Here is a 464856-nt window from a genome sequence, read left to right as displayed (position 1 = left end):
ATTCTTTGGGGTTCAGACCTTCTGTTCTCCCCCTGGGGTGACAGAACCCTCGTTGTCACACCTGTCTTTCAGGCTCAGTCCCAGCCTCTCACACAAATGTATCCTGCAGCCAGCCCAGCTCAGGGAGCAGTGGGGACAGGTGATCTCATCCTGTCAAACCAAATAACATGAGTCTCATTGAGGCTCAGATGGAAGATCCTATGCATCTCCTGGAGGTAAGGACCGTTCACTCTTCCTGCCACTTGGGAAGTTCAGCCCCAGTTTGAGACTCCACTCCTGAGGTCCTACTGGAGGAGTCCCAGAGAAGCTAATTGGCCCCCTGGCCCTGCTTAAGGCAGCAACAGGAACAGGAAGCTGACTGAACACCAGGGCTGCTCCCTGTTCTGGACCGTGTGCTGCCTGTTTCTGCTGCTGCTCCCCTGGCTTGATTTCCTGGCATCTGATTTGTGGTTGTGATCGCATGTTTGTCTTTTGCTTCTGATCTTCCAGTATCCTGACCCAGCTGACTCTCGACTCCTGTCATAGATTCATAGATTCTAGGACTGGAAGGGACCTCGAGAGGTCATCGAGTCCAGTCCCCTGCCCGCATGGCAGGACCAAATACTGTCTAGACCATCCCTGATAGACATTTATCTAACATAGATTCATGTGAGTGTGGACTCTGGCTCTGACCAGTAGGTCTGACTGCCCTTGACCCAGCTGCGACATTGACTTTTTTTTACAATTTCTCCAATGCTCTTTTCTGCTGTCCAGCAAGATACACCAGTACCTTAGCTCCCAAAGTCCTGGTTGCCTGCTATTGAAGGGCTGAGGGGTAGTGCTTGTATTGCCCCCAGCCCCACCCCAGCTGCTTTTCCTATGGGAATCTTCCTAGAGCAGAGGAGAAATCTGCTCTTCTCTTAGGATCAGTCCCAGCAGTAATTCCACCCACCCACCCTGGCCTCAGCTCAGCTAATTTGTTTACCTGGGATCAGGGACCACTTTTGAAGGCCTTAGCGTGTTGATGGAGGTGGGAGCAGAGGCTGAAGCTCCAGCAGTTTCTACCAAAAAACACCACCTTGTCTTTCTATGTTCTGACTAGGGCTCACCATCCATCTTGGAGCTGAACACCAGATGGGACCTGATAGATTGTCCTTGATGGGCCATGTTCTTGTGTGTGATGGAGCTGTGTGCCAGAGAGGGCCAGGAGCAGATGCACCACGCATGGCCAGGACCAGGCTAAACAGCCTGTAATGCTAGGTGGGTCAAACCATGGCCACATATAGACACCTTGGGCATCCATGGGGACTGAATCTGGGCACCTCGCTGCCAAGAGCACAACTCACTCCAACTTGAGTCATTATGGTAGTGACCCCTGTCAGCCCCTCTTTGAGGGGGGTCAGTATTATCTCTGTTAGCTGGTGCATAGAGATGGAAAGCAATTGGGTGCAAGGTCACACAAAACGTCACTGACAGAGGCAGGAAGGAAGCATGGTACTGATACCAGTCCAGCTCCAACCACTAGACTCCACCCACTTCCAAAGCCAGAGAACCCAGGAGCCCTGACTCTGACAGCTAGGCCTTAAATGACAAGACCAACCTCCCTCCCACTCAGAAAGCCATAGAAAGGACCATCTGCTGAGCTCCCCTTTGCAATGCTACTGTCAGAGACCATTGCTAGTGGGTGCCAAGTGCCTGAGCAGGGAACTCCTTGAGAGACTCCTAGAGACTCGCAGGTGTTTCACTGTGACCCTCTGGGAGCCGTGGAAAGAGTGCTGCATTGAAGAGACTCTCCTGCTCTAACAAAGAGTTTCTGTTCTCCTAGATATTCAGCCAATGAGGCCAGTTTGCAGAATGTGGAAGAGCCGTTTGGCGATGGGTTGGAGGATTCACCATGTAGGTGGCAGCAGCTGCAGTGCCTGGTCTCCATGGGCCAAACTTCCACTCCTGACACTCCAGGCTAATCTCCCACTGCTGTCAGTGGGGCTTTGGCTTTAGCTGCTGGGCCTGCGTGCCTAGACAGAGGACTCAGGTATTTCCATCAGGCTGCTCAATGGCAAATGCAGCCATCCACAGAAGTGAAGAAGAATGGAAGGGAAAGAGCAAATCTGGACCATCCGCTGAGCTGCTGCAATCAAGTGAGCAGAACCGGGGAGAGAAGAGGGAGAACTCAAAGGTGGCTGGCAACAGTAGGGAGGAAAAGCAGTTTGGGAGCCAGGAGAATAGAAATCGTTAATGATGAATACTGCGGGCTTTGTCCTGTGTAGTGAAGGGTTGAAAATGGGTCTCTTTACTATGACTCTAAACTTTAAAATGGCTGTGTATGATGAAAGGGCAGGTCTATAAAGGTTAGGGTGACCAGACGTCCCGATATTATCGGGACAGTCCCAATTTTAACACATTTGTTTGGCGTCCCGACCGCACATCAGTTGGGACGCCCTTTGTCCCGATATCGGGGACCGCTCCTCATCACCACCAAAGTCCAGGGGCTGGTGTGGCGGCGCTTCCTGGGGCAGCTCCCAGTGGCACGCCCACCCGCCAGCAGGAATCTGCAGTGCTGGCTGCCCCTAGGCACACAGGCGGAGGGGGTCTTCACGTGCTGCACTAGCTCCTTTCTACCCAATCAGAGCTGTGGGGGTGGGGCTTGCAGGCGCCGGCAACAGGCAGAGAACCCTCCGCCCCCCCACCCCCCACAACCTGACCCTAGGAGCCAGAGGGACCTGCTGGATGCTTTCCAGGAGCCGCCCCAGCTAAGCACTGCCTGGACTCCCCACCTCACCCCCCTGGCAGGTCCCTCTGGCTCTTAGGGTTGGGGCCCCGTTCATGGCGCAGAGCGCCAGAGAGCGCTGCCCTGGGCTCCCGCCATCCAGGGAAGCGCAGCGAGCTGGCGCGGCTGCGAGCTGGGGGGGAAGCCCGCCCCGAAGTGGCAGCACAGAGCCACAGGGGGAGCCACTGCCGCTGCCTGGCTCCGGCCAGCTGAAGGGGGCCCCGGCATCGCACCACCCCACAGACTGCATAGCTCCGCTCCCCACTCACCGCGCGGACAGCTCCCTGCAGTGCATGGGCTCCGTTCAGTGCCAGGCATCGCACGCTCCAGGGTGGTAAATAGCTCCCCGGCCCCCACCATGCCTCCCCCACGAGGCCTCCCAACCTCTCTACTGCCGTATCTGGGTTGCAGCCCACACGCACTAAGGAGGAGGTGATGGACTTACCCCAAAAGTGGGTGTGGGAAGAAGCAGCGTGAAGAGGTGATCAGAGAGCCATCCCATAGCATTCTCCTACAGTCACTCCAACAACCACCTGGCTCCTTCCTGCCGTAGGCCGCAGCCCCTAGGTTCCATAGGGAATTTCTGAATTAACCCTCTAGAAAGCTGCCTCTGGTGCTCTACAAGCTCTCACGCAGCCCTGTCACGAGAGGTAAGGAATAAGGTCCTGCCTCCCCCAACTGCTCAGAGGAATCCTCTCAGAGAAATCAGTGCAGGACTTTATGCATCTCTACAAACAGATCACTTTGCATGGTGTTGTCAAGAAGCTGCACACCCCTTGGCAGCTCTTTTTAGAGCAACGTTAACTCCCACAGGGATTTCTGCTCTAAATGCTCCGGGCCTGAGGGAAGGAATCTGTGGAAAACAGGCCTTTCCCTTGTTCCAATCCAGGCTCTGCTGTTCTGATGCTGCAGAGCTGATAGGGAAGGCTTGAGGGTTCCTGGTGAGCATGCTGCAAGGCCAGCAATCCCATGCTGCAACGCCACCAATCCCATTCTGCAACACCGCCAATCCCATGCTGCCTCAGCCCTGGGGACACGTCCTCTTTCTCCCCCGGCACCTTCCAGTGGAGGGAAGAAAGGGAGACGTGAGATGGAGTCTCTCCCTGGCTTACAGATAACCCATCCTGCAGTAACACAAGTGTGGACGCAGGGGAATGTTGTGCTGCAGTGTATGTGCCCTGCAAGATATCACTCATGAAGGGAAGCAACACTGCTCTTGGCACTGGCATCTGGGCAATAAGGAAGAGGAGTTGGAAATTCTCCCTGGGGAGGGGAAATGGGGAAACCCAGTGGGACAATGTGTGTGACTGGAATGTCAGTGTCGCTGGTTACAATCCACTGAGGTAGGGGAGAAAGGGTAAAAGTGGTGGGCAGGGTGGCACTTTACATTAGACCAGCGGTTCTCAAACTGTGGGTTGCAACCCCATTTTAATGGGGTCACCAGGGCTGGCTTAGACTTGCTGGGGTCTGAGTGCAATGAAGTTTGAGAACCCCGGCATCAGACACATCATTACCTGTTTTACCTGTTTTACATTCTTGGTCATTGAGAACCCCAGGACCTCGAATGGACAGAGATCAATCTGCTACTAACACAGCCCAGCAGCAGAACCGGTAGGGGGTTGGCACAGTTCACTGAATCCAAACCAGAGAGCAGGAAATGTTTCTCCTTTTGCACCTGTCTGTGACTTGTGGGAAGAAATGAGGTTAGCACCGGGGACTTCCTATTGGGAGACAGATGGGGGAGGTCTCACGTAGCCAGGAGTAAATCATCCTTGAAGATTTTGAAAAATTATAGATACTTTTCTAATACAAAGTTTTGTACCCAACTATGGGTGACTCTATTGTGGGCCTCCTTGTGGTGGATAAAGATGAACTGATCACTGGACTGGATGTTTGTGGTTGCTCTGGGGCCACTGATCATGACTTGACTGTATTCAGTAAGGACCAGTAAGGAGGTTTGGGAACAAATTGATAAATTAAACAGCAATAAGTCACCAGAACCAGATGATATTCGCCCAAGAGTTCGGAAGAAAATTGCAGAACTACTAACTGTGGTTTGTAACCTGTCCTTTAAATCAGCTTCTGTACCAGATGACTGGAGGATAGCTAATATGACATCAATGTTTTTAAAAGGCTCCAGAGACGGTCCCAGCAATTACAGGCCAGGTTTAGTGGGTTACAGATTGTTGTAGTGAGCCATAAATCCAGTGTCTATATTAATGAACATTGCAGTCACACCATTGCATTAGTCATGACTCAGCTGGATGGGGAACCTCCCGGGGAAACTCATGTCCTCAACAGTTAGTCCTGTGCTGATCAGTGGTAAGCTGGAGCTGGTTCGCACCGGTTCGCAAGAACCGGTTGCTAAAATTAGACGCCGGTGGAGAACCGGCTGTTAAAGGGCCAGGCGGGTAGGCAAACGACTCCGGTCTATGGGCCACATCCGGCCCGCGGGACCGTCCTGTCCCGCACCTGAGCTCCCAGGAGTCCCAGCTGGGACCTCCCCCGGCCCCTCTCCCACTTCACCCCTCCCCCAGAGCCACAGCGTGCTGAGCCGCTGGCAGGGCCGGCTCCAGGCACCAGTCCACCAAGCTTGTGCTTGGGACGGCATCTGGAGGGGGGCGGTGCGGCGCTCCGGCCCCCGGGGAGAGCGGGGCCACGGCCGGGGCTCACCGCCCTCCTCCCAGGGCTCCGGCCCCCCTCCCCCCGGCCGCCGGGGGGAGAGCGGAGCCCCCGCCGGGACTCGCCGCCCTCCCCCCGGGGCTCCGGCCGCCCCACCCCCTCCCCCCGCGGGGGGGCGGGGGGAGGGGGGGGCGGCCGGTGGCTTTTTTGCCTGGGGCGGCAAAAAAGCCAGAGCTGGCCCTGGCCGCCGGCAGCTCAGCTCCCCAGACCTGCCGCTTTGAGCAGCCGCCAGCAAGGTAAGGGGGAGGGGGCTGCGAGCTCCAGGGCCACCCGGCGGTTGGGGCTATTTGCCCCGGGCCCCACAGGGCCCCCATGAGAATCTGAGGCTCCACCCTGGCCCCACCTCCACCTTCCCCCCTACCCAACCCCCCCATTCCCCATCCCCTGACCGCCCCCCAGAACCTCTGCCCCATCGAACACCACCTCTGCTCCCTGTCCCCGGGACTCCCTGCCCCTTATCCAACCCCACCCCCAGCACCAGCCTCTTACCATGCCACTTACCCCCACCTCCCCACTCTCCCAGAGCCTCAGCACACAACGTCCAGGAGCAGCCCTGGACAGCGCTGCAGCGGCGTGGTGGCTCCACCGGGGCCTGAGCTCCTCCCACTCAGAGCGGCATGGTAAGGCCGGGGCGGGGCTGCGAGCTCCAGGCCGAGTGGCGGGAGCTCAGGCCCCGCTGGAGCCACCACACCACTGCAGCGCTGTCCAGGGCCACTCCTGTACGCTGCGCGCTGAGGCTCTAGGAGTGGTGGGAGGCAGGGGTAAGCAGCATGGTAAGGGGCTGGGATGGTTGGATAAGGGAGTCCCGGCGATGGGGGGGAGGGTGGATGGGGCAGACGTTCTGGGGCGGGCGGTCAGGGGACGGGGAATGGGGGGGGGGTTGAGTAGGCGGGAGTTCCGGGGGTCTGTTGGGATGGTGGTGGTTGGGGTCGGGGCAGTCAGGGGACAGGGAGCAGGGTGAGTTGGGTAGGGGGTGGGGTCCTGGAGGGCAGTTAGGGTGGGGGGTCTCGGGAAGGAGTGGTCAGGGGACAAGGAGCGGGGAGGGTTGATGGGTTCCGGGTTGTGAAGAGGGCAGTCGAGGGCAAGACATGGGTGGGGGTCAGATGGGGGGTGATAGGCTGCTTTGGGAGGCGGGTGGAGCTTGTACTCACCGGGCGGTTCCCTACAGGGTCTTCGGCGGCACTTCGGCGGCGAGTCCTTCACTCGCTCCAGCACTGAAGGACCTGCTGCCACCGTGCCGCCGAAGACCCGGTAGGGAACCGGTTCCTAATATTTTGGCAGCTCCTCACTGGTGCTGGTGATTCACCAGGTGGCCCTTTCCCTTTTGACTTCCATGGGCAGTGGGTATAATAGGCCAGGGGAAGCTAAGCCTCCCCAAACCCAGGCTGTGGCCCTATCCACACTCTGCCCCAAGGCCACGCCCTTGCTCCACCTCTCCCTGGAAACTGGTGGGGGCTCAGCTTGGGCTGGTGGCCTGAAGCTTGGGCCGGCCAGCAGCTTGGGGGCAGCTTGGACTATGGTGGGAGTCTCAGGGCTACTCTGGATCCGGGCCTGGGGGAGTGGGGTAGAGGCGGGGTAGGGGGCTAGCCTCCCTGAATAAGGGGTTCACCTGCCACCAATGCCTTTCATACTGGCTGGGAAAGAGCTAGATTAGGACTCAGAGAGAAAAGTAAAGGGGACACAGAGGGATAAATACTGTTTTCTCCCTCTGTTTTCTCTCTCCTTTGATTGTACAATATGCCAGCTTAAATATGAAAATGGGTATAGGAGAAGGTATTTATCCCGGCCTCTTCCAACATCCCCACGAACCTCTCGTGTTCTCCACCAAAACATTCCTAGTGCCAGCAAACCTGGTGGGTGAGCAGAGATTTGCTTCCTGCAGCCATACACCTTATTTTGGGTACCTCCTGCCGTTGCTCAGTGGGAAGACTAAAGCCCGGGGTAAGCTCTTGGGAGCACAGAGCAGTCACTGCATGTCCTCAACCAGAACAGAGCAGTCAGGGCACGGTGAAAATTCCACTGCTGCACAGAAGCCTGCCCACAATAATGAGAGCCAAAGACAAAATGAAATAGAAAACGGATATAACGCATGCAAAGAAACAAAAGCTATCCCATTAAAGCTCACAGAGAGCTGTGGCCGAACATAGGAGCTGGGAAGAGCAGGCTGCGTTACAGAGCAATTGAATTAGAGTCTCAGCCTCTGGATCTGGTATCTGGATGCTATGGTGATAAGCTCATTAGAAATGCCAGAAACAAGCAGAGAAACAGAAAGAGAGGCCAGCCAGGAAGTTTGGCTCCAGCTCCAGATTTCCCCTAATGTAAGTAGCGAGAGGCAGGGAGTGTTTGGATCTGGGGCTTTGGATTGGCCTCAATTCTAAAGACAGCTAATCGTGATATAGTAATATAACTGTTATGCACTAATAGCAAACAATTGTTGTATATCTGCGTTGGGACTCCAGCAGGGGCACGACTCAGACCCTTACCTAGGATGGGATGGGAGAAAAGAGCAGGCATCTGTCACATAGTGGCTATAGCCCTCGAAGAAACTACGCTTTAGCAAAATCATTTTGCAGTGCAAACATTCAGCACTACGAGGAGAATGCCACCGAAAAATACTGCTGAAGCAAAGAGCATCAAGAGGCGTATTCTCTGCAAAACCCTGCATTCCTTTATAGCAAGCTCTTCCTTATCTACAAAGTGCTAACTCTGCAGAGCCCAGCTGGGAATTTCCACTTGAAAACCCCTAAGCCATTGCTGGGGCTCTCTGCTGGGAGTGGCTGAGGTGGGAAGTTACATTTAAAGAGTTATTATAGTTATGTACTTTCTGGATCTATTAGAGAAGCCTCCAGAGTTTTGGAGGCCACATAGCTCCTTATGAAAATCAGCCTGAGAGCCAGCATTTTAATACAACCATCCGGGCGTATATATCTGCCTCAAAGGAGGAGGAGGAAGGGTGGACAGTCTCGTGTCCTGTTCCTACATCATTATCTGCTGGAATCTGGCAAGCTCTAACAGCAAAGCAAAATGGAGTTTGGAGTAAATTACAGCTATGAATGGGACTCCTCTCTCCTGCAACAAACCTTCAGTCAGTGCTGTCTGCTTGCCCAGCGTTACTGAGCTCTTCTCATGCCGGTTACTTATGGGACAGTTACTCTGCAAATTTGGTATTATGTTAAGGGGAAATATAGATCAAAAAATGCCCTTCTGCTTTTGGGTTCGCTGAATCCACTTCACTCTTTGTAAAAGAGAGGAATTGCATCGACCCCACAGTTGTAACCCGGGAGTTACACTCAAGGCAGGATTATGACTGCAGAGTAGCCCCAATCAAAAGGAATTCTAATTAGGAACTTTATGGCTTCCTCACTTTAAAGAAGTTGCTTTAAAATCTCTACCTCTGTACTGTTAACACAGCTCATGGAAAATTAAAGTGCCAGGAACCTCACACTTGACTAAAAGATCTACTCAGAGATGCAGCATAGAGGACACGGAGGAAGAAAGAGACAAAACAGGCTTGATCAGTTGCCATAATATCAACATAGTCCCACTGAAGTCAAAGGAACTACACTGATTTATACAGCTGAGTGTCGGAGGGAACCAACTGCAAAGCTCTGAAGCTCAGTGCTGCAAAGCAGCAGACACTTCTACAGGAAAGGCAAAATCCTTTTTTCAAGGGAACAAAGTTTAGTCATTGTCAAGAGTACAGGAAATCCCCCCTTTCAAGGGAAGTGGTGGAAGCCTCATTGTTTGAGTCCTTTAAAACTAGAATGGATTGTTACCTATTAGGGCTGGAAGTCATTCACTAGCTACATATTCATTCCCTTTTTTTTAAATATTAATTGTACCTCACATTCAACCAGAGGCTGAAATATTCAGAAGCTTTTATTGCCTGTTGTGAATAAAATGCTCACAAAGGCCCTGCAATTGGATCCATTGGCAGAGCTCTGGTCTCAATGACTGTCATTGAGAAGTTCCTCACGGCTGTGGTTATGATTTAGGATGAAGAGTCGGAACCTGATCCCTGCTGAAATCAATGGGATTTCTGCCCTGGACTTCAACTGGAGTAGGATCCGGTCCCTAATCCGAGCTGTGTTTAACAGAAATTATTCTGGTCAAGAATTTTTCAGTGATAACTCGAATGCATAATACCACAGAACTAAACAGCAGTCCATTTGGGATATCCTCTTACTCCCGCCCCCCACTGGTGTGTGGACCTTTCTATTGTCTGTTCTTTGCTTCCTACGGTTCTCTGAACACCCCTCCGCATCCCCTTCCCTCCGCCCTAGGTGGATACCCTTTACTCCCAGGAACCAGACCCTAGCTCTTTAAAGTCCTTGACCCTGAGTGACACTGAAGTTAAGAGCTACGCAGAATTTATGAAAAAGGAAGAATCAAAGATAAGGAAAATGTAACTTTGCAGAAAGACACAGATGGCCTGATTCACTGTTGCCTTGCAGTCATTTAGCCCAGTGCAAAGTGGGTGCAAAATGCTGCCATTTTGATGAGCTTGTCCTTCACACCCACTTTGCACAGCTCTAAGTAACTATACAAGGGCAGAACAGTGAAGAATCAAGCTCATGCAATGTTTCCCCAGTTTGTAAGATTAAAGCTACAACTGAAGAAAACTAGGGCAGATCCTCCCATTTCCCAGTGGAAAAAAGAGCCACAAGGAGTCTACCTGAGCTTCAAGGACCAGATCCTGAGGGGTACTGAGCACTTTGAACTCAGCTACAGTCAGTGGGACTTGATGGCATTCAGCACCTTCAGGATCCAGGCCCCAAAACCCACAGGTTTCCCTGGTGCAGACTAGGAAGAATAGCTAAGAAGTGTGACAGCCACCATCTTAACCGATACACTGGGGCTTGAACTGGGGACCACCAGAGCTAAAAGCATGAGCTGCTACTGCTAGAGTAAGAGAGCCAAAGTTTTCTAACTGAGAGTACATCTACACTGAAAGAAAGAAAAAAGAAAAGACCTCTGCAGCAGTGAGTCTCTGCCTCCCCACTCCCCAGGTTTCAGAGCCCAGCCTCCAGCCCAACTTCAAATATCTGCACTGCTATTTTTAGCCCCATAGTAGGAGCACCGCGAGCCCAAGTCAGTTGACCTGGGCTGGGAGACGCCCTGCCATGGATTTTTTTTTTTTTTTTTTTTTTTGCAGTATAGCCACATACCCTGAGCCTGTAACAGACTCATTTTATCTGCAGATGAGGCAGAAATAGAGGAATTGGAACACATCCTAACCAGTGAGTTACAGAAACACTACCGCACAAGGGAACAGCACATATGTTTAAGCGGAGTTTGTTGCCTATTTATTTCTATTTTCTGTTACCTCATACTCAACTGATTACATTCAAGTAATATATGTCCCAACTCGGAAGAGAGCTGTTGCTCAAGATAGCAAATATCCCATCACAGGCAGGCAGCAAAGTGATTTAGCATCTTTTAAACCAGCTAGGGCTAGAAACAAGCAACGCAGCAAGATTATAAGAAAAAATGGCAGACAAAGAATTTGCATGACGTATGCACTTTAATACAGCCAGGTCGAAACTTACAGCTGGCTTGGCCTTCTTTTTCACCACAAAAAAACCCCGGCCTCTGAAATGATCCAGTTTGAAGGAGATGTTTTTTGTAAAATGGACAAATTCTAAGTGTTCCTGGGACCCCCTGCTCAGGCGGAAGAAATCATGACCCCTTATGAATTAAATATGAGAGTGGAGAAGTAGGAACATGCTGTTTCCCCACTTCGAAGCTCTGATGAAGTATCCATGGCTTTCCTTAGCAACAAATCACATCTTTTCTGATGATTAAGTCTGAGGCCACTTAATTTTAAAAAATTTAGATAAAAAAACCCCCAAAGCCATAGATGGTCCAAGAGACTGGTAATGGGATATGAAGCCTGCCTTTCACCTCTAGGTAATCTGTTTTGTCTGATTCCACCATCTCATATGTGATCAGTGGCCTACAAAATATTAGTTGGGCTTCACAGAATACAGGTAATTCCAATTCATGACAATGGGGGTTAATTGCGATAAATAAATACAATTAGCACCCTTTCTCAGCAGACACACAAAGAACAGAATGGCCCGGTGACAGAATTCCCTTTGCACCTCTAGAGGTGTCGCCCTTTCACAGCAAATTAAAGCACATTGATAAGGAAGCTTGTAGTACTACTGCCCATACTGTACCCAGTGTTGCCAACCCCAAATGTTCAAAAACCATGAGTCAGGCTCACCAACAATCATGAGATTGGCTTTAAAATAATGAGATTATGCAAAAATAATAGATTTGATCTTCTTTTTATTTGCCTTCTGCTTTTTGAGCCTTTAAAGGTGCACTGGGGTCACATTCTGAAGCTTTCTCCACAGCCATGGGGGCTAGAAACTTATTTTCTTTAAGAACGAAGGCTGAAATCATCACATCCACTTGACTCCAGGAGCTGGGGCTTTAAGAAAATAACAATAATTATCATAAGTTTCAAATCATGCGAGTTGGCAGCACTGTGTACCTCTTCTTACTTCCCTATGCACAAAAGGGATGGAGTTTTATTGGGCCAACTTCTGTTGGTGAGGGAGACAAGTTTTGAGCTTACACAGCTCTTCTTCAGGTCTGGGACACTTACTCCGAGTGGTGTCAGTCTGGCCCCACTCACCATCACTAATTACTTCTGAGTATTAAGTCATTCACACTAACATTTTGGATGGGATTGCCAGAAGTGCTCAGCACTGGCCTATCGATTCCCTTTGATTTCAGTGATTAGGCGAGCAGTGGTTACTACTGGTGTCTAGCTAAGAGCTTTGCACATCCTGTCATAGCAAATTGTTCCTCCCCACAGCCTGCTGTCATTGTTTGTCTCACCCCTGTTGCATTTTGTCTTTTCAACTGTTAGTTATTATCTGTTTGCACAGCACCTAACACAACGGTATCCAATTTGACTGAAGCTTTTAGCGCCATCACAAAATCAACATTAAAGAGCTTAGGTTGCTTTTGAAAGTCTCACCTTTAAGAGAGAAATGAATACTTCTCCACTCAGACAGCAGAAATTCAGTTTAACAAAACAATCAGAAAGCACAGCTCCAAGAAGAAAAATGTAAAGTGGCAACGCTCTCAAAGAGACTAGGTGGGTGAGGTAATTTTATTGGAACAATTTCTGTTGGTGAAAGAGAAAAGCTTTCAAGCTACAGAGAGCTCTTCTTTGGATCTGGAGGAGGTACTCAGTGTCACAGCTCAATACAAGAGTAGAACAGATAAGGAATTAACACCTGTTGCAAGAGATCATTCAACATGAATTGGGGAGTTAACACCTCTACCTTAATAGCACAAAGGAGGCGCATCTTGAGACCTGGCTAAATGTCCTGTGATGCATTGCTTTGTGTCCCAGTACTCCATGGGCTTCCGGTTTTCTTTTGCAGCATTTTTGCAATGGCCATTCTCTGCTGAGCACCCCGGCATCTTTGTGAGAAGGGATGGATCTTGCACTGCTCTACTGTGCTCTGTTAACTGTCATGAGACCATCGCGCACAGCAGTACAATTAATCGTCAAGTTCCTAACTGAAGAAGACTCACAGGCACCAGACATGCAGCGTGACGTGGATAGGAGTAACTTGAGATTGCTTTTGGCATTCACAGAGCAGCTGCATAGGGTAGAGCGTCGCTTTTGGGTTCAGGAAACAAGCACTGAATGGTGGGATCGCATCGTCATGCAAGTGTGGGATGAAGAGCAGTGGCTACAAAAGAGCTGGGTAAGCTTGAAAGCTTGTCACTCTCCCCAACAGAAGTGGGTCCAATCAGGCCTGCGGACAGCATTTCCGGGCCCCAAGGCAGAACAGTCAATGGGCCTGCTAGAAAGGGATGTGCCCGGCTGGCTGCCTTCGCCGCCGCCAGTACCATGCCACGTGCGCCTAGGAGCCAGGGCCAGATTAACCTTTTGTGGGCCCGGTGCCAAACATATTTGTGGGCCCCCATGAGGGCAGTGGAGCATGGTGCGGGCAGGTCAGTACCCAGAACGAAGGGCTGGCCAGGGGCAATGGGGCATGGCATGGAGGGGGCGGCTCCATTCTGCCCAGCCCAGTGTGAGGGCACTGTTTACAAACCAGCAGCCGCCAGACGCACACTGACCCGCCCAGCCTTGTGCCGCCAGCATGCCCCTTCCCCTCTGGGGTAGGTCCATACCGTGCCACACAGCCCCTCCCTCAACCCCCTCCCAACTCCCTATACCCAGCCTCCCCCAGACCTGCTCTGCTGAGTGCCCCCTGCCCACAGCCCCACCACAACTGCCCAGCACCCCAAACAGACCGCCCACTGCCTAGCACCCCAACACACGATCTCCCCCACCCTGCACTACCCAATGCCCTGCCCCACAGCCCCACCACAACTACACAGCACTCCACACAGGCTGCCCCCATTGCCCAGCACCCCCCAACCCCCCCACACACAGACTGCCTAGCACTCCAAAACACACAAACCTCCCCCACTGCTCCCCCCAGACCCACTCCCCCATGCCCTGCCCCCCATCTGCACTCATCACCTTGCTGAGCCAGCGCAGAGCAGGGATCCCACCTCCTAGCAGTCCTAGGGGCAGAACAGCTGAAGCTTGGGAGCACAGAGCGGCCCCATCCCCTGGGGCCCCACCCAGCCCTACTTGTCTGGCGCTGGTGACCACAGCAGAGAGGAGGTGCTTCCTTGCAGGGGTGGCACATGGCAGCCACCAACTTCCCCAGCCCGCCGCTTCTGCAGAGCGGACCCTGCGGCCCACCCGGGCGATTTAAAAGGGCCCAGGGCTCCTGGCCACCACTGCTACCGCGGCAGCAGCTAGGGGCCCCCGGGACCTTTTAAATCACCCAGGCCCCTGGGCAATTGCCCCCTTTGCACCCCCTGTCAGCGGGCCTGGGTCCAATAAAAGATATTACCTCTTCAGTGGGAGTTGGTTCCTTCCTACCCTAAGTGACGGAGAAGAATGTCTATATAGTCTTGAAAAGCTGAATCTTGATGACTGAGCAGTTACTGGGTTTTTTGTTTGTTGAAAGATCATACTCCACTGAAGAGTGGAGAAGCCGGATAGTCACATGCAGTCTTCCCCTTTCTAGCATTCTAATATGTCTACACTTGCAGAGTTTTTGCACTGTACGTTTCACCGGTGATGGGGAACCGGTGAAAGTAAAGCGCTGGTTTGTGTACTCAATTCCGCAGGCCTCAGAGAGTGTTTACATTAACAGCACTTCCATCACTGATGAGAGCAGTGTGTAGACCAGGGCTAGAGCAGCTATCCCACAGTGCAGCTCTCTCCATTTTGACAATGCGTCTTGTGGGAAGGGGAGGGGGAGTGATTGCAGGGCATCCTGGGTCCCTGCACAGCTTCCTCTCCCCAAATACTGATAAGCTCCAGTAGCTCAGCATTGCGCCAAGCAGGGGATCGTTTGCTTTGTGGAGCAGGCATTGTCATCTGGCCAGATGAGTAAGCACTTGCCAAGAAAACAGGAAGGGGAGTTTCAAAGTTCCCAGGGCTTTACGGGGGAGGGGTGGGTGTCTGTTTACCTGGCATCAGAGCAGCAGAGCTGCTGGCCAGAGTGGTCACCTAGGCACTGTGGGATATCTTCCGGAGGCTAAAAGCTGTGTAAACAGGAAGAATGTATCTTCACTTGCACATCACTGCAAAAGCATCACCGGTAAGAGCTGCACGCCTCTCCTGGAAGTGGTTTACTTTTTGCGATGAAACCTCTGAGTTTCACCCCAAAAACTCATTGGCAAGTGTAGCTGCTCCCACAGTTTTTGTGCAAAAAAGGGACTTTTCCCGCTTTAAATGGCAAGCGTAGACATGCCCTTAGCTAATGCATAGGGATTTTGTGTGAGTTTAGGTAAATAATTCAACCCAGAAAGCTCAGATCAGACACAGCATCTGGTTTGCAGCAATGTTATCTCCATTGTTTTTACACAAAAATAGAATAAATGTGTTATGAACAATATCAATGTTACCATCGTAACAGAAATAGACACACTAAAACTACCAAACATTAAACACATGATTTGTGACGGTAAAGCTCTGGATTTATTGCACTGTTTTGTGGCTGTGTTGACAAAGGTATGTGAAGATCAAATAATTTATCAAAACTGGGATAGTCAACATTTTAATAAGGTCTCCTTAATGAATGAGGCCAGTCATTGATACAGTGAGGTCTCTTCAAAGTATGCAGTGCTCGTTCTGCATAAGTTTTACAAGAGATGGGAAAGTGAGGCTAAGTCAGCTGGTTTATGGATGTGGAGAGAGAAGATTCCTAGGACTCTCTCCTGTTGTATGTATCCTGTATTTAAATTAAAAACCCTTCGTTGTTCTGCTTGAAAACTGCTTACCCTGCCTCCATTTATCAGAGTCCAAAGAAACAGGGAGGAGTCCAACTGAGAGGACTTAAATACAATGATCCTAGTCACTTGGAACCCAACTGGCTGCTAAATCCAGTTTTGCAAACTCTCATGATTTTGTCATGAGTCTCATGATAATTGTTTTCCTTAAAGCCCCAGCTCCTGGAGTCAAGTGGATGTGATATTTCAGCTTTCACGCAAAGAAAAAGTAAACTTCTAACCCTCGTGGCTGTGGAGAAAGCGTCAAAATGTGATCCCAGTGCACCCTAAGGGCTCAAAAAGCAGAAGGCAAATAAAAAGAACCCCAAATCTATTCTTTTTATATAATCTCGTGGTTTTAAAGCCCATATCATGATTTTGGGTGAGCCTCACTCATGATTTTTGAACATTTGGGGTTGGCAATACTGTAAATCTGTATCCTAGCCAGATTGCTCTGTTCTGATTCCTGAATATGCAAGATGTTGAGTGTCCTCAACTCCTAGTGAAAGTTGAGGTCACTCATCGTCTTTGCAGGTTGATCTAGCTGCTAAAGTTATCTGGACAATAAACACCAATAACTCTGTGTAGCATGCGCCTCTTGTGGAAAGTTTAAGTCATGCTACCTCAAAGTTTCAAAAATCATGAGTCACCCCTCCCTAATCATAGGATCAAGCTAAAAATCACAAGATTCTTTTAAAAAGTTAAAGATTATGGTCTGTAGTCTATCTTCTGATTTTTGAATACCACTCTTTGCCCAGCCCCAGCGCTGTAGGTAGCTAATGGAAGCAGGAGGCCAGGAGCTCTTCCCATCATCTCAAGAGCTTGTGCAGACTAGGGGTACAATTTTGAAAAGTGTCTAAGGATATGTCTACGCTGCAGCTGGGAGCGTGCTTCCTAGCCTGGGGAGACAGACACTGCTTGAGCTAGCGCACTAAAAATAGCAGGGTGGGTGTAGCGGCTGCCACTTGGGTAGCGGCATGGGTTAGCCGGCAGAGTTTGGATGGGCTGGTACTCGAGCGGCTGCCCATGCTGCAGCATCCACCCTGCTACTTTTAACACACCTAGCCTGAGCAGAACTCGCACGAGTCCAACCCCCCTGGTGGGGGCTCACTCACACCCTAAGTGATTCGGGAGCCTAAGTTCCATTGAAAGTAACAAGACTTCGACTCTTATGTCACTTGAGCCATTTGAAAATGTCACCCTAGATCAGGAATAGAAAAAACACATGAAATCTAGATTTATTCTAACCGGTATGTGTTCAGTTGTATTTAAGATCACCCAATTTCAAATTTTTAATTCTTGTAGTGCACACTAGGTGGGGCTCAAGCTAATCCAAATGGGCTGCAATTCCACTACACTTGAGGGTTAGTGAAATCTTTGTTTTTCATTTCGATATTTGGAATAACGAGCCAGGGGAAAAAATACCTATTTGATTGCATCTCTCCCTGAATGCTGATCATCATTCCTTTTTCTAATGCATTTCAATGGCTTTGTTCACAATCACCACTGATTGTTAGCACTATATTTTTTTCAAATCCAACAAAAGAGAAGGTTGGGGGAATAATTACATGAATGCAAACCTGTACAGCCAGAAACAGCAGCAAAAGTACATCCCATTAGGCATCATAAATTCAATATCCATGGGATTAAAGAGCAGTGTGCTGTGGAAACATCAGAAAACAGAATGATTTCCTTCTCGTGGACCATACTGTATTAACCTATTAGTTTATGGTGAAGCTTTGAAATTACAAGACAATTTAAAAACTCAGAGTATTATTTATATTATTATATTATTTAACTGAACATCTCACTGACCTTTCTAAGCTGTGAACTGAGTAGGAGATCTACAGATCTTGTTTCCTAGACCTATTATTTTCTGGAATATATGTTTAATAAAATTAATAACTCATTTACTAACCCCAGCAGTTAATTTAATGCTGTCCTAGCAAATAACTCTGGCCCTAGAAAACAGGTTAATCATCCTGGAACTGGACACTAGGGCAGTGGTTCTCAAACTTTTTTTGTGTGGACCACTTGAAAATTGCTGAGGGTCTTGGCGGATGACTTAATGATCTTTCCAAATGTTGTTTGTACCATTGGCTAAATATTATAAAGTGCTTTGGATAAAAATGCTATATAAAAATAATAATAATAATAAACTTTTTTTATTCTACAAATAAAAGCACACAACTCACATTTTAATATCAGTAGTCTTACCTTTCTAATGCGATGGATGTGCCCTCTCCCCGCCTGCGGCAGCCCCTGAGCTGGAGCTGGGAAGGAGGGGGGTCTCTCCCTCTCTCCCCTGCCGCAGCAGGAGAGTCCCATATCTCGGGCACCAGCTCAAACATCTACACCACAATTTTACTGCCCCTCAGCCCAAGCCCCAGGAACCCGAGTCAGCTCACACAGACAAGCCGCGGGTGTTTAATTGCAGTATAGACATACCTGAGGAGTCCCATGTGTCTATACATGGCTTTCTCCTATTGTTTTGATTTTGATACTGGGATTCTTTCAGAACATCCCTAGAGATAACAAATCATAATTTCCACAAAGTTTGGATCTTAGCTACTTGAGATATCACCTTTTGCCGTCCGTACATCACTATGTACTACACATTCCCTAGATCTGACTGTCTACAGACTAGGGACCAAGCGATTTGAATGGAAGGCCCTTGATTTGGATATTTGCTTCCTCCATTGCTAAGAGCGAAAAAATCCAGAGGAAAACCTATCCCTTTACTGAGGCTTTTGCCTATGGGCGAGAGAGAGTGGAATATAGTACACTGGTGTCTTTTATGATGTCAAGTTAAGTCTCTCTAGATTTTGCTGATGCCAGTGAACTAGTTTTTTCACTTGATTTAATAATATACATATGTTTGGCCAGGGGACACAATGAAGAAAATCTAATAAATACAATGAAAAGAAGTGACTGATTTGGGTTTTCTCACATTAACTACTATTCGAAAAAAATACGCAAATGCAATTGATCCTCATATGTTTCATTAGCACAAGCGGAAACTGTAGAAAATCCAGAACTGGTCATTTCCTTTTTTTTCTTCTATTGAAAACTTTCACACTGAATTTCCCAATAAATAGACAGAAAAAATCTACTCAGCATTCAAGCAGAAGGTAGAATTTCACTCTGGCCAGGCATATACAAGAGATAAACTTAACCAAGCCCTAGAGCAGAACGCCTCTAAACTTTGGGGAAGGATGAAAATCTGAACATACCACATTTGCATGTGGCCTGTATCTTTTAATGGACACCCCACATTTTCTATCCAACTTGATTGGTCTATAAGCCTACCTAAAGCAATTATCACTGTAATCTCTAAATGCTGCAAATTTGTGGCTTGGAAGTATGCACTACACATCCAGATGAAAACATAGTATGCAGGACAAGTAGTAATGATTCCTGGGTGTGGGAAAGAACAAAGGAAAGAAATGAAAGATGGCCTCAAACAATGAGACTAAGGGTATGTCTACACTATGAAATTAGTTTGATTTTATAGAAGTCGATTTTTAGAAATCGATTTTAAACAGTCGATTATGTATGTCCCCACTAAGCGCATTAAATCTGCGGCGCGCATCCTCACTACCGCGGCTAGCATGGACTCACGGAGCAGTGCACTGTGGGAAGCTATCCCACAGTTCCCACAGTCTCCGCTGCCCATTGGAATTATGGATTAAGCTCCCAATGCCTGATGGGGGAAAACATTGTCACAGCTGGCTTTGGGTACATGTCGTCACTCTCCCCTCCTTCCCTCCCTCCATGAAAGCAACTGCAGACAATCATTTCACGCCTTTTTGCCTGGGTTACCCGTGCAGACGCCATAGCATGGCAAGCATGGAGCCTGCTCAACTCACCGCTGCTATTGCGAGCATTGTAAACACCTCACGCATTATTCTGCAGTATATGCAGAACCTGGCTAAGAAACGGCAGCATGAGGATGATTGTGATGAGGACATGGACACAGATGTTCCTGAAAGCACGGGCTGTAGCAATTGGGACATCATGGCGGCAGTGGGGCTGGTTGATACAGTGGAACGCCAGTTCTGGGCCCGGCAAACAAGCACAGACTGGTGGGACTGCATAGTGTTCAAGGTATGGGATGATTCACAGTGGCTGCGAAACTTTCGCATGCGTAAGGCCACTTTCCTGGAACTCTGAGTTGCTTTCCCCTGCCCTGAAGTGCAGAAATACCAAGATGAGAGCTGCCCTGACAGTTCAGAAGCGAGTGGTGATAGACCTGTGGAAGCTTGCAACACCTGACTGCTACCGGTCAGTCGGGAATCAATTTGGAGTGGGCAAATCTACTGTGGGGACTGTGTGATCCGAGTAGCCAATGCAATCACTGATGTTCTGTTATCAAGGATAGTGACTCTGGAAAATGTGCAGGTCATACTGGATGGCTTTGCTGCAATGGGGTTCCCTAACTGTGGTGGGGTGATAGACAGAACGCATATCCCTATCTTGGCACCAGACCACCTTGCTAACCAGTACATAAACTGCAAGGGTACTTCTCAATGGTGCTGCAAGCACCGGTGGATCATAAGGGACGTTTCACCGACATCAACGTGGGATGACTGGGAAAGGTACATGACGCTCGCATCTTTAGGAAATCCAGGCTGTTTGAGCAGCTGCAAGAAGGGACTTACTTCCCAGACCAGAAAATTACTGTTGGGGATGTTGAAATGCCAATAGTTATCCTTGGAGACCCAGCCTACCCCTTGCTCCCATGGCTCATGAAGCCTTACACAGGCAGCCTGGACAGTAGTAAGGAGCAGTTCAACTATAGGCTGAGCAAGTGCAGAATGGTGGTAGAATGTGCCTTTGGACGTTTAAAAGCTCGCTGGTGCAGTTTACTGACTTGGTTAGACCTCAGCGCAACCAATATTCCCATTGTTATTGCTGCTTTCTGTGTACTCCATAATATCTGTGAGAGTAAGGGGGAGAGGTTTATGGCGAGGTGGGAGGTTGAGGCAAATCACCTGGCTGCCAGTTTTGAACAGCCAGAACCAGGGCGATTAAAAGAGCACAGGTAGGCACGCTGCGCATCAGAGAGGCTTTGAAAACCAGTTTCATGACGGGCCAGGCTACGGTGTGACAGTTGTGTGTGTTTCTTCTTGATGCAAACCCGTCCCCTTGTTGATTTTAATTCCCTGCAAGCCAACCACCCTCCCCCCTTCGATCACAGCTGGCAAAGGAAATAAAGTCACTATTGTTTTGAAACCATGCATTCTTTATTAATAAAAAAAAGGGAGATAACTGATAAGGTATCCCGAGTGGGGTAGGGTGGGGTGGGGGAGGAGGGAAGGACAAGGCAGCTAACCAGTCCCTGGCATTAAAAAGGTTGAGAAACACCAATTTAATGCACTACTGGAGTGTGCTCAGATATTCTGTGGTGATAAGTGCAGCGTAAGAAGCTACGTAAACTAGACCAGACCAGAAGAGAGCAGTGTGGGTCTTTGTCCCCCTCTAGTGGTTGAAGAGCTTTATGAGTCTGCTACTGCCATCAGGCTTGTAAACTAATCCCTGTAGGTTAAGCAGCAGAGACTCATTCTTTTAGGTCCCAGGTTCAATCCCTGCAAACAGACTAGCCAGGTGTTTTGTTTATACTGTTTTACTTGTCCAGTAAATAACTTGTAAGGCCCAAGAGCCTCCCTATTCCAGACACGTATGCCTTGTCAGTTAGGGATTCAGTCCCATGGAGTGTGTGTATGGAGGGGAGGTTGGGGGGAAATGTAATGTGTCCAGAACTGGTGTGTGGGATGCAGGGCCGGCGCAACCCATTAGGCGACCTAGGTGGTCACCTAGGGCGCTACAATTTGCAGGGAGGTGACCGCGGCGGTATTGCAGCGGTGGGACCTTCCGCTGCCTCTGTGGAGGGCGGCATTTCAGGGTGGGACCTTCCGCCGCCTAGGGCGGCAGAAAAGCTGGCAGCGCTCCTGGGTGTGTGGGATGGGAAGGCAGATAGGGGAAGAGGGGATTGAAATATTCTGTTCAATAGGGGGCAGTAGAACCTGCAAAGTGCCCCAGATGGGGAAACAATGGAATGGGAGATTCCGCAGGGGACTCAGCCCACACAGGTTAGTATTATTAGCTAGTATTTGTATTTTGGTAGTGCCCTAAAGTGCATTCACAGATCAGGCACTGGACAATGACAAGTCTCTGCCCCCAAAGAGCTTGCAACTAAATATAAGCAGCTACAAAGCCACTCATGCTCTGTAGTATAGTGGAGCAGTAAACAGCACAAGACCTAAGGATTCCTTGTTACTACAGGTTCAGCACCATTGACTGTCCCAAACGGTAGAAAGGTTGGGAGAAGGGAGGGCATCAAGTCTCTCTTTCCTCTCTCTAAACATGTGCCCCAAGGAGTAGGGTAGGTGAGCAGAGAGAGACATCTAACCATGCTACTCCTCTGTACAAAGCTTGGGTCCTCCTGCATGAAACTGGGAAGGGGCAGGGGACAGTTTCCCTGAACAAGCCAATCAATTCAGAATCTATTCTGACAAACAGGGAGAATACAGAACAGCCTGGAATTTATGGAAAGCTGGGAGGGGGATTCAGGTTCTGACAGGCAGATTGTGCAGCACAAGTACATTATGGATTAAACACAAATCCTCAGGATCAAAGGCATTCAGTTTATCTGCTTTTAAATCCATTGTCTGGTTAGAAAGCAGATTAAAGTCCCAATAGAAAACCACAGAATTCCCCCCCAAACCAAAGCATTTCCTTCCCCAGGCCGGTGCATCCCAAGTTGGCACTGTTCCGGAAAATGATTTCAACCCTCTCTCTGTTTCTCAGTGACTGCAGAACAGTGAAACTTTGGGAAATACACTGGGGGAAGCAGGGATTTTAAGCCTCTGTTGTGAAGGGAGGAGATAGACACAGACTGTGGCATATTCATCCTTGCTGGCATAATTTTAAGCCTGTATCACCTGTGTCCCTGAAGGGCCGTTTCACTGAAAATTAGACCTATGAATATTTGAGTCTCCTTGGTTTCCATTAGCATTAATGACTGCTGGGTACACTGAACACATTAACGACACAAAAAGGCAGTTTTAGGCCTGGTCTACTGGGGGTGAGGGGGGAGAATCGATCTAAGTTACGCAACTTCAGCTACGTTGTTACCCGGGGTTCTTTCAACCCAAAGTTCTTGGTAACTTTTACTCTGTGCGAGGAGGTGTCAGGAAATAAATCAGGGGAGACAGGGCCGTCCGACCGATAGATGGCTGGCACAAACAGGACAACACAAGAGTGCTTTCACTTAAAGCTAAGCACTTACACACGTCCGCAACAGGTTAGTAAAACACCCCCAGCACTTGATAATTACCAACGCTGAGTGTGGCTCTCGAGTGGCACAGTGGCAGCCCGTCTGCCGGTGGGGAACACAAGATGCATCCAGAGGGAGAGACCAGTCCCCAAACAAATCCCCTTATTTATACATTAGTAATAGAATGACATGTCCCTTAAAGAAACCTTGTTAAATAAGCAGTTTCAAGCAAGAGGTTCCTTCTGATCATTGATTAACCAGGTGTGGGTTTTTCCAGAGTCTGCAGCTCTGAGACCCCAATAGACAGAATCTCTTTTAAAATGCATGTATCAGCAACTTCAACACAATTCTTATCAGGAAGGACGCGGGGCCAAGCTGCCCCTTCCGTGGGACCCCAAAACCCCCTTCCCTCCTGCCTTGGTCAAGCTGAGTTTGCTGAATGGCCAATTTACAGCTTGTGACTAGGCTGCTTTTTAACAATAAGTCATAGTGGTTTTAGGCACTTTACTGGTTTGCCAAAGTCTCCCCGTACAACGTGAATAATGTAGCTGAAGTCGACGTACTTAGATCTACTCACCCGTGGGGAGCGCCTCTCGTGGCGCTGGAGTACAGGAGTCGACGGGAGAGCGCTCGGGAGTCGATTTATCATGTCTAGACTAGACACGATAAATTGACCCCCGCTGGATCGATTGCTGCCCGCCGATCCGGCGGATAGTATAGACATACCCTCAGACATGAACATAGCAATGGCACAAGCAATAACAAGAGAACTGGATGTAGAAAGTGGAGACTGGGCATTATTCTACCCTCAAATGAATGACAGCTGCACTCATGTAACAGAAGAACTGGATCCATTTATTGTAGAACAGTCTATAGAGCCTGATTCTCCTCGCACATACCTGTTGTGAAGCTCCAATAATGCCAACAGAGTTGCTTCTGATTAAGGCTATGTCTACACTATGGACCTTTTAGCAACACAGCTGTGTCAGTACAGCTGTGCCGCTAAAAGGTGTGCAGTGTAGCTGCTCTTGTCCATAGGAGAGAGCTCTCCCACCGACAAAAAATTCCACCCCCAATGAGTGGCAGTAGCTTTGTCGGCAGGAGACCTCTCCCACCAACAAAGTGCTGTTCACATCAGCGCTTTTCGTTGGTAAAACTTTGTCATTCATGGCGGTGTTTTTTTCACACCCCTGAACGACAAAAGTTTTACCAACGAAAGTCCAGTGTAGACAAAGCCTAAGTGACAGGAAAAAACAGGCCCAACGTCCCCCTGTGTCAACGTTCTTCCGGCATGGACTAGGGTTGTGAACACAGGCATGCTGGGGAGGAGACAAAGTGTTTAGTCAGACCAGCCAGTTGATTATGCTGGAGCCACGACAAAAAACAACGGCTTCAGTATAATTTACCAGGATGCTGAGGTAAAAGAAGGACACCTACATCCTGAGATGTCAATGGGAGTATTACGAGTGAAAAGAAAAAGAAAGAAAGATTGTTTTAATTTCATATTTTAAAAAGTAGTTACACATTCAACAGTACAGGGTGGGTAACATTCATACCTGGACAGAAGGCCAGCACTAGGGCCATGCAGCATCACTTAAGTCCTAGCCCTAAGTGATACATAAATCTTGCGCCAGTCCCAGCACAAGGGTCAATTTCACCCTATGAGAGTTAGTTAACTGCATATAGAGTCACTTACATGAATATGATCAGTATTGTATAACAACCACTCAGAAGAAGTCACAAGGAAAGATAGAGATAATACATTGCAACTAATAATAAATAAAAAAACCCACTACTCTCTACAAATCAGAGCTGAACACAATTAAGACCTTCAGAGACATTTTTCTTTGAAGAATCATAGCCTCATTTACATGGAATTGGATAGAAATTCCCACAGAGAAAATAATACCTGTGTGTATCAGTTTCTAACCAAGCCTTAATTTTTGTGTGGCTGCTTCAGGTCCCCTACAAGTCCCTGTTGACGTTCATTCTATTTTAAACACATTTGTTGATTAAACATGAGAACAAATTTCTTTAATATACAAACCAGGCACAACACAATTTCAGAGCATTAAAAAATATAGCACTGAAAAGAAGGGTGACAAGCAATTATTCCTGGCTCAGTCAGATATTCTCCAAATGTCTAAAGAGCAACTTATCTGACATTTCTATCCCATAAATAAATAGCATTGTTTCCTTGTTCTTAATATTTAATTTGCCAGACTTTCCCTTTCGCTTTTTCTCCCCCCTAGTAATTACAGTTTTCTATAGAGGTTATTTTTTCCCTTCCCGCAGAGTTGTTTGGATAATGAAACCATTACTTTAAAAGCTGAATCCAAATAAAATTCCCTCCAGATATTTTGCACTGCCTCTGCTGTGAATCTTATGAAATCATGCTTTGCAAGGTGCTGTTTCCCATCATCCCTCTTGAAAACATTTAGGCTAACAGTAAATATTAGTCAAATGAGTACAAGCCTGTAATGGTCCTCACTCAGGGTCTGGTTGGGTAGTGTGGCTGAGTGATCATGGCCATAACCCCGGACTGCCAAGGGGTTGTAGGGAGGGGAGCCCAGGCCCTCCCATTCGACTGGGCTCCGACCCAGGGCCCTTTGGGCTACCAGTAATGTGGCAACGAAGGCTGCCCTCCCTGGTCCTCTTCCTCTCATCTCCTGCCCCTGAGGTCAGCTCAGTCCAAGTCCTGGAGCTGTGGGCTGCAGGTCTACTCACCTCCACTCTGTCACACAAATGAGCGAATTCCCTGTCTTTTAATTCCTCCAGCAGATGGAGCATTTGCTGCAGGTGTGGTGAGGTGGGGCTGACTGAGCCCCAAATGATCCCTTAACCCCTTGCTGCTCAGTGTGGGGTTTGTACACTCCATCACAAAGCCACATATCCATGTGCAATGATTGTGGGACTTCAGGTTGTAGGCATATGGGGTGACATTTTCAAAAACACCTAAGTGACTCAGGAGACTAAAGCCCGTTGACTGTCAATGAAACGTAGACTCCTAAGTGCCAAAATCACTATTGAAAATGGGGCTTATATTGAGTGATATATAGAAATGTCTTGTTATAGTGTTCCTTACTTAGGTACCAGTGCAGCAAGGTGATAACCAGCTAGGATGGGTTTTGAAGGAGTTCAACACCTTGCAGGGTAGGGTTCTAATTACAGTTAGGATCTGATCCAAAGCCCATTCAACTCAAGGGAAAGACTCACATTGCTTTCAGTGAGTTTTGGATCAGTCTCTAAGTCACTAGCATATAATTGTCTTCTCACTTAGAATATCTAGGGAATTAATATATTTATGAGGAGCCAAGCCTCATGGCTCATTACAATGCAGATAAATCTATTCTGCATAAGCCTCTTTCAAAGGCATTATTTTTCTTTACTTCAGTAACATCCATAAACATTATTGCAATGAGAGAAGGAAACAAATTGCAATAATAATGTCACCATTTTTAATAAGCTGAACAGATCCCTAATGCATCATTGTCCCTCTCCAGGTGTACTTGTGTGTGGTTATTACAAATAGAGGAAGGCTGAATTTTGTTTGTAAAGTTTGCTGTAAAAACCCTATCTACTTTCACTTGTCACATTATTTTCAGTTCATGCATTCACCAGCTGCCTGAACCTCCAGCGTTTGTGTCTCTGGAGGGAGGCAGGGACCAACCGCTGCTGGCAGCCCTGAGAGAGGGACCACGGCTTTGCGCCCCCCACCCCACAGCCCAGGAGGCTGTGGCCACAAGAAAAGGTCCTGGTATTTGGTGGCTGCATGCGTTCATGGTGGCCACCTTTGAGAAATACTGTGTAGCCTTAATCCCATCTATATAGAGTCAGCTCTTTGAGTCCCCCTTCGCAATGCCTTGAAACAGTTCCTCAGAAACTCTGCAGCTAATCAGATCTTTTTGAATGACAGCCATCCCTCTCATTTTGGGGCTTCCAACCCTTCCCTTACCCTCCATGTCTAAATCTAACACCCTATATATTCTTCTGATGGTTTCATATTCCCAAACCATCTAACCTCAATTGTTCCATAATTGATACCACCTTCATGCTTCCCCTAATTCATTTGTTCCAAACATGGGCCATCCTTGTAACTGTAAGTATCCATTCTTTTCATTTCCACTGTATTCAAGATCTGCCTCTGTCTTGTCCTCAGTGCCCAGCATTTGAAGCCATACAAAAGTGTAGGCCTGATTACTGTCTTGTAGATCATACTTCTCAATTTCATAGGCATTCTCCTATCACAAATTGCTCTGCTCACTTCTCTCCTTTTAGCCCATGTCTTTCCTGTTCTGTTTATAAGTTGTTGAGTTTACCATTTTCCTGTAAAGCAGTCTTGTGCAAATGAGAATCAGACCCTAATCGGGCTTTTGGAATATATTTTTGTTCTCGTGTAAATGATACATGTCCAATTATACTAGCATTATCTGACTGTTTAAAAGGGCACTAGTACATCAGACCTCATGACAAAATATCATGGTGCTAAACCAGTTTCTGGAAAAATGTATAGTGCATTTGTAGGGTTTTTAAAAGTTCTGCTTCCATAGTGAATCAAAACAGAGCTTAGCTCCTAGCAAAATGGAATCTTCAATATTTTCTGCATTTTTTAAACTAGAGATTGAAGCTTCTTTTTCAAGCTTGCTGATGCAAGCCCCATAAAGGTACATACGACACAGACTATTGTGAGAGATTGTGCCACACACTCTCAAAGAAACTGCGAAACCACCTGATCAGCATCCTGTACAGCAAACAGGTGAAGATTAAGAAGGAACTCTCAGAACTGGAGTCTCTCATAGAAAGCCAACCTTCCAAACAAACTTCCACATGGCTGGACTTTACAAATACAAGACAAGCCACATACAACACACACTTTGCTTCTCTACAGAGAAAAAAGGACAGTAAACTATCCAGACTCTTACATGCCACAAGGGACTATAACAGTGGTACCCTCAACACACCCAGCAATATTGTTAATCTATCCAGCTATACAATTAGCCCAGCAGAAGAGTCTGTCCTATCTCGGGGACTCTCTTTCTGCCCCACCACCCCCACAAACACAATACAGTTCTGCGGTGACCTGGAAGTCTACTTTAACCGTCTCCGCCTCAAGAAATATTTCCACCATGACACCAAACAGCGCAGTAGCCCACAGAAACCATCCTACCAACAATACAAGAACAAGGATTCTGTGTGGACTCCTCCTGACGGTCAAAACAACAGACTGGACTTCTACACAGAGTGCTTCCACCGACATGCACAGGCTGAAATTGTGGACAAGCAGCATCACTTACCTCATAACCTCAGCCGTGCAGAACGCAACACCATCCACAGCCTCAGAAACAACTCTGACATCATAATCAAAGAGACTGACAAAGGAGGTTCTCTAGTCATCATGAACAGATCGGATTATGAACAGGAGGCCGCTAGACAACTCTCCAAGAACACATTTTATAGGCTACTATCTTCTGATCCCACTGAGGAGTACCAAAAGAAACTGCACCATCTGCTCAAGAAACTCCCTAAAGATACACAGGAACAAATCCATGCAGACACACCCCAAGAGCCCAGACCAGGGGTATTCTATCTGCTTCCCAAGATCCATAAAACTGGGAATCCTGGATGCCCCATCATCTCAGGCATTGGCACTGTTACACCAGGATTGTTTGGCGATATAGACTCTCTCCTCAGGCCCTACGCCACCAGTATCCCAGCTGACTTCCTGAGGAAACTACCATGCATTGGTGATCTTCCTGAAAACACCATCCTGGCCACTATGGAGGTAGAAGCTCTCTACACCAACATTCCATACAAAGATGGACTACAAGCTGTCAGAACAGTATCCCCGATGATGTCACGGCTCACCTGGTGACATAATTTTGTGACTTTGTCCTCAGCCACAACCATTTCAGATTTCGGGATAATTTATACCTTCAAGTCAGCGGCACTGCTATGGGTACCTGCATGGCCCCACAGTATGCCAACATTTTTATGGCAGACTTAGAACAATGTTTCCTCATCTCTTGTACCCAAGTGCCCCTCCTCTACTTGCGCTACATTGACGACATCTTCATCATCTGGACTCACGGGAAGGAGGCCCTTGAAGAATTCCATCGGGACTTCAACAATTTCCACCCCACCATCAACCTCAGCCTGGACCAGTCCACACAAGAGATCCATTTCCTGGACACTACCATGCAAATAAGGGATGGACACATAAACACCACCCTATACTGGAAACCTACTGACCGCTATACTTACCTACATGCCTCTAGCTTTCATCCAGAACACACCATATGATCCATCGTCAATAGCCAAGCCCTAAGATGCAACCGCATTTGCTCCAATCCCTCAGACAGGGACAGACACTTTCAGGACCTCTTTCAAGCATTCTTAAAACTACAATACCCACCTGGGGAAGTGAAGAAACAGATTGACAGAGCCACATGGGTACCCAGAAGTCACCTACTACAGGACAGGTCCAACAAAGAAAGTAACAGAACACCACTGGCCATCACCTACAGCCCCCACCTAAAGCCTCTCCAGCACATCATCAAGGATCTACAACCTATCCTGGAAGATGATCCCTTGCTCTCACAAACCTTGGGAGGCAGACTAGTCCTCGCTTACAGATAGCCCCCCAACCTGAGGCAAATACAGTACTCAGCAGCAACCACACACTACACAACAGAAACACCAACTTAGGAACCATCCCCTGTAACAAACGCTGTTGCCAACTGTCCACATATCTACTCAAGTGACACCATCACAGGACCTAACCACATCAACCATGCCATAAGGGGCTCATTCACTTGCACATCCACTAATGTGATATATGCCATCATTTGCCAGCAATGCCCCTCTGCCATGTACATTGGCCAAACCAGACAGTCTCTACGCAAAAGAATAAATGGACACAAAGCAGATGTCAAGAATTATAACATTCAAAAACCAGTGAGAGAGTATTTTAACCTCCCTGACCACTCAATTTCAGACTTAAAAGTGGCCATTCTTCAACAAAAAAAACAGACTTCAACAAGAAACTGCAGAGCTGGAATTCATTTGCAAACTTGACACCATCAAATTAGGCCTGAATAAAGACTGGAAATGGCTGGGTCACTACAAGAAATAATCTCCCATCAACTGTTGAGTATGGGTTATCCACCCTGATGGAATTGGCCTGGTTAGCACTACAAAAAGTAATTTTTACTCTGTTGACATTCACACCTTCTTGTCAACTGTTGAGAATGGGACACATCCACCCTGATTGAATCACTGACCCCCCACTTGGTAAGGCAACTCCCATCTTTTTTTTGTGCTGTATATTTATGCCTGCCTACTGTAATTTTCACTCCATACATCTGAAGAAGTGGGTCATAGCCCACGAAAGCTTATGCTCTAATAAATTTGTTAATCTTTAAGGTGTCACAAGACTCCTCGTTGTTTTTCCATAAAGATAGGGCAGCCTGTCAGAGTGGGCGGTGGTGCGGAGGACGGGAGTGCCCTGCAGCAAGCCCGGCAGGACAGCCCGCATCCTTCTCTCCCAGCCAACCGGAGCAGTGCAGGACCCTTCCAGCAGGCGGAGGGGCTGCGTGACAGCGCCCCACTGAAGCCCTGGCCGCCCCCCTTCTCTCTCTCTCCCCCACGATCCCTCCCCCTCCCCCCCACTAGCCGGGGCACATCTGCAGTGCAGGGAGTCCCCCTGCACCCTGGCTCCGCCCCCCCCCCATTCTGGCCGCCCCGTTTTTTTGGGGGCGGCCAAAAAGCCAGAGCCGGCCCTGCTGCAGGTATTTCAGGCCCTTCCTTCTCCACCTCAGTGAGGGGGCCACTATCCTGCTCCGAGCTCTTCCTCATCTCCAATTCAATTATTTATGCTCTAAGCTACAATGGGATTTACACTCTCCAAATTCCAGGCTCTGAATTCCTCCATTGCATGTTAGAGTACTGGATGCTACAGCTGATGCCTGTGTGGGAAATTGGGTTTGCCAAAAAAATGGCTGAGAGGCACTGAGTTCAGAAGCAAATATGTTTTTCCTTGAAGTATCTAACAAGAAATGTATTTTGTCTTAGATTGTCCCACACTCTCAAACCATAGGCATATATTTGCTAGATACTATATATATAAAGAATAAAATGCCCATCAGTTTTACCACGTTAGGTCGATTTAAAAATGACCACATCCACACAACCAACCCCGTTCCATCGACCTAAACGGCTCTTAAAATCGACTTCTGTACTTCTCCCCGACGAGGGGAGTACCGCTAAAATTAACTTTGCTGGGTCGAATTTGGGGTACTGCCAACGCAAATCGACATTATTGGCCTCCGGGAACCATCCGAGTGCTCCATTGTGACCGCTCTGGACAGCACTTTGAACGCCAATGCACTAGCCAGGTACACAGGAAAAGCCCCAGGAACTTTCGAATGTCATTTCCTGTTTGGTCAGCATGGTGAGCTCAGCAGCACTCGCAGCACAGGTGACCATGCAGTCCCCCCAGAATTGCAAACAAGCTCCAGCATGGACCGAACGGGAGACACTGGATCTGATTGTTGTATGGGGAGAAGCATCTGTGCAGGCTGAACTCTGATCAAAAAGAAGAAATGCAAATATATTTGCCAAAATCTCACAGGGCATGTTGGACAGAGGCTACACCAGGGACACACAGCAGTGCCGCGTGGAAGTTAAGGAGATCAGGCAAGCCTACCGAAAGACAAAGGAGGCAAACGGTCACTCCGGGTCAGCGCCCATACATGCTGCTTCTATGATCAGCTGCATGGCATTCTAGGAGGAGACCCTACCACTATACCACCACTGTCTGCGGACACCTGCAATGGGGGAGTCTCACGCATCAGGGAGGAGGATTTTGTGGATGAGGAAGAAGAGGAGGAGGAGGAGGAGAAGGAGAATGCAAAGCAGGCAAGTGGTGAATCCGTTCTCCCCAGCAGCCAGGACCTTTTCATCACCCTGGAGCCAATACCCTCCCAAGCTGGGATCCCCGACCCTGAAGCTGGAGACGGCACCTCTAGTGAGTGCACATTTGTAACTACAGTACAGGGATTAAAAGCAATAGTGTTTAATGTTTGATTTGCCCTGAAGAATTCGGATGCATTCGCGCCAAGTACAGCTACTGGAAAAGTCTGTTCACATGTCTGGGGATGGAGCAGGAATCCTACAGGGACATCTCCATGAAGCTCTCCTGGAGGTAGTCTGAAAGCCTTTGCAGAAGGTTTCTGGGGAGGGCTGCCTTATTTTGTCCTCCACGTTAGGACACTTTACCACACCAAGCCAGTAGAAAGTATTCTGGAATCATTGCAGCACAAAGCATGGCAGCAAATGGTCCTGGGTTTTGGTCACATTCAAGCAACATTTGGTCTATAGCTTTCTGTGTTAGTCTCAGTAGAGTGATATCATTCATGGTCACCTGGCTGAAATAGGGGAATTTTTGTAAGGGATCATTAAAAGGACCCCGTTCATGCTGGGCTGTTTGCGCTTGGCTAAAAGGGATCATCCCAGAGAATAGCCATGTGGCGGGGGGGAGGGGAGAAGGGATCATCCCAGAGAATAGCCACATGGTGGGATGGGTGTGGGTGCGTGCTGCACATCCACCTGAAAACCGCAGCCCATCCTTTAAATGGCAAACCCAACCGGCATTGCTTGCTATGGGAAAGGAGGGCGCTGCAGTTTGAAAACATTCCCACATGTTACGAAGGTGTAAGAAGCCAACCACCCGTACCAAAAGGCTTACCATGGCTCATGGAAACTGAATTCTGTTGCCCAGCTGTGTGTGATGTGTCACCATACCGGCAGGCGCTCAATATAAAAGGCAAAATGCGACCTTGTACCTAAAGCACATGTGCTGTCTGCTGTGAATTGCTTAATTCACTGTGAAAGAGTCTCCCTTTTGTTCTCAGAAATGTATCATCTTAAATTTTACTCTCCCTTTTTATCTCCCCCCAGGTGCAAATTTTTCTACGCTCCCCCTATCATCTCCGTCCCTGAGGTTAAAGCAGATTAGAAGGTTAAAAAAACGCACTCGTGATGACACGTTTGCTGAGCTCATGCAGTCTTCCCGCACTGATAGGACACAGCTTAATGCATGGAGGCATTCAGAGGCAGAGGCCAGGAAAGAATTAAGTGAGTGCAAAGAGCGGAGGCAGGACGCCATGCTGAGGCTAATGGGGGAGAAAACAGACATGCTGAAGTGTCTGTTGGAGCTGCAGGAAAGCCAACAAGAGCAAAGACCCCCACTGCATCCACTGTATAACTGCATGCCCTCCTCCCCAAGTTCCATATCCGCCTCACCCAGATGCCCAAGAATGCGGAGAGGAGGCTCCGGGTACCCAGCCACTCCACTCCAGAGGATGGCCCAAGCAACAGAAGGCTGTCATTCAAACAGTTTGATTTTTAGTGTGGCTACAATAAACAATGTGGCCTTGTCCTTCCCTCCTCCCTCACCCCACCCAGGCTACCTTGTCCGTTATCTCATTTTTATTTTTAATTAATAAAGAAAGAATGCATGGTTTCAAAACAATAGTTACTTTATTTCCAAGCGGGGAGGATGGTTGGCTTACAGTGAATTAAAATCAACAAAGGGGGCGGGTTTGCATCAAGGAGAAACACACAACTGTCACACCGAAACCTGGCCAGTCATGAAATTGGTTTTCAAAGCCTCTCTGATGCGCAGCTCGCCTTGCTGTGCTTTTCTAATCGCCCTGGTGTCTGGCTACTGAAAATCAGACGCCAGGCGATTTGCCTCAACCTCCCGCCCCGCCATAAACGTCTCTCCCTTACTCTCACAGATATTATGGATCACACAGAAAGCAGCAATAACAATGGGAATGTTGGTTGCACTGAGGTCTGACCTACTGAGCAAACAGCGCCAGCAAGCTTTTAAACATCCAAAGGCACATTCTACCACCATTCTGCACTTACTCAGCCTATAGTTGAACTGCTCCTTACTACTGTCCAGGCTGCCTGTGTAAGATTTCATGAGCCATAGGCGCAAGGGGTAGTCTGGGTCCCCAAGGATAACAATTGGCATTTCAACATCCCCAGTGGTAATTTTCTGGTCTGGCAAATAAGTTCCTTCTTGCAGCTGCTCAAACAGCCCGGAGTTCCTAAATATGCAAGCATCATGCACCTTTCCCTGCCATCCCACGTTAATGTCGGTGAAACGTCCCTTGTGATCCACCAGGGCTTGCAGCACCATTGAGAACTACCCCTTGCGGTTCACGTACTGGTTGGCAAGGTGGTCCGGTGCCAAGATAGGGATATGCGTTCTATCTATCGCCCCACCACAGTTACGGAACCCCATTGCAGCAAAGCCATCCAGTATGACCTGGACATTTCCCAGAGTCACTACCCTTGATAACAGAACGTCAATGATTGCATTGGCTACTTGGATGACAGCAGCCCCCACAGTAGACTTTCCCACTCCAAATTGATTCCCGACTGACCGGTAGCAGTCAGACGTTGCAAGCTTCCACAGGGCTATTGCCACTCGCTTCTCAACTGTCAGGACAGCTCTCTTCTTGGTATTCCTGAGCTTCAGGGTGGGGGAAAACAACTCACAGAGTTCCAGGAAAATGGCCTCATGCATGCGAAAGTTTCGCAGCCATTTGAATCATCCCATACCTGCAACACTATGCGGTCCCACCAGTCTGTGCTTGTTTGCCAGGTCCAGAATCGGCGTTCCACTGTATCAACCAGCCCCACTGCCGCCATGATGTCCCAATTGCCACACCCTGTGCTTTCAGGAACGTCTGTGTCCATGTCCTCATCAAAATCCTCCTCGTGCTGGCATCTCTTAGCCCGGTTGTGCATATACTGCAGAATAATGCGCGAGGTGTTTACAATGCTCACAACAGCAGCAGTGACGGTGAGCTGAGCGGGCTCCATGCTTGCCATGCTATGGCTTCTGCACGGGTAACCCAGGCAGAAAGTCATGAAATGATTGTCTGCCGTTGCTTTCACGGAGGGAAGGGCAACTGACGACATGTACCCAAAACCACCTGCAACAATGTTTTTACCCCATCAGGCATTGGGAGCTTAACCCAGAATTCCAATGGGCAATGGAGACTGCGGAAACTGTGGGATAGCTACCCACAGTGCACCACTCTGTAAGTCGATGCTAGCCACAGTAGTGAGGACGCACTCCGCCGATTTAATGCGCTTAGTGTGGACATACGCAATCGACTGTATAAAATCGATTTCTAAAAATCGACTTCTATAAAATTGACCTAATTTCATAGTGTAGACATACAGTTCTATATAAACAATGGATTTTAAAAAAATGTATTTCTTTAATGGTTCTCTTTTTTGTTTTATTTATTCTTCAATACTGTATTTCAATAGTTGTGTTTCGAATGATGTTGATAGAAGATCACTATGCAAACTCACTGAATGATGTACAGTAGAACCTCATTTATCTGAAACTCACTTATCCCAAAAAAACCATGTATCCAAAATTGGGTTAGGTATCCCAATATGTATCATTTGAATGCAAAAATTCTTAACATTCACATAAATTCTGCTCTGCCGTCTACACTGAGATCTACTGTGTGATTGTAATTGGGATTTTTTGACTCCCACTCATTGGTTTCTTAAGACATTGTTTTATATAAAGAACCTTCAAAAGAAAATGAAAAGAGATTATTTTGCTGAAATCTCCAGCAGACTCAAAATTTTTCATTACAACAGAAATGCCGAGGGATGTATAAGTACATAAACACAATTTCCACTGTACTGTATCTTGCACTACACTAACAAATTCTCTGCATGATTTCAATTGTTCTCTCTGTACAATATTATGATATTTTATCTTTTGACTACATCAGAGAATACTATGCAGCTATTCCATAATATTTAAGCCTTACTAATAGAGAGAAACTGTCAGGTTAAAAATCATATTTGTAAAAAATGTATTTACTCATCTTAGATGAATAAAAAGTGAAAGCATTTTTAAAGTTTAATTTCACATTTCACTACTTATGCTGCTTGATCACTCTTTGCATGCCACTCAGCTTGGACGAAAAGTCAACTTCACTTGACTAGTCAGTTTCACTCGCTAGTTCTTTAGTACTCAGACCATACTCAACTATTGGGTTGCAAGTATTGCAGGAAAATGTTTACTTTTTGTTTCATGTACCACTACTAGGTTGCTGATCTACCCTGTGCTAGTTTTATCTTCTTTTCAGCTTGCCAGTTCCTTCTCCAATGATTCTATCAGGGCTAATGGAATTGTGCATTTTGGCAGTCTGATGGGTTGCATATGGGGATGTATTTCTAATTTCAACTCACCCTCGGGGTGTCCATTTCCTTGAAATATGCTCTTATATTCAGTTAGAATTCTAGACAGAGCCCACAGCTTCATGTTGAAGATATTGTAGTGTTGTACTGCAATCAGATCTGTGGCTTGCATTGCCCTGCTGCCCTCAGTGGGTGGTATTCCTGCATCAACTACTCTAAAATCCAGATTTAACATCTCTTGTTTTGTGGGTCTCTTGTCAACAGCCTGAATTTACCCCCTGGCCGCAGGATGGTTTTATTGTACAACATGCGAGCAAATTTTACAGTCTAATATTGCTATTTATCAGTGTTGCTGGAATTACGTGGTAGCTGGCTCCACAGTCCAGATGGAATCAAAGCAGTTGTTGATATAATACCATAGTTGCAAATATGTCAGTGGAATGGCTGGCAGCCTTCTTCTGCAGTTCATGTAAACTAAGAGTCTCTGGATCTGCTCAGGACCTCCTCCTGTTCACTGGAAGTCTCTGCATCCCCTCAATCACTGCATGTACTGCTATTTTTTATTCCTGCAGTGGCTGCAGCACTGGGTCATACACCATTGACCATAGGCTGAGCATTTTTCTTTCGTGCTGCTTTCTACAGTATATACGCTGGAGCATGATGCCTGCATTCTCAGTTACTCCATCTCTCTCATGCTTCCTGGGTTCCTTTAGCTTGAGCCTGTGTACTTGTTCTGCATCAGTGGCTATTATCATTTTGCTGAACGGTTCATTTATGGCTTATTACAACAATCTGTAGCCCACTAACCCCCTCCTTTTGTCCTATAACTGCAGAGGTGTTAATGGGCCACTCTACCTTGAATGGTCCCTTACAATAGGTGCTAACTACTTATGCTAAACAATCTGTTCCACCTTGCACTGGACAGTGGCTTTTTTAAATATTCTGAAAATAGCGCCCACTATATTATGGGGCGAAGGAAGCAGTTATGCAGCTGAAATAGGCAACGTGAACATCCTAGTTTTTATAATAAGTTCTCCAGACCAAAAAGAGTACATTCAACTTTGTGTGGTTTTACAACACTGTAACTACTGTATCACTTCAGAGATAATGGAGACAGGCTTTAGGATAACTGCTTTATTTAACTAACAACAAGACATAACTGTTCATGTAAACAGAGTACTGATGCTGCTGTAACCTAGCCTGGCTGCATTCAGTTTCTCAGCCTCTGTGACTGGTTCCTGTCTCAGAGCGTGAGAGTCTGTGAGTCAACAGGAAGTGTACCACTGCACGGTATTGTGCTGGATATGCCACAATTTCCTGCTGAAGCATAACCTTTATAGTGCAAGTGTAACCCTTCTACCCGTCTGAGTTGGCAGCAACAAGTATCTAGGGGTTCCGTTTCAATAACGCAATGCAAAACTGGCTCGAGCCCCCACCCAGTGACCTGGGACAATTACATACCACCCCCTGGGCGCCTCTAAGAGGCAATACTTCCCCTCTCGCAAGCATGGAGTCTGAGTGTAGCAGAAAATGTTTAATAACATGAGGTAAATGACATCAGCATTAAATTGGGAAAACACCACAAACAAGATTCATAACACAATCCATGAGCAAAAGACCCACCCCCAAAGTCCAAAACCCCAAAAGTCTCTTGAGTCCAACAACCCAAGAATCACCCAAAAGTCTCTGTCCCTGGTCAGTGCAGCCCCAGAGTTCAAACGTTTATCTGCAGAGTCTTACCCCCCCCCAGCCTGGGTGGAAATGGGAAGGGGAGAAAGGGGCATGCGGGGTATTAAGGGGCACCTTACGTGGTCTGAGGCCAACTGCCCCGCTTCTCCGTGGGGTTCTGCTGCAGCCTTCACCACGAGCCGCTCCACTCCACTAACCGCTCAGCTCCTCCAGCTGTCCCATGAGCCACTCCAGCCATCCCGCCAACTGCTCCGCTCCACTCCGCTCATCGTCCTATGAGCCGCGCCAACCGTCCCACAAACTGCTCCACTCTGCCAGCCACTTAGCAATAAATCTTCAGGCTCCCCCACTAGTTAACACAGCACTCAGTGATTCCAGCTCTTTATTGATTTCAGCTTGTAGTAGGGGAGCCCCAGTGCTGGTGCACCATTGGTGCAAATTGAATTCAGCATAGCAGCCTGTAACTAGACTCTTAATGGAATCAAAATTAGCTCTGCTATTCAACAGTAGAGACAGGAGATGGTGCAATTGATGTTTCAGGCCCTCAAAAGGGGCCCATACCATCAAGTACAATTACCTTTCCCCAGCCTCTCTCAATTCACTGGGTTTTGGAACCCATATCCCTTGTCTAGCGAGTGCTACTTAGGTGATGGTGAGACCCTCTGTCATAAAACAGTTTCATTGTCCTTGATTCACATAATCAGGGTAACAACACTTTATTCCTCCTGCCCCAATAACAGAGAAACCGGGGATCCCACAGCAGCCAACGTGACCATTTGGAGCTGCCATGGGCTCATGCTAGGTGGGGTGGGTGTGCCTATGCAAACAAGATCAGCCCCTGAAGTTCTTTTCCACACTTGCCATAATTCATCACCAGATGTCAGGGTAGAGCTCATCCTGACTCTGCTTACACAAGTATAACCAAACATCTTTCTATTTCTCTTCCCCCCTCATTTTCTATTAAGCTTAAAATTGACAGGCAAATCCTGTCTCATTTGTGTGGCTGCAGACTTCCCTTTGGGAGTGGTAAGATTCAAAGAGGCTGGATGAAGGACGTACACAAAGTATGGAGGGCCTAGATTCTCTGGGGACCCTCTGTGCAGCTGCACATAACAGACCTTGGGGGTGAGACTGGCTGGGAGAAGTCTAACGAACAGGTTCTGCAGACATTAGAGCTGTGAAGTCTATTCTAGCCTGGGAAATGGTTCCACTCCTGCTCAGCAAAGTGTGGGGGCAGGATATGACCTCCTGTGGAGTTCCATGACTCCCAGACTAAGTGAGCTGTATGCTTTGGAGAAGATCTGCTTCTTAAAGCACATTTTAAAATAACTCCACAGGCACATATATCAACATATACTTTGTGTTTGGCAATGTTTAAGGAGTAACCATATTGCCTCAGATTTCTTGAAACAAAAGTTTGACTGAATCAGGCAGTTGGTTACATAACAATAACCAATGTTAAGAGTTTTCTCTCAGAGGAAGAGAGAAAAACCATCAACTTCACCCCAGACTATTACAAGTATACAAATATTTACTCCAAAAGCAGAAGAGAACACACAGGATTTTAGAAAATAATCATTGGATACTGTACTACCCTGAAACTGTAAAAGAAAATTTCTAGTTCAAACTCAGTAAGACAGAGAAACCAGACACAAAGCCCACAACCACACATTTACACGACACTTTGAAAATGAATTTGCTGCATATGATTTCAAGGATGTTTGTGGGAGAGAAAGCTTTTTCCTGTGCAAGTTTTTCATAGTTTCAATCATGTACTTTGCTAAATAATGACGTTTGTAACTTTGAGGGGGAAGGAATTCATTACACACAGAAGGTGTTTCCACGTCTGCTGGTTATAAAGGCTGGCTCCTGCAATTCTTGCTAATGAGAACAGGCTGTCTCCTTCCAGTACCTACTGAGAATCCCTCCTGTTGTGTGAGGAAATAACAGATTTTGTGAACACAACACATTTGATTTGAGCTGTCTACTTTCCTGTCTGGTAAGGTCAATGGTGAAGTACTAAGTCCAACTGTGGTGTAGATTGTCATCATCTCCCTTTGGGAGGTCTGAGTACCTACTTTTCTTAAGGAAGCATCTGGGTGACCTGGGTTCATGAAACCAACACTTGATGCTGCCAGTTATTGGCTAGTATCACATCTTCCCTTTCTGACTCAGATCAGACCTACCCCTCTCCCTATGCCATCCTGCTGCTGTTCCCAACTGCAGAGATAGTCGAGTTGAAGTCCCCTCAAAGCTGGCGCTAAAGATACAGCATTCTCCAGGACGACCCCTCAGCTGTGGAACAAGCTTCCACCTTTCACCCAAAACAGCCTGGGACCTGTCAATTTCAGAGCATGCTCTGAAATCCATCTTTTTGCCCAGACATCTGACTAAGGTGGTATTTGTTTATTGGAGAAGGAGTTTTGATGGGGAAAATCCCTCCAATTTGTTTGCGTTGGGGTGGAGTTTCGATAGGGATTTGTTGCAGGTTTTTTGTTGTTGAATTGTTATTTTGAATTATATCAAAGGCACCCAGAGAGGTGCTTTTATGTCATTATAAATTGAAATAATAAATAAATATATAAATAAATAAATAATGGGAGTAGCCCATACACATGCAACTAGTCTAGTGGAGATCCACTCACATTAATAGTTTTCTGGATCACACCAAAGCTTACTAAGCCAACATTTTGAAAAGTGAGTGCCCCATTTTAGAGACCTTTGGCCTAAGTTTCAGAAGTGCTGAACACCCACATCTCCTTTATTTGCCCTGAAATGGAGTTATGGATACTCAACGCTTCTGAAAATCAGACTCAAGATGCCTCAAGTTGAACACTGAAAATCCAGACACCCAAAGTCAATGGCCAATTTTGAAAATGTGGCTCTATTAGCTAAATGGTGCTTTAAAAACAATGGTCCAGCTGGTGTAATTCTGCACCAATCCCCTACCAGAAGCTCCAGGAGGCATAGGGGAAGCATGCTGCAACCACACCCCTTAACAAGTACAATGTATTCCCGCTCAGTGATCAGCCATCTCTGATGACTGGTGTGGAGAGAAGAGTGGGACTATCTGCATGCCCCTAATGAGACAGGCTAGCACTGGTAGCCAGGAACAGTCCTTGCACACAAGGAGAATGCAAGGGCTGCAGTTGTGACATGTCCAGAACACAGGAGTCAGCTGCAATCTGGCCCAGCAGTATTTGTTTTTTATATACTTTGAGACTCAGAATATCTTTTCATATCTGCATTTGCAAAGTAAAAACTATGAATCTGATGTGATTGTGTTACTGCTGTATCTTCAGTGCATGGTGATTGCTGGTTCCGTCCATACTAGCCTGTGGTTCACAAGGGACTTTGTCGTCAGAGTGATTGGAGCGCAAGGTGTTCTGGAAGCTTTTTTTAACTGTGACCGGGTGAACTGCTTACGAAATTTTCTGCATGGAAGAAAGAAAGAGAGAGAGGGGTAAATCTCTGCCCTAAACTCTGCTCAGCTGCCCGCTATCAAAAATAAAAACCAAATGCTCCATTACTTAAACCCTATAAGAGGGGACATGCTGGTTTTGGGATATGGAGACTTCCAGGTAACCTGAATGAATCCAGTCCATTGTGACTCAGAGCTACTGCCAACCAATGACTTTTAAGTGGCCAAAGAAAAGTAAGTTGGTGGTATCAGTCAAGTGTTTACATTAAAAAAAAAAAACCCACCACTTGTGCCAGAACTGGCACTCAGTGGCATCCTTGTTTGTGATTTCAGCACAGGTTTGAAAGGGCTTAGAGTGAGCACTGCCGCAACCCCCCAAAAATGATGGGGCATGCAGGAGAGGTGGGCTTGGAGCAATTTCTACTGGCATTATCTGCATGGTATCTGTTCTGTAGATACAAAGGATTTCCATCTCTAGAATTGTCAATCTGGCACCTTTCACAAGCATTAAATTCACTTCACATTTGCAGATTATAAATCGAACACATTCACTAAAGATGGCCTTTTGGTTTTTATTGGAATCTCAAAAATGTTGCAATGCACGAATATTCACTCTGAAGATAAAATGCTGATTTCCAATGTTCCTATTGCTTTGATTGCCACTATATTGCTATAAATCAATAACAGTGAAGCTACATGTAACAACAAGTGGGATAACACTAAATGAAGAGATGACTTATTAGAATGTGCTCAGGTAAGGAATGGCTAATATTCTTTAAAGTATACATCATCGTGATAATACTACATACAAGGTCCTGAATATTCCAGGTTTCCACAACAGCTGAATTTGCCAGGGAATTCACTCTTTACTGAAGAATTGTGCTCCAGAATTTCAGCTTTCATTATTTTTTTAATATGGGCCAGATTTGGGCTGATGTAAATGGAACTTTTGGAAATGCTGATTTCAATGGAGCTTACCCGTTTACAGCAGTTGAGGACCTCCCCCTATATTTCTACCCTCGTGGTTGCAAAGAAAACATGAAAAGGGGAGTATAAAATAATACAGTGATATCTGCCTGAGTCTGCAGAGAGCCTGAAATAATTGCTTAAAGGAGTGAATTGCCCACATTCATCTTAATGGACTGTTAACTCTGAAACCTAAATATGACAATCTGTGGCATACTGAAAATGTGGGTCCAACATAAAAAAAATTGAATTAAACATCAAAATTAATAACAGGAGCTATTGTACTGACTTTATTCATTTTCATATTGAATTCAATAAAACAGTCCATTTTTACAGATTTATCTGAAGCTGCTGCAGAATTTGCCGCAGAGTACACGGGGCCTTGGCCATGTCCATTTTTAAAGCAGAACATAGTGACCAAGATAAAACAAGCAGGCAACAATAAAGAGGGGGTACTAGAGTATTATATGCAGTATGGCTTAGACATGAGAGGGTATCTTACAGGTAAAACTACTTGACTATTTTATTTAATGTGTACACACAGACATTTAGTTATCATAACTACATCAAAACAGTATAAGTCACAATACACTACCATGGTTTCCACTCTCGTGCCCTAGAATATAGCAGGTTAAGATCCAGCATTATTCAGTATTAGGCAAAACATCTGTATAGCTCAAAAACCAGGAAAAACACAGGCAGAATAATCAAACCTGCTATTTTAACACTAGCCTGGAAATATATGAGCTTCATAGAGTTAATAAAGTGCTATCATATGACAAGGCCACATGATTTTAAGCCTAACGATATTTCTGATTGACTGGGAAGAAAGTGAATACTGAATAGTAAGGTCTAGCAATGTAAATTGTTTCCCTTAAAAACCATCCACTCCTAGCATAAATATAGTGTTTGAATTTATAATACCTTACTGCTGTGAGAAGTTGTTGCTCACAACAGAAGTCACATTGACTTAAAGCACCTGGGGGGAGGAGGCAGGGCTGGGGATTTGGGGAAGGGGCAGAGTTGAGGCGGGGCTGGGGGTGGGGTAAGAAAAAAACGGGAGAGGGGGGCGGCCAAAATTGTTTTTGCTTGGGGCGGCAAAAATCCTAGAGCCGGCCCTGTTCAGAAGGCACAAAGGGTGTCAAGACGGTGATAAACCTTAAATGCTGTCTTTTTAAAATAAGGTACTTTATGAAATGCTCTAACTAAGAGCAAGAGGCAGCGGGTGTTGATAAGTATCAGGCTATTAGACAGCAGTTGTTATGGAGCCTTCTTGGTTACACTGACAGCCTGATACAGATGACACTTTGAATGGGATGCAATTTATGAGATTCAAATGTCTGGAGGTGCTGCTGTAAGGCCTGAACATCATTTAAATATTTTAAGAGTTTGCTCTAAATGTATGAGATGACTCTTTTCCAATACCACAGAAGCTTCTCCCTTCTCCTTCCCCCCATAGTTATTTTCAGATTTTACATCAATATTTATGGAGAGAAACTATTCTCTGTGAACAATAGTCAACAGTCATTCTTGTCACTTTGGAAATGATACAACCAGAATGTCTTACTAGCTTTATGTCGTGTTTTCAGAAAGCAGGTTATCATTACACCTGCCTACCCATTGCTCAGATAGTTTTATTTTGATCATCAGCTATAGATATTAAAGACAAAGTAACATTTTCATTGTAATTTTTCTTTGTGGAGAGGAAGGACTTTGATTCTGTGTTTAAAGCACAGACTAGCACTCAAGAGAGCTGGGTTTGGTTCCCAGATCTGCCACTGATCTGCTGTGTGACCTGGAGCAAATCAATTCACGTTTCTGCTCTTCTGTTTCCCCTGCCACCCTGCACTCTTATTGTGCGTTTGTACAGTGCCTAGAATAATGGCACCTCCAGGCACCACGGTAATACAAGTAATAAAAATAATAAACAATACTATTAATAATAATATAGTTCCAGCTTTGTCACAGATTTTGTGCACCACCTTGATCAAGTCACCTAACCTATTGTGCTTAAATTTCCCCTGAAAATAGCTTAATTCACTAAGGTGCTTTGAGATCCTCAGAAGGCACTACTGCAGTGCAAAGTATTATTATAAATCTAGGAGTTTGGGGACTTTATTTTTGGGCCTTTATTTAGGCTCTTGAGTGCTCACTCTCTTTGGTTCTAGTATTTACTCTTTTCACATATGTCTCGGTTTTGCATTTCTGTTTACCTGTAGCTTCTGTGTTCCTCTGAGCTTGCCAGTAATTCAGGAAGTGGTCTGATTATTTAACTGGGCTTCCTTAACAGACTTCAGTATGGGGGTTGTCTCTGACTGCAATCTCAGTTACAGCAATGTTCAGGGTATACAAATTAACTTAAAAGAAAGTGATACAAAATTAAACATTTGATAATATTCTAAATCTTGTTAAACAAGGAAGGAAAACAAGCTGCTCTCATTTAACCCTGGCAATTTAAAATATGTGGTAGGAAGCACTGTGCTTTTGCTCTCATTTGAGCAGTTTGACGAAAGGCCATGAACACATTCATTAAAAACATGATTTGTTTTTTTAATATAAAAGTTTAACTCTCGCTCCTGCTCCCCACTCCATCTATTCACAAGCACAAGGTCAGATTCCCTATTCATATTAAATAAATTCTATAGACTTCTGTGGAACCACTCTCAATTTACACCAGTGTGTAAGGGAGAGAATTAGGCCTCCTGTTATTTGTTGATGCGTAATCATTTCCTGCAGCTTAAATTTCTACAGATGCATACCACTCTTTGGGCAGTATCCGGAACACTGAAAGCATGTTCTTGAGTTTTGTAAGTTCAGGTCACCAATCTTCTTGTTCCATCCTAGCCTAGTTGATAATTAGACACATTTCCATTTGTTACGAACAATAAGTGAACCTCAAAAGACAAACGTTTTGTTCAGTTTGGATAAATTACCAAAGTCCAGATATTGTTCTGAGATTTTTTTCTACTAAAGGAAGATTCATTAAAAAACAAGATTACCTTGAATTTACCAATATATACCCACCCCGTGAAGCTGGGAAAGCTGTCTGCAATTCAGGTTTGCAGAGCAAGGAGGCCCCAAATTGATTCCTGTACACTGAATAATTCATACTGTGTCAGCCAGGTGATGAATCTCATTTCTCCCATTGTTCACCTCACATATAAAGATTCTAATTTTGCATTTTACCAATATCACTTTTCATGCTCATCCACTTACTTTTCAGAAAAACCGTCCTTCTGGACCAACATGACTAAAACATGATTCAAAACTAGACCCAAAGCAGCATCGACATGATAGTGGACATTTTTTCTGAGCCTGGCAACAAAATAAGGGGAAGATCACTCAATAAGTTGGCTAAAATTGGAATAAAATGTTATTTTTGATTCATCCTGAAGTATGCCTATTGTAGCACATTAATTCACAATTACACTGTAGCATCTTTCATCATTGCAACATCCCTGTGGGATAGTGATTGTGTTACAACCGTTTTAGAGAAGAAAAAGAGAGTGCAGTAAGACTAATCAATCAGAAACTAGAACCCAGGAGTTCTGATTCCTAGGCCTTGTGTTTTAAGCACTTGATGGTGTTTCCCATTCTGCGCCAGGTACCATGATTGACATTTTCCAGGACAATGGGTTTAGACCAGGCCCACTCGGGGGAGAGTGGGGGAAAGGAGGGCAAAGGGGACAATTGCCCAGGGCCGCGGCGATTTAAAAGGGCCCGGCGCTCCCAGCCGCCGCCGCTTCTGCTGCAGTAGTGGCAGTGGTGGCCGGGAGCCCAGGCCTTTTTAATTCGCCCGGGTGGGCTGCAGGGCTCCGAAGCATGGACGCTGAGTGGGTGCTGAGCTGAGCATCCACCAGCAGGTCCCTCCTCCCCCCCACCCAGCACCTCCCGCCAGCAGCGGGCCCCGCCAATCAGCTCATCCCCACCCCCCCCAGTGCCTCCCACCCACCGCCGTCAGCTGTTTGGTGGCATGCTGGAAGTACTGGGGGGGAGGAGCAGGGGATGGGAAGAGACAAGGCGGGAGCGGGCCTGGGTGATACATGGCCCAGATGCCAGGAGTGAAAGAGGCAGCACCAGCCCCTTGTTCCAGCTACTGAGATGCTGCTCTGCAGCCCTATACGGTGGCTGCCTGAGAGGGCCTGCCTAGGGAGGTGACTTCCACTCCCTGCCAGGGCTCGAGTGCCGGGGTCCCCAACAGCTGAGCTGGGTGGGGAGCGGAAGTCACCTCCTTAGCCAGGCTCTCTCAGGCTCCCTCCTGCTCCCCACCTGGGCTCCTGCCTACCAGGGAGAGCGGCGGAACATGCTGCAGGGAACGGGGACAGACCCAGCAGGAGGATAAAGCTCCTGCCCCCCAGGTAACATGGGGTGGAGCGAGTGCTGTGGTGGCCCTGGGCTGGGCAGGAAGGGAGGCATGTAACCTGCCCTTTAGATCATGCCCCGCAACTTTGTGGAGGCACCAGTTGTATATGGAGCACCACTGGGGGAAGGGATAGAATGGGGGTGGGAAGAGGTAGGGTGGGGGTGGGATATTGGGGAAAGGGGCCTAGGATGGAGTGGGGTATTGAGCATCCCCGGGAAATCTTGAAGTTCGCGCCTATGCTCCTTGCCTCATGTGGGGTGGTACTGGCAGAGGGCAGGCATCTGGAAGCCTTGGTCATGCCAGAAGAGCATTCCCAGCAGTGCAGCCGGCAGCTCGCTGGGCACCAGCGAGGGCCCATTGACTGTTCTGCCCTAGGGCCTGGAATTGCTGTTGGCGGGCCTGGTTTAGACACACCTTTTCCATTAAGGATTTTCACTATACTGCACTGAAAATCTCAGCTCATACATTTAATCATTTAGGCCCAGATTCAACAAGTACCTAATTTTAATCAGGTGGGGAGTCCCACTGACTTAAGTGGGATCACACACGTGCTTAAAGTTTGACCCATTTTAACCTAGCCCTTTGCTTTACATATCATTTCTGAAGAAGACTGTTGATTCAAAACACCATTGCTATCTTCAGTTTCTGTTTTCAATAAAAATATAATAAAATGCTTTTCATTTTTCTTGAGCATTTAGTTCTGTAGGAAAAGACATTTGATCCTGTCAATATTTTCCCCTAGCAAAACCCACCACTACCTGAAATAATATTTACCTGATCTTCTGCAATTATAATGTTGGGTAGGATTTTAGTTATTAAAAGACTTATGTGTAATATAAGAAACGTTTTTGGGGGGGCGCGGCGGGGTAAGATTTTTACGAGCAAATTCTTTTTTGTTTCTTTTTCTTGCGGTGTGTGATTACTTCAGGATAATTGGTTTTATCTGAGCTTTATTGGTCTGTACAGTACATTTTACAGTGTCATAGGTTATAATCTCATCTGGGGTTCAGGGAAATATATAACATTTTTCTTTCATTAATAATACATATTCTTTTCTTGCAAGAATATATGTTCTGACTGGCTATTTTTGGATGAGTGTCTCGGTATTTTGTGTCTGATATAATGCCATATGTAAGCACTGTGAATAAGAGGCTCTTTGTCATTTGAAAAAGATTGAGAATCAAAATTATTTATTATTTACCAGAAGGAGATTAAGGGCAAAATTCTCCTTATTGAGCTGCATGCCGGAGCTCTTATCCACCACACTGATCTCTTGAATAATCAGCATTTAAATTCCATATAGAACTTCCATTGCAGAATACGGAATAAAAATACACTGCAGGCAAGAGAGGAAACTTTTGCCATAGGTTGGTTTGATATTCTAATTTCCAAAAATATCTCCATTTGAAAGACCAGAAAAAGATTGTATTATTGTATTAATAAATTCATGGTAATCCTAGACTGTTGTTATTGTTTTAATTTTCTGACATTAACGATTCTACGTTCATCCAAGTATTTCATGGCCCTAATTTAATATTATTAATTATTATTATTATTTGAATTATCATAGTACCCAGGAGCTACAGTCATAGGCCAGGAAGCCCTTGTACTAGGCAATGTACAAACACAGAACAAACTGACCCAAAGAGCTTTCATTTTAAGTGATTTGTCCTATGTCCCTCCAGCAAGACAGAGACAGAGGTAAGAATAAGACCATGTCTACACTACCAATTTTTGTCAACAAAAGTGATGTTGACACCTGAAAGTCGACATAATTAAAATTGGAATTTCATGTTCACACTTGCTCCCTCTGTCGACAGATCGCGTACAGATTGGGGGCACCATCGTCAACAGTATGAGCATTGCACTGTGGGTACCTACCCCACAATCCAGCTTGACACCTTCTGTCGCTAGGTGTTTTGGGAAGGCAAAGTAGATCACGGCACATCTTGAGACCTGGCTAAATGTCCTGTGATGCATTGCTTTGTGTCCCAGTACTCCATGGGCTTCCGGTTTTCTTTTGCAGCATTTTTGCAATGGCCATTCTCTGCTGTACACCCTGGCATCTTTGTGAGAAGGGATGGATCCCGCACTGCTCTCCTATGCTGTATTAACTGTCATAAGACATCATGCACGGCAGTGCAGTTAATCGTCAAGCTCCTCACTGAGGAAGACTCGCAGGCACCCAACATTCTGTGTGACATGGATAGGAGCAACTTTATATTGCTTTTGGCATTCACAGAGCAGCTGCATAGGGTAGACCATTGCTTTTGGGCTCCGGAAACAAGAACTGAATGGTTGGATCATATCATCATGCAGGTGTGGGATGAAGAGCAGTGATTACAGAACTTTTGGACGGAGAAAGCCACCTTCCTGAAACTGTGCGGAGCTCGCCCAGACCTGCGGTAATAGGGGCAAACTCCATGGGTGCTCTGGGGCTTGAGCACCCACAGGGAAAAATTAGTGGGTGCTTTGCACCCACTGGCAGCCAAGGTCCCCTCACCCTCGCCCCACCTCCTCCTCCTTCCCACCCTGAGCGCGCCGCGTCCCTGCTCCTTTGCCTACCTCCCAGCCACCGCCAAACAGCTGTTTGGTGGCATTGCAAACTCAGGGAGGGAGGGGGGAGGAGCAGGAATGTGGTGCACTCAGGAGAGGAGGCGGGGAAGAGGTGGGGCCAGGGCAGGGATTTGGGGAAGGAGTTGGAATAGAGGCAGGGAGGGGGCAGAGTTGGGGCGGGGACTTTGGGGAAGGGGTTGGAATGCGGTGGGGCAGGAGTGGGAAGAGGTGGGGCCTCATGGAAGGGGAGGAGTGGGGGCGGGGCCAGGGGCAGAGGGTGGGTCGAGCACCCAGGGAAAAGCAGGGAAGTTGGCACCTATGCCTGCGGTGCAAGGACACCAGAATAAAAGCTGCCCACTTAGTAGAGAAGTGTGTGGAAATCACTGTGTGGAAGCTGGTGACTCCAGACTCATACCAGTCAGTTGCAAATTAATTTGGAGTGGGGAAGTCAACCACTGGGACTACATTAATGCAAGCGTGCAGGGCAATAAATCACAGCCTGCTATGAAGGACTGTGATTCTGGGAAATGTGCGTGAAATAGTGAAAAGGTTTGCAGAAATGGGTTTCCCCAACTGTGGAGGGTGATAAATGAGGCACATATTACAATTTTGGCACCAGACCACCTTGCGACAGAGTATATCAGTAGAAAGGGGTACTTCTCCATGGTGTTGCAGGAGTTTGTGGATCACCGAGGGAGTTTCACTGACATCAGTGCGGGGTGGTCCAGGAAGTTGAATGACGCACGCATCTTCAGTAACACCGGCCTGAACAGAAAGCTGCAAGTGGGGACTTTCTTTTCAAACCAGAAGAGTACAGTGGGGGATGTTGAAATGCCCATAGTGATTCTGGGAGACCCGGTATACCCCTTACAGCCATGGCTCATGAAACCTTACGCAGGAAACCTGGAAAGCAGTAAGGAGTGGTTCAACAACAGGATGAGTAGGTGCCAGATGACCATGGAATGTGCCTTTGGCAGATTAAAGGTGCCCTAGATGCCTTTATGGCAGGCTAGACCTTAATGAGGATAATATTCCCATGGTCATAGCCGTGTGCTGTACATTGCATAATCTCTGTGAAGTTAAGGGTGAAAGGTTTGCTCATGGGCAGAGCACTGAGGCAGATAGCTTGGGTGCTGATTTTGAGCAGCCAGATACTAGGGCTGTCAGAGGAGCCCAGAAGGGGGCAATTCAAATCAGGGCAGCTTTGAGGCAGCAATTTGACAATGAACACCAGTATATCTCTGTCACTAGTGTTAGTTTTCCTAGGACGCAATGGTGTCATTTTGGGCCTTATATTCCTGTAAGAAACAATTATTACAATGCCTGTGCATGTATTGGTAGTGCCTGCAGTCTCAATTTATAGAAAAAATATAAAGGTGATTCACCATTAAAAAACTTTGCTTTTATTGAACAAGAAACAGCGCACACAAATGCCTGCCGGGAAAGGAGGAACCAGGGAAAGACAGACTTTCACACACTGTGTGCAGGTCCAGCTATCATTGTGAAAGTTTTCCGAGGGGGGTGGAGTGAAGGGGAAACCAAGAGGTCCCGGAAAGTGGAAAGGAATGTGCAGGTGGAGTTTGGGAGGGGGTATGTGCATAGAACAGTGTTCTGAAAGTGCTACAGGGGAGGGCAAGCAAGTATCTGCTCAGTCTCCAGCACTATTAAGGACTGCCACATCTGCATTTACTCCTCCATTAAGCCTCCAATCCTCTCAGTTGCATCCTTAACAAACCCTTGATTCTCTTTTCTGACCTGCCATTCGGCTTCCCAGCACTCCTTACATTCCCTTTTTTCTGCATTGTAGCACTGCAGAACCTCAAAGAACATGTCTTCTTTGCTGCGTTTTGGGAACTTTCTTATGTGGCGGAGACACTCAGCAGGGGTGTGTGGGATGTTCCTGAAGGCCACATCTGGTGAAGCACAAGGCACAATGCACAGAAGTGGGATTGTTAAATTCACGCACAGCATTGTAACATTTTAGTTATATACATTTTTTGCAACATTGCAATCAGTTTCTCACTAACTCTAGCCAGGCACACATCTTAGTGAACAGCCAAATCATGGCGAGTACATTTGTGGGGGTGGGAGCTCTCCACATGGGGAAAAGAGCACACACTCTCTGCAAGGGTCATGGTGCAGCATTCTATGGAAAAAAATCAAAAATTCTCCCACACTTTTCCCCAGGCGGGAGTCATTCTAGCAGACATCTCACTCCTAAGGGTAATCAGGGAAACAAAAGTACATCTACTCCATGCTTGTGGCTTCCGCCCTGCTCCCGATGCTGCTCGCCGAATGGTGCAGGAAAGTTTCCTACAATGGGGGGAAGGAACAAAGCTGCTCTGCCACAGAACCTGTGGCAGAGGATTGCCGAGCACCTCCAGGAAAGCTTCCTAGAGATCTCTCTGGAGGATTCCCGTGAGATCTCAGTGTGCATCAACAACCTTTCCCACTGTACTGATTAGCTACACAGGGAAATGTCCGCCTCACAGAAACAGAGCCAGCATCCCACATTTCTGTACCCTGAACCCACCTCTGCACTACACAAGCCACAGCCACTTACCAGGTGTCTCATCTCCTGCTTCTTGCTCTCTGGAGAGCAACTGCTGAGACTGGCTAAACACCTAGGGAGTGGAGAACAGTTCCTGGCTGCCTGCCCCATCGGGCAATCCTCTCAGGAGCTCCACATCCTCGTCTAACTCCATCTCTTCATCAATAACTTTGTCTTCCGGGTTAGGTTCTCTTTCCACCACCTTCGCTCCCTTCAAAGTATCCAGAGGGCTCTTGGCAAAGGAGGGGGGTCCCCACCAAGGATAGCGTCCAGCTCCTCATAGAACTGGCAGATCTTAGGTGCAGCACCAGAGCAACAGTTTGCCTCCCTCAACTTATAGCACGCCTGCCTCAGCTCCTTTAACTTCGCTCTGCACTGCAACATGTCCCGATCACAGCCCTTTTCGCACAAGCCTTCAGAAATCTGCCCAGAGATATCAAAATTCCTATGGCTCAAGCGCAGTGGGACTGCACAGCCTCCTCTCCCCATACACTGATCAGATCCCACAGTTCCACAGTGGTCCAAGTGGGAGAGGGTTTGCTGCAATAAACTGCCATGGTCACTTGGGTAGATGTGATGAGACCTCTCCATGCCAAGCCAGCAGGAAATGGAATTTCAAAAATTGCTGGGGCTTCTAAGGGGGAGCGGTGGATGGTTGTTTACCTGGCTGCAGGGCAGTGCAGTTCAAACCGCTGACCAGAGCAGTTACGATGGACATGTGGGACACCTCCTGGAGGCCAATTAAAATGATGAAATCAACCAATGGTGTCTACCCTGGCACTTTGTCGAGAAACATGTAGAGGCAAAAGACGTAAGTCTCTTGTGGTGGATGTATTTAGTCGCCAAAATCGGGCATCTTTCCCGAGAAAAGTCGCATGGCAGTGTGTATGCACGCGCTGTTTGGTCAACAAAAGGCAGATTTTGATGACAAAACCTGGTAGTGTAGACAAGGCCTAACACTCAGGAATCCTGACACCTAGGTGCTTGCTTTAACCACTAACACAATACTCCACTTGTATTCTTCACCTCCTAAAACGGCATAAGTTACAAAACCAGCCAGGCTCGTCCCCCTTACATGTTTGACAAGAGCAGATAACTATCTTCGCTGTTGGCTTTTGCAGACATTGTGTTCTCTTCAGTATTTTATATTTAAAATCTCTGTAAAGATCTGTAGTTATTTATGTAAAATACAAAGAGAGTGATAAGTGTTCATTTAAAAGACTTTAGAAAGTTTAAAAAATATATTAACTGAAGGAAAAAGAAAAAAATGAAGGCACTAACGCATAGACTTGGCACAGATTTAAGCTTTCTAATATAATTTCTAAATGAAGAATCCAATAAAGGAGGGTTACTTTAAATTAAAATCATTATGATATGTCCAATTTTGATCTGAGTCTTAACAATGTGAAGTTCATTGCCATTGTATATCTTCACAGCTCTGTTTATATGCTATGGTTTTATCTGATATCTAGTTTCATGGGCAAATTAAACACTGCAAATCTCTCTTGCTATAAAGAGAGTAATTCCAACCGACCCAGAGTCCAGCTTCTGCAAATTACTTTTACTCACGTAGTTCAAAAAGTTTTAAAAATAACATTTCTTTTAAAGATAGGTACTTTGTAATACTTCAATATTGCAAGCTTCAATAGTTGAGGTAGCTTACCTGAGGTTTCGTACAATAGCTAAATGGCAGAAATCCTTCTCAGTCTAAAGTAATAAGTCCCTAGGTCACATGTGGGCAGGTTGAGAGAACTAATTTAACTACTAAGCTGTTATTACATTTTAAACTCTCATCTACTTTATACTATATGCTGGTACAGATCACATTTTATATAATTGAAATATAGTTTTAAATTTTTACTTAAATGTTGAGATGATGGTATGCAAGACAACTGTGCTTGTCTAAAGAGTTGACATTTTCCTTATGCTTTTATGCTTTTTAAATCTTTACTAATGTGTCTTTTATATGGAAACTAAGTTTCACATACAGGAAGACTGCCTTAGGCCATGTCTAACACTGGGAAAATAAATCTTGTTAGCAAACCTGTTAACTGATATATTTAAACTAACGTGATGTTAAGCATGACTTTAGCCTTTTCACATATGATATATTATCCCAGCATAGAACTGGCTTTATGGATTAAGGGATTTAGGGATTTATGTTCATCAGCAGGCTAAAGGAACTGTTCACCCCAAAGGCTTTCACCTAAGTTAATGCACCCAAAGAGCAGGGAAGGTTGTGTTCATCTAGCTCGCACCTTATACAACTTCAAAAGGTAGCATTTGAGGGAGGGGATTGTATAATAATGATAATGAAATACACTGTAGTACAGAGACAGAATTGTATGGGTGGGATACATGCTTATTGACACCTGATCTTCACAGCTGATTTAGGACCTGGTTGAAATCAATGAAACTTCACTATGTGCTTAAAAGCTTTGCTGAATCAGAACGGTAATGTCTAAACCATGTGAATGAAGACTATCTAACTATGGCCTGGTCTATACTAGAAAATTACGTTGGCTTAACTATGTCTCAGGAAAAATCCACACTCAGGAGTGACGTAGTTAACGTCCAGTGTAGACAGTGCTAGGTCGACAGAAGATTTCTTCCATCACCCTACCTACCTCGCCTCTCGGGGAGGTGGATAAACTAAGTTGACAGGAGAACCCCCTCCCCATTGACGTAGGTGAAGCTCTGCCACTGAAGCATTTCAGGTGTAGACAAGCCCTATCTGATGGCCCCATCACCATAGTATCTGAGCACCTCACTCTCTTTAATGCAACTATCCTCACAATAGTCCTGTGAGGTAGGGAAGTACTAATAGCCCCATTTTATGGATGGTAAACTAAGGCCTTTATGTACATTACAGGGTTTTGTTGACAAAAGGCAGCTTTTGTCAACAAAACAGTGGATGCATACACACTATGATGCAACTTTTGGAGGCAAAAAATGCCCTGTTTTGGTGACAAAATAAAACCACCCTGATGGGAGACATAAGACTTTTTGCGCAAAAGTTTTGTCGACAAAGTGCCAGTGTAGACACTGTGCTTGATTTTATCACTTTAATTGGCCTCCAAGAGGTGTCCCACAATGCCCATCCTGACCGCTCTGGTCAGCAGTTTGAACTCCGCTGCCCTGCAGCCTGGTAAACAACCATCTGCCCCTCCCCCTTTAAATGATGATCCCTTTAAAGCCCTGGGAATTTTTAAAATTCCATTTCCTGTTTGCTTGGCATGAAGAGGTCTCATCGCATCTTAGAAGGTGACCATGGCAGCCTCACACAGCAAATGCTCTTCCGTTTGGATCACTGTGGAGCGTCTGGATCTGCTCAGTACTTGGGGAGAGGAGGCTGTGCAGTCCCAGCTGCACTTCAGCCATAGGAATTGGGATACCTACGGGCAGATTTTTCATGGCTTGTGTGAAAAGAGCTGTGATCGGAACATGCTGCAGTACAGAGTGAAGACAAAGGAGCTCAGGCAGGCGTGCCATAAGGCGAGGGAGGCAAACAGGAGCTCTGGCGATGCACCTAAGACCTGCCAATTCTATAAGGAGCTGGATGCCATCCTGGCCGGCGATCCCCCACCTCCTCTGCCAAAATCCCCCTGGATACTTCGGCGGGCCTAGAGGCAGCAGAAAGAGGACCTAGTCCAGAGGACCAAGTCATTGATGAAAAGGTGGAGTGAGATGACAATGTGGAGCTCCCAGCAGGGTGTCTCAGCAGGGCCGGCTCCAGGGTTTTTGCCGCCCCAAGCGGTGCAAAAAAAAAAAAAAAGAGCCGTGATCGCGATCTCCGAGCGGGAGTGAGGGACCGTCCGCCAAATTGCTGCCGAATAGCTGGACATGCCATCCCTCTCCGGAGTGGCCGCCCCAAGCACCTGCTTGGCAAGCTGGTGCCTGGAGCCAGCCCTGTCTCTCAGGGAACAAGCAGCCAGGAACTGTTTAGCACTCCGGAGGTGTCTAGCCAGTCTCAACAGTTGCGCTCCGTTGAGCAAGAAGCAGGAGGGGAGGTAAGCCTGGTATGTGGCTGTGGTTTGTGTAGTGTGGAGGTGAGTTCAGGGTATAGAAATGCACAAGGCTGGCTGTGATTCTGTGTGCTGGACATTTCCCTATGCACCTAATCAGTACGGCAGAACAGGGTGTTGATGCACACCGAGATCTCATGGTAATCCTCCAGAGAGCTCTCTAGGAAGCTTCCACACAGCGATTGCCACATACTTCTCTACCGAGAGGGCAGCTCTCATTCTGGTGTCCTTGCACTGGAGGTCTGGGGAGAGCTCCACATACAGTCCCAGGAAGATGGCTTTCCTCATCCAAAAGTTCTGTAGCCACTGTCGTCATCCCAGACCTATATGACAATACGATCCCACCATTCAGTGCTTTTTTCCTGAGCCCAAAAGTGACGCTCTACCCTATGCAGCTGCTCTGTGAATGCCAAGTTGCTCCTATCCATATCACACACCATGTCAGACAACTGGGAGTCTTGTTCATTTAGGAACTTCATGATTAACTGCACTGCTATTTGCGATGTGTTCAGTGGCGTAGCCAGGTTTTAAGAGCAAGGGGAGCAAACATAAAAAAGGCGCCCCCCCCTTGGCTCCTCCTCTAGCCACGCCCCCCCTTGGCTCCTTCTCCGGCTGCTCCGCGCCCACCCAGCTCCTCTCCCATGCCCCCCCCATCTCATCCCTCCTGCCATTGTCCCTGGTCAGCCCTTCCCCCGCCCCTCTGCTGCTGGACCAGGGCTCGCAGCTCGGCAGGCTGAGCAGCAAGCGGCCACCCGCCTGCCCGAGCCCGGCTGTGCTCCTCGCCCCGGCTCCGGCAGCTGGGCTGTTACTGCACTGAGCCAGCCAAACGGAGCCTTTCCCTCAAGGCTGCTGCCGAGGCACCCAGCCTCCTCCCCCCTCGCCGCTTCTCCCGCCGGCCCCCCTATTGCCAGGCAGCACGCGCCCAGCCCAGCCCCGCTGCTGCACATGCTCCCCCCCGCCGCCACCGAAAATGCTCCCTCCCGGCCCGGCCCGAGCGCTCTGGACCCAAACAGGCCCAGCAGCGCAGCCCATCCCCTGCTCTCTACCTGGCTGACTGACATGCTCCTCCGTACGTTCCGCCCCCCCCCCCCATGGCTCCTCCAGCCGTGTTGCCCTTCAGAAAGGAGCAGGCCCCACCCGCTGGCGCCATATAAGGTAACCCCTAAGGCACCGCTTTTCAAAAATGTGCTGGGGGAAGTGGCTGCTTCCCCTGCACCCCACTAGTTACGCTACTGGATGTGTTAATGACAGGTATCCAAGCATAGGAGAGCAGTGCAGGATCCATCCCTTCACACAAAGATGCCAGGGTGTACAGCAAACAAGGGCCATTGAAAAATGCAGGGAGAGAAAGCCGGAAGCCTGTGGAATCCTGGGATGGAAAACAATGCATCATGGGATATTGAGCCCAGTCCCAAGATGCACCACGATTTGTTTCGCTGTCCCAAAAGACCTAGCGGCAGAAGGTGTCAAGCTGCACTGTGGGATAGGTACCAACAGTGCATTGCTCACACTTTCAATGCTTGTGCCCCAAGTGTGGACATGTTGTGCTGACAGAGGGAGGGAGTGTGAACATGCAATACTGATTTTTATTATAGCGCTTTTTGAGTGTCGACATAACTTTTGTTGACAAAACTCTGTAGAGTAGACAAGGCCTAAGGCACAGAGAGTCTAAGGCCCGGCTAAAGGGATTTAGGCATTGCAACACACAGTGTTGCTGCACCAAACTTATAGGCTCCTAAAAAAAATCTCAGGAACAACACTGCAATCTATAAGCCCTGAGTTAGATGCCTGTGCTCCCCATACAATGAATGGGGACAGACAGGTGCCTTAGAATGTGATCCACAAAGCCAGCACACTTGGCAGGGAGCCACCTAAGCTAGCCAATGGGAGATACCAGTGAAAGGTGTGTCTGCAAAGCCCTGCCCCCTCATGGAGTTTAGCACCTTAGTCCAGGCTTTAGGAAGCTGCTTATTTCTGCTTATATTCCGTGAACTGAGGGAAGACAGGCATTCAGCCACCTAAGTCACAGCTCAGAGCCACCTAGTGGATTGGGCCCCTCAAGTGAGTTCAAGGGGGGGAAGGACGGAGGAGGAGAAGAGGAGACCCTCCCTTCAAACCTCCTGAGGGGGCAAAGAGATTAGATCTACCATCTCTCAAGTGCCCTAGCTACTGGGATACAGGATATTTTGATGTAGAGTTCCCTCAATCTCTACTGTTGAAGTTGTTCCACTTTAATTAAATAATTGAATAATTAAATATTAATTGAGCCAGAGAAGGAATTAGAATGACTGTATTGCCTAGTGTCAATAATTAGGGCTCCGTGTCTGTCACAGAGGTCGTGGAAGTCACGCTCAGGTGGCGCCTGAGACAGACACACCAGCCACCGCTTTGGACCCCAGGCAGCAGTCCCCGGCCGGCCGGAGCACCCGTGGTCCTTGGCTGGCCAGCCACAGCAACTGCGCTCCGTGGTCCCTGGCAGCTGGTGCTACTGGCCCCCAGCTTCCCCCACAGCAGGGGTCCCCCAAGTCCCCCTCCCAGCAGCAGTCTCCCCCCAAGCCTAAGCGCTGCTTCCCTTCCTCTTCCCCACCCAGATTTAAACCCAGGTATTTTTAGTATAAGTCATGGACAGGTCACGGGCCATGAATTTTTGTTTATTGCCCATGACCTGTCCATGACTTTTCCTAAGAATACTTGTTACTAAATCGTAGCCTTAGTTATAATCAGTGCCTTTTCAAGCTGCCAATAATGTATGACAAATTTCAATATATTTCAGAGCTAAAGGAACTTGGAAAATATATTTATACTGATTTGTTTGTCTGAACAGAAAGTAGCTGCTGTTCATCAGTAATGCTACCAAGCCTTCAACTGATTGCATACGGGTGCAGCGGTGCCCCTCCATGCAATCAATTGAAAGCTTAGGACCTAATTTGTGAAAATTCCCTGAAAATTAGAGGTGAACAACTGCTCAAAAGCTTTATCCAGTTTTGGTAGGATTCTAAATCTGGATCCAAACTCTGGAGCAAATTTTGAAATTGTGCCTATCTTTACTAAAAAGAAGGTTGTATATAATTTCATTTTTTTAAAAAACTGTGTGAAATTTAATAAGTAAGGCCTGTGACCAGTTCAAAAATTGAAATGGTATATGTAGGAAAAAAAATTTCCACTAAAATAGTCACTAGGACTGAGTGCAAATCTATAAAGCCCTATATAGCTTCTGGGCTGGCTACTTCAGACTCCCCCCCCCCCCCCCCCCACATGCCACTGTGGCAGCTGAAGTCAGCAAAGGTGTTTCAGTGAAGAGGCAGTAGATTCAACACTTGAGGTAGGGCATTCATTGAGCCCATATAAACTGGGGATATGTGCAGTAATGTAGCTAGTGTCAAATTAGGATTAGTTGCATTGGTGAAACCCCAATGTTGCAAAGATGTAGTTGATATAGGCATAATGATACAAATATTCCTAGTAGAGACTCTGGAATTCATTTCTGCCACTGCTTGAAGAGAACCAGAATGTTGGCCTTTATCTGAATGATCTCTTTTCTCAAGCATTTCCTAAGGGTTTGGGTGTGGTGGAATGTTTATTTCTAGGGAATGTCATTTTTCTTTTGTGTCTTAAAAATAATAAATACATAACAAAATTGCATGTTGGTCTGAAATGCTATATGTATGTCATGAGACATAAATGCATAAATAAAAATAATGGTAGTGTCAGTTTGATATGGAATATAGTAACGATTGGACATCTAACATAGCAAATGCCTGTGGAAATGAGGTAGGATCAGAGGCTAAAATAGGGAAAGAACAAGTTAAAAATTGCTTAGACAAGTTATATGTCTTCAAGCCACCAGGGCCTGATGAAACAATCCTAGAATATTCAAGGAGGTGATTGAGGAGATATCTGAGCCATTAGCGATTATCTTCAAAAAGTCATGGAAGACGGGAGAAATTCCAGAGGACTGGAAAAGCACAAATATAGTGCCAATCTATAAAAAGGGAAATAAGGACAACCTGGGGAATTACAGACCAGTCATCTTAACTTCAGGACCCAAAAAGATAATGGAGCAAATAAGTAAGCAATCAATTTGCAAATACCTAGAAGACAATACGGTAATAAATAACAGTCAGCATGGATTTGTCAAGAACAAATCACGTCAAACCAACCTGATAGCTTTCTTTGACAGGGTAACAAGCCTTGTGGATTGGGTGGGGAGGGGAGAAATCGTAGATGTGGTATATCTTGACTTCAGTAAGGCTTTTGATACGGTCTCACATGACCTTCTCATAAACAAACTAGGCAAATCAACCTAGATGGAGCTACTATAAGGTGTAAACTAGTTGTAAAACAGTTCCCAGAGAGCAGTTATCAGTGGTTCAAGGTCAAGCTGGAAGGGCATATCGAATACGGTCCCACAGGACTCAGTTCTAGGTCAAGTTCTCTTCAATATCTTCATCAATGATTTGGATAATGGCATAGAGAGTACACGTACAAAGTTTGTGGACAATACCAAGCTGGGAGGGGTTGCAAATTCTTTGGAGGATAAGATTAAAATTCAAAATGATCTGGACAAACTAGAGAAATGGTCTGAAGAAAATGGGATGAAATTCAATAAGGACAAATGCAAAGTATTCCACTCAGGAAGAAGTCCAGAGAAGAGCAACAAAAATAATTAAAGGTCTAGAAAACATGACATATGAGGGAAGATTGAAAAAAAAAAATGGGTTTATTTGGTCTGGAGAAGAGAAGACTGAGAGGGGACATGATAACAGTTTTCAAGTACTTAAAAGGTTGTTACAAGGAGGAGGGAGAAAAAAATGTTCTCCTTAACCTCTAAGGATAGGACAAGAAGTATGGGCTTAAATTGCAGCAAGGGAGGTTTAGGTTGGACATTACGAAAAACTCCCTGTCAGGATGGTTAAGCACTGGAATAAGTTGCCCAGGGAGCTTGTGGAATCTCCATCATTAGAGATTTTTAAGAGCAGGTTAGACAAACAACTGTCAGGGATGGTCTAGATAATACTTAGTCCTGCCATGAGTGCAGGGGACTGGACTAGAGGACCTCTCAAGGTCCCTTCCAGTCCTATGATTCTATGTCCTTTATCAAGGCAATATACTGTGTATTCTAAAGGTATAAGAGGGATGGACTCAATACAGTAGGTTGCTTCCATCTTTAACTAATGTGACTCTGCTAGGAAAAGAAGGGAAAAAAGCTAATAAAAGATATTCTGTTAATATAGTGAAAGTTGTTTGTAAATTAAATCATGATCTTGAGCTACAAACTCAAGTTTCAGATTTATTACTTAATAGTTACATTCTGACCCCATAAAATCTATTTTATTAATCCTTTTATTATTGGGGCAGGATCATTGCTAATATCTTTCTCCACTTTTTCATTTGGATGGATTAGGCAAAATCAGAGCAGGATTAAGTAGCATTAAAAGGCACATCCTTCTATTTTTTAAGGTTTTTTGTTTTTAACATAAAGCAGATGCCTGGAATTAAAGCAGATGCATTCCAAATAATTAAAATATAATAATATTATGTATCTAGAGAAACATTTTATTCTGAAGGAGGATCATATCACAAAGTATATAAATAGCTTCTCTGATGCAGTGCTGGCTCTGTAATACCTCTTGAATAAATTGTCCTATTAGCAAAAGGGAAGCCAATGTTTGCTGTTAACAGCTGAAGATCATGTTGTAGTTTTAGTTAACTCATTCCCAATGGAGATACACTTGCCATGAGAAAAGGTCTAACTGCTTCAGCACTGAAAGAAAAGAAGCATTGATTCATTCAGCAGTAGTTCTATATACAAATATTCTGTTGGCCCATCAAGGGAAAGAATACAGAAATCTGTTGTAACCCATTCAGCCAATCAGTTAATTACGGTTGTTAAAATGGTAAGTGCTGAAAAACTTTATTTTCAACATGGTATAGCAGGTCTCCCTATATAGACATGTTTATTATGTATTCACATAGAGTGTACTGGAATATACAGAGTCTGTATGCACATATAAGCATACTGTATATACAGTATGCCAAACAATTGACAGTAAAAATTTTAAGCAACAGATATATTTTTCTTGATCATCCACAACTACATTACTAATTTTCTTTGCAGATTACAGTTTGTGTGCAATATATTCAATGAAAATTAATTTGTTATATAGAGTCATGTATATTGAAGTTCTAGATGCTGTAAATATGACTTATACTATATGTTCAAATATATGAATCCATGGGTGATAACTTAGTACTGTGAATCCGATTTCACGAAATATAGTCATTCCCCACATTAGTCTAAAAACTGGGCCCAGAATAGAATCTACATTATGGTTGTTTCGTGAAAAGGAAGAAAACAGTAAGTTATCTTTATACCACACCCGAGTTAGCATAAACCACATGGAAACACTGTAATAGGTATAGTATATTCTCTTAAGAGCTTGCATCCAAGGTCTCATAATGAGCAGTTGTAAAACAACTAGAGCTTTCAAAAGAATGCTTGTTCCTGGCACTGTGCAGAAATACTTTTTCAAGAATCAGGCTTTTATTTAATTTTTTTCCAGAGATTTTAAATTAATATCTTATGCAGTTCATTTCACAGTAGGGAACTACAATTCCTTTTTCATTCAAAAAGGTCAAGAATAAGTAATACTACAAAAATATTAACTACGTCAAAGGTATCACAGAATAGTGTCAGACTCCCAAAGTGAACTTTCTTGAAATTTCACCAGTGTTTCTTACCATTTTAAGCCCTGCCCCTGCGATTAACTCCATTTATTACTTAATAGTTACATTCTGACCCATAAAACCTATTTTATTAATCCTTTTATTATTGGGTGTGGGGCAGGATAATTACTAATATCCTTCTCCACCTTTTCATTTGGATGGATTAGGCAAAATCAGAGTAGGATTAAGTAGCATGTGGGTGGTCTCCTGTGCCCACACAGACCCACTGGAGTCAATGGGGCTTCTGACAGGAAGAGGGGTTTGCCCATGTAGAAGCAATAGCAAAACTGGAGCCTTACGGGGTTTATCAGGATAGATTCACTGAACATTGTCACAGGGAGATGTGAATTTCACATACCTGTATTAGCAGGGACCTCTACGCTGCATGGGTGATTCCCCCGGAGAATGTACAGGTCATAGTTCTACCACTAGTGTATCTTGGGGCCCCCACCTCCAAGAAGCTTTTGTTACATCCACAGCTCCTAAGAAACTTGTTGGCAGGCACATGATCTGGAGGGGGATGCACTATGCTCCAATTCAGCAGTCCATCCCTGTTCAGCAAAGCACTTAGGAACGTGCTGAACTTTAGGCCTGTGCCTGAGCCTTGAGTTTCTTGTATTACTCTCTCTATGCTGCATATTTAGCACTGCACTATGCTGAACTACCAATATCAGAAAGCTATAATAGGGAAATAGGCAAAGAAAAATAGTTACAGTTAATACACCTTTTAACTCTACTGGAATACGAGTAAGGAGGGATTTTCAAATACATGGAGAGGAAAAAGGATAAATATTTTGTTCTAAAGAGGGACAGAGAACATGTATGCATATCTTCTCCTTAATAACAGGATAACAAGGAAATTTAAGGGGAAAATAAAAAAAGAGATAACAGTGTCATGAATCTTCGGTTGGTAAAAATAAATAAATAAATTGAACCAGCAACTAACATATATACTCAATCATAAGCCAGTTCGTTTATAAGCTGACCCCCCCCCCCCCAAGATGGATAAGTAAAAATGGAAAATCTTTATGACCCGTTCATAAGCCGACCCTATAATTCAGGAGTCAGCAAACTTTGGCTCCCGGGCCATGAGGATAAGCTGCTGGTGAGCTGAGATGGTTTGTTTACCTTGAGCGTCCACAGGCACGGAGGTAAACCTAAATAAACAAAGGGTATGTCTACACTACGAGAGTAGTTCGATTTTACTTAAAGCGAATTTATGGAACCGATATTACAAAGTCGAACGTGTGTATCCACACTAAGGACAGTAATTCGACTTTGTGAGTCCACACTAATGGGGTAAGCGTCGACAATGGAAGTAGTGCACTGTGGGCAGCTATCCCACAGTTCCCGCAGTCCCTGCTGCCCATTGGAATTCTGGGTTGAGCCCCAAATGCCTGCTGGGGCAAAAAATGTGTTGAGGGTGGTTTTGGGTAACTGTCGTCATTCAACCCTCACTCCCGCCCTCCCTCCGTGAAAGCGCCGGCTGGCAATCAGTTCGCGCACTTTTCTGGTGATTGACAGCGCGGATGCCACAGCACTGCGAGCATGGAGCCCGCTGCGATCATCGCTGCAGTTATGGCCGTTGTCAACATCTCGCACCTTATCATCCACCTTTTTCAGAGACAGATGCTGAGAAATCGGGCGAGGAGGCTACGGCAGCACGGTGAGGACATTAAGTCTGAGAGGACTCCGCGCCGTGAACATCATGGTGGCAATGGGTCATGTTGATGCTGTGGAACGGCGATTCTGGGCCCGGGAAACAAGCACGGACTGGTGGAACCGCATAGTGCTGCAGGTCTGGGATGAACCACTGTGGCTGCGAAACTTTCGGATGCATAAGGGAACTTTCCTGGAACTTTGTGAGTTGCTGTCCCCTGCCCTGAAGCGCAAGGACACCCAGATGCGAGCAGCCCTGACTGTCCAGAAGCGAGTGGCCATAGCCCTCTGGAAGCTTGCAACGCCAGACAGCTACCGGTCAGTCGCGAATCACTTTGGCGTCGGGCAAATCTACCGTGGGGGTTGCTGTAATGCAAGTAGCCAATGCAATCGTTGAGCTACTGCTCTCAAAGATAGTGACCCTGGGAAACGTCCAGGTGATCATAGATGGCTTCGCTGCGATGGGATTCCCAAACTGCGGTGGGACTATAGATGGAACTCACATCCCTATCCTGGGACCGGACCACCAGGCCAGCCAGTACATTAACTGAAAGGGCTACTTTTCAATGGTGCTGCAAGCACTGGTGGACCATAGGGGACGTTTTACCAACATCAACGTTGGATGGCCGGGCAAGGTTCATGATGCTCGCGTTTTCAGGAACTCTCGTCTGTTTAGACAGCTGCAGGAAGGTATTTACTTCCCGGACCACAAAATAACTGTTGGGGATGTGGAGATGCCTATAGTGATCCTCAGGGACCCAGCCTACCCGCTAATGCCCTGGCTCATGAAGCCCTACACAGGCGCCCTGGACAGTGAAAAAGAACTCTTCAACTACTGGCTGAGCAAGTGCTGAATGGTGGTGGAGTGTGCTTTTGGACGTCTGAAGGGGAGATGGAGAAGCTTACTGACTCGCTCTGATCTCAACGAAACCAATATCCCCATTGTTATTGCAGCTTGCTGTGTGCTCCACAATCTCTGTGAGAGTAAGGGGGAGACGTTTATGGCGGGGTGGGAGGTTGAGGCAAATCGCCTGGCTGCTGATTACGCCCAGCCAGACAGCCGCGCGATTAGAAGAGCCCAGCGGGACGCACTGTGCATCCGGGAAGCTTTGAAATCTAGGTTCCAGAGTGAGCAGGGTAACCTGTGACTATTAAGTTTGTTTAAACAGCTGAACCTGCCCCCGTTTCTTTACCCAGTTAATGTTGACTATCCTCTCCAGTTACCAACCCCCTTCCCCTCCCTTCCAACACACCTTTAAAAATAAAATAAATGAAACTTTGTTCATTAACACCGTTTTCTTGATTAAGGATTTCATGGTAAAGTGTTGAAACTGGGACGCAGACTGTGGTGGGGAGCAGGTGTAGTGATGGAAAGGACGCTTCTAAACTCGAGGAATGACAGGCTCCTGCTCCTAGAGCGGTCCACAGTGGTGGACTGGTTGTTTCAACAGAGCCTGCCACCCCTCCTTTTCGGGACTCTGTGTGTGGGGGCTATGTGACTTTGTGGCGGGGGAGGGCGGTTACAGATCCCCTGCTGCGTGGCTCTGTCATCCAGGCTAAGGACTGCTGCATAAGATCTGTAACCGCCCTCCCCCGCCACAAATTCACATGAAAACCACCTCCCAGACTGACCAGGGTGCCTAGTGACTGCAATGTGTGTGTGACCTTCTGCTGAACCTGCCCCCGTGTCTGTACGCTGGTAAAAGTGACTATCCTCTCCAATTACCAACCCCCTTCCCCCCCTTCAAACACACTCTCCTCTAAAAGAACATAAGGGAAACAGTAATTAACAGAAACATATTTTTTATTAACAACTACACAGTTAGGGGATGAAACTGGGACGGGGGCTTGGGTGAGGTGCTTTTGGAGTGAAGGAAAGGACTTATCAAATCTTTGGGAATGCGAGCCTTCTGCTACTTGAGCAGTCTGCAGGGGTGGAGTGACAGTTTTCACAGCCCCTGCCGCCCCTTCTTCTTGGGACTTTGGGTGAGGGGGGGATGGGACTTTGTGGCGGGGGAGGGCGGTTAGAGAGAGAATGCAGCGGGCCTCTGTCCTCCTGCCTCCGGTCCTGCAGAACATCTACAAGGCGCTGGAGCATTTCCGTTTGCTCCCTCATTAGTCCAAGCAGCGTTTGAGTCGCCTGCTGGTCTTCCTGCCGCCACCTGTCCTCCCGTTCGCTGTGTGATCGCTGGTATTGCAACATGTTCTCCCTCCACTGGGTCTGCTGTGCCACCTCAGCTCGGGAGCAGCCCATAAGTTCTGAGAACATCTCGTCCCGTGTCCTTCTCTTTCGTCGCCTGATCTGCGCCAGCCTCTGGGAGGGGGATGCCGGGGTAGCTCGGGAGACACTCGCAGCTGTGGGATGGGAAAAAGGGAGTGAATTCCTCACAAAGATACCAGTTTTGCAAACAATGAATATAGTCTTTCTCTGTGAACAAGACCATGCACAGTACCTATCACATGCGCACTCAGTACAAGGTCAAATTTTCGGCCTTCCCATTGAGTGCCTGGGGTCTTGCTGTACAGATCGCACAAGGGTGACCAGACAACGGAATTCGGCTAGCAGGCAGACATGGTAAGCCGTAGACTTTTGGCTGCTTAAAGCTTAATTTATAGCAGTGCCCTCCTTTCACGTTCCAAGCAATGCTCCTAGCGTTGGCCAAATCCTGCTGCCGGCATGAACTCTGCCCCTGTCCCACCCCCCTCGCGGCTGTCCCCGGGAAAGATCCCTGCATGCTGCCCCTGTCCCGCCTCCACTGCGTGGCTGTAAACCACCGGTTACAGTTATGTAAAGTAACAGGCAATCAGTCCCAATACTAACATTCCCCTAATTCAAAGCAGGTCACCATGAGTGATATCACTCTGATGAGGATTTCGGAGACAGAGAAAGACTGCATGCTGCGTGAATGCCAGCAAACACCAGGGCCATATGCCACCATGCTTTGCGAGGCAATGATCCCGGAGTACTTGCTGCTAGCCTGGCGTGGAAAAGTTTCCTACCATGGAGGACGCAATAAGGCCGCTCTCCCCAGGAACCTGATGCAAAGGCTTTCACAATACCTCCAGGAGAGCTTCATGGAAATGTCCCAGGAGGATTTCTGCTTTATCCCCGGACATATTGACAGAATTTTCCAGTAGCTGCACTGGCAAGGACTAAAAACTAAAGCGCCTAGGGCAAACTAATCATGAAAAACTGGACATGTTGACAAACTTTTCCAGTAGCTGCACTGGCAAGGACTAAAAATTAAAGCTCCTAGAGCAAACTAATCATGAAAAACCCATTGTTAAGATACCATTCCTATTCTGTTCAAAATAAATGTTTAAAACACTTACCTACTGATCCTTCCCCTGATTCACGGTCCGGGTTACCGCCTTGAGATCTCTGTGATGGTGATGAAGAGATCCTGGCTGTCGGGGAAATCAGCATTGAAAGCGCTGTTGACTGCCTCGTCCTCCTCATCTCCTTCCTCATCTTCCCCGTCCGCGAACATCTCAGAGGAAGCAGCCGTCGACAATACCCCATCGTCAGAGTCCACGGACGGTGGTGGGGTAGTGGTGGCGGCCGCACCTAGAATGGAATGCAGTGCCTCGTAGAAACGGCATGTCTGGGGCTGGGATCCGGAGCATCCGTTTTACTCTTTGGTCTTCTGGTACGCTTGTCTCAGCTCTTTGATTTTCACACGGCACTGCGTTGCATCCCGGCTGTATCCTCTCTCCGTCATGGCTTTTGAGATCTTCTCGTAGATCTTCGCATTCCGTCTTTTCGATCGCAGCTCCAAAAGCACGGACTCATCGCCCCACACAGAGATCAGATCCAAGACTTCCCGATCAGTCCATGCTGGGGCCCTCTTTCTATTCTGCGATTGCACGGCCATCACTGCTGGAGAGCTCTGCATCGTTGCCAGTGCTGCTGAGCTCGCCACGATGTCCAAACAGGAAATGAGATTCAAACTGCCCAGACAGGAAAAGGAATTCAAATTTTCCCGGGGCTTTTCCTGTGTGGCTGGTGGCTGGTCAGAGCATCCGAGCTCGGACTGCTGTCCAGAGCGTCAACAGAGTGGTGCACTGTTGGATAGCTCCCGGAGCTATTAGCGTCGAATTCCATCCACACCTACCCTAATTCGACATGGCCATGTCAAATTTAGCGCTACTCCCCTCATCGGGGAGGAGAACAGAAATCAATTTAAAGAGACCTCTATGTCGAAATAAATAGCTTCGTTGTGTGAACGGGTGCAGGGTTAATTCGAGTTAACGCTGCTAAATTCGACATAACCTCCTAGTGTAGACCAGGCCAAAGTGTCCCGGTGCACAAGCTGCTTACCCTGACGGGCCAGGACAGCAACTGGTGGGGAAACTTTTGGGGGGAAGAAGCTGGGGGTCAGGGGAGTAACTCCTGTGACCACCCCCGCCACATGACCCCACCCCTAGCCCGGGACCCCCACACTCTCCCCATCCCATCCCTTCCCATCTTACCTGGGGAGGATGTCTCTGGCCTGGCTGGAGCTGCTCCGGCACCTGGCAGCACAGCCACATTCTGCTCTGGGGAGCGGGGCCGAGCGGCACATGGCCAGAAGCGGAAAGACTCTGGCCCCGCCTCTTCCCTTCTGACTCTGCTGGTTGTGCTGCCTCTCCTTGCTCCCTCTGTTGGGGGGAGGGGCTGTGTCCCACCACTCCCTCTCTACACCCGTTCATAAGCCAACCCCCTTCTCTGGTGCTTCCCTTTTTTACTAAAAAAATTCGGCTTATGAATGAGTATATACGGTACTTTTCTTCAAGATTCATAATATTGTTACACAGATAACATCAAACATGATTGTAGCAGGATATTCTCTAGCTAAAGGTCAGGCAACATTTACATTCCAAACTCCCTACTTTATATTTTATGGGAAAATAAACTCAGCCTTAAACAGTTGAAAATAGGCAAATAAAATGTATTTTAAAGTTACAGCAGAATGACAGCAATTTTGCAGTTCTGTGAATCAAACTTTTTTTAAAAATTCAACTTTGCAAACTGGTAGCCAATATCACCAGCATATCTCCCTTGCTGTGTTTTGCAGGAAAGAAACACATAATAAAATAACCAATGCCCCGATTCAGCAAAGTGCTTAACCCATGTGTCTAACTTCAACATGAGTCATTCCACTGACTTCAATGAGATGATCCAGGGAATGAAAGTTTGGCAGGTGCTTAAGTACCTTGGTGAACTGGGGACTCACTCTCTAATGTTTGAAGGAAACATGTTTTTTTCATGACCTGGCAGGACTGGATTTATCCCTACATGACCTAAACTGCCACATATCCCCCTCCTTCATGTTCCTCCCCATGCTCACATTAAAGGAGCTTGCAAGCGCAATATCTGCCATACACCCAAGGGTAGGTCTACAATGCAAAAAAAGGAATGTTCTTAACTCGCTAATCTAGCTAACTCACGTTAATATATCAGCAAAGATGCTGCAACTCATCTTTTAACTCAGATTAGCAGCTTGCGTTCAAGCCTATAGGGCAGCCTGCAGTTGAACACAAGCTGCTAACCTGAGTTAAAATCAGAGTTACCATGTCTTCACTGCTATTTTAACCCAAGTTAACTCATGTGGGTTAGCTAACCAGAGTTAAGAACGCACGCTTTTTTGCAGTGTAGACATACCTCCATGGCTGTTGATGACTACTTGAGCTTTTATCACTAGAAGCTTCTGTATCAGGCTGGTCGCTGCTCCACCCTCTCCCTGCTTCCCTAGGTGCTGGGGAGGCCAGGGAAGTTCAGCGCGCTTCCTCTGCCCCGAGGGCCGGCTCCGCAGCTCCCATTGGCTGGGAACCACGACCAGTCCCCATTTCATTTTTGTTAATTAATTTCAATGTATTAATTGATTTTCTGAAATATGGGTTAAATTGTATTGTAAAAGTGGTTCTACCAGATAGAAAATAGCAACTACAAACTGGACTATCTCAGCACATCCATGGAATGTCATCTGCACACACAAAGTGGGTGAGGTGATATCTTTTACTGAATAAATTATTACCTCACCCACCTGTTTTTTCTCATATCCTGGACCAACATTGCTGCAACAAAATTGAAAACAATACACACACATATATATAAATAAACATATAAAATTAACCTGCATTGATTCACAACTTGAAAATTCTGTCTACCCATAGAACTTTCCAGTGTTGAGAAAAAGTCGAGGAATTGCATGGCACTCAGTGTACTGATGGAATTTGCTATAATACAGTGGATCTCAAACTTTTGTATTGGTGACCCCTTTCACACAGCAAGCCTTTGAGTGCGACCCCCCTAATAAATTAAAAATACCTCCATTATAAATATTTAACACCATTATAAATGCTGGAGGCAAAGCAGGGTTTGGGGTAGAGGCTGACAGCTCGCGACCCCCCCCACATAATAACCTTGCGACCTCTTGAGGGGTCCCAACCCCCAGTTTGAGAAACCCTGCTATAATAAATCCTACTGCTTTAAATAAGGGTGAGATCGGAAAGACTTCAATAACAATCTGAGCAAGGGCAGCTTGCAGACCAGACTGTGATCTCTTGCTTTAATACAAAGTTAAATCAAACAATAACCAGAGTTGAATTAGCCTCAGAAAGCTAGAGGCTCGTCTATGATAGAAGAGCTCCCTTTCAGTACAAGCAAAAACCCATCAATGTTGCCCATTAATCACTAAATGAAAGAATGAAAAAGACAGCTGTCTTACCAATTGCTTTCTGATGGCAAACGACTCAATTTCTGTGTTAAGAAAAAGGTGGTCAGCTATATTTTTCCCTTCAGTTTCTGGGACGTGTTGCATAATATATGCAGTATGAATATGTTCAGTGTCTTTTCTAATATAAACACACAAAAATGTATTGAACAATTCAGAATGGATTCCATGTCGTTTTATGTTTCTTTAAATATCATAGTGTGATCCACTGATGGTTACAATTAACTGGACCTCAATCTTGCAACAAATAAGTTGCCCCACTGTATTCAATGGGACAACTCATGTGCATACGAGATGTAGGATCAGGTGCCTGGTTTTGATGTGGCGCTGTTCTCCTCTGTAATGCTAAATCCAGAGTTATGGTTATGAAAACTGTTTATTCAAGCACTAGATTTTCATGGACTAGTAACATGAACACATTGAAACGCTTTCTCCTACTTTTATTTCCCTCATCTTACCTGGTCTCTTCTGTAGCTATAAAGTAATCATCACTGGGCGCATCAAGCCAGTTTTGCCTCTGTCTCTTGATCACTGGAATGGTGCTTGGCTGAATGGCACTCATGCCAACTTGCAAGGCTTTACCATTGGTAGTCATATGTGAATGGGGAGTAGTATGCTGAAATGATAATGAAAAAGGAAAAATATTTTCTACAGAATTGCTGTGTCAGTGCAGTACTGCTGTTTCTGTAAAAGACAATGCACAGTCATCCTCAAATATAAGTAGTTTTCCTCTACAGGTACAGAAAGCAGCCCACACTTACCAGAACAGTGAAGTTTAAAAAGAAAGCCCTTTAAATAGTAAAATAATTATACTAATAAAAATCATATTTTGCTTTTATAGAGAGTCTTTCACTTGTAGAGCTGAAAGCATTCTGCAACGTGTTATGTGCAATTTACATTTGGTAAACCGAGGCACAGGGAGGTGACGAATTGTCTGAGGTTACACAACAGATCAGTCTTGGAGCTGGAAATAGAACTGAGCCCTGACCCAGTGTCCTAGCCACCAGACCACACTACCTATTTTTAGGCTCAAACTCCAGTTATTGCTCCTAAATTTAAATAAACACACTACCCAATTGTAGGGTCCTCATTTTAACTTTCTCTTTAAATAAACCCCCAAGACCCTGCATTTACTGTATCGGGGGGGGGGGGGGGATACCCAAAAAGCCAATGGACCCAATCCTGTCCTTCACCAACCTGGGAGCAGGAACAGGTTCAATGCTGCTATTACTTTAGTGGGTCAATTATTTTGAGTTCATTCAGTATTCATTACCTACTAGAACTGACTGCAATCCTTTTGCCTACAATTTAATATATATTGTCTTGTTCATAATACACTACATTGACTTGAGCTGAAGATTTTAGTGAAAAATCAATGTCCCATAGGATGAAAAAATAATAAGTACTGGGACAGAATGCCTGAAGCTGCGAGCTGTGGGTCTCAAGCCTTTAGAAAACTGTGATGGTAGAGGGGGAAAATATTTTTTTCTCTGGAGCATAACTTATAAACCACATTGTGAAAGACTGTCAATAGAGGAGGAACCTGTAAATGGTGAAAACTGGATTGCTGTTTACTAGATAGTCAAGTACAGAGAGGAAGGAGGAATAATGCTATATCTAAAATTCAGTAATGTCCTTATTTAATTACTTATATTTTTAAATCTTGGATATTTAATTTATCTATTTTATGCCCAGCACCATGGTATCTAACGGCCAAATTTTTAGAAGTGCTCAGTGTGACGTTGTGCAGTCTATATGGTTTTATAAAAACTTGATAATAAGTCAATATAATGTAACTGAGATAGTTTTAGAGAAAATACGGTAATAAGTGAATGTAAGTAACTGGGATATGCCTCACGCAAAAGGTCTCTTGTAAGGTATCATTACAAAGCTTATAATCTACTGAGTGTGATCATCTGATTTGTATAAATGTACCACTTGTATCTAAAACTAGAAATATAAAATGTAACTCTGAGGGCCTATTGTAATTGTGTAAAGTGTGGACCATTAATGATGGTTTGGAATTTTGATGACTCCCATTGTCTGCAGATGGCTGTATTTACCTGTGAGTCTTCCTGTATATGTGTGTGCTGGCAAGTGAGTAATGAAGTCTTGCAGTGACATGTGATCATGTCACCTGAACTGGAATCCATCTTTAACCTGGTGCTTTTCCAGTGAGGGGGGGTGGAAACCCAGAGAGACAAAGAGTTCCCGCCTTATGCAAAAGATATATAAAGGGGGGGGAAGAGAACAGAGAGGGAGAAGCCATCATGAAGAATCCCCTAGCTACCACCTGAGCTGCAACAAGAGCTGTACCAGGGGAAAGAATTGTGCCCAGGCCTGGAAGGTGTCCAGTCTGAGAAAAGCTTACTGAAACATCTCTGAGGGTGAGATTATCTGTATTTAGTTTGATTAGGCATAGATTCGCGCATTTTATTTTATTTTGCTTGGTGACTTACTTTGTTCTGTCTGTTACTACTTTGAACCACTTAAATCCTACTGTCTGTATTTAATAAAATCACTTTTTATTTAGTAATTTACTCGGAGTATGTATTAATACCTGAGGGAGCAAACAACTGTGCATATCTCTCTATCAGTGTTATAGAGGGCGAACAATTTATGAGTTTGCCCTGCATAAGCTTTATGCAGGGTAAAACGGATTTATCTGGGTTTAGACCCCATTGGGAGTTGGGCATCTGAGTGCTAAAGACAAGCACACTACTGTGAGCTGTTTTCGGGTAAACTTGCAGCTTTGGGGACAAGTGATTCAGACCCTGGATCTGTGTCTGGAGCCAAACGGGAGTGTCTGGCTCAGCAAGACAGGGTGCTGGAGTCCTGAGCTGGCAGGGAAAACAGAAGCAGGGGTAGTCTTTGCACATCGGGTGGCAGCTCCCAAGGGGGTTTCTGTGATCCAACCCGTCACACTCAGTACCCACAATCAAATCATGAAGCCACTAAGTGACACTCACTGCAAGAGATGCATTGACAGCATAAGGCCAGTGAGGTACCAAGTGACTGAGGTTTATGACACTCTGATGGAACTGGTGCAGTTCAGTAAAGCCGAGGTTGGAATCTGACACAAGGTGCAAAGTCTGGCAAAGCAGATCACTGATTTCGAATTTCTGGTCTCAATTGTGGTTTGGCACGAGATCCTATTACAAGTAAACGTTGTAAGCAAGGCATAACAAACTCAGTCGATGGACATCACGACCACTCTACTTTGATGAGAAGCTGCCTTGATTTCGTTGTGGCCTAGAGACATCAGATTTGAAGATGCCATCACTGCTGCCAAAGAAATGGCAGAAAACTTAGGAGTTGAGCCTGTCTTCAAGGAAACTTGTATTCATTGGAAGAAGAGACAGTCTGGTTACAAGGGCAGAGATGAGGTGATGGGAAGCTCAGAAGAAAAAATTCAAGAGTTTTTTTGCTCGTTTACTGACACTGCTCAAGTGTCCCTCGAAGAAAGGTTCGGACAAATGAAGCAGCATGAAAAGACCTGGGTTTTTTTGTATGACCTTAGTAAGCAGCCAGTGGAAAGGAAAACACTCTTAACAATTGTATGGACCTTCACCAGATGCTGACACATGTGGAACGTTTGGATGTCAATGATAAAGATCTCTATGTCGAATTGGACAACATCTGTCACAGTTTGTAACATAGGAAGCATTTTCCACTCCCAGTTCTCCAATTCATTCATGATACAGAGCTAAAGGACTCTTTTCCTAATGTGTGGATAGCTTTGAGGATTCTACTTCACTACCGGTCACAGTCGTGAGTGGTGAGCTCAGCTTTTTGAAGCTCGGGCTCATTAAAACATGTCTTTGATCAACAATGGCCGAGGAGAGACTGACATCACTTGCTATTTTATTACTTGAAAATGCCAGTGGCCAGTTTTTGGATTTCTCTGGCGCTCTGCTTCATGAGGGCAAAGGTGAGAAAAGTGATGTTTTGAACTAAAGGACTAGGATTAACATTCTAAGGCTGTCGCCTACTGTAACACTATTTAACACTGGTCCACCCAATGTTGGTGCACAGTTCAATTTCTTGATGTTAGTACATTTCAGTTATTCTATAAGCTTAGAGGAAATGAAATTTTTTATTTGCTTATATATGGCATGAATAAATACAGATTTACAGGTCCTGGCGTGCAAATGTATTGTTTTATATGACAGGGATAAATAATGCATGTAAATGGTGCATAAAAGATGTAAAATGGGCAACAAATGCAATAAACAATAAGGTATTCAAAAGTTTAACAAACAGAGGAACTGAAGATGTTCCTCACATGGGGTGTCATTTGGTCTAGGGCTGGACCTGACCTGAAGCATAAGGGCTTGAAACCCTTCGAAGTTTGATTTTTTTTTAAAATCCTTATTAATGTAACTCTGGATGTACTCTTTAGCCATATAAATATTCAAACCTTTCTTGAAACCATCTTGGCCCCAGTTATATCATGTGACAATGAGTTTCACAGACTAATTGTGATTTGTGGAAAAAAGTATTTGCTTTTTCATATGTGAGTCTTTCCATGTCTCTGATAAATTTCATTACCTGTTTCAGAACCCCTTGTTATTTCTGCTATATAATTTTTGATCAGGACTAAATGCATTATTCCAGGTGAGAGTATAAGACTGTCACATGATATTTGCAGTGTTATTTTTTTCCATCCCATTCCTGATGCATAGTAATGTTGACAATTTTCTCCCCTTTATTTTCACTACTACTTTCATAACCTTAAAAGAGTAAACTACAATGTGCTTAAGGAGAGATTATCATTCCTAATCATGCATGCTGTAAATACCATAATATTTTGAATTTCTAATTAACCAGGAGAATTGTAATCCTTTCAGTGACCAGAATAATTCAGTTCTTCCGATAAAAGATATTTGCCCTTAGATATAAAAACAATATTTAATACCATTTCACAGCATATTACTATCAATCCACAGAACAAACAGCCCTTTTCATGCAAAGCTGTTATGTTAAATGCTACAAATATCTTTTTATTCACTGCAGTACACAATTGCAACAAACAGGATTATAAATCTTGATGAGTATTTTAAAACCTAGGTAAAAAAGACCATAATGATACCCTGATGACATTAACATGAGCAGAACCCCTGTTCAGTCAGGAAACATGCATAGAGAAAGTTATGTTAATTTAATCACAACACTGTAGTGTGCAACTAGCAGCTGGCATTTTGATTTTGAGTGTTTACATCACTAAGCTACACGGGCACTAAAATTCCAGATACTGAGGGCAAATTACAGATCAGTGTCTCAGCAAGAGGTTTATTTAGAGCTTGCTGCCCATGAGTCATCAAACAAATCTCTGTTTTATAGTGCCCTTTTCACTAGATATCTCAGAGTGCACTAAGATCTTCTGTATTTCTAGGCCATCTTTTGGCCTACGCTGACAAGATGCTATGGAAAAATTCCTCTTTTGGGGATTTTAGAATGATAATGGAATGCGTGTGAGGAACTAAATCCTGAAGTCCTACCTCAGGTAAAACCTAATAAGGGCTGAATAAAAAATTCAGAGTTGGCCTGTGCACTGCAACTGACCTGTCTTCTTTCGATTACCTACCTTGAACTCAGTCAGTATATATTGGCAAGAGAAATGCTGCCCTCCCACCAAAACTTAGAATTGGGGCCCAGTTTTAGACTCTGAAGATTGGTCCAATAAAATATATTACCTCACCCACCTTGTCTCTCTAATAATTATTCTGTTGTTTTTAATATGTTGATTATGAATCCACCTGTCTTGAAGGGTTGAAATGAAAATGAAACTGTCATCAACATTACAGCTATGGAGGTGGCAGGGAATGGAAAATCCTTCCACAGGGCCCCTTATTTGATGTGTGATGTTAAATATAGAATGCTCATAGTTAAGAGCTGACAAAGAACCCATCAGACCCTCCACCCCTCACCACAGAGGTGGAAAGACAGCATATTGCTGAAGAAGTTATTCACCTTGTGCAGTAACAATGGTTCTTCCAGATGTGTGTCCATATGTGTGCTCCACTCTAGACGTATCTGTGCCCCTGTGCTGCTGATTGGAGAATTTTGATAGCAGCGTCCATTCAGCCTGCGCATGCGCTGCCCCCTCCCCTCAGTTCCTTCTCTATCGTAGAGTGTATGATGAGAACTCCAAAGTAGAGGGAAGGAGGGTGGGTTGTGGAGCACCCATACGGACACATATCTCAAAGAACCATCATTACTGCACAAGGTGAATAACTTCTTCTTCTTCTTCGAATAGTCTCTCTATGGGTGCTCCACTGTAGGTGACTCCCGAGCACCATCCCACACTGGAGGTTGGAGCTTCGGAGTTAAGTCTGTGATGGATGATAGTACTGTGGTGCCGAATCTGGCGCCCTACAGCAGTCCCCCAGGATGTCATAGTGTCCTGCAAATGTATGTGCAGGTGCCCAGGTAGCTGCTCTGCAGATTTCTGATATAGGGATACCCTTGGAGAAAATGACAGACAAGGAAACTGATCTCATAGAATGTGTGCAGATTGTAGATGGGGTGCTAAATTGCGAATCTAATAACAGAGTTTTATACAGTTCGAGACCCATTTAGAAAGTCTTTGAGCTGAAATCACTGTGCCTCTAGACCTGTCCTGGAGAGGAAGAGTCTTGGAGATTTTCTAAAAACTCTTGACCTGTCCAAATAAAAGGCCAAGGCTCTCCTTTTATTGAGTGTATGGAGGATGGCTTCCCTATTATCTTGGTGAGGGTTGGGACAAAAGTTTGGAAGGTGAATGAGTTGGTTCACATGAAATGCAGAAGTCACTTTGGGGGTAAACTTCGGATGTGGTCTACACATGACTTTGTCAGGGAAGATCACTGTGAAGGGGTGATGTGCCATCAGGGTTGCTATCTCCCCTATCCTTCTTGCTGAGGTAATGGCAATCAGGAACACTGTCTTCATGGTAAGGTGAGTTAAAAAACAAGTAGCCATGGATTCAAAGTGTGGTCTACTCAGTCTTTTTAATACTAGATTGAGATGTCCTTGAGTCTGGGTTGGGGAAAGAGGTTTGCTATGCCTTTGAGAAACCTCTTCGTAGTCAGATGGGAAAAAATTGAGTACCCCTCTACTTGCTGATGGAAGGTCGCTATTGCTGCTAAGTGTACTTTTAGTGAGCTAATAGACAGTCCTGATTTCTTGAGATTCAGCAAATAGTCTAGGACTACAGGTAGAGTGGCCAGATAAGGGGTGACTCTTTTGGACTGGCACCAGACCCAAAATCTAGTCCACTTCTATAGGTAAGTACGATGTGTAGCCACTTTCCTGTTGTGTAATAACACTTCCTGTAAGTCCTTCAGAGCATGATGTTTCTATGTGCTGGAACCATGAAGGAACCAGGCTTTGAGCCCTAGTATCCATAGGTTGGGATGGAGAGTTCTGCGAGAGGAGGTAAGGAGTGGTTGGAAGAGCCCTCTTGGACCCTGCCAAATTCATATGGCAGATCCCGGTGTCAGTCCCACCAATATGCAAGAGGGCCGATAAAAAATATTACATGCCTGCGAAAGACATGGAATTTCTCTTCTCCCACCCAAGCCCCGGTACCGAGTAGAAGTGAGTCCGGTGTGTCAGACACCAAAAGGTCTGTCACATACCAGAAGTCCAGAGGTGCCGCAGTCGTCAGTACTGGTAGCAGTTGGCAGTGCTGAGACGTTTGCACCGAAGGACTTGGTGATGCCATCCTGATTGGTTGTGGTTTTCTCCCAGGCAGCGGATGCACTAAGATTGTTTGTCAGTCACTGGGGTAGATTCTTGGCAACTGAGACACTTCTCGAAGCCCAGTGAACTGAGCATAACCTGTCCAGGGGAGATTCTCAGATGGGGGGGGTGAGGGAGGGTCAAAGACAAATGAAGTTTAAAGTAAAGGGTTATTTTTTTAGCTAAATAAATAAATGAAACATAAAGGAGTGAAAAAGGAAAGGGAGCGCTAAAAGATTACGGGAATAATTATAGTCTATAGAAGGTAACGATCCACTAAGGGACAGCTAAAGCGCCATCTCTAACCAGGGGTGGTTGAGAAGGAACTGAGGAGGGTTCACTGTGCAATGCTGGTTAGCCTCTTTTTAATATATGGAGATATACCCTAGAACTGGAAAGGACCCTGAAAGGTCATGGAGTCCAGCACCCTGCCTTCACTAGCAGAACCAAGTACTGATTTTGCCCCAGATCCCTAAATGGCTCCCTCAAGGATTGAACTCACAACCCTGGGTTTAGCAGGCCAATGCTCAAACCACTGAGCTATCCCTGACCACTGACCACAAGGAGGGGTCAGCGCACATGTGAGCCAAATAGACACTGCTACCAAAATTCTCCAATCAGCAGCACAGAGATGCAGATACATCTACAGTGAAGCCCCTATAGGGACACTACTCGAAGAAGAATTAATGCATTTGGGTCTGATCCAAAACCCATTGAAATCAATGGCAATCTTTCTAGTGTCTTCAATAGGCTTTTGATCAGGCACTTGGTGTTGTGGAGAGAGGTCATGTGGCCACATCTTTCCCACAGTGCAAATCCTCTGCAAATAATCATAGATTGGTGTAGGCACCAGTCTACTTGGGTTCCACTCAAAGGCAAAGGTGCGTGGCTAGAATTTCACAGCCCAATCAATGGTTGCCACACAAAACTTATCAGGTAGGTGCATGATTTCCCCATTTCTACAGGAAAATGCTTACAGGCTCATTGAGTACAATGTCACCTTTCAGAAAGGAGCGAAGTGGCAATGTGTTTCTGTCTGGTAAGACTCCTCCTTCCTGCAGCAGTAGCCCCAGTCTAAAATTACTTGCAAAGTCATCAGCCCAAATGCAAGTTTTTTTAATATACAAGCTCTGCTAGATAAAAAACCAGTGAGCACTGCTCACCTTCTCTAAAGTAACAATTTAAAGGCTTCTATATGGCCGGGAAAGCATGGGAATTCTATTATTACTATTTGTTCTGTGGTGGCACATATGGGCCTCAATTGAGATCAAAGCTCTATTATGCAAACGTAGTAAGATACAGTCCCTACCCCAACAGATTACATCTAAGACCCCAAATTCAGGAAAGCACATATGTATGTGGTTAACTTTAAGCACTTGCTTAAGTCCCATTGGAGTCATTCTGGGATGAAGCTCATGTCTCCTGGAATCTAATGGGGCCTGGAGGAATTAACAAGAGAGGTATTTTAGGGGAGGAGTCACCTGGGAACCTGTTCAGGCCAACCAGCCACCTCCTTGCACACTAGTATTGGCATCTCCTTCATTGCCATTTGAGTGCTACTGAGACAGAGAGAAGTGAATTCAGAGGTCTGGCTTTTCAGACAGTTTTATACAAATGAATTTTATTGTGCATTTATCACTTTTTAATTTCTTGGGCCACGTGTAAGAGGAATGAAAGTTTTGGATTTCATGCCACTGACAGACCTTAGTTTGGGTTTGTTTATTTATTTATGTGAGCTTTATTTATTTATTTATTTATGGTTTTTCTATGATGCTCCTCAGCATAACCATCTGATTACCAACCAGTCATGAATTTATCTGCACACTCAAAGTACCCGTGTGAGGCAGGGAAGTATTATTGTCCCCGTTTTACAGACGGAGAATTTGAGTGACAGAGAGATTAAAGAACTTTCTGTAGGCCACACAGGAAGCCTGTGTAGAAGTTCGGAAAAGAACCCACAGCTCTTGATTTACAGTCCAGTCTCTGCCCTACAAGAGCAGGGGTAGGCAACATACGGCACGCGAGCTGATTTTCAGTGGCACTCACACTGCCCGGGTCCTGGCCACCGGTCTGGGGGGCTCTGCATTTTAATTTAATTTTAAATGAAGCTTCTTAAACATTTTAAAAACCTTATTTACTTTACATACAACAATAGTTTAGTTATATATTATAGACTTAGAGAAAGAGACCTTTTAAAAATGTTAAAATATATTACTGGCACGAGAAACCTTAAATTAGAGTGAATAAATGACGACTCGGCACACCGCTTCTGAAAGGTTGCCGACCCCTGTACAAGAGCATAATCCTCAGTTCAAATCAAGGCTAGATATATATCTAAGAGATATGCTATAGCTCAAAAAGAAGTTATAAGACTGATGTAGAAATTCATAGGTGAGCTTCTCTGATTTGTGATATTCAGGTGGTCAGATTAGATGATCATAAGGGTCCCTCTTTCTGGTCTTACAGTCTATACTCTATGAAATCCTGTAATCCTTTCTCACTCCTTGGCAAAAAAAGACCTATGTTAGCAACCTCTTATCCCAATACAAAAGCATTTACAGCAGATCTTGAAAAGAAATCATAGTGCAAAGAAGCTTTTTTAATGCAGAAAGAAAAATAAGCAGAAAAGAGCAGGCGTGCTCAGATGTGTGAGAGCAACCCATGTTAATTGGTTTAATTCAACAATGACCTAATTATATTGAAGACAAAATAAAGCACAACAGCAATCCTGTCAAGTTTAGAATCAGAGATTGGTTTTGCTTTGAAACAGCTGGGCTACTCACATCTGTCACAACACCATTTTCAACTCTTAGAATTTTTGATATACACTCAGTGTCAGTGCACAGCATATAAGGCAAATGTTTAAAGAGGGCACAGTGTGGCCCCTTATGTTCTAGGCACAAATGATAGGTAGTTAAAAAACTTAATGCTATTATTTGTGCCTGCAATTTATTGACTGCTGTTGAACATCCATGAATTATATGACTAAAATAGGTCTGTTATAATGCTAAATGTACATGCTAACATCCCACTGAATGACAGAGATCCAATAATGAAACGGTTGTTGACTTTCTGAACAACCAGTGCTATTTCTATGCTCAAACACTGCATACTACATAGCTACTTTGTAGGAATTATACAAAAGCCTTAAGTTCTCTGGATAAACTGAGCTTTTAAAGCACTGTTTTAAAATGGAGCTCTCTTTGTCAATATCTCTTACACCAGTAGTTTAGCTACTGAAAGAGAATGTTCCAGATGATTGTCCTTAGGACAATAAGGAAAGCTGTTGTTTATACTGGATATGGTTTAGAAAACATTAATATAAACAAATTCCTCTATATCATTAAATCACTCCTAGATCCTGACTGTACGAACAATGATTTGAAACAAAGAATACATGGACACTGTAATCTTTAAGCACTAATGATTTTTTTTGCGGGGGGGGGGGGGGGGAGTGTTCAACATTATTAAGGCTCCATGGGAATGTTTTTTAAGAGAAAAAAGGAAACGCCCATTCTATTCCTCATTGGCTTTGACTTAAACATAAATTTGCTGTCCTCAGATAAATGAGGTCAGATTTAATGCCTTTACTTATGGCATTTCACTGACTACAAATGCAATTTAAAAACAGATAGAATTATTTTGACTTGGCAAGAGAAAAGCCTCCTCAGATCAAAGCAAGTTAGGCATTATTCAGACTTGTTTGCCATTGTATTTCTGCCATTCAGTTGACTAACGACCACACACCAACTTTATATTGCATTATGCTTATAACGATCATAATCATTCAAAAGAGCTGGAATTTAGTACAGAGTAGTAATTCAGTGCAGTAGCTGTTTAAATATAGCTCACGATGGTATGTGATTTACTGTATATGCATATACTGTATTATACTGAATGAAGACTCTCATATTTTCATATAGTTTCCTAATGTACAGAATGATAAATTCTCTGTCTTTGGTGCTGTATTCTCTCTACTCATCGCAGGCTGAGAGGTTTTCCTTTTCCCATTCATTTATGTTTTTAATTACAAAAATGAGTAGGTTTATTGCTGGATCATTTTCACATTCTTTTAATAGCATATCAGTTGTTAATCTTATTTTCATTTATTTAAAGCCTGCTAGAATGGACAGCTACTGCATATGGGGCACATTAATCTGGATGTTGTAATCTGTACAATGATTTGTAAACAGTCAAAAATTGCTGTGTATTTCTGATTCTCAGCAGATATGCATGAGACAGTAATGTTAGGTACAGTAAAATATTCTTACATGAATTTAAATAGGCTTCTTTACTCCAAAATGTGGCCAAAATTAATGGGTTAAAGAGGACACTGACATGTTATGGAAACACAGCATTTCTGTAACTGTAACAATTAGAGACTAAGAAAATAAGGTATTTGATTTTTCTCCAGCCTCATTCCCAATACGGAGATATCCTGAAATCATATGCAAGGCCTGGACCCATATCAAGTAACAGTTAGTAAGAAAAGGACTAAGGTGGGATGTTCAAATACACCGAGCATTGGCCTCGCTTTGCTCCTGACTTCAGTGCAAGCAGAGTTGGTCCAATGCTGAGGAATTCTGAACATCCCTCCCTAATTTTATGGGAGAGATATCTCTAGTTGACTTAATCCTAGAGTCACGTTTTAAAGGCGTACTTCTCAAATCATTTATGTTTAAAACTCTTCTCTCTGCATAGACACGCACACAATTACAAGAGTGATAGACTTTTTAAATTCTTTATAAACAAGGAGTACAGCATATCCTGTATGGCGAGGCAGTAGCACTTTCTTTAAGCACCTATGGGTTGCTAAATGAATCGGAGATTTGTGTCTCTCTGCAATCAGTTATCCAGTTGAATTGGAGTTTTAGTGATTATGTTGATTGCAAATGTACTGAAGTGACATTAATGCTAAGTTAACCAGGTAGGTTCTTCATGTAGCAATTTACATGTCCCTTATATACGAGATAAGTGATATATTGGAAAGGAGTATGATGAATTACACAGCCACATGGTTAACAAATGTAACCTGTGGCCACATTATTTGCCCATTAATCCATCCCCTGGGGACTTATTCTATCATTCCACACTTTGAGCTGCTTCAAACAGCCACTTCCTCCTGCCAAAAATGGCATTGCTCCAGCCTGAGGCCCAGGAGGGGCATAAATCATTCCCGGTTGAGAGTAAGGTTTGCTGTAAAAACCCCAATTAAATGTTTCCCTCTCGCAATCCCATAATGGAAGTTTCATGCATTTGGGAAGAGAATATCCCTAGCTCCCCAGTGGGATCCACTACAATAGAGCTAAAAATATGAGCTTATGAGAAAAGAGAAAAACTATTTTAGGTCATTGCATTTATTGGTTGTAATATTTCTCTCCTTCTGAGTCCTGAACAGTTGAACTCATGGTAAAACTCAGGCAGCTGGCTTCACAGGCGGAGGGATACAAGAAATAGTTCAAATATATTTTTGAACCCCATAAAGTTTTCTTAACTAGTTGCTCTGTGACATACATGACTCATGTAAGATGCATGTAGGGGGAGATAGTTTGGAATCATCAACATAACACAATCAGACTATCTCCACTCATGAGTAATGGGACCATTCCAAATGAGGAGTGATAGAACCTTCACTGTACATCATTGTGTATTCCCTATATTTATACATGCACAACTATTCAGTCAGTATCTTTTTTTTTTTTTCTAGGTTGCCAGTGGATAGTGGTACCACAAAGTCAAATCTTTTTCTACAACACCATAATATTATATTAACAGAGATACCATGTACTAGCAGCCTCCAACACTGTAGTACTCAGTTCAGCTTTCCAAATTTAAAAGGAAAAAAAAAATAGATCTCCTGGAGACTTACCATTATTGTTCTTGTTGTATGACTGGGGGGTTCTGAAAAACAACACAATACATTAGTACATTGTTTCTACATGTTTACAAAAACCCACAAGTTATTTGTATAACTCTAAGATTCCTGAAAGGTCTCTCTGCTATTGGGGCCCAATTGCCATGGTGCTGGGCACATTAGAACTGCACCGACTGGAAGAGTTCTCAGGAACTGGGCATGAATATTACCATTAACAATATAAGGCAGATGTGCAGTATATTCCCATTTTTTTTCTCTTTCATCAACTCTCTATGTGAAAAATAAAGCAATTGTTCATCACTGAAAAGTATTCATCCTCCATCTTGCAAAAGTTGGGAATTGTACTTTCTTTTTTCAGTTCAATTTTGTTGATCATGCTATGTGACATCATAACGACAAACCATGCTCCATAAATATACAACAATATGTAACACAATTCTATTGTTCCTGTGATTAAAAAAACACAAACAAAAACAATTAAGAAACAAGACGATCCTTTTCCTGTATGTTTTGAAATGGATTCCGACTTTTCATTTTACCAAGTAGACTGAGAAACATAATCACTATATTTCAAGGGCTGAATGCTAATCTCATTTATGCTGGTATAAAGCGGGAATCACTGCATTGAAATCAATGGATTTACACTGGTGTAAAATTGGATCAGAATCAGGCCCAGTGTCATTTTGGGCCCTATCCTGCTATTAGAGTTAATGGGAGCTGGCCCATCCTACTTTGTTTTAAATTAGCATAATCTCCAAATTACAGTTGTGTTGTATTATGCCACAATGCAGTTTGCAATTGAACATTCTCATACAATTTAGAACTTGGGAAGAATAGATCGTTAGGGGTCTCTAAAATGAATACCACCACCACTATCTAGTTCGTGGACCTCTCTGAGTGAAAACTTTGGCTGCAGGCAGAGCAACATCAACAAATATCTGGAGCCTGTACAATTCTCAACTGAGTGACATCTCACAACGGCAGACCCATAATCCCACAAGAAAAGAAAAATAAATCTTGTCAATCTGGATCAGACAGGTTCTTTATTAGATTTGTGAGACAGCTGATGGTGATTTAACATGGGCATAATGATTATCCTTGTGCCAGTCCAAACAATAATTATTACTGGGGCCTCGCCTCTGCTGACATTACTCTGACTGAGGAGTAGTCGCACTCTTTTCAATAGGACTACATGATGCGAGTGAGGGGGTGGTCACCATCCCGGCATGACGACTATTAAGATTAAGGTTTGTGTACATTTTTTTTCATCCTGGAGATAGTTTTCAGGAGTTAGCCTTCTAACAAAACACTGCTAGGGAATGCTGGTTTTTAAAATCATATTCTTTAGGGTTCTGTTAAGAATTCGTGTCAAATGGACTACATTGGACCCATCAGAAATGGCCTGAAATAAGGGGAAATGCAGAAGAAATGCTGCCCCTTGGGTTGCACTGGATACGTTCCTGGATATGCCAGTGGGAGGGTGTGGGAAGACAGGAATTAATTTGGGACACCAATTTTCAGAGTCCAACATACTCCCAGCTCTGCTCGCTGGCATGTACAGAAGGTGGAACCATGACATTACCTTCTCCCTTCCCTGGCCAGCTTCTTCCAGGGGAAGTATCTCAGGTGCATCCCTGACACTCCCTTAACAGTGACTGTGAGTGTAGGGAGCTCTTATGTGGTCTGAGTCAGCAGGGTGGGGGCAGACCTTACTCCTTATTACTGCTCTGCACAGCTGCATAAAGTGGGAAATGATCAATAAAATGGGGGGACAGGAAAGCCCATCCCTAAATATGAGGTGATTTAAACTTTTGTTCTTGCTGTAAAGAAAGACAACTACTTACAGATCCTAGTACAGAACAAAGGTTACTTTAAGCCACATGTTTCATACAGCAGGAAGCACAGTGGTAATACAGCTCTAAACATTAAGAAGTCTGTAGATAGGACTTTTCATAAGTTCAACAGAATAATGAGCTGACACTTCACTTTCATTTTTGCTTTGAAATGTAGAGACGACAGTACACTTTGACAGCTGCTTTTTATGCGAGGCCTAGGAGACCAGGCTATATATGCTGTAGTAGGGTAAAAAAAATCCAGGCTGGCTAGCATTTTCAGAGGAGTCGAAGGATAATAGCTGCCTAAATTCCATTGAATTTCAGTGGGATTTGGTTATCCAGTTCCCTTCAGCCCCTTTGAGAAGCTCAGCTTCAATAAATAAAAAGTTGTTTCTGCCATGGCATAGAAATTCATGAGGTCTTGACTTAACATGGCACCTTTTGGCACTGCACTAGTAGTTTGTCAGTTGTTATGCTTTCTATCAGGCCAATTGGTTCTTTTAAAACTGTCATTATGAACTAACTAAAATGCCAAATGTGCTGAGAAAGTACAATAATAATGGAACGTACTGTACAAAAAGGTACTGTTGACCTGAATTTGATGGGTTGGTTTTTATGGCTCGCCACTGATCGCATCCGACCCGAAGATTTATAGGTTCTTATCCAATTCAGACTACAGAGTTCAAGAACTCAGAGAGTTCTATATCAGGAGAGGATTCTCGGGGTGCTTGGCAAGAACGCATACACGGAGGACAATACCAAATTGCTAAAATCTTTATTGCCATTAACATAAAAATGAAGAATGCAATGAAACTTGTAGCTGCAAAACAGTAAAAGAATTCCAAAACTCCTGGTGGTAACATTTCTATTATAAGTATGGGCCGAGGGACATACTGGCCACCACTTCCAGCAGCTGCCATTGGCCTGGAGCAGCGAACTGCGGCCACTGGGAGCCGCAATCGTCCGAACCTGCGGACACAGCAGGTAAACAAACCGGCCCAGCCCACCAGAGGCTTTCCCTGCACAAGTGGTGGAACAAGTTTGGGAACCACTGCTATAGAGTATAGAACATAGCAGACTCTAACAGCTAAAAAAGCCTTCCCTAGTACTCTCTTACAAGGTATTTTATAGGATCCTGACCTATGGAAATCAGGCCCAACCTACTATACCCAAATCTTGTTTCCGGACCCTAAGAAATATATGGGTACCCTTCTCCTATAGGCTAAAGAATTATGACACTTACTTTCTAAATATATTAATGAGAATTATCTCATTCCAAAACTGCCAATCTAGGCTCTCTTGATGACCTTGAGTTGTGGTGTACCCTGCGGTTTCCAACTGGTTATAGAAACCAGATAAATCTGTGATGTGATGTGGATAGTTCCTCCCTTTGGTTCACCAAAATTTCAGGGACCATTCTTATCTGTAACAAAGGTTGCCAACTTTTATGCTGACAAATTTATAACTAGTTCTACTTTTTGCTATATAGCCAATCTCACTGGATCTTACAGGCCGGTAGGCTTCTTGCATTTCAGCAAAACTTATTATTAGGAAACACATGCCTCAACACATCCGAAATTCCATATAAAATATAAAATAAAATATAAGAATAAAATGGATTAATTTCAGAAGAAGAAACATATTCATTAATACTGCTGGCTGGATTAGTAGGATATAATAGCTAGCAAAATAATTCTATGGGGTACAGTACCAATCACGTTCTAGGATTGCTAACTCCAAACATTAAAAAACTCACAAGTCAGGCTCCAACGATCATGTGATTGGCTTAAAATCATGAGATTTAAAAACAAACGTTTGGATTTCTTTCTATTTACCCTCTGGTTTTTGCACTTACAGGGTGCACTCAGGTCACATTTTCAAGATTTTCTCCACAATCCTGAGGGCTAGAAACTCACTTTAAAAAGCTGAGATTGCCTTGCAATCAGTGTACTGCATTAGCAGGGACTTTAAGAAAAGACACTAAATAGCAGGAGATGCACAATAAAACCATGACTGAATTGGCAACACTGACAAATCCAGGATGGCATTTTTACTTTTGCTTTTTTACTGCTGCTTCAACCTTTGTCCTTTCTGATGGTAGTTTTCTTTTTGAATCCCAAGGCTGGAAATGACTGGAGAGAGCTTACGTGGATGGTCCGTTTTATGGATGGGGTCTTTAAGGCTTGTCAAGGGATACCTAGAACAAGGTAGGTGCTCATTTGTCAAGGATGTGAGTGTAAGTCTAAATAAAATAAAACAAACAAACAAACAAATAAATAAAGTAAATAAATGTAACAATGTTCACAAGAACAACGAGGAGTCCTTGTAGCACCTTAGAGACTAACAAATGTATTTGGGCTGTTAGTCTCTAAGGTTCCACAAGGACTCCTCATTGTTTTAGCTGATACAGACTAACATGGCTACCCCTCTGAAATGTTCACAAGGATTTGGCACAAAAATAAAGGGTCTGCTCCCCTTCCCATAAAGGCCTTGGGGACTAAGTTGTGACTTTGCCACAAGCCCTGAATATTTTATGGGGCAGTATTCGATTGCCTAGCCCAAGGAGCAGCCTTTCTAATGGATTGTAACTGTTCCCACTTGGTCTGGGGGAAATGTACCACGAGTCAGCTCTTCACCTGGTGTAGCATACATCCCCCAGTGCAGCTGTGATGGCCAGGTGGCACCAAGGTTCCACACATGCCCCTCCCCCAGCCTGCTCACTCTCTACCTATCTGTGCAGGAGGGGGAGCAGTGGCTCTGCAGTGCCTCTTCCTCTCCTCTGCATTGTTATCCATGACATGGGGAGCCAGTGCAGGGGAGTAAGGAAGTCACGATCTGGCCCATGATAATAAGATACAGTTTGGAAAGCCTAATAAGATGGCCTAGTTGTAAGTCAAGTTTTACTATTATTGACTTTAGTAAAGGCCAATGTAATGGGATGCATGGACCCATTCCTGGACTGGCAGGGAAAGGGTTGTGACCAGTAGGACATACATGATGGCAGCCCAGAAGCAGCACCTGCTACAAAAGAGGCTGCTTGCACACAGTGGCAGAGGTGCAAGGAGTAGTGGGAGGCGGGACCTGCAGAAGAATTCAGAGAAAAGCAAAACTGCTGTAGCAGGAACCCCAAAACCCAAGACGGAGTAGACCAATCATGAAGGGCTAGAAGGATGGTTTACATACTCAGACCTGCTGAGCAGGAATGGAACATTTTATGTTGTAATAACCCTGGCCCCAGGGGGATGAATGTTATTTGAAACAGGGGAGTGGAAGGTGTTCCTTGGAGAAGCAGAGGGCAAGCTGAGGACTGGACACCCAGGCACCACAATGTGGTAGACCGACTCTCCCACAGACAGCTTCAGAATTGTACAGAAGTTTGTGATGTTCTGATTAAAATGGAACGGAACCCCCCAAAAAAATCCAAAGAAAAAAAGTTGGTTAGTTTCACACAGAAACTGAATGGAAAGAGAGGTGAGTGGATAATCAACTCAGCAAAACTGTTAGTTCATATTCAGTATTGTAGCCATGTCGGTCTCAGGATATTAGAGGGACAAGGTGGCTGAGGTAATATCTTGAAAAGGTACTTGAGGAAGAGTTCTATGTAGCTCAAAAGCTTGTGTCTCTCACCAACAAAACTTGGTCCAATAAAAGCTATTACCTCACTTCATAGACTTTAAGGTCAGAAGGGACCATTATGACCATTTAGTCCGACCTCCTGCACAACACAGGCCACAGAACCTCACCAACTCACTCCCGTAACAAACCCCTAACCTATATCTGATCCATTGAAGTTCTCAAATCATGGTTTAAAGACTTCAAGGTGGAGAGAATCCTCCAGCAAGTAACCCGTGCCCCACGGTACAGAGGAAGGCAAAAAAAAAAAACCCAGGGCCTCTGCCAATCTGCCCTGGGGGAAAATTCCTTCCTGACCCCAAACATGGCGATCAGCTAAACCCTGAGCATGTGGGCAAGATTCACCAGCCAGACACCCAGGAAAGAATTCTCTGTAGTAACTCAGATCCCACTTCCTTGTCTTTCTGTTAGTTCATACAGTTAACAGTTAAAGACGTATTATACTACATTTTATTAAATAACACTGGCTTCACTCAGATATTATAGTGACAGGAATGTCGCTGCCTTTTATTTAGACATGTGCAGTTGTCTATAGGGTTTTACATGCATAACTGGGGATTTCAATAGTCTTCTAACTACTGCCTGAGATAAATCAGATCCATCCACTCACTCTGACAAACAACTGAGTGTCTGAGAGGAGGGATGTTTAAATTAGGAAGGACTGATTTCTGTAGTATGTAGAACACCTGCAATAGAGAATACACATGTACTCAGCCGGCACGTCTCTCCAGCCCAGAGAAGAATCAGTGCCATACTGAGGCAGCCCATTCATCCAGTTTTAAACCAGGCAGTCCTCTTTTTGGGTGGTTTGTCCCCGTCCAGTATTCAGACAAAACAAGACATGGTTTTGTCCAGTATTGGACTGGAAATGCCTTTTTGAAGAGCATGCCGCTCTGCCCCCCGCCAGGATGACCTCGCACAGATGGTACGTGTGAGGTCATGCCAGTGGAGGGGAAGTGACACACTCTTCAAACTGACATCCTGCATATGGCGTGACTTCCTATGCATCGTGCATGCGAAGACATGCTGGCAGGGGCAAGGGCTCACCAACGGGGGTGGGCCCATGCCATTCTCGGAAGTACCAGAATGTCTGATATTCCGGGAATGTGTGAGTGGCCACCCTAGCTGTGCCCGGAATCTGGTTCAGGCTTTTTTTCTCAGGCCATCAGCTTTATTTCTTCCAAATAACACAAATTCAGCATATGGACTGTCCTTCCCCACAACCCAGAGTTCCTCACAGGTTCCCACTCTACCAGCCACTTGCCTGAGAGTCACCTGCTCCAGGCCCTGCCACAGGAGCCCCTACTTCCTATAGCTCTCCCTACTTGACCCAGGGACTTCCTGCCAGAGCCTCTCTGCTTCTGGCAGCTCTCCATGCCAAGAGAGCTGCCTCCAGCCTTCACAGAAATCAGATGCTCATCAGGTAATCACATGACCCTTTGCAAACTACCAGGCCCCAACCTCTATTAACAGGACTCCCACTCAGAACAGGGCTGGCTGCCCCGGGCTTGCTGACCTGTTAAAATGTTTTTATTCTGCTAGATATTATATATTATCACGTATAGACTTTAAAAATACCCATAATGCAATGGCAGTATTGCCAACTCACATGATTTTATCATGACTAGCGAGTTTGGGTGTTTCTTTAACTGTCTCATGAAAATATGATGAAAGGCTGACAACCAACACATTTTCCCTTAGTCATAATGGTCACCATTTCCTTTTTACTGCCAATAGGGCTGAAGCCAGCAAGATGGCCTTCAGGAGGCAGAGAGCAAGAGGGAGGCTGAGGGGGGTGCAGAACATAGTGACGGAGATGGGAAATGGAGGGACTGGATGGCAGCTCCCCCAGTCTGGTGGTGGTGGTAGTAGGTAAGGGAAATCCCCTCTGAGCAGCCAGGAAAGGCAGTGTTGCCAGCTCTTGCAAACTAATCACACATCATGGGATTCTGCTGCCTGCAAGAGGAGCTCGCAGAATGACATGAAAAGCTCTTCTGATCCCACAATTTACAGGCCTAAGGACACAGATCTAACCTGCCTTCATGTATAGGCGTAAAGCAGAGACAGGGTCATGGGGCAGCTTGAGACAGGGGATGGGTGTGCCAGGAAAGTGGTGCTGCCGGGATGCAGGCAGAGAAGCCCCAGGTCCGTATGAAGTATGAGACAGGAGTGTGGGGAGTTGGTGGTGCTGGGTTCCAGATAGAGAAGTCCCATGTGTTGCTGCTGGGTCAAGACAGTAGATTGCAGTTCCTTTATCTTAGCAGTCAGGAGAGGGTAAGTGAAATCTCCAGCCAAGCAGCCAAGGAGTGGTGTGCATTAAAGGTTAACTTTCAACCTGAAATTATCACATACTCTTTGGCAGAGGAATAAAGGGGAGTTGAGGGATGACTAACAACAATTTTAGTTACAAGCTGGGGACGCATCGGTTAGAAGTAACGGAGGAGGAGAAAGACCTCGGGGTCCTTGTAGACCGCAGGATGACTATGAGTCGACAATGTGAAGTGGCGGTGAAAAAAGCCAATGCAGTCTTGGGATGCATTAGGCGAGGTATATCTAGTAGGGATAAGGAGGTGGTGCTTCTGTTGTACAAGGCGCTGGTGAGACCTCATTTGGAGTACGGTGTGCAGTTCTGGTCTCCCATGTTTAAAAAAGATGAACTCAAACTGGAACGGGTACAGAGAAGGGCCACTAGGATGATCAGAGGAATGGAAAACCTGTCGTATGAAAGGAGACTAGAGGAGCTCGGGTTGTTTAGCCTGACCAAACGAAGGCTGAGGGGAGATATGATTGCTCTCTTTAAATATAACAGAGGATAAATACCAGGGAGGGAGAGGAATTATTCCAGCTCAGTACTAATGTGGACACGAGAACGAATGGATATAAACTGGCCGTGGGGAAGTTTAGGCTTGAAATTAGACGAAGGTTTCTGACCGTCAGGGGGGTGAAATATTGGAACAGCCTTCCGAGGGAAACGGTGGGGGAGAAGGACCTGTCTGGCTTTAAGATTAAGCTAGGTAAGTTTATGGAGGGAATGGTTTAATGGGATAACATGATTTTAGTCAAAGGAACAGCGTGCCATGGCAGGTAAATAGTATAATGGCTAATGAGGGTCAGGCTGGAGAATCTTGCCTACGTGCTCGGGGTTTTACTGATCGCCATATTTGGGGTCGGGAAGGAATTTTCCTCCAGGGTAGATTGGCAGAGGCCCTGGAGGTTTTTCGCCTTCCTCCGCAGCATGGGGCAGGGATCGCTAGCAGGAGGATTCTCTGCTTATTGAAGTCTCTAAGCCACAGGATTTGGGGACTTCAACAGCAGAGTCAAGGGAAAGGGTAGGGACGGCTTTGTGGCCTGCATCATGCGGGAGGTCAGACCAGATGATCATAATGGTCCCTTCTGACCTTAAAGTCTATGAGTCTATGAGAAGTTAAACAGACTAAAAAACATTATTTGATTTTTTAAATTAATTATTGGCCAACCTCATTTTTGATCTTTTGAGGTTGACAACATTGCAGTGGTCAATTGCTGTTCAACACAGGAAGTTAATATATAATAACTCATTAATAAAATTGACTGAAAGTGAAAAAAGATCTGTATAGTTATGTTTGTACAGACACTAGAAATTCCTAGTAACATTTCCCATGTTTTGTACCATGTACTATGTGCCTGTTTTTTTCTGTGTCAGCTTATTTCTCATATGTTCTCCACTTGTTTGTTTCCTTGTGTTTTGATTGCTAAAGATACTGAAACATAACCAGAGTTAAAGTATATAGATCAAATAAAAAGCAAAGGACGGAACTATTCAACAAATAGGGGTGGTGTAGAAGTATCTAACAGATTCTGGGATACAGCAAAAGCTGTTTATTAAGAAAAAATATTGCAAAACAGAAATGAGATTTTAGAATAAGGGGAGATGTAGATGTTCCCCCACACAAGGCGCAGGGCGGCCAGACCCGGAGGCAAAGCCAAAAACAAAAAAACAAAAATAACCCCAAAAAAACCCCTGGGCGTAGGGCGGCCGGACCCGGAGGCAAAGCCAAAAACAAAAAAACAAAAAAAAAACACAAAAAAACCCTGGGCGCAGGGCGGCCGGACCCGGAGGCAAAGCCAAAAAACAACAACAACAAAAACAACCCCAGGGCGCAGGGCGGCTGGACCCAGAGGCAAAGCAAAAAAAAAAAAACAACCAACAACAACCACCACCCCAGGGCGCAGGGCGGTCGGACCTGGAGGCAAAGCAAAAAAAACCCCAAAACCCTGGGTGCAGGGCGGCTGGACCCAGAGGCAAAGCAAAAATAAAGGGCAGCTGCACCGCCCTAAGATTGGATGGAATGCTGCCCCATAGAATCTGCCGCCCCAAGCACGAGCTTGCTTGGCTGGTGCCTGGAGCCAGCCCTGTCCCCACATCCTCTTTGGCAGGACTTTAAGTGAGTTCATGCATTAACTTCAATCTCTCATCAGTTTAGCTAAAAGCAAGATTTTCACTAGAGGAAATAAGGCTGGCAATTAAGCTAGACAATTAAGACAAAGAGCCCTCACTTAAACGGCAGCATTCAAAAAGGCCGACATCTTACATGTGATCCATACAAATCTTTAACCACCAAACCAGGGGAACTTGAGAAGAACAGAGTTTATTTGAAAGCTATAAATCTTACCAAATCTTTGGAGGTTAATAAAATAGGTTAGAACTTCTAGTTTCATTAACAGAAGTTTGGGAGTTTTTGAGAATTTAAATGGCAAGGCCTTAATGCTGTACTGATAACTTCATCAGTGAGCCTCTTAGCCTATGCAGAGCCCTTTAACGGCAACTGGGCTTTGCACAGGTGCAGTTCTTCACCCATGTAGTTCTCAATGTAGGGCAAGAGCCTAATACAGTTCCCAGGTCTGACGACTTCTCTACTAATGTTTATAACATGCTAGTGAAATATGTTACTTCACTTTTAACCAAAATGCTTAGATAAACCCACAAGCAAGGGGTTTTACCAAATTTTATGTAAAGAGCAACTATGGCCTCAATTCACAACGAGAGCAAACTTGAAAATGATTGTCAAGTATCAGGGGGTAGCCGTGTTAGTCTGTATCCACAAAAACAACAAGGAGCCCGGTAAGAAGAAGTGGGGTTTTTACCCACAAAAGCTTATGCCCAAATAAATTTGTTAAGTCTTTAAGATGCCACCAGACTCCTTGCTGAAAATGAATGTGCCTCTTTTCATGTGTTTTCTTTTTTAAAAATAAAAGTAAAAAATGCTGTCAAGGATTCTTACCACCAGGCTGGATAAACTGCTAATAAAAATCATGCATGGAGATTGGATGGGTTCATCTGTGATCCTTATTTCTGCAGATAAGAACCCTTTTAATGTGCATTTATTACAGCTTAGCCTAGTCTTAAAACCAAGTGTTTTAAGTTTATTTTCTGATTCTGAAAGAACATTTGACTGGGTTGAGTAGGCTTGAAACTCTGGAAATGCTGGGATTTGGAGAAATTTTAAAATAATCTCAACCTTACCTGAAATCTAACTTCAGCAGACTTCCAGAATGGGCATTGAAAGAATGGCAGCAACTGACATTAAAAAGCTCCAATCTTTTAAAGCACAAAAAGAAACCGGGAGATGACTCTCTGTCCCCATGTGGTCTGTGATTTACAACTAGCCGTGCATGCACATAAACTGATCCCCTGGTACCAGAACTGCACACTTCATTCCCAGCAGACAAGCAAAATAACTTGCTGCAGATGTGACTTCAGTACTGCCAACAATTTATAAATAAAATTGTTTTATTATCTTGGAATACTTGAGGCATAAATGGGAGCTGCCCAGTTTCCTGATGTATTCTAATTCTTCTTAGAGATGCATAGCTTTGACCCCATAGAGCTGACAAAGAAGCTGTACACTGAAGTCCTGCTCCTTTAGAATAATCTGGTTTTGAAACTAGAGTGATAAATCAAATATCTCACCCTATGTACATACAAAACAAGGGCTACATAATCATAGATGTAAAACCATCCAGTGCTAAATGGGGAAAATACTTCTGGGGTTAGCTAAAGAATAATTTCAAATCTTACATAATTTCCAGAAATGTATTGCCTCCAAGCAAATTATCCACATTTTCTTCACAATTCTCAAAACAGCTGGGGCAAAATGTGCATCTCCTTAGTAATTTGCTGGGTCTTTCCTAAATTAATGTCATTCTTATCACTGGAACATGGACACAAGAAAAAAAGCCCGTGTACATATTTTCTTCAAAAACATTTACCTGGGAGATTATTTAGAAAATGATACTTTAAACCCACCACAAAAACTGGTGATCTTATTAACATCTACATAAACTCTGAGAGAACCAAATGCTCCATTAATATCAGAATGCAAAAACCAAGTCTGGCATTTCCTGGAGCAGAGATATTCAATCTTAGTAACTATCCACGTAGCACAGCCCCAGAGTGTGATTCTACATAGGACTTTGCCACTGATTATATAAAAGAATTCCTAAGAAATGAAGCCAAAGAGAAAGTAAAACTATTTCATTTACTGTTTCTTTCTTAGGCTCGGTCTACATTAGGAATTTATATTGATATTAATATGGCCATCAGGGATGTAGATTTTCCACACCCCTGAGTGGCATAGTTATACAGACCTAAACCCCAGTGTAGACAGCACTAAGTCAATGTTAGGGCTTCTCCCAGCAACATCGCTCTCGCCTCTCGGGGAGGTGGAGTACCTTTGCCAATGGGAGAAGCTCTTCTGTAGGTCTGAGTAGCATCTTCGCTAAGTGCTACAGTGCATAGCTGCACCAGTGCAACTGCAGCGCTGCAAGTGTAGACAAGCCCATACTCTCTCACAACAGGAGCTGTATGAATATTTCAATCCCTGGAAAAGTCAATACACCTTAGGATTCTGTAGAGCAGAACAGCGAGTGCTCTTCAGTGTTACTTTTAAAATATTACACCAATCTGATAACCATATTAACAGGAATAAATTTGACTTTGTAAGGGGCACAATCTAAATCCCATAAATATTATGACACCGGTAACAAACTGGACTGGCAAAACTCCAAAATGCATAAGCACATACACAAACAAAATGTGATCTCTCAGCATTTCCCATGGAATATTTGATTCAATTAATTCAACATCAGACTAGACTAGGTACTCCCCAGTTACACAGCCTGATTTTGTTTTTGAAGGTAGTGTTACTTTTAGCAAGTAATGAAATAGTTAAGAGATAATTAACAGGTAATGTGGTTTAGAAGAAATAATCCAGCTCAGCTGACAACCTAATCACCCAAGAAACTACTGCAAGCAGGAACTCCAGAACTGAAATCCAGAAAACATAACCCATGAGTACTATGCTACTGAGGCTACTGTCTAACAACTGAGGTTACATGTCCTGGAACTTTATTTCCTGAAAGTAATACCAATTGAAAGCAGCTATTCCAGGAATGAGGCTCTGGTTATCAGCAATTTGTTATGGAAAATAAATTGGTTGTAGTGTTTATTACTGTAAATTGGATTGAGAAATGATTTATTTCACCAGTTATAAAGCAGAGCAGAGTATTGTAGCACAATATTTATTTGTATTAAGATTCATTTTCTCAGTAGTAGAAGCAATAATAATATTAAAGTTTAAACCACATTTTTGCTGTAACATGTCATCACCATGTTACATCTAGAAACCCCATCATCCACCCATGGCTCTCTGTCTTTCGACCTCTGGTGATCAATCTGCAAGAGTCACATTTGCAGCATAAAATAATATTTACACTTCACATATTTGCATTTCATGTCACAGACGTGCATTACAAAAATAAAATTTTCAAGTTTCTATTTGAGAATGAGACCTGCCAATCTGCCAATTTCCTAACTCTGTCCTGTAGTATTTTTGCCTGTAAATGGACGGCATGATGGCTCAACAAACCACAGCACTATTCTCTAATGCACCATACCACACGCAGTATTGCAATTCAAGTCCTGTGTATGCTGGTGTTTAATTCAGAAAGCAGGGAATATCTCAGACGTCCAAAGACATAGTTTTCTAATGAAAGCCACAGGAAAGCACATAGTTAAGCATCTTTCTCACTTGGCAGATGTATTAACATTATTAATAGAGAATGTCAGAATGCATGGGAATAGCTCCCATTCCAGAAGATAAAATAAATATCTGAAAAACAGATTGGCTAAAACGAAAAGAGATAGCAACCACCATTATACTCTAAAATTAAAGTAATATGCTAGAACAATGCTAGGGAATGATCCTTATTTACTTAAGGGCAACTCACATGGCTAAGGGCTTGCAAGATCTAACCGCTTGTCCTCATGCTTCTAATGTCTAGTCATCCCTGGAAACAAATGTACTGCTTAATTGAATCTCTTGAGAATACATTCTGTATTGGGAGCATTCTTTACATAAAAAAGTCAGAGAAGACAAGATTTTCCTGGTAATCAAAATACCCCTATAAAGTCTGTGAGTACGTAAATAACTGATAGTTATCAATGATTAGACTCAGGGAAAAGCAGGCTGCACATTTCAATGCAGACAACCTACATCCTTACATCAACTAGTCTGAATTTATGAACATTACAAGTGCCTACAAAAATCCTTGTTATCAGCTAAAATTAATTTTTCAACTCTAAAATTCTATAAGTAAGAGAAGCTAATGCCTAATGGGGAAATTAGGAAAAGCATTTTACCTTCATATCTTTTTGGTTCTTTTTGTCTTTATTACAAGGGATGAAATATGAAAACAGGATCTTGGTTCTTGCTGATTATTTTCCACCTGAAGTAGTAATGCTACTCCTAACATCAGGTTGGAGCAATGGAGGTGGTGAGTGGGAATAAGCAAACAGAGTAAATTAACTCTGTGGGGAAAAGATCATGTTTTCATGCAACCCTGATGTAGTGAGAAAAATGTCTCAAGACAAATATAGAAAAATATGAGATAAAATAGAACAACTATAGAATGCTGCCAAGATTTTCCACAAGGCAGCGTGGGTCTAGAAAAGATGTCAGAGATGATACACTGGGGTGACTCAAGGTTGCATAGTTGAACTTTGTCTCTTAAGTAGATAATTTGGGCACTGAACTGTGATATCAGGGGTCCTCCCTTATGGCAGTGAAAATGAGAGAGTATAGGCTAAATGTTGTACTCAAAGCTTCAGGGTATTTTCCTTTTCTCTACTAATATTTAAGCTATCCCTTTCAAATTGGGACACTGGAAAGGTATTAAAATATAGTTACTATGCCAAGTTCCACCTCATATAGCAGCAAATGTTAAAACTTTTTAGATTATAAGATCTCAGTTGTTTGTGTTTACATAGAGCCTACCATAATGTGAAGTAGTCTGGGAAGTCCACCTCTTCAACAACTTTAACTCAGATATTTGATTGGAAAAGTATTGGAAGTTTTACACCCACTCTTGATATGCTCAACAGTTTTTCCAGAATGTGCTGACCAAAATGTGAAAGCAACTTCTTTGTCAGCTGCTAGAACCTGAGGCAAAGTGGATAGGGAAGATAATGTCCTTAACACACTGGGAGGTAGGGATTGGACTGATTTTGTTGAACTTGATCACCAGGGGCAACTATTAGAGAGGGAACTGCTTGTAAATCAAGATGTTGCAGATGCAGACCTGGAGCAACCTATGGCATTTGTCCCGGACTGAAGCAATAGGAAGAGTAAAAAACTGTATGGAAAACTTAGAACAGCATAATTTGAGGCAGTGGCTCTCGACCTTTCCAGACTACTGTACCCCTTTCAGGAGTCTGATTTGTCTTGCATTCCTTCAAGTTACACCTTACTTAAAAACTACTTGTTTACAAAATCCGACATGAAAATATAAAAGTGCTGACTTTCTCATTTTTACCATTTCCCATTTTTACCAACTATAAAATAAATCAACTGGAATATAAATATTGTACTTACATTTCAGCGTATAGAGCAGTATAAAGAAGTCATTGTCTGTATGAAATTGTAGTTTGTACTGACTTTGATAGGGCTTTTTATGTAACCTGTTGTAAAACCAGGCAAATATCTAGATGAGTTCATGTACCCCCTGGAAGACCTCTGCGTACTCTCAGGAATACAAGTACCCCTGGTTGCAAACCATTGATTTAAGGGGATCATTTTCTCTAGACCAGGGGCGGGCAAACTTTTTGGACTGAGGGCCACATCGGGTTTCTGAAATTGTATGGAGGGCCAGTTAGGGGAGGCTGTGCCTCCCCAAACAGCCAGACGTGGCCTAGCCACCGCCCCCTATCCGACCCCCTTGCTTCTCGCCCCCTGACGGCCCCCCCGGGACTCCTGCCCCATCCACCCCACCCTGCTCCATGTCCCCTGACCGCCTCCGGATCCTCCGCCCCTGACTCCCCCCCGCTGCCCCATCCAATCCCCCCTCTCCTTCCTGACTGCCCCCTGGGATCCCTGCCCCCATTCAACCCCCCTATTCCCCACCCTCTGAGCACCCCGACCCCTATCCACACCCCTGCCCCCTACCCCCTGAACTCCCCTGCCCTCTATCCAACCCCCCCGCTCCCTGTCCCCTTACCGCGCTGCCTGGAGCACCGGTGGCTGGCGGTACTACAGCCGTGCCACCCAGAGCACCAGGACGGGAAGCTGCACCGCCCGGCTGGAGCCAGCCAAGCCACCGCACAGCACAGAGCACCGGGTCAGGCCGCGGCTCTGAAGCTGCCCGGCAGGAGCTCGCAGCCGCGCCGCCCAGAGCATTGCCGCCCAGAGGGGGGACAGCAGGGGAGGGGCCGGAGGCTAGCCTTCCAGGCCAGGAGCTCAGGGGCCGGGCAGGAGGGTCCCGCGGGCTGGATGTGGCCCGTGGGCCATAGTTTGCCCACCTCTGGCCTAGACCAAGGGCATATATAGCTCCAAATGTTGTGTAATTTGTTTTTTTTTAAACAGTGAAGCAGTTGCATTACTTAAGTTACACAATGATATCCTCACTCCAAGAGATCTGTTTTCTGCTCTCCATGAACACACATCTCTATTCACATCAATGGGAGATGTGCACATATAACGAATAGAAATATATCCCCAAACATTTTGGCGCTTAGCTAGGCATGCGGCAGAAGTGAGGAAGATGGAATGAGCGTGTCCAAAAACAAGTTTTAAGGGGGAGAAACTAGCCAAAGAGCACATGACATACAAGTTCTGTTTCACACTTTTGAGGAAGATTGGTGCAGAAGTTAAAGTTGATCACAGGCAGGTTTACAGTCTGGTTCTACTGTGAAATTGATGACAAAAATGGTATTGTGGGGTTCCTTGTTTATTGAGTCTTAATCATTTACATTTCAAATGTGCCCAGTTGACAGGTAAAAAAAAAAAGATGTTTGTAATAACTAAAGTAGAACAATACTAAGTTATGTACAAAACCAATAAAATACTCATATCAACAACAATATACACACACTAGCAAATTAAGCTTCAAATTAATAATAGTTTTACACTGTTGCTCCTGATATACATTCTACATGAGATAATGCCATCTCAGGAGAATGTCTGAAATCCCTATTGAGAAACAAAACTGAGAGTCTGATATCTCCAAACAAAAAAGACAGAGATTGCACCACAAGATAGAATACACTAGTACATTTCTAAACAAGAAATTCAATCATACTGTGAAAAAACCTTTCCTGTATACATATTTTCACATATGATTACATATCCGATGAGTCAGGATGAAGCAGATACATGCAACTTTTACTGTTTCTCCATGAAGCAAGAAAGACTCGAACAAGAAAGTGTCCAGTCTCTCAATACTTCGCCAATGAGAGATACTATTTACATTTTCCTGTGCTTGGCATACAGAGTTGCAAGCTTCCAACAGAAAAAGTGGGAGCAATGAAAGGACTGTTTCTTCCCCACTCATACCCCATCTGAGTCTTACTCCTGAATAGGCAATGATATGGAGGGAGAGAGAGAGAGAGAGAGAGAGATTAGACTGTCATCAAAAACTGGAGATAGATTGTTTGGAGGTTTGTCCTTTTCTTGCTTTGTCAACTGCTCATGTCACCTCCCCACCTGGCTGTACTTGGGGTCCTAGTCAAATGCAGCAGGAAACAGCTTAGTATAGTCCTTATTCTCAGCTGTACACCTCAATATTTGTTCCTCCAGGAGCTGAGGCAACTCTTGATTGGGAGGAAGGAAAGAGGACATCTCAGTCTGAAATACAGCATGAACGTTCTGGAAAAGGGAGAGAGAATTAGGGTCAGGATTGGTGGTTAAATTCTGGTGTGGTTTGGAAAATTGGCATTGCTACTTTCTCTACCCATAAGCCAAGATAAATGATGCAAAGTCCATCAGGTACAGAGTGATTTTCTTGGTTTGTTGTCATTAACATCCCAGATGTCCCAGGGACACTCTGGCTCTGTTCCATGTCAAAGTGGAGAAGTTCCTGCCAGTAGATGGGGAAAAATGCAAAAGATCTTAGTTAAAAAAAATCATACACATAATTAGCAGTAATCACTAAACCACCACTACCATGGAGTGGGGAAGGGGAGGGGGGGGGGGTTCCACAGCCTACAGTGAACCTGAACTACTGTTGTTGCTCAGAGTTAAGAAGCTGGTGGGTGAAGGGATTGCTAAAAATGATTTGGAATCCTGTAGCATGAAAAGAAATATTGTTAGATTCAAAATATGTAGTGAGTCTTTTTTATAGTAACCACAGGAGAGAACAGTGGCCAGAGTCTTGTTACACACCTGAATCTTCTTGGCATCATCCTCATTTCATTGATCAGGATTGACAAAGCATATTGCAGGACTTATGACCTTCTGCAGAGAGAATTCTACTTTTTGGGTGGGACTGCTCTTCTGAGCTACCAAGGAATGTTTTAATTAATCTAAGTTGTTTGGGCTTTTGCAGCAGTAGCAACCGAAGGAAAGCGATTGCATCTCCCAGAGTAGATAAAAGCAGCAGCATGTGTCTGGAGGAAGACTCCAAAAGGTCTGTAATCTTTCTGGAAAATATTATGACAGGGTTTTTTTGAAATCCAATGAGTATGTACAGAATGAAGAATTGGGATGAATGAAGATTATGTACATGAAGTTGAGTATTTTCTCTAAGAAGGTGAAAAGATTAAATTTCCTTGTAATTATATACAGTGAAGTTGGCAATAAAAGTAATCCTGCAGAATGCATTACATAAATCAGAAACATTTTTGGCCAGGATACGGGAAGTCAATGCCCTCCTCCAGAAGAATTAAAAGACTTTCCACAAAGAAATGATAAGTGCATGCAATTATATAAAGCCAGCTTAAAGCTTTAAGTGTTTCATATCAAATGTGTACAGTGTTATTTCAAATAAATTTAAGACACATGGACTCCTTTGAAATCACTATGGTATTATTGTTTACAAGTCTGAGAATTGGCTTTAGAAACACAGAAATCTATGGAAGAATATAGTTCTGTCTTTGGAACATTCTTTTTCGAAGTTCCAAGTTCTCAGCCTAAAATTTGGATTCCTGCTCATTGTGTTTTCTTGCAGTTCTTCCAAGCCACTGGCTCCCAGCCTTTTCCAATTGAAAGTACCGACCGTAGTTGGGGACCTGAAATTGGAACAGTTGCCTTCAGGAGGTTAGTCTCCCATGGGAAAACAGTGCATCTGTCATAATATCCAATCTTCTGAATTCCCCCGTTCCATTGGTCATTTCTACAAGGCCACAGCTGGGCTTGACTGCTCTGTCTTGCCTGTTTCTTAGATAATCTGCTGGTTCCTGTACGAGAGAGGAGCTGCCAGATTATTCGGGCAGCTGAGAAGACATGAAAAACTTTAGGAGAACTGTGCCCACACCAACTCAATTACTACTTCTCTGGTTTGTGGAAAGAGCCACTATCATGCATGAAAATGATAAAAATGAAAGAAAAAATACACATCAAAACAAAACCTTTTAAAGTCTATTCAGAAAGCCATAGAAGTAATATTTTGTACAGAAAAGAAACATACATTCTTTATCTGGCTACAATATCCTTCACTTGCAAGGAGACAGTGTGGCATTACGCCCCATATTCTCCATAGTAATATTATGATGATATGATTATGGCACAGCTATGATGAATTCTACACAAGATAGGTCATGTAAGATATCATTGAAAAGGGTATGATTCACTGAATATGATTATCCTATTTCTATGCATGTATCATTTTGGTACCTGAAGTTAGGAATATTGTCTCTATATCTATTACAAATGTGTTTACCCCTGGGGAACGCCCACTAGACAGAATGCAAGCAATCTAGATGGCTGGCTGGGACGGGCCTTTTGGGAGAACAATAGGTCTTAGTAGATGCTAATCTCCCACTGGGGAGCCTTCCTGAGGATGCTACAAACAGCCTCTGAGTCATGGCTGCTGTGTCCCTACAGGGGCAGGTGACCAAGTCACCTGGTACTGGACTCCATCTTCGAATACCAGGTTTTTTCCACTGACAGGGTGTGGGAACCAAGAGGGGAGACAAAGGGTTCCCACCATATGCAAAAACTGTTTAAGGCAGGAGAGTGACATCATCGTGGTTCTTCACTGACTCCCCGCCCAAAGGAGACACTTGGAAACACCTGAGGAACAAGGACTGGACTGGGGGAGAAGGGCTGAACCCAGGCTAGAGAGATTTCTAGCCTGTGTAAGGAATACCTAGAGTTTTCAGCTGCAAGCAAGTGCAGCTTGCTCTCAAGAATCTCTTTCTGCAAACTTGCTAAATCAACAATTAAGATGAGAATTTGCTACTCATATCCAATCTCTTTAGTATATTAAGCTTAGATCACGTTTTTGTTTATTTGCTAGGTAATCTGCTTTGATCTGTTTGCTATCCCTTATAATTACTTAAAATTATGGCTGTTAAGTGATTAAAAAAATTAATCGCGATTAATCACACTGTTAAAAATAATAGAATACCATTTATTTAAATATTTTTGGATGTTTTCTACATTTTCAAATATACTGATTTCAATTACAAACACAGAATACAAACTGTACAGTGCTCACTTTATATTTATTTTTGATTACAAGTATTTGCATTGTAAAAACCAAAAGAAATAGTATTTTTCAGTTCACCTAATACAAGCACTATAGTGCAATCTCTTTGTCATGAAAGTTGAACTTACAAAAGTAGAATTATGTACAAAAAACTGCATTAAAAATGAAACAATGTAAAATTTTAGAGCCTGCAAGTCCACTCAGTCCTACTTCTTGTTCAGCGAATTGCTCAGACAAACAAGTTTGTTCACATTTACAGGAGATAATGCTGCCCACTTCTTGTTTACAATGTCACCTGAAAGTGAGAACAGGCATTCTCATGGCACTGTTGTAGCCAGCATTGGAAGATATACACATGCCAGATGTGCTAAAGATTCATATGTCCCTTCTTGCTTCAACCACCATTCCAGGGGACATGCATCCATGCTGACGACGGGTTCTGCTTGATAACAATCCAAAGCAGTGCAAAGCCGGAATGCCGCTGCCGAAGCAAAACAAAAACAAAAACAAAAGAACAACAAAAACCAGAGTGCTGCCCCTTGAAAAGAGCTGCCCCCAAAGGGCCGGAATGACGCCCCTTCAGAAGTGCCGCCGCCCCAAGCACAAGCTTGGAACGCTGGTGCCTAGAGCCGGCCCTGTCTGAGCCAGATGCCACCAGCAGAAGGTGGATTTTCTTTTTTGGTGGTTCGGGTTCTGTAGTTTTTGCATCGGAGTACTGCGCTTTTAAGACTTCTGAAAGCATGCTCCACACCTCATCCCTCTCAGATTTTGGAAGGCGCTTCAGATTCTTAAACCTTGGGTTGAGTGCTGTAGCTATCTTTAGAAATCTCACATTGGTACCTTCTTGTGTTTTGTCAAATCTGCAGTGAAAGTGTTTTTTAAATGAACAACACATACTGAGTCATCATCCGAGACTGCTATAACATGAAATATATGGCAGAATGTGAGTAAAACAGAGCAGGGGACATACAATTCTCCCCCAAGGAGTTCAGTCACAAATTTAATTAATGCATTATTTTTTTTAACGACCATCATCCTCTGGAATGGTGGCCGAAGCACGAAGGGGCATACGAATGTTTAGCATATCTGGCACGTAAATACCTTGCAGTGCCAACTACAAAAGTGCCATGCGAACGCCTGTTCTCACTCTCTGGTGACACTGTAAATAAGAAGAGGGCAGCATTATCTCCTGTAAATGTAAACAAACTTGTTTGTCTTAGCAACTGGCTGAACAAGAAGTAGGACTGAGTGGACTTGTAGGCTCTGAAGTTTTACATTGTTTTGTTTTTAAGTGCAGTTATGTAACAAAAACAAATCTACATTTGTAAGTTGCACTTTCACGACAAAGAGATTGCACTATAGTACTTGTATGAGGTGAACTGAAAAATACTATTTCTTTTATCATTTTTATAGTGCAAATATTTATAATAAAAATAATATACACTTTGATTTCAATTACAACACAGAATACAATATATATGAAAATGTAGAAAAACATCCAAAATATTTAATAAATTTCAATTGGTATTCTATCATTTAACAGTGCGATTAAAACTGCGATGAATTTTTTTGAGTTAATTGTTTGAGTTAACTGTGATTAATTAACAGCCCTACTTAAAATCTATCTTTTGTAGTTAATAAACTTGTTTTGTCTAAAACCAGTGTGTGGAAATCATAACTTGGGGTAGAAAGCTGTGTATATTCCTCTCCATACTGAGGGAGGGGGCAAATTTCATGAGCTTAGACTGTACAGTCTGCAGTGCAAGACAGTATAATTTTGGGTTTACCCTCCACACTTGAGTAACTGAGCAGTTCCTTAGCTGAGCCTTCCCATGCAGAGCTGATCTCAGCATCTGTGTGAGCTGCAGCTGGGTGTGTCCCCACCTATATGTGTGCTGGAGGGGGATTGAGAGCCTGTCACAGCAGTACAGTGTGAAGGGAGCACAGGCTGGTGAGTCAGGCGGGCTCAGTGGTACCCCAGTTCCAGGTGGCATCCTGGGGGAAACCCGTCATAGATGGATTCAATGATCGAACAGGTATTTTTCTTTTTTAATTACTATCATCCTAGCGCAGTACTTAAAGTAACTGTTTTCGTCCTGACTTTTTTAACATTACAATGCTGCTGTTTCTGCCAATCTAGTTACATTTTATACAGGATACGGAGCCTAGGTTAATGGCTCAAATCTGGATCAGATACATGACAAATATAACATAGCTCAGCTGTTAGTGGCCCACACACAATGGGTTTGATGGCCTCAGTCCAGTTCCTACTGAGCAAGTGTCCTCATCACAAACACCGCCACCTCAAATGACACTAACAGCTCCCCTTCTTAGCAGTCTCAGCAGAGAGACCAAAAATTGCCCAAGGATTGAACTACATTTCCACCTCTACAGAGAACCGCTCTAGAAAGGGTTAATGCCTTATGCCAGGGCTGTGTAGAGAAGCTTTTATGGTATCTGCCAGTATTACAGACTCAACTGAATAAAGGGTCTCAGTCTTGAGGAATGTCAGGCCAGCAACTTTTATAAGCATTACATTTAAAAAAAAAAAAATTAAGTACCAACAATTTCCCCCTCACTATCCTTCCCTCACTCCCAAGCCAAAAGAAGTAAAGGCTCTAGATGTTAAGTGGTGGGAGGGGTGTAGGTCCTAGAACTCCAACATAGCTTTTTAAAAATGAGCCTAATTTCATATTTGCACCATACATCCATTATTAGCTAAATAATAAGAACTCCCCAAAAACAGCTTGCGGGCTTACCCATGTGAAAAGCAATGCCTTAAAACATGTCAGACCTAAATATGTATTTACATAAGCCTAAGCGGTGTTTACTTCAGAGCCGTAAATTGCTCTATATCTTGAGTAAACGTGTTTTTCTGGCTTCCTTTAAACATTTTTTCTAATAGTAATGACAAAAGCACACCTGGAAATTCAGACATTTCCCTTTATTCAGTAATGTTAAGGATATGAAAATGGCAAATGGCAGGATATTAAAAGGTAAGACTTCAGTGTATGCACCTATGCCCATTTTTGTTTGCTAGTTTCACTAAAGTGTAAGTTAAAAAACAGAATATATCAACCTCTCAGCTGTATATTTCCTGGCTGTTGTTAGTGGGTGCCACACAATAACACTAACAAAACTAAATAGTCTTTTGTAATCAAAGATATTGTATAGTATATTACCTACTGTATTAAAACTAATATTTTATTAAAATAGCATAATATGGTAGCGGCAACTACACAAAAATCAGACACACTTCCCAAGCTTCTCTAATTTTGCACCTTGTTACTGATCTGTATTTGAAAAGAAGCAGGATGGTGTACTCATATCTTACAGTGACTAGGAAATATTTTCTATTCCATCAGTAACCTGGGAGAATGTTAAAGACCAACTTCTACCTGCACACAAGAATGACAGAATCATAGAATATCAGGGTTGGAAGGGACCTCAGGAGGTCATCTAGTCCAACCCCCTGTTCAAAGCAGGACCAATCCCCAACTAAATCATCCCAGCCAGGGCTTTGTCAAGCCTGACCTTAAAAACCTCTAAGGAAGGAGATTCCACCACCTCCTTAGGTAACCCATTCCAGTGCTTCACCATCCTCCTAGTGAACATTTTTTTTTCTAATATTCAACTTAAACCTCCCCCACTGCAACTTGAGACCATTACTCCTTGTTCTGTCATCTGCTACCACTGAGAACAGTCTAGATCAATCCTCTTTGGAACCCCCTTTCAGGTAGTTGAAAGCAGCTATCAAATCCCTCCTCATTCTTCTCTTCTGCAGACTAAATAATCCCAGTTCCCTCAGCCTCTCCTCATAAGTCATGTGCTCCAGACCCCTAATCATTTTTGTTGTCCTCCGCTGGACTCGTTCCAATTTTTCCAACATCCTTCTTGTTGTGCGGGGCCCAAAACTGGACACAGTACTCCAGATGAGGCCTCACCAATGCCAAATAGAGGGGAATGATCACATCCCTCGATCTGCTGGCAATGCTCCTACTTATACAGCCCAAAATGCCATTAGCCTTCTTGGCAACAAGGGCACACTGTCGACTCCTATCCAGCGTCTCGTCCACTGTAAACCTTAGGTCCTTTTCTGCAGAACTGCTACCTAACCACTCGGTCCCTAGTCTGTAGCAGTGCCTGGGATTCTTCCATCCTAAGTGCAGGACTCTGCACTTGTCCTTGTTGAACCTCATCAGATTTCTTTTGGCCCAATCCTCTAATCTGTTGAGGTCCCTCTGTATCCTATCCCTACCCTCCAGAGTATCTACCACTCCTCCCAGTTTAGTATCATCTGCAAACTTGCTGAGGGTGCAATCCACACCATCCTCCAGATCATTAATGAAGATATTGAACAAAACCGGCCCCAGGACCAACCCTGGGGCACTCCGCTTGATACAGGCTGCCCACTAGACATGGAGCCATTGATCACTACCCGTTGAGCCTGATGATCTATCCTGCTTTCTATCCACCTTATAGTCCATTCATCCAGCCCATACTACTTTAACTTGCTGGCAAGAATACTGTGGGAGACCGTATCAAAAGCTTTGCTAAAGTCAAGGAATAACATGTCCACTGCTTTCCCCTCATCCACAGAGCCAGTTATCTCATCATAGAAGGCAATTAGGTTAGCATGACTTGCCCTTGGTGAATCCATGCTGACTGTTCCTGATCACTTTCCTCTCCTCTAAGTGCTTCAAAATTGACTCCTTGAGGACCTGCTACATGATTTTTCCAGGGACTGAGGTGAGGCTGACTGGCCTATCGTTTCCCGGACCCTCCTTTTTCCCTTTTTTAAAGATGGGCACTACATTAGCCTTTTTCCAGTCATGTGGGACCTCCCCCAATCACCATAAAATTTCAAAGATATTGGCCAATGGTTCTGCAATCACATCCGCCAACTTCTTTAGCACCCTCGGATGCAACGCATCCGACCCATTGGACTTGTGCTCGCCCAGCTTTTCTAAATAGTCCTGAACCACTTCTTTCTCCACAGAGAGCTGGTCACCTCCTCCCCATACTGTGCTGCCCAATGCAGCAGTCTGGGAGCTTACCTTATTCGTGAAGACAGAGTCAAAAAAAGCATTGAGTAAATTAGCTTTTTCCACATCCTCTGTCACTAGTTCCTCTTCCCTTCTGTCTCTGCTGCCTCTGTTGGGAGGAGGGGCTGGGTCCTACCTCTCTCTCTCTCTCTTTATACCCGTTCATAAGCAGACCCGCTTCTCGTGCTTCCCTTTTTTACTAAAAAAATTCAGCTTTTGAACAAATATATATGGTAATTGCAAATGAGGAATAGTCATCCAAGGAGGATGTTTCTAATAGGGTCCCACAGGGGTCTGTTCTTGGCCTCAATATTTTTCAATGTCTTTATCAATGATCTGGAAGAAAATGTAAAACTATTGCTGGTAAAATTTGCAGATGGTGCAAAAATTGGTGGAGCGGTAAATAATAATGTTACTAGCTAACTAAGTAATAACGAGAGGCCAGTTATACAGACAGACTCAGATCACTTGTTAAAGTGGGCTTGTTTGAACAACATGCATTTTGTCATAGCCAAATGCAAGTCACATATCTAGGAACAAACATAAGGTCTCACTTACAAGATGAGGGGTCGTATCCCGGAATGCAATGACATTGAAAAGGATTTAGGGGTAATGATAAATCACTAGCTGAACACAAGTTCCCAATGTGATGCCATTGCTAAGTGGGAGAAAACAGTCCTTGGATGTATCCCAGGGAAATATCAAGCAGCAGTAGGGAGGTGGCTCTGACAATATTAGTGAGACCATTACTGGATACTGTGTTCAGTTCTGGAGTCCACACTTTAATAAGAATCTTGAAAAATTGGAAAGGGTTCAAAAAAGAGCTACTACAATGATTTGAGGTCTGGAAAATATAGACGCATAGAATCGTAGGGCTGGAAGGGATCTTGAGAGGTCTTCTAGTCCAGTCGCCTGCACTCATGCAGGACTAAGTATTATCTAGACCATCCCTGACAGGTGTTTGTCTAACCTGCTCTTAAAAATCTCCAGTGATGGAGATTCCATAACCTCCCCGGGCAATTTATTCCAGTGCTTAACCACCCTGACAGTTAGGAAGTTTTTCCCAATGTTCAATCTAAACCACCCCATGACTCCCTGACACCCCCTGTCCTATAATTAGGATACATTTTGCACAAAGTATGCCTTGCGAGGTATCATTCTAAAAGTCTTGATCTGCTAGACATTAATAACTTGTTGGTTTGTATGTGCAATCACCGTATGTGAAGGTATGAAGTTTGGCTATGTATGCGTCACTGAAACATGTTGTGAGGTTGAAAACACCCACAAGCAGCCTTTCAGATACAACAGTAAAAAGGCCAAACAATGTTCATGGCTTACTGAGAAAATGCACATAAGCACAAGGATTACCCCAGGAACTGTATACAATAGAAACCTCTCCAAGATAGCACTACACAATGGGAACGGTTTGACCCAGGTCACAGCAAAAGAACTTTCCAGCAAATAGGAAGAAGACATAAAAGGGGGAAAGGACATCATGATGGTACCTCACTCTCCCTACAACACCACACCTGGAAACACCTGAGGAACAAAGACTGACCTGGGGGAAGTGATGGTCCCAGGCTAAAGGGATTTCCAGCCTGTATATGAAAACCTGGGAAACCCAACCTGCAAAGCAAAGGCAGCTAGTGCCTCAAGAATCTGCCAGCCTGTTTATCACTTAGGGTGAGAATTCGCTAATTCATATCCTACCTATCTAGTATATTTAGCTTGTGATACACTTTGACCCCCAGATCCCTTTCTGCAGTACTCTTTCCTAGGCAGTCATTTCCTATTTTCTATGTGTGCACCTGACTGTTCCTTCCTAAGTGGAGTACTTCGCATTTGCCCTTATTGAATTTCATCCTACTTACTTCAGATCATTTCTCCCATTTGTCCAGATCATTTTGAATTTTAATCCTATCCTTATAGCTCAGTGGTTTGAGCATTGGCCTGCTAAACCCAGGGTTGTGAGTTCAATCCTTGAGGGAGCCATTTAGGGATCTGGGGCAAAAATCTGTCTGGGGATTGGTCCTGCTCTGAGCAAGGGGTTGGACTAGATGACCTCCTGAGGTCCCTTCCAACCCTGATATTCTATGATTCTATGAAAGCACTTGTAAGCCTTCCCAGCGTGGTATCATCTGCAAACTTTAGAAGTTTACTATCTATGCCATTATCTAAATCATCAATGAAGATATTGAAAAGAGCTGGACCCAGAAATGATCCCTTTAGGACCCCACTCGATATGCCCTTCCAGCTTGACTGTGAACCACTGATTACTACTCTCTGGGAATGGTTTTCCAACCAGTTATGCATCAACCTTATAGTAACTCCATCTAGGTTGCATTTCCCTAGTTTGTTTATGAGAAGGTCATGTGAGACAGTATCCCTTACTAAAATGAAGATATACCACATCTACCGCTTCCCCCATTCATAAGGCTTATTATCCTGGATCCAAGAAATGTGCCTTATATATGAGAGACTTAAGAAGCTCAATGTATTTAATTTATCAAAGAGAAGGTTAAGAGGCGACTTGATCACAGAATACCAGTACCTAGAGGGGAAGAGACTTCTGATAGTAGAGGGCTCTTTAATCTAGCAGAAGAATGCATAATGAGATTCAATGGTTGGAAGCTAGACAAATTCAGACCAGAAATAAATAGCAAATTTATTTCTATCATGGTGAGAGTAATTAACAATTGGAATAACTTACTTAGGGATGTGATTAATTCTAAATCACATGAAGTCTTAAATGAAGACTGGATGATCTCTTTCTGAAAGTTATGCTATAGTTCTAACAGAAGTTATGAGCTTGATGCAGTAATTACTGGGTAAAATTCAATGGCCTGTGTTATGCAAGAAGTCAGACTAAATGATAATAATGATCCCTTCTGTCATTAAAACCTACCAGTCAGGAACCAGTGAAAGACACTGGAATGGAAAATATGTCAAATGCAAGATCTGTGAAATACCTGGAACACTGCAAGAAGGCTATCTATAGATTTTAGATTGTAAACCTTCCTGGACAGGGTTCTATCTCAGTCTCTGTAAGGCACTAGCACATCTCTAGGTTGCATAATAATAATGATAATATGGTAGAAAAATCCAACCCAAAGTAGCCATGGTATGACACCGTGACTCTCCAAAACAAACAGCAATACTCTTGATTCAGGTCTATATATCTTGTCCCTTCTAGTGTGCCAGTAACATGTTATGTATGCCAGAATCTGTCCAGATGCCTAACTTGGTGCAACTCAATTAATCTGATTAATCTATAATAAACTATATAATCAAGGAACCTTTTTATTGAAAACAATTTGTCTGATACAATCCACTTGAGGAAATCAGGTTTCTTCACACCACTGCTTCCTCCCCTAAGTAAATGAGTATTATTTAAGCAAACCTGCTGCAAACTGTTAGAAGAGCCAGAACAGTTTGGAGTGTTATAAAGAAGGTACAAAGGAAGGTTATCCTGGGTACTGAGTTTGTGAAGTTTTACATCCTGTTACTTAGAAAATGCCTTTTAGGCTGTCCATCAAAAGAAAAAAATGGATTCTGTGTACACTAATCCCTTGTGGAAATTGGTTTTCTGTCACTACATTTGGGGCTTTTGTATATCGTCAGATGCCCCAGTAGCTATTCCACAGACTTCATGGACAATGGCATGCAGAGATCTAATTAAAGAGTATGTCAGAACAGGCATTAAGATAGTTATCTTAACAGAACTCTACAGAGTACAGATGGTCACTGTAACCTAGAAATATCTGTTCTCCTTGAAATGATCTACTCCCCATCAAAAAATAATTCAAGGAAATGACAATTTAAAATTTGAGAGTTGTTTTAAAATGTAGAATAAATCTTTCCACCAAAGTCCTGATTACCAATTAAGTATTGTCCCACAAAGGACACCCTAGCACAATTAGCCATGTTGGCACTTTGTCAACCAAACAAGCTCATCAGAATGGATGGTGCTCTCTGGTAGTTATTTTTCTGAGGAAGTTTACTTTGAAGAGAATATTGAGACTGTTTTAGTAAAAGAAACAAAACATATTTTGAAATGGTCTTGCTATTTATGTAGGTCCTTCTATGGACACCATCACTGTAATAGCCGAGTCCCCCACAAACATTAATGAATTTACTGCACAGCATTCCTGTGCTTTAGGGAAGTAACATTATTCTCATTTTACAGATGGGGAACTGAGGCAAGCATGATAAATTCTTGCTCACAGTCCCACAGGGAATCTATGACTGATTCAGGAATATAATCCAGGTCTCCTGAGACAATCAGGTGCCTTACAACAAAACCATCATTTCCTACCTCAGATTGCATTTGGCCTGTGCAGTGCACTTCACTTTAATGCATAATGCTCTTTATACTAATAAGATTCACACAGTAGTGGCCCTGCCCCTTTGGATGGCACGTTTTAGCAGTTAGGTTATCTGCTTACTGTGTAGGGGTGTAATTTGACTCTTTGCACACTGAATTAAGGTCCAAATACTTCTCATTTATGTATAATTGCTCCAGATAAATTAATAACCAGAATATTTTATCCATCATCCATTTTTTTAAGACCGTGCTTTGTAAGTATGGATAAAAAATAGGATGAAATTTTCACTGGAACATAGATAAAATGTTGTTGTGACTTAGCAAATGTCACTGTAATAAGAAAAACTCATGATGTTCATTACGCCAGCCCATATTTCCAGAGCAGCCTCCCTGCTAACTTATGCCAAACTCCCAAATAAAATCTAAGGAAACATCTATACTATGAAACAATCAAACTCTAATGACCACATCCATCTCTGTGTAAATTCTATCTGTTTTGGACTATAGAATTTTTGAGACAGGGACCGTTTTGGTACCATCAAACTGCTATGCAGCACCATATTCACTTAGAGTGCAAATATTATAATGTATATAATTAATGTTTAGCAAAGAGAGGCTTTGGTAAATATTGTAATCCTCTTTAGTGCATATTCAGGAGGAAATCCTATGTTTACGCATATGAACAGAGCGTACCAGCCTTCTAACAACATCTATTTCTTAAGGGCTTTTAAATGATTAACACACAGGAAGACAAAATAGGTACATAGCTCCCTCTAGAACTTGTTTTCAGGATGGTACTGGCTATCAGGTGGTGTGGATCAAACAATATATGTAGTCAAAGATGGGGGAACAGGATTGGCCCAGATTAATAGGAGTTGGAATGGCTCTCCAGGTTAGAATACAACCTGTCAAATAGACCATAAAATACTTCTTCAATTACTTCTATGATGGCAGGGGGGGAGACTTAATGGTCTAACATCTCTTTCCAGTTCTAATATCTACACTCTCTATGAAGAGACGATTCCCTCGCCTCCAAAGTGCCACTTTAGAGGCAAAAAAAAAATAAAAAAAATAAAAAAATTACAAAGTGTTTTCATATATTTTTCCATTTGTGATTCCATAAATCCAGTTCCATATTACCTCCTCACGGCCTTGCTCAGAGAAACCAAAATGAGGATTCATAATATCGGAGAGGGCAGAATTTAAGCTTCCCAGTTTCATTGCAGAATGAACTTTAATATCAACTAGCCAGTAATCTATGTATGTTAGTTCAAAAGTATACGGTGGAATTCTACAATGAAAGAGGACTAAAGAGGAATTTTTTATTCCACTGATCTGTTCTCCATTTGTATTCAGTCAGATCTGCTTATTTTACTGAATATAATGTGCTCTCTCACTTTTCACTCCTGTTAGCTAAACAGAGCCAACACAATTAAAGAAGAATGAGCTGGATTCTATTCTGACTTGCACATCAGATAAAATGGTTCATTAAGTTTCAATTGCAGAATCTTTATGTTTATGATGGTGATGCAAACACCAGAAAGATACCATAGCAGAGTCACTTTTCAGAGGACAAGAATCCTTTAAAATAGTTTTGAGTCACCTTCATAATTACTCACAAACCTTTACAATATGTTTGTCCAATTTTCATGTCCACTCTGACTGCTTTGCACTACACCATGAAGCAAAGCAGCTGGAAACTGGGCTCAAAGGCCCACAAGGCATAAACTGTTTTAATTTACAGAAGGAACTGGACTGGACCTAAGCCCCAGAATCCTGGGTCACAGGATGGCTAGAAGTTATCTTTCCCTCTTCCCTACCAAATGCAACTCTGAGAATTTCAGCCAAATATTTCAACCAGGTTATATACACTGTATGCATACAATAATTACAACAGTGTTTGTAAACCAGCAGGAAGAGTAATCAACTCTTCTAGCCGTACATAAATAAATACAATGTGGCGAAATTCAATCAAGGACATCACTGAAAAATATTTTTTCAACAACAGTGCAAAGAGTCTCCATTGCTACACTTGTTCCTCTTATTTTTATTCTTTTCCTGATCTCTTATGCAAACAGTGCAGATTACTAGGAAACAATGAAGAAAATAATATCAGTTTGAGGACTGCAAAACCAAAGTAATCTGTTGAGATAGAGCTTAAAATCTACAGCCAGTTCCAATGCATTACGCACCACAGTCATGACATTTAAAACTGACAACACAAATATGCTAAATATATCTAGCACAAATTTTGGTACGAATGTACAACTCTGATCTATATTCAAAGCGGAGCAGTGAACGAACAGATTCTATTCTTCCCAGTGAGTTTTAAAAACTATTACTATCAGAAATGTGCTAATTACACGTGCAGGAACATTCATAAAGTTGCATCCTTAGGAAAATTATTATGCTTGTAGTCTGTTGCTTTATTTAGAAATTTGTGATCCATTCCTTAATGTACTGTAATATACTACTAGTGTATCTTATACTTAACTGAATATCCAACATTTCAGTTTTCTCAGTTCACAGAAGCAATACTTGTTAGTTCACATAAAAAGATTCATAACATTTTTTTAAAAATCCCTCATACAAAATCCTTTACGTACCCTCAAGTCCATTGTGATGGCTGTAGTTTCTTTTCCCCAAAATACTTCGGGATGAATGATTAGGGGTTGCGAGCATTCGTTTCGCAGTTGGGGTTTGAAGGCTTGGCATTGACCTGACTACATTAGGTTTCATTGCAGGATGAATCTCTGTTGGAGTTGAGGGGGGAGGAGATTGTAAATATTTCATTTTAAAATATTTTATCTACTCATTTTATCTATTAAAAGTACATTTAATTTTCCAATGAACTCAAAGTCAATTTTCCAGGCCTAGGATGTTTCCAGGCCTAGCGTGTTTCCAAACTTTTACATAATGACTCAGTCTCAAGTCTTTGTTATCATGGCTCTCCCTAAGGTGAAACACGTCTGGTTCATTCAGGGCTGCCTGAGGTAACTACCTTGATTGCTTAACTGTGTGTGTTCAGTAGGTAGGGAAAAAGACACCTTAGCAAATTCCTTTGAAGTTTTGTGCTGGACAAAAATCACATTTGACCCTCACATTAGGGCAAACGAGCTTATAACATTTACTCAGGTAAAACCCTTATAGTATGTTTGGGTGTGTATATTATATTAGGGATGGGTCTAGTAACAGTGCATATTATTAAAGTTGCCCAACACCTCCCATTATAAGACCCTGCTTTTAGTTGCTTATAACTTTGCCAAACTTTAGTCATTTGGACTGAAATTTTCCATGCTGAGTGTCTGCCTCAGGCAGATCTATTTTTGCGGGTGATGGGTGAGGGGTAATTTCAGCCAAAACGGTTCAGCTATTTCTGAGAGAAAAGCGAAAGGAAATTACATTGTCTTCCCCACGTTAAAATTTGGATGAACTTTTCTTGAAAAAGCTCAATTGCCCCCATGCTTTGCAGCAGAGTCTTAAAATGTGTCAGCATGGGGAAGGGGCATGGCTATGTGTCAGGAATGTGCCTTTTGTTTCCCCATGAAAATCTGCACACATTTGCCAAGTTATAAGCCTTTGAAAAACTGCAGTTGATACATGTTCAGCAGAGACTTGTCAGAATTTGACACATTTTTTTGAAGTGTCTGTCCACACTGAGCATGCTCCAACTGGGGCACAGCTGCACTTTCCCTGCAATTACAGCTGCGGGCCAAGGCAGGGCACCTGAACTTAGAGCAGGCAGACGCTCTCTCTCCTGTGCTCCTAATGACTCCTCCTGCAGCACCCAGACAGGATGGAGGGGAAGCTTCCTGTTTGGAATGACAAAAGCCAGATTGAGGGGGTCAGTGAGGGGAGACAAGCTGAAGGGGATAAGGAGCCTGGAGAGGGAGGACTAGAGGCTGGCAGGGTGGAGAAATGGAAATTGGGACTAAGAGTTGGGATAGGGGGAGCCTGGGGCTGGCTGGGCAAGGAGACTGGGATGAGGAGGGAAGACATAGATTGGATGAGGAGTGTGGAAAAGGAAAACCTGAGCTGGAGGGCAGGGCATGACTTGAGCCTGAGAAGAGGGAGAGAGAGATTGGATGAAGAGCTGGGGGTGGGGCAGAGACTGGCTGGAAATAGAGATGGGGACGTGGGAAAAGCTGAGATGTGGGAATGGCTCAAGAAGAAGATTGGGACAGGGATTGGGTGGGGACTGAGACAGGAACTACAGGAGGGCGAGGCCAGGATTTGCTGGGAAAGGAGACTGGGACTGGGATGAGAAGCCTGAGGAGGACTGGAGACTGGGACTAGCTGGATGAGGAGCCAGGGTGGGCTAGAGACAGGAGCAGGACAAGGGCAGTTTGGAGGGAATGGTGCAGAAAGAGTCATGCTTATGGGGAACAGGCGTCAGAATCTCCCCACTAGAGATACACTCCCAGAGGCAAATTAAGGCTTCTTGGGCCTTGGGCCAGAAGAACTGGGGTGGGGCCAGAAATGAGGGGTTCAGGGTGCGGGAGGGGGCTCTGAGATGGGGCAGGGGGTTGGAGTGCGGGGGGCGGGTGAGGGCTCCAGCTGGTGGTACAGGCTCTGGGGTGGAGCTGGGGATGAGAAGTTTGGGGAGCAGGAGGAGGCTCTGGGCTGGGGCCGAGGGGTTGGGGTGTGGGGTACGGGCTCCGAGAGTGAGTTTGTGTGCAGGAGTGGATTCCAAGCTGGGGCAAGGGGTTGGGGCATGGGAGGGGTTTCAGGATGCGGACTCCGGGCGGCGTTGACCTCAGGTGACTCCCGGGAAGCGGCCAGCATGTCTTTCTGGCTCCTAGGTGGAGGGGCGGCCACGGGGCTCTGTGCGCTGCCCCCACCCACAGGTGCTGCCCGCAGTTCCCAGCCAATGGGAGCTGTGGAGCCGGCGCTCGGTGTGGTGCCTGTGGGTGGGGGGCAGCATATGAAGCCAGAACTCCCCTGGCCGCCCCTCCACTTAAAAGCCAGAGGGGCATGCTGGCTGCTTCCTGGGAGATGCGTGGAGCCGGGCACGGAGCCTGCCTACCACACTGGCGCTGCTGCCAACCAGACTTTTAGTGGCCTGGTCAGCTGTCTTGTCAGGAACTGCCAGGGTTCCTTTTCGACCCAGGGTTCTGGTCGAAAACCAGACGCCTTGCAATCCTACCCCTGCTCCACTCCGGATCCCCTCCATTCTGCCCCCCGCACTGTGGCCCCCAACCAGTTTTCTCCTTTCTGCCCCTCCCCACTGTGCCCCCAAGATGGGAGAAGCTCTGTCCCTGCGCCATGCCAGGGCAGCAGTGGGGACTGAGAACTCCTCTAGTCCCAGGGCCCCAGCGGGGGTCCAGGTGTTGGAGCTTCCCCCACCACTCCCTGCACTTCTGCGGGGGATCAGGGTCAGGGCACTGGGGCTTCTCCTGCCTCGTGCTTCTGCCAGAGAGCGGGGTTGGGTGTGGGGGCTTCCCCTGCCGTCCCAGGCCTTCTGCTGGGGATGGGGTTCGGGGGAGGCGGGCATTGGGTCTTCCCCCATTCCGCAGCTTTTGCCGGGGACAGTGTCAGGGGGGCTGCTGGGGCTTCCCCTGTCTGGCGGCTTCTGACGGGGACAGGGTTGGGGTGGGGGGCACGGGGGCTTCTCCCATCCTGTGGCTTCTGCTGGGGACGGGGGCTTCCCCCACCTGCCCAGCAGCTGGGACTCCGGGCTTCTGCCACCTGGCAGCAGATTTTTGCCGGGGCCACTGGGCACGGGCCCTATTGGCCCAGTAGCTAATCCACCACTGTACATTCCTCTCCAGAGCCTGAAATGGAACCCAAGATTCCTGAGTCTCAGCATTCCTCTGCTGTCAGCAAATATCTGTGAAACCGAAGAAGTGGGCTGTAGTCCACGAAAGCTTATGCTCTAATAAATTTGTTAGTCTCTAAGGTGCCACAAGTACTCCTGTTCTTTCTTCTGGCAAAGTGTCCCATGCTCCTCTAGTGCTGGTCCATAGAGGATAGCAACCCATTATTACTATCAGTTAATCCATTAGCTCAAGTGGCAGAGGCCTGCGTGATGGATCTAAAGGTTCTAACCCTGCTGACGACCCACGTGGGTGACAATATTATACCATATGATAGAATTTCTGTTTTTTTTCCAGTTTCCTTTTTAAAAAACTAGGAAATTACACACAACAAAAACTATGTGAAAAGAACATTACTCAGGTTATAAAGTCAACCAAGCAAAAGTTAGGAAATGCCCGAATTAAGATTGCCTGGAAAATCAATCTTGGGTCACATCCTAGGGATCTCATTTAGGTCACTTGCATAGCAGTACAACACATAACCACTAAGCATGACTCATTTTATATTTCCATTTCAGAGATCAAAAGTAAGGCAAATTAATACTTCAAGCACTTATTAACATTTATACTGTGCTAATGCCTTGAAGCCAGCCAGGTTGGATATTGTGCTAGACACTGTATAAACATATAGGTTCAGATCCTCAAAAGTATTTAGGGTGCCTAATTGCCATTGACTTCAGTGACAGTTAAGTGCCTAATAACTTTGAGGATCCGGGCTATAGTAAATTACAATCCTTACCCTCAAAGGGGTTATCTATCTCAGGTAACACTGCTAAGGCAATCAAAATACCAAAAATGAAAATAAATTAGGGACAATTTTTTTTTAAGTTGACTCAAGTTAGGAACCTAAATAAGTGACCTAATTTTCAGAGGTACCGAGCACCTGTCACTCCAACTCATCGCTTCTCAACTACCACAGGTGCAAATGTTGACTTAGGTCTGCCAAGTGGAAAAGCAGCTATGCACTAACGGGCAATATAAGACACTCAAGTAAGCAAGATTCACTTCAGGGATTTTTGTTCACTACACACAGTGAAAGCTAAATTGATTGCACAGGAAGGAATCCCAATCTCTCCAAGGAGGGGCCAATCTTTAATGCTTAGTCCTGCTGTGCAATGCGCTCCTCAAGAAGCAGAAAAGGGATAATGGAAAGCCATGATTCAGAATGAGTGGGTAGGTGGAAGCTCTTTTGACATTCTTTCACGGAATGAAGAGAAAAAATGATCTCCTATGAGGCATAACTAAATGTGTTCTAACAAATATTTGATGGAATGGTATGGAAAAATGAAAAGCAGACCTCAGATATGGCATGGGATGAATTTTAGAAGCAAAATAATATCCTACAGATTGTATAAGGTCAGACTTTATTTTATTCAAATACGCACACTAAGCAACACTAAAAGCCACCTACTAGCCACCTTCTGTGGAGCTATTTCATCTGTTGTACTGTTCAGATTAGTAATTGAAACAAACAAACTGGCAAAAGTGAAAAAGAGTGAATATTTATGCATCCGAAGAAGTGGGCTGTAGTCCACGAAAGCTTATGCTCTAATAAATTTGTTAGTCTCTAAGGTGCCACAAGTACTCCTGTTCTTAGAGCGAATATTGTCATCATTAAACTTTTCATAATAATTTCATCATGTTCACTCTGCAGGCCCACTTTCAGGGAGATAATACTTCATGGGAATATGTTGTTCTCTGTTTTCCCACATTGGTCCAGGTAATTCAACTCAGCATAAGAAACTAGATTGCTTAAGGTTGAATTTGCAGCTATTTAGGGAACAAGCAGCTGTGTTTTTCCCTTGATAAGCATAAGGCCACTACTGAGGGACAAGCATATATGTTTTTGGACTTCTGAGGCCAAAAGATGTCCAGATTAATAAATAACATCTGCCCAGGACTCTTTCTAAAAGTTCCTATTTGTCAGTTTTAGACTTCAGTTTATTAATACTGGGAAAAATCCTGAGACTTTTATTATTTATTCTGTGTGGATAGATAGATAGATTTCAATGGGAATTTCAGTGAAAACTGTGGGTTGATTTCCACTGACAGTTACACCTGTGTAAATCGATTGTAACACCATTGGCTTCATAGCATTACTTCAGATAGCATTACATGGGGGTAATATTTGGCTCACTCTTTGTTGCTCTGCTTATTCTTAATGCTTATCTCTACTTCCTTGTGCCCCTAAGAATTAGATTGACATCTTTATATGGAATAGTATAGCTCAAAGCGCTTTCCCTATCTCTGTAGTGAATGCATAAATATTTAATTGCCATCAGTGGCCCCTTTTGAAGATGGCAGTTTTTGATTTATTAATATTGAGCTAAAAATACTGGAATCTCCTTTATCCCCTTCTCTCCAGTACCCCCTTCTTCCACTTTTTCTTCCTAGGAGCTGTGATCCAAATATGTCATAACATGCTGATATAGTCTCTTTCCTGGTTTTGCACCGGATAACATCACATCTTTCTAAGCAGGTTTGTAGATTAGAAAAAATTGGTAACATCTTAGAATGGAATTCTGAAAAGTGCTCAGCATTGGTCTAACTCTGCTCCCTTTTGAAGACCACCATCGAGTGCTTTTGAAAATGTCACCATTGAGGTATCAGAGTGGCAGCCGTGTTAGTCTGTATCCCCAAAAACAACGAGGAGTCTGGTGGCACCTTAAAGACCAACAGATTTATGTGGGCATAAGCTTTCGTGGGTAAAAACCCACTTCTTCAGATGCATGGAGTGAAAATTACAGATACAAGCGTAAATATATTGGCACATGAAGAGAAGGGAGTTACCTTACAAGTGGAGAACCAGTGATGACAAGGCCAATTCAGTCAGGGTGGATGTGGTCCACTCACAATAATTGATGAGAAGGTGTCAATACCAAGAGAGGGAAAATTGCTTTTGTAGTGAGCCAGCCACTCCCCGTCCCTATTCAAGCCCAAATTAATGGTTTTAAGTTTGCAAATGAATTGTAGCTCAGCAGTTTCTCTTTGAACTCTGCCCTCCCCCCCCAACCTGAAGCAAATACTCACCAGCAACTACACACCACACCACCCCAGGAACCAATCCCTGTAACAAACCCTACTCTACTCTGTCCCCGTATCTACTCTAGCGACACCATCATAGGACCCAACCATATCACCATCAGGGGCTCATTCACCTGCGCATCTACTCATGTGATATATACCATTATGTGCCAGCATGCCCCTCTGCCATGTACATTGGCCAAACCGGACAGTCTCTATGTAAAAGAATAAATGGACACAAATCAGACATCAGGAATGATAACATACAAAAGCCAGTAGGAGAACACTTCAATCTCCCTGGACATTCAATAACAGATTTAGAAGTAGCTATCCTTCAACAACAAAAACTTCAAAAACTGAGCTATAATTCATATGCAAATTTAACACCATTAATTTGGGCTTGAATAGGGACGGAGTGGCTGGCTCACTACAAAAGCAATTTTCCCTCTCTTGGTATTGACACCTCATCAATTATTGGGAATGGACCACATCCACCCTGACTGATCTGGCCTTGTCATCACTGGTTCTCCACTTGTAAGGAACTCCCTTCTCTTCATGTGCCAATATATTTATGCCTAATTTTCACTCCATGCATCTGAAGAAGTGGTTTTACCTATGAAAGCTTATGCCGAAATAAATCTATTAGTTTTTAAGGTGCCACCGGACAACTCATTACCATTGAGGTAAAAATTATTTAAAAAAAAAAATCAGATTGCCAGATTATTTTTCACATGCTAAATATGCCATTTTACACCAATGACTAAAGGCATTCTAACTAAATAGTGCAAGCTCAAACAATTAGAAGAGCACATCTGAGGTTTTAATAATGTATTTTCTTATTCATACTGTTGCCATGTTGTTATGAATTCCCTTATTGGTGAGTACGATTTTTAAATACTGTTAAAGTATTGACATCTCACTTTCCTCCAAGGGAAAATACTCACCTAAATACCCGATGATACAAGACAGTGGTTTTCTAGTGCTTTTGATCTTCAGAGGACTTCCAACTATTTCACAATGTCGGTCTGCATCTGAGGATAAAAAAATTTAGAGAGTTTAAAATAAAATAATTTAATTTTAACAGGCTAGTTCACAAATTACATAAATAATTATGGTACATGTGTACATTTTCTCTATATATTCTCAGTATGACATATTACTGACTAAAAGAAAAAGACTTTCTTTTTATCTTGTATTCCTCTGATGCACACATACTAAAGACTAGGATGCAAAGTCAGGACATATGCTCATGTATGTAAACATGAAAAGATAATATTTGTGAGAACCTATTTTTAGTACACCGGGTAGCTACAAAACCTTTTGGAAAATGACCAACTCTGTGCAAAAGAAAACATCATGAAGATGAAAAAGTGATTTTTCAAAAAATGAATAAAAATAACAACAAAAACAGTCCTGGGCATTAACAGACACCTCTAATAGTCTAATTAAACAGAAAGCCTCATTGCATTAGTTTTTAACAGGCTTGTCTGGCTCTGAAATTGTGAATTAACTTCACTGTGAGAAACGATTATTATTTAAGATTTGGAACTTGCTAAATACTCCACCTATGCTACCCTGGTAAAGTGGTGTTATATAGGTAGGTGATTATTACAAGGATAAGCTTAAAAGAAACCTGCTATAACAAGTTACCAATAATGATATTTATCAACAGAAAAATGTATCTTTCATAAATAGAAACTATGGGTTAAATCCTGGCCCCAAAGAAATCAATGGGAATTTTGCCATTGACTTCAATCAGGCCAGGATTTCATCATTATTATATTACATATTTTTACCTCAGTTTGCACTTTTGAGAAGGTCCTTCAGCTTTATTCATTATATTCTGCATTTTTGTGTACCCTATATCAAAGTCATTAGATGGGATGTTTGAATTTACCTCGTTCCAGACAGAGGACTTCATCCATCAGTCAGAACAGAATCATGCAGGAGGTTTATTAGCTCATAAAAGTACTCATCAGACTGCTCATAACCTACTGTAAGAAGTTTCAGGCAGAGAAAAAAATAAAGTACTCAGCACAAATATCCCAAGTGTTGCATAATTAGCTGTCACAGGATGAGGAATGGGATTCAAAACTCATCAGCTTTTCAACAAAAGAATCAGTTATGGGGCCAATAGTATATCGGAGATTCTTTTTTATTTTTGTTAACTTTCTCGAGTCTTGTTGTCATTTAAATTTGACAAGAATACAGATGAACAGTTTTACCATTGACTTGAATGAATGGAAGCCAAATACATAGTTTTTTAAAAATAGTTGGAAAGACTGATTGGTCTCTTTTCCAGTAGCACTAGGAATAATCATATGGTGCTTTCAGTGTGCCCCACATAAAGGTATATCATATAGTGCAAAAGTAGGCTAATTTCTGCATACTTTGCACATCCCAAACTCCCACTGCTTCTTACACAAACACATATTATATGCAGGTCCATACACCAACATGTGTGTGATCCAATCTGCTAAAAATAGGGATTTGAGCATCTGACTCCAAAACTCAACCATTTATCCAGTATCTACTTTGCCTCTGCCTTGTGTCTAGTTTTTAAATAAAGAATTCCTTCCTATTCATTTTATCCCAGCACAAAACGATCAACACACACAAACACCCTTGTGGCCAGGAGTACCATATGGGTCAATTTATATTTGAGAAAAATAAAGATGAAATTGCACCTTCCAGAAATTTGTAATTTCATATGCAAATTCCATGCAATCCTACGAAAAATTCGCATGGTGCTTTGCCAGGAGATCAATAACAGCTGCAGCATTTATTTGCAAACTTGGATTTTTCATAAAGGTAAGTTCACAACCATTTTTAAACAAATAGGCTATCAAATCTTCATAATGGTTAAAATATATTAAGCAGCATACATGGAGAAATGAAATGATTATATGCTCTGTGCTCCTACTGCAAGTTTCATTAGACAGCTGATATCTGGGAAGCTCAAAGGCTCAAGATCTCAAATACTCTAAAAGCCAAGTACACAGAGTACTTTATATTAAACTACAAATGCTCTTCTCAGTGAAAAAATGCATTAGGACTAACTCAGCCAACATTATTAAGTAACTTAAAACTGTTACACTTCAGATATTTTAAATGAGAGAAGAGAAAGAGGTTTCTCCATTAACTCCCTTAGTAGGATAAACACAGTAGATATTTTTACAGCTACTTTGGGGAGGGGAAGCAGCCACTGTGAAGTAATCTGTGAGATAAACTTCGCATTGTCTGTAAAATGTCATTGAATCCGGGTAAGGAAGTCATGCGCCAGATAGTGGACGCGGGTCTGAAACACAGCCCAACTACAGTACTGCTGTCATACTGCTTGACCACCACAGAGAGGCAGTGGGTGCAGCAGAACAGCCTTTTCCTAAAACAGTCAAAATCGTTTTTAAAACAGTATTCTATATAGTTACCTCTCACAGTATAGGCATATGCTGCTGATTCCCTGCTGCTCTGTTCCTGAATCATGGATTTCTGGTTAAGCTGTGTAAAATACTAAACTCAAAAGCCAACAGTTTATAAAAGGCATTTATTGCTGACATGTTTAACGCTCATCTTTCAAAAATGCCTACCTGTTCCTTGTCAAGAAGTTGGGCAGGATCCAGGAAGGGGACTGCTGGGGTTGTCAGAGAAATCAGTCCATCTTTTAATGGTACATTTGGCCTTTTGAAGTTTACAAGGGAGATTGATCCTGCAACATGCGCTTAACTTTACCAACTGGGGGACTGATCCTGTTCCCATTGTAGTTAATTGCAGAACTCCCATTTGACTTCACTGGTGCATGATCAAGCCTTATTAGTGGTCTCAGAGAAGTAATTGGGATTATTACCACCGTGAAATCCTGGCCCCAATGAAGCCAATGGGAGTCTTACACTGGGGCCAGAATTTCACCCCTACCCTGTTAAGCATGTGCATAAGTCTTTGCTGGATTGGGGTCTAGGTTTGTAGGAGTTTGAATTGCTATTTATGGTAATAGTCTTGTCTTTCCTACTGGAAGAGAGACAGATTGATGTTTCAATAGGATTAACATGAAAGTTCCCCTAGAGCCAGGTGTTCTTTTAAGGTTTGGTGAAAACCTATTAAAATACATTCATTGAATTAGAATATTAAAAATAAAACTAAACCACAAATCCTGGTAATAAATATTTCATGATAACTGTTAGGTAAGGCTCTGTCAAATTAAGAATACCCCCCCCTCATTACTAGCTACAGAATCTCATATCTACACCACCTTTGTGGTTACAAGTCTAACCTCACTCTGCACAAGGAAAGTTGTTAGAGTAATGCAAAAGGTTCTCATTTGTGTCTCATTCAGATTCAGCCTTCTCATGCTAACAACAGCCTTCAGAAAATGTTTTTAAACTAACCCACTCATCTGTAAGGTAGTCTACAAGAAAAATGTTTGTGATTCAATGGAATCCACTTTCCAGGGCAAATGCTGCAGCTACCACATCTTCTAAATGAATACAGTCGTATTATCCAGGAAATAGGCTTCTCAATATGCAACGGCAATGTTTGCTTCGATTCTTATGTTAAATTTCCTCAAAACACACTTTTCAATCCATTCTATTCACTGTTACAAAAAATCCTTTGAAAATTTTCAGCTGAAACCTGTTATCTTTACATCTTCTCAGACCTTTATCTTATGCAAACACTGGCTGCTGAGCTGGTGCCATTGTGAGGTGTTCATTCTTTAAGGAAAAAGATCGTTTAGGGTTTATGGACTTTTTGGAGACTCAAAGAAATACATGGACTTCACAAACAAATGTAAAAAAAAAAAAAGGTAGGTCAAATTGTTGACCAAACCGATCTGTGTATGATCCACCTCCTTATTGCCATTTCAAAGAATGAAATATTCAAGAAGTTGTCATGTTAAGCAAGGAGTTTTCTTCTTTCATCCAAAAGCACTTAAAAAGCAGTGGCCTTTAACTTCCATGTAAAAGAAGTATAAGTTATTATTGTGTTTATAAACTATCAGCTTTTATCAAAAAATAAAACAAAATAAAATAAAATAAAATAAAATAGAGTACTGCAAAATAAGAGATGTACAGAAAACTAAAAAAAAGTAGGGGGATTCTTCTCATTTACATTAAATCCTCTTTTGTACTGCAGAACACTACAAAGAGGCAATCGTGTCAATGAGAATAGGGCCCTCTTTCTTTAAAATAAATAAAAATCAAATTTTTCAAAAATGTCTAAAGTTAGGCACCTGAATTTCCCCCAGTGAAACATCAGGGCACTTTTATTCAGGTGGCTCGCTATGGATTTAGAATACCAGGATTTGAACATTTTGGCCATAATATTAACTTTAATCATTGCACTGGTCAGACACCCATAACATTTGAACGTCAACGATTCCTGTGGGCACCAGTGACAAAGTCGACAGTGGTGATAAAGCCTTAAATAGATAGAATGCAATTGTTATTCACATTGGAAATTGGCCAGGTACCAGAGCAGCCACCCCTACTCTTGTGAAAAGTGTCACAGGATGTTTCACAACAAGAAATGGTCAAGATTTTGGTTTTATATGTCATCTGAAAAACAGCATCTCCAGCAGCAGTCTGCTCCCAATCCTGCTGCCATGAATCATGCTGGGCCGCAGGTTCAACTCAGATTCAAAGAAGAGTGCCATCAACTTGAATTACCAACCTACTTCTTTGGTTTTCCGAGAGGCCTCCCATCCAAGCACTGACCAAGGTCAATCTGCTAATTTACGAGACCTGACAAGCTCACAAATTGAAAAGGCATAGCTATTGCCTGTATGTTAAGATTATATTATGACTGACCACGTCTATTGTCAGAAACACCTATTCTTGTGAATCTCCAGAGCATCAACATAAACTGTCTTTTTCCTTAAAGAATGAACACCTCACAATGGCACCAGCTCCAGCTCAGCAGCCAGTGTTTGCATAAGATAAAGGTATGAAAAGATGTAAAGATAACAGGTTTCAGCTGAAAATTTTCAAAGGGCATCAACATCTAAGTTCTAGTTCCAACTAAGATGATATACAGTGCATGATTTTTATTTCCAGCCAGAGTAAGAACAGATTTACTCTTGTGATTTTCTTCTATTCTGATTAGTGACATTGAATCTTTGCCCACCAGAAGGCTGGGATCTGACACATGTTTTCTGTGAAGTAAGGTTTCTTTTAATCCTCCGTCCTTCCTTTATGCTCTTCGCTTAACACTGTTCTCCACTCTCTTGAGCTTTCTATACAGGAAATGTGGTTTCCTACCCAAACACTAGCTAGCTCTCCTAATCTCAGTTCTTAGCACTGCATGTTGTCTGGTTGAGTGGTTTCCGACCATCTTTTGACTGAACTTTCAGTATTAGATCTATGAGGAAAGGCATCAATCTAAACCTCTAGTCTTCTCTCAGTTATTTTATTATTAATTATTCGTATTGCAGTAGCATCTAGATATCCTGCGATCAGGGTCTCACTGTGCTACTTAACGTTTAATACCATCTTCAGAAAGGCATCTGCTGACGTAAGGGGTGAAGTCCTGACCCCACTGAGGACAACAGCAAAACTCCCATAGTACATAACAAATAGAGCAGGTCAGGAATTCTCCAACGAAACATTTTTCTCATTAGAAAATGCCTATGCTTTGAAACCAAAACGATCTGTGGGAGAGAGTCTGTTTTGGCAAAACTCACAATTCAAAAACATTTGAAAAAATAGTTTCTGGGAAGGGCTGAGCCATTACACACATTGAATCTATTTCCCCATGTTAAGTATCCTCACACCTTGTTGTCAAAGTGTCTGAAATGGGTCATCTTGATTATCACTTCAAAAGTTTTTTTTCTCCTGCTGATCATAGCGCATCTTAATTAATTAGCCTCTTAGAGTGTGTAGGACAACCCCCACCTTTTCACGTTCTCTATGTATATATGTCTCCTTGCTATATGTTCCATTCTATGCATCTGATGAAGTGAGCTGTAGCCCACGAAAGCTTATGCTCTAATAAATTTGTTAGTCTCTAAGGTGCCACAAGTATTCCTGTTCTTTCTGCGGATACAGACTAACACGGCTGCTACTCTGTAAATTGTTGAAGTGTCCTCTTTAGAAAACATCCAAACAAAACATTCTGGTTTTTCATTTTAAATAACTTTGCGCTTCAAAATGTCAGTTTATTTATACTTTTTTAAAAGGTTAAAAACAATAAAAGGTTGAAAACTGCAACAAAACATTTTGATTGACCAGATTCACACAATTTTTTGGATTATCGGTTTGTGAAATTTTTCAAGATTTCAACTCTTCCTCCCAATCTGGGACAGAAAAAATGTTCAAAATCTGGAAAATTCTTGTGGGTCAGGAAAACCAATCATCTCTAGTAACAGACTCCTCCACACATTATAAAATTCAAGGAAAACCAACATGCCAATGAAGGTTACCAAAATCACCAGAAACAAGAAGAGGATTCCAAAATTTACAAATTTAAAGTAATACACAAACTATACTTCACCCACCACTGACATGCAACCACCTTTGAGTTGGAACCCAGCAGCTATTTTACAGAGCCTAGTAACAACACACAACAGTTGACGCAGGAATTAAAAAAGACTATCCTGAGTTGAAATTTACATTAAAAAATGGAGACTGCGTTCTCAGGTCAAGTGAATCCAGATGTAGAACACATCTTTTTGAGTGTGCCCCTCTTCTTGTCCCAAAACACAAACTCAGAGAGCTGCCTAATCAGTGTCCAGTTGAATTCCCTTGAATTTTCACCCAATACCAAGAAAACAATGAAAATGGCAACAACAGTCACTCTAACCATCACACATAGTGGCCTTGACTCCTAAGCCTTCCAATCAGATGAGAAAAGCCTCCTGACCATGTAGTGACGGTCACAGAGCTGCAAGTAAATGGTTCAGACTCTTACAGATCAAATCCTGCCCTTTCCAATTCATTTAAACTTTTGCTCTAAAACAAGCAAAGTAATTTTGTCCTCATCCCTTGCCTTTTCTGATCATTATTTTGCCTCCATACTCTGACTTCTCCTGAACATACTTTGGAACCCAGTTATTAGTTGACCACTAAAGGTTTTTGACACTGCATATTATATACCAAAGACTTACCACCCTCTGGATTCCTTTTATGCTTTGTCTCTTCCAATCATCCACATGCTAATGACATTCCACCACTACAACTGTTCAGATTCTTAAGCCAGCTGCTCATCCCTATTCCTGTCTGGAGAGAGTGACGGATGAGTAGTTCTTAAATCCCATGTAGACATGCTTCTCTTCTTGCAAGCTGCTCTTTGCTTTTTCTCCTCAGTTGCAAATTTGCTGCTTCTTCTGTCCTTTCGGTACCCTCAATCCTACATTCACAATACTCTTTACCTTAAATGCTTATGTACAACATCTAGCTATGGTTTCTTAAGGGGTTATGACTCCTTTTATGGCTCACAAGTTACTCCAGGACTTAAGGGGAAAAAATCAAAACTACACCCAACTGGGCTGCAACCTATCTTGGCTGGCAGGATAACACTGTTGCTTATGACAAGGAGAAGTAGAGGAGGCTGGCTTGCTTGGAAATGCAGCACTCAGGAATGGTAGTAGCCTTTGACTCTGAAAGGAACAAGCCTTCCTCAGGGAAAGCTATGCCTCGGTATAAACTACTGATTCTGCCTCTTGACTGAACAGTTGGAGTTTGCCCAGAACAGTGATCTCTGACCTCCATGTTCAGGGTCCCAACAAAACACCTGATGCTGGTAAATGAAGCATGGATCAGGGGGTATGAAATCTACGTCCTGTGACCAAGGCCAAATGTGAATGCTTGGAGGCCATCAATCATAGGGGGGGAACAAGAGGAGAAATGCATTATTCCATCTGCTTTATCATATACGAAAGAGACGAAGAAGAGCAAATCCTCAAGATGGATTTGGTTCTTCGTGTCCTTTCTTCATAGTTTTAACTAAAGCCAGGGCCTGATGTAATCACAATGGAAAGGCCCTGTAACTGATAATGCAGGTTATGGTGGCTCGAAAAGCAAACAGGCAAATGTGGTAGCCTCTCTGATGAAACTGCTCTGCATATTACTGGTTTCTTCCTAGATGTCATGTCAATCAATATATAATATACCTCATTCTTCTTCGAGTGCTTGCTCATGTCTATTCCATGCGAGGTGTGTGCACGTGCCGCATGTCCCCTTGCTGGAGATTTTTCCCTCAGTGGTATCCATTGGGCTGGCTCTAGTGCCCTTTGGAGTTGCATGTTTATATGCCAGTTTAGGTGGCGCCACCTGCCACACATCCTCTCAGTTCTTTCTTGCTGGTAACTCAGACAGAGGTAGGAGGGTGGGTCATGGAATAGACACGAGCAACACATCTCACAGAACAACAGTTATGAAACTGCAGGGTATAATTGGTTGTCACTGTGTTCAGGACCCAAAGGTCCGATGATATGGATGATCATGCCAGGCTGAAGAGCAACAAATGGTCCAAAAATGAGAGGGGAGGCTGATTTGAAACGGTGACTGGTACAGTGCCCTCGAGTGCACCTTCTAGAGGCCTGCCTGGCCACACCGGAATATCTCTAAGACTTGGAGGCTGAGGTGGGCAGAAGTGGTTGGTGCCATTTATAACCCCTCCCTTTTCTTTTGTAGGGCTCTTGTCTTGGAGGCGCTGAGAACAGAGAAGGCTGCCTGGGGCCTGAAGTGCTTTCTGGAAGCAGACAGAGCATACGGGTCTAAGGATCATAGAGTGGCCCTTGAGTCCTTCAGTCCATGAAGTCTCGTGTCCATCTGCTCTGAGAAAAAGGAGGAGCCTTCAAAGGGGAGGTCCTGGATGGACTGTTAGACCTCGTGAGGAAGGCTGGAGGACAGGAGCCAGGAACAGCACCTCGTGGTGATCGCAGAGGCCACTGTCCGGGCCACCAAGTCGGCAGCGGCCAGAGCCGCCTGGAGAGAGGTCCTGGCCACATTCTTACCCTCTTCCAAGAGGGCCGCTAACTCCTATCTTGACTCTTGGGACAGTGAGTCTTTGAATTTATTCAGGGAGTCCCACAGATTAAAATCATATCTCCCCAGCAAAACTTGCTGGTTGGAGATGCATAGTTGGAGGATATTCATGGAATAAACCTTTCTTCCAAAAAGGTCTAGTCTCTTTGTGTCTTTCTGTTTCAGGTAGCACTTGACTGGCCCTTTCTTTCGCTGCAGACACCACCAGGGACAGAGAGAGAGAGAGAGTGTGTGTGTGTGTGTGTGTATTTCTACTCTGCCCTCTTTGAAGTGGGGGCCAGAAAAGAAGTTTGCCGCAGGGCCTTGACTGGTCCCAACACCATCTCATTGATGGCCAAGGCCACCTTGGATGGCGCTGCAGCAGCCAGGATATCAATAAGGCTGTGAGATGTCTCTTTGAGCTCCTCAGTTTCCAGGTCAGTAGTGACTTGCTTCAGAAGGTTCTGATGGGCCCTGAAATCATCATATGGAAGCAGGCTGCTGGACCTGCAACAGCCTTGTCTGGAGAGGACGAGGAGGAGCTCCTTCCTCGACTATGTCCACTGGAGGCATCTCCTGGATGTTGGTACTGGAGTTCGGATCAGTGCTGAGTGGAAAGGAGCTGTAGCCTGTCTTTTGGAGACCACCAAGTAGGAGTGATGGGAGGACAGATCAGGTACTGAGGGAAACCTCCAGGGGTTTCAGTAGGGCCACATAGGACAGGTGCCCACCGTAGAACCATCGCTGAAGCTTGGTGGCACATAGGTTGGGTACTGATGGTGGGCTTTTGGCGGTACATAAGGTTCACCTTCAGACTCTGAGGAGGATTCTTCTCTTGGCAACCACCATGGAGCGGTACCCACTTCTGCTGCCATATGGTGCCAGGGTTCCAGGGACCGGTGATGTGCTGGAGATCAGGACGCTGGGATGAGGTGGTGCTTGCTGGGGGACCTGGTGCTGGGAAAGCGTCTGATGCACCCTGTTCCCTCCTGCTTCTGGACGCTGGAGCTGGTGGGTGCCCCAATAGAATTGGCAGGACTGGAAGAAAGAGAAAGTCCCTAGATGCCTGAAAAGCCTCCAGGGTTGATGGTACTGTCAGTCCCCTGGCACCACGTTAACTTCCTAGTGTCGGCGGAGGGTCCTACACTGGAATCAAGGCCCTTTGCAGAGTCGATAGTGCTGACATGGGTCCAGGGGAAGAAAAGTGGCCCAGCATGGGTATCACTAAATTGCCTTCTCCCTGCTTGTTTCTCTCTTCTGCACCGGTGAGCACCCTCTCTTGGTACGCTGCTTCTTGTGCTTCCTTCCTTGGCACCGGAGATGGAGAACGGTGCCTGGAAGAGTTCGGTGCCGGGGGAGCGCTTCACACTGACGCTTAAGTACTCGGCACCAAATCAGAGTGGCTCGGCTCTGAGACAGGTCTGAGGGCGGCTTCCATGAGGATAGCCTTCAGTCTGATGTCTCTGTCCTTTTTAGTGTGGAGTCTGAAGTCCGGACAGATCAGACACTTGTCCTTTACGTGCGTTTCGCCCAGGCGCTTTAAGCAGCTGGAGTGCAGGTCACTCATGGGCATAGGCATGCCACAGGAGGCACAAGACTTGAAGCCCGGGGACCAGGGCAAAGAAGTCCCTCTATGACAGAAACTAACTATATACACTAAAACTACTTGAAACTATATACACTACATAGGATAACTATGAATGTAGAAAAAGTCCGAAGACCACTGGGAAGAAGCCTTGCTGAAGCAAGGAGGATCGTTCCAGCAACCATCATGGGCGGTAAGAAGGAACTGAGACAGTGTGTGGCCCGTGGGCTCCAGAGGGCACTAGAGCCGGCCCAATGGATACAATGAAGGGAAAAATCTGCAGCCACAGTGCATGCGGCACGTGCACACACCTCGCATGGAATAGACATGAGCAAGCACTCGAAGAAGAATGAGGTATATTATATATCCTCCATCTTACGCTGGGGTGGAACTGATTGTGTTCTCCCTAGTTTATTTATGAAAATCTCATCAGACAAGTTGATTGTCATGACCAGCACTACTCTATTATCCCTGGCAGGAACAATGCTCCAGGACTTCAGTGAATCATTATGTTCTACCTGATGGATGCTGCACTCCTTCTGGTACCCATTTCCTGAGTTGAATTGGGACCTGAATGAACCCATTCTTTTATTCCCAGTTGGCATTTGACATAAGGATTGCTCTGCCTCATTCATTAATGCAATCATTAATCCAGTAAGACCTGAATTTTTGTTTCTGTGACACCACTTATTTTCCTTTATGGGGGTCTTCATCTTTATGTTAACATTCTTCTGAGATGGAGAACTTGTAACTGACAACATTCAGCCCCAGCCCAGGCCTATATCTGACTTCCCTGGAACCAATGTCTATATGCATCATGAATCCAAGATAGTACAGAAACCATACAACTCTGTATGTTTTTTGAAGCTTTCTCTCTGTCCAAATCACTGATCAGAAAAATTGCCTGGCAAGAAATAAAAGTGAATTTCCTTCTTTTATAAAGCCAATATTAATATTGCCATGACCCTGGAGGAGATCCAGGGGGCATTTTCAGATCAAATGATCTGAAACAGTAATGATTGATGCTGGGGTGGGAAGAAGCTTCTATTTATATGCAAAACTTAGATGTCCGTGAGATGGTAACATGGAAATGTGCAGATAAGCCTCCTTTATGAACTTATTCAGATGTTTCAGACACAGCCCTGCTCTGTTTGTTCCTGATACTCTGAGGCTAGACACAGGATGGGAAACAGGTTGCATTGCTTTGTTCTGAAGTAGGTTATGGATGATTTCATTCATACCCTGGCATTTCCATGGGTTGCTTGAAATTGGGAATGAGCCAAAGCTGTTCCTGTGATTCATTCACAGCTACATAGGGTACCCCTTCTGGACAATGTCCAGTGACCTCATTTTGATCAAAGTTATAGATCGCCATTTGCTCCCAAATGGAAAGAGCCTGGCACCAACCAGGGGTCTAACTCCAGATAAGGCTGGTTGGGAGTTATGCAGATAGCTCTGAGGAAAATAAGGGCAGATGAGACCTCACCTCGTCTACATACCTCGCCACTTGTTCTAGCTACCACTTGCAAAGAGGTGTTTTCTCCTGTTGTATTGCTTCAACTGGCCATATCTAATGGTCCCATCTGTCATCAAAATCTATGTCACATGACCTATATTCCTTTCTATAGCATCTGGCAGGAGCCAGGATTGTAAATCAACTTTTCCAATGCCTTTGAATAGCTTCAACTTTCCATAAAATTTCCCAGGTAGCACTAAGAGAACTCATTTGGCTTGAGCATCTGATCTCAAGGCCCAAAGCCCCACATATTTGCACGAAACAGATTTGTATCTCACTGGCTTTTTCAGGGAGATGACCTTACATGAAGGGATTTTTAAACTGAAAGGGGCTATACTTGCAATAGTGTCTACCCACATTAGCACTGCTTGTGGAAGCATGCAGAAGCACTCTGGGTGTCAGTTTGACACTTATTAATTTATTTTTTCTTGTTGGCCTCATGCCACCTGAGAGCTCTGACATCAAAAGGAGGGACTGAGGTGATGCCTGCCTGGTTGTGACTGTCTGTGAAAGGCCTGGATAGCAAGGAGGCCATTCTTTGAAGTAAAAGTCTCTCCCAGGTAGTAATGTTGAGTTCTTACCCACAAATAGCTACATTTACCTATGGCAGTGACACCAGGATGAATTTGGATTGATGCTTACTGAGACACCTTCTGGCTTCATAAAATCGAAGCCTGGAGGGATAGAAAGAATAAAATGGTGAGTCACAAGGCCTTTTACTGCCTGTTTGTTCTTCCAAATCTGAGCTGCTGTCCCAGCTCTTGGGTACAGGAGGTGAAGGTCGGGGGGAGAGCATGGCAACCTGTAGCGGAACCTGGACACCAGGGTACGATGACCTGTTGTTGCACCTGGTGGTGATAGCCTACTGGTGCCAATCTTTACAATCCTGCCTGGCTTCTTTCCTACTCAGGAGAAGGGAAGGAGGCGACAAGTTCACTCTTGGCTGTGAGGGTGAAGTGCCCTCTACTCACAGAGCTGGCCAAGATCCTCAATGAGAAGCTCAGTGGTAGGGGGGGCAGGAGATAAAGGCCTCTCCTCTGGCTTCTCTTGGCCTACCTCAGTCCCTGAAGCCTGCAGGGGCATGAGCTGCTGAAATGCCTCAGAAGAGAAAGCAGAGTTGAGGGGACAATCGCTCCAAAAGACAAATGCAGCCCTGGGACAGAATATTAATATTTAAAGTTGTTGATTTAGAAACTGATCCTGAAAGGTGCTGGTCAACCTCCCCACTTCATAGGTGGAAGCCTCTAAGGATCACCCTTGTGCAATGCATATGTTTCTCTAGTTTAATTTCTCACAGGAAAGCATATCTAAATTCTATGGATATTCCAAACAATTCCAAAGACAAAACTCAACAAAAGAATTAAAAATACATTCACTACATTTCACACACTAACACACAAAACCTTCTTGACCACCAGAAGGGAAGAGTTTGACTTGTGAACCTGACAACTATTTCTGCCTTTAGGGGCAAAAAAAATCCTCACTAGAGACCGAGGAGTTCTGCCTATCCTGTGCCAATAAACCAAGACTTAGGAGTGAAGATCCTACACAGATGCTATCCTTAGGAAAATATGGCTTCTTTTACAGCTCTCAGTAAAAACTCACCTCACCATTCACACACAGCCTACTCCCACCCTGCCTGAAAAGAAACCCTGAGAGAACAGTACAGTTAAGTGGACAGTTCACGGAACTGGGAGTCAGGCAATCTACCTCTGTACCTGGCTTGCTGTATGACCCTGGGCAAATCATTTCACGTTTGTTTGCCCTCCACCCTTGTCTGTTTAGACTGTAAGCTTTTTAATGTGTGTCTGTACAGTGCCTAGCAAGTGTATCCTTGTTGCAATTTCTAGACTACAATACACTTCTACAATACAAATAAAAATAAAATCACATGAACAGGTGAGTCTTGCAGAGCGTCAGAAGGGTCATTACATCCAAGCTTTGGCAAACCAAGATGAAAAGGCAAATTCCAGAGCCCAGGACCCCTCAGCTGTTTCATGCCTTTCCACCAGCAACCTGACACTTTGGCCAGTAGGCTATTAGCTTGAGTGCCTCAGAAGATCACAACAGCTGCAGTACCGCTCAAGGGTGTTACTCAATATTATAGCTGGTGACTCATTTGTGATCAGCATAGACATTAACTGTTGTTAATCAATGTATCTATGCTCCCACATAAAAGTGAATGACATTATGGTTTCTTTCAAAAAGGATGAAACAAAGGCTCAGGAACAGAGGGGGTTAAATTGTAAAATAAGAATCAAGTAAGTGCACTATAACAGAGAAACACATATAAGTCACTGGAAAGAAGAACAAACAACTGCAAGAAACTCAGATTTTACAGCAACTTAAAATTATGTGGCCTATTTGTTATTAGATAAGATTTAATGATGTGCAAGACAGTTCCATGGACAAACAATCCAGGGATGAGGAGTACTATGCTCTTTTATGCACAGAAGATATTGCTGGAGAAATACAATATAAAAACAATATTACACACACACTCTGAGTCCCACTATATCAAATTATTTGATGGTTTTTTTAATCTTTTTCCAAAAACAATCAGTTACTGTGGAGATTTTTAATCTGTTTCAGGGCCAATCGGGGTGGCAGAATACAACGGACAGAATGTAGATGCAATTTTTCCTTCAGGTAAAAACAAAAACTAATGTCAGTGTTGATAAAAAAGATTATTCAAGTCATGATTTTAATTTGTAATGACACTTTTTCAGTCAAAAGAACAAAGAGAAAGCACTCAAGGCACTGTTAGTCTGATGGAAGAATGACTATTTCCTTTTCAAAAGTTCTGCTTTTCATTTCCTTTGTTTTAAAAATTTGAATTGTGTATAAAGTAACGTCCCTTCTAGGATGATGAATTAACAGTCAGACGAACCATTTTGTTTTGTTTCTTCAAACAAGAAGAAATGTTTTCACACCTCAGCTCATAGAGAGCCGAGAAGCTCCTCTTAAATCCACAAACTAGGGGATAAAATCAGAACAAGGAGGGATAAAGGTTCAAGGTTCTCTATCAAAAGTGAATCCAATTCTACAGCTAATTCCCCCCCCAGGCTTTCTTTAGAAATTGGTGCCACTTTACACCAATTTTAAGAAAGACATATTTTCCTCTCATCAATGAGTTGTTATTCTACTGGTCTTGAATCTTTCAAGTGATTTGCTGTAATCTGTATTAAGGATAAATAATTAAACACATTTCAGCCTTCATTTGCCTCTCCTACCAAAATTGAAGCACAGAGCTAAATCACTCTTGCTTTACTTACACAATGGATGCATGCTTCTCCTCTTACAATGTTTTTAACTCCATTGACTTTAGTGGAGTGGCTCCTTATTTACGCCAGTTTAAGGAAAAGGAGAATCAGGCCCAATGAGACTTGCATGAGTAAAGCAAACAGAATTAGTTGCTTAGGCTCAATCATGCAAACACTTATCCAGGTGAGTAACTTTACTCCCATGAGCAGTCTTATCAAGTTTTGGATGTTTGCACGGTTGGCTCCTGTTGGAGTGTGGGCAACAGAGAGGAAGTGAAAATAATCCAAGAATTGATTTAAACCCATGATTTCTTTATCATGAAGAGTAATACATTAACATCCCTATGTAAAACCTTAGGGGAAAATTATTGCTTACTTTTGCCTTAATCCAGTAACTATACTTATAAAATCAGTTCTAATTCTCAAAAATTTTATCTTCAATAATAACATAAGTAACAATGTCCCAGCATGGCTGACCTAATCTTGTTAACTCTTTCTCTGCTAGATCTGATGTTATGTGAGATGATGTGGTAATGCATTCCATACTGGTGCACGGAATGCAAGCGTTGAAGATACTGTCCCATGGAAGTTGAGAAAGTTAGCCATGTGGTATCTGCGTTAAATTATACATTTAGGACATGATCAAAAGCCCAGTGAAGTATCCAATAACTTCAGTGGATGTTGGATTGGGCTCTAAACACACAGGAGCATACAGAAGCCATTAATTTACTACCTTTTCATTTGTAACATTTCTCAGCCATTTCTCACATCTTCACCTCCAAAAAGCTATTTAAGTTCACTCTGGCTAAATAGGCTTTCATTAAGTTACTAATGCAGAAGGTTCTTTATGTTTTTGTTTTACAAGAACACAGCAAAAGCACAAAAACAGTATGGAAATGTGTAAAACTAAAATTTAAGAATGGATGAAAGAAGTAAAACTTTAGTGAAACAGTAAGTGTGGCCATCATGATCTTTAGAGATTAAAAATATGAAGTGGACATAAAAGGCACAGATTCTGCCATCCTTATTTATACGATGAGCAGAACCTTACTCCTTTAATAGTCCTATTGAAATCAAATTGTGTAAGAGTAGCAGAATCTAGCTCTGTATCTTTAGTTGTGAAAAACAAAAAATAAATGCTTTAAAAGCAAACTCATATTTCACCGTACCTTGTAGGAAATATGGCTTGTGTGTTACAGAACATGAACACCAGTTTCCCATAAGATTTGCTGATACTAGCAAAAATGTTTATGACAGTATGTGATATAGGTGGATGAGAAGATGATGCTCTTTCTTAATCCATTTGCCATACCCCCTTTTCAATTCCCATTTCATTCATAAAACTGGCTTGAAATCTTTCCTCAACAGATAGCCTTTGTCTAAATTTGTTGGTGATACACTGGACAAATGTAAACTTAGATCTTGGGGGGGAAAAATAAAACAAAAGAGTTGTAGACAAGAAATGTTTATTGAAAAAGAAAATAAAATGAAAGACAGAAAATGGTTGGAAGCACAGCACATTAAGCTAGGAATTTAAAAACATCTTACATTCTGCCCTAATGGCAGCACAGTTAATAGGGACAAAGGGACGTCTTGCTGCCTGCCGCAACCGGAGGGTATTTTTGCAGACCTGACGGGCAAGTTTTGTCAAACACGTCGTGTGAAGGAAGAAAGCTTGGCGCGTTTTCACCGCAGACTTTGGACTACCAGTGTTACGGACTGGAGTACCCTGCGTAGCCTGGCGTGACATATGAGTTCTAATACGGGGATCCTGTAAAAAATCATAAAATACATACAACTAAAATGCAACAAAAACAACCACAACAGTCTCAAACAGCTACCAAAAATCCCATTACCAATGGTGAACTATAACAAAAGACATCTAAAATTCTGTAGTAAAATGACCGAAATTGAAAGAGAAATGAAGAAATTAGCATATTTTCCTACACAATTGAAGAAGAAACATTGTAGGTCATTTCCCTTAAATTTACGCATCAGAAATAACCACGCAGAATTCACCCAAAGTTTGGAGAAGTCCAGAGGACTAACCATAGGAATATATAATGCCATATAAAAAGATTTGAGTTTTGGCATTTTATAGATACCAACACCATTTGATTGATGACGTGATACTGGTCACCCACCAGAAATGCATGAAGGACATTTTTTTATTTAGGACCCCTGTCACGAGGAAAGTTGAAGGGTGAAATTCACCTCTGCAGAAAGACAGCTCAGGGCCTATGCACCACTCATTAAAGACTTCAAAATTAGACTTCAGTAATGCATAAATCTTGTGCTGGATCTCTGCTGAGATGTGACTTTCACTCAGGTTCCATTGAGTACAGTGGGATGGATTTTGCAAGGGAGTAACTTTATACAAAGGAGTAAATGTTTGCTGCCCTGGTCCTTTAGATTGTAAAACATATGGGCCAGTAAAACACTATATCTCACTCTATGCTTTGTAAAGCACTGAGCACAGTCAAACCTGAAATAAATATTAATAACTCAATACCACAAAAAGTATAAAATGTTCAGTTTCTCAGCAGAGGCTCAAGAAACATTACATGCCACATTTTAAATCACAGTAACTACTGAGAAATATGTCACACTTATATCAGAAACATTTGCCTACATAATCCTACCTCTGTGGTCTGACAGGGAGATAGTTTCTCTTCTTCTGACTGAGTTGGCATTTTCAGGCCACCATATTTCTTCCAATAAATCCAGCAAGATGCACACAATCTACACTGCATATTAGGGGGACCCCAAGAATACCACTGATGAGACTGGGTGGCTAAGGATGAGAAAAAAAAATACAGCTGAATTGATGTATGTTGCATTACATATAATAAATTCAAAAACACTATATGCTATTACTATTCCTCAAGAGCATTATTAAAAGAAGTACTACAAATTTATCAGAGTGAAAAACAGAACTTATTTTAAGGTGATTTAGAGGTCGTATAAAACAATTTTAAAAATTTTTTATGGAAAAATAAATACATTTCCCTATCAGTTTTGAACTTGGGATCCCTAAACGTTAGGAAAAGACTAATTTATTTCTTATGTTTTCAATGAAGTAATAGAAAACAATGCCCCTGAACCCAGAAGAGGTCAAAACTTTTGGTTTTTTTATGTATCCTACAAAACTACTGTTTATGGACCTGATCCCAGTCCCCATTAAGTCTACTTTTGAGTAGACCTAAAACTGGCCTAAACGAAGAGCTTTGCACAGAGGAATCTCCCAACTGGAAGATAGTCAACCATATATTTAATTTTGCTTTCTGTATGAAATATTGTTAAAATTGCATTTGGTGTTCATGATAGAGAGGTGAACAGCGAGGGCACTTTTTATATAAGCTTAGTCACAACTCTAAAGATATATCTCATCTCTTTTTAAGTCCTCAACCTTTTTTGAGCTGAGACCACCATCTGTGCCAAATTTGGTCATATTCTCTCTCATTTGTGCCAAGTCCTGTGGTGAGGTTTGCTATGTAGAAAAGTCCACTAGGGACCTTCCTAAACTCACAAAATGCATTCGCACTTGTGACCAAAGTCAGGATTTGAATACAGAGCTCCAAAGATAAAAGATTACTGTACGAACTCCAGCACATTACCTTGATTCCAGCTCCCCATCCATCCAACTATTACAGTTTTTAAATAGGTCATAAACTTGGCCTAAAATATTGAAGTTAATCTATTACAGTGGTGTGGTTCTGATTTAAGAGTTAAATATGCAGCATTTCTCAATTCTAACTATCAAAAAGAAATCAACCGACACTTTGCTTGGAATGTGGTAACAGATTCAACAAATACATCTGTTTTATCAGAGGGTGCACTGGCAAAAAACCGCCCCACAAATGTTCAAATGACATCTGCACTCTTAACACTCACACAAAAAAAAATCTTACTTACCATAGCAACTTTCACAAGCTCGGCCTATTAATGAGGTCTGTGTCTGATAAGATGCTCCCATAGCTCCATTCACTGCACCTGGTTTCCCGTTGTTGCTGGATAGTTGATTGGGATTTGGTTTGTTGCTTTAAATAAAATAAAAAGTAATCTCTCAGAAAATATTTTAATAACCAGTTAATTAACATGAGCAAGATTTCATTCTGTGTTTCTGTTTCATAAACTGCACCATCTGTAACAAATTCTTCTGAGTAACAAAATTTATTTCTATGTTTCTCGAATAAATTGTTTAGCTTACAGACAAAAACAAGTTTATATAAACAGCTGATGAAAGGCTTTGCAAGACTAAGGTCGAAATGTAAAATGCTGGAACACAGGTCATCACTGAGTTTTACACAGTACATTCAGCCTCCCCCCATCACATGATTCTTTGGAGATATCCCACTGCACAGAAAACAAAGATGTTTTTCTAGAAAACCAAAATCAATCTTCACACATCAAGACAAGGCTGTACTGAAAAAAATGGTGAATTCTCCACTGGGATAAATGTGTGAAAATTTATAACCTGTAACAGTGATACATTTCACATGACTGCATTCCTGAATTATCAGCAAAAATCTGTTTTTGCTAGCAATGAAAGAGACATTGGCTCTCAATATCTTTGATGATCTAACTTGCTCTCCCAACTGGCTGTAGGAGCCAAAGGAGCAGGGGATGGTAGAGACGGACCTTTTCTTTCTTCCAGTAGCAGAAGGTTCTTTGCTGAGTACCTTTGTTCTTTTCTTTAAACCTTGTGCTGCTTGGGGACTTCCCAATAATTGTAGTCTCGAGTGCACAGTGGACCTCTAAAGCACCAGAAAGCACAACATTTGAATATACAGAGGAAACCCTAAAGCAGTACCAAGTTTAAAAAGTGGATTCTAATAGACAGGGTCCAAAAATGACTGGTCTGTGTAAAATAATTTTGGGATGTGGAGTGGGGAGGGAAGTAAACATGGGCTTATTTGGAGAAGACCAATTTACCAAACTAATTTACATAAGAGCAGATGGGGATTTGTTATTATTTTGTTGATGAAAAGGTAGTATATAAGAACTAGGTTGCATTATTATTATTGAACCAGTCTGCCCAGCTTTCATTTTTACATGAGAAAATTTGCATGTAAATGGATAGCCTGGCACAGACCTACGGTTGCCAAAGCAGAAATAAAATTCTCTCTCTTATTCAACGTATTATTGTACTAAGAAAAGGTACAAAACATTCACACAGAAAAAAATATTAATGCATACACCAAATGCTAAACTCAAAATAAGGAAAATTTAAAAATAAAATTGAAAGCTATTGTTTGTAGGGTATAGCTCTGCTAGTTCCAAGTTATGAGAGAGATAAGATGGGTGAGGTAATACCTTTTATTGAACCAACTTCTGTTCGTAAAGAGAGACAAGCTTCCGAGCTACACAGAGCTCTTCTTCAGGTCTGGGAAAGATACTCCCAGTGTCACAGTTGAACACCAGATGGAAAGAGTCGCAAAACGATTACTCCATATCTGACCTCTCAGCCCTCATTCTCAAAGGAAACCTGCACAGCACTTTCAAAAGACAACCCTAGGAGCTTAAATTCATTACTTTGCTAAACTCTTAAAATCATGGATTCAACAGAGACACTGGTTTTATGTCTCAAAACAACAATCTGTAACTCACTAACCCTCCTTTGTCCTATGACGGCAAAAGGGGCGACTCATGGGTAGGGCACAAAGGGTCAAGTGCCCCTCCAGCAGCCAGCCCAGGTGGGGAGAGGAAGGAGCGGGGCCAGAGCCAGAAGGGAAGAGGTGGGGCCAGAGCCTCTTCCAGTCACGCTACCTGGGATGATGCCCAGTGCAGCGCAGTGGCTGACTGGGAGAGTGCCTGGCTGCGGCAGCAGCAGGGTGCCCTCTGCCCAGGCTCAGCTTCTGGGGACAGGAGCCAACTCTGAGCATGCCAGGGAGGGCAGGGAGGACTCCGGCTTGCTCGGCCGGTGTCCCCAGAAGCTGAGCCTGGGCGGGCCGCAACCAGGCGCTCTCCCAGGCAGTTGCACCGGGCAGCATTCAGGAGAGGCTCCGGGGCCGCAGGCAAACATACCGGGAGAGCCAGCCCAGCGGGAGGAGAGAGCGCCTCCCTCTCTCCCCCCGCCTCCCCAGGGTAATGTGGGATGGGGAGGGGATAGGGAGATTGCAGAGGGCCCGTGCTGGGAGTGGGGTGGGGAGGAGTCATGTGTGGGGGTCATGTGGGGAGGTCACGTGCCCCCCCTCTAACTGGTACCCCCTTTGTGTATCTCCCACGAGTCGCTGATTCCACCTTGTATTTAGTTGTGACAGTCTGATTACTTTCCCCGGACCTGGAGAAGAGCTCTGTGTAGCTCAAAAGCTTGTCTCTTTCAGCAACAGAAGTTGGTCCAATAAAAAATATTACTTCCCCACCTTGTCTGAAATAAAAAGGATGGTATTCTAATCAGGAAGTACATTTCTTATGGAGTGAAAGTGTCATTATATGAGCTTATACCAATTAAGTCAAAGGGAAGATTCTGCCCTTAACTACATTTGTTGGGAGGAGCAAAAAAATCCAACCTTTTATTAGTCTAAAGTAAATTCGCTGAGATTAAGGGAATTATGCAACGAAATTTAGGGCCTGGTTTAGTAGTTCCTAGTTCAAGCAATATTCCCATTGATTTCAACACATGCTTTTCCTGAGTAAAGACTGAAGGATTAGGCCATAAACCAGTATTAGTGTGTTGGATCTCTCACACCCTCTCAGCACCAAACTACCACTGAAGTCACTGGAAAGAGCTTAGAGTGGTGGGATCTGGCAACAACCTCCCATGTACTAGGAGAGCTATACGGGACCAGCATATCCCACAAACCAGGCAACAGTACTACAGCTATCTCATATTTATCCACTTTGGTGTTCCTCTAGCTTCCTCTGATGCACTGGTTACTGGCCACTGTCAGAAACGGGATACTGGACTAAACCAATCCTATGTCTGATCCAGTATGACAGTTCCCATGTGGGAACACTGCCTACTTTCCCTTAGGGTCAATACTCACCCGCAGTGCAAAAGGGCTCAAAGCCACACATCCAAGGTGCAACCTACACCTCTCTGTATTGACTTCAGTAAACATGCTGCAAGGATGTTGAACGTGAAAGCATTATGTAAGTGCTAATTATTATTTTTATTATTTATCTGCCACAATCACCACATAGGTAAAATAATTGCGCTAAGAATACTAACTGTTGATGATTGCACACTCATATGATTATTCCCAGAATACTGTTCTGACTTTACAAATTATCCATCATCCAAAATTATTAACATCATTTTTAAAATTTTTATTTTATTAGTACTGGTTTGGGCTTTAAATAACACTCACTGAGACGTTTTCAAAAGGTTGGATTCATTAAAAGCTAAAATCTATTGTAGTCTATCCACTGCCTTCTACTATTAAATCTGTCTGGGAAGAGAGTTTGCATGAAAGACACTATATAAAATGAAATTGTACTGTATGTAGTTTACACAGGACTCTACAGAGATCACACTTTTTTCAGGTATTCTGTTCTCTGCACATGTGCAGAATTACCATTTATGTCAATAGGAAATCCATACACATATGGAAAGTAGAACATAGTGGTGCAGAGCTTAAAGGAGAATTTTGCCCCTAATCCTTGCTAGTCCCATAACCCTGAGGAAATCATTAATGTGAAAGACATGGATTATTGCTCATTCCCATAAACCACATGTTTACAAAATAAGATCTTTAGCATTACATTTAAATCCCAAAAGCTAAATAACTAAAAACATTACGAGGACAAACCACAAAAATAAAAGATTTTGTTAACAGGGCTTAGTTCACAGAGAAGGGATTTAGAGCTGTCCATAGCCTTATCATTTAAGGTCATAATGTGTTTCTTCTCATATCACCTAATTGGTTTAAGAATATACTGTAAACTATAATTGTAAGGTAAAAGTATCTGGTTTAACAAACAATTGCTTAGACTTGGAAATGTTGCATTTATTCACATATATAACTGCACTCCAGAGAGATTCGAAAGAGATTACTTGGCAAAATCTGCTTTATAAATGGCAACAAGGGCACATTATGTATATTACCAATCCACACTGCATTTTAACCAGTCTAGTTCTCTTTGGTTTTACTTCTATTTATCTTTTTCAAGGAAAATGGTGGACAAGAACAAAGGGATGAATTAAATACAAGGGCCTCACAAAGAGAGCATCATCATCAGTCCTTGCCTTAATCATGCTGGGTGTGTTACATGGATCCACAATCAAAATCATGTTAATAATAAGCCACAGGAGGATCAAAATCTTAGTATCTATCAAGTTACTGTAATATATTTGTTTTATCTAGCACATCTCACATATATACAGAGCATTATCAAGTCAGGTCCATTTTCTTTCATTTTTACTGGTGTTCTGACAATGGGATGTGCATTTTTTATCTATACATTATGTCTTTTCAATCAAAGTGACAAAGTATAAACATTTGCTATACTTACTAGGTTGGGATGTACACTTGTTTCAATTTACTTTCTGCTTCAGCTGCCTTCAGACGTTTCTAATTGAAAAGACAATGCATTTTTAATACACTATTAATTTTTGATCACTGCAAACAAAATATTTAAAGACAACTTCCACTTAGCTTTTGTGAGATCACAAAGGCCTTGAAATTAATTGTAGACCCTAATAACTCAAAACAAACATCACTGCAATTCTTTACTAGTTTTAATGCATAGTATAGTCCACTCAATAAAAAATTCACAAACACCAACAAAAGTATTACAGCACATCTAATTTTACAATACTGAAAAGAGAGCGAGAGAGTGCGTGCACGCACGCACGCAACAGCCAGGAGTCAGCATTCACTTTATAAAATACATCATTCTAGCTCACCTTAGTAGGAGAATATGGGTATGACTACACTACAGAGACAATATCAGCATAGCTACATCACCATAGCTATGCCGGCATAACCCTATATAGCATAGATGCAGCCTACACTGACAGAAGGGGCTTTTCCATTGGTGCAGGAAGACCCCTTCCTCGAACAATGGTACCTACGTCAATGGAAGCATTTTTCTGTCGACAAAGCTGTGTCTATGCTGGGGGTTAGATCAGCATAGATATGTTGGTCTGGAGTGTGTGTTTTTCATGCCCTGGCTGACGTAGTAATTCGACCTAACTTTTAAAGTACAGACCAAGCCTAAGAGAAGTACAGAAGAATACAGGAAATGGAAAATAATGATGAGTGCATGATGAAACTACACATCTACAGTATTTTTGATTGAGCATGTGTTTGTTCAATCAAGGCCAAGGCTACGATTTTCAATTAAGCCTGTGGGAGTTAAGCACCTAACTTCTTTAGACTCTTTTGAATACTCCAGCCCAAGAACATAACAGCAGCATGGCAACTTTGTTACTGCTAAAATATTCTGTTGAATTTACTTGGTTATGATTTTGTTTATATTTGCTACCAACATAACTCTCTTAAACTTAGGAATGTGTTGTATACTCAAACTAGCATTCATCATTTTTTTAGGACTATTTTGCTTATCTTCATAGACATACAGCCAAGACAAAAGCTGTTCATGGGGCATGTTGGAAAATAAATAATCTCTGATGCTATGAGATTTATATTGTAAAAGAAACCCCAGAAAATAATATGATTTATTACTGAAAATTCCACAATATTATGATACAAGACAGCACAACTAAGGCATGGAATCTTGGAAGTTAACAAAAAATACTTTGTTTTTCCACTCTGCTAAAAGAGCATATTTTGGAAATCACCAATTAAATTACACTACGTATTGGGTGAAATTCTGGCTTCACAGCAATGAGAGTTTTGACATTGACTTCAATGAGGGATTTCATCTGCCTTGTTATTACTGTGTGATATCACCATATATGGGGAGGTTTAAGACTTTGGCTTTGTTCCTCATAATACATGCAAACAAAACATTGCACATGACATCATAATGCAATACCTGATATAAAATTGTGAATGTGACAAGTACTAAACCCTTTGGTACCATAATAGTCTCTAGTTTTTGATCAATCAAGATATAAATGCACATGCATACAACTGTGCAAAAAAACACACAGGACACCAATCACAATAGCAGCCAACTGGTGTTTTTAGAGTAAATAAAGTTCACAAGGGAAACATCCCAGGTACTGTGAGAAATAGCAGTTTTTGAAATGGTAGGATGAAAGAGTAATTATTGCAGTACCCTAGCCTGCAGTTGAAGTATCCAGTGACTTGCACTATGTCACTGAAAGGATTCAATGAAATCCTTTGTCTACATATATTACACGTATACATTTAATATCAGAGATTCAAACATATAAAAAGTACTTAGCTCGGGGGTGGGCAAACTTTTTTCCCCGAGGGCCACATCTGGGTATGGAAATTGTATGGTGGGCCATGAATGCTCACAAAATTGGGAGTTGGAGTGCGGGAGCAGGTGAGGGCTCTGGCTGGGTGTGCGGGCTCTGGGGTTGGGCTGGGGATGAGGGGTTGGGGTGCAAGAGAGTGCTCCAAGCTGGGACGAGGGGTTTGGAGGGCGGGAGGGGGATCAGGGATGGAGCAGGGGGTTGGGACACAGGAGAGGGTCAGGAGTGCAGGCTCGGGGCGGCGCTTACCTCAAGCAGCTCCCAGAAGCAGTGGCATGGCCCCCCTCCAGTTCCTACGTGGAGGTGCGGCCAGGCAGCTCTGCGCATTGCCCTGTCCGCAGGCACCACCCCTGCAGCTCTCAATGGCTGCGGTTCCCAGCCAATGGGCGCTGCGGGGGCAGCATGCGGAGCCCCCTGGCTGCCCCTCTGCATAGGAGCTGGAGGGGGGACATGCTGCTCCTTCCGGGAGCCGCATGGAACGGGGCAAGCCCCCGACCCCTCTCCCCAGCGGGAGCTTGAGGGCTGGATTAAAATGTCTGGAGGGCCGGATGTGACCCTCGGGCTATAGTTTGCCCACCCCTGACCTAGTTGCTCCTACAACATCTATAAAAAACAAGTTTATAAAAGAAGAGAGTCTGTTTCTTTTTAAAACTGCCAATTAAATTTCTACAGGAGATGGCAAAAAAATGACAACATTTGCAAAAGCTCTTTATAAGGAGCCAAAAAAGTGGTCATTAAAGAAGCAGTGTGTCTACCTGAGCTTTGCAAAAATCATGCCAGCCGAGCAAATCCGTTCTGTAATTTGAACAAAGGACCATGATTCCAATTTTCTATAAAGGGCTCCTTGAGGAGACTGCCCCTCCCATCCGAAAAGTTGATCTTCTTGACTTCCTAGATATTACTAAGTGCAGGAGGGATCTCTGTCATAACGGCATTTGAAAACCCAGTACAAAACAGGACACTGCTGACAGGGCCAGCCCTAGACCAAATGGCACTCCAGGCATCTTTGGCCCCTCCCCTCCACTTGTTAAGCTTTTGAATATCTTATTTTTTATTGCATTTGTAGCCCATTTCATGACTTTGATGCACAATTTACCTCGGTCATATAAGATGATAAATTTGCACACCAAGATCTACATGCAATATATTCATGCGATATAGAAGCAAAAAAAAAAAAAAAAAAAAAAAAAAATTCCTCTAAGTTTATAGAAACTTTTTAATTTTAAGAATAACTGAAATGTACGGATATCAAGAAATTGAACTGTGCACCAACACTGGGTGGACCAATATTAAATAGCATTACAGTAGGTGACAGACTTAGAACCTTAACCTTAGTTCTTTAGTTCAAAAGGTCGCTTTTCTCGCCTTTGCCTTCACAAACTGAACAGAAGCTTGGCGCCCTCCACTCCAGGTGGTTGCTTGAGTTGCCTGCCCCTAAATCCGGCCCTGACTGCTGATACCAGGTGTGCCCCGTGGCTCACTTCCACACTACTTCTGCAAGGTCCTTATGGAGTGGGAAACAAACTTTGGAGGAGGGGTTCTATGGAGACTGAAACAGCCTCTTCCTCAGGCCTTTCTGCTTATGGGTGACAGTCTTAGACACATCCAGGACTTCAGATATTGCTGCTCCATGGGAGCCAGAGATCTCATTTGCAAACACACTGACTTGCTCTTGCAATGGGGGAGGGCCTTCCCCCCTCAAGGAAGCACTCCTCCTACTCCTAGCTCTCACGGACTGTGGAAGGGCACTGAGACACCCAAGGCAGTGCCCTGGGATATCCTTCCAGGAGGAATACCTCGCTGTGCCTAGGGAAGGGGGGTAGCAGGAATTGGGCCTCATCTACCTGAAAGATCTCTTGAGAGGACATACAAGCTCTGTTGCTCAACCATGAAACCCTGTGGCTTCTGGGGGAGAGAAAAAGTACTATCCCCATACCAGGTAAGGGGTTAGGGAAGAGCAGGGTGAAGCTGGCCTGGGGGTGGGGACTCCCTCCTCCCTCATACCTTATTGTGTTCTTCTACAGATCTCTGCCTTGGCCCTGACACCCATATTAGACTGGCCAATGTCTACCTAGATAAGTTTGGGGGAAAGGAGAGTCTTCTTTTGGAGTCACTTCTCAGGAGGAAGGTTTCAAGAGGCAGGCTGTACACAAAGGCCCTGACACCATTGGCACCAGCTTATTTTATAGATGCGGCAGTGTTTGGTATGATTCTGAAGGAACTGCCTCAATCACTAAGGCACTGCACTTCAGCCAGGACCCTACTAAGTACTGTAACACAGATGTAGCTTGCAGAAAGAGTGTAGGCTGCAGAGAAGAAGGGATGTACTAGGAGCAAAGTGCTTAGCAAAAGCTAGACCAGACATACCTGTGCCAGAGCCGAGGAGCAGCAGCCCAGTTTCATACTTGGGGTTCACCTTGCAAAAATGGATCCTTACCCAACAATACTTATAGTCTAACTTTCCAGCTGATGTGGCAGTAAGTTAATGTGCTGTGATGAAATGGGGACCCAACATAGGGGAACCATGGAAAAGGCCTCCAGCAGTGACAATCGACAGGTAAATGAGTGGCCTTGAGAGGTAACTGGGAAAATCTTTCAATAAACAAAGTATCTTCATTGTCACTGCGAACTACTGTTCAGAGGGAGCCTATAAACAGGGCTCATGTATTCCACAATTTTGCAGCATTCAGCCCTTGCTGCAGAATTACACTCCTAAAATCATGTCTTTCATTAAATAAATGCTCATTCCTTATGGTGCCTGAAATAATCTGCATAATGTAAGCACAGTATAACTGCCTAGGTTGGCACAGCCTGGAAAAATAGCTCTGAAGGTGTGAACTGCCCCATTCATCTTAGTCAGGGCCATCTGGATTCCACAACTGTGGTATTTGGCATTTTTCTAAGATACCAGATAATCCAGCATTTTTGCCGTTTTCCTGCAGTCAAACATACAACATTTTGTTTCATATCTCGCAGTCCAACCGTTTCCACCCATCAGCTGCCTCTTGCTTTCCAGCTTTCCCTACAAAAGCAAGTTAATTGGATTGCAATGTCTGTTCCCTGCACTGTTCTACGGAGACAGGCAGCAGGAGTTTGGTGAAGCATGGCTGAAGTCCACCTTGCAACCACAGGGCAGTGGGAGCCAAAACGTTGGAGAACAGGCTGAGGCTCAAAGAGCCGTGGACATGAGTTTCTGATGCCTGCTACAAGTTCCCCCCATCCCTTGCAAAAAAGCTAGAGCCGCCCCTGCTGAGAACAGACTTTAATGGGGTAAAGATTTCACCCACAATCTTTTACTCTTGATAAATAAATGCCATCCCTTCCCAGAAGCATATGTTCTGAACATCACTTCTCTAAGGAATGTGCTGTCCCACAATTTAAGTAAATGTGTAGCAATACCCAGTTTTTAACAAAACAAGAAATAAAACAGATTATATGCCTGTCTCGTTTAACATAATAAATTAGCAATTCCTGTAGGTCAAACATTCTCTACAGTAAATAAAATGTTTAGTTTTGCAGAAAGAACATTATAGGCCTAAGGGCATGTCTACACTGCTATGAAGTTTGGACTACAGGGGGTGTGAATAGCAATGCACAATGAAGTGCTGCTCTGTAACTCTCCCATGTGGATGCTGTGGCTGTGAACTAAAGAGGTTCCTAGTGTGCCGTAATGCAGTCCTCTTCAAATAGGACATTCATGTGAAGTAGGAACCTTTAGGTTCACATACACAGCATTCACCCAGAGGAATTACAGCGCAGCACTTCGGTGCGCACTACTATTCACACCCCAGTAATCTGAACTGCAGGGCGGCAGAGACATGCCCTTAGTTCATTTGTGCAGCATCTTTTCTGCTTAAGGCTTAGTCATGATGCCTCCTTACACATGAACCAGAAATTTAAGAGAAAAAACAAATGGGAAAAATCAGAGTATGGACCTACAGTGACTGAGTCCCTTGGCCTCATTCAGTTTCAAAACTGCTCTATCAGATAGTATTCATGAAAAATGCCAGACTGACAGCAACAGTAATTGAAGTGCTAGATTTATCTACTTAACAGTTTCAGTACAGGCAGCAAAGCTTGCCTTACCTATTTCCCTTCACCTTGACTTGGCAGGACCACCCTCTGGAGATGAGGTGGCAGAAGAGTCTCCATGCACATCAAATCATTGCCTTTAGCTGCCAAGCAAGATTATCAATCACAGTAGAACCTTCGAGTTACAAACACCAGAGTTACAAACTGACCAGTCCACCACATACCTCATTTGGAACTAGAACTATGCAATCAGGTAGCAGCAGAGACCAAAAAAAAACCCCAAATACAGTACTGTGTTAAGTATAAACGACTAAAACAATCAAGGGAAAGCAGCATTTTGCTTTTTCATAGTAAAGTTTCAAAGCTGTATTAAGTCAATGTTCAGTTGTAAACTTTTGAAAGAACAACCATAACATTTTGTTTAGTGTTACGAACATTTCAGAGTTACGAACAACCTCCATTCCAGAGGTGTGCGTAACTCTGAGGTTCTACTGTAGTGGAACTGTCATGTGGAGACCTCCCCTCTGGACTGAGATGACCTAGCCAATTCACACAGGTGAATAAACAGTCATTGAATAGTAAAGTTTTCAGATGAGAACCAGCCTTCTAAAGCTGAAAGGATCCATATATCTCAACCTGACCCATTCCAAGTCCCCTGGGCTTTCCTCCCCCGCTGAAAAGAATGTTTTGAAGTATGGCTCTTCTCTGAAAATGACTATACAAAAATAGCACTTTCTTGCTGAACAAATTTTCTCCAGGTGTGTATTCAGTTCCTGCTGTTTACTCTGGTGATTCAAAAAATATGTTTTTACTAAATTTTATTCCTTTAAGCACTGCAAAGCCAACTCAATGGCAGAACCAAGTTCTGAACTCACTCACATCTCTCTCATCTTATGGCCTCCATTGGGGTTGCAGAGACTTAAAGGAGGATAGAAATGAGATACAGTGCAGTCACAGGTGTAACAGAGAAGCATTTGGCATATAGCATTTCTATTATTGATGATGATGCATGACCCTGAAAGAAGACATCTTGACTATCAGATTCCAGAATGAGAGTGCAGGATTGGGAGTTAGAAGACATATCTTTTGACTAGTTAATTGAACAAATTGGTTCTGGGTGTCATCAAGGGACCATAAAACCAGAACCCTATAATGCCATTTTTATACAATCACTTTTCAGAGTTAGAGCTGCACTTTTGAAACAGTGAATTGTGTAGAAGCACACACACTCAATAAATGGCACACTCTAATTGATATTTGTGGCAGGCAGGATCTGTTAACCTAATCCCAGTGAACTTCAGGAAAATTCTGCAACATAGCATCTTTCTCAAACACCGTAGAACAAATATTTCCATCCAGGTTTTCTAGCAATGGTAATCAATCACCTGACCAACCTAATAATGTTGATGTGGATTCAATTTTCATTGTGATTCATCCTTACTTTAAAATATTTATTTTTAAGTAACTGTTTTCAATAGAAATAAATCCTCTGATGCACTCATTTTAGCTCCCAAACTTCTTATCAGTACCTGATTCCAGCAAAGCATCAAGTTTTATTTATACTTTCACCTTTCTGATCATTCCAGATCCATCAATGCCCAGCTGAGGACGAAGAAATTTGAAATTCTACACATCTGGCTTGCACATTTAATGACGAATGGCTGGGGTGACTTTTAGTTTGAGGCATATTTTCAACCTCAACTTCCCAACTGGCAAAACCTTTCCACGATAAAAACTTGTGGGGCAAAGAAACAGATGAAAGGATGATAAATCTCAAACAATCCGAACATACATGCTGTAGTAGCACAGCAAATGATGACACACCTCCCTCCTCTAACTGCCATATTCTAACAACTGGAAGATGCAGCCATACCATCAACAAACTAGAATTTAGGCTAGAGCAACAGTCTCTCTAATACTCTGCAATGGATTTTGGTAACGCTGCACAGACCTATCTAATAATAACAACAGCTTTATTTTCAGCATCTGTATGCAATATCATTACTAATGTTAAGGGATTAAATTATGGATTTAAATAATTGAATTGTAAAATCACAAATCAAAAGAGAATATTTTATAATATTTTGGAGCAGACAAACCAAAGAATACAGTATGTAAATACACAATGAGGCGAATCCTGCAGTAACCCTATATCCAACATCCCAATGCAGGTACACAAGGTAGGATAAAAAAAAGCAGCATTAATATACTTCTGCTGCATAGTCAGCAAAGAATTCAGGCAGGAGGTCACCACATCCATTGTATGCCACTGAGCTCTTCATGGAATGTGAAGGACCAGGGGGCTTGCAGGGGGTGGCCAGTTCATCTGGTAAACAACACAGGACCACTGGGACAAAAACACAGAACCAAAGAAAGCCCCATGCTCCGGAGCAGAAGCCACAGCTCAATAATGCAGAAAACTAAACATACTGAAGATTCCATCCTTCGGACCTGCAACCTGTCTAAGCAGTACAAAAGCTCTTTAATGAAAGCTCTGACTCGCTCAGAATTTGGCCTCATGTATATTCTTTGCTGTTATTTCTGTGCTGTAAAGACAAACCATGACTGAAAGACATGGCTTCAGTTCTGATGCTAGAACTTACGTCCTTTCTCATCAACATATAAAAATCAAAACTACAAAACAACACCCATAACAACTGCTATGGAAGGCGAAATAATTGCACTTCATGAGACTTGTCAGATGAACTAAAGCAGAGTACTGTAGATAGCCTTCTCCCTCCTCTTCAGTGTTGCCTTACATGACTTCACTCTGTAAAATGGCTCATTCAGCCATTTAAAATAAAAGTCTCAAAGGATAATGCATATTATCAAAAAATCAATCAGTTTAGAATTTTCTCTTTTTAAAAAAATGTACAATCACTCTACTCTGGGCACAAAGCACTTTATTTTAAACATGCAACTGTTTAACCCTGTTAAACACCTTTTAGACTGATAACTAAATCTGGGGAAATGAAACTGCAGCAAAACCAGATCAAACCAACTTAGGTATTTTAAAACCCCCAATCTCAGAAATAGTTTTAGAACAGGTCTTTTTAAAAAGGTAAATGAATATGCAAGTGTCTAGAAAATACTATTTGTAAATAATTTTTGTACAAGTCCATTGTTTTAAGACTATTACAGAATATTACAGGTCCATTCAGACTGAAATAGCCATACAATTACCTGTTGTACGTATCTGTCAGTAGTTTTCCACATGTAATAATATTCAACTATGCTAGTCAGCGACTTCCAAGGAAGCTGAAAAACATTTGGCATGAATTAAATAAAATCAAAGTGTGTCAGGAAATTTAAATATCCACATCTTATTTAGAAAAAGATGAAGCAAATGTTCTTTGTATGTTATAAAGATTCGGAATTAATGGAAACAAAAAAGTAAAACATATATATATGGCGATGACTATTTTTAAACTACATGCCTAAACCATTGGTTCTATACGGGCAATGCAGAATCCAGTGTAATACCACAGAGGCAGTACATTTCTCTCACTTTCTTATCCGACAGGTAGAGAATAACATAACAATTAGAACAAATCACCTTCACAGGACTGACTGAGAGTCTCACAGGAACTTCACATGTGAAAAATATACCAGCCAGAATATTAGCTCAATGACAATATCACAGAGGTTGCCTGCCCCACTATTGGTAGTAATGCCAGTGCTAATGATAGGGGTGGGCTGTCATGCCATGACCTTCCCCAATTTCTGCCCGAAACCATGGCTGTGAAAAATGCGTCATGGACCATGAAATCTGGTCTCCCCTATGAAATCTGTTCTTTTGTGTACTTTTACCCTACACCCTACAGTATACAGATTTCAAGGGGGAGACGAACGTTTCTCAAACTGCGGGTCCCAACCCAAAAGCAGATCGTGGGGGGTCGTAAGACTATTGTGGGGGGGTTGCAGTATTGCCACCTTTACTTCTGCGCTGCCTTCAGAGCTGGACAGCTGGAGAGTGGTGGATGCTGGTTGGCCACCCAGCACTGAAGACAGCGCCGCAGCCAGCAGCAGCGCAGAAGTAAAGGTGGCAATACCATACCAGCAGCCACAGAAAGTCCTGCAGCCAGGAGAGATTCCTGGAAGTGGGTCTGAGCTGGCCCTGGGAGTGGCCCCTGCAGGGGAAGAAGTCCAGTCCCTCACCAGCTTGGCCAGGACCAGCAGCTGGAGCCCGGCGTATGGTAGGATCCCTCAGCCAGGGTGCCCAAAGTCCTGCCCCTCCATGGCTCCAGGCCCAACACTCCGGTGCTCGGGGGTTATAGAGGCCTTGGGCTGGCTGTGGGTGGGTGGGAGGTGGAGGGTGTCCCAGCAATGCAAGGTTTATTTTCTTAAGTGCCCTTTGCCATTTTACAATGTTGGCATAAAGATTAAATCTCCCTTTAAAAACTGACTTGTGTATAAGAGGTTAAGTAAGAGGTTATAATACATAATCAAATCTTAGTACTGTTTCAATTCAACAGTAAGCATCAGACTGTAAAATTTTCATCTCCTACCTCTCCTAATTCCACTGCCCATTTTGACCAACAGTCTTCCAATGTTGGCCATTTTTTATACATATCAGATAATGAAACAAAGCATAAATTATTTTGCAATTAATATTGTGTGTGTGTATAAATACACGTTTCTCTTTTCAACATTTTTCCAGCTTCTCTAGTAAATAAAAAAATAAAAGAAAATAAATTTTAAAAATGCGGTTTTGAGAGAACTCCAAGCAATCCAGGAAGGTGTACAGATTGACCTTAACGGACCAGCTCTGCTGAGCCACCATCCAGTACTTGGGTCCATACCTTCTTGAGACATTACTGACAGAATTTACACATATTAGATGATGCAGCCATCAGGCGATGGATTCTCAGAGGGGTTCTACACCACAGTAGTCCTAAAGGGAGAGGGGAGATGCACTCACTCCAGTAAATGTTGATCAGCCCTATCTTCCTATTACTTTAGTCTAGCCAATCCTAGCTTCTCACTGTTATTCGTTCCCTGAGTATGGTCTCTGCTAGTTGCACCCATTTGTTGATACTGGTGGCATCCACATCAACAAAAAGTACATTTCCATAAACCTTACTAATAGTTTTCCATGATGTTGCAACACCAGTATGGACAGCCATTCAGAGCACCCCAGGGGGCAACTGGGTTCACAGGATAACATAGGAAGCCATACCTTTTCTACAGCTCTTATTCTCAACTGAAGAAGCCTGCCTGGCATGCTGAGTGTGAAAACCCTGTATTCCAATTGGCTACCCACATGCCCAACTGACAGGTGACGAGGACTCACTGTTTGTCCAGAAGAGTGTAACCACTTATGGAAAACAATTAGGGAGGCAAGATAAATGTGTTTTTCAGTGGCTGCGTCTGCCACAGAAGTTGTAAACAGCTACAGAACTGTATATTTTCATTACCAAATTTTATTATGCATTGATCTCAGGAAAGAAAAATTACCATCTGCAAAGAGATGTGTGATGTTTATGTAAGAGGTAGATTGGCAGTGAGGCAGCAATGACACAAGGACATGCAGAGTTGATCTGCGATTTCACCAGCTGCCACAGGGTAAAGATAGAACCCTTGTTAAGCTTGAAAACGCTAAATTTGATTTTTAAATATTTAACTTGGAAATGTACATGCATTTTTAAACCTCAAGTCACAGGTCCATACTGTTAATGATTTAGAACCTTTACATTCTTTTTTAAACAGCTTTTATTTTCACCCAGCAAGACATCTGAGAAGCAAGAGTTATAAATCTCTGGAAAAAAAATAGGGTTTACAGTGAAAATGACAACAGACCCTTAAATTATAACAGCACTAGGGAAATCACCACAACGAGTGTCTTAACTGTCGGACCAGGGAAATAGTCATCTTTTGGGGAACACAAGGCTCTGTTCTCTTTCCATTGTACTATCTTGAGGTGTGAAGAAATTCAAATGTACATTCAATCCAGTACATTTATGTTCATTATAAGTTAAAGGTTCTCAGGAAAACAGGAGAACATCAAGAAATGAAAGGTTTCAGAGTAGCAGCCGTGTTAGTCTGTATCCGCAAAAAGAAGAACAGGAGGACTTGTGGCACCTTAGAGACTAACAAATTTATTAGAGCATAAGCTTTCGTGGACTACAGCCCACTTCTTCGGATGCATATAGAATGGAACATATATTGAGGAGATATATATACACACATACAGAGAGCATAAACAGGTGGGAGTTGTCAACTCCCACCTGTTTATGCTCTCTGTATGTGTGTATATATATCTCCTCAATATATGTTCCATTCTATATGCATCCGAAGAAGTGGGCTGTAGTCCACGAAAGCTTATGCTCTAATAAATTTGTTAGTCTCTAAGGTGCCACAAGTCCTCCTGTTCTTCTTTTTATCAAGAAATGAGGTCTTGATGAGAAATTGATGAGAAAATAGCAGCCTGACAAATTACTATTCAAAGCCTATATTGGAATGTTATAAAAGTATCAGGAAAAGAAAAATTAAATAGTATACAATTGAGATTTCATGGTCTGTTAAAAAGGTAAGGCAAATTCCCTTCTCTAATTAATTTACCGTTATGAACTTGCTTACTAATATTAGTTCTTCAAAAACAACAAGGAGTCTGGTGGCACCTTAAAGACTAACAGATTTATTTGGGCATAAGCTTTTGTGGGTAAAAACCTCACTTCTTCAGATGCATCAAGTTTAGTGCAATATTAGTTCTTGTACACTTTGAATATGTCAAGCACTATGCAATGCTAATTATTACTAACTACTGAACAGTAAATAAGGTTGCAAAACGCATTGCCTCTAAAGAGCCACACAGTATAAGAGTGGCAATTGCAGCTGCCAAGTGATGCAAATCCAGAACTATTCTGAAAGCAGTATACCTTCAAGATGTAATGACTCAAGTGGTCATTACGGCCTTGGCTACACTGGTGCTGTACAGCGCTGCAACTTGCTGCGCTCAGGGGTGTGAAAACGCCCTCCCCCCCCCCTCCAGAGCACAGCGAGTACAGCACTGTAATGCGCCAGTGTAATCAGAGCCTGCAGCGCTGCACACTCGCTCACAGTGCTGCAAGCTACTCCCCTCCGAGAGGTGGAGTACATACAGTGCTATGAGAGCTCTCTCGCAGCGCTGGCGGCGTGACTACACCATGTGCCGCAGCAGCGCTGTGAATTCCCGAGTGTAGCCAAGGCCTACGTTAATTATGATGCTTTTTGAGTGTCACAACCAATCACTTTTTGTCACACCAGGTAATCAAGAATTACCTATACCATATGATCAGCATGTCTAAGATGACTTCTTAGAACAGAGCGCCAGATTTTCTTTTGATATTAATGTACCTTTATTACATCACCTTTGAGTCAAAATATATAAGCACACAGGGATTCCTAGCCACAGTTCATCAGATAAGTATTACAACCTCTACCCTGATATAACGCTGTCCTCAGGAGCCAAAAAATCTTACCGCGTTATAGGTGAAACCACATTATATCGAACTTGCTTTGATCCACTGGAGTGCGCAGCCCCGACCCCCCAGAGCGCTGCTTTACCACGTTATATCTGAATTCGTGTTATATCGGGTCGCATTATATCGGGGTAGAGGTGTACTTTATTTAACATTAAGGATTAAGTCTTGCAACAGATTCTTTTAGAAGAGGACGTCTTTATTTCTAACTCGAGTTTTGTTTGGTTTTTAAAAATCTCTCTCCCTTTTTTAAGATTATACTGTTAAAAAAACAGCAAGTCTGACTACACTTTCAGGGAGTGGCTGGTAGGGGTTTGTAGGATGCAGCTATGTGAAAAACCTTACCCAGAATCCATAAAATTTGAGACCAGGGAATGATGTTCATGAACACATCAAGCTTGAGACTGAGTGGGTTCAAGGTTTGATGGAAACATTCAGCACTTCTAAACTTACTAGTGTAAACATTTTTGTCTACGGTTTTCATTGCTTACCTCTAGCTCTCCTATGGTTAATAGGTATTTAAGGAATTTTTCTAGTAAGCCTATTAATTTACACTACAAAAGCTGTCCAGGAAATAAGTACAGTTTATACTATTTTTATATATTTTTCTTATTTTTAACTTCTGAAGATAGAGTATATGAATAACTTTGGAAAAACTTATGAAATCAGTTCCTATATCTTCATATAAAAACAAAAGTCAGAGCCCACAGAGTGTCAGAAGCCTTTAAATGACTGAAAGCCTGGAAATATTAGGTGTTAAACATAATTCTCATTATAAATCTAACTGACTAATGCTACACGAATAGCTAAGTGAAAGATGTGCTCTTCTAAGGATACTCTAAGGTGACAGGCTGCTTTTCTAAAAGTAGAGAACGTGACTGAGGGTAGGAGGCAATCCCACTCTGACTTCAGAACATATAACTGATCTGTGCTCCTGCCAGGTTTTATTCTCTGAGTCAGTATTAATATGCCTTCAGCTGAGCCCAACAATGATTTTCATTCTCTATTTAGCCTTATTTAAACAAGAACAATGTCTCTTTTGCCTTTTTTCATTCTTTGGTCCCTCTGAAGCATTTTTAAAAGTTCTCAGTAGGCTGTTTTAAATTTCCAGCATTTTGTGCATTATGGATCAGAAGTGATTTCTGCAATGTTCTAATGCATTAATGGGACTGGTCAATTATCTGGGTAAAAACAGAATTTAACTAATGTAACGCCATATAATTAGACTTGGAAGGATTCGATTTTAATGGTAAATGATGGTAAAAACTGATTTCACTGTACACACAGAAACTGACTAAAAATTATTTTCATCGATGATGATCAAAACTTACAGATAGATAAAGTAAGAAAAATGCTTCTTGAGAACTTATCAGCGTTTGATATCCTTTGTATATTTTGACATGTGATGTTGACAATTTGTGTTTTAACTTTTTGAATCTCAATGTCTACTGCCATAGAATAATTATTGTCTGACCCATAATTTCCCGCAACTGTGAAAATATAAATTAATAAATGTAAAAAGATGCTTACAAATAAACAGTGATATTATATGTCAAAATAATAAAAATTAAAAATCAAATTCTGCCCAGCCTAAATGAACATAGAGAATAAAAGAATAATGTAGGAAACCCTAACAATAAAGTTTACATTTATTTGGCCACAGTTTACATTAAGGTTCTATTTATAAAGGGTTAATACATGTTAATAGATGTTTGAGCTATGAGTAGTAGCGTCACAGATGGTTGGTAAGCACATTCGCAGGTGTTATAGACTGTAATAAGCAGCCTATTGAGCTGAACTCTATAACAACCGAGGAACCATGTATTAACACATCTATTAACCATTTATTAACTCTTTAGAAATGGAAACTTAATACAAAGTGTAACCACGTATTTTTCATTGCCAGTATCACAATAATTTTCTTAAATGTAATTAATTTTAACTTATTAACAGAACTGCTTCTTATATAATGTAATTTTCTGCAGGAGTACGAGCTGAATCCAGTGGACATTTTCTTCCCTGAGAACATCAAAAATCATGTAGCAACACATTCACATCTGTTCAAAAGGCAGCTCTTCAGAGACACAATATGCTTTTCTTCTTGTCAATAGTCACGTATATTTATTTTAGAACTGTGAAAGTGACCTGACAACACTGAAGTCTTCTTTCCATGTACAGCACTGGAAGTGGAAGTACAAGCTTCCTCACACCACCCCACATGCCTGTTTTGGAGGGGCTTCAAGCAGAGCTGGATAAATAACTGATTTTTCAGTTTGGTGGCCAAACCAGAAAAAAAGTTGTGTTTGGGTGAGAAATACATTTTATTTGATACAAAATTAAACATTTCATTTTTGGGTGTTTTTTATCTTCCTTCCTTCCCCATCACTTTTTTTTTTTTTAAAGGGAAAGCTAAATTTCAAAATGAAATGTCATTTCAAAACAAAGAGTCAAAAATGTTTCAGCTTTTTGGGAATTTTCCCCCCCACTTTTTTCCCAGTCAAAAATACTTGCCAAATTCAACCTGAATTCACGAACCATTTTGGGCTAATAAACTATTTGAAAAAAACTGCCCAGATCTAACTCAAACATCATGTACACTTAATACTTGGTCTCCTTGAAGAGACTGCTAATAAAGGTTCAAGCTGGTAAAAAATATGATGGGGGAGCAAAGAACTGAATGAACTGAGATCTCATAACGGAGACTTAAGGACAGTGAAACCTGCATGGGCAAAGGCAGCTTATTTATATGCTTCAGTTATAACTAAATTATAGGGCTGTCAAGCAATTAAAAACATTAATCGCGATTAATCATACTGTTTTACAATAATAGAATACCATTTATTTAATTACACTGGTATACAATTTTTGAGAAGTCGTCTGCTTCAGAGATAAAATGTGCTATTTATTATGTATTTTGATGTGCTGAATTCAAATATGACAATTAAAACAACTGATTGGCTACTGTTTCTAAGATATTTAAGTTTTTATATTTTATGTCTATGTATATTGTGTAGATAGTAGAGTTTTAATAATAAATTGTAAACCTAGGTCTTTTCATGTGTTTATGGTTGCATTACATGATAATATTTCACCTGTCCTGTTTATGTAACACTTTAAAAATCAGCAAAAGGGTTATATAAATCAAATTTATTATGAAATAAAAGGCAAAAAACTATTATGTACATAGTTTAGTCCTATTCAGTGTCTACTCGGCGCTTCTTGGCTTGTCTCTTGTATTCATTAAATGGAGCATCTCTTGTCACTGTCCAGCAATAGTCTGCAAGCATTGATGGGCTCCATTTGCCCTGATAGCATTTCTCCATTGTTGCAATATCCTGGTGAAATCGCTCGCCGTGCTCGTCGCTCACTACTCCGCAGTTCAGTGGAAAAAAATCTAGATGAGAGTGCAAAAAATGTATCTTTAGTGACATGTTGCAACCAAGGCTTTTGTATGCCTTGAGGAGGTTTTCCACCAACAACCTGTAGTTGTCTGCCTTGTTGTTTCTGAGAATATTTATTGCCACTAAGTGGAAGGCTTTCCATGCCGTCTTTTCCTTGCCATGCAGTGCATGGTCAAATGCATCATCTCGAAGAAGTTCACGAATCTGAGGACCAACAAAGACACCTTCCTTTATCTTAGCTTGACTTAACCTTGGAAATTTTCCACGGAGGTACTTGAAAGCTGCTTGTGTTTTGTCAATGGCCTTGACAAAGTTCTTCATCAGACCCAGCTTGATGTGTAAGGGTGGTAAGAAAATCTTCCTTGATTCAACAAGTGGTGGATGCTGAACACTTTTCCTCCCAGGCTCCAATGACTGTCGGAGTGGCCAATCTTTCTTGATGTAGTGGGAATCTCTTGCACGACTATCCCATTCGCAGAGAAAACAGCAGTACTTTGTGTATCCAGTCTGCAGACCAAGCAAGAGAGCAACAACCTTCAAATCGCCACAAAGTTGCCACTGATGTTGGTCATAGTTTATGCACCTCAAAATTGTTTCATGTTGTCATAGGTTTCCTTCATATGGACTGCATGACAAACTGGAATTGATGGCAAAACATTGCCATTATGCAGTAAAACAGCTTTAAGACTCATGTTCGATGAATCAATGAACAGTCTCCACTCATCTGGATCGTGAACGATGTTGAGGGCTGCCATCACACCATCGATGTTGTTGCAGGCTACAAGATCACCTTCCATGAAGAAGAATGGGACAAGATCCTTTTGACGGTCACGGAACATGGAAACCCTAACATCACCTGTCAGGAGATTCCACTGCTGTAGTCTGGAGCCCAACAGCTCTGCCTTACTCTTGGGTAGTTCCAAATCCCTGACAAGGTCATTCAGTTCACCTTGTGTTATGAGGTGTGGTTCAGAGGAGGAGGATGGGAGAAAATGTGGGTCCTGTGACATTGATGGTTCAGGACCAGAAGTTTCATCCTCTTCCTCGTCTGACTCAAGTGAGAATGATTCTGGTGCATCAGGAACCGGCAGTCCTTCTCCGTGGGGTACTGGGCGTATAGCTGATGGAATGTTTGGATAATGCACAGTCCACTTTTTCTTCTTTGACACACCTTTCCCAACTGGAGGCACCATGCAGAAATAACAATTGCTGCTATGATCTGTTGGCTCTCTCCAAATCATTGGCACTGCAAAAGGCATAGATTTCCTTTTCCTGTTCAACCACTGGCGAAGATTTGTTGCACAAGTGTTGCAACATATGTGTGGGGCCCACCTCTTGTCCTGGTCTCCAATTTTGCAGCCAAAATAAAGGTGATAGGCTTTCTTAACCATAGTGGTTATACTGAGCTTTTGTGATGCAAAAGTCATTTCACCACAAACATAGCAGAAGTTATCTGCACTGTTCACACAAGTACGAGGCATCTCTGCTCACTTTGGCTAAACAGAAATGTGTCCCTTTGCAAAAATCAAACACTGACAAATAAGAGAGCACGGCACTGTATGATTTCTAGAGCTGATATAGGGCAATTTGTTCAGCAGAGAGATGTAAGCTTTGTTATGATTGCATCATCCATGACTTCTAGGAATAACATGATGCAATTCATATCATGTATGACACAATACCAGCTTCAGATTGCATCATTCATTGTTTTGCCTAAAAAGCAAGTATTGTCCAAACCCAGTCATAGATTTATTCATAGATCCAGTCAAAGATGTATTTTAGTCATTTCTGGTTTAAATTGAGATCCCTTCCCTTTATAACTCACTTATCCTCCGCCATTCCCAAGTCAAGGGTCGTATATACTGACCTAATAGCATATCTTGAAAACTAGAGCCAATCAACAATTTTAAGCATCATTTTCGTTCTCTGTGACCCAGAATTAGTAAAGTTTAACTACATTTATTTCAGAAGCATTTTGGCTGTAGAGCAGTGTTATTGGATGTTTTCTACATTTTCAAATATATTGATTTCAATTACAACACAGAATACAAAGTGTACAGTGCTCACCTATATATTTATTTTTGATTGCAAGTATTTGCACTGTAAAAAAACCAAAAGAAATGGTATTTTTCAGTTCATCTAACACAGTAACTCCTCACTTAACATTGTAGTTATGTTCCTGAAAAATGCAACTTTAAGCGAAACGATGTTAAATGAATCCAGTTTCCCCATAAGAATTAATGTAAAGGTGGTTAGGTTCCAGGGAATTTTTTTTCACCAGACAGAAGACATATATATACACACACACACACACACACACACACACACACACACACACACAATAAGTTTTAAACAAACAATTTAATACTGGTACACAGTGATGATGACTGTGAAGCTTGGTTGAGGTGGAGGAGTCAGAGGGTGGGATATTTTCCAGGGAAATGCCTTACTGCTAAATGATGAACTAGCAATTGGCTGAGCCCTCAAGGGTTAACTGTCACAATCTACAAGGCAGCAGGACTGGAGGGAGGGGAGAGAGCATCGCAGACAGAGACACACACTGTGTGTGTGAGAGAGAGATGCGCATTTCCACTTTAAGTACACTGCCTTGTTAATTAGATCAGCTTGATGAGACCACAGCTGCTGCTGCCTGGAAGCTCCCTCTGTCATGTGTCCCCCCTGCTCTATGGAAGATGGGGTAAGTGGGGTGCAGGGGGAGGGGGACACCCTGACATTAGCCCCCCTTTTTCTCCCCTCCCCGCTCACAGCAAGCAGGAATCTCTGGGAGCTGCTCCAAGGTAGAGGGCAGGAGCAGCACATGGCAGTGGAGGGAGGGAGAGCTGCAATTGATAGCCTGCTGGGCAGCTGCTGCACACCGAACTTAGGAGAGCAGGGAGCTGATAGGGGGAGCTAATATGCGGGCTGCCGGTTCACCCTGGTTCCAAGCCCCCACCAGCTAGCTTGTTTTGTTTTTAAGTGCAGTTATGTAACAAAAAAAAATCTACATTTGTAAGTTGCACTTTCATGATAATGAGATTGCACTACAGTACTTGTATGAGGTGAACTGAAAAACATTATTTCTTTTGTTTATCATTTTTACAATGCAAAAATGTGTAATAAAAATAATATACTCTTTGATTTGAATTACAACACAGAATACAATATATATGAAAATGTAGAAAAACATCCAAAATATTTAACAAAATTCAATTGGTATTCTATTGTTTTACAGTGTGATTAAAACTGTGATTAATTGCAATTAAGTTTTTTAATTGCGATTAATTTTTTTTTAGTTAATCGCATGAGTTAACTGCGATTAGTCAACATCCCTACTAAATTCCTTTGTTTTGCGTGTATCTTAACCTTTTCGCAGCCACAATCCAACATGATTAACCTGTGGTAGATGAGGGTCTATCCCCCCCGCCCAAAAAAGGAAAGAGTTGCAAGCAAATTATCAATTACTCAGGCAGTCAGTGACTGGTATCAACTCCATCCCATTACACTGCATTAGGACACAGCAAATGAAAGCTTTGCTGTCCAAAACTGCAATACTTCAGAAGCAGACATAGCAGAGTTGGGAGTGATGAGTGTTTCCTTCACCCTTCACAAGTACCAAATGAATAATGTAACATAATAGCTTAATATGGAGCATTTTTAAAAGCTGAATAAGGATTTCCCTCATTGCTAAACATGGAAGGAAAGACTGGGATTTTCAACGCACTTAGGGGATTTAGGACTGCCACTGAATTTCAAAGGAATCTGGGCACCCAACTCTCTTACAGGAGACTGAGAAAATCCCAGTCAAAATACATTAGAATTTAGCTTTCCAAGATATGTCACTAAACAAGAAAATACTATTTTTTTTATCCTGACAATATATTTATCCATTTGGCAGTACAAAAGCACCTCCGTCTTAAGCTTCCAGATCAATGGAAAACAATTACAGCTTTCACGGCCAAAACACATTTAAACATGGGAAGATAAAAGTGCATTAGTTCTGTACTTACAAAGTCTTGTCGTATGTCATTGAAGTCTTTACCATATTTTTCCAAAGCCTCTTCAAATAAACTAGCTTCCGAAGCTGACCATTCTTCCATTTCATCTCTGCATAGAACTGGTCCTCCAAGTGGTACCAGAACACTAATGGCACTGCTCAAATCATAGTTGTGCTTATGTAATGTATCCATTGCATGGAACTAAGAAGAAAGAAAGAAAAATAATTAAATTGGTGAATTAAAGAATTGTCAACCAGGATCACAACTAATAGAATCATAGAATCATAGAATATCAGGGTTGGAAGGGACCTCAAGAGGTCATCTAGTCCAACCCCCTGCTCAAAGCAGGACCAATTCCCAACTAAATCATCCCAGCCAGGGCTTTGTCAAGCCGGGCCTTACAAACCGCCAAGGAAGGAGATTCCACCACCTCCCTAGGTAACGCACTCCAGTGCTTCACCACCCTCTTAGTGAAATAGTGTTTCCTAATATCCAACCTAGACCTCCCCCACTGCAACTTGAGACCATTGCTCCTTGTTCGGTCATCTGCCACCACTGAGAACAGCCTAGCTCCATCCTCTTTGGAACTCCCCTTCAGGTAGTTGAAGGCTGCTATCAAATCCCCCCCTCATTCTTCTCTTCTGGAGACTAAACAATCCCAGTTCCCTCAGCCTCTCCTCATAAATCATGTGCTCCAGACCCCTAATCATTTTTGTTGCCCTCCGCTGGACTCTTTCCAATTTTTCCACATCCTCCGTGCAGTGTGGGGCCCAAAAGTGGACACAGTATTCTAGATGAGGCCTCACCAATGTCGAATAAAGGGGAACAATCACGTTCCTCTATCTGCTGGCAATGCCCCTACTTATACAGCCCAAAATGCCGTTAGCCTTCTTGGCAACAAGAGCACACTGTTGACTCATATCCAGCTTCTCGTCCACTGTGACCCCTAGGTCCTTTTCTGCAGAACTGCTACCTAGCCATTTGGTCCCTAGTCTGTAGCAGTGCATGGGATTCTTCCGTCCTAAGTGCAGGACTCTGCACTTGTCCTTGTTGAACCTCATCAGGGTTTTTTGGACCAATCCTCTAATTTGTCTAGGTCCCTCTGTATCCGATCCCTACCCTCTAGTGTATCTACCACGCCTCCTAGTTTAGTGTCATCTGCAAACTTGCTGAGAGTGCAGTCCACACCATCCTCCAGATCATTAATAAAGATATTAAACAAAACCGGCCCCAGGACCGACCCTTGGGGCACTCCGCTTGAAACCGGCTGCCAACTAGACATGGAGCCATTGATCACTACCCGTTGAGCCCGACGATCTAGCCAGCTTTCTATCCACCTTACAGTCCATTCATCCAGCCCATACTTCTTTAACTTGGCGGCAAGAATACTGTGGGAGACCGTATCAAAAGCTTTGCTAAAGTCAAGGAATAACACATCCACTGCTTTCCCCTCATCCACAGAGCCAGTTATCTCCTCATAGAAGGCAATTAGGTTAGTCAGGCATGACTTGCCCTTGGTGAATCCATGCTGACTGTTCCTGATCACTTTCCTCTCCTCTAAGTGCTTCAAAATTGATTCCTTGAGGACCTGCTTCATGATTTTTCCAGGGACTGAGGTGAGGCTGACTGACCTGTAGTTCCCCGGATCCTCCTCCTTCCCTTTTTTAAAGATGGGCACTACATTAGCCTTTTTCCAGTCATCCGGGACCTCCCCCGATCGCCATGAGTTTTCAAAAATAATGGCTAATGGCTCTGCAATCTCATCCACCAACTTCTTTAGCACCCTCGGATGCAGCGCATCCGGCCCCATGGACTTGTGCACGTCCAGTTTTTCTAAATAGTCCCGAACCACTTCTTTCTCCACAGAGGGCTGGTCACCTTCTCCCCATACTGCCCAGTGCAGCAGTCTGGGAGCTGACCTTGTTCGTGAAGACAGAGGCAAAAAAAGTATTGAGTACATTAGCTTTTTCCACATCCTCGGTCACTAGGTTGCCTCCCTCCTTCATTAAGGGGCCCACGCTTTCCTTGACTTTCTTCTTGTTGCTAACTTACCTGAAGAAACCCTTCTTGTTACTCTTAACATCTCTTGCTAGCTGCAACTCCAAGTGTTATTTGGCCTTCCTGATTTCACTCCTGCATGCCTGAGCAATATTTTTATACTCCTCCCTGGTCATTTGTCCAGTCTTCCACTTCTTGTAAGCTTCTTTTTTGCGTTTAAGATCAGCAAGGATTTCACTGTTTAGCCAAGCTGGTCGCCTGCCAGATTTACTATTCTTTCTACACGTCGGGATGGTTTGTTCTTGCAACCGCAATAAGGATTCTTTAAAATACAGCCAGCTCTCCTGGATCCCTTTGCCCTTCATGTTATTCTCCCAGGGGATCCTGCCCATCTGTTCCCTGAGGGAGTCAAAGTCTGCTTTTCTGAAGTCCAAGGTCCGTATTCTGCTGCTCTCCTTTCTTCCTTGTGTCAGGATCCTGAACTCGACCATCTCATGGTCACTGCCTCCCAGGTTCCCATCCACTTTTGCTTCCCCTACTAATTCTTCCCTGTTTGTGAGCAGCAGGTCAAGAAAAGCTCTTCCCCTAGTTGGTTCCTTGACCAACATACCCAAAAATACAAGAAGTCTCCTTGAAGTCCACTGAGAATACTGCCATGCAGATTTAATTTATCTAGGTGGTACTTAGACACTACAGCAGCAGCTCGCAAATGGTCGGTTGGGACCCGAAAGTAGGTCATGACCCCCATTTTAATGGGGTCACCACGACCAGCATTAGATTTGCTGGGACCCAGAGCTGAAGCCCAAGCTCCACCCCTACCCAGAGTGGTGGGGCTCGGGCTCTGGCCCCCTCTACTCTACCCGGGAAGACAGGCCTCAGGATAAGGCTCTCCTCCCACCCGGGGTCATGTAGTAATTTTGTTGTAAGAAGGGGGTCGTGGTGCAATGAAGTTTGAGAACCACTGCACTACAGTGATGAAAACTACAGAGGACAGTAAGATAAACAGCCCCCACATAAGGAAAAAAGCGATCTGAAAAGTCTTACATTATATATTCTTGTTTACCTAAAAAGTAGAGTTCCAATCAATCATTCTTATGCCAGCTAACAGCCTTTAGTAAAATAAATAGTCAATAGATTCGTAGCAGGATAGATATGTAGAATTATGGATGTATTATTTTCAAGTAAAATATCTGAACAACAGTTTCTTTCACTTACTTTCCTTTCCAAGCCCAGACTTGAAGATTCTGCATTTCATGGCCATCTAAAAGTGTGGAAGAAATGTCACCATCCCAAGTAAAGGGATTTGTTGGAGAGCAAAGAAGAAAGTGGAATTTCCAAATATTCTTTCAGTTCTAATTTAAGTTTGCACATAATGAGCAACTAATATGGATCTAAACTTTATTGATTTATTTATTTATTTTTTAAAGAAGCAGCTGCAAGTCATCTTTTTGTCACAGGACCAAAGTTCACTAAAGTTGTCACTAACAACACATTCTCCTGCAACTAAGTATTTGCAACCAAACCTGTTGTAACCTATTCTCAACAACATGCTACAACAAGTCTTACTGGAACTAAGGAGCCCCAAGGAAGGATAAAGTCAAAGCACCTTTCTAAGACTTTTCATTTGATACAAGATGACTAAATACTCACTATTCCACTTCCATTAAGAAAAAAAAAAATTATAAAAAAAAAAAAAAAAATCAAAGTTAAGCAAGCATAGGTTATAAAGCCCAGTTGGCTACAAGAGTGGAATTCAGACTCACTAGCCATAGCTTAGAAATTATGTTTCAGTGTCTTGGGAAGCATATTGACAACAGTGCTACAAGCCAATTCATAACACTAGAAGTAACACTGAGGGGTAAATACACGATAATGAGGTCCAGTCTAACCTGTTTGCTTAAACAGCTGGTCAAATACCCACAGGAAAGAAAGAAAGGGAAGAAAGAAAGATTTAAATATAGTCTTTTCCACTAACATAGCAACATGTTACAAAATAATCACTAAATATGTTGGATTCTAAAAGAAGCTGTTTATTACATGAAGACAAGCTTAAACTACAAGGCATGTCACTAGATGTGAAATTAGATATGCCTTTGCTCACTTTAATCTTTATGACCCTAAATACTACCTTGATTAGCCTAATTTTCTTAGTTAAATTTTGCAATAATCTCAATATGATCTATTCCAGTATTATATAATTCTTCCTACTCCAACTATTTTTTTTCCAGAACATGAGAATAAGCAGCACCATATTTTCCTCCAACAAAACTGAATAGTATAGGAATTGGTCACAATATCTATGAGCGCTCAAAAAACAAGCTAATTACTGTACTCTAGCAAGGAAGTTGTATAATCCAGCAATTGAAGGAGTAGTTATTCCAATTATTTTGCATCCAGCCAATGCACTAAATTTGATGCTCTATCTTCACATCAGTACCGGCACAAGAGCGAGAGTTGGTTCATGGTTTTCACCACATTTATACACAACCTCAGGCGTATATCAGGGATGCAGTCTTACCCTGGCACTACTCTGTCAAGCTACTGTGTGGATTTCAGGACTTGCCACTCCAAATATCAGAATCAAGGTTGGTCAAGGCAAGTTTATAGCCAAGACTTAGCCAAGACTATGCCAACGACGCTACCTTGCTTTAGAGAAGTCAGAATTTCAGTCCCACTTTCCAAGGTCTCCAAGACACCACCCACACTATGGGGTTGAACATCTCATGGCAGAAGACCAAGATCTAGAACGTGGGGGCTAGGCCACTAGAACTCCAAATGCAGGGGGAGCCAAGTACTGTGGAGAACATGGAGTAGTTCTTCTACCTAGGCTGTAGAGTTCAAATGGTCACAAACCAGACATTTTTTTGATGAAGAGGCCTTGCAACCTCCTGCATAAAGTCCTGGTCTTGCATATGGATGCAAAAACATCTTTGCGCTCAGACAAAGTTCAGGATATATCAAACTAGTGTACTACATGTGCTGCTATATGGGTCAGAAACCTGGACCCTCTTACTTGGAGTGGCAAGAGGCATTCCATATGTGCTGCCAGTGCCAAATCCTAAGAATGTAGTGGTTTGACTTTGTGTGAATGTCAATCTCAGATCTGGCATTCTTTTAGCTGCCCATTATATTGAAAAGCGACATTGCGTACTCTTCAGTCATGTCTCCAGGATGGACAAACATCACAGCACACTGTGCTCCCAAACTCTCCAACACGTGAAGAGGAGCAAGCCCTGGCCCTACCTGGTACCACCCACAGGACTGCCCCACAGATTCATGGATTTGCAGGACTGAGCCAGATTTGGGTACTTCACTACACAAATGCCTGGTGTGACACCATTCACTGTGGTCACTCTGGATGGTGCTACAGTCCTTAGTAGACCATGCATGTTTGATGAATGCTCTTCAACGTATTCCCATTCTCCAATATATACCGCCTTTTCAAACAAAGTTTTTGATTCATCTATACCACAATCTTATAGCCCTGTTTCTACACATCCCAGTTGTGGTAAGTTTGGAGAGGGAGGAAGAAGAGAAAAACCTTCTGTCACTTCATGTTTGCCTCATTTTTAATCCTGACCTTTTATTTTGACTAGAGATGCAATTATCTTGCCAGGTATTAAGGTAACATGATAGGAATCAAGGCTCAAGATTAAATGGTCCCTTCTAAGAGCTGTATAAAGCATGTACTGAACATCACCCTACACACACAATGGCAAGGTCATTCTCCCTCACACCGCAGATTTTCTTTATTTCCCTAAATACCCTACACCAAAAGAAAAAGGAGCCAGATGAAACTAGAATCATGCCAGCAGAGATGAGTGTTTCAATTGTATCAGTGTGCCCCATGTTTCCTAAGGCACTCTCATTCACATCAGTAATGACACTCTATATACAACTCCACTTATGTACCAAATACTTAATTTGCAATACATAGTCCATGTTTGGAATGACCAAGTTTGGTCATTACTCCAAACATTCATAGAATTTTCAAGTGCTGATTTTTAAACATAAATCAGTCTTTAAGAGATCTTTTAACTCTAAAGCGTTCAGATGGCAAGTGCCAAAACAGTTTAAAGTAACATACAAGCAGTGAGTGGGACTCAATTAGGCATACAAGAAAAGCATTTCAGGATAAACTGTGCTAGAATTATTTGTTTGGTGACTGTGAAAGAGTGAAAGTCATAATAAAACAAATACAAATCAAAACTGGCCTTAACTACTTCGCTTAGTATTATATTCTATATGCTGGGAAACATGCCTTAACTTATAATAAATTTAGAGTTTACCCTGTTAAGTGTTGTCTGACAGAAGAATATCTGCACTGTACTTGATATGGGCAAGGAAATGCTATAATATTTGTTAAAAGCTACAGTATTTAATAAATTGCCTATACATTAGCACACATTCTTCAACAGTTCCACTGAGGATCCTACACTTTTGTTTTCAGTGACCGAAGATTATATATAATGCTAAACCAGAGATGCAAACTTCTCCTTGCCCAACAGTCTCATTGTTTTTGGACAGGTGAGGAAATGATCATTAGTTTTTTTCATTATCACCATCATAGTGAAGTGTATGAGAAGATTTTGTCTCTGGTATCTGACACTGTTAATGAAAAATTATGCAGGGTTGCACTAAACATTGTGAGGGCTTTTGTTAGTAAAAAGAAGAATACGGAGGCAACTGAATAGATAACTGCAATCTTCACTCAGATGGTCTCAAGAAATTGTTGTATCATGACATCACTAATAAGTGATGAGGAAGATGAGTAAAGAAATAACAAATGCGTCACAGATCCTCTTCACAGAACGTGTGCAATCAATAGTCTTTCTGACTCAGAGTCCCATATACACATGATCTCCAGGACCTTAAACCCATTACTGCGGAGGCAGCTGTACAGGTGCTGAAGGAGTAAAGACTCACTCTGAAAACCACAGCTGCTATTTTTTAGGGCAAGCTTGCCAGGCAGAACCTAAAGAAGGAATGAAGGGGCCAGATTTATTAAAATAAAAGTGTAGAAGAATATTTCCTCTTTCAAGAGAAAACACTGCTAAATATAAACACAGCAGAGCAGCATTAGTTCTGTAGTAGCTTCTAAGGACCACACTGCAGCCATCATGGACCTCAGCACTTAAACTGGTAGTCATCTCAGGGAATGCACCAGTGAGAGCTTGAGTGTTTGAAGCAGAACGGACTGGTGTGCTTACATGCTGATGCAAATTTGTAAAAACCCAAAGGTTTTAATGCAAAAGTCATTGCTTGGACCTCACTGCTATGAAGGAGGGAGGTTGAAATGAATATCTTTTTCATCTTCTTCTATGTAACCTCAAAGCTTATCTCTTTGGAAGTTTCCATAACAGGCTGTAATGAATTGGTTGGATTTTAAATCGGCAACAATTCTGAAAACAACAGAGATCATTGACTATTTAAACTATTTTCAGTTATTTATCTACATCAAACAAGATTCAGTTTGTTCACATTTTTTCAAAACATTTTTAATTTTTTTGTAAAGCTTCTTAGCTGAAAGTGAGATGTATGCTTATCAATTGCCCTGCCCATCTTCCCCTCACAAATGCTTCTTTCTAGACAACTCTGTATTAGAACTGGTATAATTCTTAGCTTACAAGTGAAGGATGACATCTTTAGGCAGCAATGTGATCTAGTGGGTAGGGCACTGAACTGGGACACAGACGGCTTAGGTTCTATTCCCAGCTGTGCCACTGGCCTGCTATCTGACCTTGAGTGAGTAATTTGACCTCTTTGTGTCTCAGTTTACCCTCCTATAAGTATGTTTGTACAGCACTTACTACAATGGGACACCATTCTCAGCTGAGGCTTCCAAGTGCTACTGCAATATAAATACCACGAATACTTTGCTACTTCTTATGAACAGTAGAGATCTTTCCCAGACTTTCAGTATGCTTTGGGAAGAGGCCTCTTCAAGTACTACTGGTGGCAGGATCTGCTTGATTAATTTAACCTGCAAAAAGCAATGCGTTCCTTTGATTCACTTTCTTCTATATAGTGTACTTTATTATTTAGCGCTGAACTTACATTCGCCCTGACTACAAATTGCCTTGAGAAGTCACTGTAATGGATAAAATTAGTATTGTGCTATCTTAAGACACATAGTAATCCGATCAGTCAAAGCAAAGAATTTTGGAGTTAAACTACTGCCTTATTACTTATTCATCCTGACAAAGAATAAAACAAGCAACCTGAAAGATTGAAACTAACAGCATATGTAATGCTGTGGAAGGCTGATCTACCTGTTCAGATTTAAATTTCAACACTCGTGGAAAGCACAGATTGCACTTCTGCCAAGCAGCTGCTCAATCAGAATCCATCTCACTGATGAGTGACAACTGAGTGAGCAAATGGTAGTCTTGATCTTGTTCTTTTAATGTTAATTTTCAGGAAAAGGTTTGGTCAGATTTAGCTACCTAACCACTGATTTGTTTGTTGTATTTATATATTGGTTACAAAGGTACTTTGAAGCAACTGAAGAAATAACTGCATTCTTCACTCAGCTGCTCTGAAGCAATTACTGGATGCTGAGGCAAGCTCCACGAGTAATGCCTTTGCTTTTTTTCCTATAGCCCCACCCCCTGCTCAAGTAGACTCCTATATTATGGTAGGTGGGTGGGGTTGGCAAGGGCAGAAGCAGCCTGAAAAGGCTGCAGTAGGCCTAAGACCACCAAAAGAGGGAAAGATCACATCTGTTTTCGTCTGCTTTCTCCAAGGATCTGAGCAGTCTGGGGACCAGAGGGAGAAACACCCATGCTGGGATTCACCATAGACGAAGGCCAATCAGATGGAAAGAAGAATTTGGGACCTCCCCCAGATAGGAACCTCAGGACTGGGAGGCAGAGGGGGAACACCTCTCTCCAGGAAGATGGTGATAGTATCTTCCAGCTGTAATTTAATAGTATCTTAAAAGTCTTAGGGCCCGATATGCTCCAGCCCCCAGCTCGCAAAATGAGACACTTCACATGTAAAATTCAAGGGCAGTAACTCTCTTTATTCTTTGTTACTTTCAAGAAACATCTTAGAATATATTTTGTCTTCTGATTTACTAAAGTAATACAGATGCTTTGGAGATAATTCCACCATCAGAAGCCAGCAGAGCAATTCTGTCTACCTAGCTTAGGTTTCACTAAAATGCCTATCTCCATCTAGCTAAGCACTGTACAAGAGTTATCAGGCAGGGGGAAAAAACAACAAAAAAGCCTTTTGGGTTTCCCATCTTCTTCCTCAAGGCTTTTACTCCTCAGATTGCAATATTTACAACCGAAAAAACAAAATTAACTGGTCTCTCTCTCAGCCACACATCTCAAGCCTGCAGTGACAGGGTGTGTAATCCCCCTGGCTCTAAGGCATCCTCCCCTTCCAGCATCCTAGCTGTTAACCGTATAGTTTCCTGTCTTCTAGAAGTGGAGTCTAATCAATCTGCAGTTTCCAACCTTGCCTCTTTACTAACCCCTGTGCGTTTAGATGGGGAAGTGTGAAGATAACCCTGACTTGCCCATAATCTGGTAGGACCTCGGCACCTTGTCCAATCACTCACAATCCACCCAAAATTATAACCCTTGCTCTTGTTTACAGAAATCTTCTTTAAATCACTGCCTAGCAACACAACCAATTAGGAATACAGCAAACACATGGGAGCTTAAGGCACTGCTATATCACCGTTAATTAAACGTGAGGTGCAGTGACTAACTGCTATTAAGAACACATTCAGTGCAATGTACAAAGGATTATATACTCACATCACATCACTTCCAAGTGATAATGAAATACACCACAACCTTTGCTAATGAATGTATCAACTTTAAGTGCTGCTCAAAACATGTTCACCAATTAACAATGGAATGTGACAGAAATGATATTATGAGGAGGAATGTGTCTTTTCCTAACTTAGGAGGGAAAAAAGCATGTGCACTGACAAGGAGAAAAGGAGAAGGATTTAAAAATGCTAAGAGAGCAGACAGTGAAAACGAACAAATAATATCGTAGCTCCTCTGGTGTCTTATTATAAGACACATCTTATATTATGTGTAATGGAAGTTAATGGATCATTCCTAAGGCACAAACTTTCATACCACCACTTGAACACTAAATCTATCCATTTAGTGGCATGATTGCAATATGTACTTTTAAACTATAAACAGAATTATTGTAGGGAACAATTTACAGCATTAACCACTGAACTGTATAGTAAGAAAGATCTAAATTCTGTGGGACTTACAGAAAATTCTCAATCCAATAAAATGTTAAAGATAAAAAATTAATAAAATGAGTACAAACACCAAACTAGTAAATTATTCCATAGGAAAATATAGTGTAAATAATGTAAAGTGAATGAAATATTTCACTGAAGTAACTTCAGAAAGTGTGAAACAAAAAGATAAGACAGTATCTTTAAGAGTTATTTACAGCATAAGTATTACTCAAGATATTAAATTATATCTTAGAACACTACAATTTCCTTTACTATGTTACAGTAGTCTAGACTCAGATAATTTCCTTTTTAATTGATCATAATATCTGAGAACTGAGTATGGTGAAACATTTTTCAAATTACAACCAATACAGTTGATCTAAATCAAGTATTTACAATAATGAACCCCCCATTAGTGACTTTGGGATATAAATGTTACCTTATTTTAGCCAAATAACTAGAATTGCTGTCTCAGTACACTTTCATTATATTGTTATTTATGCTACTGTTCCCGATCCCCTCAAGCAGAATGCACATACAGGGGCATGTAGCATTGTAGTAGTAGCTGTGTCTATACAGTAAGTTTTTTGAGTATTATATTTAAGATATAGACTCTTATAGGATTGTTAATATGTGGAATTTCCTAAGTAAAATGTTTACCTGTGGAATAAAATGCTTCCAAATTTCGTTTGTGTTTGGTTTTGATGTCTATTAGAATACCACATAAGTATAAGGTATACAAGAAAGGACAATATGATCAGTAGTGTATTATTTTTATAAAGTTCAATTAGCTTCTAGTACAGTGTAAATGAAATTACTATTACTTGACAGATTTCATAACTGTGAGTCTTCTTTTGCATGTTTTCGAGTGTACGTTATCCACTCTGCAGTTCAAGTTCTCACATTTACCAGACTATATATTTAATAACATACTGTTGGATTTTACGATGATATACTATGGGGCAAAGCCAGTCCCTTGACTTCCATGACTGCACTGGTCTAATGCAATTCACTACCCAAGAGGTGGGAGGACTGAATTTCAGGGAGCTACAGGGAGCGCAAAGGAGAGAAATCGGGTGAAGTCGATAAGTCACAGTTAATATGAAATAAGAAAATGTATGAGAAAAACAGTCAGATCACAAACAGAGATTGAGAAAATATGAAGTGACAACCAAATTTGAAAGAAAATGCAAGGGAAAGTGCTTTAAGAACAATCACGTATTCCAGTTGAGCAGGTAGGTGATCTATGCTGGTGGGAGTTACTCATTGGGAACATTAGAGATGAGAACTAAAAAACAAATACAAAAAAAACTTTGTGGCGTTAAAATATTTCCATTAATACAACATGGCTGAAATCAATAAATTTGCAATACGTGTTGAATTGAGCCATGTTGTATTAATGAAAATATGTATTTGTAATGTCCCTCCATTGAAACGATCATGTTATCAAAGCCAATTTATTAAACATCCCTTTGAAAAGTAGCTGTTTTGTCTTTTATCTAGACAAGAAGATAGAAAAGAACAGGATTGCCTAGAAGATAGAAAAGAACTGGCTGTCAAAATAGTCAAACACACTATTAGTATGGCTTAGTACATATACAGTGCTTTTCATCTGCAAAGCATTATACAAGCATTAACGAATTAATCCTCACAACACACCTCTGTGCTGTGTAGGTTAAAAAGTCTTACTTTACTAGCAAAATAGGAAGAAAAAACATGTAAAGGGAAATGGTATAGAACAGCAAGACTTACAGCTGATGGCTCCACCTTCACAATGTATCATCTCTGAAAGCTTCTCTCCTTACCGTAGTCAACAGGAATAATTTAAAGGTACTTTTAGAATATGTGTGCATGTATGTGATGAGTATATCTAACTACCTACCTACATATATATAAACAAACATCCATATAGCTAAATAGATTTCCTTTTCCAAAGTTCTCCCAATTAGAGCATTTAAATTGATCCATCACTTCCATATCCACTTCTTATAATATTTGAGGAAATGAGGACACCTGGAGAGGTAGCTTGGAGCTGTGTTCCACTGTCGCAAAACGTGTGAGGCTCTGGAGACAGCAGGAAAGGGGTGCATACTGGCATAGTGCTAGAGAATGATGGATTATGGAGTCTGGGGACAAAAGGCACTGAGGGTCATAGAGAAGGAGTAGGAACTGGCAAAAAGCATGCTGGGTAGGGCTCTAAATGAGATGGGATAATAATGAGTGCCTAAAGCATGCCGTAGCTGTTCACAGCCATAATTTTTATTTTTTAAGGGAGTCGATATTTTGGAAATATAATGTTTTGGGGGCTACACAGACTCTATTGAAACACACATTCAATCTTAACCTTTTTAAACAAAAATGTAATAATAGTATCAAGTGAAACACTCACCTCAATTATTTTTCTGAAAGCAAGAGGCAATGTGGTAAAAAAAGCACTCTCTCTTTATGTCACAAGGGTTTTGGTGAGCTAATTAGCCTAAAGCTGTTTTTTCTCTCTCACTGCTTTTGGTTTGTACAAGGTGATAAAAACACACAGCTTGAATTTTACCGATTCTCATTCATATTTATCAGACACAAACATTGATATGATTTTAAAAAGTAACTGGATAGTTCAAAATCTACAAATAACAAATGTGGTAAGAATGTACTTTTAGGGTCTGATCCTGCTCCCACTGAAGCCAGTCGGCACTGTACTACTAACTTCAGTGTGAGGAACAGCAGGGTCTTAATTATGTACAGTATCTGCATGAGTTTACTCCTTACTATATCAGATATCTTGTGACCACTTATCTGCTGGAAAGCAGACCTGAAGCACTATGGTTTGCTGAATTCCTACCATCTGCAAAACAGTACAATTATAGCATTTTTAGCAAACCTCTTACCAGTGTGATGTCTCGGGAAGCAGCAGCTGCACTCATGTGTAAACTAGGTTGCCTGACAGAACTACTACAGTCTAAAGCTCGAGCAAATGTACCAACCGCACTGGGGGAGGAAAAAGAAAAAAGATGGATAAATTAAATTAACACATTTATTTATTATTTTATTAAAAGATGATTTATCAGCACATAAATTAATCACTTGCAAAATAAAAGACATTCTGTAGCGCTGAGATTACAATTTTAAACATTTTTCCGACCTTTAATAATGAAAGACAGCAAAGTCATGATTTCTGTTTCAAACAAGTTTCTAAGTAGATTTCTGTTTCAAACAATAGTGTACTAAGTACAAAAACAATTCACCATTTTAATAGTATGAGAACTGAAGATAATCTTATTTAAGGGCAATCAGACAAAATCCACAACTGTTCCAATGTGCTGATTTCCTCATTACTGTCAACTCACGGGCCCTGGTTAGCTTGGATTTTTTTAATTACTTTTTTTTTTTTTAATCAAACTCTAAACAGTGCTAGACAAGTAAGCAAATATCACAGGATGAAATGTCACAGTGCTACTCAGATGGTTTTACAGTCATCTCACAGGTAAGATGCAAAAGGAAATTAACATTTCATCCACTTTAGTAATATGTGCTTAATGCTTCCATTAGATAGGCAACAAGGGGCCATCAGCTTGCAGCCACCTAAAATCTATATTTTCCACCCAAGATTTTAGGTAATAAGCTGAATGCCCCTCTTAGCCTGGCTAATGGAAGCTTTTAGCATTGTTCACATGGTCAGAATTTAAGCATGCCTGACAGTGCACGACAGGGTAAAGGTAAGTGCATGTGATATTCCAGAAGAAATCCTTAGCACAAGGGTCAAGGACTGGTTATATCACAATACAACAGGGTATGGGGCATCAATGAAAGAGGGCAGGGTTAAGGTTGCAGGCCAGGGCTGGCGTGTACTTTAACTCTGTATTTTCTGTTTTTACAGATTTAAGTATAATACATTTGACGCTCCGACAGAGTATGAGCTCTTATTCTGCATTAACGGTGCTGAGCACTAAATTCCCCTCGTTTTTGAGGAAGATGTGGTGAAAAGGAGGGCATGACAGGGTCACCTGAGAGCATAGAAAGGAAGGCTTCTTCTAACATGTCGCTGCCTCTCAGCTAACAGCTCTGCCCTCATCCTCAGCCCTCCATGCCCTAGTAGGGTTGGAGGGGCCATGCGCAGGAAAGAAGATGGTAACGAATGGACTGCGACACTCACATCTGTTCAGGTTATACCAGGATTTTCCATTTCAGTAAGTGTGAAAAAGTTCTACACCAGTCTTTTGGGCAGGGTGGATAAAAAACAATTATTTAAATTATATTTTTTAATGTTGTAATTTATAAGAAGTTTTCCTTTTTAAAAATAAACCTATTTAAAATGAAATCTGAATTTAATGCAAAATATGGGAAAGCTTACCGTTAATATAATCTCTTAAAATATTTAAACAACAAATAAATATACTAAATTCACAAGCCTCTATCAAAAACTTGGCGTTAAAAGCTACTTCTCTATATAAAGAAAGAATCAGGGGGAAACATCTAGCATCTAACATGTAGGGGACTTAGGGGCTGCTCAATTTAGTGCAAGAGATTGGCAAAGTCATCACAGGTACTGGCACCCAGTCTCTGATCCAGGAGACAACATCATGTATCTCATCAGGACATGCACTCAGCCCACCTAGGTCATCTCATACTCCTAATTTCATTGCTTCTCCCTACCTGGGCTCTGATTGGCTCAGTTCTCAAATTATGAATATTTATGACTCCAGCCATTATGGAAACTTTTACTCTCCAGCTCATGGAAAAACATTGATTTTCCCAGTAACTACCTGCCCTTGCTTTTGGATGGGTCTGGGCACTTCAAGTAAATGACCCTGATCTTCTCCTTGCACATGTACACAGACAAAAATACAAAGAGAAATCCATTAATTTCTCAACTGCCTCCTTCTCTATCTCTAAACAAATAAAGCACTGTAGTGCAAAAAGCATGTGGGTTACACAACTAACCGTCCAAGACTTCTAGTTCTTTTGTTTTCCTGGAGGTAGGAGTGGGGAATTAAATAATAAAGGAGAACGAGCAGAGTGTGCAATTGGAAACAAGCAACCATGGCTGCAGGCTGTATATAAGACCCTATTTGGGAATATTCCTATATCCCTCGATGAAAAAGGAACACATGGCAAATGTAAACAGTACAGCAAAGAGATACAGGACTTGGTTGTCAGAATGAAACATTATGAAAAATGCTCTTCAGAAAGCAATGCCTTTTTTGCGACCAGGGGCTGCTAACAGGGAGTTTCACAAGGGAGTTCTCCAGGTGAAGGAGGAGCAATACAGCATCCTTTTGGGGTAAGTGACTGTCTGTAGTGTGTGTTTGTTTGTGTTTGAGGGTTACTTGCTGTGTGCTGAGCTTGTGTTTGTCAGTCTGTTTGTTTGTTTTGGTTGTTTGAAGGACCGTGTGCTGTGGCTGGCAGTTGGAAGGTTTGAAAGCTAGAAGCCTCTGGTAAGTGGCTGAGCCTTCAGCAGTGGGCGGGGCATTCATACAGGCCAGGGCTTTATAAAGCAGCGCACAAGCGACCAGGGAGCTTTGCGAACAGGGGCCGCTAACAGGGAGTTTCACAAGGGAGTTTGGAAGGGGAGCAGGAAGGGGGCGAGGGTCCCTTGCTGGTTCCATCTGTGTTTCTCTTGATTCCCCTTAATACCTATAAAGCAACTACATTCATAACTTTTTGCTTAAACAACCCTTTCAGCTGACAGGGGGCTGCAGACGGGAGTTTGACAGAGGGAGGCTTACGATGGTTAGGAAGACCCGCAACACCTGTGCCAGCACTGCTACTGTCTCCTCCACCTGTGCCTGTAGCCAGACAGAGTGCCTAAGCATGGATGCCTCTACCCAGATCCTGGTGTGGTTTTGCAAAGACTGTAACTTGCAATTTCCACTTACTGATATCCAGGCTGGGGGGACCATCCAATGTGAGAGGTGCCTGCTGGTGGAATCTCTCAGGCAGCAGGTGGGAGAGCTACAGGAGGAGGTGGCTAGGTTGAGGAGCATCCGTATCCACGAGCAATTCCTCGACAGTGTCCATGTGGAGACAGCTGAGGTAGCTGTCCCAGTACACAGGACTGCTGATACACCACTGGTGGAGGAGGAGATGGCTCAGGGTGGACACTGGCAGCTGGTTACTTCTGGCAGCGGGCAGCGCTCCACCCTTGCTCCGAACCCTCCTGCCGTGGTTATAGGTAACCGTTATGCTCTTCTTGATACAGGAAAGAAGGAATCACTCCCTACAGTAAAGGAGGAGAAGCCTCGTACCCCTAAGGCTGGAAAGTCTGCTGCCACCACTGCGAATAGGAAACGTAGGGTAGTGGTGGTCGGAGACTCTCTGCTGAGGGGGACGGAGGCGCCCATCTGTCGCCCTGACATTTCATCTCGGGAGGTATGCTGCCTGCCGGGGGCCCGTATCAGAGACGTTACGGAGGCATTGTCGAGGATTATCCAGCCCTCTGACTACTACCCCATGCTACTCATCCATGTGGGCACAAATGATACTGCGCGGTGTGACACTGAGCGGATCAAGAGTGACTACAGGGCTCTGGGAGTACGGGTGAAGGAGTTTGGAGCGCAGGTGGTATTCTCTTCAATTCTTCCTGTCAAAGGTAGGGGCCCGGGCAGAGACAGATGCATCATGGAGGTGAATGCCTGGCTGCGAAGATGGTGTCGCCAGGAGGGCTTTGGCTTCCTAGACCACGGGATGCTATTTGAGGAAGGACTGCTAGGCAGAGATGGCATTCACCTTTCGAGGAGAGGAAAGACCCTATTCGGCCACAGACTGGCTAACCTAGTGAGGAGGGCTTTAAACTAGGTTTGACGGGGACAGGTGAGCAAAGCCCACAGGTAAGTGGGGAATATGGAGACCGGGGAGATGGGTCGGAAACAAGAGGGAGTGTGGGCTATATTGGCAGAGAGAAAGGAGAGTCAGGACAAAACTGGGAGGAAAGATCAAACCAGTATCTTAGATGCCTATATACAAATGCGAGAAGTATGGGGAATAAGCAGGAAGAACTGGAAGTGCTAATAAATAAATACAACTATGACATTGTTGGCATCACTGAAACTTGGTGGGATAATACACATGATTGGAATGTTGGTGTGGATGGGTACAGCTTGCTCAGGAAGGATAGACAGGGGAAAAAGGGAGGAGGTGTTGCCTTATATATTAAAAATGTACACACTTGGACTGAGGTAGAGATGGACATAGGAGACGGAAGTGTTGAGAGTCTCTGGGTTAGGCTTAAAGGGGCAAAAAACAAGGGAGATGTCATGCTAGGAGTCTACTACAGGCCACCTAACCAGGGGGAAGAGGTGGATGAGGCTTTTTTCAAGCAACTAACAAAATCATCCAAAGCCCAAGATTTGGTGGTGATGGGGGACTTCAACTATCCGGATATATGTTGGGAAAATAACACAGCGGGGCACAGACTATCCAACAAATTCTTGGACTGCATTGGAGACAACTTTTTATTTCAGAAGGTTGAAAAAGCTACTAGGGGGGAAGCTGTTCTAGACTTGATTTTAACAAATAGGGAGGAACTCGTTGAGAATGTGAAAGTAGAAGGCAGCCTGGGTGAAAGTGATCATGAAATCATAGAGTTTGCAATTCTAACGAAGGGTAGAAGGGAGAACAGCAAAATAGAGACAATGGATTTCAGGAAGGCAGATTTTGGGAAGCTCAGAGAGCTGATAGGTAAGGTCCCATGGGAATCAAGACTGAGGGGAAAAACAACTGAGGAGAGTTGGCAGTTTTTCAAAGGGACACTATTAAGGGCCCAAAAGCAAGCTATTCCGCTTGTTAGGAAAGATAGAAAATGTGGCAAAAGACCACCTTGGCTTAACCAAGAGATCTTGCACGATCTAAAAAATAAAAAGGAGTCATATAAAAAATGGAAACTAGGACAGATTACAAAGGAGGAATATAGGCAAACAACACAGGAATGCAGGGGCAAGATTAGAAAGGCAAAGGCCCAAAATGAGCTCAAACTAGCTACGGGAATAAAAGGAAACAAGAAGACTTTTTATCAATACATTAGAAGCAAGAGGAAGACCAAAGACAGGGTAGGCCCACTGCTTAGTGAAGAGGGAGAAACAGTAACAGGAAACTTGGAAATGGCAGAGATGCTTAATGACTTCTTTGTTTCGGTCTTCACCGAGAAGTCTGAAGCAATGCCTAACATAGTGAATGCTAATGGGAAGGGGGTAGGTTTAGCGGATAAAATAAAAAAAGAACAAGTTAAAAATCACTTAGAAAAGTTAGATGCCTGAAAGTCACCCGGGCCTGATGAAATGCATCCTAGAATACTCAAGGAGCTAATAGAGGAGGTATCTGAGCCTCTAGCTATTATCTTTGGAAAGTCATGGGAGACGGGAGAGATTCCAGAAGACTGGAAAAGGGCAAATATAGTGCCCATCTATAAAAAGGGAAATAAAAACAACCCAGGTAACTACAGACCAGTTAGTTTAACTTCTGTGCCAGGGAAGATAATGGAGCAAGTAATTAAGGAAATCATCTGCAAACACTTGGAAGGTGGTAAGGTGATAGGGAACAGCCAGCATGGATTTGTGAAGAACAAATCATGTCAAACCAATCTGATAGCTTTCTTTGATAGAATAACGAGCCTTGTGGATAAGGGTGAAGCGGTGGATGTGGTATACCTAGACTTTAGTAAGGCATTTGATACGGTCTCGCATGATATTCTTATCGATAAACTAGGCAAATACAAATTAGATGGGGCTACTATAAGGTGGGTGCATAACTGGCTGGATAACCGTACTCAGAGAGTTGTTATTAACGGTTCCCAATCCTGCTGGAAAGGCGTAACGAGTGGGGTTCCGCAGGGGTCTGTTTTGGGACCGGCTCTGTTCAATATCTTCATCAACGACTTAGATATTGGCATAGAAAGTACGCTTATTAAGTTTGCGGATGATACCAAACTGGGAGGGATTGCAACTACTTTGGAGGACAGGGTCATAATTCAAAATGATCTGGACAAATTGGAGAAATGGTCTGAGTTAAACAGGATGAAGTTTAACAAAGACAAATGCAAAGTGCTCCACTTAGGAAGGAAAAATCAATTTCACACATACAGAATGGGAAAAGACGGTCTAGGAAGGAGTACGGCAGAAAGGGATCTAGGGGTTATAGTGGACCACAAGCTAAATATGAGTCAACAGTGTGATGCTGTTGCAAAAAAAGCAAACATGATTCTGGGATGCATTAACAGGTGTGTTGTGAGCAAGACACGAGAAGTCATTCTTCCGCTCTACTCTGCTCTGGTTAGGCCTCAGCTGGAGTATTGTGTCCAGTTCTGGGCGCCGCATTTTAAAAAAGATGTGGAGAAATTGGAAAGGGTCCAAAGAAGAGCAACAAGAATGATTAAAGGTCTTGAGAACATGACCTATGAAGGAAGGCTGAAAGAACTGGGTTTGTTTAGTTTGGAGAAGAGAAGACTGAGAGGGGACATGATAGCAGTTTACAGGTATCTAAAAGGGTGTCATGAGGAGGAGGGAGAGAACTTGTTCACCTTAGCCTCTAAGGATAGAACCAGAAACAATGGGTTTAAACTGCAGCAAGGGAGGTCTAGGTTGGACATTAGGAAAAAGTTCCTAACTGTCAGGGTGGTTAAACACTGGAATAAATTGCCTAGGGAGGTTGTGGAATCTCCGTCTCTGGAGATATTTAAGAGTAGGTTAGATAAATGTCTATCAGGGATGGTCTAGACAGTATTTGGTCCTGCCATGCGGGCAGGGGACTGGACTCGATGACCTCTCGAGGTCCCTTCCAGTCCTATAATCTATGATTCTATGATTCTATGATAAGATGATGATGTAGACATATCTGAACAATCTTGTTCAACTGGTTAGTAAACTTATTTTTGCACCATCCTTATGGACTGCCGACCACATCTTACTATGCTAGGAAATGATAATTTAGATTATTGCCAGAAATTTGGGTTTTGGGTGGATCACTTACTTATGAATTGCAAAATATTTATGTTCAAAATATAACTGGTATGCTAGTTTGTTGTGGGAGTATTTATCAATTACATTTTTACTGTTACTGCTAGACCTCTGAAATGGTTTTTCATTGATTAGTATAATCAAACATACTAGGGGAAGATTTCCTGTTTAAAATTAAGCTTTTATTAGGCATTATGAATTTTAACATTGAAAAAATGTGGTTTTTTTTTTCAAGCTGTTTGGTATGTTGCTAGAGATAAGGCTTTAAAAAGATTTAGATAAGCCTTATGGTTTATTATTTTTCCTGTAAAACCATTCAAGGTGAAGTAGCCTGTTAACACCCCTGTAGTCATAGGACAAAAAGGGGGATTAGTGGGTTAGACTGTTGTAATAAGCCATAAATCCAGGGTTTTTATTACGACCATGATTTTTAGTGTCGATCAAAGTTATGAATTTAAGCTCCTAGTAGGGATGTAAATACCATTTAAAAAGTTAACCATTTAAACAATTAAAAGTATTTCATTTAAACAGTTAACCAATTAAAGGGCTGGCTGGCCGGCCAGCATGGCTGGGGCTGGGGCCGCTCCGGCCGGCGCTGCTCTGGCCAGCGCGGGGCCATTGGGGTTGGCAGGCTGGCCAGCTGGCACGGGGCTGCTGGGGTTGGCCGGTCAGCCGGCACGGGGCTGCTGGGGCTGGCTGGCCTGGGGGTTAACGGTTAAGGCAGGTTCACCGGTAAGACTATGCTTACTGGTTAACATTTTACATCCCTAGCTCTTAGGCTCATCTTTTGAAGGTGTTGAGCAGGTTTCCTTTGAGGATGAGAACTGATACGTCAGGTATAGAGTATCACTTCACCTTGAATGGTCCCTTACAATACGTGCTAACTACTTAAACTAAACTATCTGTTCCACCTTGTATTTAGCTGTGACACTCCGAGTACCTTTCACAGACCTGAGGAAGAGATCCATGTAGCTGTAAAACATGTCTCTCTCACCAACAGAAGTTAGGTGGGTCATGGAATCTTGAGCAAAAAATCTTGAAGAATAATAGTTACAACAGGCTAGTAACTGTTTTTTCTTATTCAGGTCCCTGCTCATGTCCATTCACCCTCTCCCCTGGTTCTTGTCACACAGATAGAAAGCAGAAGACCAGAAGTCCGAAGTGCAGGCAATACGATGTTTATTGGGTTAGTTTCCAGCAAGTATGTATACCAGGGGTCTCAAACTCAAATGACCACGAGAGCCACATGAGGACTAGTGCATTGGCCCGAGAGCCGCATCACTGACACCCCCCCCTCGCTGCCCCGGCCCCGCCCCTACTCCACCCCTTCCATGAGGCCCCACCCCTACCCCGTCTCTTCTCCACCTCCTCCCCTGAGTGCGTGGCTCCCCGCTCCTCCCCCCTCCCTCCTGGAAAGTGCTAAGCACCACCAACAGCTGTTTGGCGGCTTGGCAGTGGGAAGCGCCTGGAGGTAGGCAGAAAAAAAAAGAAGAGTAATATAGTAGTATAGTATTAAAATATAGTATGCTATTAAAAGTCAATTTATTAACTTTTTTATTAACTTCTTTAACTGTAATGTGAAAAGTCAGTGCTAATTTTGACAGTTGTTTCATTTTTGGCCACTTAGCTGGCAGCGTTTTGCATCAACCAGAGCATCAATATTAGGTTTGATATCCTGAGACGAAACCAATCTCAGTGATGCTTTCAAATGTTCATCAGTGAGCCTTGACCTTAACACAGATTTGTTAATCTTCATGGAAGAGAAAAATTGTTTACATATATATGTACTTCCAAACATTGCCATTATCTTTGCGGAAGCAGAGAATAACATGGGAAATCTTTCTTGTGAAAGAAACCTGTAGAATTCCGGAATTCCAACATCTGTATACTTCTGCTTCAAAATGGTGTCACACTGAAGCTCCACTAACTCCATCTGCATTTCCTCTGCAACATAGACAATTTCAACAGCAAACGGCGTGGAAAAAAGTTGAAAATGTGGTTCAAGTGCCTTGAAATCTTTAAACCACACATCAAACTGTTTGTGTAAGTTAGAAATGATCTCTGTATATTCTTTCAAGGATTTGGGTTCAACTTTTCCTAAGGAATTCAGAGTCAAGAAATGAACCAATTTGCCAGCAGTCAGCTATTTCCCCCACAAAGTAAGCTTGACTTTGAATGACTTAACACTGTCATACATCTGTGTTATCACCTGTTTTCTATCCTGAAGTTTCAAGTTCAGTGCATTCAGGTGATCAGTTACATCTGTTAGAAAAGCAAGGTTGCAGATAAAAGTGGAATCATCAAGCTGTGGAACCTCCTTGTTTTTCATTTTCATGAAGGAATCAATCTCCTCTCTAAGTGCAAAAAAAACCACTTCAAAACATTTCCCATGACTCAGCCATCTAACTTGAGTGTGATACAGAAGTTCCCCATATTCGCTGTCCATACTTCCTAGAAAAGAAGTGAACTGTCTGTGATTCAGCCCTCATGCACGTATAAAATTAACAGTTTTAACAACTACATCCATAACTTCCTTCATTTGAAGACTTTTACTACACAGGGCTTCTTGGTGCAAAATACAACGTATACTGGTGAAGCTAATTCCTGGTATATTGAGGCTGTTCAGCTTGGTCTTCAATACTCCAAACACATCGTTTCCAGAGCACACTGATGGCGCACCATCCGTAGCCAGAGATACGAGTTTGTTCCATGGCAGCGCAGCTTTTTCAATGCACTCTTCCAGTCCTTGAAATATGTCACATCCCATTGTGGTACCCTTCAGTGACATTAAGTCTAGCAATTCTTCAGTTATAATCAAATTGCAATCCACACCTCTAATGAACACTACACACTGTGCGGTATCTGATACATCTGTATTCTCATCAAGAGCAATTGAAAATGCTTCGAAGTCTTTTGCCATTTGAATCAATTGTTTTTGCACATTATCAGCTAAATCCGTTATCCTGCAGGCAACTGTATTGGCAGACAAGCTTATGCCTTCAAAAACTTTCTTCCTATCAGGACATAAAATTTCGCTGGCCTTCATAAGACATTCTTTTACGAATAAGCCTTCTGTAAAAGGTCGTGATGATTTAGCTATCATTTCGCTTATCACAAAACTTGCTCTTACTGAATCTTCGCTAGACTTGTTAATCCCCGAAAAGAAATTTCTTTGCTTGGCAAATGCTGGTTTAAGTTGCTGAACTTTTTCCTCTCGGATTTTTCCAGTGAATGCATCATATTTTTCATGGTGCATCGTGTCGTAGTGCTGACGCACGTTATACTCCTTGGGAATAGCAATCGTTTGCTAACAAATAAGGCATTGAATTTTATCTTTTACCTCTGTGAAAAAATATAAATTCTCCCATTTGTCTTGAAAAACTCTCTTTTCTTCCATGAGTGTTCTTTTTTTCGACAAAGTCATTTCCAAGCGGTTTTAATAAAATATATACACTCAGTAAAGCCCCCCCTGCACTGGGCTGCACCACCACTCCACTCCTGCTCTGCCTCTTCCAGGGGTGGCAGGTTTGTAGAAATTTTGGTGGTGTCCAGAACCTGCCCTCCCCCAAACTCCGCCCCCACCTGCCTAAGGCTCTGGGAGGGAGTTTAGGTGGGGGAGGGAGACTGGGGTGCAGACTCTGGGATGGAGTTTGAGTGTTGGGTGCAGGCTCCGGGCTGGGGCAGGGGATGGGGCTGCAGGCTTTGGGATGGAGTTTTGGGATAGGAGAGGGTGCAGGGGTGAGGGCTGGGGATGAGGGGTTTGGGGCATTGGAGGGGCTCAGAACTAGGGCAGCCTGCCCAGTCCCACCCCTTAAAACTTACAATCATGTTCCATTTTGTGGGGTCGTGGGCCTTGGGTCTTTGTCCCACCTCTTTTGAACCCCAGGGGAGGGGTAAGGAGTGAGGTTGTGCTACGGTTAGGGGCAGGTATTTCTCTGGCCTTTTAGTGTTTTACCTTCCTCCCAACCACCACCACCCCACTTGCTCCTCCCGACTGGTTGCTTGACCTTATCTTGAGATAGGAGTTGAGGCAGTCTTCAAGTGAGTGCTCATATATTATACTCCCACCATGCCCAGTAACACTTTAACTGCTCTTATCTGTTCCCATTATACTAACAAACCCATCTGGCTAGGCAGAAGCAACATACACAATGTCTGTCTTTTGTTTACACATATTAGTAAGGACCCTTTTGTTCACACATATTAGTAAGAACGTAGGTGTATCAAAAAAAAAATCAAACAGGTAAGCAAATCTCAGAATACTATCTCAGGAGAAAATACAGGCCTGAATCCTACATTGGCACTAGCACTCCTAACATGATTCACAAGCAGTACCTCCAGAGGTGGGCTTGAAGTTCATGGACGTGCTAATTGCAATACCGCTCTCCCGAAACAGGCACTGTCACGGGCCTGTTAGGTGATGGCATAGTAGGACGTGAAGGTATGAACCGATGACCATGTTGCAGCTCTGCAGATGTCTTGGCTTGGTACCTGCAAGAGGAACACTGCTGCTGAAGCCTGGGCTCTCGTGGAATGAGCCGTCACAATGGCTGGTGCTGAAACTTTTGCCTGCTCAAAGCAAGCTCAGATATAGGCGGTTATGCAGGATGAGATTCTTTGGGATGACACATCCCATTCTTTCTGCTACTGCTACAGAGTTGTGTGGACTTGTGGAAGGGCTTAGTTCTCTCAGTATAGAAGGCGAGGGCTCGCCTAACATCCAATGTATGAAACAGACGTTCCTCAGCAGTCTTGTGAGGTTTGGAAAAAAGACAGGAAGAAAAATGTCCTAGTTGTTGTGGAATTGCAACACAACCTTTGCTAGGAAGGCCAGTTGGGGTGTCCTTGAAGAACGCGGTATAAAGGGGTTCTGACATCAGGGCTTTGATCTCAGAGACCCTTCTGGCTGCGGTGATCACCATCAGGAAGGCAACCTTCCGAGAGAAGCAATATGGGGCATGATGCTAACGGCTTGAAGAGAGGCCCCATGAGCCTTGACAGGACCAGGTTTAAGTTCTATGGGGAACCGGATCATGAACCTGAAGGTAGAGTTTTTCCAGGCCCTTGAGAAACCTGACCGCCATCTCGTGGGAAAACACTGATCTGCCATTCACTGAAGAGTGGAAGGCAGAGATGGCTGCCAAGTGAACCTTAACAGATAAGAAAGCTAGACCTTGATACATTAGGTAGAGCGGACAGTCCAAGATAAAGTGCAGAGAAGATCTGGATGGAGATAGATTCCTTTCGGAGGCCCAAGAAGTGAAATGTTTCCACATTACCAAGACGGTAGCCCTGGTGGAAGGCTTTCTGCTACCAAATAAGAATTTTCAAACCTGTTCCAAGCACGCCTACTCTTCAGGGTTCAGCCACACAGGAATCCCTTCCCTCTCAATGTTGTCAGGTGCAAGGTGGTGAGATTTGGGTGAAGCAACTATCCGTAGTCTTATGAAAGGGAAGCTTCTGGTACAAGGCTGAAGATAGAGCCCATCCCTGCTTCTTAATGTAAAACATTGATGCAGTGCTGTCCCTCAAGACCTGCACCATTTTGCCTAAGATGTGGGGAAGGAATACCTGGCAAGCAAAGAGTATCGCCCTAAGGTCCCTGACATTTATATGCATGGAGAGTTCTACCTGGGACAAGAGGCCCTGAGTTCTGATACTGTTGAGGTGGGCTCCCCACCCCAGGTCTGATGCATCCGAGACTAAGATTACTGATGGATGAGGGGCAGCAAAAGGTACCCGTTCATTATGGATACTGGGTCTATCCACCAGGTCAGCGAAGCGAGGACCAGAGGCGGAATAATGAGTATCGAGTCGAAGTGGTGTCTGCTTGGGGAGTAGACTGATGCCAGCCACATCTGTAGGGGTCTGAGGAGTACTTGTGCATACTGCAACACATTGGTACATTCCACCATGTGACCCAACACTTTGAGGCAGAACCGAGCAGTCGTTAGTGGGTGGGTTGTGACCTTGGAGATCAGGTCAGACATGGGTTGGAATCTGGCCTCCAATAAGTAGGCCTTGGCCTCGGTCAAGTCGAGCACTGCATCTATAAACTCTATTCTCTGAACCTGAACCAGAGTTGATTTATTCTCGCTCATTACCAGACCCTGTGCTTCAAAGGTGGCCCTTACTGTACCAATGCTGTGCTGGACCTGAGCCAGTGAGCAACCTTTGATCAACCAGTCATCAAGGTATGGGTAGACTTGCACGCCTCGATATCTGAGGAAGGCAGCTACCACTGTCATACACTTCGGGAAGACCCATGGGGATTCCAACAGGCCAAAAGGAGGCAAGTAGTTGCCCCACTACAAACCAGAGAAATCTCCTGTGACCGTGGAAGATGGAGATGTGGAAATACACATCCTTTAAACAGAGGGTGGCGTACCAGTCTCCTGGAAACACAGAATTAGGGAGGTCAGGGAGACTATGCAGACCCTCAGTTTCTTGAGATATTTGTTGAGGCAATGCAGGTCCAGGATGGGCTGTAGACCTCCTCTCCCACCCCACCCTCCAGAGAACAGCGAGGTACCCTCAAAGGGGAGGTCCTGGATGAACTGCTGCACTTTGTGCCGGAGGCCCGATGACTGGCACCACAAACAGCACCTCATGGTGATCGCTGATGTCATAGTCCTGGCTGCTGAGCCAGCTGCGTCCAGAGCCGCCTGGAGGGATGTTCTGGCCATTGCCTGACCTCCTCTAGGATGGCTGTGAACTCTTGCCTTGGCTCCTGTAGCAGGGAATTCTTAAATTTAGACAATGAGTCCCACAGGTTAAAATTGTACCTCCACAATACAGCCTGCTGATTGGAGATATGCAACTGGAGGCTGCTCATTGAATAAGCCTTGCATCTGAACAGGTCCAGTCTCTTGGCCTCTTTATTTTTAGGTAGCACTCAACTGCCCCTTCTGTCCCACTCATTCGCTACCAATGCTACCAGGGACCCCGAAGGGGGTGGTGTGAGTAAAAGTACTTAAACCCACTGGCTGGGACATAATACTTCTTCTCAGTCCTTTTTGAGGTTGGGGAGGGGTGCGCAGAGAAGAAGGAATCTGCCATAGTACCCTGACAGGTCCCATTACCACCTTGTTAATGGGCAGGACCACTATGGAGGAAGTCACTGCAGCCAGAATGTCAATTAAGTTGTGTGAAGACTCCTTGAGTTCCTTGACTTCCAGTCCCAAGTTTGCGGCGACCCTTTTCAGGAGTTCTTGGTGGGCCATGAAGTCATCTGGTGGGAGTAGATTACTAGGGCCTGGTCTACACTATGAGTTTAATTCGAATTTAGCAGCATTAAATCGAATTAACCCTTCACCTGTCCACACAATGAAGCCATTTATTTCGAAATAAAGGGCTCTTAAAATCGATTTCTGTACTCCTCCCCAACGAGCGGAGTAGCGCCAAAATCGATATTGTCATTTCGAATTAGGGTTAGTGTGGCCGCAATTTGATGGTATTGGCCTCCAGGAGCTATCCCACAGTGCACCATTGTGACCGCTCTGGACAGCAATCTGAACTCGGATGCACTGGCCAGGTAGACAGGAAAAGCCCCGCGAACATTTGAATTTCATTTCCTGTTTGCCCAGCACAGGAGAGCACAGGTGACCACAGAGAGCTCATCAGTAACCATGCAGGCCGATAATCGAAAAAGAGCACCAGCATGGACCGTACGGGAGGCACTGGATCTGATCGCTATATGGGGAGAGGATTCAGTGCTAGCAGAACTTCGTTCAAAAAGACGAAATGCCAAAACTTTTGAAAAAATCTCCAAGGGCATGATGGAGAGAGGCCACAATAGGGACTCAGAGCAGTGCCGCGTGAAAGTCAAGGAGCTCAGACAAGCCTATCAGAAAACAAAGGAGGCAAACGGTCGCTCCGGGTCAGAGCCGCAGACATGCTGCTTCTACACTGAGCTGCATGCAATTCTAGGGGGGGCCGCCGCCACTACCCCACCTCTGACCGTGGATTCCGAGGTGGGGGTAACCGCATCAGCCACACCTGAGGATTCTGCGGACGGGGAAGAGGAGGAGGAGGACGACGAGCTTGTGGAGAGCACACAGCACTCTGTTCTTCCCAACAGCCAGGATCTTTTTCTCAGACTGACTGAAGTACCTCCCAAGCCAGTACCCAAGACCATGACCCCATGGAAGGGACCTCAGGTGAGTTTACCTTTTAAAATATAAAACACGGTTTAAAAGCAAGCGTTTTTTAATGATTAATTTGCCCTGAGGACTTGGGATGCATTCGCGGCCAGTACAGCTACTGGAAAAGTCTGTTAACGTGTCTGGGGATGGAGCGGAAATCCTCCAGGGACATCTCCATGGAGCTCTCCTGAAGGTATTCCAAAAGCCTTTGCAGAAGGTTTCTGGGCAGTGCAGCCTTATTCCATCCTCCATGGTAGCACACTTGACCACGCCATGCTAGTAGCAAGTAATCTGGTATCATTGCTTGACAAAGCCTGGCAGCGTATGGTCCCGGTGTTTGTTGGCATTCAAGCAACATCCGTTCTTTATCTCGCTGTGTAATCCTCAGGAGAGTGATATCGCTCATGGTAACCTGGTTGAAATATGGGAATTTAGTTAAGGGGACAGAGGTGGCCCTTCCTACTGGGCTGTTTGCGGCTGAAAAGAAATCCTTCCCTGTAGTAAGCCAAGTGCGTGGGGGGGGTTGGCGCTGAGCTTTTCACGTGTGGCTAGCAGGGATCTTCCCTGATACCAGCCACGCGGTGGGGGGGAGGGGTAAAGCGATCATCCCAGAGAATTGGAAGGGGGAGGGGGTTAGTTTGTTTTCTGCTGCTGAAGGTTTACAGGAAAACCGCAGCACTCAATGGGCTTTGCTTGGTATGTGGGAAAGAAGGACGCAGAAGCCAAAAGACAATGGCTTACCATGGCCGCATGCAAGCCGAATTCTGTTGCCCGGACCTGCGTCTGTGATCTCTAGCAGCAAAGCCACAGGCACTCAATATTAAGAGGCAAAATGCGACCTTGCACAGAAATCACATGTGCTATGTAATGTGGATAGTGTTGTTCACCGTGAAAGAGTATAAGCATTGTTCTATAAAATGTATCTTTTAAAAAAATTCTCTCCTTTTTTACCTCCCTCCAGCAGCTGCAAATTTTTCAAGCCTCCCTCCTCCATCTCGAAGGCTATCTCAGATAAGGCGTCGGAAAAAGAGGAGGCGAGATGAGATGTTCGTGGAAATCATGGAATCCACCCGCAATGAAAGAGCTCATCTGAATGACCGGAAGGACATGGTTTCAAAGTATAGGAAAGATGCCAGTGAACGTGAGGACAGGAGGGACCAACGTAAGGACAGAAGGGACCAACGTGAGGAGAGGAGAGACGCTCGAGATGAGAGGTAGCGGCAGGAAGATCAGAGGAGGCAGGATGCAATGCTGGGGCTGCTGCGTGAGCAAACAGACATGCTCCAGCGTCTGGTGGAGCTTCAGGAACGGCAGCAGGATCACAGACTGGCGTTACAGCCCCTGTATAACCCCCCTCCCCTTTCACCATGTTCCACAGCCTCCTCACCCAGACGTGTAAGAATGTGGGGGGGGGGGGGAAGGGGGGAGGCTCCGTGCACCCTCCCATTCCACCCCAGTGGACAGCCGAAGCAAAAGGCCTATTTTAACCTTTTTTTAGTGGCCTTTTCCTTCCCTCCGATCCTCCTCCCAAACCCACCCAGGCTACCTTGTCAGTTCTCTCCCTCTTTTTATAATCAATTAATAAAGAATACATGATTTTTAAACGATAGTGACTTTATTTACTTTGAAAGCAAGCTGTGATCGAAGGGGGGAGGGTGGGTTGCCTACAGAGAATGAGTCAATAAAGGGGGCGGGTTTTCATCAAGGAGAAACAAACAGAACTTTCACACCATAGCCTGGCCAGTCATGAAACTGGTTTTCAAAGCTTCTCTGATGCGCCGCGCTTTCTGGTGTGCTCTTCTAATCGCCCTGGTGTCTGGCTGCGCGTAATCAGCAGCCAGTCGATTTGCCTCAGCCTCCCACCCCGCCATAAAGGTCTCCCCCTTACTCTCACAGAGATTGTGGAGCACACAGCAAGCAGCAATAACAATGGGAATATTGGTTTGGCTGAGGTCTGAGTGAGTCAGTAAAGTGCGCCAGCGAAATTTTAAATGGCCAACTGCACATTCCATCACCATTCTGCACTTGCTCAACCTGTAGTTGAACAGCTCCTGACTCCTGTCCAGGCTGCCTGTGTATGGCATTAAGGGGTAGGCTGGATATCCAAGGATAACTATAGGCATTTCAACATCCCCAACGGTTATTTTCTGGTCCGGGAAGTAAATCCCTTGCTGCAGCCGTTTAAACAGAGTAGTGTTCCTGAAGACGCGAGCGTCATGAACCCTTCCCGGCCAGCCCACGTTGATGTTGGTGAAACGTCCCTTGTGATCCACAAGTGCTTGCAGCACCATTGAAAAGTACCCCTTGCGGTTTATGTACTGGGTACCCTGGTGCTCCGGTGCCAAGATAGGGATATGGGTTCCATCTATCGTCCCACCACAGTTAGGGAATCCCATTGCAGCAAAACCATCCACTATGACCTGCACATTTCCCAGAGTCACTACCTTTCGTAGCAGCAGCTCAATGATTGCTTTGGCTACTTGCATGACAGCAGCCCCCACAGTAGATTTGACCACTCCAAACTGATTCCCAACTGACCGGTAGCTGTCTGGCGTTGCAAGCTTCCACAGGGCTATCGCCACTCGCTTCTCAACTGTGAGGGCTGCTCTCATCCTGGTATTCTGGCGCTTCAGGGCAGGGGAAAGCAAGTTACAAAGTTCCATGAAAGTGCCCTTACGCATGCAAAAGTTTCGCAGCCACTGGGAATCGTCCTACACCTGCAATACTATGCCGTCCCACCAGTCTGTGCTTGTTTCCCGGGCCCAGAATCAGCGTTCCACAGATAGAACCTGCCCCATCAACAACATGATCTCCAAAGTGCCAGGACCCGCGGTTTGAGAGAATTCTGTGTCCGTGTCCATGTCCTCATCACTCTCGTCACCACGCTACCGTCGCCGCCTCCTCCTTGCCTCGTTCAGCATAAACTGCACGATAATGCGCGAGGTGTTTACGATGTTCATGACTGCTGTCTTGAGATGAGCGGGCTCCATGCTTGCCGTGGTATGGCGTCTGCTGTGTTCACCCAGGAAAAAAGGCATGCAACGGTTTTCTGACGTTGCTTTCATGGAGGGAGGGGTGAAGCTGTACCCAGAACCACCTGCGACATTGTTTTGCCCCATCAGGCACTGGGATCTCAATCCAGAATTCCAATGGGCGGGGGGGGAGACTGCAGGAACTATGGGATAGCTATGGGATAACTACCCACAGTGCAATGCTCCGGAAATCGACGCTAGCCCCGGTACATGGACGCACACCGCCGAATTAATGTGCTTAGTGTGGCCGCATACATTCGACTTTATACAATCTGTTTCCAAAATTCGAATTCTGTACATTCGGATTAATCCTGTAGTGTAGACATACCCTAGGGCCTGCGACTGCCTCGTCCGTGGATGACAAGGGCTGCCTCCTCTTCCTCCACCTGCACCATGTCCACTGGGGCCATTTCTTAGACATCGGCACCAGGGTCAGTACTGGAGTCACGGTCTGGTGCTGGATGGGATAAAACAGTGGTTCGCCTCTCAGACAGCATCAAGTATGAGCTGTGAGAAGGGAGACCCAGTACCAGGGCAAACCCCCATGGGTTTCAATACCATCACTGCATTGGCCAGTGGCCATGTGTTGGCCAGGGGGCCGATACCGAAGTCTCGTGTGTAGGCTGTGTACCAGTAGGTCTTAGGTGAAGCTAATGATTCTCCTTTGGACTCCAAAGAGGATTCTTCCCTTGAAGACCATGGCTGCACAGAACTTGCTTGGGGAACAAGGGACCAGCGACAGGCCGGAGATCGTTATATCGGGACCATGGCGGGCTTGCCCCTGGACGGTACTGCTGTGGAGCTCTCCACCCCTTGTTCCCTTCGATCCCTGGTCACCTTGCTGTCAGTGGGCCGTGAAGGATCGGCAGGATCAAGAGGAATGTCAGGTCCTTTGTTACCTGGAAAGCCTCCGAGGTTGAAGGGGTCCGCTGGCATGTGGTCCCACGGCCACTCCCAGGAGTTGGAGGCAGGTCTCGGACTGGAATTGGTACTCTAGGCAGAGTCACCGGAGCCAACAGTGGCTCTGGGGAGGATGAGTGTTCCCGCACAGGTCTCACTATGCTGGTCATTCCCCGCTTGTCCCTCTTCGGCGCTGAAGAGCATCCTCTTTCAGCGCTATTATTCTTATGCTTCTTCCGCAGCATTGGGGATGGAGAATGGTGCTGTGAAGAGCACAGTGCTGGTGGAGCATTTCAGGTCAGCCTGGGAACATTTTCAAATATGCCTATATGAAAGTGATTGGAACTAAAGTTCCTACTCACCTGAGTCTTTTCTAAGTTACTTAGGTTGTCCTTCAGATTTTTAAAACTGATCAACGCCTTCCTCCTCATTTTTAATTATTAGACTGGAAGACAACTCCCAATCAATCTTTCAGCTTCAAAACAATATTCTTTCTGTGCTTGCAGAAGAGGCTACTGCTGTCAAAAACTGGTTTAGCACTTTAACAAACTCCAGTTCCAGGTGCTTAGCTAATGACTCCTGACAATTCAGTGGTGTCATTTAATTTTTATATTTTCCACTTAAAAATGCAGAGATGGTGAACATAAAATTCATAAATGTTCACTTTTATGAGTTTGCTTGTACTTTTCTACAATATGACCAAAAAGTGCATTTAACACCATAAACATTTGAAATTAATTCTATAACACATGCCACCAACCAACATGACTCAAAATCTCTTTACCTTGCTGCAAGAGAAATAAAAAATAAGATACAAAATTGGTAGCAGTGTTGAATGCTGCTGAAATTCATTTTGGAATTCACCCCAGCCTACATATGCATTAACCGTGGAGTCACATACGTAAAACAAGAAGAAAATGTATGTTTTTGCTTGAATACTAGGGCTACAGTAAATACCCAGGGAGTGTAGAAGCAGTGTTGCTCATTAAGTATGTAGCACTCTTCCTTTTCATCAGTACTAAATTAATGCGACAGCAAGGTGTTATGGGGCACTGCAGAAACGATCTTCCAGGTCTTTAAAGTATTTCTTTAAAAGTAATGGGGACAGCCCAAGTATCCACGACAAATTCCAACTGTGGTGTTCACACTCCACCTAATTTTCCCTTGTAGTTTCAACTGTATGCACATTCTTCTTCATTTTCTATTCTAAATTATTTTGTAATGTTGCTGTGCACTCAAACAACTAACATGAACCCAAAGATAGCAGTATTTCAGTGGTAGGCAGAGTAAGTCAGGTACTGTCTTAATTCGGAACACACCCATTAAATAGCCTGAATACCTATGGGAAAACAAATGATGCACTGTGATAATACCATATCCCTGCATTGGCTTGCAGTGTTATAATGGCTTCCCCGTGCTCTAGGCTTGGGTTTCAAATGCTCTCCTCACTGTTCTGCCAGTGAAGTCAGAACAAGTACATCCCTAATTAACATGCTTCCCGCCCCCCCCCCCCCCGCCCCAACATTGTCTTGTCTCAGAGATAACTTCAAGGGAACTATAAATGTAGCATTTAACAGCAATATGCCCAATGCAAAATATCAAAACAATAAAGAAACTGTGAAAGAAAAACAATATATGCGAAACCATATTAGTGATAAACCAATAAAGCAGATCAGCTGCTCAGAGTAATTCAAGTGTACTGTGATTTTAGATTAAAAAATAGGGTAACTACCCCTGATTGGATAGCATATAATAGCCGCATCCTCCCTCCCCCCAAAAAGGGAGGAGTGCGAGGGGGTAATTCTTCATACAAATATCATACTTTGCTAAATAGGTGTAAGAGCTTTCTGTGCTGGACCAAAGGATCAGGAATACTTTAAATAGTTTTTTCTTGCTTTGTTTATTTGATGTATTCTGAACGGAGAAGGCATTCTCTAGGACACTTAAAAAGAGACTGCAGCAGAAGGACAAGAAACAGTTTAAGATACGATGGTGTCACAGTCTAGGATTTAGGCATGTTTCTGCTATTCAAAAGATTGTATTTTGTTTGATAAAGCTAGGGAAAACTCAGCAAAACTTAAAAATATCCATTGCTAGAGAGGGGTTATTCACAGCACTGCAGGGATTGAAGTTTTCTTTCTGATTACTGATCCAGGACTAGTTCTTCGAAGAACTAGTCTGCCAAAATATTTGTAGCGTGGCAGGTCATGAAATATTGGACCATATAATGTAAGTGTCATCAAATAATTTACTAATTAAATTATTCATTATTTAATATTAACTATGCATTACTTCCCAATCATTTCACCAAACTAAAAGTAAAACAGTCAACTTGAAATTAGACAGTTTTAAAAAAATAAGTTAGTTTCAAATACATTTATTATTTGGATTAATGTCGTGCCTAGCAGCCCTCATCATGGACCAGGACCCCACTGTGCTAGGCACTGTGCAAACAAAGGACAAAAAGATGGTCCCCTGCCTCAGAGAGCTTCCAATCTTGTTTGAAAATCTATCAAAGGGGTGATGGAGGCAGGTATTGTTGGCGAATCAGAGGCAGGAGTTGACATTTTGATAGTGAATGAGAGAGATGTAGGGTGGGGATATGCACACCATGAAAGGCCATGGAAGTGAAGACAAGTAGCTCCATGGTATCCAGTCAGAGGATTCTTTTTTCTTATGATTGTCTGTAGGGATGTGGTAATTGTGAGTGATGGTGTCATTGTTGTGAAAGAATTCTTTGAGGTGTAGATGGTGGAAAAATTCTTCTGTTTCTCAACTTTAGTATGGTATCAGGAGTTCAGTCGCTTAGAGCAGTGGTTTTCAAACTTCTTTTCTCATGACCCAGTTGAAGAAAATTGTTGATGCCCGTGACCCAACATAATTATATCTTTTGACTAGAGGATCAGGATCACAGGATGAAAGGGCTACCTGCATATCAGGTCCACTGTTCATTCAGTTTCTTTCTTTGTTTTTTAATCTTGTCATAGCTGAAAATCCCACTTCACACATGTAGGTTGTTGTGAAAGGCAGCAACAAGAGCACACGTACTTTACTTAGCAGTGGATATTCTTTGGAACACTGATCCATAATGATGACAAGTGTATTGACTTGTGCCGTGTTCTCAGAGTATTATCACAGGTGAGATGCAGCAGTTCATTCTCTTGCTAGGCCCCAGATTTAGCTCCATTGTTGCCTCAGGGTTTTTGAAAGCAAAAGGATCTTTCACCCAGAGTTTTTCATTCAAATATTCAAACTTGTTTATTGGGAAATAGCGACTAAAACAGACAGACAGAGCAGCAAGATGTAACTGTATGATAGTTTTCATTTCATTCACTTTTTCCTCACTGGTGTTATTTTCCTCAATGTGTTGTAACAGTGTTGGGAACATGTAGTAGCTGGGCCAATTACTTTTCAGACATGCTTGCCACAGTGCCAATGACTTTTGAATTATTTGTATCTCTTCACAATGTTGAAACAAATCATTGCATCTTCTTTGTAACATCAAGTTTAGTTAATTTAAAAATCGAGAAAATGGCAGCAAGGTATGACTTTATTAACCAACTGTCATTGTCAAACAAAGTTAGACTCTTTCACCACCAAAAAAACACGAATCTCGTTCCTGAGTTCATACACCAAGGTAAGCACTCTGCCCCGCGACAGCCACCTTGCTTCAGTGTGAAAAAATGCATGTGTTCTCCCATGTCTGAGCATAGCGCTTCTAAAAGCCTGCTGTTAAGTGAGCCCCCTTTAATGAAGTTTACGATTTTGACTGCTTTTTTCAGTACTGTCATAAGATCAGGAGGAATACCCCTGGATGCCAAAGCTTCGCAGTGAATGAAACAATGATTCCAAACAATGTCATTGCCAGCTGCCTCACAGATTTTTTTCACAACTCCACTGTTCTTTCCGGTCATATTTGCTGCACCGTCACTAGTTATTCCTTTGCAGTTACCCCATTTCAGTTTGTATTTTCCACCTACGCAGTCAAATATCTGTGCCCTCATTGTATTTGTTGGTAGGGTCAGACAACACAGCAAATACTCCTTAAAATCATCTTGCCATACGTACGTCACATAAATTAACAGCGTTGCGCAATCCGAAATATCAGTACTTTTGTCAAGTAGTATAGCAAAATCCCCGACTGACTGTAACAGCGCTACAAGTTGAGCTTCCAACTTCTCTGCAATATCATGTATTCACCGAGACACTGTGTTATCACTGAGAGGAATACTTTTCCATTTTTCAGCAGACTTCTCATCAAAAGTGTCCACACCATATCCACAGATGCTGGAAGAATAACTTTTTCAGCCACTGTATAGGCCATTTTCGCTTTTGCCACACGATATGCAACCAAATACAATGCCAGTTGTGCTTTATCGTTCAAGGTGGTTGACCAGCTGAGAACCTGACCTGATAAGTTAAGTTCCCATTGCTTCCTTTGAAAATAGTCCAATGGTTTATCCATGAGTCCCGTATGTTTTGTTTCTAAATTTCTCCTCAACTTTGCTGGCTTTAGACTCTTGTTTGCAAGCACTTCGGTGCAAACAACACAGTGGGGCTTTGGTTCTTGGTTTGCTTTAGCACTGTACTGCTTCGGCCATGATTTTTTCTTTTTAGTTGGCTGTTCAGATGAGGTGGAAGCAGCCTATTCATTTTTACTGCTAGAATTTTCTGTTCTGCATGACGTACTTACACTTCCCCTTGCAGATGTTGATGGATTTGATGGTTGTGTTTCCAAACTTCTTTTTCTTATTACAAAATGATCCATATTTTCCAACTTTTGGGGGGTTTATCAAAAATCATGCAAAAATCTGAGTCTCCACACAGCAGGGGGCGGATCGGAAAAGCAATGTACGGGATTATACTCAAACTGTATTGTCCACGTGAGTAGTGCGTAAAACACAGTAGGTGTAAGATGCAACTCTATGCAAATACCAGAAACATGATGTTATGCATGTATAATTGTAATATTATTCTAATGATGTTGTAATCAGTGTTCCCTCTAATTTTTCCCACTCATGTGTGGAATGAATCTTGTTATGTGGACCAATATAGAGGTGATGTGTGACAAATCACCTCTATATTGGTGCACATAACAAAATTAATGCGGCGGGGCTGAGGGCTTCGGAGTGTGGGAAGTGGCCCAGGGTAGGGCAGAGGGCGGGATGTGGGGGTGAGGGCTCTAGGGTGGATCTGGGGATGAGGAGTTCAGGATGCAGGAGGGGGCTCAGGGCTGCGGCAGAGGGTTGGAATGCGGGGAGGTGAGGGCTCTGGCAGGGGGTGCAGGCTCTGGGGCGGGGCCAGGGATGAGGAGTTTGGGGTGCAAGCAGGCTGCCCCAGAGCTGGGGCCAGAGGACTCCACCCAGCCCTCTCCCGCCGGCAGCAGCTAGCTCCAGGGGAGGGGCCCCTATCTCTCCCTGCCAGCAAGCAGCACGGAGCTCCAGGGGAAGGGTCCCTCTCTCCCCGCTGGCAGCAGCGAGCTCCGGGGCCGGGGAAGAGGCCCACAGCAGCCCTGCAAGCCCCAACTTGCTCCCCTCTCCAGTTCCAGCCCACCCCCTACTTCTCTCGAGGTCCCTGCTGCGTGGCCCTTTAGAGCTGCTGTGCGGCAAAGATCACTATAATTTGAATCAGCAGTGCGACCCAGTACTAGGTCACGAACTGTACTTTGAAAAACACTGCCTTAGAGAGTACAGATAATTCATCCCCATTGCGGGGTAGTGTTGATAATTTGATGATATTTGGGTGCCATGTGGGGGCACCGGTGCCATGGTTTCCCCTGGAGGTGGTGTTCTGTGGAGTAGCTGTAATTGGTTCCACTTTTTGTTTTTGGTGTTGGATGGCTGTTGTCAGGTTTTTTTGATAGTTGTTTTAGATTTCTTTCATCACTTCCAGGTAACTTTCCTGGGTTTTTTTCTTCCAGTGTGTGGGGAGCAGGTGGTGATTTCCTGTTTGAGGTAGTCCTTTCCGAGGTATGTGAGGTGCAGTAAGTGGTTCCTCCGTTTCTCTGAAGTCCATTGTAGACGGTGAGACCCCTAAGGATGATGTATTGTTTCTTGCATTTGCTCAGGAAGTAGTCGTCACTGTTAAGTTTTTGTTTCTTTTTTCTCATTGCGGAGTTTCCATTTCAGACAGCTACATTCAGTATCTTCCATTGTTGCATGCAGTGAAGTTGTAGAGTGTGTCAATCCCAGGATATAAGAGTGACAAGGTGAGTGAGGTAATATCTTTTATTGGACCAACTTCTGTTGGTGACGGAGACAAGCTTCCAAGCCACACAGAACTCTTTCAAAAGCTTACAAAAGCTCTGTGTGGCTTGGAAGCTTGTCTCTCTCACCAACAGACGTGGTCCAATAAAAGATATTACCTCACCCATTTTGGCTCTCTAATATCCTGGAACTGACCCGGCTACAACTACAGTGCATACAACTTCAGTAAGATTTAGACATACCCTGGAGGTAAGGATATATAGAGGTCTGAGTCAAAGATGAAACCCAGATTATGAGCCTGAATGACAGGCAGAATGGTGGTGTTGTCTACGGTGACAGAGAACAGAGATGGGGAGAAGGCTTGAGGGTGAGGAGGAGATTAAGAGGTCTGTTTTAGCCATGTTGATCTTGAGCTGACAGCTAGATATCTGCGAGAGGATGTCAGAGAGACAGGCTGAGATTTTAGTTTGAACAGAAGGAGGTAGGATAAAGTTTAATTTGTGTTTGTGGATGAAATTATCCAGAGATTATGTGAAGGGGGAGAAGAGATGCGAATAAAGGAAACCCCACAGAAAGTTGAAGGGGGAGGGGCATCAGGAGGATCTTCCAAAGGACAAGCTGAAGGAACCATTTGAGAGGTAGGAGAACAAGGAGAGGACAGAGTTATGGAAGCCAAGGGAGGACAAGATTTCAAGAAGAGAAAGGTTGATGGTGTTCAAGGCAGCTGGTAGGTTAAGGAGGATCAGGACAGAGTACTGATTCTGAGCTTTGGCTAGGAAGAGGTCATTAGAGACTTTGGCAAGAGAAGTTTCAGTTTGATTTAAGGATATTTATTATGTATATTTTGACATGTGATGTTGACAATTTGTGTTTTAACGGTTATAAAGCTTTAACTCTCTGAATTTCAACCTCTACTGTCATTATTTAATTATTGTCTGACCTTCGTATAATTTCCTGGAACTGTGAAAATTTACATTGATAAAAATTGGAGAAAAAATGCTTAAAAGCTGATACTTTTGCATAATGGTGAAAATTTAAATGGATTAAAAAAAAGCTTAAAAAGAAACACTGATTTATCTGTAGCAATTATACAAAAATAAAAATCGAATTCCGCCAAGCCCAGTTAAAACATGTCATCTTTCAGGCCTATACAAGGTTGTCTGAGAGCTCACAGTAGTTCTCAAAATACATTTATACATGTATGAAACATACCCCAGGCCCAGCCTTTGGGCCAAAGGATCTAAGCATAGTTATGGGGTTCAACCCACCTTAGCTTCTTAGACAGTGCCCAGTCATTAAGGAAGTGTTTGTTCTTTTGTTTGCCTTATTATGTCAATACCCCATTTCCCAAGAGTCACAAATGAACCTATAGAAGGGCATCTTTTATCTTTGCCTATACAACCAATCTATAAGCAGCCAGTTAAGATCCATGCTCCTTTCCTTAATTCCAGGGAGTTTCAATTTATTTAAGTCTTAGAATACTTTTTAACGCAGACATATGCTACCAGCACAATGATAATTAAAGTTGGACAAAGGCCCCAGAGTCTTTCAACTATTGGATAGAGCAGAATGTGACATGCAGAGTATATTGATAATAAAATGCTGCTTTTCCAGAAGATTAATTTTTCTTGTCATTTCTAAAGCAACTAATTGTAGGTACAGAGCTGTGCTTCATTACTCCCACTTCCTGACACTTTTTTCAACCTCCAAAAGTTTAAAGTGCTTGGGAAATGACTGCTGAACAGAAGGAAAGTTGTCCACTGTTATTCTTCGCCGGGAAGAGGAATGGGCTGGGGTCTTTGGAACAAAGAAAAGCGAAGTATTATATGGAATATCTGATACATATCACGTTGCAGTCTCAGCAGTTTTGCTAGGAAAATGAATAGGGGACATATGGTAAATCTGAATCACTTTCATTTAAAGAGGGGAAAATATCTGAAAAATGGAAATGGCTTAAATTCATAAGACATCACTTAAAACACTATTATGGCCCCACCCTCTTCTCTAATTTCAATGAAAAGGAGGAAAGAATCTCTGCACTAGACGTTACAGTGAAGGAAGGAAGGAAGGAAGGAATTAAATTTAGGCAATGGCTCAAATTCTGTAGGGGAGGTGCACAAAGAGGGTGTAAATTCAGTCTACATATGCAAATTAGTCATTTTTTAGCCAAGATGATATCCAGCGCTGTAAAATCTACAAAGACAGACCAGCGTTAATGTCAGGTACAGTGGGTGGGCAGAAGAAACAGAATTACTGATAGATTATAGAACTTGCAGTGAACCCATTTCTCTTATTTCCAAACCATGTGGCTGTCACTAGGTACTCTTACTCATCCTTGTGACAAACACCTTCTTGTTTTGGGGGACACTGGATTGGTCCTCACAATCTTCCCCCCTAGAGAACCCACCACAGTTATACAATTTTACCCCGCATCTCTGCCAATAGTTTAATTTCCTCGTCAATTCCTCTGATTTTCCCTATCTGAATAGAATCCAAAACTATACCAGTATTAATTGTACTGAACAGGCAATTTTCTAAACAACAACATTGGGAGTCACGTGTATTCCTATTGACTATATTCAGCAGAAAACCCACATACAGTATAGAAGTATGTATATTTAATTACCCTGCAAGAACAGAGCTCTGGCTATGTTCAATAGTAGCAATTACCACCACTACTTAACCGCACATTTTAAATATTGTACTTCATTATATTTTACTGAATATATGGATTTCTTTTTTGAAGATGATAAATGGAACGTTCATAGTTGAGGAAGCAACACTTAATCTCTCATCGTAAGACAAATCCATACAGTTGGCATTATATCTCCTTTTAGAAGGTGAAAAATTCAATTTTCTCTTGTTTAGTTTTGTTTCTTGTCTGAGGTAGAAGTGTCTAAGAACAAAATGCAGAAGGTAGGTGGAAAGGATGCAGAAGGAAAGAAGAGAACTAAAGTAAATAGAATACTGGTAAGTAATTTTCCACTCTTTCCCCATTCTAACTTTTAAATGGATGTAACAAATAAGAAAACACAGATGAGGTGAATTTGCCTTATGGGAAACGGAACTAAGCAATGGTAAGTATGAAATTTTCATTTAACAGGAACTGGAGAATAGAGTTGAGGCAGAGAGCCACTAAAATACCGATGCTGCATAAAGAGTACCTTAACTAATCTTCAAAACCCTCTTTTAGTTGGAGATGAGAAAGAGGAGACTACAAATGGCTGGACCGATCACACGGCTGAGAGAATGGCTCTCTTGAAAGATTGACCAATCCTTGCTGGATGAAGGGAGAAAGACTCATAAGTCCTGGGGGTCCTTGGTGACTTGCAGTTTTACTGCACCCCAAAATATATTTACAAAAGTGGAATGTACCAAAAAGGCAAATGTATATAAAAAAAAAAAAACTAGAACTCTTAATATGCAAGGGATGAAATCTAAACTGAACTACTACAAAGTGAAAGTGAATAGATCTGATCATATAAGTCAGCCCTGTGGTTCTCAACCTTTGTCCATACTGGAACCCCCACTCCCATTTTGCTGGATTTAGTCAGGATCTCTGTACCATTTAAGAGTATAGGAAATGCAAGGTATCCATGACCCCCAAGTTGAGAATCTCTGGGCTAGCCTATTAGAGACAGGGAAGATTAAAAGCTCCAGCATCTGAAAACGTAATGTAATGTAATTGAAACTGACTCCAGCTTATGGAAAAGCAAAGGAAAATCTTTTACTGCTTACTACTGTGTGCACTATAGGACAGAGAAAAGTATCTCTCTAGGGAACTAATGTGCTCCCCTAAGATGAGCTCTGCTAACAGAGGAAATTGTCAGTGAGACAGCAATCTTCTCCTGTGGGGAAATACTCAAGCTGACTCACTGCTATTAATTGGCACTCGCACATCTAGTCTCTTTTGACTGGAAAGATGATCTTCTAAAGTAAAACAGAAGAAAATCTCTTCAGATCAGACAAAGATCAAATGTCTAAATGCTAAAGCAGAGAAGACTTCCCTAATAGTCCGGGGGAATCCATTTCCCATTGGGAGACCAATGGAGATAGCAGCCTAAAAGATCTTAAATAGATGAGAAAAACTGGCATCCCCAAAAGACACCCCCACCACAATGGAAACCTTCCACACAGGGACTTATCAACTCCAAAGTGAATGGGGTCAAGTTCTGACCCAGCAACAATGTAATCTCCCAAGAAGTGCACGAGGTGCAGGGAAGTACAGTAGCATGCCCTTCTGAAGTTGCTCATACTCCGCCTTGCATCTCTTCGGCTTCCCCAAGGGGGTCTGCTCAGCGGAGATAAGGCAGCATGATCTTCTGAAGGGATTCAGCTTCAAACTTCCATCTCTCCAGCTTGCTAGTGGATCTACTTGCTGGCAAGAGCAATATGCTGCTGTGCAAGCAAGAAGCAATACATGGAGGAGAGATGTGTCAAAGGAACAGTATACATTTACTGATCAGAGGAGGACTGATCTTAGATGAGCTAGCATCTGAGATCAGAGGGAGGTGTGACCCACAAGCCCATTTCCCTACATGGCACAGGCTATGGAATTGAACGCAGAGCTCCTCTCTGCCTTCCTCTCCCTCTGATTTTCCTTCTCCAGACACATGTTGTCCAGAAAGAAGATAAGAAAGAACTGGGAAGAAGAGAAATTAAGGTTCTTAGACTAAAAAGATGTAGGGCTGCACTCTGCTTTCAGAATAGAGAAGCAAAATTACTGAGAGGGAAGAAGGGAGGCTGGTGCCTTTACACTAGCATTGACAAGTAGTCCTCTGCTTCCTTAGTTTGTAGTAGGTGGAGCAATAAGGTTTACTGTAAGTATTTATTATAGGACAGGGAAAAGAGACTGTATGAGAGTAATGGTTTTACTCTTTCAATGGAAAACGTCACTGTTTTTGAAAGAGTAGAAGTTTCAGAAATCTATCTAAAAATGTTTGAAAAAGGGCATATCTGAACTTCAACAGGGCTTTGTCACAGGCCTCCGAGGATATGTCTACACTGCACCTGGGAGAGAGCCTCCTAGACCAAGCAGAAAAACATGCGCTAGCTCTTCTTGAACTAACATGCTAAAAATAGCAGTGTGGATGTGGCGATTCAGGCTGGCCACCTCAGTATGAACCCAGGAGATCAGGTGAGTTTGTACTCTGATGGCTATCCTGTGCTGCTGCCCCTGCCATAACATTCACAGTGCTATTTTTAGCACTGTAATTCAAATACAGCCTCTGTACTCAGCCTGAGAGGCACGCTCCCAGCTGCAGTATAGACATATCCTAAGAGTATGCTAGTTTATGATACTACCCAACCAGAGTTTTTCCCTAATGAAGAGTAGGACATAGTAATGAATTATTGTGGTATACTTCAAAATCTTCTGCTATTCACTGAAAATAATTGCAGTGTATGTGACAGTTGGATTACATGCAAATGTCACAAGTTCTTCAGTCATTCCATTTGTTTACATTTGCTTGAATTATAATCTTAATCTTTGTTACATTCAGCAATTTCAAATATTACAGTACCAGACTAAAAAGGTAGTGCTGAAATCCTGCTTCATTTATTCTGAGGAGCAAGTGGAGTTGGAAAAGAATATTAACATTAAAATTTTAAGAAGGGGCTTATGCCCTCCATCGAACTCTGCCAAGATCTGCAAATGTATGAAGTCTGGAAGCAATTCAGAAATATATTCCTTTCCTATATAATTTACTTTAAAATAGACATGCATCATGTTCCATTCTAATGGTTTTCTCTTACCTAACTGCAAGATAAACATAGAACGTTAAACAAGTTCTGGAACAACAGATAGGGGAATAAGCAGTCAATGGTCTACAGGGTTTATAGGAGAAAAAAGTATTTTTCTGGGATTAGAGGATTTCAAGCTTACCGTGCTACAACTAAAAACTGGTCAATCTGACGATCAGTAAGGGGACTATCTGGATCCCATACTTTTACTTCCAGCTTTGCCTGCTCTCTGTCATCTAATTCTCCTGTCAAAAAGGTAAATGGGATAAAACACGTATTTACAAGGTTGCTCTTTGTGCACTTCTTAAACCATGCTTAAATAATATACTGTACTTTAAATATAATAAGAGTTAATTAATCAGCAGTTACCATTTAAAATTTAATATTGCAATATCACAAAGAAAGATCTAGCCTAAAATTAGCATTTTAACTAGCTTAGAAAAAGTATCAACACAAAGTATAGAATAAAGGAGCTTAATAAAACTTGATAAGATGGTTCCACTATCCATTGTATTTTTTAAAATTGCTTCCCAACCACAGCAAAAATTAATGTTACACTCAAACAAATTCAGCAATTAAATGCTATTATGTTATTTTTCTATTTTGAATATGCCTCAAAATAGAAAACACTGCAGACTACTCTCAGCCCATTGACATGATTTTGGAAAATCTTTATTAAATTATTTCTGGCCCCACTTTTTACTCAGAGCAACCACTTTGTTCATACTATTAAAACAATGACTCTTATTCTCTGTTAACCAGTTATAGTTCTTGCAATTTAATAAATAAGTTGATGGCACACAAAAAGTCATATTAATTTCCCAATTAAATTCATTTGAGTCAAGCATAGCTACAAGCACTATTTTAATATGGCTACTGTGAAAAAATTCTTCTCTTGTATCAAGACTGTAGTTTTGTTAAGTTTTAATCTCTTCTAGAAAGCATTTTTCATTTTTATTTGCTTGTAATCATTTCTAACTCTATCCTTTTCACTTGAACTCACTTAAAATCCTATCTTCTCTTGTTAATAAACTTGTCTTACTTTAAATCTAAACCATGCCAGTGCTGATTTGTGTTAAAGTGATAAACTGTATTTTGTCTCTTTAGAGGAGCAAACAAACCTTATTATTTCTCTGAGTGTTCCACAAGAGGCCTAGACACTTCAGGGTTGACAGATCTGGAGAACTTGAGGACTGAGAGTGTGTTGGGGTCACCCCTGCATACGATAACTGGGTGATAGTGACTAGAGTGGGGCTATTGCGTTGTAGGCAGGCTGCTGGGGCAAGAGTGCAGAACCAGGGCGGCACAGCACGCAAACACTCAGGATACTCCATGCTAATCTACTGGCTGTTGACACCCAGGGTTGAGCCACAGCAGCAGAACATTTGAGGCACCCAGAGTTATGAAGCAGGTGATGACAACCCCTCACTGGTCTGGACTGCAACCCAGAACGTGACAGCTCTGCATGAGGCTGAAACAATGCCAGCGCTTTCAGACATTTTTCACAATGGGTGCAAGGACAAGCTCAATGTGTTATTTGTACAGCAAAGTAGAGAAGCAATGGGTAAGCATACTGCTATGGAGAATACAGAGTTAAGCCTAAACCTTGCCCATCCCACCTCATTCATGGGTTCAAAAGTCCCAAAATGCAGCAGAACCAGGGTACTCCACTGCGCAATGGTGAGGCCCACCACAGGCAGCCCAATTGTATGGGTGATCTGCATTCTTTGGGGTTGGGGAGGTTATCCATGGTGTGTGGAACTACTTGGAATCCCTGGCCACATGCCATGGATAAACTCTCCTCTCTCCCTCAGAACACACCCATCCAACCAGACTCCCTGTGGTGTGCTTTAATGTGCATGGGCTGGATCCTTTGGTGCTTCCCTGCTTGGGCACATCTTTTCCCCGCAGTGAACACATGTGCCAAGCCACTTTAATCAGTAGGGCCCCTATTACTTATGGTTCACTTTTATGTTATACTCCAAGAATACATTTATGTCCTCAAATATGCCCATTCCATTTGCCTTGACTTCAACAAGAGCTCTGTGGGCATCTGTTTGGGCAGAACAGAACTGGGCTTTAACCCACCACAGTCCTTTACAAAACTGTGCAAAAAGATAGAGAACACAAAACTCTCACAAGAAGATTTGAATCTATAAATCTGAATCAAAACCAAAAATCACCAAGATTTACAAGGCATCTGATCGCAAATGTTAACATGCATAGCATCATCAAAAGGTGAAATAACCTGTGTTTTTCAGAGGCTAGAACCAGGCTGCAAACAAAACTATTGTTCTTGGAATTCTACTGCCCTTCCAAAAAGTATATTATGCAGGACATGCTTTGCTAATATGTCCGTTCTCAATTAGAATGAAAATGGTAGCATGGTATTAATCTTACCAAATACACCAGTTATTTGCATCCTACTGTCTGAATCTAACATATCAGGAGCACATTTTACAAGCACGATATATTTCATGTACTGAGAACAAAAAAGGTAGATGGGCCTCCTCTGATAAACAGTCAATAGAGAGTGGTCTACCTCATGTGATTTTACACATTTTAAGAAAGCTAATTCACATTCAAATGTAAAATCCAGCACTGACAGACATATTGTGGATTTCTAACATTCTCTGGTGGGATTTTGTGTCTATAAACTTATGAATGGTTATACACTTGTCTATACATTCAAACTTTTCTATTTCTGACAGATATATACTGGGAAACATTATACGTAAGTAATCGAAGAGTACATCATTACAAACTGTTAACATATTTTTAAAAATATCTTTCATTGTGTTTAACTGAACACCACATCCTGGAAAATCATAGAATCATAGAATATCAGGGTTGGAAGGGACCTCAGGAGGTCATCTAGTCCAACCCCCTGCTCAAAGCAGGACCAATTCCTAACTAAATCATCCCAGCCAGGGCTTTGTCAAGCCGGACCTTAAAAACCTCCAAGGAAGGAGATTCCACCACCTCCCTAGGTAATGCATTCCAGTGCTTCACCACCCTCCTAGTGAAATAGTGTTCCCTAATATCCAACCTAGACCTCCCCCACTGCAACTTGAGACCATTGCTCCTTGTTCTGTCATCTGCCACTACTGAGAACAGCCGAGCTCCATCCCCTTTGGAACCCCCCTTCAGGTAGTTGAAAGAAGCTATCAAATCCCCCCTCATTCTTCTCTTCTGGAGACTAAACAATCCCAGTTCCCTCAGCCTCTCCTCATAAGTCATGTGCTCCAGACCCCTAATCATTTTTGTTGCCCTCCGCTGGACTCTTTCCAATTTTTCCACATCCTTCTTGTAGTGTGGGGCCCAAAACTGGACACAGTAATCCACATGAGGCCTCACCAATGTCGAATAAAGGGGAACGATCACGTTCCTCTATCTGCTGGCAATGCCCCTACTTATACAGCCCAAAATCCCATTAGCCTTCTTGGCAACAAGGGCACACTGTTGACTCATATCCAGCTTCTCGTCCACTGTGACCCCAGGTCCTTTTCTGCAGAACTGCTACCTAGCCATTCGGTCCCTAGTGTGTAGCAGTGCATAGGATTCTTCCGTCCTAAGTGCAGGACTCTGCACTTGTCCTTGTTGAACCTCATCTGGTTTTTTTTGGCCCAATCCTCTAATTTGTCTAGGTCTCTCTGTATCCGATCCCTACCCTCCAGTGTATCTACCACGCCTCCCAGTTTAGTGTCATCTGCAAAGTTGTTGAGAGTGCAGTCCACACCATCCTCCAGATCATTAATAAAGATATTAAACAAAACTGGCCCCAGGATCGACCCTTGGGGCACTCCGCTTGAAACTGGCTGCCAACTAGACATGGCAACTGTATGGAAATGTGAGAAAAAGATATAACATATACTGATATGTGGTATGACTCTCCATGAAGTGAAAATCATGTCACACTCTGGGTTTCCATCCCAGACATTCCACATCCCAAAAATCCAGCTTTGCAATACATATGCCTCCCACTTCAATGAAAGGGAACAAAACTCTACATCTGTAACTACAAAATGCTGCTTTGTATGTTGGCAAAGGTATGTAATCGCAATATTTCTCAGCTTCATGCTATCTGTGATTGTAATAGTCACAAGTAGGAAATGAGAAATGGGACACGTACAAACGTACACAATGTAAAAAACGTGCTAATACAAAGATTAAATTCAGGAAATGTAGAAGGGTAAGTTTTTCAACAGCAATGTTAACCTCTGCCAAACTGCACATATGAACTTCTTTCCATTCCTGATTTTCTGGTAAGAAGGTAGTATGTTAAGCCAAACATTTATATCAGAAAAAGGGGAAATGAAAATTGAACATACATGAAGGTAGGCAAAGTTAGAAATAAAAATTCCATTCACTGAACTAACTGGAATAGGAGAGGCCTCCAGCACATAACAAATAATAGAAAACTTTGTAGATCCTTCAAAATGCTCCAGACCAACTTAACGCCGTTACGACCCAGCATTACTCATTCTATATCAATGCAACAAAAAAAAAAAAAAAAAAAAAAAACCCTCTGCTGGACCATGGAGATGATCCACAGGGCTCTGGCAACTTTCATGTTTTCCATATATGGCATGGTTTCCAAATGTCTTGATCTCTTTAATTATTTTGTTTTATACATTCTGGTGTGCAAAATGCTGTGGAAAATATGCATTCTGGGGCATCATAAGAGAGCAGAGCTCATAAGTGCAACCTCACTTTTTTTTCTTTGCAATTCATCATAAGCCTACAACAAAGGCATGCAAGCTGGAAAAGAGATAACAGAACCAATTAAACACTTAACTATCCTGCTAAACTTGATTTCAAAGTACTACCAGCCCTTTGGCACTGCAAGAGCCTAGCAGAGTGAGAGAGCTGTGTAGTAGATTCCTGAGAGGAAAATGAATAGCTAAATAAATGGACAAATTAGAGCAACACACAAATCCTGTGAAATCACAGATTAGTACTGTTGCAGATGTTAAGAACTACTGAAAAGTCAAGACAAAGGCTACACAATTTACTTACTGGAGGAAAGAGAGGATGAAAGTACACCACAGGTTTTTTGAGAAATGGCTGCCAGGAGAATTTGGAGTTGATGTGGAAGGTTTCCCCTTGTACGTAGGTGGAACATACTGCATAGTAATCAGGAGACAAACTCAGTATGGAAAGAGGAAGGATGAACTGTGGTTTTACTCTTGATGAACTTACATAATGAGAAGAATCATGCCATTTTTAGATAGATATAAATTTTTTAAAAGGTCCTTGAATGAGCCTCCAATCAACAGCAAAGAGAGGGTTTCTTGGACAAAAAAATGGATGCATTCACCCAACATACCATAAACATAACGTAACTAAAGTATATGCTTTTACTTTTAAACTTTGAATAATCTGAAAACTGTAGAATAACCCAATAAAAATATAACACTGGGTATTAAGTTCTGGGTCCATTCAAGTCAATGGCGAAACTCTCATTGACTTCAGTGGAGCCAGGTTCCTCTGTGGTAGAATCTGATTAAGGGTTACTAGCCCTACACTGTATTGCATGTCTTTAAATTTGGCAGGGTATCCTATCAAGGGTAAAATTGAACACATATATTTGTTAACAGCTTTTACCTCAGAGAAATTTTAATTTGTTTTAACTGGAAGATACACAGGTTGAACAGGACTACCTGGTCAAAGCTTGATGGTATACACTTACATTATTAAGCCTATGTCTACATTGTCAACTGAACGACAAAACTTTTGTCTTTCAGAGGTGCTAAAAAAACCACACACCCTCCCAAAAGACAAAAGTAGTGACACAGCCCTGTCGCTAAAAGCTGCGTAGTATAGACATAGCCTAAAACTGGAGATTCCTGGACATAAACGGAATTCTAGACTTTATATTTTAGGAGGCATTTGTTCTAAGTTCTGATCTTCCCTCACAAGGGCAGTGTACTAAGGTACTAAAGATTCTGCACTCAGGACCTATATTGTGTCAGGCTCATCCTGAAAACTAGTTTGCCGGATTATATTAATATATGGTTATAAATATGACCGGTGCCTGAATTATTTTCCCATTACCAATGATTCAGTGCCTTATTTCTAGTGTTTTTCTTTATTATGCACAAATTATTTTTTTAAATGAGAAGTTAAGATCTGTTTTTCTGTTAGTAACTTTAGACAAACAGATGAAAAACTAACTGCCACCACAATACCAATTTTCAAATAGAAGAGTACAAAAAGAAAGGAATGGAGATCAAATGCAGTTGAAGCCTGGATTTCAGTAAGATAAATTAAAGGAAATTAAATAATGCAGTTACTCAACATCAACTCTCTAGTCCTCACCTTAGACTGATACAACTGAGTATCGCAACAGAATTCTATTTCTGCTAATGCACTGGATCCTGTGTGATGCTATGTACCTCATGCGAGGTACTGAGCACTGCCCACAGGATTGGGGCTTAAGAGGGGCAAGAGACCCTAAAAGTACAGATATGCAGAAAAGACCAACTAAAACAAAGCAAACTTAAATGTCAATCTACATGATTTTGCTGAACTGAGTTACAGTTGTCCGATTTTATGACGACATATTTATACAAGTAATGTTTGAAGAGTTATCCTTTTAAGAAGCTAGAAACTAAATGATTATGAATATGAGGAAAATATAGAAAATACATCCAGAAAATATTGGCTTACAATTCCTAGCAGAAAAATCACCAATTCTGCTCTCTTTTTTGACACTTCAACCGATTATATGCCTAATTAAAAATAGCATGAAGTATATAACTTTTAGTCACAGGAGAATTGTGAGGATAAAGTACTCTAATACTATTATTGTGAGTGCAAAAAAAAAAAAAAAAGTCAAAGTGAAATACAGACTCTGATTTCATTGTTAATTTGTTAACAGATACTTCCCTCTGATCAGAGATATCACAAGTGTCAGGCAGCATACTGCTTTCAACTAATCCTAAATTTCTTTCTTGAATATAGTTTTAATCTGCCACACAACACCCTGGAAAACAGGTAGTTAACTACTGTATATCTGTTCCTAATTCATGAATCTTACTCTCACATTGTTGTTGGACTGATTGTCTGCAAGCCTTGTTTTTAGTTATTTATTTTACCGAAAATATAAAGCAGCATCACTCTTCCATCTCTCTCAATCGTCTGGCTAGAAATGAAGATAAAAAAAGATCCCAGGTACTAAACTGCACTATCTAGAATAAAGTCTCACCTTTCTGCTATGGTCTGATGAATAATTCATTTAATAATACAACTTCCAGTCTTACTTTAAAACAGGTAATATGCCTATTTTCTCTCTCTTTATAAAAAATTAACTATACAAGGCAGCGGTGATTATTAAATATTATACAACTATTTTTCTAAAATAACTAAGTAAGAGTGTACGTGTGTGTGTGTTCATGTGCATCCACTACACAATACTGAAAGTAGCGCATGGAATCTCTCTTACCCAATGACAAGGAAAGCCCCACTAGGGTTGGAGCAAATGCACCTTTCAGATTAAATTTGCATGTCATTCTACTGGTACTTAAGGTATTCAAACAGTGCTCTGCATAAACCACACTAATATGGTGATCCTTTGTAGGCTTTAATGGCTGGAGCTTAGAACTTTTTTCATTATAAAGAATCTGGAGGCAGGATGTGGCTTTCCACTTTATTTGCGTTTGTGATTAAACTACCGAAAGTATAAACCAGAAATTGCCCAGAATTCAAAGGTTTTACATCTGACTCTACAAAAAAATAAAATTGTGTTATGTGCAAATAACTCCTAAGGAGGGGGAAGGGCAGAAGAAGGGGAATGTAGTATGTTTATCACTTAATTGCGAAATAATCCCTATCCTTAACATAATAAAGATACATAAGGATGGGTCTCTTCCAGGTGTAAGAGTGTAAATAACAGTTATTCAGTTAGTATATAAATGAGTTTTTCAGTTACATTAACTCTAAATTAAGGTGCATATATGAATGGAATGCATATGAATTAAGCCAACCAGTCGGTAAAAGCTGCCAATTGACACAAGTACAGCACTTGCTTACAGCGAGTCAGATATCTTTATACTGCTGCTGAAACCTGTCTAGTCTGATCACTGTCTATATTCTACGGCTCTAGTCCATAAAGGTTAAGATTCCCAATAATCCTTCCCTCAAAAAATCACTTAGGGATTAAAACTGCCCCATTCCCAACAGCCTAATTAGCTGTATTAGTATGTGAATCTTGGAATTCTGAAAACGCACCAACTGCGAGTAAAGCAATGGGAGAGAATTTAAAATAGGTAGGGTTTGTTTTTATGTATTTATATATATATATATATATATATATATATATATATATATATATATATAAATAAATAAAAACAAACCCTACCTATTTTAAATATATATATGTAAGTAGCAAATACTCACCTTTAATCATCACTTTCCAAATTCCTAGAAAAAAATTATTTTCATGCTCTAGTTGAAATAGTTACTCCACCTAAGAGTTTGAATCTGCCAATAGGGCTTAGAATGGTCTGAACTGTAACCATGTGGTCTTGACCAATGCCTCCATCATGCTGCCTCAAGTAGTACTAACCTATATTCAGAGGGGCCAATGCCAGATGAGAGCAGAACATCAGAGCACAACCCCTTCTGACTCCCAATACCCTGCAGAGTCTGATCACTATTGTGCATCCAAGAAGGAGCTTCCACAATGCAGGGAAAATAGGAGCACAACACTCTGGAGATAGCACTCTCCACACCTTATCTTCACCACAAGATCCCTAACTAGTTACTTGCACTGTGGGTTCCCACTGCCCCCATTGAGTTTGTATTTTTGTACTGTATAGTGGTTTTAAAGTAACACTATCCCAAGTGAAAATCTTCTCATTTCTAGACTTACTATTAAAATGTTTTTCTGGTGCTTTTGTATTTAGATACTTACCTAAACTAGTCACTGTTAAGGCAAATCACAGTAAGTAGTACATTTTTAATCAGGCAAAAAGAAGAACAGGAGGACTTGTGGCACCTTAGAGACTAACAAATTTATCAGGGGTTAATCATTTTTAATCAGGGGTTCTCAAACGGGGGTTGGGACCCCTCAGGGGGTCACAAGGTTATTACATGGGAGGTCACGAGCGGTCAGTGTTCACCCCAAACTCTCCTTTGCCTCCAGCATTTATAATGGTGTTAAATATATAAAAAGCGTTTTTAATGTATAAGGGGAGGGGGGGGGGTCGCACTCAGACGCTTCCTCTGTGAAAGAGGTCACCAGTACAAAAGTTTGAGAACTACTGTTTTTAATAAACAGGGTTGCCTAAATTCAAATTCAACTTTGTATTTATTTCTTTGTCCTCTACTGGGCTTCTTAAGATTTTTACAATTATAATTTGAATATAGAGAAACTGTAATAGATTTAACATAATACTTGAAATGAAAAAGCATGAGGTGGTAGGGCATTTCTGGGAAAGTGTCATGAAAAGATGCCTATCAACCTTTCCTACAGAAAGCAGTTACTCAGTGTATTAAATAGCCATTTTTGAAAGTTTAATACCACAAGCTATGGAAATGTTTTCTCTTTTAAAAAAAAATTAAACTAAGGCCCGGATCCTGCAAAGGCTTAAGCACATGCTTAACTTTTCAGATGTGAATAGTCTCATTGACTATGGGTCTATGAAGCCAATGGGACTACTCCCTTAAATAAAGTTAATTAAATGCATAAATCAACATGACAATTTTTTCTGTAAAATGAAGCAGATTTTGAATTATTCAGGTGTAAAAATATATCTCCTTCACATCTGGTAATCTGTTTTTCCACAGCTATGCAGTAACTTAAAAAGAAAATTAAACATCAGAAAACTGTCAAAAAGAAACAAACAAGCAAACTGAAAACTGAACTTACAATGAGCCCATCTATGCAGTTATTGGAGTAGAAAAATATATAAAAGATAATTAACCTCTGAGATGTGGTTTGAAAGCCAGTTAGTGAATGTTCACTGCAGTACATTACTTTGTAGAATAAGTATGTAACAATTTGACCATACAATCATAATCAAGCACAGAAGACTGTCTAAGCCCTGAGTGTGTTCATTCCTGTAAATTAATCTCAGACAGGACTCTAGCCACTATTAATGAACAGATCTTTCCAACCACAATGATCTACAGCCTTCTATGCCAATGAATCAATGAAGGCTGTTAGTCTTACACTGTGGCCAGCTGGCAGAAAGAGAAGCAATATATTTTAACCATTTCCTTTGTTTAAGTAGTTGGGTCTATGAACATCATCCATAGGAACAGGCGAGCTCATGGTAAAAAGCTCCTTTAGCAGCTAAATAAAGTGTGAAATCTTGGCTCCCTTGATGTCAATTGTAAAACTCCCACTGATTTTACCTAAATGTATTAAAAAAATCTTGATGAAATACTTGTTGCTGAAAACTTATTTGGGTCATTAGACAATACTATTGCCATAAACTCTCAAATCTTGTGATTTAACTGATTAAAAGTTTTAGTACCAAGGACACCTGCATGCCCCTTCATATTTAGGCATTTGGCTGGTAGTCAGGAAGTTATCAGTTGGTCTAAGAATTACAGGCTCCAATTCAGAGATGTACTTAAGCACGTTTGTAAATTTAAGCACATGAATGGTACCATTAAGTCAGTGGAACTATACACTTACATAAACTCACAAATGTGCTTAAGTTACCTTAATGAGACAATTACAAATATCCAAAAAGGGGGTGGGAGGTCAAAACGGGAAGGCAAAGTTAAGAATTCATTATTATTACTTTGTCCTATGTTGTTTCTTTCACCAAGGATCTCAAAGTGCTTTGCAAACAGTACAACACACCTAAGTCAACCATCTAATGCACAGTATATTCTTGAATATCTATTTTTGCTGGTTCAAGGTGCAATCTTGGACACCTACTATTTCATCAATGCTGAATTCAGACAAATAGAACATATTTGTTGGTAGGTTAACAAAACATACCTATTGATTTTTATTCTCTACAGATTACTTATTCTGTTAACAGGCTCAATACTCATACACTGCCAATGTCAGAACACAACAAGTTGGTATGATTATTGACTCCAATTTATGCAATGGGTAGAGTTAAAGGGAGCAATATTTTTTATTAATTTTAATTCTAACCTGTACGTATATGTTTCACTATAACTAAGCTTGGCAGAAATCAATTTTTATTTTTTATAATTTTGATAGATAATATTGGTGTTTATTTTTAAACTTTTTTATTTTCACAGTTGTGTAATTATTTTGTGGGATCAGACAATTATTTAATGACAGTAGACACTGATATTCAAAAAGTTAACCCTTTATTGGACAATGTTAAAACACATTGTCAACATCACATGTCAAAGTATACAAAATAAATATCCTGAAATCAGACCTAATAAGTTCTCAAGCACCATTTTTCTTACTTTGCCTCTCTGTGAATTATCAATGGAAATATATTTTCAGTTTGTGCATGCCTGGGAAAATAGACAATTACCTATAAAAATCTAATCCTTACAAGCCTATAACAGCACATATTAACTATATTATCTATCTTCAGCTCCACCACTAATGATTTAGTATTTTTCTGTATTTCTTTTAACACTTTACAAATGTTTAAACATACAGTAAAACAAAGGACCAAAATTAAATTAGGAGTAACTACACTGAAATCAATGAAAATACACTGGTATAAAACTGATTTGAAAGGAGAATTAAACCCTAACCTTTAAATACTGGATGACATAACTCTTGCAGCTGTCTGTCTAACTGGGGTACTTTTCAAATTAACTTAGCAATGGTACTCCTAACAGGCAGGCTTGGATTAACCAATATGCACTCAGTACACTTGCACAGGGACCAGTGGGCGGGGGGGGGGGGGGGAAGAGGGGGAAAGAGTGGCACTGCAACCCTACACACCAGAAAAGAATGCCACTCACTCGCTCTGCCACCTCCGTGTAGGGTGACCAGACAGCAAATGTGAAAAATCGGAACGGGAGTGGAGCCTATATAAGAAAAAGATCCAAAAATCGGGACTGTCCCTATAAAATCGGGACATCTGGTCACCCTACCTCCGTGTCATGATGGAAGGGCAGCTGGGCCAAACCTAAACAAGTGGTGCTGCAGCCTGGCACTTACCTCCTCCCACCCTAACCACCAAACTATCAGATGGCTCACCACATCCTCCCAGAAAGTCAGGCACACCCTCCCCCATCCCATCCCGCAGTTGAGAACCTCTGTTCATACAACAATAGTTTAGTTATATATGGAGACTTATAGAAAGAGACCTTCTAAAAACGTTAAAATGTATTACTGGCACGCGAAACCTTAAATTAGAGTGAATAAATGAAGACTCGGCACATCATGTCCGAAAGGTTGCTGATCCCTGGCTTAGAGTTTAAAAGGTCAGTCTCTCGGTCCCAGACCACAGTGAGTTGGGAGCACTGAATGTGACAGTCAGCTCTGGGGGAAAGGGAGGGTCTGCTTCACACTGATACTGCAACATCCCCTCCTGACAAAATGGATAGTAGCTTCACTCCAAAGCAGGCTTAGTTCATAGCCTAAATTGTAAGATGCTGTTGAAAGAAAGGCTTAATTGAGGAGTAGTCAAGATCCAAAGTAACACTTTTTAAACTAAAGGTGTTATTTCAAATTGATTTAGCTAAACCAGTGCAAAAATCAGTGTAGACACTTTTAACTGGACTTAAACCTGGTTTATATTAGTTTAGCTTAATTCAGTAAGGAACCGATTTAAGCTAAATTGATACTGCACACAAACGCAAAAAAATTAAAAGAATGTTATTGTTGGAAAAAATCAAGGAAATGCAAGAATTAAGGTTGCCTGTTCAGTCTTAATTCAGCCTTCTTGTGTGTCTCCTTTATGATACAGTCTTTAATTACATGACTACATATTTTTTCCACAGACTATGTATTTATTCTATAAGGCTCCGGCCTCATTTAGTCTACAGAATGGACAGTGCTTGCTTAATGAGCAGCTATTCATTGTTTTGTTTCCCCTTGTCCAATGAGTGGCCCAAGCTTTATTTACGGCACACTATTCAAACTTTGCTCTGAATACAGCATTATTTCCTCATGAGCTTTTTTATGGCGCTCATCACTTATAGATGTGAGTGCTTCATATGTATTAATACATATATTTTAACAACACTCCTCTGAGATGAGGGACCCATATTATCACCATTTTACAGATTGGCAACTCAGGCACAGTGAGGTTACGGTCAAAAGTATCCACTAACTCTGGACCTCCAATTCGAGACCTCTAGAACCTGATTTTTCACAGTATTTAACCTTATATCGCATTTTATATTATCAAAGAACAGTTCCCAGCTTCAGTTGCAGCTATGAGTGCTCTGAACATCTGCAAATCAGACCCCAGGCTCTCAAGTCAAGCACCCAGAAAACGAGGAATACATAATTAGCGACAACCCGTGAAAAGTCTGACTAGTTGCTTAACTAGCATTGCATAGGAACTCTGTGGCAGGCAGGAATAGAATCCACTTCTCCAGGGCAGCATTTAATTGTTTGCGCCATGAGACCTTCCCTTCTCTTCGTGCAGTCCCCCGCCTCATTCACTAGACAGCTTCCAATTTCTGCAACAAATGAAGCAGGGGTCCTGTACAGAAACCAGATTTATCCCCAGAGCAGGTCCATCCTGTGCACTGAATGAGGCAGGGGTATTGTGTAAAAAAAAAAGTATGGGATCATGTAATGAAAGACTGCATTATACTGCACATGCACAAGCAACCTTAATTTTGGCATTTTCTAACATTTCAGTGCTTGACATTGCAACATTAATAATAATGTTTTTTAACATAGTTTTTTGTGTATAATTCCTTCGCTTTTTTTTTTTTTTAAAAAGCAGACTGAAAAATCAGAAATTCCACCACGTGGCATCCTATTGACGCCCACAAGGATAATCAGCAAGGGTGGATCCATCGCACAAACCTATCCCACTTGAGATAAAAAGTAGCTGATAGCTGCAATAGGTTATCATCCTTTGTTTCGACCAGCACCAGAGGGGAATGACACCCTTTGCCACTGCCCTTCACAAGTATGTGCTGACAGCAGAGGAACGGTGAGACTGTGGCCTTGGCTACACTCGCGGATTCACAGCGCTGCCGCGGCAGCGAGTGTAGTCGCTGCAAGTACTCTAGTTCTCCGAGGGGAATAGCCTGCAGCGCTGCGAGCGAGCATGCAGCGCTGCAGGCGCTGATTACACTGGCGCTTTACAGCGCTGCACTCGCTGCGCTCAGGGGGGGTGTTTTTTCACACCTCTGAGCGCAGCAAGTGCAGCGCTGTGAATTGCCAGCGTAGCCAAGGCCTCAGAAACGATGGTTTCCATTCCAGCCTCTGCAGTTCAGTCTGCTCAGCTGTGCCCAGACTCTTCTGTCCATTCCCCAAGTTTGACTCTTTCTGTCCTGTCCACTTCGAACTCTCCCCAACACACTTCCAGCTTCTCCACCCTAGTCTCTTTGCCCAACCCGCTTTCCTACCCACCCCCGGCTCCTTGTCCCCAGTCTCCTTATCCAGTTGCTTGTCAGATCTGTCTCCCACATCCTTCCCCGTGCCCCAATGGTTTCCAGACCTACTCTTGTCCCACTAGCTCCCATCATTTTCTCCACATAATCTCCACCCAAGAAAGCTTATGCTCCAATACATCTTTTAGTCTATAAGGTGCCACAGGACTCTGTCGTTTTTTACAGATCCAGGCGGCTACCCTTCTGATACTTGATACCAGAAAAAGAATCCAGACATGTAGTTAGAACAATGGTCCCCAAACTGTGGAGCGCACCCCCCTAGGGGGGTGTGGCGGAACAGTTGGGGGGGGTGGAGCAGGGCCCAGGACAGCGACGGAGCGCTACCCAGCCCTGTTCCACTCCCAGCACCGCTCCAGCCTCACCCCCAGCCTTGGCCACCAATCATGGCCCGACCACAGCTTCCGCTCCTGGCCTCTGCCTCAGCCCCGCCCCCTGTCCCAGCTTTGCTCCCAGCCCCAGCCCCGCCCCCAGCTGCAGCCCCAGCCCCCTGTCCGTGCCCCTCCACTTCCCCCAGGAACCACAGCCCTGCTCCTGGTCCTAGCTCAGGGGGGAAGGAGGAGGTGCGACCGTGAAAAGTTTGGAGAACAGTGAGTTAGAAGGAGTTGCAGTGGAACATTACCAAATTTTCCCAGTAATTCCCCACAAAAAAATGTTATTAGCAGAGTCAAACCTATTCTTCTGTGTGCCGATGTCAAAAGTCAACTAGGTCATGTTTTCGCTCTACCAACAAGACTACTGTAATTCTTGTCTAGCTGGGAACCCAGGGGAAATCATTCACCAGTTAAGACTCTTTCTAACATTAAGCATTTTATTGAAGTTTTATTAGAGGAAAGCACTTGGGGATATATGAATAATAAATACTAAAGGAGCAGTGATTTCTCAGTCGACCTCTGCCTCAATCCTACAGTAAGGCCTGGTCTACACTAGGCGTTTATGTCGAAGTTAGCGCCGTTAAATCGAATTAACCCTGCACCCGTCCACACTGCGATGCTATTTAGTTCGACATAGAGGTCTCTTTAATTCGACTTCTGTACTCCTCCCCGACGAGGGGAGTAGCGCTAAATTCGACATGGCCATGTCGAATTAGGCTAGGTGTGGATGGAAATCGACGCCAATAGCTCCGGGAGCTATCCCACAGTGCACCACTCTGTTGACGCTCTGGACAGCAGTGCGAGCTCGGATGCTCTGACCAGCCACACAGGAAAAGCCCCGGGAAAATTTGAATTTGAATTCCTTTTCCTGTCTGGCCAGTTTGAATCTCATTTCCTGTCTGGACATCGTGGCGAGCACAGCAGCACTGGCAACGATGCAGAGCTCTCCAGCAGTGATGGCCGTGCAGTCTGGGAATAGAAAGAGAGCCCCAGCATGGACTGATCGTGAAGTCTTGGATCTCATCGCTGTGTGGGGCGATGAGTCCGTGCTTTCCGAGCTGCGATCCAAAAGAAGGAATGCAAAGATCTACGAGAAGATCTCTAAAGACATGGCAGAGAGAGGATACAGCCGGGATGCAACGCAGTGCCGCGTGAAAATCAAGGAGCTGAGACAAGGCTACCAGAAGACCAAAGAGGCAAACGGACGCTCCGGATCCCATCCCCAGACATCCCGTTTCTACGAGGCACTGCATTCCATCCTCGGTGCTGCCGCCACCACTACCCCACCAGTGACCGTGGACTCTGAGGATGGGATACTGTCCACGGCCGGTTCCTCGGACATGTTAGGGGACGGGGAAGATGAGGAAGGAGATGAGGAGGGCGAGGCAGTCGGCAGCTCTCACAACGCTGATTTCCCCGACAGCCAGGATCTCTTCATCACCCTTACAGAGATCCCCTACGAAGCGTCCCCAGCCGTTACCCCGGACACAGAATCTGGTGAAGGATCAGCCAGTAAGTGTTGTAAACATCTAAACATTTATTTTTAACAAAACAGGAATATTAACAATTAAAAGAATGGGTTGTTCATGATTAGTGTGCCCTAGGCGCTTAACGGTTTAGTAATGGGCAGTGCAAGTTTTGAAAAGAAATCTAGCAATGTCCGGTTTTCAGTGATTGTCCTGCACAAGCCGCTCTACTGTTTATTCCCTGCTACTGCAGCTACAGTAAAATGCGGTCTATGTGTCCGGGGATAGAGCAGTAATCCTCCTGGGACATCTCGATGAAGCTCTCCTGGAGGTAACTTGAAAGCCGTTGCATGAGGTTCTTGGGGAGAGCGGCCTTATTGGGTCCTCCGAAGTACGAAACGTTGCCGCGCCACGAGATTATCAAGTACTCGGGGATCATTGCTCTGCACAGTAGGGCGGCATACGGCCCTGGTCTTTGGAGGCTTTCCCGGAGCATTCTCTCTTTGTCACTCTCGGAGATCCTCATCAGGGTGATGTCGGCCATGGTGACCTGCTTTTAATTAGGTAGGGGAATGTTAGTGTTGGGACTGCTTTCCCGTTCCTTTACAGAACTGTAACCGCTGGTTTGCAGCCACGCGGTGGAGGCGGGAGAGGGGCAGCCGAAAGGGATCGTTCCCGGGGACAGCCGCGAGGGGGTGGGACAGGGGCAGAGTTCCCGCTTGCCGGATTGCTGGCAGCAGGGACTGACATTGATTTAAATGTGAAATGAGGCCAGTGGTAATATAAAAGTTTTAAACTGCCACAAGTGTACGGCTTACCATGTCTGCCTGCAACAGAAATTCCGTTGTGCTGCCTCGCTTCTCAAATGTGCTGTTCAAGACCCCAGGCACTGAATGCGAAGGCCGAGAATTCGACCTTGTGCTGAGTGCGCATGTGAAAGGTGCTGTGCATGGTCTTGTTCACAGAGAAAGACTATGTTCTTTGTTCACAACTACATTTATCTTTCTGAGGAATTCACTCCCTTTTTCCCATTTCCACAGCCCCGTCTGCGACTGTCTCACAACCTAGCCTGGAATCACACTCCCAGAGGCTAGCGCGGATTAGGCGTAGGAAGAAGAGGACACGGGAGGACATGTTCTCTGAGCTTATGGCCTCTTCCCAAGCCCAGGCAGCACAGCAGACCCAGTGGCGGGAGAACTTGACCCGAATGCACCAAGCCAACATGGATCGGGAGGAGAGGTGGCGGCAGGAAGACCAGCAGGCGACTCAAACGCTGCTTGGACTACTGAGGGAGCAAACGGACACGCTCCGGCGCCTTGTGGATGTTCTGCAGGAACGGAGGCAGGAGGACAGAGCCCCGCTGCAGTCCATCTCTAACCGCCCTCCCCCGCCACCAAGTCCCATACCCACCTCACCCAAAGTGCAAAGAAGGAGAGGCGGCAGAGTCCCTGCTAAGTCTCACTCCACCCCTGCAGAGAGCTCTAGTAGCAGAAGGCTCTCATTTCCCAAAATTTGAAAAGTTCTTTCCTTCCCGCCTGACACAAGCCCCCATCCAAGTTTCACCTCCCAATGCCATGTGTAGTTGATAATAAAAAATTCGTTTCTGTTAACCACTGTTTCAATCATGTTCTTTTGGAGGAGGAGGGGAAAGGGGGTTGGTAATTGGACAGGACAGTCTCCTTTGGCAGGGTACATAGTCGGGGGCAGGCACAGCAGCAGGGCACATACACAGTGCAGTGATGCAGTGACTAGTTGCCCCGGTTAGTCTGGGAGGTTGTTTTGATGTAATGTTGGGGGGGGGGGTGGGTTGCTCTGTGACTTTGTGGCGGGGGAGGGCAGTTACAGATCTTAAGCGCCGGTCCTTAGGCAGGATGACACACAGCATGGGATCTGTAACCGTCCTCCCCCTGCCACAAAGTCAAATAGACCCCCCATACACACAGTCCCGATCAGGAGGGTTGACAGGCTCCGTTGAAACAAGCATCCCACCGCAGCGGAGCCTGTCAATCCTTGAGTTTAGAAGCTGCATTCGCGTCACAACACTACACCCGCCCCGCACCACAGTCTGCGTCCCAGTTTTAAAAAATTCCCGCGAAAACAGTATTAAAGAAAACGGTGTGCTTTAACAAAGTAGAACTATTTTTATTTCGACACGTGTGTTGGAGGGGGGGTGAAGGGGGTATGTAACTGGATAGGATAGTCAACATTAACTGGGTAAAGAAACGGGGGCAGGTTTAGCTTCTCAGTACACAAACTATAAAGTCACAGGTTACCCTGCTCACTCAGGAACTTTGCTTTCAAAGCCTCCCGGATGCACAGCGCTTCCCGCTGGTCTCTTCTAATCGCCCGGCTGTCTGGCTGTGAGTAATCACCAGCCAGGCTATTTTCCTCAACCTCCCACCCCGCCATAAAGGTCTCCCCCTTGCTCTCACAGAGATTGTGGAGCACACAGCAAGCTGCTATAACAATGGGGATATTGGTTTCGCTGAGATCACAGCGAGTCAGTAAGCTTCTCCATCTCCCCTTGAGACGGCCAAAAGCACACTCCACCACCATTCTGCACTTGCTCAGCCGGTAGTTGAAGAGTTCTTTTTCAGTGTCCAGGGCGCCAGTATAGGGCTTCATGAGCCAGGGCATTAGCGGGTAGGCTGGGTCCCCGAGGATGACTATAGGCATCTCCACATCCCCAACAGTTATTTTGTGGTCCGGGAAGTAAATACCTTGTTGCAGCCGTCTAAACAGACCAGAGTTCCTGAAAACACGAGCGTCATGAACCTTGCCCGGCCATCCCACGTAGATGTTGGTAAAACGTCCCCTGTGGTCCACCAGTGCTTGCAGCACCATGGAAAAGTAGCCCTTTCGGTTAATGTACTGGGTGGCCTGGTGGTCCGGTGCCAGGATAGGGATGTGAGTTCCATCTATGGCCCCACCGCAGTTTGGGAATCCCATCGCTGCGAAGCCATCTATGATCGCCTCCACGTTTCCCAGGGTCACTACCTTTGGCAGCAGTACATCAACGATTGCCTTGGCTACTTGCATCACAACAACCCCCACGGTAGATTTGCCCACGCCAAACTGGTTCGCGACTGACCGGTAGCGGTCTGGCATTGCAAGCTTCCAGAGGGCTATGGCCACTCGCTTCTGTACACTCAGTGCAGCTCGCAACCGGGTGTCACTGCGCTTCAGGGCAGGGGACAGCAACTCACAAAGTTCCAGGAAAGTTCCCTTCCGCATGCGAAAGTTTCGCAGCCACTGGGATTCATCCCAGACCTGCAGCACTATGCGGTCCCACCACTCAGTGCTTGTTTCCCGTGCCCAGAATCGCCGTTCCACGGCATCAACATGACCCATTGCCACTGTGATGTCCTCGGCGCTGGGTCGCCTGCTTTCTGACAGGTCTGTGCTACTCTCAGACTTCAGGACATCACCGCGGTGCCGTAGCCTCCTCGCCTGACTTTTCTGCATCTGCCTCAGGGAAACCTTTATGATAAGCTGCGAGACGTTGAGAGCGGCCACAACTGCAGCGATGGTCGCAGCGGGCTCCATGCTCGGAGTACAGTGGCGTCCGCGCTGTCAATGACTGGAAAAGCGCGCGAACTGTTTTCCCGCCGGCGCTTTCAGGGAGGGAGGGCGGGAGTGATGGACGGATGACGACAGTTTCCCAAAAGCACCCTCGACTCATTTTGTTACCCAGAAGGCATTGCCGGCTACACCCAGAATTCCAATGGGCAGAGGGGACTGCGGGAACTGTGGGATAGCTGACCACAGTGCACCGCTTCGAATGTCGACGCTATCACCGTTAGTGTGGACGCACAAAGTCGAATTACTGTCCTTAGTGTGGACACACACGTTCGACTTTGCAATATCGATTACAAAAATTCGATGCAAGTAAAATCGAACTACTCTCGTAGTGTAGACAAGGCCTAAGAATCCAACAGTCACAGGACCATAACTCCTGCGTTTCTCAACTCAGGATCTGGTCCTTAATATGAAACTATGTGTATGTCTACACTGCAGCTGGGAATGTAATTCTCTGCTTAGGCAGATGTACATGCACTAGTTCTGACCAAGCTAGCCCAATAAAAATAGCAGTGTGGCTGCAGCAGTATGAGCACCGGCTCCGGCTAGTCATAGGTTAGTCTGAGGTACATATTTGGGTTGCTAGACCAATTCGCTGCGGCCACACTACTATTTTTAGCACACTAGCTTGATCAGAACTAGCATGTGTATGTGTAGCCAAGTGGGAAACGACACCTCCAGCTGCCGTGTAAACTTACCCTTACAGGGCACAGGGGAAGTTTATTTTCTTTTCACAATTATAAAAATCAACGTTATACTTTTTATAATAGTAACCGCTTGGAATCTGGAAACAAGTTGGGGTTTTATTTCCTGACAACATGTACACATACCTTGGTTTCTGCAGTGGATGCGTATCTCCAGACAAGGAATGCCTATTACTCATCAGTAAGGCTACGTTTTTGTCATGGATATTTTTAGTAAAAGTCATGGACAAGTCACAGGCAATAAACAGAAAATCACAGAAGCCGTGACCTGTCCTTGACTTTTACTGAAAACATCCATGACAAACTGGGGTCCAGCACCCTGCCCTCTGCGCCCCTCCCCCCCCCCCCCCCAGCAGCTGGGAGCTGCAGGGACTCCATTACCCAGTGGCTGGGAGGAATCCCCCTGCTGCCCTGCAGGGCTGGGAGCTGCGGGGGGTCCCCCCACCACCCACGGTGGCAGGGGAGCTGTGGGGGGCCCCCCTGCCAACACTGAGCAGCTCCAGGGTCTCTCTGCTGACGTAGGCTGGGAGCTGCGGGAGGGGGAGGACGGCTGCTCGCCAGGGCTGAGCAGCTGCAGGAGGGGGTCTGCCAGCAGCAGCAGCTGCAGGGCCTCCCCCCGCCCACTGAGCAGCTCCAGGGTCCCTGGGAGCTGCAGGGGGGGCCCTTGTTGCTTGTGGCAACTGGGTTCCTGCAGGGTCCCCCACTGCCAGCAGCAGCTGGTCAGCTGCGTGCCCCCCCAATGTCACGGAGGTCACTGGAAGTCATGGATTCCATGACTTCCACGACCTCCGTGACATAATCTTAGCCTTACTCATCAGAGAAGAGAAATAACATCCAGCTGTAGATGACACCCAACCTGACAAGGGCCTGCAGCTCTACATAAGCGGCAAGCTCAGTAGTTCTGGAAGCTGTGCTAAGACAGTACAAGTTGTTTTCCTACCGAATGGCTATATGTTCTTATGTGTTCATAACTATTAAATAAATTATTAACACAAGGACAACTATCTAAAAATAATTTACCATACTGCTTTAGAAGACAAACACCAGCCAAATCTACAATAGCCTCATTTTATGTGGGTTTTTTTAGGTTTTATTAAACTTTTTTTATTTTTTAAAAGCAAACTATGTTTTTCACCACAAAAATTAAAATGAAATACAAGTGAATCTCATTTAACTGTAAAAGAAAGTCTAGGAAGTACAATCAGATCTTTGGTTTGTGTGCTATTTAAAGTGTTTCTGGATTTTGCTGATTTATATTATCTGGGGAAGAAAAAAAGTTAATTTCAAGGGAAACAAAATCAATATCCGTAGTACAGAGACAGGCACCAACTCATTTTTTGTGCCTGAATAGGCCACTGAAAAATGTAAAACACTGGAGGCAGACACAATGTAAATCTTCATTTGGTATAATAAAAATCAGAATTTTCAGTTTACAAACCTAATAGAAGCCATCATTATGTTTATAGCAAAATAATTTGGTTCTTACAGAATACGCTTAGATATTTCACAATTCAAAGAACTTTTTCATTTAACATCCACTTTGTGACCAGCCTTCTGAAAGCTAATCTGAATTAGCATGCTTTCAGTGCTTTCGTTCAGATTTTTAGGACAGTAACCATTCAAAACAAACTGATGGTGCATGTCACTAATATTTTTCTTTTCTTAATATAAGGTATGGGAGGATTTCTTAAAAGTTCTGTCTACTGGCAACTTCTGAAGAAGATATTTTTCCTCTACTTTTATTCTGAACTGCCCCCTGCATACTGGATCTGTATGAAGTTACTAACATTCTGAACTTATTGCATAGTATGATTAGATTATCTAAGGCCTACATTTTTCAAAAGTGACCACTTTTTTTTGATGCCTCAATTTTTGGGTGTCCAACTTGACACTTTAAAGAGACTTGATTTTTAAAGGGTGGGTGCTCAGGACTTTCTGAAAAATCAGGCTCTTTTAAAGTGTCATAAATTGGGCACTCAAAATCATTAGACACGTTTGAAAATGTAGGCCTAAATCTCTATTTCAAGACTCACAAGTTTTCACAAGATCCTATCTTTACAAGACTTACTATTTTATTCCATAAACTCTATTTAACCCGCTTTTTTTTAGATTCCATTCTGTGAATGAGAATCCTAGTTGTTAAAATAACCCTAGCTCATACATAGCATTTTTCATCAGTAGATTCCAAAGAGCCTTACAAAAGGAAGTCAATAGCATTATCCCCATTATACAGATGAGGAAACTGAGGCACAGGGCGGTGAAATGACTTGTTCAATATCACCCAGTAGGCCAGTGGCACAACTAGGAATAAAACCCAGATTTCCTGAATCCCAATCCAGTCCTCTAGCTCCTACTCCATAGGGATCAATTTTGCTATAATTCAGAAAATAGTGCCAGGTCACATGCAGAGGCAGTCTGACAACTGAGATGTGTTCTTATGCCACTTGGAGGTCGGCACAAAGAATCAGGCTGATATATTTGGCCCCCTTGTCCTCCAGGAATATTGATGGACTAATTCTTGTCTACATGACAGCCTGAAGATCTCATCATCCACTACTCTTCTGGGATTAACAAGCTCTGCAAGAGCAAGGCTTGTAACACACAGTGAAATCCTGGCTCCAAGGAACTCAATGGGAATTGCAGTGGAGCCAGAGTTTGACCCATAGAGCTTATAAGCACCACAGAAGCTTTTTTAATGTTAAGGAATTTAATTTTAGAAAAACCTTCAGCTCTAAAGAAAGCTTCTGTAGGAAGAAAAGTTACTACATAGGCTTTAATCTACTAAATAGATACTATCTACTATACTATTTTAGGATCCAATCCAACTCCTACTCATCTCAATGGCAAAACTCCAACAGACTTCAACTGGAACATACCTATTGTCCAGCAGACAATATCCTGGCTCCTAATGTCAGCAAAAATTCTAGAGAAAATACATATTACAAAAGATTTAAAATGAGTATACTGTAAACAATCCATCTCTGATCTAGTGATCTTTTGAAATTAGCAATAATAAGTTCTTAGTGAGGTCTAGCCACCTAGAAATTTTGAATTTTGAAACCCCACGTATCAAATTAATGTGAACAAAGGCTCTTGAAGATTTAGTTTGTTATTTTACTGTTCAAAATTATATTTGTCCACCTAATACAGCTGTATAGTTGGTGAACAGAGTTTGCTCAAAATTGGGGGGGAGGGGAAATTCCCTTGAGATGAGACTAAGAATAAATATTTTTAACCCAAAAGAAGAACTGTTTAGAAAGTTATGTATACATGAAAATATATTTATAACCAAAGTCACAAAGAAACCTTAATGGTCACTACTAGGTGACCATTATAACACATTTTCCCCCCTTGCTTCAATACTTCCTTGTACATACATTCTATGTACTCCCCTAACCATAAAGTCTCTAAGCTTTTTTTAAAATGAATGGGTGCAAATACATATTTTAAATTCTGATAATGGCATGTCAACACTTTTTTTTTTTTTTTTAATTTCAATTTGCAACAATAGATATAAGTAGGGCCCTACCAAATTCACGGTCCATTTTGGTCAATTTCACAGTCATAGGATTTTTAAAATAGTAAATTTAATGATTTTGGCAATTTAAATCTGAAATTTCAAAGTGTTGTAATTGTAGGGTCCTGACCCACAAGGAGATTGTGGGGGAGTCACAAGGTCATTGTAGGGGGAAGTTGCAGTACGGCTACCCGTACTTCTGCGCTGCTGGTTGTGGTGGTGCTGCCTTCAGAGTTGGGTAGCTGGAGAGCAGCGACTGCTGGCTGGGAGCCCAGCTCTGAAGACAGAGCCGCCGCCAGCAGCAACGCAGAAGTAAGGATGGCATGGTATGGTATTGTCACCCTTAATTCTGCGCTGCTGCCTGCAGAGCTGGGCTCTCAGTCAGCAGCTGCCACTCTTCAGATGTCGAGCTCTGAAGGCAGCAGCACAGAAGTAAGGGTGGCATGGTATGGTATTGCCACCCTTACTTCTGCATGGCTGCTGGGGGGGCTCCGCCTTCAGAGTTTGGTGCCTGGCCAACAGCCACTGCTCTCCAGCCACCCAGTTCTGAAGGCAGCACAGAAGTAAAGGTGGCAATACTGCAACCCCCGTGCAACTCCCTTTTGGGTCGGGACTCCCAATTTGAGAAACGCTGGTTTCCCCTGTGAAATCTGTAAAAAGCACACAAGACCAGATTTCATGGGGGAGACCAGATTTCACAGTCCGTGATGTGTTTTTCATGGCCGTGAATTTGGTAGGGCCCCAGATATCAGTGCCATACAAAAACCTATGTTAAAAGAACTCTTTTACAGTTGTAAAGTCAAACCATGAAGTTGTCAACTGGACAAGTGCGGTATTAACTGACCATTGTGCAAGTAATACCTTATTAGACAGAAAAGGAATTTGTTAATAAGTATGGGCTCTAGATTGCATTTTATATTCTCCTTTGATCTGTAACCATATGTTTCCAGTCCTTATAGGCGCTTCTATTTGGATTTTTATCTTAAGCTTTGTCAAACAGACTTCTGTTTGGTTTTACTACACAGACACTTGGTCTACACTACAGATTTATGTTGGTATAACTACATCACATAAATCCATACCCATGAGTGATGCACTTATACCAACCAAACTCCTGGTGTAGACAGTTCTATGTCAACAGGAGGGCTTCTCCTATCGACACAGCTACTGCCTCTTGATGAGGTGGACTACCTACACTGACGGGAGTAGCTCTCTTGTTGGCGTAGACAGCATCTTCAGTCACTAAGCACTGCAACTGCACCACTGCAGCGCTGTATGTGTAGACAAGCCCTAAGTGCTGTGGGCTAAGAAGAGTGTTGAGCTGAGGTGAAGCTAGTGAACTGAGCACACTGCTTCCAAAGGCAGCAAATCTGCTTGCACTGCAAGTGCCCAGCAGTCAAGAGGCTCAAGTATAAGAAAGTGGAGTGTCCAGACAGGTTGGAGAGGCCTATGCCCCAGGGCCAGAGCATAACTCTGGGGCTAACTATCTCCACTGATTTTGCCACAGGTAATCTCTGCTCTACCCCAAAGACTCATTTAGGGAGCCTAAGGGCTGGGCTGTGCAAACTACTAGCCTGCAGAGGGAAAGAACTGGGCTTGTGAAACCTGGAATGGGGCACTGATATTGCCAGCAGCCAGTAGTTTTGGGAAAGATTCCCCCCGTGAGCACAAATAAGGTTCTCTCATGCTGTAAGAAGTGGTAGTGATTCACCCTGTACCCAAAAATGTCACAGTCACTCTCTATTTACATCCTTAGTAAACATTCTCTTTCATCATATGAATCTTTATATAATAAACAAATTATTTGGTTCCCTAGAATCAGGTACATTGTATCGTATTCCAGTCATGTTTGTAGCAAGCCTATATTCTTCACAAGCAACACTGAATACGTTTTTCCGTGACTACCTTACCTTGTCAAGTAGCTAATAAATAACATAATCAGAATAATAATGCAGTCATCTGCCACATTGCATCTATAAGAAATCAGTCTACCTCTCTTACTGAAAAAAATCATTCTTCCATTATACAGTTCATTAGACAAACTTTGAACCATACTAGTTTTTAAAACAAACAAAACAAGCAGCACACTTGACAGGAATAAAAGAGCACTTTAACATTCCATTAAGGGTGCAGTCCTGCATTTCATGTGCACTCGGAACTCCCATTGACTTTGTGCTACTGGTATGAATTTCATAAAAGTGCTTCCCTTATTAAGAAATAAACACCACCCAAGATTGTGAGGAAATAATACTTATATCTTAGCCATTCCTCAAGAAAACTGCTTCCTTTATTACCACTCTAATCAGAACATAAAACTCAGTAACAAAGACTGTTCAGAAAATTTCCAAAGCCAATATATGTGCACTAAAAATAGATGGCAAACAGTTCACACCCGTCACAGTACAAATCAGCTTTAAATATATACCATATGTAAAAGTCATATAAAAACAAAAAATAAAGTTTATTTGTAACAAAAGATTAAGAGAAATCTTAAAAATTCCAACTACATGAAGAAGGTAGGAGGACCTATGATTTTCAAGATGTTCTAGGGAAGAAATTTTTATTTCAACCCCGCTACAAAACAGAAAGGAAATAGTAAAAACACCTTAATCTTGATGTAAGTTGATAATTAACAAGGGGAGGTCATGTGTTCAGCATGCAAAGCCTTTGTAGGAGAGCACACATTTTTCTTTTGTATTGTTGCTGCTTTATAGGGTCTATAATGTGTGTCCTTAAGACACATTTTCCTGTGAGGCCTACCTGAAACTAGCCAACTGAACCAAACAAACGGTCAATTAAAAAAAAAATCTTCTTAATTATATTATGACGCACAAAACCTCACCGGGTCATAACGTCCATTCATTGGTTACCCAATGAACCCTCTTTTGGTGCCCCATTATATCGAATGTAGTTTTTCTGTTCCTCACAATAGGGAACCAAGATGTTTCTGTTTTGGAAGGTGCCTATCTTACCTTTGCAAGTCAATAGAAATAATAATGTGATATGTTGATTTTTTTTACTTTAACATTCAAAGGCCAAAAAATATTCACCTTCAGCAAGCATGTCTGGTACATCTGCTTGATATCTAGGTCCCACTCTGATTTCTCCTTTGTCTGCTAAAAGTGTTTTCAGTGATGGATCATATACCAGCGAATAAAAAAAAGTATCCTAAAAAGGAAAAGATATTTGCAATAATATTAATTCATTTAACTGTTTCATTTTACTTTAAACCTACAAACTTCTTTCATTTAAAAATTACAAATACAAAAAAGAAACTCTACTCTTTCAATATCACATTCACTTGTACTGACCTTCCGAGCTCCCTTTTAGGGCGCAAGACAGGCAAATAGAAAGCCTACAAAATATATTAATCTCCATTTTAGTGAATACAGATTTAAGTAAATTTAATATTGTCTCCCTGTTTAAATGGCTTGCGCAGAGTCTCTTATAATTAATAAAATTGTTTGGAAGACATTTCATAAGAGTGTATGTGCAATGTTAAAGGTACAATGATCAGCTACTTATCCTCCAAATGTATGTCTGATGCAATCTATTTTCTGAATTTTACTTTTTCCCCCCTTAATCTCAAAGATTTTCACAAATTACAACTAAGCCCAAAACACCATTAAATTTTGAATAAGACCTACACAAAAAAGCACCGGTGTGCCCTTTACTTCTGCTGACTGGAGTAACAGCTAAGCACTATTTTTAGAGACATGCTTACAAACCATTAATGGTGCTGGTACACAACTATGAAAATGAACTCATACTGATTTCAAACCAAAAATGTGTTTGCCCAATATTAAAATAACTAAAACCATTAAAAAAGGCATTTTTATGTTCAACGTTTTATAAAATATTTTTAAAGCTACTTTTTAAAAAAGCACCTAACATATCTGAAGGAAGTGTATATTTAAATTTTTATGTCCAGGTGACAATAACTATTTAGTTGACTATAATAATAAAAAGAGAGAAGATACAATGTATTAAATGACTTTAATCCATAATATTTATAAAGCCAAGAGGTATTTTCACCAATCTCTAACAAGACATTCAATACTGAATTTTTTTAATTGTATGCATTTACTAAAATCCTACTATAAATATCAAAAAATAAATATTGAAATCTATGGAGTCTAAGTAAATGTGATGCGTGTTACCTCTTTATCAAGATATGACAACACAGATTCAGTCTCATTCAGAAGTGCAACACTGCATTTTCCCCTATATAAACAAAAAAGAACTGGTAAATTTTTTTTAAAGCTAATAATTTTTTTAAGATATATATATATATAAAGGTACACAATTTTCAAGAAAATACATTAGATAGTTAAGGTTTCCATTTTTAGTTTGAAAATATAATAAAAATGTATATTGCCACATTTTTAAACAAAAATGAGTATAAAAGGAAGAAACTGAACAGTTTATGCTGACCTAAGCACTCAAAAGTGTATATAAGCAATAGTCTACAAGATGTGGGATCAAAGCTTTAGTCGAATCATAGAAGAGCAATGATAGAAAAACAAACCCCAAAGTGAACAGTAAATACAACGAAATAAACATAAATTCAACTGAAATGCAAACACATGACAGACTAATTACTTTATATGCAAAAATGGAAAGGTGGGTTAACAGTTAAGGAAAATTAACAAAGGTAGGTCAAAATTCATACTGTAACTCCACCAATTTTGTGAAGCACTTTGAAAGATTCATGTTTTCACAGGATTTGCTTAAAGCCAATTCAAAGTATGTTTGTTTGAACTTCATTTTATGATGAGTTATCAAATTCCAAGATTTTTCAGAGGGCTTCCTCTCTTATCATAAATCGAATTTGTATTTTAGTTACTGAATCCCTGCTCAATTCCAGAATAACTGCAGAAAACACACCAACAGAAAATAAATTCAGGGTTTTTTAAATAACGTATTCAAGTGTTTGATATATGCTCTGGTAACTTCAATTTTCCTACACAGCAAAGGGAAGCTAACAGAATGTAAATACACATACTAGGGTCCTTCAGCAAAATGCCAGTGATGTGCCGTTAACAACGGAATACTACTGGAACTTCCACCTGTTGCTGCTGCTGCTACTACTACATCTGTATCTCTAGGTACTACAAAAGAAAATGTTTACTGTGATGCTACATAAATCAGGCTAAACCAGGAAGCGCTTTCTAAAATTAGTTCTGAGTTACTCTCTTCATGCTTCCTCACCTTTTTGCAATACAATATTTCACACCAATTAATACCTACTAAGCTTTATGAAGTAAAATATGTTCTTTGGGTCAGCTAATAGGTGCCTATAGGATAGTGCTCACCCAGAAGCACCCACCATACACAGGCGCCAACTTTTTTCTGAGCCGGTGGGTGCTCAGGTCCCTGGCCCCGCCCCAACTCCACCCCTGCCCCAAAGTCCCCACCCTAACTCCGCCCCTCCGTGCCCCTACTGGACCCCTCCCCAAATCCCCACCCCAGCCCCACCTCCTCCCCTGGTGCACTGCGTTCCCTCACCTCCCCCTCTACCTCTCAGGTTTGCCATGCGAAACAGCTGTTTCATGGCGCAAGTGCTGGGAGGGAGAGGGAGAAACAGGACACAGCGGCGTGCTCAGGAAAGGAGTCTGAGGTGGAGTTAAAGCAGGGGGCGGGGCAGGGAGCTGCTGGTGGGTGCTTTGCACCCACCAATTTTTCCCCATGGGTGCTCCAGCCACGGAGCACCCACGGAGTCGGCGCCTATGCCACCATAGTGAAGTTTTAGTTGGAGGAACATTATATGATTGTTAGATTTGTGCAGGGGTTACCAGGAAACTGCTTTTCCAACACACACTTACACACCTATTCCACCCTGAAAGACCAGTCTACATGAAACTTTATCTCCTAGTTTAAACAAGAATTACATCTAAAAATCTAAGCAAACAGAAAATTTTCTTCACATGCCATGATAAAAATATTAGTAAGGACCGAAATGATAGTACCTCCCTAATTCTTCCTAAGATTTAGGTTTTTTTATTAGAACATGGTACACAATGGATACGTCAGTACATGAGGCTTTTTAAAATATGCTCTAGCGGCATGAATAACGCACGGAAACGGAGGTGCCATGCCATATGCCCAGTAAGGAACCAAAACATTGCTTCCCCAAAAAAGGAACTCCTTGAGGGCTAAAAGGGAAGAGCTAATTGCATTGGCTTAAGGCTGTGGATGGAGCCTACAATAATATAATTAAATAAAAAAATTTAACAGAGCAGGGCACAGGGAAAGATTCACAACACAGAACCTGGCAGAGAGACTACTCCAGTGCAGCCTTGAGTAGGAAGCACAAAGTAAACCTTCTTCAGAGCCAAACACTTATTAGCTCACCTCACCACCTCCCACAAGATATACATCCTTTCTCTCACACCCACAATATTCTTTAAATCTAATTTTTTTATAGCACCAGAAGCAGCTCAAAAATATTTGGAGACTCTGTTCAGTTAAGCATCCTGAAGCTTGGATTCTTATGTGAACTCGCTGAACCTTTGAGACCAATGAATAAAACTACAAACAAACAAATAAATGGGATTTTTTTTTTACTTTTCTGATTCCTTAACTCGCTTCTGAAATTTGTGATCTATGCCTGTCCCCCCATTTCAGCAGTTTGAAGACTAGTTGATATAGAACATACTTTCTTTTCCCCTTTAATACAAGACCATTAGGATGGTGCATTCTGCCACAAGGCTGAGAAAAAAACCTCACAACCCAGCTGCAAGTCTGTAGGAGAAAAGAATGGGGCAACCACTGAGACTGGATGATTTAATTAAATTCTCTATTATGCTCTTATGGTTACATTTACGCTAACATTTAGTAACTGCACTGATTTCAAAGGGCACCAAAACCTAATTACTGGTTTTTCCAATTAAGTTTGCATTGTGGTCTATCAAACCATACAGGGGTGTGTGGTTTCTCTCTCTGCCACCACCACCAGTCATTCTATAACAAACACAAGCTGATGTAACTGCTACAAATTGCTTTCAAAACTTCAAGCATATACATGACCTCAGACTCCAAAATGAAGTTTCTAGTCTCCATAGGTCTTATCCTTCTCCCATCGATTTTAAAGTGTGCAGCACCAGTCTCTATTATCAAGTCTACTTAACCTATTGCTGCAAGATGCTGAGTGCCTCCTACTGACTTCAATGCATCAAGTTCCAAAGGGAACTGTATAGCATCTGTTGCTTGGTAATAGGGAAGACAGAGCAATTCAAATCCCAGATAATGGTATCAATTCATTTTAACTTCAAAATAAAACTTTAAAAAAACAGAACTGGAATTAAATGAAGAAACGAAGACAAGGCAAGAGACTCATTTAACCTAACTGTATTTTCACATTTCTCTCCAATACTTCCAATATAACTTTAATTTGATCCAAATCTCAAATCTATTATGCATGTTAGTTTCCTCTGTTACAACTAATTTGTCAAGTACAGAAGTTTCAAATGACAAATAAAATCAAAATGGAAATAATTACTTATAATCAGAAACATTTTACATTTAAAGAACAAGTTAGACAACTTGAATGCTGAAATTTATGAAGAACATTCCAAATACAGTGAGAAGCTGTGGGCAAAGTTTAATTGCTAACAAAAGCAGTACTGTCTGACCAGTATTCAGATGTGAGGCTGTCTCCCTTCTACCATAATCTAGCTGTAATCCTTGACTATACAACTTCATCAGTTTGACTGATTTCAGTGGGAGGATCTGATTAAAACAAATAGCATGAGATGGCCCCTCTGTTTTAAGAAAACTTAATTTTAAGAAAAATTTCAGCCTTGGAAGGCTTTTACCTATTTAATCAACATAGGACGTTGTCAGATTTGTTTTTAACACCAGAAGAATCAGGCAAATCTTGTTATATGAAAAAATGAGAAGGAAGACTCTCTAGTCTCTCAAAAGATGTGCAAATGAAACCTTCAGGCCCGCTCTCAGTACTGGTGATGAAGTTAACTTTTATGTCGATTTACAATTTAATTTTCATGAAAACGAAGTTCTCTCTTAAGAACAGAAATGAGCATTAAGAACCAATTAATATTCACACTGGTCATGGGTATAAAGTTCCTTAATTCACCTAAAAGCACATCCAACAAAAGCTACCATCAAGGCAAAATCATAACCTAAGTATACCCCCAAATGGCAGAAACTATGCATCTGTAAAGCCTTTGAGGACCAAAAGAAGAACAGAGAGAAACACAACCACTCTAAGGATATATACATTTTGAGTGCTTCTGTAGGTCATATATTGTCACCTGTTTCCTATGAGCCACTGAAAATTCTGCCCAAATTGCTTTTAAAAATAAATTAAACATGGACATACCAGTTGGGGATCATTTAAATGGTCAAATGTTTTATTACAGTGATAGGATCCAGAGACTTTTTGGAAGCAGTGTTTAGTACTACTGATGGTGGTACAACCACTATTCTGATAGTAAGTGGGAACTATTTTAACCAAGTAAGACAGGTTGATAACTAATCAAAATATAGTAAAATGTACAGTTTACAAATATTTGGTGAAAATGTTCTACCACCATGTTTCATCCTAATAAAACATTCTATTCAAAAATGTTTTACTGATTTAGTAGGAAATTAATCACTACATGAGTAGAAATTTAATTTGCCATTATCTTGGTAACCATCTCTTAACTTGTTTCTTACAACAATCAATAATGTACTTTTGTCAAACATTCCACAAAAACCAATACATCCATGAGACCATAGCTTTTTAAAATAAAAAATGCTTGATTTAAATGAAATCCACATTAACAACCCTTTTCTTTTAAAATCCCTTCTTGTTTCAGAGCCCTTTACTTTTAAAACCATGTCTTCCTAGAAGGCTCCAGTCAAATCCTGTTTTATTACTCCTTACAAACTATTTTTTTTAAGTTGATAAGTAAAACAGCCCATGGGATGTGAATCTTCTTTTAATGAGGATCTCATGAAACAGCAGGTACATAAACAAAAATTACAGCAAGAAATTACAAAAGAGACAAAACAATATCAATCAAATCATAAGAATTGAAAAGGCAGTCCTGGGTGCTATACCCTTCCACATGAGCTTCCTAACACAATTTGGATATATTCTGGATAAGAACAATGTGAATTTAAAGATTTTCAGAGTTCATTGCCCCTTTTGGTCCAATAAAAACTGCATTCCCATCAAATCAATTAAACTTGTAATGTATCTGTCAGTTGGATACACATTATAAATCCTATGCATGAATGAGAACACAGATTTCAACAACCAGTAAAACGTCCTATCCAGATAAATCATAGATGGGAACTCAAATGCTGTTGTGTTCACCGAATTCAAGATCCTCCACATTGTTATGCAATGATTTAGCTAAATTCAATTGTAACAAGGTGGCAGAGTTTCCTATCCACCCACCTTGTCAGTACGTATTGGGACCGTGCATGGGAATGATGACTGATTGTTGCTGATTTACCAAGATAACCCCACTCTGGACATAAGGGAGATTGCAGTGGATCTCTAGGCTGAAGGAACCAGGTTCTAGGATTGAAAGGTAATGGGAAGAAACCTTAGGAACGGCCCTGTTTGATGATGAAACTTAGTTTGAGCTTTCTGTTTGATACTGTTATTTCAACTGCCAACAAAAGGATGAGAGGTGAAGAGTTGGGGCACTAATCCAGCATGTCTGCATTTTGTGCCCCGTCTACACTTAAAATTTATACTGATATAGCTGTGTCAGTCAGGGGGGAAAAATGCTATTCCCTTCCCCGCAGCAATATAAGTATGCCAACAAAAACCCCAGTGTAGGGGCTGCTATGTCAACAGACGGTGGCTTCTGTGCACATAGCTAATGTCATTCAGGGAGGTCGTGTTCCTATACCAGCAGAAAAGACAGTTACCTGTTCCGTAACTGGTGTTCTTCGAGATGTGTTGCTCATGTCCATTCCACATTAGGTGTGTGTGCTCGCCACATGCACCGGTGCCACAAGTTTTTCCCTCAGCAGTATCCGTAGGGGAGCAGCTCTGGCGCCTCTGGAGTGGTGCCCGCATGACATGGTATAAGGGGCGCCACCAGCTTCCCCCCCACCCTCAGTCCCTTCCTGCCAGAAATTCTGACAGTGGGGAAGGAGGGCGGGTCGTGGAATGGACATGAGCAACACATCTCGAAGAATACCGGTTATGGAACAGGTAACTGTCTTTTCTTCTTCCAGTGCTTGCTCATGTCCATTCCACATTAGGTGATTTCCAGCAGTTCCTGTGGAAGTGGATAGGAGTTCATGGCTACGCAGATTGCAATACAGCTCTGCCAAACCCAGCGTCGTCTCCGGCCTGCTGAGTGACGGCATAATGAGATGTGAACGTGTGGACCGAGGACCATGTCGCAGCTCGACAGATGTCCTGGATCGGGGTGTGTGCCAGGAAAGCCACCAAAGACGCCTGTGCTCCAGTCGAATGGGCCCTGATGATTGGCAGCGGTGGGACCTTTGCTAGCTCGTATCCAGTTGGAAATCCTCTGCAAAGAAACCGGAAGGCCCTTCATCCTATCCACCACAGAGATGAAGAGCTGGGTCGATTTACGGAAAACCTTGGTACGCTCCAAGTAAAAAGCCAAGGCCTTCCGGACGTCCAGCATGTGCAGATGCCTCTCCTCAGCAGTCTTGTGCGGCTTGGGACAGAACACTGGCAGGAATACATCCTGGCTCATGTGGAAGGAAGATACCAGTTTTGGCAGGAAGGCTGGGTGGGACCGCAGCAGGACCGTGTCCCTATAAAACACTGTGTAAGGCGGTTCTGAGGTCAAGGCCTTAATCTCTGAGACTCGTCTCACCGACGTCACCGCCACCAGGAAAGCGACCTCCCAGGACAAGTAGGAAAGGGAGCAGGAGCCCAGTGGCTTGAAAGTCAGGCCGGTGAGCCTGGAGAGGACCAGGTTAAGGTCCTACTATGGGACAGAGGCCCGTACCTGCGGGTAAAGCCCTTCGAGGCCCCTCAGGAACCCGACAGTCATATCATGAGAAAAGTATGTCTGACCTTGGATCGGCTGGTGGGACGTGGAGATGGCTGCAAGATGCACTCTGATGGAAGAATGCACCAGACCCTAGTTCACGAGCTGCAGTAAGCAGTCCAAGATGGACTGCACTGAAGAACGCGAGGGAGAAATGCCGCACTCCGACACCCAGTGGGAAAACCTCATCCACTTGGCCAGGTAAGTTAGTATTGTGGATGGCTTCCTACTTCCCAGGAGGACCTGCTGAACCTCCTCCAAGCAGGTACATTCCTATGGGTTCAACCAAGCATCCACGCCAAGAGGTGTAGAGACTCGAGGTTGGGGTGTAGGAACCGACCGTGATCCTGTGACAGCAGGTCCAGACAGTAAGGAAGGGGCCAGGGAAGGGCCACTGCCATGTTCATGAGCGTGCCGAACCAGTGCTGGCGAGGTCATGCAGGGGCAATCACGATAACCTGTGCCTTGTCCCTCTTGATCTTTACTAAGACCCGGCTGACCAGAGGGATCGGAGGGAACGCGTACATTAGACCCTTGGCCCACGACAGGAGGAAGACATCAGAGAGGAAGCCCTTGCTCAGGCCCTACCGGGAGAAAAACCCACGGCACTTTCTGTTTTGCCTGGTGGCAAACAGATCTACTTGGGGAGTTCCCCATCTCTGGAAGATCATGCAAGTCACCTCCAGGCGGAGCAACCACTCGTGGTGAGAGGAGAAGTTCCTGCTAAGGAGATCTTCTGGGGCATTCCTGATGCCGGGGAGGTGACCAGCTTCCAGATGGATGCCGTGGCCGATGCAGAAGTCCCAGAGACGCAGAGCCTTCTGGCAGAGAGCTGACGAGCATGCTCCTCCTTGCCTGTTGATGTAGAGGCCGTATTATCCGCCAGGACTCTCACCGCTTTGCCCGACAGGTGCGGCAGGAGGACCGCGCAGGACAGCCAGACCACTCTGAGCTCCTTGGCATTTAGGTGTACCGTTGTCTCTTCTGGGGTCCACATCCCCTGGATCCGGAGATGTCAGAGGTGCGCCCCCCAACCAAAGTCCGAAGTGTCCGACATAGCTTGACAGATGAAGCGACACTATCAAACGGGACTCCTTCCAGGATCTTCTCGGGATCAGTCCACCAGTGCAGCGAGATGAGAACCACCGGAGGAATGGTTACAATCTTTTCCAGGTGGTCCCTGGATTGGGAACAGGTTGACGCCAGCCATTGCTGCAGGGACCGCATACGAAGCCTGGCATGGTGGACCACGTATGTGCAAGCTGCCATGTGGCCTAGCAGGCGCAGGCACACCCTGGCCATTGTCAGGAGAAATGCGGAGACTTCCGCAATGAGATATATCAGGGCCTGAAACCTGTCTAATGGCACGGCCCCGATAAACTCTATCCTTTGAACTGGCACTAAAATGGACTTTTTGTGGTTGACCAGTAGTCCCAAGAAGCAGCACGTAGCTTGTAGTATAGTGACATCGCGTTGCACCTGAGCCTTGGAGTTGTCTTTGACCAGCTAGTCGTCAAGGTACAGGTAAATCTGGATACCTCGACGCCTGAGGTAGGCCACGACTACTGCCATGCACTTGGTAAACACCCTTGGTGCCAGGCCAAATGGAAGGTCCGCAATCTGGTAGTGGGACGAACCAACCGTAAAATGGAGCAAGTCTCTGTGTGCTGGGAAGGTTGCTACGTGAAAGTATGCGTCTTTCAGGTCGAGGGCAGCCTACCAGTCTCCCGGATCCAGGGAGGGGATAGTGGAGGCCAGGGAGGTCATGCGAAACTTTAGCTTCATTAGATATCTGTTGAGGTCTCGCAGGTCCAGGATGGGACGCAGACCACTCTTGCCCTTTGGGATCAGAAAATACCAGGAATAGAATGATGAGTGTGACCACACTTAGGCTATGTCTATACTAGAGATCCTATGTTGGCATACACCCACATCCACACACGTATGCTGACAGAAGCAGGAGTTCTTCGAGTGCTTGCTCATGTCGATTCCACATTAGGTGTGTGTGCTTGCCACATGCACCAATGCCGGAAGTTTTTCCTCAGCAGTATCCATATGGGAGTGGCTCTGTTTGTCAGAGGGTGGTGATGGACTGCAGGAGAGAGGTCACTTGATCATTACCTGTTAGGTTCTCTCCCTCTGGGGCACCTGGCATTGGCCACTGGATAGTTCTCTGAAGGTGTCCACACAGTGTGCAGTGGCAGTCAAAAAAGCAAACTGGATGTTAGGAATCATTCAAAAAGGGATAGAGAATAAGACGGAGAATACCTTATTGCCCTTATATAAATCCATGGTACGCCCACATCTTGAATGCTACGTACAGATGTGGTCCCCTCATCTCAAAAAAGATATACTGGCATTAGAAAAGGTTCAGAGAAGGACAACTAAAATGATTAGGGGTTTGGAATGGGTCCCATATGAGGAAAGATTGGTAAAGAGGAGACTAAGGGGGGATGTGACAGAGGTACATAAAATCATGAGTGGTGTGGAGAAAGTGAATAAGGAAAAGTTATTTACTTGTTCCCATAATATAAGAACTAGGGGCAACCAAATGAAATGAGTGGGCAGCAGGTTTAAAACAAATAAAAGGAAGTTCTTCTTCACACAGCCCACAGTCAACTTGTGGAACTCCTTGCCTGAGGAGATTGTGAAGGCTAGGACTATAACAGGGTTTAAAAGAAAACTGGATAAATTCATGGAGGGTAAGTCCATTAATGGCTATTAGCCAGGATGGGTAAGGAATGGTGTCCCTAGCCTCTGTTTGTCAGAGGGTGGTGATGGACTGCAGGAGAGAGGTCACTTGATCATTACCTGCTAGGTTCTTTCCCTCTGGGGCACCTGGCATTGGCCACTGTCGGTAGCCAGGATACTGGGCTGGATGGACCTTTGGTCTGACCCAGTACGGCTGTTCTTATGTTCTTAACCATGTCTGGCAGAGGACTGGATGGGATTTGACATCACTTCTGAGGAGTTTGACTCACTTAAGCTCTTTGGCAATAATGCACTTTGAACTAGTCCTTATCCTTTTCAAACAGCCCTTCATTTATCAGCCAACTGCAAAAGTGATTCCCAATCTGTGATCTGTGGAGACAGTGGTGTCTGCAGAGCACCCATAGGTCACATGATGCTGGATCAATAATTACAGGGAAACCAATGGCAAACATGCTTTTGCATCATTATTTCACACCCAGTTTAAGGGGCTTGGGCTACCGCTTATTGTTGGAGACACATGCCAGAGGCCATATTACAAATAATGGGGAGCTACAGATTGAAGGCATATTTGCATTTGGAGCACAAACCATTATTCAATTAAAATGTAAAAGCAAAGAGAAAAAAAATACACAGAATACCCAAAACAGTTGCCAACTGTTCCCAACTGCCACTGTGTTGCAAATATTATGATTTTTCTTAGCTAATATAACAGAATCATTAGTGAACGCTAAATTTTTAAATTTCAACTGACACTCAAAAGTGATGGTGCGATGATTTGCACTGTAATTGGTTTATATTTGGCTGGATAGTAATTAAAACAACAGTAGTTTATTCTGCTGCCTGAAATATTGTAGAATAAGTCTCTCACACTTGATGGTTGAATACTATTGGGATTTGTGTATCCACAGAAACTTAACAATCACTGTCTAGACATGCATATCAAAGCCAGGGTGCAAAATTGTGTAAGTGTGAGCTATGTCTGGGACCAAAATAAGATGAGTAAACTGGGGACTATCTAATTAATGTATTTTTGATCAAAAGAATTTTAAAAACAGAATGCACAGGGAATCAAATTATGTATGTCCAAATGAACTAGTAAGTGCAAGTATCTGAGTATATGTATACAAGAAGATATGGATTTTCCAGCTTCTCTCTCTCTCCAGCCTTCACTTTGAAAAATCAAAGGCTCAGTCTTATGTAGAACTGGTCTGGTTTCAGATTAGAAAATAGTCAAGAGGGGCACGATACCAAAAAATCTCCATGTTACAGAAGGATACAGTAAAGACCAAATTCGGTCTTTGAAATCAGTGGCCACTGTGTACTCAAAGGGAGTTGTGCAAGCTATCCCAGGGCAGAATTTGGCCCATACCATTCATTTTATATGTTGTTAGCATTTACATGACTCCCATCAGTGTAGCAAGGAGGGGCACCATACACAGTTTAGATGAAGGTAAAATATTCTCCGGGTGGAAGGACCTTAGTACTGCAAGTTACCTTTAAAAGCTACAGATAAAAAAGACCTTGCATTACTCAATAATAGTTTACTTTGCTTGCATATGCAAACCACTGCTTTCTTTGTCCCAACAATTCAGTTCAGCACCTCTAACTTCATCTGTCACTCTAAATAATAATTTAGATACACTAGCAGACAAAAGGGTCTAGTGAAGTGCTCACTACATTAGAAGATCAGAAGTCACATGTTCTAATTTCAAACCACCATATAGGCTTGTGCAACCATGTATTAACACCATTGTCTCCTGTACTGGTTATAGTATAGTTCCAGTTTGTAATGTAAACTGGATCTTAGCTGTTTGCTGTAAGTTTACCAGGTGAGGTTCAGGGAACAGGCAGGACTGAGGAACAGTGAACAGAGATCTAAGGATAGACATACCCAGGTTTACAGAAGGAAACTCTTTTTGGGAGCTGGATACAGTGGTGTGATTGGCTAGAGTTTCTACAAGTTGAATTATTTGTATATAGCCCCGCAAGTGACCCATTCCAAACCCTGAAATTGCTACCATTCATCAAGCAATATAAATACACACACACATACATATATATATATCAAATACATGAGGGGTGTGGTATAAAGGATTTATCAGTTTGATCTTCGGATGGCCATGCCACTTATAAGTAATGCACATCATCCCATGTAAGTGCCAATAAAAACTTGATACCACATCAAACCTTCATGTTTTGTGTACGTGTCACATGTTGTCAAGGCTGCTTCCCCACTTTGAACTTTAGGGTACAAATGCGGGGGCCTGCATGAAAACTTCTAAGCTTAACTACCAGCTTAGATCTGGTCCGCTGCCACCATTCCCAAAAATAATTCCCTTCCCTGGGTAGCCTTGAGAGACTCTCCACCAATTCCCTGGTGAATACAGATCCAAACCCCTTGGATCTTAAAACAAGGAGAAATTAACGATCCCCCTCCTTTCTCCCATCAACTCCTGGTGGATCAAGATCCAAACCCCTTTGATCTTAAAACAAGGAGAAATTAACCATCCCCCCTCCTTCCTCCCACCAACTCCTGGTGTATCAAGATCCAACCCCCTTGGATCTAAAAACAAGGAAAAAATCAATCAGGTTCTTAAAAAGAAGGCTTTTAATTAAAGAAAAAGGGAAAAATCCTCTCTGTAAAATCAGGATGGAAAAATAACTTTACAGGGTAATCAAACTTAAAGAGCTCAGAGGACCCCCCTCTAGCCTTAGGTTCAAAGTACAGCAAACAGAGATAAACACTCTAGCAAAAGGTACATTTACAAGTTGAGAAAACAAAGATAAACTAACACGCCTTGCCTGGCTGTTTACTTACAAGTTTGAAATATGAGAGACTTGTTCAGAAAGATTTGGAGAACCTGGATTGATGTCTGGTCCCTCTCAGTCCCAAGAGCGAACAACTTCCAAAACAAAGAGCACAAACAAAAGCCTCCCACCCCACCCCCCCCAAGATTTGAAAGTATCTTGTCCCCTTATTGGTCCTTTGGGTCAGGTGTCAGCCAGGTTACCTGAGCTTCTTAACCCTTTACAGGTAAAAGGATTTTGGAGTCTCTGGCCAGGAGGGATCTTATAGTACTGTACACAGGAGAGCTGTTACCCTTCCCTTTATAGTTATGACACATGTGTTGAAGAAAAAGTATTTTAAATTTCAGAGATTTTTTTAAAGACTATTTTTCATATCCCTCTGCCTGTAAATTGAGTCAGATACCTACGTTACAATACATAAGATTCTCACCCTCGCTCCAGCCCTTTTACATCAGGTAAAGGGGTTGGAGCAGCACAAACAGGTACTGAAGAAGACAACCGTAGGCTAGGGACAGGCTGATGTAACTTAGAGAGCCCCTGAGAGCTGTTGACATTGTACCAGGAACCATCCGGTCCCCCGGAACAGCCCAAAATCATGGTTCAAAGACTTCTAAAAGTGACCTAAAATAACTTTTCTATACCTAAAAATGTCACAGCTTTAACCTCTATACTGAACCCTTCGAGGGCTAAATGTGAGTGTCAAGATTGGCAATCACAAGATTATACTGTAGATCACAAGATGTTATGACTTTAAAACCACATTTTTGCTATCTGCAGTATACCCTCTGTCTTGCCTGTCCTGGGTCTCAGGCCAAAGTTTTTAAATGGGGGAGGAAATTCCACATTTAGGAAGAACGTTTCTCTGCAAGTTGATGGAAACAACTCTCAGGGTCTGAATGCTGGTGTAACTCCTGAGGAGATGGATACTGCACAGAAAACATGACATAATCAAACACGTGACAAATTAATTTATGATATCTAAAATTCAGCAGGTACCTCTCTGTAATTTATAACCCCTACATGTGTTTGTATGTACATAGCTATAGACAGTGCATTGTCTGACATGCCTCGAGTGGCACTAACCAATGTTATTTTTGTCTGCCCAGGAGACAAAAAGTCTAATAAAACAAGGCACAATGTGCTTATAAGTACAATTCCTGAGGAATTTGGGGAACTCTGCCTGAACTGCAGGGCTGAACAGAGTTGAGACAGAGGATAAGAAAACATTAGAGGCTGAAAATGAAAACTTTAAGTGTAAACATAATTTCAGAACTGAACTATAACGAATTCAGTGTACTCGTGGTTTTTGCGCAAAAACTTTGAATAAAAAATAAGAACTGAACTATCTCAGCGGTTAGATTCTTTGCAATTTTTTCCCCATGTCGCACTAGGTTAAAGTTTACAAATATTTTGTAAACATATTAAACTTCCCTTATCTTCTTAATCAGCTCGTAAAAAACAAAGCACTTATAAGTGAAGTACACTTCCATAAAAGATTGCCAGCCTTGGCACATGAAGTTCTTTGTCGACAGGAAAGTAAGTAGCAGCGCTAGCTTCCTCATTCATCTCTGCACTTCTCAGCCAAAGAGCCTCAACCCTCACCTAGTGCCTCCAATAGGGATACACTAGCGCCGATACTCATTTAAAGAGTAGCTGCTTGTGCATACCCCAGTGAGCAAGACAAACAAAGATCAGTACAATTTACAGCCACTAGTATCTTACAGGAACAATTAGGTTACTCCCTCCTCAACCACCTACCACTGCTCTTATCATGCATCATCCCTCTGCGATTCCTCCTTTTACATCACGCGCTGCTCCCAATTGCTCTGAAGGTAGTTGCCTGACACAGACTTGCCAAGTGTCACAGACCTAATGTGACATTCACCCATTTGGCAACACTGCCATGACTTCCTGAATCTTGGATAAAACTCACATACATTGGGGGGGGGGAGGAGAAAGGGTGGAGAGATTCTCCTCCTCAAAATACCCTTTGGTCTGGTGATGGCACACCAAGTTGGGAACTAAGAGTTCTTGTCTGCTTTCTTTCCCTGAGTGCTGCTGATATTTCTGTGAAGCTCAAAGCTCTATTGATCAAGGGCTCATACGCCTACCCATTCACAAATAAGATACCTGAGAGGTTGCACAATATCACTTCAGACAGAGCTGAATAATATGACAGAGCATCTAATATGACAGAGTTACATCTCATCAACATTATCTTTCAGAATGAAGGTAGAATATCTATGTGCTTAAAAATCCTATCTGTAACCTTTTCTCTAACAACTACCATCAGGAATAGAAACCAAGAATCCTGGTACTCAAGGTTTCATTGCTGTCTCACAAATAGTTGTTTCACCCTTCTGACAAAGTATGCACCCTGTCTAAAGGGCTGGTCCATATAGAACACAGTCTTCTGCTATCAACTGATTCTTCAGCTCAAGTGTAAGAGGTCTGTGCTGTGAGTTTGAAGAGCCTGGGTTCAAATTCTGTAGATCACATAAATGAGAAAAATTGTATGTGATCACATAATTAGAGACTTTATCATAATGCACGTGCAAAATGGGACAGAACTGCAATTACATTAATAATTAATTTTCTAATGCCTTTAACCAGCACTAATGCAATGAAAAAAATTTAAGATGAAATTTAGTTATATGTTAATTATTGGCAAATATGCAGACTTGTTCATTAAATAATTTGCATAAAAGGTTACACGTGGAGCTGCATAATACTTGGCAGCTATGTTGATTTCAGAGCTCTAACACAGTGCTCAGCCAATTCTGCAGCATCTTCAAACAATCTCTCTCCCCCAGGCCAGCGCACAATGTGAGCTGGGGACAGGAATACCCAAGCATTCCCTTACTAAGATCCCCAAAATCCAGAAAAAAAAATTAGTTTATTGCTGTGACAAGAGACTGCACTGGAACAGGTTATCAAAGGATGTGGTTCACCATTCCTCACAGTCTTTAAATCAAGACTGGATATCTCACTAAAAGATCTAACTCTCAATCAATCACAAGTTGCTGGGACTGATCCAAGAACTGCTGCATGAAATTCTGTGGCCTGTTAGGTAACAGATGGGACAACATAATCAAAATGGTCCCTTGTGGCCTTAAAAATCTATGAAATTCTGCCTTGTGGATCATAGCAAGAAACAGCAACTGGTTTTGGGCCTGGGTGGGAGAAAGATAAAAACTACCACTGAATTGACCTAGAAGAATATTGATCAGTAAATAACTGGTCAGATTTCTTTCTGATACTGTCATGGTAATTGTGTCTCATGTAGCTGTGATTAAGAGAATTATCATTATTACCCTTCTGTCCAAATTGATTTCTCCACACAAAAACACACAATTGTATTTATCAGTCAATTAACTAACATTTTCCAATAAAAGATATTTAACATTAATTAAATTTAGATCAGCAAGCCTGCTTGTTTGAAATCTTGTTCTCACAAACACCCATTGGTTTTAAAACATTTTTCTATTCCCAAACCATATGCAGCCTGTTTGGCTCCACACAACTCTTGCTGCATTACATCTTATAAGATATTTTTTTGTTTTTGTTGTACCGGGCAGCCTGAGAGATGCTAACCTTATTTTAACCGGGACTTCTGAGGAGACGAGGTACACAAAAGCCAAACAAACATTTCAGCAAGAAATTATAACTGAAACAGAACATTTATTAGCAGGTACAAATCAAACAAAGACCATGAAAAAGGTATTATACATACTGCTGAATAAGTTAATAGCAATAACAATGTTCCTTCAAATATTTGTGAAGGAATATTTTTAAGTACTTAGGTTTGGAGAGCAATTATAAATGGTTTCAGAGATTAATTCAATCCCCTGAGACAGCCTAAGCATATACAGGCTTCCCCAATTTCCTCTTAACTCTTGGGATCATAAAAAAAAAAAAAAAAAAAAAAATTTCAAGCAAGAGGCAAGTAAATCCTGTGCATCATACGAAATAGTTAATTAACCTGCAAACATAGTCAACCATTTGAACCTTTTCATACAAGTTACACTTAAGTATAGGAACATCACATAAAATAAAGAAATGAAAGTTAGAAACACCACATGAAGGAACAAAACAGAAGAGTACACTCCGTTTATTCAATAAACATTGTAGCCATCATATTTTACTGAAGTCACTGCACACACACACACATTATTTTCTAGTATGTGTGCTTAGGTAGCAATTCCAGCAGAAAGACCAATTTAAATGTCATGGTTGACCAGACCAAATTATGGTAAAGAAAACCACAGATGCTGTGGTATTAAGCTTCCTATAAGTTAATAAAGAAACCTAATGTAATATAATAGCTATAGTTTACCATATTAAACTCTCAGACATATAATAGTTTTAAACAGAATCAATTCTCTTTTCAGTTTACAGTAAAATTAATTTGAGCCAAAACATTTCACATTGTTAAAAGACAATCATACGGCATAAAGTTGGTATCTTAAAAACAGCCCTGTTAGAAAAGGGTTAGAAATTTAGACATTATTTTTATACTGTGTGCCTAGTGCTTGACAAATAAATAACTTGTTATGGTTATCTGGTCAAATTAACCAACATGCAGTTAGGCATGATTTACCCCTCCCCTTCAACATTCTTGGATTTATATAAATACCAAAATCAAACTAGAGTTTAGAACTGCAGTGAGAAAAGGAGGGCCAAGTTAGCCCTCAGTAGGTCTTCTTTAATGTAACTAATGGTATGTAACTGGTCCAGCCACTGCAATTAGACACTTGTGGCTGGCCCATGCATGTTTACCTGCAATATAGACATTTGAGCTCACGCTGGAACCTGGGCTCTAGGACTGAGCGGTGGGAGGATCCCAGATTTCAGGCTGCAGCCCGAGCCCAAACGTCTACACCACAATTAAATAGCCCCTTATCCTGGGCCAGCTGGCATGGGCCAGCCTTGGATGTCTAACTGCAATGGAGACATGCCCCAACTAAACGGCTAGCCCTTTGTAAAACATGGCTCTTTGGGTCTGCCATGTCTATATGACTGAACCGTTCTAACTTTTAAAAAAAATTAAAATGGGGGGGATCAGTTATCATTTATTTTATTTTGCTTTAGAAAAATGGTCTGAATTAATCTGTAATCAGACAAATATAGAGATAATAAAAAATCCAAGTTTTGAACTCTGCATGCCTCCTTTCACTTACAATAGTTTTATACTGCTGTAACTCCATTAACTTCAAACTGACAAAAGTCTTCAAGTTACACCCACTTTAAGGCTACCACCAGGGCATAAAGGGGGCTTAGTGCAAATGAGAATCAGGCCCGAAGTCTGTAATCTTCCAAGAGCATTCCCCAAATTTACATTTCAAGAAAATTAAACATAATTTATATTCCAAAACAAAAAAAAAAAAATGTTAAAATAGAGTTAAGGAAGAAAGCACATTTCAGTGATTTAAGAATAAAAATGTTACACCATGAAGGAACAAAACAGAATGAAGCTAAGCAGGGTAAAAGGGTGTAACAAAAGCAAGAGAAGTGGAGTCATTTACATTATTTAAAAGTTTTTAACTAGAAAGTTGTTTTTCCAATGTAAATCAATTAAAGATAGTACATGCTCAACATTGTGAAATGCTATGCTCGTAATTTAAAGGAAGAAAAGTAACACAGACAGTTTTCATCATGGGAGAAGGTGTTGGGAAATTTTCAAGCTCTGTATTAGGACTGGGAACCTAAAGCAACTCAGAAAAGCAAGTCCACCAATAAAATTAAGTTACTCACTTCTAACTTTCTCCTCTTTCTTCTTCCAAAGGGGGTAGGGCTCATCTTCTTACTCCTGCCAACTTCTGTCTGAATTTACCACCTTTATTTCATTGCATCATTTCTCCTCTCCCATCAGTACTACATGTCTCTCCCATTTGAAGGGCCAGAACCTCTTGTGGTTTAAATCAGCATAGCTCCATTCAATGGAGCTAGGACAATTTTTACTACCTGAGACTCTGGCTCTTTGTTTGAGTGCTACTGGGGTGGGAGGGAGACAAAGAAGAGGGGTCTTCTACTTCCCCACCAATTTTTTTCCCTCTTGGGAATTTGAACTGTGTAAATTAACAAGCACAATTCAAAGCAAGGATAATGCAATACTATGTCCATTTATTTGGACAAATGTAGTTTCATTTTGAAAATTCATTACAGCACACGCAATTGTTCAGGAAGGTATCTGCTAAAAGTAATTAAGGTTTGGTAAGATGAGAGTGCACTCACCATTTTATGCACGTGTGTGCTATATTGTGTAATTGCTACAGCATACTGTAGTATTTTTACGGGGTGACTAGTGAAGTGTGTGCTAGTGAGGTTCTACTCTACTTACGCCTTATGTTATAGCAATCTTTGCACTGCAGCAGGTGAACAAAGGTCATTGTTCTACTAGAGCAGGAGGTCTCTTGTAATAAATAATACTTAAGAGTGACTTTAATGTACAGATTTCAAAGTTAGATGAAAAGTTGAGTAAGCATTATCACCTCCATTTTATAGGGCTTGTCTACAGGGGGAGTTGTGGTGCAGCAAGTTAGGTGTGAATTTACAGCGCACTACCTACTCCACAGTAACTCCATGTGTGGACACGCTTACCGTGCACTAAAAGTGCCATTGGTGGTTTATCTTAGTCCACTTTACAGTGTATGAAGCTATAATGCACAAAGGTACTTTTACTAGCTTGCAGTGCTGTGTAACTTCCTGTGTAAACAACGCATAGATGTAGAAACTGAGGTACAGAGGTTAAGTGACTTAATCAAATCGTACAGTGAGTCTGTGACAGAGCTGGGAAAGATTTTTGTTCTACTCAACTGCCAGTCCTCTGTCCTATCCACTAGGTCACAAACACCCTCTCTTAAGCAATGGAAAGTACTTTCTTTGACCAGTGAGGACGAGCTTCCAGCTACTGATGACTTCTCAAGCGATAGACTGGGCTGGATGTACTGTGAGAGCTAAAATTCCCTTGCATTACCAGCCTACAGTTGTACCCTTCTCTTTCATTTGCCTTTGCTCGTTGTCGCTTTATCACTGCATCCCTTCTAGTTTTTAGATCCTCTCTCCCAACAAACACAAAGAGCTCCCTTCATCAGCGGGGGGGCACCTATGCTCATAGCATTTTCCAGTATGAAATCAACTACAACTCTTTTCTGCTTTACTCAGCAGTAGTGTCAGAGCAATTTAAAAATGAAGGGAGGTACGGGTAGAAGCATGATAACATGTCAAATTAAAACCCCAAGTTACAAGTTTTAAGGTTGTTTAAATATAAAAGATCTCCAAGGATATGATGGCAAAAATGCTCTTGCAACATTTAGCCAAATCCACCTACTGTGTCTTTTAGGTTTAGTAACAAACAGGTTGGAGTAAATTTCTTTTGAAATGTCTGTGTCCTCTCACAAACAGCTCAGGGTTGTAATCCGGGCCATATAAGTCTAGAGCTCCAAACTGGCTGTGGCTGCGCTGGGTGGAGTAGAGTGGGCAACCCATTGCAACCACCAAAAAAATAAGCTTTATTAAAGTTTCTTACCTGATATGTGTTGCAGGAAGAGACTCATACTGGCGAGAAAGAAAGAGCTCTCTGTGTTTCAACTGATGTTTCTGTTTATCAGTCAAATCGGCCTCATTCGTAGTTTCAGACTCTTCTTCAACTTCTTCTGCACAAGGATAGAAGACAGGATGAAATTAGCTTTGCTATGTAATACAGTTGTGGACATTCACTTTTTTTTAAAAGCCTCTAGGCAACCTGCCTGGATAGTCTAAAGAAAGTTCTTCATCAATTGTTGTAAAACAGGTTGCCATTTTATGCATTCTAATAACTAGGGATGAAAGCTTTTAAATATTGTATGTCAGGGGTTCTCAAACTGCGGGTTGGGACCCCTCGGGGGGGTCACAAGGTTATTACATGGGGGGGTCGCGAGCTGTCAACCTGCATCCCAAACCCCATTTTGCCTCCAGCATTTATAATAGTGTTAAATATATTAAAAAGGGTTTTTAATATACGGGGGGGGGGTCGCACTCAGAGGCTTGATGTGTGAAAGGGGTCACCAGTAAAAAAGTTTGAGAGCGACTGTTATATGTGTTATTCAATTCCTTTAAAAAAGATGTTTTCTGTTCCTCTATTTGTCCTGAGGAGCTTTTCAGATGGCCACAAGAGCAACACTATCACTCCTCTTTCACCTCCCTTCCCCTTCTTTTCCTCTTTGTGCACACTGCTGCCCACTGTCGCTACTGTTCAGCTTCAGCTCTGCTGCTACTGGTAAAACCATAGCAGGGCCTGGGGAGGAGCATGCAAATAGCAAATACTGCCTATAAACAAAGTACTGTCAAATGCACAATGTAAACAAACTGCACAGAGAAAAAAATTAAAACCCCTAATTGAATTCAGCTATAATAATCTAACACACTATTTTCAGGTGACACTGTGTTTTAAAAGTTGACAGTATCCCTCTAATACAGGGGTTGGCAATCTTCAGCACACGGCCCATTCAGGGTAATCCGCTGGCGGGCCGCGAGACATTTTTCTGATGTTGACCATCCGCGCACAGCCCCCCGCAGCTCCCAGTGGCCACGGTTCGCCATTCCCGGCCAATGGGAGCTGCAGGACGTGCTGGCCGCCGCTTCCCACAGCTCCCGTTGTCCAGGAACAGCGAACCGCAGCCACTGGGAGCTGCAGGGGGCCGTGCCTGTGGACTGTCAACTTAAACAAAATGTCTCGCAGCCCGCCAGCGGATTACCCTGATGTGCCACATGCCAAAGGTTGCCGACCCCTGCTCTAATAGAACAGAAGAAAAAAGGGCATAATTTTAAATATCAAAATAATTAGTTTTATTAAAACAATAATAAGTACTGATATAACACTAACTAAAAGGGCACACATCTTATAAAAGTTTTTAGTCTTTTAATCTTTAAAAGCAGAGGCCTTTATGAAGAATTTTGTCAGTTTGCTCCATATTTTGAACCGATACAAATCTAAAATACTTTGGAACCAGCTTGACACATGGTAAATCCCACTGGGGGGAGTGGGAGTAGGTATTGCAGGATGGTTGTGGGATTAAAAATAGTACAAAGCAGCGCTCTAATCCTGAGTTACTGCTATAAAATTTGCCTGGGAATACTCATCAACACTGCCTCTGTATTGGCAGGGTTCCCCAGGTGTTCACTATAGTTAATTAAAGGAAATACTGAGGCCATCTTATCTATTCTTCTAAGGAGCACAGATATTTTACAAACAACCCATGTAGTACTAATGCTAAACACTTAAGCCTGCGTGTTCTTTCACTGTAGAATCATGACCCTCTCCAAATTCAAGATTACTATCCTACTACATCTGCTCCTCATCCCCTTCTGGCTCCCTAATGGCTCTTCTCATAATGTCAGGGGAGAATACTCCCTGAAGTGACTCTAGCTCCGTTGAATCCCAGTCCCCCCACCTACCCACCTGTCTGCTCTATTGGGTGGGCTGCATATGCAGGGAAGTGAGAGAAAACAGATCACTCCCTACAGCCACCCCCCCCCCTGCAGAGACCCTTTTTGGTGAGGTTACAGAGGTAAATCACCCACCCCTACTTACAAATGACAAAAATTAAGCAATTAAAAGCAAATTTCTCCCAAAGAACCTGAACCTGCAGGTGTCTCAGTTCTGACACTGGCACTCTAACACACACAATGCCACATATGCCAATGTTAAGACTACAACCCTTTCACGGGGTCTAGCTAATATAACAGAGCCAAGCTGCCACTGAGCGCACATGGGGTACCTTGATAGCAGCAGGTAGAGCTGATGACACGGTACTACTATGGTAATTACTTCCTTCATTTAATTTGTGTAGAATCTTACTGTTCAGACAATGTACCAGAGATCAAGTCAGCTTAAAAGTTTACATTTGTAGAGATTTCTACGCTACTGAAAAGAATTAAATAGGAAAGGGAATGAAGGATTGTTAAGATAAAAATGTGTCAGTCAAGAGGGAGAAAAAGCAAACGTCTACCTATTGTACAGGAGACACTGCACTATTCAAATGATGTTATAAAAGTGTTCGTGTCTGTTACACACTGTTAAATTTCTTACATGGCAATTAAGGGCTCATCATAATACTAACTCCTAACTCGGGCTGCTTCAGATACAAAACTTTATTATGCGTCGTCTTTATGAAGTTAGGAATTAAAGATGAAAAACAACAATGGGAAAAAATGTTAAAGGTTAACCTTTCAAACACACAAGGGGTTTGACAACTACAGTGAAGGTGAATCACTGTTAGAAGCTATATTTGTTTCAGCTAACAAATCCTAACAGCAAAATATACAATGAAGTTCAAAACATCAGTCTTTTCCTCTTCAAATATAAAAATGTCAACCTTTCTATTTGTTTATTTATTTATTTAGAGTTCCTTCTGTTTACAAGTCCTAGCTCTTGGCATTCTTTGGGTATTTTTATTTCATCCACCGTCTGAAAAACAGCAGAGAAATTTTAATTCTCTGTTTAAGTTTACCAGCCAGTCTGAATGCATAATTTAAGGAATTTATGCAGGGACTAAAAGTTCTTACAAAGTCCAATACCATTATACCCATCTCGCCACCCCCCCAAAAAAGACTATATATTAGGAAAATGTAGACGCGAGCAAGTAATTATTTCAGTAAAAGCTTTATTGAATCATGGGTCAAAATGATAAAATATATGTAGCAAAACAAAGGCAACACAATCAATCAACAAAATCATGACCAACTAGTAGTTATAAATGCAAAAGAAATGGTACTACAATGTTTTTCTTGAGGTTTTACATGCACAGAAGTAAGGACATTGTGAATTGTGTTGTGAATCCCACAACAACCACAACTTGGCCATATTGCATAAATATAGCATGCAGCATTTATAAGGTACAGTATATATAGGGTTAATTTCAATGCCTTAGCATACTGTATATTCCCACACAAAAAACTTGCCTAACTTAGAGTTGAGGTTGATTTAGTTTATTTCTTATCAGTTAAGATAATCTTTATTTACATGCCATAACATCATATTACCCATATTATTGCTTTCTTTGACCTGGATTAGTTATACAGGATTAAAAGTGTGATTTTATACAAATTTAAACCAGTACACGTTTGCATGTGGATACTCTTATATCAGCAAAGACTAACACAGCTACCACTCTGAAACCTGACTCTTATATCAGTTTTAACTCTGACTTATATCTGTTTATCTTCCACTGGTGAATTTTCAGGCACAAGATAAACTGACAGAAGCAGTTTTAAATTCTATGAGTCTGCACACAAAAAATTGCACCAGTTTTACTACACTAATTTAAGATAAACCAGTATAACTTGTGTGTGTAGACATGCCCAGACTCCTCTTTCCCACAACTCCCTTGCACTTCAAACATATAATTAACTACAAAAGCACACAACCCAATTCCTCTAAATCACATTCAAATGTAAAACCTCAACTACACAAATATAAATCCAACTATAGGTGTGTGTATACTGATCAAGTCTATAGAGTTATTTGTCCATGAAGAAGTGTGAGGCTGGAGTAAAGGTTGTGCATTTGAGTAATTCAGTTTTCAATTTAGCTTTAAAGTTAAACTTTAATTTTGTATTGTAGGTTGTACCTGGCTTTCTCAGAAGGTTCACCCCCTTCAACCACAGTTTGCACTAAAGGAGAAGGCTGATAAGGGCTCCCTGCTGTTCCAACTGCAACTCATACTGTCAGAATATGGTGGCCTTTGTTAACAAGTTGGAAAGCACTATGCAGTAATTATAGTCTGTTACTCATATTATTCTGTATTCTATGTTTTGAGCCGTTCTCGTTCCCTTTTTATGCTTAAAAAGCTACTTACTTTTAGCATTAATAAAGGAACAGACTGAGGGCTAGTCTGTATACAGAAATTGCACCCATTTAACTTAAAATGGTTTAAAAATCAATTTTGTTAAACCAGCATAAATCCCTTAGTGGATATATATTGGTTTAAATCTGGCTTATCACAGTATGCCTTGCATCAGGCTTGTATCCGTTTTAGAAAGCAAGGTTTAAACCAATAAAACAGCATCTACACACAAAGTTGCATCAGTTTAAATCGGTTGAGTTAAACATGGGCAACTTCATGTTTAGACCAGCCCAAAGGAATAAACTTTACATTCAATAATTGTTACTAAATCCTCTCCTTTCTCATATACCTCTTTATTCTAAACTACGCCTTAATACTTAAAAACAACGTGCTTTGTGTGTGACCAACATGACACAGAACCTACAGCTAAAAGAATATGAAAATACTATGACTAAGTAATAACGAGTTAACTGAAAAGATCAAAGAAAAGACAACTGTGCATGGGTTTCTTTTCAGTTTAGCAATGGCAGCACCAATGACAACAAGTTTGCGTTTGCATCTAGGTTGCTAAAGATAAATAACTACACTGTATTGCTTTGTTTACAGTCAAAACAAATACAAAGAAGGAAATTTTAAATATAAATACATGAGCAATATTGTCCACATTGCAGATAAAAAGCTCTCTCAAGTGGACAGCTGGTCAATTTGCCTAGAGTATATGAAGACTGTTGCCAGGTGCTGTATTGAACTGAAATGGTTGTAATATTTAACCCTTTGCAGTATAATTAAGTTGCTTAACCAACTCTGGGATAGATTATTCAAAATCATTGAGAAAACTCACATTGGTGAGCATTTACTCACATGAGTAAGGGCTCCACAACCTAGCCCTCTCTGCTTATGCCAGTTTAGGTCACATGTATCATATAGTTTGTTCAGACTGACTAAAAATGTTCTAACACAACTAATCATTGTGTGGGTTACATACATACTACACCTCTACTCCGATATAACACGACCCGATATAACACGAATTTGGATATAACGCAGTTTCACCTGTAACACGGTAAGATTTTTTGGCTCCCGAGGACAGCGTTATATCGGGGTAGAGGTGTACTATCAGGTAGCACTGAAAATCTAAAGTCAAATTCATTTGTACTATAGGACTGTTTTAGATATTGCAGACTTAAATATGCCTTTCACAAATTTTCACCAGAGTTCTTACAACATTACAGTTATTTTTGTTTAAATGAGGATTTACTCCCTCATATCTTAGCTTCTCTGACTTTAAAGACCCATTGTTTTTAAAGAAGCTTCAGAAACTTCAGGAACAGTTACCTTTAATAACCATTAAAAACCAGTAATCCATACTGATTCACAAGTAATATACGGATTTTTTTTTAAATTATCTGCAAGTGCTTTGTGCTACTAAATGGTGTTAAAGTTACAGTTACAATATCAATTATAATTGACTTTATCTCATGTTTATCATAACACTGTAGCAAAAATATTTGGTAAAAAATTATCCCAGTTTAGAAACTGGGGGGGAGGAAGGGGGAGGGAAGAAAAGGGAGGAGGGGTTTCAAATAAAAATGAATACTACTTCTGGGGAAAAAAATTACCATGATACATTTATTTCCTCTAAAGGAAAAATAATATATTCTGAGTATTCCTGTAAACTAGTTACAGACACAATGGTACATATATTAGATTCTTCACCATTGGAAACTATTTTTATGGCAGTACAAAGTCTGTTGATTGAGTAAATAAAGGTCTAATGGAAATGTGGAAACAATGTTGAGCACACATTAGTGGGTCAAAGGTGGGGAACAAGGAGCTGAACTGATGTGTTGCAACTTTTGATCAGAGATCTCTTTCTATTTCCTCTCCTCCCCTTGTGTTTGTGTGTTATCTATTCAGATTGTAAACTCTCTGGAAGGGAAATGTCTTGTTATGTGTCTACAAAGTGCGTAGCATATTTGGAGCAGGTTGTAGGTACCATACATTTTAATTTAAAACAACACTAGTCAAATAGTGTACTGTAGTTATTAAAAAAGCTTAAAAGTCAGGAACTCAGATTTAATGATAAAACAAATGATTGTTAATCAGGAAATTAGAACATCATTGTTTTAAAAAAATAGGGCTGTCGATTAATCGCAATTAACTCAAAAAAATTAATTGCAATTAATCGCAGTTTTAAATCGCACTGTTAAACAATAAAATACCAATGGAAATTTATTAAATATTTTGGATGCTATTCTACATTTTCAAATATACTGATTTCAATTAAAACACAGAGTACAAAGTGTACAATGCTCACATTATATTTATTTTTATTACAAATATTTGCACTATAAAAATTATAAACAAAAGTATTTTTCAATTCACCTCACCCAGCACACGTAGTGAAATTTCTTTATCATGAAAGTACAACTTACAAATGTAGAGGGGTTTTTTATGTTACATATCTGCACTCAAAAACAAAACAATGTAAGACTTTAGGGCCTACAGTCCACTCAGGCCTACTTCTTGTTCAGCCAATCACTAAAACAAACAAGTTTGTTTACGTTTACGGGAGATAATGCTGCCCGATTATTTACAATACCACCAGAAAGTGAGAACAGGCATTCACATGGCACTTTTGTAGCCGGCATTGCAAGGTGTTTATGTGCCATGTATGTCAAACATTCATATGTCCCTTCATGCTTCAGCCACCATTCCAGAGGACATGCTTTCATGCTGATGATGCTCGTTAAAAAATTAACATGTTAGTTAAATTGTGACTCAATTCCCTGAGGAAGAATTGTATATCTTCTGCTTTGTTTTACCCTCATTCTGCCATATTATTTCATGTTATAGTAGTCTCAGATGATGACCCAGCACATGTTGTTCGTTTAAAGAACACTTTCACTACAGATTTGACAAAACGCAAAGAAGGTACCAATGGGAGATTTCTAACGATAGCTACATCACTCAACCCAAGGTTTAAGAATCTGAAGTGACTTCCAAAATCTGAGAGGGACAAGATGTGGAGCATGCTTTCAGAAGTCTTAAAAGAGCAACACTCAGATGCAGAAACTACAGAATCCGAACCACCAAAAAAGAAAACCAACCTTCTGCTGGTGGCATCTGACTTAGATGATGAAAAGGAACATGCATCTGTCTGCTCAGCTCTGGATTGTTATCAAGGAGGACGCATCATCAGCATGGACACATGTCTTCTGGAATGGTGATTGAAGCATGAAGGGACATATGAATGTTTGGCATATGTGGCACATAAATATCTTGCAACACTGGCTATAACAGTGCCATGCAAATGCCTGTTCTCACTTTCAGGTTACATTGTAAAGAAGAAGTGGGCAGCATTATCTCCTCAAATGTAAACAAACTTGTTTGTCTGAGAGATTGGCTGAACAAGAAGTAGGACTGAGTAGACTCGTAGGCTCTAAAGTTTTACATCGTTTTATTTTTGAATGCAGGTTTTTTTTGTACATAAATCTACATTTGTAAGTTCAACTTTCATGATAAAGAGACTGCACTACAGTACTTGTATTAGGTGAATTGAAAAATACTATTTCTTTTGGTTTTTACAGTGCAAATATTTGCAATCAAAAATAAATATAAACACTTTGTATTCAGTGTTGTAACTGAAATCAATATATTTGAAAATATAGAAAACATCCAAAAATATTTAAATAAATGGTATTCAATTATTGTTTAAAAGCGTGATTAATCACACGAGTAATTGCGATTAATTTTTTTAATCTCTTGACAGCCCTAAAAAAAAAAAAATCTTTATGTTAGATTGTTTGGATTTCACAGTTATGGTCCCAAAAACAGTAAAAAATTATGCCCATTTATCCTCTCCTTTCTGATATGAGAATACTGCTAGCTGCCACACAAAATAAATTAAGCGCTTTGTTGATTATTCAAAATACAGCAATACAGTATATTGTTGTAGAGTGATATAACTCGCACCCAACCTCTTGCCACACCAGATACCAGAGGCTTCCATTTTATAGTTGTGAGTGGGTCTGTAACTAGTATGTTCCAGGAAGATACAGAAAAAGTTGCTCTGCAGCTTGTATCTGGACTTCTGTGTCTCTGACACATTTAGAAAAGGTGAACAGGGCAAAGTGGTGTATTCCACCTATGGTTGGAAGATGGATGAGAGTAGGGTTCTGGGTGAGATTTTATTATCTCTAATCCATACTTTCAGGCGTCCAGTCTTTAATCAGAGGATTGGTTTAGAGCTCACAGGGTAATATGTAGATATTTCAGTGGTGTGGAAGCAGAGAAAGGGAATCTGTGGCCTTCCAGCTCCGTCTTCTAATCAATAGATAACACAGCTGCTCTATTAGTATCCAGCTATATTTCATTTGATCCTTAATGAGGCCCAGATCCTGCAAATATATATACACATGTGCTTTACATGTATGAACTTGACTGCAAGCGGACTAACCAGATGCAAAAATTGCACAAGCATTTGCAGGATCGGACCTTAAATTACTATTTGTATTACTATAATCCTGGACCAGGACACCATTTGTTGGGTAAACCCCAGAAAAAATGATAAAATTCTGAAAATAATGTTTATCCTGCCAGAGATTTAACTACAAGAGATTTTTTACCCAAAGAAAATACACACACATAAAAACTTCTCCGGGAGGTATCACATTGCTCTTCCCCAGCTTTCTTTTTGAACTGAGGCCTTGCATATTTTTCCACTATTTGTAGTCAGGAAATGCTATTTCTAGTGTGAAAACTACTTTTTGTACTGCAAAAAATAATAAACAAAACAAACAACACCCTGGAAAATACCAGAAAGTGGAACCAGCAAAAAACAAGCATGTGATAACAAATATTTTCCACACAGCTCTACCTAGACATAAAAGCTTGTTAAAGAATAGTCTTTCCTATTGTGATAGGCATCTATCTATAAAAGGCCATTCTAGGGCAGAGAAAATAATACTTTTTTTTTTAATCTCTGTATAGTTTAGGGACAGGATTCATAGTTCCAAACTCTTGACTAATTTACATGTAAAAATTTAAAACTCTGCATACTTAAGAACTGAGAGCACCTAAAATTCAATTTTTCAGTATGATTCCATAGTCTACTAACAGATTCTACATTGGCATTTCCATTCACTGTGCTAATGATTACAACAGAGAAATTTAGGCAAACCTAAGTTGATTTTCCAACCACTCATATCAATAAGCAAGGAAACAGCCTTTCAAAATCTATCTGTTGGCAGAAAGAGAAAAGGACATGTTGTACAAACATTTTTTCCCTCAGAATGGCATATGATCCATTATTTTACTTCCTGAATATGAGTGATTTATCCTCTCTAATGTCAACAAAGCTCCAGTCACTTCAAGTAGAGGCTATTTCCTTGGGGTGGTGTCGAAGGAGATGGGGAGATGTGTCTGTTCAGCACATATAAATGCAAAGCCTGGCTGAAGCTTTCTGGGGGTTGTTTGTTTCTTGAACAAACTCAGGTAAGTCTCAGCAAAGCACCATACCTATGTTTCGAAAATGGCGACCACATAATCCAAATGATCTTATACTTGTTATCAACATTCTAAAGAAGCTTTTATTTTATAAACTGAAAACCGGAAAGGGGAGAGGGAAACGAGTTCACTAAGCCGCAGACTTAGATTAATATAGGGTTGTCAGGTGTCTGGTTTTCGACCGAAACACTCAATCGAAAAGGGACCCTGGAGGCTCCAGTCAGCATTGCTGACCAGGCCGTTAAAAGACAGGTTAGCGGAGCAGCAGGTTCTGGCTGGCTCCCTACCTGGCTCCACATGGCTCCCAGGAAGTGGCTGGCAGGTCCGGCTCCTAGGAGGATGGGCAGTCAGGGAGGCTTCACACACTGCCCCTGCCCATGCTCCACAGCTCCCATTGGCCGGGAAACACAGCCAATGGGAGCTGTGGGGGCAGCGCCTGTGGGTGGGGGCAGCACACTGAGCCCCCTGGCTGCAATCCGCCTAGGAGCTGAAGGGACATGGTGCTGCTTCACGGGAGCTGCATGAGGTCAGCGCTGCCTGGCGCCCACATCCCGAACCCCCTGCCTCAGCTCAGAGTCCTCTCCCACATTCCAACCCCCTCTGTCCCACCTAGAGCCTCTTCTGCACCCCAACCCCTCACTTTGGCCCCACCCCAGAGCCCGTACCCCCATCCAGAGCCCTCACCCCATTCAACACCCCAACCCCCTGCCCCAGTGTGTAGCCAACTCCCACACTCTGAACTCCTGGGCCCCACGAACAAGCCCCAAACCCCTTCATGCACCCGAAAACCCTCATCCCCGGACCCACACCAGAGCTCGCACTCACAGCCGGAACCCTCATCCCCTCCCATAACCCAATCCCTGCCCCAGCCCTGAAAAATGAGCAAGGGAACAGCAAGCGACAGAGGGAGGGAGGATGGAGTGAGTGGGGACGGGGCCTCATAGAAGTGGTGGGGTGGGGGGTTGGGCCTCGAGGAAGGGCGGGGAAGGGGGTGGGGCAGGGATGTTCGGTTCTCTGCAGTGAGAAAGTTGGCAATCCTTGCTTCACATGTTTTTTGATAAAATCATGAAGCAACTGAGCAATGTCTGGAATTAACACCACAAAACTTTCCTCTTTAGAGTCCTAAATCATAATCACAAAAGTCTACTCTAAGAAACAGAAACCATGCATAGACAGGAAATTTGGGACAAGAAATGCCACAGGTGCCTTGGATATGAGAAACCTCATCAGAAAACTGATAAGGGGTCTTTACATAAATCCTGAAACTGCTGAAGTTTTTAACCCATTCCACTGATAAGGAAAGCAAAGTAGCTACTATGTCTCTTCATCCAGAAGAAAGTAGACTATCATATTAATTCTCCATTAAATTATGTGGTATATGAATGTGCATATAATGACTCTATAGTTATTTTATTTCACAACAGGAGGCCTGAGTAGTCACCCATCAATCAATTTTCTGTCTACATCAAAGAGTATTTGTACAACTGCAGTTCAAGCCAAAAAATCCAGTCAATATGGTTTGCTTTCATATCTTCCAAGTATTTTCAGGGACATTTTTCATGCTACTATTGTGGCTGTGTGGGATTTAAAAGAGAAGTTTTCCCATTCTTGAGATGTGTTTACAGGATTAATCTCTGGAGTGTATTCTTTCCTTGATGCATGTACATCAATCCTATTAGCATTAGTGAGAGTTATATATGTGTATGTGCACACCGAAAAGAACAGAGTCCAAAAATCATTAAAACCTTTTAAACTATTAATTCAGCTGTCAATACAAAACATCACATTTTCATTATACTAGCTATCCTAATATGACTTTTATACTTCTACACTGATCTACTGTAGGTTTGCTTTTTAAATCAAAATGTGAAACACTGTGGAAAAGAAATCAATTAGTATTTTAGAAGTCTGATGCTACTCTTATGATTTTGTTTTGCACATAATATTTTCTAGTAACATACATATTTCTTTTGTATGAGCTTTTCTAAAATACAGTATTAAGAAAGAGGCTATTTTTTCATGAAAGCATACCAAATTAAAAGCAATAAAATTTCAGAAGCAGTCTCATAAATGGCAAACTCCCAGAGCACATGCAGTCTAATCCTCTGTGGACTTTTATCATTAAAAAATGTCACTTTGTAAAAATTACCTGACTACTCTACTTTCCATTCTTCAAGGAGAAATTCCCATGCCACTGAACACTTCATGTTTAGATCCTCTTAAAAATTAGCTTTAATTCACTTGCAACAGGGGAGAGGAAAGTATATTTTGAAAGGTAAAAATATTATTTCAGAATTACAAATCTTGGCAGTAATATTAAGAAGCAGATGTAGTAATTGAAACTACTTAAACTTTCTGAATTCATTTATCTAACTAGATTTCAAAATGACTGCTTCCCTTTAAATACGAAGCCTGGACAAATCCGGTAAGGTGTATCCTATTTGGGGGCGGGCGGTTTTGTTTTCGTTTTTTTTTTAAATACATGTTGGAAGTTCATAAGCAATCCATGAAAATACAATAAAATTTTGTTACTGCCTATGACCCTTGTTTATAAATGCCTTTTATTAATATATTCTTATATACAAGTCCTCACCCTTTATTCAGTTGAATGAATAGGGGTTTTACTTGCTTAGAATGCTGATGGAGACATCATACAAAAGAAAACAGCCACGTTATACCATTTCCTTTCTGATCTTTGATTTTTCTTTATTCATAGAGAATCATGCATGTAATTCTGGCATTCAATATGAGGGATCTGACAGGAATGCATCAACAGAAGCTATTATTCTGAAATACATTATAGTAATTTCAAAATGATACAACGTTACTTTTCATGCAATGATGAATGAGATTATAATAAAGTTTTACTGTAAATTGTACTTATAATAAATAACACCAGAAGTGAACATGTCAGGTCAGAAGTAATAAAGTTTTGGTTAACAGCCTACATCCAATCATTAGATAACCATTAACAGTCCATTACAGACTTGCAAGAGAGATTCTCTCTCACTCCTTCTCTACTTGCATTAAGAGCTTTATATATTTATGTTACAGCAATTAAGTAAAGACTTCAAAGTCAGCAGCATTCAGTTCCAAATTAATTTATAATCAGCATATTAAAACATCTGTACCATTGTAGTGAAATAAATACTGTATAAGTGTTGAATAGTGACTTTACAGATACCTGCTGTTGAAAGAAAGAAAGAAAGAAAGAAAGAAAGAACAGTTGCAAAGGCATATTGATCTAACCATCATTTCAAAGTTATTGTACACAAAATAAATCTACAGCTGTTCTTACATCACAATTCTTATTCTAGCATAGTATTTTGCAACAAAGAGCCTCCCGTCAACATTAGGAATTTCTTCACTTGTTCATTGAATAAGGACTGGGAATGGCTGAGCATCACAAACGTTGAATCTATCTCCCCTTGTAAGTATTCTCACACTTCTTATCAAACTGTCTGTACTGGGCTAGCTTGATTATCACTTCAAAGGTTTTTTTCTCTTACTTAATTGGCCTCTCAGAGTTGGTAAGACAACTCCCACCTGCTCATGCTCTCTGTATGTGTGTATATATATATATCTCCTCAATACATGTTCCACTCTATATGCATCCGAAGAAGTGGGCTGTAGCCCACGAAAGCTTATGCTCTAATAAATTTGTTAGTCTCTAAGGTGCCACAAGTACTCCTGTTCTTTTCACTTGTTCAAACAACGAAAGCCACCCTTTACACCAGTGTATCACTCTGACACTGTACCTCAAAGCAGCACCCTGAAACCCCCATATTCACCGTCATGTAATTATGATATGTTTTGTACAAAGTATGGCTTGTGAGGTATCAGTTTATAAGTCTTGATCTGTTGAACATTAATATCCTGTTGGATTGTACGTGCTATCATTGTACACCTCTACCTCGATATAACGCTGTCCTCAGGAGCCAAAAAATCTTACCACATTATAGCTGAAACCACATTATATCGAACTTGCTTTGATCCACCGGAGTGCACAGCCCTGCCCCCCCGGAGCACTGCTTTACCACATTATATCTGAATTCATGTTATATCGGGTCGTGTTATATCGGGGTAGAGGTGTATGTGACGTTATGAAGTTTTGCTATGTGTGTATTACTGAAATATTTTGTGAGGTTGGGAACACCCACAACCAGCCTTTCAGGTACAACAATGGAGTAGCCAGACACGCTGATAGCCCATTAAATGGAATCCATACTCCCAAAGACCATAACAGAAGACTTCTCAGAGAGAGCATGTAGACAATGGAGGCTGCTTGACCAATGCGGGCAGATCCCCATGTCACAAGCATAGGTCTTTCCAGCAAGATGGAAGAAACTATAGAAGAGACGAAGTGACATCATCACTCGGTCTTTCTCCTCCCCCACCTACGCTGGAAGCAACAAGAACACTGGGAAGATAAAGACTTGAATTGAGGAGACTGGTCTAACGGGGAAGCCTGTGTATTAAGAACTATAACCTACCTGCAGCATCCAGTGGGATGAGAAAAACTGCTTGATCCAAATACTGCCTTGTGTAATAAGGTTTAAGATTTAGACTGTCTGCTTACCTTTTATTTTCTTTGGTAACAAAGAACAAAGGGATCTCTGACCTTTTGTGCCTACCACTTATAATCACTTAAACTCTATCTTTCTGTAGTTAATAATTCTGTTTTGTATTTTACCTGAAACAGTGTATTTTGCATGAAGTGTTTTGGAAATCTCAGCTCTGTTTACAAAGGCGTGTATGTGTCCTCTCCACACTGAGGGAAGAACAGACTGGGTAATAAACTTACACTGGTCAGGCTTCTGACCAGGGCAAGACGGTACAGTTCTGGGGTGCAAGGCTGGAGAGCTGGGGGGAACTGGCTGAAACCTCGCTATTGTTAGTTCATGAGTGGCTAGGAAGGCATTCATGCAACTCAGTTGGGTGTGTCCCTGCCTGTGGATGTCTGTGGAAGTACAGAACCAGCCCAAGGTTTGTGACTTGACACGGCATCATGGAGAGAGAGCGGGATACCCCAGGTTGCTGGGACAGAGGGCTCAGTAGTCCTACAATCCAGGTTGCCCCCAGGGACCCTGTCACACACCCACAACCAGATACAGCCTTTCAGATACAACAATGGAATAGCCAGACAGCGGTTAATGGCTCATCAACACCCATCAAGAAAAGAACCCACTATCCCAGGAACTATATACAATGGAGACTTCTCTGAGAGAACATGTAGATAATGGAGACTATTTGACGAATGGGGCAGACCCCCACATCACAGCAAAAGGTCTTTCAAGCAAGCTGGAAGAAACTATAAAAGAGAAGAAGTGACATCACTTGGCCTCACTTCTCCCACAACTCAACACCGGAATCAATCTGGACTCTGGAGGACAAAGACTTTGAACTGGGAGAGGGTGATCCAGGCCTGGAAAGAGTTCCAGCCTGTGTATTGAGGATCTGTGACTTGTTCATACCATTTGTCAGGCTAAGACGTTGCTTGATTCAAATCCTGTTTAGTTTGTAGAACTCAGACTGCAAATTTATTTTTGTTTCTAAAGTAACCAATTCTGATTTCCATGTCTGCTACTTATAATCACTTAAAATCTATCTTCTATCCAGGCTTCTGACCAGTGCAAAATAGTACAGTTCTGGGGTGCAAGGCTGGGGAACTGGGGGGTGGGAATTGGCTGGAGCCTATTGTTGATTCATGAGCAGCTGGGGAAAGAATTTATGTAACTCAGTGGGGTGTGTCCCTGCCTGTGGATGTCTGTGTAATTACAGTACCTGCCAGAGGTTAGACATGGCATCATAGAGTGAGAGGGATACCCCAGGTTGGTGGGACAGAGGGCTCAGCGGTCCCACAGTCCAGGTTGCGCCCCAGGGGCCCCGTCACAATCACAACTATGTTAGGAGACTGCATTGGGTGTAACTACTACCTCAGTGTTGCTACACTGGTACAAAAATCTTTCATGCAGACAAGCCCTAACAGTAGAAAATACAAATCACCAATAATGGAGTATGTCACAATAGATGAAGTCTCAGTTTGAGACTTTGTGCCATTTCTTAATAAATGCTTAATCTCAAGTATAGACAGTAAAAGCACACATCAGTACGTCTACGATATAATGATTTAGGCGGCAGTCTGACAAATGGCTCTGAATGGGGCAGGGATCCCACATGCAGAATCAATCGCCAGCAGGGTTCGGACTCAGCTGCTGTGCAGCGGCACCTCTCTGAAACTACTATTTTGTTCTCCAGAAATTCAGCTGTAACTCAGTCTCCACCTGTTATGGTTGAAGTAAACCTCAAAAATGAGACTCAAGAGTAATTAATGCAGAGACAGGTTCTAAGAACCCAAATCCCAGCGTGGACCCTGGGTACACATACTGCTGGCTAGCCCACTCTGAAGCTCGCATTGCGTAGTCTTCACTGCTACTGTTTCCAGCACTATCTGGATTCAAGATAGCTCGAGTAGGCTAGCCTATGCACAGCTTTTGCTATGCACACATACCCTTTGGGAGTCTGCAGAGAGCCTGGAAAATTGTTTACAGCTGTGAACTACCACATTCATCTCAGTGATGATAGTTAACAATGCTGACCTTTATACTATTTCAGTGATCGTGTAAGAAAGGAGAGGGAGGACCACAGATCTGCACAATTTACTGCAAGTGGTGTCTGATTCTGAGGATATTGGGGTGGGGGGGCAATTTGGAAGATGCCCCCACTTATTTTCCCTAATCAAGAAGGAGCCAAGCCCACGAAGCCTACCAGAGCCCATGGACATATTCAAACCCCATCAAGCCAAAGCTCAGAAACCTGCACAACAGTATTTTATACATCTGCACAATCTACTGTGAATGACATCTCACTCTGATGACTCACATGGGCAGAGATCAGAAGAGTACTACCACATTTTAGTTTCCCAATTTGACCCCCGTTTGCTTGACTGGGAATTTAAGTTATTAAAGGAAGCAGCTGAACTTTAGTAAACTCTCTACTAAGTTCTAAGATCACTGATCTCACAAAAGTGAACTAAAGAAATTAATTTTCTGCAACCTTTGCTTAACACATCCAGTTGGATACAGTCAGCCTGACAGTCAGGAAACCAACCAAGTTGGTTGTTTTTTAAAAGAGAAATTTAATAAGTATCCATTTTTGTGGTACTCTGTTTAAATATTATAAGATTTTTGGTATAGTAAAGAAGCAATCTCCAAATCTGTGTGCCTAAAACCACACGTCTACTTTTGTGTGTGTTCAATACAGGGCACCTAGGATTCTTCACATGCAAACATTCAGATGTAGGTATACAAACAAAATTGTACAAATGCATTGAATACAGCCACTATTTTTGCATGTGTGAAATCCTAGGCACCTAAAAGTTAGTCCACAAAAGTCCAGGTACACAATTTTATGCATGCAAATTTGGAAATAGAGCTGAGGTCCCTTAGAAGATATGACCTGTAGATTAGAACCCATTTATTCCATTTAAAAGAAGAACATTAACAATCATGATAACATATCAATAAGAAATTCTCCACCAAATAAATTTACTGTATGTCCATGGCAGGCAATAATTCCAGAAAGTACTTAGAGCTGACAGTAATCTGGTTAATGACACAGCCACACACACACTACAGTGAATTAGTAATTATACAATGTCATTCACAAAAGGAAGACTCTCATATTATGTCAAGAGCAGAAGCTCCTTATTACTGTTTCTTTATTGCTCTACTCCCAGAGGAAATACAGCAGTACATCATTCCTGAATAAAAACAAATTGAGCAAAACACGCTATTTCTATGATTCCCCCAAGGAACCCTTAGAGCCTTGGCATAAGCTTCCCCTTTGCTACAAGACATCACAGACCCACACAATCAAGGGCTGCTAGAGACTCAGCTTTGGAGCAGTCTCTAGAAGGAACCCCTTCATGGTGCCAGACCCCCTAGGGGTCTCACTCTTCCTCCAGGGTAAGCCACATGGCCTTATTACATGGACCTCTGGGCCTTCTGCACTCCTGCTTCACACCGTTGACTCTATTCAGCTAATCCAATTGAGCCAGACTCCTGATGAAGATTCGTACACTTTTCAGGAATTAATGCACCTCACCCAGCAATTGCAGTGAAACTCACTCAGCATTGTCAAAATACTAGGGTTTATTCATTAACTGGAACGCAGCATAGGAAGTCCTTAGGGTAGTATAGGGAACTGAAGGTTAAAGCATAGTCCACTCTGGTTTAGCCCAAAGCCCAGCCAAGCTGTAGTGAACCTCTTGGTTCAAGCTCTGTCGGTCTCTTCCAATCTGACCTCCTTGGTTAGACTCCTGGTGACAGCACTGACACCTTCCAGCAGCCAGCTCCTATCCCTCAAATTCAGTCCTTTGATCTTGAGTTGGGATTATTGTTCAGCTTTCCTAAGGAGAGGCAGAGAAGTCCATATCCCTTGTCATTGGTTGTTAGGTGTCAACGTCCTGGTGAATGGATTTCCCATTGTCTTCTCAGATACTCGACTGAGACTAAGGCCCAGATACAGCTAGGCAACCCCCACACCTATGTGTCCAGGCCTTCTCTAAAAGCAGTCCCCTTCCACCCACTGGGTAACAATGCAGTACACAGGGGACACTGAGGCACAAACAGGATTCATAAAATTATTACAAAAAAATCCTGCTTCGTCACACAAAGCCAGGATTTTGGACAAGGCTCTCTTTTCCAGAAGGTTTGGGAAATGAGATGTTTTGCTTCCCTCTCCCGCAAATGATAGCTGAAGCTATTCTCTAAAAGAAAGCAAAGTACAGCTGTGTTCCTCAGCTCCAGAAAAAAAACAACACCATACTTTTCCCTACTGACCATAAAGAGTTATTACTCAAGTAATACAGCACTAAACCTCATCAGAGCTACCAACACCAATTTGGAATTGGCATAGAACCCTTTCTTTGCCCCTGGTCAGAGAATCTTCTGGGACATCTTAGGATCCTTCCAATTTTCACCATGGCTAATTTCAGGGTAACTGGTCTCCTGTAGGAGCAGTCATCCACATCACAGACTCCAGGATACATGAAACCAGGAAAACATATAAAGCAGCTTTGGATAAATAATGTTGCTAGTGATGATGAGGTTTTCCATATGGATGTTGTACAAATCCCATATAGTGCTGATGGATCCCATATGGGATTTGTACATGGAAGAGCATGAGGAGAGACAGGGTTTCCCAATCCTCCCTACTTCCTGGAATCCCAGGCCTGGTCTACACTATGAGTTTAATTCGAATTTAGCAGCGTTAAATCGAATTAACCCTGCACCCATCCACACAACGAAGCCATTTATTTCGAAATAAAGGGCTCTTAAAATCGATTTCTGTACTCCTCCCCGACAAGTGGAGTAGCTCCAAAAATCGATATTCTCATTTCGAATTAGGGTTAGTGTGGCCACAATTTGATGGTATTGGCCTCCGGGAGCTATCCCACAGTGCACCATTGTGACCGCTCTGGACAGCAATCTGAACTCGGATGCAGTGGCCAGGTAGACAGGAAAAGCCCCGCAAACATTTGAATTTCATTTCCTGTTTGCCCAGCACAGGAGAGCATAGGTGACCACAGAGAGCTCATCAGCACAGATAACCATGCAGACCAATAATCGAAAAAGAGCACCAGCATGGACCGTACGGGAGGTACTGGATCTGATCACTATATGGGGAGAGGATTCAGTGCTAGCAGAACTTCGTTTGAAAAGATGAAATGCCAAAACTTTTGAAAAAATCTCCAAGGGCATGATGGAGAGAAGCCACAATAGGGACTCAGAGCAGTGCCGCGTGAAAGTCAAGGAGCTCAGACAAGCCTATCAGAAAACAAAGGAGGCAAATGGTCGCTCCGGGTCAGAGCCGCAGACATGCCGCTTCTACACTGAGCTGCATGCAATTCTAGGGGGGGCCGCCACCACTACCCCACCTCTGACCGTGGATTCCGAGGCGGGGGTAATCTCATCAGCCACACCTGAGGATTCTGCGGACGGGGAAGAGGAGGAGGAGGACGACGAGCTTGCGGAGAGCACACAGCACTCTGTTCTCCCAAACAGCCAGGATCTTTTTCTCAGCCTGACTGAAGTATCCTCCCAAGCCAGTACCCAAGACCATGACCCCATGGAAGGGACCTAAGGTGAGTTTACCTTTTAAAATATAAAACATGGTTTAAAAGCAAGCGTTTTTTAATGATTAATTTGCCCTGAGGACTTGGGATGCATTCGCGGCCAGTACAGCTACTGGAAAAGTCTGTCAACGTGTCTGGGGATGGAGCGGAAATCCTCCAGGGACATCTCCATGAAGCTCTCCTGGAGGTACTCCAAAAGCCTTTGCAGAAGGATTCTGGGCAGTGCAGCCTTATTCCGTCCTCCATGGTAGGACACTTGACTATGCCATGCTAGTAGCAAGTAATCTGGTATCATTGCATGACAAAGCCTGGCAGCGTGTGGTCCCGGTGTTTGCTGGCATTCAAGCAACATCCGTTCTTTATCTCGCTGTGTAATCCTCAGGAGAGTGATATTGCTCATGGTAACCTGGTTGAAATATGGGAATTTAATTAAGGAAACAGAGGTGGCCGTTCCTACTGGGCTGTTTGCCTGTGGCTGAAAAGAAACCCTTCCCTGCAGTTAGCCAAGCGCACGGGGGGGGGGGGGGGTGGAAGGAGAATTGGCGCTGAGCTTTTCGCCTTTGGCTAGCAGGGATCTTCCCTGATACCAGCCACGTGGTGGGGGGAGGGGTACAGCGATCATCCCAGATGATTCATGGCGGGGCGGGGGGTTAGTTTGATTTCTGCAGGGATCTTCCCTGATACCAGCCACGCGGTGGGGGGAAGGATAAAGTGATCATCCCAGAGAATTGGATTCGGAGGGAGGGTTAGTTTGTTTTCTGCTGCTGAAGGTTAACAAGAAAACCACAGCAGTCAAGGGGCTTTGCTTGGTATGTGGGAAAGGAGGGCACAGAAGCCGAAAGACAATGGCTTACCATGGCCACATGCAAGCCGAATTCGGTTGCCCAGACCTGCGTCTGTGATCTCTAACACCAAAGCCACAGGCACTCAATATTAAGATGGAAAATGCGACCTTGTACTGAAATCACATGTGCTATATAATGTGAATAGTGTTTTTCACCATGAAAGAGTATAAGCATGGTTCTGTAAAATGTATCTTTTTAAAAACTTCTCTCCTTTTTTCCATCCCTCCAGCAGCTGCAAATTTTTCAAGCCTCCCTCCTCCGTCCCGAAGGCTATCTCAGATAAGGCGGCGGAGAAAGAGGACGCGAGACGAGATGTTCTCGGAAATAATGGAATGCACCCGCAATGAAAGAGCTCATTTGAATGAGTGGAAGGACACGGTATCTAAGTACAGGAAAGATGCCAGTGAACGTGAGGTCATGAAGGACGCTCGAGATGAGAGGTGGCAGGCTGCAACGCTGGGGCTGCTGCGTGATCAAACGGACATGCTCCGGCGTCTGGTGGAGCTTCAGGAACGGCAGCAGGATAACAGAGTGCCGCTGCAGCCGCTGTATAACCTCCCTCCCCCTCACCATGTTCCATAGCCTCCTCACCCAGACGTGTAAGAACGCGGGGGGGAGGCTCCGTGCACCCTCCCATTCCACCCCACTGGACAGCCCAACCAAAAGGCTGTCATTATATTAAATTTTTTCAGTGGCCTTTTACTTCCCTCCTATCCTCCTCCCAAACCTCATCCGGGTTACCTTGTCAGTTCTCTACCAATGTTTACAATCAATTAATAAAGAATACATGATTTTTAAACGATAGTGACTTTATTTCCTTTAAAAGCAAGCTATGATTTAAGAGGGGAGGGTGGTTTGCTTACTGGGAATGAGTCAATCAAGGGGGCGGGTTTTCAACAAACAGAACTTTCACACCGTAGCCTGGCCAGTCATGAAACTGGTTTTCAAAACTTCTCTGATGCGCAGCGCTTCCTGGTGTGATCTTCTAATCGCCCTGGTATCTGGCTGCGCATAATCAGCAGCCAGGCGATTTGTCTCAGCCTCCCACCCCGCCATAAAGGTCTCCCCCTTACTCTCACAGAGATTGTGGAGCACACAGCAAGCAGCAATAACAATGGGAATATTGGTTTGGCTGAGGTCTGACCGAGTCAGTAACGAGCGCCAGCGACCTTTTAAACGTCCAAATGCACATTCTACCACCATTCTGCACTTGCTCAGCCTGTAGTTGAACAGCTCCTGACTCCTGTCCAGGCTGCCTGTGTATGGCTTCATGAGCCATGGCATTAAGGGTAGGCTGGGTCCCCAAGGATAACTATAGGCATTTCAATATCCCCAACAGTTATTTTCTGGTCCGGGAAGTAAGTCCCTTGCTGCAGCCGTTTAAACAGAGTAGTGTTCCTGAAGACGCGAGCGTCATGAACCCTTCCCGGCCAGCCCACGTTGATGTTGGTGAAACGTCCCCTGTGATCCACCAGTGCTTGCAGCACCATTGAAAAGTACCCCTTGCGGTTTATGTACTGGGTACCCTGGTGCTCCGGTGCCAAGATAGGGATATGGGTTCCATCTATCGCCCCACCACAGTTAGGGAATCCCACTGCAGCAAAGCCATCCACTATGACCTGCACATTTCCCAGAGTCACTACCTTTCGTAGCAGCAGCTCAGTGATTGCTTTGGCTACTTGCATCACAGCAGCCCCCACAGTAGATATGCCCACTCCAAATTGATTCCCGACTGACCGGTAGCTGTCTGGCGTTGCAAGCTTCCACAGGGCTATCGCCACTCGCTTCTCAACTGTGAGGGCTGCTCTCATCCTGGTATTCTGGCGCTTTGGGGCAGGGGAAAGCAAGTCACAAAGTTCCATGAAAGTGCCCTTACGCATGCGAAAGTTTCGCAGCCACTGGGAATCGTCCCACACCTGCAACACTATGCCGTCCCACCAGTCTGTGCTTGTTTCCCGGGCCCAGAATTGGCGTTCCACGGCTATAACCTGCCCCATTAACAGCATGATCTCCAAAGCACCGGGGCACGCGGTTTGATAGAATTCCATGTCCATGTCCTCATCACTCTCGCCGCCGAACTGCCGTAGCCTACTCCTCGCCGCCTGGTTTTGCAGGTTCTGGTTCAGCATAAACTGCACGATAATGTGCAGAGATGTTTAAAATGTTCATGACTGCTGTCTTGACCTGAGTGTCCTCCATGCTTGCCGTGGTATGGCATCTGCACTGTTCACCCAGGAAAAAGGCGTGAAACGGTTGTCTGCCGTTGCTTCCCTAGAGAGGGGGGAGGATGTACCCAGAACCACCCGCGACAATGTTTTTGGCCCCATCAGGCATTGGGATCTCAACCCAGAATTCCAATGGGTGGAGGAGACTGCGGGAACTATGGGATAGCTACCCACAGTGCAACACTCCGGAAATCGACGCTAGCCCCGGTACATGGACGCACACCGCTGAATTAATGTGCTTAGTGTGGCCGCATACATTCAACTTTATACAATCTGTTTCCAAAATTCGAATTATATAAATTCTGATTCATCCCGTAGTGTAGACATACCCCCAGTCTCAGTCCAGGCAGCCATTGCAGTTAATTCTCCGAAACATTCCTGGCTTCCCAAGACTTCCTGCTACTGCCTTTTCAAAGCCAAAGTATAAGACAGTAAATTCTCTGCTAGTTTTCCTGCAGCCCAAGTCCTTTGGAAATCTTCCCTTTTCCCAAACAAAAGAGGTCAGGGTACTAACAGCCCTTTGCTCTTTTATCCTCAGAGCAGAATAATAATAATAAAAAATAAAAATACAGTCAAGCTGCAAGCAAACAGCATTAAACATATAGTAGACTTGAAATCAGGTTGGTGGCATCTCCTTGGTCAGAAGCAAACCTCTGCCAGGGTCCGGACACACAGGACTGCTCACCCACTCCCAGCAACCTCTGACTTCCTTTTCCTTATAAATGCTCCCAAAAGGTTAACAAGCTCCAGCTGCTTCCTGTCCCGAATCATAGAATATCAGGAGCTCATCTAGTCCAACCCCCTGCTCAAAGCAGGACCAATTCCCAGACAGATTTTTGCCCCAGATCCCTAAATGGCCCCCTCAAGGATTGAACTCACAACCTTTGCCATCCTAGTGTGGAACTGTAGGATTTTCTGACCCACGCACCATCTTGCCACCCTTACTCCCAGAGGAATGGTACATTGTCACAGGATAACAATCAATGGATTTATATTTTCTTGATTCTAGGAAAGAAGGAGCTCATGCTTTATTAGTGAAGTTGAAACAGCTACTGCACGTTGATGGAAGACACTCTGATGACCAATAAATTAATTGGATAAGACACTCTGATGTCACTATCAAAGGGGTGAATTGGTTGCATTATCCTACTCCTATGTTGTTGGGTTTTTTTGTCCATTAGAATCTGAATAAGATTTGAAAGGTTTTGGTTTTTGAAAGGAGATTATAATCTTTTGCTCAAAGAACAGTCTGCTTAATTGGCAACCCTACTAGGCTTTATTTCCTATGAAAAAACATCTGAACTGAAAGTGTTGAATGTCTCCAAACATCATTTCCTAGATTATAGTGTGTCATTTTCTACTTCTGCTATGAATAAAATGGCATTAACTGTCATACATTATCCCTGATAAACCCCTGCAGATTGCATTGAGGATGCAACAATACAAGTATTCTCCAGGTATAAAAAAAATCAACTTCTGAATTATTTTGTTCATTCCAACCTTCTGGTTTGATATCTAAGAAGAACAAAATGTCTAAAATGGATTATAGGTCATGCGAGAATAGATATTTCCCTTTTATGTTTTCAATCACTCACAAGGGCCTCTGTAACTAAACTATTAGCTATTGAGACAATAATAGAAGGTATCCTCAGGGGAGCTAATTGGACAAAGGAATCAACTTTTAGGCTTCATAAAAAACTGCTGGTTCAAAGATATTGTTACATGCTTTAAATGAAGCAGTAAAGAGTCCCTCAACTAAAAATTATGACTTTTCTAATAAACAAAAATAATTAGGATATTAATTAGAGACAAAGACAAGATATTATGACCCCTTCTGACACCACACTGTTTTAGGCTCACAAATATCTCTAAGAAATTATTTTAAGATCACAAATATCTCTAAGAGGACCCCCGATCAAATCTTTGGCTGTATTATCTGGCCAGAGGAACAGAATAAAAAAAATCTATTTCCTTTTGTGGATTGTTCATATTTTGAATTATGCTGAGTCAAATTGTGCCAGAGGGGGATTAAAATATTGAACTGGAAACAAAGAAAAGATTTAGATATTTAAGGGTGCTAGGTTAAAGTCCTGTATGCTATGTGTTCTGCATTTTGGGGGGAGTGGGGGTTTAAGAGGCAGGAGTTGTTGGGAAGGTTGTTTTTGTTTTTTTGTTTTATGTTTTTTAAACACAGTCTGAAGATATAAACCTGCCTCTGTCTCGGATTCATTTTTCTTTCATATACTTTTGGAAAATTATACACTCAACTTTCCAAATCACATTCTTTGAAGTTTTGAGATGCAGTAGAAAATAGTCTCACTTTTCCCTCAATAACGGATGTTAAGAAACTTTAGTAGTAGTAATGAGCTACTCAATAGTTTGGTGAGAAGTATGAAAAGAACCCATCTTCAGCCTTGTGTAGCTACAGGGAGTATCAACACACAATTTGTCTTATAATTAAATATTTTTTAAAAAAATAAACATAATTTATCCAGTTAACCTTTGCTGGTGAGTTTCTATGCCACCAGCTACTGCTGCTCCAGTATCCTGTACCTTTTAAATAGTTAACTATTAGCAGCTGCATTTCTGTAAGATGTACCTGAAACATTTGGCAACCATCATGTATCTAATGTATAATGACAATATTCAAAATAACCTCAGTATTTCTCAAAAACAGCCTTAAATAAAGGTAAGAGATGCTAAAAGTGGTAAAAGTGCACTGTAAAGTGAATGAGATGCATATTAGTATACCAGCTACCACATAGCTTTTGGTTTACTCCCAGAATTCAAAAGCAGAGCTGTTAGAGCATTCTGAATACTGCCATATAAATTAATAACCCTAGCATCTCACTTCACACTTCTAGTATATACACCTTTCATTAAAAAATCTCAAAGCACTTAACAAATGATAACTATTCGCCACAACACCCATTTAAGGTTAGTAAGTATTGTTATCATTCTAGAGATGGAGAAACCTAGGCACAGAGAGAATACATGACTTGCCTATGATCACAGCATCAGTCAGCATCAGAGCTGAGTAGAAAACCCAAACTCCCAACTCTAAACAATTGACAGTAATTTCGGCTTTTTGTTCCCACAATTCCCTCTTCTCAACATTGCAGGAGAGACTCAGAATAATGTTTTATATCATCATCCACTATAGTAGCACATGAAACTTGAATGATCAAGAGCTGTTAAAAATTGAAGTCTGTTATAGTGCATTACTTGAAAAAAATTGTAAAAAGCAGGTAAAACTTGGAGAAATAAAGATAACAGGCCAACTCAAACAAAAAATGTACATGGCACTAAAAGACAAAGAAAGCTAAGATAGACTAAAGCTTTTGTCTTTTATAAACACTTTTCTGTCCCACTGCTGATCTCTCCAGTTACCAAAACTATTAAGCCCAAGTTTAATTTTCAAAGAGGCTGGGTACCTAAATCCTAGAGCACCAACGTAAGGCTTAATCAAACACCAAATATCAAAATTCAATAAACACGGATATTAATAAAAAACAGGGTGAAATCTTCAAAACTAAAGTGTTAACAACAAAAACTAAATGTAGTATTTGGCCCATCACCACATTAAAAAAAAAAAAAAGACTTTCAGAACAATTTTGGACATTCAGTCAGAGATTGACCACATCAGGTTGATGTCAAACTCAATAAAGTGGAAGGCAATGGTCTCTGATTGTGGAACTTGTTAATATCCTTACTAGCTGGTCAACAAGTCAAGAGCTGTTTGAGGCGTTACAACAGCAGAATATGCAGAGTTACAGTACTGCAACAGAAGCTCATTGGGAAAGAAAGAAGGTAAAAGGGTAAGGGACTGTAGAGAATGGCAGAGTTTGATCAGACACCCACTAAACCTATTCAGATCATCTTACTAGGCTTCAAAAATGAGCCCTCTCCTTTGCACCCAAGAGCATAATCCTGGTATAAACCCAGTGTATTCCTATCCCTTGGTATTAGGGCTTCAGCCCAGAACTTTCATATCATTCGTGGTTGCTCCTACAGGTCTGTTAAATGTTAAGCACCTGTTTCCTCCTAAATAATGGTGAGTAGCAATTTATTTCAACCCACAACACCAAACTGCTAATATGGGGGACATGCTTTTCCCTCCCTTTGTCATTTATCCTCCATTTTGTCTGCTTCTCCCTCTCTAGTGAGCTCTGTGTGTATTTCGGCCACTCCCCTTCCTCTTTGTTTGTTGCCCATCCACTTCTGTTTTCTGTCTCCTTGCTTGTTTTATTTCCTCTCTCTCCATGTTCTTCACTGGACCCTGCCTTAACTCAGCTGAAAGCTGAAAAGGACTGAACTGGGCACAGTGAAATTTATAAAACCCAAGATAATTTCACTGATTACTGTACTCATTAAGAGAAGCTGGATGCTTACCATTTTTGAAAAATCAGGCCATTTTACTTAGGGGTTTACATATGGTCTCAGGAACCATAAATTTAGACACCAATTTTTTTTAGACTTTGGTCTTAACCTAGACACTTTGTTATGGTACATGTCTTTTTTATTATTACAGTGCCAAACAGCCACTGCAGATGGACAACGTTTGTACCTTTCTTGCAATGGAGTATTGAAATATATGTGGATCATACTCTCTGAACAATTGACATTTAGAATAATCTTGCTCTCTATACCCTGCCTGCTCACAACACTAACACTCCAATAGAAAGACAGAATAGTGTGATAAGAATGCTTGGTGTTTTTGCAGAAGCACACAAAAAGTTCATTGTTGGAAGGCTGCCCAGCATGGATTTTATCTGTGTTGCAACTCTCTAAATTGCTGAGAGATTAGGACACAATTAAATTCTTAACAAGTCAACTTTGACAATACAACTTTACAAGGTACTTTGTAAAGCAGTTCAGACTCAAAAGTGACACACTCTTAAGAATTGTCTACTCAAGCATTTAGTTTGCAGCAAACTGGGGTGTGACTCTACCCAGCACTGCTGCACATTAACTTTCCCATGGACCCCACTGACATGCACTAACAACTCCTTCATATGCATTGATCTACTTCACTTTGAAACACAGGGTCCACATGGACAATTAGTGCACGGCAGGCTACTATGGGGTAGATTTACACCCCAGTTTGCTGCAAACTAAATCTAAACAACACCTTAAGCTGCTACTGTATATTCTGGCAGAACGGAGAATGTCATATTGGATTCTATGTGGGTTTTTTTTTAAATACCAGAAATTAAGGGAAAAAACAGTATTTTTTTTCAGTAATCCATGTAATAGCATTGATAGCTTTCCCCTCTAGCTCTGCCGCTGTAGTAGGGTTACCATATTTTAATTTTTAAAAAGGAGGACACTCCACGGGCCCGGGCCCGCCCCAACTCCGCCCCTTCCCCAAAGTCCCCGCCCCAACTCTGCCCCCTCCCCTGAACGCTCCGCCCCCTGCTCCTTCCCCTCCCCTGCTTCCCGCAAACATTTGATTCGCGGGAAGCCTGAAACAGGGAGGCAGCAGGTAAGCTGGGGCAAGGGGCGGCACGGCCCAGTGGCTTCCTCCGGCGGCCGGCCCAGGTCAAGAGGCTCTGGCCCTGGCATCTCCCGCCCGGCTTGGCTCGGGCCCTGGGGCACCGGGCCCCGGCCCAGCACCGCCGGCCCCCGGCCCCACACGGCCCAGCACCGCCGGCCCCCGGCCCCACACGGCCCAGCACCGCCGGCCCCGCACCGCCGGCCCCCGGCCCTGCACCGCCGGCCGCGGGCCCCGCACCGCCGGCCCCTGGCCCCGCACCGCCGGCCCCTGGCCCCGCACCGCCGGCCCCTGGCCCCGCACCGCCGGCCCCGCACCGCCGGCCCCTGGCCCCGCACCGCCGGCCCCGCACCGCCGGCCCCTGGCCCCGCACCGCCGGCCCCGCACCGCCGGCCCCTGGCCCCGCACCGCCGGCCGAGCACCCCTGGCCCTGGCCTCCCTATTTTCCCGGACATGTCCGGCTTTTTGGGATTTCCTCCCGGACGGGGATTTGAGGCCCAAAAAGCCAGACATGTCCAGGAAAATCCAGACGTATGGTAACCCTACGCTATAGTTAGCTAATAAAACTATTCACAAAGCTAAACTGACATCATCCATGATGCTGGTGGACAAATAAAAATGCCATATTAATTCACTTCCAACAGAAATACAAGGAAAAAGACAGGAAATTCAATTCCCTCCCTTCAGACCATTTTCAAGTGTTTCAAACTTAAGGGGACAGTGTCAACTTGATTTTTTTTTAATTGCAAAAATGTCAGTTATGTAATAAAGCACTTTTTAAATAGTATATGTGTCCTGAAATTTTCTTTAAAGGATTATTGTTTTTAAAAAATTAAAAATTCTGTTCTCCAGTGTGTCTTAGACCTGGTTTTTTTTGTTTGTTTTTTAATTTCACAAAATTTTGAAATTGTTTCCATTTTGTGGTGTTCAAAATGGATCCATTTTTTCAAAATTTTAAATGTTTTGTTTTGATCAAAAGTTACTGGAACTTTCTGTTTAATCGAAAACTGTGGAGTTTTTTCCAATAGAAAAATGTTAGCAATTCCCATAAAAATCATTGATAAAAAGTTAAAAAAACACAAATCACAAAACCCAAAAAACTTTTTAGTCAGTTATTTACATCCTACACACGCTTAAAAAAAAAAAAAATAGAAAGATCTATCTGTAGAGAAAAAAACAATTCACCTGAAAATTTTCAACCAGATCTTATGTTTACAGGATTCTACCAGCAAAAAAGAGTGGAGAAACCGAAGAGTACCAATGAGTGAAAATCAGAATTTCTGTCCCCTTTCATTTTTTTCCCAAGTCTGGAAGAAAGGTTGAAATATAAAATTTCCAAAGTTGCAAAAAATTTTGAAAACCATAAATGTTTTGTCTTGACATTTTTGAAACATTTTGATACAAAGTGATATACCGCATTTTGCAATACAATGCAATTTCAAATGTCATATCCAAGCCTGAAAATCAAGGTTTATGATTAACATAGCACCTCAACTTAGCTATAGCAGAAAAACCCAAGAGCCAAATCCTGCTCATCTTTCTAATTCACTTAGGCAATTTTGAAAATTCCACTCATAGTGTATTTACAAGGGTAATGTAATGTTTTACAAACAACCAATTTCTCAGACAGTCCCCCATCTGAAACTCTTTCATTACGATTTTTCTCTTTCTTAAAAATTACACTTTTGTTGCAAGAAATTAGGGCAAGGAATGATATTGAGAGACGAATGAATAGCAGCTACAACGAACAGCAGGTGTGCATTCAAAAAGCACCTCTCATTTCTACCACAATTATTTTGTTCTTCTGAAAGCACAGTAAGATGAACACTTATTAATATTTTACTAGCTAGAGACCTACACTTATCCCAGTTACATAAGTAAATGCCATTCGACAGATGAGGAAATATTTCATGTCCATGCACAATTTTCACAGTCATCTGCAACACATTTACTCCAGCCAACATGCCACTAAGTAGTTATGCCAGCTATACAATTATGTTTGTGCCTTACCCACAAAAATAATTTGGCCATGGCACAAGAGCCAATGGATCCAATTAATCTCTTATGAAAGTTTCTTAGCTTCAATGGACTTATACCTGGGATAAATCTGACTCCTAATCTTTATTTTTGATGTAAAAAGAAAATACGAATATATTTTCTGGACCAAAAAATAAAAATATTGTTTGAAAGAAAATTTTAAATCAGTTTAAGATTATTTTCCTTAGTAAATTAAAACTCATGAAGAATACAACCATTCAAATGCATAAGAGTGAATACATCATGCAGATGTTTGATCAGGTATAGCTAGCAAATGTTTCTATTTTGACTTCCTGCATCGTGACCAGTTAACTAAAAAATGAGGCATCCTGCAAAGCTCTTGATCCTGTAAGTTGCTCTGTATAGGTTATGGGGTCTGCCTAGATGGAGCAGCCTGCAGGATCGCTGTATCGCACAAATTATGTTAGTTAACACCTAAAAGGAAAACAAACATGCCTATGGCCAACATAGTAACTGCAATTTATAACTGCTGAATATGTGCAATTAATGTTAAAAATCAAAAACAACATACAATCAACTTACTAGCATGTTTATCTGCAAGCATTATAAGGCTGTTGGAAATGTCTCGTCGTCTGTAAAAGCACACAACTTTTGCTTCCACATTGCCATTAGCAGTCTAGAAAATAAAATAAATTAGTCAAGTCAGGGTCTGTCCTCACTCTACTGAATTGTTAGAATCATATGTACCCAATCCTCCAGGATTTAATCACATTGACTACCTCATGACTGCTTGTGTGATTTAGAACTATCCAGGTGAGTACTCACATAAGTAAGGGTTTCCAGGAGCAAGCCCATACTAACTATAGCTCACTTCATCAAAGCATTTATACTGACTGCAAAAAATTACTTATAGTATTATTTTGTTACTAGGACTAATGACAATTTCATTTTAAGGTAAGAATTCTTTAGAAAACCTATATATATTAAAAGCTTATTTAACATTTCTTTTTAATTCCTTTTTTGTAAGCAAATGTGCATTTCAAATTACTATGTCAATTTCATTTAAACTATGTTCAATGTGACCCATTAAAGTTTATTTGACAAATTCGCTTACTTCAGTTAACTAGATGGAAAAATTACTTACCTTACAATTCTCCTTTGAGGATATCATCTTGCAGGATTCTTACTACTGGGGCTTAGCTCTGGCTGGCAATATTCTGCTAACACTTAAAGAATTTTTAACATCTCTCTCCTCCTGCATCCTTCTGTCTTATTCCTTATACACTATTCACTGTCTCATCCTCCTGTTTCATTTACAATTTCTGCAGTGAACAAAGAAGGGCCCCTATAGGCAGCAGCCTCATTCATGGTGAAAAATGCTCATATGTAGTAATAATCTTGTAAAAGACATGCCAATAATTTTTTGTGTGACTTCCATCGCCCATGAACAACTTCAACTATTCAAAATCATGAGCCCATAGTTCATACCCCATGTTTTCATGCTATGGGAATAAGAGTCAAAATCCAGTGCAATAGTTCACTATGTATATTAAAAATTAGCAGTGTTCCAACCGTTTACATACTTTCTTTAAAATAGATTCATGCGACAATTGAGAGTTTCGCCATGTTTTAGTTGTTGTTTTTTTAAAAGATATGTATGTATAATGTCTAATAAATAAAATAAAAACATGTTTTTTCAGTTTTCTTTCTTCTTAATTTGATGCCCTTAACACCTGAAAGATACATACTTCCCCATTAGGAATCTGGACTAAATCCTAGAAACCACTCTGTTTTAAAAATCAATAAATGACTGTGCCCTACATCCCACCAACAAGATTACATTATGGCAATCCAGTTTAAAGGTAATAAACATTACATTTAGAACATTATTGGAATCACTTCATTTACAGCAAATAAAACCTACTGCATTCCAATAGAAGTCCAAACTGATTATAAAATGTGTGAGGTGCAAGTATTAGCTGAGTGGCAGTGGTCTCAGATCGCTCTAAAAATTAATACAGAGGAAAGAACAACAGGAAGACCCCTTGCCGATTACCAAATGTTGTGAATTACAAATAGGTTTTAAAAAACATTTTTTTTTAATTTATATTTTGACACTACAAAATATACTTTAGTTTCATCATTTATTTTGATATGAGAAATTTACTTATAAGTGTTGATAATAGTTCTTTATAGCACACTAGTAAATAAACTGCCAAATGTTTTATAAGAATAATATAGTCTCTGTAACATGAGACTTCACGACAGGGCCTTCATGCTTCCCCATACTGCCACCTCAAACAGCCTCAATCCTGCCATGGGAAAACTTTCCCTAAGGATGAAAGTAGAGAGTTGAGTCTCCATGGCCATTCAAATCTCTGGTGCCTATTCAAAGACTGCCAACAAAAGGTGCAAACAACTTCAGTGGCGTTGCAGTTTTTATTATCTGGACATCTATCCATTGGGAACTGTCTGAGAATCCCAAGTCATTTCTCATATGCCACTGAACATTAAATGGTGAGAAATTATGGTAATTACCATCCTGGGCTAGATCATCAGAAAGGTGAAATAATTCATGCCACTACCAATCTCCTGAGCATACAGGCCCACAGCTTTGTGGAAGGTTTGGTTTTGGATTTTTAAAAAGTAGAATCATCCTTATCACGATGTACTGGCTGTTTTTCCACATAGTGCAAAATTATAAGCGATCACATAGTAATATTTCAGTATAAAGTACACACAAATCTCCAAAACAACACAGCATGTTTATGGAAATCATTCAAGAGCTGGGAAAATACTATTTGGGTTTTAAGAAGAACTACACATTTGCACTAGTCTGGGAGTTACATCAGGTTTTATAAAGTAGTGTATAGGATTTTTACATATTCATGTACCTTGTTAAGTTCTTCTATTCGCCTGATCAGATATGGATTGCTCGAGGAGTTTTCAAAATAAACATAATCTGTAACAAAAGGCAGAGAGATATTTAATTATTTCAAAAGCAATATTTGTAGAATATTGTTTTTGTGAATGCACAATTCCCCTAACTCTAGAGGTTTGTAAAAAGCAGGTGCTTCAATCATATACAATGCCAGATGTATATTTCGATTATTTCAACATTTTGAATATTTGTTGAGTTTTGAATCAATAATCTCATAACTCTTGGGATTAACTAAACAGAACCTCATTAAGGCCCTGATTCTGCAAAGATACATGTGATTAACTTTACACACTATGAACATTCCCAATGACTGTAAAGTTAAGTATGTGCATAAATCTTTGTAGGATCAAAGCCTACAATGCACTTCACTAATCCACGTACTTTATAAATCCGCTTTAAAAACTGGCAGTCTCCCACAACCTCTTAGCAAACAATTTACCCTCGGTGTACTGTATAGTGCAGTTTGGTATTACTGAGACATTGCTATTTTTAGAAAATATGCTACTGTACATTGACTAGCCAATTTGGAAGTATTAATAAGTACAGTAGTCCAGATAAATGAACAAAGTACTTTTGTGATGCATCATACTTGCTTTTGCTGACATCCCAGTTCAGTAAATAATTTGCAAAACACGGTAATTTGCATCCTGCACTAATGTATGAATTTACCACTATGGAAACATGGTAGAATTAACGCATGGAAAAATAGTGAACATACAGAGGTTAACCTGCCCAATAATCTTACATCTCCAATACTAGCTTCAATAAAAGGGGGAAAAATGAGAAGGGGGATGGGAGTTAGAAAAGGAATGTACAGTTAATTCATCAAAAATATATATGTAATCATTGTGTGTTACATGTAGTGGGAGAGGGAATGGTTTAGCAGGTCTAAGCTAGTGGTTCTCAACCTTTCTCATACTGTGATGCCATGTTACAGCAGAAAAACATTCCGGGACCCCTTCTCATTTAGTTATAATGAGAGGGTGGTTGCTACTTCCTGAAATGTTTTCATGTTCCCCTAAGGTGAGAATCCAAAATCTAAGCAGCAGGGGCCAGACTATGCGAATCCTTGCCCAGACTTCACTAGGACTTTTCTTGTAAGGATTACTCACATGAATAAGGGTGCACAGGCTCACAACCTAAATTCCCTCTTGGAGAAAGAGGGCTTGTTGCTATAACTACATCACAGAATCATAGAAATGTAAGATTGGAAGAGATCTCAATAGGTCATCCCGGCCAATCATCTGCACTGAGGCAGGACTAAATATTATCTAGCCCATCCCTGACAGATGTTTGACTAACCCTGTTCTTAAAAACCACAAATGATTAAGATTCCACAAGCTCCCGCAATTTCTAAATCTCCTTTGCTGTAATTTAAGCCCATTACTTCTTGTCCTGTCCTCAGTGCATAACGAGAAAAATGTATCATCATCCTCTTTATAACAACTTTTTACACATGCCTCCCCCAGTCTTCTCTTCTTCAGACTAAAAAACATCAATTTTTTTCAATCTTTCCTGATAGCTCATGTTTTCTAGACCTTTAATCATTTTTGTTGCTCTCCTCTGGTCTTTCTGCAATTCGTCCACATCTTTCACAAAGTGTGGTGCTCAGAACTGGAAACAGTATTCCAGTTGACGCCTTATCAGAAGGGTGACCATACATCCCATTTTGGCAGGGGCAGTCCCTTTTTTAGGCCCTGTCCCAGCCGTCCCGACTGTTTTGACAAAACTGAGTATTTTTCCCATTTGCTCTTGATCATCTGTTAGCAAGCAAACGGGAAAAATGCAGTTTTGTCAAAAAAGTGGGGTAGGACCCCTAACGGGGTATGAAGGAACATGTGGGGGAAGTGTGGGCCAGTGGTAACTGCAGCCCTGTGCTGGAGTGAGGGCTAAGGAGATCGGCTCGGGCCAGCCATCCTGCCCCGTGTTCAGGGGGAGGCCTCAGGCAGCTCCACGCATGGGTGGGCAGTGGGGCTCAGAGGAACAATCCCATGTGTGAGGAGAAGGGTGCTTGTGAGCAGGCTGCGCTGGGGCTTGGGCCAGCCCCACACTCAGTCCAGCCCTGCATGGGCGAGACACAGGCAGGGCTCGGAGGGCTCCCCTCTGCACACATAGGGTGTGCACTATGCCTCGGGCTGGCCCGGGGGTGTCCCATTTTTCCTTTGAGAAAATATTATCACCCTGCTTATCAGTGCTCAGTAGAGAGGAAAAATTACTTCTCCTATAACACTCCTGCTAACACATCCCATAACAACTTTTTTTGCAACTGTACCACATTGTTGACTCATATTTAGTTTGTTATCCACTATAACTCCCAGATCCTTTTCTGCCATAGTCCTTCCTAAGCAATCATTTCCCACGCTGTATTTGTGCGGTTGACCTCTTGGGAGGGACAGACAGGATGGAATTGATTTCACCTTCATCACTTTTACGATCTTTAATTCAGACCTCGTTAGCATGTGATCTGACAAAACCAGGACACTCATGGGCCCTGTCCAGTCTTTGTCCTTTGTCTCATCCCTGATACGCATTGTAGGATGCTGGTTTGGGGAGTGATTGGGAGAGAAATGCTATTGAACAGTGAGATGGTATGGAAAAGCTAACTTCAGCTTTTCCTTTGGCACCAATCATATAATTGTAAACACTGCACAGGGCATTTTATTGTGGGGGAGTGGAAAATTGTTATTGCTTGTGTTTTTCCACAGCCTCCTTTAGTCTTTAACTGGCCTCTATCTCTCCTGTGCCAATGCACCCTGCACCTAACACAGTGGTTCCCACAGGAGCCAAGCTGATGGGTGGCAAGATAACAGCAACCTAACTTGACTTATTACTTAACTTGGGGGGAGGAATGGGGAGAGGGTATATGGAAACTTTTCCTTACAGGTAGCCAAAGACACTAGGCAATAATAAACAAGGTGAGACGTTTCTGTGCTGCAGAAACCTCTGGATGGACACAGGTTGCCCACTCCCATCAGGCCTGAGCAATGTTGGTTTGAGCCTGGCCCTTTCCTCCTTCCTGGCGGGGGGCTGCTACTGGATAACTTTAGCACATCCTGGGGCGGGAGAAGTGGCCTCCTTCCCTGTCCTCCTGGGAGACCATCTCCCCATTTCTTCTGGGAGATGCTACCCCTGTTGCATCCCCTGGTGGTGGCTGGTTGCAGACAACATGTGATCGCCTCTTAGGCAGCTACTGAGCCCGCTCCCATTGACCTTTGGGGGCACTGCCCTGCCCTTTTCCCTCCCCCAATGAAGGGGCCTGCAGCTCCTATCCCCCCCACCGGGGGGGCAGAGGATGCTCCCCACCTTCCCTCGCGGGGGTGCTTCCTCCCCTGTCCTGCTCTGGGGGGCTGAGCCCATTCCCCCTGCACAGGCAGAGGGCTGGGCTCCTTCGTCTCCGGGGCGGGCTCCTTCCCCTCCCCAGGCCCCGCTGGGGGCCCCCCGGGGGCGTGGGGCGCTTGCTCCCTGGGCTGGGCGTGGGGGGGCTGGGGTGTGCGCCAGGCTCCCTCCTCCCCAGCACGCTGCGCACAGCGCACGCCCGGCCCGGGGGACAGAGCCCGGGCGGCAGGGCCGGCGCTCCCCGGACCCCACATACCTCCCACTCGGTACATGTTGGCCGCCATGTCTGCGCTCCGCGCCCTGCTCCTCCTGCCGCCTGGGCCGGGCCGGGAGGGAGCGGCTCGCTCTGCCCCCCCTCCCCGCCTCGGGCCCCGCCGCCGCCGCCGCGGCCCTCCCCGGAGCTGCCCGGCGCGGGGCGCGGCAGGGCAAGGGTTAAAGAGCCGCCGGGCCCGGAGCCCTCCTGGGTTGCCCGTGTGGGGACGCGAGCGGCGCCAGCGCACGGATAGCCCTGCCCGGGCGGACGCTGCACCAGCGCCGTGTCCCGCTGCGCATCGGGGGAGGAGGGGTTAAAAGTTTCCCTCGTGGTTCTGGCCCCAAAAGGACAAGCGAGGACGGAGTCCGTTTGCTTGGGGGGTATTGGCGGGGGGGGGGGCATTGGGGGCAGGAGTGTATCGGTACATGTGTGTGCTGGGGCTGGGGGCAGGAAGTGCATTGTATGTTGAGGGTAAGTGTATTAGCATATGCAATAGCAGAGCTATGACTATGGGTGTGTTTCTGTGTAGGAATCTGCCCCTGGATGGGGGGGGGGGTGGGCATAAGTATGGAGGAGCCTGTGGGTGGATGGGAGTCCATGTGAGTGTGTTTCTGTATATAAGTGAATCGCAGAGCAGCACAGGTGAGTGTAGAAGTGTGACAGCAGGACAGTGAGGGTGTGCGTGCTTGTGCATTGGACAATGTGCACCTGTACATAGATGCATTGGAATATGTGTCTGTGCGTGACAGTTGTGCTTGGGGGGTGAAGCTGTGCATCAACATGGGTCAGTGTATGTGACTGAGTGTATATTCTTTTGTGTGTGTTCATGCATGGGTATCTGTGAGCTTGTATGCCTAGATGTGTCTGAGTTTGTGCATCTGTACCATATGTGCATTTAGGGTGACCAGATAGCAAATGTGAAAAATCAGGATGGGGGTGGGGGGTAAGAGGAGCCCATATAAAAAGAAGTCCCAAATATCAGAACTGTCCCTATAAAATCGGGACATCTGGTCACCCTATGTGCATTTGTGTACACAAACAGTATGTATGCTACCCCTCTGAAGCGTTTAAATCCAGCATTTCCTTTGAGATAGTTATTGTTACACTTCAACTGTCCCTTGATTTAGATACAATCATAGTACTTTCCAATGAAAGTTGGTGTCCTCTCACTTTATTTCCATCAAAATATTGAATCACAAAATTGATCTAATCAATAATTATGTTTATCCTAAAGCAATTATACTTTGCAGCTTTCATATGATTCCCCAACAACTTTGCAAACATTTCAAATACTATCTTTGTTGCACCCATTTTTATAACTATTATGCCAGTTATTGCTATATTCATTTACAGACAACTGGTCATACTTTTGTCTAAGTGATTTGGTCAAGCTCAGGCAGCAGCAGAGTCAGGACTTAATGAGAGCTTCCTGGTTCTTTGTCCCACTGGATCATAGTTTCTACTTAATTAAATTCATGTTATCTAATAATGCATTCTATGCTGTGTTTTTTTCCACGTCTCTTGTTTGGGGTCTTAGTTCCATACTGTACCTCATGTTTGGTATACAGAGAGAGTGACTGTAATGACCATTGTGATTATCAAACATAAATTCTCCCATTGGGTAGCTATAATCATCAAAAAGAAGTTGCTTACCTATTTATTCACTGGAACATGTTAGTTTTTCTCATTTGTTTTTCCCTGATGTTAGGTTTGTGTGTTTGCTTGTTTGTTTAGCTGTAGGACACTATTCAGGACACAATCTGTCCTTCGGTTATACTGATAATCTCCTTTGCTTCTCTTAAACGTATTAATCAAAATTTAGTGGCATATGAAACTTCTTGTGCTGTTTTTGGTAACCCCGCTCATTGGTGAAAAGCATTCAGAAAAGTCTACAATATAGCCTAGAAAAGCTAATATAAAGACAAAGACTTCTAGCAGCTTATCTCAGAATCAATAAATGCTGAAGAATTGTTTACAAATCAAATTGATTCAGAAGTGTTTCCACAACATCGATATTTATGTAACAAAAATATACTTCTCCCTTATTTGAAATGTATTACATGAAAAACAACCATTTTAACAGCTGGGTTCTAGTTTGGCCTGTTGCCTTTTAAAAGAAAGACTTCTGTTTTTTTCTTATATACCATTCATTTCATGTCCCAGAATTTCTGTTTGTGTATCTTGAGCATTTTCAAGCTGGCATCTCATTTCTTCCCTGATCTAAAGGGAAATGTAGCGTAGAATTCAAGCTGCTGGGGGGGCTAGGGAAGAGGAATCAATAGCCATAATAAATATGAGTTTTTCTTGTCTTCAGTGCATATTTAAGCTAATCGCATGCCGACATCATTTTTTATTAAATGAGCCTGTGACTATTAGGTTAAGATTTCTCATATGTTGTTGAACAGTGCACTTTTCATTTCCTGAGTTAGTGATTCCAATGGAAAACAAGAGCAACTCCGTGTTACTGCTGCTGCAACACATTAAATGAGTGCATGAAATCTAAAGAGCCACCTATCATCCCTCCGCCATTTAAAAAATAACCCCACATTTTGAAAGGGAAATCTGAATTCCTCATCTATCTTGCCCACAGGAAGATGACCAGGGATGCCCCCAGAAACTGTATTCCAAGAGCAGAAGCTGTACTTCAGCATACGTTTCTCTGAACTGTCTGATGCTACAGTGGCACCTCACCTGGAATTCAAAAAAGAATCCTACTGCTTAACACTTCCAGTAGTGAATGATACAAAAGATTCAATAAAATGAAAGGTTCAAGAAAATGCAAGTTTGCAAGCAAGGAAACAATTAATTCAGAGGGTTGATTAGGCTTGTTCCATGCAGTCATTACCACTCTTCAAAAGTGCCTTTGAGCTCCGCTCCTCAGTCCAAATTTGCACTGCAACACTAGATGAGTTTTACACATGTAAAAGCTCCAAAACTTGTTTCTCTCACCAACTGAAGTTGGTGCAATAAGAAATATTACCTCACCCACCCTTGTTTCCCCACACTCTTTCATTCTTACATTGTCTTTCAGGAGTCGGACTCTGGGCTTTCCTTCCATGGGCAGGAAAGGTGAACTGAAGATTTACATTTATATGTGCTGAAGAATATACTTTTTTTCCTTCAAGCACATGGGAGGTGTAATGTCCTGAGGACAATCTCCACAGATTCCTGAGAAGGATGAGGAGAACCGAAAAAAAAGAGAGGTTACCCCAGAGAACCCATCCCAGGTTTTAGTCAGGGCCAGACTTCAGGAATTCCTGGGTGACAAAGCATACAGAGCATGCGTGATGAATAAAGTTTATGTACTTCAATATTAAGTCTCAGAAGTCAGAACCTGGTTCTCTATTTCCTCACACCTGTAGTCACTTACACCTGTCCTAAATGAATGGTAAATACCATACTGATTTTGTAGCATCACTTTACACATGTGTAAATGATTAAACAAGGTGTAAGGGAGTTGCAAATCCTACCTTCAAGGAACTCCCCAGACAGCTGAGGCATAATAGGAGTAGCAGACATACTCAGTTTTACAGCCTGTGTGTGTGTTTTAAGAGGCAGGCGTTTCCATACACATTTCATCTGTATGAAGTGGCTGCAAATCCAGTGATACAGTTCTCTTTTTCCATGAGATCCACTAGCACAAAACTTAAATGAGCTCTGGGAATGTTCCATTGGGTTCTGAACTAAAATATAACAATGCAACCCAGATCCTTTATATAACTTAGTTTTCCTTCTCTATTTTTCCATTTTCTGTGATTAAGGCTCATGCAAATGCTCTGCCTTAATCCTATAATGAATTTTATTCAACTGTTAATTATAAACTTATTTCACTTGTCTGAAAAAAAGACAGGCTTTGGTGAAAAAAAATAAAAACCGAGCAGTTACAAAATCTGAGCACTGAGTGGAGAGTGTAAACCCATGTAAATGCTATAAAGACATATTCAAAAACAGGTTAGACCAGTTACCATAACTAAAATGGAAAAGAGCAGGGAGTATTTTATCACTGGCATTGAAGGGGAAAGGAAACAGAAGATACATGGCTCTGCCCATCTGTGACCCAGAGGCCCATGGGTAGTTAACTGTTCTGTGTCAGCAACTCTTGTCAGGCCTGAAATACTCATTACCCCTAACACATGACTGCCATGATATATACCCAAAAGGTGGCACATAATATATCATTGGAGAACTAATAACTCACTGATCATTAATATTTTTGCATGGTGTATGTACAAGCTGTGTACAAAAAGTTATAAATATGTGCTAGAATTATGTTCTTAAAATGTGTTTGGCAAGCAATGCATAAGCACGGTCTGCCTTATATAAAGGAATAGGGGTAGCAGACATATTCAGTACATAATATTGAAGTACATAAATTACATGTGTATTTGCTTGTCTGACCAGCCTTGTCATCATGCAGAGACAGTGAAGGTACATTTACATATAAGATAAACAAAATTATCAAGCTAACAATCAGAGGCGAGGACAGCATGGCATCTACATCCCAACAGGAGAAAAATAACTTCATCTGAGACTACATTTCAAAGGTTTGTGGGTCTATAAAGACAAGGGTGTCTGAACCTTAAATGAAAAGCAATTAAATCAACTGATTGTATATCATATTACTGTATTATAAAAGGGTATCAAGTAAGGTCTTTTCTGAAAGCCTGTGACACACTGGTGATTAATATTATTGTTAAATGTGTGCATTAACATTATATGAGGAAATATGGATACTTACTGATATTATGCTTTAAAGTCTGTGACCCATCATAGGGAGAAACAGGTTTTCTCCCAGACAGGAGGGAAGGCAGCTATCTACCTGTCTCCAATGTAAATTGAGCATTATGGAATCGAAACAATGGGAGCCCCATTTACATACAAATCAGTAGAAGGATGGGAAGTCAACCAGAAGAGAAGAACAGCAGGAAGCCTTCCTGCCTCTTGTAACGGAGTCGGTGATATTTGGGAGATATAAGCAGAAACAGAATGCCAGTTTGGTAACCATCACTTAAGGGACTCAAGGGCCTAGAGAGCACTTGAAATCACAGAACATGGGATCCTTCAATAAAGGGGGTGTTGAAGTCTCTGGGAACTGAGTTTAGTTAAGAAACATGCATAGGCAAAGATTGTGACTTGCTGAAAATAATTTTTAATCTTAGAAGCATATTTTTTACTTTTGTTTGCTTGTGACACTTTCTATATTAATCCTTTATACTTGGTATCACTTAATCCTATCCCTTTTAAGTAAACTTGTTTTACTTTTACTATAAATAGGGCCCTACCAAATTCACAGCCATGAAGAATGAATCATGAAATCTGGTCTCCCCCCGTTGTGACGGGTTGGACACCCCCGTCCAGGATGCCTCCTGATATACTGGAGTCCCACTGAGCCCAACCATTCCAGCAACACACACACAGGTAAGGCCACACCCAGCTGCAGATACAGACTAAAATCAGCTCTGTGTGGGAGGATTCAGCTTGGGGATTTACCCAGCACTCACATGTAAACCCAAAATAATATTGTCTTTTGCTGTATAGAGAGATCTGTATAGTGCAAGCTCATAAAAATTGCCCCCTTCCTCAATGTGGAGGGAGATATGCACAGCTTCCCCTCCCCCCCATATGAATTGCACCCCCAATGAGTTTTGGAATAAACAAAAAATAAGTTTCTTAACTACAAAAGGTAAATTTTAAGTGATTATAAGGGATAGCAAACAGAACAAAGCAGATTACTGAGCAAATAAAACAAAACACGCAAACTAAGCATAATACACTAAAAAAAACAGGTTACAAATAGTAATTTCTCACCCTAAATGTTGTTTTAGGCAGGGTGCAGAGTTTCTACAGTGCAGCGTTCCAGTTATTTCTCTTCACAGGCTAGACCCCTATCTCAGCCTGGACTCAGCCCTTGCTTTTCCCCAGCTTAGTTTCTTTGTTTCTTCAGGTGTTTTCAGCTGTCTTCCTTCTTGGGCAGGGAGGCAGTGGAAAAGAGCGCTGATTGACTCATTTCCCAGCTTTAAGTAGAATTTACATAAGGCAGGAAGCCTTTGTTTCCAGTGGAAGAATACCAGGAGTGTCCAAAGTGGTACTCCGTACCAGGTGACATCATCACATGACTGTGCAGTGTTAAAGCAATCATGAGACAAGGTTTATTTGTAATGTCCACAGGAAGGAATTCCAGGAGTACGAGATCAACATCTTCAAAGACCAATCATCTTTGCTAATGGCTCATCCAGGCTAATTGCATACTGTCTTATGGGCGTTTCCTCGGTGTAACTGCAGTTGTAATTGTTACATAGTCAATATTCCTAACTTCAGATACAGAAATGACACACTTATAAAAATAGGCTAATCATATTCAGTAAAACATAACCTTTCCAATGATACCTTACATGATCCATCTTGCATAAAACATTTTAGTTATGCCATATTCATATCATAACAGCATTTCTATGAAGAATATGGGGTGTGGCGTTACACCCGTGTAATCTGGTCTTTTGTGTGCTTTTACCCTATACTATACCGATTTTACGGGGGAGACTAGCGTTTCTCAAATTGAAGCTCCTGACCTAAAAGGAAGTTGCGGGGCAGGTGTTGCAAGATTATTTTAGGGGGAGATCATGGTATTGCCACCCTTACTTCTGTGCTACCTTCATAGTTGGGCAGCCAGAGAGAGCCGGCTGCTGACTGAGGGCCCAGCTCTGCAGGCAGCAGCACACAAGTAAGGGTAGCAATACCATACCATGCCATCCTTACTTCTGTGCTGCTGCCGGTGGCAGCTCTGCTTTCAGAGCTGGGCTCCCAGCCAGCAGCCGCTGCTCTCCAGTTGTCCAGCTCTGAAGGCAGCACCACCAACACCTGTAGCATTAAGGATAGCAGTACCACATACACCGCCTACAATAACCTTGCGACTCCCCCTCCCCACAACTCCTTTTTGTGTCAGGACCCCTACAATTACAACACCCTGAAATTTCAGATTTAAATAGCTGAAATCATGAAATTTACGATTTTAAAAATCCTATGACTATGAAGTTGACCAAAATGGACCATGAATTTGGTAGGGCCCTAACTATAAACCAATTCAGTGCTGTTGTTGAAATAAGAGTGTTTGTTAAACGCTTGTTAAACTAATGAGCTGCAGTGTATTGTCTCTTTAAAGGAACAACAAACTTAATAACTAGGGAGGCGTTGGAGTCACCCTGCATAAAACAACTGAGCGGTGGAAGTCAGGGTGTGACCTGTATGCTTGTAGTCTGGCTGTTGGTGTCAGGGCTGTGAGCCACAGCAGCATAACATAGGCACCCAGAGTTGCAGGGCAGGTGGTGACACAACCCCTTACTGGTGTGGTATGAACCCTAAAGTGTCATACCATATATTCTACATTTTGTGAAAATAATCGTACCACAGCATCAACCACTCTGCCACTCTTTTAATTTAAAGAGAGCTGTGTATTTTATTGATGACATACAAGCAGTTTTCATTGTATTGTTTACAATGGCTAGAAAAGAAGCCATCTCTGCAAGAAGAGCAAATTCACTAAGTGTTTGTTGTCTCATTCGGGCCTCACTTGGTTGCCTCTTTCACTGTAAATAAAGCAGTGATGTCAGAAGTAAATTGTATAAAGGGAATAAGTATCTGTTAAGCTAACCAGGGCAGCATAATACTCGGTCTTTTTTTTTTTTTAATGCAGTAGTGAAATGTAGTCGACAAAGGCATAATATTCTACCAAGGAAAAAGTCTCACTTTTAGAATTTCTCAATAGAAAGTTTTCTAAAATCTCTTTTCACATGGGGGATTGGATGTTTTAGGGGATTGATAATGTGCTATAGAGCCTTTTATCCCTAGGTATCTGCCTTAAAGCCCAACCCAGGTTAGCAATGGCCAAATATAGTTCCCAATCGTTGGCCATTCAGTGGCCTGTATAAAATGAGTTTGGTGAGCTCAGGCCAGTTCCCAAAAGTATTCATATTACAGACAACCACTGCCACCACCACCCTTTTTGCCATCTCAGAAGGGAGATTGAACTATCCTTTCATCCTTACAAGTGGTCAGGTATTTTATCATGGGAAAGGAGGGGAACTTTCACTTCAGCTGTCACTCTGTGTTCCATTCTGTTCTAAATACAGAGCTTCAGTCCCCAGGGAATCTCACTCTAGCACCTTTCATCAGCAATAAGGTCTTGAACCTGCAAACCCTTGCCCATATTTACATGAGTGATCCCATTTATTTATGCACTTGAGTAAGGGATTGCAGGATCAGACTCACAATTCACTGGCTTAAAAATGCTTTTTAGATATCTTGTTTATAAATATTCTCAGGTGTATGTTCAAAAATGGTTAACTTCGCCATATCCCACATAATTTGGGGCAGTTTTTAACTACAAAAAAAAAAAAAAGTCCTCCACGTGAGTGAATTTATAATATTGAAGGCCTTGCAATTTCTTACATTCATGCCATTCTTATTAAAGAGAATGGAAGCTTTGAGCCCCAAACCCTGCAAGGTGCTGACCACCTCCTGGGAGGTGTTTGGCACCTTGACTGAGATGTGCTTAGCACTGTGCACAGTCGAGGTTCCTTAAAACATCCATTGACTCCAGTGAGAGTTTTACATGAGTAAGAATTCACTGGTAAGGAACAAGGATACATTCCAAGAGGTACTCAGCTGTTTGCAGAATCAGATCCTGCCAGGAGAACTCATTGTTGGGGCAGTGAAAGAGGAGAGGCAGCACGAGCCTCCACCAATTGTTCTAGCAAGGTCTGGTACCACTTTGAGTTGGTGTGTCCTGGTCTGTCGGGAGCTTACTTCTGCCATAGTGCCCACTTGAGTGATTGCAACAGAGAAATTGTGTTGTATTAATTTAGATGGAATGAATGGGCCAAAGGTGTTACTATAACCCAGTCATTGTTTAACATTGTTTAATGTTGGACAAAGTCCAGTGTTTCGTATAGAGACCTCAGCCCACATAATACCATGGCAAACATCATTAAAAATCATTTAAACATTTTATTAAAGATAAAGGAAAACATTTAAAGCATTTGAAATGTAAAGTATTAAGGCTTTAATTTTAATAACATCCCTTCTTATCTTTCCCTTTAGCTGGAGAGAGTTTTTAAAAGGAAAAATCCCTCTGGCTGAAAGTCTCTTAGAGGGTAATAACTTTCCTTTTGGAGAAAAGAAGAAGTTAGTTGAGATGGGCTGCATCGTTTTTTGCTGCAGCTGCTAAAGTTCGATCCTCTTTCATCCCAGGTGGTGTTTGGGATTCAGCTGGAGCTGGTAGAGGTGGCGATGTCATCTGGGTCCCCCTCTCTGGCCTGATCTGGTGAGGACATTTCTCAGGACAAGGATGAAGACGGTCCGGGGTCCCAGGAGATGGTGTGGATTGCAGCCATGATGGTGAAGCTTGTCCAGTAGGCATGCTCTCTCCTCAAAGTCTCTTTCTTGAAGGACTCACAAAGGGAACGGTGGACAAAAAAGCCTATCCCCTCATTATTTTGTCCATCATCAATTAGGCCTAGTTTCCAACACACCAATTTTAGTTCACTAATTTTTGGTTCCACACTTTTCTTGTTTAACAAACTTGATTTTAACACAGTCCTTGAGTATATATCATTAGACCTTTTTGGTCTAATTTAGTCTTTCTGCCTCCCTTTCATACCTTTTCCCATCAACATTTGTTATTATAGGTTAAGTGATATCTTATGAACTTTCATAGGCACCTACTCCCTGGGTGCTTTGGAGCTGGAGCACCTATGGAAAAAAAAATTGGGTGCTCAGCATCCACCAGGCACTGCTGATTGCTGGGGGAGGGACTTGGGGGAGGCCAGAAAGCAGTGAGCGTGGGGCCTCAGGAAGAGGGTGAAGCAGGGGTGGGAAGAGACGGAGCAAGGGTGGGGTCTTGGGAAGGGGCAGAGTGGGGGCAGGAAGAGGTGGGGAAAGGGCAAGGCCTTGGGGAGGAAGTGGAGTGAGGGCGGGGCCTCAGAGTGGACTGGGAAGTGGAGCACCCCTGGGGAAAAATAAAAGTCAGTGCCTATGAACTTTCACATACTTTTTACTGTTAAGATCACAATTACAGTAAATTTGTAGACCCAACTATCACTAGGGATATGAGCTTTTAGGAAGGAGAGGTTTCTGTCACTTTAATCATAGACTCTCAGGGTTGGAAGGGACCTCAGGAGGTCATCTAGTCCAACCTCTTGCTCAAAGCAGGGCCAACTAAATCCCCAAATGGCCCCCTCAAGGATTGAACTCATAACCGTGGGTTTAGCAGGCTAATGCTCAAACCACTGAGCTATCTCTCCCCCGCAATGCTGAGTTACTTCTTGTGAGATTGGAAACCTGAATTTTAAAGTTGAAGAAAAGGTTGAAGATTTTCTGTGCCACTTAGGGCTTGCTTGCCCTAGAAAATAAAGTAGTGTTGGAACATGACCTTGAGGAGTCATGTTAGCCAACATGATGTAAAACAAGACTTAGTGGTCACCATCTAAGAGCCATTGTGTTTAACATTGTATCAGTTAGTCATGAGTAGAATCGGTTGAAAAAAAACAAACCATGTTTCATTAAGATTTTTTCCCAAAAATACATCTAATTTTTGCAAATGTAGCTAATTAGAAAATTTAACTTTTGTATATATATTTTAATGAGAATTGTATCTTTCTTTGAAAAATCTGAAATTGTTCAATGAACTCTAGTCACAAATAAGATTTATTTTGATAACTATCCCAGATGACAATATTAAAACACAGTTTGACCCTTTCTACACTGACTGCAAAGTTATATTTAACATCATGTTAATCAATATGGGGGAGCATAGGGTTGAGTAAAGAGTTAAGATGAGCCACTTAACGTGAAGTGATAGATCTTTTGTTTTCTCTAGGTTTAATCTATTGAGAAGCGAATAAAGGGATAAACAGTTGTCCACCCACAAGAATTCAAAGTCTAACACAATAAAGTGACATAATTTCCCTTTGCTCTGGCATGAAAGGAGTGGATTTAGAAAGTGATTTCAAAGTGAGGTGATTCTAGACTCAGTCTAGACTCAGGAAAGCCAGACAGAAGGTCCCCTAAATTGATTGGTGCTCCCCTGATTAAACAGGAAATGTTGTGTGCTCAAGATCTCTTATTTTCCAGGTACCATGACCTCCTTAGACACAGCAACATAGATTGACTTTCCTGGGCAGAAGGAGGGTGTTGGGGAAAACAGGTAAGTGAATGCTGGTACAGAAGTTTGACTTATTTGACAGAGCTACACAGAGGTGAGTTGATGCGAGAGAGGGTCTGACGCCTCTGGCTTAACCCCTTCAGTAGATTGGTCCCAAGCCCTATGGAACCTGTTCTATAGGTTTGGATGATGGGAGGGAGAGAGCAGCATGGAGACAGCATTCCCACTTTCCGCATCCTCAACCAAGGACTGGATGGATCCTCATCTCCTCTACTCACAGGAGTGGCAGTGTTGTATAACTCATATTGTAGTTTCCTATAATAGTAGATACGCATGGGGATTCGAATCCAGTACCTATAATTTGCAATTGCTCTGTATTACTGAACCTGCTAGGAGTGAAAGTGAGAGAACAGAGCCATAGACAAAAACAAACCCTGGACTAGGAAAATCCCACACCTATCTGTGCATCCTTTACCTATTTATAGTGCCCTATCAAATTCACAGTCCATTTTGGTCAATTTCACAGTCATAGGATTTTAAAAATCATAAATTTCATGATTTCAGCTATTTAAATCTGAAATTTCAGGGTGTTGTAATTGTAGGGGTCTTGACCCAAAAAGGAGTTGTGGGGCAGAGGGTCGGAAGGTTATTGTAAGGGGGGTTACAGTACTGAAACCCTTACTTCTGCAATGCCGCTGGCGGCGGTGCTACCTTCAGAGCTGGGCAGCTGGAGAGCAGCGGCAGCTGCTGGCCGGGACCCCAGCTCTGAAGGCAGAGTTGCCGCCAGCAGTAGTGCACAAGTAAGGATGGCGTGGCATGGTATTGCCACCCTTACTTCTGTGCTGTTGCCTGCAGAGCTGAGCCCTCAGACAGCCACCACCACTATCGGGCTGCCCAGTTCTGAAGGCAGCAGAATAGAAGTAAGGGTGGCATGGTATGGTATTGACACTCTTACTTCTACACTGCCTTCAGTGATGGGCGCCCAGCCAACAACCGCTGCTCTCCGGCAGCCCAGCTCTGAAGGCAGTGCAGAAGTAAGGGTGGCAATACCGTGACCCCCCTAAAATAATCTTGTGTCCACCTGCAACTCCCTTTTGGGTCAGGTTCCCCAATTTGAGAAACGCTAGTCTCCCCTATGAAATCTGTATAGTATAGGGTAAAAGCATACAAAAGACCAGATTTCACGGTCCATGTTGAGTTTTTCATAGCCGTGAATTTGGTAGGGCCCTATCTATTTATGACCATGGTTCAGAAGACAGTAACAAATAGCCTGGCCTCTTTAGAAATCAGTAAATAAACACCCACAGAAGAAATGCATCTTTTGTTGACAATCAACAATAATGTATATTTTTTACGATCTGTAGGTCAGCTATCTCAAAAGACTCATGGCTAAATATAATATAGGTATTTTCATTAAAAATATGGAAACAGTGGTTCAGTGATGATTGAATTATTACTAGCCCATATTTAGATTTTCACATTTAAGTTGAATGCTGTAAAAATGCCACCATATGTCTCTTATTTTATAGAAAACTGGTGCTTATGTCGATAACAACGCAGGCCAATCTTTATGAATTGACAGTTTCTGTAAATATAGAAAATTGGTAATTATCACTGAACAGTGATCTATATAGGATATTGCCAACTATCTTCTGTACAGGTCACTCCTTTGACCAGAGGCCAAATCTTGTTCACCTTACTCACGCAGGTGCTTGCATTGAAGTTAGTGGGAATATTTGTGTAAGGCAAGCAGGATTTGGCCCCACAGACTGGTTGTTAGCATTGAACTATACTCCTTGCACTCACATATGTTGTCTTTCATTGATTAGTTTAATTAATGAAAACCACAGTCTATGGGCATTCATTCACCTGCCTTAGATTAGGGGAAAAAACTGTTTGTTATTTACCTAACTTTCCATTTTCAGTGTGCAAGAAAGCTGCTTTTTCCTCATATGAATAATCCTTACTCACATAAGTAATCCTAGTGTGAGTAAGGATTATGCTATATGCAGTGTTGTTGTAGCCGTGTCGTTCCCAAGATATTATAGAGACGAAGTGCGTGAGGTAATATCTTTTATTGGACCAACTTCTGTTAGAGAGAAAGACAAGCTTTTGATTTTATACAGAGCTCTTCAGGTTTAAGGATTATGCTGTAAGGATTACAATATCTGTATGTTTCTTTTATCAGTCTGGTCCTCTAGAACTTTCATTACATCTGCCAAGATATTTTCAATCCCCTTCCTATGAGAGTTTCAGCCCAGAACAGTAACAGCCTGAGGTTTTAGGGTGCAAACTTGCAGCCATTTTCATTTGCTGGTGGATAAAAGATGTAGGGCCAAATACTGCTTCCACTGAAGTCAATGGGAGTTTTGCTATTGACTTAAAGGGGAGCAGGATTAGATTTCTATACCCTCTTTTTTGTTAACTCTGATGCAAGACTGAGAATCAGGGAGACTCACAGTCATGGTGCAGAGACACACCTGCAGCAGTGATAAATGAAGCCATTTTTGCTTAAATATAATTATACTGTATATGGATCCAAACACACCACATTGATTTTACTTTTGTCTTGTTTTTCCCTCCAACTGATCTATTTTCCTACTCAACATCTGCTAAAAAGCTGTTAAAGGTGCTTAATGACACATATTTAAGTACAGTACATTCATTGAACAGAATTAATTTAACTCAAGGACTCAGCATCTGTTCATTTCATTTTTTTTCTGCAGATTGAATGATTGCAGGAAGGGAACATTGAAATGTAATTTGTTGATCAAATGTATATCCAGTATCCCAGTACCTTGTTATATCACTAAATGGGAGCATACAGCTCTTCACCTGTTGCCTACAAGCATTGCTTCCTGTTTCCACTGAGTGCACTTTGGTTCTAAGCCAGGTTTTAGAAATTAAAATCCTAATTAAAGTTATTTATTATGTAGCTAGTTGTTTTATAGGCCAGTTTGGTGATTTGAGAATAGCACATTATTCTGTTGCTGTAAGAGAACTTGGTCCTGAAATGGTTTGGTGAATTTCAGGTTCAAATTTATCACTAGTGTAAGCAGTTACCACTCTGAAGGGCTAAAAGACTTTCTGGCTGGATGATTGGCTGTAGAAGTCAGTGTGCAAAAGGGATGGAGGGGAAAAGAGAATGCACAAAGAGAAAATAGGGATGCCATGCTGGAAGCAGTCAATGTCTGACATCAGCCAGGTCTTTGTCTATAGACAACCACAGACTTGGTTAAAACCAATCACCGTGGTAAGCACCCTTCTTTCAGACTAAATGGAAGGAGCAATTAAGCCCCTTCATGTAGTAAGATAGGTAGAGACCATAGAAGCCATCCCCCAAGGCAATGGGACACATGACAAGATCTGATCAGAAGTGAAATCATATTGACCGAGGGTTCCGCAGTTACAAATGCAAGGACTAGAGGATTGTTTCACAAACTATATGTGTGTTAGAGACAGAAACATAAACCAAGAGGAAAGCCAGCAGAGAATCAGTCATGACAATGTGAGGAAGCAGAACTCCTTGAGACACAGAACTGACTGGAAGTACAGACTTAGAAAATGAGCAAGGAAACTGCCCACTGTTCCTTTCTACTATGTTCAGGGAAAGAGGACTTTGTGTACATTCTGTAAACAGAATTGCATCAAAGAATATAGCTGACTCTGATAGTCAATTTATCTTCCTAAATTCTTGGGCCAAAGGCGCAACAATGATAATCATCCACAAAGGCAAGGAAACTGAGCATTAAGATTATCAAAGCAGCAAAGAGTCCCGCAGCACCTTATAGACTAACAGACGTATTGGAGCATGAGCTTTCGTGGGTGAATACCCACTTTGTCAGACCGACGAAGTGGGTATTCACCCACGAAAGCTCATGCTCAATACGTCTGTTAGTCTATAAGGTGCCACAGGACTCTTTGCTGCTTTTACACATCCAGACTAACACGGTTACCCCTATGAAGATTATCAAAGTATCCCAAATATACTCTAGAATATTGTCATCTATCAGGAGATCAAGAGAATAATTTCTTTATGGTTTTTCATGTGATATGAGTTGCTCCTATTATTTACCATTTATATAGCAGTAGTACCTAGAGGTCAAAAGGACCAGAGCCCAATTGTGCTACACACTGTACAAATATAGTAAACAAAATCCCTTGTCCCATGATATTAAACATGTTTATAAAGGCACTCATCACTGTGGCTGTAACCCAAGGACCGCTTGATGCCATCTGGCAGAGGTCAAAGATGCACACAGAGGTATAGGATCCCACGTGTTCACCAAAACACATTATGTAAAATCTCTGCCAAAAGCCTATGTCACAGTGATCATCATAAACATTGTGAGATATAAGTACAGAAAATGTGAGGAGTTATGTATATCTACTGCAAATGATGTTCTCTTAAGACAGCTTCTCCAGCTAGGGTCGGAGACACTTATCTCCATGGTAGACCATTGTGTAGTATGTATCTATTACCATTATAAGACAAATGCTAATGAAGAACTGGCAGAGATATCAGAAGGAAATTAACAGGAAGAGGTAAACACCTGGGGCGGGGAAGACACCCTATTTTGAGGTGCACACTAAGGGTCAGTTCTAGACACCCTGGCATCCTTTGCCTAGGACGTAAACTGACAATGGGTTTACTTCATGAAAAAGGGATCGCAGCCAGGCTGGCTGAAAATGCTGAGAAGAACCTGGGGTGAGTTAAACTTCATTAGACAGGAGGATAATTTGTTAGTTAAGTTTAGGCTCGAGAATGCGTGTTATGATTTTGTTTATATGTAACCATTTGTTTCCATCTCACATCATTTTTTGTTTCAGTCTCTAGTTTTTCTTCAATAAGGTTCCTTCTGTTGTTGAATTGAACTCAAGTATTGTTCGTAACACAGGAGCAGTGGCCTAAGATAAAACTGGTAAACTGTAGCACACTGGACCTGTTGCTTTGGGAACAGAGGATCTAAAGATTTCCATGTACATCGAATAATCAGGAAGACATTTTGAAGAGACTCAGAGGCTGGGGAGCAAATATCTGAAATGCAAAGATAGAGCTGGTGTAGCCCAGAGGAGAGTGCTCAAGTCTCTGATGGACTGGTTATGTTAAAGAGCTAACACCCAGCTAGTACAGGCAAGACTTCCTCATGCTGGAGGCTGGTGGTAAGAAAGTAATAACTCACAGCCCTGGAAGCTCTGAGAAGTTTCACAGTGGTATTTATGTTCCCTTTATATAATTTAGGCTAGCAGGCATGCTTGCCTCCCCCAAGGCTATCAAGTCAACTACCCTGAAACAAGGAATATCAACTAGGAGAATTGCGAAGGGAAATTCCTATGCTTACTGTTACTAAAGAATCTGAACAAAGAGTTGCCTTCTACAGCATTGTCTTTGGGATCAGGTGGATTTCCTGGTCCAGTGGATCAGCAGTGTACCCCTAAAAACACCTTGTGGCTAGTTCGTACGTTCTGCTTTTGCGCATATAGCTTGAATGTTCCTGCAAAACCAGGTGTAAGGTCTGGAGAAGGAAACTGTCTTCAGGCTTGTCTACACAGGGTTTTTTTTATTGCTTATAAGTATACAGGAATAAGCTATACTGGCATAAATTATACTGGTAAAACTGCATCTACACCAGTGGCTTCTACTGCTTTATCTGTTTAGAAACTGGTATAGTTAGAGTGGTACAAAAACCAAGCATAGACCAGCTCTTAGAGAAAACTGTATCTTTAACCATTCAGGGCTATATAGATTATAATTAGTAGCTTGAATTTCACCTGGAAATGAACTGGCATCCAGTTCATTTTATGAACTGCATTTAACTTGGCAGATGACCGCTCAGAGAGAGCAGAAATATAGTTCACCTGTTTGTGTTGCTGATTCTTTTATGCTCTGCATGAGGAAAACAAAGACACCCATGACCCTTTCTCAGAATTTCTTCCAGAGCCACATCACCTTTCCTAATGAGGGGCCATAGCTCTTTGAGGGCTGGCTGGGTGTGTGAACAAACAGTAGTGCTTATCTAGCCAGCACAGTCATTTAGGGCCCAATTCTGCCAGGTGCTGAATGCCATTGAAAGTCAGCTGAAGTCAAGGGAATTGTACATAGTGTGAAATAGAAGGCTCTTTGCACCTGGCAGAATTGGGCCCCATATACACAAATTCAGGGCCAAATCCTTCTCTGCTTACAGATGAGACTAGTACCATCAAATTCCATGAGAAATGGCAGAAATATTAAGTTATGAGCGTTATAAAAATGTTAACAGACACTCAATAGCAGAGCTGGTTGAAAAATGTCAGAAGTTGACATTTTGATGAAGCTTTCAGTAGTAATGCCCTACATTTTAGGGTAGTAGGGGTGTTGGACTGTTCCTATCCAAAAACATTCTGTTCTGGAAGTAAGTCAAAGATGGACTCAATAGCCAACTTTTCTGTTTAGAAAACATAATAAGAGCTGAATTGATCATATTGTAATGAGTTGGCAGTTTTATATATGCTGTTGTCCTCCACTTGATGAAATCAGAACTGCTCAGCTGGGTGCCATAGACTCTGTATTTCTAATTACTAAAAGAGATTCTCCTTTAGCTCAAGTAGCAGCATCTGGATTCTGTCTTGGCTCTTGCTGTAAATTATTGTCCTGGGCAGCTTAATGACACCATGACTCACAAGTGACCAGCCATTTTTATAGATCTTTGACTCTTGTATTCCCTCCCCAGCCATACATGTCACTTTAAAGGTATAAGTGAAAATTAACAATATTTAGTCATGATTTCAGCTTCTCTTTTGAGAGAAATTGCCCCATTGACCAGGTTCTTCTTTAACCTCGAAATTCAGAGGATAAAAAGTATTCTAAGGATTGGAAGAAATATTTGCTACTGAATTAATTTTCAATGAGTTTCTGTTTCTAAAGGTAATATTGCGTGGTTCAGCAACCTCAGTGTTCATAGAAAATAGCTAATCTTTGAGTACTGGCTAATTAGGAAGACTCCTTACATTCCATTCAAAATTGTTTCACCAGCAAGGGGGACAGACGGAAAACTACAATTCTTCATGTTCTTTATCAAATGGAATATTACATCCAAGTATTAGCTTTGTGCTAGAGGCTGCTGTTTTGAATGAGGAAAAAAGAAAATGTTATACTATTTTATAGATTCCAATCCTGCCAGCCTTTTGTGTGCAGAACTTCTGGGCACAGAGGTCCCATTGTGTCACCATTCATAACTCTAAAGATTTCTCCATCACTATTTCCATTATCAGCCTCTATTACAAAATTTTATAACTTGGCAGTAAATGTTCATGCTGGGCTGAAATTTGTCCTAGGAGGTTTCAAGAACCCAAGAGCAATTATTTTCCTTTTTGATATAAATTATTTTTCTAGTTGTATGAATGTATAAAGTGTGGTGGTTTTTTGTTTTGTTTTGTCTTTTTTGGCTGCATAACTCAAAAAACAGTCTAATATCTCAAAGTTTTTGCAAAGTAACTAGTTTATAATGTTGCTTCTGTTATTCAAAATATCTGTATCTTAGGCCATCTGAATGTTTGTGGGGATGGAAGCATTTCAGAAGGATTAAGAACATAAGAACAGCCATATTGGATCAGACCAAAGGTCCATCTAGCCCAGTATCCTGTAGGAATAAATAACAAGGGCTGGCTTACTGCTATGAATTGCGTTAAGTAGAGACAGTTGGGATGAGAAGGAGGAGGGCTATAAAAGCCCTGAGGAAAGCTGGGCTCTCTGCTGCCTGCCTAGGCCCCGCACCTGGCCTCCCTACCAGAAAGCAGAGCTTAGCCAGCATTTTAGCAGGGCATTCCAGGGGTTTACCCCTGCCCTGCCACTGGGTCATAGTGGACCATAAGCTAAATATGAGTCAACAGTGTGACACTGTTGCAAAAAAAGCGAACATCATTCTGGGATGTATTAGCGGGAGTGTTATAAGTAAGACATGAGAAGTAATTCTTCCATTCTACTCCACACTAATTAGGCCTCAACTGGAGTGTGGTGTCCAGTTCTGGGTGCCACATTTCAGGAAAGATGTGGACAAATTGGAGAAAGTCCAGAGAAGAGCAAAAAAAAAAAAAAAAGATTAAAAACATTAACTATGAGGGAAGACTGAAAAATGTTTGTTTAGTTTGGAGAAGAGAAGACAGAGAGGGACATGATAACAGTTTTCAAGTAAGTAAAAGGTTGTTACAAGGAGGAGGGACAAAAATTGTTCTTCTTAACCTCTGAGGATAGGACAAGAAGCAATGGACTTATATTGCAGCAAGGAAGGTTTAGGTTGGACATTAGGAAAAAACCCCTAACTGTCCAGGTGGTTAAGCACTGGAATAAATTGTCTAGGGAGGTTTTGGAATCTCCATCATTGGAGATTTTTAAGAGAAGGTTAGACAAACACCTGTCAGGAATAGTCTAGATAACATAGTCCTGCCATGAATGCAGGGGACTGGACTAGATGACCTCTCGAGGTCCCTTCCAGTTCTGTATTTCTATAACTATCCACAATGACTCCAAGATAGCTTTCTTGAGTGGTAACAGCTAATTTAGACCCCATCATTTTATATGTATAGTTGGGATTATGTTTTCCAATGTGCAGTACTTTGCATTTATCAACACTGAATTACATCTGCCATTTTCTTGCCCAGTCACCCAGTTTTGTGAGATCATTTTGTAGCTCTTCACAGTCTGCTTAACTGTTTTGAGTAGTTTTGTATCATCTGCAAATTTTGCCACTTCACTGTTTACCCCTTTTTCCAGATCATTTGTGAATATGTTGTCCACATGCTTGTTGACCCCCTCAAAGAATTCTAGTAGATTGGTGAGGCATGATTTCCTTTTACAAAAGGGACATGTTGACTCTTCCCCAGCAAATTATGTGTCTGACAATATTGTTCTTTGCTACAGTTTCAACCAGTTTGCCCGGTACTGAAGTCAGGCTTACCAGCCTGTAATTGCCAGGATCAGCTCTGGAGCCCTTTTTAAAAATTGACGTCACATTAGCTATCCTCCACTCATTTGATACAGAAGCTGATTTAAAAGATAGGTTACAAACTACAGTTAGTAGTTCTGCAATTTCACATTTGAGTTCCTTCAGAACTCTTGGGTGAATACCATCTGGTCCTGGTGACTTATTACTGTTTAGTTTATCAATTTGTTCCAAAACTTCCTCTGACACCTCAATCTGTGACAGTTCCTCAGATTTGTCACCTAAAATGATCATCCTAATTTATAGTATATGTACATCACCTACCATGGCCTATATAGCTACAATTTCTGCAGTGGAGATTAATTACTGAATTAACTAGTTGCATGCTAAAGCAATATTTAATTACTATGAGCATTGATATGGTAGACTATCATGCAATTAACACCTATTTGGGAAAATCTCATTATGCAGTATGCTATGCCATATTCTGCTCTGTTATACTGGTGTAAATCCAGAGTAATTCTATTGGTTTAAATTATTCTGGATTTGCACTGGTGTAACTGAGCAGAATTTGGTCCAATGATTATGAATTCAGGCTATGGGGCTCGATTGTGCCTTTAAGGTACATAGCTGGGATGGGACCAGTGCAGAACTGCTCAACCCCAAGAGGGTCATAGGAGGCATTGGTCAGAGAGCCAAAATGCCAACCAGAACTCCCCAGTGCAGTGGGAAGAATGCATACTGCTATACCTCTTTAAGGGGTGCAGCATACTCCCGCCCCCATAGCTGGTCAGTATCATCCGCCAGCGGGGGTAGAAGGTGGAGCTATGACTCTACATACTCTTCTCCTTGTCCACTTTTGAATGCTGTTCACCTGGGAATCCTAGTTCTCAGACCCATGTCTTAAACTACTGGAAACTTGGTACAAGGAGTTAAGCAGTAAAATACTGTGAAACCTTTTTATGCACGCACAAATTTGATAAGTTTGTCAATATTACATATCTTATCAAGCCTGTGAAATTGTTGCACTGGAAAGAAAAGGAGAGCAGTAGAGAGAAATGTCACTGGTATTCTATAGGGCCACTGAGAATAGAGACAACTAAATCCTGCTCCATTCTTAGCAAAGATCCTGACTAGACCTGTGCAGTTGTGCTGGGTCAGGGTGTCAAGTCACAGAAGCGATATGTTTCCTGATGGTGAGAACTCTTCCCAGTGATAGTCCTAAAAGTGCCAACTCCGCTGCTTACCCATGGGCAGAATCTGAGATTCTGTACCACTTGGATATCTGGGAATGAAACTGGGGAGGTATCAAGCATGCACAGAGTCTCCTTGACTTGGCAAATGGTTGGTGGGAAAGAGGTTCAGCCTATTTGATTGACAGTCTGCTGCAGAGAACTATAGAGAGGTTTCAACTCCGCAGACCTGTCTACAGGCTACAAAAACAGGGCCTACCGAGAACCATCCACCATTAAGATCACAGACCCTTAGCCCCAGCAAGATCATTGTTTGTTAAACAGATTCGCCCTGGCTTATGTAAGTTTCCACCAACATAAATGGAGGGACGGAGCCCCAAAGCAGAAAGTATGCCAGATAGGGAGGTCTTGGCCATACAAAATTACCACAGACAACACTGTGCTGGGAGGAGGGGGCTTAGAGATACCATCCACTCTGGGTATCAGCTGGGGAGCACAGAAGACCAGGGGCTGCATTGGATCAGTGCATCTGTTTGGAAGCCTTCTCCAGCAGATCTCCTATAAAGTCCCTGACTGAAACTACAGCTGCCCCCCCTCCCCCACCCAAGCAGCAGCTCCTACCAGTGCAAATTCCCCTTGAGTGCTTGGGATCTCACTGATGCAAAGAGGTGCAAATTGCAGCTCTCTGTGCTGGGCAGAGTGAATATGGCTCTGCATCTTTACCATTCAGGTCACCTGCATGGTGTTAATCCAGAAACCATCTATTACAGGCACTGCTTACCGACACACAAAAGATTGTTCAGAATGAACCTTTTTCAGTACTTGGCAGCATAATGGAAATCACATTTGACTGCTTGAGTTATGAATTGGGAATTAAAGGCAATTTATTGCAAAGGTGAATAATACTGATACATACTTGTTTTATAACACAAGATTTTACTACCAGAGATCTATAGAGGGGAGTGGGGGGACAATCCTACCAGGCACACAATCACCCTTATCAGATGAAAATTAACTCTCAAAAATCAATTACCAGATTCCAGACATCCTATGTATTGAGATTGTGAATTTTGAGCTGAATATAATAACCAATTGTCATTATTCCTTTACTTGAATATAGAGCTGTATTTTATTTGCATGATTATTATAGTAACGATTTGGTAAGAACATGGCATTGATTTCTTCACTTCTTCTGATCCTTCTTGATACAGTCATCAAATTATGTCATTCACTTATGTAAAACTACTAGCGGTTATGTTGACAGTCTTGAGTGATGTCTTAAATTCCACTCTTAGATTACATACACTAAGGGTATGTCTTCACTGCCAACGTCTAAGCGCTGCTGTGTAGTTCCCAGTGCTGTAAAAAAACCACCCCCCACGAGGGGAGTAGCTACCAGAGTTGAGAGCACAGCTCCCAGTGCTGGTGCACTGTCTACACTGCCATTTTACAGCACTGAAACTTGCATCGCTCAGGGGGGCGTTTTTTCACATTTTATCACTCTAGGTATAAAGGACCAAATATTGTGCCCAAAGTAAATTGGAAATCTACTTCTTCCTGCAGATTTGTACTGCAGAATCTAAGCTTTCATTTAAAAAAAATGGTTTTAGCTCTTATGTTGGTGAAAATAACCTTGAAAATATGAACAGAGTGTCAATTGAGTGTGACCTTCTGAAAGCCACTTCATCTGTGCCTCGGTTTCCCCTCTGTAAAAGGGAGATATAGCATATCCATTGTAAAGAAAGGAGCTATATATAAATAACTTTGTATATTTATAATATAAAATAATGTTAATAAAGCAGTGATGTCATCCTGTGTTTGCAGACAGCATGAAACAGTGGTTCTGAGAGGTGTGAATAGCCTCATTCATCTCACTGTGGGGTTAACTCTGAAACCTAAAGCCGATGATTAAAATGTCAGTACTTTCTATTACATCACTGCTGAGCATTTTGGCAGAAACATACAGCTAAAGTGATTGCTCCACAAACCAAACTGCTTCAGTGAATAGCAGCCATGAAAGGGACAAGAACGTCAATTTCACATATTTTGTTTCAGGAACACCATATTTCAGTGTTTCCAAAAATGAAATTTTTGGGGCTCTCCAATTCACTGAGTCGTTTCAGTAAATTTGCTTTTGTTCCAAATCAGAATGAAAGCAAATTTGGAAATACTCATGACAAAAATGTCTTGTAAACAGAAACACCTGCTCCTATTCCCCACGTCAGCAAGCTCTAGTCCTGTGTGCCCTTGGGCAAATCACTTAGTATCTCATTGCCTCAGTTCTCCTTCTGTAGGATGGGGATAATAGCACTGCCCTACTTCACAGTGAGGTTGAGAGGCATTCAAACAAACAGTAATGGGGACCATGAAAGTACCCAAGATAGACAGAATATTGCTCATCATATACACTGGAAAACCAAGGGGAATTGCAATAGAATTGTGTGAGCTGAAATGGAGAGAGACTCCTCACTACAACATCTCCCTGAGAGGAAAAAAGAAATAAAGGAGGGGTCTGGTGTTGGGACTTGAAGGAAGAGCGGGGGTAAGGGCTGGAACTAAAGTGTTAAGAAGGAAGTCTGGCTGGAAGGAAATATTACTCATTTGTGGGCTCATCAAAATATATTGCTCAGGCCACTTTGCAGCTGCCAATTCTGCCCAGAATAGATATTCTTCAGGGAGCCTGTATGTGAAAAACTGGTTAAGATTTTTCTCCCCTTTCTGTTGAAAGTTTACACTGCCATTTGTTCTAATTGTTCTACTGTTTCATCCATCAAAACAGGCACTTGTTAAACAGACCTAATGAGCTTCCTCCCAGTTCTTAACTCTAAAGATCTCGGATTATTTTTTCCTTCTGGAAAAGAAATAGGGTGACCAGACAGCAAGTGTGAAAAATCAGGACAGGGGGTGGGGGATAATAGGAGCCTATATAAGAAAAACACCCAAAAATCGGGTCTGTCCCTATAAAATTGGGACATCTGGTCACCCTAAAAAGAAACCAGTTTAACTATCAGAAAATGTTAGACAAAAGGGCAAAGAAAGCCATGGATGTACTTTAATGAATTAAAGATATGGATGTTAACAAGAAGACAGGGCACTGAAAGTATAAGATGACTCTTCTCCGTTTTGTTGAAGTCTACCCAGCAGCACCAGTGTCTCAAGATGAAATTGCTTAAAAAAAAAAAAAAAGTCATATACACAATCTAATGGGGAAAAAATGTACTGATCCTCTGATAACTTTATGAAGAGTAATGTTAAGTCAGTAAGGTGAGCTTGAGATCTGTAGTATTTAAAAAACAGCACTATTAGCTTGTATAATAGTGGAATATACAAAAGCAGAGACACTTTCCACTAAGAAAAAGCCCTTTTGAAAGCAGACCTTCTGTGCTATTACTGTAGCTCCCAACCTTTTACCACTAGAAGTAATACTGGATTTGTTAACGTGCAACAGCAACCCTAACGGAGGCCACGTCTTCGCTATGGGTGCTACAGTGGCATATCTATGGTGCTGTAGATATGCCATTGTAACCCGGTAGCATAGATGAAAACTACAGCAACAGAAGGGTTTTTTCTAGCACTGTAGGAATGCCAAGCAATGGTAGCAGGTCAACAGAAGCATTATTCCATCCACCTAGCTGCATCTGCACTGGGGGTTAGGTTTGCACAGCCACAGCACTCAGGGGTGTAGATTTTTCACACTCCCTGAGCTCCGGCGGTTTTAAGGTTGACTGAGCCTAAAATTGGAGTAGGGACCTTGAAATTTCCTTTTCTATATCCCATCCACTGAGTTTCCTTTAACCTCAGCTTCAACATTGAAGATGTCAACAATTTGCACGGACAAGCAAGGAGACAACATCTGGCTTATATGGGTCAGAGATAAGATTTGGAGCTTGAAATTAGTGACCTACTGTGCAAGTCCACTCACCACAGGCACACACCCCTCTTTTCCTTTAGCTCCGCCTGCTCACAGCCAGTTTGTCCTTGCGATGGTCCGCCTCTTCCTATGACTCAACCCTCCAACCAGGTTACTTTTAGTCCTGCCTCTTCTGGGGAAAACCAAGTCAACAGACCAATAGTCTGGCAGCATCATGCCAGAGCTTTAGCCAACTTCAGGCTTTGGAAGCTTTCCAGCTCTGGGGTCTTCACCCCACTACCTTGGGAAAGCCAATAGGTGGACCTTGGCTCAGCCTCTACCCTGGGTTCCAGCCCAGGGACTGAATGGAGCAGATACAATATGTTTGTGCAGACTCTTCTGTATCCCTGAGCTTCTTCCTACCATTGTCTGCAGCTGGGCCTATCTCACCATCTCTTCCCAGACTGACTCTTCTACATGTCCCCAAAAAGGGAAACATTAGTTATGGGGAACAAAAGGTCCCATACCAGGCCAACCTGCTCCAAGGAACTCTGACCCCAGCCAGTCCTTCCTTTGCAGGACTAGCTCAAGAAGTCCTCTCTCAGTTAACTACTAGTAAGCTGAGTTCTTCCTTGTTTAACTCCTCCTTCCACACTTGACACCCAAGACAGGTGTAACAGGGTGGGCCTGATTGGGCCAACAGGCTCTCATTAACCCCTTCTTGGTCTGTATGCCCCATCACACCTGTCGTGTTCTGACTGCTGCAATTGAAAGACACAACTATTAGTTGGCTAGGCAAATTAAACCATTTACTGTACATTTAGAGCCAGATCCTAATCTGCTGTAATTTGGCAACTCTCCACTGAGGATCTGTTCCTCAGTCACTGTTTCCGGGAAGGACTTCTTTATCAGCAAGAGCAGGGAGATGTGAAATTCTGGTGTCCTGTCTGCTGAATCCTGGTTGGATTTTGTTTCCAGCCTGATGGCGAGGTTGTTGGCAAAGTCACACTGTTCTCAGCGGTTTGACTGCATTTTATTACAACTAGGAACAAGGGAAATTATAGGAAGCTTAAGCTGTTGATTTGTTCGTTGGCATTTTCTCCTGCATGCACAATGGCAGATGAGGCAACAGCTGTAGTGGCCACAATGGCAATTCTGGCACTCCATTTTGTGTGCTCATTTGGTATAATTTAACAGTTCTGAGCAGCCCTGGTAATACATTGCAAAATCCACCAGCAGTATTTTGGGGACAACTAGGTGACAGAGGAAGAAGGATATTTTAGACCATTAGTGGCTGACCAGGGCAAGCTGAATCTCTTGAAGCAGTCAATCTATTCTTCATTTACTGCTTCTTGGCATAATTGAGATAAACATGGCCAAGCAATATATGTAATAACCTTAATACCAAAAAGTAAGGAACTGGGTTCTTTTCCAACCTGTCATCTTACTCATTGCAAGCTCTCTGGGGCAGGGACTGTCTTTGTGTTCTGTGTTTATACAGTGGTAGCACAACGGGATCCAATCCATGTTACGGCTCCTAGTCCTGCAGAAATACAAATAAATAGTATTGGCAGAAGTCACCTCATGTTAGGCTAATCCCACACTCCTTTATATCAACAGTGATACGCCCATTGACTTCAACAGGTGCAGAATCCACCACAAAATTATGTATAAGGGACTTTTTAGTGGCAACCACTGTAACTAGATCCATATGATCACATAAATGAATTGGGAATCCTTTTATTGAACAAACATAGCATTACAGTCAAAACAGAACAGTGGCCCCAGGACAAAGCCAACATGATTTTGGAAGTTGTAGAAAAGATTTCAAATATATGAAATACCTTTATGATGTATTGGTACAACGAGAACTGTGAAAAGAGGTGCTATGTTATAAAGAAAACCACCTTACAAAATGCCTATTCAAAGGTCCTGGGCAGTGAATGCTACAAGTACGTAACCTCAGGAAATTAAGGTCATTCCATGATTTAACATCACGTTGAATACATCCAGAGCTAAATATGATTTGCTGAATAAGCGAGAAACTCAACTGTCTGACTGAAGCAGTCTCTTTTCATTATGTTTTTTAAACCAATCTCCTTGGTCAGTAGCACTGAAGATTTATTTTAAACCCATATTGTATCTGTGATGAAAAAGATTGGTACCATTTACCAATTTCTATGCTGACTCACTTACATTGTCTGCAGTGGCTTGCTTGTTTACTTGAATTAGTACTGTCCTTCAAACTAGCACAGCTGGAACTACACAATGCACAGTTCTGTGTTGAACTTTGCTTTTTTTTTTTTTTTTTTATTAAATCGCTTGCTTCTTTTATTTTGCTGGATATCTCACTTACAGCCTCACAGTTGTCAGACTCTCTGCTGACTTTCCTGAAACTAGCGAATTTCATGTATCTTCCAAGTTCCAATCTCCTTCTTTTCAAATCTCCTGAAGTTGTCACTCATGAGATACAATCTAAGGGGCTGCTCTCACTGAAATCACTGGAAGTTTTGCCATTAACTTCAGTGAGGAAAAGTTTGGACTCCCACCACCAGATTCTAATCTGTTGTAAATCCAGAGTAACTCCACTGAAATCAGTCAAACTACTCTGGATTTACTACAATGAAATCAATGAAGTTACTACAGATTTATCTGTCTCCAAACTTCCAAAAATCAGATCACTTACTGGACAGTTACAGCTTCTATCTATTTGGTTACAGAGTTGAATGATTGCATTACCTGCTGCTCCAGTTAAGACAGCTACTTAATTTACAACTGTACATTTGTTGATGATACTGGCTAGCAGAATCAAATGTACATTCTGTTGAAAAGAACTAAATAATTTAAATTAATTTCTAGAAAGTGAAAAACACATTTTGGGCCCTTTTGCAGATTAAAGAAATTGCAGTTTTCAGATTAGTTTGCTTTCTAATATTCAGCAATATTGTCCTTATGGAGAACTCTGTATTACGTGTCATATTAAAAATAACTAATTGATTTTAAAATATCATCTCATGTCATCAAGTGATCCACTGAGGAAAGTGAAGTTTGATTCTTGTATTCCCAATCTCTAATCATCCTTCTGCTCTTGCAATACATCTTGTTTGTAAAACATATCATAAAGCCATGTTTTCCATGATATAGTCTCTAGACTTCACATTCCTAGCCATTCCTCTGTACTCATGTCTTAAAGTCGTATTATTTATATACTGCTCTATGAATTAGCAGATAAAATGCTAAAGGGGTTAAACAATGTATTGAAACAGCATTTAAAATTACAAAGTTAGGAATGATTGGGTAAATCATTATCAACATGAATATGCTAACTACTATCATTTGCAGCTCTTGAAACTATTTTTTAACCAGACCTTGAGCAGTTGCTCCTGAAAGTGTGAAATACAGAGGCATGTACCTTAAAGAAAAGGTGAAGAAGGTTAGTACAGTGATTATTACTTATCAAATAAACTGCAAGTAAGGAACCTTGATAGTAAAAACCTTTCCAGCTACATGAAAATAGAAACTAGAGTTTGTTATCCCCGAAGAAATCTAGAAAATGAATGTATTGTGGGACAATCCATTGATTTGTATGCTTGACTACTTTTTTTTTTTCACTCTGCAAATTAACAAAGAAAATTGGCTCTTACTATGACCTCTAGTGGACAAAATGCAATCAAGCATAAAAGTGACTTATCTTACAGAGACAAGGTGGGTGAGGTAATATCTTTGGGTACATCTTCACTACCTGCCGTATCGGCGGGTAGCAATCAATTTATCCGGGATCGATATATCGCGTCTTGTTAAAACGTGATATATCGATCCCCGAACGCACTCACCGTCGACTCCGGAACTCCACCAGAGCGAGCGGCGGTAGCGCAGTCGACAGGGGGAGCCGCGGCCGTAGATCCCGCGCCGTGTGGACCCCAGGTAATTCAATCCAAGATACTTCGACTTCAGCTACGCGAATGCGTATCTTGGATCGATTTCCCCCCCCCCCCCCAGTGTAGACCAGCCCTTTTATTGGTACAACTTCTGTTGGTGAGAGACAAGCTTCTGAGCTTACACGGAGCTCTTCTTCAGGTTTGGGAAACTTAATCAGTGTCACAACTAAATACAAGATATTACAGAATTCTTCCCAGTAGTAATGTGGAAATTTGATCTAATCTGTCACCTATCATATTGTAGAAAGATGATAGAAACTGATTAAAATCAATAGCATTTATTTCATGTTCTCATTGTCTTTGAAATCTTTTGTTACTGTAGGTCTATTCACGTCATTTTTTTTTAACCTTTATAGGTGTCCTACAAACATCAGCTGTCAAGGTAAACTGATAGTAACAAAACAAGGTATCCCATAAAACCCAATACATATATCAGCAGCAGTAGAAAGATGCAATAGTAAACCAATGGTGTATTTTGTTCCTGCTGTTCCCTTTAGAAGTACTGTATCCTGCCCAGGTTTGGCATCAGTTCTGAAGAGAGATACTTGCCCTTCCTCTTGGACAGAAGGAGCCAAATTCGGTAATACCTGGTGTAAACTGAACGAGATGGACAGAGATATACCTTGGATGAGCTTATTCCAAGGTGCTTAGATGCTGATGAATATGTGCATCACTTAGAAAAAATCAAGGGAGAGGAAAAATAACGATCCCCGTACTAAATCCCAAACCAAGAAACTCGGACAGGCTCATCATCATCATTGTGCTGTAACAATATGTTAAAATTATGTTCAAAAGGACAAACTCATACTGAAGGCTGGGCAATTAAGTAAGACATGTCTTAGTAAAAACAAATATTCTACACTGGTATAACAAAAAACAAGGAAGAAAAATGAAGATAAATAAAATCAGCGCATAAATACTATTCCGAAGTGGCTATAAATAAAACAGCCAGAAAGAACTGAGGCGTTTGCACTGTTTTCTAAATTATGCGTGTGGGTCTGCAAGAGGACAGACAGAAGATAAGGATGGGGAAGGAATGTAAGCTCCTAACCATGACGTGCATCGGGCACCTTAAAAAGAACAAACGCGTCAGAATTCAGAAATAATGAATCCAAACTATTGTTGTTTGGATCCAAATCCTTAAACCTGTGTAGGTGTGAGCGCGCTCTGCCCACCCAATTCCCACCCCAGCGAGGCACATCACCTCTAATATGAATGTAAAGATACGATGCAAACAAACAGCGCTGGTTCCCAGCTGTGTTAAACAAGCGGTGGGTAATGTGGTGATCAAACGTTTCTGCTCCAGGGACTTTTAGTCACTTTGTTGAATACAGAGAGCTCTTTGCAGGCAACTTCTCCCAAGTCTTTGTACGCAGAAAGCGGCCAGAAAACAAACGTGTTCTTGGTCCGAGTTTACAACCTCCCTCTCTCCGCAGGCTGCCGTGCAGAGTCTGACGGAGCCCAAGTCATCACCTTTGCAAAAGTCGCGGGCTCCCCCTAAATCCACCCACTTCTGTTTTCCACCCTGCTCCGCTGCCTGAGGAAGAAGGCGAAAATGGTATTAAAGCTATTAGGGCCGAGTGCAAGTTCTGCTCTTGTGAAATATTAATGCGCCCGTGAAATGGAGCTTTTAGCCAAGTGAAGTGCAACCATTTCGCAGGCAAGCGCCAGGGGGAATCCCGGGGGGCTGGAGAATAAATGACCAGTGATTCCCTGGGAGGCCTCATTCCGGGGGAGCCGAGCGGGGAGGGGCTGCGCCCGAGGGCGGGAAAGGGAAGGAGAAGGAAAGCGGCCGCTGGGTGAAGTCCCCCCGAGCGGCCGCCACCCCCTGGCGGCTGGGGACAGAGGCAGAGTCAAGGTGGGAGGCAGCTCCACTCCCTCGCTGTGCCAGGGAGGCAGGAGGAGGCGTGTCCCCTCCCCGCCGCCTCTTCCCTGGCTCCGAGGAGCCGCTCTGTCTCCAGCTCGCCTCCGAGCAGACAGCGGGCGGCAGCGGGGAGAGCGGAGGAGGCAGCGGAGCGGGGCTCTCCAACTTGGCGGGGCTTTCCCCTTCCTCCCTGGCCCCGCGGCGGCACCATGCCGCCTCCGCGGGCCGCCCGCAGCAGCACCCGGGCACAGGGAGCCCCGACGCCCGGAGCCGCGCCCAGCGGGCTCCCGGGCTCTTCCTCTGCGCCCCACTGAAGCGGCAGCGCCCAGCTCCGGGGCTTGCCTGACTCTCCCTCCGCCCCGGGGCGCGGGCAGCCGCCGGCTCCGAGGGGGCGCACGCCCTCTCGCCGCGCCCAGCCCCAGGGAGTCGAACCGCAGGAGGGGCGCGGGGACCCTCCTCTCCCCGCCCGAGGGGGGCATCAGCCGGGGGCCCCGAGCCGCGGCCAGCCGCCGCCTCTTGCGCTCCCCCCTCCGCCCCGCGCAAGCCATGAACTTTGGCCGGGGCCGCTCGGTGGTGTTGAACGTGGGGGGCACCCGCTACTCCTTCTCCCGCGAGGTGCTGAAGGACTTCCCGCTGCGGCGGGTGAGCCGGCTGCACGGCTGCCTCTCGGAGCAGGACGTGCTGGAGGTGTGCGACGACTACGACCAGGAGCGCAACGAGTTCTTCTTCGACCGCCACTCGGAGGCCTTCGGCTTCATCCTGCTGTACGTGCGGCACGGCCACCTGCGCTTCGCGCCGCACATGTGCGAGCTCTCCTTCTACAACGAGATGATCTACTGGGGGCTCGAGTGCTCGCACCTGGACTACTGCTGCCAGCGCCGCCTGGACGACCGCATGTCCGACACCTACACCTTCTACTCGGGCGACGAGCCCCCCGCCGGCGACGGCGGCGAGGACACGCGGCCCCCGGCCGAGCCCCCGCCTGCAGCCGAGGGCAGGAAGTGGCTGGAGAGGATGAGGCGGACTTTCGAGGAGCCCACCTCGTCCGTGGCCGCCCAGATCCTGGCCACGGTGTCCATCCTCTTCGTCATCGTGTCCATGGTGGTGCTGTGCGCCAGCACCCTGCCCGAGTGGCGGGCGGCGGAGAACCGCAGCGTGGAGGAGCAGAGCAGGTACACAGCAGACTCAGTGAGGGAGCCCTCCGGGTAGGACGAGTCACTTATTTTCCCACTGTCCAGTCCGGTGTGTCCAGTCCAGTGTGTCCTGCCGCTCATCCTGACAGTTAATGACTATCAATTATTGAGCACTTAGTTAGCAGTAGCACCGGGATACTCCACCCTCAGCTCCCAGGACTGACAGCCCAACACAAGAACCAGCCCTGAAACTCCCCGGGGAGGGAAACGCCTGCCCTGGTAGGGTTTGGATCCGAACCTCCTTGTACTAGGCACTATGCTAACTCCCGAATAAAAGACCCCCTACCCATGAGCTGACACTGTAATTAACAATTCCCTCATCTGTAAATTAGACGGCTCTGAATTTCAATATTTATTTATTATAGTGGAAACCTCCTAAGGAACACAGGGGAGCTTTGTAGCTATTCTTAGCCTAGAAAGAGGGGGACAGATTCTAATCTCAGTTACACTGAAATAAAAATGCAACAACTCCATACCAGAGCAGCTGAGATCAGAGTATAGCCCATGCTCTTTATAGTTGTATTAGTCTCGAGTGGATCCTGCAACCCTTTTGCCCACCAATAATCATAACCCATAGGAGTAATCCTTTTTAAGTCTGTGGGACTCTTATGAATAAGGATTACTCAAGTGAGGAAAGGGTGTAGGATTGGTCCTCCTAAATGGAGAAAGGCAAACTAAAACCCTAAATTTTAAGAAATAGATTTATTTTGCCCATTTTTGAATGTTTAAAAAAATTAAATGCAATATGTATTCCATAAATATACTTACAAGGGGCCAGTCCTCCAATATATACTGTACACAAATGCCCCGCTTCTGCAAGTTCTTAAGTATGTGAGTAACTTTACAGCCCTGCATCCTGGCAGGACCAGATTCTATACATAGACTCATAGAAGTTAGAGATGGAGAAGGTCTGTTAGAGAAATGATTCTGTCCCCTTACAAGTGTATTATATAGTGTCCCAACAGATATTTAAATTGATGCCATACATTACATTTGATCTTAGCCAAAACATATTTAAAAACATTAAGGTTGTGAAACAAAGACATACAGAATTGATATTGTGGCTTTAGGGCTCAATCCTGCAAGTCTTATAAATATGAGCAATCCTTATTGGGCTTGATTCTGATCTCACACCAGTGTTAAACTGCTGTAACTCCATGGATGTCAGTTATTCCTGATTTAAACCAGTGGGAGAAAGGACTGAAACCCACAGATTTTAATGGGCTCTCTCTCCTAGGTAAGAATTACTCATCTGAGGGAGGTTGACGTATACAAAAAAAAAAAAATTTTTTTTTTCTGTTCCTCTTTGCTGATTTGTGTGTCAGCAGAAGTTTTCATCCTCCACAGTTCAGCCTATCCTGCTTTTCTCTATAGTGAAGTCATCTTGTCATTATGAAATCAGTCTGTTGCCATAGAATTAATTGGTATGTGATATATTCTGCACTAATAGTCAAATTCATTCCTTGGAAGTATGTTCATGGTTTCCATTGACTTAGATATATGCGTGCAGCTCCAAGTTCACTGTAACTGGGCCAAAAACTCACTGCAGGATCAAATGGGGGTGGAGATGCACTGAGCTGTTGGCTCCTAGTTAGATACAAATACCATGGGTAAAAATGAAAAGATCTATATTTAAGCTTGATATATGTGAAAGTTTCCGGCGGTTTAAAACCTTGCCTTTAAATTGTCCCAAATTATTTCAGATATCTCCAAAGAGTAGTTATGATTTTTATATAACAAACATTTACGTAGATACCTAACTGATAGAAAAATATGTGCTGACACACCTAGGCACAATTGACTTTATTCACAATAATTCTTGATGGTGTGCAGGTCAACTGTAAAGTTGTTGCACTTACCTAAATGAGTTTTTATTTACAGCTAAGCATTGCAGGCTTTATACTTAACTTCTAAACAAAACTTAGTATCCCTTCCACAAAAATGCATTATATAACATTACTCACCAGTGTAACCATCTCACATATATAAGTATTTGCAGGAGTGGGCCCTAGATACTAATAACATACAATGTGGCCAGTACCTGGGGAAGAGAAGGGAAAAAATATTGAAGAGTGGTCTGTAAATAACTGGAAAAAAACAGTATCAGTGGTAGGTTGAGAACTATTTGTGCTGGTGCATGGAATTGCAAAGAACTGGCCTACAGGATAGGGAATCAGGGTTGTGCTTCAACAATCCCTATGCTGCTCTTGCAGGAATCTTTACTATCTAGCCAATGATGTAACTTGGTTCACTTGAGATATACCTTTATTCATATATTATTGCTACACAGATGTAATAGTTTAACACTGAACACATTGAAAATGGGTGCATGTTCTTCCTCTGGTTGCCACCGTACTTATAGGACACTAGCTGAGGTGGCATAGTTCTTACATAGAGTGGCTATCATAATTATGCACTTCAGTACTGAAAAACTCAGGCGCTGGAAGAATGTGAGTTTAAGGCAGAATTGCAGCTAGTGTAAATCGTCATAGGCACGTTGACTTCAGTAAGCTTGTGACAGTTGGCACCAGTTGAGAAGCTCACCCTCAGAGCCCAATCCTGCAAACACATCAGTATTTATTACTTATGTATTTCCAGGATCAGGCCCCAGCACAGCTGTTATCTGGGTTTACTGCCTTCCTGCTTGCTTACATTTGAATTTCCTTGCTTTCATTGGTATAGTTACAATTTAACGTTATTTACATTTAGAGCCAGATTTTCAAAAGAGCTCAGCACTAAAGTTTTCCCATGAAATCCGTATTTTTTGAAATGTAGGTATCTGCTATGTTTTTAGTCTCTAGTATGTTCATTAATAAAAACTATCGTCCTTTTATCAGTGCTCTTCCTCCTCTTAAAAAGAAAAAACAAAGAACAAAAAACACAGTGGAACAAAAACTCCCATTAATTTATTTGGTATGAGGGACAAAGAAATAGCAATATTATATTTTTCTCACAGCACTGAGCTGGTGATTATATTTCAACAATAAATTGAGATGTTATTTAAATAATTCAGAAATAAGAATCTTTTCATCTTCTTAGTGTATGCACAACGTGCCTCAAGTGGCACATGACCAAGATTCATCACACAATGTGGTCCACTGGTTGGATCATTGTCCAGGCCGGGTACTGAAGGGGAGCGCAACATCCCTCCCTCACCCCCCATTTTCATAATGCAAAAGATCAGATGGCTGCAAAAGTCCTCAAGATTGGCATGTGAAAGTTAAGGTCTATCATATGACTGGCATTTAGCACAACTTTTTTTTCCTCCAGGATTTCACAGCAAATCAATTGCCTCAGACTTTAAATTCCATCAGTAAAGTTTAAAAAAGGCTTAATTATTTTTAATATCTATTATAAATTACCTTTTCATTAGCTTTTAGGATTTCCTGAAATTCTACTGGACTTTTAGGGATGAGTCTTGCAGTCCTTTTGCAGAAAAAAGTTCCCATTTCAGTTAGCTGAGGAAGGTCCGCAGGAGTAAACCCATTGACACAGTTTTAGGACAAGCTGTGTTTTAGATTCTTTCCAGTGTATTAAGCGCACTCCTCAGATTACAAGCTTTTCTTCCTATGATCCCATCTCTGTTGGACTGGATCTTTGGGTGGCAATCCCGTTTAAAAGTATTAACTACAGCCCCAACTGTGTTTTGGGGCCTATATAAGCCCTTTTCCTCTGGGGACCTGTGACCAGCAAACTGATTAAACAAACTTCTAAACGAATCATTATTCATCCATCCAAAAGGTACATAGCACACAGAGCAAAGGGTAAAAACAATAGAGATCTATATATATAGTTCCCCTTACGTACACCTAATCTTTTCTTAGAAGTTTAGTAAATTCCTTTCAGCTCAGTTAGCTCCATCTCTTGTCTGGGAGAGAGCCTGTTTGCTGCAGTTTGTGTCTTTCTCAGAGCATTTCCATTAGTGTCTTCCCCTAGGCAACTACTGACAACCCACCAACAGGTAAATTAAGGTTCATATGATTATATTTATAAATTATATGCTTAATTACTTCAGTCTCTACACCAATACGTTGTTAAGTGCATCATCTTGCGCAACACTCCTAAGATCTAATTGAAAGGCCAACTGAAGTAAGTGGAAAGACTCCCATGGACTTTCACTGGGTTTGGATCAGGCCCTTAGTATTTAGGATATCTAGATTAATCAGGGAGTGGGAGGTAGTTTATCTCCTTGGATATTTCATTATATTCTGGGGGCTCTCTCTTAAAAAGAAGATGAACAAGATAGCTAACTACCAGAGAATTTACTGCTTTTTAAAAATAAATTAACACATACAATAATTGAAATTAACTTTAATGCCCACTCATTTGTGTCAGAACCTTGCTATTCCCCTCCCAATTCTTTACCTGCACATTCCTTATACATTTATAATGTTTCATTTTAAAATGTGCCCATCCTGATTTAGGCATCTATAAACTTTTTATAAAACCATCAGGTTAGAATCAATATTGTAAGAGAGAGACCCACTCTCACACATTAGTAGAATAAGCTATGATGGTTACATTTGGCCTGCATAAAGTAATTCTACAGTACAACAAAGAGATGCACTCTGTTTTCATTGGAAACCACAAAGCTTCATTACAATTTTTCCCAGGCTATTTTTCAATTTAAAAAAAATAATTTATTTCTCGTAAACAGCACCAGACTGGTCATCCTGGCAAGTGAATTGTTATCTACAGAGCAAGTAAAGTATGGACAGAAGCCGGGCAAGCTTCCCTCAAACAGCCCTACCAATGAGCCTTGACCCCCTTCTCTAGGCAATACCACTAAGAATGATAGAGTAGTTCTGTCCACAGCCTATTCAGTCCTCTGTCTTTATGGAGACTGTTAGTAAGAGTGATGTCTACTAGTGCCAACTGACACCAGTTTTGTGTACATGTTCGGATGTGAGCACCCGTTCACAAGAAAAAGGACTGAGATCAACAAACCTTTCACGTGGTCCTCTGAACAGCCATCAGATGAGTTTTGGTCATGATCATTTGGGTCAATATGTGACCCAGTAGTAAAAAGCTCTGTATTCTATCAATCCCTTGGAGTCAGGTTCCCTTAAGTTAAAGCCATATCATAGCTTCTCACTTCTGGGAGGGAGATAGAGGGCCTAGGAAACTCAGGAAAAGTCACATAATGGTCCTCTCTTAAGGAGAGGCATGGAGTATGAGAATTCCAAATCCTGCCGATCCCAGAGATTTGCAAGGAATGGGGCTTCTGGTTTGCAGAGAGGCTTCCCTCCATGGGGCTATTCCTAGGAAAGAGGGAGTAGAAGTACCAGGGCCAGCTCTACCATTTTTGCCGCCCCAAGCAAAAAAAAAAAAAAGCCACCCGGACTGTGCCGCCCCAAGAATGGACGGAATGCCGCCCCTTAGCTTGTGCCGCCCCAGGCACGTGCTTCCTCCACTGGTGCCTGGAGCCGGCCCTGAGAAGTACATAGCAGAAGTTATTACTGAAAACATTTTGCACAGCAATGTATTTTGTGACCTTGCTCTCCTCCTACCTGGTACATCCCACTCTTCAAGGGAGAAGAATTGTTCCAGGACTTCCACAGGCTACTGGGGAGCAGACAGCAGCAGCCCCAGTCTCTCCTTCTGATGCTTTTGGTGATTTAAAGTCCTCCTCTTTGTTCCCCTGTGTCACACAGCAGATGGGTAGTTAGGGTCCTGAAAGTTTTTGATTTGTGGACCCATCTATAAACTGATCCTGTGTATGACACTGAAATGAGAGCTGTGCAAAATCTTTTTGGGACTTCCTAAGCCTTTCCATTGCAGGTCATTTGGAGCCTGTCATAGACTCACCATCCTGAAGCACCTCCTCATGGCAAGACTCAGCATTGCAGCCCCTCTGCCTTACCCTCTTCCTCCAGGCTTCAGTGATTTGTGCAGTGACTTGTCCCTCCACTAAGGTCACACTAAGAGTCTGACCCCTCCTAAGGTAACAGTATCCCATCTTGAAGGAATGAAAACTCTCCATGTGTCCCAGACTCAGTTCTCCACAGACTCTTCCCCCTCTCCCAGACTCTGTACATCTCTTCTCACTCCTTTCCTTCTAGGGCTTTCTCTCTGGAGGACCAGTGTCTCTTAAACCACTGATCCTTGGGGTATCTTCCCTGGAGTCTCTCTTCTCCCAGGCTAGCTTCAGGAGTCTCCTTTTCCCCAGCTGTCCTCTCCATTCAGGGACAGTTCCACAGCATAAGCTTTTTCCCACAGAGCAGAAACTCACACCTTCTCACATATGACTCCTCTTCCTAGTGTCCTGCAGTCCCTCCTCTATACGAATCACTTAGTCTGGTTCTCCAGCTAGGTCTAATTCTTAATTACCTGTCTCCCCTCCAAGTGCCACAAAATGGACTAATTGCGCTTTCTGTCTCTCCTTAATCCTGCCTCTTCCAGTCCTGTTTGGAATGTACCCTATCACAGAGCCATTACAACCTATTGTGCCAGTAAGCTGTTGTGCATGCTCATTCTCAGAACTATTTCCCCAGGAAGAGATGCCCCCTCCCCGCCGCAACCTTTTCCACATACTGAAATCATGGTTGAATATGTAGAATGAAACCCCCAGTTAGTAAGTATGTATAACTTCTGTTTTCCTAAGCACAGTAAAACAAAAATAGCTTCTTTTCTAAACACCACCTATCATCAATTACCAGAGGGCATTTGTTCACATTATAAAATAGATCTCTGCAAAATTTCAGTTAAAAAACTTAAGCTGTGTTTGAATCTCAGGAACCCAGAAAATACATTTGAAACCACTAGTGTTTAGTCTCCTACCCTCCCAGAACTTCAGAACACCAAACACATTTGTTTCCAACATTTAATAAAAAAGAAGAAGAACTCCTTGACAGGCTAAGATCCAGTTTGTCATGTTTTAGCCCCAAACATTTTATAGCTAAATTCTAAACTGCTTTATATATAGAGGGCTGTGACTGGGTAATGGAACTACATACATCAATTTAAATATAGGGACATGAATGCCTCTGTTATAACTGACTTGTCCCATGAGACATTCATACAAAGGTACAGTCAGACAGGGACAGATTGTAGCTAGCCCTGTGTGCGGGTGCACCAGAGGAGAGGGTGCCAGGATCTGACATGTCCCCTTTCTTCCTCACATGGGCTGGCCATAATGGGCATTGGCAAGATCTGCTCAGGACTAGGTGCTATAAACTTCTACGAAGTGGGTAGGGAGGGAGGGTGAAGAGCTAGAGTTTCCCCGTCCCCAGCAGCAGAGGTCAGAAGACAACTGCAGAGCAAGTGCACTCTGTACTTTCTTTAGGCACAATAACTGAACCCCTGGGAGCTCCAGAACGCATTTTGCCTTTCTTCAGGACAGCACCCGTTGTTACCACTCCTCGTGTGGGGCTGTGATCATGTATGACACAGTCTAGCCCGTTCAGATATATTATCACTGACAAAATGCAGAATTGAAAGATGTTGATAGGAAAGCTTTGAGAACACAGTAAGTCGAGAATTCCCAACGACTTTACAGATTCTGGCCCTGATTCTACAATACTTGCTCAGGCAATACTCCCATTAACTCGGAAGACATTATGTGTGGAAGTCACTGGGAGTTTGCCTGAGCAAAGACTTGACCATTAGAACCAATGCTTTGACATTTTTCTAGTTTAATGCTGCTTTTATGTGGAAATAAGATTTTAGGAACAAATGGATGTTGATGGACTTTAATCACATATTGTCTTGTCATCTGTTTTGTTCATGTGTCCTGTTGGCTGTGTATGTTTTATTCGGAAGTTTAATAGATGATAAAGCCACTCCAGTGAATTCTTTTTTTGAGATTTCAGCTAATTTCTTGGAGAATATTATAAAAAAAAGAAAATTACCAGTTAAAAAAAGAAGAAGAATGCACAACTGAAGGATGCTTTGTGACAATTCAGAATATGATTACTTTACTAGTCTTGTTAGTGACTTTAAAAAAGGCATTTCCAAAGCAGTCTAAGCCAGTCTATATGTAAAATAGGTTATTCTGCTAGGGAATTATCAGTCAGAACAGAAAATTAAATGAAGTGATTGGTTTAGAAAAATAGCTACGGAGGACTGATTTTCATTTCACAGACAAAGAACCACATTAAAAATAATGCTGAGGGTCTTATTTGAAAACTGATAAATACCTAGAGATTTAGCGTTTTTGATGAGAACTAAATTTTCATTGTGTTTAGGTACAAGCAGGGGTCGTTGACACAATAGAAGATTTTACATACCATCTGTGCTGGAATATCTAGCCACTGAATAAAAATTAGGGTTCAGCATTTTCTCTGAATTTCTCAGATTTTGTGAATTTTTGAGGGAGCATTATGTTTGTTTAAAAAATATTTTCTCAATTTTTAATGGTAGGTTGTTTTAAAACTGAAATGAAGAAGGGGAAAAGCCTGCTAAAAATCTTGGTTGGAAACATACGGAGTAGATGCTGGTTTGCCTAATGATATCAACATAAAGTCTGTGTTGTAAATATGTATTCAAACTTTTAAAACTTACATGTGATTTAAACAATGGACTATAACATATAGTCTATTAGGTGAAAATATAGTGAGACAGTTTTAAAATGTATATGCTTTATTTATCCTCTTCCACCCTGTCTCCTCCTCCATTAAAAAAGAACCAGGGTATTTGGCATAAGAAAATATCCCAGAGTATTTTAAGAAAAGTGAATACAGAACATGCTGTGTCCTTATTCTTCCAAGTGAATGCATCTTAGTTGGTTTTAATCTCATATTAAATGTCAAAGATAATTAGGCCATATTAAAGGCTAGTTGCTAAATCTCAGTTTTCTTAACTGATGCTATTTATCTATTAATGATACAAATAACAAGTAACAAACAATGAATCATTTAAGGCAGAGTTACTCAATCTGAGGCTGCAGAGCTAATATGTAGCTCTGCTGAGTCCTCATATAGGCGGTAGGTCTGATCATCGCATTCTTCCTACTCTGCCTGGTTTCAGGAGCACCAACTACCTGTCCCCAGTGACACATGTGGGATAGGATGGGACAGGATGGAACAAAGCTATTGGAATTAATCTATGAAGGGGAGGAGAGAATGGTCATAGAGAAGAACCCCATCCTTCCTATCAATAACCAGGAAATGGGGGAAGGGAAGAGGGACAAAGAGAAGAACGGAGCCTTCTTCTCAATAGCCAGGAAATGTGTGGATGTATGGGGGCGGGAGGCGGGAAGGGGCAGGTAAGATGGAATGATTGAAGCAGGGCTTTGGAGCTGTGCTCCGGCTCCGCTCCACCTCCAGGCAAAAACCTGCAGCTCCACTGCTCCGGAGGTGCTCCGCGCCCCAGCTCCGGGCTCCGCTCCAAAGCCCTGGATTGAAGCTATCATATTGATTGGAGGGAGTGTCAAAGCTAGAAAACATGATATCCTGATTTTACTTCACCATGCTTATAATATAAGATCAGATGAAACAACCAGAGCAGCACAGTATGGAGCAATAGCTCTGCAGTTCAATTCTGTAATAAAGTGACTCCTGTTTTTCAAGATGGACTACCACTGATTCCCTATGCAGCTAAAAAGCTGTTTCTGTCACTTGTGCTCCAAGTGAGCTCCACAAGCCTGCCGGCTTTCACAATCTTGGAGTTTCTCATTGTATTCAGAGAAGTAGCACTCCTAGCTTCTGGATATGTAATATCTACTTCATAGGGCTGTCGATTAATCACAGTTAACTCACACAATTAACTAAAAAAAATAATCACGATTAAAAAAATTGATCACGATTGATCGCAGTTTTAATCGCACTGTTAAACAATAGAATACCAAGTGAAATGTTTTTGGATGTTTTTCTAATTTTTCAAATATACTGATTTCAATTACAACACAGAATACACACTGTACAGTGCTCACTTTATATTATTTTTATTACAAATATTTGCACTGTAAAAATGATAAACAAAAGATATTGTATTTTTCATACAAGTACTATAGTGCAATCTCTTTATCGTGAAAGTGCAATTTACACATGTAGATTTTTTTTGTTACATAGCTGCACTCAAAAACAAAACAATGTAAAACTTTAGAGCCTACAAGTCCGCTCAGTCCTACTTCTTGTTCAGCCAATCGCTAAGACAAACAAGTTTATTTACATTTATGGGAGATAATGCTGCTTGCTTCTTATTTACAATGTCACCTGAAAGTGAGAACAGGCATTCACATGGCACTTTTGTAGCCAGCACTGTAAGATATTTACATGCCAGATATGCCAAACATTCGTATGCCCCTTCATGCTTTGGCCACCATTCCATAGGACATGCTTCCACGCTGATGATGCTTGTTAAAAAAAATGTGTTAATTAAATTTGTGACTGAACTCCTTGGGAGAGAATAGTGAGTCTCCTGATCTGTGTTTTACCTGCATTCTGCCATATATTTCATGTTATAGCAGTCTCGGATGATGACCTAGCATGTTGTTCGTTTTAAGAACACTTTCACTGCAGATTTGACAAAATGCAAAGAAGATACCAATGTGAGATTTCTAAAGAGAGCTATAGCACTCGACTCAAGGTTTAAGAATCTGAAGTGCCTTCCAAAATCTGAGAGGGATGAGGTGTGAAGTATGCTTTCAGAAGTCTTAAAAGAGCAACACTACGATGCAGAAACAACAGAACCCAAACCACCAAAAAAGAAAATCAGCCTTCTGCTGGTGGCATCTGACTCAGATGATGAAAATGAACATGAGTCAGTCTGCACGGCTTTGGATCATTATTGAGCAGAATCTGTCATCAGCATGGACACATGTCCTCTGGAATGGTGGTTGAAGCATGAAGGGACATATTAATCTTTAGCACATCTGGCACATAAATATCTTGCAACGCCGGCTACAGCAATGCTATGCGAACACCTGTTCTCACTTTCAGGTGACATTGTAAACAAGAAGTGGGCAACATTGTCTCCTGCACATGTAAACAAACGTTATTGTCTGAGCGATTGGCTGAACTAGAAGTGGGACTAAGTGAACTTGTATGACATTGTTTTATTTTTGAATGCAGTTATTTTTTTGTGCATAATTCTACATTTGTAAGTTCAACTTTCATGATAAAGAGATTGCACTACAGTACTTGTATTAAGTGTATTAATAATACTATTTCTTTTATTTTTATAGTGCAAATATTTATAATAAAATTATTATAAAGTGAGCACTGTACACTTTGTATTCTGTGTTGTAATTGAAATCAATAGATTTGAAAATGTAGAAAACATCCAAAAATATTTAAATAAATGGCATTCTATTATTGTTTAACAGTGCGATTAATCGTGATTAATTATTTTAATTACATGATTAATCACAATTAATGTTTTGCTTCACCATTCCTTGGCCAACTATAATTGACCTTATCCTAGGACTTCACCAAACAGGATCATCATGCAGAGCAAATGGGATCATATAAATTTACACTGAAAGACTCAATGGAGCCTAAGTTGCATCCTGTAATGACCTATGGCAGCCATGGGGTCAACCCAACTGGCTGACACAATGGCAGTGAAGTTGAAGAATAAGAATTAAGATGCTGCCTTTAGGTAAAGTCAAAAGCCAGTCTATCTCCCTGTCATAAATATACAGGGAAGTGTAACAACCTTTATGTATGCAGTAACATCAAATCCCTCCTGGCCAGAGGTACAGAATCACTTACCTGTAAGGGGTTAATCAGTTCAATTAACCTAGTTGGCACCTGACCAGAAGAACCAATGGGGAAAGAAAATACTTTCGAATCTGGGGGGAGTGGGGGAAGGTTTTGTTTGTGCTCTTTGTTTTGTTCCCTCTTGGGCAAAGAGAGAGATCAAGCAGGTAACCCTGCTCCTACTGAAATGATACATCTAAAATTACAGAAATTGTAAATAATAGCAAGGAAATGCGTTAGATTATCTTTTGTTTTAGCTCGTGAATTTTCCCTATGCTAAGAGGGAGGTTTATTCCTGTTTTTGTAACTTTGAAGTTGAGTCCAGAGGGGAATCCTCTGTGTTTTAAATCTTTTTATTACCCTGTAAAATTACCTTCCATCCCGATTTTACAGAGGTGCTTCTTTTACTTTTTTCTTTATAATAAAGTTATTCTTTTAAGAACCTGATTGATTTTAGTGTCTTAAACATAAAGGGTCTGGTCTGTACTTTTATTAAAGGCAATTGGTTGGTATATTATTCTCAAGCCTCCCCAGGAAAGGGGGTGAAAGGGCTTGGGGGGATATTTTGGGGGGGGGGGGACAGGACCCCAAGTGGCCCCTCCCTGAATGTTTGTTTAAATCACTTGGTGGTGGCAGCAATACCGTTCAAGGACAAGGAAATTAATTTGTGCTTTGGGGAAGTTTTAACCTAAGCTGGTGGAATATAAATTTAGTGGGTCTTTCATGCGGGTCCCCACATCTGTATCCCAGAGTTCAGAGTGGGGAGAGAACCTGACACTCCCCATCTAAGTGTGACACAAAGGGCAGTCACTCACGTCCTAGCAGTGTAACATTTAGAGAGCTAGGAGGTAAATTCTGCAGGGGACATGTTCCCAATAGGTGCTGTCAGAACAAGAATGGGTAGTTATGGAAAATGGGAGGCAGAGAGTTCTTTTCCACATTGTAGTCATGAAAGAACCCTTGGTACATTCTGCAGGGGTGCCAATTCAGGCCAAATTCCTGTTCAGGCAGTTACACTGTGGAAATGACCTCATCTCATTCATCCTCTTTTTTATTCCTAGACTGGAAGAGAAAGATATGTTTCCTGCTTTTTTCAACTCCCAGTTGATTTCCCATGAATTAGTCCAAATGAAAAATATATTCCTTCTGTGCCTGCAGACGAGACTACTGCTGTCAATAGCTGGTTTAGCACTTCAGCAAACTCTGGTTCCAGGTGCTTAGCTCGTGACTTCCACCAGTTCAGTGGTATGACTCTTTGCATTAAGAAATGAGCCAATCAGAGCTCAGATAGGGAGAAGCTATGAAATAGGAGTATGTGACCATCTAGGCTGGTTAGTGAATGATCTTGATGAGATACATGATGGTGTCTCCTGGAGTAAGAAGCTATATCCCAAATCCTGTGCTGACTGCCAGTCTCTTGCGCCAGTCTCTTGCGCACAGTCCCTGGGTCTCCCACACACTCAGGCCCTTAATTATTTATAAAGCTTGACCTGAAAAGTTAGATTCCTTTCCCCTGATTCTTTCTTTATATAGAAAAGCAGCCTGTAATGTAAAAGTTTCGATAGAGGCTCATGGACTCAGCATATTTATTTTTTATTTAAATTTTTGAGAGATTAAAGTGAGTTTAGGCCACCCATAGTTTGTATTAAAATCAGATTTCATTTTAAATAGGTTTATTTTTAAAAAGAAAAACTTACTATAATTTAAATAACAAAAATCTGATTTAAATTAGAAAAAAATCTTTTTTTCCCCCAAAAATCATCAATTTTTATCCACCCTGCCCAAAAGCTACATGGGGTCACTGGATCAATACCAACTCACAGGGAAGATTCCACCAAGACTAGACCCTACCGTTCCCTAGATGTTCCACATCCAAGTATTGACCCAGCGAGACTCTGCCTAGCTTCTATATAAGAAAGAATCAACATAACATGCGCATGGCCTGAGGAGGAGCTATCAAGTGGAACTTTTTTGGATGTACAAAAAAAAAATGCTCTTTCACGTAAATGTTGACTGCCAAGGGTCAGAGCCACAACATAAATCCTGGAAAATAAATCCTAGAAAATAGATTGGAATGGAATGAAGTCCCCTTAAATGTAGAATATTTTTGGGCACACTTAATAATGTACATAAATTCTATATCCACAGCTAGGAATTTATTATTATTATTATTTATTAAGATGCCAGCCAGCTTACAACCTGTGAGCAAGTGCAGACTCTGTCAGAGTCTGCATTAGGATGATTTGTATTTGTTTGCATTTGCTATTCAGGGAGAGAGGAAATGGTCACAGAAAATTCCAGAAACACAGTTTTTCGTTTTAGTGTGGAGCATGGGAGAGATATAAAATGATATAATATTTTTGAAGGAGTCCGTGTTCCTTTGCCAGCTCTCTTCTAGCAAAATAATAGATTATTTTTTCCATGGTATTAGATCATGAGCGACAAATACTACTTTTTAAATCAGGAAAGAAAAATACATAATCTATTAACTAAATTCAATAATATCTTTATGGCTGCATATAATCTGTGCATTTCTGTGTGTTTTGTTTTGAGAGAACACTGAGGTCTGAACTGAACTGCCAGATGCTATAAACCTAGGTTTTTAAAAGTGGAGATTTTCTAGATATATCTAAAAGGTATCCTTATAACTTATGTTTAAGGCAATCAGTCACTATTAAATAAACACTAACATTACCAGAAGCTTCAGATCATTTAGACAACAAGTCCTTTTACTTTACTGGACTATAATTCTTAAGAGAAAACATTTTGATTTATGTGGGTCTACACATTAAATAGGGCCATCCCTAGCCATTTAGGTGCCATAAGCAGCCTCCCCCCGTGGGGGAGCTGTGTGGGGCCCCAGACCTCCCCCCCCCCTCAGGGTCTGAGAGGCAGGAACTGTGGGTGGGGAAACTTTTGGGGGCCCAGAGTGGCCAGGGGGATTAGTGGCGGGAGCAGCCCGCTCTGCTTCCCTTGCTCTGGCCCCAGCCATGTCGCTCGGGGGGAGGAGGCTTGGGGGAAGGGATCCCCTCCCCTGCACTCACCGGCAGTGGCAGAAGCGGAGCAGCCCGGCCCCAGCCCGCTCCACTCTGCCAGCTCCCAGCTGCAGTGCTCCGCTTCCCACCGCTGGTGAGTGCGGGGAGGGGGGGGGGGAGACGGACCTTTCCCCAACCCCCTCTTCCCCCACAGCGACATGGCTGTGGCCGAGGCAAGGGAAGAGAAGGGATGCGGAGCGGGCTTGGGCCAAGTTGCTCTGCTTCCCATGGTAGGTGAGTGTGGGGGGCGTCCTTTCCCCAACCTCACCAGCAGCGGAAAGCGGAGTGCCGCAGCTGGGAGCTGGCGGAGTAGAGCGGGCTGGCGCTGGGTTGCTCTGCTTCCCGCCCCTGCCGGTGAGTGCAGGGTCACGGGAGGAAGAGGTAGAATGGGGGTGGGCCGGGGGCGGAGCGGGGGGAAGGGTAAGAGGCAGGGCGGAGGGAGTTGTCCAGGGCCCCACACTCCCCTAGGGACGGTCCTGCGCCTTGTAGTGGGTGCAGCCTGCAGGGGGGCCGGCCGAGGGATGGGGCTGGTGCTGCCGCGTATGCAGCACACAGCTGCCTAGGGTACCATGAAATTTGAGGCAATTTGGTGCCCCAAATTTCATGGTGCCCTACGCAGCTGCGTATGCCTAAGGACGACCCTGACATTCAACTTTTCTAAGATAAATTAAGTCAATGTATTCGTATAGACCTTATCTGAGAGAAAGGTCCCTAACTCATAGATGCTTCATGGGCCTCCCTGGCTATCTATGCAGATTCAGTGGCTGCCTCTGACTGAATAGGTACTTACCTCTTGTTAATGGTAGCATTCAGTTTATAAGGCAGAAATTATTCCCTTGTTATTACCTGACCATTACTACCCCCTCCATTTTTGAGACTGGGGTGTCTCTCTTTTGTTGGGAAGAAGGACCTACATTGAAAACCAATCCACAGTGGCTAATGGAACAGATGAGTTTCAGAAGGCTCTGAAGAAGAATATTATCTTTCTAACAGACCACTGTCTTAGGCTTTGTCTACACTACTCAGCTTTTAATGACATAGCTGTGTGGCCACAGCCGTGCTGCTAAAAGTCATGCAATGTAGCCGCTGTTTGTCGGCTCTCCTGCTGACAAAAAATGTCCACCACCGAGGAGCGGGGTTAGCTCTGTTGGCAGGAGAGTGCTCCTGCCAACAATGCGCTGTTCATACTGTCACTTGTCGTGGCAAAACTTTTGTCTTTCAGGGGCGAAGGGGGCGGTTTAACACCTCTGAAAGATAAAAGTTTTGTTGTTCAATTGCCAGTGTAGACATAATCCAAGTGGTTAAGAGAAACATCAGCATGTGGGCTAGATTCCATGCTATGCCTCTCAACAGAACTGGTTCTCTATCAAAACAGGCAAAATCTTCTGTGGTTGCATTTCAGCCTATAATGCTTGGTAGGCTCTGAAATTTTTTGGATACAGACTGTTATCTTTGAGTTACAGTTTGTTCTTCCTGTCTGGTTAAAGCCAATGCAGAAGTGTTGGCACAATTGTTAGGGCTGATTTCCAGTGCTTCCATGAAGCACTATCTTTTCTTAAAGTAATAGTTGGATTCTTGCTTAATAAGCCATCGCGTGGCATGGACAATCTCTCCAAATATTGCTCCATTCTGGATCTCCAGTGGTGGTGAAACAACTCCAGTAAATCTAGAATTTTCAAGTCTTTTTGACTCCCATCAGTTGGGTTTTAGACCTCTTATGGTACTGAGACTGCACTGGTCTTATTGGGTTTTGAGTTTCTGAAGGAAATAGATGAAAGTGCTTGCGAGATGGGGAAAGCCATGAGAGAAAATAGCAGATATTATATTAGCCCTCTTAATTAACAAGATATGCTCATGATTAATTGAATAAGAGGGCATGTTTCCACCTGCAGGATATCATACTGGATCCCCAACAGCTACTGGCTACCCAGAAACAGCAGTTGCTATTTGTGCCTTCTGCTGGCCCCAATTCAGTAAAGCATTTAAGCATGTTCTTAAGTCTCGCTGACTTCATTGGGACTTAAACATATGCTTAAAGTTAAGCCCATGCGTAAGCACCCTTCCTGGACAGGGATACTTCCCTGCATCTGGGCCGTTTGTACTTGATAAGAAGGTTGTGCCCTTTTCTTTCAGATGTGGTCCTCACCATTGACTTGGTTACTGTGAAATTAGATTATTGCAATGCACTGTACATTTTTAAACCCTTTAGAAATTTCAGCTAGTGCAGATTGTGGTGACCCCACTTGTAAAACAGGAGGTTGAGAGCAAACTTGCATGAGCTATTTTCCCTAAAAGTAGAAATTTCAACTTCTCAGTGCTCACTGTGGGGTTTAATTTTTGTGGCCCAGGCCAGCAGACATGTCTTTCTCCTTAACAGGTTGTTCTGCTAATGAGCTGCCACTCCATAGCTTTTGGTAGGTTTGATAGCTTGCGAAGTATGGCGATCTTAAGCTGGATAGGGACCTAGAGTTTTAGTTTTAGATATTAATAGCTGTCTACATTATTTTAGACGTTATCCTGTAGTGTTCCTGACTTTGCAGAAATATCCTCACATATTGGTAATGTTAACAATTTGTAATTCCAACAAAGAATTCACTAAATGAATTGCAGATATAATCAAATCCTTATCAGTAATCAGTTCTGAGTTGTACTCACTGTAGCTTGGTATTATATTTACACAAACAAGCTCAGAATAAGATAGTGTGGCTCACCATTTGGCACACCCTCCAATAAGGCTCTGAATTAATATCAATTTAGTAATGTCCACAGACAAACCTTAATTAAAATGCTCATAGAATTAAAATGCTCCACTTTGTTTCTTTTGACAGGATCATTGAAGCTATCTGCATAGGCTGGTTCACTGCAGAGTGCATTGTGAGGTTCATCATCTCCAAAAACAAGTGTGAGTTTGTCAAGAGGCCCCTGAACATCATTGATTTGCTGGCAATCACTCCTTACTACATCTCTGTGCTAATGACAGTTTTCACAGGGGAAAATTCTCAGCTCCAAAGGGCTGGAGTCACTCTGAGGGTTCTTAGAATGATGAGGATTTTTTGGGTGATTAAACTTGCCCGTCACTTCATTGGTCTTCAAACACTTGGTCTGACTCTGAAGCGTTGTTACAGAGAGATGGTGATGCTTCTTGTCTTTATTTGTGTTGCTATGGCAATTTTTAGTGCACTTTCACAACTCCTTGAAAATGGGCTGGACTTGGGAACAAAGAATAAGGATTTTTCCAGCATCCCTGCTGCCTGTTGGTGGGTAATAATCTCGATGACCACGGTTGGTTATGGTGACATGTGCCCCATCACTGTACCTGGAAGGATTCTTGGTGGAATTTGTGTGGTTAGTGGGATTGTTTTATTAGCATTGCCTATTACTTTCATCTATCATAGCTTTGTGCAATGTTATCATGAGGTCAAGTTCCGATCTGCTAGGTACAGCAGAAGCCTCTCTGCTGAATTCTTAAATTAATGAGTGCTCCTGCTTTTTGTAATAGTACTTGCTAAGCTTTGGTGGAAGAGGTGATGGTTGCTCCCTGTGTACACCCATCTTGCTGGATGATCTAAGGAACAGCATTGTCATCAGCCCTGAAGGATGTCAGTCACCATTCTCACCTGAAGGATGACTACCTGCTTTGGGCCCCATGGTAGGGAGTGTGGGTGGGGATGTTGAGATCTGAGAGGAAGAAAATGGTAGCTTCTAGAACAACAATGGGACTGGAAAGTTCTCAAGACATCATGGGGGCTGGACTTCTTTCTACCTATCCAGACAACTACACACACAAATCATGGGCTTGGTACCAAGAGAGATGAAGACCTGCAACTCAGTGGGAGTTGCAGGTACTCACCACTCCTCATACTGATATCCCAGAGCCTTCCAAGGAAAATGTAACAGATGTCATTCAAATATTTAAAATCTAAAGGTCCCTTGGAGGAGTAGAGACCTTGTTGACATGAAGCCTGCTCCAGAAGAGTTGAGGGCATTGGAGCAGAATTGATGCTACTTTTAATTCCTCCAAGTCATGCAGCAGATGGAATAATCTGATCTTACAACTGAAGGAAGAGGGGAAAAAATATAAATACACAAGGCAGAGAGAGTCTCACAGCCCAATTCTGATCTCAGTGAAAGCGACAGTGAGGTCAATGGAGTTAGTCCAGATTTTTATTGGAGGAACCAAGAGGAGTGTATGTCCCTCTCTATGTTGTGGCATATGCTTAACCACAACTGTCATTTCTCTGGGCGTAAGATCTATAGTAGCAACTAATGTCATACTTTATAAAGATCAGAGTAAAATTCAGTTGTCGATAATACGATCAATATATCAACTGCTAGCTCAGTGGGAGGCAGATATCCAAATTTGACTCAGGTGCTCAGCTAAACTCCATCAACATGAAGACATTTACCTATAAGCCTTGATTTCCCGCCACCCCATTTTATTAACCATAATCACCTCATAGTGAAATAGTATTCCAAGGAACATGATATGAGTCTGTCACTTGAGAGGTTCAAAAACTTTCTAGACAAAGCACTAGAAAACAGGAGAACAATCCTGCAATGTCGGGGCTGGGACAGATGTCCAGGTGGGTCTTTTTCCATCTCCAAAATTCTATGATGATTCTTATTGAAGGATCTATTATGAATTGATATAGTTAATTTAAATTTTAACAACTGTACAACAGCCCAGATGATACTGAAAAGTAGCATTTTAGCTGGATGGAACCTGTGCTTGGCACAAAGTAATATATTCTCCCCTGCAAATATGGAATTAAGATGAATGAAGTTAAGTTCTCATGTTTCATACACTACATTTCTTGTGTAGTACTGCTTAGTAGCACTATTAAATATGACTTTGAAAAGCTGCCATGTGCTGTTAAACATTCAAACAAATTTAGGCACAGCTAAACCAGTACTGTTTACCACCCACCATTAACAGGAAACATTTTTATTAACCAGAATCACCAGTCTATTTGAATTTGGTGTGCTTGCTTGAAAGTCATTGTAAAATGTTTACTGTGTTTGTATTGTAGAAGCACCTTTGGATGTTTTGTGTACATTTGTCTGCTTTAGAAATAGAGTGACTGGGACCTAGCAACAGAAGTCTTTGGTACTGATCACTCACACTAAAAATATTAGGTGGAGTATATAACTAGTACTTGAAGGCCATATGTTGAAAAAGAAATATGCTGCCATTTTTGCTGCTCAAGACATAAGAAAAGTTATGGATCATGTTAAGTGGCATGCTGTTGGTTTTAGGGGAAAGGGATATGTACTGATAAAGCCAGTCAAGGAGAGAAAGGAAATTGTTTCACTACCAGAAGTTGTAAAGTAACCTGAAAGAAAAGTTGCTCGATTGCAATAGCCATAAGTTTGCATTTCCCAAAACTAGTTTGCTTAGTTCCTTTTCCTTTTTTCTGCAATAGTTTCTTGATGATATATTATTGTGTAGTGCCACATCCACACCTTTGAAATCTCTGTATCTTGCAGAGAGGTGAATATTCCTAGGGAAGGGGGAGAAATCACTTTTGGGGAGAGATTCTCAGCTGGTTTAAGCTGGCCAGCTTCCAGTAACTTCAGAGGATCTATACCAGTTGACACCAGCTGAGATTCTGGGCTTTCGCATATATAATAGAGCTGATTAGAGAAAAAATTCCCCACAAGAATGAAAGTTAGTTTTTTATAAAAGAAACTGAAATTTGAGTTTCATTTTCCAGCCATTGAAGACTGAAACATTTCAGCCAAAGTTAATGTTTTGATAAAAAATTTAAAAAAAATTTTGAAAAAAAAATTCTCTACAAAAAAATTGGCTTTGACAAAATGAAAATTTTCCAGCCGTGTAATACTGAATTTCTATTACTTTCTTCTTCTACTAGTGTTGAAAAAGCTAGCGCTACACATTTAGAAACTCTGGGGTGAAATTGGTTTCCATGTAACTTTTTCAAGTCTACTGTGCCTTCAATCCACAGATTATATTTAAACAGATTAATGCCCTCTATTTGGGATGCAAAATACCATATACAATTTGAGCAAAGTGGGTACATCTCATAGTTTTAAACATATACAAATATGAAATATACTTACAGTAAGTTGTAGTACTTAATTCCAGAAAAAAATTAACTTGTATTTTTATCACTACAGTATATATAAGGTCAGTTTTTTAGCTTCATGTGCAAAAAAGCGAAGTCAGTTATAAATTAATGCACACAATGACTTTCAAGTACAGATTTGTATTGTACAGGCAATTGAATACTAGACATTCCAAAGACAAACTAGTGTCTAGAATATGTTTGACATAAGAGTACAGAAAATGCTATTTTAAAAAGGGTTTCCAAATGTAGATTCATATAGAATACAAAGAATATAATCACCTACTTAAGATACTTATGTAAAGGAATGTATGTTTATGAAAAGTGGAGATCATCTTAAATACAAACATTTAGATTGCTCTAGATCAATTTTTTATTGCAGAACGTGAACAAAAATGCCTCATGTATTTTAAATTTGCATTACAGTAGAATAATTTTGAATAGCTAAGTGGATATTAAGTAAGAGTCTAGTCCATAAAAACTTGCCCTAAATATAAGCTAGCTACGGAGAGATATTTGCTCTTTTCTTTATTTTAATGTAGCATGGTTATTAATGTATTGACAAGAGTTTCCTTTACTCTTTCTAGAAACCAAGTTGAAGTAGCCTTATATCAGAGGTAGCCTTAAAACAGAGAGCCTTATAGTGAAGGGATAGGGTATTCTGATTTATAGTGATGCTTATTGTCTTATTTTCTATAGATTGATTTTCCTAGTGAAACTTTCTATAAATAAATATTCTATAAATATTGAATTATACATGCGTATAAAGATAAGCATTTCTTTAAACTGGTTAAGTTACTTCATTAAAATGCACCTGAGCTTTCTTTTCAGTTTTATACAAGCATTATGGCGTAGTGTTCTCTCCACCTAATACAGCATTTCAAAAACTAAGAGAGGATAGTTGGCTAACTCTCAACCACTCCCCCAAACTTCACACCAGAATAAAATTGTGTTCCTATTGTGTTCCCACTGAAATCAGTAGGAGTGGAGGGTGCCTAGCAAATTGGGCCCAGAGTCTATTTTTCTCTTACTGTACTGCACAAAGAGACCCCACCCCAAAATCTCCAGTTATGGAATATTAGTTACTATCTCTTTGGATATTGGGTTGCTTCAGCTGGGATACTTGATGCCTCTAAAGACACACACAAGAGGAGGAATGTAATCTTTGGCCATTTATCCTAAAAATCAGATTAAGAAACCAAACAAAACACCACAGAGACAAGCGATTGCAGTCATGGTGCCCTCTCCCAGGTGAGACCAGACCCCACAATGGTTGACTATTTTCAACAACTTTGTCTAGATGGGTGCAGGTTGTCTAGGGCTTGATTATTAATTTTGAGGTTAAAAAATATCCTTGTGTCAGAGGGGCATGTTTTGAGCCTCATGAACATTGTAGAGAGCCTAGTGAATATGAAAATCCTCTTATGAGATTCATGGCCTGACTAACATTTATGTAAGGGAGGAGTGGTGAGTGGGAATTTTCATTGTGTAAACAATCTGTGGCGGTATCACAGACTTCAGCTGAATCCTGCCGTTTCAGGGATAGAGCTGATGACTTTGTGGCTCCAAAACCAGAGGCCTCTTCCACTTCAGTTATCTTAATCACAAACACCTTAACAGATCTGAACTTCAGCCCAGGAGAAGGCATAAAGCCCTGAACATTCACACTATACCAATAATTTCTTCCCACATAAGAGGTCCATGGTAAGCTTATCAATCAAGCTCTGGCCATTTGAAATTTGTATTGTCTGTATACAAAGGCCCAGATGCTGCAGTTTCATCCATCTAGGCACAGGGGTCCGTTCTAAAGGAGGCAGCTGTAGGATCATAGCCCAAGGCTGCGCATAATGAAATAGATTGATCATGTTGGTTTAGAGAGAGAGAGAGATTGTTTTCATGACTTGAAAGGGAATCTGGCTCAAAGAAACAAAAGATACGTTGTTTTTAAATTAATTTTCACATTTAGAAATGGATGATGTTTGTCTACATTTTACTGGTTCTGTTCTCTTCCTGCTGCTTAAAAATAGCTCCTCTTTACGTTAATGGGAGTAAAGAGAGTAATGAGAGCCCTATTGAAGCTATGGCAGTTTACACCAGCTGAGGATCTGCCCCAGCAGGCATGGAGGAGACAATAAATTGCTGTTCATATAATTAAGCCTTGAAAACTACCTAATATAATGTATGGTTTATGAAATAAAATTTGGAATAAAGAATCTCCTTTGTGGATGGCATCACGGGTTAAACTTCAAGAAGAATATATTGTGCAATTGATATGTATGTTCAGTAAAATTGTTCATCTGCTCTGAATCTAAATTTTAAGGGCCAGAGATTAAATATAAACTTTGATCAAATGATTAAAGTGACAATGTTGATTGCAGCTTTTTAGAATCCTTTGTTCTTTGCAAATTCAGTAATTAATAATTTTTATAGAACATTGATTTTATATTGTTTGCATATGTGTAAAAAAATTCTGTATAACATTTGACGAGTTAATAAATTTTTGCTTCCTTAACCACCTGTATACAGTATTACGTGCATGTGATCTCCAAATAAATCTACTGGATTCACTAGCGTATTTCACTGTGCGAGGCTTAAGATAGAACACTAAAATAAAATTGTCAGACTTTTTAAATAGAAGTCTTACATTATTCTCTTTTATTTTAAGGTATGGCATTGTTTTGAAAAGTGACTTTGCAAAATTGATACATTTCTTATGCAACAGTTCTATTCCCTGTGGGTATTCATATCTGTTTGGTGTACTGACCCAAAAAAATAAAAGTGTTTCTTAGGCCATGTCTATTCTACCACTTTTGTTGGGATAACTTATGTTGCTCCGGGGTGTAAAAAAACACCCCCCTGAGTGACATAAGTTATACCGACAGAAGCGTCGGTGTGTACAGTGCCAAATCGGCAGGAGAAGCTACCGCTGCTCTGATTTTATTATGTCGACAGGAGAGCTCTCTCCCATCGGCTTAGAGCAGCTACACAAGCGATCTTACAGTGGCGCAGATGCATCAGTACAACTGTGCTGCTGTAAACTCGCTAGTGTAGACATGGCCTTAACTTTTTAACTCCCATTAGAACTGCAGAGCCAGTAAAGTTGTGAGAGAATGAGCTGAATTCTAATCTAGCTCAGCATTGACATAATTTTACAGGATCCAATTCTGTCCTCAGATACCCCTGGGTAACTTCAGTGAAGACAATGGTCGGGGGAGGAGGGTGTACTGGTGTACAGAATTTGGCCTGTATAATCTTTTATTAATAGAGACAAGGCATGACCCAGACAGAACAATTTGAGTTTCAGAACCCAGGCTGCGTTTCAGGTCTGGAAGTTAAGATGAGCCATTGTGCTTACATTTGATCAGGAAGTCACTGAGACACAATAAATAATGAACCCCACGGTGCTGTTTTTACAGAGTCACTTTTCACAGTAAGAGCTAGATATATTTTACAGCAACAGGGAACAGAGTAATCGGAATAATAAGTAAAGCACCATGTAATGGAAATATGTAAGCCCTTGGACTGGTTCTGATGAACTCATAACCCAGAAAACAGATGGAAGCCAGATTTAACCCCACTGAATTAATTGAAATGTATTCACTTAAAAAAATACCGTATACTTAGCTCTGACTTTATTCCGAAATTTCAAATCAACTGAAACATTATCTAGTACAACATTTACTGTGGGGATGATTGATATTATTACAATAGTTACTATGAGAGAAAGGTAAAAGGATGCAAGACACACTGTGGCAATGCTTTCACTGACGCCATCTCAACTAAAAATAATCACAGCTAATGTTCTTCAGGTTTCTTTTTAAAAGGAAATTAAAAATTCATGATTTGGACTTCAAATTAGATCAATTTTGATTTTTTGGTGTCAGAGCAATTGGATTGTGACAAAAATTAACAACACATAGATTAGAAAATAATATTTTGCCATTTTATTTATCAGTTCAGTGAATAAACAACAAAAAGACTTCTAAGTAGGGCTGTTGATTAATCGCAGTTAACTCACGCGATTAACTCAAAAAATGTACTTCAATTAAAAAAATCACAATTAATCACACTGTTAATAGAATAACAACTGAAATTTATTAAATATTTTTGGATGTTTTTCTACATTTTCAAATATATTGATTTCTATTACAGCACAGAATACAAAGTGTACAGTGCTCACTTTATATTTGTACTGAAAATGATAAACAAAAGAAAAATTATTTTTCAATTCACCTCTTACAAGTACTGTAGTGCAGTCTCTTTATCGTGAAAGTGTAACTTACAAATGTAGATTTTTTTTGGTTACATAACTGCATTCAATACAAAACAATGTAAAACTTTAGAGCGTACTAGTCCACTCAGTCCTACTTCTTGTTCAGCCAATTGCTAAGACAAGTGTGTTTACATTTACGGGAGATACTGCTGACTGCTTCTTATTTATAATGTCACCTAAAAGTGAGAACAGGCGCTCACATGGCACTTTTGTAGCCGGCATTGCAAGATATTTATGTGCCAATATGCTAAACATTCATATGCCCCTTCATGCTTCGGCCACCATTCCAGAGGACATACTTCCATGCTGATGACACTTGTTAAAAAATAATGTGTTAATTAAATTTGTGACTGAACTCCTTGAGGGAGAATTGTATGTCCCCTGTTCTGTTTTACCCCCATTCTGTCATATATTTCATGTTATAGCAGTCTCGGATGATGATCCAGCACATGTTCATTTTAAGAACACTTTCACAGCAGATTTGACAAAATGCAAAGAAGGTACCAATGTGAGATTTCTAAGGATAGATACAGCACTAGACCCAAGGTTTAAGAGTCTGAAGTGCCTTCCAAAATCTGAGAGGGACGAGATGTGGAGAATGCTTTCAGATGTCTTAAAAGAGCAACCCAAACCACCAAAAAAGAAAACCAACCTTCTTCTGGTGGCCTCTGACTCAGATGATGAAAATGAACATGCGACGGTCCATTCAGCTTTGGATCGTTACCGAGCAGAACCCGTCATCAGCATGGACGCATATCCTCTGGAATGGTACTAGAAGCATGAAGGGACATACAAATCTTTAGTGCATCTTGCACATAAATATCTTGCGATGCCGGTTACAACAGTGCCATGCGAACGCCTGTTCTCACTTTCAGGTGACATTGTAAACAAGACATGGGCAGCATTATCTCCTGCAAACTGTAACCAAACTTGTTTGTCTGAGCGATTGGCTGAAGTAGGACTGAGTGGACTTGTAGGTTCTAAAGTTTTTCCTTGTTTTATTTTTGAATGCAGTTATTTTTTGTACATAATTCTACATTTGTAAGTTCAACTTTCATTATAAGGAGATTATACTACAATACTTGTATTAGGTGAATTGAAATATAATTTCTTTTGTTTTTTACAGTGCAAAATTTGTAACAAAAATAAATATAAAGTGAGCACTGTACACTTTGTATTATGTGTTGTAATTGAAATCAATATATTTGAAAATGTAGAAAACATCCAAAAATATTGAAATAAATGATATTCTATTATTGTTTAACAGTGCGATTAATTACAATATTTTTAAATGCACGATTAATTTTTGATAGCCCTACTTCTAAATAGTTATATCGGTGTATCTTGTAAATGGCTCATTAAAAGCTTCCAAGGTATCTGGAGAAGAAGGAAAGAAATGAGAATTAAGCTTGAACATCTTTAGTGTGCCAGCTTTTTTAGAGGCACTGAACACCTGCAGCTCCCATTAAACTGGAGATATGGGTGCTTAATATGCCTAAAAAAACCTAGGCTATTTAGGTCTCAAAAAGTATGTACATAATGCTTCATGTCACAGTAATCTTAGTCAGATACTAAACAGATTGATTAAAATGTGATAAATCAGAAAATGCAATATCAGCATCAGTCCCCAAATTAGTTAAACTATCCTTTTGATTATTAATTTGCAATGTTTCTGATCGCTGTATATTATTTTTATTTATTCTCAAAATGCCAAGCACCATAGAGTCACATAATGAAGAGAAAACACCGGAGAGTCACTGACCAACAATCTTCCTCCACATTTTGTAGTCTTCACGCAGCATTGAGAAGCACGCTGTACCATGTCCCGTCCCATCAGCTACATACTCTCTGCCCCTGGCACCAGTCCCCACGAAACTTGCTTTGGCAATCTTCCTTCACTCATTCACTCCATAAGCTCAAGTTTTCTTCATCTGATTGTCTTGATGATATTAGGAATCACTCCAGTTATACTGTAAATTCAGACGCTTGCTTCTTCATTAGCTATATCTTGCACACAAACACTGGGCAGCAATCGCTTGTAACATTTCAATTGGAAGGCAGAAAGCTTTTAATGTCCTGTTTCCTTAGCATCCGTATCTCACATGCATATAGAAAGATGCTGAGGACGAGACTGCAGCAGTGTCACTTTACACTTCATTGTAATACCTTTGCTTCTCCAAATGGCACTAGAGCAGCAGTTACTAGTCCAATTCTATAGAAGATGCCTAAGTGATGTTTAGAGTCCCTTGAGTCAGGCTACTCAGATATTTCAAGTGCTCAATGTATTCTAGTGCCTCCTCAGATTTGAGTAGGAATATGTTTGCCTTTTCAGACCATTGTCTTTGTAGATTCATATGATATACTTAGACCTAACCACTCCACTTCCACTCTGCTTCCCGTTTAGCAATTTTTGCCCCTCTTCTTGCAATGATCCAATCAGGTCAATATCATCAGCGAAGCACAAATGATTAATTTTTTCTCTCTCATTGACTATCATGATCACAAATAAGTAATAATCAGCTTAATTAGTTCTAAGACTCGGGATTGCTCCTCAAAAACCAATTCTTGGTTTTAGTCTTTGTTCAATCAGATTTTTTAGGAGTCTAAGAAGAAGGGAACAGTTGGCTATATTTTGCTCTTGGCTCCCACTGACTTTAGGGCAGTTCTGCACAAATATCTGAAGGTAGAATTTGGTTTGTAAGCACATCAAAGGGATAGATTAAGTTACATAACTGAATAGGAATTGGCTACCTGATTTCTTTTCAGTTGATTCTTAAATGCTTAATACAGTCAACTAATTTAGTATTAATGTTGATATCTGGCAAAGTATGGGTAATGCACCTCCACCCTTGATGGCTGGTCTACTACAAGTTAACATCCTACTACTGCTACCATTTAATAGCCTACATAATTCTTTAATTCAGGTGGTGTAGGTCTATGCTACCTAGGTTAGGACCCATGTGGAGAACCATTGCATTAAGCTTCACTCCGACCCCCACTTGGTGACTTATCTGACACCTGAACTGAAAGAGTACCCTTGAGAGAGCAGATGGAAGATTTATCATGGGAAAAGGAGAAAAAAAGGCTTTAAAAATTAAATGCTAATTAAATACAAAGTCAAGTCTTGAGTAGTCACATTTGTGACAGGCACTAAGACAGTGACAAGAGACTTTGTGAGCGTGACTACTAGAAAGTCATGAAAATGAAATGTAGGCAGTTGCCTGGTGACAAATACAATGAGACTTTACTGTGCCTTTCAGTCCATCTCCCTTTCTCTGCCTTTGCTCCCTTTCCCTGTCTAGTGTTTTACTCCTTCTCCTTTCCCTTTGCTGCTCTCTCAATTCCACTTCCTTCTCTTTCCATTTGTCTTCCTTCCCCTTTCTGCCCCCTTTTCTGTATGGCCCCAATCCTGCATTGTGATCCACACCAACAGACTGCTGTGGCTGCACAGAGTACCACTGATATCAGAGGGGCTGTGTGCCAGTGTAGTAGTTGTGGACATCACAATACTGGCTCAGGGTCTGTGTCTCCAACCTCTCCATTCTGTATCTTTCTCCCAGTTTTCCTGTTTTGCGCCTTGGTTCTCTCCTCCCTTCTCTGTGACACTGTGCAAAGGGTTATTTCAACCTCTCTCCCCTATCCCACCAGCCGTGATGTCGGACTCTCCAATGGCAAGCATATGGCACATTACATTGGCCCGTGTTGCTACAACCCAACATCCTCCTCACTTATTTCCTTGTAGCTACCCACCACACTGATCTTGTGTTGCCAGCACTCATGATATCATCACATACCTCACTATATTTGGTGTTTTTCATAATGTCCCAACTCTTGGAGTCCACAGGTAAGATGAGTGCCCAGAGGTGCCTTTACCAGCCAACGTCCTGTCATGACTATGGGTAGCATCACAGTAACTCTGCTTCAGTTTATCCTCCCACCCCCAACAACTGGTTGGCCCTATGCAAGGCAGAGTCCTCTTATGACTCCAGCCAGGTCGGGAGTCTGATAGACTAGGAGTCCTATGACCCTAACAAAGGGTCAACAATCTCAGTCTCATGCTGTGTCTTGACACTTTTGCTCCAAGACATTTTACTAGTCCCTTTGCTGGGGATGGTAGAGGAGCCCCGGCTGACCCACTCCTCTGGGTTTCAGCCCAGGGACCCAGCATTAAGTCACTGGGACCAGTTCCTCACATCGCTCTCTGTTTACTAACTCATCTCCTTGTAGGCCTTTTCCAGACTCACATTCTCTGATTCTCCCTCTCTGGAAGTCCAACTTACTGGGATAGTTCCCACCGCTATACTGCTTAAGATTACATTTTGGTCGTCTCTCAAGTACCCACCCTTTCCTTTGATCTGCAGCCTTCCTATCTCCCAGCTGTTGCTGACCCAGCAATTAGCTCCAGATGAGGAACTATCTTGCCTACCTGTTAACCCCTTCGTGGCCGTAATAGAATGGGGTCTAGACACCTGGTGACAATGAAGCTTTAAAAAATAAGTTTCTAACACTCATGATTGTGGAAAAAAGCTGGAAACCAGGAACCTTAAAGGCTCAAACCCCAGCTGGCAAATAAGAAGAACTCAACATATATTCTTTTTTAAAATCTCATGATTTCGAAGCCATTCTCACAATTTTGGGGGGATTAGTACTACTGCTTCAAGTTTTTTCAGTTCCTTTCCTGATCAGTAGACTACATAAATATCGCACTTTGGACCCTGTATCAATGGCTGTAAAATGCTACTATTCTGATTTGGTAACATTTTACACCAGTCACCATTCTTTGTGCACAGACTACGTAAAAGTGCAAGGCGGTGCAGAATCAGGCTCTTTGCATGCACACTAAGGGTCTGATGATGTAGTTCTTACCGAGGAAAAATTCCCATTGAAGCAAATGGGAGTTTTGGCTCAGTAAGGCCTGTGGGACAGGCTCAAAGGGGATGTTACTTCCCTCCCTCTCTTTACAGCTAGTTGGGAGGAGGGTTCAGAAACTCTGTGTTGTAACATGGAACCACAGTATAGAAATGGTTGCAAATCCCTGCCCTAGGGTTTAACCATGACCAGCTGGCACAATGCTGAACATGACCTGTCACTAATGACACAATCGCTAACTCGACTAGTCAGAATCATGTTGCAACGCAGTGACATTAGTAGTGATCACAAGGCCTCAGCCTCTCTAGCTTTATGTTTAGAAGTCATGAACCAACGCTGGCAGGGTGAAAGGTCCCTTTACCCCAGTAGCGTAGCTGGGGGGGAGCAGGGGGAACTGCCACTCCCCTGAGCACTCACTCAGGGGCGCTTCCTAGCATGTCCAGGTCTTCAGCGGCACTCAGGCACTCACTTTGGCGGCAGGTTTTTTCAGCCGCTCCGGGTCTTCGGCGGCAATTCGGCGTTGGGTAATTCGGCAGTGGGTTCTTCAGTCTTCGGTGGCAAGACTTGGGTTTTTCTTTTTTTTTTTCTTTTTTTTTCTTCGCTGCTTCACAGTGGATGGCGCCTTTTTTTATGTGTTCACTCCCCCTGCTCTTAGAACCTGGCTATGCCACTGCTTTACCCAAGTGCTCCCTGTTGCCATACTCAAAATATTGCCATTCTTTTGATGCAGGACATAGGTTATGTTTACTTAGGGTGCTACTCCTGCTGCCCTGAAAAACAGAACAGAAGAGAAGCTCAGCCGAATCACCAAGAATTGTGTTGAAGATTTGGAAATAAACCTATAGTACTTAACCAAGAATTTGCTGTCTTCAACTGACAGAAAAGAAAACTGTTCACTCTGAGAGAATCAGAGTTGAGAGGAACAAGATTAGTCCATTGTTACAACATTCATTTATTCACCAGAAGTTAAAAAAAAACAAAAAAGCCACACGCTCGCTGTTAAATCTTGGTTTTTTTTCCTTCTCCATCAAACATGCAGATTGCATTTAATGAATTCTGGTTTATGTCCACAGTTACGAACTCCTTTAGGGTTGTACTCCCCCCCAAAAGGAAGACAGTAGTGGTAAATCCAAGGAGTAACTTTGAATAAATCTACTTTGTTTATGCATGAAACAATGTCAACTATTAGGGAACACTTAATATATACAAGGTCTTAAACTATGGCTCTCTAATAGCATTGGGAATATGGTTCCCGTGGTTCCATCTATATATGGGACTCAAGCATCTTTGAAACAGTTGATTGTGGATCTTATTCCTAATGCATTTCTGCCTGAAGCACTAGATACATGATTTTATAATTTAACAACCTGGAGAAAGAAGAGAAGGAAATAAATGAATTTAAATAACTAAACTTCCGGAATCCTAATATAACGCTTATTCGATTAGTGGCGCTTAGCCAATGTATGTAAGGGGCATGGGGTTATGGGTTGAGGTGCTGCTGACCTAGTTTATAGTGTCCTCTGGTGTCAACTGGATCTGGTATAAAGAATTCATGGTGTCAGAGCAGTGCCTCTAGCTCCCCTGAGGATGTGTATACAGAGGGTGTCACTCTGCCTTCTAGACCAATGTCAGTGACCAATATTCCCAGTGCTCTAAAAGAGCTAAGGAGCCAGTCAGGATATAATCTGTATTATAACAATACCTACTGCAAGACACTAAGGGGGAACACTGTTGGGGATAGAGAAAAGATCAATATTTGATAAAGCAAACAACAAAATAATCAGTGTGCCAGTGCTCCCTTCTCACATTCCCCCAGGTCCCTCAGGCCCAGAATATGACCTTAGTGGTGTTACTAGAGCATTCAAGCACAACAAACAGTTCTGAGAGCTCTACTATTCTTGAGGCCCAGTGCCAGCAGACAGAACTCTGTGCGGAGAACTGAGAAACTTTTAATTTATTTTTATGAAAGAATATATGTGACTCAGTTCCCCCCCTCATTGTTACCCACTAGGGTAAAGACATTAACTTCTTTCTCTTCTAATGGGGATATCATCACAGTTCCAGGGTTAACTGCCCCTCTGCTCCCTCCATAGTCTCCTCCAGGTGTCACCTCTCTATGGGCAGGAACCTGTGTTCCTCTCCCTCCAGATCAGAAATTTAGGGTTGCAGCCCCCTTACAAGTCAGTGTATTTATCCCAGCAGATCTGATCTTAGTGCAATGCCTGCAGTTCTGCTCTCTCCCAGGGGCTCTGACAGTGTATACCAGTGACCAGCCAGCTTTCACAAAGCACAGTGCATTTATTTAGGGAAAAAGCATCATAGAGAAAACATAAACCAATAAAGAATCTACACTCATGCTAAGCTAACCAGGTGTCACCCTTCTTCCACATGAAGGTAGGTTCCAGGCCTTCAAACCCTTCCAGCTGGGTGTTGCCCTCTTGATTACAGTTTCATGTCAGTTTAAAGATCAAATGAGGGCCCCTCGGTCAGTTCAGGGTGGCCCTTTATGCCAAAAGCCCTTTCATTGTCTTCTGGGCCTCTTGACCTTGGTCTGAATAATATAGGCAACTCCCCCAGGGGGATGATACTGCTCCGGAGCAGTTTACCTATCCCAGGATTTGGAGTAATTATCCCCCACTGATTTTATTTCCTGGGGGAAGCTCGGTAAACTTCTCCCATAGAGCTAGAATACAATCCCTAGCTCACAAATATACCTATCACATTTATAGATACAAAGTTTTTATGACTATTCCCTTTGCCCATAGCCTCTGGCACATCTCAATATAATAGTCTTTTGAAGTTTCCACACTTCCAAGGTCTCACGTTTGTCACACCAAGGTACTGTCTCGCCAGTCCAGCCCAGACGTAGAGGTGGGTCCCATGAGATAGAAAGGGGCCCCTGGGAATTCCTTTTTCAGGTGAGTGAGGAGGATTCTGACCCCTTTGTGGCCAGACCTGCCTGAAGGGGTCTGTAACTTCTCTGTAAGCCATTCTGTCATCCTGTTGGATGACCACCAATCAACTGAATCCTTAACCCTACCAATGGGCCCATAGTTCATTTTCCCACAAGATCCTTCTTAATTCTGCTCCTCTAGAGCCTTGGACAAGACTATTGCATGATTCAGGGACATGATTAAAACACAGTTATGTCCCATCTATACTGTGGTGTAGTCAGCAATCCATCCTGTGACTTTTAATTCTGGGGAGAACCTATGTATTAGCACTAGGCAGCTCAGTCTGTAATAGTAAGTCCTGGCAATAGAGAACCAAGGAGAACTACAGGGTCTGTCTATGCCCACTAGCCAGAATAAAAGAATCCTTTTATATTCATGACATCTGAATACTCTCTGCTGCACTATAAGGGGCACTATTTGTAGCGCAGACAGGCCACAGGCACGTTGCAACAGAGAAAGCACTTGATGGTGGCAGAGGAGTACAGGATGGTCAAGGACACAATAAGAGAGCTAAAGCCATGAAGTGAAGATAACCAGTCCAAGCATGAGCAAATCGTCAAAAACCTGGATGCCTGAGACCGTTCTTGTTTGAATTAAAGTTTTCTTGCCACACTATAAATGATATTTATTTTCCATTCAGTGATGTGAGGCATCCAGAATCTTGCAAGAAATTCCAAAAACTTCATCCAACCCAAACCATCTGAGTTTTCCCATCTGTAAACAGGATAAACTAGTATAATTACATCCTGTATGGGATGTCATTGAGGCTAAGCCACACTGCAGAGAAGATAATTAGCAGATAAAGTCAGTTACAAAGGGAGTTATCTCAAGGTAATTGTCTCCTGGTGTTAGAGGAATACCCTTATCAAGAATAAATTTGAAGGCAAAGTTATGCATTTATTTTCGAAGCTGGAGACACTGATCTCATGCCAATAGTTTATTATAGTAATGTTACTTCTGTTATACAAAATGATTCATATAGCAGATATAATTTGCTATGAGAAACATTTGTGGAATAGCAGGACAGTTTGTTATCGTAATGTGGAAATTTCATTACTGACTTCAGATATGACCTGTTTTCTTTAAATTCAGCAAAATAGAAACCAACCTCAAGTTTGTTGTTGGCTAAACTGGGTGAATTTGATCCTTATGAAAGCAATAGGCAGGCTAGTAACACTGGTTAGAAGCAAAGATACATTGTATGCAAATACTATGATAGAACTTCACCCTGATGAGAGCTCTGCCAGTGTTCTGAATTCCACTGTGTTCTAAGAACATAAGAAGAGCCAATGGTCCATCTATCCTGTCTTCTGACAGTGGCCAGAGCCAGATGCTTCAGAGAGAATGAATAGGGCAATTACCGAATGATCCATTCCCTGTTGTCCTGTCCCAGCTTCTGGCAGTGAGAGGTTTGGGAACACCTGGTTGGATCCCTGACCATCTTGAGTAATAGCCACTGATGGACCTATCCTCCATAAACTTACCAAATTCTTTTTTTGAATCCAGTCATAATTTTGGTCTTCAACAGGTTCCACAGGTTGACTCTTCATTGTGTGAAGTACTTCTTTGTGTTTGTTTTAAACCTGCTGCCTATTAATTTCATTGGGTGACCTCTGGTTATTGTGTTATATGAAGAGAAAAATAACACTTCCTTATTCACTTTCTCCACACCATTCATGATTTTATAAACCTCTGTCATATCTCCCCTTAGTCATCTCTTTTCTAAGATGAACAGTCCCAGTCTTTTTAATCTCTCCTCATACGGAAGCTGTGCTACTCTCCTAATCATTTTTTTGCCCTTCTCTATACCTTTTCCAATGCTGATATAGCTTTGTTGATGTGCAGCAACCAGAACTGCATGCAGTATTCAAGGTGTGGGTGTACCATGGATTTATACAGAGGCATTATGATATTTTCTGTTTTATTATCTATCCCTTTCCTAATGGTTCCTAACATTCTCTGAGCTTCTTTGACTGCCACTGCACATTTAGCAGATGTGTTCAAAGAACAATGACTCCAAGATCTCTTTTTTGAGAGGTAACAGCTAATTTAGACCCCCATCATTTTGTATGTATCATAGGGATTATGTTTTCCAGTGTACATTACTTTGCACTTATCAGCATTGAATTTTATGTGCCATTTTGTCACCCAGTTTTTTGAGATTCTTTTGTAACTCTTCGTAGTTTGTTTTGGACTTAACTATCCTGAGTAATTTTGTATGGTCTGCAAACTTTGCCACCTCACTGCATACCCCTTTTTCCAGATCGCTTATGAATATGTTGTACAGCACAGGACCCACCCACAACCAAAATCCCAGAAGTGGGCCAAAACAGCGGCATAATCAACCATGTGTGGAATTATAGCTCCCTTCCTGATTGTAGATTCTGAGAATCAATGGCCATACTACCTCTACTACCTCCCACATGAAGGAAAAATTAGGTCTGATCTACACTTAAAATTCAGGTCAACATAGCAAAAAATCCACACCCCAGTAGCTATCCTGACCCAACTCCCAATGTAGATGCAGTTAGGTAGATAGAAGAATGCTTCTGTTGACCTAGCTACCGTTGCTAAGGGATGTGGTGTTCCTACAACAATAGAAAAACTCTTTCTGTTACTGATTGTAGGCTGCATCGGCACTATGGGGTTGTGGCAGCATAAATCCAGTGCTATAGTCCCTGTAGTGTAAAAGTGGCTTTAGTTAGCCCTTTTAAGCCTTCCCAGGAGAATACAATTTTTGCTCCTTACATTTAAAAATCAAATTTCCTCCCATTTCAAATAACTTCTTAGATGATTAAATCTTATATAATTTACTTTTCATGGTTTATGCTGCTTATTTATTATTTGTGCTTCACTCAGCCTGGGCAAGAAAACAGACTCATCAGTTGAATGTCCCCGGTTCTCTACACAAGCACAATACTGCAATGTTTATTTCATAAACACTTCTTGTTCCGGATAGTTGTCCTTCATCCAACATTACCAATGGAATGATATAGGGAAAATACTATGAGGAGCATGGTATTTTCATCCCTGGCTTCCCCTTAAGGATGTGAAGGGCAAAATTTCACAGTGCAAATGTGCAGAAATGTGTAGAAACTTTGGGTCCAGTTCTGCTCCCATTAAAGGCAAGGACACAACTCCCATTGACTTCAAAGGCAGCAAGATTAAGCTTTCTGGTACCCTATTTCCAAATTGGCCATTTGAGAGACAATCATATTTTAAAATGAAATTGTGTTCAATGATTTCAGGATTATGTTAGTTTTCTATTGAAATTCTTAAAGGTAACATACACCGAACTATGTGGTAATCAATTCAAGTCTTTACACCAACGTTTAATTGTTGGGAAAATAAAATTAAATGAAAATCCACCTCTACTTTGTAGTTTAGTAATATGTAGAGAACACAAAGCAGTTACAGAAGCCCCAAAATAGTAAATGCACCATTTATTATAAGCTCCTGTAGTGCTGTTGGCACCTGGAACTTTAATAGTAAGTGACATTTTATTGCTAATTGTAACCTACATATTCACAGATTTTAACTTTTCTGTTAAGCAATTAATATAATTACAGAGAAATAACCTTTTAAAAACATATTCTTTATTGTACCAGAAACATTATTCCAGTAGTAGAACAGGGAATAATGAAATGATCAAATCCTTAGCTCTTTAATTTACTTTTTCAGGTTCATTCCAAGAATGTGAATGACATATTAAATATAGATTATAAAATACCATTTCCCCCAAACAAAATTCACTGTGATACATTTAAAAACACCTGAAACCTGTCATTCTGCCCCAGCACCATAGGAACCTGAGTTAAAAGAAAAATGTCCAGGATACAGACAATAAGCAAAAGAAAAATAATTCTGAATGCATTCAATGGATATAAAGGAACACAAATGGCTATTCCTCCACCCACCTCCATCCTGCTCCCCCAAAATCTCCACCTAAAAACTTTGGGGGCAGGATCAGACACAGAGTATACATTTTGGCTGAATTTATATAATCCAGTAATATGAGAATTATATCAATTGTGTGTTTTGAACTAGTTCAAGATTAAAGACAGTATCTGGTTTTTCATCACTTTTAATGGTGCTAAGTCTGTTGAACAGAAACCTGCTCATTGACAATCACAGACTGAAGAACGTTTTTCTCACTTCATCACCTGTGCCTGTGCTCTGCATATAATAGCAGTAAAGCATTAGTAAATTCAGGGGCACTTTTTAAAAACAGCTAGTCCTTTGGCTGACTGTTCTGTACACAGAGCTAAATTGTTTCTTCTGACTAAATCTATAAATGTGTTGGTAGAATGTTTTAATGTTGCAGTTTAACATTTATAGAATATATCCTTAAAGAATACCTTCTGGTTTGGTTGATATTATGTGTGCGAATGGTTCATCTCTCTCTCTCCCCGCTCCTCCCCCCCCCTCACACACACACACACACACACACACACACACACACACACACACAAAGGCAAACATTTAAAAAGTTCCAGTTTAAACCTTTTAGAAATGATTGCTGCATAAACAAAACATGAGTGCACACAGCAATTTCATGTTCTAAATCCACCCACTCACTTGTTCTCTGCGATTCAAGAACAGAGCCGCATGGGCAGATTCACAAGGTTTGACTTACAGACATCTGTGCTGAAATAATGCTCGGCATGTTAAGGTTTGGTTCATTAAGCAATTTGTTCAACAGAGAAAAAAGATCTTTTAAAAATTGTTTTATTTTACCTTTAAAAAATCAAAACAGACACAGCACTATAAAAACATGTGGCACAACCTGAAGGGGTAGCCATATGTGGATGAGTGAAAAAGATGATTCATCTTAAAAAGTATGATCCTAATGCTCTTTCTATATCACACCAAAATGAATGCAAATACAGGAACAGAGGAATGACCATATTAGATCAGGTTTATGGTCCATCTAGTCTAGCATACTGTCTCCTACAAGGGCCAGTATCAAATAGCAGGCAGATGTGGGATAATCTGTCCCCATGAATGTCTTGTCCTATCCCTAAAAAAGACTGGTTTGAGATCTAAAATTGTTGTCCTTTCTAAAACGTTCTGTTTGCATTAACTACTCTAACTGTAGATATTCTTGTTATCCACATATTATCATCCAAGCCGGCATTGAAACTTACTACATTTGTGGCCTCAATGAATTCCTGTGATATTGAGTTCCATAGCCTAATTACAAATTCTATGAAAAAAATATAGCCTTTTATCGGGTTTGAACTTGCCATTTTCAATTTCAATGTCCCCTTGTTCTTTTTGTAACTGATGGAGAACAGAAGATTCTGATCTCTCTTCTATCATTCATTATGTTATATACTTTTATCATGTTGCCTCTTATTTGTCTCCTTTCCAAGGTAAACAATCCCAATTTTTTCAATTTATTTGAGGCTAAAATCTTGAACAGAACAGAGGAAGGACATAAGACTAGTTTTCATTTCGGTGGCTTGCCTCAGGAAATGTCCCAATTTACTCTCAAACATTACTGGTGGATGCAAAGCATGGTCTCAACTTGAGCAGAAAGTGTTTTTCTCAGCCTCTACAGTGGCATAGGTTGTTATCCCTGTGCTCTGATCTTTCCCTTGGTTCCCACTCTAATACTATTGTCAGTTCAAGGACTTGGTCCTGATCTACAAATCCATCAAGTCTCTCCAGTGACCATATCTCCATCCATGACCTGCCTACACTGCTCTTCTCCTCTGGGACAATGCAGCTCACAAAGCCTAGGATGAAATGTGAGAGAGCAGACAAAGCATTCTTAGTAAGGGAAGGTGTAAGAGCTTGCCATGTGAACTTAATTCATCTGGCAAGTACTTAGATACTGTAGTGATGGATGCTATCGTAAACTCTAAGATAAATAAACATGATGCAAGTCCCAAAGTACTTTGTAATTTACTTCTACTGACTTCAATAGGAGCAGGATTTGGCCACATATTTCTAGACTAGATAAATTTGAACTATAATTTGTGGCTTTGGGCAAAATTTCACTTTAAGACCATATGCTTTATTTCTTCACTTCCATTCTACATTTTAAATTTCTTCTCACCTCCTAATTTGTCACTAACAAATACAAATGAGTGATCAAAACAACACATTTGTAAATAATTTCTTCCTAAATTTTCTTTGAAATAACTAAAGTTGCCAATGATCATCTCCTCTCTATTGTAAGAAAAAGTCACATCTGACACAAGATCCAGTTTCATTTCATGCTACAGCTTTGAAAACTACAATTTCACAGCCATCTCTATAATATTTAGAAAACACAGTTCCCTAGTTGTTCAGATTACACATCAACTTTGGTCACTTTACCTAATGCAAAGTCAAAACATTGCAACTTGTGGAGTTACCACATGCTTATTCTACCGTGGGGTTAGAAGTTACTCTCTGGGGACCACTCCCCCAGCCACCTGACAGCATGCATGGGCAGGAGTTGTGGTCTCATAGATCCATGTCTGCATATAGCTCAAAATCCTCCTGCCAAGGGGAAGGTGAGTTCAGTGTGCAGAGGGGCTTTCTATGCTAACAGAATCAGTGTTATATTGCAGAGTAAATCCCTGTAGGTGCCATGAACCTGCACCATTCCTGCCATCATACCCAAAATTATGGAGCCACAAACACAATGAAATAACTTTAGTTATTCCATAGAGATCAACAGATGGGTGCATAGAGGAATCATATCATTTGCATCTCTTCTGACAAATGGGTCACACTTTGTCTCCTAATGCATCTCCTATAGAATTATTTCTCTCTGTTTGAGTTAGACAAGTTTTTTCATATGATTGCTAGGCAACACATGGTGATCAGATGTTTTATGGATTTTTATAACAAACATGTCCGCATAAAGAACTTTCAGAAAACCATAAATTGGGTGACTGGATGGCTCCCAAGACTGATAATCAAATAGAGAGCCTTTCACCTGTATCAGAGGGGTAGCCGTGTTAGTCTGAATCTGTAAAAAGCAACAGAGGGTCCTGTGGCACCTTAGAGACTAACAGAAGTACTGGGAGCATAAGCTTTCGTGGGTAAGAACCTCACTTCTTCAGATGCAAGTTCTTGCACGTTCTTACCCACGAAAGCTTATGCTCCCAGTACTTCTGTTAGTCTCTAAGGTGCCACAGGACCCTCTGTTGCTTTTCACCTGTAGAAAATCATAGTGAATCTGATCCAGGTCAGTAAGTTATCAGTGATCTTTAACTGTATGATAAGCGTTAAGGCGGGTTAGTTTAGTCTCCACTATGCAAGTGTGCAGGTCAACAAAAGCACAGGCACATTTGACCCTCAAAAGGTATTTAGGTGCCTCACAGCCATTGAAATCAATGGAAGTTGGGCACCTCTGAGTACCTTTGAGATTCTGGACCAGAGTGCCTGATCTAAAGCCCATTCATGTTAGTGGAAAGACTCCCATTGACTTCAATGGACTTTGGATCAGCCCCTGAATGGATCTGGAGGCTGAATTACCCTGTCAGCCTTAGAAGGCCTCTATATCAGGGCTGAGGCATGCTCTTGGATAGTATGGGGAAGCTTGTACAGCTGTTAACTACGCTGTACCCATTCTGTGAATATACAGAGGACTTCATTTTTGAAGGCTATCACAGCTTTCAGGAGGATTAAATTCACTCAAAAGAGAGAAATCTCATCATGCTCATCTTGTCATCTCAAGAAAGTAGGGCTGTCAAGAGATTAAAAAAATTGTGATTAATAGCATGATTAAAAAATTTATTATGATTAATCGCACTGTTAAACAATAATAGAATACCATTTATTTAAATATTTTTGGATGTTTTCTACATTTTCAAAGATATTGATTTCAATTATAACACTGAATACAAAGTGTACAGTGCTCACTTTATATTTATTTTTATTACAAATATTTGCACTGTAAAAAACAAAAGAAATAGTATTTTTCAATTCACCTAATACAAGTACTTTAGTGCAATTTCTTTATCATGAAAGTTGAACTTAAAAATGTAGTATTATGTACAAAAAATAACTGCATTAAAAAACAAAACAATGTGAAACTTTAGAGCCAACAAGTCCACTCAGTCCTATTTCTTGTTCAGCCAATTGCTCAAACAAGTTTGTTTACATTTGCAGGAGATAATGCTGCCTACTTCTTGTTCACGTCACCTGAAAGTAAGAACAGGTTTTCTCATGGCACTGTTGTAGCTGGCGTTGCAAGATATTTATGTGCCAAATGTGCTAAAGATTCATATGTCCCTTCACGCTTCAACCACCATTCCAGAGGACATGCGTTCTTGCTGATGATGAGTTCTGCTTGATAACAATCCAAAACAGTGCGGACCGACGCACGTTCATTTCATCATCTGAGTCAGATACAACCAGTAGAAGGTTGATTTTCTTTTTTGGTGTTTCGGGTTCTGTAGTTTCTGCATCAGAGTGTTGCTCTTTTAAGACTTCTGAAAGCATGCTCCACATCTCGTCCCGCTCAGATTTTGGAAGGCACTTCAGATTCTTAAACCTTGGGTCAAGTGCTGTAACTATCTTTAGAAGTCTCACATTGGTACCTTCTTTGGCTTTTCTCAAATCTGCAGCGAAAGTGTTCTGAAAATGAACATGTGCTGAGTCATCATCCAAGACTACTATAACATGAAATATATGGCAGAATGCAGGTAAAATAGAGCCAGACACATACAATTTTCCCCCAAGGAGTTCAGTCACAAATTTAACACATTTTTTTGTAATAAGCATCATCAGCATGGAAGCATGTCTTCTGGTATGGTGGCCAAATCATGAAGGGGCATACAAATGTTTAGCAAATCTGGCACGTAAATACCTTGCAATGTCGGCTACAAAAGTTTCATGTGAACACCTGTTCTCACTTTCTGGTGACAATGTAAATAAGAAGTGGGTGGAATTATCTCCCATAAATGTAAACAAACTGGTTTGTCTTATTGATTGGCTGAACAAGAAGTAGGACTGAGTAGACTTGTAGGCTCTAAAGTTTTGCATTGTTTTGTTTTTGAGCACAGTTATGTAACAAAAAAAAATCTACATTTATAAGTTGCACTTTCACCATAAAGAGATTGCACTACAGTATTGTATAAGGTGACTTGAAAAATACTGTTTCTTTTATCATTTTTACAGTACAAACATTTGTAATAAAAATGATAATATAAAGTGAGCAGTGTACATGGTGCATGGGGGACCACAAACAAGTTTGGCACCGGGCCAACAAAAGGTTAATCCAGCCCTGGTTCCACAGGTGAAACCTGCTGAGACGCTCTGAAGAATCTGGGACGCTCAGCCCTAGTGGAAGATTCCCCTCGCCTGCCCCCTCCTTCGCTGGGGTTCAGGGAACGGCGCCTCCCCGCTCAGTTACCTCCTTTCACCCCACCGGACGCCCCTCCCTTGGCACTTTGCCCTGCCGCCCCGCCCGGGCCCCCACTCAGCTGCAGCCGCCCCATGAGCCCAGCGATCGTGCCCGGCCCACCCGGCCCACAGCTTCTCTGCCCTTGCAGGCTGCACACACGTGGCACAGAAAGCGTCCCCAGCTAGCAACAGTTGTTATGCAGGAGGCAGGGTGTCAACAGCTCTCGGCAGCTGATTGGATGGCTCTTGAACGGCGAGGGCCTAAATCCCGCGTCCGGAGTCCAAGTGCGCAGGCGTATTAGGCTGCCCAGCTGCTGCCTGATTGGAAACTGTCGCCTACTTAGTGCTCGCTACAGAACCCGGGGACAGTTCACGCTCCCGCAATCCACGAAGGACCCACCGTTATCACTCAAGTTTCGTAGGCAGCGCTTTTGGCTGGTTTCCGACTTTGTTCTACCGGCACTCGGCGTAGCCCTCCACAAAACTGCCTTCCTGCGCCGGGGCCCTACCGGCTGAGGAAGCAGCGGGGAGGGGAGGGTCCTTCCTTGGCGCGTGTCGCGGCCGGCCGGGTGCCTGCGGGGAAGCAGCGCGGCGTGTGCGGAGAGGCCGGCGCCATGTATTATAAATTCAGCGGCTTCAGCCAGAAGCTGGTCGGGGCTGTGGCGTCCGCCGCCTACGCCCCCCAGGTGAGCGCGTGGCCGGCGCCACAGAGTCGTTGTCCTTCAGTGTCCTCCCTGTGCCGCCCCCGCGGGGCTTGGGGCGGGGGAATCCGCTCGGTGCGGCGCGGCAGACGGGCTGCGGGCCGTTACGTGGGGCGCGGTGACCTTCAGGCGACGGGCGGGGAGGTCTCTGTGTGGCTGTGGGTCGGTTGCCTCGCGCCCGCGGGTGGGGCGGGGGGTGACCTTCCTGCGCGGCCGGAGTCCCTGCCGCGGCCCCCTTCACGCCTGTCGGGTCAGGCCCCGGAGCTGTTTTGCTGCAGGCGGATCTTAACGTGGCGTCCGAGCCCATGTCTACGGGGACAGAGTGCGAGTTCTTCCCTCGGGGCCTGGCCTGACGGGGTTTGTGCCTCCGTGCGTGGCGGGAAGTGATGCGCTCAGGATGCTCTCTACGGGTCCGGTTCCTGGCGCTGCCACTGACCTGCAGTGTGACCTTGGGCAAGTCACCTCATCCCTTCTGCTGCTCCGTTTATTATCCTCCTGTAAAATGGGGCTGGTTTGTCCCTCAAGCGAGGGAGAGTTTCAGACCTTGTTTGTATTGGACAACACTGCTTCAGCAACTAACTTGCAACCGTCTGTTAGCCAAACTGGTGCCTACCACAGTTTGTCCATAAATGTAGCCTAGAAAACCTGTGGCTAATAACAGTTCAGTGGGAGCCCTGGGCCTTCCTTGTTTGTACAATCAGATAAGGAGTGTTGAAAGCCATGGCTGGGATGATTTCCTTGGGATTAGGCCTGCTTTGAGCAGGGGATTGGACTAGATGACCTTCTGAGGTCCCTTCCAACCCTGATATTCTATGACAACTGACTACTGAAATAATGCTACTTCCAAGTGCAGACAAAGCCTTAGTTAAACGAAGTATGCATATTCACCAGCCTCTCTTCTTCAAACCCAATGCCATAATTTGTCAGCTTCAAGCTTCCAAAGCTTTTTATTAACAGTGAAGAGCTCTGATATGTTTTCAGATAAAAGCAAAGGTTGAATTGGTATCCCAACCAAGTGAATGGTAAGCATTCACTTGGTTGGGATCCAGTAAGATCAAAGGTCTAGGTTGAAAACCTGGTACATTAATCCATCTCTTCCTTGTTCCCTCAATTTTGGAAGACTAATCCATATGCTAATGTCACGTGAAGTGTCATTTTTGTTGTTAAATGTTACCTTTTCCCTTAACTTACACTGTATTGGTGGATACTGTATTCAAATTTGCATATACAGTCAAACATATCACAAATAAACAGGGCTTGAAAAACTTACTCATCCTGGGCAAGCATGAATATTTCCTGTGAATGTTCTCAACTTCCGCAAAACTACATGTGTGGTTTTTTTTAACAATACGTCTTGTGCTTATAGTTATAAAGAAAAACTTTTCAATTATGAGCTGAGCATAAATTGATGCATGGTGGATTGATTTAAATCAAAGTTTTATTAAAATCAGTGATTTTAATCATCTAACTCAGCAGGCAGGAAGCATTGATTTTAAATAATCAATTTTAATTGTTTTGCACTTGTACTTTCTTTATATTCCTAGAGAGAGCGAGAGTGTCTCACTGGTTGGTAACAATTAGCAGGAAATGTTTGATTTCCTGCTATATGTAGCCTTTACGCTAAACTTGGTGCTTCTTGCTAACAAGGAGGATGCACTGTATCTGTATGCATTTATTTAAGTAATTATATAGTTTACCTGTTTACTGGATGATTTTTTTTTTTTTTTACTTGCAATTTGTCAAGCTGTATTTGGATGGAAATTCAAATTCAATGCACAAAACAGAATTTTAAACAATTAAATAAAACTACCTTAAATATTCTGGATATATAAGAAGAAGAAATTTTTTTTTGCTTTTAAAACTGATTTTTCAAACAAAGAAGGCATCTCTAGTGAGTGAATTGAACTGATGCTATTTAATCATGTGTGCTTCAAGATTTTAGAACTAGTAGATATCATCCCCTCACACCTAGTTTTTATTCATAGAATGGAAGAAGAAAAACTTTCATGCTTAAACACGCTTTCATGCTTTTTTTCAATTCCCAATTGCTTTCTTAACTCTGAATGAACTAGTCATTGAACTGAACTAGTTGACTAAGCTGAAGGGAAGAAAATATTCTTTACTACCGTCAAAAATTGGTTTAGCATTTCAACAAACCCTGGTTCCAGGTTATTAGCCAGTGACTTCCACCAATTCAGTAGTTTGACTCTATTTAGACCTTGGGAGCAAACGTACTGCTTAATATTTTTTGCATTTAATTTGAGTTGTTAGTAGATTACAATAGCTTTAGGCCTTAACGTAGGCTGTTTAAAATTTAATTTTAAATAAATTTAATTTAAATAAAAATGGATTTAAAAAAAATCTTGTATCCACTTTGCAGTGATCAATCTTCCACCAGAAGAGATTTTCTACACTAGAAAGCCAGTTCTACACTAAGAAGAGCTTGCCAGTATAACTGTATCAAACAAGTTCTTTTGCTGATGTAGTTTATACTAGTTTCCCATACGAAACAAACTACACTAGCAAAAGAACTCTTAAAGTCTACACTAGGGCTTTTGCCAGCATAGCTCTGTTGGTTAGGGGTGTGATTCTGGTATAGACCAGACCTTATTCTGTGGACATCCACCCCCCGCTCCTCCCAGTGTTGCTTCCACTGTTGCAGGCATAGTGTATTTGTCCCCATGCTCATCCCCTATTGAGCGAGCAAGGGAGGACCCACACAGGGCCATGTAAGTGTGCCACCTTCCACCTTGTATGTGGTAGAAGGGAGGAGAGGTTGGTGTGGCATTAATTGGTGTCTCTAAGTTCAGCCAAGTTAGTATGCTCTTCAGGCCCAAGCCATGAGTGGTACTTGACTACTAAGAAACCATTCACAACAGATGTTGCTTGGGAGAGGGTGTGGTGTGGAGCATTGTGTATTTAGTTCTGGGAAAGTGGTTGTTGGGTTAATTTTTAAAGCCCTGCAAATAAGATCTCTCTCCTGCATCCTAATAGGCAAGTCCAAAAAGTGGGAAATGTCCATCTACTTGAAAATGAAAGTAGGAAATAGGTAGATCCTGCCCTAGCAGCTCCTACTGCACTCTCAGCCCCTAGGAGTGTCTCAGGCATCTTTATGATGGATCTAGTCTCTGACAAAATTTGAGTATCTCCCAGGTCTAACAGCCTTCTAATGGGAAGATGATTTAAAGCCAAGCCTGAGCATTCTTAGTTGAATACATTTTTCCTTGTAGAATTGACTTCCTACTCCAAACTATAGTCTGAGCACCTCTCTTTCTGAATTTTATTTCTGGTGCAACTGGTTGGGCTGGTAAATACTCCCATTCTACATTTTTTAACTTAAATATTTATTACTTCATACAAAGGCAGAGGCAAAAAACAAACACATGTGAGTTAAAGATAGAATTTCCTCTGTTACCCGACCCTAATGTTCATTTAAGTATGTATTAAGGGTAGTCATACATTCAGCAGATATCACTATACAAGACTAATGTCCTGCTGTAATCTTATTTTTAGAACAGAATTCTTAAAATTGAACCCTTTTATAATTTACTGTATACCTAGACAAATTCCTGTGTATTTCAATCAATAGAAGGGTCTCTGCAAACCTGTACAATTTCACAGATACTATTGCATGGAAAGAATCTAGATTTGGGGTTTAACATCTCTTTTTGGGGGGGGGAGGGAGAGAAGGGAATAAATACCCAGGTGGGGGAGAAACTTTTCTCCTGAATATGCTGGGTTTTCTTTGGGGTGTTAAAAATCATATGAAGCCTCTTGATGTGTAAAATCAACTCAGATCATCAAGAGCTGTTTTTTCAGAGGATATAGTTGAAAAATGGGATTTTATATGCTCAGTGCTCCCATGTTTTTTATGTAGAACACTTGGATAAAAAGATGTCTTATGAATGTTGTCTCCCTTCAATAATATGTTTGTTGCAAATATAGCATTGTATTGGTGAAGAAATACAGGCTTCTGTATTTAGCTTGGATTATAAAGGACCCAATCCTCAGGTATGGCGTAAGTGTGTAGAACTATGGAAGATTGGGAGCAAAGGTGCCATTAAGACAACTTTGGCACTTTCCTGATTCTGGGCTGGTTGTGTGCTGGAGCCTCCCTTCGTTTGTTAGAGCATCCTGCTCTAGATAGTCAACTCATGGAGTTATCACAGTAGGTAGGGATCATCAAGGTGCAGGGAATCTTGTATGGGGAAGGGAGAGTGGAGGGTACTAGTATTATAAGGGTGTCTCAAGGATGGTAGCCTTAAAATTAGATTGTGGTGCATATTGGACTGAGCCTCAGTTCTGCCTGCTCCATTGTAAAACATCACAATGTCCTCAGTACTTTTGAGGCAGTGGGATTCCAGTTAGAATGTACTGAAAAATACTTCCACTAATAGTACTGTAATGTTTGATCACAATTCACTTTATCTTTAGCATTTGAAAATTGTTTGGTCTTTGTCAGGTTATGTTGGGACTTTAATGTTACTGAAACAGTCATGTATGCCAGCGGTTCTCAAGCCATTTAAGGGGGCCTGCAGCTGGAGCCCTGAGTCCCGGCACCCTCAGTGGGGCTAAAGCCTGAAGCTGCAGGACTGAAACCCAGAACCCCGAGCCCTGGTGTCCCTGCATTGGGGGGCAGGGAGGAGCGGCAGCTGCTGCTCTGGCTAATGCCAGCTGGTGTCTGTAATTGCAGCTGCTCCTCACTCCCAGCCCTCTTTGACTGCTCAGGAGCCTGTAAGAGCTGCCTGGGTGGGAGGATCCTGCTCTGGGGCTGGCAGAACCCTCAGGGAGCAGCAGCCGCAGGTGGGGGCCCTTCTGGCACACTGCTTCCAGCTCTTCCTGTTCCTGCACCCTGTTTCCATGCTTGCACACCACTCTTGCCTACCGCCTGCCTGCACCCTGAGCGGTTCTCAAACTTTTCGAACTGAGCCTGCCCCTACCCCATTTGAGCTATAATTTTTGGTTGCACCCTTCCTCCCCCACAATTCAGACTGGCAGGGTGGTCGGCTGGGTGATCTGCTGAGGTGAGTCAGGGGGTGGAGGTGGCGTTCCCTCCCCGGGCCTGACATGTGGAGTTGGCCTGAGCCCCTCCGGGCCCTGCCCACCAAAATAGAAGTAAAACTATGCCTATGCCTGAGGGCCCGGCTCGAGTCCAGAGCTCCAAGACCCCCCACCTTCCTGCTATGTCCTGGAGTTCTTATAGTTTGTGGGGGGGGGGGGGAGCTCAGAAGGAAAAAGGTTGAGAACCCCTGATATATGCAACATGAACAGTGCTTTAACACAATACACTTAGGGCTAGTCTACACTGGCAACGCTAAAGCGCTACTGCTGCAGCTTTAACGTGGCTTGTGTAGTCACGGCAGAGTGCTGGGAGAGAGCTCCACGAGAGACATAAGCGCTGGTGTGCTGTTTACACTGGTGGTTTACAGCACTGAAACTTGCTGCGCTCAGGGGTGTATTTTTTTACACCCTTGAGTGAGAGAGTTTCAGTGCTGTAAAATGCCAGTGTAGACAAGCCCTTAATGTCGTACATACAATGAAATCTGTCTTAAGGAATGGTTGGGCAAAACTGATTTCCTTTTCTCAGCTCATCGTGCCAGTAGCACAAAGATCATCATAGCAAAGATGTTGCTTTTGGTTCTCAGTCAGTTGTAGACACTTCTGACTTTCTGCCACTCATGTACCTTCAGTTACAATGGACATGTGTGCTGTGTGGCCACTTTCCATTGAGATTGTTAATGGAGGGAAATGGAGTGACCTTTGAGATCAATAGTGGGACTACTTTCACATAGTTTTAGGCCAGGTCTACACTAGAAACTTTTTTCAGTATAACAATGTCAAGGTTGGGGGTTCACTTTTTGAGACCTTTCTATACCAGTAAACATTTCCTAGTATAGACTAATTTTGATATTCCTGTATTTGTGACAAATGTATTCAGAATTTTTGCTGTTGATTGACATTGGCATGATAAATGAACAAACAGCAATTAGGAATGATCCTGTCTAAAAATGCACATGCATTAGCCTTGTCAGAATGTAAATGTAATCTCAATTAATAGTTTATGCTCAGCCTCTGGAACAAAGCTCTCTTTCTACAGCATGAGCAATTGTTTATATGATAGGTGTTAAGGGTTAGTGAATTCATAAATGCCTCTTTTTAAAAACACATTCTGTAACACTTTAACTTAATTTGTTTTTCAAGCATAAACTATGAGTGAGGTATCTTCTTCCCTTCCCCCTCAATCTAATTCACTTTGAGCGAGTTTCTCTCTGTGTTGTGTGGTGTGGTGTATTAAAGAAATATTCTAAACCCTTATCTGCATTGTTATTTGCATAACAAAATGCAAACAGCATGAGGCTGTGGGCAAGTGAGACAAAAGTTTATCCTAAAGCTCCATGTACTGACCATCTCCAACACCTTGGCTAAGTCCGAGAGTGGAAGCTTCAGCAGCTCTGCTGTAAAGACTTTCTTTGACTATATAGCAAAATGTTGAAAATGGAGAGTTACACTGAAAAGTGGACATAATTCAATGGCTTTTGTTTTAAGTACATTATGGTTTTTATTGCTTTTTAATTATGGGTATTGGAAGGTGTTTTGGATATTGCTGCAGTATGAAAGATCTAATCAGCCCACATCTGACTATATTCAGTTTGGATGTTGAGAACCCTTAATTCCCTCCCCTTGTACATATTCATGATAGTATGTGAATATGTAATTAATATATATATTTTTGCACAGCACCATTTCCGCACGTCAACATTCTCAACTGGTTCACAGTTCCAATCTCCCTCTATCAGCTCCTTGTCCAGTCTTTGCCCAGCTATTCCATTTTACACTGTGCACCTGATTAGATCAGTCTCACCTCCTTCCCTCATCCTGTCCCAGTTTCATCCCCTGCCTCACTTAAATTCCCAGTCCTAGTTTTTTCTTTCCTCTGTAAAACTGTGAAAATACCACTGACCTTGTTTTTTGATACATTCTTGACTAACTCCAATAACAGAAAACAAAAAAAATAGTGTGAAGAGAGGCTAAGGCAAATTAAGCTTGCTTGTCAGTATTGAGTAACTTTGTCACCACTCTTCTGATCCATGACCTTGGATTAAGTGTCATTCTAGGGGAAAGTCAGGTTTGAATGTCCTGTATTACTTGAAAATATTTTGATGTATGTCCCTATTAGTGCAATAAAAAAGACACATCATGCACTCAGGTTGTCTTTAAAACTTTAACAGCTACACAGTAACTCATAGTAAGCATGGATGTCTTACTAGCCTAATCAAAACCCTATACAGTGCACAATGGGTGGCAGTGGTTTAAAATGCAAGTGATTTTTTTTTAAAAGTGATCTACTGTGAAAGCTTTATTTTTTTATTAACCAATAAAGATACATATTGGTAGATAGGCATGGGATGAAGAATTCAGGATGGATGATGAAGGATCACTGTAGCACAGAACTTATTGAAATGGCTTGCAACTTACTATGACCTCAATGTATACAACACAATTCTGTTTTTATATAGTAGATAATAGTAGTGACAGTGTAAAATCTAAGTAGGAAAGGAGCAGATTACTTGCAATGAGGAGGAACTGGAGGGGGTCTAGTAAGTGTAGGGAGGTGGGCTGGGGATGGCTCACTCCTGATGAAGGATAACCATCTGATTTTTAAGGTAAAGTTTTAAAAAGGAAGTGCTGGAGAGAGAAAGATGAAAGTTCCAGATTGTTAGAGCAAAGGGTGGAGAGGACTGTTATAGCTGGGGAAGTCACCAGCTGGCTAAGTATGGTGTAACATCACCTATGTGGGAAGTCCATGAGAGTTGAGTTCGTTAGACTGCATCACTTGTAGTAGATTGCCATCCATTTAGTTTTTAATTTGTGTAATACAACATTTCTTCTATGATTGGGAAGGCTCCAGAATATAAGATCGACTTGAATAGACAACTCAAAAGTAATTTGTTAATACAAGGGAGAAAGATCACAAGAGATTTTGATGTAATAACCTATTCATTATGCAAATCTAAATGCTTTTATTACACCAAATGCTTCGCATCATAGTAGAAAAAACTCCTAAAGGTAATGGATGATTGTGAAATGGTCTTCTCAGTCAAGATTAAGACCATTTCATTATCTTTAGGAGTTTTTAACCTCTGAGAATTACTTTGACATGTCTCATGGTTGCTCTCAGGCTAAAAGTGTGTTTTTGTTTTTGTTTTTTCCTTAAGCCAGTTTTCAAATTGTTTACTCAGTTACTTCTAAAACTTTACATTTGCAGCTGATTTATTCTTGAATGAAGACTAATGCCATTCATATAACAAAATTTGGTTTATAAATAGAGAAAATAATGAAGTCCTCCACTACATATTGTAATCTAGCATTTTACTAAATGCACTACAAAAATCTCAAGCATCTTTTTGAACTAAACCCTACAGTGAAATCCTGAGCACTGAAGTCAGTTGCAAAATTCCCATTGATTTCAACGGGGCAAGGATTTTGCCTACTGCATTGGATCAGTGTTTGCATTAATCCGAATTTAAAAACTATCAAACTAAAATTTCCACATCACTGTTGCATTAATGCATATTTCTCCATTTATGTGGACAAATCAGAAAACTTAGGGTTACTGCGAAAGTCATACTTATCACAGTGCACACACATGAAGGCATAACTTAACTCCATATATAGTAATAAATATATATGTGTGTGTGTGTGTGTGTATATAGATATATAGATATAGAGAGAGATGCAAGCAGGCCACCTTACAGTTGCTGGGGGAACCATAACTTTGAGTAGTGTACATGAAAATCTCTCCAATAAATAGGATTTATGGTATCAAATCAGAGTACATGATCTGAAATAAAGGTTTAAATTATGGCTCAGTCAGTAGAGACTCGAGGGATGGGGAATAGCAGCAGAAGCAGTACCAGCTGAGTGCTGGAGGAGGTGATTATTCCTGCTTAACAGCGTCCTCTCATCCAGCAGCAACTGTACAAAGTGGAGATGGTTCTAGTCATTTCCCCCAGCCCATTGCCACACCTTCATTTAAGGTATGTGCCGCTGCCTGCAGCAATCATTAGGTCTTTCTTTGTTTGTCAGTCATTCCCCCCAGGTGTCTGAGGAATTCCCCTGCTGTTCAGGCAGTGCATCAGGGTAGGATTTGGGCCTTGAGGCACTCTTCACTTTTATTTCAGGCTGACTACCATTTCAGGAAAAAGAACAGGAGTACTTGTGGCACCTTAGAGACTAAGGTGCCACAAGTACTCCTGTTCTTTTTGCGGATACAGACTAACACGGCTGCTACTCTGAAACCTACCATTTCAGGGAAACACTACTTTAGTTGACTTTAACTTCACATTTGGAAGGCCCTCTCTGCAATGATAAGGGCTAGAAACTTTTGAAAAAAATTTGGAGAATCTGACCGGTAAATCCTCATTCACCATGGAAAGTTGCTTACTTGCAAATGGCAAGTGAATTTGTCAAGTCCTGAGCCAAAGCTAGCTGAGAAATTTGACTGTCACTTCCAATATATTTGTAATTGGATGTCATTTTAGTGTGTTTTTGTATTTTTATTCTTATTTTTGAGGTGGAGGGATGTAGCCAGGTTAGCTTTCTCTCTATAATGCCTCTTCATCTTAGCTGTGGTAATTTGTTTGCTTGGAACATGATTAGCAGTACATTCTTTTCAACTGTTAAATATCCAGGTACTCAACACTTAAATCTCCATTTTCAGGGACTCAAGCCACTGGTATCCACAGAATCACCAGCTCTGATTTTTGGAACACCAACTAAACTTGCCTCAGATTCGCCAGCAGCTGTTCCTTATTCAGGTAAAAACAAGGTGCCGGACCTCCAGAAGCTATTTCAGGTAAGAAGAAAAGCGTTATTAAGAGCAAATTTAAATAAAAAGGGCTGAAGATAGTGGGCCATATTCTGCCCTTCATTGCACCTGTGCAATGCCATCAGTGGGTCTGCACTGGTGTAACTCAAATTCTGCAACATTTGGTTCAAAATACATTAATATGTGAAACTTTCAGAAAGGGTTTGTAGTAATTTTCATAACCTCCTATAGTTTAATGTTTGTAGCTTGATAATTCATGGTCTCAGTACCTTGAGACTCTGCACAGGAATCCTTGTATTGGCAGGACATCTGCTAGAAAGGAGAAAAAACTCAGATCTCCTTTCTTCGCACTGCTACATGTGCTTATCACATTCAGGTCAGTTGTAAACATGTTTTCTTTCTGGGAACATATGACAAGCTTATGATCCAACAAAGCTTCTGAATGCAAGTAATAAACTGGATGATCCCTGGTTTGTTTGGTGTTGAGTAATTTTAAATTGTTTATAAACTGCTATGTAAATGTTTACTGGTGCTCAAAACCTATGGAATAAGGGTATATGTAGTGTCCTCCAGAGCCTTTGTGTTATCTCTGTGGATTAACAACTTGTTTGGGAGGGACTGATGGGTGGAGTTCACATTTTTATAGGAGTTCTCTAATTTAAAATTAAGAATAAACTTTGTTTTTTATGAGAATGACAAGGGGTCGTGCTTTTTAAAATGTACACAGCTCTCTTGCATGCCATTTTCACTTTGCATGTGTAATGCTGAATTGGTGAACATTTGATTTATACAAATCCTCTCCCATTCTCTAGTTAGTGACACTTTTCAGTCAAGTGCCTTTTATGATAAAGGATTTTGAGAAAATATTCTAAGGCATGTTTGTGCCTACAATTTGCAAGGTGCATATAATAAAACAAATATCTGCACTTAAAATAAAAATAGCCTGGTCTTCCCTTTGTGCAGTTACAGGAAGAAACCCTAAGTTCTGTTGGAGGATTAGTTACATAGAGGTTTGTGGAGGGTTTTTCTTTACCCTCTCCAACTCTCTCATAATTCTCCTTATTTTAGCTGCAGTAGTTTTTGTGGTGATCAGCATGCACTCCACCTTTTTTCATTTGCTGTGTTTTTCTTCCCCCAAAGAAGGCTGATGGATTGCCAGTACATCTGAAACGAGGAGTTCCTGATCAGCTGCTATATCGGACAACTATGGCTCTAACAATAGGAGGGACCATCTACTGTCTGGTAGCTCTCTACATGGCCTCACAACCAAAATCCAAGAAGTGAATGAACCATAACTAATGGGACTGATTCAGCATTTCTCTGAAGGAACAGTTGTGTACGACCTCTTTGTATTTCCTACTTAATCCTGTGATTGTATGTTGTGAATTCTTCAAATAAAGACATTAAGAAAATGTTTGAAAATGGTTACCTTCTAATGCATTGGAAAGCAAGATCAATATCAAAGTTAATATTTAAGAGTGTAAGTCAATGTGTTTTGCTTGTGTCAGGTCTCCAGTCTTCTCTTTCCCATCCCAATTGTAAACCAGACAAACAATTCTTACAACAGCCTCTGAACACTTTAGGGTGGTAAAACTTGCCACCTGCCTTTCAACAATGTTAAATTGGAAATGAAAACTTAATTGTGTCAAGCTATGTCTTAACACCCACATTCTCTCAAGGGGAAGGGAAGGGAAGGATTGTAAGGTACTAAGGGTTTACAGAAGCAATAAGTGATTTGTGTAATTTACTATTTGATGACAAGTCTATTTTTCTAGTCATACATGTTCACTAAGAATTCACATTAGCAGGTGCAGCACACAGATTCTTCCAAATGCTGGTATAGCATTAATGGTTACCTAAATTTGTACTTTCAGTGAGTAATATGACAGGGTTATGGTGTCCAAATCTAATACCATCTAAGAATGTAGCTGCTGCTAGCAGTGTTGAACTTAGACAGACTTCTGTATTGTAACACCAACTATACTAGTTTTTGTCCTTTGCTTTTTGTCAAATTAATTTAAAAATATAAAGTACTGTTTATTTTTACTGTGGAATAAATACACCAATACAAACATTGAAACATTTCAGACTTGAAAGTTTTATTGTTTCATCTTTTCACCAAGCCTTATAATAAATGTTTCAAAACATTCAGTTTCCAACCTCAACTTGTACCTTTTTGAAGCAGACATCTATTTGAACAGTCTCTAAACCTCAGAACTATGCTAATGGCCAGGTAGTAGCCTTTTACAAGGAATAATCACCAATATCTGCTTTAGTGAAAGGTTGCCATATTTCATAACTTAGTTGTGTATTAACTGCTATGTCTTAATTTCTCTTTTTACAAATTAGAAATAAGTTAACCCCCTCCCCCAGTAAAACCATATTGCATGAAATGCTGGAAGCTGACAAAAAAATAAAGAAATAAGTATTTGATGGTGATGAAATGCACCCTTTATCCTGGATTAGAACTGCCTACCTGTGGATTCCCCCCTTGTTTTTTCCAATCACATAAAGCCCACTTGCCTTGTGCAGAAGAAAGATAAAGGCCCCCTTTCTTCCTCCATCCCCTCTTCCTATCACAGGATATGTCAAATTTCCTTTTCTTTCCATTTCCCCAAATTCGTTTTTCATGTACTGGTCTTAACTTTCTTTTAACTTGTTTTTCACTTAAATATTTCACAGGCTCTGATGTTCCAAGAAAATCTGCCTCAAGAGTCATGACTGAAGACGTATAACCGTGTATAGTTTTTTGTATGAGAAAATGAAGCCTGAGCCTCATGTTGATATTTTAGAAATGGAGAAGAGGCCTCTGAGAATAATGGGCTGAAGCACATAAGAGAGAAGTAATGAAGCCCCTCAGGAAGGAGAGTTAAGAAAACAGGAGCACTGCCTTTACCAGCAAAAGATATTAATCACCAGTGATCCATACTTTTCTTAAGTCCTTGTGGAAAGGGTAAAACTTTCAGAGCCCAAAAGAATCCCTGTGGCACTGATGATTTTTTTTCAGTCGCCTTCTGAGTAGTAGCCATATGCTAATCATGCTCTAAGAATCCTCTAACACAGGCTGTCTGTATCTGTTTCCACAAGTCTTTACACATTTATCACAGGTAATGGGGGGACATCAAGATTATCTGTAATTATTACGGGCTGTGTTTGGAGAGTGATAGTCTATTACAGGTTACCTTGGCATAGGCTGGGAAGGGGATCCTTCTAAGGCGTAGCAAACTGACCAAACCACATGTCTCTCTGCAGGAGTTCTGAGAGCAAGTGTAGCTGTGTTGCCATAGAAACTAAGTCTTCTCACTGACCTGGGCCATGCTGCTTTTGACTGGTGCCTAAACATAGTGCCCTTGGAGGCAGAGCCCAGGGAGCAGCTGAAAATGCTGTGGCTGCAACCACAAAATGGAGAAGCCCATGAAACTCAGTAGACCAGCCACTGCCAAAAAGTGGCCTTTCTATGCTGCTTTCCTCCCAAGGCACGTTACAAAAACTGTTGGGCTCTTGCTTACAGTGGGGTGGGTCTCTGTTTTTTATGCGAAAGGACAGCTGGCTTAGGCCCCTACCTCTAGGAGAGGTTTCACAGCTGAGAATCTTGAGCACAAAGAGGCACTTCCCTCTGGTGTATCAAGCAGGCACTTAAAGCTCAGATCAATGGGACACCTAAATACCTTTGAGACTCTAGACCTAAGCCCTGTCGTTTCTTCTCTGCATTTCACTCCTGAGTAGCTTAGGCAGCACCCTGGGCACTGCTCCAAATAAATTCTAGCAGGGAAAGTCTTATGCAGGAGAAAAAGTCTATCAGCTGTTTTAAATAGGTCATTTCTGATTTGGCAGGGTTCCTCTCTGACTCTGCAGATTTCCAGGAGCCCTGAGTGGATTGAAAGGAAATACACTAAATGAGTCACTGTGATCAGTGATGGTGCCAAAATGAGCCCTTTCTGTCCTGAAACCCAGTAGAACAACCTTCTCTTTAACATGAACAGCCCCTTTCTACGCTGGTGATGACAAGGTCTAAGTACTAAACCTAAAAATTAAAACAAAGTAAATCTGAATGATTCCTCCCCAATGCCTCTTTTGGCTCTTCCTGCACTGTGGGAGGCTCTCTCTCTCTAGTCATTAGAACATAAAAGCCAGCTCCACATATTTGAAAGCTCCTTTCCTTCTGACCTCTTTAACCATATGAATAGGAGGGGCAGCTCATGCCTTGCTCAGGAAACAATAAACGAACCACTGGAGGCACTTCTTGGCCACCTGAGCCTACCTTCCAATTCTGAGAGTCCAGCTTTCCCCTTACCCTTCTTTCAAGGAAGTGATCAGTTTGTTGCAAGACTCAGGACCAATCCAAAAGACAAAGCTTACCCACCTTCTATGCTATCATAGATAGTGGAGTATGGCTCCCAGTGGAAGGACCAGCGACTTTTCTGGCAAAAGCCACAGTTGGAAGGAGACTCCCCAAAAACGCTCTAGCCAAAAAAGAAAAAACTACAGGGAACCCTTTGAGAGGCCTTAGAAGTGGTATCCCTAGTTGGCAATGATCTGTTTCACCACAACACTCATGTTCTGGTGCGATGGTCTTAAGAGCACAGACTCTGAAGAAGCATTGCTAGAGAATAAGGCTATCCAACATCTGCCAACTGCCCCTCTGCTCAGCTTTCCTTTTAGAAAGAAACCAGGTAAGATCTTGCCTCCATTCTAACCATCATTCTCTTTGTTACAGTTCCTAATTCTCACCCATTTCCTTCCACTCTTTCTCGGTATCCAGCACACACCTTTCGATTCACTGGTCCTTTGTGGTTTACGTCTGAGAAAAGACACTGTGCAAAGCCATGGTATTCTGGATTGTTCCAAAAGATATCTCAAATTTATAAGAGCAGCATGTTCTTTCTGAAGGCGCTATGCCACATTAACTGCTCAGGCTAAAGTCCCTGGTCATATACTGGAAGATATTGATGTTCCTCTTCAGAAACTAGCTAGATTCTAAGATCCGCAGCTAGATGAGTGTGCCAAAAGACAAAGTGCCCTGGTTACATAGAGAGAGGCAGTGACCGTTACCCGTGTATTCACTTCTGCGAAAATGGAAGAAATTCCAAGGCCTGGTTGTGTGCTACACATTTACTGATTTTGCTGGAGCTATGACACTTGCTCAGAAGTGAAAGAAGCTGGATTTTTGGCAGTGGCAAGATAAAACACTCCAAATCCTGGTGCATTACTCAGCTGAACGTAAACCCCAGTGGTGTGAGCATTGCCTTAAACAATTTAGGTCAAAGGTTTTTGGGGACTCCTAGTCATGGGCCATATGGAGGTTTCACACACAGGGCTTGCAGCAGCTCGTCCCAGAGAGGTAAAAAGGAGCAAGTAGATACTGAGAGGCCAAGAAGTAGGGTGACCAGATAGCAAGTGTGAAAAATTGGGACAGAGGGTGGGGATGGGGGATGGGGGATAGGGGGGGGATAATAGGTGCCTATATAAGACAAAGCCCCGAATATTGGGACTGTCCCTATAAAATCGGGACATCTGATCACCCCACCAAGAAGGGAGAGTCCAGCTTTGAGGCATTGTAGCCCTAAGAATTGGCTTGAATTGTTCTGTTAACCAGAATACATTTTTCTGCCTACTTCAGGGCAAGCCTGGGTGGTGCTTAAGATAGTGAGCACTATCTGTCAATACCCTTTTGGGAGGATTTTGAGGAGCAGTCAGCAGAAGGCACTTCGTTCTATGTTGCATTTCTTATTGCTAAGAAAAGATGATTTCATACTTTATACTTAGTAATCTTGCTACCTTGGTAACCAGTAAAAAGGGAGAGACAGCCTGTCATACTCACTCATCAGGTCATTGATAAACTCCTATATTCCTGTAAATAAAACTTTTTTTCCCCCCAGGAAAGTTATTATCCTTAATTGTAAAATTAGCATCTGGGTAGAAATTTTCAAGGGCTCTCCTAAATTAATAAGATTTGAAATGTCATCCCCTAAAACAAATTTAGAGTTGAATTCTGTGTGAATATTATTAATTATATTGCATCATAAATGCACATGGTAGTTTACAAACATGTAGGAAGATGAAGTCCATTGCCTCAGGAACTTACAATCTAATTCCAAGACATACTACAAACTATTAATCTATTATTAGTAATATTCCTTATTTATATTATCATAGCACCCAGAGGTCCCTGTTGGGTCCTGTTGGACAAGACTTTGTACAAACAGGGACACACAGAGTCCCTGCTTTTGAAAGCTTTCACTCTGAGAACAATTGTATAGGCTTTTCTGTAGTACTATAATATCAAGGCCAGGCGCGGCGCCAGGGTTTTTGCTGCCCTAGGTGGCAGTGCTCCTTCTCTGAGCATTCAGGGGGCTTGGGGTCTTCGGCAGCAGGGGTCCTTCCGCTCCGCGTCTTCGGGGCACTTTGGTGGCGGGTCCCAGAGCGAGTGAAGGACCCGCCACCGAATTTCTGCCAAAGATCCGGAGCGGAAGGACCCCCCACTGCCGAATTTCCGCCGAGGGCGGCAAAATGCCGCCCCCCAAATCCTGCCACCTTAGGCGACCGCCTAGGGTCTCCTAGTGGAAGTGCCGGCCCTGATCTAGGCTCCTCTTACATACATTAGTAACTTATCCTCACAGCACCTTATGAGCTAGGTCAGAATTATTTTCTCCAGTTTACAGATGGGAAACCGAGATGCCAAAAGATTGTGACTTACTAAGGAGACACCAAGTCTGTAGCAAAGTCAAAAATAGTCCTATTTACATTACTTGTTAAAATACCAGTGTGTATGGACAGGAGTGGGAAGGAGGCAAGCTTGTAACTGGCATTATTACTTGCCTTGCATTAACAGTTTGCTTTGTTTCCAAAAGAGCCTCTCAATATTATTCCAGATTTTACAGCAGAAAACCCAACACCAACACTCATGAGGACACATGAAAACAAGGCGCATTTTAATTAGAATGCAAACTCTGGCTTTTAACATTTTGGCATGAATGCACACTAGCGAATGAAGTTTTAATGAAATAATCACACCCTGGAGTGTTGGGGGAAGAGGGAGGAGCAGTTAAATTCTACAATGCTCAGAGGTGTGATTATCTCAGGATAATCACCCACCTCTTTGGCATTTTCTTATTGTTATTATAAGCCTTTAAGCTAAAACATGTTAAATGATGATCATTTACCTTCATAGAGCTGTCACAGCCTGAATTCAGTAGTTCTATCTATGTAACTCAATTCAGCAGTTCTATCCATGTAATTAAATTGCTTTTGCATGTCCACATTATGCTCCTTATGTTGGTGGTGCGTGTCCTCACTTGGAGCGCTTGCACTGATTTAGCTGTCAGTTTGGAGCATTGTGGGACTGCTCTTGAGAGGCAGCAACAGTCCATGTAAGCAATGACGTGTCGACACTGACACTGCGTCGACCTAGCTACATTGACATAAGCACTATGCCTCTTGCTCAGCGCGGCCCCAACATCACTGTGGCCACCTCCTGCGGCGGCTCAGGGCTCGGCGGCCAAGCGCTCCGCAGCTGGCGGGCAGATCCCCTCTCCCCGGCAGCTTCCTGCTTCCCTCGGACCCCGCCCCTTGCTAATGCTGGGCTGCCCGGGCCGAGGGAAGCAGGAAGCTGCCGGGGAGAGGGTATCTCGCCAGCTGCTGCCCGCCCCAGTGCTCTGCTCCCCCCAGTCCCTGGGAGAAGCGAGTAGCGCCCGCCCGCCATCCCTTCCCCACGCCTGCCCCCCCCCCAGACTGAGCCCCTCCAAGAGGGGGCGCAGCATGGCCGCAGCGTGGTTGGAGGAGCCAAGGGGGGGGGGGCGCAGCGCGGAGCGGCTGGAGGAGCCAGCCAAGGGTGTGTGTGTGGAGCGGCCAGAGGAGGAGCCAAGGGGGGCGTGGCCAGAGGAGCCAAGGGGGGGGCGCCTTTTTTATGTTTGCTCCCCCTGCACTTAGAACCTGGCTATGCCACTGGTGCTGCTGTAAGATTGCTTACGTAGCTGCTCTATTCTGGCGGGAAGGAGCTCTCCTGTCAACATAATAAACCACTTCCACAAGCGGCAGTAGCTATGTTGGCAGGAGACACTCTTCCACTGACATTGTACTGTGCACGCTACCACTTATGCCGGCAAAACTTATGTTGCTCGGCAGGGTGTGTGTGTTATTTACACACCCCTGAGCAACATAAGTTTTACCGACATAATAAGTGGTAGTGTAGACATGGCCTTAGTGTAGCCACCTACAGAGTTAGGTCAACGTAAGCTGCCTTACATCGACTTAACTCGGTAGTGTAGACCAGGCCTAATTTAAACAAGATGCTTTCTCTCTTCTATAGGTGTATTGCATAAATACAGATGCAGAGGTCAACAATTGGTAGTATGCAAACACATCTTTCAATTGCTTTAGAAGGATGCTAACAAAGGGATTGATTTTACAGTGCAATCAAACATTCCATTTAAATCCTACTTTTAAATATGCTATTTCTCTAACAACAAGGATGTTTCAAAGTAAGAGCCCATATGAAACTGTTCATTACTATGTTAATATATGAATTGCTTGATCCTGCCCTAAAATGAGGAAAGACATTCTGATTTTGCAATAATGAAAACATTGGAAGAAATGCAGGCAAGAGGAACTAAAAACAGAAAAACAGAAATCTAAACCTATCACAGAAAGGTGTCTGCTAATAGTGTAGATAGCAATAAAGATAATCATAGGTTGCAGGGGCCATTTGTCATATACACGTCAGAGACATTGCCCTCCAAATCAGCATGAAGTCAGAGTATAGTTTATCTCTCCAGGTTGCCTATCAATTACTGCCCCTACTAACTACCAGCACTCATTTCAGATTGTGCAAAACACATTATTTTATTAGCAAATGTTCAAAGAGAAAATCAGAAAATAAGGTAAGTGTAAATTTGCCTAGATGAATAACAGGGAAAGCATTGCTAAGCTGGCCCTAAACTTAGCTACTAAGTATTGAAATATTTACCTACACTTTACTGTATGGTATTAACTTGTCTTTATCTTCTGACCCTTGACAAAGATCAAGTGTTCTCGGGGGGCCTGATTCTGGTCTCAGTACACTGGTGTAAATTGGAAGTAACTCCATTGAATTAATACATGGGTTTTAGCATTAGGGCTTAAAGAGAGTGACCCTGAGTATTAATTTACTTGAAGACAATTTGTTTTGTAATTAATTGGAACTGATTCCAATTAGCTACAGCATGAAAACTAGGCAGGAATTGCCAGGGCCGGCTCTGGCTTTTTTGCCGCCCCAAGCAACAACAACAACAACAACAAAAAATCGGGGCGGCCGGAGCGGCAAAGCAAAAAAACCCCAAAAACTGCAGGGCGGCCGGAGCCAGGGTGCAGGGCTGGGGGGAGGGGGAGGGAGAGAGAGAAGCGGGGCGGTCAGGGCTTCAGCGGGGCGCTCGCCACGTGGCCCCGACCACCGTGCTGCCTGCCGGGAGGGCTCCGCGCCACTCCGGTCAGCGGGGAGGGAAGGACGCAGGCTGCCCTGCTTGGCTTGCTACAGACCTGGCACCGGCTGTGGCAGACGGAGTGCGCAGCCCGCTTCCAGCAGGGCGCTCCCCTCCTCCGCACGCCCGCCCTCCACAGGGCGGCCGGATCGGCGAACAAAACAAAAAAAACCAAAAGACCCCAAACAAACAAACAAACAAAAAAAGCGGCTGTGCTGCCCTAGGATTGGGCGGAATGCCGCCCCGTAGAATCTGCTGCCCCAAGCACAAGCTTGCTCGGCTGGTGCCTGGAGCTGGCTCTGGGAATTGCTAGGGATAGAAGAATGTTTGATGTGAGGACTATGGGGAAGCTACACAATAACACAGTTGTAGAGTGGGAGCTGGGGAAGACAGGATCATGGGGTCGCTCTAGGGTGCCCCATGGTCATAGCAACTCACCTGTAAGGTGGGTCTCATATTGGACCATCCCAACGCTTTTTATGAGAACCAGGATTGGTCTGTGGATTGAGTGTGCTGCCCTAAAAGGTGGCACAGGACAGAAGCAGGCCTGGATCTGGGGGTTTATGTGTGAGTCCCCCTGAAATTGTACAGGGTCTGGATCCAAGGTTTGGGAAGTTTTGCCCATCCCTAGTAGGCAACATATTTTAAATAAGCAGATCTACATGTGGTACTCTGGCTCCAAAGGAGGCTATTCCATGCTGGAAGATCCACAGACCCTGGATGCACAGAAACTCAGCAGAAAAACACCACTTTTTCACCACCAACTTTTTCTTCTTCAGAAGCTATTTAATTTATTTCAGTATTTCACAGTATTTTTAACATTTTATTCCATGCCATGAAATGAAAGAATTGTAGGCACTGTTTGAAAAGTATCTCTAAAATGTCCATATTAAAAGGAATACATTTGTAATGTTTATTGTCTTTCTGCCAGCTGGAACAAACTCTGGAATTCTCCGTTATGAAGTACAGAATCTTGTCAACCCAGCACCACCTGTCTGCTGTGAGTATGCAAGTGTGCCTCTTCCAATAGCAAATCTTTGAAGAAGTTCTTATAATGATGTCCATTTGTAAAGGTATCAAAAACTTGCTATCTTCAAGCACCCCACTGTCTGGCTCAAATAAATACTGGAGCTATTCTCTCACCTGCAAGTTCTTAAATTTACAGTTGTGTGACTTAAAATATACATTTATTTTACACATCTTTGTATGTTTCATGTAGTGAAGTCATACATCAATCTTACTATAAATTGCTATGTCTATTTCCAGCTTGGTGCTGCCTCAAGACTCCTGCGTTCAATTCCTGACTCCCTCACTTACTCTGGCTTCTCATGTTGGGTGCCCAGACAATTAGGGCTAGGTTATACTTTCTGTACACTATAATAAGGATTTTGCTTGGGTGAAGGGGGTATGGGGGAGCAATTTGTAACACCCTATATAGAGTTTCATATACTGCCTGCCGCACATGGAGGAAGGGCATGGCCGTGGCACAGCATAATCGCTGATGCTCCCTGTTGAGATGACCCTGTGGGGAGCCACAGCACCTAGAGTTGGTAGCCCTTATGTGGCCACCCAAGGGTGTGGTGAAGGGAATCCTTACTCCCTCTGAGTCCTATTCACCTGCATGACAGAGTAAAGACTAGGCACTGTCTAGCTCATAATAGCTTGTAATGTGCTAACTTCATTTTCAGTCGGTAAAATCACAGAAGCAGTGCTGACGCTGCCTCGACTCCCTTCCTACTGCAAAGATGCCCAAGGGATACAGGACCCCAACTCCCCTTAAATTAGGCTGACCAGACAGCAAGTGTGAAAAATCGGGACAGGCGGTAGGGGGGTAATAGGAGCCTATCTAAGAAAAAGCCCCAAATATCGGGACTGTCCCTATAAAATCAGGACATCTGGTCACCCTACCTTAAACTCTTGAAAATCTCAGCCTTACTCACTACTGCTGATATTATTAGGGTGACCACCCATCCCGAATTGGGCGGTACAATCTTGAAATGCAGAATTCAAGTCCCAGTCCCGGGCTGCATGAATCCGGGACAGCATTTCCTGTAGTGCTGCTCTGCGCCTGTCCAAGGCTCGGGGTGGCATTAGCTTCCTCCTGGTGGTGGTGGTGGTGGTGTGTGGGGGGGGTTAGGGTGGGCCTTATCCCCTCCTCCCCCTTGCCATAAGGCTCCGCTTCCTGGCCAGGCCAAAAGCTGGAGCTGGGCAGTAGTAAAAGCCACACTGGGAGCCCGGGCCCTCCACCTGCTCTGGGTGACACGCTCTGACGGGCAGGGACACGGGCCAGAGGCTGCTCTCAGGCACTCCTGGTCCCGCACCCAGGGCAGGTGGAGGGTCCGGAGTTCTTAGGGTTGCCAACTCTGACTGAAGCTATTCTGGAAGATTTTTTTTCCAACATGATATAATGTCATTTTCTTAAAATCTCCTGTTAAAATCTTCTGGATTGCTTTCAATAGTCACCGGGAGATCGATGCCGATTCCAGGAGACTCCAGGCCAATCCTGGAGGGTTGGTAACTGGCTCTGGCTTCTGGCCTGGCCAGGGGGCGGGGCCTTGGAGAGGAGAGGAGGAGTGGGGCAGGGCCACAGAGGAGGCATGGCTCCTGCATGTGTCCCACTTTTACCTTTTGAAAAGGTGATGCCCCAGATATTACAGCAGTCAGTCTGGGTGAACTACTCTTGACTCCCTGCCCCTTTTTAAGGCCGTGGGAGGAGGAGGATAACTTTGCAGCACCATGGGCTTCGACTCAGGGCCCTGGCCAAAAATCTGGAGCAGGGCAATGTGGTGGAGGAATAGTTGCAGGACACATCATCACCCTGTGACTTGCAGTGAGTAGAAGCCATTCAGGGATATATGAAGACCAGGAAGTTGTGAGTGGGTGTGCTTGAGAATGCACAGCTGACCACAGCAGTGCCAGCAGTAGTCGGTCTAATATCACAGATAGCTTAATCAGCCTGAATGAGTTCTGTAGTAGAAGCTGTCTAGGCCTTCACTATAATAGGGCTTATCTCTATTTCCTTTATGCCTAGAGTACTCAGGGAACGTTGTGAAAGGCACTTGGGATTAATATTCAGTATAAAACACAGGATCCTTTACAGGAACCTATTGTTTTCAACAAAAATGATAATTCATCAAGCAAAAAATTGAAAGGAAAAAAAATGTATCCTGTGCAATGGAGCTGTGCTTCATTTGTAAGGTACAAGAATCACAAACAAAGCAGAGGTGTGATTTAGTAATCATGTAATAATCCTTAAGGAAGCTCCAAGCTGCTTGATTGTAGTATAAAGTCCTTTCTAAATTATGCACAGCGTACCAAGGCTTAAAGAAGCAGTTCTTAGTTAATGTCAATATAAAGTTTTGGGAGTCCAAGACTGACATTTTTGCAGCACAGTTCTGCTCTACTCAATTAAAAAGGGAGTAGGGTTCCATATGTGTCTCTTGATATCTTCCAGATCAAACATGCTCACTTTAGAGGTAAAAAGAGGTTTTTTTCTAACTCCCAGCTCCACAAGTTCAACCTGGCTCTGACAGTCAAGCTGGAGTCTTTTCTCCTGGTGCATCACCACCAGTAAAAATCAACAGCAGCAAAACAAAACAAAGTGTGCAGCACCAAAAATTACTCTCACAAGTGCCTTTTGTATAACCCCACTGCCTTCGTTGGGTTTGCCCTGGCGTAATGATCATCCCCATAATTGGAATTTAGCACACAAATCTGTCGATGATGCACAACTAAAAGCACATTTAGCTTATTCTTCATTAGCTGTGTTGGCCCCCCGACTAAAATAAGCAGACAGGATTCTGCATACACACAGGGAGCTGATCTAATGTCTTCCAGAAAGGTGCTGTTTTTACACAGTCATCTTCCAGAGCAGAACTGCACTTTAAAAGTTTGATTAAAGGGCCGATTTCTGGCAATCTCATGTGTGCAGATGTGTGCCAAGAAACTTCAGGTCTGTGAGGAAGGACTCCAAGCCTAGTTTCCTCACAAAGTCCATGCAGAAGCATCTGTGCAGTATTGTCCATGACAGGAGCTACGGAGTGGCTTTCTAGGAGAGAGAGGCTAGTTTTCAGGGGGATGTGGGCTGCACAGCTTCAGGTGTGGGCAGAAGCGCCGCCAGCTTTTTTGCCGCCCTAGGTGGCGGAAGGTCCCGCCCCCGAAATGCCGCCCCCGACAGAGGCAGCGGAAGGTCCCGCCCCCTAAATACTGCCGACGACCGGGGCGGCCGAAGATCCGGCTGCTGCAGTCACCGCCCCCCAAATGTTAGCGCCCTAGGTGACCGCCTAGGTTGCCTAATGGGTTGTGCCGACCCTGGGTGTGGGTATGCCCTCAACAATGCAAAATCAGCTACATCTTCACCTTTGTGGAGATTAGTTTACAGAGGGAGGGAATCTGAGCATGTGCTGCTGCCAGCTCTAATATGAAAGCAAATAACAGAACACAGAAATATAGGGCTGGACTTCCATTGATTTAAATGAAGCTTTGTCAATTTGCCCCAGCTGAGGATCTGGTCCAATAACTTTTTATAGTAATACAGTAGTACAAAACATAAGAAAAATCTTCAGAGCATAGGATCCACCCACATTAATCTTCTCTCTTTCTTGCTTTCCTTCCTCCATCCCCTTTGTGGGTTTTTTTTAATTCTCTTTATATATTTTCAATTTTCCTGTTTCACGTGATGCCATCTGGTGATGCCTCCCTGCTGTTCTCCTTTCTTGGTTCCCCCTTTGTTTTTCTCTTCCTGTCTCACTCCTTTCCTGCAGTTTGTAAACTGAGCAATGCAGTGAAAGTGATGCCATCTGGGCTTTCCTAAGCACTGTCCATCACTCCTCTACATTGGAATCAGCTTTGACACACAAAGAATTTCCCATCCGGGACTGAAAAAATAAGTCACATTTTGCCCTGCGCATATCCCATTCAACTCCACTGAAAACCAATCAAGGAGTTATGCTGGCTGTAGTTCAGAACAGTATTGGTGCTGTTTCTGGTGCAATGCATTCTATCTCACTTCCCGGATCTGATTCTCTTTTTACTCATGCAAGTTTATTTCCACTGAGGCCGATTCTCCTTTCTTACACTGGTGTGAATCAGCAGTAATTCCATTCAAACCAGTTTTTATTCCAAAGCAAAACTGGAACAAATGAGAGGAAAATCAGCCTATTAACATAATAGACTTACTCCTGATTTACACCTATTTGAGAAGAGAATCAAACCCTTTGCCTCCCTTGTGTTCTCCTTTCTTGGTTTTTCGCTTCTTCTCTCACTCCTTTCCTGCAGTCTGTGAACTGAATAATACAGTGAAAGTGAAGGCCACTTTTTAATGCCCATTTCTAAATGAAGAATTTTAATGTAATGTTCTCAAAGAATCTGGCAGATTGTGCTAGGTTTCTGCAGCTACTAGTCATTACTAGGGTAGATCTTCAGTCAGTGTATCAGGATCAGTGCATTGACTGTCAACTGAGTAAATTAATAAGGCTGAGATTTTCAAGAGCTAAAGGGAGTTAGGTGCCCAACTCTAATTTGAAATTCAATAGAAGTTTGGTGCCTCACTCCCTTAAAATATCCCAGACTAAGTATTTTAAAATGCCCTTCTTTGTGTCTTACTTACCAATGACAGGTAGCATTAACATTCAAGGTAGGTGAATGTGCTGGAAAGCCAAGAAAAATCTTTGCAGAATTTCTTTAGATTTCTACAGATTATGACAGGAAATCCCCACAGATTTTTTTTTCTGTCCCTACCTGTGAAATCAAGTAGCAAGTGTGTGTTTGGGTTTTTTGATGCAGTTAGCTGTAATGGGCCAGATCTTGCCAGTGCAACGCACACAGAACTCACATTGACGTCAATGGAAGTTCTAAATTTGGGTTCATGGCAGGACATATGACCCAGTTTTATGCTCCTTAGGGACTGGAAAGCAGAAACTTTAGTTAATGGGACACAGTGTGTCTAGGTCTTGTAAGTACAATTCTACTCTACAAAACGATCACGCCAAAATGACTTCCTGTGCTTTGTTAGCCATTAGGCTTGCTTCTGTGAGTGTTTAAAGTCATATCTGCCCACTTTAGTGATACAAATACATTTGTACTAATTTTCTCTCCTAAAGAGACGACAAGAGAGAGAGCTGGATTCTATTCCTACAGTGCATCAGTGAAATAACTGTTTGTTAAATTACAACGAGAGGGTCTTTAATCAGTACTGGATCCCTGACAAAGTTCCAGCAGTATCAATGAGGGCATAATATGAAGACAATGGGGTAGGACAAGTGTCCGTGAAGGTATGATTTCACCTGCAGATTCTTCACTACTGGTGATGATGCACTGGAAGAACAGAACTTAGCTTGATTTTAGGTCTTGAGGGGTTTGTGGAGCTAATAGGGTGACCAGACAGCAAATGTGAAAAATCGGGATGGGGGTGGGGGGGTAATAGGAGCCTATATAAGAAAAACACCCAAAAATCGGGACTGTCCCTATAAAATCAGGACATCTGGTCACCCTAGGAGCTGACAATTAGGGGAAAAACTTTTTATTTATAAATGAGCACATTTGATCTGAGAATCAATAAACATAGGGCACAGTGATGCCATTTTTATAGTCTGTTTTCAAAGTATAATCACCCTTTAATTGGTCCTGCTGGTTCAGTCTGTCTTCAACTTCCTTTTTGCGTACTCGGTGTTTTGTTAGACAAGGAAAAATGAGGAATATAAAAATGAGACTGTCTTTTCATATCCTTTCAAGCCACTGAGAGAGTTTAAAGGCATTCAATACCTGACAGAAACCGGACTTAAAACAAGTTACTTTTTTTTTATAAATTCAAAAAGGAACAAAAGGGAAGCATCATGTTCTGTGTATCGTAATACCCTGCCTACCTTTTTGTATCCTTTCTTTTTGTTAATACCCAAACCACTCCACAGCTGTTAATGCTATAAAGCTCGTCCTGCAGTCCTTACTCAGTTCTTATTCACTGACTTTGATGGGAATTTTGCTTGAGTAAGAATTGCATAAGGACTACAGGGTTTGGCATACAGTTAATTAATAATTTGCTTTCATTATAGCAGTAAGGGCCAGATTCTGATCGGAGTTACACTGATGTTACACTGGTGTACCTCTATTAGCTTCCATGAAGTTACTCCAGATCTGCACCAATACATCTCAAGCGATGCAAGTATCAGCTAGTCTGTTATAAATTGTAAAGTCTGCATTTTGAATACTGTAGGATCTGACAATTATAAACACAGATTAATAGCTTATAAAGCCAGAAGGGCCCATTAGCTCACGTTGTCTGACCTCTTGTATAACACAGGCCATATACTTTCATCATCATGATGCACATTTTCTCTCTTCAAAGACTAAAACAAGCTTCAGCATTAATTATGATGGTTTCATTTTAGAATGGTCACAAATGCAAAATGGCCATCTCATTGTAGCCTTTTAGTTCCAAATGAATAAATCAAATGTGATTTATTATGTTAATCCTTTATAAGTGGTGCTTTGTTATAGACATACTGTGCAGGGCATGCTCTTCAAACACAATTATGAAGGTTTTGAAATCCATTTGAGATCTTGCATAAAAGGATTTAGAATAAGTACAGGGGGCCTAATTCCCCCTACCTGACACCCGGTGTACTCATTTACTCCTGTGAACAAAGTCTGATGCCATTCTCATTTGGTATAGTTTTAACCTCATTTTGAACAGGTGCCAATGACCACGGATGGTACAAGACTGTGGAAGGATTTTAGGCTAATCTAGAATAATGTAATTTAAAAAAATAATTTTTGGTTACGAATTTAGAGTCAGATACTCAGTCAATGCAGATCAACATGTGGTATCTCTATTGGTTTCAACAGAACTAAACTAAAGTGTATATCAGCTGAAGCTCTGACCTTGTATTTTAAGATCATTAGAAAAAGGTCCCACACTGACAAAACTGGAAACGATGGGCTTGTCCACGTGTTGGGGAGATGTGTTACCAGGATATGAGCACACTGCATATTAATTGGTCCACGTAGACCCTGTTGGTGCACAATAAGGCTCTCTAAGGTGCTTTAACATAGTCGCACTACATTAAATCACACGAAGGAACCTTTAGTGCACGCCAGCCCGGTTTACACAGCCCAATTAATGCGCAGCATGTTAGTGTGCTTCAGAAATCACACTCCTGTAATGAGCATTACCCACCATGTAGACAAGCCCGTACTCTGCAGCATATCCACAGAACAGGCCTAACTCAGGTTATGGCAGTGTAAGTTTACCCACATTGTCTCACTCACATGCCTGAGTGTCTTCTATTCGGTGTCCAAATCATTTCACTCCTTTGCCTCTCTGCTGTGGATGTGTGAGAGAATGCCAGTTATGAAATGCACACTTGTCCTCTTGGTACAGGATGGAGAACATTAGCCCTTTTCCTATAGATTGCTGGGAGTGTTGCCTGAATGGAGGAATTTCCTAGTGAAGGTGCTCAGACAGTTCCATAAAGATTGCTATAGAAAAGCCTATAAATAAACTAAATAAATAATGTCCCTTGATCACCACCATTCAGACATTTGAACCTTTAATCTAGTTGTGACAGGCCCTCTGGATAAAATTTTCAAAAGCTGGAGATTCCACCGATTTTCAATAGGATTTAACAGGAGTACTAACTATACGGATACAGAGTAACACAGCTGCTACTCTGAAACCTGTCAATAGGATTTAGGCACCTAAGTCACTCTGGCACTTTTGAAAACATTAGTCTATAACCTATTACCAATTTCCTCAGGTGTACAGTGCCAGCGAGGACTAAATTATTAATTCAGAACGCTACATTTCAGCACAATACTATATTCCTTCTTGCAATTAAAAATCTTTAGAAATACGTTCTGCTTCATTGATCTCTTCGTGCTTTATCTCATCTAATGAATTTTAATGTTTAGATAAAACATTTCTCTCTCCCCCTTGCTGAAGACCCGTGCTTTCTTCTTCATTCAACATGTGACAAATTTCTTATTTAATGTTAAGCATCACTGAACGACCTTCATTTGAATTTGAGAAATACCTGACATTAATGTAACACAAATTACACTGATGCTGACAGCTATGTTGAAGGGAACATTCATGTAGCTTTAGAGAAACCTTTCTGAACACCGAAAAGCGACAGGAGACGTGAAATGTAATTGGAATGGAAAAACTGATTTTTAAAGTGCTATGTGAAGAAAACACAGGAATTGTGGGAGGAGCCAATCTTCTTCCTGGCTTCCTTCCATCCTAACATTTTTGGTATTCTTAAAGGTGTGCTGAATGTTTGCAAAGTATTCTATTTCAGATTTTAATTTCAGTGGCCCACACCCTAAAGTTCTTACTCAATTTTAATTTAGGGTTTGTCTATATGGGGACACTCAGAAAAATTAATTCAAATTAACACAAAGGAAAGCAGTAATCTATACAGCACAGTGGTGGGTGGTGATTGGCCATGTTCTGATAATGTAACATTTTAATTAATCCCTGCACCTGGGATTATTGGCAGTGGAGAAAGATGACACCACAAGAGCCGACAAGGACATTAATAGTCTAGAAGAGTGATAGTGCATTGTCCAGGGACTCAAAGTGGTGTGGTTAGTCTGGTTTCTCGGCATGGCCAGAGTTGTGTTAATGGTTGTCTGACTGCATCTAGTGAAAAATGTTGGAGATGGTCCACACTGGGCAGAACCCACACTTCAGAGTGCCCTCCCTCCTGTGTTCCTGGAGGTATTCTGGCTGTCTCCTAGAGCCTCTTGTTATTTTCCTCGTGATATTTTACCAGGCTTGTTTTGATCACTTACTTACATGTCGATATTCTATTCTATCTAGAGCTATATCCTATACCCACCACTGTGCATCTGAGTGCATTCAACATAGTAGCTATTCTGAATACTCGCATGTTTCTTGTAATTCAACCTGCAGACACAGAAAACGGATTAGAGATTATTTGTGTTGCAATAGTGTCTGGAGGCCCAGCTGATTCAGAACTCCCTGCTAACTAGACACCAGACACTAAGCACATAGTAAGTAACAGTCACTGTCCTGAAGAGCTTACAGTCTAAATAGACAAGACAGACAAAGGGTAGAAGGGGAAATAACACACAGCAGCTCTGTGGCAGGGCCAAGGATATAACTGGGTCTCCCATCCTCCTTCAGTGCTCTGTCCACTGGATCACGCTGCCTCCCCAATGCTTTATACTTGTAATATTGTCATTATGAACTGATATTTAGAAGCATTCTACTGCTGCATGGCCAGTTTTTACCAATTACTTAGTCACAACAAGTAATGTGAACTGTGTCAGAAGACACAGTGAGCTGCACGCAGCACCGAGTGTCATTAAAGGGTGCATTAAGTTCAATAAAATAATCCAAGATTTATCATAGAATCATAGAATTTCGGGGTTGGAAGGGACCTCAGGAGGTTATCAAATTCAACCCCCTACTCAAAGCAGGGCCAATCTCTAACTAAATCATCCCAGCCAGGGCTTTGTCAAGCCTGACCTTAAAAATCTCTAAGGGTATGTCTACACTACGAAATTAGTTCGAATTTATAGAAGCCGGTTTTATAGAAATCGGTTGTATACAGCCGATTGTGTGTGTCCCCACATAAAATGCTCTAAGTGCTCTAGTCGGCGGACCACGTCCACAGTACCGAGGCTAGCGTCGACTTCCGGAGCATTGCACTATGGGTAGCTATCCCACAGCTATCCCACAGTTCCCGCAGTCTCCGCCGCCCCTTGGAATTCCGGGTTGAGATCCCAATGCCCGGATGATGCAAAACAGTGTCGGGGGAGGTTCTGGGTACATGTCGTCAGGCCCCTCCCCCCCCGTCACAGCAACGGCAGACTATAGATTCGCGCCTTTTTACCTGGGTTACCTGTGCAGACAACATACCACGGCAAGCATGGAGCCCGCTCAGCTCACCGTCACCATATGTCCTCTGGGTGCCGGCAGACGTGGGACTGCATTGCTACACAGCAGCAGCAGCTAACTGCCTTTTGGCGGTAGACGGTGCAGTAGACTGGTAGCCTTCATCGGCGATCTGGGTGCTGGCAGCCGTGGGGCTGCATTGCACCAGCCCCTTGCCTTTTGGCAGTAGACGGTGTATTACGACTGTTAACCGTCCTATTACAAGTTGGGTCATCGCACATTAGCAGAGTCTTCCCTGAGCAGCAGATTGTGCAATAGGCCTGAAGGCCATCGTAATACACTAACTGCCAAGCGCCCAGTATTTGCTGCCAAGCACCCAGAAAGATGCTGAGGGCTATCAGTCACGCTGCACTGTCGTCTTAAGATGTAAAAAATAGATTTGCTCTGTATTCATTTGCTTCCCCCTCCCTCCGTCAAATCAACGGCCTGCTAAACCCAGGGTTTTCAGTTTAATCTTTGGGGGGACCATTCTGTGTGACAGTTGTTTGTGTTTCTCCCTGATGCACAGCCACCATTCTTGATTTTAATTCCCTGTACCTGTACGCCATGTCGTCACTCGGCCCGCCCTCCCTCCTTCCCCTAGTCCGTCAGATACTACTTTTGCGCCTTTTTTTTGAATTCTGGGTTGAGATCCCAATGCCCGGATGATGCAAAACAGTGTCGCGGGCGGTTCTGGGTACATGTCGTCAGGCCCCTCCCCCCCCCGTCACAGCAACGGCAGACAATAGATTCGCGCCTTTTTACCTGGGTTACCTGTGCAGACAACATACCACGGCAAGCATGGAGCCCGCTCAGCTCAGCTGAGCTCACCGTCACCATATGTCCTCTGGGTGCCGGCAGACGTGGGACTGCATTGCTACACAGCAGCAGCTGCTAACTGCCTTTTGGCGGTAGACGGTGTAGCATGAGTGATAGCCGTGGGGCTGGCAGCCGTAGGGCTGCATTGCACCAGCCCCTTGCCCTTTGGTAGGAGATGGTATATTATGACTGGTATCCATCGTCGTCGTACTGGAGTGGCTGTCAATCATGGCCACCTGGGCAGACATGCTACTGTTTCGATGATGATGGCTACCAATAATAGTATACTATTTTCTGCCAATTGCCCAGTATTGTCTGCTAAGCACCCAGAAGAGGCCGAGGGCGATGCTGGGTGCTGGCGGACGTGGGGCTGGCAGACGTGGGGCTGCATTGCTACACAGCAGCAGCCCCTTGCCTTTTGGTAGACGATGGTATATTACGATTGGTAACCGTCGTCATCGTACTGCAGAGGCTATCACTCATGCTGCACCGTCGGCTGCCAGCTTAAGATGTAAAAAATAGATTTGTTCTGTATTCATTTGCTTCCCCTTCCTCCGTGAAATCAACGGCCTGCTAAGCCCAGGGTTTTCAGTTTAATCTTTGGGGGGACCATTCTGTGTGACAGTTGTTTGTGTTTCTCCCTGATGCACAGCCACCTTTCTTGATTTTAATTCCCTGTACCTGTACCTGTACGCCATGTCGTCACTTGGCCCTCCCTCCTTCCCGCCCTCCCTCCTTCTCCTGGTCCATCAGATACTAGTTTCGCGCCTTTTTTCTGACCAGGCACCATAGCTAGCACTGGGATCATGGAGCCCGCTCAGATCACCGCGGCAATTATGAGCACTATGAACACCACGCGCATTGTCCTGGAGTATATGCAGAGCCAGGACATGCCAAGGCGAAACCCGGACCAGCCGAGGAGGCGATTGCAGCGCGGCGAAGAGAGTGAGTTTAGTGTACTCTGCAAACTTGCTGAGGGTGCAATCCATCCCATCATCCAGATAATTAATGAAGATATTGAACAAAACCGGCCCCAGGACCGACCCTTGGGGCACTCCGCTTGATATTGGCTGCCAGCTAGACATGGAGCCATTGAACGCTACCCGTTGAGCCTGACGATCTAACCAGCTTTCTATCCACCTTATAGTCCATTCATCCAGCCAGGGCTGGCTCCAGGCACCAACCGACCAAGCACGTGCTTGGGGCAGCACCTTCGAAGGGGCGACCAATCTTGGGGTGGCGGGGGCAGGGCCGGCTTTAGCAAGAGCGGGGCCTGATTCCTGGGGGCGTGGGCCGGGCTGGAGCTGAGCCGGGGGGCCGGGCCCGAGCCGAACCCGAGCTGGACCGGGCCCGAGCCGAGCCGGGGGGCCGGACACAGGCCAGACCCGAGCCGGGCCAGGGGGCCGGGCCGGGCCCGAGCCAAACCGGGCCGGGGGGCCAGGCCCGAGCCAAGCCGAGCCAACCCGCGGGGGCCGGGCCCAAGCCCGAGCTGAGCCGCGGGGGCCGGGCCGGGCCCGGCCCAAGCCAAGGGAGCCGGGCCGGAGCCGAGTCGAACGGGCCGGGCCGGCGCGCTCAGCCAGAACCGGGGCCGGCGCCCCAGCGCCTGAGCTGCTGGGGCCGGAGGTACTTGGCCGGGGCCGGACTGAGCCGTGCCGCGCCGTACTGCGCCTCCCCGGAGCGCTTCTCACGTCCCTCTCCCACACCCCTGATTCAGCTTACCAGGTGCTGCCTGCCCGCCCCTGCTTCTTTTCAGACTTCCCCGCGAACCTCTGATTCGCTGGAAGCAGGGGCGGGGGAGAAGCAGGGGCCGGAGCGTTCAGCGGAGGGGAGGAGGGGGAAGTGAGCTGGGGGCGGGGTGGAGAGCTGTGGCACGGGGCCCTCTTGGCACGGGGCCCAATTCAGCCGAATCGGCTGAATCGGCCTAAAGCTGGCCATGGGCGGGGGGCGCTCAGGGTTTTTTGTTTTTTTGTTTCAGCGGCGCGGCGCTGGGAGGGGCGGGAGCTGGCGTGGCATGGCGCTCGGGGTTTGAGCGGCCCGGCGCGGCCCGGCGCTCGGGGTTTGGGCGGCGTGGCACTTGGGGCGGGGGGGATTGGGCGGCACGGCGCTCGGCAGGGGCGGGGGTTTTGGCGGCGCAGCGCTTGGGGGGTGGTTACGGCAGGTCGACGCTCGTTTTTTCTTGCCTGGGACGGCAAAAAAGTTAGAGCCGGCCCTGCATCCAGCCCACACTTCTTTAACTTGCTGGCAAGAATACTGTGAGAGACCGGATTAAAAGTTTTGCTAAAGTCAAGGAATAACATGTCCACTGCTTTCCCCTCATCCACACAGCCAGTTATCTCCTCATAGAAGGCAATTAGGTTAGTCAGGCACGACTTGCCCTTGGTGAATCCATGCTGACTGTTCCATATCACTTTCCTCTCCTCTAAGTGCTTAAGAATTGATTCCTTGAGGACCTGCTCCATGATTTTTCCAGGGACTGAGGTGAGGCTGACTGGCCTGTAGTTCCCCGGATCCTCCTTCTTCCCTTTTTTAAAGACGAGCACTACATTAGCCTTTTTCCAGTCATCCGGGACCTCCCCCGATCGCCAGGAGTTTTCAAAGATAATGGCCAATGGCTCTGCAATCACATCCGCCAACTCCTTTAGCACCCTCAGATGCAGCACATCCGGCCCCATGGATTTGTGCTCATCCAGCTTTTCTAAATAGTCCTGAACCACATCTTTCTCCACAGAGGGCTGGTCACCTCCTCCCCATGCTCTGCTGCCCAGTGCAGCAGTCTGGGAACTGACCTTGTTCGTGAAGACAGAGGCAAAAAAAGCATTGAGTACATTAGCTTTTTCCACATCCTCTGTCACTAGGTTGCCTCCCTCATTCCATAAGGGGCCCACACTTTCCTTGACCTTCTTCTTGTTGCTAACGTATCTGAAGAAACCCTTCTTGTTACTCTTAACATTCCTTGCTAGCTGCATCTCCAAGTGTGATTTGGCCTTCCTGATTTCGCTCCTGCATGCCTGAGCAATATTCTTATACTCCTCCATGGTCATTTGTCCAATCTTCCACTTCTTGTAAGCTTCTTTCTTGTATTTAAGATCAGCAAGGATTTCACTGTTAAGCCAAGCTGGTTGCCTGCCATATTTACTATTCTGTCTACACATCGGGATGGTTTATTCCTGCAACCTCAATAAGGATTCTTTAAAATACAGCCAGCTGTCCTGGACTCCTTTCCCCTTCATGTTATTCTCCCATGGGATCCTGCCCATCAGTTCCCTAAGCAAGTCAAAGTCTGCTTTTCTGAAGTCCAGGGTCCATATTCTGCTGCTCTTCTTTCTTCCTTGTGTCAGGATCTCATGGTCACTCCCTCCCAGGTTCCCATCCACTATTGCTTCCCCTACTAATTCTTCCCTGTTTGTGAGCAGCAGGTCAAGAAGCGCTCTGCCCCTAGTTGGTTCCTTCAGCACTTGCACCAGGAAATTGTCCCCTATACTTTCCAAAAACTTCCTGGATTGTCTGTGCACTGCTGTATTGCTCTCCTAGCAGATATCGGGGTGACTGAAGTCCCCCATGAGAACCAGGGCCTGTGATCTAGTAACTTCTGTTAGTTGCTGGAAGAAAGCCTCCTCCCCCTGGTCTGGTGGTCTATAGCAGATTCCCACCACGACATCACCCTTGTTGCTCATACTTCTAAACTTAATCCAGAGACTCTCAGGTTTTTCTGCAGTTTCATACCGGAGCTCTGAGCAGCATACTACTCTCTTACATACAATGCAACTCCCCCACCTTTTCTGCCCTGCCTGTCCTTCCTGAACAGTTTATATCCATCCATGACAGTACTCCAGTCATGTGAGTTATCCCACCAGGTCTCTGTTATTCCAATCACATCATAATTCCTTGACTGTGCCAGGACTTCCAGTTCTCCCTGCTTGTTTCCCAGGCTTCTTGCATTTGTGTATAGGCACTTAAGATAACTTGCTGATTGTCCTGCTTTCTCAGTATGAGACAGGAGTCCTCCCCTCTTGCGCTTTCCTGCTCGTCCTTCTTCCCGGTATCCCACTTCCCCACTTACCTCAGGGCTTTGGTCTCCTTCCCTCAGTGAACCTAGTTTAAAGCCCTCCTCACTAGGTTAGCCAGCCTGCTTGCGAAGATGCTCTTCCCTCTCTTCGTTGGGTGGAGCCCATCTATGCCTAGCAATTCTTCTTGGAACACCATCCCATGGTCAAAGAATCCAAAGCCTTTTCTCCGACTTATTGATTGCTGTCTTGCTCCAGGCTCCCTCACATGTCATATAACACCATCACCCAACAGCACCAACCATATAAGCAGCATTTAAAGACCCACGGTCATTAATAATGTGAAGACCTTACAATACATAACACCCCCGAAGCATTTATGGCTCTAATTTGCTGTGTAGAACTTTAAATGCAATGTGGTCAAACTAAAAATCAGTGCTTTAGCCAGGGCCGGCTCTAGGTTTTTTGCTGCCCCAAGCAAAAAAATTTTTGGCTGCCCCCTCCCCCCCCCCCCGCATCAGCCCTGGGCTCTCTCCCCCCCCCCCCCCCCCCCGGCAACTGCACCCTCCTGCCGCCCCAGCCCTGGATCACTAGTAACATAGCCATAGGTCTACACCATAATACCCCTCCTGCTCCTTGTCATCCTTCCTGGAGAGACTAGCAAAAATTCCTCCCCCCAGCTGACATCCATCACACACCCAACAATAGCTGCCTCTTCCTCTTAACGAGGGCTGGGACCCAGAACACAGCCAAGAGGAGAAGGAGAAATTTGAGTGGCACAATGGGAGGCTGCAGGTCACTGAACCTGTGGAAGCTGGGTCACTTTCAACTCCTGTGAGCCAAATTGCAGGATTATGTTCACAAACTCCTTTGCAGACCAAGCCATCACGCAGCTCTAGTGCAAATGGAATGGCTGCCGTACACCCAGAGGATGTTTTCTAAGGGTATGTCTACACTACGAAATTAATTCGAATTTATAGAAGCCGGTTTTATTGAAATCGGTTGTATACAGCCGATTGTGTATGTCCACACATAAAATGCTCTAGGTGCTCTAGTCGGCAGACCGCGTCCACAGTACGAGGCTAGCGTCGACTTCCGGAGCATTGCACTATGGGTAGCTATCCCACAGCTATCCCACAGTTCCCGCAGTCTCCGCCGCCCCTTGGAATTCTGGGTTGAGATCCCAATGCCCGGATGATGCAAAACAGTGTCGCGGGCGGTTCTGGGTACATGTCGTCAGGCCCCTCCCTCCCCCGTCACAGCAACGGCAGACAATAGATTCGCGCCTTTTTATCTGGGTTACCTGGGTTGCCTGTGCAGACAACATGGAGCCCGCTCAGCACAGCTGAGCTCACAGTCACGCTGCACCGTCGTCTTAAGATGTAAAAAAATAGATTTTCTCTGTATTCATTTGCTTCCCCCTCCCTCCGTCAAATCAACGGCCTGCTAAACCCAGGGTTTTCAGTTTAATCTTTGGGGGGGACCAGTCTGTGACAGTTGTTTGTGTCTCTCCCTGATGCACAGCCACCGTTCTTTATTTTAATTCCCTGTGCCTGTACGCCATGTCGTCACTCGGCCCCCCTCCCTCCTTCCCCTAGGCCGTCAGATACTACGTTTGCGCCACAGCTCGAGCCGAGAAGCGGTTCGCGCCTTTTCTTTGAATTCTGGGTTGAGATCCCAATGCCCGGATGATGCAAAACAGTGTCGCGGGCGGTTCTGGGTACATGTCGTCAGGCCCCTCCCCGCTCGTCACAGCAACGGCAGACAATAGATTCGCGCCTATTTACCTGGGTTACCTGTGCAGACAACATACCACGGCAAGCATGGAGCCCGCTCAGCTCAGCTGAGCTCACCGTCACCATATGTCCTCTGGGTGCCGGCAGACGTGGGACTGCATTGCTACACAGCAGCAGCTGCTAACTGCCTTTTGGCGGTAGACGGTGTAGCATGAGTGATAGTCGTGGGGCTGGCAGCCGTAGGGCTGCATTGCACCAGCCCCTTGCCAGGCGATGGTATATTATGATTGGTACCCGTCGTCATCGTATTGGTGTGGCTGTCAATCATGGCCACCTGGGCAGACATGCTACTGTTTTGATGATGACGGTTACCAGTCATAATATACTATTTTCTGCCAATTGCCCAGTATTGTCTGCTAAGCACCCAGAAGAGGCCGAGGGCGATGCTGGGTGCTGGCGGACGTGGGGCTGGCAGACGTGGGGCTGCATTGCTACACAGCAGCAGCCCCTTGCCTTTTGGCAGATGATGGTATTTTATGATTGGTACCCATCATCGTCGTATTGGTATGGCTGTCACTCATGCTGCAGCGTCGGCTGCCACCTTAAGATGTAAAAAATAGATTTGTTCTGTGTTCATTTGCTTCCCCTTCCTCCGTGAAATCAACGGCCTGCTAAGCCCGGGGTTTCCAGTTTAATCTTTGGGGGCACCATTCTGTGTGACAGTTGTTTGTGTTTCTCCCTGTTCCTGTACCTGTACGCCATGTCGTCACTCGGCCCTGCCTCCCTCCCTCCCGCCCTCCTTCTCCTGGTCCATCAGATACTACTTTCGCGCCTTTTTTCTGACCAGGCGCCATAGCTAGCACTGGGATCATGGAGCCCGCTCAGATCACCGCGGCAATTATGAGCACTATGAACACCACGCGCATTGTCCTGGAGTATATGCAGAGCCAGAACATGCCAAGGCGAAACCCGGACCAGGCGAGGAGGCGATTGCAGCGCGGCGACGAGAGTGATGAGGAAATTGACATGGCCATAGACCTCTCACAAGGCACAGGCCCCAGCAATGTGGAAATCATGGTGTTACTGGGGCAGGTTGATACCGTGGAACGCCGATTCTGGGCCCGGGAAACAAGCACAGACTGGTGGGACCGCATCGTGCTGCAGGTATGGGACGATTCCCAGTGGCTGCGAAACTTTCGCATGCGTAAGGGCACTTTCATGGAACTTTGTGACTTGCTTTCCCCTGCCCTGAAACGCCAGGATACCAAGATGAGAGCAGCCCTCACAGTTGAGAAGCGAGTGGCGATAGCCCTGTGGAAGCTTGCAACGCCAGACAGCTACCGGTCAGTCGGGAATCAATTTGGAGTGGGCAAATCTACTGTGGGGGCTGCTGTGATCCAATTTGCCAGGGCAATGAAAGACCTGGTGATAGCAAGGGTAGTGACTCTGGGCAACGTGCAGTCAATAGTGGATGGTTTTGCTGAAATGGGATTCCCAAACTGTGGCGGGGCCATAGACGGAACCCATATCCCTATCTTGTCACCGGAGCACCAAGCCACCGACTACGTAAACCGCAAGGGGTACTTTTCAATGCTGCTGCAAGCCCTGGTGGATCACAAGGGACGTTTCACCAACATCAACGTGGGATGGCCGGGAAAGGTACATGATGCTCGCGTCTTCAGGAACTCTGCTCTGTTTCGAAAGCTGGAGGAAGGGACTTTCTTCCCGGACCAGAAAGTGACCATTGGGGATGTTGAAATGCCTATCGTGATCCTTCGGGACCCAGCCTACCCCTTAATGCCATGGCTCATGAAGCCGTACACAGGCAGCCTGGACAGGAGTCAGGACCTGTTCAACTACAGGCTGAGCAAGTGCCGAATGGTGGTGGAATGTGCATTTGGACGTTTAAAAGCGCGCTGGCGCAGTTTACTGACTCGCTCAGACCTCAGCGAAAAGAATATCCCCATTGTTATTGCTGCTTGCTGTGCGCTCCACAATATCTGTGAGAGTAAGGGGGAGACCTTTATGGCGGGGTGGGAGGTTGAGGCAACTCGCCTGGCCGCTGATTACGCGCAGCCAGACACCAGGGCGGTTAGAGGAGCACAGCAGGGCGCGGTGCGCATCAGAGAAGCTTTGAAAACGAGTTTTGTGACTGGCCAGGCTACTGTGTGAAACTTCTGTTTGTTTCTCCTTGATGAACCCTCCAACCCCCCCCCCCCCGACCTGGTTCACTCTACTTCCCTGTAAACCAACCACCCCATCCCACCCTCCCCTCCCCTCCCCTCCCGCTTGCAGAGGCAATAAAGTCATTGTTTTTTCACATTCATGCATTCTTTATTAGTTCCTTACAGAGGTAGGGGGATAATTGCCAAGGTAGCTGGGATGGGTGGGGGAGGAGGGATGGAAAAGGACATACTGCATTTTAAAACTTTAACTCTTATTGAAGCCCAGCCTTCTGATGCTTGGGCGATCATCTGGGGTGGAGTGACTGGGTGGACGGAGGCCCCCCCACCGTGTTCTTGGGCGTCTGGGTGAGGAGGCTATGGAACTTGGGGAGGAGGGCTGTTGGTTACACAGGGGCTGTAGCGGCGGTCTCTGCTCCTGCTGCCTTTCCTGCAACTCAACCATACGCTCGAGCATATCACTTTGATGCTCCAGCAGACGGAGCATTGCCTCTTGCCGTCTGTCTGCAAGCTGACGCCACCTATCGTCTTCAGCCCGCCACCTCTCCTCTCGTTCATGTTGGGCTTTTCTCATCTCCGACATTGACTGCCTCCACGCATTCTGCTGTGCTCTATCAGCGTGGGAGGACATCTGCAGCTCCGTGAACATCTCGTCCCTCGTCTTACGTTTTCTCTTTCTAATGTTCACGAGCCTCTGCGAAGGAGAAACATTTGCAGCTGGTGGAGGAGAAGGGAGAATTGGGTTGTCCATTTAAAATGGGGTTTCAATGTAAAAGGAGGGGGCTGCGGTTTCCCGGTTAACATGCGGCACAAACATAAGTAAACCACCCCCCCCACACACACACACACGATTCTCTGGGATGATCACTTCACCCCTCCCCCCCACCGCGTGGTTAACAGCGGGGAACATTTCTGGTCAGACTAGCAGGAACGGGCGCCTCTGAATGTCCCCCTTAATAAAATCACCCCATTTCAACCAGGAGAGCTTTCTGGAGATGTCCCTGGAGGATTTCCGTTCCATCCCCATACACGTTAACAGACTTGCTTGCTTTTTTTTTTTTGTAATGTTTACAAATATTTACAAAGTTACACTCACCAGAGGTCTCCTGTGTGCCCTGAGGGTCTTGGGTGAGTTCGGGGGTTACTGGTTCCAGGTCCAGGGTCACAAACAGATCCTGGCTGTTGGGGAAACCGGTTTCTCCGCTTCCTTGCTGCTGTGAGCTACCTACAGTACCTCCATCGTCATCTTCCTCGTTCCCCGAACCGTCTTCCCTGTGTGTTTCTCCAGTGAGAGAGTCATAGCACACGGTTGGGGTAGTGGTGGCTGCACCCCCTAGAATGGCATGCAGCTCCGCGTAGTAGCGGCAAGTTTGCGGCTCTGCCCCGGACCTTCCGTTTGCTTCTCTGGCTTTGTGGTAGGCTTGCCGTAGCTCCTTAATTTTCACGCGGCACTGCTGTGTGTCCCTGTTATGGCCTCGGTCCTTCATGGCCTTGGAGATCTTTTCTAATACTTTTCCATTTCTTTTACTGCTACGGAGTTCAGATATCACTGCTTCATCTCCCCATATGGCGAGCAGATCTCTTACCTCCCGTTCGGTCCATGCTGGAGCTCTTTTGCGATCCTGGGAGGACTCCATCACGGTTACCTGTGCTGATGAGCTCTGCGTGGTCACCTGTGCTCTCCACGCTGGGCAAACAGGAAATGAAATTCAAACCTTCGCGGGTCTTTTCCTGTCTACCTGGTCAGTGCATCTGAGTTGAGAGCGCTGTCCAGAGCGGTCACAATGAAGCACTGTGGGATAGCTCCCGGAGGCCAATAACATCGAATTCCATCCACACTACCCCAATTCCGACCCGCAAAGGCCGGTTTTATCGCTAATCCCCTCGTCGGAGGTGGTGTAAAGAAACCGGTTTAAAGGGCCCTTTAAGTCGAAAGAAAGGGCCTCGTTGTGTGGACGTTTATGGAGCAGGTCCTCAAGGAATCAATTATGAAACATTTAGAGGAAAGGAAAGTGATCAGGAACAGTCAGCATGGATTCACGAAGGGGAAGTCGTGCCTGACTAACCTAATTGCCTTCTATGATGAGATAACTGGCTCTGTGGATGAGGGGAAAGCAGTGGATGTGTTATTTCTTGACTTTAGCAAAGCTTTTGATACTGTCTCCCACAGTATTCTTGCCGCCAAGTTAAAGAAGTATGGGCTGGATGAATGGACTGTAAGGTGGATAGAAAGCTGGCTAGATCGTCGGGCTCAACGGGTAGTGATCAATGGCTCCATGTCTAGTTGGCAGCCGGTTTCAAGTGGAGTGCCCCAAGGGTCGGTCCTGGGGCCGGTTTTGTTTAATATCTTTATTAATGATCTGGAGGATGGTGTGGACTGCACTCTCAGCAAGTTTGCAGATGACACTAAACTAGGAGGCGTGGTAGATACACTAGAGGGTAGGGATCGGATACAGAGGGACCTAGACAAATTAGAGGATTGGGCAGAAAAAAACCTGATGAGGTTCAACAAGGACAAGTGCAGAGTCCTGCACTTAGGACGGAAGAATCCCATGCACTGCTACAGACTAGGGACCGAATGGCTAGGTAGCAGTTCTGCTGAAAAGGACCTAGGGGTCACAGTGGACGAGAAGCTGGATATGAGTCAACAGTGTGCTCTTGTTGCCAAGAAGGCTAACGGCATTTTAGGCTGTATAAGTAGGGGCATTGCCAGCAGATCGAGGAACGTGATCGTTCCCCTTTATTCGACATTGGTGAGGCCTCATCTGGAATACTGTGTCCAGTTTTGGGCCCCACACTACAAGAAGGATGTGGAAAAATTGGAAAGAGTCCAGCGGAGGGCAACAAAAATGATTAGGGGTCTGGAGCACATGACTTATGAGGAAAGGCTGAGAGAACTGGGATTGTTTAGTCTCCAGAAGAGAAGAATGAGGGGGGATTTGATAGCAGCCTTCAACTACCTGAAGGGGAGTTCCAAAGAGGATGGAGCTCGGCTGTTCTCAGTGGTGGCAGAGGACAGAACAAGGAGCAATGGTCTCAAGTTGCGGTGGGGGAGGTCCAGGTTGGATATCAGGAAAAACTATTTCACTAGGAGGGTGGTGAAACACTGGAATGCGTTACCTAGGGAGGTGGTGGAATCTCCTTCCTTGGAGGTTTTTAAGGCCCGGCTTGACAAAGCCCTGGCTGGGATGATTTAGCTGGGAATTGGTCCTGCTTTGAGCAGGGGGTTGGACTAGATGACCTCTTGAGGTCCCTTCCAACTCTGATATTCTATGATTCTATGATTCTATGATTCTACGTGTCCAGGCTTAATTCGGTTTAACGCTGCTAAAGTCGACCTAAACCCGTAGTGTAGACCAGGCCTTAGAGTCAGAGTCAGACATGGTGGAGCCCAGTGTAAATCCACTGATTTCACTGTTATACCAGGTCTGAATCTGACCCTTTGTCTCTATTGATCCTCAGACTCCAATGTCAGCAACGTGGACTGTAAAAGTAATAAAAACAGTTTCCATTCCCCCAGTCAGAGTCACCATGCCCAGCTCTGGCAAGCCTGCAGGCACATAGAGTCCCCTAGAATAAAAATAATAGCTGTGTACCATTGCCACTATTTCTTCCCTTATTTACACTATGAAATACTACAATACAAGCAACGTAGGTTACAGATGCACTCTTCTTTCATTGACTCTATATTGCATTCCTCCAGGAGTGCGAAGTAGAATTGGAGAAAAATGGCTGTGAACCTACACACATTTGGTGAAACTTTTCAGAGCAGTGAAACTTTCCATAAACTCACCAGGTTTTTTTCTTTTCAGAATCCCGTGACTTGCAGAGTGGAGTCTAGTTAAGTTTCAAAAAGCCGAGGGACTGTTTGTGTGCACTAATAACCACATCCATGACCCTCAACTCTTTGTCTATTTCTCCTGTTGATTCCTGCATTGCCTTGGTGAGCTAGAAATGGTGATATAAGGCCAGATTTTCAAAGGTATTTAGGTGCCTAAGATGCAGCAAGGTGCCTAGTGGGATCTCCAAAAGCACCTAACTGAGTTAGGTGCCCAATTGCCATTGATTTCAATGGAAGTTAGGTGCCTAGCCTGCTCAGGCACTTTTGAAAATCCTACTAGGTGCCTTGCTGCATCTTTAGGGACCGAAATACCTTTGAAAATACGGCCCATACATCTGCTGGTCACTATACTTGTGGCTAGGTTTTGACACCCTTTCTTATGTTGAGTTGCACCTTGTTTCATAAGTGAGTCCATTGACTTCAATTAGGCTATGTCTACACCAGCACTTTTGTTGGTATAGCTTATGTAGCTTAGGGGTGTGAAAAAACCCACAGCCCTGAGTAACATAAATTACACCAACAGAAGCCCCGGTGTGGACAGCGCTATGTTGGCATGAGATGTTCTTCCACCGACATAGCTATTGTCGCTCATTGAGGGATCTCCCATCAGCATAGAGCGGCTACATGGGAGATCTTACAGCAGCGCAGCTGCATCGGTACAGTGGTGCTGCTGTAAGCTCTCTAGTGTAGACATGGCCTTAGAGTAGCTGTGGATTAAGGTACTATTCAACATGAGTAATGGTGTTAGAATTCTGCTCTTGCTCCTTATTCCTGCAGAGCAGTGATCTCCTTGAGGCCTTGAACCTCATGTTATCTTGTATAACTCCACGTAACAGTGTTTGCCTGTTGCACACCACCTTCTTAGCAAGTACTGATCCTTTGGGGAATAGGTTAAGTGGGCTTTGCGGACACACTGATGCAGGTGCCTGGTGGCTCTCTGGGACAGAGAAGATCTAAGGCGTGGGCTGAGCAATCCTAATGCGGGAACTCTGGGAGCAGGATTTGGGAAGCAGGTTTGAGTTGATTTTTTGGTTAATAAAGCCAACTTCCAGAAAAGCAGCGAGTTTGAATGCTCCTCAGTGTCTGAATTGTGGTTTGCAGAGTAAGTTGGGAAAGGCGCCCGCTCAGCCGCGGAGCCAATTCAGATATTTGGTGGGGTGGGTGTGATTCCAATCCCTGCTGCCCTCCTCTCCGGTAGGGCCCCCAATCCAGTGCCCATCCCCACCCCTAGCAGGGAACCTGCATCTGCCATGGCGTCTCCCTTCTCTCTTACCCACACACTGCATGAAACAGTGCCGCCAGAAGAGTTCTCGATGGACTTCCCTGTGATCCGCCATACAGGAACCGGCTCCCTGCACACCAGATCCCAACACCATTTGGCCCAGCCACCCTGCTGTCTGGACAAATTTCAGTGGCATTGAAATCAGTCCAGCCAGAGTGACGCTCCAGCCCACTCTAGCACTGGTCGTACTCCTTAGCTGAGGTCCTGGCTCCCCACACCCGGCTCAGAGACGTATGGAACTCTGAGCAAATGCAAAAATCTTGGCAGGGAGCATTATTGTGTCCCTTCTTTTGTGGCACTGAGCCCCTAGCAGTAGACTTTAGGGGATATTTCTAAATTAACTCACAAATCTCTTTTCCAGTCAGCATGCAGCAGCAACTGTCCAATTAGCAGATATTCCCTCATTTCAGTCTGCACTCCTAGATTCATTATTCTAAATCTATCTCCAAATTGAATAGTTTTTTTCCAATCTATAATTAGGCCAGGTACTAGCATGTTCTAAATCCTTCTGCATTTGACTGCATTTCTCCTCATTAATTTTCTTCTTTACTGAGCATTAATATCATTATCAAAGTCATGGGTTTTGCTGCCCTCGTGTGGTGTTACCTTGTGCAAGCCACTTAACACCTCTATGCCTCAGTTTCACCATCATTAGAGAGGGGATAAATATGTTTAACTAGCTCTGTAAAGCTCTTTGAGATCTATCCTTAAAAGTACTATGTAAGTGGAGAGCATTGTAGGCAGAACACACCTATAGTTACCAGAGGCATATTAAGGTTTCGTGGGGCCCTGGGCCAGAACAAGTGGGGGCCCCCTTCCCACACCTGTCACCCCGATACACCCCCTTCTGCCTGGCCCCACCCATGGCCTTACACCATTCTGCGCCTCCCCCATAGCCCCGTCCCTGTTCTACCCATGGTCCCGCCCCCATTCTAACCTCTGCCCACTGCCCCGTTTGCTCCTTTTAGCCTCCCCCCACTGTGGCCCCCAGACCGGAGAAGCTCTGTCCCCCCACCCCACCAGGGCCCCGCGGCTGCAGCAAGGAGTGAGAGCTCCCCCAGTCCTGAGGCTGCAGCAGGGAGCTCCTCTAGTCCCAGGGCCGCAGTCAAGGTCTGGGCACTGGGGCTCCCCCCCCGCACCTGCCCGCTTACCCAGTGCTGCTGCCTGGGAGCAGGGTTGGAGTGCGGAGACTTCCTCCACCCCGTCCAGGTGCTAGTATTGAAAAATACTATTTCTTTTGTTTTTTACAATGCAAATATTTGTAACCAAAAAATAAATTGAGCACTGTACACTTTGTATTCTGTGTTATAAATGAAATCAATATATTTGAAAATGTAGAAAACATCCCAAACTATTTAAATAAATGGTATTCTATTATTGTTTAACAGTGCGATTAATCGTGCGATTAATCGCGATAATTTTTTTTTAATCACTTGACAGCCCTGCCCTAAATATTACTTACTCCTCACTCCTCCTGGTTTGTCTCCTTATCAGACTGAGCTGCTCGGCCGGTGTGCAGGAGGAGACCCTCAAGGGCACATCTGCAGAAGCTAAAGAAACAATAGACAGACAGCCTGGCGAGAGCCCTAACCATGGGGAGTTTGGCCCGGGAGGGAAGGGGCAAGATGGGACAAATGGTGGGGTGGTTTCAGAGGGGGATCACTACAAGCCCTTAGGCACACTATTCTGAATACTGGCACCATTTTCCAGAGGCAGGCATGATAGAAGCTGATAGCTCACTCCTGAGATGCAAGGGTGCAGCTCCTGCATGCGTGCAGCTGATTGGTGCAGCAAAATTTCCTATTGCGGGGAAAGAAACAAGGTAGCCTCCCAAGGAACCTGCAGCCAAAGATTGCAGACTATCTCCAGGAAAGTTTCCTAGAGGTTGCTATGGGAGATATCTGGGACATCTCAATGTGCATTAATAAACTTTGCCATGGGACCCCCACTGCCTAGCTGCATGGGAACGAGAAGCAGAAGGAAACAGAGCTAATGTTGTTTATTTCTATCCCTTATCCCTCTTCTATCCTGTTTAAAAAGTAAAAGCAGAGCTCTACCTCATGTCTCCCTGCAGTATCAAAGCACAATGAGTACTTACCAGAGCTCCCCTCTTCTGCATCAGGCGTGCCAGAGTCTGAGTGCTGGAACTGACTAGACCCCTCCAGAGTTAGAAATAGGTCCTGGCTCGCCAAGCCACTGGATGACCATCACCTGTCCCCCATCCACCTACAACTCCACTTCCTCATCTACCATTTCGTCTTCAGGGTTCACTCCACTGGCCACAGCCTCCAGTACCTCCCAACTTATCCATGGGGCTCTTGGTGGTGGAGGTGGGGTCACCACCGAGGATGGCGTGCAGCTCCCGTAGAAGTGACATGTCTTTGGCCATGTCCCAGACCAACGATTGACCTCCCTTGCCTTCTGGTACGCCCGCTTCAGTTCCTTGATCTTAGCACGACACTGCTGCGTGTCCCTTTCATGCCCTTTCTCCTCCATGCCATAAACAATCTGCCAGTAGGTGTCAAAGTCCCTATGGCTGGAGCGGAGCTGTGACTGTACAGCCTCCTCTCCCCACAGATCCACAGATCCAACAACTCTGGTGTACTCCAGGCATTTGCTGCAGGGAACCGGCATGGTCAGCTGGGAAGATGCGATGGGGAGTTGTCCATGCCCAGCAAACTGGAACAGGAATTTCAAAAGTTCCCGGGGCTTTAAAAGGGGAGGGGCGCCTGCCTATGTACTTGGCTGCAGGGCAGCAGCAGAGTTCAAACGGTGACCAAAACGGTCACGATGGGCTTTGTGGGACACCCCCTGAAGGCCACCTAGGGCGACATAAGCAATGCAGTGTCTACACTGACACTGCGTCGCTCTACCTTCATCACAAAAGCTCAGTGCCTCTCGTTGAGGTGGTTTTATTACATCGGCATAGCAGGAGAGTTAAATCGGTGGGATGAGCACTGCAGTGTGTACACCTCCATTGTTGGGTTGACGAAAGCTGACTTTTGTCAACGAAACTGTGTAATATAGACAAGGCTTTAGTCTTACTTTGCCAAGCAGGGGAGTAAGGCCCATCCTATTCACTCTCCTTGTCAGATTAAGACCTGGATTCTGTGTCCAGGTCTAGTGTGCAGGGCAGTCCTTGTTCTCTGAATTTTCCCCCTGGAAACTAGGGGACAAAGAGCCTTGGCTTTGTCTTCCTTTACCCCCACACACTGGACGCAAGTATCTGGACAGATGTAAGGAGGGGAATTAAGCAACATCCTTTCCAGGGCTGCGGTAATTGACTCTTCCCCCTTCCCCCCCACCTCCCCGGAAGAAGATGGGAACAGGAGACAGAGGTGCAGTGAATATACGAATATACCATACTTTGCTCCAGGCTGTGCCCAAAGGCACAATCTAGCTCTTATTAAGGTACCCTTTTCCCCCCTCCCTAAAGCCATGCAGCCTTTGTTCCACTGAAACTGTAATGTTCCAAACCTTCCTCTCTGTTACCTTACAAGACTTGGTTTTTTTCCAGCGTTTTGTAAACTTGAGGCCAAGCACACTGTATTTTGGCTTCTTCCCATTTCCATATTTCTAATGAAATAGCAGCGCCATCTTACCTATTTTAGAACTGAGGAAATGTCTGCTGTAGCTTCTCCAATTCCCATGCTAGCATTTTCTAGCCCTTTTGTTCCCTGATCCTGGTCAGTTATTATAGCTTTTTAACTTCATGCTAACTATTTCAGGAGCATTCTGCAGATGTCCTAATCCTTCCCGTTCTAACTCTGTAATCACGTAAATATCCTCCCGGTTCACAAAGTAAGAAAATTACAAAAAATGGATTTGCATAGTTCTGTTCCTGTCCTGCATCTCCTGTCCCATTCTATCTGTCACTGCATTTTATTAATCCCTTTGTAAACTGAAAAATTCTCCACCAGCTGAGCTAGCCTGCTCTATTTAATGGTTATTTATAGTTGTGCCCCCCAGTTAACCTTTATGTAGTGGTTCATTCCATATCATTTTGTTCCTCCGATTACTAGATTGCTTCTAACTTCCTAAATGATTCCTTGACACAGCTCCTGACATCCTGTCTCAGTGCAGTCATGTCAATAGCCCATCTGGCAGGAAGATCAGCAAATTTTGTTTTACTGAATTAGACCAATTCAGCTTTGTACATGGGATGGTGGTGTCTGGAAGATGCATTCTCCAACACGGCCATTTTGATTTTTCCATGCATCATAAATGGGCAGATTATATTAAGTCCAGCTTCACTGTATTTTCAGTTCCCCCAAGAGACTCTTCTTTCCAGCTTCCCTCATCTCCCTGGATGGATGACTCTATCTCCAGCCACATCCCACAAACTTACTTTGCTTCAGCGAACAGTGGTGCCACCACATGCAGGACAGCGTGGGGTGTTCTAGCTGTCCTCCTTCCAAGGTGAGGTGCGCAGTATGCCAGTGAGAGTCATGCCACAAGTTATTGCCCATCTGCCACCTGCTAGGGCTGTCATCTTCCTGGCTACGGGGAAGCTGAGCAATACTACATCCATTTCTCCTAGCTTCTGCAGAGTCTATATCTAATTTCCTCTGTCCCTCTTGTTGAGGGCTTCCCCTTTACATGGTGGAGGGGATTTCAATGCTTCCTTCTTCTCTGCCTTCTGCTTGCTTGTGTGGGAGCCTCCCACAAGACCTATAGAAAGCAAAATTTCTCCAAATTACCGCTAGGCCTGGATGGTAAATCATAGTGTAGGGAGAGGCATGCAACAAGCTGGGGGTTTGGCTGTGAGTCGCTCTTTAGACTGTAGCATACCTCAGGTGGAAAACCAGCATAATGAGCAGAGGACAACACATGGGGGTTGCTAACTTTGTAATATTTAAAAACTGGACACTCCAGCAGGAGTGTCAGAATCTCCCCTTTGCAAAGCCCCGCCCTTCCCTTCCCCTTTCCCTGAGGCCATGCCCCTTCCTGCCCCTTGCCCCTGAGGCCCTGCTCCCCTTTCCCCTTCCCTCTGTCACTCACTGCTTTTCCCCTCTCCTCCCCTCCCTGCGTGGGTCAGAAGGAACTCGCCTGCAGAGCCAGGGCTGGAAGCCACTCGATGCGGTAGGAGGTGGCCCTGGCTGAGTAGGGGCTGATGCAGATGATGGCTCAGCGCTTCCTGCCCACAATAACCAGACTTTGGGTGTCCGGTCAGTAGATCTGACCAGACACCATTAGGTCCCCTTTTCGACTGGACTTTCCAGTTGAAAACCGGACACCTGGCCAACCTACACCACACGCCAGCAAAGGCTACAGTCTGCACTCCCATCTTGTACCAGCAATTTCTATGCTGTTCCTATCTCTGACACATTTGGTTCTGAGACAGTTAAAGAATACGGTGAATATTTCTAAATGATGTTAATAACTTGTATGGAAGAACACTTGAATTATTTATTAACTGGAGGCCGTTATCCTTATTTCTGTATTCACATCAAAAAGGGGGAAATCCATCCATCAGCACAACCCCCTACATGTCCCTTTCTCCACTTACAGGTCAGGAGGAGTGCAGTTACATTGATCCCTGGTCACTGCCTGCTGAATCGGAGCTATTCCCAAATGCAGACAAAGCCTTGAATTCTATTAACGTGCTCTGGGACCGCAGAGAAAACACTTCACCTCTCTGGGCCCCCATTTCTCCCTGCACCTCCATTGATTGTCTTGTCTGTTGGACTGTAAGCTCTTTGGGACAGGGACCATCTCTCATTACATGTTTGTATGATGCCCAGTACAATGGGGCCCCAGGCTCTGTCAGGGCATGTAGGAGCTATGGTAAAACAAATAATGACTGAAGTCACTTTGAGATCTATGGACGAAAAGCTTTAAGGAAGTGATAGGTGTGCCTATTAAATATTAAGGGCCTTGTTTCCCAGAGTAATTTGCTAAAGTCCACTACAGCTGGGTAAAAAGTTTCACAGAGCTAGCGAGAACACAAGTGAGGCATTAATGAACAAGCAGGGTTATAATATTGTGTCCCTAAATGAATTTGTTATCCCCATACTAAAAAGAAGCTAAAAATGACACCTGAAGACGATGAGGCTTTTTCCTGCGGGGGAAAGAAAGATTAAATAGCTTTATGAAAATGCCAAAATGATGAGTAATTACTTGTCGATGAGGCACCAAGCCCAGATTAATTAGATGCTGGAACCTGGAAAGGAGGTAGGAAAATCCTTAGTGGAGATATTTTTGGTAGCCTGATATGGATGGTGAAGGCCTGTGTGCTCTGTGGCAAACAGATCAAAATCACACAGCAGGAGCCCCTAAATTATGCACAGGAACCCCAGTGTCCTGTGTGGCATTGCCCTCAGCATCTCTCCACTTTACTGCCCCCTCCCCCTGTCCCGACACAGTACAATATGTGCAGTATCCTTTGTTGTTTTTCCTTTTGATATTACATTCCATTTGACACTGTGCCAGATTTTCAATTCTCTCTGTGCCACCACTTTCCCCACTATATTGACAGTGAATAACTGCATAGCAGGATTTGTCAGGGAAAACTGAACATTTTGGTAGCGGTGTAGGGAATAGCTGGGGCTTTTGGCACCCAAGAAGTGTGGGAGCTGGTTTTGTTTTTTGCCACCCTGAAGCCCATTGAAGCTTTTGGTACAGGGGAGGGGATACATCTCCTCTTTCCTTCTCTATTTTGGGGAGGGGCAGAGAAGACTTAAAATATAGGGGACGGGCCCTGAATTCTTCCTTCTCCACAATCATTGACAGCAACTAGCTGCCCCACTTCACTCCAGGCCTCTGTCCAAAATGATAAAGCTGCACATTAACTTGCAGCCACAACTACATTGACTGCAGTGGAATTGCATCTGGTTGTGCTTGTGGCTCCATATGAATTTGCCACCACTGTAATATTGCATTAAAGAATATCCCTCCCTGGGGGGAGGGATAGCTCAGTGGTTTGAGCATTGGCTTGCTAAACCCAGGGTTGTGAGTTCAATCCTTGAGGGGGGTCACTTAGGGATCTGGAGCAAGATCAGTACTTGGTCTTGCTAGTGAAGGCAGGGGGCTGGACTCAATGACCATTCAAGGTCCCTTCCAGTTCTAGGAGATGGGATATCTCCATTAATTTATTTTAAGAAAACGTGTAACAAGATCATGCAGATAACAGATTCCTATCACATCAAAACTAAGCACTGGATCCGCGTTTTTAGGAGTCTTAAAACTCTACATAAGCCACCTCAAACAGTGGCAGATTAGCCACTGGGCCAACGGGGCCTATGTCCAGCGGCCCCAGCCAATTGGGGGCCCCTGGAAAAATGGGCACCCCGTGCCCCAACCCCACTTCCCAGCAGGCGTCCCAGACAGGGGCTGGAGTGGGGCAAGCCCCCGTGCCCCGACCCCATTTCCCCAGCTGGGGCACCGGCGGGGGGACTGCAGGCAGAAGGGGTGGGGACGGGCCCTTACTTGCTCTGGCTCAAGGCCCCACAAAACCATTATCCGCCTCTGATCTCAAAACAAAAACAAACAAATAAACAATCTGCCTGTGATGTATTGCATCTGAGAGAGACACTGGATTGCATTCCAACAGCTTTCTTTCTTACTAGCGATCAAATTAAACACAAGAGTAAGGGAATGTCAAGTAAATGATGAGGCAGAAGCCTGAACTATTCCAAATGAGCAGAACACATTTGAGCCACAGAATATTAAATGTTCCTTAGTCCCTCTAGCAGCATGATACAACTTTTCCTTTTTTAAAACCAATGTAATATGAAGAGGGATTAGCACTCAGATTGGGATTTGGGTGCTTAACTCCTACAGGCTCCTTTGGAAAGCCTAGCCTAAATTTAAGCTCAAATAAAATGCAAAGTGTTTTGGAAAAATAAAGTCTCATTTCATTTGTTAAACAAATAAATCTCAGAAAACTGTGTTGCATTTGGAGAGTTTGTTAGGCCCTCACAGACTTCAGTGAGATTCCTCACAGTAGTAAACACTTTCAGGATCAGGCCTTTAAATCCTAGTCCTGCAAATACTTACACGAGAGTAACCCTACTGAGTTCCCCATGTGATTTCAATGAGGCTGCGTCTCATCTCCCTAATCCTGCACCCATTGAAGTCTCATAGATTCAGACTTTAAGGGCAGAAGGGACCATCGTGATCATCTAGTCTGACCTCCTGCACATTGCAGGTCACAGAACCTCACCCACCCACTCCTGTAATAGATCCAGAACCTCTGGCTGAGTTATTGAAGTCCTCAAATAATGGTTTATTGACTTCAAATTACAGAGAATTCACCATTTACACTAATATAAATCTGCAAGTGACCCAGGCCCCATGCTGCAGAGGAAGGCGAAAGCACTATCTGCAGCACTAACATGCTATTTGCCACCATCTCATTGCTCACTCTGCTTGTAGGTCACATCTCATTCCCCCAGCCCCTAACTGTCTTATCTATTTAGATAAGCTTAGCTCTCTGGGACAGAGGTCATCTAGTACTTTGTATAGTGTCTAGCACAATGGGGCTCCATTCTTGGTTGGTCCCTAGGCACTACTATAATACAAATAAAACAGAATAATTAATAAAAGCTGAACATTCAGGAACCAATTAAAAAACAAACACATACAAGTAAATGAGAAGGCAGAAGCCTGCACAATGGGAATCAGGATTATTGGATTAAAGGGCTAGGTCATTTTAAAGGTACAGTATTGATTTTTCTACAACTGGGGCTGTGAAAAGCCGCGTTTCACTTTTCAGCAATCTTTCTGTATATACAGGAGCTACTGGCATTACTGAAAAATAACTCAGGCCTGATCTACATCTAAAACTTAGGTCAATCTGGCCACATCATTCAGGGCTGTGAAAAATTTCACATCCTATGTGGTGCAGTTAGGTGGAACTAACCCCCACTGTAGAGAGGTGGATTAACTACATAGATGGAAAAACCCTTTCCACTGATGTAGGAAGTGTCTCCATTACAGCACTACAGCAGCATGTATCACTCAAAAAGTGACAGCTCTCAGTTCCAACACAGACCTCAGACCATCACACAAGGGTGTTTTTTATTGCAATTGTTTTATTGGACCATATCCTGAAGTCCTTGCTCAAGCAAACCTCCCAGGGAAGTCCTCAAATTCAGATTTTGGTGTCCCAATGACTGTTTTTCAGTCCCTCTCCTTCTAGCTGGAGGAGTTTGAGGTTGCCCTTTGCCTCCTAGCTAACACTTTTTAGCTATGGGATTACTTGGGGAGTCCAGTACGTGCTCACAGTTTTCTAACTGAAATTGACAGTCTTTAGAGTAGGATTGTATCAGGTCAAAAGCTTGCTCTCTAAGTCACATTCAATATGACTCACCAGTAAAAAGCCCCTTTCACTTGTTTTGGTTGTAAGGATCGTCAGGACAATTTTAAGAAGTGATAGAATGTCTCCAAAGTCTTCATGCTGTAGCCTGAGCAATACTTTCTGACACAAAGCGGATGTCTTCAGAGGGCATAGTGTGTGCAGAATTCAATTTCCAGTCATAATGTCTGTCTTCACTGCAGAGTTAACCTGGGTGATCAGCACTCAGGTCTGAGCATCCAGTTTAGCATATCTTGGGTTTGAGTGGCCACACTGGAGTTACTGGGTCCTCACTGGTGCTGCACCCCCCATCCCTAGGTGACTAGGACTTCTGGGGGCATATCCCATGGGACTTTGTGCTGCAATAAGCTAAGCCTTAGCTGGAAGGAGATCATTGCCTGTCATTGCCCTCTTCAGCCTTGGAATTTTTCTGTTTATATTTCTATAGTTTCTTCTATTCTGCAGTAATACAACTGTAACACCGACCAGCCCGGTTGTCATCATCGGGGATCAAACCTGGGATCTCTTAAGCTTAATGCATGAACCTCTACTGCATGAGCTAAAAAAATGCATCTCTTACCCAAGCCTGTAGCAGGCTCATCAATCTCTAGCTAGCCTAGCCACCCGTAGAGGTGGACAGAGTGCCACACCGAGCAGGTTTATCCCAGGAGTGGACAATGAAGACACTGGTAGAGCATGTGGTTTTAAGAAACACCCAATACAAACTTCTGTGCACTTGGCAGTTGGGTGGGGTGGAACTCTGTAAAGTCTGCACTTTATCCCTGGAAACTGTGAAAGCCAAACCCACTTGGCTGTATAAAAGGCTGCTGCTAAGCTGTCTTTCTTAGGGAAATGAGAAGAGTGTCAGTTGCCATTTTGGGACAGCTGGAGATCAGATTCAGTAACTTCTCTGTTTCTTAAAAGGCCCTTGACTCCAGCTGGATGTTAGTTACATCAGCTGCCAGTGCTTTACATTGTTAAGTTAGTATACCTCAACTTGGCCCTGAAGAAAATGCTAGGCCTGAAATCCACATAGCTTTGGTTTCCCTTTCAAAAATGAATTCTTTGTGTTTTGCAAACATAGGCTCTAGCTTTGTGAGCATCAAAGATGCCTTGGCTGTACTTCATATTTCCCTTATAGACCCAGGTTCCACTCACATTTTGTCATCTTCTATTGGGCCAGAGTGATCTGCAAGTTATCTTCACCCATCCATCCAACACCTTCAGTAATAGTCATTTACTGCATCTGACATTTTTAGTGGGAGGTTCTCTGCCCTCTTTCAAATTACATGACATCTTCTGATGGCTGGGCAGGTCACACATTCCTCCATTCAGTAGTAGCAGGAGATCAGGAAAACTTCCTACTTCCCTCTATTTACTAAGCATTTATTACCACAGTCTGGAGCATGAGAGGTTTCAGATTGTACTTTTACGGGCATGGTCATCCTGACCTTAAAGGATCCTCTGGTTTTGTGCCTGAACAATTGTAAAAGCAATTAACCTAGGATATAACTTTATATCTAAATTTATTTGTGGGTGCAAATTATGTCGCTTAGCATTTAAGCTCCTGTATGTGCTTTCAATTACTTACACACTTAAACAACTTAAGCTGCAGGTGAAAATATGGAAGCCAATATCTAAAAATCTGCAGTAAAATTTCCTTACTGTGAACACACAAGTTTGCCAGCAGTTTCAGTTGCTCTGAACTGTCCTTTTCTTCCAAAAGCATTGGCAATGACCCCCATAAATGACTTTCATTAAGACAAATATGCTGTATAGGTGTAGACTTTGATGGATACTTGGTTCTAAAGGTGGAAAAACAGAAAACTGAAGGAACACAACCAACCCTGATATGTCTGAATATAAATATAAATCTTCACAGAGAGGGCTCATCATGTGCGTTATATAACATTAATGCTCACTGAATTGTAAAGCTCATGGGAATCCACTGCACAGTTTAGAGAAAACAAACATTTGTTTTTCAGAAAGATTCATTATCATTTGAAGTACTTGTTTAATCTAAACAGAAATCCTAAGGGGATAACACTGAAGAGCCCTGTCTCTGTAAGTCAATTTTATATGTAAGTGACAGGAAATAAAATGACTGAAAAAGACTACTCTTGCTAAGCAAGGATTATTGAGCTTATACCATTGCTTTCTTGAAAGATATTTTGCTCTTCAAAACAATTATACTACAAAAAATATGATGGGTCACGCAAAGACTAGTAACTAGAGCAGGATGGAAAATGATTTTTTTTCTTCATGGAAAATTTTAACTTTTCATTGAAAGCTTAAATGTTTTTAGCCAAAAAGATTTTGTTTTTTGGCTGAAGACCAAAAACTTGGGAGTGTTTGAGTTTTTGTTTATTCAATGAAAAATTTGAATTTTTCTTTGGAAGGCAGACACGTTCAGTGAAAAATTTCCTTTAGTTGAAAACCCAATTTTCTGTCAAGAGGTTTAACTGGAGAATTATTGACCAGCCCTCCTAGAAAATCCCAAGAGGCATTTAACAGAGTTGACAATACCGTTCAGTCATATTCTCTGTGCAATCATCTCATCTATTACTTAATCTTTGTAATAAATAAAGTGAAAATCACATTCAAGTCAAGCAGTAAGAAGATTTACCTGATCAGAAATGAATGGGAATTACGTGTCTTTAAGCCGCTCCAACTACCTCCCATATTCCTACCCAACATGACTCTCATCCTCATGCCTAGACCTTAACTTTCTGCTTCTATTTGTCATGCAGCCTCGTCTAGTGAACAGGATGACTCACCTGTTATGTCCTGCATCCTAACATGCACATACAGCCCGAGGCCATTCTCAAAGCCATGGCAGCCTAACTAAACTGAACAAAGGGTGAAATTATCCTTTGTCCTGCACATGGGAGCAAAAGGATCAATAGCTCCTTCTTATTCCCCTGCTCAGGATATGAGCCCAGCGAGTCCAAAGCTGAGTGCAGAACAGCCTCTGTGGGCCCACTATTCCATGTCCCAGAGGTGGGCTGGGAATGTGTAGAGATTTGGCTGGGCTCCACAGGCCTTTTCGTACACCAGCTGGCCTGGTGAAAGAAGTCGGACTGGAAGAAGTAATCTCCCAGTAGCATATACCAGTAGCAGATTACTTTCCCATTTAGAACAAGTGGGGAGCAGAGGAAGCAAGAGTCACAAATCCCTCCTTGGTCTACTCTTGGAGCAGCACAGCTACCCACAAAAGCTTATGCCCAAATAAATCTGTTAGTCTTTAAGGTGCCACCGGACTCCTTGTTGTTTTTACTTAAAAAGTGAGAGCTCTCACTTCAAACACAGAGCTCAGAACACCACACAAGGGTGTTCCCAAATTAGTTTACAGGAGAGACTCAAAGCACTATAGGTTTTGAACCATTACTGTAGACTAGTGTCTTTTAAAAATATGTATTTAGGCAATTAAAGATATTCTATTAACTGTAGGTGACACAAGGGAACTAGTGTGCGGATCTAGGAGATTATACATTCGTTATACTTTTAAAAAATTACTTCCATTTTCAGAGATCTTACTGGTCCTAATGAAATATTCCCCATTTTAAGTAAAGGGAATGTCTCTCAAACAGGTAGAATCTTTAAAATACATGAAACTTTTTAAAGTATGATGGCTGTACCTGTTAATGTTTTACACCATTAGCTCCTACTTTAACAAGCTTTTATCATTTTCATTACAGCTTTAGTATCGGAGTGTTTTGACCAAAAGCTGTATAAATCACTGTTTCGAGCATAACATCGAGTCACAATCAAACCAATACTTTTGATTCAGAGCTCAGTCCAAGAAGGCGCTGAGTGCCTTCAATTCTCATCTAACTCAGTGGGAGCCGAGGATACTCAGCACTTTTCAGGACTCAGTGTTCAGCACTGCTCAGCATCTCATAAGATCAACAGTGGAATTTGAAGACAAAGCCAGGATCTTTTTGGAACTTTTTCTCTTCATGTGCTTTAGTCTCACCCTTGGGTAACCAACCACATCTCCCATCACCTGAGGAACGTATCAGCCATAATTAGATAGGACAGTGCAGGAATGGACATATCCTTTATAAATCAGGCACTCATATTTGTTTGTGTTTGATTGGACCATGTAGGCTCTTGAAGAACCTGACCACTGTACTGATTCCTTTCTAGCACTTTCCCTGATTTTACTGTGTTAGTTTATACAACGTGTTCAGTGTCCCTTTGCCATTTCAGTTGGCAGGCCAACTTGTGCAAGAGCTGAAAGATGCTAGATGAACTGATTTAATGAAGCAGTTATGTTGCAGCAAATGATAGAACATCAGACCTGTCAACTACAAACCCTTCATTCCAGAAGTGTATTGTTACAGGCTATTTAAAACATTGGTGAAACAGGTGCTAAATATGAAAGAGAGTATTAAATGATTACCAATTCAAAAGCTTGTGTGATATGAAAATATTACTAAGGGCCAGACTTCTAATTGCTTTATAGCCTTTTATGCTAAAAGGCCATAGGGCAGATTTAAGGACCTCTTGGAAAATACTACTAGTTCAGGGGTCCTCTACTTCAGGCACAGAGACAGCTCTGTGTCACCCCACAGAAGACCCTGTGCAGGCGAGTGGTGGGCCAGAAAGATGGATCAGAGACAAGAGTAGATGTTCCTGTTGTGGTCAAGTTTCCTGGCTGCTGCATGCCCCACAGGAGGTATGGGAGCAAGGAGCCAGCTCCCACGAGGCTGGTTGACACTACCGCGGTAACTCAATCTAACTTATGCAACTTCAGTTATGTGAATAACGTAACTGAAGTAGACGTAGTTAGATCCACTTACTGTGGTGGCTACACTGTGCTGTGTCGATGGGAGAGCGTCTCCCACCAACTTCCCTTATGCTTCTCGGGAAGGTAGAATACACAAATTGATGGGAGAGTTCTCTCCCATCAATTTAGCGTGTCTTCACCAGTCCCACTAAATCGACACTCGCTGCATCGATTGCAGCAGTGCTGATCTACTGGTAAGTGTAGACATGCCCTTAGTCTGTCAAGGTTAAACTATCTCATAATAAGAGAAGGAGCTTTCTATGCCCCTGCTGAGGAGGAGCTGTGTGCTACTCAGCCAAGCCAGGGAGAGGCACTCCCCCACCACTTCCCCTGTGCCTCTTACTTTAACTTAACCCCTGCCTGTGCTAGAAGCCATTCTCTACCGCCCAGAACTGAAGAAGCATAAACTGCCTCCTTTCAGTTTCTGCACTAGGCTTAGCCCCAATGTGAGGATGAATTTGCTCAAAGGTGTGTCCCACCAATAATTGTATTCCATTTTCATAGTCTCCTTCATCCCCTGCTGGGGACCATTGGAGTGAACAGAAAAGCAACATTGTATTGGGCAGTAGTTTGACCCAATATATGTCATGTTGCTGCTTCAGTGTGCAAATATGGGGAAGAGAGAAAGAAAAAAAAAGTATTTTTGAACATCTTTTTATGCAGAAGAAAATGGCCATTCGTTTGCCTTGATCAGGCATTTAAAAAGGCACCACTTGGAAGAAAGAGGTAGACTCTACATGGGCTCCAGCAGGATTTGTGTCACACCTCTGTTCTAAGAGATCAAATGTTTCCAAGTTCCACAGCACGTTCAACTGTGGTGTGTTGTTGCTAGGAAATGTTTGATGAAAGGAAGGTTCAGCTGGGTAACTTTTTACCTTTAAGCATTTAAAAATAACTGATTAAAACACAGCACAAAGGTTCAGCCCCTGTAGATCTTGAGCAGTAAGTGCTTCCATGAGTGAGTCATCCCAATCCCACTTCAGTGACAGACAAACTAGTGAAGAGGGGATAAAAATCAACAATGAAACAGTAACTGAAAATGTACAGGTATCTCAGGGAGCTTGGCTCCTCAGTAAAAACAGCTCCCACCCAAAAAATAAAGCACCCCGGGTCTGATTCACAGCCCATTGCAGCCAAGGGAATGACTCCCACTTTGCACTTTGGATTAGGGCAGTTCTATAAAATAGAAAGAGGCCTATAGGGTAACTTTTCAAAAGTACCCAAGTGAATTAGGAGCCTAAGTGCCATTTTCAAAGGCAACAGACTTTTAAGATGGGACTTAGGTGCTTTTTAAAATGTTACCCTACTTTTCCATTTTCACCCACAATTTTGCATGTAGAATGAATTGCAGGTGAAATTAATTGTGGACACCGTTATTAATATTTAAGAAGGAGATTTTTAAAGGCATAAATGGGAGTTGGGCACCCAAGTATTACTGACTTTCAACAGGAGCTGGGCTCCTAACTGGTCTTGTGCCTTTGAAAATCTCCCCCCTACATAGCTAATTGCCTTTTGGATTTGATCACAGAATCTGCATGTTGCTTGTGCCTGCAATTAACAGCAACCCCCCAAGGGAGCACCTGCAATTGCTTGTGGATCTAAAATTATGGGAGCAAAAAATAGAGGCTGAATACATCAGCCCTAAGTCTTTACATTAGACAGAGGCAGACTGAGCTCTGTGATGTCCTCTCCCTTTGAACTGCCATAGCTTACACGCCACAACACAGACCTTGTCACTGCTTTCAGCCGAAGCTGCAGTCATTAGAAAAAAAAAAGTCTCCTTAAAGCAACCTTCCCCGCACTCTCACCTGAGTACATATCTCTAAACGTACTGACCACAACGCAGCTAAATGTAGAACAAAGGCGCCTGGGGACAAATGCACATTTTGGAACGGCAATTTCCTGGGGCTGGGATGATGGGTCAAATTCTGTACATTTAAGATCCCTTATAATCTTTAGCTCAGTGGTTAGAGCACTCACCCGGGTTTGGGAGAGCCTTGTCCGAGTCCACTCTCTGCCTCATGATAAGGAGAAGGGATTTGAACAGCATCATACTGACTACATTCCTTTTGTGGAGTCAGGTGACTGCACTTCAGTTCCCCCTCTGTAAAGGGAGAGTAACAATACTTACCTACGGGGGTGTTGCTGTTCAAGATAAATTTGTGAGTTGGGTGAGATCCAGGCACTGCTGATGTCAACGGGAATTTTGCTATTGATTTCAAATGGAGCCAGGCTTTTACACCACTTCGAAAATGTAAATCACCATGCAATGATCATTTCAGATTATTACCCGGCTCCTCCCTCCCAAGCACAATTGCTTCATATGAAGTATACCTGTCACATTGAAGGCACACTGGATTGTTCCATTGGAGACACAGAAGTTAGCTTTATATATCTTTGTATCTTCATGTAAAGCGTGGTATAAAAATTAGGGCTGTCAAGCGATTAAAAAAATTAATAGTGGTTAAATGCACGATTAATCGCACTGTTAAACAATAATAGAATACCATGTATTTAAATATTTTGGGATGTTTTCTACATTTTCAAATATATTGATTTCAATTACAACACAGAATACAAGTTGTACGGTGCTCACTTTATATTTATTTTTTATTACAAGTATTTGAACTGTAAAAAAACAAAAGAAATAGTATTTTTCAATTTACCTTATACAAGTACTGTAATGCAATCTCTTTATGAAAGTTGAACTTACATAAGTAGATTTATGTGAAAAAAATGCATTCAAAAATAAAACAATGCATAATTTTAGAGCCTGCAAGTCCACTCAGTCCTACTTCTTGTTCAGCCAATCGCTCAGAAAAACAAGTTTGTTTACATTTATGGGAGATAATGCTGCCCACTTCTTGTTTACAATGTCACCTGAAAATGAGAACAGGCATTCACATGGCATTGTTGTAGCCGGTATCACAAGGTATTTACATGCCTGATGCGCTAAAGATTCATATGTCCTTTCAAGCTTTAACCACCATACCAGGGGACATGTGTCCAGTGCAAATATTTATAATAAAAAATAATATATACTTTGATTTCAATTACAACACAGAATTAATAGATATGAAAATGTAGAAAAACATCCAAAATATTTAATAAATTTTAATTGGTATTCTATTGTTTAACAATGCGATTAAAACTGTGATTAATTGCGATTAATTTTTTTCCAGTTAATTGTGTGAGTTCTGTGATTAATCGACAGCCCCAATAAAAATGTATCTTCCAAGATTTACATAGTTTCATTTTGAACAGTTGCCATTCAATTTAAACACAGGACAGATTGGAAGATTAACTTTTCTCCATGTCAAATCAAAAATATTTAGGGTCACAACCTAATAAGAGGATTGAAGAGTAATAGAAAGAGCTTACCATAAAATACCATGATACTTAGCGATATGTACTGCTGACATTTACTCGGGTAAGAGAGGAAGGTCATTCATCATCCACAATCATAGTACTGAGGATAACACACAGATACCAGATGAGTGCCCCATTAACACTTCTCTCAGTGTTAGATAACAAGATTCTATATGTTAGAGCTACAAGACATTGCAGATTTTAAAGACAGCTCTATTGCGCTACTAAAAACAACGGGAACATACACTAACAGCACCATCTGGGCTTCTGTGTTTGTAGCTATCCCACAAAATGCTGTGATGAATAGCTACAATATATGCAAGAGGGAGACTCGCTGTTGCTCCACACCTTGTGTGGTTATTTACACCAGAGAAAAATGGCTATAGAATGCTACCAAGTGAGAGCAGTAAGGATTTGTACCATTTTGCACTGGTGTAAGTGACTATACAAGGTGTATAACAATTTAGAACTTGGCCCATGGGCTTTGTAAAACTAGAGGATCCATTGATTCATTACCAATACATGATGCAACAGAGATGCAGAGTTGTAGGAAAGGGATATTTATTGAGCATGCATAGAGGTCAGTGTTACATTCTGAGAGGCCTGGCCACCAGCTTGAATGGCTGAGCTCCAGATATCACACCAAATTATGATGCTCAGAAACCCATCCCACCCTTTGTACTCTATTAGTGAGGTTTGAATTTAAACTTCCATTTCAAGTGATATATACACACACACACATACACAAAAGGGAAAACATGAATTTGCTGAACCCTAGACTTTCATATAAGTAAGATCCTGCCCTGCAAATTAGTACATCCATCTTCTTTCCCTTGCCCTCCATTTCCTCTCTGACATTGACACTTGTGACCTAATTTCTTCTATAATGAAGGTTATGTATCACTTGAATGAGAGAGAAAGCGAGAGAGCATGTGCTGTTTGCTCTGGTCTACACTGAACCAATTTTCATTACAAATTGCATACATTTTCTTAAGGAACATGTCAGCAAATTCTTGCACTTAGGCTCCTGGCTGTAAATTGTTCACCCTGTCTGATACATGATTTCTTAGGTTTCTAAAGCCATGTTCCTAAACAGGGTGGCTCTAGCTTTTTTGCCACCCCAAGCACAGCAGTCAGGCGGCTTTCGGCGGCATGCCTGCAGGAGGTCCGCCGGTCCCGCGGCTTCGGCGTACCCGCTGCCAAATTGCCGCTGAATCCGCGGGACCGGTGGACCTCCCGCAGGCATGCCGCCGAAGGCTGCCTGACTGCAGCCCTCAGAGGGACCAGCAGGGCGCCCCCCGCGGCTTGCCGCCCCAGGCACGCGCTTAGAGCGCTGGTGCCTGGAGCCGCCGCTGTTCCTAAATGAGAGTTTCTACAATTAAAATCTGTTTCCTATTTTGATGTAAAATAGAGATGCGGGATTGTGGGTGTACAGTGCCTGCAGCTGGGCTGCTGCATCATAGAAGGTATTAATGTGTGCACCAAAAGAGCAGCCATTCTGCATTTGAGCTCTCACGTTAGAATGGTAAATTGCTACGCAGGTTAAGTGTGATTTCATAACCTAAATAATGAAGTAGCTCCTCAGATATGCTTTGTAGCGTTCTCTGAATGAGACAAAAAGCTAAAATACACTTTCAAGAGGTTGGTATCATACTACAGTGGACAGACTGTTTTTCATATATAGAAATTCACAGATATTTTCAGATTTCAAAACATCTAGTGTTCCACTTACAGGCAGAATAGCTGTGGCACTTTTCTAAGTCACAGATAAAATAACAACCATCTTGAGACAATATGATTTCAGCAAAATGCACCATAGAGAGCTCAAAGTTAATTTTAGAAGTTACTTTCAAGGAGTAGTGTCAATCAAGAAAAAAACTGCTTTCCTGACTGGTGACTGAAACAGACATATCTATCTAGGAAACCATTTAAAGATATTTGTTAGCGACCTCTTGCACAAAATGAAAGCTGTTCAAGTTTCAGTTTCTGCCAAAACTACTTCATCTTGTTACTTTGATACCTTCAGTTTCCCAGATAACTAACTGCCTTCAAAACAATGAGGTTACCTTTTAGAAACTTCGATATATGTTCCCAGTGTTCTCAGATCCAGTTTAATACATTTGGAATGAATCAAGATTTCTGCTGAAAACAATGTATTCTTTCCTTTAATAGTTATCTATAGTACAAGAGCCCTGTTGTGCTGATCATTATTCAAACACATACATATATATTGAGAGACAGTCCCTATCTACACTGAAGAGCTTAAAATCTAGAGACAAAGGTAGGCAGAAAAGTAGTGTTCAATATTGTCAAATCCAAGCATTCAAATGTTGTGATTCAGATCCTAAAAATCAAGAGGTTGGCTTGAAAACCTTGATTAAAAAAATAATAAATTGTGGGTTATTTTTATTTGCCTTCAGTTGTTGGAGCCTTTAGTTTACACCCAGGTCACATGTTCAAGCTTTTTCCCTGCTACCATGAAGCCTGGAAACATACAGAAAAGAAAAGAAAAGAAAAGAAAAGAAAAGAAAAGAAAAGAAAAGAAAAGAAGCTGAGATTCCCATGACTCCAAGGAGTTGGGGCTTTAAGAAAGACTCCAAATATCATGAGACTCATGATGAAATGTCAAGAGTGGGCAACACTGAGTGTTACTGCCCCCATTTTATGGAAGGGGAATGGAGGCACAGAGAGGTTTGGAGCCAGACTTTCAAGATTTTCAGGCAAGATTTTCAAGTGCTCAACATGTACAATTGGAGTCAGATTTTTCCAAACAGATCAGCTCCCATTGAGAACCCAAATAAGACCCAGATTCCCAAGAGTGCTAAGCAGCACCCAGTAGCAACCATTGTAGCACTTACAGCCAGATTTTCAAAAGAGCTCAACATCTAACATGTTGACCACTTTTGAAAATTTCTCTATTTTGGTGCCTAAATGGGAGCTGAGGTCTTTGGAAAATCCAGACCCAGTTGTGGGTCCTGAGCATTTTTGATAATCTGACTCTATGGCCCAGATCCTCAAAGGTATTTAGGTATCTAATCAGGAGAAGCAGCTCAATTTCCAGTGAGATATGATGAAAGAAAGACAAGGAAACAAGAACGGGGAATTCAGGCTAAATGTAAAGATAGAAAGAAAGTCCTTTGGACTTCAAGATATATGAGGCTCTTATTCTGCATGTAACTTACATTGTTAGTAAGAGGAGTTGCACACTAGATTCTCCTCTCTGATCTTCAGCGCTGATTTCTTTTCCATTGTACTAGTTTTGTGGGCGTATACATGCGTCACCTGAGTATGGAATATACAACAGAACTACAGGCAATGTAGATGTGAGAATTTTACCTTCATGGTGGAGTTCTAAAACAAAGCCAAGTAAATGGGTGTTTTGCAGAGCTGCTATGCAGGCACTTAAGGAGAATGAATCCACACCAAGCCGGGGGCAAAATGACTTTCTATTTGGGTTCTTACACTGTGATCATCACTGTTATATCTGCACCACCACCAGGGCTTCAGCTGAAACAGGGTCTGGATCATATTTATGTGGATCTGGTGGAGCACATCTCTGCAACAGGTTGAGGTGGAAAATCCTCCTGCACAGCAGCTCCATATAGGGTGACCAGATGCCACAGATTAAATATCGGGACGCGGGGGGGGGGGGGGGGGGGGGGAAGGCCGCGGGGGAGGGAGGCAGAGAAGAAAAAAGCCGGCGGCGGAGAGGGAAAAAAAAAACAAAAACGGCCGGAGCACCCCCCAGCCGAGCCGCGCTCCGGGCCCTTCCTGCAGCTCCCTGCCCAGCCGTTCCCGGGCTCCGTCGCCCCGGCCCCGCAGCAGGGGCTGCTCCGCTCCACCCCGCCAGGGCTGGGACACTCGCCCCCGCAGCCCCGGACAGCCCCTCTCCAGCCGCGGGGAGCTCGGGGACCTGGGCAGGGGGCGAACCAGGTAGCCGGGCCCGGCCCCTCCCGGCAGGAGCGTGTCCGCCTCCGACCCACCGCACTTCCCCGCGGGCTGCAGGGCTGGAGCAGCCTCCGCACTGCACTCCCGGCCCCGGGCCCTGAAGGCGGCGGTGAAGCCAAGCGGCTTGCCCTGGTGACCCTAAGTGAGCCTAGGGGGCGAGAGTCCCTCCAGGACGTCAAAATTGCTTGTTTGTCCAGTGTCCCGACCGCACATCGGTCGGGACGCGGGACAAACAAGCCAATATCGGGACAGTCCCGATAAAATCGGGACATCTGGTCACCCTAGCTCCATAGCTGCTCACACCCTGCACAGTGGAACTTCTAAGCCAGCTCTGTTCCATTCAGGGGCCTCCCACAGACCCTGCATTTCACCCAAAGTTAATAAAAACTAGATTGAAACTCATTTCTCTTTCCTGAGAGGTGACTACAGCGTGGACCTGAGCCACAGCCCATTGAAGCCAGTGGATGTCGTCTGACTGGATCAGGGCCAGGTTGTGCTACCCTAAAAGGACTATTTGTGGGAGGAAATACATGTCAGGATGTAGAGTTTAAGATTGTGCAATCTGAGGTTTACCAGCTCAAAGCAGCTTATATTTCACCCAGGACAAAGTTGTGTCACAGTTTTTATGTAACCTGTTTCTACTTATCCTCTGTAGCTTTATTTCTGTGCGGATGGTTTAAATGATCAGTATAACCCGAAAAGAGAAAACAAGATCAGATGGGTCACATAACTGAATTTCAGAGGTTGAATTTGGAATGAAATTAACCAAAAACAACAAACTACCAAAATCTCTTTGATATTGTAGAGACCTAAATAATATTAAATAAAATAAGTTTTGTTCTTTTCAAAGCTTACTGATTATGTATGAAATCAATAAAAAATTGGTTTCACACTTACTAGAAAAAGAAGAACAGGAGTACTTGTGGCACCTTAGAGACTAACAAATTTATTAGAGCATAAGCTTTCGTGGACTACAGCCCACTTCTTCGGATGCATATAGAATGGAACATATATTGAGGAGATATATATACACACATACAGAGAGCATAAACAGGTGGGAGTTGTCTTACCAACTTCTAAAGTTTTTTTCTCTTAATTAATTGGCCTCTCAGAGTTGGTAAGACAACTCCCACCTGTTTATGCTCTCTGTATGTGTGTATATATATCTCCTCAATATATGTTCCATTCTATATGCATCCGAAGAAGTGGGCTGTAGTCCACGAAAGCTTATGCTCTAATAAATTTGTTAGTCTCTAAGGTGCCACAAGTACTCCTGTTCTTCTTTTTGCGGATACAGACTAACACGGCTGCTACTCTGAAACTAGAAAAAGAGATTTTCAAAAGGACCTAAGGAATTTAGGAGCATGAATCCTAGTGAAAGATAATAGGACTGTGCTCCTAACTCCTGTAAGTAGTTTTGAAAATCTTCCCCCATAGTTTTTAAATAGTGAATCTACATTAAAAAGATTTTGTTCCAGCAAAATATGTAGGCTTGTTCTAACTTCTTTTAATATATAGCACACACACACATATACATATAATAAGATAGCAAATTTAAAAAACTGGTACAGCAAAGCAGCTATAGCTAGATTAATTTAAGAGTAAATCAAGGGTAAAAAAGCAACTCTAATTTAAAAAAATATGCAAAATTTAGAAAAACTCAAGGCAGGAAAAAACAACTTTAAAAACATAATCCAATTTGCACACCACGTAGAAAAATAACATCTTGTAAGAAAGGTTTTATAATGCCTAAGAGCACTGAACAGACAGAGAACTGGAAAAAAATAATTCCCTACGGAGTATCCTTTAAATAGTGTGCCCTTAATTTATTCAAATTTCCTACAAGTGATTTTAATTAATTATTTATGGAATCTCTGGCATGATAATCTTATGATAATCTCTTGGTTGAGCCATAACAGCAATACCACCAAACAGGCTCAGATCTAATTCTCTCAGAATAAAATTCAGGACAAAAACTGAGCAACAGCTCAAGGCCTATGCATTTATTCTTATTTAAATCCTGTACTGAAAGGCTTCCACCACTATCATTTTTTTTTAAAGAACCCATCTCAAGGCACACTGAAGAAAAAATATACTGTGCTCTAAAACAAAGTACGTTTTGAACTCCGATTTCAAATGCCTTTCAGACTTCAATTTAGCGAGCCGAGAGAAATGGACAAATCCCATGTTTTGCATGCATGTTACTCGCAAGTCAGAGTTCTTCAGCGCCTGTGTATTTCTAGTTCCAGTTAAGTCAAAGTTAATATTTCACAATGCTGTTGATGTTGATTGCTTTGAACTGCTTTTGGTCACAAAGACTGATTCATGTCTCAGGCACTGCAGCTGTCTTGAATAAAGAAGAATCTAGCCAGCAATGCATGTACTTGCCTGGGTTTTGTTTAATTATACTGCCACTTGAGAACAATGCAGCATTTTCCAGACTGCTCTCATAAAAAAATAAAAATAGAAAGTGGTTTTTGAAAGATTCAAGCCTGCAAAGAATCAATCTTAAAAGATTTAAACCATTGCTGAAATCAGAAACTTGTCAACATAAAATGAATTCCATTGATATTTATTCTACCAATGAGATTGCATTTCCATTTTTTACTTTTTCCATTTTGAATTTGAAATCCTACTCCAAACTGTAATTGCATTTTTACTACAAACGTATGGCTGGCCTGGCCTTAGATCCCCATGGACTTTCAGTATTGGATTTCATTATTTCTCCTTTCTCTCTTGCACCGTACACATTGACTGTTGCCTCTCAAACGGGATATTCTCGGTGGGCCAGATTCTACTCTCAGGCACACTGGTGTAAATCCAAAGCAATTTCTGTGGAGTGACTCTGGATTTTCACTGGTTTAGTTGATTGCAAATAAACATGGTGCCACAGGGACAGGTTCTGTTAAGACTAATGGATCTCAATTAATATTAACAATGTGTTGACTCTTTGTTTTCATCTTTTCCCCACTCAGATGTGTCTTGGAACCATATAACTAATGTGCTGATATTCCAAGCAAAGGAAGTTGTGTGCAAGGGTGGATTTCATTGCTTTGGTTTGACTACAATAATGGAAACATAACTGATGTAGTTTTCCTTTCAGGGTTTGCCAGGGCTATTGATCTGACATCTAAGAGCCCTCTTTCCCTTTCACTGCTGTTAAAAAGCATGTTTCTCATCCTGCCCTCACCAGTCAACCAATCTAACAAGAACAGAAAGCCCATTGTCATGATTCTGTTGCTCAGAGCTCAAATTACCATGCTAAAGTTTCATATGCGTGCAGCAATCATGCCATTTCTCAACAGTTTGTAAATTGTGACTTTGCATCTGGCAGGCCTGCTGTTCTGCAGAAAACAATCATTTCCGCCTATTGTATATGATTCTACTCTTTCATTTCTGGTGTGATCCCAGTTCTCAGAAGGGCCTTGGCTCCTGCCATTAGACACGGAGGTTGCTAACTTTCATCAAGGAATAGAGCAAATGATTGACTGTTTGTCACCTTTTGTTGAGAAAGCTGGCTTGTTGCTTTCTCAACAAAGCATCATGAAACAGCTACAAAAAAAGATTTTTGATGAGAAAATAAATGCTTTAATTTGTTCTAGGAACTTCTTGTTGAGGTTATAGGGTTAAAACTCGTACACAACATCATTGGGTTGCAAGTCTATCATTTGAAAGGGGCACGTTGGGCAACAATGCAGACCTTGCAGATCAAAAACCATTTCCACTTCAAAGATGCACCTGGAAGATGTTTTCCCCAGTTATAACCCTTGATATTTAGAGACCCTAGTAAAAGTTGCCCTATACACAAGCACAGTCCGTGCAGTGTGCCTGTTTGCCATGGAGGGAAACCAATATCATAATAATTAAAACTATAAAAATTATTATTTAGCACTGACAATGTGCTCACAATAATAAGACACTCCTTGTGCTAGAATGCTTACCATTTAAAACAGAGACACGAAGAAGACAGGACAACTTGGAAAGTCCAGATGTGCAGACAATTTAGAGCTGTTGAGTTCTTCTTTGGTCTTCTCCCCTCATAATGAATGTCTTGGGTCAATTTACAACCAGTGAAGGCTCATGGCGGCCCTGTTAAAAGAAATGTCAGTGTAACCAGGGTCTGATCTAGGCCATGTTCCTGCAAGGGTATGCCCGTCTGTATCTTATTATCAGGGCAGGACATGAGTTTATAACATAAATCTATGTTGTTCATTGCCAAAGCATGTCACACAGTATTGTCTCCTATCTGACCAAAAATCTGTAATATAATACAACTCAAGTCTTCAGATATCATGATTCAGGCCCCCAGGAAAACCACAGAATAGGGTTAAAAAGCAGGAGATATTTTTAAAATAATAAATGTGAGGTTCTGGGTTTTGAGCCTTAAGGGTTCCCATTTTTAAGCTTTCCCCCTCACAAACTGTAGGGCTAGAAACATTCTGTTTTTTAAAATAAAAGCCAAGATTCTCTCGTATTCACATGAATAGCAGCAGTTAGGGCTTTAAGAAAAACAGCAAATATCAGCAGACTCACCATAAAGTCTTGAGAGTTGGCAACACTGGTAATAAATTGATCCATTCAAAATAAAATGCACCGCATCAAAGAGTTTGAACAAGACAATATTCAAATGCACTCAGCCAAGTAGGGAAGGCTGAAATTCACTCATTCTGTCCTATATTTCAAATTTAGCCCTAGGCAGAATAACTGCAAGTTAGTATCACCCCAGGCCATGACAACGCCAAAGTAAACTAAACTAATTTTTATGGCATTATCTTCTTGTGGGTTTTCAGAGGAAAATTCCTCCCTGATTTCTCATCAGATTTGAACAGGAGTGAAGGGACACGGCAACTGAAATATCTTCTTATCCACTAGAGGGAGGTACCTCCATATTAGGATAGAGCATAAAGGCACAAAGGCCCTTCAAAAAAAGAAAGCCCTGCATGCACATGAATTGCAAAGTAACATTCATGTTGCACATTACCTAGCAAAAATAATAACCTGTTGGTTCATTTAATGCTCATATGTAAAAATGACACATTATGTAACAAATTAATTTTTAAATTGACTGGCAACAGAACTCAGCTTATCTTACTACAAAGTTCATTGTTGTTTAATTAGAGTGCCACTTTACTGCTTAATAGACTCACAGGAAATTGTTCTAGAAGAATAATTAAAGAGAATAAAGGTTAGATTCAGATTTCTGGCAAAGTTGTATTGCCTTTACCTCCCTTAAAACATGAATCCCATTAACCTTTCATGAAACATGTTAAATTGCTTTCAGTTAACTGTCATTCTAATTAAAACTGAGTCATAAAAAGAAGTCGCTTATTTAATGCCTTATCTATGCCTGCACACTCACACTTATGATTTTGCATTCTTCTTCTATACATACACTAATCACTAAGAACAATAATGTCAAAAAATAGGTCTACACTTGGGGGGGGGGGGAAGAATCGATCTAAGTTACGCAACTTCAGCTACGTGAATAACATAGCTGAAGTTGACGTACATAGATCTACTTACCGCGGTGTCTTCACTGTGATAGGTCAACAGCTGACGCTCCCCCATCAACTCCACCTACGCTTCTCGCTCCGGTGGAGTACCAGAGTTGATGGGAGACCACTCGGCGGTTGATTTATCGCATCTTCACTAGACACGATAAATCGACCCCCACTGGATCAATCGCTCTGGAGGTAAGTGTAGACATGCCCATATAGATACTTATCTCTTGAAGCACTTAAGTACAGGCTTAACCTTTAAACATATGAGTAGTTCCATAGACTTCAACAGAACTACTCAAATACTTAACTTTATACATGTGCTTAAGTTATTTGTTGTATAGGGGACTGAATCTTTAATTCACATAAAATTATAGGGACTCAAGCATGGCAGGACTGAATAGTACATGTCACTTTTTGGGCAGAGGCACTGGATTTTTAGTTTAACTCTCTTATTAGATTCATGGTTGGTTTACTTTTTTTTTTTTTTTTAGTAAATTTAAGGATAAAAATAGTAGTTACATGCCTTTAAAAGCTCTTTATCGGGGTGGGGGGGAACAAAGAAAAAAATCTTGCCAACTCAACTGTGCTTTGAATATAGAACATTTGCACAGTGGCTTCCTACTCTAGGCAAGTGATACAGAATTTGATTTCATATTTCACTGAAACCCTCTTGTCCCAATGTTTCAAGCTGTTGTAACCACAAAGCATTTTCTAAAAAAGAACTTAATGGGAAACTTGAGTATAAAACTGAACTCTTCAATATTTCAAAAAGACTTGCATTTAAGCAATATTCCAGACATCACATCCAAAAAAACCTAATAGTGCAATTTAAATATATCATAAATTAAAGGACCCTCTTAAATTTTGTTAAAGAATAACCACCAGAAAGAAAAGAAAAAACATGTTTGTGACAAGGGGTTAACTACAATGATTCTGTTTCCCAGCTGTGTTCTAGCACTTACTGCCCATATCTCAGCTGGCTTAATCTGCCGATCCTGCTGTATTGCTGAAGGCTTAAATATCCTGGATGGCATTTGAACTTCTTAAGCACTTGTTCTGGAAATCTTCCTACTGGCTGCTTTTATCAGCCAGACACTCTAATCTATTCTCAGTGAAAGATTATTTTTTTAATATATCACAATTCTTCCACTGACAGGGAGAGGGTCTGCCTCTTACAAGAGAAGCCAGGGGTTCTACTCCTTTATCTGTGTTTCCCCTGAGATCTGTACATGTCTCATAGGAGCTACAGGAAGCAAGGAATATGATGTCTGTTGCCTCTGCTCTGTTACATTGCCCAAGCAGCTTCTGTTGGTCCCCGGAGAGCACTGGCTCCACTGAAGCCATGTTTCCCATCGCTCCCAAGACTGTGGCTGTCCCATGAGGGGTAGCACAGCATGGAGGGGAAAGCAGCTCCAGGTCTCTTTTCCCAAATATATTTGGCTGAGATAATCTCTCTCGTGTAAAACTGACCATCACAGCTCTGTGGAACACAAATGCCAGAGGAAAGGATTATAAAGTGTGGATGGGGTGGGAAGGGAACATGCTGGCTCGATAAAAGTTCCCCTTCAGTGGGTTCACAGATGGAAGCATTGGGGACTTTAGTTATTTATGAATAGAAAATTCCTTCCAAACACAACATAAAAGGCAGAGCTGCCGAGATGAGAGTGTTTAAAGCTGATTTTATCTGGCTGCCTTGTAGAGCTGGTCAAAAATGTCAAAACCCTGTCAATTTTTAAGTTGGTTTTGCTTGGTTTTAGTTTTTTTTAAAAGAGAAAATGTGTTTTCAACTAAATATTTACAAAAAAATTCCATGTTCATTGACAGTTTTTAGATTTTCATTAAAAAACAAAAAATGTTCAGTTTGGGGCATTTTTTCTTTTTTTAAAAAAACAACCCTCCCCTCAATTTTGAAGAAAGATAATGTCCAAACCAGCTCCACTGCCTTGTCTGCTGCTTTCAGTTAGCACAGGTGCTTTTGCCAGAGTCTAAACAATGGCCATTCTGCTTTACCCTGTATGTCCCAGCTTATTCACCGAGAGCTGAATAAATGACTTGCACATTCCTTGAATACTGTTTTATTAGTTTTAAGGTGCAGGTTCTGTTCTGGGCATAAGCCGAAACAGAAGATACTCACCTAATATAAAAAAAAAATGTTGCAGAGGAGTTTGGAGCTGCAGAGCTGTGACTGAATGGAGTGGAGATATGTAGCGCAGCAGATAGAGTTTAATGTCATAGCTTTCGGTTGAAAAGTAGAGGATTTTGACCTAGTGCATCAGCCTCCACAGCCTGAAAACTGTAATTAACTTTCAATAAAATGCAGCAGGCTAATGGATTTCCTATGTAGCCTATCATTTAATTTAAAACTATAATGAAACTGAAAAGCTCCCTGTCCTAACAGCAGGTTGTGGCAGTACAGGAGAAAAGAACATAAGGATTAGGTGGGTGTACTTTTAAAACATAGCAGAATCTTGCTGGAAGGAAACATTTCTTTGTAAGAATACAATGGGAATGGTGAAAGTAATTGTGGAGGACATCTAAGAGTGCAAGAACAATATTTTAAACTGAATAGACCAGAAAGGGTGCATTCCTGCCTGGGGATATACAGGCCTATTCCTTGCTTATCCCATTTAGCAAGCCACTTTCACACCACTTCAGATGTAGGAGCAGCCTACCCAGTGCAACAGTGGGCTAAATGATGCTGTGAGCTGCTCAGGGCTTGCTCACATCCTGCTTGCTAGCCCCTGTCCTTCCTTTGCAGTGGCCACGCAGTGGTGTAACTGACATACGGGATTATGCCAAAATTTCCAAAAGTATTCACTAATTTAGGGAGCCTCTGTGTTTGGGGGTGTAAACTGGGATACCAAGACATTCCAATGGGCCCATAAAGTCAGACTCTGTAGGACTGAATGACCTGCATGGGATGTTCTGCATTCTAGTGTACTTAGCCAGGGCCTTACATTTAGGTGACGTAAACTCTAATCTTGCTCCTAACATTCAAACCGTGTGGCCACCTAACTCCAAGCCTCAGTTTCCCCGTCTTTAAAATATGAATAACACTAGTATAGTATTTGCCTGCAGATGTCTCAAGATCTGGTTAAATAGTGTTTGAAAAGACCTATTAAATACAAAGTATTCATAGATGCCAAGGTCAAGAGGGACCATTGTGATTATCTCAATCAGTGGTGGCAACCTGCAGCTCGTGGGCCACATGCGGCCCGTCAGGGTAATCTGCGGGCGGGCTGCAAGACAGTTTGTTTACGTTGACCGTCTGCAGGCACGGCCACCCACAGCTCCCAGTGGCGGCGATTTGCCATTCCCGGCCAATGGGAGCTGCGGGAAGCGGTGCAGGCCACAGGCACGTGCTAATGTAAACAATCTGTCTTGTGGCCCGCCAGCAGATTACCCGGATTACCCTGATGGGCTGCATGCGGCCTGCGGGCCACAAGTTGTCCACCACTGATCTAGATTGACCTCTGGTATAACACAGGTCATAGAAATTCCCAAAAATAATTCCCAGAATATATCCTTTAGGAAAATATTGCTTTAAAAATGGAGTGATGGAGATGGAGAATCTATCACAACACTTGGTAAATTGTTCCAAAAATTGGTTATTCTCACATTAAAAAATGTATGCCTCCTTTCTAGTCTGAATTTGTCTAAGTTCCAGCCATTGGATCGTGTTATACCTTCCCATGCTAGACTGAAGAGCCCATTATTAAAAATTTGTTCCCCAAGTAGGTACTCAGACTGTAATCAAGTCACCCTTTTACCTTCTCTTTGTTAAGCTAAATTGATTGAGGTCTTTGAGGCTGGTTTTCTAATCCTTTAATCATTCTCGTGGCACTTCTCTGAACCCTCTCCCTTTTATCAACATTCATGAATTATGGGCACACAGTATTCCAGCAGTGGTTACACCAGTGCCAAATATAGAGGTAAATATAGAGGTCAAATAACCACACTACTCCTATTAAAGATTCCCCTTTTTATGCATCCCAGGATCACATTAGCTCGTTTGGTCACAGAGTCACACTGGGAACTCATGTTCAGCTGCTTACTCATCATGACCTCTCAAATCTTTTTCAGAGTCACTGCTTTCCACCGTAGAGTTCTACATCCTGGAACTATGGGCCACATTCTTCATGTCTAGATGTATACATTTTAGCTGAATTTAAAATGCATATATTTTGCTTGCACCCAGTTTACCAACTGATCCAGATCGCTGTGTATCAGTGATCTGTCCTCTTCATTATTTACCACTCCCCCAATTTTTTGTGTCATCTGCAAACTTTATCAGATATGATCGTATGTTTTCTTCCAGGTTATTGATAAAAATGTTAAATAGCATAGGGCCAAGATCCAATCCCTGTGGAATCCCGCTGGAAACACATCTACTCGATGAGGATTCCCTGTTTACAGTTACATTTTGAGACCTATCAGCTAGCCTGTTTTTAATCCATTTAATGTGGGCCATGTTAATTTTATATCATTCTAGTTTTTTTTAATCAAAATGTCATATGGTACCAAGTCAAACGCCTTACAGAAGTCTAAGTATATTACATCAACACCATTATCTTTATCAACCAAACTTGTCATCTCATAAAAAAAAAAGATATCAAGTTAGTTTGACAGGATCCATTTTCTGTAAACCCGTGCTGATTGGCGTTAATTACATTACCCTCCTTTCATTCTTTAAGAATTAAGATCAGTATTATTACAGCCAGTCAATAGTAGAGATGAAATATGTTCTCAGGAGTTCCCTGTTTCCATGACTTTAGGGCTCAGTCCTGCAAAGTGCTGAACACACTGGCTCTATTCCAGCAGGTGATTGGTCCTACAATGGGACTACTTGGGCTTAAAGTTAAGCACGTGCTTAAGTGCTTTGCTGGATCAGGGCCAGAGTGTGCAGCCCCTTTCAGGAGCGAGCCCTTAAATCACTGCATAGGGGCTGCTAGAGCCATGTCAAAGATTAACACTTAAAAGATAATGCAGGGGATTTTCAAACATTCATATTGTCTACCAAAATATTCTGAAACTGCTCAAAGCACATTCTTCTCTTTATGGGTTGTGCACATGTAACATTTTAATTGTAAAGGATTGAGCCATTTTTGAGTAGCCTATTCACTGCTCAGTGCCCATCCACTTCCCCCAAACAATGAGAACAATTTCTTATGTTGGGAGAATGAGTTCTTCTCCCTTGTCTCATAACTCAGAAACAGCAGAAAGGATTTTATTCAATTTTTTTTTCTACTTAGGAAATCTCTCTTATGCAGAAGTATTCCCCAAGAGCTAATTCCACGCTACTAGCCCATTGTAAAGGAGCTGCAGACCGATGGATAACCAGACCCCTTATCTCCTGTTTCCAATCTGGCATACTGTTCACTGCCCTGCTCTTAGCAGTACAAAACTGAAAATTTAAATGCAAAGACACAAATACCCTTTCTACGTTTTTCCTGACCTTACGTACACCTCCTCAAAGGGATTGACTTTCCTGTGACAGTGCCAGCCTCACAGTTGAAGGATCAGAGGTTTACAGGCTGCTACTGTGACTTTAACTTCCCTGCAATCTCATTTTCAGAACCATACAGCCCCAACGTGATTTAAAAATATTTACAGTGAAGATAGCAAGCCGAATCCTTCTCTTGGAACTATTCCAGTTCTCTGTACACAGATATTGTTCAACTCCAGGCATTTTTATATCGTGCTTGGTACTTGTCCGTCATTTCCCTTCCATCCTTTTTTCTCTTGTTTTTTTGAGCGATGATAAACTTATACAATGCATTTTTAAAAAAATCTGTACTTGCTATAAGTAAAATTACTTCCAAAGTATTAAGCGCATTTATTCTTCCAAATGGTTCTGAATTCAAATATACTGGCTATGAATAATTTCTGAGGCCCATGTAATATTTATGGAAGAAATCCGAAACCCCATATCATGTTTGCAAAAGCAAATCACAGAGAGCAGAGATTCCTTAGCCACTGAACCATAATAGGCTAATATTTCTGTTTGCAGATTGTGTGTCACCAAGCACAGGCCTGGCACGAAAGCCAGTGGCAGCAACATTGAGTTGGCCAGGCTGCCACTGTTGGGCGCTCATTTACTATGGTGACGGGGGGCCATACAAGTACCTTAGATAAGCCTGCTTGATGCTGAGCTTGAGGGCAAGGGTGGCTGATGGAGCCTGGGGCAACCTGATGGCATGGTAAGATTATTAGCACCCAGATGTAAGTGTTACACTGTACTAGAGTAGGTGTAGCGCTGTAATGCATATGCAGAGTGATCTACACTTCCAGGAGCCCCACACATTCACCCAGCCAGCCACAACGCCGTCTGAGAGTAACATGAGTCAGAAGCAGATTATATGGAGTTAAAAGAACTTAAATACATGCTTGTTGCGCTATTCCTAGAAGGAATTTCAATTACAAAATTTCACCCAAGTCAATGGAATGTTAGATGATGATCATTGCATAGGCATCAGGCCCTGCACACCACTTAAGACCCGTGGAGGGGTGTGCAGAGACGACTGCAGGCAGAGACAGAGGTAGGCTCCACGCTGGTTGTGAATAGACTAGCAAAGGGAGAATTTGGGGGCAGGCTGCAGGAAGGGTGCAAAAGACCTAAGACTACATTGATTCAGTGGCCCAAAATCCCCACACTGGTGATGCCTAGGAGACCCTATTCTGCTCCCTCACACAGTGGGTGAATTCCATCTTACTAGTGGGATGGGTATACTCTGATTACTCTGGCTTTGGATAGGGAGCAGTGAATTTCACCTGAATAATACTGTTATTAAAGCAGATAAAATCTGGACTGAAAAAACAAAACAAAAACAGGAAAGCAGAAGAATGTCATCATGAAAGAATTCAACTAAAATGGGTATGGTTTGGAATCAGAAGGTTGGCGCATCAGATAGATGTAAAGTGTTGTTGTGGTAGAAGAGAAACTGAAGAGATGCGGGAAGAGGAGACTATACCTCTTCCACAAGGTTGATTTAAAGCTAAGGGCAATGCAGACAAAAACAGGACATGAGAATCGGGGATTGTGAAATGTCAGACATGACTAGTGACGGGAAAAGAGGGAGAGGATTGCTGACATGAGCCTGAATGACAAATAAAAATGACACTACCTGACAAGGGGAGTGAATGAAGGATTTTTGATCCAGAGTCTTATTGACATCATGATTACTAGTGGGGGAAAAAATCCATCCTCAGTATTTATAAGCAGTTTTGACAAGCTGAATTTTAGTACACTAACTAATCCTCTCCTGCTGAGAAAAGAGCAATAAAATGGCCTTTTCTTCCTCTGGAAAAGGAAGCCACAATCCCAGTCCCTGACCTGCACGAGTATAAGGCTTTCAGACAGTGTAACCAGGGGGTATATATGGGTGGGAATATGACTCTTCTCCTCTCTTGCACTGGCTAGCAAACCACAGTGAGGGGTAGGGAAGGACTGAGGGAAGGGGAAGGGTGGATCAGTGGTTATAATGCTAGCCAGAGATCCATATTCAATTTCCTACCCTCCCTTCCTGTGTGACCATGGACAAGTCACTTAGTGTCAGTTTCCTACCTGTAAAATGTGGATAATCATATTTACCTACTGCCAGTGCAGTTGTGAGGCAATCATATACTATAGTAATGGGGGGCTATACAGGTATCTTTAGTAGATAATATACATTTGGACTCTTCCAGTAGCTTTAGCAGAAGACACTGCATGTGCTGTCCATCAGTGCCTGAGGCTATGTCTACACTAGAGAGCCTATAATGGCACAGCTGTACCAATACATGTAAAATCTCTCATGCAGCCACTCTGAGCCAATGGGAGAGAGCTCTCCTGTCAACATAATTAACCCACATCCAATGTGCAGAAGAAGCTTGGGGGGGGAGAGGGGGGGAAGGGGGAAGAAGAATATTCACACCCCTGAGCAACATAGGTTTTTGCCAACATAAGTGATAGCCTAGACATGGTCTCAGAGACATTGTCTTTCACAGGAAGAAAGCTGCCAGGAGCTGACAGTGTGCAGAGCTCCTCCTCAGTTTCTCATAACAGACTGTTGCTTAGCCACAATATAGCCCTTACAGTCTTCATCATTCCAGATGTCAACATGTGGTTAATCCTTGTGCGGGCAGAGGGCCTGAAATGTCCATATGTGATTACCATACCAGGATGCCTAACCGCAACTCCTTGCTGACTACTGTGAAAGTGAAATGAATTATATTAAAGAAATAGAATGAATTAAAGAATGCTGTATGTACCTTTAAGTAGAAATGAGAAATGCTGCAAGCCAGGGGGGCAGAAAAGCAGACATTAACTGCTTAACTTGCCACTTAAGGGCAATTGGTGAAGCATTAGTCTTAGATCGATAAGAGTTAACAAGGAAGCAGGATATGTATATTGTGCTCCATGCATATTTTACAATTTTGCTCTCTCTGTCCCTTTGTTTAGTTCGCACCCTTTTATCTGTATAAATAAGATTGTTTGAATCTTGCATGGAGGCTCACATTATCTGAATGTATTAGCAGAGCGCTGTGCTAATAAAACAGAGTGGTCTGACAAACTATGAGTCCTGAGTCTAACTTTGACAATTTGGAGGTTCCACCGAGATGGCAACCGTCTTCACTGGGGCTGTGTGATTCCTGACCGTTTTTGTAGGACGACCGTGGTAGCCGGCACCTGGGCATTTGGCCCGAGCGGTCCTCCTCCTGAATGGAAGGGTGCACGACCACAGTGAGGTCTACGCCATTGAACCTGTTGGTTCCCACTCTGTTCTGGTAGGGATCCCGGGATCTGACATCAGGAATCTGGTCAGGTAATTATTTCTGTGTTTTGTCCGGACTGAGGACTGTCCTGTCTCTGTGTCTATCTGTCCTCCTGTGGAGTATTTGAGTCTGGGTGCCATCTCCGTCCAGGGATCGGCCGACCAAGGGGTTCCTGTCCCCGCGGTCTGAGTGAGTGAAATCTGCACAATCGCAGCCGCACCGCACCTTGGGTAAAACCCTTGGTGTGAAAGCAAGGGCGATTGAGTCAGTAGCCTGTGGGCTCCTTTTGTGTGTTGCACCGGGCATCGCTCTGACGAACCCGAATTTCCTTCTTGTGTGATTGGTGTGTGTAAAGTCCTCCTGTATTGGTAACCAGACGTCTAAGTCGGGACAGTTCCCTAAAGGAACGCCGGCTCAGTTTTAGGAAGGGTCCGGACTCCTGTAAATTTCTGGAAAAATGGTCTAGGCTAACTCAGGGAGATCCCAAAACTCAGTGGCCACTGTTAAAACCTTGGAACAAGGACCGAGTGGACATCTTAAAAAAAAAAAAAAAAAAAAAAAAAAAACAACTCGGCCAGCCTAAAACTAAATTGGCTAAAGGAGAGGTTAATTGTTTCATGCAGTGGTGGGAAGAGGCAAATCGTAGGTGGACAAAATCAAAACTCGCCTCTCTCAAATATTCAAATAATAAATTAAAAGCTTTATTAAAAGACTCCTCTCCCACCACCAGACTGAGCGCTCCCCTTCACCCTGTTCTCTGACAAAAAAAAAAAAACAACAACAACCCCGGATCGATCCCAACTCCCTTCATACTCCCCTCTCATTGTAAAAAGGATAAAATGCCCCTTGTTCTGTTCCCCTTCGTTGTCTGCCTCAGAAACTGATTCTTTAGTGTTCCATTACCAATTCAGCAAGGAGGGTGGGCTCCTCAACTAGCCCCCACCCTTCCTGGGCCCTTTCCTTAAGCATTTATTTCAAAATTGTGTAATGACCACAATATCACTCACAAAAATGGTTCATTGGAAAAAGCGGGATTGGGCCCAGACAAGCAGGCAAGCAACAGATAAAGAAACTAAACACAGGTTGGAAGCCCTAAGGGCATAGTGTCAGGAGTAAGTGCAAGTATGAACCCCTACAACAATACTTAAAATGGTGAAATCTGAGTTGATAAAGGTGTCATTTTGGGAAATAAACAAGTGATTTAAGGAAAGAGAGTGAAAAGTTAACTCTACAGAGGCTGGAGAGAATTAAACAGTTAAACTTTGTGAAAATGTTTAAAAGGACCTTGTTAAAAGAATTCTTGGTTTCTTTGCAGCCATTCTAATGGAAAAATGGGCCCTTTTCCAGAGGAATGTCTGTAAATAATCCAGGTAAAGAGACTATCTAATTAAAATCATTTGATTATGGACAATTGAGTCAAATTTGCTAAAAGAACATGGGGGGGTTCTATTGGAACTTAACTGCCCCAAATGTATAAAGGTAATGTAATCTATGTACAGCTATGTAAAAACAAAGCAGTGTAAGAGGGATGTTAAGGGAGAGAAAATGTGTATGTATCTGTCTGTCTGTGGGAATATGTGAGGTTTGTAAAACTCCTGTTTTGTAAGTTTAAGATAAATTGGTTTTGTTTTGTTTATAATGCCACTAAAAATCCATTTGACTCTTTAATTCAAAGTTGCAAAACTGACAGACCTTTTTGCCAGACACAGGTAATCAGAGTTGGTTGACTTTGAGATTTGGTATTTAACCCTTAAGGGGTAACTTGATTCTTTACAAAATTTAAATGTTTTCAAATAAAGACCAAGTCATGACTGCAGCAGGACAGTCAAAATCAGAAAAATAGGGAGAGATTCTGGATTCTGTTTGTTTGTTTGTTTGTTTTTGTAACAAAATAGCAAATGAAAGCTGTAGGAAAAGAATAAAGACAGTGGCCCTCTGAAGCAACAGCAGGGGTGAGGTGCACAAAACAAAAAGAAGCAATGTTAGAAACACTGAGCCTTAAAATGGCTCTGTGTAATCAGACTGTCACTTTGATAAGGGTACATAAAACTCTGTAAGAACAAAAGAAACAGTTACACCCTATGTAAAAATTAATATGGCTAATGTTTTAAAAGTTAAAGTATAGAAGGAATGTGCAGACGTGTGCAGTGTATATTATAGAGGGGGTAAAAGAAATGCAAAAGAAACATGCTACTTAATTAAAATCCTATTAGGGCTCTAAAGGAGCCACAATAGACTGTTTTCTTTTTCAGATCTGTGTGTGCTTTGGAAGCAAGAGTTAAAAGTAATCAAAATTCTGGTAAAAGTTAATTGTGTTCCTTTTAAGACAGAGTCTCTGAGCTCTGCTAATGGTTTTGAATCCAAAAGCCAAGCCTGTGATGATGCAAATTATCTAACTGATAAAGGAAGTGAGAGAACTGCGCGCACAAACAAGTTGCAGATAAAGAACATACCTGGTCAGCAAACAAATTGTCTAAATAAAAGGCACGGTATAACAAGATACCTTTAATTAAAATAAATTTAATGTTAATAAGTACCCCTGTAACAATGTATAGTGTGTATGATTTTTTGGGGAAAAAATAAATCCTTTATGGTAATGATGCTTTTCAGCTGTTACCTGTGAACAAACTTAAAGCTTAATACAGCAGGAAAGACATTGTAACCTTGGTCTGCTGTAAAGGGAAAACTGAGGTACACCACCTCATGGATTTAATGACTGAACAGTGGGATAATTTCCCCATAACTCTTAAAAGATAGAAGCCATTAAAACCTGGCCTGCCTATAGAACAAAAACACAGGAAAATATGGAGGTAATTCGTCTTGTTTTGCCTGCAATCAGCAAGGGTATTTGTAAAAGAAAGGAATATTTTAAGCAATAATGAATGCCACCCCAAAAGGGGTAGAAAAAATGTTATTTTTGTCTTTCAGAAAAAGCTAATATCAGCTACAGGACAACCTAATAAGAAACAAATAAAAGTGGGTATGCTTATCCATGCCTGTTGCTCCAAAGCCCTGTAGTAAAGACATCTCACTAGGATCCTGTATGTGGGATAAAATGAATAATGAGACCAAAGTACTGTATAATGGACTATGTGTATGTGTTAATTCTTGGGGGGGAAAGTGTTTTAAAAGAATGGAAGTGTTAGCAACCTTCCAATAGACAAATGTAAATGTAATGTAAGTAATGTGTTTACAAAAGGTAAAAAGGTAACATAGTTCCTAAAACAAACAAAAGGGCAATGTGGGAAACCAAACCATTCATATTATACATGCAAATGGCAACATGTTAAGAATTGCCACTGCAGAAAGACATAACAGCTTACCATTGGTATAATATATTTTCTGAATGGTCTCCCACAACTACTGGGGTACTAATGTTACTAACCCTAATTGTTTTTTATTTTAAATTGTATGTGTTTAATTGTAACGTTTGAAATGTGCTGTTGGATAAAACAAATGTATGCAAAGTTAGAGCCACAGGCCCAAATCACCTCCCGGTATTTTCTATTACGTGGACTAAATAAGAAGTGACACTGGCGATTAATAATCTTAGTGTCAAAAGGGGGATATGTAGGAGCAGGATCTTATAATGTCCCATAAGAATTAATGTATGATTTGATTTCATCCCTGTCAGCCATCCTTTTTGAATAGCAGAAAGGAATGACTGACCAGAACAATCCTTATGACTGATTATGGTCACCCTTTTGTTTTAGAATAAGTTATGTCTACTATGGTTTCCTATATGTATTACAAAGTAGGCCTCTAGTTAAATATACATTTCTTTGTTTTAAGGTTTAGTAAGTAAGAAACAGGATTCTCTATTGTGTCTATGTTAAGTAGATTAGAGGAACATTGAAGGCCTGGGTCTCAATGTAAATTGTCTTGGTTATTGATTGTAAAACTTAGCAAGGTTTAATTTGCAATGCCTTTTTGCTCCATATAAAATACTACTGTTTGTATTCCCAATCTGTGTGAATAAGGAATGTATGCATCAGGAAAAGATAAGGTGTGAAGGCCATTGTTATAGCCAGAGTCAAGGAAGAAGAAGTAAAGAGACTTAAAGGACATCAAAGAATCATCAGGTACTGCTTACTATCCAGATGGCTGTTAAACTGTCTGGCATCACAGCGTGCATACATGCTTCGCAGTGTAAGAAGGCACCCCCCAGCAAACCAATCACCTCAGGACCACGCAGAGTCAATTTTGACTCCAGAAGAAGATGTAGAGGAACAGCCTGCAATACCTTACCATCTACGCGCTCGTAAGGGTTGCCAGAAGCAGACGAGGACCTAAAGCAAGGCCCAAAAAGAAGCAGTAGTGAGCCTAGCGCCTGCTGCCTGGTGGATGTAAAACCGTGACTGCGGTTCCCTCCGTTGAGGTTGTCAGAACCGGAAGGGCCTTGCCTCCAACATGAGCCTCTGGTGGCGCCTGTTCCTCGGCTGCTGGTGTCTTAAGGTCTGGGGAGTCCACAATGACAATTCTTTTATCCAGCAGCAAGTGTGGATAGCTCAGACTCGTAATATTTCTAATTGCTGGGTCTGCAGCCACATCCCAGCCCACTCTCAAGCTGGTGTTCCTGTCCTGGCAATCCCACTCAATTCCCCAGACCTCACTGGAGGACTTCATCCGTTTAACAAAACATGGAACAATAACGACACTTGGGAAGCAGTGGGAATAAATGTATCTAAATGGATAAGTGTGGTGGAGGGAAAAGGTCATTGGTGTTGGGTGTGTAATGGGACAGGGCTGGATCTGGGAAAAAGTCATTGCCTTCAGCATATTGTGGCCAATGGTGTATGGGATTATTCGAACAAAACTAAAGAGTGGCGGGCCGGGTATGGGGATATGAATTTTTTCTCGACCTGGGATCAAACAGAAAAATCAATCTCCTGTTCCCCCTACAGTAATCTTAGTGAAAACAATACAATCTTTCAATGCCATGCAAATAACACCACTCCTCGTAAGGAGAATTACCCTGTGCCCTTTGGAGGCTATTACTCCTCCTTTGTAGGCACCTATGTGACAAATGGGTGCAACCGACCCTTCCCAGCCTTAATAGGCTATTATTGGGTTTGTGGGACCAAAGCTTATACTGTGTTACCAGCTAACTGGTCAGGTATCTGTTATCCCGCCCGACTCTTCCCACAATTCCGAGTGCTAGGGTCTTTCCCACGAGAACGCCTTCGTAATTTCAGGCGAAGAAGAAGGGACTTAGATGCCCAATGGTATGTAAATAACATAAGCCCACTGAGCTGGGAAGAGGCCATTGGCGGTTCCCTTATCCCACTTGGGGGAGTAATACACCATGCAAAAAGGCTCCTAAGGTTACAAGCAGTAGTTGAAATAATGGCAAATGAAACCGGAGAGAGTTTAAAGACCCTGGCCAAAGAAACAGGGGCGATCCGACAGATGGCCCTCCAAAACCGTCAGGCATTGGACATAGTGCTGGCGGCCAAAGGAGGGACCTGTGCTCTCATTGGAAAGAATGTTGTGTGTTTATACCTGACGACACCAATGAGGTAATAGATCGTGCTAGTCACTTAGAACAAATTGCATATCTTCCCCATGAAGAGCCAAGTTCTTTATGGAAGTGGCTAAGTAACCTATTCAGTTTCTCTGGCACAGGAAACTGGTTGTTTCAGGGAGCCCTGACTATCCTGTTTGGAATCCTAATGATTTTTGTATGTTTTCAGTTAATCTCCTGTTGTATCCAGAATTGTGTAAGGTATGCCACCCAGGTGACTACCCCAAAACAGAGTGCTAATATGATGATGTTAAATATCACTGATGAACGAAGAGATAAAGAACTATTAATATGTGGAACCCAGTAATTGTTGGTCTTTGCGTAAGCTTGACCAAAAGGAGGGATTGTGAAAGTGAAATGAATTATATTAAAGAAATAGAATGAATTAAAGAATGCTGTATGTACCTTTAAGTAGAAATGAGAAATGCTGCAAGCCAGGGGGGCAGAAAAGCAGACATTAACTGCTTAACTTGCCACTTAAGGGCAATTGGTGAAGCATTAGTCTTAGATCGATAAGAGTTAACAAGGAAGCAGGATATGTATATTGTGCTCCATGCATATTTTACAATTTTGCTCTCTCTGTCCCTTTGTTTAGTTCGCACCCTTTTATCTGTATAAATAAGATTGTTTGAATCTTGCATGGAGGCTCACATTATCTGAATGTATTAGCAGAGCGCTGTGCTAATAAAACAGAGTGGTCTGACAAACTATGAGTCCTGAGTCTAACTTTGACACTACCCAGTAGACATAGAAATTCTTCATAGCCTTGATTTCCCTTCAGCGTTGATCACTCCGGTGTTTTCATATTAATGACAATATTTAAATGACTATGTTTGTTTAAAGCAGTAAAATGTACTGAACTAAATCTATGCTTACAACTGAATTTACATGCTGGCAGAGGAGGTCTTATGAACTAGGGCAATATCCTCAAGAGACTTTTTAATAAGAATTTAAAATTAGATTTTCTTTCTCATTTTCACTATGTTTCTACTTCTAATATAGTTTGTTTCTTAATGACAATCCAGAGAGCCCTCCTTTTGCTAATTTAATACCTGTGATGTCTCACATATGTTATTTAGAGCAGTGTAAAAAGATCAACAAGCTTCACATGAAGATTTTTTCCAACCTTTCATTTTGGATGATTACATGTGCCTGAAATTTATGTTTTCAATGAAATTTCCCTAGATTTTTTTTTCTAACTTTAAAACTAATAAAGAAACCCGAAGAGTCTCCTGTGGTCAATTTCATGATTGTGACAATATGGATGTAAATGACTATCATCCCTCACAGAAATATTTTTCTTTTGAATTGTAGGGGAACAGAGAGGGTATTTGGTGATGAGCAGGTGTGGCACTCTGTACTTCGAAGCAGACCCTGGAACCCCCACCCCCCATATCCACCCCTGCCATATAATTATGATATATTTCATACAAAGCATATAATGTAAGATATCATATGAAAGGTCATGATCTTCTGAAACCCATTGTTCTGTCCAAATATGTATATCATTCGTTTGTATGAAGTTATGAGATTTCACTGTATGGTTGTTATTGAAATATGTTGTAAGTTTGACAGTCTCTGCTGCTAGTGTCCCAGTGACAGCCTGGGTGGTGATCCACACTCAGAAAGGTGTTAAGCAACCATTAATCAGCAGAAGAGTTGTAATTAAGGGATTTACAATGCTATAAGAGGGCAGTGCAAGCACCACACATTCAGGGATTGCTCAACTCTGTAACTCAGCAAAGCCCACCAGGACATGTCTGGGCTAGTATTTTCCAGGTGCATGGACTAAGGATATAAAATAGGGGACAGTGGTATCATATTTTGGCCTTTCTCCTCCCCTACCTACACTGGAAGCAACAAGAATGCTGAGAAGACAAAGACTTGAATTGAGGAGACTGGTCCCAGGCTTAAAGGGGAAGCCTGTGTAGTAAGAATTATAACATCTAATGGGGTGAGAAAACTGCTTGATCTGAATACTGCCTAGTCTAATAAGGCTTAAGATTTACACGGTGTGCTTACATTTTATTTTCTTTGGTAACTATTTCTGACCCTTTTTGGCCTATCACTTATAATCACTTAAAATCTATCTTTCTATAATTAAAATATAAAACAGATTTATTTACCTAAAATAGTATTTGTTGGTTAAAGTGCTTGGGAAATATCAGCTTAGTTTACAAAGGCTAATGTGTGTCCTCTCCATGTCGAGGGAGGGGTGGACTGGGTAATAAACTTACACTGGTCAGAAGCTTGACCAGTATAGTTCTGGGGTGCAAGACTGGAGGCTTGGGCAGGATTGGCTGGTGCCTTTCTCTGTGTGATTCGTGAGTGGCTCTGGGAGCATTCATGCAATATAGCTGGGTGTGGGGCTCCACATGATGTTGTACTGAGTGATAACAGCACCTGGAGGGGTTTGCTGCTTGTCACTAGCAAAGCATTGTGAAAGACAGCCCAGACTGGCGCATTAAGGGAGCACAGCAGTACCCCAGTTCCAGGCTGTACCTCAGGGATCCCATCACAGCAGGGAAGATAGAGAAGTTTATTATGCTATTGTTACTTCATCTTCTCCAAATTTCCTCTTCCTAAGCTGATCCAGTGACAAATCACACACATGGAGGCAGAGGTCAGACTACTGGTTCAGATCTCTATTGTAAAGTGACTTGCCCACTCCACAGCTTCTTAAATCACCAAATGAGAATGGTGATAAAACAAATGCCAGCACTCCCACAGCTTTGCATTGAGGACTTGATCCAAATCCTACTGAAGTCTATGGGAGTCTTTTGGATAAAGCACCTCACTTATGTTGCAAAGGTAGCACGTTCAAATCACCCAGAGCTCATTTTTAATTAGAAATTATTCTTATCTTATATGCTTTCAGTATCAAATGGATCACCATTTAATTCTGAGCTCCAGGAAGTGGACCAAGTTAATTTTGTCACATTTTTCTTTCCCATTGAAATCCTTGATGGGACTTAGGCATGTGTTTTAATGTGTTTGTGAATCAGTGCATTTAGAATTTCTAAGGTGCTCATCACTGCAGTATTTTGGTGCCAGGTATAAACTGTACCTCAGCTATTCTTCAGGATAAAGATCTAGCTCTAATGTGGGCTGTTTTTTTTCCAACTATCATAATCTTGCTATAAAACATTTCTAAATCCCTGTAAATGTGCACAGTGAAACTTTTTGTTTTTGATGCAAAATATTTTTAAATCAGAGCCAGAATCCAGTCAGAGACACTTCCCCTTGTTCTTTTAACCTGAACTGGTGTATCTTGAAGTCAATGGGACTCCATGGGGTTCAGAGCTTCCCCTGCATGCAGCACATTGCAGCATTGGGCATTATTGTGCTTAGGGCCGACTATGACCCTTCCAGTAGTAAGCAGTTACTCACACAGTGGGGGTAAGACGTTCACAATCTGGCTTTTGATGTGGTTGGATTTACTGTATTGAAAGCATGGTAATGAAAACTTGAGTGATTCCAGAGAGATTTTTTCTTTCCTTTCCATTTATAAACAGTTTTAAATTGGTTTAATACAAGGAAATTGCTCTTGCCAGTAGCGTCTTGCCTACCTTAATGGAGAATCTGTTTCTGCTGGAATGCTTCTCTCTCTCTCTCTCTCTCTCTCTCTCTCTCTCTCTCTCTCTCCCCCCTTTTTTGGTGTTTCTTTATCTGCAAAGAATCCTCTTTTCAATGAGAGATAATAAATGCTGCCAAAAGAGATGCTAGCCTGGTCCATTACCTTTTCATATGGCATATCCTTATTGCACTTTAAATTGGCAGATGAATCTTTTAGCACAATGCAGCCAGACATTCACATATCTGCTGTGCCTTGAAATAAACAGCTTTTCCCATCAACACTTGCTTTCCTAACCCTTTCCTATTCTATTTCGTATCTCTTTATTCATTTTCTTCCTTTTTTTCTTCTTTTCCCTTTCTGTCCTCCTGTGTTGTCCTTATTCCCTTCACCCTGTTTTTACATATAGGAACAAAAATACGTGCAGTATCAGTCAGTTTCTTAATCTTAAACTGCAAGTGGTGCTGGGCCTGATCCCACTGCAATCAAATAATGGGCTTAATCTACAGCAAGGGAGATTTAGGTTAAATATTAGGAAAAACAATGGGTGGTGGGTAATGGAGGGGCGGGGCCTTGGGAGGAAGGGGTGGAGCAGGCAAATAGCCTCCCTGAACACTGGGTGTTCGTGCTGTCCATGGGAAAAGCTTTGTAACTATAAGGGTAGCTAAAGGCCGGAATGGGCTTCCAAATGTTGTGGAATCCCCATCATCAGAGTTTTAACAGGCTAGACAAATACCTGTCAAGGACGTTGTGATAAGTGAAGGTGTGTGTGTGTGTGTGTGGGTCTCTCTCTTTTATGGACACCCAGCCAGCCAGTTAGCTATAAAATCCCTGTTAATAGCTGTTTTCTACTTACTTTACCTGTAAAGGGTTAAAAAGTCCATAGGTAAAAGGGAGGGAGCGGACAACTGACCAAAAGAAACAATGGGGAGGCTAGAACTTTTTAAAATTGGAAAAAAGCTTTCCCTTAATCATCAAATCATACCTAGAAACTTCTCATTTGAAACCCCAGATATGTAAGTAGCTCAGAAAATGTCTAGGAAGATACAGTTAGGTTTATCTCTTTTATTTCTTTATGGCTTGTGGACTCCTCTGTGCTAACTCCAGGTGCTTTTGTTTTGCTTGTAACCTTTAAGATGAACCTCAAGAAGCTATCTTGATGCTTAATCCTCGTAATTGTTTTTTTTTAAAAAAACCTAGCAAAAAGCCTAAATTTTAGATGTATTTTCTTTCTTTTTGTTTTGAATAAAATTTACCTTTTTTAAGAACAGGATTGGATTTTTAATTAGCTGGTGGCAACAGCTGATTTCCTTTGTTTTCTTTCTCAGCTCTTCCCTGGAGGGGTTGGGGGGCAAAAGAGCTTGAGGGAAGTAATTCCCAAGTGCACCTTCCTAGGTTCTCAAAGGGTTTTTTGCACTTGGGTGGTGGCAGCATCTACCAATCCAAGGTCAGAGAAAAGCTGTAACCTTGGAAGTTGAATACAAGTCTGGAGTGACCAGTATTAATTTTTAGAATCCTTCTGGGCCTCCACCTTCTGCACTCAAAGTGCCAGAGTAGGGAATCAGCCTTGACAGATGGTCTAGGTTTAGTTGGTCTGATCTCACTGAGGGACTGGAGTTGATGACTTCTCAAGGTCCCTTCCAACTCTATGTTTTTATGATTCCACAAAATCAATGGGAACCTTCCCATTGCTTTCCATGGAAGTAGAACTGGGCCCATGAAGAGTTAATGTATTAATTCAACCAATCCATTGACCTTGTTCTATTGGCCAGCTATATCTATCACAATGCAGAAAATGTTGTTTCTCAGAAGGAGAGAGTGTTTGTTGGAAGATGGAGATTCATGATAGGATTTTCCAAAGTGTTCAGAGTTGGCCTAGCTCTGTTCCCATTAATGTCACTGGGAGTTTTACCATTGAAAATTGAGCTCTTTGGAAAATGCCACTCTGGCTATATCAGAAATTCAACAGGACACTTACCAGTGTGCCAATGTAACCCACTGGTCCATGCTTCTCTGACCAGTGGGTTACCCAAAATTTTATACTGACTAGATCACTGAAACTTGTAATGATTGATTTGACACCTCCATTCCAGGGATGTTAAATAGATAAAATAGAATTTTCTTGCATTTTCACCCAAAATTCAAACTAAACCATTTTGGTTAACTCCTATTCTTTTATTTTTGATTTCTATGGTCCTTTGGATAGTCTCCATTTGCATTTGGAACCATAAGCAAAAATAGTGTAGCATTTCTAGCCTACCTGGAAGTATTAAGTACAAGAGGTTTCTAAGGAAAGCCTGCTCCCACAAAATTTCCAGACCAGCTTTTACAGACAAAACCAAGTCAAGTATTTGAATTTTTGGGTGCTTATCCCAACCAAATCTAACTCTATACCTTTTGCGGTCCTTTCCTAGGAACTTTTGCCCTATATCACCTAGAATATTGTCACATGGAAAAAGCACTATATCATGGAATGCATCTATTAGCTAAATAAGGACAATTCTCCATTTAATTGGGCTCTAACACAAAGGTATCTGAGCACAGTCGAGTGAGAAAAATGAAGCATTAATACTCTTAATTAAAACCTGGATATATAAAACTTGGTGAGAGAAAAGACGAACATTTTAACTAGCTATTTTGAAGGGTTACTCTGCTCTGGGCTTCTGAGACAGAAAGAACTCGAATCTCTTACCAGTGACCTCACAGAGACTATAGCAGCCATTTTAAAATAAAACCTTTTTCTTCACAGTAAATCCTGTCAAACATTTACATATGTGAATAACTTTCCTCATCTGAGTAGTTGCATTGGATTAAAAGTTAC

At 42.7% G+C, this 464856-nt stretch overlaps 5 protein-coding genes and 1 long non-coding RNA gene across 13 annotated transcripts; 4 read left to right on the top strand and 2 right to left on the bottom strand.

Annotated features, from left to right (window-relative positions):
• Positions 1–41256: 41256 nt before the first annotated feature.
• Positions 41257–304160, bottom strand: MTA3 (metastasis associated 1 family member 3). Of its 7 annotated transcripts, none has more exons than XM_065589544.1 (19): positions 304013–304160; positions 294569–294636; positions 292257–292350; positions 261170–261296; positions 241282–241345; positions 240172–240289; positions 213086–213188; positions 181861–181960; positions 168769–168957; positions 157084–157158; positions 147972–148030; positions 143430–143554; positions 142157–142308; positions 141063–141285; positions 124139–124225; positions 116961–117107; positions 84551–84582; positions 71415–71572; positions 41257–41407 (listed from the first exon to the last, which is right to left on the bottom strand). In XM_065589544.1, exons 3-19 carry the CDS (start codon positions 292276–292278, stop codon positions 41272–41274), a joined length of 1917 nt encoding a protein of 638 aa, XP_065445616.1. In that variant the 5' UTR covers positions 292279–292350; positions 294569–294636; positions 304013–304160; the 3' UTR covers positions 41257–41271. The 7 variants fall into 7 exon arrangements, 4 of the variants coding, with proteins under 4 accessions (XP_065445616.1, XP_065445615.1, XP_042711077.1 ...); XM_065589543.1 differs by lacking the exon at positions 304013–304160 and adding an exon at positions 298208–298565; XR_010599913.1 differs by lacking the exons at positions 41257–41407; positions 71415–71572; positions 84551–84582; positions 304013–304160 and adding exons at positions 101271–101909; positions 102042–102414; positions 298208–298556.
• Positions 228392–230925, top strand: LOC135982517 (uncharacterized). The gene is made up of 2 exons (XM_065589545.1): positions 228392–229367; positions 230362–230925. The coding sequence occupies exons 1-2, from the start codon at positions 228791–228793 to the stop codon at positions 230835–230837; spliced, it is 1053 nt and encodes a 350-aa protein (XP_065445617.1). The 5' UTR covers positions 228392–228790; the 3' UTR covers positions 230838–230925.
• LOC122174170 (uncharacterized) lies at positions 298722–321648 on the top strand. The gene is made up of 5 exons (XR_010599914.1): positions 298722–302748; positions 303479–303622; positions 307451–307611; positions 309332–309404; positions 314193–321648. It is a non-coding gene; the product is annotated as an uncharacterized LOC122174170 (long non-coding RNA).
• Positions 321649–328996: 7348 nt separating this feature from the next.
• Positions 328997–353648, top strand: KCNG3 (potassium voltage-gated channel modifier subfamily G member 3). 2 transcript variants are annotated; one of them, XM_005301265.5, is made up of 2 exons: positions 328997–330330; positions 347824–353648. In XM_005301265.5, exons 1-2 carry the CDS (start codon positions 329672–329674, stop codon positions 348467–348469), a joined length of 1305 nt encoding a protein of 434 aa, XP_005301322.1. In that variant the 5' UTR covers positions 328997–329671; the 3' UTR covers positions 348470–353648. The 2 variants fall into 2 exon arrangements, with proteins under 2 accessions (XP_005301322.1, XP_005301323.1); XM_005301266.4 differs by having other exon boundaries at positions 328999–330297.
• Positions 353649–372892: 19244 nt separating this feature from the next.
• Positions 372893–385135, top strand: LOC101946696 (cytochrome c oxidase subunit 7A-related protein, mitochondrial). The gene is made up of 3 exons (XM_005301264.3): positions 372893–373211; positions 382948–383082; positions 384196–385135. The coding sequence occupies exons 1-3, from the start codon at positions 373140–373142 to the stop codon at positions 384337–384339; spliced, it is 351 nt and encodes a 116-aa protein (XP_005301321.2). The 5' UTR covers positions 372893–373139; the 3' UTR covers positions 384340–385135.
• Positions 385136–412291: 27156 nt separating this feature from the next.
• Positions 412292–414093, bottom strand: LOC135982516 (myb/SANT-like DNA-binding domain-containing protein 2). Its single transcript, XM_065589541.1, has 2 exons — positions 413249–414093; positions 412292–412869 (listed from the first exon to the last, which is right to left on the bottom strand). Exons 1-2 carry the CDS (start codon positions 413787–413789, stop codon positions 412400–412402), a joined length of 1011 nt encoding a protein of 336 aa, XP_065445613.1. The 5' UTR covers positions 413790–414093; the 3' UTR covers positions 412292–412399.
• Between the last annotated feature and the right edge of the window lie 50763 nt (positions 414094–464856).

This window comes from Chrysemys picta, chromosome 3, assembly GCF_011386835.1.
Source record: "Chrysemys picta bellii isolate R12L10 chromosome 3, ASM1138683v2, whole genome shotgun sequence".
Lineage (NCBI taxonomy): Eukaryota > Metazoa > Chordata > Testudines > Emydidae > Chrysemys > Chrysemys picta.
Note: the sequence above shows the minus strand (reverse complement) of the source record. Positions and strands in the feature narration are given on the sequence as shown.

What these genes read in the sequence shown, in the direction of transcription:
- LOC135982517 (XM_065589545.1), top strand. Translation starts at nt 228,791, where the DNA reads ATGCAGAGCTCTCCAGCAGTGATGGCCGTGCAGTCTGGGAATAGAAAG. An exon ending in ATCTGGTGAAGGATCAGCCA is followed by an intron (nt 229,368 to 230,361) that starts GTAAGTGTTGTA and finishes CCATTTCCACAG; the next exon opens with CCCCGTCTGCGACTGTCTCA.
- MTA3 (XM_065589543.1), bottom strand. Translation starts at nt 298,235, where the DNA reads ATGGCGGCCAACATGTACCGAGTGGGAG. An exon ending in TGCTGCCATTAGGGCAGAAT is followed by an intron (nt 124,226 to 141,062) that starts GTAAGATGTTTT and finishes TTTTATCCTCAG; the next exon opens with ATGCAGACCGACATTGTGAA. An exon ending in ATAGCTACAGAAGAGACCAG is followed by an intron (nt 41,408 to 71,414) that starts GTAAGATGAGGG and finishes TCTTCCATGCAG; the next exon opens with AAAATTTCGTAAGCAGTTCA.
- KCNG3 (XM_005301265.5), top strand. Translation starts at nt 329,672, where the DNA reads ATGAACTTTGGCCGGGGCCGCTCGGTGGTGTTGAACGTGGGGGGCACC. An exon ending in TCAGTGAGGGAGCCCTCCGG is followed by an intron (nt 330,331 to 347,823) that starts GTAGGACGAGTC and finishes TTCTTTTGACAG; the next exon opens with GATCATTGAAGCTATCTGCA.
- LOC101946696 (XM_005301264.3), top strand. Translation starts at nt 373,140, where the DNA reads ATGTATTATAAATTCAGCGGCTTCAGCCAGAAGCTGGTCGGGGCTGTG. An exon ending in CCGCCGCCTACGCCCCCCAG is followed by an intron (nt 373,212 to 382,947) that starts GTGAGCGCGTGG and finishes CTCCATTTTCAG; the next exon opens with GGACTCAAGCCACTGGTATC. An exon ending in ACCTCCAGAAGCTATTTCAG is followed by an intron (nt 383,083 to 384,195) that starts GTAAGAAGAAAA and finishes CTTCCCCCAAAG; the next exon opens with AAGGCTGATGGATTGCCAGT.
- LOC135982516 (XM_065589541.1), bottom strand. Translation starts at nt 413,789, where the DNA reads ATGGAGTCCTCCCAGGATCGCAAAAGAGCTCCAGCATGGACCGAACGG. An exon ending in GGGCACACAGGAGACCTCTG is followed by an intron (nt 412,870 to 413,248) that starts GTGAGTGTAACT and finishes CTCCTCCACCAG; the next exon opens with CTGCAAATGTTTCTCCTTCG.